At 40.3% G+C, this 461,861-nt stretch overlaps 15 protein-coding genes, 2 long non-coding RNA genes and 10 other non-coding genes across 42 annotated transcripts; 6 read left to right on the top strand and 21 right to left on the bottom strand.

Annotated features, from left to right (window-relative positions):
• Positions 1–975: 975 nt before the first annotated feature.
• Positions 976–10,168, bottom strand: calr (calreticulin). 2 transcript variants are annotated; one of them, XM_042416399.1, is made up of 9 exons: positions 10,069–10,168; positions 9,159–9,260; positions 8,272–8,475; positions 4,442–4,536; positions 3,920–4,129; positions 3,627–3,740; positions 2,859–3,002; positions 2,413–2,505; positions 976–2,249 (listed from the first exon to the last, which is right to left on the bottom strand). In XM_042416399.1, exons 1-9 carry the CDS (start codon positions 10,100–10,102, stop codon positions 2,031–2,033), a joined length of 1,215 nt encoding a protein of 404 aa, XP_042272333.1. In that variant the 5' UTR covers positions 10,103–10,168; the 3' UTR covers positions 976–2,030. The 2 variants fall into 2 exon arrangements, with proteins under 2 accessions (XP_042272333.1, XP_042272332.1); XM_042416398.1 differs by having other exon boundaries at positions 9,891–10,168.
• A 1,403-nt stretch (positions 10,169–11,571) lies between these two features.
• On the bottom strand, positions 11,572–22,902 carry tor3a (torsin family 3, member A). 3 transcript variants are annotated; one of them, XM_042416400.1, is made up of 19 exons: positions 22,840–22,901; positions 22,273–22,317; positions 22,023–22,070; positions 21,789–21,838; positions 21,272–21,311; positions 21,039–21,088; positions 20,807–20,845; positions 20,580–20,618; positions 20,340–20,391; positions 20,113–20,158; positions 19,655–19,712; positions 19,453–19,482; positions 19,169–19,243; positions 18,024–18,954; positions 17,739–17,861; positions 15,737–16,002; positions 14,599–14,774; positions 13,960–14,084; positions 11,572–12,947 (listed from the first exon to the last, which is right to left on the bottom strand). In XM_042416400.1, exons 14-19 carry the CDS (start codon positions 18,187–18,189, stop codon positions 12,700–12,702), a joined length of 1,104 nt encoding a protein of 367 aa, XP_042272334.1. In that variant the 5' UTR covers positions 18,190–18,954; positions 19,169–19,243; positions 19,453–19,482; positions 19,655–19,712; positions 20,113–20,158; positions 20,340–20,391; positions 20,580–20,618; positions 20,807–20,845; positions 21,039–21,088; positions 21,272–21,311; positions 21,789–21,838; positions 22,023–22,070; positions 22,273–22,317; positions 22,840–22,901; the 3' UTR covers positions 11,572–12,699. The 3 variants fall into 3 exon arrangements, with proteins under 3 accessions (XP_042272334.1, XP_042272335.1, XP_042272336.1); XM_042416401.1 differs by lacking the exon at positions 22,840–22,901 and adding an exon at positions 22,430–22,452; XM_042416402.1 differs by lacking the exon at positions 20,580–20,618 and having other exon boundaries at positions 22,840–22,902.
• LOC121901198 lies at positions 19,318–19,392 on the bottom strand. The gene has a single exon (XR_006097211.1). It is a non-coding gene; the product is annotated as a small nucleolar RNA SNORD47 (small nucleolar RNA).
• LOC121901204 lies at positions 19,549–19,612 on the bottom strand. Its single transcript, XR_006097217.1, has one exon. It is a non-coding gene; the product is annotated as a small nucleolar RNA SNORD78 (small nucleolar RNA).
• On the bottom strand, positions 20,458–20,540 carry LOC121901200. The gene has a single exon (XR_006097213.1). It is a non-coding gene; the product is annotated as a small nucleolar RNA snR60/Z15/Z230/Z193/J17 (small nucleolar RNA).
• LOC121901201 lies at positions 20,688–20,767 on the bottom strand. The gene has a single exon (XR_006097214.1). It is a non-coding gene; the product is annotated as a small nucleolar RNA snR60/Z15/Z230/Z193/J17 (small nucleolar RNA).
• On the bottom strand, positions 20,911–20,990 carry LOC121901202. The gene has a single exon (XR_006097215.1). It is a non-coding gene; the product is annotated as a small nucleolar RNA snR60/Z15/Z230/Z193/J17 (small nucleolar RNA).
• On the bottom strand, positions 21,154–21,234 carry LOC121901192. Its single transcript, XR_006097206.1, has one exon. It is a non-coding gene; the product is annotated as a small nucleolar RNA SNORD79 (small nucleolar RNA).
• On the bottom strand, positions 21,382–21,463 carry LOC121901207. The gene has a single exon (XR_006097220.1). It is a non-coding gene; the product is annotated as a small nucleolar RNA SNORD24 (small nucleolar RNA).
• LOC121901205 lies at positions 21,913–21,980 on the bottom strand. The gene has a single exon (XR_006097218.1). It is a non-coding gene; the product is annotated as a small nucleolar RNA SNORD75 (small nucleolar RNA).
• LOC121901206 lies at positions 22,173–22,237 on the bottom strand. Its single transcript, XR_006097219.1, has one exon. It is a non-coding gene; the product is annotated as a small nucleolar RNA SNORD75 (small nucleolar RNA).
• Positions 22,496–22,577, bottom strand: LOC121901199. The gene has a single exon (XR_006097212.1). It is a non-coding gene; the product is annotated as a small nucleolar RNA SNORD74 (small nucleolar RNA).
• A 3,403-nt stretch (positions 22,903–26,305) lies between the features above and the next one.
• osbpl9 (oxysterol binding protein-like 9) lies at positions 26,306–58,519 on the bottom strand. 3 transcript variants are annotated; one of them, XM_042416650.1, is made up of 24 exons: positions 58,361–58,519; positions 55,309–55,359; positions 51,291–51,369; positions 43,944–44,020; positions 39,984–40,079; positions 39,362–39,409; positions 38,301–38,330; positions 38,149–38,199; positions 37,620–37,658; positions 34,199–34,292; positions 33,048–33,152; positions 32,054–32,213; positions 31,680–31,792; positions 31,283–31,401; positions 31,032–31,117; positions 30,735–30,915; positions 30,359–30,443; positions 29,978–30,088; positions 29,813–29,876; positions 29,573–29,713; positions 29,388–29,466; positions 29,073–29,164; positions 28,819–28,954; positions 26,306–28,439 (listed from the first exon to the last, which is right to left on the bottom strand). In XM_042416650.1, exons 1-24 carry the CDS (start codon positions 58,469–58,471, stop codon positions 28,365–28,367), a joined length of 2,223 nt encoding a protein of 740 aa, XP_042272584.1. In that variant the 5' UTR covers positions 58,472–58,519; the 3' UTR covers positions 26,306–28,364. The 3 variants fall into 3 exon arrangements, with proteins under 3 accessions (XP_042272584.1, XP_042272585.1, XP_042272586.1); XM_042416651.1 differs by lacking the exon at positions 37,620–37,658; XM_042416652.1 differs by lacking the exons at positions 43,944–44,020; positions 51,291–51,369; positions 55,309–55,359; positions 58,361–58,519 and adding an exon at positions 42,456–42,786.
• Positions 58,520–60,686: 2,167 nt separating this feature from the next.
• abl2 (c-abl oncogene 2, non-receptor tyrosine kinase) lies at positions 60,687–88,822 on the bottom strand. Of its 2 annotated transcripts, none has more exons than XM_042415974.1 (11): positions 87,850–88,822; positions 74,132–74,293; positions 71,218–71,513; positions 70,723–70,995; positions 70,356–70,440; positions 69,810–69,987; positions 69,463–69,647; positions 69,212–69,364; positions 68,760–68,849; positions 68,217–68,399; positions 60,687–65,898 (listed from the first exon to the last, which is right to left on the bottom strand). In XM_042415974.1, the coding sequence occupies exons 1-11, from the start codon at positions 88,064–88,066 to the stop codon at positions 64,076–64,078; spliced, it is 3,645 nt and encodes a 1,214-aa protein (XP_042271908.1). In that variant the 5' UTR covers positions 88,067–88,822; the 3' UTR covers positions 60,687–64,075. The 2 variants fall into 2 exon arrangements, with proteins under 2 accessions (XP_042271908.1, XP_042271907.1); XM_042415973.1 differs by having other exon boundaries at positions 74,132–74,296.
• A 341-nt stretch (positions 88,823–89,163) lies between these two features.
• On the bottom strand, positions 89,164–99,286 carry soat1 (sterol O-acyltransferase 1). Of its 5 annotated transcripts, none has more exons than XM_042415976.1 (16): positions 99,142–99,286; positions 97,843–97,994; positions 95,283–95,341; positions 94,326–94,474; positions 94,145–94,204; positions 93,917–94,024; positions 93,423–93,708; positions 93,171–93,249; positions 92,987–93,071; positions 92,814–92,859; positions 92,593–92,722; positions 92,356–92,453; positions 92,169–92,267; positions 91,771–91,906; positions 91,439–91,584; positions 89,164–91,325 (listed from the first exon to the last, which is right to left on the bottom strand). In XM_042415976.1, exons 2-16 carry the CDS (start codon positions 97,991–97,993, stop codon positions 91,260–91,262), a joined length of 1,698 nt encoding a protein of 565 aa, XP_042271910.1. In that variant the 5' UTR covers position 97,994; positions 99,142–99,286; the 3' UTR covers positions 89,164–91,259. The 5 variants fall into 5 exon arrangements, with proteins under 5 accessions (XP_042271910.1, XP_042271909.1, XP_042271914.1 ...); XM_042415975.1 differs by having other exon boundaries at positions 99,128–99,286; XM_042415980.1 differs by lacking the exons at positions 97,843–97,994; positions 99,142–99,286 and adding an exon at positions 97,044–97,062.
• A 2,005-nt stretch (positions 99,287–101,291) lies between these two features.
• si:dkey-21p1.3 (collagen alpha-1(I) chain) lies at positions 101,292–129,515 on the bottom strand. Its single transcript, XM_042417616.1, has 65 exons — positions 128,814–129,515; positions 127,477–127,672; positions 124,352–124,447; positions 121,882–123,261; positions 120,899–120,952; positions 119,752–119,871; positions 119,175–119,213; positions 118,908–118,961; positions 118,730–118,783; positions 117,709–117,816; positions 117,526–117,579; positions 117,271–117,324; positions 117,131–117,175; positions 116,897–116,950; positions 116,707–116,751; positions 116,527–116,580; positions 116,403–116,447; positions 116,259–116,312; positions 115,959–116,003; positions 115,811–115,864; positions 115,655–115,699; positions 115,315–115,368; positions 115,117–115,224; positions 114,977–115,030; positions 114,825–114,878; positions 114,362–114,406; positions 114,215–114,268; positions 113,875–113,919; positions 113,557–113,610; positions 113,255–113,308; positions 113,101–113,154; positions 112,906–112,959; positions 112,712–112,765; positions 112,558–112,602; positions 112,360–112,404; positions 110,530–110,637; positions 108,940–108,993; positions 108,702–108,755; positions 108,469–108,522; positions 108,193–108,300; positions 108,004–108,057; positions 107,754–107,861; positions 107,506–107,556; positions 106,961–107,014; positions 106,779–106,832; positions 106,601–106,654; positions 106,321–106,428; positions 106,173–106,226; positions 105,855–105,908; positions 105,588–105,641; positions 105,455–105,508; positions 105,283–105,336; positions 105,054–105,107; positions 104,910–104,963; positions 104,537–104,590; positions 104,379–104,432; positions 104,247–104,300; positions 104,140–104,157; positions 103,733–103,795; positions 103,386–103,547; positions 103,131–103,266; positions 102,901–103,007; positions 102,407–102,487; positions 102,093–102,302; positions 101,292–101,757 (listed from the first exon to the last, which is right to left on the bottom strand). The coding sequence occupies exons 1-65, from the start codon at positions 128,951–128,953 to the stop codon at positions 101,605–101,607; spliced, it is 5,895 nt and encodes a 1,964-aa protein (XP_042273550.1). The 5' UTR covers positions 128,954–129,515; the 3' UTR covers positions 101,292–101,604.
• LOC121901008 lies at positions 119,878–121,971 on the top strand. The gene is made up of 3 exons (XR_006097160.1): positions 119,878–120,073; positions 120,913–120,968; positions 121,902–121,971. It is a non-coding gene; the product is annotated as an uncharacterized LOC121901008 (long non-coding RNA).
• LOC121901007 lies at positions 123,252–128,635 on the top strand. Its single transcript, XR_006097159.1, has 3 exons — positions 123,252–123,338; positions 127,370–127,565; positions 128,405–128,635. It is a non-coding gene; the product is annotated as an uncharacterized LOC121901007 (long non-coding RNA).
• Positions 129,516–133,225: 3,710 nt separating the features above from the next.
• LOC121900004 (voltage-dependent R-type calcium channel subunit alpha-1E) lies at positions 133,226–237,517 on the bottom strand. Of its 5 annotated transcripts, XM_042415859.1 has the most exons (49): positions 237,241–237,517; positions 236,768–236,852; positions 225,483–226,051; positions 203,486–203,752; positions 196,769–196,874; positions 196,487–196,626; positions 174,060–174,163; positions 172,820–172,978; positions 171,210–171,400; positions 168,661–168,764; positions 166,689–166,804; positions 166,406–166,459; positions 164,524–164,619; positions 164,089–164,298; positions 163,780–163,892; positions 163,458–163,570; positions 162,944–163,075; positions 162,215–162,284; positions 161,935–162,052; positions 161,083–161,150; positions 160,767–160,858; positions 156,940–157,854; positions 155,997–156,235; positions 155,224–155,335; positions 152,820–152,949; positions 152,180–152,239; positions 150,978–151,084; positions 150,732–150,743; positions 150,412–150,508; positions 148,046–148,206; positions 147,493–147,630; positions 146,633–146,834; positions 145,878–146,042; positions 144,970–145,080; positions 144,787–144,867; positions 144,426–144,611; positions 144,082–144,173; positions 143,060–143,234; positions 142,577–142,704; positions 140,837–140,933; positions 138,974–139,079; positions 138,741–138,848; positions 138,488–138,588; positions 138,030–138,136; positions 137,647–137,815; positions 137,374–137,502; positions 137,041–137,188; positions 136,192–136,373; positions 133,226–135,992 (listed from the first exon to the last, which is right to left on the bottom strand). In XM_042415859.1, the coding sequence occupies exons 3-49, from the start codon at positions 226,016–226,018 to the stop codon at positions 135,438–135,440; spliced, it is 7,602 nt and encodes a 2,533-aa protein (XP_042271793.1). In that variant the 5' UTR covers positions 226,019–226,051; positions 236,768–236,852; positions 237,241–237,517; the 3' UTR covers positions 133,226–135,437. The 5 variants fall into 5 exon arrangements, 3 of the variants coding, with proteins under 3 accessions (XP_042271793.1, XP_042271791.1, XP_042271792.1); XR_006096861.1 differs by lacking the exons at positions 133,226–135,992; positions 136,192–136,373; positions 137,041–137,188; ... (3 more) ...; positions 138,488–138,588; positions 140,837–140,933 and adding an exon at positions 141,679–141,775 and having other exon boundaries at positions 138,757–138,848; positions 138,974–139,077; XR_006096860.1 differs by lacking the exons at positions 133,226–135,992; positions 136,192–136,373; positions 137,041–137,188; ... (3 more) ...; positions 138,488–138,588; positions 138,741–138,848 and having other exon boundaries at positions 139,010–139,077; positions 140,837–141,775.
• Positions 237,518–239,270: 1,753 nt separating this feature from the next.
• Positions 239,271–274,309, top strand: cep350 (centrosomal protein 350). The gene is made up of 37 exons (XM_042416110.1): positions 239,271–239,627; positions 243,129–243,217; positions 243,396–243,439; positions 243,620–243,728; positions 243,904–244,069; positions 245,095–245,762; positions 245,932–246,045; positions 247,002–247,130; positions 248,763–248,879; positions 250,207–250,949; positions 251,086–251,204; positions 251,908–252,962; positions 253,215–253,356; positions 253,613–253,770; positions 253,973–254,159; positions 256,015–256,208; positions 256,516–256,679; positions 257,203–257,313; positions 257,506–257,646; positions 257,834–257,979; positions 258,131–258,238; positions 258,344–258,543; positions 258,714–258,928; positions 259,141–259,413; positions 259,558–259,707; positions 259,883–260,043; positions 263,542–263,780; positions 263,951–264,144; positions 264,590–264,734; positions 265,354–265,514; positions 265,638–265,771; positions 265,880–265,941; positions 266,064–267,988; positions 268,462–268,974; positions 269,610–269,756; positions 270,122–270,244; positions 270,925–274,309. The coding sequence occupies exons 2-37, from the start codon at positions 243,133–243,135 to the stop codon at positions 271,090–271,092; spliced, it is 9,510 nt and encodes a 3,169-aa protein (XP_042272044.1). The 5' UTR covers positions 239,271–239,627; positions 243,129–243,132; the 3' UTR covers positions 271,093–274,309.
• Positions 274,310–275,609: 1,300 nt separating this feature from the next.
• Positions 275,610–302,189, top strand: qsox1 (quiescin Q6 sulfhydryl oxidase 1). The gene is made up of 13 exons (XM_042417162.1): positions 275,610–276,335; positions 277,110–277,210; positions 279,183–279,231; positions 279,574–279,676; positions 280,671–280,761; positions 281,060–281,205; positions 285,298–285,432; positions 285,527–285,656; positions 292,167–292,289; positions 293,435–293,573; positions 294,873–295,049; positions 299,863–300,024; positions 300,143–302,189. The coding sequence occupies exons 1-13, from the start codon at positions 276,032–276,034 to the stop codon at positions 300,961–300,963; spliced, it is 2,481 nt and encodes an 826-aa protein (XP_042273096.1). The 5' UTR covers positions 275,610–276,031; the 3' UTR covers positions 300,964–302,189.
• Positions 302,190–304,320: 2,131 nt separating this feature from the next.
• Positions 304,321–324,281, top strand: lhx4 (LIM homeobox 4). The gene is made up of 8 exons (XM_042417701.1): positions 304,321–304,932; positions 309,213–309,433; positions 312,815–312,967; positions 317,018–317,189; positions 318,856–319,058; positions 319,706–319,860; positions 320,863–321,034; positions 321,858–324,281. The coding sequence occupies exons 3-8, from the start codon at positions 312,889–312,891 to the stop codon at positions 322,244–322,246; spliced, it is 1,170 nt and encodes a 389-aa protein (XP_042273635.1). The 5' UTR covers positions 304,321–304,932; positions 309,213–309,433; positions 312,815–312,888; the 3' UTR covers positions 322,247–324,281.
• A 7,094-nt stretch (positions 324,282–331,375) lies between these two features.
• On the bottom strand, positions 331,376–362,785 carry acbd6 (acyl-CoA binding domain containing 6). The gene is made up of 8 exons (XM_042417668.1): positions 362,311–362,785; positions 361,691–361,755; positions 361,096–361,192; positions 357,741–357,817; positions 353,020–353,125; positions 349,075–349,164; positions 334,177–334,207; positions 331,376–332,355 (listed from the first exon to the last, which is right to left on the bottom strand). The coding sequence occupies exons 1-8, from the start codon at positions 362,587–362,589 to the stop codon at positions 332,201–332,203; spliced, it is 900 nt and encodes a 299-aa protein (XP_042273602.1). The 5' UTR covers positions 362,590–362,785; the 3' UTR covers positions 331,376–332,200.
• xpr1a (xenotropic and polytropic retrovirus receptor 1a) lies at positions 362,773–435,625 on the top strand. 2 transcript variants are annotated; one of them, XM_042417665.1, is made up of 16 exons: positions 362,773–362,856; positions 364,795–365,408; positions 371,787–371,838; positions 413,585–413,686; positions 416,832–417,052; positions 417,163–417,312; positions 417,438–417,521; positions 418,352–418,433; positions 418,636–418,823; positions 419,179–419,358; positions 421,971–422,139; positions 423,516–423,716; positions 428,487–428,653; positions 428,735–428,874; positions 429,021–429,245; positions 430,235–435,625. In XM_042417665.1, exons 2-16 carry the CDS (start codon positions 365,340–365,342, stop codon positions 430,290–430,292), a joined length of 2,088 nt encoding a protein of 695 aa, XP_042273599.1. In that variant the 5' UTR covers positions 362,773–362,856; positions 364,795–365,339; the 3' UTR covers positions 430,293–435,625. The 2 variants fall into 2 exon arrangements, with proteins under 2 accessions (XP_042273599.1, XP_042273600.1); XM_042417666.1 differs by lacking the exon at positions 362,773–362,856 and adding an exon at positions 363,191–363,283.
• Positions 387,529–389,303, bottom strand: LOC121901037 (filamin-A-interacting protein 1-like). Its single transcript, XM_042417670.1, has 2 exons — positions 388,836–389,303; positions 387,529–388,045 (listed from the first exon to the last, which is right to left on the bottom strand). The coding sequence occupies exons 1-2, from the start codon at positions 389,242–389,244 to the stop codon at positions 387,609–387,611; spliced, it is 846 nt and encodes a 281-aa protein (XP_042273604.1). The 5' UTR covers positions 389,245–389,303; the 3' UTR covers positions 387,529–387,608.
• On the bottom strand, positions 435,312–452,018 carry sin3b (SIN3 transcription regulator family member B). Its single transcript, XM_042417664.1, has 19 exons — positions 451,240–452,018; positions 449,883–449,989; positions 449,251–449,404; positions 447,548–447,913; positions 446,951–447,106; positions 446,547–446,675; positions 446,269–446,358; positions 445,994–446,112; positions 445,612–445,825; positions 444,785–444,901; positions 444,358–444,596; positions 443,561–443,744; positions 440,402–441,272; positions 439,409–439,578; positions 439,141–439,314; positions 438,699–438,791; positions 438,478–438,572; positions 436,918–437,116; positions 435,312–436,737 (listed from the first exon to the last, which is right to left on the bottom strand). The coding sequence occupies exons 1-19, from the start codon at positions 451,348–451,350 to the stop codon at positions 436,501–436,503; spliced, it is 3,825 nt and encodes a 1,274-aa protein (XP_042273598.1). The 5' UTR covers positions 451,351–452,018; the 3' UTR covers positions 435,312–436,500.
• Positions 452,019–452,103: 85 nt separating this feature from the next.
• On the bottom strand, positions 452,104–460,902 carry haus5 (HAUS augmin-like complex, subunit 5). Its single transcript, XM_042417667.1, has 19 exons — positions 460,542–460,902; positions 460,392–460,454; positions 460,144–460,176; positions 459,690–459,714; positions 459,426–459,558; positions 458,413–458,572; positions 458,221–458,311; positions 457,742–457,833; positions 457,567–457,621; positions 457,333–457,460; positions 457,154–457,235; positions 456,830–456,984; positions 456,165–456,327; positions 455,859–455,939; positions 455,524–455,669; positions 454,967–455,063; positions 454,305–454,443; positions 453,989–454,121; positions 452,104–452,421 (listed from the first exon to the last, which is right to left on the bottom strand). Exons 1-19 carry the CDS (start codon positions 460,637–460,639, stop codon positions 452,319–452,321), a joined length of 1,977 nt encoding a protein of 658 aa, XP_042273601.1. The 5' UTR covers positions 460,640–460,902; the 3' UTR covers positions 452,104–452,318.
• Between the last annotated feature and the right edge of the window lie 959 nt (positions 460,903–461,861).

Below are 461,861 nucleotides of genomic sequence, written 5' to 3' on the forward strand. Positions count from 1 at the left end.
GAAGTTTAGAGGGAAAAATCATTATTTGGACCCTGACTACACACTGCTTTTTGTAAGATGTCAAAAGAAAAAAAAGGTTGGAAACCACTGGTTTCATCTTTAACAAGGTGTTGTATTTTACGAGCTTGTTATATTATCCATTGTGTTAAATCTTCATCTGAAAAGTAACTAAAGCTGTCAAATAAATGTAGTGGAGTAGAAAGTACAATATTTACCTCAAAATTGTGCTCAAGTACAGTACTTACAGCACAGATAAATGTACTTAGTTACTTTCCATCACTGCTTGTTATTGAGTCAAAGTCCTCCCAGTCCAAGTATGGATCTGAAATACTGGAATTACCCAATAAAACACACCATGTGCTATTGTGAGATTTAAACTTCCCCCAAAAGTCCAATGAAAAATACTGAGGTCCTGACCTCAGTGGTAGTTTGCCCTGAAGACAATTTAAAAATACTCCGTTACAAGTACAGAACTGTAATCTGCAAAATGCACTTTAAGTATCAAGTAAAAGTATTTGATGCAGAATGTCCCTTGTGTCAAAATGTTTATTATTATATTTGTAGATTATTTCTGATGCATTAACATTTTTCAGCATTTTAACTCTGTAATTAGTCAACGGTGAGCTATTTTAACTACTTTATATATTGTTGGGCAGTTTAATCTGTAGATAATTTCATAAGCAAATATGTTTTATATGTGAAGTCTGAATTTACAAGTAACCATCAGATAAATGTAGTGGTGTAAGAAGTATAAAGTAGCATAAATAAAGGTTCTTTCCACCACTGGTTAAAGTCACTCTTGAGGAGTTGAAAGAAAAGGGACAGATAAATTCCCCTAGAAAAACAAAAAGAACTTTGTCATGAGTGTTATCTACTATATAAACAAGTACATTGTCCTAAAGCAATATCAAAGCTGGCAATCCCCAAAATCACTTTGAATGTAACAAAAGACATGAGACTGATAAGACCTTCTACTCATTTTCTTCTGGATGTTTTTATTGGACAGAACACCTGTCTTTTTTTCAAACACAGCAACATGAAAATCTTCCCACTTCAATTACTACCATTAGTACAAAATGTGTCTTTTACAAAAGGATCAACTCTCAGTCTATTTGGGACAGTGTGTGTTTGGGTACAGCAGTGCAGAGATATTGGCATTAGAGATGAGGAAACTAGTTGTTTACACCAACTACGAGTAAACTTAAAAGTGAAAGCGTACCAAAAATGAAGCTTTCCTGCTACTGGAGCGCTCTTACATCCGAGCTTGAGCACAATTTATTTAGACACACAAGACTACAGTATGTGCACTGAAGTGAAAACGTGTTAACTGTACAGTACAAAACTATGCAGGGGATTTCATCTCAAAGAATCCCATATTACCATCCTATGGACAACAGCATTTTTTAACAGGTTGGTAAGTACATAGTTTGAGTCCTGATGCACTCTTGTCTCCATGTCATATATACCTCTGTTTGAATCAGAGAGACTTGGAGAAGATTTTGAGACAGAGTGACATGAATGACAACAAAAGAAAACAAAAAAAACATGTGACACAGATTAATAAGACAAACAAAAAACACATGAGGTAAACAAAACATTTTCATGGTATCATCCACGTACCAAATATAGCTTTTCATGTCACCACAACATTATACTTCATAAACAACCCAGATCAGATTTTGGCAGAACACAAAAGACAATTTCTATATTTTTCCTGTTGAAAACGGTGAAATAATTGTTTTTGTTTTTTTTTTAGTTTCTGGTTTCTTGACATTCGTTATGACATCTTCATTCAGATTTCTATTACTATTCCTCGTTTAATAATAATAGTAGTAGCAAACGGAAACAGAAAACAGAACTATAATTGCCCTTTTTCACCTTTTCACTCGCTTTGTAAACAAACAAATGAAAAACCCCATCCCACCCCAGGGTGTCAGTCATGAGGGTCGATCATCTCAGTCTGCGGCCTTGTTCCAAATGGCTCATTGACACAGAGTCAGCTTCTTTTCTCAGCAGTTCCTGCATGGAGTTTATAACTCATCTTTGAGTTTAGAGTCTGTGTCTTCATCCTCCTCTTCCTCCTCCTCCTCGGGCTCATCCTCCTCCTCTTCTTCCTCGTCCTCCTCCTCATCTTTCTCCTCTTCCTCCTCGTCTTCCTCCTTTGCTTCTTCTTTCCTCTTGCTGTCCTCCTCTTCGCGCTTCTTCCTCTCCTCCTCCTCTTGGCTTTCCTTCATCTTCTTCTCTGCGTCCTGGAGGGGAGGCAAATAAAAACAGCAAATTAGAAAGTGATGAAAATCTGCATCTACATCCACCTATTGTTGAAATTAGGGTATCTATACCATTAAGAACTAAAGATGTATGAATAGTGTACATGTAGTTTGAAAACTAGATAAAAAAAAACTTTGGATGTACCTTAGTTTTACCCCATGTGTCGTTGCCAACTTCCTCAGCCACGTTTGGGTCATTAGTGATCAGGAAGTTGTCAAAGATAGTACCAGACTTTACCTACATCATACAGAAAGTCAGCACAAATTTAATGACAGGCGCTTCATGCAAAAAAATCCAACAAGAGAAAAACAAACTTTTTTCCCTCTATCTTCACAGTATGTCTATTTCCATTCATCTGAAAGTTGATAAGAAACTATTTTGTGCTAACTGATAGCACAAACTAGAAAATAAAAACAAACACACTCAAAATTTTGCAGTGGCTTTAAGTGAAAACAAGTTACAACATGTGTGAATAAATAAGTTAAACGTTCCTATTCCTGGCTGGATATAATTAAAGAACAAGTCATATACACTAGTTTGCAGTTTAAGCATTCAGGCTCTTTATAAGACAGTCAGCTTAAGTGTCTTACCTGCCACAAGTCCAGTCCAATCACGCCGATGCTGTCGTATTTGTAGATCTCAGAATCGGCTGTGTACTCCGGGTTGTCGATCTCAGGATGTATCCACTTGCCCTTGTAGGCAGGGTTGTTGATCTCTCTGGGCTTCCACTCACCCTGTTGACAGCAAACACACAGAGAACCACACAGCACGGTTAATGTAAGTCACAAAAGCAAATAGATCTGCTGATAAAGAAGTTTGGAATACATTTGGAATGATTCTGCTACTGGGATTGGATTGTAGGGTGAGAAGTTAGTGAGGCAATAATGCAATAATATCTCAAAGTTTGGAAAATTCTTCAGAAATAGTGGGAAAAGAAATTCTGCACTGTATTTCATGATGTCAAGGTAAATGTTGCACAATTACAACTTAAGTATTACTCATGTGGAAACACAGGCTATGTCATAAATTACTCCCTCATTCACTTAATCGTCCCTGACAGGTGTAGTGTTGCATAACTGTTTTCACATCCATCATGTGGTGAGGCATCGTACTGTGCAAGTTTTAGCAAAAGAGGTGTGTACCCGCTATGGATAAGACCTTTTTTGTTACAATGTGGGACTCTATAGTGCATACTTTTTAGGATGTACTCAAACACTCAAATAAAATAGCACCAAATAAATATAATGCACTAGGCAACATATAGGATTTTATCGTCAGACACAGCAATAGTGTAACAATAGTAAACCTACAGTGCTATCAAGAACATGTATTACGTGCTATAATTATTTGCAGTTTACCTTGTAATCAGGGTTGGTGACCATGGGCGGCTCCCACTCTCCGTCCATCTCATCATCCCAGTCATCAGGTTTCTTAGCATCAGGATCTGGGATGTTCTCAGGCTTGTCCCAGTCCTACCAAACAGATACAGATATATGATTTCATTTAGGCAACTCAAAATGATTCTAGAAAGACGTATAGGTTTCATACAAATGGAGGTAAATTCAGTCTCTTAAGAAAAGATAAACACCAGGGGAAAACTGACCAGTAAGGAGTATGGAAAAACCCCAAACACAAACACACACAGACTGACCTCTGGTTTCTTGTCGTCAGGGTCGGGAATCTTCTCCCTGTCATCCCAGTCCTCTGGCTTTTTGGCTTCCGGGTCCTTAATCTTTTTGGGAGGCAGGAAGTCCCAGTCATCCTCCAGATTGCCAGATTCGACCTTCTTATTGTCAATCTTCACCTCATAAGTGTTGTCAGGGTTGACAATCAGCGTGTACAAGTGACTGTACTCATCATCCTGCAAGGCAGTAAAGAAATGTTAACGGCTATGAACAATGCGCAGTTGTTATTATAGAGACATTTTATTCACAAGTGATTTAAATGTATTGTGTTTATAACGCGTTCCTTGCCAGTTTGGTTTTAGGGTGAGAAAGCAAACACAAACGTTACTTTTACAAAAGGCTAATGAACTGGAATAAACTTGAGGAAGAATCGATAGTCAACATGAGGACTTATTAATTCATGTAACATGATAAGCTTGAAATTAGGAAAAAGCAGTCGCTGTTTAACAAAGAAAACTAAACAGAAGAACAGTTTCTTGAAGTCTCACCTTGCATCTGATGTCCTTGTTAATCAGATGGTTCTTGCCTTTGTAGTTGAAGATCACATGAACTTTCTTTGTGCCAGGGCCACAAATATCAGGACCTGAAAGAGCCAACAAATGAATAAGTAAAAATATGGAATTCGGTCTATTAGTTAAAAGTGGTAACAAGGCAAAGCAAAGAAGGGAAAGGCATAGGAATGAACTTAAATGTATCTAATATGAGGAACATTCAATACAATAAGCTAGATAAAAAGTGGCTGGCAACATATGACAATGAATAATGGGGTGTTTAATGTTCAGTATGTCTCACAAAACAATTTCAGGGTTCCCACTTTTTCCTAGAGATCATTTTCCTGGACATTTTCAGTGATGACCGAGCTGGTATGACAAACAGTGATCGCACCATACAGTAATGTGTTCCTCTCTGTGGACTTTTATTTAAAAGACATGCATTTTATGGCTTTAACTGATCTATAAAATCATCTCTTACATGCTTAGAAATTATGATAAGTTGATCATAGAATAATGCGAACACACCTGCAGATGTACAGCACTTCACTTTATTAGTATAACCAAGTTACAATGATGCTTTGAGCAACTCTCACCTCAGCTCTCTCTTTTCTCTCTTACTTTCTATCCCATCTCTTTCTCTAAAAAATAAAAATTAGGCTAAGTAAATCATTATCTGGCACCCAAATCAGGAAGATCAGAGCATAGCCTACCATAAATTGGCCTAAATAGAACCGAATGACATCCAAGAAAATCTCACATTCAAATAAAAATGTTCCCCGTTGAGTTTACTGTGGTCTCTTGACACTCTCCTGCAGTTTTTCCAGAGCTTTTGCTAGAGCTGCCGGCTCTTCCCTTTTCTCTGTAACACCTTTACGATAGGCTTTTGATTTTGACAGTGATGTGAAGTCCTGTTTTTTCTCTGCCCTGACTGCCATTTCATCGCCAATGCTTTGCATTATTCTTTGCTGTTCTGCTTTGATAATTTTCCATTTCATGGTGGAGCTTTATTTTCTTCTCATTAGCAATTTGGTCTTTTTTCTTCTTTTCATTCTCCAGGTACTGCACACACCTCATCCTTGCTCCTCTGCAGTGTTGAATGAGGTCTTTTGGCAGGAATCCTGGACCAAGCGCAATGCTACTAGAGTCCTCTCCTTCAGGTTTACTACGAGCATGTCCTTGTTGACAGAGTACCTTCTTTCTACTGCAGCTTGTCCATGAGACAGTGTGAGGAGACATTTCATCGGGTCCCACAGTGCTGCATACTCTGCTCTGCCACTGACAAATCTTCCAAGAAATTCATCAAACCTGCAGCTGTAAACAAAATCTTGGAACTCTGCTTTATGGTTTGCACTGACATGCAATGAGAGTGCTTTGTCATACTCAGAGGCAATGTACCATCCTGTATTGAGGAGAACCTGTAGGAGTTTCTCAGGGTCACAGGGTCAAGGGAGCCCATGTGCCACACTGATGGGTACATAAAGGGACTTCTCTCCATGATTTTCTTGCAGGTCACAGCAAGGAAGGAGACACATTCTTCCTTGAACACCTGTATATTCACTGGATTTTCCTGGAGCTTTTCAGGTGCCTTTGCCAAAGTTTTCTTTGTGGCAAATCCCATGTCCAGCTGTTTGAGAATCACATGGACTCATCTGTCTTGTGGGTCTAGTTTCAGCAGTTTTATCTATCCAGTTCTTCCTTTTTGATAAAGCGTGACAGCAAGCCTCTCAGGGTAGACTGGAACTCATTTGCTTAAAAAACAAACCACTGGGGCATCTGTTTTGAATGTCTCTAAAAGAGGCTTCAGCTGTCTAGTAACAAATGCAAAAAAAGCTGGAAATTAGCCTGAGAAAGAGGGTCATCAGTGGCCTCTTTTATTGTACAGTAGGATGCAGATGGTGGCATTTTATTTTTCGGAAGTTCCTTGTGGCTGCTGATGAACTCCTGCACTGCCGGCCACATGACTATTGCCCGCTCAGGAACTGCTAAGTCTTCCATTCGTCGATGGACACAGAACTTCAGAGGAAATGTTGTGTTGGTCACCTCAATGAAGTCATAGCGCCTTGCTGGTGAGTCATGGAACAGCTGCCAAGAGCTCTCAGTACATCTCCCACCTTCTAACCTGTTTCTTCTTCTCTATTTTGAAAGCTTCCATGCACAGTATGCAAACCACAACTTCCCAGATGATAATCTGTGGGTCCACTTGTCTGCTTGGAATATCCTCAGGAACTTCTAGTTGACCATAGAACCATCCACTGAAACCTGCAGCAGCTTATTAGGATTGAGTAGTGACAGGGCCCTCTTGACTTTCTCCAAAAGCTTCTCTGCTTGAGTGTGTCCCATAAACTCTGAATCAAGATAATGCACAGCTACCTTTCCTTCACTTTCACTCCAGTACCGCACAACAATATCCATCTGTTCATTCTGAGTCGCTTTATTTAGGCATTCATCAAAAGATACTTCATAGCACTGCATTTTTATATCTTTGATCAGCTGCTCTTTGAAATATGGACAACAAGACAAAACAACCGTTTGGTAATCTCACTGTCTGGGAACATCTGACCAACAATGACTGACATCAGCGCTGGAGTTGAATGACCATCTTGATTACCCAGTGAATCTCTGCTTCAAACATGGCTTGGCTTGAAAAAAAATACTGAGCTGCCTCCTGAGCTTTTTTCCTAAGCATGTCAACTTTAGCAACTGAACCAGACATGCTAACCGATTTAAAATTAATCAACCGTTTAAAACAAGTTAGGAAGAAAGTAATGTTAATCTATAAACCTAATAAAAACTACCAGAGTTACCAACTAGTAGTGACTAATATTTACATTGTGACTAATATTTACAGTTACTAATATTAATGTTTGAAGGATCATGTAACTTGCATTATTCAGAGTTTCGGCCACTTAAAGGACCAGTGTGTAGGATTTAGTGGCATCTAGCAGTGAGGTTGCAGATTGCAACCAGCTATACTCCTCCCTTCTTCCCCTCCCTTTCAACGTGTATGAGAACCTTCGGTGGCTGCAAAACTTGCGAAAAGCCCTCTCTAGAGCCAGTGTTTGGTTTGTCCATTCTGGGCTACTGTAGAAACATGGCAGTGCAACATGGTGGGCTCCGTGGAAGAGGACCTGCTCCCTATGTAGATATAAAGAGCTCATTCTAAGGTAATGAAAACAGAAAGATTCTTAGTTTCAGGTGATTATACACTAATTAAAACATACTTATGAATATTTCATTTCTGCCAGTGGATCCCCCTAAATCTTACACACTGGCCCTTTAAGTTGTAATTTAATGTCATCCAACCTGCATGTGCTACCATGTGACGTGACTTGGGGGTGTGTTCACAGTGTTTCCACAATATAACGAGAGCAGCCCATTCAAAATACTCTCGTCCACAAACTACCATTTGAACGTTAATATGATCATGAACATATCTTTGCCCTTTCAGATGGCAATGTTATCTGTTTTGGGGAGCTCTGATAGATAGCCTCGTAGTTCATTCTTAACTAAAGGAAAATAGGAGAATGATGAAATAATTTTCCAGGACAACACAAGTTTTTCCAGGACATTTTACTTTTTTTCCCCTCATTTTTCATGTGTTTTCCATGACTGGAAAATTGATCAACTGTTTTTCAGGTTTTCCAGGACATGTGGGAACCCTAAATTTGAAGAATTGGATGATTAAAAAAAAAAAAAAAAACTGCAGTAAAAGATACTGACTTCAAGGAGTGCTAAATCAGATCAGTCCTACAAACGACTTGCACTGTTAACACTGAAGAGTCTACAGAGTCCTTATGCCCACAGATGAAACTATCCACACTTACCAAACATGATGTTGTAGACAGAGTCCCCATGCATGTCATCCTGGTTGAGGTCAGAGGGGAACAGTTTAATGTATCCCCCGCCACAGTCAATGCCCTGCTCATGTTTCACACTGAACTGGATGACTAGAGGCTGGCCCTGGTTGCTGAAGTCATCAAAACGGGATGACAAGGCGTAGAAACGAGCGTCCTGGCTGGTCTGCAGACCTGCGGTGGAAAAAGTTATTACAGGTAAAGTGTCTGCAATCAGGTAAAATTCAGGATTTGTTGTTTCTATAAAATTGTACGACTTAGTTTAAATTTGCAGATTTTAACAAAGTCTCTTCTTGAGCAGTACAAGAGAGAGATGGACTGTTGTGATGGTGCCATGTTGACACAAATGTTGGAATTGCTCCACAGAAAGTGAATGATGGAACAACTCAGAGGCACTGATGGTGAATTCACTGGGATACGGGCACATGTTGTGATTCAAAGCTGGAAACCCTTCATTCATATAAAACTAAATTTAACACCTGAAGTCCAATTCCAAAAAGTGTCCTGTTTTTATTTCCAGTTTCAGGAGAGTGAGTTGTGTATTTGACCTTACTATCTGAACTCACTGGAATAACACAATGTAACTTGTTTCAAAGGTTGAATATCCCTGTTCATACATATTAAGAGTTTTTAGTGCAAATGATGCATTAAAAACTTTAAATCCCAAAGACAACAACCAAACCTAAAATTAATCCCAAGCAAGTCTCTGACTAAATCTCCTCCACACAGAACAAACACAAGATACACACCCACATGCTAAAAGCAGCTTAAGACCTAAAACTTTGTGGGAGTTCATTGTCTTGCACAGGGGCAACAAATCCACATTTGGGTGGATACAGTTTAACCTTTCCACTCACCTTTGTCTTTCTCTGCATCGCCATAGAACTTCCCTGCTGTCAGGACAAACTTGCCGTAGTCAGACTTGTGCTTGGATTCCCCCCAGCGACTCACCCAGGCATCTGCACAAACAAGTTTAGGTTCAGCTGCGCAGATATCACTCAGAGATATCAGATTCTGTGACCTGCCATGATATTCTTACCGTAACCATCTCACTCCTCATGCCTAAAACCTCACCAACACTGCAGGTCACAGAATCTGAGAGGTCACTAAATACAGTGTATCACTAGTATGCATCAGTACAGGTGTACTTGGATTGTATAACACTGTGCAATATGCACTACCTACAGGGTGTTAGTTATTGGACTGGTGATGGGAGAAGAGGACAGCTTTGCAAAGGAGGGTCACGGTGAGCGACCAGGAGAGGGATGAGCAGAAGGGGGAGGGGGAGGCAGACAGGGTTTGATGATAGCTGAGGGGATGGAGGGGGATGGAGGGGGATGGAGAGGAAAGGAAGGGGGGTCAAAAGATGAATGGTAACCATGTAGAGTAAATGCAGCAGAGGTAAAATCATAAGCTGTCGTGGAAAAAAAACATTAATTAAGCAAAACAACCACACATGAAGAAAAGGCTTACGGTTTTGCCGTTCATGCACCGATTCAACACAGTAATATCTGAAGTATTTACAGTTTCAACAAATCACATCAATACAGTTAATCAATGAAGGCGTAGTTTTGTGTAAAGGACCTCACCCCCGTCTTCAAATTGCTCTCGGAAATACACAGCGGACTCGGCCAGTACAGATGCGGCCGACACGGCTACCAAAAGCAGCGACAGGGCTGTCATTGTGACGAACTGAAGCCCCCCGTCAGATAAACAAAATAAATGAAAAACTAACGATAAATACTGACAGGAATAAGTGTCTGTGACCTGTCTGCAGCGTGCAGCAGGCGTCGTCTCTCATTCAGTGATGTTACAGTGAAGAACCGCTGAGAGGCTGCTGCTGCTCTCCTCTCGGCTCGGAACAGATGTCTGAATCTGATTGGATGTCGGCTTCGGACATCAATGAGGAAGCGTTACTGCTCGCAGCCAATCGGAAGAGAGGAAATGCGGACGAATAATCGCTGTAGCCAATGGGAAAAGACCACGCGTTTGCCTGATACACGCCCAAGAAAGAGTGATGGGTGAATCACGGAGAGGCAAAAAGGACAATAAGCGTGGATAAATCATGTAAATAAATGTAAAATCAGCAATTGAACAGGCTTTTAAATGTACCTGAAACTAAACAATATGAAATTATTCGACATTTACTGCGGTGAGGAACAAATCTGTTCATTCTTAAAGATATATATATGTATATATATATATAAAATCTGCTTGGGGTAATAATGTGGTTTTCCCACAAAAAAAATCAAACAAAAAAACCCCAGTGAACTACTTCAAATTATTGAAGCACAAAAACTCTCCCTCTCTCAAAAATCCAGAATCCCTGCATATGCTAATGTCTTTCATTCAACTTTATTTATAATGCACTTTTCTTGACAAAGTTACAAAGTGCTTTACAGAAAAAGAAAGGAAAAAACTGAACATAAAAACAAATACACACTATAAAGCACACAGGGATAAAATAAAATGGCAAGAGTGGGATGATACTACCCAGCAACATATTAAATATTCCTAAATGCTTTCCTTATGGTGACGAGATTTTTCCTGCTTGAAAGTCCTTTCTCAGTATATGTGATGTAGAAGTGTCAAGTTTCCATATCACACTTGTGTACGTTGCATACTGGACCATAATTGATGTCTCAGCTTGTTGTGATGTCACAAAATCCTGCTCATACATACATGTTTTAGAAACTTTACTCCTTCAACAGATGAATATGAAATCTGCCTTCTAGTGTCTAACTCTGCGCAGTGAAGCTCAAACATCACATTTTCTAGTAGAAGAGGGACTTTAAGATTCGTGTATGGCTGCAAATAAAATATTTTCAATACTGACACATCAATTATTTTGATTCATTGACAGAAATACTTAAAACTGTACATAATAATTTTTAATAGCCCAAGCTGCCATGTTTAAATTTGTCATTTGTCCAACCAATAGTCCAAAACCCAAAGATATTCAGATTACTATTATAAGACAATAAAAAACAGCAAATATTCATATATGGGAAGCTAGAATCAATGAATGTTTGGCAAAAAAAATGATTATTATTGTTATTATTGTTCTGTCAATCAGCTAATGGTTTAAGCAACTAATACTTTCAACTCTACATTTGTGTAGTGTATGTTTGTGACATGATGTGCCTCCATTATTTTAAAAAAGAAAAGCTTGGCACTAAGCAAAAAAATGAATACATAACTGAGATTGCTTAAGTGTGTAGTGAAGAAATGAGTTCTCCTTATAAATCAGAGCATGAAATGAACAACAGATGTTGGTTTATTGTTTTATTTTCTTAGAACCATTCCTAACATATTGTTTTTCCATGTTCACTTTTTGAGGTGACATTCAGAGCTTTAGAGAGCAAAATCACTAAGCAGACCAGCACAGACCCGTGAGTGTTCGTGAGAGTGAATGTGTGGTTGAGAGAGGAAAAGCAAGTCAGTGAATAAAAAAAAACATTTAAAAACCTTTCATTCCTTCCAATTAACATATATTAAGACATATTAAGAAATGATGATGGTGATGATGATAATATCACTCAGGCATTTAGCAGGTTTTTATGAACTCTTAAAATTACTGACATCAAAAAATATTACACAAAATTTACACAAAATAGCTGATTTTCAAATAGATTCATTGCTTTTGACACGTGGACCTTCACATGTTTTCGGGTAACGATTTCAAGTAACATTTGCATTATAGTCAGTCCCTTAGGTTAGCTGTTACACACTCCATACTGTTCACACCGCCATGCCGTAATATTTATTACAAGCAAGTGTCAAAGGCTCAGAGAACCGCATTTATGCAGAAACTCAACACAAATAATCTGTTACAGTAAGATGCTCAAACACGATAATGATGTAAATAAATAATCAGTGCTAATACAAGCACAGTTGCTGACATACTGACACATGAATTCTGACCTTAAACTGACAAAAAAAAAGTGCAACTCAGACTTTGGCGAAGGTAAACAGACGTAAATAGTGTGACATGACAAAAATGTATATCGGTATCCTTCTATGACATACACTGCACAACCATTTGCACTGTTTTTTTCTTCCATTCTTCATTGTGACACTGTAAGGATTCAAACCAGGCAGGTGAAGACGAGTAGCCGCGCTGCACAGGATGACCATCTGGCATGTACATGTTTTTCCTGCAAGACCACTGATGTCTGCAAGGTGGATCACACTGCTGTCCCCTCTAATACTGGATCTGCCCTGCTGTCTGGCCTTCTCTGAGGGACCTGGACAGACACGTGTTGTATCTGTGAGGGGGGATAGTAGGTAGAGCAGAGGAGAGGACACAGGCCCCTCTGTGGCTCTGTATGCAGATGGGCTGGTAACGTAATCTCACACCTCCTCCAGGTCTCTCTCTCTCTCTGTCTGTGTCTCCTTTTAAGGGAGAAAGAAGTTGATGCGCTGGGGTATGGACTTGCATCCCTGGGCTGAGAATAGTCTTTCCTCCTTGGGTACGTACAGCATCGCCTTGGCCACCTCATCCAGCGTAGCTTCGTCTGTCTCCAGACCTCGTGCCGCATAGGCGTCCCGTGCACACAGCTTGACATGGCGGTACTCCAGAGGCAGGAAGGGCACAAAGAAGTCAATGAGGTGGCCGGACATCAGCTCACTCTGGGCAAACCCGCCTAGAACCAAACAGAAATATGACTAAGAAACTCACCAACCACAGTCTGCTGCTCTGTGCAGCTGAGTTACTTTAACTCTCACAACCCCCAGCATTCATTAACATGTGTACAGCTCACACAAGATGACACTTCCTGCCGTGGGGTGAAATAGCAGAGTTGATGTGAACAAGTAACAGAAGAAAGGTGCTGTTCACACCTGGCATTAAAATGCATCTCCACATACGTCTCGAGTGACCACTTATGATCGGATCTCACTTCCCCACTCTATATGCAAATAAACACGTACATCGCAACGTAGTAGAGACTCTCACACTAAACTGAAATGAGTGCACATAAATTAGGTAACTAACATAAATAAACGTAGTCTCTACTGCATTTTGCTGTCAATTATGGTCCTGCTACTTTCTCTCCTCTCCTCTGCTCTGTATTTCACCAAGGGCGGGGCTCAGCCCATCCGGCTCCACACACACACGGAGCTGAGCAGAGAGACAACTACACTCATTACATCGCTGTAAGTGCAATAAAAGCTCTGTGAGTAAAAAGCCAATAAGAGTAATTTATTAATGTAATTTGCACGAAAGATGAACAGACAACAAGGGACGAGTGTTTAAATCACGATGTTACGATGGTAGAGAGCTCAGTAGTCAATGTCAGCCATCTGTGATGCAACCCTATTTCGCATATGATGACGTTGGCACGTGAATAAGTATGTACTTCCACTTACGCAGAGGACGTCAGTTGAGTAGACAGTCCTTCAATGTGGCCCAGGACACATTACGTACACACTGCTAAAAGAATGTGGCCACATGCAGCTCAGACCACCTCCGAGTATGGTGATCAGATCTCAATGTGTCCTCAATGCGTCTTGGGTGCATTCACACCTGTACTTAGAGCTGTCCACTTATGATCAGATCACCGCAGATGCATTTTAATGCCCGTTGTAAAAGGGGCACAGAGAGAGTTGAACATCTGACAACCAACCGAGAAACGTAAAGCCAATACTGCTGCATACCTTGAGACTCCATAGTTTCAGCTCGTAGCCGATGCTCCAGATCTTCCATACCGATGTCCTCTCGATTCTGACCAGAGTGCCAGAAGTCCAGCGCTACATCGTTGATCGTTGTTCCACCAATATTACTGCAGAGACAACAAAAACACTGGGTCATGGAAAATCTCTACAGTTAATGCTTTTTATGGAGAGTTTGATTATTTCTCATTTACGAGTGGGTTAGTTGGCTGCATTTGTCACGTTTTTTGTTTAATATGAATTATTTTTGGACAAATAATTACAGATTAGGGATCAGCAGTAATTAATAATTTTAACTTTTTGATTTTAGATACAGTAATGTCATATTAAAATAATTATATTCATAGATCTGAAAGAGTTTTAGAGATCACAGGTATCACAGAACCATAATGATGTGATGAAAAATACATTTCTATATTGCACTGAACTGATTATTTGTCAGCAGAAATCTGACATGAGATACTGAAAACATGACAAATCCATTAAGAGGACTAATGGAGACAGAGGGAGAAACATTCTTCATCACAGATGAGCTGCCAGAGTATCTGGGCCAAAGGTGCAAAACCTCCTGCTTGTTTTTGACCCGGCTTCATAAGACAGGATGTACCTGAAATGTGAACTAACCTGAGGAAGAGGAAGATGGCTCTGCGGTAATTGACTCCATCTACATTGTCATAGTGATCCATGTAGGGCTTGATGGCGTCAATGAGGCCTGGATGGAGCTTCTCAGCCTCGTCGAAGATGAACAGAGTCTGAGGGCATCGTAACACCATGTCCCGGATTGCCTCTCTCAGCTGGCCCTTTGGAGAGAGAGAAAGACCAAACTACGGCGTCAGAAATCACTTAGAGCTGCAAAAAAGTGATTCAGTTTTGACTTTGTTTAGGTTTTACATCAGGCACAAGTTAAGTACATAATCAACTTCCTAGGGACATTTTAATTTCAAGTTTTAAATGAAAGCAAATTATAAATTTAATAGTTGCAAAAACATCTTAAAATAATCATGAATCCAACTGCCATTAACATTATAAACATGCAGTGAAGGAGTGGCACACTAACACCTCCAAGTATTCACACATTGCTTCTTCTTGTGCAGCCATAATTACCATATTTGTCCTTTTTTTTATTCAATATGATCTTATTCAATGTAAAAAATTTGTTTTTTTACGTCAGCCAAATTTCCATCTCACTTAAATCATGGGAGAAAATGGTAATTTAAAAGTTTTAGAATTTATTTTTTGTATTTATATTTTTTTCTTATTATTATCATTATTTTTTCTGTGCAGGACACTGTTATGATTGTAAATATCATTTAGAAGGGGGGCCTTGTGGAGTCACGTAGCCCCAGCATTAATGTTCAGATTTCAGAGTCCACATTTGCAGACTCTGCAGATTCTGATAGTATCAGTTTAAAGGTTATCCTGTGTACTATATCTTGTTAAATCTAGATGAATTTGTGTAATAATAGCATGCGTAACATCGTGTTGCAATCTCATGCAGGGATTATGTAAAAATCTGTTTAGATGGGATCAGGCTGACACCTGTGACCTAGCTGGACAAACGCCAAGTTCCAAAAAGCATGAACCCTTTAAAAAACTCTTCCACGCAAGTACTTGTAGGATCAGTGTTTGATCTGTCCAAGCCGTTATCATTCATACTCAGAATTACAAAACACAGACTAAACATTTGACTAACCAATGAGTTCTGACATGTTCCTGGCACTGAAAACCCAACTCCGAGCCAAGAGGGCCCCTTCCGTCTCACCTTGTACGTGTCCACCAGTCTAGCGTGCGGGAAGTGGAACGGGGCGATGAACAGACGGACACACTCGCTCTTTACCCCGTCCCGGTACAGGTTATCGGAGATGATCCGGGCCACAAAGTTCTTGCCAGTGCCGGACCAGCCGTGGAAGGAGAGCGTCAGTGGCTTGTTGGACTCTGGGTTGTTAATAAAACCCTGGATGGCTTTCAGGACCACAGACTGGACCAGGTGCTGCCCGTGGAGCTTCGTCTGAAGGTCCCTTGACAGACCTGCACATGTGTGCACAGAAGAGAGTGCATGCTTGAAAATTATCGTGCAAGATAAAGATTAATCTCAGCAATATATTTTTACAGTACATATGAACGTGTTTCTTGAAGATTTGCGATTACACCCGGATATACATTTTACAATTAAAATGAAGGGTCCTTTTAAGTATCAGGTGAGACAACTATAGAGGTTTTCATCTATATACACATCTATTATATAAATGGTGTCACTTGCATAATCATATGATGTAAATATGCATGTCAGATGTAGCCAAAAGGCTCATTTTAATCTGCATTTAATCTGTAGTTTCCAGGCAGGTTGATGTTCAGATATTAAAAGAAACAAAAAACACACACAAAAATCAGACAACAACCGAGAAGACACAAGTCACAAATAACCACATGAATTGTGATCTTGCAAACAAATGCTAAGGATGCATGAAACGCACACACATATCAGATTATGGTCACCTTTGGGGACATTACATAGACTTATATTCATTTCCTGGAGACTCACCCTAACCATAACCACTACTTGCCTGACCCTGACCCTTACCCTAACCTTGACCACTTACCCATAAATCAGCTTTTTCCAAATTGGGGACATAGAAATACATACACTCATACAAGAACAAAGCAGGTACACAAAACAACCAACATTAGACATCACACAGAGCATGTAGCCTTCAGATACAGTAGATAGACACTGATAGACAGAGCAAGATGAAAATATAAGAAATATCATGTTGGCACTATTATTTCTCCCATAGCCACATTTTCAACTTCAACAGCAAAAAATAACAAAAACACCACATGTTCTTAAGTCTCTCAAATCAGTTAGAAGTTTATTTGAGCCAAGTGATGCCCTGAAAGACAAGGATGATTGGCCAAATTAACTTCTCCTCACTGGTGTGATGATGTCACCAGTCACCTCTACTGACATCTCTAGTGTGCTTAAAGTTTTCTTCACAAATTTGGTCAAAAAAGAACAAGGGAGACCATTCAGTATTTTAAGAAACTAGGTTTGAGGGTGGTTTAACGTGTCTGAGACCAACTAATCAAGAAATATTTAATATGAGGGACAATCATTGCATTCATAAATTATTTTGACTTTTGTATTAACTTCATTTACTTGTTTTTTAAAGGAAAACTGTGACTAAACTATGATTCTCAAATACTTGAACTCGTGTACTACCTGAAGTGTCTTGCTACACATATCTGTCCTGTTCGTAAAAAAACAAACATAATTTTTAATGTGGCATGTATTCACATCATAAAAAATGCTTTATGTAAATGTCAGCTACTGTTGAAAGCTGTAAATCTACTGTCATGTCTAGTGTATGATGTCTGTATGAATCAGAATCACGAGTGGGGCTGTATAAATGTTTTTCTATTGATTTCATAGTGATAAAAACTTCCGGAAGCCGCCAACGTTTGATTGAGGATGATAAACCGTAAATCTACAACTACAATAAAACAGGATGCACAAGGAAATAGAAAAGGGTGTGAAGTCCAATTCTCTTCATAAAAGCTGATGACCTATGTACAGTTTGTTGTGTTATGTGTAGACACAGAGAAACTCTTCGATATATAATAAGACATATTACTCCTCTATCATCTCAATAGAAACTGATTAAAGTGATGTCCAGAGAGAGATTTCCTGGCTCACTGGGCAGACAAATACACTTATCACACATGCAGAAGTAGACAGTTGTGACCACCCAGCTGGAGTGTGATACCTGTGATGTTGTTGGTTATCCTGCAGTCTCCAGACTCGCAGCACTGGCCCAGGCTACAGTACCACTGATGCAGCAGGCTGATGTAGTCCTGAGGAAATCCTGCCCAGAGGTCCCTGGTAGGAACTGCTCACATCCACAGCAAGACAACAAATCCGTTTTTATATTAGTGTTGTAACCACTGTGTAATATATAAACATCACATTCAAGGCTACAAATTGTGGTCATTTCTATTAGCATTATATAACAGCTTCCGCACCGATAGTTTAATGTGGCTCAGTCTCTTACCTTGTTGTGTAGCATCGTCTTGGTTGGGCTGACACTCCCCCTCCCATATATTGCAATAAATGTAATTAAAATAGTAAGTGGACGCATTGGAAATGCTGTCGAAGTGGAAGAAGTCTGCCTGTGCGGACAGAGCCCAGAGCAGAGGCAGAAACCAGCGCACGAACATCGGTGACGAGGCGACGGAGAGGCGGTCAAAACGAGACTGAACACCGCGTCTCCTCTCCCATTTATGTGAACCTGGTCGGCCTGCACTGTGTGGGATATCCCTCCTTCCTCCCTGCTATGCTACAGATGGTAGCGAAAGAGGGAGCGCTTGTTATCGTGTTGTGTGCAGCGCGGGGGAGGGGGGGGGGGGCAACAACTTAGCTCCGCCCGTCGTCGGAGCGGAGGGTCACATCAGTCCTCCGGCGACGTTTAACCTATGCTCTAGTTGACGTAAGTCAATTTTACACATGGGTCCATTATGCTCTTCCTTTCCCTCATTTCAGACATGCATATTTAGCTCCGTAGCCGCCCATAAGGGACACCCGGGAGGAGAAAACAAGTCACTTTCTAGGACATCGCGGAAATGACGTACTCATTTCCGGCTTTGGCACCGTCACTACAGCTATGATGTAGTGGGCCAAACCCTGTTTATTTTCTGTACCGGGTCAGTCCGTACTATCATTGGGTGCAGGTGTGATTGTTTTGAAACGCAGCATGTGCTAATTTCTCAATATCAACTTTATATGGCCATGACTACAATCTGACTCAACTGATTTATATTTGTGGGTGTAATATTTTCAAAACAAGGAGCAACACGTCACTTAGTTTTATTTTTTTATTATTATTATTATTATTATTATTACCACACAAACAAACACATTAACAAGTTCTTGACATTTGTGCGTCATCTGTAGTCTCAAGGTTCCCATCCAGAAAGCAGCAGCATCTGAGAATCAGCAGAGATGATTTATTAACATTTGCAATGACAAGGAAAACATAAGTATTGCAAGTTTGGATAGTCAAATGTCAAGTCTATGTTTACTGAATTCCTTGGTCTTTGACAGTGATTGACATCAAGCTTAGATTTCACTTTGACAGCTGGCCCTCAAAGTGTCATTTTAACACCACTAAACCCTGCAAGACAGAAGGCTCATACTCACTTTCTTTAGTAGCTAACCAAGGCGATGTGGAGGTGAGGCTCTCTCCTCAGGGCCAAGTGGTGTCATTCACATTTCCTGAGGAAGAAATAATTTCTCCTTTTAAGTATAACACTTGGGGAATAGAAAAATAAAATAAATTTACTGACCAAAACCTCAGCCAAATATGGAACGGTATGGGTTATAATCAATGGAAATCATTTGGCAGAATCTTTTCATCACTGGTAGTGGCCCATAAAATCTTTAAAGCACCCAATTTATAGGAGTGTCAGTTTTATCAAACTTACCAAGGTCATTCTGAGCGATCCAGACATTTCCTGAAGACAGAAATAGACAACCTTATTACAAGTTGTGACTGGTTACGTCAAGATTTATTTGGTGGGTTACTCAGTAACATATTGTCCACATTTATGTTCAGGTCAGACATTTGTTAAGACATCACTGAAACCACAACAGTCATATTGATTCTTCAGAGTCTTGGATTCTCACCTTAGGATCAGTCTCATCTTCGCCTTTCAAACTGGCTTCCAACATGAACGATCATAACCTGAAGAGACAGCAGCTTAAGTCAAAAATTCAGATCAAGCATTAGGATGAGTTTTCCCCCACTGACCGGGTCAGCTAGAGCTAATATTACAGACTCCACGGTTAATTGTCAGTCTTTACTCATCATCACACAGGTCAGACTACAGGGATCAAACTAAAAGGTTTACTACCACAGCAACCAACGATCCCATTACTGTACATGTGCTGCTCTTCAGACCCAGATGATAGCTTAGGCAGCCAATGGTAAAGCTTTTTCATTTTGGTACAGATAAGGTTTAATATGCCAATTTCTTGTAGAGTAGATTCTTAGATTTTATTAAAATGGCATCAAAAGTAATTTAATGAGAACCACTGTCATCTGGGTCTGAAGTGCTAGAAATGTCATCCAATTTCAGACTTACCAAGTGTAAGACATCTTGTGCACATGACTGGTAACGTCTTCTTGCTCTGCAAAAATCAGAATAGTTTCAAGTGAATTAATGTCAAAAAGAGGTCAGTTGATGTCCCAACAACAATTTTCAGATCAGAATAAAAAGACTAATTTCCTCAACTGGATCAGCGACCTGATTCAAATTCATCACATCTGAATGATCGTAGCTGCACAACGCCACGTGAACAGGATACTTACCAGTGCAAGGCTGAAGACGCAAGGTCAGACAAGTCAAGGGAGGTCTACATGTCTGAAAGAAGACGAGAGGTTTGTCAAAATCTTGTTTTCAAACACTTCAGAGCTTACTGAGTTTAACTTGACACATCAGCTAGGAGCGAAAGACATAAAAGTATTCTTCATGGTTTATTCTGCTGAACTATGCAGTCATCATTGCATCAAGAAGCTTTAATAACACTGTACTTCAGACTTGCAGCTCACCTTCACTTTGCCTTTTGTTCTGCCAGACAGACCTCGTTTCTAAAGAAGAAAGAGGGACAAAAATTAAAACCCACTTCAGAAATTAATCAGCCTCACAGATTGTGGAGGCTAACACATCAGTTAGGAGCGAAAGACAAATTTTCATCGTCATGGTAATCTGCTGAACTATGCACTCATCATTGCATCAAGAATCTTTAACAACATTGTACTTCAGACTTGTAGCTCACCTTCACTTTGCCTTTTGTTCTGCCAGACAGACCTCGTTTCTAAAAAAGAGGGACAAAAATTAAAACCCACTTCAGAAATGAATCAGCCTCACAGGTTGTGGAGGCCAACACATCAGTTAGGAGCGAAAGACAAATTTTCATCGTCATGGTAATCTGCTGAACTATGCACTCATCATTGCATTCGACCAGTTTTATATTTTAAAAAAAATGTTGCTCTGAAATTTAAACTTACTTGTAAGCAGATCTAAGAAGATCATCAACAGATCCAATGAAGAAGAAGATCTGCAAATCAAACACCAGATGTTAATACAAAAAGATTTGAAAATATGTGAGCATTTCTTCATCTATACTGCATCAGAAAAAAGTCCTCTTTCACTCTTTTTCAGAGAGATTCCCATTGTTTTAAACAAAAATCATCATTGACAGTGTGTTTGAATATGCCAAGACAAATTATATTTTCCTTACCTCTTAGGTCACGCAGTTGAGTCAAGCAACACAAGTGCACCTACGGGAATACAATACAAAAATCAGTGATGCAAATAGTCATCCTCAGTTGAGAAGAATCATCTCGTCAGTGCCTCAGATAATCAACTTGGTGGTTGGCTGTATCGTCATCCATCTTGTCAAGAGTAGCAAATAAGTGTCATCACAGCAGCACAGGCAGAATGTGCAGGACAAGAGGCAGACTGATGCTTCTCTGGGGAGTTTTAATACACATGTGGAGTCCCCTGATGTGCCACACTAGTAAAGTGACTGATAGCTCTGCACTTTCTATGCGCTTCCAAAAAAAAAAAAAGTTGAAAATTGAATCTTTAAACCTTGTGTAGTATAGCCATTTCCTGGCATCATACACACAGCCTTTATAGTTACTTCATGTTTAAAATTAAGGGGGGAAAGCCAAACTACATCCACCATATGTAACACCTCAGAGAAGCATAAAGCCACCATAACTGCCATGTGAGCGTAACTGACAGACCCTTACCTCAATCGTCTCCACCAGTTCCTTCATGTCTCTCGATCTCCTTCTGAGACCTGTGGATACACAAAGACACACTTTAGTGCTATACTGGTCATGTCCAGGGCAGAGAGCCTCGTTTAAATAGAGAAGCCTCAGTGTGAAATTGTTCAGAAATCACTTCTGTCCACTACTCTTACACTTAAATCATCACTGACTTCCAGCTAACTTAAGTACATCTACAGAAAATCAGATAATTACCAGTTAAGTATTTGATGACTTCCAAAACTTGGGGACATCATTTTGGACCTGAAGAAAGGAGACCACATTAGTTGCACAGCTCAAGCACACTGATCATGTTAAATTGGTGTAGTAGCACCACTAATATCACAATGCCATCATACAATAGTTAACCTCAGTGAAGCAGTTTCAGAAATCAATTCTGTCCACTACTCTTTTAATGAACATCATTAGTTATATGCTATGTAATCATTAACACCACATTGCTTACCATCTGATGTCTTCCTTCATTTTGCAGGGATTTTGTCCCACAGACCTACAAATAAAGAAAATGCATTTTAAATTCAAGTACAGAAAGACTGGTTCAAAAAGATGCTACTTCTCTGCAGTAGAAGATTTGAAACTAATTAAATCATGTGTAACTTAACACTGTACAGCCTGCAGCTAATGGCGCAGTAGCTATGCAGCTAACGAGAACTACTTTAAGGTACTGTCCCATTCAATCAGAGTTGTTGGCGTTTCTTCACATTTACTCAGATGTCCCTACCAACATTTATTTCATCATATAGTCATGGGACAGTACTGCATTCTTGTATAATAAGAGTTGGAGGTTAACTTTAGCTAGATGGATAATTAGCTTCTGCACACGCGCGGTCAACACGTGGCGGAGGCCTGCTCACTGCTAGTTAAAAATGTTACATCAGATAACCGACAAAACCATGAAGCAGCGCAGGTTAAACAGCATAAACATGTAAACAACTACATAAATAAACTGTTGATTATCAACAGTTCGTCAGCAGTTATGTATAGTAGAGAAGAGAAGAGACGACATGCATACCTGATGCGCAGCGGAGAAGTGAGGACAAGCAGAGGGTGTGGGGCCTTTTTATAAGGGATATCGCACAGACTGATGGGAAAAAAGTGAGACCCTCTAGCGCCCTCACCTGGTCCTCACAGGTATAACACATTCATACATGCCCTGTTCAAATTAGCCTACCTACAGTATGTATGGCTGGACCATTCATGTTTTATACATATATATATATATATATATATATATATAAAATTATAAAATATATAAAATTTATATAACATGTATGTACATGTATACATGTATGTATAACATATCAAGGGCCACTTCATTACTTTTTCCTGGGCTAAGATTTTTTTTATAATTTAAATTCAACTGAAACTAAACTGTAATTAGATCATTTCATGGAAACTGTTCAGATTGGACCCACCTTGGAAATTTAAGTTTTTTGATCATAACCAAATTTAAAATTTTGTATTTCATAGCATGGAGAATATGATAGACCTGCAATAAAACATACCCATGTGTGAATTGATAGTACTACTTGGATTAATGACCCCCAATTTGGTTATCATGACTCACCTTTAAGAACCAGTCACACACAGAGACGAGCTCGCACTAACTTTAATCCCACTTTGGACTCTTATTTTCAGGATTTGAATGACTGACCCAAGAACTGATCACTGGGCAAACCAGCATAAGGCACAAGACATGCTGTACAATATGCCATGCCCCAGTGACACACACACACACACAACCTCAAATGACATGGACCCCTGCCGTTTGCAGTCAGATCAAGGAGAATAGAGGACTGTAAAACTCAAAGACTTACAAATGTAGTTTTAGATCTTGTCTATGGACAATTATTGTTGCATGGTGATATGTGTGTATATCATATATGTGTCATTATGTGCTTTAGTTAGACTTTTATTCCACTGCCTTTAAGCCAAGAAATGTACCACTACCATAGTTCCATCATCCTCGATGACACTAACATCATCATTCTGCTTGGTTCACTTTCAGAATGCTAAAGCTACTATCAAAAATGCAAAATTAAGGATCATGAAATTGGTAAATTGTAAATAGTTTGATTAATGGAGTAACCATATTCAGGAGTTGAACCGGCCTGTCCGTGGACAGGAAGGGTCTGACTCTGCTCCCCCAGAATTCTGCAGCCCCTGGGATTGGCTAGGATGCACCTTCTGGGCAGGCAGACCAAGACTTTAAAACAGTGTCTTGTCTGAGACTCTAGGCTGTTTAGGCTGCTTTGGGCTGCTTTTTGCTGGTTGCTGGTTCTTCTTGCTTGTGACTTTGTCTTCTTGCTTTCTGCCATACCGGAGGAAAGCTTGCAGTTTGCTAGTCTGAAGATGTGAGTCAGAGCAACAAGAGGTGAAACCTCAGGATCTGGAGTCATGAGTTGAGGGTCAAGCCTAGGAGAGCATGAGAGCATAAACCAGGAGCTCTCTTCCAATGGGAACTTTTCAAGTCTGGACTGGCCAACTCACTCATCATTATCAGATCCAGACTACAGCTCCTCACTCCAGCACATCAGACTCCATTCTCTGCATGAAGCCACCCCAGGGAACAAGCAAGTATTTGTACAAAACCTTCATCAATTTGCTTAAAGCCTGGTGCTTTCATGATTTGTAATTTCAATTGGCAATTCACAACTAAGTTGTTGTACTGTTGATTTGACTCACTGCTTCTCAGGTAACAGTCATCTCATCTGATTGTCAGGTCTCTCATACCAACTACACAATAAATAACTCTGCATTGTGCATTCAAATCATTCACCAGCCATAGCCTTGTGTACCTGTTTCCCTTTTCTTCTTGTGTCTTGTTTGTAAAATGTTGTAGTATTTAGTACTTGTAGCTGTAGTATTAGTAATAAATGTTTATGTAACTAAAGTGAACTTGTTGGTGTTTTCTTGTGCTTGCATCTCAATCACTTAACCTTAAAAGACCTATACCATTGCAAAATCATAATTAAGATTAATAATAATCATAATTCTAATTGACCTCTCTTGTGTGGCCAACAAGGAGGACTGTTTCTCTATTATTATCCCCACTCTAATATGAGTCATGTCACTGGGCGAATAATTTCATGTTGGAGTTGTGCACAATAATAATTCATAATTCCCCCATAAAATCATAAAGATATTTAAGTGCACAAATTCCTACAAATGTACCAAAAATGTTCTAAAAGAAAATCAACTCAACACACATTTAAATTTGTCTTCTTCAAACTTTTGAATGATATAATTTCCTGTTAGTGATGTCATTTAAAGGAACAGTACACTATTGGAGTGATGATGTAGAACATGAAACTTATGGACACACATAAATCATGCTATTTTAATATGTTGATATTAAAATATGTTTTCTAAAATTTGATTAGTACGTTTCCCATGAAGAGGGAAGCATTTATGCTCCTAAAAAGAAAAAAGTCAGAGATTTATGCAATATTTGTTGAGTGTTACCTGATGGTTAGAACGGACATGAGAAAATGACTATAGTTTAACAGCAAACAATTAAAAATATAAAAATTGCAATTTTATTATTTAATTTTATTTTACTTCATACTAATAAGTACACTTGAATTAGTGTATTCAGCCACTGAAAACAATATTGACAGTTTTATACTGCTTCGTTTTTCCCTTTAAATGTTGGGGACCCAAACTTAAGAGTTTTCATGGAATGACTAAATTAGACTGTACATTGTGAAACAGTGCACACATATACTCGAGCAAACTGCTATAATAAAAATGTTTTATAAATGAATGTAATCCTATATTTATTGAACAGACTGTATGCTGAAGCTGATGCTGTTACACATCAGATGTCTGTTTACAGTATGTATGGTGTTACCTGCATGGCTGGATTACCTAATGGGAAAAATGAGCAACTGTCTCAGGCCCCCAAAAGCTCCATGTTCACTTCACTGTCAGTTGGCTTTTGGTAATTTAATTAACTTAAATGAACTAATATGAATTAATATGAACCTCTATAATTTAGTTTATATTGTGCTAACGTGATGCATTTTTCTAAATTAAGTTTTATTCAAGTAAATAATCATAAACTAATTGATACACAGGAAACCTGAGTCCAGGCAGTGTTATTTAAGCATATACAGTAGTACTGGTTGGTCTCCGGGCATATAAAAACATGACATGGTATAGTTTGTGTGCACTGTACTTAATGGGAACTTAAATGTTACGGGGTACACACGTCACATGTTGGGTGGGGGGGCTCAATATGGGCCCTGCAGCATATTTTTTGCTCTAGAGTTAAGCCAGCTATGTTTACCCACCATGATATGCGAAAAACAAACTGCATGTGTGATCAGTACAGTTCACTGAAGTGATATTGAGGCATATTTCCGCCTTCTAAAGAAGAAAAGCTCTTTTCTCTCCGGATCTGACTTACAAGACTTTGAGCAATACGACTTGAGGCGATGCTCATTTGAAAGAACCATCACAAAATCTCACAGGAATAAACTCATGGAGATTTAATATTATGCATCAATAAACAGGAAAATCTGGTACAATCAATGGTTATGATCAGAATGAAATAAAAAATACATTTGTTTTAATTGCTCTCTATTAGGTGAGTGATACTGAAATGTATGGCAAGGCCTCACTTAGAAAATATCTTTACAGAGACATAACATGGAGGAAAAAACAAAGTAATAGCTTCAAATTTAGCTCAGATTCTGGATTTCAGTTGGCTTGTTTCTAAAGGCATCTGTCTGATCTTCACCAAGTGTTACTGGATGTTGAGGTTTATCAATTTCAAGATTTTATAAGGTCTTAATATTTAAAGGGTACTATACTATTCACTCATATCTATCCAAAAACTTTTCATACGAGCCAAATATCTTGAAGAGAGGATAAATCTTAACCACCAAAGATAACACGCGGCTGTGTTGTGAGCTCACTACAGCATTAAGAGATATTCTGGGGCATTTTCAGGTGAAAATTGTTTATTTTTGTATCTCATCCAAATATCATTGCATTTAGATCCAACCTATGTAGCTGTAAATAAGAGAATGAATGATGGTTCAAAAAAGCAGAGGTGTACAGTAGGATAAATATTGCCCTCTATGTGGTTCTTATCTTGGGGGGAAAAAAAAAATCACTGGACAAAAAAAAAAAAAAAATACAAGAAAACTGAACCAACAGAACACAGTCTGGACTCAAGCAGCGCTATGAAACAGCAGCAATTTTTCAGAAGTCTACTCTGGTTCCTCGTCGTTTTACTTTCTTCGCGCCCTCTGACAACACAAGAGTGAACGTTAAGGTGGTTCACTCTGGCGTCAGTGGGTTTGGAGAGGATGATGTGCGGAACAAAAGGGAAATTTTACAGACTGAGTCCCTCCTCTTACATCCTCACCGTGGACCAGCTGTCCAGAAAGACAAAAATATGTAAACAATCATTTGTTCAAAAAAATGCCTTCAGGTAACATGGAAACATATTCAGAGGACTGTTTGTTCTCTGTCCAGATGAAAGTCCCTTTAGCCTTTTCTCTAAACCTTTTTGGCATAAAAGACGTCTAAATCTGTCCGCTAACAGACATTGTGAATTATCTCTATATTGCATATATTCCATAAATCTATCACTACTCCCAATCAGTGTGTTCAGATGCTATGGCTTAAGTAGGACTTTGCTTCTGGATAACACTTGAGACAGAAAACAGTGTGAAGGACCAAATAGGTGGCAAGTTAACTGAAATTGGGAACAGAACATCAAAAAAGTGTTAATGGAATGATTCCTAAAGATGTAAAGCCATCAATTTCATATCCTCAAATATTTTTACACTATTGCCAGAAAGAAAAATAAACAAAAAGAGCATTAAAAATAAAAAAGAATATATATTTATATATCCATCATATGTATATCTATATATAAACAACAGTTATAACTAGTTGCAGGCAAGCAGAGAGTTTCTCCCCCGCCCCTTTAAGATTAATCCGTTCCACCGTTAAAAGGCTGTCAGACTCTTGGAGGGGGCAGCAGCTTTCTTTCCTCAGTCACCAGATTCCCTGAGATATAGAGCGCTGTTTTATTTGTCAAGGTTTATTTGATTTGAACACCATCAACCACACACCCTTTGCCCCCCCCAAAAAATACCCATGTGTGTAGGGAAACGAGTGCTGCTCTGGCTCGTCCTGTGGAGCTGATGAAGGGTGTGGTCTTGCTCTCGAAGCTGACGGGCAAAGTTGAGAGGCGATGACACCTGTCTCCACTCTGCGCTGCAGAGTCTCATGTTGGCGGTTGGTGGGTATCGGTGGCGGTGGAAGTGAGATTGCCCAAATAAGGAGACGAGCTTTTACTAATTTTCATGTTACATCTTAGATGCTTTTCCATTTGATTTCATTCATTTCCATATGGTTTTACAGTCAAATGCAAAGCTGTGTACATATTCAATCATCAGTCATTCCAAGGCTTGGATAAGAAGTGTTTTTTTGCAAAAGAGTTCTTATGAAGACTCTGTCGTGTGTGCATTTCCTTATGCATATGTATGTGTGTGTATCAGAGTGTGCGTAGTCTTCTCAGTGCCTCTGAGAGGCGAATCTCTTTAATAGAGGCTCGTCGTAGACCCAGCACTCCCCGTCCTCGTGGAATAGCTGCGGACACACATAAGCAATAACATTTTTACAATCACAGAACTGATCCAAAAATAAAACTAAAATATTATTGGAGGTTTCTCACAAAATATCTGTTCTTAATCTCTGCCTAGTAGTGAAATAGTGGAGTTGCATCTTTCAAATTTCAAGTGAGCTTCATTTTGTAAATGACTGCAACAATGAGGAAGTACAAACTGTCATTTTGGAAATAATTACAAACATTTTGACATTTAGTTTTGTTGTATTCAGACACAGTCATATAATATAAAAAGGGGGGGAAAGTATGTTGATATCTCAGCATTTTGGGAGTGTCTGGTCTACTGGTACACAGTGTTCATGTTCCTTCAAGTAAATGAAGAATAAAGGCAGACAGTCTCACCCTGGTCTCCCACTGCTGCTCGTTCTCCTTTCTCTCTCTGGCTTCGGCTCTCTGTTTCTCCTCCAACCGGTGTTTGGCTTCTGTTGCTGCGTCAATGTCTTTCAGCTTCAGGTTGAGCGTCACATCTCTCCATAGTCTGGTGGATCAAAGAAACAAACACAGAGTTTGTTTCTGAGTGCAGTGTTTTGTTACTGTATCCTAGGTCCCATGATATGCAAGACTGCTGAGGTTAGAAACCGGTTCATATTTCTCACCTTCGGGACTCGTAGTCCAGCTGGTCTTCCAGCTTCCTCACTTTCTTCTTAATGATACCCAACCTCTTAGTGTCTATGAAGACTGTGTTCTCCTAGAAAAACACAAGAAACACATTCATATGTGTATTAATGTATGTGTTTATTGCAAAACTCTGCTTTAGTAGTTATTACCCAGATAAAGATAAAATACACAGTCACAATGAAAAGAAATAAAATAAATAAAAACATAGAGCAAGGCATATTGTCTACTTTGATACATACCCCCCACCCCCCACAGCAAAAAGTATAATGGAAATAAAGAAATAAAGAACTCACTCCAGTTGCCCACTTTGCATACATCACCCCGTTCCATTCCCCTTCAATAGAGCAGAACGACTTCTTATCATTAGGTGCACTGCAAAAGACAAAAAAAGAGAATAGTAGTGCCATATTTCATTAAAAAAAGGTTTGTGTCTATAAACTTGAATATAAATTGTACTGTGCAACCAGTTTCCTCTTACAAAATCTCAGCTGTGATCCGGTGCTTCTTGCCTCCGTAGAACGGTTTGGTGTGGAACACGATGTTAGCACTGTAGCCCGACTTGGAGCATGAGATGTTGCACTCCCCACCCAGCTCCACCCACGGCACAGTCAGAATCGACCTGGACAGACAGGCTCAGGTCAGTGAAGCCAATAGTAATGACCAGACAGACAAAATTCAGCGATGACACGGACTGACACAGAGACGCAGAAACACGTACCTGCCGTATCCATTTGGGAAGGTGAGGATGTAATGTTCATCATGTTCCAAACATGACACACAGCCTATATCAAGACAAGTACATAATTATTACAACTACATGAATTTATGACCGTTAAGTTTAAAAATGTATATTTTGGTGTGTATGAGGGAGCGTCTAGTGTACCTTGGCCAATATTGTGAACACCTATGGACATGCCTAGGAACTTAGACTTGGTCCAGATGTGAGCATTGAACTGGATCTTCCTACTTAAACACTCTGCGTAGAATGCAGAAACTGCACAAAGAAGAGAAGAAACACTGAAAAGTCTGTACAAAAGTGGCAACATCTTAGGGATAGTCGAGAAAATTAAGTAAGAAAACTAATGTGCTCAAAATTCAAACTATTTCTTTTACATTTTCAACATTAAGAAATCTTAATTTAACATGTGATTATCAGCCTACATTTTGCTTTATATGTTGTTTCTGGCCTCTAACATGTAATGACAAAGGATCTAAAAAATGAACAGCTTCTGGTCACGTTTCAAAAATGAAGTTTGTCACTCACTAGGCGGGTGGTGAGAGACCTGCTCTGCCACAAAACACACACTGTTGGATGAAGACCAGGGAACTGGGCCGTCTGATACTGTCTCCTGGAGGGAAGAGGAGAGGAAACGGATTAAGAATAGACTATAGACAATTTAGTTACTATGTATACAATATTCAAATGAAAAGAGCAGTTTGTGTGGTGTGTTTACACTAAAAGAATTTTTGAAATGTGCATAAAAAGGAAACCAGTTCTAACACAAAGAGAACAAATTTTATTCAGTGGTTGCTATGGTGACCATACTTGCAATTCAAGTTTATTTGTATAACCAAACATCACATACAGTGTCACAGGCACCAGGGCTGACAGCCTTTATGTCAGTGGCATGTGGTCTCACCGTATGTGGGAGAGGCTCCTCTGTCTCGCTGGGCAGATCCCAGTGGCAATAGAAGACTTCTCCCAGGATTGGGTTGTAAGGTTTCTTGGCCACTGAGCCTTTCCTCCCTGCATGGAAGGCTGACAGGTACCATTTTACCACATGAACCATGCGCTCCCGGGGCTCTGGCTGCTCAGCGATACTAGAGAAAGCCACATGAACAAGTTTAACTACTTAATTTTTACTGAATTTTGAATATGTTTGAATATCTGTGTGATACACTAGTGTGCACTGATGAGAGAGTTAAATGGCTGTTACCTTACAAATAAGTCGGGATGTGCAAAGAAGTCTGCGTACATTTCTAACAAAGATCTCCTTTCTAGGATGAAGGTAGGCAGGACCACCTGTGAAATATAATGAAGGACAAAACTGTAGCTGTGTGGGTTGTTCAAAAGAAACAGTTTGAACAGATGATGTTAGTGAGTTAAAGGATAAAGGAATACTGCAGTGAGAAAAAGGCAGACAGAACAAAGGGATCATGCATCAGTGTGATACTCAGAGGTCTTTACCTTCGTGAGGTCCATGCCCAAACGGACTTGAGAGAGCAGATGCATGATGACGCTCTTGTGCTCCTCCACAGACTCCCCCTCGCCGTCATCATCGCGGTCATCGTGGCTATCAAACGGGTCTGAAGACACCAGCAGAGGGAAAGTCTCTTACTGCTGCACTAACATTAAGTTCCCTACCTTTTCAGATGTGTTAAATATCACTTATCTTTTACCATCTGATGAACCAACATGTTAGAAAAGTACTTCAAACTACTTTTTGTTGGTGTAGTACTAATAGGAAAAGCTCTGCAGACAAGAGTTCCTCTTAAGTGTTGAATGCAAAAAGAGGCTTAACAACTGTTGGGGGTAAAAAAACCCCAATATATTTGTATGCGTCATGTGTGCATTCCCTTTTTACCTGCATCTGTGGTGCCATTGGACATGGACGAGTTGAGGGACTCGGTGGTGTCTGGTCGTTTCAACGCTGTTTCTTCATCAGTGAGGGGAGAGGCCGCTGGTGGCCCTGAAGGACTGAGGTCAACAGGAAGAGAGAGAAGAAGGAAGCAGGAGTGATAAGGAGGTAAAGAATAAGTAGAATTTCACAGGCACTTTTGTTGCAAACTTGTCGCTGACTAAGGCCGCTTTTCCAGCTTGATTTTCACTCACTCTAAGCAGCATTTTCCCACCTGAGCTGCTAAACGCTATAATTATGGTGTTGCTTTCAAGCTCTGAAGCAATACATTTATTCTGTGCTGTGTTGGCCGCAGGGAGGCGGGGTGTTACTCTACTCACTCTAAGCAGTGTTTGGGGGAAGTGCTGCTCTGGTAGAACTCGTCAGCGTCGTAGAACTCATCCTCGCTGGATGAGTAGGAGAAGTCTGGCACCGAGTGCGATGGGAGGGGGATGTGAGCCGGGGAGGCGACGCCGCTGCTGGGGCCTGACGGGCCACTCCCTGACAGAGGAGGAAATAAAAGGATCAGCCGTTTGTGTGTCGTGTAAGTGCTCTCTTGCTGTGTTTTTTTAATTCATGAGGCTTCTTTAGTCTTACAGCACAAAGGTCACGGGGATAAAGTCAACATTATCTTGTTTAAGTAACACACTCTCGTTGCTGACAGCCGAGTCCAGCAGGCGGTGTACGGTAACATTAAGCTGTCTTTAACACAGTGGCTGCTTCCTCTGCAGAGCATATTGACAGTGCTCTCCAGCGTGCAGCGTTCCTCCTTAGTGCACAGCGCAGCGTTTTAATAGTGCTGCCTCAGCACAGACGACAAACAGGCAGGAACGTCTGCTTTCTCTGGCTTTTTAATCTACTTCATGTTCATGGACACAGCGAGCCGGGCTGGAGAAGCACAGTAATAATTCATACATTATTATTTCTCTTGTTCTTGTGGTTGAGTTCGTATTCCATTAGCTTCATGTAGCTTGTAAACTAAAGGATCTAACAAGGAATAATATGCTAACAAGGACACATGCCGTTGTCTCCAAACTATGTTACAAACAAACCTCGTTCTTATTTAAAACTGCTGTTTTAAGCTTAACAACTTGTAATACAAGAAGTCAGGACAAGACGTGTTTTGTGTTTGGTAAATAAATTAAATATGCTGATGAACAACAGCACCAAGCACCAAACCAGGAATATAAACACAGTTCATAATATTTAATTTCTCTTGTAAAATCATTGAGAGGAAAGAATAATTCACTCTCAATAATTACAACAAATGACTTTTCCTCGTAGTGTCAAAGCTGATGTAATATGATTGGCGTCTTGAGTGAAGTGATCTTTCACCTGTGCTGTTGGGAGTTGGGGTCTGCAGACTGCCCATCACCGTGACGACGGGACCAACCGGTAACGTTGAGGGTCGTTGGTCTGATTTACACACCTGAGAAGCGTCTTTTGCAAAAAACAAAAAAACAAAACCAAAAACAAAACAGAGAAGCATATGAGTTATGAGTACCGAAGCTTCAAAATGAAGCCAAATCAAAACCCAATTTCCCAAAAGCTGTGAAAATGATCTCAGACGCTGCAGACAGAGGCTGCAGCTGTGAAGGGGATTACACAGTCTATTAAGAGACCGAAATTAGAACGGCCTACTTTGCAGTGTTCATTTTCACAGCATTTTTAAGCAGTCTAGTCATAGTCATCTGACCAAAATAGATATTAAATTTAGCAGGTTTTAGTCATGCTCTGTATGTGATTAAATTTACTCAATTATTTACTGACTAAAATTACTCAAGACATTATTACACTGTAGCTGAAGGACTTAAATCTGCTTTAATACAGAGCACTAACAACATATTCACTGTCACAGAGCATTATGTTTAAAAAAAATTAAATGTAATCACGTAATAACCATCACAGATTAATGTGACTGGATCTTTGTATAGATCTTTAACAGCAAGGAACTTCGCTTATATCATTTTACCTTCATGCACTGAAAGAAACATTTAGTACAATTATCAAATCCCTGAATAGGAAAATGTAAGCACAGATACTGAGGAGGTATTGCCTAATGATATCCATCTGTCATACTAGAACTTGCTTCAGGTTTCATTCCACTTTCCTTGATACCACAGTGAAACATAATTTAAAATGTTGTTGAAGGGCAGAATATTGACTTTGTAGTTTTTGTTGATGAAAAAAAAACAACAAAAAAAACAGTCAGCAAACATTTTAGAGAATTTTCTGTCAACATCAACGGTGTTGGGCGAGTGGAGACATCAGCTGGAGGAGATTAAGATGTGGACATGAGGGGGAGCTGTTGCCTCCTTGAAGTATGTTACAAAACATTTGCGACCTCTCTGAATGATATTGAGTCTGTGAAGTTTATGAGTCTATACACAGACGTGTTAACACATCAAGCACATTGAACAAGAGTGTCCCGGATGTAGCTGATACATGTATACTAGAAAGTAAGTATGCAGGCAGATGTCTAGTACCTGTGGGTAGTGTGGTCTGTGTTGGCATCGTGGTGTTAACTACAGGAGTGTCCAGAGAGGGCTGGTAGATCCCATCCACTGGGTTAATGGTGCTCTGGAGGAAAAACAAATAAATACAAGCATTGCCATCAACAAAAAAAACAACACAAACAACTGCCTCACATGGACATCTGCACGATCGCACACCCATACCACTGCCTGCTTACTTCTTTAAAATGCAGTTTAACAGACAGAAAAAAACTTGAGACAGAAATCCAGCATTGCAAATAAAAGAAAAACCTTGTCAATATAGCTTCAGTCTTGGCCTATAACCTCTCTGCAGTCATACAGAAACATTTATTCTTTAATATGCATGACATTTATGACCAATCTATTTTAATTATAACCATGTGTACCTACATGCACACAACATTTCCTTCTGCAAGCCAGATATCGATGTAAGACCAATTCCACAGCTTGTGTATTGGTTATAGATCAGCTTAATGCTATACCTATGCAACAACATGAGCAGTGAAATAAAATATGCACTCCTCAGCAAGGGCAGATCAATTCCCTTTCACTCTATTTCCTGGAAAGAGTGGCATTACCAGATTTCATTCATCTGATCAATGAGACCAGCAACATTGCTTGAAATCCTACCACCAGCAGTAGCTTTACACAATAACTAACAGCGCCTCTTGAACTCTGAGACACCTTCCAGTCTAAAAAGGAGTTAATTAACTCCACTGGGCGGCAGACTAAATCTGTAACATGTTTTAACTCTCTGGCTCTTGATTTCCCTGTGGTAAAAATCAGTGGGGATATTCCTATCTGCAGCGGCCTGCCCTCATCAGCGCCACCTTATCGTTGTGTGTCCAAGCATTTACATGCAGGCATACATAAAAAGCAGCCTGTTGGCTCTGTGTAATGGGGTCACGGGTACCGATGACCCAACTGACAGGAACACCATCAACAACACAAGCTAAAGCAAAACCATATCGACCCTAACCCCCCCCCCCAGGGCTCTTTGGTACCACTGAAATTAGATCTAGTCAGTGTCATGTGTTATCCTATATTATTCAAACTTGACCTGTAGGTGGAGAATTTTCCAGCTTTTTTTTTCTATGCAAGTTTTGATTCAGTCATTTGAGATTTAAAGGAACAGACACAATGAGTCAGTAACATGAGTGTGCTCTGACAGAAGCTGGTGTAAATACCAAGCTGCGACTGGAGAACCAGAAACAGGAACCAAAGGACCTAAAGCATGAAAAATTCCGACCAGAGGAAGAAGAGCTGTGATGTGAAGTCGAGTTGTATCCATTTTTTTCTGAATACGACTTGACAAAACATATTTTTTCTGTGTCCAGAAAAATTAGATCATAATATCTTCATGGTCAATGAAACGGAATTTTTGATCAAAAGCAGAAAATGTCCCCCAGAGAAGCTCGGTCTGCTCCACTTGCCCTCCTGCTCACACTTCTCTCTCTTATCTCCTGAGCTTCCTGCCTCTATTCCTTCCCTTCTGCAACGCCTGATGCTCGTCTTGTCCACGTGCCTCCATGAAAGTAAGGCGAGGGCTACTAATTATAGCCAAATACAGAAATATTGGTCTGTCATGGTGGGACCAGCCAGTGGCCTTGCAAGCAGGAGAGAGAGAGAGAGTTACAGCTAAAAACGGCTTTAAGCAGTGTGTCATGATCGATATATTTATTTAAGTGAATGTAATATTAATGCAGCAGGTAGTTGGTGCAGCAGAGAAAAAACCAATCACAGCACATAAATGATTCTGACAAATAAACACTGAACAGGTTCCTGGTGTGCTCGGTTTAAATGATTCCTGCGCTTTACGGGAGCTCCCCTGGCAGCGCAGCGGTTGAAAAGGTCGATCAAACATGCTGCAAGTGTTTTAAAGTAAGGTCTACACAGTGCATTTATCATACGCTCCACATTATCAGCATACAGGCAACGTGACAGACATGTCGAAGATCTAAAGCTGCACAGATATCTTTAGCACAAAGCTTATGGCGTATAAAACATGTGGAGTTAGATGTGTAGAGAGAGCTTATGTTGTGCTATTAATACTGCGTAATATTGTACTTAACGTCTGTGAGATTAAGTCAGCTATAAGAGCAGCGCAGGCCTATGAGCTGTGCGGCCCCGGTGGGATTCTTGCATCAAGGATCACACTGGAGGTTTTCTGTGTGTTACTCCTTTATCTACAAACCATTCACATTACGGTTCAAAGAGATTTCCAAAGTGCTAAAAGTGTTTGGATAGATTTTTTTTTTTTAACCTTCCAGGTAGCCACTGAGTTCAGTTCATTGTAGAGCGGTCTGAGCTGAATATATATTTAATTTGCACCACAGTCCTCACCGTTTTGTCACTTCCATTTTAAAAGGTCACCTTCCCTTCTTCCTGTCCAACCTTTGTATTTGCATACATCTCACCCCCCCCTAAAAATATCACAAGCTATGCAGTCTGGAAATCAAACAACAAGCAAACACGGACATGCATGAAAAGGTTTTTGAGAGTCTGGTTGTTTTGTGCATTTTACAGTGTTGTTTGGCTGGTCAGTGTTTCCTTAAACAACACCAGTCAATGTCACCTACCACATGACTTTGATGGGCCCTTAAGAAGACTACATGTTTACTGCGACGGATTATCTAACCATTGCAAGTTAATATTCACACCATAATGAAAGGAATGGAAAGCAATACGCTACTGTAGGATAGGAAATCAATCTAAAGCTTAATAAAGTAATCACAACATTAAGTGCTCGTGACTTGACGTGCAAAACTACATACGGCCCCTTAAAATGAGGACAGGACACCTGCAGAGACAGTAAAGTGCTCTCTGGGTGGCCTTCCAGCTATTAGTGCTCGATGGTTCAATAAGCAGGCAGTGTGTACACTATAATCAATGGTGAATTAGTTGACTCTAATTAGTGAGTGAAGTGAAGTGCAACGTCCTCTCATATACAGACATGCACAGGAACTGAGCTACCACGCTGTACCAAACAGTTACCACCGACACGGTTGGGTGGCATAATAAAGTAAGTATCTATCTATCTATCTATCTATCTATCAAAACACACACATGTACGGTCTATGAACACATACATATTCTGCGACAATGCGCATTTTCTGTGAACACATACACATTATGAACAATGAAGAAAAGAATAGTTCCCAACCCATGTTAAAAAGAATTTAAATCTCAGATGAAATCAGATGAAATTATTAACATAATCAAGAGGATAGTGGTGGCAGACATGAGGGAAAGAGCTTGAGATAGAGCCGATCTCCAAATTAGACTGCATGCACTAAAGAGAACTGATTCATCTGCTTTTCTACAGTGTATAGTAAAATTAAGCAGGAAAAGAAAGTTAGCAGTTTGTTTGATTTGAATTTGTTTTGTCATGGACGGAGAATGTCAAACTTACTATAAGTCCGTTTGCGTGTTGCTGTTCGTTACTTTGGTCCTTAAAATTTTAAGAAGACAATGTTAGACTTCTTGTGTAGGAAGTTTCAAGAGTCATTTCATAAAGCATCCTGAGCATCTGTGGTGTAGAGAGCAATGAGGTCCATCGCTCTCATCACATGTAGTAATCCTTTCATCACATGATAAAATCCTCAGTCACTTTTATAATCAATAAATACATGATAGACCCATCTGTCACCTACATGTTTTAGAGTTTTATTCATGAGTACAAGTGCTCTGAGTTTCACCTAAACCCACATGAAGCAGAAATGATTGCTCCATTTCCTTTCAAAAGGGCTGATAGGAACATGTGATGAAACGAGTACCGGGCTACACCCTCATCAACCACCGACCCAGCTAGCAACTGTAAGCAGGGAACTACCCCAGAGACACACACAAGGTGACACACAGTGCACTCCAATGTGGTCTTCATGATTAAGGTGAAATGTCAGAACAAGCTACTGAGAGGTGAATCAAACAGATGTGTTTACCTTGGCAATTTGCAGAAGTACAATACAGTGCTTGATGGACTCTACCATACTCTAGAAGAAAAAAAAAAGACAGAAAAGGAAATCAATAACTAGGAACTTAGTGACATCAAAATTCAAAGACAGGAAGGAAAATGTGTTAAGTTCTAACTTACACAAGTAGTCTCTTTCAAATTTTCAATTTTCTGAAAAGACAAAAGAAAACAGGCTGTAAAAATCCAACAGCAATTTAAAAAACAAACACAAGGTTCAAAAAGCCAAAGTGCAGCTGCAACCGGTTTAACAGCAAATGAAGCACAACTAGAAAAAAAGGTAATGATCTCTGACTGGACTCTTGACTGGACTTTTAGCACTATTGAAATCTGCAAGACAATTTTCTATACTGAAGATATGTGTGATATTGAGGTGACAATGTGATAAAGAAGTCAAAGTGACCAAAAGTGTTGCTTTTAGCGAGGAAGTGAGTCACACAGCTGATATCAAAAAAACAAAAAGCTACTGAGACACCCTGATACTGACCTGCTTCCTCCTATAAACCTCTACAGGATCACTTGCTAAAACATTAAATTGGCTTTAGTAGACTGAAACTGCTCAAGAAAAGATAAAATTGTTACTAATGTCACTACTTTTATCAAGTATAATTATAATGGTTCTAACAACGGTTCTTAAATTACATTGTCTTTATGTTTTTAATGCACAGACATACTCTTGTGAATGGGCCACACTATGGTGCAGCTAAATGCGGCTGGAAATCTTGGTATTATGTCTCTAAATTACATTACATCTATGTACACTCTTATAGTAGTGTACAATTTTCTTTTGTTTAATTAAGCACATTGAAATGCATTTTTTGTGTGAAAGGTGCTATATATTTTAAGTTTAATATTATCATAATATACGATATGTACAAGATAATTAATTAATATGAAACTGTTTTGCTGGCTTCCCAAATAAGAAGACTTTCTTGAAATTGTTTTCTCATTAAATATGCAGAGATAATGTATGCTCATCTTTTAGCTGACGCAACACCTTTAAAAATAATCTGACTACTGCAGATATCAATAGTCTGTCTGTCACACTGGCAGCTATCATTTGTTCTTTCTCAGTGCCATGTGTCGGCCTGCTTCCCCTGCTGTTAGCCTCGGCTCTAATGACAGCCAGGACAGCGGAACAGAGAGCAGAGGCACAAGGACAGAGCAGCACTGCTGGTACTCACTCTGCGTGATTCATCCTCTTTGCAGTCCTTGATCTTCTCATCAAACAGCTGTGTGAGAGTGACAGAGAACAAGAGATGAGAAGGGGGAAAAAAAGAGAGATGGAATATGAGCTAAGATGGGTCCACAGTCAAATTAATCTGTACAGATGTGACTTGAGATAATGAGGCAGCGAGCTTTTCCTGCTTAGGAAGGACACTTGCAGTATTTTCATTAAGACTGTGTGTCTGAGACAATGTGCTGCTGCTTCTCTAAATATCTGCTCAATCATCAGGTGACCACAAATCTTAACTTCTGCTTTGTTGCAGAGAAGAGTGAGAACAGAGAGGACAAAACTCAGGAGCAGAGATGAAATATGAAGGAGGTCATGACATAGATACAAATGCATGACATACTGTAAGTGTAACATACATTTCTAGATTTTTGGATACATTTTAAGTGGCAGTTTTGAATAGATTATTTTATGTGTGGTGATTATTTCAAATGTGTTGTTTTACTTCTGGGACTTTGTCCAAAGAAACACAAATAATGCAGATATCCTATATTTCTCATACCTACATCCAAGTGTGAAATATAGCAGAAGAACTGATGTGGTCAGCTAGGTGTTTCTACATGGAGTCCTACCTTTAACTGGTCAATCAGAATCTGTAGGTAGGCGTCAGCTTCAGCTAGCTTCTTGTCAAAATCTTGGACACTTGGAACAAATCCTGTCTCGGCCTCCTGAGGAAGAAGGAGACAGCAGAGCATTAGTGCAGCCCGACAAACGAAGGTCAAACGCCACACTTGTATTTGCATATTCAAACTAAACTACACAGATGCTACAAATAATCCAGGCCATGTAATCACATATTATCTATTCATAGAAAAAAAAAGAGCTTGTCTCTGTCACCTCCCGGCCAGGTAGGCTTTGTAAACAGTTGCACAAAATGGTGGATAGAAACATCAACAGCTCTGGAGAATCTTCCAGCAACGTACTGTACTGGGGTACATATGAATACTATTGTTTAAAGGCTAGCCTACATAAAAGGCCAGCAGGTCAGTCTGCCTGCCTGGAGGCCAGTGCATTTCAGGCTTCAACAAAACTGAATCAAGGAAGCCAAGGCTGGAGAGAATTTAGTGTGGAAATCAGTTGAGATGCACTCAAATCATTGTTTGTTAATTAGCTTGCCTTAATAGCCCCCTCAGAAACACACACGCACACACACACAAACCCGGACACAGATAATTTCATTACATAATATCCATTAAAAGGTCATTACTAGACTATTGGCAGAACAGACGTGACCGGGCATCTGTCTCAATCTGTCTGAGCTCACCCAGAACAATCCAGTTGGCTCTGACACAAAACTAAAAAAACAGGAAAATGAGCAGATAAATGTGTGCACCGACAAGACTTCCTTCAAAAAAAAATAAATCACCCCATGTTTAACGCTGGAGGGACACTCCAGCGTTAAACATGACAATGACAACACAATAACTCCCTCTACGTCAAGCAAGACAAATAAGTAAGATGACTAACACAGCGTGTGTCAGGACAATTTACCCAAACACAGCAGTCACTCTGACATGGAAAAACACAGCGCACAACACAGAAAAGCAGAGAGAGTAATAACAAAACTGAAATTGACTGTCAGTCCCGTTAGAAAATCAAGCTCTTATCAAACCGTGTATGGTGCTACCGCTGCTTTGCATTTGCCGTGTCGCACACTGCTGGTGTGTCCTGAGTTTGAGGGTTTTTTCCTTCCTGTTAAAGACAGCCTCACAGGAACGTGAAGAAAAGCCATTAACAGCCAAACACTGTTAGCGGCTGAGACCTACCACAGTTTAACTGTGAAAAACATACTGGCTTTACAGAGAACAAAGTCTGAGTTAACTCAGCAGCCATGAAGCTAGCAGTTCACTGGCCAAACTTCCTGAAAGGAGCAAAGGTACTTCTACTGTTCGCATGACTGCAGAGTGTAGCTGGCCAAATGAGAGCCTGAGCAAAAATCAAAATCAACAAACAATATCGATGTCAATATTAATGTCTATCTGCTGCATCAATGTGTGTGTACACAATGTGTTCATGCCCTTTTTGGAAAGGTACAGTCATTCTAGTGCCAGGAACTTGCCACATCCGGTTTTTACAGTGGAAAAACAACAGTTTATCAGGAAAAGAGCTCTTATCTTTCTAGCGAAGCATTACATCATGATCATTTTTACTTGAAGCCGCCAACAAAACAAAAACATATACATATACATACACAGGTGCCTGTATAAACACAAGGAGTGGGCTCAAGACACACCTTTCATCACAATCCAATATAAAAGCACTGCAATATATCTGATATATAATCTTTTTATAGTGAAGTGTTGCCAATTCCCCTATAAATACTGTGGGAATTAACTGCATCTGCACAATCATATTCTAAAATAACACAAACACCTCATAACATAATGGAAGTGAATATAGAAACACAAAATACAGCTTACAATCTGAAATAAAACATATGCATCTAAAAAGTAATATTTACTACAGTTTATATTATACTGTATCCATACAGTTCAACTGACCATCTTTGCATAATAGGACTAAACAAATAAATAAGACAGAGCCCATATTATTACATAGAGAAAAATATCAACAATATTTTGTCAATACACATAGTGGAGGGAAGTGATTTTTTACAGACAAAGCAGATAAGTTTGGAAGTGGAAAGTCAGAGGCAGGTGGTTGGTTTATAAACAGCTACTGTATCACCACGTCATCGTGTTCACTTCTTCACCGTTCCTGAAATATTGCCAGATGTCTGCCCCTCGACTCCCACTCATTTCCAGTAGTGATTATGCATCCCTGTTTGAGTGTGTGTGACATAGTGGGAATATTTTAAAGCAGCTTGCAAAGTCTCACACATAAACACTCACAAACACACACAACCAACCGAGACTCTATAAACAACACGAGCTTCACCCCCCCCCTCCCCCCCCCCCTTTCTATTTGTCTTTCCACGCAATGTGACCCACTTTAAAATGCTGCTGCCCCAGCAGCGCACTGCAGCCGTTAAAGTTCTTGCTATGGTGCAGTGGCGTGTTTTTGTGTGTGTGTGTTTTACTTACTGGGTGCCTCGCTCCAATGGACATGCTGCGCTAAACCTTGTACATCTCTCCCATCAGGCCCTTTAGCCTGACTCAGGATCTTTTCTCTTTCTCCGTTAATTCTGTTTTTTGGTCTGGTCAAGTTAGCGTTCTTTCACCCTCCTCCCTTCCTCTCCTTCTCCACACAGAAATAGAAAACAAACTCCTCCTTTTGCTCTCCACTGCAGTATGCCTATATAACCACAGCAGCCGTCAGACTCTAGGTTAGCTGGGCAGCCTTTCAGGCTACAGTTTATCCTCCGGCAGCAGTTATCAGCAGAGCGTTTGGTATGAGGCAGACAGAGCTGAGTTAATCCAGGACCCTCCCCTGGCAGGAAAGGCACACTTCCTCTCACGCAGGCAGAAGAGAAAACACACAAAGCAGCAGCAAGTGCTGACAGGGACAAGCATTAACAGCGACTCCCATTGGCTGAGGCAGCACAGGCAGATGTTTGGTTGATCAAGCAAGCGGGTCTCCGATTGGTTAAAGCTAGGTCACATGATCCTACGACAGCAGCATGCTAACACCGCAGAAGTGTGTGTATGTGTGTGCACCAAGCAAGCAGGCACACGTAGCACATCAGAAGGATTTGCCACAGAGGGAGGGAAGGCAGAAAAAAAGGAAAAGAAGGGAGGGGGAGCAAATAAAAAGGTTGGTCACAGGGGTGAAAAGGAGGAGGGGATGGTTAGGAAGAACTGCATGTGGGTGATGATGGGAGGGGACAAGGAGGAAGAGTTTAGGGAAGAAGGTTGGCTAAAGAAACAACTGGAGGGCAGGAGGAGCAGGAAAGGCAACCGGCCGAGACACTTGACACCCATAAAGCATTGAAACACAAACAAAAGGGGACAAAAACAAGTCAGTAGATCAGGAGATCAGCAGTAAAACAAACATGGAAACTGTCTTTCCATAAACCTAAGTAGCAAGCTCCTGTCCAGTCCAAACTAGCCACCTATTGCCCTAACATCCTGCATTTATGATTACATGGATGACACCGTTATTTCCATTAACACTGACAAGACTCATCACAGGCTCTCAACTGTTTTGTTGAGCAAAACAAAACACAGAGCTAATAACACCACCCAAGATGCAAAGTCCCTTTAAAGCCATTATATCAGTGTATAGTGTGTAAAAATTTCACAATGGAAGTTATCTAAAATCTGAATCTTTCCCTGACTAAGGGCATCCAAATTTGCACACCAGTCATTTTGTCGACCATCTGTACGAGTTTATTCTTCAGGTATTAAACCAATAATAGCATGTTTGCTTATGCAAATGGATGATAAATAGTAAAACTGTAAACATTAGATGCTGACATAGAAATTTGCATAAACAAGTGAGCAAACATCAAGGGGCCCCACAGCCAAACGATTTTTTCTTGTAACTATACTGGATGGATTAGACACACACACACACACACACACACACGCACACACGCACACACACATACGAACATGTGTTTGGCTACTTACCCGGAGCTGAAGGGTGTGACGGAGGATGGTTCCCTCTAAGGCGTGGATCCACTTCTCCCGCTCGTCTGCATCTCGGGCTGAGGGCAAAAGCATACAGACACACCCAGTGAGCCATGTTTTCCATGCAGACACCATCAGCAGCCATTACACTTGTGTTACATACTAATGATACCAGGACACAACAGTGAGATGACATGAGTGCTGGTGACGTATTGATGAATACTGTGTATTCATCTCAATAAGAAAACTTTGTTTCATCCAAATTGACCTAATTCTGCTTAACCTCAAACTCAGAGCTTCGTCATCAGATGTGCAGTACATGGAGTTTCGCAAATAAGACTTATTACAATGACTATAACCATGAGTGTTATTTGTACAGCACATTTTATACATTTGAAAGCCAAATTATATGCTTTACAAACGAAGCAAACAACAAAAGATAAAAAACAAGTGAAGTAAAGTAAAATCAAATAGAAACACATATAAATCAGTAAATAATAACTTCCTGGATGCAAATCAAATGCAGAAAGATGTCTACAACTTTCCTAAAATGTTTATATACACTCTTAAATTTCCTTAAATCTGCAGTGCGGAACTTTTGTCACCCCCTTCTGGCAGTGAGAGTAATTACACAAACACTGTCAACATCATCGCTGCAGACCCATGACGTATTTTACGCGAGCCAGTCCCCGCCCTGGCGATAAGAAGTGGTTGGAGCGCATTGTGGACGGTCTGCCCTGGTTGACAGTCGCAAACCAATCATTGCTAGTTGACGTAAAATCTGGTGTCTGTGGTGACACAGACACCAGATTTAAAACCTCGATAATGCGAAATACAGAGAGATTTACCCAGTGGTGATAGGCTTAATCAGCATTGTGTGAACTCGTTTGGTAAGGGCTTGAATGTAACGGACGTTCTTTTATATGTAAAAGTCCCGCACTGCAGCTTTAAATCAGAGAATCTTTTCTAAGCTTAAATGGCTACAATTTAGCAAACATTTAGCTGTGTTAATGTACTAAATAAAATCAACTGGACTGGCCTGTCAACTTGTTGGTTAGTATTCATCCAAATTTAAGTACAGTATGAACTTTAATCAGAGCATCTAATTGTGAGCGTAGCTATATATGACTGTGCCTAAATATAGTATCATTTTTTTAATTATTTAAATCAGGCAATATCTGACCAAATACACAAACACTAAGACAGAGAGATTTGAGCACTCACATTTTTGATGGGTGGAAAAAGGACTCAAAGTATTGAGCTTTGACAACCAGCCCTATGATAGTGAGGAGTGGCTCAATATCAAAAGAATCTATACTTGTATGATCCTTGTAAAAATCCTGAGTTAAAGCTCCTTCAAAGTAGTGAGGCAGCACTGTTTTTTCCAGACGGAGCCTTTGGGGTGGTTGTGTGAAATGGAGCAGGGCGAGGCTGCACCCTCAGAGCAAAGACAGAGAACAAACAGACTGCCAGTGACATTAAACAGTGACCCGATACAGGCCACAACACGTGCATCACACACGTTCAGACTGCAAAAGGCACATGCATGGTTTTTTGGTGCCAGTAGCGAACAAAGGTACAATATGTGGTCCTCTGCCAAGACACTGAAAGGACTGAAATGGACTCCACTCTGTCAGGTTGTAGCATGTTTGCAGGAGCAACATACTGTATATTAAGAAGTGTACTGAGAAGGTTTTCACTTCTTGCATGGAGACTAGCTTTATTACTGCTACTGAACTGTATATAATGGCAACAGTTGACCCTATACTAAAATTATAAGTCTAAAAGCTGTGAAAAAAGAACTTAACATAAGATATATGCCACTGAATTAGTCATTTTTCATTAAGCTGGAAACAAGACAGTACAGCAGATGAATAGCTGTGCTAGCACAGAGCCTGACCAGTGCTACAGCAGAGAAGCTTTTAAAGACATTAAAAAAAGTAGCTGAAGCTCAGGCCAATCCACTCAGACAGCGCCTCGCTGGCCTCTCATTTTCCCCTCAGCCAAACAGACTCTTCAGGAGGAAGAGATTACTGTGGTTACTGTTGTTTAGCTCTATTCATGACAGAAGAGAGGTAGCACCGGGGCCATTCAACAAAAAATAATACTGTAACTGTATAAGTTGTGTCACAAGTCCAATCTTTGTCCGAGTATGCGGCTAACACGTACACTGATTTATTTTCCCTGTCCGTTGATATACTCAACAAATCTGCAGCCTATCTGCCATTCAGTTAGCCAGTAGGCCAGTCACATGAGGGAACACACCGCAAGTCATGACAGAGGCTGTCATCTGATGAGAACCTCCTTTGTTAATCTGCAGGGTTGCATATTCAACAACCAGCAAGTTGTCATTTAAACATTTACTTGTCCTGATATAGAAAAGGAGAGCAGGACAAGGTGAAGTTAGAGAAGTGGAAAATATATAATAAGATTAGGGTAACATATACAACAGTCTGAGCAGTGAGTTACTGAGCATAACCCAGAAGTTACTGACGTTAAGGTTTCCATATAAAAAAAAGACCTGGGACGAATTCATAATGTGCTTATTTAAATTATTTAAGTATCTAGAATATGTCCCTTTCATTAATTTTCTGTCATAGGAAATAATACATGAGGAGATTTCCCTGATATCTAAGTTTACAGTGAACACTCTCTGTTCCTTCACAATAAGAAGGGTTTATACAGGCTCGGTACGTGCTATTCTGCAGCACTTATCAGATTTAATAGCACAACAGAAGGGGCAAGAGTCTAAAAGTCACTAAGTTATGTTTTTTCTCCTGCACAAACCTGACATAAACAACACTCTGGAGTTTTATGATGTTGTTTGAACCCTCTTAGGGTGTAACACTGTCTCACAGTCCAGCCTTAACTCGGGTCTGTCATTACAGAGGAAGGTAAACCGACTAAACCCATTACTGTAGGAGGCTCTAATGCAGAGAGGCACAGCAAGGCCATTAGGAGAACATGCACATACAGACACTAAACCTCACACACACACCTTATTAAGAATTACAATCAGACTTAGGTAGATATTTGATGAAGATCCGTGATACATACAATGGCTAAAAATAAGATACTTTAAAATAAAGTAAAATAACAACAACAATAAGATACTTTAAATTAATGCCAAATGAAAAACACTTTCAACATACAGAGCCAATACAGGGCCTGATACCAGAGCAATGTGGGTACATTTGCTATAGAGTATGTGTTAATGTAGTTTTTTCACAAGAGGAAATCAAAGTAATATCTTGAAAAAATAAACACTACCAGAATCAACAATAATGCATATAATGTACCTGATTGGTACCATGGAAGTACAATAGACTGGACAGCTGAAGGACAATCTGTAGTCACCAAATAGTCCAAAAAGAATCTAAAGAATGATTTTACTTGAAAATGCAACATACTTGACACTACATTGCAACTGCAAATGTGTTTTGGCACCAGGATTATACGTGCCTCAAATTCCAAAGATCCATTTGCTCCTCTTCTTATTTACCCTTCAGAAGGCTGAAAACTTTTACAATCTCTTTACAGTATGCAGTCAATCTCTCAACAGCTCTTCATCATTTTAGCCTTTTTTGATTGCATTTTTTTCACATGTGAATGCAGTAGATGTTACATGTTTGCGTGTTTGCCACTCTGGGGGAAATGACTGTGGCAACTTCCATGTACATGTCCTGTACTGATTTTTATCTTCATTTCATTGTTTCATCTTCTTGTTTTTGGCTTATTCTGTACATGCATTTTGAAAAATGCTATAGCAATATGCATAAACATACTTGGCCAATAAAGCTGATTCTGATGAGAAATAGTATTATTTATTAGAGATACACCAACATATTGGCATACTGTAGGCATCAGCTGATTTCAACTTGGAAAAGCACTATTGATATTGGCCCTGTGTCATGTTTACACTCATACTTTACTGTAAAACCAGCAATTTTGTGGTCAACTTATATGTCATATGTTCATCCTTCTGCCAAATTAATCATAGAATAATGACATGCCTGAAAACTGTTTCTTTTTACCAGTGGGTTGTTTCTTTGACAGGTTATCAACCAGACAACCATCTTCTATCCCCAACTGGTTCACTGGTTACAACTTAAGCAGTTTGTGTACATAAATGAAGATACTTGAAGTTAGAGTGGAAGAACCTATACAGAAAGGATATTTTGGCATGGTCACCTAGACTACATGTACAAAGTGCCATCATAGTTGAGAAAATGGAAAGACAATGGCGACAGATACATTATCCAGACTAACAGACTAGTACAAGGTAGTATCCCAAACCCGTGGGTTATCCTCCCCTCTCTGTGGTCAGGGTATCCATCACAAACGTTTTCCTTTCTCCAAAATGCCTCTGTGAATTATTCATCCCTCTTCTCTCTACTTCCTCCTCCTGCAATCTTCAGACAAGCTGATGAAATGCTCCAGTGGGAGGGTCTGATGCTCTGGACTGCTACCTGTCAATACTACCCAAACTGTGGTACACCATTCCAGGATGAATATAATCTCTAGTCAATACACAGTAGTAATATTGTCTTAATGGGAATACCAAGTGTTCAATAGTTTGCTCCTTTAATCTTGATGTGTCCCTTAAAACAAGACCAGACACAGTCCTGAAAGTGGTGAAAAATGGAGACCAAGGTGAGAAATTTGAAAAAGGAAGAGAGCAGACACAGGAGTTGAGGAAGGACCCTGGAGAGAGGAGATGAGAGAGAGAGCGAGGTGGTCTCTCATCCTTGTTTGACACTCTCTGTCAGGCTCAGTGGGCTGACAGAGAGAGGGAGGAGGAGACGAGATTGATAGCTACTGTGGATGAGAGGAGGCGAGTGAGAGCAGACGGGGGAAAGAGGAAAAAGGGGAAGCTAAAGGGCTCTCAGGCAACTCTGATGCACCGCCGGGGGAGAGGAGATGATGAATAATGGATGCTCCTCTAAATAGAAAGACAGTACAGAGCTGCTCTCCAGGCGAGCACAGTGGCCGGCCGGCTCAGAACTACACTTCACCCTGTCAGCTGGACCGTCCCATAAGAGCACCTACTGTGCCTCAATCTTGCATCATATCATGAAAAACACTTTGATAATGGGCTGTATATCAGCAGATGTGTAATTAGACATTTAAATTCCAGTAAATGGCATCTGTCTATCCCTGGTGGTTTTCTCTTGACAGTAATGCTCAACATCCATACCTTACACACACACACACACACACAGACACTGCTGTGAATCCTCTGAGACATGTTAAGAACAGGATCATTTTACAGCAACGGAGAAATCTCCTCTGCCCAACATCCTGTGTATCTCCTGATATGCAAGCTAACAGTTGATGGATCCAGAATGTCATGTTCGGCACGCATTTAGTGCCAATTTTCTGCCCATTCGTCCAGCGGTAACACGTGAGACAGCACAGCGGTCCTCTGGGTATCTGAACAGCAGATGTGTCTTACAGTGACATTTTATTGTTTGCTCGCAAACAAAAAAGATGATCACGGGGGTAGAAATATGAGGCAAAGAATCAGATTGTCCTGTGCAACTTGCTGCTTTCAGAGATAATTTATTCCCACACTGTTGCTTTAGCTTATCTAACAAAAAGTAGAAGGAAATAATTAAATTTAACATAATCTTTGCATATTCTAACATCTTGTAGCATTGCACCATATTTATTACACGTATTGTTTCGTCTTTGCTGTCCATGTTGCCTATTCATGCCAGCTATGCACCCTGGCAGAAATTTATTTCCCTCTTTGATTGCAATAATGGAAGTTTTTGAATAATGCTCTTAAATTTGGACTCATTAAATGAACATATCATTTGCATACATTGCTGTTCCCTCCCTTATAAAGAAGTCTCACAGACTCAGCTAATTCAGATAATATCCACCAACAACTGAACATACAAAGTTGAGTGAATGCACCTTTAACTGAGGCGCTACAGACAGACTGTGACCACAGAAAGGTCCAGAATAAAAGAAGACAAACACATCTCTATGGGAAAATGTGCAAACAATTATCACCGTCCTGAGGATGGCAGGATGTTCCAGTGATCAAGTAGGCCTACAAGCACCAGTAAAAACAAACATCTTTTTCTAACTAACACACCTAGTCTGTACAAACATTCACGTAATCTAGGACACCGCTCTTCTCTTCTTAATAATTCCTCACGGCCGACAGCTGCTTTACACTCTACTATCACACTGCTCTGAACTGTCCTTGAACCTCAATAACAAACCCATACACCCGGACGCTATAGAACACGCTGCTCCACCCTAACCGAAGATCCCAGAAGACAAACAAACAACGCCTCCTCTCGAGCCTGTCATCCGGGACTGGCATGCATGCGGACCAAGAGACGTGCACGGTTTTCTCCTTACCCTTTCGTTTGTAGAACCACAGCATACAGCTTCGGAACACAGACATGGGAGAGGGCATGGAAGAGGTGAGAGGGGCGGGGGGCCCATGGACTGTGGCAGGTGACGGTGAAGGGGAGGTGGTGGTGCTGAAGTGTGAGGGGTTTGGTGTTGGCAGTGGGGGAAAAAAATGGATACAAATGGACAGATGGAAGATGAAGGAAAAATGATGGAGGTTAGTTAAAGACCTGGTGAAGTGACAGAGTAAAAAAGGGTGTCTGTGGTGTACTGGACTGGACAGCTTCCTGTCAAAAAGGAGGGAAGGGTTGGCACGACGGGAGGGGGGGGATGCTGTAGCTGGGAGCCAATCCTGTCCCTATGGAGTTGTTAGATAGCGAGCCGCGGCGGCAGCAGTGTAGCGAAGGGCGAACAGAGGCAGTAACCAGAAGAGACCTGAGCTCAGCTTCCAGCTCAGCAGTATTCCCTTATTATTCCCAGAGGCTCAACTGCAGAGACACACAAGCAGCAATCTTCCTCCTCAGCCACAGTCGGGAGGGCTGAGGGGAAAAAAAAAAAAAAAGCCTTACTTGCTCACACTGTTCCAGAGGAATCTGTCTAGCTTGCAGTGGAACAAACCTTGTTTATCTACAGAAATACGTGTCAGTCCAACTTCACAGAGCTAAAAGACGTTCCACAGGATAGAAGAAAAAGCTCAGATGCACACAGCACGCTTTGACATTGTGTAGATGTCTGTGTGCATGTGTTTCCTGGCATTAGAGCAGACCAATCCAAGTCTTTTAAAAGGCGGGGAGGGAAAGAGGAGTGAGTAAGAGACGGAGTGAGAGAGAGAGAGAGAGAGAGAGAGAGAGAGAGAGAGAGAGAGAGCAAAGGAACAGCAGGGATGGGTGCAAAATCACAGAGAAAGAAAGCCAGAGGCAGAGAGTAGAGAAGCAGAGGCGTAAAGAGGACAAAATTAAAAGCGGGACATCTCACCTTGGAAATGGAAAGTCTTCTGGTCCACAGTGATGGTGAATGTGCTGTCGTCCTCGTCATCGATGCCGATAACAGCTCCCTGGGCAGAGAGAGAGAGAGAGAGAGAGACAGAGAGAGAGAGAGAAACAGAGAGAGAGAGAGAGAGAGAGAGAGAGAGAGAGAGGAAAAAGCAGGCAGTCAGACAGCGGGACACGTCATGCTCCACTTTCCATTTCTATCCTCATGCCCTCCACATGTTCCTGCAACCCTTTACTGGGTCTCTTTTGCGTATTACCCTTGGTCCAACTCAGCACCTCACTCTCTCTCCTCGTTTGAAAGCTTCATCTCCTCTTGCCTTATCATCTCTTTCTCATAAGAACTCTGTTTCTCTCTCACACACACTCAAGTGCAGCCTTTTGGAACACGGGAGAGAAGAAGGGAGGGGAGGATAAGGGGGAGGAGGAGGAGGAGGAGGAGGTGGGATTTGGGAGAACGAAAGGAGGAGAAAGGCAGGGAAGGGTGGAGAGAAACAAACACTGGGGACCAGCAGCTACAGCAGCCAACGGGAGGGAAAGAACTGCAGAGAAAACGGCCTACTGACTTGCTGGGACATTCGCTCCTAGCAACAGAAACTGGGTGTGTGACTCACAGCTGCCTAATACAGAAAACCTGCAATTAATAAAAACAAAAACTACATGGGTGGACAAAATAACAAACTCCTGTAAATATCTTGTTACCCAACCTAATAGCAATGCAATAAATACTACTTTTATGAAACTTAAAATGTGTTTGTTACAGTTCAGACTGTAAAGGGGTGTAGACCAAACTCTATGGTCATTCCTGAGGATTTAGTTTGTGTTGTTGTTGTATTGCATTGGATTATATTGTCAGTTTGTGCAGAGAGATCCAAATCCAAGTCCAAACTAATGGACGATGCAAAGTATAGTTAAGTGAACACAACTCTTTACAACATTAACATATTAATTCACCCCTTTCACTCAAAAACAAACATACCATATAGTGAATTCCAACATGTTAGAACTGACACATCACACAACGATAACGAGCAACAGCTCTAAAGAAAGTCCACAGATCGTAGTGACTTATTTCAGAAACACTTAAAAGAAATCTGGTATGCACTGTATCTTGTGGTGCATCATATTAATGAGGCTCAACAAATTAATAACATGAGATCAAACTGGGATATTCTCAGAACGCTTCTTTTTTTTTTTTCTTCTGAACCTCTCAAGATATCTTACAGGAAAGCCCCTACTATCAGAGACAAGTTGACCCACAGTTGGCCTCCAACTAAATGGAAAATTAATGGTTTAAAAGATGACAAATGCATGAATGGAACATAACACATCAATCTTATGTATTTCAAAAGAAGTGTTTTTCTATTACAAGGACGGGCAATAAATCTAAATATTATTAATCTCACTCCACTGTCCTTGTAAGTGTTTCTACACCGACTGAAGGAATTGACTGAGTGGGTGAACATAATGATCTTTTAATGGTGGAAGAAGTAGGATGAGTCCTTTACCAGAGGGAGACAGAGAAGTCTACTGGTTTTTTTTTTTTAAATTTAATGCCTTTGTATATCCGGGTCTGAATGACAGACATAGATTAGAAACCCTTTTTATAAACATTGTTCATGACTGTTTGATTTGTTAAGTCATTATTTTCAATATGCGATAATGTGAATCTGTTATATATGTTATGTGATGGAATAACACTTCCAGTGTATTGTCTACATAATAAAATGGGTGTAATCAGCATTTTTATTATCTCTGCTCTGATGCAGTCATTGTACAGAACCATGTTTCTTTTTGCTGACCACATAGTATAGCCTCATAAATCAGTGTATAGTTCAACATGTCCTCGACAGTATCCCTTAAAATGGATGCACAAAAGATAATGATTAATTAAAGGGATGCTGTAGTGCACTGTTTTATTTTCCACATATTTCTTATTTTTTAAACTTTTTCATTTGGAGCAACTCTTACTGTATGTCGAAGTTGAATAATTTGACTCAATGAAAAACTTAAATGCCTTGTGCCACATGAAAGTAATACACTAACAATGTGTATAACACTATGGTTTCTGGTTATAGTGTTAATGCAAAGCAAGTCTGGTCTAGACCACAGATAAAGCCTGTGGGTAAAAAAAATCACTTAGAAGAAACTGAAACTAGGGTTGTACAATATACGATACAGGGATCAGGATTTGATAGAAGCAAAGTTTCTAACAACTAAAAAACTGTCTATGATAAGATGAGTTTGTTTTTCCTTAGGCATAAAATGTGCATAACAGCTTAACAATTTTTTATCTTTTTATAATTTGTTATTTTGGCCAAGTCAGCGTCTAGACCTCAGAGGGCGCTTAAGCAGTTTTTGAAAGAAGAATGGATGAAACTGCAGAGTCCCGACGTGCAAAGCTGACATACCCACACAGACTAGAGGCTGTAAACTGTTGCAAAAAGGGCCTCTACTGAATTATATTCAGTTAAATTGTTATATAAAATTGTATTATTTTGTGTTTTATATTTTTAATTAACTTAGATCATCTTATAGATGTTGTTTTCCATTGTTATTGATGAGATTTAGATGATATTTTGATACATTTTTCAGGCTTCATGGTGTGTATCATGAAATTTTTTTGTTATATTGTTGTACTCCTAACTGCAACGTGTGACACATGACTAAATCATACTAGATCCTCTTTTCATGTAGTTTCAGAAGATACTTCCTCCCTTCAGTGGAACATAAAGCAACATTTTCAGGTGTCTGGTAATGCCCTCTGGCCTCAAACAGGTGTGGTGGGATAAAATGTGGCAAACACCACTGCTTCTGTTCACTCTCATGAGAAACATCACCTCCTTGATTTTATAATCAGTGCTCTAAAGTCAGAGTGACTGTGAGGCGTCTAAAAGTTAACAATGACTTGTTAGGAATTCAGATGAGGAAGAAAACAACATCTGGAGTTCAAGTCCAGCTCTACTTTGGCTTTTACAAAAGGTTGAGGTCACAAGAGCGAAAGCAAAAGTAAAGAGTAAAGAAGGCATCATAATGAGATTTCATCCAGAAAACAGCAAGCAGAGACAACAGAAAAAGTATTGAACATGAAGTTTTACAGTAGCTGTTGGACATAGATAACTGTTTTAAGTCTTCGTTGCCCACAAAAGCTCAGTTTCTTTACTACACACACACACATTAACATCCTACACTCTGTGATGACAAGAGTTGTCATCAAGTCACTATAAGATGTACAGTAAACACAGGACAGGGACAGACAGACAGACCTTTGCTCTGATTTTTTACAAGCAGCTAAAAGCTCTGCTGCTAAGTGATATCAACTAACTCAGAGAGAAAGAGAGAAAGTAGAAGTCATAGACACTGCAGAGGCCCTTAAATTCTTAAAGTGGATCTACCTGCTGCAATACAGTGACTCGATTTATAAACTGAATAAGGTCATACAGACATGTTATTGTGCTTTAAAATTGCTCTACTTCCATCATTACATCCTTAATTATTAATAAATGAGAGCTCATTCTTTCAGGACTAATGTAGGCTCAGTCCCATGAACACTTTCTGTATTAGAAATCTTCAGTTCATCTCTTTATAAGAATAACAAGATCAGATACTGTAGTAGTGCAACTGCTGCCATCTAGTGGATATTACTCAAGACTAAAGACACATTTTAAAAGCTAACGCCTTTACTGGCAAAGCTACAAAAGCGTAGCAATAGAGCTGTGGATATGGCTCAAGGAAACTAATGACATCTGTTGAATTAGGCCAATAAAAAAGGCAATTAGTATATTAGACGAGAACTGAACAATACTGCAAAAAGACTGCATTGACAAAGCAAATCTTCTGAGAGTCTTAGTGGACAGTGTGTACTATACATGGGACTACCATACATTGAGCATATGAAAATTCTTTTAAATACCTGCAACCAGCAACTCAGCCAAGCATGCAGAGTATGCTTAATAGTATTATCAAAGACAACTATCAGGATGGCTTCGATCCTGGGAACTTACCCTGAGACGCACACAGCCTCTTCTGGATCCTCGCATCATCTTGTCCTTGGACTGAAAAACCAGCAACAGAACAAATCAGGGATTAATACAGTCAGTAAACAAAGGGCAGGGTAGGCATAATGAAAGTTTCGTACAATTTGAATTTACATTTAAACTAGAGGTAGATGATGCAAGTTTTCACCGTTTTGCTTTAGTAAGAACATTTAACATAAATCAGCATGTAGAGACTATAAGACACCAGCTCCACACATGTAGAAGTTAATGCACATATAAACTACAGAGTCAATGTGGTCTGTATGTCGTAACGTTATTAGTATCAATGAGCAATTTGATCCAACTGTAGGCTCTTACTCAAGTCTTCCTTCTTAACTGCTGTCCTGCAGAATTAGGGCTGGGTATCGGTGCCCAATACCTTTAAGGCAGGGATTCTTAACCTTTTGTAACTTAGCGCCCACTTCGGATTGTTAAAAAATTTCCGAGGACCACCTTCCCAAATAAATGAAAAAACCCCCCCCCCAAAAACAAAACATAACATGACAAAAAAAGTCATGGTGGGATGGGTGAGAGGCTGATGCATCGAGAAGCATTAAAAGTGTCTTTCAGTTTGTTCCTTGCCTTTGATTTTGTGATGGTCACAATGGAAACCCCTAACTCACATAAATAGGTGGTCTTGAAAGGCAACAGAAATTTGATTGCCTATTTTGACAGAGAGGGATATTGACTGGCAGCCAGTATCCAGAATGAAGCAAGGTCAACTTGTGTGAGCTGAGGCTTCAGGCTGCTGTCTGCTGATAGTTCCATCAGTTCATTTTCCAACACAGTGGATACAGCCATGTCTTCTGAAGCAGAATCCACAGAGAAAGCTAACTAGCTAACAGTGGCGTAACACGATTGTCGTTACTTAATGAAGTGTCATGATTGGCGTGGTGATATTAAACGTAACTGGTCATTGAAATTACGCATTTTAATTTGATGTTTTTTATTTATGTGAATTCTTGAGCACATTTAGATATGAAAATAACTAGCTTTGCAAACTTTGTAAACTACCAGAAAAAATATATTTTAACCTATGGCAGTACCACTACCTCCGCGGCCCACTTGATGGTGCTCTGAGGCCCACCTGTGGGCCACGGCCCACTGGTTGAGAATGGCTGCTTTAAGGTATCGAGCCAGTACCAACTAGTATTGAAACTTCTCCAGTCAAGCGATACCTGCATTCGATCCTTTTTGTGCCCAAATGTATGTAAACAATGTATGGTTTTGCTTGCAGCCAATCACCGCAAGTGTTCTTCAATTTAATGCGACGTGTGATTGGCCCACTACGGCAGCAGCTACAACCTATACACTCTGCAGGGATAAAAATTCATTGTAGTTTTGTGCAGTTATTTAATAAATATTTCAATAATTTGAACACGTTAAAATTGTATTTGTGTAAAAATAATTTGGATGAGGAGGAGTGGCGGCATTTTATACAACTAAATGCTTCCAGTCACATGGAATCTAATTAAGTACTCTATTGGTATCATTATCACTTTAAGGGTACTGGTATTGATACTGGTATCGTAATATTTTAAAAAAAATACCCAGCCCTAAGCAGAATTGGGAAAAAAAAAAAACCCTAACCAAAAAGGTGAACTTAAGTCCTACATTACACTGGCTGCAAGAGGGGACTAAAGTGTGACTCGAGCCACAACCTACTACACTGTTCCTGAGTGCGTCACTGAGTAAACTTGAAAGGAAGAAAAAAAGAAAAGGAACCGATTGAAATTACACCTGGTTAGTTTTTCTCTTACTAAAATGATTTCACTGAAAATTATGATACATTTTGTTTGGCTGCAACTAACAGTGATATTTGATTTACTTTTTTAGCATTGTCTGTAATTGATTGACCAGTATTTTTTTTAAAAATTGCAGATTAATATTTTGTTGCCTGACTAATCAATTAATCTACTAGGCCTAACTATTTCACCTCTACATCAGACACAAGCGCTACTCCTTTTTGTTCTAATTTGACATATAAGGGTTGAATAATTAATCAAAATATTATCAAAATCACAATATGGCTGAGTGAACTGAAACTTTTAAATACATTTTTGCACTGAAGGAGACTTGTGGATTTTGGCCTCCATCACTTACACTGTAAATGTATTATGAAGGGATCTTCTAATGGTCAATATGAACAAGATGAATGATTATAGCAAGAAAAACCTATTTCAATGCTCATGTGGGCACCTGACTGCTGTTTTAAAGCAGACTTGAAACATTGTGAGCCTGTCCTTTAAGCTTTCTGTCAACATTACACATTGATTTTGGACTCATATTAACTTGTTGACAAGGATGGAAATGTGGGACTTTGATTGGGACATGTTATTAGAGGTTTCTTCTCACACTTAAACAAGCACTTTATCTCATCCAACACACTGATAAAACTGTCTTTCAGCCATCTAAACAAACTCATACTTCAGTAAGGGCTCAGGCTAGGGTCTGGTACAGAGGTAATAGTCCTTTAAAACAACACACTAACGTTACGTACAAATACATGTACATCACACATCCAATATATGATATAAATAACTTTCTGAGAGGAGTGGACAGCTCTTAGTAGTTTCCTACCTGATTATTACAGTTTGTTTCACCAGCATTAGCACTGACAGGTCTTTGTCTGGTTTACTGTCGACATTACTGATCAGTGAACAGTAGATTCATTTGTCAAAAACTCTAACTAGCAACCACTGTCTCCTCCCGCGGTGCCTTGTTAGCTATTTGACTCACAAACAAGCGAGTTTGGGACTGTTACACAACCACAACATACACATAATACTGACTCTTTCTCTCTTGGTACAGTCAATTAATCGCAACAAAGCTGCTGCCGACGAGTGTGTGCGTTTCAGCTTTTTAGCTTTGCTAGCCAGCAAAGATAAGACTCCCAACTCCGGACCAACACAAGGCCCCTTTCCCCCACTTAGGTTGGGAAAACCCGGCGGCAACTTCCATAATCTGGCCTCTCTCGCGAAGCAGTTTGGCGTTTACAAACCGTAAGAGGCGAACATACCGTGTAGTAGGAAAGCAGGCCGGCGTTGTAGTCCAAAACAAACCAGCGATACTGCCAGCCTTTCATGACGTTAGTCCACTTGCTAAGCGGCCCCTCCATGATGGACGCCATCTTTACAACAGCTGCGGTTGGGGAGGAGTCGGATATGGTGTGGGACGGCGTCACGCGCAGCAGGACGCTGCTGAGGAAGATGATGATGGTGATGCTCCATTTGGAGTGATATACCTCTCCATATATTATTTAAATAGGGTGGATTTAACCTTTTTCTTGTTTTTTTTACTATGATATTGATAAAATCCCAGTAAAAATGTCCGCTTTTCATCGCCAGGCTTTCTTGTAATGGTCTCTCATACAATTTTTCACCTCATAACTATTTGATATGGAATAACGAGGACATTTTATATAAACACAAATCTCTATTTATGGAATATTGGTAGATCAGAGTTTGTCAGAATATAACTGTAACTATGTGCCCGTATCAAACTTTCCTGATTATCGTAGGTAAAAATATCACGATAAACGGTATTATCACAATAATCACATTTCCTGAAATCCTTCTATTAGTGCTAAAATATATTTATATTACTTTAAATATACAGTGGTCTTTATGTTGCAGCTTTGTTGGACACTGCATGAGAAATAACATCAAAAACATTTTAACTCTGTAAAGAAAAGCAGATTAAGTTTAAGATAGCTGACTGGAGATGACTTTAAATGCATCTCAGTGTCTCTTAGATTCTACACACACATTCATATTTTGGAAATGTATTAATTTTTCTAGATGAAATTGATTGTTTGTTTCCTGGAGTGCAAGAACTTTAATTGTAGTAAATGTTATAGTGTAATCTGCTGCTCTTACAGGCCACTTGTGGTTAAACAAAATCAAACTGCTTATGAAGGAATTAGAGCTGCTGTGTTCACAGTGTCCTCTGAAAACAATATAATCACAATAATGACAGTACTAGTGGTTCCCAGTATTGACACCATCAGATGTTTTACCACTGTATATAATAGAAACAGTATACCGGCACATCTCTACCTGTAACACCTGCGGATTATGAAAAGGTCTTAGGTGCTGTACCCTCTGGAGTCTGTATGCTATTGAAATCTCAGCCAAGCGTTTATGTCCAACAATTGCCGTGTTATCTCCAACATACAATCTCAAAGGCAAAATGTGTTTCCGAATTATTCTGGAACACATGAATTACATGAAGTACATGATAAATCTTGTTATTATGACTAACTAGTGACTACAGCAAAGTCAATATCACCCTCTGAAATGTGGAGCAGAAGTATAACAGCATAAAATGTAAATACACAAGTGGACTACAAGTACCTCAAAATTGTACTTCATCAGAGTACTTGAGAAAATGTACATAGTTTCTACCACTACATGTACAGCAAACTTCCCTTCCCACCATACTAATCCTTTATTCTTAAAACATACTGTCTGTCCCAAATCTACAGTACAGTGTGTCTCCTTAAATAGGATCTGAAGCTGAAACAATTGATTCATCAATTAGTTGATTGGCAGTAAACAGATTTGCTTCAATTGATTAATTATTTAAGTAATTTCTTACAGCAAAATGCTAGAAATTCACAGGTTCCAGATTGTAAAATGTGAATATTTTCTGCTTTTTAGTCTTCTAAAGTGAGTATGTTTGTGTTTTGGACTGTTAGTCAGACAAAACAAGCTCTTTGAATGTGTCAACTTTTATGAACCAAACCACTAATTGATTGATCTAGATAATAATCAGGAAAACAAAGGAAAACAATGATTAATTGCGTACCTAGCTTTACCTAGCTTTAAAATTCAACTTTTCTCTTTTTCAGAACTTCACCACACATATAGTGTCTGCTTGTTCCTTTGCTCCAATGAGGCTGTGTGTTGGGTGAAATATTAAAATGCAAATTGATGTTTGCATGGCTGCCAAATTACATTCAATAAAAAAAAACATCTGGATGTCTTGTATATCATGAATATATTATTACAGTAAGTTTTCTGGGTGCCAACATATGGTGCTTATAAAGATTTTAAACTTTACCTTTTATTTCAATGTTTATTTATGCATCTATCATATTCCATCCCATAATTAATCTATTTTCTGCTTTACAGTTTGTTATTTTGCTTTGATTTAGACAGCTCTCATTAATTTAAAGACATGAAGCAATATGTCACCTAAAAATGAAATGAAATGCAACCAACAGAGCAGCACTCTATTTGGCCAGACAACTCAATTTCAATCTTAAATAATTATCTAAAATTGATTTTAAAAAACAACAACAACACAGCTTTAAGGCAGGTAGACAACCAAAAACGAAACAGTATTCATCAATATCTTTATTATTTACAATAGGCTTAACACTGATAAGCAGAACTTCACAGTAATATATAATGTGAGCTTTAAATTAAAAAAAAAACAACAAAAAAACAAAAACACAAAATATATATTTTGTACAATAAAAAAGTTAATGTTAACATCTCTGCCATTTTTCATCCCTGTTTAGATTCACATATTCCATTATGGTGTGTCTGTGTGTGTTGGTTTTCATTGCACTCGTACAACTGAAGAAGTGGCCTTTGGTATAATGATGTGTAACACACGTTCTCCAGAGCTGTTCTCCAAAACAGGGAGACAGGAGGGAAAAAAAACAACAACAAAAAAACAGATATACAGGATAAATGCAGCCAACATAAATAAAGACAATGCAGAAGACTGAAGATGACAATGAGCAGAAATGTTGTGGCATTGGTTCAGATATCAGATGTGAGGAAAAAACAACATTGGTACCAAATGAATTCATTGACACTGTAATCAATGATTGAATGACTACATGTTTTATTTCTTAAAAAGCAGTCCAAACTGCAAACGTGTTTAATTCTGGGAGGTTACATTTGTTATTCCACTCTTTGATAAGGCTTGAAATATTTTTAAGAAACCTGCTCCACAGAGATGCACTAAAAGTCAACGAGAACCAAACGGGCAAAGAGGCCAAACTGCTTCTAGGCAACAATAAAGAATACAGTGAAAACTTTAAGATGTGATGATTATGAGACAACAGAGCAGCTCGGGTTTAGTGCAGCAGACTCTTACGTGTCATTTAAAGGTGTGGCTGCACCATCAGTGTCAATAGCCACAAATAAACAACCTTTATTACTGAGTATCCAAATCCATAATTATAATAGACAAAGTGCACCTTTCAGTTTTCAAGTTTGCATCTGACCGTTAACCTCCAAATGTCAGATATACATGCTGTAGTGATGACGTTATCACAATCTCATGGCAAAGGAAAGATAGCACACTGCCATACTTGTGAATTCTTGCAGTGAGAGTGAACTGTACATAAATTATTTGTTCACAAAAAGGCACCAAGAATCATGAAACAACAACAACAAAAAAAGATTACATTTTTTTTTGCCCGTGTTACTTGAAAGTCACAGTGAATAGAAATGAATCAGTTTGTCTCATAGCATCCTATTTGGCAAGAAATGGGACATTTTCACATGAAATGATGATATGATGATGATATGAAATGCACCACAACACAAATTGATACAAACTTTTACTTGGCAATCTATTATTTTGAAAGTGTTATGAACCTGCAGTGTTTACAGATGGAAGTGTTTGATTTTGTAGTATTCAGATGCAACATGTGTCAATGAACCAATGTGTCTGAGGCCTTATCCAGTGTACATTAAGATGTGAGCCAAGGCAAACAAAGATAATACAGATTTCTGTGAGTTGTGAGTGCACATATGTAATTCTGGCACTGTACACAGTTTAGTTTGTGCTCAAAAAACAGAGCAGCAGTTTCCGGAAATAATTCTATAGTGTGACCAAAATTAAAACTATGGGCCAATAAATTGAAAAAAAAAAAAAAAAAAAAATCATAATAAATTAAAAAATGGCATCTTAAGAGATTCAATTCATGCAGATGAACATTCGACCGGGTTCAGAACTGAAGAGTAATACATTCATAAAGCAGATATTCAGATCTGGGTGGATGGGCCTCAGTCTTGCATCTCTTCAGTCAAAAACATTGCTCTTTATGTTGTGACTACACATAAATCTTTTGTTTTCTGGATATGAAATAAAACAAATATTTACATAACATGTCTCTCAAAATAGGTCTGTGCTTTTAATAAAAAAAACAAAAACAAGAATAATTTAAAATTCAAGTTCATACAGACATTCTAAAAAGTATTTTTCTTTGAATCAAATAATGTACAAATCGCTCATGTGCTGAAGACATACTGCAGTTTTTGTTTGTTGAGAGATCAGTACTGTGTGATTAGTGTAAGTAGGTCTCTGCATTTCGCAGTGTTCATACATTGAAGAATTTTGAGGCACTGAGGCCACGACAAGGCTACAGGGAATCCAGCACTGTCCATACTCGGAAGGACACTTATAGGAATACTGTCCCAATTCACCTGCTCATGCGCTACCCTGTGCTCTCCCCTCCTCACTCCGCTCTTATACGCTCCTAGGAAGAATTGTAGTGTGCAAGGATAACTGGACATAAATATTGAAATGCTTTAGGGGACTGGGGATTTTTTTCCCCCCATTTATGTGGCACTGTGTTAACGTGTGAACACCAGTCACGTCACTGAAGCGGAGACAAATGCTGTGCATATGATAAGTCACCCCACATTCATTCAGTTTTTAGTACTGTGAGGAAATAAAATGGATTAGAGTAGGAAAAAAGATTTTTTTTTTTAGATTTAGATTTGATAAGCCTGTATTTGGTTTCATTTGAGCTTATTTACACGCTTGTCAAATGAAAAGTTTCAATGCTATTAGTGATCCCTTCAATCTTTCTCAATGGTCTCACCTTGTAGGGTGATGTGGGAATGTCACTGTCAAAACAATTGATTATTCTACAAAGACTATTCTTAAAAAAAAAAAAAAAAAAAAAAAAAGGTTTGATCCGATACCAAGAAAAAGCCGTTTTGGGGAGCTTTAGAGGTTGCAAACATGTCCCTCTACTAAAAAATATTGGCTGTCAGCTGTAATCTATTAAATTAAAACAGTAAAAAAGATCTGCACATGTGTCAAATTGAGACCCCAAAACCTTGAATTATATCAAATCCTGATGTTGATGCTGTTTCCAGTCCTACAATGGCTTTTTAAACAAATGGCTTATGGTCACTCAGTTCCCCAGATACTGAGCTAAATACTCTACTGTGTAGTAACACAGTATACCCGACTGATGATTCACATTTTTGTGAAACACTGCTCGAGCTTGTTAGGGAAAACAGTTGTCTAGTATTCTCAGTAAGGCTGGGCACAACCACCATCATTCTCGCTCAGTATATGACAGACTGACAGATAAGCAGAGTGAGCTTAGACTTTACCTACCCTCTGGGCTGGCTACACACAGCTGATACGCTTGACATTCATTAAACAAAGAGGCCTTTATCGCGGCCAGGTGGAGACTTGGGGCGAAAACATTTCATGTTGGGACTTAAACCACATTTAGTTTGGTATGAACGTTTCTCAATATGTACAGGTCAGAGCAAAAATTAGTGTCCACACTGGCATCTTATGAAACGGTTGTTTGTAAACAATAAAAAGATTACATTTTGTAGTGATTTCTCTGAGGTACTTTAGTCTCATTTCGTCCCCCAAAAAGCTGTCAATAGAACCAGAAATAAAGAGAATATAAGCTGTCTGTTGTGTATTTTGGGGGTGACGGGTGGTGTTGTCACAGTGGCTACCTCTGTACTACGTCACTAATCTCTTTAATACAGCTGTGCAGGTTGTCCAGTACAGTGTTGGGCCCCACATTGCTCAGCCCTCCACCTCCTGAGGACGAGGCCCTCAGTTCCTGCAGGCTGAGCTCCAGCTTCACCACTGCCTCTCGGAAGGCAAATTTGTTCCTCATCTGAGGGATGCAGTCCACATAACCTGAGCAGTAGTCTAGCAGCTGGTGGCCGGCGTCCAGCACTTGGCTGCTGGATGGGCTTTCGGAGCTGGCGTGGAGGGCGCTGCTCAGGCACTCAGCGCACTCCAGCAGAGCCTCACGGCTAACCCGCTCCAGGGGCACCCTCTCCGCCTGCTGCCTGGTTCGCCGCAGTGCCACTTTGGAACCAGCAGATGGTGCTGAGTGTGAGGAGGGGGCAGCGGTGGTGGCTCCGTTGGCCATTTTGTTGGGAGTTGTGTTGTTGGCAGAGCAAGATGAGGAAAAGGAGGAGGAAGACGCAGGAGGCACTTGTGGTGGCGGCACTGACGGTCTACCCGTCGTTACTCCTCCTGACAATCGTCCTGACCTGTGACCTTTTAATGTGTCCCCGTTCACTTCCACTGGTGCTCCTCCTACCTGCTCCTCTCCATCACCGCTGTAGGAGTGTTGCAGGCTGCGCAGAGTGGGAGGGGGAGGAGGAGCACACTTGGGTTTTACAAGTCGCGGCCTGTCTCGGTCTGCTTGGTGCTCAGACAGCAGTTTGAAGCGGTTCCCCTGAGAGTCTAGCCCGACTAGGTGCACGTCAGCTGGGCTGTGCTTCAGAGTGGGGGAGATCAAGACTGGAACTTTGTGGTTGTGAGTTGGTGCACCTGCTGCAGCACTAGAACTAGAAGTCTTAGAGGGGGATGACCAGCTCTGCTGCCTGTCCAGTGCTCCCCCACTCTCCTCTCTACCCTCCCTGACCCGGGACAGACTGTCCGATTCCCCCACCTCCCCCCCAACCCCTGGTGCCCTCACCCCTACAGCAGCACTCCGGGGTAGTAGCTTGGCTTTGGGCCTTTCCCTGATCTGTGCGGTCCCCTCGTCCATCCTCCTAAGCAGAGTTTCAGAGGGCCGTGTGGCCCCATTCTCTGGCTGGGAGGTTGTGGAGGCAGTTCTCTCCAGAGGGGGTTTAGCACTGCGGTTCCTGGGTAAAGTCAGAGCCATACGCTCCAGGTCTGGCAGCCCAGCTGACATCGAGGAGGTAGAATTGGACCTAGGGAAGGGTTTAGGCCCCCCAACCATACTTCCAACCTCCTCTGAGCAGGTAGTCTTTCCTGTCCGTAGCCCCAGGGTCTTTTTAATGAGTCTAGGGGTAAAAAAGCCAGCGAGTCCTCCCCAACTGCTGCCACTTGTCACCTGTGAACCAAGGCCCCCACCAGAGGGTTTCTGTCCAAAAGTGGCCCCACAGCAGCGTGACTGACCCTGGGTGGGTTCCCCATGTGAATGGGACGGAGAGGCAGAAAAGCCCCCCAAACTGTCTGACTGGGGCAGCGGAGGAGGAGCGCTGAAATCAGCGGTGGGCTCATATTTCTTGTGAGGTTGTGTCTCCATCTCCCGGAAGGAACTGCTCCTTTTGGGTGGCGTTGGGAGATTCTGTTGGTGCTGAGAGGATGGCGAGGAGGAAGAAGAGGAAGATTTCTTCTTTATGAAGGAGCTAAAGAAGCCAGTCTTGCGGTCTCGTGTAAATGTGCCCACATCGTGTGCATCCTCTAAAAGGCTGCTGGGAGATTTATCTCGTGGCTGCTGCTTTCTGGGCAGAGCTGGGGAGCTGCCTGATCGGCCCTCCCCTCCTAGCAAAGTAGAAGCCCAGCCTGGAAAGAAAAAAGAGGAATGGATTAAAACCACACACAAAAAAAACCGGGGTGAACTCAGCAGGAACACGTGCATCTTTGTTCAAAGGTTGCAGAATATCTTGCAGACACAGCTAATGAAGGATATTGGTCTGATTTTTTTAGTCTCTCAATACGCTCGCCTATACATTAATGTCATTCATTCTTTCAGACAGCTGTGTATTGTTGCAATAAGATGGACTATTCCCTCTCTCTCTCAAAGCTGTTCTTTCCTCCTCGGGGACTCATGAGTGAGGAAAAAGCACTTCAGGAGAGGGGATGGAAAGTTTTGAGGCCATGCCAGTTGCACAAATGCACACACTAATTCAACAATTTACAAATTGCTCTTGTAAAAGATGGGGTGATGAATATACTTCAGGCACTTGACACACGCGCCAAAAAAACAAAACAAAAAAAACCTGCCCAACCACTGCTACTTGAAATGAGGTTGCATAACTTTGCTCAAACAGAAGAATACACTTTTACAAGCCTGCTAGCTGTTAAATCATTACAGAGCGGTGCACAATGTTCACTAACCAGGCAATGTACTGGTGATAAGAGAGGAGAAAACTGCAAAACCTAGTCCTTTATAACCAGATAATAACCAGATCATTGTCAGTTATGTTAAGTGAATAAGGACAAATAGCAGATTGGATAACAGCACACTCCTAATACTGCTTCATCTTCATCATGTGCAATTAAATATAAATGTATACAAACAAGAAATATTTCTACAACACATTAGATGTGAATATAGAATTAAAAGATACAGGCTGTGGTGTTTTTGTGATTTTGAGACCTTGTGATTTTTCATTTTTGTCGTATGTACACTTGAAACAACCAGTGAAGAAACGGATTGATATTTTAGAAGACTCTTGTCTTGTGTTTTATGACTTTGTGAAACTTATTGCGTGTTCACAGTCCCACTTTTATTGGATTTAAGAAGTGATGAAGGCTTATGTTCATTGTATTAGTGAATACTTATGTTCATGGACCAAAACTTCAGAAGTCTTCTTTAAGTCAGTGACAGAAGAAATGACATAAAAAGGACAGATGAAGACAACCACAAAGGTCAGAATGTCTTTCTACATCAGATAAACAGACAAATAAACAAAATTTTATTTTCAACATAAAACCAATAAATAAGCAATAACTTAAAACAAAAGACAAACAACAGACAATATTATTGAAATTTAATAATATTAGTGTTAGCAAATTGTAGTACAAGACCTGTTACCAAGCACTGGTTGTGATATGGGAATAATAGTAATGCAACAAAGTAGGACAAGAAAAATATGACCAATATGACCTAATGTTGATTCACATCACATATAACAGATACTTTTCATATATATAAGTGTCAAAGATAATAAACAATGGTTTAGCTGAACATCTGGATTGCTCAAAATACTTGGGAGAGTCTGAAGTTGACTTGGAGTGACTAAATGGATCACAATAGATAAGATGAAACCACATTTATAATGCCTGAGGAAGCTGAACTCATGTTTTTCTTCTTCCTTATATGCAGTGTATTAAATTACTCTATCTTGGTATAGGGTGGATATGTCATTAGAACTAAATTAGACAGGATGAATTACATTTTCGGAAGAGCTGAGAGGTTGGCGGGAATGGCAGATGTTGACTCAGTTTATTATGATTATGATCTGTGGGATTATGGAGGAAGAAAAACATCCTCTGCATAGGAGAAATGACTGACTGTTGGATTGAATATTGTGGCAGTCGCTCACACTTGGTATTTTTCTCTCCATTATCCCTTAGTACTGCATGGGGTTGGTAAAGACGGCTTGTGGTTCCATAATACATCTTTATGTTTTTATATTTTATACTTCAAGTATAGTTTGGGTAAGCATTACTTTTTCACATTTTAATTGGTGCTGTGTGACATGGAGTGTGAATGAATGAATAAATAAATAAAATCTTGAATCTTGGGAGTCAGATGCTTTTACAGTATGGTTTTCATGAAGGAAATAACTGTTCAGCTCATCTGCAACAGCACTGATGAGCTGAAACACTTTAGTAATTGTAGGCCAATGTGTGGAGACTCCTTCAGGCTGTGCTTGCAGAACCGCCTTGAGACAGCGCTGGTTGACTGGACGGATGCCAGACAGATGCTGGCACTGGAGATCACTTGGTAAGAAAAATGACCGCCCTTCTCTTCAGACGGCGGGCTTGGCGACGCTGCAGTGTACTCTCTGAACCAACGTTGTCTGGCATACCTGCAGAATTATAATGTGGTGCGTCTGACTGGTTGGTAGTAAGGTAGGCATGCCTGGCTGTACCTGAGTGACTGTGAGAGCTGTGGTCAGGTCGCCCGTCGAGTCCACCCTCGATGTTTTCCTTGTTTTCTGTGTGCTTGTGGAGTGTGCGGGATTTGGAAGGCAACAGGGGCATGTCGTGACTGAAGGAGTGCAGTGGTCCACAGTGACCAGAGGAGGCTGTCTTACAGAGCTCCTCTGCTACCTCTGCAATGTACAAAGAACAAAATACTCAATTAGAAGGTGGCCGTGGTCACTATCCAAACTTAACACAACATATGTATATTTGCTGACCATGTTTCAACGCTTCTGAAACTCTTGTATTATTTGTGCAGGTTTAAACTGATCTTTCTTCCTTTTCCAGTTTTACAGTTTCATCTGATATAAAACTTTCCAAAGAAACTGAGTTGAACAGGCAGCTCACTCAACTTAAAATATGTAAATAAAAGCCAGAGAGCTGATATGATTGTTTTCTTGTTCAGCTTAATCATCACAGCTAATCTAGAAGCTTCGTGAAAGCAGGTTTTGAGCTACACAAAAGATTGACTCCACGACATGATCCTGTACCTTCAGAGATGCTGGAGTCATGGAACATTGTTTCGAAGGCTTGGTGGATTTCTGCAAACGAAGGCCGATCTAATGGGCTCCACTGCCAGCCTGGTAGAGAGAGACAGAAAAAAAATGACATGTTACTACTAGAAAGTACTTTGAAACTACATTATTCAAAATGATTTGGAAGTATTCTTGTTGCAAATCTAACATTTCTTTCACAGATCTGGTGGTTTTAGTATTGGATTATAGTTTGTCAGTCAGTCTTTCTTTTGACGTTATTTTGACGGACGCATTTCTAAGATGGATAGTGAACTTTCACACAGTATGGGAGAGGAATGCAGCAAAGTGTGACATGAAAAAGATCTGATTTGGAAGACTGCATGGGTAGTGCATGCATCCATGTCTTTCCAACACAGTGCAACCACTTGGTGAATAAATAAGAGGTAGGCAAGATAGCTACTACTCACATGCCCTCATGAGTTCATAGACCTTTGGTGGGCATCCCTCAGGCTGTTCCATGCGGTAGCCCTTTTCCAGGAGGTCGTAGACCTGAGACAGATCAATACCTGGGTATGGAGACATGCCATAGGTGGCAATTTCCCACAGCAGCACCCCAAACGCTGTAAGGACGAATGTTTTAGAGAATTTATATTGAGGAAAATTAGATACAAAAGAGCAAATCAATACTGGATGAAATATGTGCACATGTATTACTCACCCCAGACATCAGACTTGATGGAGAAAGTGTTGTATGCGAGGCTCTCTGGTGCGGTCCACTTGATGGGGAACTTGGCCCCAGCGTGGGCAGTGTAGGTGTCACCAGTCATCAACCTGCTCAGACCAAAGTCTGCAACCTTTACGACATGATTCTCTCCGACCAGGCAGTTCCTCGCTGCGAGATCCCTGAGAGAGGGAGGAATAAAGCAAAGAGGAGGGAGAGAAATAGGAATTCAGGGTGTAAAGGTGTGGGGAAAAGGTGAAAAATTAGACTACTTTCACATATGTGGGCAAATATAAGAGGCATGCATATACACACACACAGACACATCAAAACTACCTCCTTACCTGTGTATGAAGTTCTTCTTCTCTAAATATTCCATAGCAGAGGAGATCTGCGTGGCCATGTAGAGCAGTACCACAGCATTCACCTCCTCCTTGTCACAGTCTCTCAAGTAGTCCAGTAGGTTGCCGTGTGGCATGTACTCTGTCACGATGTAGAACGGAGGCTCCAATGTACACACACCTGTGGGAGAGGTAGTGGTTAGAATACAGATGCCAACAAGAACAAAGACTGAGAGCCAAAGTCAGCTCTAGTGTAATTTCAGGAGCTAGACATATTTTTTGGGGGGGAAATTTGTTTGTGTTTGTTAGATATTTGTATTAGAGAGATGGCAGAAAATGATGTGAGACAGAGATGGGGAATAACATTCACCAAAGGTCCCCGGCCAGACGAGAACTGTGGACATTGCAGTTAATGCCTAGCGTCTTAACCCCCAGGCCACCAGGGCAGCCCAGGAGCCAGAATGTTTTAAAATAAATACATATATGTGTAAAATCGGGTTTTAAAGAGGCACAGTAAGTTATACTTCATAGATGTTCATAAATACTGACCTAGTAGCTGAACGAGGTTTGGATGTTTGACCTCCTTCATAACTGCTGCTTCTTTCAGGAATTCTTCAACTTCCATGGTGTCCTCCTATCATAACAAAAATGGAGAGAGAAGAAAGAGGCTTTTATCAGAGGGGTGAACAGACAAAGCAGTTGGAAAAAAGCAACATCTAAAAGCATCTAAGGTGATAATATCATGTAATACCAAAGTCCACCTGCAGGTGGCGATCTATAACCATTGTTCAACCCATGTTCCATCATTTACAGATACAAAAAGGGCTGAGAGAATGACATCAAAACAGGAGATTTTTTACAAATCAGCTTTCTAGTTCACAGAAATCGACTGATGGCTACAAGAGGGTCATCTAACCTTTAGTGTTTTGACAGCCACCGTGAGGTTGTACTTTTTCCACACTCCCACGTACACCTCCCCGTACTGGCCTCCTCCCAGCTTGTGCTTCATGGTGATGTCAGTGCGCTCCATCTCCCACTTGTCATGGATGGGTGACACACCGTACACCGTGGGCTTGTTACATTTGGGTGCTGGGTAGTGCAGTGTGGTGACCAGGCCATCGGCTACAGTGGAGTGGTGGTGGACCAGCTCGGCCAGGGTGGCAAAACGACTCTCAGACGTCACATACACCTAAGAGGGAGGGGGAGGAGAAGCAGGGAGGTGGAACAAACTTTGTAATTCAGGATTTTAATTTTACTTTACTGAACATATCCAAAATACTGAATATTTATATTTTTCTTATTTGATTATTACTTGTAATTGTGATTTTTTTTAAAAGAAAAAATGTAGTTTATATGTAGCTCTACACCAACACCAGACTTCCAGCCACGTTACACGCTTACATAACTCTACCTTTCCATCAGAAGCTGTGTTGATCCGGTAGTGGTAGACTCTCCCCTCGTAGCGGAGAGAAATGGACAGCTGTCCAGGGCTGCTCTCGCTTTCCCGTACCAGGAAACTGCCATTGATGAGGGATGAGAGCAGGTACTCGGCGGCGCTGCGGGACACAGGCCCATGGTACCAGCTATGTTTCTCCAGACTGTTGACTGGCGTGATGTAATTGGAGGGCACCCACCCCTGGCCGTTCTTAGAGCGCACTTCGCTCCACTCACCATTCTGGTTGTAGCCCAGCACACGCAGCTTCTCACCTAGACGAGGAGAGGAATTAGTAAGACGACATGTTATGGTGGTAGCATGGCCCGGTGGACAGAAAGATTGAGTCATATGGTCACAGCTTTAATTCCAGCCATGCATACTGCTAAAGTGCCCTTTGGTTATAGTCTAGACAGCTAATCAGGACTTGAATAAATCTTGAAAGAGAAAAGCCAAAATTTTAAATATGATAATAAAAATTCTTTATGAGTTAATACAGAAAGTGCTTACGTTTTATGATGAAATATCCGGTGCTGATTACAGAATGTTATTTTTTCCAACTTTCTTTTTAAACTTCTTGGATACGACATAGAACAAAACTTTCTCATCAGGTCACAGCGTTGCCCATGACGCCTTAATAACAGCTCACATTCAAGAGAGAGGAGTCATGGATATACTGTGCCTCTCGTTGAAACTACATCAAAAGTTATGGAACAATGATAGGGTTGGGTGAACAGCATATCTGTCATAGAGAGCTAGGCAAAACAGGCGTGTAGTGACTTGGTCTGTTGTCTGTGTGTGTCTATCTCTGACGTCAGTGGAGGAGCGGACATGAGGGAGTGGAGCGGTTGATGTGCTGGAGACCAGAGGAGGGAGTGAACCATCAGGACAACAAACAACACAGCATGAAGCAGTGATCAGACTGCTGGTCGGAAGGAGGATTGGAGGAAAAAAGGAGAGGAAAGAGGGCAGAAGCTGGCGAGGAGTGATGGTCTGAAAGAGAGACTAGACTCTCACTCACTCTGAACTGTCACTCTGCCTACCTATGCACCTCTACTACAAATCCTCCACACTGCCTTTTCTATATTTCTCCATTCACTAAGGCCACATCCACATTTTCATTTTGAAAGTCTCTGTTTTAGGGGTTTGAAAACACCAGAGTAGTGTGGACGCTGGGAGTAAGCGTAGCAAAAGTTATGCGTTTTAAAACCAAAACGTATAGGTGTGGATGTAGCATAAGACTCAAAGTTTTACAACCAAAGTATCTCTTAACTCCTTAAATTCATACAGCAGCTCTTTCTTGCAGTTAGCCTTCAGGCTATCATGACTCAGTCTCATAATACCTCAAACTGCGCCTGCAAGAACACAAGAAAATTAACAGCTACAAAGATTGTCAAATATACTGTTAACACTGAGCGCTGTGAAGTGTAAACATTTAACAAATAGAGTTTAGGCCAGTCAGTAAGACAACCATGGCCCATTGACATGTAACCGCAAACCAGAGCTGCACGTCTAGCTCTTAAAGCTAAACTCTTTAGCTAGAAATCCGCAGAGCTACATTAAACAGAGACGGTTATCCACATACAGCCCACCAATCCACCAGTCTCCTCTGTGTCTGTGGGAGTGGAAACACTGACTGCCTCCCTACCTCACACTGCAGCAAGGCTCTGGTCTGGCCTGGTTTGGCCTGGCACTGAGAAGAGACAACGATTAGCCCCAGACGCAGACCCGCTAAGACCCTTTCTGTAATCAGCCCCTGCTAGCTGCTCTCATCCACCTGTTATTATTACAGTTGAACGAATTCCATATTAACACTGCATTAGAGGCACGCTGGGGTGTTTCCATGTGACAGAGCAATGAACAGGACAGAAAGGAAAAGTGCAGTGGAGCCGGTTGGTGCACATGTGCTTCCATGTGGGCAAGAATCTCAGATTCACTCCATGAGTCAGGGTCTAAACATCATTTCCATCTCAGGCAGCTGCCTTGGAAGTCTTAAAAACGATGGATAATTAACACGCTCTGCCACGTTTAATGTTTTAGATCGGTTGGGGACACAAGCCCGACTGTCTCTGGATAATATTGTGAAGATATTTTAAGCTCATTACTCAGGGGAGTGCTAATTGAGCGGTTAACTGCTGCTGGTTGAGAGAGGAGGTTTGGACAGGAGGGAGTGTGTGTAATAGAGAGGGCAGTAAGAAATACAGGAATTTTAGTCATGTCGTCTGCACAGGTTGGAGGGATTCCCTTGTTACAAGCTTAAATATTATTTTTCAACCTCTGGAGTAGTGGATGATAAAGTATAAAAACCATGTGGCTGACAGGTGGTGTATAAAAAAAAAAGTGTAGAGTAAAAGAGGGATTTGAGGTGTGTGGGTGAGGGCTGGTGATCCGATACCTGCCGATGTCACGACAGGGTGAAATTATAGTGGCTGTTGGATAAGCTCTATTGATACATTCCTCTGGCATAACTACACAACTACTCATAAAACATTCTTTCCAGGAGTCTCTGACCTGCCAATCACTAGCATGGCCTTGAGGATTTTTACAGATGACTCTCTATATACATAAGGAAATCACTCTCTGCTCTGTTGCGACACATGTCAACAGTCAGTCAACAGGAAGGAGTGGCTGACAATGATCAAGGACATGGAAAGATCTCTACTGAATAACATCACCTAGCCAACCAACAACCTTCGGTGGTGATGCATGCAGAGACTATACTGGGGGGCAAGTCTTTCAAGTTTTGATTTAGCACATGAAACTAAGGCGTGTAATAGGTACACAACATACACATAAATAATAGGTTTGTTTGTGGCCAATTTAAAAAAAAAATCTACTGTTTTTTAAAAAAAAAATCTGAGTAAAAAAAGCACATTTCCATGCCACTGTTTACCTTTAGTTATGCTGAGCGTGTTGTCTCCGCTGGCGACAAAGTCATAAAGTGCAACGAAGAGGTTGGGGTCGCTCTCGGCCGCCCCCAGTAGGTTCTCCTTGGAGCTCCAGCGCACCGCCTCTGTCAGCGCAGCAGAGTCCAAGCCGAATGGCCGGTGGAGAGCTTCTAGTGAGAGAGGAGGAGGCAAGGGTCAGAGAGAGAGAGAGAGAGAAGATCAACAATGAGACTAATAAACAAGCAACATCATTAGCACAGGTCAATGGTGAACATAAGGAATTATAGCCACTATTGCAGACAGGAAAACACAATCTACAGCAAAGCATTGCATAACAACCCTTTGCACAAAGTGATCACTACCAGCTGTCCTGTTCCAATACTGTTTTAAGACAAATAGTACTTGGATTGCAGGCCAGCTTAGTGCATGACCGATAGTCCTTTAAACAAATGGTACAAATCTCATTCTCTATAATCCCAAGAGTCCAGTCCACAGATCGTCTACCTGTTTGTCCAGGCCCAATCGCCTGTCTGACCCCAGTTTGGAGATGACGGCCGCTCAGAGCCGCCCACTCTTCCTCAAAACTGCTGCTTGCCTGCAGGCACCTCAAAAGCATTTCTTTAACCAATCCACTCACTAAAGAGTACTGTTATCACTGGCTACACACACAGAGACCTGCCTTGTCTAGCCCGAGCCAGGTAATATCTGAGGTGGGAGTGTTTTTGCAAGAGTGTATATATGAAGAGCAAGAGGGAGGAGCTACGAACCTGAGATAGGAAAGATTCTCTCTTTACACAGGATGCTGTGATTACCATAGCTACATAACACACAGACACACACACACACACACAACTGAATGATGAACTAGTACATGCGTAGCATGGAGGCCCGTACTGTACTACACTCAACAGCTGCTGCCAAAGTCACTGCATGTCTGGACAGCTGCTGAGTGAGTGGGAGAGGAGGATGGCGAAATGGAAGGACGGAGAATGGAGAACAAGTTTTGCAATACAAGCTACTTTAAAACAGAAAAGCTAGTACATAGCATGTTTTTTTCTGGCTCAAAATGAAGTGAAAGTGTTTACTCAAATGTGACTTACTGATCCTTATTTTAGATAGATAAAGAGATAGATAAAAACTTTTAACATGTAGCATGTCTGAAGCAGATGCACAAAGACCCAACTCTATAAGTGACAAAAAAATGACTTCAACTTGCCTTAAATGTACGAGTGTACAATTTGATGCAATCCTATGCAAAAACTATGCAATAAACACTACCTTTATGAAGTAGAGTGTCAGAGAGGTGTGTATTCAGCTCTGGTCATTATGCAGGCTGTAGTTTATGGTATAATTGTATTGGACTTTGTTATACTGAAAGATGTTTATGAGTAAAATATTAGACTATTAAATTCTATTTAAATTCTATTAAATATTGACATGAGGGAAGCAAATAATAACCAGAGATCGATGGTAAGTACATGAATACATTTGATGTGTGTGTATTATTTTTACAAGTGGCGCATGTATACATTAGCACAGATTAGTCATTGTTTTGTATAATAGTGTGGTCATGAATCCTGTAAACTGATTTTAGTTACTGTATACTATAAAATAGTTATTGCTGATAACATGGTTTCAATCAAGTCTTAAGATTTACAAAATCAAACACAACATTAAAGCATTTATAAAAACAGCTAAATGTTTTCTTCTCACTTCAAGCAAATATCAATACATCAAAGCAAAGGACAACTCTTAACGGAGGTTAGTTGATCTATAACACAGTCTCTTCCTCCTACAGCAAAAGAGTGTATTCTATTTACTGTAACACATAACAAATTACTCCTACTTCTTGTCAGTAATATTAATTATGCTTTTAAAAGATGCACTATGTAAGATTTGACCAGAACTTTCATTTAAAACATTCAACAATTAACTAAAATGATCAACAGAATATGAAGCAATAACAGTTTTGATGTTATGTCAAAGACATCTATGTATTGTGTTGCTGAGATATTTACTGAAGTTAGCATGCTAACCAGCTAGCCCCGGCACTGCCCTGAGCAACCAGCAGCAATGGCAGAGATTTTGAGCCAGGCTGAAAGCTGTTGTAAGTTTTGCTGTAGGATTGTTACTATGTCACTTTATTAAGTTTAATATTTTTCCAGGCGAGAAAGTAACCATTTAGATTTCCAGTATGTGGTCAGTTTATCCAAATAAGACCTGTATGGACATTTGTGCTGAGGTTGTTGGAGATGCTGGCTAGGTGAGACAGCTGATCATCAGCTAAACTCAACTGCATGACCTATGAACTTATCTGTGCAGCTCTTTGGTAATTTACTGCCTGCCCTAATGTCTCTGGCGTTTTGATATCTATTTACTCTGTAGCACAGATTCACAGCTGAATCTGTGAATCTGTGATTCAGCTGTGAATCTGGGGTGGTGGGCCTGTGCTATCCTGCCCCTTGTTTGTTTGGAGCAGGTGGCTAAATCTTGCATATTGCACCTTTAATGATAAGCACTTATTAACTAGCTTATCATCTTGCTAAATTGTCTTTTCACCATGAACCACCCTGGTTTGATCCTGTACATGTAATTACAGTTGACAGTAAATCATTTAATGCAGTTCTCTTGAAGAGGTTTTAGTAACACCTGCATGGTCTGATTTTGGTAAAGGTAGCCAAGAAAACTCTGCACAGGAGAGGTTCTGTATAAATACTGCAACCCTTGTGGTTTAGTAGCAGTATGATGGATGATGATTAATACCTTAATTCTGATGAGGTAACAACAACATATTGAGTAAGACTACTGCTGTTCTCTCTCTCTCTTTTTTAAATGATAAAATGTTGAATTGAAAAGTAGTGTAAATAATTGTCAGAGATGATAAAAGACTTATTTCCACTCTACTGTAATGCAGCCTTCAGGAACAGAAAAAGATTACATTTAAGCTATATGATAAGATATCTAGTCTTATATCACAATATTGTTTCATCTCCCAGGTCTAGTAATATAAAACTTGTATGAAACGTTTGAAAGATTGTGATCAGAACATACATTTGGTCACAGAAAAAAAAACCTTTCATCAACAGTACATAATGATTAAGTCTATGAGAGTGATGCCAGATTTTCACTCTAATCTTCTGAAACAGCAACAAAAACCATATTAATGAATTGATTTTCCTTAAACCATTCTAGCGTGGTTCACGGAAATGAATGAAAATTATGTCATTGCTCAAAACTTGCAAAGTTACAACCAGCTGATGGGAAATTCATTCAGAATCAAGCATTTTCCACTGTTAGTCTACACCATGTGGCAGCCAGGCACATGCCATGCATACACACACACACACACACACACACACACACACACACACACACACGAGAAAGCGATTCATGTTAAAATGAACACTGTGATACACACGATGAAATTACATCCAAAACTAAACATCTTTGTCTTTCCACCATGCCTCCACATCTACACACAGGACTTGCCCACCTTTGTTCTGGACCAGCATGCACTGCAGTGCGGCACTGGCCGTGACCTGGCTTAGCCACAGTTCCCAATACATCTTCTGCCAAAGTCTGGTCCGCTACCAGTCCCAGAATCCAAAGAAACACTGTGGTTTTCTCAATCCTCTGTGCTGACTCCGAGCAGTTGTTAAAAGCTTGACTGTGTCTACTCAGACGACGGAGACTGAAAAGCACAAGTGTACATTCTCCTGGCAGTGAAAACTAAGGAGCACAAGCTAGTTCTCTAAACCATCTCCTTCACTGTGGGAGTACGATCGCTGTATACGAGGCAATCAGAGAGAGAAAGAAAGAGAGACGGAGACCCCCCAGACAAAGTATTTACCCACGCTATCCTTGAATTTAACCGCCTTAACTTCTGAAGCTACAGTAGTGACTAGCAGCCTCCTGCTGAGAGCTCCCTACTAGCTTTGATGTGGTTCAAGGGAGTTAAGATTTCCAAGGTCCATCTGGAGAACACAGACATCCATGACTGATATTCTGTGCAGATTAACGCACTGTAAGGGATGGCAAAACGTGGCACAGAGAGGGAGTGAGAAAGGCGTGTGGTGAAGTGGGGGCATGTATATAATAAAGTGGTGGTGGTGGTGGTGGGAAAGGGGGGGGGGTGTAGGGCAGAGTATATGGTATGAAGGAAAGTTGAGCTCAATCTAATGTGTGTGCATGTGTGTGTGTATATGTGTGGTGTGGGAGTGTGTGAGGCCTGGACCAGTACTGTGGCAAACAGCAGATGGCTGGTCTTGTTCCCCTAGGGGGGTGGGAGAGGTCCTATTGACCCACACGTTTCCTTTGTGTGTGTGTGTGTGTGTGTGTGTGTGTGTGTGTGTGTATGCGTAAATGCAACTGCATGACTGCAACTGCTGTAGCCAGGCTTAGCCAACTGTCAGAGCTGCTCCTCCTACATAGCTACATATCACATCACTCTCCTCGGGAATGTTTTTAATGAAATAGCGATATTATGCCAAACACATATGTCAAAGGTCTCAATTTGGGGAATCTTAATCTCGGACAAACAGCATGACACAAAAAGAAACCCAATCACTGATTAGTCAAGTACTCCAATGCTCCAAACAAATAACCTAATTACATCAAATTGTTTTCATAGCATGACTCAGTTTCATTAAGTTGATCATATTTGTCAAATCGCTTTTAAATCCCTTTTAAACCAGACAAACAGCAAGATGCTGTTGCGCTTGGCCGAGCTCAAACCTCATGCGCTGAAACGTTTGATTGAGAGAGCAGTTGGCCTGCGTGGGGTATGTCGTGTGCCCGTACGGGTGCCTCAGTGTGTGTGTGTGCTGTGAAGTGTAGCACATGTGCGTTCTGAAGAAACTACCGCTTTGTGTTGAGCGGACCAGAGAGGGTATTTGCAAGTCTGAGGGGCACGCCAAGCTTGCACTCTGTAAGACAGCTGGGACAGAGGTGACCCTGGTCGCGCAGCACACATAACGTGTGTACACACACACACACACACACACACACAGGCATAACATGTAGACACACATGCACAAACATCAATGGTGACACTATCTCCTTGGATGTCCCAGGACCCTGCTTCCCTTGCAGCTGTCTGCAGAATTGAATGTTTGTACCTCAGCATGTTTAAAAAGCTTTCACTTCACCAACCAAACAACTTGTGCCAAAGTATTAAACAAGACAATAACATCACTCACACACCCCAATCAAACACAATACAGATTGTATCTGGAACTCATGGCCAGCGAGGTAAGGGTGTATTTATAGCAGCTGGAGAACAAAACATAGCAGCATGACATCCAGGAATAACTCAGTAGAGCACATAGTGATGGTGGTGCAGAGATAGACGGCTGGCTGCCTGCAGGAAGCCTGAACAAAAACCCGAGACAATGCCACGGATGAGACCCAGACCCACATACACGAGATATTACATAATCCTATAGGACAGGCCAGATTAGATCCTGCAGCAGGTAGAGATGAATGAGGCTCACAGATATTTGCAAACACGAGAGCTGGAGTACAGTGGTCTATGTCATATGCTTCACTGATGAATCATGTTTCAACAGCTTTTGTCAAACAGTTTCATTCATAAAAAAACAGACATACCGACTGTGATATCATCAGCAGAGAGGTGAGAAGGCATTTTGAGTCATGGATAGCTACAGCGAGAAAATTCAAATTTGGGCAAAGGAGAGGGGTAAAGTCAGGTTTATTAATATAGTGCCAAATCACTGTTATATGACTTTACAATCTGTAAAGTAAACAAAGCCCTAACTTCAGCTTGATTTGGACAAATAAAAACTCCACAGAAAACTTTATAAAGGAAAAAGAACCTCAGGAAGAACAACAAACATCCAATAAGAGATGCATGTACTGTGAGGATGGTAGTAGAGTTACAATGTAGAGGTACTGAAATATAGTATTCAAACAGGAAAAACAAGATACCAAAGGTACAAAGTTATAGGAATACAAAATAACAAATTTCAACCAAGATCTGCCGGGTAACAAAGCCAGCAACAGAATTACAATATAGAACACAGGACTTGGTGGTTTCCCAAAAGGTTGAAAAGAAGCCCTTTAAACGAGCAAACACACTCACTTACTGCTGTTTAAGATGTACTACAATATACCTCTGAACTATGTTCAAAATCACCACCAGTTCATGTGTATTGCATGATTTTTTTGGTTGCAGGGTCACATTTTATAATATTTAACATTTCATAAACTAAATGGTTAGCTGTTTTGTCTAAAAAAAAGTTTAGTCAATATTATTGGTTGTTTTATGGAAATGTATGCAAGTTACTTCGCATGTTTCTAAGACATCAATAATATCATGATTTGTGAGCAATCCATTTACAGTTTTAGAAGCAGTCTGGAGAATCCATGGCTAGAGTGGAGAGAGAGGAGTCAGTTGTTGTTCATGAGGACTAGACAAAGGACAATAGCCTCATTAATGCCACATCACAAGTGTGTGTGTGGACTGGCTCAGGAAGACATTCCCTTGTTTCTGAGGAAATTATTGTGTTGAAACACGGCGCCTCCGCTTGCTGATATGAGTCTGAAACACCCCATCAGTTCATCTGAACTATTCTATGTACTTTATAATCATGTACATTAGTGGTGTAATGGAACGTAGTTGATCAATGATCCGTACGGATCGCCACCCATGGTTCGGCAGGCATGTGAACCACAGGCTAATTGCAAAATTTAATGTCTCATTGGAGACAAAGTAAACAAACTGCTGTAGCTATAAGTAATGGACAGACTGCGTGTCGCTAACAGGGATTCTGAAGAGCAACGACCAAACCAGCATTTGACATCTGCAGGTATGTTTACATGCTGTTTAATGTGCTGCAGCTAAGCAGCAATTAGCTATCTAGCTGCTAACTGACATTAGCGGTGCACTTTTCCCTGGTGAATCATTCAACAAGCTAAGCTGAAGGATGAGACGTGTTCATTATTGTAAGTTATCATCATGTTTTGATGATGTGGACACAGGTTATTGTTTCATTTACTACCATGTTTAAAGGAGGAAGGTATCATGCCTCATATTACCCTTTAATTTAACAATTGAGCATTGAATGTCTTCTATATTTTAAGATTAGACATCTTGAACATTGTTTTCATTTAAGACCATGGGCAAAAGTTCCTTGCTTAATGTGTTTTACAGAATAAATGTCCTTTTTTTTTCTGATCCGAAAAATGATCCAATCCATGACTCACAACCGTGATATGATCCGAACCATGGGTTTTGTGATCTGTTGCACCCCTAATGTACGTGTATGTACTTGTCTTGTGTACCATAGTTCACTCACGTACAGACTAGCAGACTCACATGTCTCCTTTAGCCAGACCCCTGCCTGTAACACATCCTGGTGTTGCAAACATTTCTGAGTAAGTAATTACACAACCACACATGGGCTGTTGCTAGGAATGGCTGTGAATGTTCTCCACTGGGCTCTATCTATACGGCCAACATGTCTGATGCCTACACCAATTAGGGAGTGGACAAACACCAGTCTGAGCCTAAGGGCCAGAGGATCATCGAGGAATGGGGAAGAATGGAGGTCTAACCCATAGATCACTCTGCCCTGCCCTGCCTCTCTGAGGGCCTGTTATGGGTTAATAATGAGCTCTAAGTGCTACCCTCTAGGTGTGCTGGCAACAAAGCTAAGTGCTCCTTTATGTGACAGCAGAGCGGATGATGACTTGAAACAAACTCCTCATTCTCACTGCCTTGGTCTACTTCATATGTATGACTTGAAAAGCTAAAGGCCAATAATGTATTTTAACTAGAAAAATTATATTTTTATAGATACAAGACAGAATTAATTTAAAGTCATTCGGCCTCTCTGCTTTGTCAGCTGTTGGATTGTTTTTGGTGCAGAATATAAAATATTATTCAGTCCTTGTGATGTTAAAAAAAAAAAAGAAAGAAAAGAAAAAAGCAAAAACATGCCTTTGGATTGTTAACAAGTATTTCTACTTGAGTGTTGCTCAATCCCCAAGCCAAAAGGAAAGCCTATGTTTCTGTCCAACAGTAGCAATACATTCACACAAAAGTACGCTCAATGGAAAGCTGACATAACTGAAGTAGATGCCAGAGCACTGTCCTCACTGCGGATCTGCCCGATCTTGTCAAATACACCACCCAATGCGGATGATGTAAAATGTCTAACTGAGGTGTGTGTTTATGTTAACAAATCTGCACAGGTAAAGAGGTGTGTTCGCCACAGCGGCTCTCTCCAAAGCCAAAAAAAGGACACTCTCTTTGTTGCCGCCTCCGTGATTTTCCTCGTTCTTTCCAGTGAGGGTTTACAGAAGAACCCTTTGGCTAATCTCGATGTCTGAACAGCTAATCTGTGTGTGGTGTGGTTAAACTGTAGGGTGTAGGTTTAAGTTTGTTTACAGTGACTCAGTTGAAGCCATCGACTGGAGCCTGAACGGAAAATTTTACTTCCCCCCCGTGCTAGTAGTGGTCAGATAGATGGGGTGCCAAACTAGCCAATCGGAGCGACCAAATTCATTGTAAATGCCATCCCATCTCTCATTTTTATGGTTTCTCTGTTAATCATACACATACTCATACATAAAATTCACATTGGGTGTGTATTTACCTAAGGTAGTGATAATATAAAACACAACAGCAACAGCAGTTAGTAATTGATTAAAATGAATTAACTGAAGCTGAAAAGTAACCTGCGATCCAGCACAGAGCAAATCACTAGAAGTCATGTAAAATCAACTTCTGTCTGTCTCTTCTCAGGATAATCACATGCATCAGACGAGATATTTGAGGACAGACGTGCCAGAGGGCATCCAGATTAAGGTTTTCTGACTGACTGGTCAGCTGGTGGGTGATTACAGTGAAGGAGAGGGACGTGCTGGATAATCCTCAGGAAGAGCTGCAGTACATTACAACTTCACTGACACGGATGGGAAAGAAAGGAATGGAGTGTGTGCGAATGTGGATATGCATGTGCATGCATGGTGTGAGTGCCTACAGTAAGTGTGTGTCGAAGTGTGCATTTCCAGCCAAGTCTCCAGCCTGCAACCCAGAAGATAAGCAGCAGTGATAATGCCAGCAACAGAGGACTGATCCTGGAAGCGAATCAATGCTTAACAGGCTTGGAACCGGGACTTCCCCCTTCCTACCACATATCTAATTTTTTCCCTGCTGCACCATCACATCTGAAGAGTGAAACTGCTATATAACCACTACAAGAATTTGGCTAGACCTCACCCCAAAGTTTAAAACATTTGGTGTTCTTAAGCTGACAGATGCATGGGATGGTTTCACCATCTGCACAGCCAACCACTCACTGTTCTGATTAATCCTCACTCTTTAATGATATAAGCTACAACAGAATCGAGGCCAAGGAATAAAAACTAGGGCTGTGGTTTTGGGAACTAAATAAGGTTGGGTGATGGCAGATGCAAAGGCTTAAGGCTGCAACTGGGAGTCGGGGTACAGGAGGACACAGTCACAAGGACATAAACTTTGTTTTAAAGAAAAAAAAAAAAAAAAGCTAAATCAACTCTTGGACTGTTGACTTTTAGATATCTCCAGCAAATAATTTGTTGAGTTCCTTAAAAAATAATTTACATGCAACTTAAATGACATATTCTGTCATGACGCATTAGGAAATATTGGGCATTTTACTGATATTTAACGGCATACTCCTCTAAAATAGATTTGGAACTGAAGTCCATTGCAACAGCCAGAGTTGAACAGAGAGGAGAGTTCTAGACAGGCAGAGCAGGTCAAATGCAGAGGCTGAGAGCAGAGGCTAAGAGGCTGGGGGATAGAGAGACTTGGCAGTCAGTGGTAGTACAAGCTTGGGATGAGGTTAAAGGCACAGAAAGGCATAAATAATTTAACACACAACCATTACAGATTGTACAACGGTACATGCCCTCTTCAGACAAAAAGACCCTTGTGTTAAAACACAACATCCGCAACAGAAACACTTTATGCTCCTACAAACATGCCCATCACCTCACAACTTTTTGCCACCACTGAGACTGTCAGTCCATCAGTTTTGCCCTCATTTCTAGACAGTTTCACCAAGAGGAGGTGTGGCCATGGCACCTCCTAGTGGTTCATGGCAGTCACTAGGACTGACTAACTAGTTTTTTTATCAACATATCATCTTTATTCGAGGATATTATCTTTTAAAGCCTATTAAAATCTCACCCATAGCCAACGAAGTGTCTGAAACCTGATTTTTTTTCCCCCCCTGATAGAGTTGTGGCTGCTGTGTTACTTATCCTGGTGGTTGGGGTTTTAGCACATCAAGTCCAAAGAAAAGTGGATTTGTCTCTAATCTAATTTCACCCGTGATGCAAATCAGCTTAGGTCCTCGGATCCTGGATCCAGGCATCTCTTTTTTTCTCCTGGGCGGAATTAACAGCGCTGCATTTTAGGCACAGCTGGCTCAACATTCACTATCAGTACCACTGCCAAAAAATATTCCAATCCACTCATCTGCCCCAATTCCTATGATCTATTTAGAGTAAAAATAGACTTGCCTATCGCTTTGTTGATTATATTAAAAGAACCACTTATTTATACTGTCAATATGCCAATCAGGCCAACACGTCCATATTTTTTTACAAGCCTGAAAAGGGTTTAATTTAAGAAAAGCAAAATATAAGACATGTGGTAAAGTGACAAATCCTGAAACATAATAAACTGTAGCGCAACCGTGCAGCGCATGGAAATCCCATTAATGAGGCTGATTTCTCAGCAGATTCACCGCTCTCTGTCAATTCAATAGCAAAGGACTCTCCTCACTGCAGTGTATGTATCAGATGAACCCACTGCAGAGATGGAGGTCTCTGAACACCTGACAGGGCTAAAGTGGGTGGAACTATCAATATGTTGCAGCCACTGATTCACCAATACTTCTAGAGGTGGATGTCTGGCCAGGCTCCCTTTGAATCAGCACAGGGGCGGTCTCTGCGGCCCGTCTGTCCTTGTTTTTAGCTCAGAGTTTTCTAGCTGACCTGTCTGTCTGGTGGGGTGAACACTGTCTTGATGGGGGTCAGGGATGTTAAATTAGTCATGAGCTGAGGGGAACTGCTGCACACCTGACTAGGAGACAAGAGTTGGTTCACCTGGCTTGTCTAGAGTAGAAAAAGCAAGATGAATAATTTGCTACCACTGTGGAGAGAGACATGAAGGGAAAGGAAAGGTAGAGGTCACTGGGCCAGCGTGCAGTTCAGGAGCCGCCTTTTTACACCAATCCCTGCCTGCCTCTTGAATGTCCCCCTACCATGACTCACTGGTTTCAGGGACACCAGTAGAAAGTCTAATGGAAGCATGTGTACAAATTACCCATGATATTCACAGAACAGACAGGCTGCAACACATAGGCATGAGTTCAACAGACAAAGGCGCATTCCTCATAGACTTGAACCTTTCAATTACACCCCAAGAAGGCACCAATTACCGCTGCATGACATTACTTTGCCAAGGTTAAGAAGTATACTAGTCTGCTATGAAGTGGTTATGAAGCTTAATTAATAAAACATCTTCAACATGCTGATCTCTGAGAGTTTTCAAAAGGAAGGACATTAGTCTGCTTATGAAAACAGGAACCCTGATAAATACTAACACCCACACTAACATTAAATCCGCTGTCAAACCAACACCTCACGCCACCAGGCTGACTCATAACTATTTTATGCATCCGCTTTTGTACTTCCTTTTATTGCTGTTGACACTGAATTTCCCTGGATCAATAAAGTTCATCTTATCTTTGCTTCCTCTTGACGAGACCTGGTCACATGATGCAATTGTCAAATTAAAAATCAAATCCATCCACAACTGATTAACAAATAATGAGATACATTTTTAGATTAGCCCTAATGAACACAGACTTCCTGACAAACAAAATAGCCTCCTTGAAAGAACAACCCAGATTTCACCCACAAAGATGTGTAAGATAATACATCATTATCACATAAATGGTCTACCAAGGAAAAAAGGCACTTTGATAGTCAGTGGAAGACTGAGTGCACAGTCCCGAGCCTCATCACTTAAGGGTCTTTGTTCTATTATTGTGTGCTTTGAGGAGTAGCAGTCTCTCTGCAGAGTGGCAGTATGACTGAATCCTGGCTGCTATAAAAAGGCCACTCCTGCCCCGGCATCGGAGAGAACAGAACAGTGCCGACAGTGAGTGGTGCTGCACTTAGTAGGTCTGTCTGTCTGTGTGTGTACTTCCAAGCTGAGGAGGGTTACTTTTGAGATCTGACAGCCAGGAACTGAAAATGCTTTCCATTCTCAAAAGCTCACACCTTCCGCGTGTCCTTGCTCACTGCAAATGGAGTGAGGAAATTAGGTACTGGACATCAGCGGAAATCGGGCAAGCTACGCCAGTACTTTTACATTAATGCAACACATGAAGTGTGAAGTGAGCATCCACTGGAGGACACACATGAGAGAAGAACAAACAACAAAACATCCCACCTAGTTTACACTCAGCGTGTACGTTCAGGCTGAGCAGTGGATGTCACAAATAACCTTCTCAAGGAACAGTAGATAGACGTTTTTTGATTTCCTTACAATATGTGTAAAATGATTAAGAAAAACACTATTTGAATAAAATGCACTGCTATGATGATGATATTACACACGCCACCTAGTAGGCATCATGTCATCTCCATTACTCATAAGACCAGAACAGCCAGTGAGGAAATCTGCCTAAGGGAAGAAGGCTGGGAGGCAGGAGGAAGGCCATCTAAAGCATTGAGGAGTTCCTGCTGGGCTATTTCTCCACAATTCAAAGAAGGGAGAGATACTATCAGACCTGCGCTGTTCTCCACGGCTCACAGAACAGATAAATATTGATACACAGCTATTGCTCTGAGGCAGGGGCATGGGTGCAGGGAGCTCTGACGAGTGGGGTGACTGTTGTTTTGTGGGTGTCATTTCCCCAAATATTCTTCATGTAATGTATGAATCACCTATTGAACTCACTGATGTTCCGTGCAAGAGGGTAGACGTTAAGACATTAAAATATAATCACCTAAGAGTAGCTTTAAACTTTGATGTTTGACGCGTGAGCGTAATCATACAATGACAGAAGGTGACTTTAATTATTCACATAAGATTTCCCACTGGATCAAACTGTGCAGTCAGACTGCTGAGTGTGTTGTAACAGTAGACTTTCTGAGACAGAGGATGTAAGTGAGCATGTGAAAACCACTAGGTATTGTAATGTGAGCCTGTGGTGGCTGCTATAGTGAGTTAATGGAGTGGAATTGCTACTCAACCTCCGGAGGCAAGAATCACTGTTTACCAAATCAAACTTAACTAGCTAACCTCTAGTCATGGCTCACAGGCAATGCACAGATTATACTTCCTCAAAAACACTGCCTCTCCTTTTGAGACCATTAGGTCACATGCAGCACATGCATATCCTCCAACCTAACTATACTGGTGTAAAATCTGAGTGATCTAGTTATCCATCTTCTGAATAAACTGCCTCTTGTCTGCATACTCAAGACAATAGACAAATTAACACACAGTAAAATGGATGAGAAATGAGACGCTAATGTTGGTTGGCATGGCTAACAGTTATTTCCGCTAACGCGTCGTTGTCAAACTAGCATGGACTCGGTTAGCAGATGCTAATCAGCAGCAAACAAATATCAAAGTAAAAAGCGGACTCCTTCATCGTCACCCACACCCTCTTTAAATAATGTATGTCGTTACCTGAATGCTGCGTGAATATGTTAATCGCTGGATCGGGCACGTTGACCGCAGCTGTCCTGCCTGGCGGTGTCCCGGTGCTACTGCCGGGTTCCCGGGGTCTCCTCCCGGCGCCGCTCCCCCGGTTCCCCTTCCCTTGGTGCGGTTGGGACGCGTGGGGCTGTGGTGGCTGGAGCCCGGTCGATGTGCCCTCACCGACGCGGCCTACCTGCTGTCCCATCCCGGTAGTTTGGTGTAAAGGACGTTTGGGACGAAGCGAGCAAACCCCCCTGCGCACCTCTGCTTGGCTCACATTCCCCCCAAGCTGGAGCAGCCTGGCCCGAATAGTCTTCCTCAATCTCCCCCCCTCCCCTCCTCTTCTTCACCGAGCTAACGTTAACGAGCCCGTGTTAGCTCGCTTGGCTAGCCCGTTAGCTACCGTTAGCAGCTATCAAGTGAAACCCACCCACCCTGCCTTAAACAATAAAATCGCAACCCCGGCGTGTGACAGCGATTGTCTCTCCTCTGGTGACACAGGTGGTATCCGAGAAGAAATTGGCGGTACGCGACAAGCGAGAGTCGGACAAATCTGGACGTTTTCAGAAACGTTTCGCCGTTGTCCGGCCGCTGCGCGCCCCCTCTGACGCCGCCATCTTTACCGCAGAGTAGGAGATGTGTTGCACAAGGCGGGGGGCTCTCCCTCCGCGATCCCCTGTCACCGTCCTCCACCTCTCCGGTACCAACACTAACCGGGTCCCAACAACTCCCACGCACCGGGTTCCTACGGGCGAGGGGCCCGTATGGACTGTCTGGCACCAGACTGCACAATTGTGTAAAATGTCACTGTCAGCTATTGTTTTGTCAAGCGAATACAAAGTAGTAATGCAAAATAATGAGTGCCTCAGTTGGTTTAATTAACTTGTATGTACTATAACAAAATGATATGGCATTTAAAGCTATGTAATTATATTAAAAATATCAAACTAACGTACAGAAATGGATTAAAGTCCTTCACAGACATATACGAGACAGGGATATGAATCTAATGAGGAACTGTGAAATCCACATGTATGATAATATGACTGCAATTTATAAGAGACTATAGGAAAAATGTACTGTAATAATTAAAAAAAAACTACTGATTTCTTGACTACAAACTATACACATATCAACAGACATAAGCAGGAGTATCTAGCAGTGCAAACAAATCAAAGTTGTTGCAATAAAAATAAGTTTATATCTGAATTTGTATGTATCTATTTCAGTACCACTTGATGGCCCAGTGACCATTTATTATACAGTATATAACACATCCATTAGAAAGTTGAACAGAAGAGGTAAAAGGAACATATGTGAGTTTTTTTTAATTCTTAATAGTTCATATACATTGATTTGCCTTAAGGAATGTATCAGACATTTCTGTCCATCTGAAAATAGATCAACATACTGATTTGCAAAACTGTCACTTGAAACAAAGAGCAATAACAGGCCAGAAAAAAACTATTAACCACAATAAACAAACGTAAGACAGTCAGTAAGTAGGTAAACTCTGCTCCCAAAAATAAACATCTTATCTAAATAAGCTGCAATTCTCCAGCTTGGCTCTTATTTACTGCTATAAATATTATCCTTAATAACAGAATCTCAGATGCATAATGTAAGACTACAACTTCAGTCAAATGTGGAGTTCTCAAATGAAGTGCAAGCAATTTGTGATAAATGCCACAGGGCATTCCAATATTTCTAATATTGTCTTTATATATTAAAAAAAATAAGTTGCTGGTACTTGTGTGTGTCAATTTTCTTTGTGAAGGACTCAGGAAGCCTCTCCAGCTCCTGGCCACAAATTCCAGCCAAAATGAGCTTAGAAAGATCAAAACTAAAACTGTTAATACAGTGCCATCTTGTGGTCAAACATTTTTTAGACATGCAGAGTTTTGCATTGCTGGTTTTTAAACTTTGTATTGTGCATCTCATTATTCACAAGCATAAATACAGTCTCCCTGCATTGAAATCTGTCATAATTGGCAACATTAATTGTGCAATGATTTCCTCAAAATAATACAAATATGTTCACACATTTTTCAAGACCACAGGAACTAAAAGCACACTGAGCATATCCAATTCCTTATTTCATTAGCTTGTCATGGAAATGACTGTTCTGTACAATGTGTACCTGTCTGACCAAACAACACAACAGTGTCTCATTGAATGTACTCCATATCTGACTAAGCAAACTGAAGCCCTTAGTGCTAATCAAGTATCATCACCATCTTTGTGTTATAACATTCCCGCAGCCAGCTGCAACAGTAACAGTAGTAGTTATTCTGTAGTGATTTCACCTTACTGAAATCACTGTACCTAACTCTCAACATGAACAAAATAAAACATCATGTAGATTACAAGAAACTTTTTGAGTGACGCTAGATGTATGTTTAAACCAGATCAACTGAAATATTTGAATAATCAAGAACACATTCAGCAGTCACAGAATATATTAACTCCATACAGCATCTCTTTTTTGTTTAACACTTTCTTTTATGGAGTTCAGCGTTAGTCTGCTCATGAGTTGTAATGACTGCCTGCCTTTCCAACTTGAAAAACTAGACATTACATTTGATTTAACAATTAACCTTCAAGTTCCTGGGAATTGGGGAATCATAAGAGTTCAGGCGTACCCCGGCGATCTGTAAAAGCTCTGTGCCTGAAACATTACAGTTACAGATTTACTATAAAATAATTTCCTAGCTATGTCTGTGTATTGACGCAACCTTCATGGTCTGCTTCAAAAAAGCCAGCACCGCAATCTTGAAGTTATAATACAGCAAAGCCACAGTCTCTAATAGATTTATACAGTGGCCTTTTTCCAAAATAAATCTTATTGGCAGTAAAAATAAATAATTTTGAATGTCTTTTCAAACAACATAATGAATGTCCTTTACAATAGTGATTGTTAACCTTGTTAAATATTCACCATTACTGCATATGTGGACAATGTTTGTCTTGCGTAATATTTGTTTTTAGCTGCCCTATCATGATTGCCACTATCATATTGGCACAAGGAGTAGTTTCACAGTTGATCAAGGCTAAAGGATTGGGAATACATCTGCAAAATAAATAGTACATAAAAGTAAAAGAGCTCACATGTGGTTTTATGTGAACTTGTAATTTTGTTGTGGGTTTGTTTTTGAAAACGTAAAACGGATAAGTAAGGCATCATTGTGACTAAGCCGTTAGAGTAAAGAACATTTTGGCAAATTCTTATTGAACTTCTTCCTCTATACATTCATACAAAGACTCAGTCATGACCTTAGTGCAATAAAAATAAAATAAACATGAAAGATCAAAAGTTATGACAGTAACAGAAAGGCTGGTCAAACGGACACTGATCAGTGATGATCCTCAGCAGCAGTCCTAATGTAGATCACAGCCTATCAGTCCGCCATCAAGCCTCTCTGACAGCTCCAGGAACGAGGCTTCAGTAACTCTAGGAAGGAAGGCTGAAACAAAAACACCACCAGCTGAGTTACACTGTATCCATGGAGATAAAATACATCATGCTTTTTGGGGCAACATGTCAGTAGACTACACAAAACAATGCTGCAGGTGTTACCTCCTTCAAGGGGCAGTAGCGCTGGGCATACCACTCCTGAGAGTACAGACAGATAATGACCCCCTGACCCAGGAAGAGGGATGTCCACATGATTATGTTCCAGATGGGACCTTTCCTTTGGTCATGCAGAATGAAGTTGAACATCACTATGAGAAGACGAAGAACGAAGCATGATAAAAAGATAATGCATGGAAACATAAATTGACCAGGTTTTTGTGTGTTTCATGACACAGACAAGAGATACTATTAGGTTTAGCTGAATTATCAAGCAATCAGTCTGGATTGTCAATATACTTAAAAATAGAAAGGTGCATAGAGGTCTTTTCTCTTACTTCCAAAGCACATAAACAGGCAGAAGAGGACAGGATAGAAGAAGCCAAAGCAGATCGCAAGAATGTACTCGTGGACGACTGCTGACACTGTAAACACAAACAGCATGGCTGCTGGTCTGAAACGCTTCTGAGACATCTGGAATGACAACAGTCAAGACAACAGACAAGTCAAAACACCAGTGGCATACAGGTTTAATCTGATCCATGTATTTTTACACTAGCAACAACTGGCAAAACGTGTACATGACATTTTTAAAATGGATTTTCACACTGATGTCATAATTTATGCTATCATTAAAAACAAGTCAATTTAAAAACAATCACTATGAACATTATAACAAAGAATGCTGCTGCTGTGGTTTTAAATATTGAGCTGTACCAATAGCAGAACCACTCACCCACAGGAAGTCCCGGTACACGTAGTAATACAGCCAGTCATGGACCACGACATTCCAAGTGCGATAATAATTGGCAAAAGATGTTGAATTCCACCAATCCTGTGATGTGTAGTCAAAAAAAGTTAATTTGGGTATACAACACACACAGGAACTTCATTTAAAGAGAGAGAGAGCAGAAGTACGGCACCTTGTAAAACATCCTATCAGCAAAACAAAGCATTTCAGCAAATGCATTGAGCCAACAGTGGAGGAAGGCAAAGAAACCCAAGAAGAGAACCAACACTCCTGCAAATAAAAGAAAAAAAAAAAGGGGAAAATTTGTCACAAAAATGTGGCAAAATAAAGCATGAAAAACAAGTGTAATTCAGGAGTGTATGAGAGTATATTTGTTGATAAAGGTCTGCAAATTAGTGGCTGATCTCACCTGGCAGGATGGAGTTGAATACACAGAGAACCATGGCCCTCAGGTCAAACAACTGCAGACTGATGCTGCGGAACTGGGGGATGCAGAGCCGCACAAACACGTAATAGGCATAAAACAGACAGCCTAGTACCTGTGGGGCAAAAAACGGTTGGACTGGTCAGAAAATTGGACTGATATCTTTTGTGAGCAGTTGTAAGTAGGTATATGAAAGCGATTGGTACCTGTAGTAACTTTGTTGCCACATAGCCCCATCTGATCACTGGGTTCCTGGATTAAGCGAGAAACAAGATTTAATCAGTCGTAAGGGCTACTTTATGCAAGAATAGTGTTGTTTTTCAGTTGTCAAGACAAAATCAAAAATGACTTTCGAGAAATGATAAGAGGGTCTGTTTACCTGGGGTACTTATCTCTGTAGATAAGTGTGGGTGCAAACAAGAAGTAGAGATACTGAGAAACCTGAGGGACCGCTGGGCCAGGACCTGTAGATGACAGGAGAGACTGCTTATCAATCAGTAGACAAACACAAATAAAATGATAGAGAAACACACAAAACATGTTGTAGCTGGCAAGTTACTTACTGGTCTTGTCTTTAGACCAGGTCAGGAATCTTGGTACGTTCTCCCTCACAAAGGAGTGGGCTTTCATCATTAGACGCACCTGGAATTTGAAAAATAATCAAAATTGACACAGAGGCTATTACAATTTTTGCTACAGAGTCCATTCAAGAGGGGAGGGTTGTTTATTGAGTATATTTCAAAGAGGTATAATACAAAACAACTATGGACATGGCTGCACTGATCAACTCAAAAGCAGCTTTACTGGTCATCTACCTGTTCCAGGATGACGATGAAGCAGGATGCAGGAGGCAAACTGTTGGTCACCACTATATATGTGGGCAGGAATCCCAGACCCAGAGCTTGGTAGAGTAGGAATACAGAGCCAAACAGAAAACTGTACAGTCTGGGGTGACTATAGGAGCCAGATTGGGTCTGTGACCACAGGTAGAACAGGGTGTAGGGAACCAATAACACTGAAATAAACATGCAGATCCATGTAGACACCACCAGGGGAAACTGTCCAAATGCATAGACCAGCAGGTTGAAATCCAGCACCAGCCTGAGGCGAAAGGACATAAAGCAGAGATGAGAAATCCGAAGGCTCTGCTCAGGATTTTCTTAGCAAGTTCACACAAGTAATATCAGTTTACTGTATTTATTCCATTAATAAAAGCAAAAAAAACCCAGAACTGACATGATTGCAATTGTTTCAAGTTAATTGACTCAGCAGACAAGGAGACATAAATCATAGTAGTCCTATATATTACCTGCCTTCATCAATGAAATCTACCACAAATGTACTGAGGATAAAGAGAATGAGGAGAGCAATAAACATGTGGTAGATAGTCCTGATGTGGTTCACCTCAAACAGCTCACTGTGGGCAAACAGACAGCAGTGATTAGAATCTGTACAGCTACACTGACACCAACAAACAATTTTCAGGCAGCAGAAATTTCAACAAAGTGCACTGTTTCACATCAAAGTGTCAGCTTACTCTAGGAGGGACCTGCGGCTAACAAACTGCTTTCCCTGGCCATGAGGAGGCCGAAAATGCCTGAAAGAACACAAGGTGAAATCAGTGATCTTTTTTTTTTTGGTGAGAGAGAGACAGAAGGGAAATGAGATGCACATGTGTGAAAATAGATATTTGTGCTCATGTGGCTACAAATCAGTACCTGAGTTTGGTCCTCTCTTTGTCTGACAGTGGTGGTGAAAAGACAGCAGGGATAGGTGCGGGCTCCAGGCTAGCCGATTCCTCAATAAGACTGTCCATGAAGTCATTGACCTGGTTGTCAAACTGACGCATCAGGTCAGTCTTTAGGTACTGAGTAATAGCAAAAGACACAGGAAGAGTTGTCATTCACAGTCTGAAAATGCTTGAACAAATGTGGAATATTTTTAATTTGGGTCAATTAATGATGTTTCTTCTATATGCAAAGGTGTTGTGGAACTTTTCACTGAACTCCTGAAGAAAGAGGAGTTCTGGTTTAAAAAAAAAAAAAAGATTTTCTCAAGTGTTCACGTGTCCTTGAGACACCCACTAAACCCACTTCCGCAGTCATCAAGGGTTTCTCTAGTTGAGAGCATCAGGTAATTAGCTACATGGAGGTGTCATAACCCCAAAAATGTTCTCAAAGTTGAAACACATCAACCATTTACAGGAAATGGGTGTGTGGATTTCCTGCAATACAGACCCCTTGCGCACACAAGAAGTTCTTGAATTGGAGAGTAAATGTGTAGAATTGTTAACTGTATTGTGAATTTGTATATCTGTTAACAGTCAACACCAAGCTAAAGTTTTTTCATGCCAACAGCAACTCTGTGTTATCATTATAATGGCACCAACTGTATCATTTAACGCTGTAATTTGTGAACATGCTGTAGCCTACAGGCATTGCTTGCAGTGATGTGCAACTGCTCATTTAACCACCAGGAAGTCTGAACGTGTCATTTGTAAGGTTATTTACTTATTTAAATCATCATGTTCCACAGGGAGAAAGCATATATATTCGATAGAGAAAACCTAAAATCACTCCAATTTAACATAGTTTTCCTTGTTGAAGGCTGTTTGAAGGGACCCATTCTAACACCCAGGTTGAACTTTTTCCAACCCAAATTATAGACTTACTAACCTCTGCTTTCCTCTTCAGTTGTAGCTTTTTGCTGATCACATGTTCCACTTCAATTTTTCCTGAAATTGGAAAGAGAATACACAAGGCTGAGCATAAGATGAAATAAACATTGTCAATATGTTGATTTACAAGTGGAAACTTTCATTATTAAAATAAAGCTCAGTGCTTTAGACACATCCAAACTAAAAATGGAGCCCCTTAGGTTGCCAGGTTACGCTGTTAAAAGGAAATTTGATCCGGTAAATGTAAATATCAATTCACGCCATGTCAAATATTTCCATAAAGGAAACAAAGATAACCTACAACTGGATATCTGTGGGGTGTTTGAGAAGAAAAAAAGAATAAAAGTAAAATCACTCAAATGGTTTTTATTCTTAACATACAATTTATGTTTAATAACACACATAGCCCCATACTAAAGACTATTTTGATATTAAAATATTCAACAGTAATTGACATATTTGACAGGGTACAAATAGTTGAGTACAGTAGATTTCAGATACGTTGCTGTATAACTGGAATAGTTTGTGAAATAGTACAAGTCAGAGTTGCAAAACCAGTGTTGCAAAATCCAAAACAAGAAACACGTCAAGTCAAATTTATTTATAAAAACAACCCACGTTGACCAAAGTGCTGTACAGACCAGAGCAGAAGTGTTATTCCCTCAACGCAGCAAAAGAAAGCTGCGATTACTTGATGCAGCCTGGCGAGAATTAACGTCAACTTTCACTTAAGCATCATGTCGTCCCACTAACAGCTTATCCGTGTCTAGTCAACTTTACCTCTAATCACGCTTGAATAAGCTTGCAGAGCGCGAAGAAAAATAAGCAGACGTAAACAGTCGATCGTCGAAAAGTGTCGGAAAAAAAGTTCTTCTCCGCAGCGGAGCAAACCTGCTAATGAATCTATATGAAGAATATCAAAAGGTGTCATCGCCAAAAAGGACAATACTGCCACAATTAACAAGGCGAGGGACAAAATTTCTGACAGATTAAATCGTCAATTATCATGTCATGATTTCAGTGCGCAAGCAGCACCAGCCCCAGACGGACAATACCGGTGCCGGAGCCGCTTGTCATGGGAGTAAAGTACAAAAAAATAGTTGTTTTAAAATATTTTTCCAAAGGTTGTCATGTATGAAGAGACCCAAAATGAACACTGTAAACGGACTATTTGATTACTTATAGGCGGATTATTTAAACAGTATAAATTTTGTGTATAGGAATGATTCTGTCCTGAGCTTTTTGATCTATGCAAGCAGCTGATCATTGCAACCGTGATCAATATAAGCGCTTTCCACTGTATAAATTTAAACACAGCAGAAGGTCATGGTTTGGACTTTATTTAATTTTCTTTTTGTCTCCACAGCTTGAATAAAATGAGTGAATGAATGAATAAATAACTTCAATACAACTTTGCTACACTTTTTATTTCTTAAATCATAAATGCTAAGTTTTTCAATAAAAGGGTTCACTCCAAAACAAAGGTGACCATAAATGAAATGAGGATTAACTGAAATAGGTATTTTTGTAAAAGTCCATCACAGTTCTTCCATCTTTTGTTTCTGAACACAGACATGACAAAAGTGATGCCAGCAGGAACAGACACTTGACGGAACCGTCTTTTAAGAGTCTGTTTCCGCCTGTCAGACATTTTGTGACATGCAGCTAAATTAAGCTTGACAGTTAGCCTCCTGTATAAGTTGCCATGGTTACTGAGCAGGGATTCATATAAGCCACAGTGATGGAACAGGACTCTCACTTAAATTAGCAAGGCTTATCGGTACAAGCCAGACTTTTCCTTTATCCAGCTTGATGGAATACCCCTCTGGTAGCTAAAAATCACAAATACAAGAAACATCGACATAAACAACAAGGCACACAGCTCGTAGGCACAAATAGACAACACATGGGCAGAGGCACAAGCCAAAAATCCTATGACAGTGTCTAGAAAGTAGTATCTAATATTAATTTTTGAACTGACAAGCTCAGCAGCATTAATTGCTTGTAGTAAAGGTTACTGAGGTTATTAGACTAATGAGGAACAAGTTCAGTTGTTGAGGTCAATCACATGAACCGTGACAAGCAGCTGTAGCGCTCCACCCATGTAGTACAATGTCAACAAAGTCAAACAGTAAAACATTAACCTCACACTATTTATGTCAATAAATGACATTTTATTGACATATATACACCCTGTTGTTCAACAGCATTTCAGACTGGTGTTTCACATGATGAGTTCACTGACCATTATTTCTGCTCTGTGTCCCTGTTATGAGACAGTGAACAGCGGGGGTCAATTTGAGAAGTGAGCAGTCTCTGACTTGTTCTCTACCTCGGCTTACCACACTAACCGTATCAGAGGTCATATTAATATTGCTTAAGAGGAACACAAGACAAAATCTCAATGAGTAATATTAACAGGAAAATTACTGAAAATAAAAAAGGGATGGTGAGAGTGGGGTGAGTCAACCTGCACATTGTCTTTCAAAATTCTCAGTAATAAGAGGTCATACGTCTCCTTCCTTGGACCTGCTGATAAAAAGTTCAGACTTTCTTACCATTGCTGGGTACGTGGCTGTCTCCATTGCCTTGCTGGTGTTCTCCTGGGCTACACTCCCCATCCAAAGAGCTATCCAAATCAGGGAAGGGGGGCATCTTAGGAAGGGCTCGGCAGCGGGACCGTAGTACGCCGTCATCTCCACTCTCCATCCTAAAGAAAAAGAATACTTAAAGGACAGGTTCACAATTTTTTTAAGACTGTCTTAAAACAATAGTCAGGTGCACAAATCAACATTGAAATAGATTTTTCTTGCCATAACCATTCATCCTGTTCATACTGACCATTAGAAGATCCCTTCTAATAATGCACTTACAATGTAAGTGATGGAGGCCAAAATCCACAAGCCTCTTCCTGTGCTGAAGCTTCAGCCGTCCAAATCAGTCAAATCAATGAGACATCGTTCAATGTTTCACTCTTTTTCATGCCAAAGTTCCTCTTTTTGTTAGTATACTTCCACCACAGCTCAACAGGGAAACACTGTCCGCGGAAATACAAAGAGGAGATTTTATGCTAAAAAGACTGTAAATGTGGCAGATATCCACTTGATATGATTAACTCAGACCGCTGAAGCCTCATATAAGCCTCAGATAAACTTTTAAATGCATTTCTGTGACTGTGTGGACACACTGTGGATTATGGCCCCCCATCACTTACATTGAAAGCACAATTGAAAGGGATCTTTTTAATAGCCAATATGAACAGCAGGAGTGATAACAGCGAGGAAAACCTATTTCAGTGTTAATATGGGCACCTGACTGTTGTTTTAAGACAGACTTGAAAATGAGTGAACTTATCTTTTAAGCTACAGAACTAAACACTGGTACCACTACCAAACCAATATGTCTTGAGGACACATACAGACGAAGCTTCACGTTAGCAAGGACATCACTATTATGGATAAGCATGATGAGGATCTTGACTGACAGACAAAGCAAGCCCAGTTGACAATCAAATCAGTCTCACATGACGCGGACACGCAACAGATAGATGGCTAGTTAGCTCCCGTCAGCTGATATTAACAGTCAGTGCGACAGACAGCGACCAGTTAGTGAGCTAACTAGACAAGCTATTGAGCTAAACAGCCAGCTGGCATGTTGATAATGTGATGCTAATAATACTTTACTGTAATGCCTCTGCCTTGTAGTATTGCGGCTACTAGCACTGGCTGAGAGCTAGTCAAATTAGCCAACTTGTTGACGTCTATCGTTAGCCACGGAACAGGTTCACAGAAATGTTCGCCATGGGGGGAAAAAAAAGGAAATAGAAAAATGCTCTCTACTGACCTCTGGATACTTACACGTTGGTTTACCCGCCGGTTCCCTCTTACAAAAATGACCTCCGACGTTGCCGAGTACAAACTCAGATATGTGACTCCTTCAATCACAACAATCTGGGCTGCCGCTCACCTTCCCCATTGTATCAACAGTGAGGAGATGATGACCAGGGCAGCCGACGCTGATTGGCTGAAAGTCTCTCCTCCTTTTGACGTCACCAATGTTGACCATGCTGCTATACAGGCTGCGATTCTTCACTGATTTCACCACTAATTACAAAACATTCAGTGCATGCATAGAAAAATAAATATATATCTAATATGTGTATAACTGACATGAGAAATAAGTGAAATCCGAATTAAACCAAATTAAATTGCAAACTGGGCACTTACATGTCTCTAGATATGACCGTATGTTAATCCTGAAACGATTTTAACAATTAACAAGTAGCTTATATAAAAACATACATATCTCCATATACATACAATTATAGGAGGTGCATTTACTGTGAGATGTATGTACAGAATTTCTACTTTATGTTGGACTATTACATGGTCCTGTGGATTGTGTGTGCTATGTGATCATTTGATTTAACACTAATTAATTTATTTTAATTTTAATTGGCGGATTTTACGGGAGCAAATGCTTCTTTATCAAAATAACTAAAGAATTTTAATTAGGAGTTGATGATAGGAATATAGGCAACATGTAGGCAGACTTTCAGCTGAAATATCGAAGGCCTTGACCCCAGATTTTGATGTTTGTTTCTACTAATCAAAATACCACAAACCACAGTGAATCCGGGACTTGGGTTTAGCCTGCACCTTTCAGTCATATTATTCCCTCAAATGATAAATTCAAGTTTTTTCAGGAGAATCTTTTGACATTATTATGAACAATAAATAAACACAGATAAATAATGGACTACCAGTTTGCATGTTATTTTTGCTACCACATTACACATATTTGATAATCATTAATATTAGGATGACTATCTTATATCAAATCTTAGCATAGCTTTTGTAAATGTTGCACGAGCAAAGTTATGGTAATAATGAAATTCTGATTTGATAAAATCTCCAAATTTATTCGAAATTTGAACTAAATTACATTTATTCAATAATTAACTCTCAAAATTATTTTTGACCCTGTGTAATAACAAGAAGCAGGGTTAAAACATGTTACAAGATGCCCTTTAAGTTAATCATGGTGGGTCATAATTCATATATTGTACTGGTCTTATGAGCTGAGTGTGGCAAATACAATTAACTGCAAAGACACAAGGATACCGTCATGAAAATCATAACTGGATTATCTAATATAATGACAATCTTTTCATCTGAGAGCAGACATAACTACAGACTTTCATCCTGTATGTGATGATGCTCGTCATCAAGGGGCATAAAAGGATCATGAGTGAATTTGTGAGGGAGGGGTTTGGGGCTGAAGCTCATCCCTACATGCATTTATTAAAAGGCAGTCATTTAATATCTGCCTTTGGAAATTCCATTATAGTCTGCTGGAAGAGACCCTCTGACACAGGCCATTTCAGGTGCCTCACTGCAGGCCTTTTCTTTCATAACAAGGGCACTTTGTTGTGTGCTCTGACCATGTTTCCCCACCAAAACTGCCATTACAACTGTTAAAAAATGTCTCCAAGGTCTCCATATTGTATGAGAATGGTTTCCAAGTAATATTTTGACTTCTGGACATCACAGAGCTTGGACATGTGGGAAGTGGCTACACTGTCCAAACAAACTGTGCTTGTAAAACCAGAAAGGGAAACTACAGCTCTGGCTCCAGGCTCTTTTATCTTAAACAGAGTAAAAAACCACAGTTGGGCTTAAATAAATGGTCCTGTATTAGTTGTCTTGGATTCAATTGTCCCCATAAATTCTAGAGAGTATCTTCTGTCTCTTGTAGTCTTGGCAAATAGACGGTGATGGCATATAACGAGGGCAGCATGTCATGTGTCAACAGTGGTAAACTTTAACTTGATTGGTGTAAGTTTTCAGCCTAAGCGTTCAGCTGTTCACATTACAAAATCCTGTTACAGCATAATAAAAAAGTTATAACCTAAACGCTAAGTTATACCTTAATTACGTTCATGATGTATGGTGCAGGCAGGCTCAGTGAAAATAAAACAGATCCACAAGGCTTGATTTTATCCCACATGTTTAAAGTGATTGTTTTATTCTGATTGTGCTGCACATCATTTCCCAGCGAAATCTGAACGTTTGATGCTGCATCAACATTTATAAAATGCTCCATTATGTTAAAATCTAACAATTTATTCAGATTTTGACAAATCAATAAATATACACAAAATACAGTACAGCACTACGCAAATTTATCCTAACAAATATTTACGTAAAATATCTAGACACCACACAGTATATTGCTGCTTTCTATATAAAAGAGGTATTTACAAGATTTTATCACATATACACACAAAAGCACACACAAACACAAACACTACTCATTTGTCACAAGAAGCAGAGGGGTCCCAAGACAGCAGTGATCTCAGGGACGAGGTGAGATAGTGACCTCATCTCTGTACCCAGATCTCTGATAGGAAGTAACTCCATATCACCTCGATGTAGCTCTGTGCTGCCCCGAACCCTCACAATCACCTCTACCTGCAGACGGTTCAGAAATAAAGGAGACATGAAGAGAACATGTGTAGTTTGTTGCCGCAAAATGTTTCCTTCCTGGATTTATTAGCTTATGTAATGGCTATAGCCTTTTGCCTAGTTACACGCCAATTGAGAAACCGTTTTACAAAAACAGAACTACAAAAAAACCAGATGTCTCATTTTTAATACATACTAAATTACACCTCAATGCCTTGTAAGCACACAAAAATAAAAAAGTAAGGACTTTTATCTGACAGGAAGGTGCTTGCTGCTGTTACACTAAGATATTATTGGCATTACTGTTTTTTTAAAGAAAGCTGTGTTTTTGACAGTCTTACCTCACAGTCTTTCCTGGACACTGTAGTAAGGTGTGAATCAATTTCTTTGCTGGAGTCTCCCAGGATACGGACAATCCTATTGGCTGAATTAGTTGTGCCAGCAGTCCTGGATTGGTTTGCTGTACAGCTGACAGTCATGTGCTGGAAAGATGTGTGACTGTGTAACCGCAGAAACCTCAGCTGGACAACATCCACACCAGTGTACCCAAACTATCAGAGACAGAAGTCATTCATCTGAAGTCTGAGGAAATTGCTCACTGATGGTTGATTTAATGAAAGATCTTCAATCCCACAATTGTTTTAGTTGGTCTTACCTTTTTCCCACCATGTTGCTGACTAAACCACTGGACACTCTCTCTTGATTTCTGCTTTTCTGGTTCCCACCTAAATTTAATCTGCATAACAGAGCAGTGTGAGCTGGTACACATTTCTCCCCGGGATTTATTTTTTCTTTAATAGATCCAAAAGCCCATACTGCCTTGGGTAAAACAGCTTTATGTATGCTGCTTCCTATACTTGAAGTCTTCCGCTAAATCAATTAAAACTGCAAACACTGGTCTCTTGAAAAGATTTTAAATCTTTGTCGTGGGAAACTGAAGCAATTTCATATGACCAGTGATGTTATACTGTATGTTATATAAATATATTGTAATGTAAAATCACGGGGTCATATCATGTTGCTCTCGCAAGAGAATGAACTTGTTTCATGTTCTGTAACTGTGCCATAATTGAACGTAAATCTCTTCTTCACACAACACTTACTACTGTTGCCTCCATTGTCAAGGCTTGTAGGTGAAAATGATTGTACCTGTGAGTGTAGAGGGTCTATGCAGGTTGTTCCTCCTGCTGTGAAGTTACAGAACACCCTCACAGCATCATAAGGACAGCCTTGGTTGGGGTCCATGTAAAAGTAACCTGAAAGATAATGGAGTCGAACGTTTTACTATCTCTCAGACTCATTTGTTATACAATGGGTCATCAGAAATAGATTTGCAACAACATACGGTATCATAGTTATGAGCCTATTCAGACCCTCACCATCATTCAGATGTGGGTGTATGAGTCCCAGCTCATAGCAGGTGGTGGCTGGGTCATCTTTGGTTCCCTGGGGCCAGCTGAAGAACTCCTCAGCCTCATCTCTTTGAGACTGTCTCCCCTTCACCGGCCTAGGTGGCTGCAGAGGAATCCGTCATTCAGTCAGACACTCAAACATTCAGTCAGTCAGCCTTAATGGAAAGCAAAATGAGGATATTGTATAAATAAAGTGTATATGAGAAGAAAGCTTGTACCAACTTTTTGTTGTCCTTCTATTCTCTTCAGGAGACTGGGTGTTTGTCTAAGTCTTGGTACAGTTTTTAGCTTGGAGCTTGTTGTGGGTGTTTGACCTGGTCTTGGCTCATGTTTTGATCCCCGTCTTTGTGTAAGCTTGTGTTTGCCGGGTGCACCTGGTTTTCCCTGTGAAACAAATCATTTTGCTTCAGGGGCACAGTAAAGAAACATCCAGGCTGTAAAGCAATTTTCACCTCCACTAAAACTTCAAATGCATGTCAAAAAATTATAATATGCTGCAGTTAAGTTTGTTGATCAAGTGAAAAACTTTTTCATTGGTTTACTTGTGTTGTGTGAGCTAAATGTCTTACTGGAGGTCCACGCTTGCCCTTCACTCCCTTTGGTCCTCTACTGCCTTGGACACCTTTCATTCCCTGTTTATGCCAAAAGACAGTCAGACACTGTGTGGGGATAACTAATGCATGATGACTAATCTCACTATTCAAAACCAAGGTAATGACAAAGCAAACTATAATTACTGAAAGACCACCAAATGCTATCTATACAAATGCAAACTAAAAACTATAACTGTGATGTCATGATGCTGCCAGCTGTGACGATAGGTCTGACTATGCGAGACTAGATGCTGCTTGACTTTTGATTTAACAAAACTTTAAAAAGCGCTTTCGATCTTTGACCAGATCGGGTCCATGAAGACCCAGAAACATTCAAAATCAAAAATTAACATTAATAGAAAAAGTAATAAACAGTCTCTCACCTTCATTCCAAGCTGACCCTGTAACAAGGAGAGAACAGAAATACTGTACTGTAAGTGGACTAAAATGTTTCAGTAAACTCTTTTGAATATCAAACGTATCAACGTACTGAGAGTCCAAGGAACCCTTTTCGCCCAGAAGGACCACGAGGACCAGCATCCCCCTGTGAAAATCAGCCAACTGATTAATTACTTGCTAACTGTTGAAAACAATGTGAAAAATAAAGTAAAACAGAACTTACCTGCTTTCCTTTGCGACCTATTTGACCTTTCAGCCCCTGCAATCCAGGATTTCCCTAATGTAAAAGTTTAACAGGTCAACATGAGATTATGATTTTTAAAAAAAAAAATTTTTTGAAGTTGGTAAAACATTTAGATTATTCAAATCATTTCAACCAACCTTTAACCCTGGTGGCCCGATTGGCCCCAGTATCCCTGTTTCACCTGAGTGACCCTGTATATGTAGAAAAAAGGGATGAGAATGGGTTAAAAACTGCTCCTCATGCGACAGTTACATGATTCTCAGCCAATGTAGTCTATATTTAAAACAAGTCTATGGTGCACACCAGTGACGGGTTCAAAATAACGTTGGGTAGAATTTAATAAAGGAGCTGTAGCACAAAGCATAAATTAAAGCAATGTTGTATGAGAAACTAAAGTAGCAGCAGCACACCATATCGCCCAATATACTTTTAATATAGCAGTAAGAAACATGGGAGGATATGATATTATTGTGAGGTGAGGAGATGTTGTATGATGTGGCCGAATTTTACCTTGGGACCAGTCATTGCAGTATTGCCCTTCTCTCCTCTCAGTCCTTGAATACCCTGTATCAACACCAGTGATGATGCACATGTTTACATGACCAAGTATTATTATCAGTTTATTAATTAAAAACAAATTAATAATTCACATACCTTTGGCCCCATTGGTCCAGGAGGTCCCTGTTTTCCTTTCGGTCCAGTTTTACCCTTAGAGGCGCAATAAGAGATCAGTAAGACACACCTTAAATACGGTTGTTGTTTTTTTAGCACGGCGAATTACATAAAATGATATGGAAAGTAATTATTTTCTATGTATGTTTACAGTGACCATACAGATGATTATGAGTCATCTGAGATTCAAAAAAATTATATGCTATTGTACCTTAACCCCTCCTACTCCAATGTTTCCTCTGATCCCAGGTGTGCCAGGTTCTCCCTACAACATTAAACATCTTAAATGTATTAAATATCACAAACTGCATCTGTAAGGCCAACATAGAACTGATAAATGGCTAAAAAAAGCTAATGTTATCCATGTCTGTATTGGAGTTTACCATCTTGCCAGGCCTGCCAGGTGTTCCAGGAGCTCCTCTGTAACCAGTATCGCCCTTTTGAACAGGGGAAGGATTCAATTTAGGAAAAAGATCAAACAACAGAGTAAATTGCAGTATGATTCATTTTTCTTACCGGATATCCTTCATTACCCTCAACCCCCAGTAACCCATCCAAACCGCTCAGACCCTGAGAATAAGATCACAAAAGAAGAACAATCAACAACACATTCCTCACTTTAACTTTTTTGTGTGTTAAAATACAACTTCATCATAACAGAGCATCAATTTATTGCAAGAGATGAGCTGAACCTTTTGGTTTGCGAGTCATCTTTTTCCATTTTGAAATGAGCAGTGATTACATATAGCAGCATGTATTTTATCTGTCAATAGGGATACTTGCGGGTTTTCCAGGTCTTCCAGCAGGTCCTGGTCTCCCTGGCATACCCTCAGCTCCCTACAAAACATCCCACATTATATATTCTTAAAGCCCAGATTTTCAGCCTATCTAATTATCTAATTACATTTAAATATAGTTTCTGAGACAGAGATCAGGATATAGTTCCTGACAGAGATCAGGATAGCTTGCATTAAGTGTGTATCAAAATGTTAATTAAATGACTGAAACAGTTTTTTATATAGTTTTTCATTTCTGCCATGTATGTTTCCTTTTGAGAGATAGGGAGTGATATTATATATAAAAGATTTAAATAAAACTCACAGTTTTTCCAGGGGCTCCTTTGTTTCCTTTCCTTCCTGGCTGGGCTTGTCTTCCCTTTATAAAGACAATATCTCCATTATGACATCTCTATTATTTAAAAGATGTGGTTTCTGCTTTAGATTTCCATCTGAGCTGAGCTTCCTCTTACCTTTGGCCCCTGAATTCCTTTAGTTCCTGGAAGACCAGGAGGGCCAGCATGTCCAGGCTGACCTTTAGCACCTGGAGTGCCAATGAACCCCTTCTTCCCCACTGTCCCCTAAAAAGGCCGTCAAATACTTTCAATGATACTATAAATTACCTTTATCTTCTGTAGAAACAGTATTTTGGGATCGATAGAAAATAACAGCACTAAACAAGACTGATTGGTCTAGTAACAAAGACTGAGAAAAGCAAACCTAATCCTTGAGGGTTCAAATATGATATCTTACCACAGTGCCTCGTGTCCCAGGCTCTCCTTTTGCACCATTTTGACCTCTTATGCCCTGGGAAATACAGTGGGTTACACAGAGACATTGCGTCACTGTGGTTACATCTTCATACAGACCATTAAATATGCTTGACCAGAGTGATGATGCCCACAGGGAGCTTCACATAATGAAATCCCACCATGTCTCCTTTGATGCCTGGAAGACCGAGCCGGCCCTTCTCACCATGACTGCCCTGAATTGTACAAAAAACATACAGCAGAGACAGAATTAAATACCAGTGAACCCACATAGCAGGATGGATCACACTTCCATTACTGACAGCATTTCACTGCATCAGAATGAACAAATTATACATTAAACCTTTTGTCCAGGGACTCCAGATTTTCCATCAACCCCTCTGTTGCCTGGAAAACCCTAAAAAAAACCACAGAAATTTATATCTTGTGTCATTTTTTGTGAATTTAAAGTTTTCATTAATAAAACAATACAACAATGTCACAGTCAGACCTTAAGTGAAGTTAGATTTGTTTGTAAAGCCCCTAATGACTGTTATAATCTTAAAGACCTTTACATATCAGTCATAGAAAAATGTTTTTTTATCCACAATAAAAAAAACAAAAACTAAAAGACCTCTATATTCTGTATTTGATCTGTAAAACTAGACACAGGCTGAAGAGTTGCTTTTGCTGCCATCTTGTGGTCAAAAGTTTTACCCTGATGCATGCATGTTGTCAGAATCAGTGTAATGTTATATTACAAGTCAGGATGACTTGCATGTAACTAGGCTGACACTTTCAGCTCATAAAAGTCAACACAATCATTTTATAATAACATTAAAAAGTATAAGTTTCTCTCAAATATTAAGTAATTATGCTAATTTCATCTTTAAATATAATAAAACATACTGGTGTTGATGGTCCAATTTTTCCAGGGGAACCAATACTGCCAGGTGGGCCCTGAAATGAGAAGGCATAAAGTTTATTTGCAGCTCTGTCATATTCAAACATGTTCACACATTTAATACATATCTTAATGTAACACCATGACACATCAATTATACATCACATGATTATTGGCAGGGATTGGGATTAGTTGCCCACATACGGCATTATGGACATTATTTACAATCAAAGCATGCAACTCTGTTACTAACAGTATGTCCCTGGAGCCCCTTCTGGCCTTTGGCCCCTGCTGCCCCGGTGTTGCCCCCTGGTCCGAACTGTCCAGGTTTGCCCGATAGACCCCTGAGGCCTGGCTCCCCCTGTGAAATCATCATCATCATAAATTTCATGGTCTCAACCAAACTTTCAACTTCAACTCTGCAAACTTTGACCACAACATGATTTCTCAGTTTCTCAGTCACTCATCATTGCTTCTCTCAGTTTTAATCTGAAATGACTGACCTTGAGCCCCAGTGTTCCCTGTTTTCCTCTGTCCCCTGGTGCACCCCTGTATCCCTGAGAAAAAGGATAGATGGAGAGGGCAGAGGTCAAACACCGTCTTCTTTGAATTCACACTATAGAAATATTCAGCACTCAACTCAGAGGTATTATAATATTAATAAATTAACTTGAGAAATAACTCCTACCCACCTGTTTCCCTGGTGGACCCTTTGCTCCCAGTGGCCCTCGGTTGCCTCTGTCGCCTTCAGCTCCCTTTGGCCCTCTCTGACCAGGAGGTCCAGCATTCCCTTTATCACCCTGAAGTAAAACAAATGGTTTCATTGATAAATTTATGTTCATCTACATGCAGGGTGTGTGTGTTGTTGTTGCATTTTCAAATTCTTGATCTGAATGAACGTGAAATTGAATAAATTAAACTTTTATCCACAATCTTGAAACTAAAATTACACATTTACATTTACTCACAGATATTCCTTTTTGTCCGGCTGGCCCCTCAGGTCCCCTGACTCCGACTGGTCCCTAAAGCACAGTAACGCTGGGTTAATTGAACACATGATCAAGCTGAAGATTGCTTTGGATGTCTTTTCATACAGTCAAACCTACAGACTGCATGTGCCTACATTTCCTCAGATTACACTAACCCTGTGTTTTCAGGCAAAGAGATCAAATCTGTGACCAACACAGTCTAATCAATCTACCTCCTCACCATCGAGACCAGCGACTCCCTCCTGCCCCAAAACTCCTCTGAATCCCTGAAGAGACAAAATTTAGAGACAAACAGACTGATGAACATAATGATGAATTATTAATTTGTTACACAGCCCACAACATCAAAGAAACCCTTTACTACAGTATTTTTAAGAGCATTCAAAACAGACAAAATGTGCAGATACCTAAAGTATTCAGATTAGCAGCTCAGCAGAAGACACATTTTACCTTATCTCCTTTGACACCAGCTGATCCTGTTGGTCCTTGAGGTCCATCTTTACCCTAAATGTGGAGAAATTAATGCAACAATAAATATTTCCTGCAAAGGTTTATCAAGTATATGCACAAAAAAATTCTCTGATGTGCTTCATACACTCAAAGTGCCGTAAAGGAAGACAGGATGCTCATGCACAACAAACTCATCTTACTGAGCTTGGTGCTTGGATTGGGATTCAAATTTGCATTTCACTGTATTTACAAATTATTACATGTCAATGACTAAGTGTTTATTATTATTATTTTTATTTTTGTTTCCTTTAATGTGCATAACGCTGTGTGATTAACAGTTTTATCATTTGATGCACAGGGAATTATACAAACTTCTGCCTGTGTAACCAAAATCATTTCAAATAATATTTAAGTTTTTTGTGCAGCAGAATTCTCATCATGATCAGCTCTATAATATGAATTTAGTGCCATTATTACAGACAGCAGGAACAACTGTTTACCGAAAGGCAAACTTCCACTTCTGAAGTAAAGTTTATCGTTAGAGACAAATCTGCCAAAAATCAACAATTAGCAATATGAAGAAAAATAGCAATATTTACTGTATCCTCTAAATATTGAAATACAATGATAAAGAGGACAATCCACTTGCTTACACAACCAAAGTGGTCAAAACTCCCCAAAACCTTAATGATGAAACTCTGCTCCTTCAAATGGGGTGCACAGCACAAAACATGAAACTGAACCTTACATCAGGTGTTGTAGAACAACTGAGGTTCCTAAAATCACATCAAACTGCAATGAGGATGACACTAAGAAGCTCCAAACACCAGATTCCTCTATGACACCCATGACTGTCACCCTGACACCAGACATTACTCATGGTCTGGTGACAAACCCAGACAGAAAAAATGGCAAATTCTTGGCAAACTGCAATGTAGGAAACTTTCTGTTAGCTCATCAGATCAGGCTTCCGTCAGCAGTTGTCACAAGAGGCCTGAATCAGCCAAAAGATAACAAAAATTCAAGAGTAATTTGTGTATAAAAAAAGCATGACCTTTCTCATGCTGACATTTCCAATTGTCAAACAAAAGTGTAACTAAGAACAGCCAGCCCAGGTCAGTACTAGAGCATGCTGACTCACTGGCATGGGTTATTGGGACAGATAACTGCTATGTAGTCATCATTACACCAGGGCGTGTGAGGAGTGCATCTAACAGGCATTCAGGCTTGGTATAAACAGCATAGGTGGAGTTAGCCATTAAAAGTAAGTGGTCACATGGTCCAGAACAACATGAAAAGGACATAAAAAATTGGCACCTCTTAGTCAGTTATATCTTTGATTTTTGTATGGTTTAAACTTTTTAGCATACATCCTAACTTGGTTTTGATTCTTACAATTATTATATTGGTCAACATGACTGAAACATGACTCTGAGTGTAGCACTGAGCTAGTTTTCATTTCTCTCCAAGTTAATGTATGGACTCACAAAGTTAGAAAGAAAACATGTCATTGGTCAAAAACAAAATTTACCCCTACTGTTCAGGATCTTCAGTTTATGCTTGACAACATAAGCATTAAAATAGACTCACTGGGTAACCTGTAACTCCACGAGGGCCGACTGGACCCTTTGGACCCTGGTCACCTGGAAGGCCACGGGATCCAATTTCACCCCATGGTCCAATGTTACCCTGGATACCCTGAAGGGGGAAAAAAGTATTCATAAACAGAAAAACATGATTTAAAAAACTAATTTGTGTATCAAAAGAAATTTCAGGTCAAGTCTGGTTTATTTGTGTAATTCAATGTCTCAGTGGGATGTACAGGCATTGCATTATATTATTATTGCATTATCAATGATTCAAAGACTTTCTAAGAGGACAAAGAAAAATGGGACAAATAGTCTTGTAGAGTATGCTTATAGTTTCTTGTGGATCTCTAAGCTTAAGTAGGACTGACATAGAGCTGCGTATCATCTGCATAGAGGTGGAAAGGAGTGTAGTTTATCAACTCAGTACGTACAGTAGTTTGAATGGTGGCTGAGCTGTGGTGGGATGTGAAGTAGTTTGTGTAGAGGGACAAGAGCCAGGGAGAGAGGATACAACCCTGGGGGGCGCCTGTGCTGAGGGTCAGAGGGTGAGATGAAAGGCTATTCATCTAAACCCTCTGTTTCCTTCTCCACTGGAAGCTCCGGATCCAGTGGCATATGCAGGGGTCAATATTCATGTCCAGCAGTTTATTGAAGAGATTGACCAGGTTTATTGTATTGAAGGCTGAGCTGAAGTTGATGGATGGGATGTAAGCGTAGGTGTTGGGTGACTCTAAGTGTTGTAGTGTGTGGTGGAAGTCTAGGTTAACAGCATCCTCAATAGACCTATTGGCTCGGTAAGCAAACTGATAAGTATCCATCAGAGGGGTAGTGTTGGATTTCAAACAGGAGAAGATGATGTGCTCCAATGCCCTCATGACCACAGATGTTAGGGCAATTGGTCTGAAGTCATTGAGGCAGGAGATCTTGGTTGATTTTGGCACAGGGATTATGGTTTAGTCCTTGAAGCACTGTGGTACTACACATTGGCGGAGGGAGGTGTTGAAAATGTTGGTAAACATTGGCGCCATTTGAGCTGCACAGTGGTTGAGTACAGCTGGACTGATCCTGTCTAGGCCTGCTGCTTTCTTCTTGTTCGTCTTCCTGAATGTGGCCTTCACCTCTTTCTCCTGAATGTAGAATGGAGATGGTGGAGGGGGGAAGGGAGGAAAGTAAGGTGGGACTGGAGAGTGTCAGGTGTGGGGGAGGGGCTTTTTTTGTAATTGGTCATCACCTTTAGTTTTTTCCAGATGGTTCTTGTGTCATTAAATGCAATCTGTTGTTCTAATTTTATGGTATAGTTTGACTTGGCTTTCTCTTCTTCTTAACTCATATTTGGCAATAGTGTATTGTTCCCTGTCTTCACTAATGAAGGCAGAGTTCTTTTTCTATTATATATAGATTTATTGACATATTTTCTATCTCTTTTTGCGCACTGACAGGCTGACTGGAAGCTGAGGGTTTAAAGGTAAGACCATGAAAGAGTGGACCTTGACAAGACTGTTTACTTGCACAGACAGCTCAACCTCTCTCAATTTATGCTTAAAAAACTGACAGAAAGGGAAGCACACCTATTGTTCCACCAAGAGAGTTAAAATAGTATATAATCTAATGCACATCTATAAAATAGGTGAGCATGAGAGTGAAATCTAACAATAATGTAGTCGACTCCTGATACTGCCAGCACAAAATTCATACTTTTTTCATTAAGAGACAGTCATACTAGGACAGTAGGACAATATTTCAATATTATAATAAGGTTGACTGAATTAATGAGGAAGTAAAGGATTAGATGGACTGATCTGAAAGAAATTAATCACTGAAATCATCTTACAAGAGGTCCTCTGTATCCCCATGGTCCAGACATGCCCATCTCGCCCTGAAGGACAGTAAGACATGATGTTAGTGAAGAGTTCAGAAAAAAAAATTAAAGACTTATGTAAACAGTGTATTGATAAAATAATGATATAAAGTAGCACTGATTCTGTTTAAAAAGTAGCAGTGAAACTGATGATGAAAATAATTTACTTACTGGGGGCCCTGGTTTCCCTCTTGGTCCTTCCTCGCCTCTCTTACCCTTCACAAGGTCGACATCACATTTAATTGAAATATAAAATGTATATCATGTATGAGCAATCAAGTGGATCATTTCACCAACGTGACAGAATCTTTGAAATAAGTGATACCTTTAGTCCTTCACTCCCTGGAAGTCCTCTGGGGCTTTCTTTACCTTTAACCCCCTAAAAGAAACATTCCTTTATTCTCAGCATCATTATGGACACAATCAAAGCATCAGAAACGCTATATCATACATAATATTTTTACAAGAAAGTCTCCATTATAGCATCCTAAAAAGCCATGTAATTTTGTAGTAACTTACTCTCACTCCTGGCTTTCCTGGCATCCCCTTCATTCCTCTACCGCCAGCTTCACCCTGGAAATTGAGTCAGTGTAGTACTATAAAAAATACTTCACCCCCTTGCAACTACTCTGACAGAAATGTGATCTATTGTGTGATTGAATAAGAGCTGGAAAAAAAAATCACGTCCATGAAACACAGGTGATGAATACTCACATTCTTTCCTACAGGTCCTTGGGGGCCAGGAGCTCCTGTTTTCCCAGGCAATCCCTGTGGAAAATATTTAGCAAATTATTAAATATCCACTTGTAACACTGTAAGTAAATGCAGGTCCATCTGTTCAGTGTCTATTACACAGGAGTAAACTCACTTTCGGTCCTGGAGGCCCAGTGTCCCCAATCATTCCATTTGCACCAGTGGGTCCCTAATGGAAAGAGGTTGTTAGTTTATCACAACATCAGTAATGTAACTGATTATCCCAGTAAAATTCCCACCTCATCTATGTATTAAAAAAAACAGTCCAGTATACATAACATTTAGTATAGAGGCCTTTCTACTGTGGATGCAAAAGCTGCATTTAAATAAATGTACGGCTTAGGAACTCGATGAGGTGATATGTGTTTGGATATTCAGAAGTTTGAGAGTTAAGATATTCTTTGTGATTGATCTTACCATGGCTCCAAAAGCTCCATCCTGTCCCCTGTTTCCCAAATGACCTTGAAATCCCTAAAATGGGACACAGATTATGTGAGATTTTTTGGCTCTAACCCCCCCCCCTCCCCCCTTTTTTTTCAGTGGTTGTTGTTCTTATCTTAAATATCCAAAAGATTAGATTGCAAATTTCATGGGTTTCATGATATTCATTGCCTAAACCTAAAATTACAAAAATAACATCATCCAATTATAAGTCTTAGATAGAATGGATATCTCAACTTTAAATAATTTTAATTAGTTTACAACATTATGACTAATATATATTAGTATGATCACCTTAAGGCCTTTCGGTCCAGTAACCCCTGGGACTCCTGGACTTCCCTATACAAACAGTTTACACATAACAGACATGTTGCCTCATTAACATTCATATTAGCGGCAATTTGAGTAGCAATCCAAAATAGCATGAATATCTTTATTATGGAAACAACAGAATTATAAATGTGAAATGAATATTTGATGGATGGACACGTAGACCAGTTAGTCTACAATCTACAAATTTAATTTTAAACTGTCACAAGATTTGTTGAAACAAATAGTAGTGAACTGTAATAGTGAAAATATGTTTGGACTGTAGTCACAAAAGGTCAGAATAAGAAGTTTAGACCATAGGAACCTTAATACCAGGTTCTCCTTCAGGTCCTCTCTCTCCAGATTTTCCCATCTCTCCCTGCAAAAAGAAAACATGACCACATCACTAGTATGGATGAAGCAAAATAATTGGCATCAAGAATAAATTTATACTCCAATCATTCATACTCACAAAAGGACCAGGCAATCCAGAAAATCCTGCTCGACCTTCTCGACCCTTTATAGGAACAATGACCATGATTGATTAGGATACACAGTCCTCTCTATATGTAATGCTGTTATCACTGGAAATGATTCCAAATTGAAACAATAGTGAAAGTAACAAGCAGCACCATCTCAGACACTGTCAGTACAAAAAGGATATACTGACACCTGTGGTGCCTTGAGTGTATCATCAGTATTTTGTATATTGTATATATTATATTTGTGTCAGTAATAAACTACATTTCTATCAAACATGATGTAACTATGGAAATTACTTATGTTATGGATTCCCTCTCCCTCACTGACATCTCTGTCAAATGAATGTGGTGCTAATACTAAATTTATATTACACAAACATTTAAATACAGAAAAATATTACTCTTTTAGCATTTTTCCACATGACTGATGATGAGCACTCATTTTTGCCTTACCTTGTCTCCTCGAGGCCCAGGAACTCCTTGAATACTGGTTGGCCCTCGATCTCCCTACACATGCACATACAGACACATTCACACACATACACAATTGCACAAAAAAGTAGCATTCAAGTAAAAAACGTTTAAGCAATGATTCTCAAACACACCTTAGGTCCATCTTTTCCCTGCTTCCCTTGCTCTCCCATGATGCCATCAAACCCCTTGAACAATGACAAAACCTGATTATTACAGTCTGGTCAGCATCATCAGTAAACATTTCTTTGTTAATCAAGTTTATTTTGCTCACACTGGATCCAGGAAGTCCTGTTGGCCCTATTGGTCCTACAAGTCCCTCAAGTCCTAATGGGCCTCGATGCCCCTTCAATCCCTGTTTACCTGGAGGCCCTGGAGGTCCCTGAACACAAACGCAACACTGATTCACTGAGCTGGTCAATGGACCGATCAACAGCCAACTGAGCAGTTAGACAGGAAGGATCAAACTCACCAGGTCTCCCTTAAACCCTGGACCACCTCTCTCACCTCGCTTGGCTTTAGCCCCCTGAGGTAGAAAAGTGCACACACACACACACACACACACACACACACACACACACACACACACACACACACACACACACACACACACAAGCACACACACACACACACGCAAAAAGAAAACAGCTGCACATTTAGCTCAGTGGTTGGAAACCAAAAGGACTGTTACAATATAATGAAATGGCATTGATGACTTGATATGGCTGAAATCATTAAATATTGTTATCCATTATAATAGATGTAAACATTTTAGCTGCAGTCAATAAAGAAATTGCTTTAAATAATCTTACGGGATCACCTGAGGGTCCAGGCACTCCTGGATTCCCATTGGCTCCCTGAAATGAAAGAGAAAAAGGTTAATACACTGACAAACTCATAACTGCACATCTGGGTTCATATATATATATATTTATGTTTGTGCAGAAGCTTTGGCCTTGTTGTCTTACATTATTTCCAGGTGGTCCAGGTTCCCCTATTCCACCTTCATCTCCTGGATCACCCTGGTTAAGACACAGTGACACAGATGATGGTTGTGATTCAGTTCTGTGTTTACAGCTTTTGTTTCTGGTTGTTCTTCCTATTAAGCGTACTCACAGGGTCTCCTTTAGGACCTGGAGGTCCAACAGGTCCTGGGCTTCCCTGTGAGAAAAAAGAAGTTCTGGTTGTTTTCATTTTTTATCTTGCAGTGTTATCATATGATAAAACTGTTAAGTTTAAGTTATGCCTGTCTTACATTTTTGCATTTTTGATCAAACATGACCAAACTACCAAGTTAAATCCTCTGCTTCGTAAATGGAACCAACAATAACACACTGACTCTGTTTCGGAGTCCAGCCAAACTAATTCTATAGCATTATGGACTGAAATACTTCAAATACTGTAGTCTTGTTGTACCTGAGGGCCACGAATGCCAGGAAACCCAACTATTCCATCAGGACCAGGCTCTCCCTGAAGCAACACATGTAGATGCAGGTAAATAAATGTCATTGGCTTATAATTGTTTATTATTCAAGTGTACATCTGTAAGTGTTTTGTCACCTGTGCTCCAGCTGCTCCGCTGAGGCCCATTTCACCTTGTTTACCCTGACAAGATAAACAATTATTTCATAAATATCTTATTACTTAATTTGGATTATTACTATTTCACTAGTTGTTTACTTACTGGAGGTCCCTTCACTCCTAAGACACCTTTTACTCCTCTGGGACCCATTTTGCCCTGAGGAGAAGACAATAGATGTAGAAATTGATAGATTTACTTAATTGGTAGCACATTATTTAATTCATAATATATTTTAATCTAGCATGACAGCTTTGTAGCAGTATATTGTGTTATACAACTTACATGTGGGCCTGGTGGTCCGCTAAACCCTACAGCTCCGATCTCTCCCTGAAAAAAATCAGCAGAATATCAGTGTCATTAAATATAAGAGCTGTGGGCCTGATAAACAAGATGGACTATATTTATACTGTATAGTACATGTCAATTATATAGCTATCAGTAATTGTCATCCAGTTATCTGTCTGGCACTGACCTTTTGCCCTGATGGTCCAGGGAAACCAGGAGGACCCCTGGCTCCGGGCACTCCCTGTAAACACAGGACAGTTCAGATCTTGCAATGTGGCATTTCACTTAAATAAACGTGGTGTTAAATTATTCTTTTGAACAATTTATTAATGATTTTCATTTGAAACTGCACTTTATCATGATTTTATAATAATGGGCACCAAAAGGTCTGTCATTAAATAGTAAAGTCATCCCTACTTACTATGTAGCCAGGAATCCCAACGAGGCCTCTGACTCCTTTATATCCCTGTTTAAAGCAAAAACAGGGATATTAGAATCACATATATCATCCCTCTATTTTTGAAAAAAGAAAATGTGTGTGTGGTGGATGCTGAATCTAACCTTCTTTCCTTTTGGCCCTCTATTTCCTTGTGGTCCAGGCTCCCCGTGATAACCCTGAAGGCAGAGAAAATGGTCATTGGACAAATGCAAAAAAAGCTCCAATTCTGCAATATAGTGATAGGCAGCTCGTAAGAAGATAAAAGCTAAATGCAACAATACTCAGACATTTCGACAGACAGACATATAGATACATCGTTATTCATAGGCCTCCATAGTTTTAATCCCCATAACATTAGAAGTCCAGGCCACTCTTACCCACTCACCCAGCTCCCCTTTGTTGCCCTTCTCTCCTCTGTAGCCTTGGGGCCCCTACAGGGATAAACACAAAATATTTTTATCAAGCTGATTGCCAATTGCACTTATAAAAGGATATTAAAGACCTGTTTGACAGAATTAGGGTGATGAAAATATGTACATTTTGCCTCTCAGCAAACTCACCTGTTCTCCAGGTAAGCCTGGAGGACCTGGGTCAGCATTCCCACCTGCATTCCCATCACTCCCAGGTCGGCCCTGGGGACCTGGCACACCATGTGGTCCAGGACGACCCTGAAGTACAGTACAACATGTGAAGCAGCCTGTCTAGTCTTAAAGAATAATTTGATAATATCTTTTCTTTTTTACATCACAAATCAGTGATGAAGTTAATTTATTGACTGTATTTTATTCCATTACATTCTGTTTTATTTCTATTGTCAGTGTGATTGGTGTAGAGAAACATACTGGTTTGCGGTGTGTGTTGGGACAGTGGAGTAGACATGGTAGAAAACATGTCTCCTTTGTGTCATAGCATTATTTTCCTACACTTCATATATTATTTTTTGGGAAACTTTGTTGTGCATACTCACACAGTAATCCATCAAACCTGGTTAGTATAGCTACCACTCAGAATTAGCACCTAATACATCCAGGTAATATTGTAACAACTACACAGTTCAACCAGTTAATTATACCATGGCAACAGCCCTGAACACCCTAGCAACCATCCCAACACCCTAACAACCAACTTAAGTCACCATTGCAGTAACTTAATACACCATAACAAACACCTAAATACACCCAATCAATTATCTTGCAACACCTTAGCAGCCACTCTTAGCACCCTAGCAACTGCCTAGCAACACTGTAGCAGCCACCTGGTGATGTTTTTTTAGTCAGTAGAATACAAACATTTTACTGAGAACATTTAGCCTTTTGTAGGTTTATATTAAACCAGGTTGCTCTATATGACTCAGTCATATAAATGTGTTTTTAATCAAAGTTACAGTTATGAGTTCACTGTGGATTTTAAGCAACAGGGAGTGTAGAAGCTGTTATAATGCACTGTGCATGAAGCTTAGCATTGGCTTTCTACATTTGAGGAGGTGTAAACATCAAAGGTGTGTGATGCAGTGAGCCCATAAGATAGAAAGCAAAGCCTCACTGTAGACTGTAAAGATGCAAATAAAGTAGAGATACCTACGATTTTCCCTTGAACTCCTTTTGGTCCTTGTATCCCAGTAATTCCATGCGGCCCCTGGAATACAAAATTAGCCACAGGTGTCCTTTATGTCCTTTGGTGTTTTATGATCAAGTTTAAACACAGATAGCTGTTTAAACTTTGCCTTTTCAAGTAATTAATAACACTTCTGCTTACTTACAATTGGTCCTTCATCTCCAGGAGGTCCAGGAGGCCCCAGTGGCCCCTTAAGTTTCTGAGGATAAAAAAACACAATGTCTACATGCATACATGTGTAGTTTTACAGTAAAAACTGTATATAAACAGTAAAAAAAGTAATAACACAGTATGCTGTTGCAGTTAGTTCAGCAACTGTGAAGGATTTTGTCAAACTGGATTTCAACTTGAACTTGTGTCAATGACAAAAAAGGATTTTAAGTGCATTCATTTAGTCAAAACAAACACCTACCGGCCAGGAAGAAACCAGCTTTTTGTAGAATTTCTTTTTCTACGAGGAAAATGACAGAAAAAATATTCCTTTCATGATGATAGGTTTAAACCTATTAGTCTAAAAAATTATCTTTAAAGTCAACTTTCAGAAAAATGACTCAAGCATGAGAAATTATAATTATGGACAAAAAAGATGATTATGGTATGAAACTGGCAAATTTGAAATAATAATGATGTAGAAACTTTATCTGTATCTATGAATACAACAATTTGATATATTTATACACTTGCATGATACTACTCATACTACGAAACTGCTAATTTGTGAAAACACAATACAGAAACAAACAGACACCTCAATGTTTCTGTGAAACCAGTCAACAAACATAATCTTTACTGTTTCAGCATCAAACTAAGTGTTATTTTTTATATTCTTTGTACCATTTGTGTTTTTCAGTGATTTGGGGTAGCTAGTAAGTTGGCAGAATATTTATTATTTCTCCAGATTAATTTTTTATACTTTCAGCATAAATTCAAACTAGTGTGTAGTACTAAGGCTGCATGGTTATTGATGGAAAGCTGCAACAGCAGTTTACCTTGAAAGCCTCCCACTCTTCTTCAGAGGTTTTAAACACGACAATGGCAGGAATCCCAGGAGGACCAATAGGGCCTCTGTATCCGGTCCGCCCAGTCCTGCCCATAACGCCCTGATAGCCCTAAGATGACATAAAAAAATATGTTTGTTTGATGGGGAAGGAGGACGAGTTTAGATGACATTGTCTACATTTTGACCAGCACTGGTAGAGCTAAGAATCTGACTTTTTCATTCCAATTAGATAATTCAAAGACGCAATAAGCCAGTTTTGACCACTAGGATGCAGAAGAACTCTGCAAGAAGCTGACAAAAACAGCCCAGAGGTACAAATTCCCTAACAAGCTCCTAAAGATTTGCTTAAGTTTATAGTTTAAGACAATTTTAAACCTATGTCATCTGAAAAATATTACACAGTATCTTTAAACGGATTACAGTGTCCTCAGAAGCTGAACTGTAGCTGCTGTCTAAAGAAAATCAGGGTTGGGGGGTTGCTGACTATCTGACAAATAAGTAAATTCAAGAAATTTGTCGGACAGAAATTAAAGTTCTGTTTATTTTATAGTTTGGAGAATTGAGGATAGAGTATGTCTAGGTTATTAAGATTAATTGATTTGTGTGAAAATTAAAAGTTAAAGTGTTTTTATACTCTGTATAACAGAGTTATGAAAAAGTGTCCTTTAAATAACAAAGATAGAATATATTGTAGTAAGAGGATCTGTCAATAAAGAGAACTATGTTTTTTGCTGTTCACTTCAGCTAAGCTGGTCAAATGTTAGTGATTGTAGTAACAGCCCCTTATGGCTAACCTGTTAGCAAACAATTGTATTGCTAACAAGGCAAACTTGCCAACACATCTAGCATGAGCACAACACGAGCACATCCTATTGGAGTTATATTTGTTACTTATCACCTGACAAATTTAACTCTAATTTGTCTGCCCATTTTATTGAGACTCAGTAATGCAGCCTACTTTATTTGAAACTGACCAAAACAATATAGCTAAAAGAGGCTAAAAGCAGTTACAAAGGGCAATCTGTTGAGCACTAGGTTATTTGTTTGGGACTGTGGGTAATTCTTTCAAATAACACATAGTCAACTATGTTAATACAGAAAAACATTTCTTGATGGAGGTGTAACAAAACACATACTTTGTCTCCTTTAGGTCCTGGAAGTCCTGTTAGCCCTGGTGGACCCTGCAACCCCTGGGGAAAGAGTGAGGTTGAACAGTTATATCTAATAACTATCACTTACAAAAATGATGTAGGCCTACTGTAATTCATTGTAGTTTTATGTTTATTGACAACACTCTACTATAAAATACAACATATCAGACTTGGTCGGGCATAAAACGAAGTTGACTCTGATGTTTTCACAGTACATCAACCATTTAACTAAATGGAGACAGACATTCATAACCTGATATGAAGACATATTAGAAAATAAAGGTTTGCTGATAAAAGAAAGGAAGGACAAATAACTACAGTAATTTAAAACATTTTCTGCACTTGGTTTAACATCGTCCACTTGACAGAAGAATTACTGCAGGTTATTATGCCTGAATTCTTATGAATCTGTTTGTTGCATAAGCTAGGAAAATGACTCCTGGTATAAAAACACTGTATATGGATGTATGGTCTCTAGTCTGAGATATTAGAAATTTCATTTCACAATTTCACAGTCCAGGGTTACAATAGCACTGTTTGGCCAGAGGGGGGAGACTATGCCTTTCATTGTAGAGACCAACCCTTCCCTTCTACCACAGATGGTAGAAAGCAGACACACAAACAAACACACACACACACTTGCATGGCTCTCTTGGTGCTAGAATTGACACAGATATATGTTTCCATCTCAGTCATCAAATCATCTCCGCACAAACTCAATTTCATCCAAGGTCATGACAGAAAATGAGATGAGAATATCACACAAATGTGATTAAAATTTCCTTTGTGGTTTGTTTATGCATTTATAAAATCATTAACACTCTGTCCTCAATGTCACTGTCAATAATCCTGGCGTTTAAGTATACCAAGACCCATAATGACAAAAATATAACTTCAACTGTGAAATCCAGCTTTTTTCATTATTAACATTCACACAGTTTTTGCCAAATATAATCACTTCGTCTTACCCTTTGACCTCTGATCCCAGGTCTTAGTCCTGCCCCATGCAGTGTGGCTGTGTATGCAGGAGGCTGGTTAGCTGCTTTAAAAGGCTGCAGTGGAGACTCAGCCTCCGATTGGATGAAGGAGTCTCCATTGCTGAACTGAGAAATCCAGTCAAGTGAGGATTTATTGTATTCCTCAGGCATGCCATTGTCATCATCATAAGTTTCCATTTCTATCTCTGCATGTGCATGTGTTTCCTCTTCCTCCTCCACCCCTACATCTATCTCATCTTCATCTGTCTCTCTGTCACTCCCTTGCTCTCCACCGGGAAGTCGTTGCTGTGTTGTTTCTGCTTCCAATGAAACAGTTGCCAGTCTGTCTTTCATTTCCTCTTTTAAATTTATGTCACTGACTGAAACGTTACTCCACTCAGCCACCGTGTCCTTGCTACTTAATGGTTCTCTGCTTTGTGGTGTGGGAGTTAAAACAGTCAGGTTTCGGGATGGATCCTTCTGAGGTGCAGCAAAGTCTTCTGATGCTGCTCTCTCAGGAGATACAGTTTCCTCTGTAGCTCTGAAGACTTTAACTGAAACGGGAACTGTTGGGGCTGCTGAAACTGAAGGTGTTACTACTTGTGGTGATGCCCTTACTTCTCTTTCTTCAGATGAGCAGTACTTGCTGGGAGCCACAAGACCAGATTCTGTGGGGGCACCTATGATATGCATTGATCTAGTGGAGGACATAAAGTATTCTGGCCCATGAGAGAATGATCTCTCTGTACTTGCAGGTTCTGTATGTCCCCCTGCTAATCCCAATGAGAGATCTGGAGATGTGGGGTTCTCAGGTTGAATGTCAGGACTTGAAATAGTTGTTTCAACATTTTCCAAAAGTGATGTCTCCTTTCTTGTGAAGCCCATCTTGGCTGCACCAGAAGTATCATAAACTTGTGTTGAGTGCTGAGCAGTTTCACGTGTTTTAACAGGATGAGTCGTGGTTATGATGCTACTTTCTGTACTCCGTGGTTCCTTCATTGTCCCTAATATTTCAGCATTAGAAAGCTCCTCATTTCCAGTCAAATGTAGAGTCTCTGGTTCAGTATCTCCATCTTGCTTTACTTCCTTACTCACAGTCTTTGGTTTGTCTTTTTCTCTGTCGGTTGAAGCTACAGTTGGAGTGTCCATGCCAGCCTGGGTTTTCACCGCAGCTTTGGTGTCGACATCCTGTATATCTGATGCAGGGTGTGACTTCAGTGGATGGGTCAGAGGAGAGGTGCTGCTCCCTGGATCAAGTCTTGGTGTCAGCTCAGTGGGACTGATCTGTTGATTTGTGTCTTGAGAGTTTTCTGGTCTGGATGATACTCTGATGTCATGCTGAGTGGTCACTTCAGCTACAGCTCCAACCTCCTGGGAAAGTTTGACAAAAGGAGAAACATTACTCTGTGCCTCTAACATGTACATTTGTTTTAACTCTCCACTGTACAGTAAGTAACTCAGACCTGAGAGCAGGATCTTTCATGTGTTATCAGTAGATTTTGCACTGTTTTGTAAATGCCATTTTCCTCAGTTCAATTATTGTATGATGCAAGAATGCATGAATCTATTCTAACACATAAAATAAAAATAATAAGCCACATCAATTGACATTAATACATTCCCAAAGTACATAATTTGTCTGCCCTAAGGACAATACCTCCAAATTGTAAAGCACAAATTATAGATGACTATTGTATTGTCACTGGTGATGAAAAGCCTGACAAAAGAGCATATTCAGAAATGTAAGCAATCACAAAGAAAAATGCTTCTAATGAAATCACATACAAGAAAATTGTGAAGTTAGTTAACAAAACAAATCAAATGTTTATATTTTAAATTTTTATAATGTCAAAACTCTCTAAGACAAACATTTCCTGTGTGGCTCCCACATGCAGACAGGAAAGGTACCACAACAGACACTTGTGGATAAATAAGTACCCTACATTCACATTATCATGTCATCAATGAATCAAAAGCATAGCTACTATCAGCTAGTAGAGACTTTAGTTTTCGGAATGGAGTGGGGCTGATTAGAGACTGTTTAAGGTCCTGCACAACCTTGGTACACCAACACAGGTGTTTTCAATTATTTAGCCTAATCAGACCTCTTCTAATTACACTGTGTGGGCAAGTTCAAATTGAGCTTAATAGATATCTGCCTGAACAGCCTATTAGCTTTGCTTCATGGAGGTTGGTGACATCATCTAATCAACCCCAATAAATGAAAACACCTGTGGATTAATACAGTCAGTAAAACAACCAATCCACTGCTAATTTAATACAGGTTTTATTCACTGCCTGTTATGTTTGATGGAACACTTTGCCTGGCTGTAAAGTTTACATTAATTGAAAATAAAAGAGCAAGAAAAATGATTGTTTTTCAGCAGCACCTAAACCTCATGAGTAAACCCCCACAGTTTAGACAAGTGTTTTGTAGCTGACAACAGTGTGTTGTTTGTACCTGTGTATCTGTCAGAGCCAAGCAGCTGCTGATGTAACATTGCTGCTCTGCTGCTGTAGGATCTCCCAAGACTAGGATCATCTGCTGGATGGTGCCCTAAACACACCAGAAACACACACACACAGAGGATGATGTAAAGTAAACAGTTTCATTCAAAGCCCTGGCTGTACAGGAAGCTTACTGTTTCAATTTTAAGTGAATTTTATTTCATGACAACAGACATTTCAGTAGGTTTAAGTTTTCCTGATGAAACCTGTCATGTTTGTACCCTTATGCAATTTCTAAGATTATGTTTGTTGATATTACCAGAAATGTGTAACTACTGTTAAAAAATAGAAAAAAATCAATAAATGCAGAGGAGAAATTTGGGAAGAAAGTTGGGCACGATTGTGTAGGTACCTTCATTTTTTTCTTTTTATTTTACTTATTGCTGATGTGTGAGAGAAATGCACTTTATTGATGGTTTAACTAACTAAACAACTGTTATAATTAGTTAGTAATTAAATAATGTTGCTAGTAATAAAGTAAAAAATGTAAAAAAGGTCCAATGACCAGGCCTCAGTTGAAATAATGACAAATGCAGACATTAAAGTTACTTACTGTATAAGTAAGTCAGATCAAAAAGCAGCCAGCAGCCAAAATATAGAGGTGAATATAGGATCAGTGTATCTGTGTACTGTTTTGTAAATACATACTGTACATAAGTCCTTAAGTGATATTAATTTCCCTCTCAAGTCTCCTCCTGAATCCTCATTTTACCGATATGACTAATGTGTCCAACCCCATACTTCTCTCTGCAGAGCCACCGTTTTGACGCGATGCTTAGTAAACAGTTACAAAGAAAGTGGAATTTTCTACACAGCATTTTGTGAGATTTACTCATTGATGTGAAAGTCCTCCCCTGTCTCTCTCATCCTCTAACATGCATATGTAAGAGGCTGTAAAACCTGATGCTGGAATATTTGAGCCACGGTTGATACACTATGTTAAAACCACATGAAGACACTGGTGCACAGCTGATACCACTGTCTACATTTACAGAAAACCACATTAAAAAAAGCACTTAAGGAGAAAAGCTGATTGATCATAATAGAGTCAAGTGTACTTCCAAAGATAATGTATATATAATGTGTCTTGTATTGAGACTTTACAGCACACAGTATATTCTACATGGGACATAAGAAAAATAAAACTCAACATGTCATGAAGATAATACTAGAACTATACTGATGGCAACAAATGCTCTGAAGTAATATTTTAAACTGAAATACGGCCTGAAACCCTTTAAAGAATCAAATGATTAAATGTTTTTTAATCATTTAAATCTTGCCACAGTTTTTTTTCTAGAGCCCTATACATTCATAATCTATACAGACATTCAAAAACTAAACACACAATTTACATTTCTACTCCTAAGTTCAACCGCAATTTGTCAACAAGCACCAGAAATCTAACCTGAATCCATCAGCAATGTTTTGATAGACACAAATGATACAGACTTACACAGCTCAGTAGCAGCAGCACCAAACCCCACATGGCTTCCGATAAACGCAACTTCTGGGCTCTGCTGACTTTTTGCGTTTGTGTCTGTAAGTCAAAGCTCCAGCCAGTCTCACACGCTCCTCCAGAGGCTGCACTTGAAAAACACACACCCCTCCCTGAAGGACTGAGACCAGCGCTGGTCTGGCTGACCACACGTTTACAGCCCAGAGTAACGATGGAATCACTGCAGAAAGCTAGACACCCAAAGTCACAGCAGAGAGTGATGCCTCATACAAACACATACACTGTGACAGCACAAAAACACACACCCACACACACATATATACCCCTCTGCATCCTGTGGCGACCCAGTGCCAGACAAATCAGTGTCCACCACTTAATCCTCAGCTATATATCAAGTGGCTTACACCCTGGAGTGTGAACAACAACAGACTATTAGCTGTGTTGTCTGCTGTGCCTTTTTCTGTACTGTAAAGTAGGTTGTTTCTCATGTGGTCCAGACCATGGCAGATGGACAGCAAAGGTGAGACTTTATAGAAACCACAGCTGTCACTGATGTGAGAGTCGAATGAAGGATGATATATTCCTGCCCTAACATCTTTTCAGCCTCCTTTTGGTCAGATTTGTTAGCTCAAGGGTTAAAGGACAGGTTCACAATTTTTCAAGTCTGTCTTATAACAACAGTCAGGTTCCCATATGAAGATTAAGACAGGTTTTGCTCACTGTAATCATTCCTCCTGTTCTTACTGACCATTAGAAGATCCCCTCCAAATGCGCTGACAATGTAAGTGATGGGGGCCAAAATCCACAGTCCTTGTTTTGAGCAATAATGTATTAAAAGGTTTATCTGAAGATAGTATGAGGCTTCGGCTGTCTGAGTCAGTCATATCAAGTGGAAATCTTCCAGTTTTTTTTATGTAAAATTCCCCCTTTGTGTCTAGATGTACAATGTTTTCCTGTTCAATTGTAACAAAAAGAGGGAATTTGGCACTAAGACAGACAGTACCTTTGAAAGATATTGACTTGATTTGACTAATTTGGATGACTGAAGCCTCATATCAGCTTCAAATAAACTGTTAAATACACTTTTACACAGAAGGAGAGCTGTGGATTTTGTCCCCTATCACTTACATTGAAAGTGCATTATGAATTTAATGGTCAGTATGAACAGGAGGAATGATTATAGCAAGAAAAACATGTTTCAGTGTTAATTTGGGCACCTGACTGTTGTTTTAAGACATACCTGAAAAATTGTGAACCTATCCTTTAGATGAGGAAGACTCCTCTAAAAGATGTTCATCTCCTCAGACATCACATTTTGGGTATTTTTACGTTGGTTTTCATTTTTAACAGAGGACTTTGCTATATTGTTCAAAGATATACTGAGATTCCAAATATTTTAAGAGATTTCACTTATTAATCACCTGCTGAAATGAGGCTTATTTTCCACCACATGTCTGCGTCATTTGCCATTGAACTTCACACTGAGCCCTCCCTCCATCTTTTTTCGTTCAGGGTCAGGAGGGGAGGACTGGGACCCAGGTGAGGAATGTGACATGAGGATCAGAAGAGCGAGGGGCTGCTGCCTGAGGAGAGTTGTGTCGGGTGAGGATGGAGCTTACGGTAAAGGGCGTGTGATCAGGACTTGAGGCTCCTCCCAGCAGCGTCAGGCCTAAAGTGTTGACCCGTGGTCCCGGGGCCCGACGCCAGGGTATGCTCTCCTGTAGAAAACAGTCCAAGTACAACTCCAGTGTGGACGCAGAGACGGACAGGGAGACACTGTGCCACCGTCCATCCCACAGAGGAGTGGCAAGAAACCTGTCAGACAGACCTAGTGACTTTTACTGTCACATACAACACAGTGCATACATATACAGTACATGCATGTACCAGATAGGGTTGTAAATCAGCTAAACTAAGTCAGTGGTTAAGATACTGATAATGTGTCTGTTGAATCTCTGCTTTAGTTCAAATCCACTAGGTGTCCACTTGGTGTCCCCCATTGGTGGTAATAAAAAAATAGACTACCAGACAGTGAGATAAATGGGCAGTGGTAGATTACGTTTTAGAAAAGGCTTATGAGATTGGTGGTTCAATTAAGCAGACTAAAGCAGCAGACCGGCAGAATAAATCTAGGCGGGAAAAGTGACCCCCATTTACACCATGTGTAGATGCTCAGTGGGTAACAAATCAGACTGTGGGCAACTTCCAGGTATGAATGTGTACAACTGTGAGAGTGTGATCATGATCCTAAAAGAGCTCTCACCAAAACCTCCCTGAATAAATATTTGTGAAAACCTTGAAAACCTTAAAATTCTAATTTAATAAAATTTAATAAAATTTGATAAAATGAAAAATGCCTTTAGAATAATCTAGAAGATGCTATTTATCACATAAAAATACTATAAATAGCAACTTTAAAGCTAGCTCACCAGAAGACACTTTCAGACTTATGGGAATTAGTTGGGGATGGAGCTACTTGTGTAAATCAAAATCAACAAGTCTTGATGGGAAACAAGAGTATTGACACTTGCATTCTTTCATTTTCAGAAAAATCCAAATATGAAGACCTGATCGGCTGACAGTAAACTTAATATCTCTGTTTCTACAGTAGTTATGTTATGCTGCAAACATCTATCAAACAAAGTTAGCAATATGCACCTTTTAGTCCAAGTTTTAGGGCTTATGTTTTGTGCAAATATGCTGTATGAAATATACTGTGATCTGAAGATTATCAATGTTTGGTCTGTTTCATTGTTCCTCTCACTTAAATATATATTGCTTTCTGTAAAGCATTTGATATCCTAACATTCCTACTACATGGGTGGATAACCATAAAAGTAAATCAAAAGATAAATAATGCTCTATCACATATTTTGTCAATGTTTTTCTGTATCATTGCCTTATGTGTCTATAGTTATGTAAATGCACATATGTGTGTGTTTCTGTGTTTTCTCACTCATAGGGTTGTTCCCACACAGTGACCACAGTGAGTAGTCTTGGTCCGACCTTCAGCTGGAAAAGCTCCTCCCCTTCTGGCCCTAAAACAGCCAATAGCATTCTGTCCTCTGACCAGCGATGACATAGACGCAGACGCATCAGCACACTCAGCTCATCTGGAAACCTGTCATGTAAACGTTAGCACATTCGCAAATAAATGTACACATACAGTAGAGTAGACTCTCCCACACACACTCCATAAAACACACAGATTCATTCACATGCTCACATGCACATTTTTACTTAATTTTTCACTGGACATGGACAGGTGTGAGAAGAGCATACAGTATAGATTTTAAACCCATGGTTGTGGTGTCAGAGAGAGACTAAAGACTTTCCTCATAGAGAGCCGTTTCACAAGTCAATGTAAACTATATCACAAAGCTGACAGATTCAGACGGCATCAGTACGCCGTATGCAAACATTCAAGGTCAAGTTTAACACCAAAGCCTTGAGGTAAATCCTTCCAACCTACACATCATGGAAAGAAAATCCACCCTAGATAAACCAGCTCAGTGCAGTCAGGTGTGACCTTGTCAACTCAATGAAAATGAAAAATGATCTTGTGTGGTAAAAGATGCATTAATGTGTTCAGCTTATCTACATTGGCACAACAGTCACAACTTAGTTTATCTGGTGTTTAATAGCTTATAATTTGTGTGCAATTTGGTACCAATAACAAACACCAGCTCAATTTGGCCTCATTTACAAACTAAGCAGAAGTTGTGATTCTACTGGAAATATTATATAAATGCATTGTATGATATTCTGTCTAGTAAACACATATAAACAGGGCTTGACTGTCTAAACTCATATTTGTTGGCTCTTCCATTACAGTCGATTAATCATCTATTTGAGTTTCACACAACTAACTACATGTAATTAAATATTTTGGAAATTTACTGTGTTAGATTATATTATACTTCTGAGGACTCATTGTTTGGAAAAAGAATAGGAGAGGTAACTTATCAATAAAATAATTTCCAAGTTAACTAACAGAGAGGTTAGAAATTATGAATGTGAACAAGATGTAAGAGCAGCTATGAAGTAGACACAGTTTGGATAAGTGTCACTTGTAGTACCCATTAGATAACACAACTTCCTGTTGAGCCCTCTGGTTATTTTGTGGACATGACTCGATTAAACATCTCTATTAGGAACTGTCCACTCAGTAAGCTCAGTATCATTACTGGTTTTACCAACACTGAACTAAACTAACAGTTCACCTGAAACAACACACAAAATGTGTACATCAGATCTTATGTTGAATCTCATTGTTAAGACTTACAAAGGGCCGAATACTTTCGCTGTTGGTAGGACCAGTGTGGCGTATTGTCCTATTTGATATGCTGGACGGCCTTTGTCATCTTCTGTCGCAGTGACATTGTAATGAGTGGCTGACTGCACATCCAAAAGCTGCAACAGATTCACTTCTGAAAAACACAAGACAGTCTAGTTTATTTACACAGTATTGTTTTAGAAAATGTTAATTTACCAATAAATACAAATTAGCAACAAATTACTTAATATACATTAACAGATAGTAAATACTTCACAAACAGAGGATGAGTTAACATATAATCCGCCCTTATCTCATCATGTATGATCAGTGTTGCTCCTAAAACAAATCAGTACCTTTGATGATGCAACCTATGGCCAAAATGTTGTCAGCAGAAGATCAAAGACTTTTGACTTTTGTCACTTACTGAAGCTGTCTGTTGAGAATGTGGAAGTTCTGGTGAATGCCTTACACCTAACTTGGACAAAGGTTTTTCCACATGCACTTGCCACATTACAAAAATGGTGAGTATGAATGCAGCAATTTCACTCAGTCTTGATATAAACTGATGCTAGAAGCTGATGATAGGATCAAAGTTTGATGTTTCATGCACAATGTTTCTTTATTTATCACTACTGTAAAATAGTGAATTCACAAATAAATTAACCTGCATAACAGCCATCAAATATATACCTTAATATATACCTTAGACTGCTTACCTCTTACACCTGCTAATGGCTCATTTCCTCTTGGTCTCCCATGATCCTTTGCTTTAGGAAGGAGAGAACACTGCAGTGGTGTCCCCACTGCCTGAGCCACCCTGTCTGGTGTCCCCAAAAAGGTCAGAATGCAGAACACCACAAGTGGCCTGAGACAACAAAGCAAAGAGGAGCTCGGCATCATGTCCCCAGTAGACGGCAGAGAGAGGACTGATGCTAGAGGAACATCTCAGCTGCTGCTACTATACAGAGGGCTGGGTCTAACTGGCATCTCACTCTTCACACAAACAAACTCAACTTACGTTTGATCTCTCAACAACAAACTAGATATCTCACCTACGTCTCTGCTTGGTTCCCGGTCCAATGACTCTTTGGCACCTGGTTATTTTGGGAATATGTGAACATACACGCAGAAAAATGAACAAACATATGGTCCTGGAGCAGCAAGTGGTTTAGCAAAAATGTCTATAGAGAGGGTATTTTCAGGCAAGAAATCTTTCTGATCAGAGTCATGTTTCACCAATGCAGATAAGGACCAAGTACTGGACATGCGGTGACAGGGCTTTGTCCATTGCTGCCCCAACCCTCTGGAACTCTCCAAAACACATTTGTGACTGCACCAACCTGTCCACATTCAAAAAACTACTCAAAACTCACCTTTAATGTTTGATTAAATGTCTCCTGCTACTCAATGTACTTTTAATGTGTTCTTTTGCTTTTAGGGTGTTTTATATGGAGTTTTTTTCTTCCATGTACTGTAAAGCGTCTTTGAGTACCTTTAAAAGGACTCTATGAATGAAATGTATCTTTATAACTGCTATCAAGTATAGTTAACCATCTTTTCAATTGAAAGTGCACTTTACATACTTTTTCTTTTTTTTGAGCGAAGTGAGTGGGAGGGAGCTTAGACCTGAAGAATTGTAGTTGCTATTTTGTGAGTGAGTGTCAGGGTTTTGAATTTGATGCAGGCAGCAACTGGGAGCCACTGGAGGGATATGAACAGTGGGGTGACGTGCTGTTTTGGGCTGATTGAAGACCAGCCATGCCGCCGCGTTCTGGATCATCTGTAGAGGGCTGAACGTACATGCCGGGAGGCCTGCCATAAGGAGTTGCAGTAGTCAATGCATGATATTACGAGAGCCTGTACCAGGAGTTGTGCTGCATGCTCAGACAGGTAGGGTCTGATATTCCTGATATTGGAATATGGTTTTAGAGAGGTTAACTTGAAGGTGGTGTTCTTTCATCCATGCCAAAATATTGGCAAGATATGATGAGATCCAAGACTGTGTGGTCTTCCAGCAGGAACGATAGGAAGAGCTGGGTATCATAAGCATAGCGATGGTATGAGAAACCATGGCAGCGGATGATTGCACCAAGTGTATATTGAGAAGAGAAGGGGAGTGAGCACTGACCCTTGAGGAACCCCTGTGGATAAGCTGCGCAGTTTGGACACTTCTCCAGTCCAAGACACTCTGTCTGTGACGCCACAGATCTTATTCTGATAGTGAGTGGTCTTACTGTTTTTAAACTGGAGGAGAATGATGCTAGGAGACCCTGATAGTCACTGAGGTCAGTGGGCTCGCTGGATTCACGCCATTTTCTCTCTGCCATTCTGAGCTCCGCTCTTTGCTCTTTGATGACCTTGGTGAGCCATGAACTAGTGGAGGGTGTTGTGAGCAGGTTCGGATGTTAGAGGACAGAGATTGTTGAGAGGGGAGGCTAGTGAGGAACACAGTGTGTCTGTAGCCTCACTGACAGGAAGTGAGGAGAGTTTATTATGAGGAGAGTTTATTATGAGGAGTCATGGTAGCCAAGACCTCATTAGAAAGTTGACTTGGTGTGAGGGACTGGATGTTTCGGCGGAAGGAGACCAATGGTGGAGAAATGTGAGGATGTTCCGGTTAAGGAGATCATGAATTGAATAAAAAAGTTGTCAGACAGATGTAGGGGGGCAACAGTCAGATTTGCCGTGAAACAATTCTGAGTCAAAATCAGATCAAGAGTTTTGCCAGCTTTGTGTGTGGGAGGGGTGGAAACCTGTTTGAGGCCAATTTGATGACAAACAGTACAGAGATGACAGGAAATGAGGACAAAGAGAGATGAGGTGATGCAACAAAGGTCCCTCAGCTTGATCTGGGGATGCTGCAATTACATGGTCTACACCACAGACTCCTGTGTCAGGGTGCTCCCTTCCTTTGTTTTGTTTTTATGCATATTAATCTAGACAAATGTTTGCAGACAGGACAAATGGTATCTTCTAAAAGCCACAATTTCCTTGAAGATGACTTTGGAAACAGAACAAAACTTCTATGGCTAAATGTAGCAAAATTCAAATTTTAAAAGCATCACCCAGTACAGAAAAGACAAGTGATCTCTCTTTAATGGTCCTTTAAACAGATGTGTAAACACTTTTCTTTTGTTAAAGTCATAGACAGGCATCATGATTGAAATAAAATATTAACAGTGCAATAAATTAAACATGGATTTATTTTGTACAGTTTATACTACATATTTACCAGAAAGCTTCTCTATCTAGGAAATCCAGGCTTGATGGGGAACTCTTTGGACAAGTTTCCCCAGGCACAGATTAGGCTGTTCTGTACAGACGGACATCAAGATCAAGTCCTAGGCTGCACTGTACATGTTAAGCGTGGTCCTATAAACGACAGGCTGAAGCCTTCACCTAACCTGTATACTGTATAAGCCAAACCTTGTTTCTTTGCTAAGATACATCTTTTCAGTCCAGGACTTTCTGTTTGGGACTCCAGCAGGTGTAGCGCCTCTTCTAGGCAGTGGAATCTCATTCCAGAAATATCCTGTGTTCACATTTCAGAAACATGTCAAACTCAACATATTACAGCAACACAACAGCACATGATATCAATATACATCTTACTTAGGGGGAACAAGAAATGGTCTAAAGTGTCGGAATGTTCAAAGATATCGACAGTGAATGCCGGGACAAAGAAAAAAAAAGCATTAACATTTTTCTGCCTGATATAAGTGTTTTTAAATCCTATCTAACATCATGAATACATTAAAATAAGAACAATTAGGCAGCTCTGAAACAAATCTCTCTCATAAACATCTCCCATGATCATCATGCATGTGGAAATGACTCTGGAGCACAGAAAATACAGTAATGCTTATTTCTACTGACCAGAACATAGACTTAATTTGATGTGAGGGAAAGAATGAGGGAGTTAACACAGAAACAAACCATACTGTGCTTGTGATTCCTCTTTTGTAAGAGCATCCGTGTTGCGGAAATCATTTGCATCACATGTAAAAAGGACATTTAATTTCTCGTCACTTTCATTGTCACATGAGAGAAGGCAACATATCCTGGAGAAGATATGTCCTCGGCTCTATGTACAGGAAGAAAATGGCTTTAGTCACCTCTCTGACTCAATGTCGACAGCTGTTATCCAGCACAGAAGTGTGCAGAATAAACATCCATTTGCCCTAACATAGTAACAATACCCAGGCTGTCCAACCCACAGATGGCTGTTTCTCAGGCCAGAGCAATTACGGTCCATGAACAGAGCAGACGTAGTCCACAGGGTCCTTGTGATGGTCTTGTCATACTGGACATCATGCTGATTGAAGGCTCTTCTAGTCTTTTTTACTTCATTTTGGGTCCAAAATATTCAGCTCAACCTTTCAGAGGATAATACATTACATTATAAATCCAATGGTCCAATATCCTGAGACAAAAAAAATCTCTTTTTCTGTTATCTGTTCCTGCTGTAAAAGATCCTCCTCTTTTTTCACACCACAGATCCAACATACTGTAAACCTACACTGTGCTGCTCCACATGAATGTACATTGTCATTATTATCAGATAGGGAAGAAAAATAACTAAATCAGCAAGCACTAGAAGTTCAGTTCAGGTTAAGGTTTGTACTCATCGATTAGTGACTGTGTAATGCCCATAAACCATGTGGACACCCTTTTTGTAAACAAGAACTGTTTGTAATGGTGGATTACTGTTTATATTCTGCCAAAATCTGTCTGTATCAACCCTCCGTTTCATTGCTCCCCTTACAACTATGCACAGCAAAGACTAACAGCAACCTTCTCAAATGACCTGAACATTAGAACCAAAAGCTAAAATACATTCATCATATTACATTTTTAACATGCTACCTCTATGTTCACCTACACAAAATGCACTTAAATCAGTTTCTGGGATTCAACATCTTGACATATTTTGTTCAAATAACAATCAAAACACCTACTTGTGTGGAAAGGCTTGGCAACATGTTGGTTTGCCTGCAGTGAGCTACTTATAGTACAGTCTGCTGTTTTCTTGATTTGGCAAATTTTCTCTGTTGAGAGCGCACACACGTAAACAAACATCCATGTCCACATACGCAGCCTCCCTCCAGCTACAGCAAACACACACACAAGGACACGTTGCAGACAGACACCAAAGTATCCAGATAAATAGCAGTGGTGTTCAGTTCTGCCTGTTATGCTACAAGTTCTCAGAGCCACAGAGGAGCTAAAGCCTTGTGGTGGTGCTGCTCTGAGGTGCCCTGTCGTTCTGTGCATCCTCTTACCCGTCGTCCTCTCTGGGTTTTAGCAGCGGTCGTCCTCGTCTGTGTCACTTAACAGCTCGCCGGCACCAGCCGGGCTAGCCTGGCCCAAGTGCTTCCGGAAATGGCCGTTAGGAACCTGCCAGGAGTGTCTGAGCTGAGGAGCGGAGCTTATGGCATTGGCACGTCCCAGACTGGTTGCCATGGCAGTCTCAAAAGTGAGGGTCTCCTGCCCCTCGCCCGCCTCACCACCGCTGAGGTCCTCATGGAACGCGAGGTAAGGCTCTGAGATGTAGCGGTGAGGAGATGGGTGGCTTGGTCCTGAAACCTGACCTCCTGATGACCCCTGACCTGCAGCCAGGGGCCTGCCCTCCTTGTTAGCCCTCCATGAGGTCTCTGTAGAGCCACCAGGGCCGTCCTGAGCCAGGGTCTGTCCCTCAGAGGAGGTTGCTGGTGTGGCGGATGGTTGGGCTCGGCAGACCAGAGGTGAGTAGGAGATGTAAGGCCGTGGGCGAGAGGGTGTCTGGGGAAGCTGGCGCCGATTACGAGGAGTACCAGACTCTGAAGCTGAATGGCCGGGGCTGACTGATCTGTTGACCTGTATACGACATGCAGTACAAACACACACAGTTATAGTGACCTAGAAGCACAGCAGTGAGGAAAACACTATTTACTCCGACTGCTCCAGTTTCAGCTGTTATTCTCCTTCAACAGTTCTTGATTCAATGGTTTGAATACAAAACAGCAGGACTGAAACTGGTGCTTTAGTGTGTAATTTTATCCTTTTGTCTCCCCACCTGTCTCTGTAAGGTGTGTGCACGTCCTTCACTGGGTGAACGGGACTGTCTCCTCTCGCATGATGGGTCTCGACTGCGCTCCTCAGAGTTACAGCGGGACACGTCTGGAGACAGTAGGTGGCGCCGTTCCTTGGACCGCCCTCTCTCGTGACTACTTGTTTCCCTGTGGTTGATTCTAGGGCCTATGAGCAGTGTAGCTTTAGGTTAGTCAAAAAAAAAAAAAAAAAAAGAAGCAAGTGAAACCCCTTCAGCTTTTAAGTAAGAGTAATAAAAAAAAGTCTCCTTCTATATCCAAATTATCCTGTTTAAGAGTAATTTTCCACAATTTAAATTACAAGTACATTAATATAATTAATATAATTGAATAAATTGCACAAAGTCTAAATACACTGACAACATAATTTTCGACTGATATTCAAATAACTAGGTATGTAATTAATTAGTAAATGATTTAATGCAAGGTCTCAGTAGATTGGTCTATTATTGTTCTCAAATCCCAATTTAAAAACAGAAAACACTTTTCATAACAAGCTGCTTATACAAAATCAAAATGGGTACTTCAGGGGCCGTTAAAGATTAAAAATCTCATACTGTGAATACTGCGTCATTTAGGTTGTCAATTCAATATAAATGAATCAAATATTCAGTAAGTAATGAAGTAATGACGTTTTTACTCGATCTTTAAGGTCATTGCAGTCAAAATGCATTGGTTTTCGTATTTTAATTTTAATATGAATATTAGAGTCAATTGTCATTCAAAAGCTACTAAATAATGCACTTTCTCAGGATAAAACCTGTTATAAATATGAATCATAATATGAAATAGGACTATATGAGTTGGGAAGTGACCTCTGTAGTTCTTCTGGCGAGGCCTGTATGTGCCATCAGGGCTGATTCTCTCCAGAGAGTGTTGTTCTTGCCACAGGCTGTTGACACACTGGTCGCCGATGGTGGAGAAGGAGCGCTTCATAAGCTTACTGTCTGCTGTCATCCCAGGCTACATACACACAAAACAACCAGATGAACAATCACATAGGCAACCTCATCAAACAAACACACATTACAGGCACATAAAGAACATATTATGTGTGGACAATTCTGGACAATCTGTGACTCTAATTGCAACCCAGATTATAATGCACCTTGCATACATTTTGCATAAAGATTATCACTCTCTATTACCTGTGGATCAACAGCCAGTCTTGGCATAGAGGATGCTCTGATAGATGGTGTCCGCTGAGGTGATTTCATCGCTGTTGGGTCCTGCCTCGCCTGCTGCTTCAATTGGTTATACTCCACTACATCTTGCACCTATACAGATACCACAGAAAGGAGGACTGGGTGTCAAGAATCAAACTGAGATTATTTTACAGCATTACAATAATGCTTTGATCCAGATCCACTTTGCAGATTAGATGTGGCCATATTTTAGTTTTCTCAACATAAAGTTGTTACCAGTGTGTGTAAATGGTGGTGATGATGATGTGGGTTGTGGTAAGGGTGGTAGGGTGAATGGTAGTTGTCGTCGTCGTCCTCCTCCTTCTCTTCCCTGGAGCGAGACAGTGGCTGCAGGAACATCTCTTGGGGAGAGATGGGGCTGAGCGCCACAAAGCCTCCTCTGGTGCTGAAGGGACACATAAACACTCAGGCAGGGCGACTACAATACACACCTACGTACTGTACATTTGACAATGATTGTTGATGATGAGAAGGGAATGGAAGGCAACTGCAAACTCACTAACCAGATTCCAACTGCAAAACAACATATTTCTAACCCTTCCATCACAAATAATCACAAGCCAGAATAAAAATCTGGAGACTAAAAGTTGAATATTTACAGAGCAGATCCGGCACTATGCCTGAGGAATGACAGGGATTTGGCATTGCATAGGATCTCTTGAGGCAGAGAGGAGGCATCCATACGCTGGAACATAGGAGCATGTTTCTATGGGGCGAGAAAAACACAGGGGGAGACAGGAAATTGAAAAATTAGAAGAGGCTACAAATACAATATCAGCAGCATAATTAAAACATAAACATTCCCAGCAAATCACTGAAAAAGATGAGTTATACAGTAATAGATGGCCAGTTTTGTTATATAGTTCACATTGAATTTTGGATTTTGGAAACAATTCAAATATAAATGACTAAACAATGGCCAAGGCTGCAAGTCTAACAAGACGTAACTAATCTACATCTACATTGGCAGATGCTGGGTGGTTTTTGGGGAATAAAATCAATTCACAATTGCTTGAATAAAACAACAGAAGTGAGAAAAAACAAGGAAGAAAACTACCTGTTCCTCCAGTTGTTGTCGGAGCTTCTTGGCCTTGCTCTGCTTGTAATAGTCCATGATCATCATGGCGGCATAGATCTTCCCTATCGTCATGTCACTGGCTGAGAAGGAGAAAGCAGAAACCATCAGACACTGGATATGACCATGATATTTTACTATTACAACTACTATGATTCCAATAATATCTTTCTTTTCTTCAACATACAGTATAAATGACTGTCTTGTAAAGTGGCAGTCGTAATGCTGATGTCACCTTTGTGGATGGGAACCAGCAGGTCGAGTGTCTTCTGAGAGAGATGAGGCCAGATGACACTAATCTCCTTCTGCAGGTCCAGGTCCATCTGATTTCGATCTTCTCCTCCTGGACAGTTACATACACAGAAAAACAAAAAGGACACAGGTGGACACACATATATTAAGCGTGATTTCCAATTATTTTACATCACAGTGAGTGTATGTCTGTAGGGTTTTGATATTTCTTCTAACCTCTGGCTATCTTGATCTCCAGGGCCGTGCGGATGAGGGCCATGAGGGTGGAGGTGAAGTGGACGGACATGTCATCGTCCACAGGCATGTTCATCAGGACTAGTCTCTGATGGTTGCAGAGAAAGCATTGTAATCAGACAGACAGACAATCATAACCGGGATAAACGATAAACATTGATACAACATTACACACTGCAAAAGGAAGAAGCCCAGAACTGCTGTGGTGGCTCATAATACTATTTAAATATGTTATTCCATGATGAAGACAACTTAATCTTCTTTTGTGTTTACTTACTTGCTTACTTAAGATTATGTTTATGATTAGTTTAGTCAACAAAACTGACAATGTCAGATGAGTGATGATACTACAGAGCTGCAACTAATGATTATTCTCATTAGCAATCAATATTTTCTTGATTAATTGATTCATTGTTTTGCCTATAAAATGTGAAGAATGCCTGTTATAATTTCTTAGAGCTGACACAGAAAAGCTTCCAATCTTCATATCCGAGAAGCTGCAACCAGCAAATTTGTATTATTTTTTTATCAAAAAACAACTAAAATGATTATCCGCTTATCAAAATAGTTGCTGTTTATTTTCTGTTGATTGACAAATCGATGAATTAACTAATCATTGCAGCTCTGATGAGCAGGTCAGATTTTAAATGATCAGGGTTGGACATCAATGCCATTGTGGGACTTGGGACTCTATTATAAACATTTACATACGTTTTGGTTCAGAAAAAAAACAACACAACAACCAGCTAGAACTTTAAGTGAGTTAAACAGATAATTAGATAAATAAATGATAATTAAATGATAATTCCAAGGCAACTAGCTTAAAAAGTTATGAGCAACCATGGCCTTTCTGGGTGTACAAAAGAAACTTAGAAAGAGTGCTTCCATTTTAACCATGATTTCATATAGTTGAAAATAGCTAATAAATTGTATAACTTCCTAAAATGAAATGAGTTTGACAACACTGCTAGATACAGAAGGACAGAGAGTTCACGCACGTAGACACAAGATAATTATTTGCTAATCACAAGAAAACTGTTTATTATGTCAAGATAAAGAAATGATGAGAAACAATGTTTTCTTGTGATCTCGCAATAACAGTTTTGCAATCGCAACAAAACTATCTGAGGTCACAAAATTACAAAAAAACTCTTTTAAGCATGTCATCTCTGGGCTTCTGGAAATAGAGGGCAAAACTGTTTTGCTTTTAAAAGTATTACGTTTTCAAGTATTATAAAAAAAGATAAAACTCACACAACACATTGTGCAGTAAGAGAATAGCGTTCATCTGCGATGGAGCATGCTTGCAGGCTCACACACACACACACACACACACACACACACACACACACACACACACACACACACACGCACATAAACACACTACACCACATAATACACACTGATGTCACACTGGGCTGTGGCAGGAGGCACATGCAAACAGGTATGTAAGAAACAGAGAAGTAAGTATGAAAGACATGACTTTGACGATGACAAGATTTAGCATGTAGATGTTTAACAACTTTCTTGATAAAGTCCTGACTTTAGAAATAAACTCCACCAAGACTCTTTCATCAGATAACAGCAAACAAATATATGATGTCTTAGTTCTCTGCCAAGATGCAAAGCAAAACAGGCAAATAATTACAGCAGCACTAGTCATCTGCCAATAAAAAAATACTGGAACTTAAAACTGTTTCAACAAGCAGTACTGCATCATACAATCAACAGAAAAAAATGCCTTGCTTTTCCAATGTGTGACACACAAAATGAGCTTTAACAGTGCTTGCCCTTGTTGATTAAAAATATGAAGGCAGAGCCTGTTAGTCCCAGTGTTTAGTCTACCTTATATGCCACCTTGGAGGGGCATTTCTTGCCCAGTCCTAGAGGTGGTGACATGTTGGTCAACATCTCATACATGTCAGTGTAATGGATGCGACCACTGGGGGCACCAGGTAGCCATGAAGATGGGGATGAGAAAGAGGAAAAGAAGGGGAAGGAGTAGAGGAGGGGGGAGGAAGGGAGAGGGGTGATGTGGGAGGTGGAGGAAAAATTGAATAACGGTGGCGCAGTCGGGGAGTGCGTTCCAAAGGGATGGAAGAGGGGGAAAAAAATCACAGGAGGGGGGAAGTGAAGGGTAAAAGAGTGAAAGGAGAAGATACAAGAGAGAGGATTATTCCAATGCATCACACAGGGGGAGAGAGTAAAGAAGAAAAAAAAACACAGGTTGTATTCTTTCTATGCTGCCATCAGGGCATAGAAATCTGGGGAAGGAAAAAATCTCGGACAGGACAAGCAAAGGAATGACAGCCTCACTGGATCTGGTGCAAGTTAAATACTTACGTTGTGTGTGTGTGAGAAAGTACATCTTTAAACCAGATCCAAAAGGTAGAAAAGACAGGCTCCCTCCAGATTGCACCACAATTGCATCAAAAGTATGCATTTTTAAGAGGTGCCCTGATTAAATTTATGGATGAGGGATGCCCTGTGCCTTAGTACCCTGAGACTGGAGTGTCGTCATTCTTTGACTCAGGCAGACCTGAGTAACACGCCCCTAAAGGTCAAGCAGGGTGGTGACAGTTGGTGAAAGGGAGAAAAGGAGGGAACGGATAGGAGGAAGTCAAGAGGGATCCCACACAAAAGAGGCAGGGAAGGGGGGGGGAGTTGTTGACATGGGAGAACCAAACCTTGCATGCCACCCTGTGGGGGCAGTTCTTCCCAAAGCCCAGGGGAGGTGAGATGGAGCGTACAACTTTGTACATCTCCTTATAATGGATCCTACCACTGGAAAGAACATACATGTCTTTAGTTGTGTGTTATTACAGCCTTGTAGTCCACAATAAGGGTGAGTGAGGCCTAAATGGAGGCTGTGTCTTTTTAGGACATCTTAACAGCATTAAAACATTTTTATATAAAATTCCACATTGTCAGAAAACTCATGACGATCAGTATTTAAACAATATTTTTCTACATGCTGGTGAAACTGTTGGTACTCTCCTCTCTTGTTCCACATGCTTATCAGTAACTACTGACATTTATCTCTGTTGCAGCTACATCAGATGCAGTTCACAATGCTGTACAGACACCATAAAACTGTTTTTATGTCCAATCTCAGTGTGTTTGTTCCACCAATTAGTGTGAATCAAGAGACAGAGAGATGATCAACTGAAGTGTCTTAAACATCTTTCAGACCAGTCCCGAATTGTTTTATGGTCCTATTTAAACTGCACTAGTGGTCATTTATTTTTTTCCTTACAAAACTTTGTGGAAAACTAGGTACCTACAATAATACAGCATTTTACCGGTATCATATTCATAACAGATCATATGTATCACTACTTGCATAATGCCAAGAAAGAGCATATAGAATCTGTATGCTCTTTCAATCGTGTCAGTGAGACCAAATCATTATTTTCTTTATTATTATCTTTATTTCAGTATTTTCCATGTCCTTAGTTATGTGTTGAAGTACCTTACTATTAATGTAAGTTTTATCAAATATACATTTCATTATCATTTATTGTCAATAGAAAGTGGACATTTGTATCTGAATAGTTACACTTTTTAAAACTGAGAGAAACTGACCAGGCAGCACGATCATACTCCCCCCAGATTCGGACAAACTCATCCAGGTGGTGGGGACCCAGGATGGACGAGTCCCGAGTCAGATACTCAAAGTTATCCATGATCACAGCCACAAACAGGTTCAGCATCTGGACCAAAGACAGGCAGAGGAAGGAGATGCTTTGATGTTCATCTGTATTAGGGTGGAAGGTACTTGAAGAGGGAAAAAACATCAACATAGTGATCAAAACCGCAACAAAATATGGAATCTAGAAAGTGCAGTTTAGCCTCTTGACACACATTCTTACACAAGGTTTAAACACTTAATAAGGTTACAAGAAAATAAAGGTATCCTTGTTGCAACTTTATTATTCAGATTAGATCCCAGCTTCCTTGTTGCAAGTTTTTGTTTCCTAGGATGGAATGTTCTATGAAGGCCTGAAGTGTCTTCGCAGAACATTCCGTCACCATCATAGGAAATGAAAATCTGCTTCCTTGTCTTACCAGGAAGGAACTGAAGAAGATGAAGGAGACAAAGTAGAAATAGGCAAAGTCAGAGCCACAGCCCCCCCCATGGTCAGTCGGCAGTACTGCTGGAGGAAGCGAGGGGTCTGTCTCACACTGCTGTCCCCCCAGACACGACAACATGATCTCCTGCCATGACTCCCCTGTGGCACTCCTGGACACACACACAAATTATACAACCCCGGGAGGAGGAGGAGGAAGAGGAGTTGGTTAAGACTTGTGCTGTCTAGCTCACAGTTTATTCACAGTTACATCTGCCATCTGGAGGCTGCAATCAAAGCATCAAGACTCGTCGCGACCGCTTCAGAGGCAGCTTTTAGATGCTCTGAACTTAAGATGTGTAGTCTAATGCACACATTTACAGTACGTTCTGTATGCAATAGTGCTGATCTTTTAATGCCTTTAAATGTTAATAAACATTTGAATTATTGCTTTTAATTTTAATTTGGCCTGCATGTTTGTCATGTGTAATTTCATAGTTTCCAGGGGCAGGCAGCCAGAGCTAAAGCTTCTTTATGGCATGTGAGAACAAATTTACACTTCAGCTGGGAAAAATAAACACAATATCAACACTTAACACTTTGGCCTAGATAAGTCATGTCATAATTTGACCGCCTCTGCTTTTCATCACTGTATGTAAAACTCTCAAGTAGAAGTAAGTGGTACACTGCAGCATCTATCACCCCTTGACACTGAGTATCCCCTTGGGTAATTTGCAAGCAAAGCCTCACTACTGTAACCTAGCAACATCATTCAGACTACATTAAAGAAATTTGTCATTTAGTAAACCAAGTGCAGCAAATCAAGTGTAGTTTTGATCACTGCTGAATCTCAATTTAACTGAGATGAAGAGACAGTAACTACTCTGGAGTACTGAAGCTAAACCACTGGATTAAAAGCAGTGTTGAGTTTCAGATCGGATCACAGACTAGCTCCCAGGATCATGTCTTAAAGTCCCACGCTACGTGAAGAACAGGACTATAGATCCCAAGGTTTCCTACCTGAAGAGCAGCATCAGAGCACCAGAGAAGGTCTTGAAGTTGTTGTGCTGGTTAATGTGAGTCTCTTCATTCAGCTTAATGTTCCCAAACACCTGATTCATAGGTCACAAGTGTCAAAAACAGCGACACAGTGTCTCAGATGGATAGCATACAGATATAAACACATAAACACATGAAAAATGGGTAGGACACAACATAAAGACTGTCACCATTAAGCATTTTATTTCCCTGTGAGACAAATATTCTCAATGTGCTGTGGAGCGTTGGGTGAAAATGGTAATTGTTGCATGTCAGAAAGTGTCTCCAGACAGAGACAAGCATCGTCTGGCTGTGCTGCTTCTGACCTGCATGCCAATGATGGCGTAGATAAAGAAGAGCATGGCGATGAGCAGGCAAACGTAGGGCAAAGCCTTGAAGGACTGGACGAAGGTCCATAGAAGGATCCGGATGGTGTAGCCTTGTCTCAGCAGCTTGATCAGACGAGCTGCTCGGAACAGCTTCAAGAAACTCATGTTGAACTTCTCAACAGACTGGCAGAGGGAAACACGGGAGGGGTTTATTATTGGTGTCGAGTGGTGTCAGCTTGGCATACACAGGACTTTAATATTAATGTTCACATAAATGCTTAAAATTGAGGGAAACAGAGAAACTGTACTTTCTCTCTCTTTCCGTGTCAGAGTCTGTTCATGACGTTTTTCATTTTACCTGCAAGTCTACCACAATCTCAGTGATGCTGCCCAAGACAGTGATGAAGTCAAAAATGTTCCATGTGTCTCGAAAGTAGTTCTGTAGAAAGACAAAAGATGGTTTGAGTCGGTTCTAAAGATACAAGTGCATGAGAGGATCCTGAATTCACATTCAGGCTGCGAGTTGTTCTTTTCCTCTCACCAGAAATCCGAAGGCCATGATCTTGAGGACACACTCGACAGAGAAGAGAACAGTGAAGGCTGTGTTCAGGTGCTTCAGTACGGCTTCATACGCCGGCGGGGCAGAGTAATACTGAAAACACAAAGGTAGCAGGGGTTAACGTACTGTGCTACGAATCAGATAAAAAAGTGGAATATTCCCTAACCAATTCACTGCAGCTCAACCTCATGATACCAGTCTGATATCAGTCTGATCTTCAGACCTGCACTCCGCAGACCTACAGGTTGATGGAAGATTCCTCCAGACCCATAAATAGTACCTTAGTCTCTGCACCTCTCATCTGTCGCACTATAAAAGGAGTCATTCCTCTAGGGGCGGCAGCCACAGTTAATGAGGTCATGCTAAATAGCAGCCTCTGGACATTATAGATCAATATTTAATACAGGCTGAGTCACCCTGCGTCTGTATGTCTGTCTTTCTGTCTGAACGACCAGCACAGCCCAGGAAAAGACCATTTCAGGAAATAAATAGTGGTGAGACAGGTGTGAAAAAAAACAAAAATATCAGCAACCAAAGGAGAGATCAGCAGATCCAAATGCAAACATCACAGTGTGTTGAGGTGGTACTGAAGGAAAAAAACTGTGTCTACACATCTCGGCTTATTTTAAAACCAAAGTGTTAACAGTTGCAAGTTCATGACATAATATGCTACTGAGAAGCAATACAAAGTGTGTTTTTTCCCATCAACAAACAAGGATGTGTGGAAAATGACACCTCATTTTTAGGAGTGAGGACAGAGGGAGAAGAGAGAGAACGCAGTACGTAATGGTAGAATCTAAATTATTGCTCATCTAATGTTCTGGCCATATTACAGAATTTTAATGTTTTCCTCTTTTATTTTCTTGTTGTCCTCTCTTCATTTTCCTTACCTTCATCATCAGTACAATGGTGTTGAGAGCGATCATGGCCAGAACGGTGTACTCAAAAGATGGCGACACCACAAAATGCCACAGACGGTACTGGAACGTGTGCCGGTTTTGGGGCATGTAACGGGTTAGGGGCTTGGCACTGATGGCAAAGTCTATGCATGCTCTCTAAAATAAAGACAGGAGAGACAAAGACAGAGAAGAAAAGAGGAGGCATGACACAATGAACTACAAAGCAGGCATTTCATTTTGATTTTAACTCTTGAAGGAGAAACAGATGTTGGCTAAAGGAATGTCAGTGAATTGGAGTTATTTTCAAAGTTCATTTCCTCTATATGGGCTTCATAGACCAGACTTCAAATCTATACTGTACTTTGCATATAGGAGAGAGACAGAGAGAAGGACAGGAGGGGAGAAAAAGTCGGTATTACTAACTCAGTGTAAGGAAAATACAACACAATAGTACAACACAATAATTCTTTGAAATTGGAAAAGCTTATTAGACTAACAAATAAAAAAGACTAAAAGGGAGCTGCTTAAGAGTTTCTGTCTTCTGTCAGGAGAAGAAACAAGAACAAGAACCAGCCAGAATCACACTAATGAATGTGTTAAATTACACCTAAGTTGATAGATTGCACCTGTGTTTAAAGCCTGCACGTCTCATTTTGTCTGCTGTTTAAAAGTTTGTTTTACTGCATCTGAGAGCCACACATTAAAAAAAGTGTTTATTGGTTGTGCCCACATTGATCTTTCCTAACCTCATTCTTCTCCAGGCTACACTCCTCCATCATCTTATCCCCCTGTTCCTGGAAGGTGATGATGATGAGAGCCACAAAGATGTTGACGAAGAAGAAAGGAAAGACAACAAAGTAGATGACATAGAAGATAGACATCTCCATCCTGTTGCCGTGGCTCGGGCCCCTGTCTTCCTCCGTCACATCTACTGAGTGCTGCAGGACCCTGGGAGGGCAGAGACACAATGCTAGTAATAATGCTAACGCTAATGCTAAAAGATAAATGCACAAAGAACAAGAAAGAAAAACTTCCACCACTCAGCAGGATAGAAACAGCACAAGAACAGTTATAATTTTACTGTAACACCCGCTTAAAATATATCAAACTGCTTAACATCAGTCCCCAACACATACAACAGTAACAGGAAAATTGCCCCTTTTGAATTGTAACATTTCAAAAGTGGCAAAAAAATGATTTGCTGTTCTACAGCAGCTATTAGTTATTGCAGAAACTATTTGGAAGTATTTGTCCATTAGGGTGGGGATCAAATGCCAATTTGCTATTTGGAAGAGGATATGATTCTAATTAATTTCCAAAGCAGCAGTCAATTAACGAGGGTTGGAGCGGTACAACCCCACAAGCACTGTCAGTGACATATTAGTATAACCTTATTGTGCTATAATGAATGGCAAAATCTTTGTTAAATTAATCACATCTACTATATTTCCTTCATCAAAGGTCAGATTTGACCATTATCAAAGAACAAGCCAGATGTTAAAAGGTTATAATGCTCATAAAAACTAATGAGCCCTCTAAGAATGGAAAACGATATGCGGGAAAGCTCATCCTCATCCTCATTCCTCATCCTTCCGGTCAGACTCACTGAGGCCATCCCTCTCCGGTGGAAACAGTGAAGAGAGTCAGCAGGGCCCAGATGATGTTGTCGTAGTGGAACTCGTGCCTCTTCCAGTCTCTTCTCTTCACCTCTTTCTTGTCTTTCCCATAGTCAATGTAATAACCTCTGGAGGAGAGGAGAGAGAAAGACAACAAGTAGTACATCAGAAGACAAAAAGTGCAGAATTTATAGTAAGAAAAGTTTGTATCATTTCAGGTTTGTTAAATTAATTGCAGAGCTTTAGAAGGACATGGAGCCACAGAACAAATGCACTTGAAACAAACAATGAAACAATGAAGAAAGAGGGAGGGAAAGAAGAGGAAAGAAATGAATGGAAGCATGGGAGAAAACAAACAAACAAATAATGAAGGAAAACTAGATGGTAGGAAAGTGGAAAGATGAGAAGAACAGAATAAGTAGATAAGAAATCAAGAAAATAACAAAACAAAGAAACAAAATATATAAGGAAAGATAAAATACTGACACAGAGAATAAAGGAAAGACATAAAAAGACCAACGGAAAGAAGTAAACAAGTTTTACTGGCAGTCCTTCTCTGTGTCCTTCGAACTGTCGGTACAGTAGAAAAACTTCCCCTTGAAGAGCTGCACAGCAATGACGGCAAAGATGAACATAAAAAGCTTGTAGACAATCAAGATGTTGAAGACGTTTTTCAGAGACGTCACCACGCAGTCGAACACCGCCTGGAAGAGAGCGAGAGAGGGACGGATGAGATGAAAAAAACATAGTAGTGAGATCAGGGAATGGGATCTGTGCAGAGGTTCAGACAAGACAAACATTTTCATTTGCATATATTCTCTTGTAACCATTAAGATTTACTCATATTTATGTATTAATTAATTCAGTCACAGTTATGGTATCATGTATAGAAGATTTACTATGGCATAACTGAAAACATATGCTAAATGACAATTATTTCGCTTGATTTTTCCAATATCACAACACAGAAAACAATGTGAGGATGAGTTTTGCATTTCAGTGTTGTGTGTCCAGCAGAGAGCAGCACACACCTGCCAATACTAAATGCAAAGCACTGTCAATAGTTTTAATGAGGAGGTGGAGGGCAGCTTTTTCCTGTTCATGCCAAAATGATAAACAATCAACTGTCCAATCACAGCTCTGGGGGCAGGACCATAGGCGGGGCTTATCAGTGCTGATATGGGCTGATGACAGCCATGACAGACAGCCTTTCACATTAAAATGGGTTCCTGAGAGCCAGCTGGCTGCGGGGACACTACTGTTGATGCTACATTTAGTTACACTTGTGATTAACTTTCTAAGTTTAGTGGATTTTGTTTGCCTTGTTTTCATTTAGTCATGTAAAATTTTCCACAATCACAGAGTAGAGACTGTTATTTAAACTCCTGTAGGTTTGTTTGAATGCTTGAGACCTTGTTCAACCAATTTATTGAAAGAAAATACAAAAATCATATTATCCTATTCACAGTTTGTCACATTTTTCTGACACCATACTTTACTGTAGTTCATGAATGAAAATCTTTGAACCTATAAATCTAATGTCTCTAAAGTTAGAGCTTCTTGCACTTGAACACACCAATGATCAATTTAATTGGCATGAAATGAAATCACTGCTGCTTGAACAATAACAAATTAATCTAAAGACATTGTTGAAAGTTTTGGAAAATATTCAGCAGTAATATTAAGAATATACTGTTTGAATTTAATCGGCATAAACATGTGAAACCATGAATGACCCTTTCAGTAATGTTCATGATTTTTGTGTGTGTATCTGTTAGATATAGTTATGAGTGCCTGGTATTAGTCTCAGTCCCATGATGGCGACCTGTTAGGACACTCAGACAGTCATCAGGCTGCCTATTTCCCCACCTTCACATCTAGATCTCCCCCATCCTCCTCCCCTCTCCTTTTTCCTTGACTGTTTTTCTGTACTCTCTTTCATTCTTCTTTCCTCCATTTACCTCCTCTCTGCCCCAGTTTCCAATTTAGATTATTTTTCATTCATTGTGGACCATATTTTGTGCCCTCAATATTTTCAGGTGTTATCCTTCTGTGTTTACATCTGTATGACTATTTCAGTTTTGGGGATTTGGTCTCCCCTCTCCTCTCCTCTCCTCTCCTCTCCTCTCCTCTCCTCTCCTCTCCTCTCCTCTCCTTCTCCTTCACCTTCACCTTGTTTTCTCCCCTCAGACAGACTACGTATGAGATTTGGGAATCCCAGTCCTGACAACATGTCTTGTCTTCATGCCCTGATGCTCACAGTTTGTCACCTCACGGTCCATCACCTCATCTGTCTACTCGTTTGCTCTCTGCTCTCATGTCTTTAACTTACAGTGCGCCGTAAGAGAGAGAGGATGTATCTTTAATATGATATTCATTATGCTTCTATGTGTGTTGGTGGACAAGCAGGGATATGTGACAGCCCACATTTTTTTAGTACGAATGCACATTAATATACACGCCTGTTTGTGTGTATATGCAGGCGTATACACAAACTCAATTGCAGGCTGTACAAAGGCTACATTTATGATTGGAAAAGGAAGACAGTGATTGAAAGAGTGATTTTTTCACACCGTAGTTGACCATCAAATATCTAAATCCAGACCTGGGATCTTTCCCTCCAAGCACCTGACATTTACGTCAGTCATGTAGCTTGAAATAAAACCAGGATAGATGTCCACTTTAATGATAATCATGTCCAATCTGTCATTTCAACTTTTACCTATAAATAGATATATAATATTAAATAACCCTTGTCATTGTCTCTGATCTTTTCAACGTTTTTTTGAATTGGTCAGGTATACATCTTTTTAATTAACTAGGCCATAATATTAAATATTAATAGAAGATTATGCTTAATGCCCATACGGAAACACAACCAAGTAAAACAAAAACTGAGCATCTCTGACCTTGAGTTTAGGAAGTCTCTTGATGGTCTTCAAGGGTCTGAGGACACGCAACACTCTCAGAGATTTGATGGTTTTAATGTCCCGTCCTTTGTTATTTCTGTACAGAAAGACAGAGAGTGTGAGTATCACACCATAGCAACTTGGTAAATATCACATTTTTAGACACTCCTATATGATATGCTGAACTGCTTACATACTGTTATGTCACCTTATTCATCCATATTTACATTATGTTTATTCCTACATAGTCTACTACTTGTATTCTATTTATTTTGTCTAAAGGTATTAAAAAGTATATGATATTAGTTCTAGTAAACTACCCCATCACATTGCTGCTCGTCATTCCCACAGGGCCACCATCCATAGACGGAGAAAAACAGGAGAGAAGGACATATATATCAACAGTTATAATGTTATAAACAAAAGAGGAAGAGATGATTACATAGCATCCAAGCACATGTAGTGAAACACCCATTTTTAGCAAAAAAAGCCAACTTACAGTTGCCGTATAGACATTTTGATGTTTAGACATATGATTAGAGCATAAAATAAATCATGTGACTGACGTGAGGGCAAAGGCCACCAGTGCTCCCACCACGACAATGAAGTCGAGGATGTTCCACAAGTCTCTGAAGTAGGAGCCATCATGGAGGATCAGACCCTGGTCAATCATCTGAGGACAACATAAGACCATGCGGTGAATAAAATTCTGTGGGATAGAAGTCAACTTTGACATCATATCTTTTTTAGGTATTTCAGTTTCAGATGGACAGAGAATTCAGCTCCTGAACAGATTGAAATGAAAGAGCAATGGGCCTTATAGACATAGAGCTGTAGTTCCCAACCTGGGGACTCTCAAAATGTGTTGTAGGATAAATCTGAGGGGTCAAGGAATGATGAACAGGAAAGGAAAGTAGGAAAAAACATTTCTGCTTAACAGTTATGCTTATTTTTTCAGATATTTCTTTAATCTTTGCTTTATTATCTTTAAATTACTTGCTAATTTTAATTCATTGGGACTCTAAAATTATTCAAATAAAACAAGAAAGGAAATCCCTCTTTAGTAGAACTGGTCACAGCCAGTAGATGAGGGGTTGAAGTAATCATTGCTTCTTTTTAAGGGGTCACAAGCCAAAACAGTTGGGAACTACTTGTTTCGTTGTGTGTGAGAATTGTGTGTCAAACAACGCAATTTGTTTTTCATCAGTTATCGGATTAATTCTAAATCTTCATGGTTCTTCAGATGTGGTAGAAAAGCAATCAAGAATGCGAAAAATTGACTTTCAGTTCCCAGTTTAGTTCCTGTGGCTCCATAGTAGGGAACTCCTTAGTTGAAACGGTACATGTTTTTGTCAGGACTGAGTCCTCTGTCACTGTTCCTGACTCAGTCATTGCCTCCATTGCTCCATCTGCTCTGCATTGCCCTCATTACCCCCGACTGCTCCCAACTGGACTGATGTATTTAAGGCTGAGTCTCTGGATGGTCTCCTGTCAGTTTGTCAAGACTTTGTGCCACATTAACTATTCCAGTTTCCTCTTCTGGCTCTCACCTGTGGATCCTTTTCAGCCAACCTCCAAGCTGCCTCCATATCCCCCGTCCTCTTCTACCTGCTGACATATTTAACTCCCCCACTTCTCTTCAAACTTATTTAAGCTCTTGTTCAGACCTCACAAGTCAAGTCTGTATCCTGAGTCTGACAGTGAATTTTGCATGCAATCAGTCCCCAAACCGTGATCATTATTTTACCATCTTTACACAGTAACTCACCTTTATAATCATTTCAAATGTGAAGACTCCAGTGAACACATAATCAAAATACCGTAGAACCTGTGAAATAAAAGTGAGAGACAGAAGGACAGTTAAAGGGAAAGATCAAAAACTCAGATGAGAAGTCGATAAAAAAGAAAATGTGCTCTTCACAAGAAAGCCAATTCTCTCTACTTGTTGCATTATTTCATGACATTTCACGCTTTTTTACTTCACAGACTCCCAGCTTGTGGTTTAGTACAAAACAGTCCCCTCAAATGACGGTTATGCAACACAGCTAATTAGCCTCATTCCTCCCATAAACAACCAGGCTCAGTGTGTTCCAGACGTCATTTGCTTCACTCATCAGCAATTTAATTGCCCCCCATCAAGTCACATTAGCGGCCTTTTGCAGAACAATTTAAGGAAATGTTTTTTTTAAGAGTGTTTTCATTTTTCCTTAATGGTACTTTAGCTGCTTAGTGTAGATGAAGGGAGCTATGAGACCCAAGGCACCAATAAATAGTAATTGAAATTGTACCTCAGGAGTTACATAGTGATTCAATCATTGAAACAGCAAAGGTATTCTGGATTTTATCAAGTCATTTATGTTACAGACGCCCCTGTATCAGACAGAAATACATAATGTGAACACACAAACCTTATTCCAGTCAGAGGAGGTGGCCACAGGGTCCTCTGCAGCGAGTGCTATACTACTAGCAGCTATGACCAAGAGGATGGACATTTCAAAGTACCTGAGGTTCACCACATAGTGACACACTCGACGCACCCTGAGAGAGAGCACGAGGCAGAGTGAAAATTATGCCCAGAGGGGGTAACAGTAACACAGTAAGACTGAAATTCAATGGCATTATCAGGCAAAAATAGAGGAACCTTGGGGTTAAACATAATGCATGTAGTGAAATACATCTGAATTGAATAGACTTTTTTTAAACCTTTATTTATATGGGGTAGGCCATTGAGAGCAAGCTCTCTTTTTCAAGAACGCCTTGATTACAGTACAAATATAAAATATAAGAAAGAATAGTCAACAAATATAAAAAGCAAATATGAACAGATAAGCAAAAAGCAGTATAAAATATAAGTATTAAAGCTCAATTAAAACACATGCATTCACACTGCCCTGTGTCAGCTAAAAGAGATTTAAATTGATTAAAAGGGATTAGCTTGTCTAATTTAGTATTCTAATTTAGACCAAATAGTCTTGGGACCAAGTGCAGTGTGAAATTGAACTAAAATGAATAAGACATGTTAGGTACCCAGGACATTTGACAAAGAGAGCTTTGTATATAAATAAGATGCAGTGCCAGTTTTGCTTTTGAAGACTTTCATCAATATGTTTTTTGAAGTACAGCTTGTAATCTATCCAGAAACCAAGGTATCTTTAAAAGGATACTCTTTCAATCGGTGTCCCATTAAGTGTAGTAATATTTACTTCCATGATACTGTTAGTTGGTTTTCTAGAAAGCAGCATACATTCAGTTTTATCAGAGTTTAAAAGTAATTTAAGATCAATCAAGGTTTGTTGTATAGCACAGAAATCAACATGCAAGTTTTGAACAGCCTGGGTGGCAAAGGGCGCTATTGTATAGATAATGGCATCATCTGCATATGGATGAATCGTGCTGTTTGTCACTTTTTCACCTTATTCATTTCTGAAAAATAGTGAATAAAATTGGGCCTAAAATGGGGCCCTGTGGCACATCTTTGTTAAGATTCCTAAAGCTGGACTAATAGCCATCAGCCACAACAGTTTGAGTTCTACCACTGAGATAATTTTCAAACCAATTACATGACTTTTCATCAAATCCAATAGATTCCAGGTGTTTCAAAACAATTTGATGCTTGACAGTATCGAAAGCCATAGATAAATCATTAAAAAGAGCAACACAATCCTGCCTGTTATCTAATGCACTAGCAACATCATTCAAGACTTTCGATGCTGCCGCCATAGTACTATGCCTGGCTCTTTAAAATGGTTTGTTGATCTAAGAATGTTCTCATCTGATCATTTATCAGTTTCTCTAACACTTAAGCTAGACACGATAGTTTAGAAATTGGTTGATAATTATGTAGCTCATTGGACTGACCCCCTTTATGTAAAGGTGGGACGTAGGCTGTCTTCCAAATATCAGGGATGCATCCTGTTACCACAGTCAGATTAAAAATATAAGTTAAGCAATCAACTAAAATGGAGCCGCTAATAATAAAGGCCTTGGCTCTAACTAATCAGCCCCAGTGGACTTTTGTGGATTAATAGAACAAAGAGCATTAAATACTTAATGCTTCGTAAAGGGCTTCAATGAAAAGGTCTGAGTACCCAAATTTTTGTCCAGTAAAGCACACTATGATCAGAGGCAGAGGGAGCAAATCCAGCATTTTCAAATAAATTACCTGATGAAATAAAATGTTCATTAAATGCATCACATATTTCTTTTCCAACTGAGATAGTGGCAGAACCTTGAACTATTTCACTGGGTAAGGATGCAGTAGGACTGTGTGATAATGATATGACTTGAAAGAAATAGTTCAACATTTTGGGAAATATGCTTATTCCCTCTCTTGCTGAGAGTTAGATAAGATGTTTATCAGCCAGTTTGCTTATCTTAGGTCAAAGACTGGAAACACCGATGCTCACTAATGAACACGTTATATCCCGTTTGTTTAAGTCATACAAAACCAAAGTGTAAAAACAAAACATTGTAGTTTTCAAGGGGTTCGCTGCCAGACTATTTCTTGGCCAGGTGCATTGACTTCCTGGGGTCATGTCACCACTATGAGGTTGCCAGGAAACCAGCGAAGACTCCATGAGAGTGGTTTTGATCTTCTCGTCTAACTCTTGAACTCTCTGAATATGTTCCAATAGTGGAAATTTATTCAGAGCACATGTACTACTTGGAGAACCATCATTACCTCATTGCACCAACATTATGAAAAAATAATGCACCACTCCACCATAAAGACTCTAGTGTCTACTGAAACAGGGGAAGAGGCAAAAAAGCACAGCAACAGCTTCCTGTGAGCAATGTGTGATAGCAACTTACGGATTGTCAGGTTTGAAGATGAACATACTGACTGGAGTCACAGTGTTGACAGGCTGTGTCTCCTCTGCCTCCTCCTTCTCTGATTTACAGGTTTCAGGGTCTTTACTGTTGACTAGGGAAGTACAGGAGAAGAAAATGATGAGATGAAGATGAGGAAAAGGCAAGTGAAGGAAGAAGAAAAGTAGAGTGGGATGAGAAGAAGGTGGAGTAGATACAAATGAGAAAGGTGGGAATCTCAAGGCCAAAATTCAGTTTTCAGTTTTCAGGGGGGGATTTTAATCTGGAGAGTATCCACTAAGAATGGATTGAGCCCATGACATGACTCACTGCTTCCCAAAATGCCTGAGCTCTCAGGGCAAAAATGTTTAACTATGTGTAATAGATGTGAAATCAAGCATGACTCTGCAACTACATGATCTATTTCTTGTCTCAAATGTATTCAGAAACCTAATTTGCTTGAGAGTTTATGAAAATTAGATTTCCAGTACAGTCATTGTACTTCTGAAAAGCAAAAACCACTAACAGATCAGTGGGTGGTGTGTTCATCCAATCAGCTGTAAAAAGGGGTCACATAGAAGACCCTTTCCAAATTGCAGTGACTGAAGTGAAAATTACAGGCTGGTCTTGTGAGGTTAGAGTCAAGTTAGTAATGTCAAACGTCATGAGAAAATTCCCAGTTATGAAAAAAGTCACCATATCGGCATCTGATCACATTATATTCTTTGCAAACGATCAAGTCAATCAAACCAACAGTTGGAAGGGCTGCTGGCTACCTGTGATTGTGGAGAGCTCCAGAGACGACTGCTCGTTGGGCACCTCAATGATCACACTGGGGCTGAGCTGAGATTTATCCTGGTCCTGTTGTGTCTCCTTGTCTTCTTTGTTGCTCTCTGAGACAACAGGTGGAGACGGCTCTGATTGCTGCGTAGGCTCCTCCTGCTTCTGAGGACACTGGTCACCAGTATGTTTGTCTGGTGGGCCAGTGTCCCCTCCCTCATTACAGTTACCTTGTCTGTAGACACAGACAGAGAGACTTAACTGGACAGACAGGAGGACAGTGACGTACCTGTGTTCAGTGCAGCAGTCACTAGTGTTGTGATGCTGATAGTGATGGGGAGAAACATCTGCGGTAATGTGTGACCATTTAAGCTCATTTGAGAAATTTGGGGCTCATTCTTTGAAACTAGTGTTTAGAGAGATGAGGGTTGTTTCTTTCTTAGCTAACTGAGGAGTTTATTTGTTGTTAACGGAGGAACTAGCTTCATAAAGGTAGAGCGGAAAGCTTTAACATTAAGACAAAATGATGCAATGGAAAGTGATGATTTGAGTGCGGAGTAGACCAACATTTCTAAGATCCAAAAACATTTCCTTATCCTGATCAATAAATCTTCACTGCACAGGTGAATTGGCAAATAATTTGTGCAGAATGCTGAAAATGACAACTTGAAAGACATCCCTGTGCTTTTATCTACTGTAGAAAAGTGATATCTGTATTTTGTTACATGCAGTAACATCTCCAGGTCATTGATAAGCACTGGCATTATGACATACTCAACTGAATCTGACAGGGAACCTTTGTTGTATTTCATTCCCCTAAGTTCTCCTAATCATTCCTGTCTCTCTTGCCTTTGATTTGATCTGTTTACCAAATGTGAAACATACTCCCAAACAAACCTATCTGCTAAAAAACATGCTGGATTAGCAGCTGTTTCTCACCTGCTCTCCTCAGGTTTGGACACCTCTCCTTCCCTCTTTTCACTCTCTACTTCCTTCTTCTCTGCTTTCCCAGGATTTCTTTTCCTCTCCCTGCTGACTGAGCGATTCTCTGAGTGGCCTCCATTCTGGGGAGATGACCCCCGACTTCTGTCCCCGGTCTGATGGTCACAGTGATGTGGCGACCTCCTGCCCTTGGTCCCACTATGACCTCCCATGTCGGGCGTTAGGGTGTCACCATTATCTGGTGGTCGGAACTTCTTCACTGCCCTGTGCTGACGCTCACCGTTCAATCTGGGGCTCCTGCGCTCACTGTTGGTGTTGTGACTCTGATTAACACCCAGTTTTCCGCCCTCGGTGACGGGCTCTGCTTCAGGAGGATCTGGTATTGCCATGGTTACAGATGCATCAGGAACAGGAACTTTCATAGGATCCAATGACTCTGGCACCAGCACTGACATTGGTGGATTGGTAATGTCACCAGAGAGGGCAGCATCTAGAGGCATATTCACAGCCTGACTTTTGGATGGTGAGGACAGGGGGTCTGTCAGGCGCTTCAGACTCCCGGAAGGTGTTTGCTGCATGGTCTTGCGGTGCAGTGACAGCGGATGCCCATGCTGGGCCTGAGCTGCAGCAGAAGGCCCATCCTTCTCCTCGCTGGGGTTGTTGAACAGGATCTCTCGGCTGGACATCTGGCGGTGTTTCCGCAGCTGGCTGGTCCTCTGCTCCCACACTGACATGGTCATCCTTTTACTTCTCTCCCTCCTGGACATGAAAGAGTTAGAGGGGTTGAGTGGTGGGAGTGGGCGGCACTCCCTCATGCTGCCCTGGGCCTCTTCCAGGGAGCAGGAGTAGGTAGGCCGGCTGCGGTGGATGGCTCTTTTCCTGTACAGGTAGGGCCGCCTCCTCCGGCTTCCCCTGATAAGAGAAAGAAAACACAAAATGTCAGTATGTACAGGGAGACATTTCTATATATTGAGTGCCCTATTTAACATACAGCAGGCTTAAAGTAAGGTTAATGTCTTAGTGTTAATATATAAGTTGAGACAATTTTATTTTAGCTTGTTTTTTCAATTTATTGATCCAGATTAATCATTTGGTTTGCATGCTGGTGGACTTAAAATTCTACTTTTTAGGCCCTTTTCGTTTTATGAAAAAAAAAAAAAATTAGCAATGAAAACATTTGTTCTGAAAAATGAATATAACAGTACATAGCAGGTGCTATAGTCTGATGTTTAAGCGGTTTATCAGCAACAAAAAGCACTTTCATTTCACATGAGACAATTTACTGGATCAATGAAGATGTTAAGTGATAAATTAACCAAGCCAGGAATTGCTGTGTGACTTCAGTAACAAAAAGATGCAGAATGAAATCAGTGGAATAGATATAAAAAAATGTGGAATCAAATAATGTTTGAGAGTCTGGAGGTACAGGACAGAGCATGAACAGAATACTACAGTATACAGGATGAGTTTGGGACATTTACCCATTTAAGAAAATGCAAGCAGGCATTAGTGAGAGATTCAGAGAGCTGAACAGACAGTGTTACTTACTGGAGCGTGGACTCTTGTGTGGTCCGTGTTATCAATGAGCGATTGGTTGAAAACAAGACATTAGTGCTTTTGTGGGCAGAGACAAAACAGGCCAGGAGACACACAGCAAACGATCCTCTAACATCACAGACTACCCTTTAAAACCAAAGTCATAATAACATCTATATAGAGGATTAATACCATTTACCAGCTGTCCTGAATTTGTTATTCATTGCTTTAGGGTAAAACTGCTTTTAAGCAGACTAGACACACTGATGAATTATTAATTTCATATTTAATTTCTACATCATGTCTACATCTATTTGCAACAGAACATTTCCATTGCACACATCATTTCTTTAAATGTTTGTAATGAATAAAGGATCAATTTAGAGCTTAAATACTAGACTCATGATGCTTTGGTGTGTGTCTCCATGGGAGCCAAGCGGCACATTGACAAACAAGATGGTAGCAGTATTAGACCAATTAAACAACATTAATAACAATCAACATCAACACTAAACGCAACATTGATAAGAAGACATTTTAAGTAGATTGAGATGTTGGACAGTCTGAGCCACAGTATGGGTACAGGTAGAAAACACAGAGATGGGTTCCATCAGCAGACACAGGAAAAGAATACATATTTAGATACCCTTCAAACAAAACCACCACACTGGGATGCAGCTCTGAACGCCACCGCCACCTCAGAGCACTGACACATTAGCATTCTTTTATGTCATGCTAGCACAGCTAAATGAGTAAATTCATGTGCTGATCTTCAAAATATTAGCTAAATATATTCAGAATAGTCAAGAGCATTTGGATGTGGGATTAAAGACTACACAATGGAAGAAAAAAACCACACACACTGAAAACACTATCCAAATATCACAGTCCTTTCAGTATCACTTTGTTACAAATTATGTGAAAAGCATTCTCAGTGTGTGTGTGTGTGTGTGTGTGTGTGTGTGTGTGTGTGTGTGTGTGTAATTTCTGTTTTTCTCCCTTTGATCATGCTGACCAGATGCATGCGGTCCCAAGGTGAAATTATCATCAGCCTCCAACATGCTGCATCTCTTTTTTTTTTTTTTTCAATGAGCAAATTCTGTCATGCAAGTTTCCTCAAGGTCAGCAGGGGCAGGTACTGCCGGGGTTTCATAGCTGACATTAGAGATGAGACCAGAAACCCTCAAAGTTCAGAGAGTCCTCTCTGAATACAGATGCTGGCCGAGATGACCCTGTGGTATTCCAGTCCTCTCTATGGGCTTTGACAAGAGCCTGACCCTCAGTTGGCTCAACTGAAACTAACGCACATCTCTAGTTTTCTTTTTGTTCTGTTCTTCATTTCATTCAGAAAATGGCAAAGCCTCAAGACAGAAAGAAAGAAAGAAAGAAAGAAAGAAAGAAAGAAAGAAGTATATCATTTCATATTAATAAAGTGTTATCTTGTAAAATCTTCCACATGCCCATGCAACAAACTGCTTGTTTCTCAAAACACAGCGTGCATATAGATGCAGTGGTCTCCACTCCTGTGCATGCACATGCACTTCCACCACCTACGACAACACACTCTGCAATCAATCCCTGAGTAAAATACAATCTATTCCGCATGCTGGAAACCTGGGCATTGAGAAAACAAGGTCACGTTACTTCATGAATCAAATTTTCCACAAGAGAGAACACTTAAACAGACTTCATTTTACTTCCTCACACTCTCTCCTGCCAACCACTTTGCTGAGTAAAGAAGTATATCACTGTGATGGACACACCACGTTAATTTGGACGCTAAGTAACCCTGTCTCCATGACAACAATATAAGCACCTCCCACCACATGGTGGAACCAGTAACCATGGAGACATAGACTTCAATTACAGTGCTGGGAGCAGGCAGAGGCTAGATAATAGACCTTTCAGTATAGATGTATCAATAAGTCTCTAGTGGGACAACACCAAATAATGATTTGCTCAACAGGCCCTAAGTGACATTTAAGTGCTACAAGCCAGCACTTACACAGCAGCACAACTTGAAGCTCTGTATATTGATGACCCTTAGCCTCCATCCATAACTGTTCTGCATGTCGTAGTTTCATTAGTAACTCTTTTCTACTGCATCAAATGATAACTCACTATTTGCTGGATTTAACTTGTGCTAAATGTTGGCACTGTGGTTTAGTCCTACATGGACACTCCTTGGAGGAAGGGAGGAGGGAGAGGAAGAGAGAGACAGAGGGAGGAGAGAAGAGGAGAGAAGAGGAGGAGCTCAGGCAGGGAGAGCGGTTGCATACAGCACTTACTCTGAGGACATGAAGGAGGACAACGGTCCGACCTCCTTTGCTTTCTGGAGAGCATGCTTCTGGTTGAACGCTGCCTCTGCTTCCTCTTCATCCTGATCAAAAGAGAAGAAGCATTAAAAAGGAGACTGAACAGCTGTAGCATCTGTGATTTGGAATAATTTAACAGAATCAAAGCGATGGAAGGAGGAATGAGCAGAGCTGGACACGGCAGAGCGGAAATATTATTAAACTATTTAGCATTAATAACAGCAGATCTTTAGAGCAGGCTTGTATTTTCAATGACGGCATCTTTTTTTATCATTCACTTTTACATTACCTTAGTAAGTTCTTGTGCATTGGCAAGGTTGTCCACAGCAATGGCCAAGAAAACATTCAGCAGAGTGTCTGGTCACAGGTGAGTTAAGGACATGGTCAAAGCACAACGGTACTAAAAACACCAACTGGCACAACAGTGACTCCTTGTTATGATATACCTTAACATTTGCTAGTACTGCTGATCACACTGAGAATCAAAAGGCTAGTTTTTACCTCTATGCAGATATCATATTGTAGGCAAACACACTCACCACACAAGCTCACACAAACAGATTATATGCTATGTTACCTGTTTGGCATGAAATGGCTAGTGAAACACGTCAAACATTTACAGTCGTAAGCTAAGCTTTCTCAGGGGTTGTTAGACAAAACCTGGGCTAAATAATGGATGAAATTTTGAATGACATTCAGCAGGTTTCCAGCAGCATAACTCTAATGGCATGCACATGTTGCTCTGTGTCTGCTGCATGTGTAATAAGCAGGTATTTGCTAACATGTTAGCCATAAGCACTTGGTAAGTTGATGGTAAATAGATGCTTTTTCTGTCCCTAGTTGCTGTATCACAAAACAAAATAAATCAGTATCAGTATCACTCTAAAATGACTAATAAAACTTTAAAGTGACAATATTTGTAAGGCAAAAAATTGAGCCAAATAGCCAAATGAGCTTTACTAAATGATAACAAATTAGGGTACCTTTATAAATAATAATAGTATTTTTTAGTACTGATAATGTGTCCAAGTACATCAGTAGATTTATGTAACTATGAAATTATTAAATAAATCAGTACTGTATTTGCCATTTTGGAATGAACCCTTTTATACTTTCTTAAAGGAAAAGTAAAGAAGGATACAGTTTCCAAACAGTGTGAGCACTATAAAGTAGATGGAGGACCACATGCCAGAGTTCACTCCTCCTTGAGAGCGAATACCGTTGTACATCACCTCGTTCCAGTCCTCTCCTGTTAGGATCTGAGAAACAAACGCACTGAGCATCACTGTTGAAATTAGGTACACTTTTCTCCACATTAGCTTAACTGTTACACTCAAATTTACATTCTCCTCATATTATGAGTCACTGTAATAACTTTGTTTTAACCGGAGAGCAATAACTTGGCAGGTTTATCTCCAGACCTGAAAGACGGTCATGATGGCTGCAGGAAAGGTGTCAAAGTTTGTCGGGGTGTAGTCTTCAAAGATGAACCTGTGAGAAAAATTTGACATATATGGTCTTAAAAAAATCTTATTTTTTGGTCAGAAAGAAATCAATCCTCCTCCTCCCCGACAAGCTGGCTGGTAGATGGAGCTGAACTTTCTTTTTTTTCCAATTGCTCTGTATTCTAGAGGCCAGTTCATACACAAGGTCATGCTTGTGTACCTCAGCCAGCCTTTATTGAAGCGACAAGCTTGCGGGAAACAGCCTTCGACTCGGGGGAAACCAAGCATAGCTCTGTGTGTGTGTGTGTGTGTGTGTGTGTGTGCGTGTGTGTGTGTGTGTGTGTGTGTGTGTGTGTGTGTGTGTGTGTGACAAAGGCAGAGTCTTAAATCTCTACCAAGCTCACATAGTCTTTTGGTATAATGAAAACAACTGTGAACAGGCCATAGGACAATTTATTTTCTCCTCAACTCTGTCTATTCAATAAAGAGGAACCCACTGAACCATGAAGTCTACTTAAACCTTTGTTTTTATGTTGTGCTGAATCAGTATTTATTATCTATATTTTCAGTCAAATTGATTAGTCTCTCTGCCTGGCTAGCGCCTTGCTTCACTCCATTTTCTTTATGGGCTCATAAGACGTGATGCATTGAACTATGAGTATTGGTATTTTATTCAGAGGACTGCGCATAACTTTTTATTTTTACCTGCCACCGAAGAGCTGCATGCCAAGAAGTGCGAAGACAACGATGAAGAGGAAGAGAAGGAAGATAAGGGAGATGATGGACTTCATGGAATTCATCAGAGAAACGACCAGATTCCTCAGAGATGCCCAATACCTGGGCAGTCACAAAATACCAAATTAGTGCAAAAAAACGATAAGACAGTGAATAATACTGAAAGATTTTTGAGTGACCTGACAAAAAGTATGGGACTTTCCTTTGTAAGGAACATAAATGTCATAGGCATATATTCTTGTTTTGGGCAAGGAAGACTTAGTTTTTGGTGCACTTTGCTTTTTAAATATTTCAGAAAAGACTGAATGAATCTCCAACACAACCCAGTATCTCTTATTAATGTGAAATATAGAAAACTGCATATCACACCAATGTGTCAAACGTTACATAAACAACACTGCTGCCAGCTTTCAGTCAAAGGTGAAATGTTTCTTGTAAACAGAATGAAATATCTCAACAGAGTGAGGAAGGCTGCCACACTAACTTAGTGATCTTGAAGATCCTCAGCAGACGGAGAGCTCGCAGGACACTGATGCCAAAAGAAGTGCCAGGCCTGAAGAAACCCCACAGCACTTCAAAGATGCTGCCAACAATCACCTATAGAGATATAATTATGAGGAAATGCAGATTCAATCAAAAATAAAAAAGGAGCAAATCAATAATTTGTGTATACAAACACTCGACAGAGACGAAAGAGAGAGAAGAGAGACATAGAGTAAGAGAGGGCTGATGCGGCATGATTTAAAGACACAAGCAGCTGAATTTTGGGAGAAACAAATATGTAGAGAGGGAGATGGAGTACTGACACTGCAGTCAAAGCAGTTGAAAGAGGAGTGGAAGTAGAGACGTGGTCCTAAGCTGTACATCTTCAGAAACATCTCAGTCAGGAACAGAGCGAGGAACAGGAACTCTGCATAGTCTGGAACAACAACAACAAAAAGAGGTATTAACATTTTGACACAAACAAAGACCATGACATTTGTAATGGAAAAAATAACTAAAAACATCAACTTTCAGAGGTGTTACAGCTATTACAGAGGTGACAGGTAAGGGGGTTTTACCTTCCTGAGCAAATCTCATACTTCAAGGTGCTACTGAAATTAGGTGTGACTCACAGAGGAAATTCGACAGCCAGAGGGGCTGGTTGTGGTGAACGATTGCAACACACAGGGTGTTGAGAGCCACCAGGCCCAGAACTGTCCAGTAGAAAGTGTGTGTCTTCACAACACGGCGGATGGAGATACGCAGGAGACGCTCTTTGCGGCGGAAATATGCTGTAGGACCTCGTTTGGCGCTCCTGATACTTGCTCTAGCCATGGGGATGCCTTCAGGGAGAGAGAGGAGGAAACTGCTAACTAACTAACCAGCAGTGCTTGTACAGTACAGCATGTTCCCACTCTGAGTCTTAAACTGTGCTCCCAACAGTGTGATGTTTACAACAGCGTCAAATATGCATTTCCAACACTGTAGTGGAGCTCGGTGTGTCTCACCAGAGTGTGCCTCATACTTTATGTACCCGTATTTATGAGCCTGTCCAGACTCCCACTCACCCACAGAGGAGATGTCACCATATTGTTCTTCCCCTGGTTGCCCTCGACGCACCACATCCATGCCTCTCCTCTTTATGGTGGTGGCTCTCTTCAACACTGCAGACAGAGAAGGTAGAACATAAAAAGTACCAGAACAAGCTGATCAAACAACGTAACTGATACAGTCGGTGAAATTAGATGGAACATAATGTGAAGGTAGTAAACCAAAGCTGACTTTTGGGCAACATGACCGAGCAACAGTTGCTTTGCATTTTTGTGTTGAGTCACTGAACAGATTTGTAGCTTTTGGCTGCTCGTATGTCAACATTGCCCAAAAAGCTGCCTAATGCTTGACCACCCTTACATTTTTAAGACACTCATAGTTAGACTTAAGCAGTATGCAAGTATGTAAACATACAATGCAATGAAAAGATCACGATGAGGCAAATGGCAAGAAGAAGTGAAGATCATCTGCATGAGAAGCTAATGCCTGTGAAGGTTTAGCTGAAAGGGAAAGTTAAGCTCATTAGCGCTGCAGCTGAATGAGATAAAAATGATCATTTAATGTTAGTGTAATGATCCAAACAGCTGAATGCAAACCTTCTGCTGCTATTTTATGATCTCTGTCATAGCGAACCATGCTCCGAGGCGGCTTGGCGGTTCATGCATTTGTCTTATTTGAGCTGTGTTGTCATACAGTATCGGGGGACTCGACGTGCAGTGCACACATGCCAAAGTGAGTGTGACGAGCGTGTTTTGACCTTTCACTGACGGATGTGTTTGTGATTACCTCTCATCCTACCCCTCCCACCCCCCCTTACCCCACCCCACTCACACCTTCCCGCTACCTTGTATTTTCTCAATCTACTTGCGGTCAATATTTGCTTGGAGACTTTTTTTTTTAATAAGCCACTGATCAAACACACACAGATACACAAAAATATTGCTCATCTCACACACAGGAGTGTTTGCTAAAGGCAGGAACACTGGGTCCTGTCAACACACACACACACACACAAACACAGACACACACACAAACAAACACATGCATGCTAATGTCTTTCTAGACCAGTGGTTGCTAAGGCAACTGCAGTGTGCCACCTTTCTTTTTAATCAAAGCTATCAGAGCTTCCGCACTTATTTCCATCACAACAGCTGGACCCACTATGTGATTTTACTACAGATTTGCATCATTTAGTTAATTTTTACCTGGTCAGAGCGTCTCTCTGCTTCAAGTGACAGAAACATACCCGAGCAAGGATTTGCTTCTGTTTTTCTATGTTAAAGTGTGTGTGTGTGGCAAATGGGGCGGTGAAGTTGGTGAGGGAAGGAGCAGAGCAGAGGACGGTTCTCACCATAGGCACCACCTGTACTCCACTCTGGGAGCCTCCTGAGAGCTGCCAATCAATCAACATTTAATCAAAGGCCTGCTGGTTTAGCGAAGAGGAAAGGTCAAAGTAGAGTTCAGAGGGTCAGAGCAGACACTTAGCTGTCTGCAGGGCACCGTGTCTAGCGGCAAGTTTAGCACTATCAGGGCTAATTCTCTCTATGTAACACTCAGAGTTGTATAAAGAGGCGTAATGGTGTAAGCGATGTGTGCGAGTACACCACAGCAGCAACAAAATCTGGGTCATTTTTTCATTTCAAAATTTGCCAGCTTAGCAGTAAAGTTCCACCAGGTTTAAATGTAATCCAATTTCACTGGAAAAAAGTATGTGTCAATCTAATATCACAGACAAATACACAAAACATACTATAATGACATATGCTTGAATAATATTTATAAGGCACATTTGCGTTAAAACACAGAACAGTTTAAGAGAGACAGAATGTAAAGCAATGTGAGCAGAGAGACAATGTGCACAATGAAAGTAGGAAAAACAAAGACCTCCTTCTGACTTACCATCAAGGGCTGACGGTCCTGGATTCTTATTCTCCTCAGCAAGCATCACCTCCTCTGGAAAGCAAAAAGTTAAAACTGTAATCAGAAATGAGCAGCAGATGATGGCTCAGATGGAGATACAGTAAACTGGCATCTTTTGTAGCTAAAAGACAACAGGTTGCATCAGAAAGTCTTGTGTTCCTCAGTGGAGAGAGTTAGTCTTGAAGCTGAAATAACGATTTTCCTTTACTCATCATGAGCCAAATCCTTGATCTCCCTGTGCTGTGATTGAGAGTAAAGCCACCTGCTCTGTCGATCCAGGCCCGGTAGCCGTTGAGCTCTCTCTCAATCTGCTGTTGGCGTCTCAATTTCATGAAGGCCCTGCGGTTCTCCACCCTCTCCCTCTCCTTGGCAAACTCCCTGCAGAACCAAACCACAGAATCATTTATTTTACTCTCTGAGGGTAGTGGGATTTATAATCACACACACATTTATAAATAATTCCTCTTAGAGACAATCAGTGCGGGAAAAGCTATTGTTGCCTTGAACTAAGATCTTGTCATTGTTTATTTGACCGCAAGAGGAAGAGAAAGAAGAAGAGGAGAGGAGAGGAGAGGAGAGGAGAGGAGAGGAGAGGAGAGGAGAGGAGAGGAGAGGAGAAGAGAAAAGAAGAGAGGAGAGGAGAGAGGAGTCGTCTCCATCCCTCTCACTGTGGAAATAATGATAATAGATCCCCCATTAACCTTTCTGTAAAACTAATTAACTTGTATGGACTTTGACACCGTGTGCTGAAACAACACGGCTTGGTGTGACAGTAGCTGGTGTGCCAGCCACTCAACCAGTCAGTGAAAAATGAAGTTACAGTTTATTCTTGCTTACAGTCTAGTCTGCCAGATCCTAAACCAACAGGGCAATAAAACATCTGACTGTACAGCTGTGACCCATTTCAGGGGCCGTCTCCTTTGAAGGAAGTGGCCCATGAAGGTGTAGTGGCCTTTGGAGGACTGAAGACTAGTGGGCTGAATCTGTGCCACGTCTCCAAAGGACACCTGTCATGTCACAAGTCCACACTACATGCTAATTCCAAGCTGGTTTTGAGCTTGTAATGTGTTCACACTGGAAAAGCGAAAAAAAAGGAAGTGTAGCTACTCAAACCAGGCAGCATGCATACTAAATATGGTAGATTTTTGAGTGTGCTGTTGAAGTGACACCATTGTCCAACAATGTAATGCACAAAGGAAATGAAAGTGCTACTCAAAGATGAAAAAAAAATGTGGGAGGTGGGGAGACAGTTATGGAAAGATTTTTGTAAACAAAACCAAAAAAAAAAAGAGTTAAATCTTTTTGCTCATGACAGTGCCGATTGCTTTGTGTACTAATTGCTAAAACAGCATGAGTAAGATGAAGGACATACTGTATGGAATTAGTATGAAGTATGAAATTGGGACAAGGCTGACAGTTTAGCTTCACCAAGACCAAAACTAATTGAAAACACTGCTCAAAGCTTAAAGTGAGATATCCATTTCAGCAGATTTAGTTAAGTCACAACGTTGACATTTCCAAATTAATCACCAAATAATTGCCCTCAAATGGCAAATTTAACGGCATTTAACAGTAAACACATCAATACACTGTAACTTGTATTTATCTGTATTGCCCTGTGGAGTTTTAAACATGTCTAGGCTGCTAATGAGTATAAACAGCTGAGTAGCCCGGGCTCCATTATTTATATCCTGTAGTAGGTTTTTAATTGGTTCAGATCATACAATGTATTTAACAATGACTGATGACCACCTACACACAAACACCTGGTAAATATTTCATGATAACAGCCTTTTTAGCAACATTATAGTTTGACAATGACTGCCCGAATGCACTGTTATAGGGGCGGTAAAGGAGGCTTTGTCCTCTAAATGTGGGTAAGAGAAGGATGCATTTCTCAAATGCATACAGAGAATGCTTTGAAATGTGTGACAGGCATTGTTTGACTGCTTTTGATGTGGTGTGTGCTCTTGAATTGCAGATAGGGAAGTAAACAACCTCTAAACTAGGACACAGTTTAAGTCTGTCTGGCAGACTCCACACCTTCGCAGAATTTTTTATTACTTCATAGTTGGTTGATAGTGGACAATGAAATCAACTCAGGTAGTGAGCAAATCTGATAATTTATGAGCTAGAAAATCCCCATAAATCTCCATTACTTTTACAAGAGGTTTAGGCTTTGTCAAGATTGAGATAGACAACAACCTGGGGCTTGGACTGAAGAGCAGACCTACCCAGAGAGGACTCCCAGCACCAGGTTCAGGACAAAGAAGGAGCCAATGATGATGAGAGGGATGAAGTAGAGCCAGTTCCAGTTGGGGCCCAAGGCATCGTCGGTCTGAAACAGTAAAAAGTTTTAAACTCAGTAAAATCAACTCAGGCTGGAGCAGACTTGTGTTGCCGTTGGGATATGACAGAAATACACCAGTGTAGGTGTTTGGGTGGCTGCTGAAGGTTCAAGTCTGAGTGCAGGCAGGACACTGAACAGAGACATCATGTGTATTGATCCGGTCGGCCTCACAGAGCAAGTGTGGAGGAGAGTGGAGGTATTCTGCACCGGAGAAAAACTAGTGTATGAAGCCAATATAGAAACAGAGAGCTGCATTTCTGCACCTGGACCTGAGGAAGTAAACATGAAGTGTTCAATGCATAGAGTGTGATTCTTCACTACAGTGTGTGTGTGTGTGCATATGTACTTCTGTGTATTCAACATTGATTAAACTAGACTACAGTAAACACCATTACAGTACGTCTGTACAGTCAGCATTCTAGCAGCATGTTGTCTGTCTCATTCCTCTGTCCTTTCTTGTTCTCATTCAGCATCACTTACGGCAACATAATACAATCACTCTGGAAAATCGTCTGCCTTCATCAATCTCAATAAAAACTGAAAGGGCAGGCAGCTGATTGCAAGCTACACCCAGACGCAGCAGTTTATGCGTGTGTGTATGCTTGCAATCGCTGCTGATACTGAGATAATTTTGAGGTTGATGAAAATAAAAAAAACTAAAATTCTATTGATTCTATGATTGTCCTTTGATTTCCGCACATTTCCATCACTGATAACCCTGACTTTTAGCCACAACAGTGCAACAGTTTTTATCACATCAACTCCTCTCTTGCTCAAATTTGACCAAAATGGGAGAATCTTTGAAAATGGAAAACTGATTTGTTTCAAAATTGACCAAAATGTCAGTCTATAACACTGCAAAAGCTTTTGGAAACTTTACCTTCCATTTTCCTTCAACTAAGACAAATACAAATACCAAATATATAAAAAGACCAAATCTTTGTGATATTAATTGGTGAGACAGAGCACATATAGGAGATAACCTGCGTTAAAAATTGCCCATTTAATTGATATAACTTTTTTTTTTGTAATTTACCTCTATTTATTTTTTTGGACAAAAAAATCACATTGATTAAAATACACTAACATTTACTAAATGGTCCAGGCTTTTCTAAAACGACTAAAATAAATAGTAGGAAGAACAAATCCTTGATTATTTTTCCAAATATTCTGTTCTGATGGTTTGGTTTTTTACATGGGCACGGTTTTATACAGTGTTCCTATCTGAAAAGGATCTGGTAATTCTGCTCGGCTGCAGGCAGAGGTGAACATGATTGGACTTGATTTGTTGGATGGTCATGCAGGCAACAGCTATATCAAATTAGCAAATGGTGCCACTGCCTGCCACTGCTTGCCTCTCTGTCTACACACTGTCTGTCTGTGTCTGGTTGCCTGACACAGAGGTTCATGAAGCATCATGCAGCATCTCCTCCCTGTCAGACAGCACTCTGCGGCAGAAAATTGCATTGTTACTGGTTTCAATGCTCATTATTTGAACAGATGTCTCTGTGAGATGCAATATGATGGCTTATTATCTTATTTCTCTGTTGTATAACTTTAGGGGGTTTTAAAACATTGCCTCAAAAAGTACAGCTGACTTTTTATACTGGGCTAAGATACCTTGGGTATAAAACTCTCAATTTCGTTAACTTGTGTCAGAGCAACAGCATTTCTGACTCAACTCGGTCTTATTTTGAGTCAATCTTTGAGCAATCTGTCACTGCTCTGTGCGATGTCAGTCGAGCAGGATGACAAAACTACACACCCTTGGTCACATAATGTAATTCTAATGATTCAATATGAACATGGAAGGAAAAAGATACTTTTCAGGTGGTTCAGGCAGACATTCAGAGAAGCAAAAGTGAAGAAGAGCTGATATGAAAATGCGTTCTTGAAAATAATACATATTAGATCTGTATTTTGAGTAAACAGAAGCAAAAGAGTCATTTTTGCATCTACACTTTTTACTCATATATATATATATATATATATATAGCAGACTACATTTTTTCCTCTAAGAGACACTGAAGCGTGACATATTTCATAACTAGTAGGTGGGCAGTCTAATCTCTATTCAGGCAGTGTGTTGCAGCAGGTTGTACATTTCTCGAGACAGAGGGAATAAAAATGGCAAGCAGAGAGCAAAACAGGAATGGACAAAATTCTCACACAGTTTCAACATTAAAACCGCAAGCCAGTATTTCCCCTCTCTATGTTTTACATCCACAGGCAGACAGCCTGAGAGAAAGGAGGATGCAGGGGTTGCACACATCCACTCAACAACCATCAGCGTTCTGGACCTGATGCTGCTCCTGTTCATTAGGGTTAATGGAGTCTAAATTGTGACAAAACACTACTACACCTCTGTAATTTTCAGCAATCTTGAAAATATTATGAGTGGCACATGTGTGTGTTTGAGTGTGTGAGCCTTACATTGTAGAGTACAGTGGTCCATCCCTCCATGGTGATGCATTGGAAGACAGTGAGAACAGCAAACAGGATGTTGTCAAACTGGGTGATGCCGTCATTAGGGCCAATCCAAGTATGGTTGCAGGTGTATTTGGCTGGACACTGACGCACGCCACATGGGAACTCAAACTCGGAAGAGTCCACCGTCTCGTTTTCTGAACAGAAAGGTGCAGAGACGGGAGAGGAAAAGAAGCAGGAATGTGTTACACGTTACAAAAAACCTGTTCGAAGTGTTGCAATGTTTCCTGACATTAAAAAGTTACTTCTGTATATGCAGCGCATGAAATGTGAAGGCTTGAGTGTTTTTAACGACTTCAGCTTCAAGCTCCAGCACATGCAATTTAAAACAATCCATGTACCCAGGTAGAACACTAGTGAACACTGTATGATTGATTTTGTAAATTAAAGCAACATTTCATGCAATGTTTCCCATTATTATTCATCAACAGTGGAGTTATGTGACAGTGAATTCTTAGATGATGTCTTGCCTGTCTGTCTTGTCATATCAGTGTATGAATGTAAGAATGAATTAGAGTAAAAAAAAAAAAAAAACTCAATAAAACAGTGGAAGAGCGGAGCGCCTGTCTGAACACTAACGTGACCATTCAGTGACAGAATCTACTCACTTCAGTCTGTCTGTGTTATCAAACTGTCCATTCAGCTTCAGTGTGACAGGAGGAGCTCGGAGGTTAATGACAGCTGTGAATGTACAATGAGCCATTGTAGCGCACCGTATTGTTGGTTTTAATTATACAGGACAACACTGCCGGTTTGGTTTGATCATGTCTCCAGGTGCAGCCTGACATGCCATTGTGTGTACGTGTGTATGCATTTGAGATTGTAATAATAGGCCTAAAGAGCTACATAAATACACAAGTCACAAAGTCACACACACACACATATATAACATACACAATAACAACAGAAACTTGACTCTTTCCTTTTATGTTCTATGACTCAGTCTGTTGTCAAAAATAGCTGTAAAATGATTCTTTTATCCATTCTCATTTCATGCATTATTCACAGTTCTCCAACCTTTTCAGGTCCTTTCTACAAATTGCTCTCTTTTGTTTCATTCATGCCACCAGAGTGTGGCAGATGATTAGACTATTTCCTGTTTTGCAATGCAGTTTGAATTAGATATTGGCAGAAGAGGAATAAAATATCTGAATAACAGTAATCACTGGATGTTAACATTGGCTACTATCACAAATGGAGTAGTATGAATCAATGCGTGTGTACGTGTGTGTATCTGAACTGATCTGACTGAAGTACACTTAACTAACGGACTCACAATTACTTATGTGGATTGAGGTCCCAAGATGTATTTGTTATATTTCTGTCTTTTCACTGGATGGGGATAGTCTGTGCATGTGTGCGGTTATAGAGTCAGTCTTTCCTGATAACATACATACATGAACGACTGAAGTAAAAGTGGTAAATTAGTATCATGTATGAGTTTAAATATGTGTTTTATGTTTAGATGTACATGCACAAATTCTCTGCACAGGTATCTGTATATATAAGCGTCTCTATGCATAATCTGAATAGATATACAGTCAATGTGTCTGTACCCAGTATTCCAGGCTCCGGTGTGCAGGTGCTATGCAGTCTGCCGCTGTAAAACTCCAGGCCGATGATGGCAAACATGAGGATTGCAAAAAAGAGCAGAAGGCCAATCTGCAGCAGAGGAACCATGGCCTTCATTATAGACTTCAGGACTATCTGCAGACCTGGAAGTAGAGCACAGAGTGGCCAGCAGAGTTAATGTGAAAACACAACCACTATACATGTAACGATTCAAACTCCCTTTACAGAGATTAAAAAAGTCCTATACATCAACCTGACGTTGGCTTTGTTTATGTTCATTACCTCTGCCAGGCGTAAGCCTGGAAGGCATCATGCGTTTGGTTGTGTGTGTTCGTCCGTGTGTCTGTATATCCGTGTATCTGTCCACAGCTAATCTCGCACACTCATCAGCCTAATATTTTTTGTGCACATTTATGACTGTATGCTCAAGGACCTCTTGTGGTTGCAGTGATTAACAGTTTTTGAAAAACCTATTTTATAACACAATTCCTCATGAGCCTATCATAAAGCTTAGACTTTTTTTTCGTCTTTTCAGCAGTCCTTGCCATTTTATGATATGCGTTACGACATAGCAGAAGGCATATCTGGCAATTGGCCATGCTAAAAATAAGGCTTATCTAGTCTGTTGCAGGCCGCATTTTGGCCTTTGTTGTGGCTCAAAACCTGACATCCATAGAAAAGTTTGGTCTCATCTTGAACCAGAGCATCTGCTGATTAATTCTATACCCAATATGTTATGATACACTAAAGTTAGGCATGATATGAGATGAATAAATCCCCGTTTCTGTCATCTTCGCTGCCATCTTGACTGTACACACCTGGCGGAGATCAGCACCCTACTGAGTGCACTCTTTTTGTTGTTTGTGGCTTGGTTTGACCAAATTATATGCATATTCTTCCTTTTATGTGGTATCTATTTAGGTAATTTTAGTTTAGTAAAGGGACTCTGTTTCTGTAAAAAGGTGTTGCTGTTGATTATTCAATGTAACTTTTCAATTTTGTGAGAGTACCACAAACAAAATCCCATTCTCAAAGCATGGAAAAATAAAACCAGAACTATCCTCATAGTTAAATACAACAAGTATAAGTGAGAGATTTTTTTCTCTTTGTAATGTGGTTGAATCAACCATTTAACTCTCTTTAGCGTAGGTGCTCTGTGTAAAAAAATATATAAATGATGGGGAAAACTATGGCTACTACGGCCATGAAAACACAGATACTCACTTGGGATGCCTGAGACCAGTTTGAGGGGTCGGAGCACTCGCACTGCCCTCAGAGTCCTCAGGTCCACTGAGATGTTCATGTGCGCCCCTGCTGCAGCCAGGATCCTAAACAAGTATACAAACACAAAAGTGCACATGTAAACCCACACAAACACACAACCAGAAGACAGCAGAATTAATTGTCTTGTCTTGCATTATTGCTATGATTTGATGCTTTATAAGCTGTGTGGAGCGGTGTTTAAGATGGGGCATCGCACACACATACACACACTAATGCCATCGCGCACAGTGTCGCAGGATGGCTGCAGTGCTTAGATATGGAGTGTGAAGACGGGAGGGTCTCCAGCAGGCAGAGAAAACAACAAGGATGTTTTTGGGGCTTTTGGCTGTTTCCCTGTGTGTGGGAGGATGGCTGTGACAACTGCTATTTAGGAAGAGAACAAAGAAAGCAGCTCCATCAAGGGAAGGGAAGGCAGGACACCCTTAGGCATGGAGACACAGTAAGCTCACGGACAAACACATGCGCAAACACGTCGACCCTTTATCTGGTACACAAAGCCCTTCAAAAGTTCCATTTTTACTTTGTTTGTCTTGTTTTGTCTCCTCTGTTCCCCCCGCCCTCTAAATACACCTCTGTGGCCTTCAGCCCTCAGACTGATGAGAAAAAGCAAAGCAACGTCTGGTGATCTCCCTCCCCACTTCCTCATTAGTCTGCCCTCCTGCTTTCCTTTCCTCTCACTTGCCTTTCTATCTTCCTCTTCATCCCTAAACCTCTCTCCTCTTATCTCTCTCTTCCTCCACCTGTTTTTTCCCCAACACCCCCCTCCCAATTATTCTTGCACCTCTGACTCTTTCAGTGTTCTTCTCTATTTTCCACTGACTATGAACACACATTTATTCCCCTTTCAACTGGATGCCTACAGAAGGAAAGACAGAGATGGATGGAGAAATAAGAAAAAAACAAAGAAAAAAAGTGAAAAGGGAAGTTGAGAAAATGTTTTTGCTGAAGATAGAATGGTGCAGAATTTTAATTCAAGACTTTGAAGCCAATATTATAATTGCTAAATAAAACTGACTGAATGAGTGAAATTATGTGATGATAGCTAAATAATTTCACACATTAAAACCAAATATGAAGGGGGTAACACATGTTAAGGAAGGCAAGTGATATGTAGATTATGTAAAAGGGGTGCAGCTCTGTAAACACATCATTTATGTACAGTACAGTGTGAAAGTACCATCTTCAGATTTGCTCATTTGCTTTAAGATGATTGCATATATGATCATCACACAGCTAGAAACATAGCAACGCAGGCCCGATTACATTTCTGTGATACAGTGGTGAGAATTAGTCCCATCTTTGGTGTTAGGAGACACAGAGTGTCATCTGATTTAATTAAGAGAGGGGAAGGCAAAAAGTGAGACGGAGTGAGAGAGACTGAGAAACAATACAGAAAGAAGGAGACAGAGAGAGGGGGGGAGAAGAATTAAAATAGCTCACCATCATCCACACAAATATAGAAATTGAATTATCCTCATGAGCTTAACACCTCTAACTATATCCGTTTGGATTTTTTCTCCTTCCCCTTTTCACCTTCGTTCACCGACACTCTGCACCTCCCTCTGCTGTCTTTTCTCTGTCCCTCCTTTTTCCCCTTCAATAACCCTTCACTGCTCCTGCCACCTCTGTCATTTCATCCCCCACTTCCTCCATCTCTCCATCTTTCTTCAGACCATTAGTCAGTCCTGGCTGCTCTTTAGTTGTTATGGAGACTAGAGGATGGAGGGTCTAAAAATGGCTTCCTCATTTCATCCACTCTTATTCAGTGGATGTCCTGGTCCCTGTTTTTCAGTAACCTCTGTGTTTTGAAGGAGTGGGATGCTCTAAAAGTTACAAAACTCATTCCTTTCTGCAGTCAAAAAATCATGTAAAAGGGATTTTTGTGTTTTGTTTGTTAGCTTGTTTAAGCCAAGGTGCAAGGCACAAAATGGTATGTGCTGGCTCACAATTTGTGGCTCTTTTGTGTCACCGTCATGCCAGTACAACAACAGTGCTGATTACTGCTTAATTCAAATACAGATCAGAAATGTTTTGATCAGCTACATTCAAGAGTTGTTGGATACCCAGTGGCACTCTGACTGAAATATGCCCGGACAGGGGGCACCTTCATGACAAAATATGACAAAAATGACAGGTACCAATTTTTTCCCTTTTTTCCTATTGTTAAGAGCTGTCCATGGTGCTGAACAAGTAATTTGTCCTGATTTTTTATTTTTTTATTTGTTTGTTTTTGTTTTTATTTTTTCTCATTCATCCATTAATAATTAATTATTTTGTTCATCCATTAATCCATTAAACTTTCTCATTCATTATCCTCCCCCTGGTTACACTACTGCAACAATTATGCAAATCCCTCTGTCAATAATGACAAACTTACAGTTTCTGTTATATTCTATGTTGTTTTCTACATGTCTTTTTATGTTTCATATCATTAAATGGTGTTTCTGTTGTCCTTTTGTTTTGCACGAATTAAAAAAAGGGAGGTAATTTGTCCTATCTAACTGTCTCTAAACTGTATATTCTATCACAAAGCTGGTTCAGTTTTAACCAGGATAAATCACCATGGCAACTTATGCTAAACAGTTAACCTGCTCCAGAGCAGACCTGTCAACACTGACCACTGACCAATCAGATCACTGGAAAAAAGGAGTCATCATTCCTACAGGATCCCGACATGGACAAAAGTCTTAAGTTACAATAAAGAGACAAGTAAAAAAGAGCATTATATATTTTTATAGGTCAGTAGTTAACAGTTAATTATTCCAGGTTTTCTGTTTAAACTCTGGTTTTAAAACAAAGCCTCTAACAAACGGAGAGATCGTTTACAACACTAAACACATAATGATGATTTTAGCTGCATTTTAATTGTGCAAAGTTGATTTTATCCCTGGAGTGACAACTGACGGTGTGGATGATTTTATACTCTGATTCCATCACTGCAGCTCAGAATAACATGAGGCAACTCTGTGATGATAGTTGGAAATAAAAACGAAAGATTGTCTTTTATTAGAAAAATAATCCACACACTGTTAATTGACTCCCATCATTATAATATATATATAAATTTCGGTCAGGTAGACTTCATCAGCCATTTTCCACCCTTTGCTTTGGTAGCAGAAACAGTCTGGCATTATTTTTAAGTTTTTCCTTTTTTGTGTATAACATATCCAGAATGGTTTCTTCATCATCCAATTAAATAGCAAAAATACTCACTCTATACTTAAGTCATATGTAATAATACCTACATGTATTTTAAGCCTTAGCCTACTTTTAATATTTAGAAATTATTTGTGGTGTTTCTGCATCTTATTATTCTGTTGTATGATCATTCTGTTGTATGATTTTAGGCTTGTCTACATAGCAATATAACTTTTTGTTGTCCCTTAAACAGAAGTTTTCTGCAGGTACTTGGTATCACCTTTTCATCTCATATCGTATGAAGTACTTCATTCATGGTTCTGATGATGTCGCTCTTAATTAACAACACCTCCTCTTCCACATGAACACGCTCGTAGCTGGATAGGAAAAGCCAGAGTTGACTGAGCTGGTTGACAGCCAGCTTTGTGATACTAGTTATCCAGGACAGCAGATGTTGATGAGGCTCAGTGAGGCCAGCTCACCCACAGAAAACCAGACTAAGTTGAACTTGCTTTGTGATACAGGCCTCAGGAAACTTTCAGGCAGATTAGATTAAAACAAAGAATGATAAAAACCTTTCACTTCAAGTGTGCATCAACAAATCATGTTAAAATTAATATACAGGAAGATGTTGCCAAAAAAACAACCACAACCTTTGTCACAGTTCTGTGCAGTCATTAGCTACACTGCACACTCTTGCCGTCTGGACATTGGAGGCCGGAGACAGAATGTGGCAGATGTAAGTCAGCCAAGGAAAGCACAACATATGGCTGATTTGGCGCAAATGAACAATTTGGCAGACAATTTGTTTCCTCCCTGTAGTTTTCTCCCAATTGCAGGACTATTCATTTATCAGTTCATTGTTTGTATTAGGTTTGGTGTATTTCATGATTTAAATGGAATCACTCAGTGGTATCAAACACTGACAGTGTAGACTAAAAGATGAAATGAAATGAACAAAAATGATAGACTATTCCTTTTGCCAGTGTTTGTTTTTTTTTTAAATGTTATTAGCTATAGCTTTCTATTGCATTAGAGGCACTTGTTTATCTATGATAATTTCTAAGAGAGTATTTACAATACATTTCAGAAACAACCAAATACCAAAAGTTCCCAGATTTCTCCCAATTTCTCTCTTTTTTTCTCTCTTACAACCAAGAGACGACACAAGTCTGTGTCAGAGTCAGGGCCCTATGGTGCATGAGAGGGTCAAGGGGGTTGAATTGATTAAACCCTGGTGGTAACAACACACATCTGACAGGTGCCCGTTGCATCCACAAGTTAATAAAGTCACTTTTAGTCACCATGGAGCTGTCACACACATAAACATCTTTGCTTGGCCTGCAGGCGTTATGTGAGATACACACTGTAGTGAACCGAGCTGATGCACGGGTCAGAGTTGTCAGCTATGATAAGTGAATAACAGTGACATATCCTGCAGTACTGACAGCTCCCCGCTGTGTGACAAATCTGTCGTGACAACTGTCGTGCCATGATAATGATAACGTTGTGGCTTATGCTCCGTGTCACTGTCAAGCTGCTAACTAATATGATATGAATGCACCTAACTATTGTAATAATATTAATTGTGCAGCATGTGTTATTTAAGCTGCTGGTTCTCAGAGGTGTCACAAGATAATTCTGGTGCATTTGTATCTAGAAATGTCAATTTTCTTTATTGTTCTTTAATGTAATACTGCAATATTAATGATGGTTCTCTTCCATTAAAGCCCCTTCACACCTTGTCACACCTTTTCCCTTGTGTCGCCTCATTAGACTTCTTCTCAGGACTGTATATAAATTGTGTTTGATTGACATCTCCCTCACTCTCCAGTTAGTTACATTAACTTACACCTTTATCATTCGTACCTTTACATTTGTGTGTTAGTGATTCACTTAATTCCCTGCACAGTTTCACTTTTCATTTCACTGGAGGTCCAATCAGCCTGGGTAATTGAAAACACCTGTGGGAGTGTGTAAGCTGTCCCAACCAACATGCACAAGAGACTCTTTTCACAGCAGACAAAGCAGGAGAAGCCCACATGTAAATAATAACATTAACAATGGCTCCGTTCCATAAAGTTATTATTAATTCCACCTGTGCTTTTCCTGCTTTGACAAGTCAAAATGTCTGCAGTGAAAAGGGTCTATACCACGACCTTTAACTGGCTCATCTAAATGGAATGCAGTCATTAGTAATGTCAGTCTAATATAAAGAAAAGATAAGATTAGACTTTATTGTCTCCTTTAAGAGAAATTTGAGAGAACACAGATGACACAGCTTCTACATATACACACACACAATATATCCATATACATGTACAATCAAACTACAGTTAACATTCAGTGTCACACACAGATCAATATACACCAAAACATACATCAAAAATATTGCACGATGCCCTTCACCAAGATATTGCACATTTCCCCCAATAAGAACCATTACGTCACCCCCTACACACACATACACACACACACACACTTCATCTCTTACTGTTCAGTAGGTTGATTGATAGTAGAACTAAGGAAAATTTATACCTCTTAATCTTACAGTTTGGTAACCTGCAACTTCTGCCTGAAGGCCTCAGCTCATAATCTTTGTGAAAAACATGGTTTGGGTCACAGGTGATTGTAATTAATGTAATTTAATGTGAGTATAAGGTCAGTTGAACAATGACTGTACAAGATACTTGGCAATACATTTTTTTCAGAGTTCCTGGAGAGTTGGAAAGAGAATATACCATACAGTTTATAGTCTTTAATGTTTCAGTGTGTACAGTCCAGCAGCATGGTTTGCAGCAGATTGCATCAGTCAGAGAGAATCCAGCAGCACACACCACGAGATAAAAAAAATCATTAAAAACATATCCTCTGTCCTGCAAAGATTATAGTAGAGTATGAGGACAATGGACATTAAGTATTGTAACGCTGCACCTAAAACCTAATCATATAAACACTAGCCAGAGAAGAAAGTAAGCCTTCATTCAGAGAGTATTTAGCCCCTTTGCCTGACTTGTGACTAAGGCTGCAACTAACGCTTATTGTCATTATTCATTAATCTGCCAATTAATTTCTCAATTAATCATCTAATCTATAAAATGTGAAAAAAATTGAGACAAAATGGCATTCACACTTTCTCAGAGCCCATAGTGATGTCTTCAATCTGTTTGTTTTGTCCGACCAATGATCCAAAACCTCAAGATTTTTATTTTACTGTCACATATGACAAAGACAAGCAGCAAATCCTCACATTTGAAGACGTGGCCGCGAAGCTCTTTGGAATGAGAAAAAGACAGCCAAATGGCACCATAGCTCAAACAGTGTGAAATGTATGCCCACAGAGAGCATTGGACCTCTAAACCTGAAAAACACCAGACCTGTAGTGAGGGCAGTGCAAGCGCATGTCAAACGCTTGACCCCCACAGTGCCTCTATCACTACACTACAACCCTACAAAGAAAACAGGATTTACTATTATCAAGGACGCATCAAAAAGACTTTTAATAACATTTATCAACAGACTCATTTAGGGAACCGCAACCTGGAGCGGAGTGTGTGTCTTGGACCCACACTCACACAAAGATGCTCATTCAGGACATTAAATGCGCTCACATCCCCCAAGACCCCAGGAACGCACTTCTCTCCCCAAGGACTGACAGATTTTCATTCACAAACTGAAAGAATCAGGCCCGTTCCAAATCACCCCAATCACACAGCTGCTTTCAGGTGACAGACTTTATTATTTGCTTTTCCATTTTGCATATTTAGGTAATTTATTTATTATTATTATATTATTAAAAGGTGCCAGCCCTCAAGAGCTTACAAGACACTACAAATATAATAAACAAGGGCAATAACATAATGAGATACATATCTCCATACATGTCAATAAATGTTAAACCAAATATCAACACAATCCTGCTTCTTAAACATTACAGCTATAAAACATAACTTACTGTGCTTTTTACACATCAAACATAAAGTGCCTTTGTATACTGTTGGTAAGCATTTAATGCAAACTGAGCTGTTGAAACACTTTGCCTGTAAACAGGTACTGAAGTCTACTTCACCAGACATAAAAACAAATCAGGACATTCTGCAGACATTTTAAGGCATTAAAAGCCTTTATCTAGATTGTGATATAATGGACAATAGATAATCTAAATCCATAATCTAAAATAGGACAGACACAAGATTTATACAACTGTGTATAGATTTTATAACCAAGATCCCTATTTAGCTTAACCTTATTAAAGACAGCTTCCAGCGGTCTACCTGCAGAGTCTGATAAGGCTTTCATTCTTTCTTCAAAGGTAAGATGGTCAGTAAGTCCTAAGTATTTGTAATACTCAGTGTATGACAGAGGTATTGAACAAAAATGAAATTTAAACTTAGTTTGTGTCATGGACTCCTGGTTTTTGGACCCTTTGTGTTTTATTCTTCTGGTTCCCTGTGTTACACTTCTGTTGTCCAGTCCTTTTGGTCATATGGTTTTGCTCGTTCATATGATTTGGGTTGTATCTTTAAATGACTGTCTTGCATGATTATTTAGTTTATAGTGTTGTGTGCTTAAGTTTATATTCATGTATATTCTTGGATGGGTTGATGTATGCTGATTTGTCAGTAAGAGGTTTTGTTTTCTGGGTTTTGAGTTTTCTGTGTGTTTTCCTTCCTGTGTTCCTGTACTGATTTTCCCTCCTTTGCCCATCAACACACCTGCCCTGTATCAGCCTCATTAGCCCTGCCCTGCTCTGTGTTTCCCCCTGGTTTTCTGTTTGGTCTTGGTTGGATCCTTCTGTTATGGTTTGGCAGGCAATTGGACCCAAGTGCAGAGAACAGCTGGCACAGGAGCTGAAGTATCTTTTATTCCACAAGTGTGCAAGCAAAGCAAAATTGGCAGCTCAGAACAGACAGGACAAACAGAACTAAACCCAGAACAAAGGATCCCACCAGGACTGAACAGAAAACTAGGACTTAAAAACTAACTGAACTAATGAGGACAGGAAGTGCAGGTGGGGTGATAGGCAGAGAAGCTCAGGAGAAGGGAGTGAGGTGATGAAACAGGAGAACAGACAGGGAGCAGCTGATGAGGTTAGATACAGGGCAGGTGTGTAGATGGGCAAAATCAGTACAGGAACACAGGAAGGAAAACACACAGAGGAAACCCAAAACCTAGAAAACAAAATCTCTTAATGACAAACCAGCATTCATCAACCCGCCCATGAATATACATGAATATAAACTTCAGTACAAAACACTATAAGCTAAAAAATCATGCAAGACAGTTCTGTTAAAGATACAACCCAAATCATATAAACGAGCAAAACCATATGACCAAAAGGACTGGACAACAGAAGTGTAACACAGGGAACCAAAAGAACAAAAACACAAAGAGTCCAAAAACCATGAGTCCATGACAAGTTTGTAACCCTCCCCTCTTCCTGAAATGCATAACCTGAGTTTTATCATTTGTTTATCTTCAATCTCCATTTATTACACCAACGGCATACAGTATTCAACAAACTCTGAAGATCATTTTCAGTCTCTGCAAGGACTACATCATCTGCATATATGATCTAGGATTTTCAGTAGGGATGCACGATATTATGGGCACGTCATCGGTATCTGCCGATATAAGCTCTAAAATGAAATATTGGTATCAGCCGAAATGAACATTTTCTGCCGATTATGAGATGATTTGTTGCCTTCTCCTCCACTGCATAACTGTGCTTCCCTCCACGGAATGTTTCACCCTGACAGTCCCGGTGCTTCCTCCACAGGCTCCACTTCATTCAGACCAGCTGCTTCTTCTAGTGGAGGCTAGCTGGCTGTGCTTTCCTCCGGTCATGCTGCGGCTAACGCTCCGCTAGCTAACGTTAGCCCTGGTTCTCCGTGTGGATCCAACCGGAGCACCAAGTCCAAGGTTTGTTATTCAGTTTAAGTGGGAAGATGCAGCTGATCTGATGGGCAGCGTGAGTGAAGTGGAGCCTGCAGAGGAAGCACTGGGACCGTCAGGGTAAAATAGTCCGCGGAGGAGCTGCTATGTTCGGCTGCACAGATAGGAAACATCTTAGCTGACAGGCTGTACCACTCTGTTTGGGGGGAAAAAAATTCTTCTTCTTTTTGGTTTATAACAGCGGTTGGCAACTAGTGTATTAGGTGCATTACTGCCACCTTCTGCTCCGGAGTGTGGACCGGAGATTAAATCTATGCATTAATCCTGTCTGTCAAATAAACTCAAAGAAAACTCTACTGCTCCACCAACTTGGCAAGTTCATTAAAGATTTAACGCTGAGCTCCTGAACTCCAGTCTTCCTAAGTTCTTCCTTCATATATTTTCTTTCTTGATCATACTTAGTACAATCTATGATTGTATGCGTAATAGTCTCCTCAGCTAGCTGGAAAAAAATATGTGCATATATCGGTATCAGCATCGGCAATTGGCCACAATGAGTTGGAAATATCGGCATATCGGATATCGGCAAAAAATCCAATATTGTGCATCCCTAATTTTCAGTCTAATACTAGATCATTTATATAGATGGCAAACAGCGTGAGAGAGAGCACGTGCCCCTGTTTTACACCAGATGGGGTTGGAAACCAACCTGTTCTATGGTTACTGATCTGCACACATCCAACTGGCGTTTGATAGCGAGCTTTTAAGGCATTATAAAATTTACCATCTAAACCAGATTTTAGTCATTTGAAACTGAGAAGGTCAAAGTCAAAAGCTTTCTGAATATGTATAAAACAACTAAAACTATGCCTCCCTTCTTGTATTCTAGCATGATCTATAGTAGATAAAGAAAATACAGTATGTGGTCAATACAAGCTCTGTTCTTTATCTTGATTATCTTTTCTTATCCCCCTATAATTCAAAGGAACTCTAGGATCATTATTTTGAGACTTAGGGATTGGCTTTATTATGGATTTATGCCAAACAGAGGGAACCAAGATATACTCAAAGCAAACAGAAAAAAGATTACCTAAAATTGGAAATTTTAGTTTGCAGATGTTCTATTTTTAATGTTTGCCCCTTCTCATATTTTCCTTTGCAAGCCTGCATTTTCTGTCAAATTCTGTTGTCTAGCCTTAAATTCACTTTTTAACTGTTGCTTCCTCATATTGTTACCATCACACTTTAGAAATCTTTTCTCAGCCATCCTCATTTCCTCCGACATTATATTCAACTGTCCATTCCAGTTAGGTTTGTTTCCTTGAAAATCCACCTTTCCTGGTGGAGCATTGAATTCTACAAACTTCAGTCACATTACAAATATATTTACAACATTCACCATATCAATTTCTTTTTGCTGTTGTATTGGGTGAGCATATCTAAGAGTTAACCACAATTTGGCACTCTGGAGGAGAACAGGTGAGGAGACACATTTCTAATATTCTTCTGTGGATATTGTCTAAGTTTAGCATTATCTGAAACCATGTAATCAGCAACCTGCTTGGAAGGTCAAGACCAACATAGAGTGATCAGGTACTTGATCACCTAGCAGGTTGAGACAACTGATGCTCCCACTCTCAATTAACTCATTAGGACTGTGGATGTTCAAGCGGAGCAGAGGAGAGAGGCGGAGACAGCGATGTAACCTGGTCGCTATACTACAAGTCCCAACCTGAAACCCTGCATGCTGTTATTGCCTCGGGACTCCACACCCACTGCCCAAAGGTTGAAGCCCAGAAGCGTCCTGAACACTGCAAAATAATAACAAAACAAGAAAAACAGGCAGGAGGTCTCTGCTGCCCGTAATCACCAGCTTTCCACCCTGTGGAGGGTTCTTACAATATTGTTTATTTTTTGTTGACACAGTCGTTTGGTGACATTTTTCTTTACTATTGGTTGTGTTGTTGTTGATGTCTTCTAATGCTTCATGTTGCTTTGGGTTATTTTTTGATAATAAAATGCTCCTGTTTTCTCCAGGATGTGGAGTGTCTGCTAGTCACATGCTCTCACACATTTCTACCAGTGACTCAGTTGTTGCATTCACATGTGACAACTCAGAGAAAAACATGTGAATGTGCAGGAGTCAATATATTTTTAAGGGCATTTTTGCCACAAGGCCAGATAATCATTTCTGACTCTGACAATACCAGCAGTAGTGTGTGTGTGTGTGTCTGTATATTACACAAGAAGACCTGCTCAAGACAACATTTAATTATCAAAAATAGATTTTTGATAATAAATAATAGATGGGTTTTTTTTAAGTATAACAAGTTGACCATCTATCTACCTCTCTTAACAGCAAACAGATTTCTTCCTGAAGTGTCCTTGAGCAAAACACTGAATCTCTTCAAGCCACGAGTGTGCTGTATTGAGTTTGGTAGATTATTTTTTTCCTAAAATTAAACCTGCTGAGTTCAATTTAACAGCAAAATCTCCTTTTCAAGAGTTGATTCGGTTTGTTTATGCACGAGGAGCAAACAACTGATCTGAACAGCGAAGTCAACATTTCCTCCAAAGTTTTGCATCTGCATTACATCACACTGCATTCTGACCTCTCTGTAGAAGGAACAGAAAAGTCAAACACAGTATTTACCTTCAGGGATAAAGTAAAATCATATGTTCCCAATTCTGTAAGACCTCTGATTCTGCAAGATGATCAATTAAAAGAACTGCTCTGGTGGCCCACAGTGCAGTGGGTGGTATGTGTACAGCAGATTGTCTTGACAGAATAAGGAATTGTGTGGAGCTACTCCTACAGTGCTGCTCTGGTTGGTTCAGTTGATATAAGCCTCTCTGCCTCCCACAGTGTGCTCTCTCATTTTTAACTCCCCCCTCATCTCTCCTTTTTTCTGCTTTCACACACACACACAAACACACACGCTGAACCCCTACTCACACACATCATATTCAAGTTGTTATGCAAGATCAAATGTTACGGCTCTTTGTATTAAGAGCCAAAAATACTGGCCTGGCTTTATGTGAATCAGCTGAGTATCAACCTGCATGTTGGTTTATGTGTCCGCTAAATGTTTGCTGTTTGTCCAGAATGAATAATTGATTTGGGTTAATTCTTTATTTGCCATCTGTTGGAAGAGAGTGAAAGAGATAAATAGAGAAAGAGTGAGTGAGATATGTTAATTTGACACAGAGCAGAGATGAGTTGGTGGCACACCAACTCCTTCATAGGTTACGAAGGTTCACATGCAGCATGTAAAACCAAATGAAAATCACCATGTTGTGTAACAATATAACCAAAGCGCCTCCATGCAATATGTTTTTATTAATAAATTCTAAAGTGGACAAGACAAGAAGACTGCTGAAGGTTACTGAAGGCATATTAAATCAACAAGCAAGTTAAACATAAAATAAAGGATAGTAAAATGATAAAGGGTCAAAAAATGTGTTCATCTTTGCCGTCTGATTCCAACAATCTGACATTCACTGTAATGGCTGTGTATGTTGTCAAATTCAACATTTTTTTACAAGCTCTTTAGAGAAAGATTTTGAATCCAAGCAGGACTACAGCACCTTCACAGGTTTTCTCTGTGAGATTGCCAACTTGTCTGGAAAACATCAAGAGAAAATGTTGTTTATTATCGTATGTAAAGCATATTCTTTTGAAGATACTGAAATAAAGGTGACTGCATTTTGGCTTGGAGCTCTGTTTCGTGTCTTGCAGATAATCAAAGCCAAATGCAACATGCTGCTTGTTGGCAGTGATACACTTCAAGGAGCTGCTTCAGTATTCCCTCCACAGTGACACTAACAAACACAGTGTCCTCAGAAAACCTTGTGCTGCATTTTATTGTCAGTCACTTACAATTCTTTTGCTTTTTACACATTTCAAAAAATCATCTACAACACCTTGTACAAAAGGTCTAATCATTGATCAGACTGGAGGCTGATTTCTGGCTACATTATTCTGCTGATGCCAATTTGCAGCTGATTGATGGGAACATCATTTGATGATGTAATTTCCACCCCAGCCAGACTCCAAGGTTGAAACACTGTAAATCAGTGTAATTCACCACCAGTTGATGGCTCCTGCATTCATCTCAGTGGTAGAAAAGTGCCACTTTAACCCAATATAGAGTGTAAGTCTGAGGCAAAGTGAGATTTTATTGTTTCACTACATTAAGAAATCACTAGTCTAGATGAAAATCCACTAGTGATATTTTTTTCACTGTTAATTCAACACACTGGACCATGATGCCCTGCACACTGGAACTATTTCAAACAACCTGTAGTCTTTTGAATTTCTCTCTTTGGTACGCCTAACATCCCTTCCCTACGGATACTCATCCATTTAATCTGGTTGCTTGTCAGAGGCACTCGCTCCAATATTTCTAAACATCTTTGGCCTGTAAACAGGTAAACAGAGGAGACAGGCGTTTCGCAAAAGTCCAGAAACACTCTCTTCAAATTAGCTCTGCTCCACACATGCCCATATGGAGTGTGTAATTAAATAACTCCTACTACATTTGCAGGGAAACTGTGGCTGTAACAGAGCAGTCACTTTCCTCTTGCCAACAACAATGACGGTTGATTCTGACACCTCTGAGAAGACATCTTATGCTGGTTAAAACAAAGACTCACTGCCATGTAATCACTACATCTCTCCCAGTGTTTCTAATCCATGATAATAATAAGTTATTGTAAAACAAAAAAAAAGAGGAAAAATATTGTTTTGATTGTGGAGGTATCTTGGAATGAGGATTTTTTTGTAACACGAATACAAGTTTCAACCTATACATCAGCATTATTCATTGGGGGACCAATGTTTTACATGTAGGTTTATATGTTTCCAGTGTTTTATTATTATATATTTATTAAAACTGTGTTTGAATTCACAGGGTATGTGTTTCATTGAAACCCTTACATACTGTTAATATTCTGACCCTTCACAGTATCACTTCATAATTAGTCTGTATAATAAATTTCTGAACCATAAATACATTTTGTATTCATAAATACGTCATCACTAAATGAGTGATTAATCTTTAATGAAGCTTTCAGAGAGCAGAGAGAGTTATCCTTTAGGTTTTACAACTATTTTTTATGGAAAAAAAACTTTAACAATCACACATATGGTCCTGTGTTACCTAAAACAGGAGAATATAACAGTCATGATTTTTATGTATTGTTATATTATATCACTTTTAGTGTTATTGGATGTGAACAATGCAACAACATTTTTGAATGGTGTTTTTTTTTTCAATAAATACAAATTTAACCCAGAAGACCCTCTATATACAAAAAAAAATTGTACCAGCTGCACAAAATTTAAAAAATTTAAATATTTCCATTTTTATATATTCAGAGTTACTTTAGGAAAAGTCATAAAATTTCAGGCTAAATGCTCGCAAATGTAAAAGTGCATCATATTTGACCTGAACAGTATGTAAGGATTAACTTAAGTGGATTTTATTATTTCTTGTGTTATTTATCTGTTAAGTTTATTACACTTTGTTTCAGCACAATGGTCTCAGTTTGTCTCTCTACATCTGAGTGAATTATTATGATTATCATTAGATGTTACAAAGTCATATTTATTGGGATTATTATACTGTACAAGCCTTGTATTTACATGACCTACAGCACTTTTATAACAATCCTCTTAAAGGTTTTATGTAAACTGAAGGGAAACTTTAGTTTTTGCTGGAGGGCCAGATTTGGCTCATGGGCTGCTTTCTGCCTACCACTGTTTTATGTTATAACATTTCTGGATATCACACTGACATACATCATTTAAAATGAGCTGTATCTCATCCAGTGCAGCATGTGTATGTCAGCCTCTCTCAGCTCAGTGCGTACAGTGCTGCAAGCCCAGAGCCGACACCTGCTGCTCCTCCATCTCTGTCTGACTCTGAAACATGCAATTTCACTCTGAACTCCTTGCGAGGAGATTCAACAACAATTTAAGTTGTGGGAATACTGTGTTCCCTCTTGTATTTTGTCAAGCAAGTCTTTTACCAGAGGAACACATGTCAGACTGAAAACTACTGTACTGTAAATGAAATTGGACGCTTTTTTATTAATCAAAGATAATTAGAAACGGTCTCTCAAAAGGGCTGTTTGCCTGAAATTCAATTTGTAAGATGACATTGGCAGTTCATAATTGAGAAACGTTCCTGTGGATTTAGCTCGACCCTCTTGCAGGATTTTGGGAACTTTTAATGGTAGCTGAACTGAATTTAATTCGACTTGAATCCCAGCTGACATCACAACTACTTTCATCTCAGTGTAGCACCTCATTTTCTCTGATCAGATACCAGACCAGACTGCATGAAGGCCCTCGACACAGACTTTGTTTCATGGCCCACTAAGTCTCTTTAAAAAGGCAAGATGGATGGATGGAGAGACAGAGAGATAGAGAGAGAGGGCATACAGGGACAGAGAGTGAGCTTGTTATACCATCTATTTCCTCAACACCATCATCATTATTCACTGACTTAATTCAGGATCACAGCTAAAACACCACTTTCACACAGAGGATGTCGTTTGAATGTCACTAATGACACATTCTGCCCCTCGCACGCTTTTTTATCTTACAGATCTCACAGATTCATGTCTCATTTAGTTTGACTTGCCAAACAAAAGGCTTGTTAAAAAGTGAGAGAAAAGTGTTGCCAGCGCTCAGCCTGTTCCTTTTTTTAGCACACACACAGACACATAAAGAGCAGGTATATATATAAGCACATTCCTCCATCAGACTCCTACATCTGTGGACGCAATGTCATGAATGCGACAAATCTATCCTGATTTATAGTCTAATTGTGGAGACATTGACCAGGAAAGCAGCAGGACTGCAGGCAGTGACAGCCTGACCTGGGGTGGGGTCCTCAGTCACCACAGTAACAGCTCATGGGGACATATCCACTCCTGCTGTGTCTGAACTCATCAATCGATCAGACAACAGATGGAAAATAAGATTGGAGAGGACAGGTCTGTGTGTATGTGTGTGTGTGTGTGTGTGTGTGTATGTGTATGTGTGTATGTGTGTGTGTGTGTGACAGTATGAAATAGTCAGTTTTAACAGGTGTATGACTGCCAAACAGACAGAAGGTGTTGCTTGGCTAAAAGACATGCAGTAGTGGCACATTTGGTTCATACACACGACTGCACACACACATACACACACATACACACAGCTGACATGTTGTGATTTCAGCTTTCAGTAAGTCAGGTACATTGTGGCTGAAACAGACACTGTGACAATATGTTCACAACCTGACAACTTCTCTGAGATAATATCACGCAAAGCTCAACCTGGAAGAACTTAGCTAGAGGAAACGAAAAGAAAAGGAAGGGAAAGAGGAAAAATAATGGACAAGACAGGGGAAGAGACGGATATAAAATGGAGAAAATCTAAATTAAAATGTAAATACATAGACTAAGAGACTCTGAATATTCTTGTATTTATCTTGCTGGCTCTCATGTTGGTTTTCCCTCTTAGTTTGCAGTGGTAATAGAGTACAAATAAGCAACAATCAACAAATATGTTTTTCTCACAGCAAAGGAAACATTGTCTGTCTCTGTTAATTAACACTTTGGGCTGAAACGTCTGACACAACCAGACATGACAAGACGGTTACCAAAATTCATATTAAAATATCCACAACTTGAAAAAAACATGATTGGTGCTCATGATTGATACCAAGAGATGAAAATAAATGCATATAACTATTTGAAAAGTGATAGAGGATCAAAATCATTTGTGAACTAAACAAACTTTTGCAGTTTCACTGAGTGGATCAATATGTGATTTGCTATTCAATAAAGATTTGGCATTCGAGGCGTCCTCAAAGTGTAATGGTTTATTTAATTCGATTTTTTTTGGAGGGCATCTTTTATTCCTTTATTAGATAGTGACAGTAGAGAGACGACAGGAAATGAGGGGAGAGAGAGGTGGAGAACGACTTGCATCAAAGGTCCACCTTGGGAATTGAACCGCAGACATTGCAGTTATGCATCTTAACCAGAAGGCTGCTTGGGCAAACCGTAATCTAGCTGACTGCTTGTAATCACAATGTCCCCAGTTTGAGTCCAGCTGGGGACCTTTGCTGCATGTCATCTCCCATCTCTCCAACTCTCTCCCCCTCATTTCCTCTCTGCTCCATACCGCATACCAACTAATAAAACATTTTTTTTAAAGTGGATTTTGCAATGAAAATATTTTCTAAAGGTCTGCAAGTTTAACATTTAAAATGAACAATTACATTTCCATCTTTAGGGCTATTTTGCAATAAAAGAGCACCGAATGAGAAGATAACTAGATCTGAAATGTTCACCTGCTTTGAGGCATCTAAAATCTTGCAGGTAACTAATATATCTTATACAATTTCATATATTTCTAAACTATGTATAAACCTGAAAAAATAATGTCTTATACTTTAGCTGACGCCATGACAGGAGATACAGTATCTTATGTATTTGTTAGATCAAATTCCTCCCATGTCATCTGTTCTTCACACCATCCTTTTGTCCTCTCTGGTTCTCTCACCATTTCCAATTACAAACTTTTCTAAAGGACACCTAAAATACGCTCTCTCCTCTCCACGAAGCCATGAAGAAAACGTCCAGCTTCCTCATCTTTCTTTCTCATTAGCTCCCTCTGAGTCTAACTCCATCCCTCCCATCCCCCCCTGAGTGTCTTGCACATAGTGGTGACACAAACCCTTGGTGGGCGTCGCCCTCTGCCAACTGTTGCCAGTCTAATGGAGGGCTTGCCAGCGAACGAGACTGCCAAGGTGCCAATTAGCACGTACGATTACGCATGGAGGCAACCTCCTCATTTTCTCCAGCTCTTTCTCTTCTCTCTTCACTCTCATTGTCCTCTCTCCTCTCTATTTTTTACTTTCTTTCCTCATGTTTTCCTGATTATCACCTCCTCTCCTCTGACTCTCCCTCACAGCTTGCCATTTTAGCAGGAGTAGCCGGCTGGGGAAGCATGTGTGATCAGACTGAAGCCTGAGAAAACTCACAGCCCTTCCATTCCAATTTGAATCACACAGTTCTCAACTACAACGATAACAGCCTTTAAGGAAACAGCAAGTGCCATCTGTTTTTTCGTACCTCCCTCCCACTCACTCTCTCTCTCTCTCTGTAATACAGGCCATCTTGAAACTCCAAGGCGGTTTGCTGAGGTAATCATGGCCTCCAGTGTTGACACTGTTAGCAAATGCTTCCATAATTACACGTTTACACATAATGTTGAGTGAATCAGGGGTATCCACTGAGGAAAGGTTTGTGTGCTTTGTAGTCTGAGCTCACAGTCATGTTTTTTGCCTCCACTGGCAAAATTTTCTACAATACCTCCTCCATGGCTCAGAGTGTAATATAAACCTTCAATCAAAGTTAGCTTAGTAAAATCATGTGAGTTGAATCAACACCTCTCTGGCACGACGTCAACAAAATTATATGCTTCACAAAAGATTGGATTTACTGCAGGGCTATTTAACTGGGATCAATTAGGATGTAATAAAGTGGTAATTGAGTGCAGTTGAAAATTTCTTGGTTTCTTGCTGCACACCAATCTTAAAGGAACAAGTTGCACTTGTGTGTGTAACCAGAAGCCTTTAGTGCCCGTCGCCACTGTGTAAGACCATAAATTACTCTCAAAGTGTTTATTTCCAATTTTATCACATCAGTGTAAAGTTTACATGGGCTTTTGAGCACTTCATCTTCCGGGCTTCATAAAGAATTCAAAACATTTTATGTAATTTCAAGAAATTATACCACAAGTTTTAATCAACTGCCTTACAAATTGTGTGGGTCTCAGACTCTGAATAAGACGCAGATACTAATCAAGTAGATCGTACCAGTGCTTGGCTGCACCTGAAGTTGTTTGATGTCTGATTCATATTCTTCACACATATTTGCACTTTATTTGCTTTATGTTTTCCATATTGTAATTTTAACATTGTTACTTTCTGTCTACTCTGTATATACAATATCTGTTGCATGTCTGTCTTGTTCTGGAAGAGGGATCCCTCCTCTGCTGCTCTTTCTGAGGTTTCTCCTTTTTTCCCTTTAAAGGTTTTTTTTTGAGGGGAGTTTTTCTGTTTCCTTTTATCCTAATCAAGGTCTCAGGATAGAGGGAGTCATATGATGTACAGATTGTAAAGCCTTTTGAGGCAAATGTGTGATTTTAACCTGCTCCATTAAGCAATTTTGTCATCCTCTTGTACAGTAGCTGCCACTTTAGTTCAATTGTTCCTTTCTCATTCTCATACGCTCCTCTTGGTAACGCTACACACAACCACAGTGTTTCTTAGTTTAACGAGTAATGAAATTCTAATTCTAATCCATAATTCTGCTAATCCAATATGAATAATAATGAATAATAGAAGAATCCCAACAGAAAAAAAAGAAAAAGAAGAAATGAAATATTTCAATTTTTGCATGCGTATTGTCATGAATTACTTACACAGTCTGTGACCCCTCCAGTCTGCAGAGGTCTCCTAATTACTAACTGACTGACAGCACTGGTGACTCATCTAATATTATCACCATATCTCATAATCTTCATTCACTGTCTAGTAAGGTTGCAAACCTCGAGTGACAGCCTATACTACAGGTGAGTGAGTATGTGTGTGTGTGTGTGTGTGTGTGTGTGTGTGTGTGTGCTAGGATGAATGATGTTTGAGAGAAAGAGGGAGAGCGAGAGCGAGACAGAGCGAGAACATTTTCATTAATTTATCTTTGCTGTGGCCAGAATGATAATTTAGAGAGGGATATATCTACAGCTCACTTCATCATGCAGAATATTAATAAAATGAGACCTGGGAGGCTATTTCATCCAGATCGTGCATGTATCCCTATAAGTCACTATTGGTGGCTCAAGTTCAACCCACAGGACATGAAGGAAAAATAAATGCTTTGCTGTTTACTCTTTTGAAAAATACCTTCATCTTGCTGCCAAATAATGATTCAGGAAATTACAGAGACATTTTTGAGCAAGGTTTGTGTTTGTATATGCCATTTGAAACACGTTTTGGAGAGTATGCGGATACTTTTAAGTCAGCATTATTTATGTTTGAGTCAGATCACTTTAGCCTCAGCACACAATGACCTCTGCACCAGAAGAAACCGACGCATCAATAAGTATTGCCTGATCTATAAACAGCGTGCACTGAAAGGTAAAGTCTGATTACAGCATCTGTCACCCTTGGGAGAACTGTGGCAGTCTTTGGCCTCTTCCTCTCAGCCCCCATTCAGGCAGGTGAGATTAGAACAATCCATTAACAAGTGTCTGTCTCACCGTGTTTTAATTAAGCCTCTAATTTTGGCCATATAGTAACTCACTGAGGGGTTGAGTATCCTCAAGCATTGTCACATGATCAACAAGCTAGAGATGCTGGGAACTCTGACCATATTATTTCTCTACCAACATTCATAACATCCCTCTCTCCTCTGACCTTGCATCCTTCCTCTCTCCAACAGTGAGTGGAGTATCGTTAAGAACCAAGCCGAGCTCGGCTCATCAATAATGGAACAGCCAGAATCATGTAGAATTCTCTAAGAACCCTGTCTGCCACCCTTTGTACTTCTGCGCTGTGAATTGATTAATATTTCATTTGTGTGTGTGTGTGTGTGTGTGTGTGAGAGAGAGAGAGAGAGAGAGAGAGAGAGAGAGAGAGAGAGAGAGAGAGAGAGAGAGAGAGAGAGAGAGAGGGGTGTCGAGGTTAATCTGCTGTCTCATCAAGCTCCTCCTATGAAACCATAAACATTTCCTCTCTCCGCTCTGACGGCGAAGCTCCTGCTGTATCTGCTGTAAAATGCCCTTTAATATGACACATTTCCCGCACAGAACAGACTAACTTACCCCCCCAACCCCCTTAACTGCCATGTAACTGATGAACTGTAAGTGAGGTGATGGTTTGCAAGCTGTAACCAACGCACAACAGGCCACAGCTGCTTGTGACGTCACTTCAGCTCAGTCATCTGTCTTCAGGTTAATCCAACAATATGTTCAGGCAGTAACTTTGCCCAAAACAAATCTCTATCTGTTACCTACAGTAGTGTCCAAATTCAAAGTGAAACACTTATACTCTTTAGTTCTATAATAACCTCAGAAATTCAATGGAATGAGGAATGTAGTGGTCATTTGGACACATATAGCAAGAGTTTTGTTGTACTAGTTTGAGAATATTCAGCAGCTTGGATTTTCTGATTAAAGATCCCCTCCAGACATGTTTTAAGATTTATACAAAATACTCGACTTTGAATAATAATTTGTGTCTAATATGTTTTTTCCACAAAAAAATATCTCGTTAAAATTCTTAATACGACATCTACTCCTTCTCCCTCATTAAAAATTTAAAGTCTATGAATATGCAATTTTTTTTTTAATTTTAAAAGTTTAATTGTTGCACACAAGATGTCTCCTACTTCACTGAAAAACCAATTTCTCAGTATATGTGTACTGGAAGTTTCAAGTTTTCACATCAAACTTGTGTAAATTGAATACTTGACCACGATTGGCCCCAAACTAGATGCAATGCCACAAATCATGAATCAGATTTTAAATGAGCACTTCAGCAGATGGATGTGAAAACAGCTTTTTAATCTCAAACTCTGCAACAAGATGCAAAACACATTTTTGAGTGGAGGGGGACTTTAATGAATAAAAAAGAGGCAGAACATAATGGTGAGATGTCTAGACAGACAAGGTATCCTAACATGGCTGACCATTTATTTCACTGAAAGCTGCTCATCAAGCACATATACAGTACATCAAATGACCAAGTATAACAGATATTCTCTTCATAGTTTTACCACAGGTTCTTTTACAATCTGCATTTGGCTAAAAGTCTTTCTGGGCTTCTGAGCTGTACCTCTGTGCTCTGATGGTGAAGGCCGAGGTGAAAAGTCACCAAAACTCTGTCCATTAAACAACATCCTTGTGTGACTTTTGTTTACAGGCCCTGGCTCACGTATATTTTGGCGATGCAAATTAATAAATGAAGGTACAAATGTCTAGTGTGTAGGCTTTAACACTCAGCAAAGACCAAGAAACAACATGGATTCAAACTGTTTGTCAAACTTGAGCAACTAAACGTGTTTGGGATAACTGCGAGCTGTGAATCCAAACCTCCAAAAACATGAAAGCAGTGGGTATTTTGAATGTACTGAATCTCACAGAATAACCATCCCTTTCAATTGACAACTAATCCTTTTTCAAGGCTCTGCATCCAAATACTGAGCAACACACACACACACACACGCACACACACACACACACACACACACACACACACAGTTCAACTCACCCACTGAGGACTACAATGAAGTCCATGACGTTCCAGCCGTTTCTGAGGTAGGAGCCTTTATGAAATACAAAGCCCAGGGCGATGATCTTTATCCCCGCCTCGAAACAGAACATCCCTATGAAGTAGGGTTCTGTCTTCTCCTGTTAGTGCAAAGCAACAGAGCAGTCAGATAATCACACTGGTTAGATCTGTAGGTTCCATCAAACGCAGTTCAGATGTTTTCAGCGGCTTGACAGAAGATTGAGAAGTGTGTGCAGATGTTTCCATGTGTGAGTATCTTACCAGCCTCTTGGACATGGGTGTTTTGTCCTCTCCAGGCAGGTGCTGCTCCAGAGCCAAGACGATACAGTTGGCGATGATAGTGGCGAGGATCATGTACTCAAACGGAGTGGAAGGTTGACGTTAAGGAACTTTTGACTGACCAAATGTTAACTGTCTGTTAATATATGTCAATTTAAGAGATGCATTTTAGTGACTTATGGATTGAGCAAATAGATTCACACCAAATAGAAACATGGAAACCTCTAAAAAGGTTTATAGCTCACAGTAAAACACAAATGCATTGCCGTCTATTCATCAGAGCATAACAGTCATTCAGGAAATATGTTAAGTATAATAAATGGCACTAAAAGTCATATTATATATCGATACAGAGCATAAATTCTATGCTCTCTGAAAGAGAGCACTAATTAACATTCAGATACAGGATTTAAAAAAATGTTTTAGTTAATTACAGTAAATCACGTCTGCACTGCAATTACAATGTCATATAAATAGACGTTAACATTGATTGCTCTGTATGAAACAAAATTAACCTGGCATTCTATAAGCCCTGGAGCTGCGGACACAACCAGACACAGGCTGAACCTTATCTGAGGTCAGCTGCAACAGACAGGGACACACACACACACACACACCTCTGCCTGCGCACACACACACACACAGAAACACGAGGCAACAGAAGGCTTATCAAGGAGAGATGAGTGGGTGGGCCTGAGACGTGATCCAATAAACAGGGTCACTCTTACTACAAGCCTCACAGCCTGTGCTATGGGACCTGCACTGGTTGTCGGTTCAACTCCTGCCGCTCTGAGGTTGAGCTACAGCCAGCAATGTGCTCTTTATCTAATGCTCTGCGTGGGCAGTCCCCTTTCTCCTGGTTCTGTACAGAAGAGGTAGGAAGGAAGGGAGCTTAAATCTGCAGAGAGGAGACAGGGAGAGAGCGGAAGAAAGGAGGTAGCAGAGAGAGAGAGAGATAAGAGGAAAGAACGAACCATGCAGGAGAAAGTGATTCGGGGGAAGAAGGGTGATCAGTGGAGGAGAAGATGATGGTTATATAGAGAGTCAGAAAGAAACAGGTAGGTGAGGAGGAGGCAATGAGACCAAATAAGATTGACACAGGACGGATCGATGTTGCGCTGGCAGCTAGCTGCACCCAGCAGGGTTACTCAGGGACATGTGAGCGATGAGAAGCTAAATAAACAGAGCAAATACAATCTTACTCCCACCAGCCCGCAGGGATTCTAACTTAAACCTGGGCTGTGCCACAGATTGACTCAGTGCTTGCAAGTTAATCACTCTCTCTCTCTTACTCAGAGAGATTTTTGGAAAAACAAAACCATAGTAGCTATCATCAGCAACTGGGAGAAGACGAGCAGGAAAACAAATTTCTAAATGTGTTTTAATGACATAATATCTGTCTCAGCATGAGGGTTTGTTCTCAAGTTTGTTTTTGTGTTTTTAAGAGCTGAAGAGCATCTGATTCATTCCCCTAAAATAACTATTGTTACTTTAGCCTCACTGAGAGCTCTCAGCAGCAGTCAGCCGCCACACCCTACATTCCCTCAAACACACACACACACACACAACAAACAGGAGGAGCGGAGAGAGGAGATGGAGGGACAGACAGAGAGGGAAAGAGAGAGAGGTACGAAGTGGGGGGGGGGAGAAAATGAAGATGGAAAGAAAGAGGAGAGAGGTATCCACGGCAACGGGTTTCTCCTCTAGCCAAAAGTCAATGCTATGAGACAGTTACTGGGCAGCTGAACTATCTCTGTGGTTACATGTGCGCACAAACATGCACACACATTGGGGTTACAGCTTGATGCTGTACACCAGGCTTTTAACCACTACATGACACATCTTGAAGAGCAATAACAGATTAGTATCAGTCGAATAAATTACTTTATCATAATGTCAAGGGTATCACTGACAATATGGGCAACAGTTTATTGTAAGTGTAATCATTTCTAAATAGGGAAAAAGGAATACATTCATATAGTTGGTAATGAAAATAAAGAAGTGTGTTGAACAGCCTCCAAAAACACTGATGATATTCCCATCTCGAAGATTTTAAGAAGTGCTCCTCCAAAATTGCACAATTGTCTAGAAATCTCACACCCAGTTCGCCATAAGTTACAAACTCCAAAAGTGAAACTCTTTTCCCTTCCTCAGCGCTGTTCTGGATGTCAGCTGGTGTGTGACGTGGATCACGGATCGTCTACCAGCTTTAGCAGCGAGGCGTCTCGTGAGCAGTCCTGTGAGTCACAGTGACGCTGGCGCTCTGCCTTGATTCCTCAAACATGCGTGTAAAAATAGACATGGAGACGGAGTGTGATGCCCTGTGCATCTGTGAATACGCTCGAGCCCAGATTGGATCCAAGCCGCCCCTGTGATTATTATTACATAGAGGTGAAAATCATAAATGAATCACGGGCATCTGAGCCTGGCTTATTGGAAACCTGTGAAGCTGAGAGCAGCTTTATATATACAAACATAGAGCAAAGCCTGGGGTACAATCTCCATTTGGAGTAAAATTAACTCTATTTAACATTAGGGAATGAAATACTGACACATTACAACTTAAATCTCTATCAAAAATTTAGACTGTGCTGTTATCAAAATGTTAAATTGTGCTGTTATTTAACAACTTCATGGATTAAACAGATTGCTGCATCAAATATATGACATACTCCAATCCGTCTGCAATTCCTCATTACCTCCACGCGTCAGTGGCCTGCTTCTGAGGATCAATTGTGAGGATAAATGTGGCCATAGTTCAGTCAGCCCTGTTTATACACAGCAGCCTTGAAGTAAACCGTGTCAACTCAGAGTCAAAGCCACTCTTATCTTCACTTCTAGGTCAGGAAATATAGAGGTGGGTAGATATACAGCTCTAAAGCTAATGGCCTCGAGGTAACCAGAGCAGGAAGGTGAGTATGCCTCATGCCTGATGTTTTGCCGATTGGTTAGATGAACTTGTGCATTGCAGTGTACACTGGTCTCATATTCTTCAGCTACATTCATTCTAAAATGTTCACTAAAGAAGTAAAAAAGCAAGCAATAAGCGGAAAAACTGTTTTTGTAATTGGAAATAAATGAGAGTAAGACCGTAAGTACATTGGGGACACTAGGGTCATTTCCTTGGTAATTTTTCCATTTTCATTTTTCATGCAAGGATGCAATTTAGTTAGAGAGGAATGAATGGGCTTTCTCAAGTTTAAGCCTACTCTAGAGGCATATGCACAGCATTTACAACATAAATTGCTCCCTTAATTAAATAACCAAATGGAAGGCCCACCTCACCCTCACCAGTCTTCACTTCTGTGTTTTTCAAAGCCTCTGAGAGAGCTCTATTTGTCCAAAACACAGCTTAAAAAAGAGCACTGACATAAAGCCTAAACTGACTACAAATCGCACCACCTAATACCTAAAAACTAACATTTTGATTACTAGCAGGCATATTGTACTCACCCACGGTTAATTCCGCGTGCACTGATGAAACAAACTTTATTAAATCCAACAATCAATTATTTAAAGGTGTACCTTCTCAATGGGACACTTCCCGCTGCAGGGGATCCTGGTGGGGATCAGACAGGAAGAGCAGCTGCCACTCCTCACCAGGCCTACTATACTAAACCCATGCCGTATGCTTCATTAGCTCTGCCTCTTCCCCGCCAGGCTTCCTTCAGCCTCCATCACCTGTGACCTCAGGCAGGTCACCTGACAGTCAGAGTCTCACATACATGTACACACGCACACACTATACCACTCCTTACTCCCGTGAGCTTGCACACAGGCACAAGAGAGAGCATGCATTCAAACAAATATCAAAATCCATCGCAATATGCTCGCAATAAGCCAACACATAGCACTCTGGCTCCAGTGTTACCTGCCCAGCTGCAGAAGGCTCTGGATAATTCCTGAATTGATCATCCACTGTTAATTGAGCACTCAGAGAAAAAAAGAGCCTCTTACGGTGGGGTGACAGCGGCAAGTTGTGCTCCAAACACAAGGCTGACCTTTACGAGATGTCCTGCAGAGATTGTGTGTGCGCATGTGTGTCTGCTCATGTACTTCCATCTTTGTGAGGACCAATGTGAGTTTTAGACCATGAGCGCAGGGATGTTTGCAGGAAGTGACTATGTTTTGGGTGGTTCTTGCTTCTTCAAAGGTCTGTATATGGTTTAAGACTTTTAAGCTTCAGAATAGAATTAGGTTTAGATTAAGTTTAAGCATTGCTGAAACATCTCTGGCAACCTCAAGATGACAACATGACTCTGGGAAGTCACTGCTCCCGATCAAGAAATAGTCCAGGATAACACCACAACTTGTCATTTTTACACTTTGATTATTGTGCGGATTAAACAAACAAGATATAACATGTCAGTTAGCCAGCTTTAGAGGTGCTGGTAGGTGGATTTTATTACCTTCAGACAGAGCCAGGCTAGCCATTTCCCCCTGCTTCCTGTATTTGTGCTAAGCTAAGCTAACAGTCCCCTGGCTCTAACATCATATTTAACAGATATGAGAGCAGTATCGATCTTCTCATCTAACTCTGCAAAAAAAAAGTGAATAAGTGCATTTCCAAACTATTCCTTTAAGGACAGTTTGCTGATAATACTTCTGTACTTTTATTTATGTATAACTTTGCATGCAGGGTACACTGTGATATTACTGACATTTCTACTCCTCACAAGTATGGAAGTACAAATCTGTGTGTGCCAATGTGTTTATATGCTTATATATGTCTTTATATGTACATCATGTGGTCTTATTTGTGCTTACTTGTGTATTTCTGTGTAAATCTTTACACCCTGCATATGATTCACATATAGCGGATTGAGCCTCTCATCACAGGCAGCCACACAGGATATTGACCAGAGCACAAGCACCACTCAGTTCAGCATCACGCCCTTCAAAACCATATTAGCAAATAATATAATACAGTATGACTTGGTGAGTAATGACTTGTTGTAATAGCATATGACACAGCAATCAGACATCATTACATATAATTCCTGTTAATGTCTGTTAATCAGATACAGTAGAGCTCATTAGATGTAATGGGACACTCCCTCCTCAACAGAGCATTAACCTGGAGGTTAGCCAGTCTGTCTGCTTGCTAGTCTGGCTGCAAAATGTTGTGTGTGCTGTAGTGACCAGAAGGATCAACATTTTGCTTTAAAGCCATATTCTCGCTGCTAGAGTATAACATATGCCTGTAGGTGCAGTTGTAGTATCATTATTGGTCGCATGACGCAGCCAATGGGGGGGCTGACATATCTGTAATACGATAACCAACATACACACGTCAACCGTTTTTCTACAGCTGTTGACTGAAATTCATCCCGTTTCTATTTTTAATCACTTCAATGAACGGGCAAGCCCAGAGGAAACAACAATAGATGGCGATCAACAATAGAAGCGTTCTATTTGCTGGCGGGGGGGGGGGTTTTGTTGTTTTTTTAAATATCAGCAGTAGGCCAGTCAGTCAGTCAGGAAGCTGCTGAATGGAGCAGAACAATAGCAGTGAAGAGGCCACACCTGGCCCGGACACCTGGTGAGCTGCACAGTGGCAGCACAAACACGCTAGTAATGGACATTTGCGTGTGGTCGCCCTCCTCAGCAACAGGCAGAGGAAATAATACACTCTCTCCCTTTGCCGTAATAATAAAAGGAGTCGTTAGGTTTGAGCAAGCAGCATAATAATCATTAGTGTAACAGCACAAGTGGAAATTAATAATAGTGCTATATAAGCTTCCAATAATGCCACTCTTCAATTTAATGTCAGTAGTAAGTAAGATATGTTTTATTTGGGAGTTTATATGAGTGAGAAGGTCAGCTTGTTGTGGTGGTTGAATTTGATATATAGTGTACATAACTCATCAGGTGGGACAGTGGGTTTGGTTCCAATAGCAGGTCTTCAGAGCCTTTTGTTGACAGAAAGATTTACATCCATGAACGGAGAAACTCTTGTGTGTTTCTGTAATCCACTTTTCACTGACGCCTGCCTCCTCCTCCCCTTCTAGTTTTTGTTTGGATTAAGCTATCATCATAATCTGAGTCAAATTTACACTGATGTATAATGTCATCCACTTTTGGGCTTTTGTTTTATAAAATAGTGCTGATGGTATACTAAAAAAAGTCTGATTCAGAGTTTGTGTTATCACATCCTACTCTACTGTCTCAATTACTAATTTCCTGTTGCACAGTAATCTAGTGTATTAGATTCTATTCAATTAATCAATCGGTTCATGAACCAGAAAAAGTAATTTATCGCTAAAACAATTTTCAATTTTCAGACTGAACTCAGAACCCAGTGTGTGTGTGTGTGTGTGTGTGTGTGTGTGTGTGTGTGTGTGTGTGTGTGTGTGTGTGTATTCGTGCTGTCCATGGTGCTGAATTTTCTCATATAGTCTATAACACAGAGAAAATTAGGCCAAAACACTAAAAGTAACTTGCCTCTTTAAGGACTTTAGTTTCTCAAAAATTGCACTTGTAGAAACATGTGGGATTTCTACTCAAGTTAGGGGGCATAAAAGGATTATGAAAAAATAATCTTTTTTTTCCTCTATGTTTGTTTGTTGACCAACAGGAACATTTACCCACCTTTGCAATCTACTCCTACACGACTCCTTGCACGTCTTGTGTGAGTGTTTGTACATTTTATATCACACTTCGCTCGCTTCATTATCACCATGAAGCAGAAAAGGATATGGCCACTCAATGATTTTCTTGGCGTACTTCCTGACCACGTTGTCCTCGCCGAAGATGAAGAGGGACCTGTTGACGGTGAAGCAGTTCTCCCTGACCGGGATAGGGTTGTACAAGGCCATGGTGCGGGCACGCTGCGCTTTGGTCTGCTTGAAGGCTGGGGAGATGCCACCTGTGGACACGGCCGCGCCATCGCGGTTCCTGTTGCGCTCGGACCCTCCATCTCCTGAGCTCAAAAAGCCCGGAACGTCGTCTCCAAATCGGGCCATTCTGTCAAAAGCAAACCACACGGGAGGGAAGACAGGGTGAGACAGGAGAGTAGAAGGAGGTTATAGTCTCCTCGAAAGCAGGGCGCGGTGCTGCGCTCGGTGTGACAGCAGCAGAGTGACGAGATCCCGATCACCTTTAGTCCATCATCAGTTTTAGTCGCAAAAACACCGCTTTCACTTTAAAAGTATTCAGTTCAAAACATTTACAGATTTTTGTCCAGTGTGTCGCGTCTTAGGTCCAGTAAACAGCAACCCCCCCGTTTCAAGTGCGCTCTGCGTAAAAAGGACATATATCCAAAAAGTAACTCATATTTGCTTCATGTCACAATCCGTAATCTTAAATGAAGCTGTAAAAATAGATTTCGACGATGCATTTTGCAGCGTTTTATCCATCCAATCACTAAAAACTTAGAGAAAAACTGCAACAGGTCACGTCTTCAGCCATCCTCATCAGTCCCTTGAGCGAAAAGAAGAAGAGCAGGTTAATCCATGGATTTTTAAATAAACCAGAAACAGTCCACTGACTAATTCAGAGCACATCACTCCTGTCTCCTCTCTTCTCTGCTGACCACCTACCACAAGAGCATTATCCTACTGCATGCGTGAGAGCACGACCGGGAAAAAAAAAAACTTTGTCATTTTCCACCTTTTCCCCCGAAACAATGCGCAACACGAACGCAACAAGCTGTCAACTAGAGGACGTGTCACAAAAGAAAAATGACCTCCTGAATCCTATGCAGTGGGATAGTGAAGGAAGCGTCTTCCTTTTCCCGCACTATATGAGCAGGAGAGGAGACAGCAGTGTCTCCTAATGCGACAGGATCAACACACCTCTTCTAACCTCTGTCTAACCTCTTCCTCCCCGCGCAGTTTACCATGCGCAAATAAAACGTGCGTTAACAGCGAATAAAGACCAAGAAAAACACTCATGAATTGATAAAGTTAAAATGCAATAAAAACAAACAATAGATGCTATTGCCTGTATAGTGACGTGATTATGTAACCAATTATATTTAACATTAGCCTGTAAATCTGTTATTCCAAATATGCACTGACTTTACAGGTTTTCTTGAAAGACTTGTAAGAAAAAAACAAAACAACAGCAACAATTCAAGATTGCCTGTAGGACCACTCCAGCTTTTTATGTGACTGGTCAACTACCATTTGAAGAGGGGCCACGCTTTGACTTGTGCGGTTCACCTTGCACGGTCACGCCTCAGGGCGAGCGAGCTGAATGCTGGTCACGCATCAGATCTGAAGGAGAGTATAAACACTTGTTGTGAAATACCCAGCGCCAGCAAGACACTCAGGAGGACAGCAGCACGCATCTTTGCCTTAATTACAGGGTTCAAAACCTACTATTGCAAGGCATGATAGTGAGGGGGAGTCGTGCTGCTGTGTGCTGGCTGGAAGTGATCATATACTCTCATGAGGATCAGGGAATTTCACAATGAAAAGGGGGGAAATAGGAGGGAAAGGACACATTAAAGTTGGTTTGGAGGTTGGAGTTGCACATGTAAGATATGAGAAACACGACTATAGAGCAAGCAGTGAACCAGGAGCATTAAAGGATAATTATTATATATTTTAGGTATTTTTATAATTGTCAAATAGCCAAACCAACACTGAATTGTCACGTTACTATACATACATACATGTTCTTGCACCTATTTGTCAGTGCATAAAAAGTCATGCATCCACATGCACACAGTCTGTGTTATCTGTTCTGTTGTTTTTAATCCTAAATCTGTTGCAGCAATATGTTTGTTTGGCTGTTTTAACATAACAAAAGCACAAAACCACCCACTGGGCTGCAAATTAGCTTCAGCTAACATCTGCGGCGTTGCTTCGCCCTGTGGAACAATATTTATCTGTACTGTGCCTGTTGAAGAAACTAACAAACAAGTAAATAATCAATGAGCTACAACTTTGCACATATTCCTTCATTATAATGAACATGAACATTGTAGTTTGTTTGTAGTTTGTTTGTAGTCGATCCCATATACACCATCCTGCAGCTGTAAATATTCACTAGCGCCCCAAATGTGTATTAATGCGCAGCTGAAAATAGTCCCCCCAAAAATGCTCTATTTACTCCTCTTCTACCAAACATTACTCAAACAGGAGTAAATAGAGCATTTGTTGGGGACTCTTTCAGCGTGGGTTAATCCTCAATAGTGACAAAATGTGTACTAATCCGCGGCTGAAAATAGTCCCCAACTAATGTTCTTTTTACTCCTGTTTGAGTAACTTTTGGTGAAAACTACAATGCCCACCTCTTATAGGAAATGAACGCAACTCTTTAAAAATTTAAACTATTATTTGTGACCTTTTTTAAAAAAGATTTATGACTTCAGTAGGAACCAATGTGCTTGAGGCAAAGAGACGCAGCTAGGGTAGGGAATGTTGGAAAGTATCAAGAGACGAACAAACACATTGCTGGTTTTGATATTTGATATTTGATATTTGATATATGAGATTTGTTGATAATAAAAACATGTAGAATAATAGCAGTGTTACCCTTGAAATCAGGCAGCGAGGCTCTACTATAAAGATAGTGTCAACAGACTGAATAAAAGCTCTTATTCTCAAATAATATCAAGCAGTGACAAACCGGAGGAGTCAGTGCAAGTAAAAGTCACCAGCTACCATCATATCTACTGAGAGAGTAAACTGATGGAGATGGAAACAGAAGACAAAGAAAAGAGGAACCACAGGAGAGCGTTAACCACCACACTGACACTGATGGGTATTTAGTGATGGTGGTATGACGAAGGCAGTGATCAATGGTGTGTGGCCTCCAACTCATTAGTGCTCCAACACATTATGGGCATTAAAAATAGAACACATAACAGACAGAAATTAGACATCTTCTCATTACGCACAGTGAGAAGAGATGTACTAGTGTGTCTCAACAGGCTCTTCTAGTTATAACTGTTGAAATAAATGACATTTCTCTTGTTTTTTTGTTATTTCAGTGTAAGCTAAGTGTGATAGAAGGTTACAGCAGTAAGCGAGCGACACCATTACATTGTTTTCTGCCAGGATGAGAGCGTGCAGCAGCTACAGCTTTCTTGGCTGAGAGGTGAGGGGTGAATTATTGTAATTAGGTGTTAGCAACAGGGATGATTAGGGTGGAAGGATGATGGTTCTTTCCCGGAAAAAGGCAGAGAGCTAGCGGTTAGAGAGTCTTTGTTGTAGATGACACTTTGAGTCAATAGTTTTTTTTTTCCTCTAATTGAAAACCCACCTTTTGAATCAAACAAGTTATTTTGTTGAAGAACTGTGACTGAACCCAACTGCAACACGACTGATGTATTTATTATATTTATTTATGGGCTCAGCCTAACTCACCTCCAGCTCGGTCAAACCTGCAAAGACTATGTTGACACCACTCGCCGTATAGATTTATAGATTCATAATTAAATCTTGACATTTTGTGACATTTTTACTTTAGCTATCAAATTGTCCTTGTAGTTTGATGCAGGCATTATTACTTTTTATTTAAATTGTGGTGATGTGTGTTAGATTTCAGGATTTTATTGTTAGTTTTGTGTCGAATGCCTCTTTGTCTTTTAACATCTTAGGACCATGTTGGAAATAAACTTGTTTTCACTTTAACATGTTATCCCTTGCATTACATTTTTGTGTCTGTCATCTATTAATAAATCAAATCATGTAATATCATAGCTAGTAGTGTTAGTTTTGAATTTCAGTACACTTTGTAGTTACCGTTTTTGTGGTGTATATAGTATTTAGTACTTTTTATTTTTGTTTTTCAAAATTATTATATATTTTTTGGACATAGTAGAAAGTCATATTGTATCAAGTATTAGTTTTTTGAGGTTACTTATGTATATACATCTGTTGTACTTTCTTTTGTCACTGTGACACTTTCCCAGTTAAAATGTGTAAAGTTTATCTTATCCATTCTTTTCTTAAGTAAAATATTGAATACTTTAAGTTAAATAAGATCCTAACAGAGGTGTGTCTTTAAAGACATTTGAAACACCTATAAGATCCAAAAGAATAATAAAAAAGAATCTTCTTCTTCTTCTTCTTATTGAGGTGAAGGAAATTCAAATACTTTTTTTTTTTAGAGATTTATATGAATCTTAAAGGTTTCTGAGGTAAAATCTGAAACTAATATTAGATTTTATGGACAAAGGGTGCACATGATTAGCAGATTACAAAGACAAATTGAAATTAAAAAGCAATGTGCTTTACCACAATAACATAAAGTTATAGAACATAAATATTGCTGGAGAACTAACATCTAATTTAACATTGTAGACTTGTTGTCACCACCTCTCCTAGCTGTTGAAGACGAGATGTCTAACTTGCAAAAAATTGAGCTGAAGAACGCCGGGTTACCACAGTTACCTGCTGTTTTGACAGCAGGTTGACAGTCTCTGCTCTGATAATAGGACTTAGTGCCACAGGACTGAGGTGTGAACAAAGATTTCAATTCAAAAATAGAACGTGTGAGCGAAGATACCTGGCGGGCTTTTATCTGAAACCTGGTCATTATCATCCTCTCAGCTTAATAGTCTTCTAACTAAATTAGCTGCTTTCCTTTGAAACATAAATAGTCCCACATGTGATTTCAACACACACCACACGTGCTTACTGGACAGATGTTTGAATAGTTTCCATCTTCACCAGCCAACATCTTTCCACCATGCTCTAGTGCCTTTAATTTACATGCCTTTCAATGTGGCTCATCCCACTTTTCTATGTGAACTAAAACTATTTTCATTTTGCTGCAGTGTAGCGTTTGCCTTGTTTCTACCCACATAATCTCAGAAATAATGATATCTACAAAAGACACAACCAGGAGAGCCAATGTTTGTTGTAGTCTACATCTTTTCCTTAACAAAACACCCACTGCTATGATGTAACTTACAAAGTTTACCAGTCAGCCAGTTTGGATTTGTTGGGTTTGGTTTAGGGTTATTTTCTTTTATTCGTCTTGCTCTGTCCAACATGGATTCGGAGCAGAGGAATAAGAAGGTGACACATTTATAAAGCAGAAACGCTGTGCAGCTCTGCTAAAAATATCTGATTCAGTCACGTCACGACAACATGAGTTTAACGTCATTATGCTAACTTAGCAAGGATAACAGGATCACACAAACTGTGCAAGACACATAATGAGAGCAGAGTATAAATTAAACTCTACATCAGAAAAAAAACTTGCAGTGTCTGATAAAAGAAAATCTACTCTCACAAATGTAAAGCATCTTAAATATTACACATCTTTAGTTCTTAGGTGACAAAGTTTTTACAGTTTGGCTCAATTCTGAAGGTCACTAATATTAAATGATGGACTATTCACACACACTTCTGGGTATCTATGTAGGTGTTTCTAATTTTTGTTCCTTTGCCGAACACTTAAGTTTGAAATCCAGTTAGGTAGGTGAGATGTCATAAATAATCATTGACTAAATGGCAAGTAGTGTAACTGAAGGAGTGTAAGTGCCGGTAGCTAATGCAGTGAGTAACACATATTATTTACACAACGCTGTGAGGAAGACAGACAGAGCAAGAGAGAGGCGTCAAATAAGGAATCTGTGTGTCTGTCTGAGTTAAACATGTCAACACTTTTTCATCAGTGTGGCGAACAGACTCGATGGCAGCTATGGGTGGGGCTTTAATTGTGCAGGTATAAAAGAGCAGATCAAAATACAACCAGGCAGTCTGATCATAACACATGAACATCCTTTAAGAGTCTAATAGCTTTAGTGCTTCTTTGTCACTTTCATTTATCTTACTCCATTATCACTCCTAATTTCAGTCTATATTTTACTTGCTTTAGTTTTAAACATGATTTGTCAAAAAAAAGGATTCTGTGTAGTGAAGTGTAGAGTATTAAAAGCTTATCCATCCACAAGCATGAACAACTGTATCTGAAAATTAAATTGATTTTAACAAAGCAGCAGAGAGCTCAAATTAACTTGAAAGTTTTTCACTCGTTCTGGGTTAACATAGCATTAAATTGTTTTCAGACAACAACAACTGTGGTCGACTTCACGTTCTGCTGGATTTACAAACTTTACTTCATACAGTTTTGTAAGGAACAGTTGTGCATTTCCACCTCTAAGGAGAAGATGAAAATTCAGGAGGTGTATTAAAAGGAAGGCTGTAGTGGGAAAGAAAAGCTTGTTTTCTTTGGCAAGCAGAGTGAACGCACCACAATAATATGGAAGACAGCTGCAATGAAAAAGTTTTTTAAAAAGACTGATAGTAAGATAGCGGCAATAAAAAATGAACATGATATCTCAATGTTTTACAAAACATCTTACCCAACAAAGAAGGCTGCTTGCTTAATGAAGATTGAAGTTACATATTTCAAGTTCAAAGAAAGTTCAATTAACAACTAATGTACTGTGGCGATTGAAACGCTTTTGAAAACACATTATTATATCCCAAGAGTGCATTCACCAGCACCACAGTGAGTTAGCATCTCCATGAACATCACGTCCAACTTCAAGTTGAGGATTAATGACCACAGAGCCATAACTCCCTGTCTGCTCTTTGTTTGATGTTCTAACACAGTCAGATATTTTGTTCACTTGTTATGAGCTACTGCTCTCCCTCTTAGTGCAGGTCTCTGAAGAATACAGGTTTGATTAAATTTTTTCTTCGTTCATACCTTTGTAAATTTGCAGTTGCTCTTCAGAGGCAGAGAATTTGCTACACAAAACCTAGAAGAAAGCACAGTTATCCTTACTTGTATCTCTTTACTACCTAAAATGCATATCCAATTATGGTCGAGGAGAAATTTACTGATTGAATGCAGGGAACATCTTAGATCAAACTGCCAGTGTGGTGTTTGTTTGTCTCTGGGAGCAAACCTGTGAACCTGGCAAACATTGGAAAACACTGGCAAATACTGAACTGTTGCACTTCTTGCATTTACACACAAATACGTCATTCCAATCAATTCAATTTTAAGCTGAATTTACGATTTTGCAAAGATGCCATTATATTTGGACTGTAATCAAGTTGCATATTTCAGAGATATGGCTCAAAAAAAGCAATAACCACGGACTGGTGGAAAATGTAGAACTGAATCAGCACAAAAACAGTCTGTTCTTGCAGTCTGTCGACACAGCTGATGTATGCTGCTGAAATGTCTGACACACTAATTAATATGGGTGAAAACATAAGCATATTGGCAAACGCAAAAACAACATACGTTTTAAATCCAGGGACTACTTTCCATTTCCAATAGAAATTAGCATGGTGCACAACTGGAGATGTGGATGAACATATAGTTTGAGCCACTGCATCAACAAATGTATTGAGTTTATAATAAAGTGGGTTTTTTTGCATTTTTAAGTTATCATTTTTAACACACATTTATTGCTAAAAATGTATTATTTTGGATATTATTCACCTACAGTCACTGAGTATATTGTCAGTATGTGTCAACTATCAGCATCATGCCCTTGATTGAGGGATCTACCAGAGACACATGGGGGATTTTGATGTTTGATGTTCTCATTAATGAGCTTGTAAACTGGGCGATGCTCAAATCTCCAAAAAAATATATTAAACCTATAAAGTTCCCCCAGAAATAAACATGCGCTGGGTCAGTGTGCCATTGGCCAGAGCACAGATTTCAATGTGACACAGAAAAGCTCGGGGTAAACAGAGAAGGACAGACAGACGACAAAGCCAGACCTATTGATGTGGCGAGATGAAGGGGCCGCAGGATTAGACTATATTTAGCTTCATTGAGATGGTAATGGTTGGAACATGAGAGGACCTTGTGTGTGTGTGTGTGTGTGTGTGTGTGTGTGTGTGTCTGGGTGTGTGTGTTTATGTTGTGCTGTACAAAAACCACAATTTGAATTTCTGGGCGTTACATTGGGAAAGACAGTGTTTTATCATAAAAACAGGAATAATTATAAGTGGGTTTGACAGAATCAATAGTCATCTCCGTAATAACACAGCATGGAAATAGCAGCACTGTTGGTTTCTTTCCTGGCCTTGATCAATGCCTAAAGGAAATATGATGAAACACATTCACCCTGCGGCACGATATCTCTTCCTGTCTCTCTCACCCTCCTCTGTCTCTCTAGATGTCTTACTCTCTCTCTACCCAACCCAGATTTCTGCTTTCCACTGTTGTCTTCCTCTTACTTGTTTCCTAGCAACTGAACTGACATGCCCCCTATCCTCAGCCCTGTGAATCTGTCGCCATAACCCTAGATTTTATGGAATAGCCTATATAAATCACAGTTCCCCATGGGGAGCTGAGTTATGGTTGTTGTCTCCAGACAAACGACTCTGTCTACAAGCATGCTGTTGTTAACCTGGTTTTTCCGCCATATTGCAAGTTTAGAGCGTTCAAAGCAACAAGTTGGGCAGCGAATGGTGCACTGCAGTTACCAACAAAACAAGCATAACACTGACATTTATACAGCTGTCTGGGAGGCACAGTAAATTTAAGCAACTTAATTTAGAAAGATAAAGAGGAGTGTTTTTGAGACATTCGTTGCTGTCTATTCCTCTTTATGGACGGAATCTGCTGTAGGGAATTTATTGACTTCGGAGAAGATTAGCTTTACGCTGACCTGATAATTTTGAGAAATTCATTCATTCAGGCTTAAGCAGCATGTAAAAACGCTGCAATGCAGTCTTTGGCACCAACACTGCCCATGTAATGATGAACATCCTGGTATTAATACCTAATAACTGAGGGATGGAAAACCTTCTGCAACAGCATTTAGATCATGACAATAAAACTCTCAGAAAAGAGGTCAACTATTGACAGTTTTTAAAAGTCCAATGTGTAATTTCTGATCAGATAAATTAGAAATATATTCACTTATATGACTGAAGTATCAGTAAACGTATATGCTCAAATATAATTGAAGGACTGAAAATAACAGCCTGTTTTACTCATTTTCACTCATTATTACTATAATATATCATTATAAACTGTCATTTAATGTGAGAGTAATTTAAAGTGACTTTTTTGTTTGTGCCCTTAAGCATCAGCAGTTCCTGGTGACTAAATAACACATCACGCAACTCATCACACCGATGATAAAGAAAACTCTCTGTCTTTAGATGAAAGAATCTAAGTTATGAAAGCCATACTTAAACAGTTAATGGAATAATCAATGAAAATCAAAGAACATGACAGGTCTATTAGGGCTGTTTTAATGAATTTTCATTAAATCCCCATCATTGTGCAGGTAGATGACTTTTTGGCTGATATCTGCCATTTAATAAAAGGCCAATTTTAGCTTCATATATCAGTCTTACACTAATTCATGTCTGTACTAACACTACCATGTCACTCTATGAATCCTAACATCAGTCTCATACTTCATCTTCCTAAAACAATATTCTCAGTAGTGAGAAACAGGGAGGGAAATAAGATTGCTGAGTGATTACCGCCATCTAGTGACAAATAGAGGTACTACATTAAATAAAGGCACAGGAATTTCAATTCTTGTGTCCTATTTGGATAATTCCAAAAATGTAAAGTCCAAATTCTGGTCATGTACAGTATCGTATACAGTCCTGGTGTTTGCAAAGTTGAAAACTGTCATCCCACCATTCTCCTGTTCAACATCCAAGTTTTGTTTAAACATGTTTAATACAGACATTCAATCAAAACTGACATTTTTTGCGTCTTCCTTTTCTCGGTTATTTTGAGTTTGTAGTCAACAGCGATCGTGAAAAAGAAATGGGATGAGATGAAATGAAATCCTGTGGTATCACTGAATGGTATTGCCTCCCTTAAGAAGGTAGAAAATAAAAACGATACTGTAATATATTATCTTCCGATATCATATGGAGATCAAGTTTTTCATGGTTCTAGAAACATGAAAGCGTTTTATGTTTATTCAGCCACCTTAGGCAATGAAAGCATTTTCCCTGAAAGCACACATGGTCAATATTCATGTAAAGGAACTGAAAGTACCTTGGGAGGTACGAGGAAAATATTGCAAGTTTGTAGTAGAAAAAAACCTTTAGAGTGCTTGTACAAATAAAATAAAACATTAAGGAGGTTTATATTTCACACAGCATGAATAGTCTGGGGCTTAGAGACTTTTCTTAGTCCGAACATTTCAACAACACGGTGTAAAACCAAAAGAAGAAAAAGCATTAAATCGTGATGATGGAAATACATCATAATACAGTGAAAAGGAAGCAGGTGTGGTAATCAAAAAAAGCCATGAATAAGGAATTTCCAACTTGTGCAGCCAAAGAGGGAGCGAGTTCTCAGTGACTGCTCTGTGCTGCAGCCATTTACTTTTTTAAATTAAACCATCCATTAGCTCATAAATCTATCTAGCTCAAAATTAAAGTGAATAAAATAGAGTGTTAATAATCAAACTGGCAGCACGACAGATCAATATGGTCAACAGGCAGCTGTAAATTTATCATGGAGGTGTGCGAGGGGCCTGCTAGTCATAAGCAGATGGCTGGTAGACGGCTGTGTACTTCTGAGGTTTGAGAGAAGAAGGCTAATACACAGTGTGCATGAGTGATGCCTGAACTCCACTAATCCAACGAAAGCTGCAATAAATATAAGGTAACTGAGTGATTTTGTTTATTTTGTCTTGATTTCCTCAGTGAAAGTTTGGATCAGTATTCAGGCTTGGCATTGGAAATGATCCCCAAAACTAATAAATTAAATCACAAAGCCCCAATCTAGGCATATCAGTTGAACAATTTAATGCGTGTTTGTGACTTTACTCAGATTACTCAGACAGTCCCAGCAGCTGCGGATTGGGTATGCTTGATTTTTCACTCCACATGACAGTATATCCCTTCATCATTACCTAAAAGTGGCAGCTGCTTGGATCTAGAAAACATACTGTGCGGACAAGCTTGACTGAATCGACGGCGAATCACTAAGACTGTGGATTAGGGAGCCCTCTGGTGCAGCAAACAATGCTAATTTTACATTATCTGACTAAAAAGCATCAAATCAAACTTTAGCTTAAAATAGAAAATAGAAGAATAATTCATCAGTTCATGGTGCGTTTGCAGCTTCTGCCACTGCCTCTCGCCCTTTATAAACATTTTCAGCATGCAAGGGGGTCCCAGTGTGAGGAGGACTGAGCCAAATTACACCTAAAAAGAGATTTTAAACTTTAAATGTGTGAGGTTTCACCTTCTCATTCTCATTGTAGCTCTGCATGAATAATTCTCAAGAAAATCTATTTAAATTATTCCACTTCTTGTGTGAATCCCTGGTTGGATCGATGCCTCTCAACATATTTACCCATTAATTTCAGATGCCGTCATAATATAAACAAATGATTACAGGCTAAACACCATCCATTTGTCTCATGAATGCATTCATGAGCCTGTCTGCGCAGTAAGCAGTTCTCAGTAGCTCCACTAGAGGTCAGAGACATGACGCTGAGGTTGCTGCTATGATGGACTCAGTTTGCTTACAAAGCACCTTCTACTCGTTTGTCAAAACTACTCCCTCATGGAGCAACATAAGTCACACAGCTGCAACATTTGGACTCCCTCCTGTTTTGGGGAGAAATGAATGTGATGAATATCTTTCTCTCTGTTTCTAACACACACACATACACACACACACTTAGGCGTGCCTCTGGCTTCTTTCCCTGCATATTAGCCTCAAACAAAGGCAAATGTGTGGATCTTGATGCCACACAACCCATCACTGAATTATAATCTCAAAACAGGGGCCACAAAGGGCAATTTAGATATAGCTAGGGCTCTCCCCTCTAAGCCCATTTGGCTTGAAAGCATCAGTGGCTGAAAGAAATCCTGTTGCACTACAAAGGTATTATTTGCTCCAATAAGCTAACTGCATTGAACTCTGAGAACACAGGACAATCATCGTTGATATTTAAATCTGAAGCTTTGAATTAACGAATGGGAGTAAATTCAAGGTCTATGACGGGGGCCCACATTCATCCCGCTCAACATTTCAGGACTTTAATGTCCAAAGAGGCACATGACGGCCACAGTTTCAGCATGTACGCACACAAAAACATAATACCCACGTACACACACCCACACACGCATACACATACACACTGCTATCAAGGTAAATTAAGTATTAAAGCTTTGTGGTTGAATCGTTTATAAGACAGCTCACAAGCATAAAAAAAGAAAAGCATGGAGGACTTATCACATTCCAATTTTTATATTAAAACTAAATCCCGCCTAAAGGTGTTAATTATAATAACTTTGCCAAAGAGGCAATTTAATTTTGAGAAAAAAGTTCAAGCCTGTAAAAAGGCCAAATCCAACAGTCTCTCAATACTTTCTGACTTCCCACTGTGTCTGTGGCTCTCAGCCTCAAGCCCACTGGTTCTAAATGAAGATCTTGTTTAAAAATCTTTTTAAAAAGGGTCACAAAAATGTTAAATTCTTAAAAAGGCTAAATAAATTTCTAAAACAGCTGAGTATTGTAGTTTTTAGCTATGTTACTTAAACAGCAGTTGATGGTGTCCTTGTAAGGGACTATTTTCAGGTGTGAATTTTGTGTCCTATAGTTTTTAACCGCTTTTGTACAACAATGAAGGTCAATGGCAGAGAGATACACTATATCAGGCTTTGGCTGCACAAGCAATACTTGTTTGTAAGATGAATTCATGGTTCATGGGATTTGTTGACAATTTAAATCCTTTAAAATGCTGTGATTTGAATAACTGATTAATCTGATATTGATGAACCTTTGTGGAATACATGATTATATCCCTGATTTACAGCTTGACAATGAACAGAACATTCAAGACCTACATCACTTCCTGTCTTATGTTAGCTGATGGCCTGTTCCTTTTTTTGAAAAAGGAGGGGGGGGGGGGGGGGGGGGGTTAAATGTGCCTCTTCTCTAAGCAAACATCATTACCTGAGAGTGTTTTATTTGTCGGTGTGTGTGCACATATGGGGATGAACACAAAGTGCTGCTGTTTTCCTAGTAGACTTGCCTGGACAGCAGACCAGCTGCTCAGAAAAAGGTATCTCTCTAACATGCTTCTCTGAGAGACAAAGAATGAGTAAACACAGTTAATTAATCAATACACTGTAGTATATTTATCTATGTGGTTTATTGAATTTTTTTTTATTTTCAGGAAGAGGCTGATAGGCAAGGCAGCTTTATTTATAGAGCATACTTCATAACATGGAAACTCAATGTGCTTTACATTTAAAAGAGAGACATAAATACATCAAGCATATGCAATGCAGTGGGGAAAAGGGGGGAGGGGGAGTAGATTAAAAGATTATAAAAAAATAAAGAAACAACATATTTATACATAACCTACAATACCCACATACACACACATACTCAAGGAAGGTCATACATAGGTTGAACTACAGATATACACACATGCACACACACACATAAATCAGATCATGGTCACTTTTGCGGACATTAATTTCCTGGAGACTTACTCTAACCACTGACCCAAAAATCAATTGGGGACATGACTTTTGTCCCCAGTTGGACAAGCTGTCCCCAGTTAACTGGTCCTAAGTCTGAAATTTGTCCCCAAAAATAGCCTATGACAAACCATACACACACACACACACACACACACACACACACACACACACACACACACAAACACTATTCATTGGCCTGATAAAACAGGAAGGTTTTGAGCTTAGCTTTAAATGTGGATACAGTTACATAAATGCACCTTTACTAGCTACTGATCTTATTCTGGAGGGGAGCTGAACCATGTAGTGCCTTAAAAACTAATTGGAGGATTTTAAAGTGAATTCTCTTTTGAATGGGAAGCCAATGACGTGATATAAGTATTGGAGTAATGTGATGATGTTTTCTTGTACCAATAGAATATGTTAATATGTTTTCTTTTTATAACTTAATTTAATTTTCTTATGCATGATTGTGAATGAGTTTGATATAGCTTTATGCTCCTCTGGCAGCTGTTCTATTTTCCAGAGGCACAATTAAGCTACACGTCTTAGCGTGCACTTCTTTAAAAGATAAAAATGTAAATTGACACTAAAATTCTGTCCAGTCCAGAACCTCAAGCATAATTTTAAATATTGCTTGTAGTGAGTTATCAGCAGATCTATGTTTTTTAATTATTAAACAGATAATAAATTTTGATCTACGCATGTGCCTGCAAACCATGCACATTTAGACTCCGACTCAGAGCTGTGTGTGTGTGTGTGTGTGTGTGTGTGTGTGTGTGTGTGTGTGTGTGTACAATAGTAAATGAGAGAGCATGCTGCCTTCATGTGGTGTTCAATGGGAGGACCGGAGGCTATATTTCATAGAGGGTTCCCTCAGGAGATGTAGGTGGTGTCAGTAAAGCAGGGCATGAGCCCAGAGATGCATGGTAGTAACATTTAAGGCTATAATGGGGAAAAGGGAATGGGGGCATCCTGGAGATATTCTGTGGTGAGAGAATATATAGGCCATCTGATGGTGCTGTGCTCTTAAATACCATCATGTTCAGGTTTAATCAAAAATTTAAAGACCATTTCTGAAACAGAAATGGTGACTGAAGCTAACTACGGCCATTTTTTAATATTATGTTTTGGCATTTTTGCATTTATTAATGGTGACAGAGATTGGCAGGAACATGGGGGGAGAGAAAGGGATAACATGCAACAAAGGATCCAGCCGGAATCAAAGCAGGGACATTGCAATTATAACGTATACGTCACTAAAGTCAAACTAATTCTTTAGTCTTTGCAGAACCTTTAATCATCAAAACCAAAGAGAACAATAACAGTGTATTTTGTTCATCAAGGGCTTTATATAAACCATTCTGTCACAAATGTGAGAGCAACACAAGGGGACACACACACAAAATCCATCAAAAAAGTTCATACCACTACAGCCTGTGTCTGTCTCTTTCCTCTTTGCTGCACTCTCAAACTCTTTCTCATCCCTTCAGTGCTTTCATTTTGCACCCCAGAGCAACATTTAGTCAAACTCGGACACCATCATCTGCTGACAGATCACACATCTCAGTAACTCATCATCTTTCTCCATCTCTGTGAGGGTCATCGACAATGTCAGTTTGCAACATTTTGCAATCCACACCAAGGAAGAGAGAAAGAGAAAGCAAAGAAGAAGCAAAGAGAGAGAATGAATGCAGCAGTATTATCATTTTATCGCTTAATGAGACGCTCTCCACCATAAACGCACCACAAACAAATATGTCCTTGTCATGAAACAAATATGCCGGCCTGAATTAAATGAAAACATTTCTATAGAGTGTGCGAGTGAACAAACATTTCTACACTTTTCCCTCGACACATATTCTCTCTCAATAACGCCGCCGTCTCCATTCTGCATACTGTTTGACAGACACATGGTTTTGTGGCATGGAAAATGGCTTTTCAGCATGTCATCATTAATAATTCACTTATGACAAACAGCTCTGACATTTACACTGCGCTGGGTGTCTGTCTGACACTGACAGCGAGACAATAATGAAGGAGAAGGAGACAGAGAGGGGGAGAGACGGATTCTCTCTCAGTTGTCTACTAATGAAATTAGAAAGGATCAGGACTACTAAAGTGTCAAACCTTCAGTAGTAAAACACTGATTGAAGCTGCCTGTTATGACCTTTTTTGAAATTGTCCATTGACAACAAATTGAGTTGAAGTGAGTTTCTGTAGCTTTAAGAAACATGAACAATGAAGGAAAAGGAAACAAATCCAATGTGGCAGAAGATTAACTTAAAGGTGCAGTTGAGACCCTTAAGCAAATCTAGTGAAATTGGTATGAATGAACAATGACATTTAAATTGCATTCCTTGCTAACCAATTATGCCTCTGTTTGAAACATCAATCACATGCTCCCTCAGCTTTCCACAGGCAAACGTGAATAAAGAACATGTGAATGAGCTGCTGGCAGACTAAGTGATGGACTTTTTAAATCCCTGCGTCTCTTCTCCTGAATATCTGTCTGACTCGCAGCTCAACAGGTAGAGAATAAACCAAAGCGTGAGGTCCTCTGAGGGCAGCATCGTGCAGACTCTCTTTCAGAGCTAATGCTTTGTGGGCAGACAAACACTGAGAGAAGCAGACAGATTGAAACCAGAGGTGGTATCACCGTTTCCCGGACTATATTACTGGTTCTCCACTCTGTAGAGCTGCTTCGCAAAACATACTGAGTTTCATCTGAGAAAAGACAGAAACAACAACAACAAATTTCATGGATCAAACTGTGCAGATATTTTTCCTTTGGGTGTTATTTTAAAAATAATAACTTAGGACACAAAGTTTTAGCTTTTATACAACAGTCATGTCTGTATCGACTAGAAACCTTTCTTTAAGAAAGATAGAAAACGAGTAAAAACAAATAGAGACAGGTATTGGGGATTATTAAAATGTTTTGAATGCATCTTTGATCAGTCACATTACTCACTTGAAACATGTAATATTAAATAGATCGTCAGCATTGTACAGACATTTTGTCAAATTAATGTTCATGCTGGATATTAGCAAGTACCTTAGCAGATTTCTGACAAAATCATCAAAGTCATTTGGTTACAGTGTTGCTAAGCTCAAATGCTTCATGCAGATTTAAACTGAACCCTGTAGTAGAGCACCTCTACCTCTTTGTGCTGGTGGATAAATAATGAGGTTTGTGCTTGGTGAATAAAGAATGAAAACAGTAACCCTACTGCAAACAGGCAATTTTCCAACAGCAGCGGTGAGCAATGGACGCTTTATGGATGGCCAGAGGCACAGCCAGTGTGTTTCAATCACGTTGTGATCAGAAGAAATGAGGATCACACACAGTCTGTCCAAGTCTGTAAACACTCCTGCCGAGAATAGTATCAACACAGGACACACAGGACATACAGCCTCACGCAGATAACCACTGATAACACAGTGCACAGTGTATATATATATATATATATATATATATATACACACACACACACACACACACACACACACACACACAATGATAATGTGCTGGTGTCTTCATCTTTCATCTGTAACCACTGTGGTCTGCTGCGTTTCCAGGATACATCACCTGTGAAGTATTGGATGAATTGTTGATTTGACAACTCTCAGCATGTTTTCAGTGCACAGATGTTTATATATGTGCATGTGTGTGTTATCGGTCAGCATACATAGTATGTCAGGTCATGAAAGAATGAGAAATCCTTGTGATTCCTCCTTGGGTGTTACTGCAGAGAAATCTGTTTGGGGACAACTATGAGGGTTTGAAGGTTTGAATGATTCAACTCCAAAACTGGGGTATGATTTTCACTAAATAATAAAATGCTGTTCTGAGTTCCTGATTTAACTGGTAGGAATCAGTTGTTTTTGCCCTGCAAATTTAATGATTTCTTTGGAAAAGGCCCTGATGAAAATGTTTTAATGAGCGTCACAATTACCTACCTCATTTACCAAAAGTTAAACAAACCTCTAATAATACAAAGGGTTAGGGTTAGTGGGGTTAGGGGTTAGGGTTAGAGATTTTAGTCTCTCTTTCTACATTGTCAGAGTACAAGAGTATCCAATCTGATTTTACTCACCTTTCCCAATGCTTTTATTAAAACATTTAAGCAATAACTTGGACAGATGATGTATGCATGTTTACCTTTTTGTTTGTGAGGGGGAGAGGAAGAAGGAGTGCTGTTTACTCTCCTTTTGAAATGTCTTAAAATAATAGGATGCTTTAGTAATTACTGTCCAATTCAGTCCTCCAGAGACACTGGAGTGCCTCTATTGTATCATCACTGCACTCAACCACTTCAGTCTCATTCATCCTGCATCCCTTTACTGTAAATGTGTGCCGGCAGAGTTGAGGAGTATGTAAGAGCCCTCATTCAGAGCAGAAGAAAAGTGACAAACACAGGGCTGCAGGTGTGACATTGGACCCAGAAGAATAGAAATCAAAGAAAATCAAGGAACTCATTTGAGAGACACACAATCTAGTCAATCTACACAATCTGCTTGTACTTACAAGATGACAACTAAGTGTTCCCAGAGTACATCAAATATCATTCTGGGGTAGAGCCTCATTCACAGTTCTATCACCGGGAAACTGGCCTGGTGCTTATATGCTAGATAGTCTTGCAACTCTTTCAGAACTCTGCTGTGGCTCAGTTTCCAAGTTTAGCTTAATGACTCGTGGATTTAGCATATGCTGCCATTAGTTTAGCATCTCTAACTTCCTTGAATCTCTGGCTTGCAACATTTAAATTAACCACTACTCCCACAAAGATAACAGTTCTTCTTTTACTGCCTCTCTCTTCAGTGAAACCAGCAACACCAGACATGAAACTGAAGACCTTAAGCTGATACTGAGGGTCTGTCTTGGGAAGTGGTGGAAAATAAGTGAATCCAGTAACAGAAGTACTCTGTTTGAGTACAATTTGAAGATACTTTTACTTTATGTGAATATTTCCATTTAATGCTTCTTTATAATTCTACTGCAGGTAAATATTGTACATTATACTCCACTCCATCTGTCTGACAACTATAGTTACTAGTTACTTAACAGATTAAGATTTTACATTAAAAAAACATATGATAAGCTGATGAAATATAATGCATTGCAAGATTAAACCAGTGACTCACAACCTTTTTGGCTTGTGACCCAGAACAAAAAATGGGATCTCACAAATCCAGGTGCCTCACTAAAAAATACTGTATGTCAAGGTGAAAACATCCAGAACCTTTCCACTTGATACTTTGGCATGAAAATCATGTCATTGTGAGTTTGAGTATCTCCCAATTTATACAATAAACAAACTCTCTCTCCTTCTCTCTATGCCACCTTTTCTCTCAGAAATTAAAGCACATTGAACGCATGCACACACACACACACACACACACACACAGCATCGAGGTCAAATAGAGTCCAAAAGATTTTTAGTGCTCTCCTCTATTTTGTGACCAATGTCTACTCCTGATACAGTTGAAATGCCAGATAGATTCAGTCTGATTACTGTCATTACGGTCACGTTAAAGCCAACACTAAGTACTGCTATTTCATCGAGCACTTCCGAAAGGATGTCTTTATCCAGACCTCCACATGTGAAATGCTACAAATGCCCACACACACACATAGTAGATGCACATACACGCACATGCATCTGTTATACAAACACAAACAAACAAAACACAGTCAACCCCCTGCTAAAAGCAGAACAAGGTACCAGAATTGGAGGCTTAATTGCCTCATTTACAAAGCAGTGTTTTCTGCTTCAACATGTCTTTCAACTAAGGCTCTGTGTGTGACATGAGAATCTTTCAGAAGATGCCATTTGAAAGGCACATAAAACATGAACAAGGACAGAGTCAGTGGCTCATAGAGTCTGCATTGCTCATTACAGGCTACAAAATAAGAGGTTTGTAAGGAAAAAGCACACTGACGATTTTGTAATTAGCCAACAGATGGACTAAAAATGTGCAGTTTGACCTCAAAAACTCTCACACTAAAATTTCTAAAAGAGCGTTCATCTTCCAGGGAACATTAATATCCACAACAAATTTGATGCCAGTGGTTACTTTGCATACAACACTGATAATTTGGCCCAGGGTTGTGCTAGAGGGAAGGTCACATAATGCTCTAATTGGGCAGAGATGCTCTTAGAGGCAGGAAATTTCATGGCAACCTGAAATTTGGCCTGATGACAACACTTGAGACACACTAAGACATTAAGAAAAGTCTTCTGGGAGTCATGGATATCCACAGTAAATGTCATGGAGGTTTTACCCCTGGTGTCCAAGATACTTTGTCATGAGCAAAGTAAGGGTCGAAAGGAAATTTTGACCTGATGGTGGTGCTATATGAAAGTTCATGTGGTCACCACAATTATTAGGAATAATTCATTTAAATATCATGGCAATCTGGCCAGTAGTTGCTGAAGTGTCTTGCTATAAAGACCAAGATTAATTAAGGGACAAATACAATTACTCTGCTAATAGCAGGTAAAAAACTCACATAAGCTTTTTCATAACACATTTCTCCTATTTGGTCTAGAATCACACTACTTCCCTTTGAAAAACAAAAGCAGGTGCACACTTTGACTCAGGTGCAACATCTCATTTTCCATCCTCATGTCAGGTGGCTGTGGGTTTGCCTTTAAGTGGCCCTGAGAGGTAGATGTTCATGGTTGTAACAGATCCTGACTCACTCTGGTCATTGTCCCTGCAGCAGCAGAAGTGTAAATCTGACATCTAGTATTATAATAATTATATCAGGCAGGCCAGAGAATAGTTATCCAGTCCATGACCAAGGATCTCTACAGGCCTGGTAATCTAGTAATTGTCCACATCAACTACTGTCACGTGGACTTAAATATCAAATTCAAATGGAAAAGTTCTCATTCAAAATTACTCCTCTAATTTCTAGTTTACATTTTGCCTCTTCCCTCCTTATGAAATCTCCTCCATTCATTGTTCATCATCCACCTCCTCTCTCTTTCACTCTCTCTCTCTCCTCTACTCCATCACACTCCCCAAGCCTCTGTCTCTTAAGCTATAGACGTAACTCAGCATGGGATGTGGCATCCTGTACCTGTGGTGAGGAAATGGGAGGGGGTGGGGGTGGGGGGGTGGGGGAGGCACAGTGGGGGCCAACACCACTAGAGTTGTCAGCAGGGAAACAGAGGGGGGCGTCACCACCATAATCAGCTAGAAATTCCACAGCGCTGCAGGGCAGGAAACCGGTAAATACATAAACACATAGGCACTTTCACAATCACACATACGCATGGTATGAGCATGTGAATGAGCATACAGTAAACACACACACACTTAGAGTACGCACACATACATAGTATATGCTTATAATGACTGACTGAGCATTAGAATTATCTTCATTGCGTCAGTGACTGGGATGACAATGTAATAACCAGCTGCTTTTATGATCATCAGTTCGATCAAGACACTCGTTTCTCTCTTCAACTGCAGGATGCACAATTAAACATGCAATCATATCCCAAAAAGACACTAAACACAAATCCATACTTTGAATATTTTGGGGCATCATTGTCACTGTAACTTCTGTCAACACATACATTATCCTTGTTGTGGGTTTGACAATACTAATGAGAAAACCTGTGATCGTGTTTTTTTATTTCTTAAGATTTTTTTTTTCTAATTGTACCCAAAGAGAGAAATCTGAAGGCAGGTGTCAACACTGGTTTTGTCTTATATTCTTAACTGATTATACAGAAGGTTTACTATATGACCATATATGTACTGGAGAAATAAAATTACTGTGATAGGAGATTGTGTCTGTATCACCCACTTCTACCTGATCCCTCACTGTGTCATCGAACTACACAAATAAAACCAAAGCTTAGTCACATGAAAGCTAAACATTATATCCATTTCAGCTGCATAGATTTGTCCAAATAAAACTTGGTCTCAGGTATACTGACATCCCTGCTCACAGGGAGAGAATAATAGAAGCTTAAAGTGCCACAGAGGCTGGATATTAAATTTTGTCTCAATAAAGTTAAATTAAACAAGTGAGGCAGAGAATGAATTGAACTCTGAGACTACAAAATTGCTTTCAATACTATATGTTAACATAGCCTAGTAATGTTTACTTAATGCTATTTCAATAAAAAGCAGTTCCTGTTATCATATTAACACATGTTGACATTGTATACAGCTGTTTTGTTGTGGGCTGTTTCTCCATTCTATGAGAATTGTGAGCAGATGTGATGTTTCAGACCATTCAGAAAAACAGCCGTGTAGAAAACGCCCAGGGTGTTCGAGTACGTAAGTGTCAGCATCATACTCACTCCCACTCCTTGCGTCGTGCTTGTGGTGTGCTTTGTATCTTATGAGCCTGGTGGGCTTTCACGATGTCCCTCTGCTCGATCAGGCCGCCCCTACGCCTCTTCATCACATTGGGACTAACCACCAAATCTCCATCGACCCCCAGCATTCCCCCTCCGACTTCGAAAGATGAGGTCACATCAAGAGAGAGGCCGAGGCGGTTCTGGTGTAGAGGTGGAGCGTGGGCGGACGTGTGTGGGAGGTAGAGGGTGTCATAGCTGGTCGAGAGACTCAGAGGCTCCAGGAGGGAGTGGGACCCAGAAAACAGGCTCGACCCTCTGACCAGTCCTGCGCGATGCTTCTGCCAGCTTTCACAGTCCACCGGGGACGTGTGGAGGATTTGGCGCCTGGGGGTACTGCTACCACACATCTCCCCCATGCCAAGACCCAGACCATCATCTGGACACTCAGGCCCTCCCGAGGTTCTAGGTAGCCCCAAAGCATTGTGGTCCCCTGTCAGAGATTGAGAGCTGACCGAACAGGAGCCCAGTTCCAGCATGGTCGAAAGACTGCCCAGGATCTCAGCATAGTGCTGCAGGAAGGAGCAGGAATGAGGGAGAGGGAATGTAACAGGGGGAAGAGAAGTGAGAGAGATATTATATTAATGTACAATCATTAATAGACATCAAAGAGTCACAAAAAAGTTCATTTCCATGCTACTTTTATGGTGTTTTTAACAGAGGCTACATCATCCCCACTTACCGGTGCAGAAACCCAAACAGTCTGTCTGTGTAGCTGTGTTGGTTTACAGCTACACCAGTCAAAAGCCTGAAGAAATGCAACTTCTGTGTAAGTTATGCATCCGTTCAGCTGAGCCTCAGAGGCAATTTGCCAACAGCCCAACAGCTTTCACTGTCCTCAGTCAGTTTAAAATATTACCAGTCCTCTGAGCATCAGAACCAATTAGATCAGCTGTAATGCAGCCCTCAAAACAAACAATCACATAATACTGCCAGTGCCACGCTTATTGGTGCAATTAGGAAGAGGGAGGAAGGAGAAGGAAAGTCATTTCATCAACCCATTTTCTCCTTTATCTGGTAGGAACATTGAGATCTAGTCTGGTTTCAGGTATGTGCACACAGCATATTATAAAGCTACAAAAACCTCTTTACTGCTCCTGCTTTACTGAGCCATTGCAATTTTAGTTAGCAGAATGTTAGATTTACAGTCCCTTTGAGAGGAAAGGCTCTAAATAATTTGGGTAGTGAAGAGATTGAGCAGTAAAAAGAGGATGTATAGTTGTATAGTGCAGATAAGATGAAATGATTAAATCTATTCATCATCAGCTTAAAATCCACTAGACTGCTAAAGCACCCTGAGAGTGGACAATAAGTGGACACGCTGTTGTGAATGAGGCGCTGTTGAGGCGATGATGGTATCACTTGTACAAGAAAGCTGAGCCTCTTTGATTTCAAGAGGTCTCCACTCACACCTCCAGATATCAAAAATGTTTTGAACAAACTAAATGAACACACTGCTTGATTTACTGATGTAGGGGGAATAACCAGGCCACGCCTTAGGCTGAGAAGCAGCAGATATGATACAATGCTCTGAAATAAATCAGCTACAATTTGATTCATTAAATTCATGAGGCAGAAAGTGGTATAATTTTCAGGGATAAAAATAAATGAAATAAAAGAAGAAAAAAAAAGTGACAAAAAATACTGCATATTAATCATCAAACACAATGTTTTCCCAAGGCATGGATGACTGGCTCACCTCATTAGAGCTGTTTGAAGTAGGCCAGTTGGTGACAGTGTTATAACTGTTGTTCAGTGGTCCTATTATTTGCCATGGACCCACATGAAAGAGTCTGTCTAAAACCGAAAATGCACTATTGGGTAAATTATCCAAAGGAAACTGAGCTGGGGTTTGTTTGTCTGATCTAAAAAGTTTCATTGTGTCAAATAAATGTTGTTACAACTTGTGTTGCCTCCAAATGGCCAGAGAAATTAATTAAGGTGGGTTTAAGTGAGCTCTCTCTTTTTCACTGAGAGTGCAGTCAAACATTATAATTAGTGTCAAAGTTTTTGGAGAAGCCATCCTCATTGCTACTGTAGCTTTGCATTTCAAATCTCACCCTAGCAGGCAAATCATCATACTTCAGTGCTTTTTCCAGCTATTCTCTGAACTAGCTTCATCCATCAAAGATTCATTATAATAAGAGACACAGCAACAAAGAGGCAGTCAAACAGTCAACATAGTGTCCTTAAGCCGCACTGCTACAAGAGGACCATTACTCAACCTCTCTGACAACTCTATTAAATACATATATTATTTTTTCACACAGAGGGACTGATGAAGAAACAAACTGAGTGTAATAGTTAAAGACACCTTTATGACCACTGCAATCGGATATGGTGTAATCCTCCCCACATGACTAAAGTACTGCCATTATGGTCCTTACTGTTTGGAATGACCTACCTTGCCTAAAATCAATAAATCATGAGTCAATTCTTAAAACAAACTTTTACAGGTTTCCTTTTTAAGCCAAACAATCAGTGGTGTTTTATAGTTTCTGATTGACCGTGCTCATTACCTCTGACACCTTAAATTACTTGCTCTCTGGGGGCTTTATGGTATATAATAACAATGCTGCTGCTCTGGAACCCAGACAGCAATGGGACCGTAGGTAAAGTGGCTTTAATTGTGGCTGCTTAATGAACATGAGCTGAGCTTCCAATAAAGGCAGAAAACACCTGTTGTGGCCAAGTCCTTCCCTCTTCCTCCTCTTTCCCACCTTTACTGAGTGAAATACAGTATACGCATATGAATATATTTACATTTGTCCATATAATCGTCCATTGTGTGGTTCCTGGCAGGGAGAAGCTTTGTCTGAGATGTGGCAGGAGAAATTCCATTGATCCAGTGCTTACTGAATCCATTTTGCAAATTATGTTTTCAAATTGCCTGAACAGGAATGCCAACTCAATTAGCTGATACATACAGTAGGGATTTTTGAGGTCAAACAGTTGGATCTGGGTATGAAAAAAAAGCACCTACAACGCTCTGCTGATGATGAGTGTACAGCATTTTCCTTTTAGCAAGAAAAAGTGGGTAAGCAGGAAAATACAACAAAGATAAAAATGAAAAGTAGACATAAAACACTTAACACAAGTGTGGAAATTGATCAGACAAGAAGCAGGAAACAAACATCAGCTGTCTGACCAAAACTAATCAAATGTTAAGATGTTAAAACCATGAAAAGAAACATTTAATCTGCTATTACATGACCAGAATACAATAATGAACCCTCAAGATACAGTTACTTTACTCAAAATGTTGCCATATTCATGGCTGATAGCAATAAAATAGGCAGGTACAAGCATTTAAACACAAAAACCTTTTTGCAAGACTTGAAACATAGGAAGAAGTCCATAGAAGCTAACAATTAAGGACTGAATGACAAACAGGCCTCTTGCAGAGGATGAAAGCTATTAAAATGGACACAGATATTGATATTGGCAAGAAAATATACTGTATATGACAATAAACATTGATTGCATTTTGGAACAAGCACAAGGTTACTCTTTTAGTCAATCCAGTCAATTCTTATCAGAAAACAAATGCACTTCGCTCGACTGTGGTGCATCTACGTAAAGGCCATTTAAACTGTGTTTATCTTCACTGTGGATTGTGGTCATCTACCATCTGCTAGTGAGATAAGAAAGACAGATACAGTCCCTTGTATGATATATTCAGTCTTTTTAATCCATATTCTTTTTGTTACTCTAGATTTTTGGGTCACATTTAATATTGTGATGACAAAGTGGGAAAAAAGGAAACAGTGTTTTATGTCCAGAAATTAGGAGCATAAACATGAAGTGATATATCAAATAAGATATGCTCTAAATCACCTATCTCCATTGTCTTTTGTGACTATTATCAGGACCATTATCCCATCCAGACCCATATTACCAGTTTGACAACAGGCCTTCAACACAGAGTTTTAAAAACACCCACACTGCACTGCACAGAGTCAGACAACAGGGCTCAGCTGCTTGCTTCCACACTCCATTGCGGTTGCTCTTCATAATTACCAAAACCACACTGCCGAGAAAAGTTGACTGTGGTTTAATACACTTCTCCTCATTAGCTTTTAAGAGGCTGGTTGTTGATTAGCCTCAGTCACTGAGGCTAATCACTGAACTGCTATTATCTTAAATTGACCACAAATATCTAATGTGTTACTCACAACTGTGTGATGATTCCTCAGTCACTTAGGATCTGATCAACGGAGACAAAAGAATATGAGTCTTGAAATCTGAAATGAAAATACTACCTGGGCCAAATCGTTTTTACGCTCTGTGCTAGACAGCCAGGTGCCTGCGAGGTTACTAATGAGGAGTGAAGGAGACGCTCGGGCAGGCGAAGAAACCTTCCCACACCTGCTGCCTCCAGCAGCCCACACACCTGCCTGATTACACATCGTATTTCACCACATCCTCCCCTCAACTTGTCAACCTGGAGAGAGGCCAAACACGTGTCAAGAAGTGTTGTGTCACCTGAAACTCTAATGGGTGATTTGTTTGAAAAGGAAATCAGGCGTAACAATTCTGTCAGCCGAAAATAACCATCATGTTTATAGGGAGGTGCCGGAGATGCAGGTAAAGGAATAAAGGAGTGTAAATGGTATATTCAAAAATGATATAGGGAATAAACTTCATAACAGACAGTTATTTCTTATGTTTCCTATTATCTACTTAAGTTTTTCTACATCTGCTCCTTCAACAAAAGAGCTAAATAGAAGAAGGTGGCAATTCACAGACAAAAAGTGGTTTTCATAAACTGTATTTCTCTGTTAGTGTGATGCATCTACCGTTTAAATGGAAATATGCACCGTAAAAGGCAATTACAGACAGTCTGCCAGCACCTTTACGAGCTTTCCATCACAAAACAGTGGGACTAGAAGGCATAGAAGAATATTCTGCACATATATATGACTCAACTGTGTCAAAGTTAAAAGATTTCTTCAACCATTTCCAGTCACTCTGTATGCTGTGGATTATTTTACAGCTTTGTTTGCCTCGTACAAACAGAAGAACAAAGAGCTATTGAATGTCCTCTCGATGAGGAGTCTAATTTTCTCAGCTAGCATCTCGCTCTAAAATACAGCCACTGCATATTACTGCTCTGTATTACACAGAGTGCATAGGCAGTGCCAACATCTACATATGAAATTTACAACTTTCTATTACACACTGTGGTGCATTTCAGTGAGCTAAGGGACGCAGGAAATATGCAGATGTATAGAGTGTGAGCATGACTAGAATAATGGGGAAGATGTCGAGGTGACAAGGAAATATCATGTTAACCCCTGCACTGTATGTTCACTATTATTCTCATTTAGCTATTTTCATTCTCATCTGAGAGTTATGCAGCTAATGCACACTAGATTTTCTAGTTGAGTACTTACAAAAGGGCATCCCCCATCTTGATAATAATAACTGATGAAGGATGCAATTAAGAAAAAAAAAAACCAAACCAGCAAAACTTTTCCGCTGCGCTGTGCCAGCACAGTCTATTCCACCCACAGCCACTTCCCTCTGCTTCTATTATTGTAGCTCTTTCATTACTTAATCCTCTGTATCTGGAAAATTGAGTGTATTTAATGACCTGGTTTTATCTAACACAACCTATATATTTTCTTTCCACATGTAACACCTTCTGTAGATGTGTTAATGCAAACACTATGCATGTTTAGCTCAGCATGTATGTACAATGTGAATTCCTTTTTGCTGTTTTCTTCTTCTAAATGTTTTTTCTTCATTTCCATGTATACATGTATGTATCATACATGTCATATACGCTTTTGCATTTTTCATATTTTCCATGCACATGTTCTTTTCCCATACATTTCATTCATACAGCTGTATTTAATACTTTCTTGCTCCAAGTGGTGCTGTACTTGCCATTTATTTCACGCATCCATTTACATTTAATCTTATTTTTACTCCATGATTCTAATCTGTGTCCAACTAGTATGATATTTTATGCTGCAACAACAACAACCCAATTTCCCTGAAGGGTTTATTAAAGTTTTATATTATCATTATGTAGCTATTGTCCCATAAACAATGAATGACCTAAGATTGAGTAGATCAATTAGTTGGAAGCCTGAGTAACAGACATGTGACTGTGAACATCCAGGGTAACTCAGCTTGTGGATGAGTTTTCCTGCTCTGAGCCCAGCAGTCGATGATTCAATAATCTAATACGAGCTGCACGCTAAATAATGTAATTATGTTTCAGGGCAAATGTAGACAGTTTTAATAGTTTTGTAAAATGTTTGCCCTCTGTCTTTCTGACTGCGGTATTTAAATTGTTTAGTAAGTCAGTCAGTCAGTCGATCCACCACTTTGGTCAAGACTAAAATATCTCAACTATTTGATGAGTTGCCATGAAGTTTTGTACAGACATTCATGGTCCTCGTGCTAATTTGGGATCCCTTGACACCAGCAGTTTGACATTTTTGGCTTTTAGTAAAATATCTTGACAATTATCAGATGGATTGTCATGAAAATGTATTCATGGTGCTCAAAGGATGAATTATAATAACCTTAGTGATCCTTTTGACTTTTTTGACTCATATTCATGGGTTTTTTGTTTGTTTTTTTTGTGAAATGTCTCAACAATGGTTGGATGGATTCCCATAAAATTTGGTACAGTGGTAGCACTTCAAATGTGCCCCACCATGCTGCGAGAACGTGCACCTTTGCTGTGTTTGCACCGCATTTGTGGCACACTGATGTTAGCATTTAGCTCAATGCACCACTGTGCTTAAGTACAGTCTCATAGAGCTGCTAGCATGGCTGTAGACACATCAGCTTAATAGTCTATTTGACGTAATTTGCTTTTAACTGGTGTCATTTCTTATATTTTGCTTTGAGTGGACATGCATAGCTGGGTGCTCATAGGGACCTAGTCAGAAACATTGTCGAACAACACAATATAATTAAAATTTTTAAGGTATTTATGAGTTCTACAAGTTTGTCAATAGTTCCTGAAAAAAATTCAACCCCCTTTATCAGGAAAGTTACCACTGATTCTTAATTTTTCTGCTTTGTGCTAATTTTTTTCAATAATTTATGAGTAAGATGTTAAAGCGTCGTCCCTAACTGCAGTCAGTATTCCATTACATGTAGCTCTCAGATGATGAAAAGACATTTCTCAAAGAGATCCTACTGCTGTGATGACCTTCTAGGAAAGACCATTACACAACATCACTGACACGTCACATCGGTAATGATCAACATTACTAATAGGATCTCCACACCATCACGGGCCAATCATTGGAAGGTGAAGTAGCCTCATGGGGAAGGGTTGGAGAAACTGTCATAAAGTGGAATGTGATGCACTTCCTCAGCTCTGTGCTATATTCATCCTTTTATGATAAATAATCTGACACCTAAACTTACTAACATGTGAAGTCACACAACAAAATAACAGAAGTGTAAATATCGAGTAGGGTAAAACCACTCCCTTCGGAAAAGCAATAATCATTACAGGAGTTTTTCTTTTCTGACCCTGAACTACAGTATGTGTAGAATAGTGGATCATTTTCATTTTCCCTTTGAGGGAACAAGGAATTGAAAATGTACTGTACAACTCTGTAAGTGAATGTCTTATTAAAATGTCAATGATGTTTAGATATTTGATGAACAAGGATGCCAAGAAGGGTATCCTTGTTCCAACCTGGTGTCCACAAAACCACTCAAAGATGTTTAGCAAAGTATATTATCATCTTTGTCAGTGGGACCACTATGAGATAACCCAGTGCCTCAGGTCTTGTAAAACAACTTTTTTTTATACTTTGGCTGCAATGCAATCATGAAGAGAAACTGAATTGTATACAATGCTTTGAAGAAAATGTTTTTTAGAGTGTGTAGCAGACATTATGAAATATAAACCTATGTTTTGCATAGCGTTGGAAGAGGCCTTACAGATTAAATCGCCTCATTTTGCACTACTAGACATGCCACAGATAATATTCACCTGTCATTACAATGAGAAGAATAAATCAGTTATATAAACCGGCCAAAAGCAATTTTGCAAGTTTGGGCTGCAGGATCCCTCGCTGCATGCTTGAGAAAAGGCTTTGTGAAGAAGTATCACAGCTGTTATTATAACACCAAACTAACACATGTGAGGTTTGTGAGCCTGTTCAAGATATGTACGTGTGTTTGTGTTGTACAACACTATACTTGATGTATACTGTGCTACTCTGAATTGGTTCTAAAATGTGTTAGAGATAATTAAAAGGTTTCCATCACAGGCAGGTACTCATGTCCTGGCAGTGCTATATACAAAACCATGCTTCACTGCACATTTGAATGATTGCTGCTGCATTTATGTTTTTCACTTCTGTTCAGAATAAATTGAATAATATATTGATATAAATAACAAATAATTAGATTGAATGGGATCTTACCACAGCAATAATTTAATTCTGTGGTAAGAAATTGTAAGAGCATAAAATCATAAAGACGGCTTTTAGTACATCTAATGTTTGCAAAATTACATTATAGCATTTCATCTTTATATACATAATATTAGGAAGAATCTCCAGCACATAAATATTATTGCTGTAGACTCAGTTTTCCACAGGGAACATGCAGCAATAAAGAATAAAGATCACAGACATTTACATTTCCCAAATTTATCTACAAGGCCATGAGATTGTAATGTGATACATCTGTGCTAATATTGATTGTTACTATAACTTAAATGTGCAAACTGGCGGCAAATAAGTATCCGTTGCATTCATTAGTCAAAGCAGCTCAACAGGAGGCCACTACAACACTGTGATGAAATGAAATCACTGTAATGAAATCTTTAGTTGATAATTAATTGATACAAATGACCAGGTTTTAGCATATCAGCATGAATTACAGTATGTTTTCAGCGCTTCTTGGTGTTTGCCTAAATTTCTGGCACATTGTATTGTAGTAAGTGACAAACTACAGCAATAGCTGAGCTAGAAAACTGCAAAAACAACACAGCAGGGTGGTACAACCACACAGATATAAGGTTTGATCCTAGTAACAGCCATCAAAGCAGCCTTGTGCAAGAACCCTTAAAATCCCTGTCTGCTCACATGCCAATTGCTTGGATAACTACGGAAACAAAATGCCAAAGAAAAAGTAGTTTCCATGAAATCCAGATGCGATCTTATCAAATAGAAAAAAGTCACCTGCCTTCTTTTAGATAACCATGGTGCACCTAAAAGCTTATAAATGAAAACAAGTATTGATGTTTAAACAAACTAATTGATTCACAATCACCACCAGCCTGTAGACGGAACCTAGAAGATAAAACAGCTTGACAATATGAGTATGTGTCTTATTTATTTCACAATTCAATAGATTGCATTTGTCCTTGCTGAACTGATGTGTTATCAGTCAGTATCTACAGTAAGTTAGTAAGTTTCAACCAATGATTACATATTAAGCATTTTAAAGGACCCTCAACTCTAATCTTTATCAGTTTGCTAAAGGCTTTGTTTGTCTTTAACGCCTTGAATTGAGGAAATTCTTAACTTGCAAGTAAGATTTTCACAGAAAGACAACTAAGCATGAATTCACTTCAGGTTGGGTATATAAAAGATTTAATTGATCATCTCTGATAATCTGTGTGTATCTGACTGTAGCTATGGTAGGTGGTCCAACAAATATGCAGCTTGTTCTCCATAAGGTTCAGTTTTGCGCTAAATAGAGGCACTAATTTTTACACCATCAAAAAACCAATTTACACCCCTTCCGAGGAGAGTGGTGTTATTTAATCAGGACAATCAGAGCACTTGACAAGAAAAGATTAACAAGAGACAATAACAGGAAAACATCACCAAACTAGATTGGAGGTGGTAAGTGACAAGTGTTAATGTAATGAAATAATTAACAAGACACTCAAGAGAAGCAGGATTGATCCAAACAATGACCCATTTGCGCTCAAATAAAAAAAATCTGATCAATTCTAGTACAAAGCTGATCAATGAACCATTGATGAGTAGCTGGGTATCTTAGGAGATTGCATGACAGCAATTTTAAAGCTCTAGTTCTGTACAGAGAGAAATGTGACGTGAAGTCGACTTGCATCACAGTGTTTGCCTCCAGCAGCCTGTCATCTACAACACAAACATTGATTATTCAAACTGCCTCTTCGTTCATTGTCAGACTCCCAAGACTTGAGAGTACAGACTGTGTTGCTTGTTCTGATGGATTACTTTATCTAAATGCATCGCTAACGGCCACAAAGTGGGTTCATTTTTCAGTAAGGTCATAAAAAAACACACATATATACATATATGATTTGATATTTCCCCACATCATAGAAATACGTGTAGGGACAAACAGCCAAGTTAAAAGATGCATGATACGAGCAAATATCTCAAACCTCCTCAACTACTTGTCAGACACATACTTCCTCTCTGTTCACTGCAGAAAATGTAGTCTCGATTTTCTCAACTTTAATTAATTCCTCCCTCCTTGTTGGTAATGACTGCTGCATTTCCTAAGCTCTGAGATCGAACTGGGGAGATTTCTTTTCCTACACTTAAAATTGTATCATTAACTGGTCCAGGCCACTTAGTAATAAGCAGGATTTAATTCAAGTCTGCCTCCATGTGGCCCTTTTACTGACACCTGCACTATCACATTGAGCAACACTCTGAATATGAAGATTTTGTATCTGTAATGACTCATTTTCCTGTCTTCTCATGCTGTTGCACTGGTATAACCCAAATTAAAGAACAAATATCAGTGCTCTGTCAAAGCCATGTTTTGCAGGATTAATTAAGAAAGCAACAAGCCAAATAACTCTCTATGGAAGCCAACATTTAGAGAAAAAAAAATGTACCTGCCCTCCAAAGTCTCCTAGAAGAGTCTTAATGTTGAGAGCAAAAAGTAATGTACAAAGACAGATAATTTAATTACTCTTGATCTCAATCAAAAAAAAATATTTTCATGTAAGCAAAACTGAAGCAGGATGCTTCCATAGAAGTCAGATAAAAGCTCCACAGTCGTGCACCTGCTGTATCTTTCTCACTGATTTGCATTAATAATGAAGACTGAGGGAAGACTCCTCATTATGGATTTCTGCACCCTGTTCCTCTGGGTGGCACAATAAACATAACCTGTACCAAAAAGCTTTAGTCTAGTTGTCATCTGCGAGCTCAATACTGTCGCGAGTGTTTGTTTTGTTTTGTTTTTTTCCCCAACTAAACCTGTTAGAAAATACGAAAATTTCTTACCTAAAAAGGGAGTACTCCTTTCCATTTCGTGCACCTTTCCACAGAAAATGAAAATGTGGCAGCAGATACGACCACGTCCGCCGTACTAGAGAGAGACAGAGAGAGAGAGAGAGAGAGAAAGAGAGAGAGAGAGAGAGAGAGAGAGAGAGAGAGAGAGACGGGGAGAGAGAGAGAGAGAGAGAGAGAGAGAGAGAGAGAGAGAGAGAGAGGACCATGCCACAGTTACACCACCTTTTATTGAAAACACAAAAAAGAGAGAGAAAAGATAAAGAAAAGCAGAAAATGCAGTAATCACATCTTATGTTACCATTTGTTTAGTCTAACATTGCTTTTAAGCCATAGAGGGCTGATGGATATCACTGGTAACCTACTTGTTGCCTTTGCTTCTGCGTGGTCAAACAAGCAGCCATAACCTGGAAACCTCAATCTCTGGCTGAATGGTCATAACTGCAGTTTATATATTTATGACTCACCTGTTAACAGTGTGCACACAATCCTATCATCAGACTATTTCGCCCTTTTTTTTTTTTTTTTACAATGTGCACTTTATTTGTTGCCATAGGGACCAATAAAAGAGGATTCAAACTCTACAATAAAAAACAGTCAAATTAAAAAAAAAACGAAGCAATATCCTGTGATGATGAATGATTTAAATGAAGTGGACTCGGGGTTTGTGGGCTAAAATAATTTTCTTTGAAAGAGTGGGGCGTTCAAGGTGATGCGATGCAACGCCGCTTGGATGTATGTGTGTCCATGAGACTGTGCGTGATACACACTGAAGCCGCAGGATGGCAGTAAGCGTACATAAATTGTGGTCGTGTCTAATTGGTAACCCTAGATTTGCGAAAGATCTCGCGAGAGTGATCATTTGAACCCAAACCATGATCTTTTACTAACCCTAATCAAGTGTTTTGTGCCTAAACATAACCAGACTTTAACCACACACACATACACATTATAAAACATTATTATTTCGTACAATGATAGACAACACGTACGATGAAGGAACAACGCTTACAAATCTCGCGAGAGTTTCACAATCTAGGGTTACCTAAGGTTACCCAGGGCTCTCAAGGGTTAAGTTGTGTCAAGTTTTGAGTCGCGCATGCTCTGACTTTTTTTTTTAAAAGAAAGAAACTCAACAATATGCAGACAATGCTTTAGACAATGTAAAATGGGTTTAACTTTTAAATATATGTTCAACATTTCCTTTAATGAGATTTTTTTGACTGTTGCCTATTAATTATTTTTTACTTTTATGATATTTTTATACTTTTTCTCTTTCTTTTTTGTTAATTTAATACAAGTCGTGTATATGGTCAATACAAGTTTCTAACTTAGGAGACCAAGGGTTGTTTGAATGGGGAGTAAACCAATAGTAGCCCAAAATGTGAGATGAATATCAATCTTTAAGAACCAATAAAACAATGATGAAAAAAATATTGCACATCTGTTAAAAGGATGAACTTATGAAACTGTTGAGAATGAGTGAGTGTAACTCACTTTGTAAGTTTAAAAATGTTTCAAAGCAAACAAATGATAACAATGAAATGTAGGCATTAGTATGGAAGGGATGGGATAAAATGTGTCTGATGTTACTATTGAAACCAAGTATGTTGTATATTGTAACCATCACACTGAACAATGGCACGTTACATTAACGCAGTTATTTGTGGTTTTACATTTGCACATTACATGTACTGCTCATACTGTTTTAAACTGTGAACTTTTACACATTCCCAGTCAATATCTTTTATAATTCAATAGCTCTTTTCACTTAGAATATATATATATATATATATATATATATATATATATATATATATATATATATATATATATATACTATATTTAAAGTATTTCACATTTTAATTGTAGTTGTTATTTATGTAGTTATATCAGCTATCTTTGTGAAAGTGGTATTTTTCTCTTACTTTGTATTGGTACTTGTGTTTTCTCTTCTTTGATTGTTATGCACCACAACACCAGGCAAATTCCTTGTATGTGTAAACCTACTTGGCAATAAACATGTTTCTAATTGTGATTGTAAAAGGGATAGGCGCATTAAGCTGTAGCTTCAGCTAACACCTTTTCAATCTGTAGGAAATCTTTATGATATTGCATTTGTTGACTGTTTGTTTTCCATTTCCTCTCAAAATGGAGGAAAATGGAGGAAATCAATTTCAACAAGAAATTTCAAATGTATTGTGTAGTTACAACTACTTTGCCTAATTATTTGGCATTATTTATCATCCCTCGTTACCTGCGTTTCTATTGTCATTCCTATTATGAATATGTATGTTTGCTGAAACTCTTGAGAAAAAAAACATTCTTTTTTCCTATTTTGTGTGTGTGTGTGTGTGTGTGTGTGTGTGTGTGTGTGTGTGTGTGTGTGTGTGTGTGTGTGTGTGTGTGTGTGTGTGTGTGTGGAGGGGCTGGGTGGGTGGGACCCAAGCGTTTGACGTGGCCCAACTCTCGCGATATTTTGGTGGCTCATCAGTTACCGACCCGTCTTGGTTGCTCCAGTTTCACCGTTGAGAAACATCAACATAGTAACCCGGGAAAGGCGACCTCAGACGCGGGTAGCCACATTTCTTTTCCAGGAATCCCACAGCTGAGACTGGGTATTTGGTTGCCCTGGATGAAGGCAAAAACAACAACAAACGGGTACATGTCGCTGAAAAAGTTGCTACAGCTCAGTTGGCACAACTGGTAGCTAATGTTCCGCTGGCTAACGCTAACGTTAGCAAACAGACTGCTGAACCAAACTGAACAAGTTTGAAGAAGTTAGGATTTTACTGATCATGAAACCACCAGCATGAATGTGGACATCTAGACACATCGGGTCGTTTCCGTAAAGGTATGTGTTATGTCTCTTCTAAGTGGTTCAGCTAAGTTAATTCATGACTTTCCTGTCAGCTAACATTAACTCTCGACTTGGCGGCTCCGACTATTCTCTGGGCCGAAGACATTTAGAAACAAGTCATCTTGAAGTCAGAGGTTAGATTGAGTTACTGGCAAACAGTGTGAACATAAAACGATTGATTTTACAAAACAGAAGATAATAATTGAAAAGGTGACGTAGTCGAAATCATAGTTATGTTTTAAAACACCGGTAATAAACTGGTTGTTAGTTCACACACCCGAAAGTAGATTAATGATGGATTGTACTCGGATGAGTAGTTCCTGGATGGTGAGTTTTTAGTTGTAGCCCATTTTTATTGTTATAACAGTTAGTTAATTGTTTTTGGTAATAAGAGCTACAGCTAGCGTTTGTATATATATGTGAGTTGCTGTGTTAGTCTGAATTCATCGGTTTTAGTCTCTCAGCGTTTATTAAATATTATTACAAAATAATAATGAAACTATTAAGTAATCTAAAGGGACGTTTAAATTCTCAACAACCCACCCGGAAACAAAAAAAGCAATGTCAGGTGGGTGAAAAAGTATTAAAAACTCGACTTAATAACATGGAGTTAAGGTAATTTACATTACAGTAAATACAACCCATGTAAAACCAAAGATGGCGCATAACTTCTTCCTCGCCTAACGCAGGATTTTCACTGCTGACATTAGTGGCCGGAAGATATATTGCAACAGTCAATGCTCCTACATAAGTGGGGTTTTTTGATTATTTAAGTTTTTATTCGTTTTCTCTTTTTAATAGTTCAAAAATACAGATAGTATAAATGTGGCACATTAAAATAAAGGGGAAAAAACAGAGGTAAATGAAACCAAACAAACACAGTACACATTTATAGCAACGTAAAATAAAAAATAAATGAAAAAAAAAGCACAAGCAGTCAAAAAGAACTTCAGCATTTCAGTGTTTCTTTATTCTGTTTACCATTACCCCTAACCCGCTCTAAGATATACATCCTTAATGTATGTAAGAAAACGATGCCACATTTGGCTAGTTTTGCTATGCATATTATTCACTCTGGCAATCAGGTGTTCAGAAGTTGCAGTCTCCGTCATGAGTTTAAGCCATTCTTTCCACACTGGTCTTTGTGGGCTCTTCCAGTTGCGTTAAATAAACCTGGCTGCAACTACAAAGCTTGTTACTGCCAGACCGAACTCTGCTTTAGTAAGCCCTGGTGGCCTGTAGGCATGGCACCATATGAAAATTTCAAAATAATTGCGATTAATGATATTATCTCAATAATCGGCATCAAAATATGCTTAAAACTCTTAAAATGGCATTAAAACATACTGGAATCACTTAACCTTACAGGACTCATATTTTTTTGTGAACATCCCTTTTTAGTGAAAAACAAACAAGGGCAGATTCAGACTCTCGCCAACACCCAGCAGGTAATCACACTGATAACAACCTGATATCCAAGCATTCCCATACCGAGCCCTCAGACATGGTGACGAATTACTGGAAAGATAAGGGCTCTCCCTTGTGGCAAATGGCAATTCAAAATCAATCAGGAAATCAATAGGGCTGTACGTTAGTGAGCTAGACAACTTTTCCAATTCACTTGTGAGGTTATTCACGCTCATGTGAGGATATTCACGATTACCCCAATATTGGAAATTCACCACGATTAAATTATCTTGTTTATCCTGATATAAGATAAAAATCTTATGTCCTCCCATCCCTAGTAGCATGACATATTTGTCCCCTAATGAACACATTTGTGGGGATTTTGGTAGAAGGTGTTTGAGCCACTCACAAGTTTTTTTTTAGCACCTCTTTCCAAAAAGGCAGCACCACGGTACAGTCCCACAGAGCATGGAGATATGTGCTCACTTCCTTATTACATTTCCAGCATTTATTATACTGGGTTAGGCCCATTTTAAAATAATATCTATGTACAATTTCAACATAAGTGTTGTTGTAATGTAATGTAAGTGGCAGCAACAAGCGCATTTGTGCACAGCGCTGCAGTCTGAGCAAAGAGGAAGTCATGTGACATCTCATCTTGTATTGTGCACAGGTTGTATGTGCTTTAATGGTAAACATTGTCAATCCATAGGATGAAAGTGTGTCTTTTTCACATAACACTCCTCCCGAGATCATCTTTTTTTCCTCCTGATAGGTTGTACACAAGTTTACCTTCTCCCAACAAGTGTTCTATGTAATACTGTGGTCTGTACTTAGCCTGTGCCAAAAGTAGCTAACGTCAGCTTTTCATGATAGTCATGAAGAGAACATGAAAGTTAGTTCCTCAATTTAACGCCACATAATTTTAGCTGCTTTTGGTTCTCCTGCCAGACATTTTGGATTTACTTCCATCTGGATTCATTTACCAGGAAATACACAGACTACAGTCTGCAGTCTGGTTTAGTAAGCATAATTTAATATGCTTCATTGATCAAGGTTTATAATCATGGTCATCAGTGTAGGATGATATATTAACTGAGAGGGCTGTTGCCAAGAAATTCTGTTTATGTAGAAAGACAGAGAAAGAAAGTGTCTTCCTGTTTGCTCTTTCAGTGTGACCTCAGGGCTATGTCACATGATTGTTATGACTAAACTGCATGACTTCTGGAAAAACTCCTGATGACTTAAGGAGTGTAAAATATGACGTGCTGCAGTGCAAAACACCAATAATGAGCCAACAACAAGGCTAGAATTGCTTATAAAGCCATAATATAATTAACTGATTAAAGCGGCAAAGTTGCCAACAAACTGATCCAGTATTGTCTCAAGAAGAGGATTCCCTAATGAGAAGATTATATTAACTTTTATTAGTGTGTGCTCAAAAATTAACATATACAATAAAAACATACACACTAAAGAAACAGTCAGCAGCAATCCAAGCCCACACTTACCTGTGACACATGTTTGTATAGTTGACTTTAAGAAAGTTTTACCTAGCTGGGACTACACACCCTTACTCTAGCATTACAGGTGTTTTAGGTAAACATCACAAGGCGGACATGGGACAAAGTTAAGTTCTGCTCACTGTCCTTCATGGAAATCTTTTGAGGAATGTGCTGTTGTAGAACCAGTTTTAAATGACATGTTGACACTAATCTGCTGTCAACAGGGTGTCATAACACGTTATACTTGGAGTGAGCTAGGCCATTTTAAATAGTATTTATTTCATATTTTAATTTATTCAGATGCTAGACATTGAGCACACCCTGCCATCTGGACTGTTTTCTCTAAAACCTGTTTCTGTCTGAGTCATTTCTTTGTTTGAAAGTGGTTGGTGCATTTATTTCAGATATTACTGCCTTTGTCACAAGATAACAGTGTATGGTACAGTATATGGATACAGAGTGTAAGACTGCATGAGTATATTATTCTCTGAATGATTTTTTGTGTTAATCTTATTTATGTCATATTTACCTTTTTGTTGAGTAATGTTTTTTCTTATTTTTCTATGTCTGATCTTGGCTGCAGGTGAATGAGAGAGATGAGGAGCAGCAAGAGGACTGAGGCGTCTCTTAAAAGCTCTGCTCAGCAGCTCACTGATCACAATATTGGCACAGGTGTGTAAAGAACAAAAATCAATTCAGTTGTAGTGGTGTTTAGTCTCAAAGTTGGTATAGTGTTGTCACAATCACTGTTTGAAATTCATAAGGAAACTGTGTCATGTGGGTTGTTTCCATAGAAAGAGGTTATCTATCTCCTGTTGTAATTCATTTTCATTCCCTTCCTCTTTGCCAGAGCCGACAACTGCATGGAAAAGTTTGGCTCAGTCCAAAGCTGCTGTAAGTACACCTGGAACAGTTTTCTGCTGAACAATTGAATGCATTTTTTGTCAGCCTTTCAGAAAGAATGGCAGTTTCTTCAAAGTACTGAAATAGAACCAGCTATATGTAATGATGATTATTCCCTCTCATCTTCACATAACCCAAGGAGTCTGACATTTGTATGCTCTCTCTGTGTAGTTGCGGCACATAGAAAACTGTCTAGAGGCAACTCCAGGGTCATCGGTTCTCCTGGACTCTGTCATGGACCCCCCCAAGAAGAAATCCTCCAGAACAGTCCGCTGCAGGGGTGAGTTATTTCAAAATGTAAAGCTAAATCACATTATGATTAAGTAAATTATAAACTATGTACCATTAACATAATTGTTCTATTATTTTTGTGGTTTTGTGACAGTTTTGAGTGATGTGTAGTGAAGTCCCTTGATTTTAACTATGCGCTTTTAACATCACTCTCTCTGTCACAGATGGACGACAAGTTGATGACATTGGAGGGTCTTCAAAGCGCAGGGGGCGTAGTCAGCAAAGTCCAGAAAAGAGCAGCTCACGCAGCCCGCTGAGAAATGCCACCCAGGACAGCAATGTCCGCAAGAACAACAGCGTGGAGTTCAGGGAACCGCTGGCCTCGTACAGGTACAAATACTGTGGAAAAATACATAGCTCCCTCCCTTTCTGTGGATACATAGCTATATTTGGGTATGATAGTATGCTATCATCCTCAGGACTGGATATCTGTGGTTTGTGCTTTCAAATAACATTGGTAATATTTTCTTTACCCACATCTTCTACAAAAAATGAAACTAAAACTATAACTAAAAGCATATAGCTTTTATTGAACATGTATATCAAAATAATTTCCAGTTTTCTGTGGTATCATGTTTAAAGTGATATGAAAATCATGCTAATCTAGTCATACTACTGCGTGTGTGTGTGTGTGTGTGTGTGTGTGTGTGTGTGTGTGTGTGTGTGTGTGTGTGTGTGTGTGTGTGTGTGTGTGTGTGTGTGTGTGTGTGTCAGCTAGATAAGATGGTGTTTATTCTACACCTGGGCTGGGATATTTTCATTGTAATTATTGCATCTGTTCATTGTTTGTACTTGATACATCAGAGAAGCTGTTTCTCTGAAACAGTCTGTTATTACCAAGTGCCCTTTACTCTTCAAGACTTCCATTCAGAGACCACATGTTTTTGACATCCCCTCTGAATAGCCCGAAGGTGAATAGCCTGCAGATACTTCGGTAGCTCTAAGCTCCAGTGTTGAGATACTGCAAAACCTGCGTTGTTTCTAGTATTTTAACAAAATAACTTGATTTCAAATGTGAATATGTTGCACATTATCAGTAAATTGTATAATTTTCTAACATACATTTTTTGATGTTAACTATTACACAAGACATATCTTTGAAATAAAATGTCAAACTTTTTTTGTTTTACTATTGCCAGCAAATGTGCACATTTATAGTACATGATATTCAGATCACTTTTTGATATTATTATCCACAGAGAGCCATCATTAATCTTATTCTACAATCATGTCAGTCAGCATTACCAAAATTTCACAATTCCACCACCCATAATGTGTTCCTCTGTATGCTCAGTGAGTGGTAAATGTAAATCTTCATCCTTTTCCTGATCCCATGTAATCTGATTTGCGTGCAGAGAGGCCACCCCGCCACCACATCCCTCCTCTCAGCTGGAGGCCTACAGCCTGCAGTCAGTGCCAGGGTCTTCATACCCAACCTCTCCACCTCCCTCAGATCCTCTGCTTAGCCAGCTGGTCTACCAGCGAGACACCAGGGACAAACAGACAGACAGGGACCTGGACAGCACACACTCCTCGGCTCTGGAGAGCACCGAGGTCCGCTACCTCAATGACCAGCCAGCCTTGGACACCCTGAGGACTGTTGCAAACTTGTCACATCCGACAGGTGTAAGAGTCCCTGCAAGGGAGGGGGCTAAGGAGGACAGCACTCCCAAAGCACAATTTTCCCGGAGCATGGATAGCCAAGAGTCAAGCCCATGTCTAGCTCCAGCCCCAGGCTCCATTCGCCGAGGGGAGAACACTCCCTCCACCAGCCCTGGCTCAGCCTCCCAGCGGTTGGAGAACCTGAGGCGACATCAGCCTGATGATAAGCTGGAGAAGCTCAAAGAGCGTATTCGAAGGCAGAGACAACATCTGGAGGAGGCTGCAGAGAGAGAGAAGCTGCTGGGTTATCTGGAACAGCCCATAATGGCACCTGTGGGGAGTAACAATGGCGGTACAAGCAACATGCCTACAGCCAAAATACGGAAAGTAGCAGCTGCACCGCCGGCACCTATATACAAAGGTATTTTGGCTATAAGACACTCTAACTTTCTAATTTTTATTTTATTTTGACTAAATTAAGTAAGAATTATATGTGAAGTGATACTTTGATGTTTGGAGAAAACAGATTTCAGCCATTTAAGTAGGAAACGGGATGTTGCAGCTTACATCTTCAATTCCTTTACTCTTAGGTTTCAACAGTACTGAGACAAAGATCCGGACTCCTGATGGGAAAGTTTGGAAAGAGGAGGAGTATCATAACCTCAGTAGAGAGATATACAGAGATTTGTCCCGACAGTTTGCTGGTAAGCACAGAAAACATTTTCCTTTCATTGCCACTGTTCTTTATGTGTTGGATTCCACCACCAGCATCACACACACCTTAGCTGCAGTACAATACATAAGGATTGTTTCTCCCTCATAAAGTTAACCCTTTAAATTTGGGTGATAAGGAAGAATGAAATGTACAAACTATTGAAATGTGCATCAACTAAAATGATATGACAAAAGTAATTGTGTTGATTCACTTGTTTTATTCTATGAATAGACAAGTTTACAGCTGTGCCAGTGGCTCCGTGAGGCTGTAATTTGACCTTTGACAAAGCTGTGCTTTGTGCAAAATACCAAAATTTCATGGCAATCCATCCAATAGTTAGTGAGATATATTTCAATCTGTGGTGGTGGACAGACCGACACACTGATATTGCCATCTCTAGAGCCATGCTGCTAGCGTGACTAAAAACACACTGAACATTTTACACATTTAGGTTATCAGACTTACTGATGCAGAAAACCAATAAAGTTCTGCTGTAAATTGTCAGTACTTCCCACAGGAGGAGAATTTGCATGTGATGGTTCACATGGAGGGAGGGGACCTGGAAAATGTATTCAGCATATGTTGGAATTATCTATAAAAACTATATTAACAAGCTAATGATTACACTCTTCTGGCATTTTCACTTTGACGATTGGATTGGGGAAAATGTATTAGGGTGTGCCACTCAAATAAACTCTGTATATGGGAAACACTGAGTTGTATTGATCAGTCAGAAGCACACTCAAATGATGTAACAGCTGTTTTCCATTGAGGAATTTAGCATGTCAGCATTCATCAAGCACACTCTTTGTTTTATAACATCAAAGATTTTTTTTTACCGCAGCTCACATTGCTGCCAGCTGCTGTCTTTTAATGTAATTAAGAAATATTTGTCAGTCTGTGTTGCCCTGTGTCTTAATCTTTGTGTATGTGTCTTGTGTACAGAGAGTACCAGATCCAGGCATCAGCAGCAAAGGGAACAGAGAACAGACAGGCCCAAAGACAGGAGGGCTCCCAAACCAGTGAGGAAGGTCCACAGAGCTGCTCCCGCCTCTGACCTAAATGCAAAACCAGGTATAATAATCCTCTTTTATGTGAGAGCCAACCCACCTTCTGATCTATTTTTAATTAGTGACAGTAGGAATTAGGATAGCTAAGCACATAGAAGAGTCTTGCAGGATTTTGTCGTGGGTCAGTGCATACGCTCTAAAACCAAGATTCTCAGATGCTGAACCATGTCTGTACTGTTCTGCCTTTCTAGTGTCTGTGCCTTTTTATGTCAGCTGTATTCTGTATATCTTATCAACCTTCATTCCCATATAATTTCTGTGTAGATATTGCTGTTATTTTGTCCTGCGCAGATGATCTCACCTATATACAATATGTGTGATGCAGTCACATAAAGTGTTAACTTTGTTTAAATGTAAATGAAAAATATCCAAATGTGATATTTTAATCCAAATTAGTTGATGTCATATACGCCCCCAAAAACTGCAGAAACCAGTATTCAACCTGCAGTATTTAGTGTGGTCTTTCCCTCAGTTGTCCCATATCAGGCCTGCGTGTGTTCCAGTACATGAAACAGAGCCATTGCTGGGTGCTGAGGCTGTGTTAAGACTCTTAATCCCTGAAGAAATGTTCAGTATGTGTGACATGCAGTTTGTGATAAGCAAGTAGCAAACAGACTCCCTCATCAAAGAGTCATAGCCACATACTACAGTAACCTGGTTTTAGCACAGCTCTGACAGCTGAGAAAACTTCCCCCTCCCCACTCACAAAGATGCTTCCTAAGGCACACATGTAAACATGATTGCTACCTTCCTTCATGTCTGTGTAGAGCTGGACAAAAGGGAGTGCATTTGTCATATGTATATTGTATACTAGGCATGATCACCTGAAGATCCTATAAATGATTCAGGAACCCATTTTTAGTGAGCAAACAGAACAACAAGCACACAGTGGAAGGTCTTGAGCTCACAAGCTCCTCTTTGCTGTTTTCTTGCTCTCATTCACTCTACGCCTGGTGTCTTGTGCTTCTTCCAACTTTTGTATTGCCTCTCAATTCTGGCTTGTCTCTGTTTCATGTGGCACAGTACTATAAATAGCCCTCTGCAATCTGTGGCCAGGTTCAGTTGGCTCATCCACCCAGTACAAACAGCTGCTTGGTTAGTAGATGTACAGCTTCATTACCAGGAACTGCTCTTTGGTACAGTCATAGTGAAAAGTGCTCTACATATTAGTCCAAGTAAAGACACGTTGTTGAGTTCTTGAAATTTAGATTTTCAACCCTCTGAGCACCACAGCTGAAATCCTACTCAAAGTCATTGTACTGTGCTGGTGTCACGAAGGAGGAAAATATGGTTGCTGGGGTCCCAAACAACAACTTACATAACTTCAAAAAAGTATTCAGAGTCGGGGCCTCTGTGTCCTTTTTTCATATAAATAGGTTTGGATAAAGTGACCACTGAACTTGGTCACACTTAAACTATGCGTCTTGCCTGTAAAGTGTTTTTCTTGTACGTCTCCCATTTTCTAAGCTGTGTGTGTATTTATGTTCAAGTGAGTCTCCAACAGTGGTTACGTGTCTTCATATACAGTATTTGCTAACATATGCAGTCATTTTCCATGAAGTCAACATGAACCATATTGAATTGCAACGCTCTTCTGTATCAGCATCTAAAGTATTAACTTTCTGTTTCTCTGCAGTAATTAGCCCTGCTTCATGGCGGGAGGGCCAAAAGCTGGTGAAGATGGTACTGGGTCCAGTTCCCAGGCTGTCTAGAGAGGACACGTCCCAGCCAGATGATAGACTGAGCAGAACAGGTGGGGCTGGAGACCTAAACTCTTACCCTTCTATACATGCCACTACACCCCTGTCTTATATTACCATGTAAGCCCATTTCGTGATCCCAACAGCTGACTCAGCCTACCTATAACCCAGTGATGTGCACTGTTACCATTTCTCAAATGGCCTTCTCGCACTTATTTGACATAGTGTCATTATCCAGGGTGCTGAGAAGTAGAGAGAAGGTGACTAGCAATCTAGGCTTTGAAGAACTGCTCAAAATATGTCAACTTGATGTGACAAATATCGTCTTTACATTATTTACATCCAGCAATATGTCTGACAAGACTTAAGTGCCAAAGTATAAATTAGTTTTTACCCTTCACTTTTCAGACATCTTGTTTTCTCATTTTACTCTGTTGTCTCATGGTGCTGTTGATCTTTCATTTGTAAAATGATTACCTGTAATGGAGTTTTTGAATTGGAAGAGGTAATAGAATACACGACTAATAGATTGTTATAGGGGTTTTGCTTGTCTGGGAGCCACATTTGTGAGACTGACAACAAATCCAGCCAAAAGAATATCAATAAATAAAGAGTCTACAGCTGCTGCTGTACAGACACTACCATAGTCTCTCTCATACACATACACGCTGTCTGCATCCACCTCTGTCTTTGCTAACCTCGCCTGTACTGGGTACCATTGACCGGAAGGAATAGAGATCGACTGGCTGTTCTGGATGGGTGCACAATTATACATGGCCTGATTTCATGAGGTTGCCCCCACTGCAGGCGGCATGTTCTCTGGGGAAAGGCAGAGTAGGGCAGGGAGATGCAATGAGGCTCACTGTAGTCATGTTCAGCAAAAGCACTGTCTGGATTAAATACTGTAAAATCTAGATGGGAATTTTCAATTTGGCCCAGATTAGAGTTGCCATGGCAAGCCTTCCCCCCAAGCCTCATTTATTATGTGTAGATCGTCTGGGTTCAGTGCTTCAGCTTTAGAGGTTTTTAAATCTGCTGCTGTCACTTGCTGTATAATGCAGTGTTATTCATTCTATTGCAAACCTATTTACTACAGATATTGATCATAGATAAATAGGAAAAGAATTTACAGGGTTTTAAAGGCTACTTACTTACTATGTAGAAAAAACAGATTTGCCACACATTAATAAGTCTGATTCATGTATGAATAGTGATTGTAAAGTTGAAATTTTCAGTGTTTCATCAACCTGGCTTCCACTCTAAGTCTTAGTTTAGTATTGAAACTATTTATCAACGTGCTCTATGTCACTTTTGTTGTCATTATTGACTTGAATACCATTACCAACTGTAACATCTTGATTTTCTGTAAATACTCACCAGCTTCCCGTCACCGCTCCAGTTCACACCCATGCTCAGAATCAAACCAACGATCTCGTCCTAACAGCACGGAAAGGTCTCGCAGTGCATTTCAGGGGCAATCCAGAGGCCACTCCACAACCCCATCTACCCCCTCATCTGCAGCTCAGGACAAGGCACCAATGGGTGTAAGCACAGACCTGTTGTCAGCAGACATCCAGGGGATACTTAACGACCTTCAGCTGGAGTGCAAAGCAGCGGAGAGGGAGGAGAGGGCCCGACAAAGGTCCCGGGGAGGGAACGGTGGTAGAAGAGGGAGAGGAGGATCAGGGTCACGAACAAGGACTCCAGTCTCTGCTTGGGGAACTACTGTGCCAACAGGTAGCTCCTCAAGAGGCTGCCGCAGCGCCAGCCCCACTACACACAGACCAGAGACTGTTAACATGGCTCACACAGGGCAGAAAAAGCGCCATTATGATGCAGATACCGTTCGTCAGTACATTGCCAGGCAACAAGAGGACAGAAAGAGGCGTCAAGCTGAAGAGAAGAGGGCAATGAGAGAGGAGGCAGAAAAGAGAAACCAGAGGCTGCAGGAGCTGTACAGGAAGCAAAGAGAAGTCGCTAAAACAGTGGCCCTTCCCAGCGAGTCACCTGTAGCCCCTGTACAAAAGCGATTACAGGAGACCTACAACAAATTGCTGCTGGAAGAGGCCCAGCTGGGCGAGGAGGCTACACAGTTGCAACCTGCTGCTTCTTCTAGTCAAATGGTACTGTATACAAGCATTGAACATGGTCACCTTATTTATATATGAAAGCTTTATTAAGTGAAAAGAATTCATGAATTTCATGTAAGAAAGAACATTGATGATTTTCTGACTTGTGTTATCATGTGTCCTGCCACAGAGGCCGATGTACCAGCCCTCAGGAGAGTCGGATAAAGAGAATAAAAGACTAGAGCCACCACAGAGCCCCTCAAGCAGTGATAGGTCTTTGAATGATCAGCCACCTCCTCCATTGTCCAGGTAGACACATGCACACACTCATACACAAAACTGCCTGCCTACCTAACTCTCCAGAAAAACAAACAAAATGTATTCATATTTATAGACACAGACAAAAGACAAACTCCCGGCGAGTATACATCTCCTGGATCTCCTAATGTTTGGGGTGATAATAACAAGGCAATCACCTGACTGTACCAAACAGAGAAACTGTTTGTTCTCAGATGCTTGGTTTTTATGAACACCTCTTGCAAGTGCCCCACAAGCCTGATTGCTCTGCACAGTAGTACAAGATAAACAAAAAGAGTGACTTTTACAGTCACTGCTTCTGTTTTAGGTGCATGAAAGAACATTGCTGATAAATGAGTGTAAATAAAGTTGAAGGTGTATAATGATTTTACTAATGAAACATATAAATCATCTTTGTATATACGGAATATAGTTATTTTTATTTATAGTCTTCCATCCACTCGCAGTTTATGCTTTATTCTGCTGTGATTTTTGCAAATCTAGCGAATATCTATCTAGGTATCTAATACCTAGAATGGCTGTACATATTCATCTACAGATTTCATTGATATTCAAAATGACAGTTCGCTCATCCACTCACCTCAGTAAACATTATGAATACACTTACATATTTATATTATGATCATTGTTTCAAAGCAAACTGTTAACATTTCTCTTTCCTCTTTCCCATTCTGTGTTGTTTCCACTGTTGTAGGAATGATTTGGATGTTGGAGTTTCCTCCTTGTTTCAACCAGACCGCCTGAGCCCAGCTGTTCGACCTAGCACTGGTCCCAATAGCAGTGCACTAGCACCTGCTAGTGACCATCTCCTCTCTCAGCTTCTCAGGCTGGAGACTGCGATGGCAGCTGGTGACATCAGGCACACCCAGCGGCCAGCCACAGCACCTTCCAACAGGTCGCAGTCCAAAATGTCCCGCATAGAGACCATCAAGGCCACAGCCGCATCCCTCTCTAACCGTATAGAGAGTGAGGCACGGAAGCTTGCTTGGGAAGGAATCAACTATGGTACAGCAACTTCAATGGACGTGGATTCTATTTTGCCTCCTAGGTCCTCTCAGGCTAATCTTGATGATGGATGCTGGGCAGAAACAGCTCTTCGTGCCCCGACAGAAAATAATGACATGGCATTTACAATCCAGAGGATTTTGACTAGCACAGGTCATAGCTCATACAATGGCACTGCTCTTCCAGGAGCAGGAAATCTGCACACCTTCAGGGGACAGAAAGAAAAGAATGGTACGCACCCCAGTTTGATCAATCCACAAACAACTTCTGCTGATCTAACAGGGCACATCATTAACAGTTATACACAAGAAAGGAGGAAGCTCGTCAATGGCTCAGAGAAGGTAGAGAGAATAGATAAAATGCCACAAAGGAGGGAATATGGAGCAGTGGAGGACAAGGGGGAGAAACGGACAGATCTCCATGACTCGAGTGCAGGTTCCATTAGTGAGGGTCCCCTACTGAGTGAAGGGAGTTTCTCTGAGGATGAAGTAAGCCCCCCTCACCCTTCCAGCCATCGTGTACCTAGACCAGCAGATTGCCTGGAGGCAGTGGACTACTGTGCGGGTCAAAGAAGAGATTACCAGCGTCTCTCCGAGTTCCAGAGGGAGGCAGCAAAGTGCTCGGCCTTCAGCCCAACCTTTGCTCAGCAGGACGGCAGCAAAGCAGCCTGGGAGGAGCTGAACAAAGGAAGCCCTCTAAGTGTAATCAACATTTTCACTAAGAACCTTCAAGGCCATCATAAAGGTTAGTTCATAGATGAATACCTTTGAACTAAGAGAAAATATCTTTCATCTAAGAGAAAAGAATCTTCTTTAGTTAAAGAGTATTTCCATTAACATTGCCATGGCTGTGGCCAACACAGTGAGAACGATGTAAGATCTATGAATAACCATCTGTCAGAGATGTAACTATAAGAGCTGCACAAATCCTAACAGTAATGCTCTAATGTTTGTCATATTAATACTATTTCTCATCAATCTGTGCCTTGTCCCATAGCGAGTGAGAGGAACTCTCCCTCTGCCCATTCTGTGCACTCTGGAAATTACCCCAGAGACGCAGCAGTCTATGAAGATGACTTTGTGTCATCTCATAGCAGCGGAGCCAGTGGTCAGTTAAAGAGAGGCTCCAATTCACCGAGGTAAGATAAATAAAGTGAACGTGCTTTTTAAAATGACCACTGGGTGGCATTCATGTCACACAACTGGAAAGCTCAGGCAGTCCTTTCAGGCAACAGTCATCCTCTGTATTCTTCAGCTTGTTGATTTTTCTTTCCAGGCCTTTTATAATGAGGACTAACCAGTACAATCACTAGGCATTTCTGTGTATTTATTTTTTTGTGCTGTGTCAAAGATCCTGAATTTGATTCGATTTCTTCTTTCTCCTCCATCTGTCAGCATGAACAGTCACTTTGAGGAGCTAATGAGGAGGTCTCCTTATGAGAAAAATACAGGAGGCATCAATTCCCACCATTCATCTATTCACTCACCGCATCTTTCCTCGGGCTCTGCATCTGGATCCTCACCCCTTTCAAAGCACTCCACTAGAAAAAGAGGTGGGAATTAATACTTTGTTAATAATTTCGTGGTATGACTCTGAATTGTCAAATCATTTTTTTTATTAAAAAAGGAATTTAAAAAACACAAATGGAATAGATTGAATAGACTTTTCGGTGAAACTGTCTCTTTATGTCTTCTTGCATGTTGTATTTATGAGTAATAAATCCCTCATGATAAAACTACTCCATTCCTCTGCAGGCACACCATCAGACCAAAGTGATGCCACTCTGGTGGAAGAGCAGAGGAGTTCCTGCTCACCCCCTTCAGAAGCATTATCCTCTGACTCCAGGAAGAGGGGCTCAGAAAAAAGCTCTGCCCACAGTCAAGCCAAGAGTGTCCACTCTAATGACACACTAGGGGAGGCTTCAGGGCATTCTCACCACAGGTAATGATCCTTGACAGTCTACATTAAAGGGGAAGTTTGTTAGTTTGGTTTAGTGAACTGTTGTAAAAGTTTCACCTGCAAGGCTCCAGTTTCACTTTGTGTTTTTCAGTTAAGAGCATCTCGAAGATGTCAAATCGAATAGTATGTGCGGTGGTATTAGTGAGGAGAAGGAATGGTGAATGGTGTTCCCACAAGTTTAAATTACCTACACATCCAGTTGTCTCTGGTATTTCCTTCCTTCCTGGTTTTAAGTAACTTTCAGTGCAACACTGAGGGTGTTATGCTACCCTTCATCTTATAGTTTGTTTTAGGTTTATGTCACAGTGTGGTCATATTACATAATTTCTTGACTCTTATTTGATTTATCACAATGATTTTGTGATAAATTGAAACTTTTGTTTTCTATGACAACTGCACTTGGTAATAGATTAATCTGTTTAAAGGTATATTGCAATATATCAAACCCTTGAAGCCGTAGCAGACACATTAGAGCTAAACTTAAATGGAATCTAAAAATCTATGTGGACTCTGAAATGAATGGGATCTTTTCAGCACTGGAACATCTCAGTTGTTCCTGTTCCAACCACTCAGAGAACTCCATTTGGTATATAATTACTAAAAGGTTAATTATCTGGGCATGACTAAACACTAAAGTCTGCATAGAGAGCCCAAGTTGAGGCTGCCAGTCTAAACAGTCTTGTGGCTGGCTGTTCGGTTAAAGGGTTGAGGGCTTAAGCAGCCGTGGAGTACCCAGCAGCAGGAGGAGGCTGCAGTTCGGCTGGAAACACTGGTACTTTGTTTTGGGGGCCTGTAGGGTGGTTGGTCGGGTCAGCCAGCTTCACCACAGTTTGGGCCTGCCGCCAAAGGAAAGGAGAGTTTTTTTTCTCTTTAATCTCAGTGCCCAGGAGTGATATTTGAGCCCTCTAATGGTACTCTGAAGCCCAGGTGGCAGATTCCTGCCATTCTGTGGAGCCTTTGTGTCTTACAAGGTAAAGGCAAGACATTCAGACATGATACGTATACAAAGCAGGTGGTTGTTGTACTTCGGAGGTGGTGATTTAGTGTTGTTTACTGTAACAGAAACAGTCTCACAAATAATTTCTTTAGGGACAGCACGTGTATTACTGTAACTGTCGCTGAGGTTGTACTTTTGGGAGATGGCATTCATATTCACTTATTAAATATTCATATGACAGTCAGCTGTTTTTAGCATTGACATCCCGGTAGCATTGCTGTATTATGATATATTAATTGAGTCTGATTGTTATCCTTGGAGAAAAAATGTGACTCTGTCTACTTTCCTTAAGGGGGAAGTAGGCTGTATCCTGATCTCTTTAGACCTCGTCCTTGGCCTCTGTTCATCTCTGAGCAGCACAATATATCCATTCATAGTCTGGGCCTCTCACAGCAGGGCCACAGTCAGTTCAAGGGTTTGTAGGCAGGGATGTGGACCCCTTCTCTCTTAATCTTTTGCTCAGCCTGCACCTATCTATAAAATCAACAACCCACTTTGTAGAGCTTGCAACATCCCGCTGTCCTGTGCATGATTTAAACACCTATTTTTAAAACTAATTCTTTAAAAATATTATAGTAGTGTATATTACATTAAAGCAACATTTTTCACATATCAAATGTCAGCTTTGTTTGTCAGTATTACATTTTGTTGTTTTTAAAACATCTAAAAGTATTAAATTTACCTAGGACATCTGCAGACACCCTAACAGACACCCTCAACTGAACTGAAACTCACAACCTGAAAGTTACAAATGTATCCACTTAAGAAGAGAGAAGTTTTCTGATCTCATACTTAATATCACAATAATGATTAATGCTTTTTTTTTAATTGCTCCTCTAGTTTGGGGCTGGATGGTAAGAAGTCTCCAGCAGCACAGCCCAGACTGGCTTCTCCCTCTGGCTTTCCAGACTCTGGTTCTCCTCCAGGAGCAGGCTCTCCCAGTGAGCCTCTGAGAGGTGGCTCTCTGCTCGGGGCAGCTAACCTGAATACAGGTACCTCAGCTCGCAGTGGAAGAGCAGAGACCAGGACCACAGGTAAATACAACTATTATTGATGTTTTCAACATTAGATATTGCAGACAAATAACTTAATCATGTAAAAAACTGAACAGTTTTAATAACAAATGACAAGTTTTAACCTTTGTCATCACATTTCTCGCTGGTCTAGCTGAAGTCACTACTGTTAAAGATGAGGACAGACCTGGCGAAACTGCTTAGATTGTCTGGGTACACAGATGCATAATATGTTTGTTTTTGTACTCTTCTGCCTTATTTGTGAATCATCACAATCAACCAGCGTTCCTCTATTAATTTCTCTCTCTTCCCCCTTCCCCTCTCCCAGGTGAACTACAATATTCGCCTGCTGTCTTGCAGCAGCGTATGACAGCAGAGCTCCAGTACCTGGAATCCATTGAGGAGTCAGTCCGACAGCTGGGGGACGTGGAAAGGCTGATGGGTGTGTCCATGGCTCAGCAGGAGAGCGCATCATTGGCCCAAATGCTCAAGGTGAAAGAGGGTATTTTGCATAGAATAATTATGAGGAGTGAAAGTTTTTGCAAAGAAGCTCTTGTATTTATATACTTTAGTATGTATCAGAAGTTTTATTGTTGTTAAGCAATTAAAATAAAATGTATGTACTGTGCTATTCTGTAGAAGTGTTACATTAGCTGCTCACAGTTGTTAATGTTATGTATTTTATTATAGTATTTAGTGAGGACAAAATATTAACTGTAGGGATTGTTTGCATATACATATACACGTATGTATGTAAAACTGCATGTGTCTCTGGCATCAGTTAACTTTAAGACTGTACATTATCTGCTCTTGACAAATGTGAATTAAATATAGTTAAGTAATTCCCAATACTTTGATTTACCAGGGACTTAAATTAATTGTTGTTGCTGCATAACATTTACATGATAACTACTTTTAAGACCATTTTTTTTAATTTCAGTGACATACTACCTCATTATAATGGCTCTTGATTGGTGTACTGTATTGACCTACTTTCTGAACTTTGATCCTGCAGGCCAAGCAGCAGCGCCATGAGCGTGACCTTTACGAGTTGAAGATCAAGGCTGAGAGAGAAGCTCTGGAGACAAAGTTACAACTGGAGGAAAACAAGCAGAGAGTGGCCAGGGTACAATCACACACACACACACACACACACACACACACACACACACACAAGCATACAAACACAGTTAATCAGTTACTTTACTCTAAGCAACAATATAAATACATATTTCTAGATCCAGTGCTTTGAATTCAAAGGTATGAGCACAGTTTTTCTATTTTTCTGTGCATGATGTGTATGTATGCCTTTGTCCAGGCTCATATTGAACTGCAGGAAAGCTTGGCGACGACTCAAAAACAGACTTTGGAGGGCCTCCAGGATGCAACTACAAAGATGATGAGTCAACAAGCTGAGGCAGCACGGTACACAGCCGATGCTGCCCGCCACATCAAAGAGGTTAGCAATCACTGATGCTCCCTCTGCCTGGAAAACAGCCTTTGTCTTCATTTTGTAACAAAAACGGATTGATTGTTGGGTTACAGTAAAGAAATGACAATAAAATGCAGAGGAAGAATACATAATATCCAGTGTAAGATTCATCAAATCAGATATTTGAGCTGTATATTGTGTTCTTGTCTGTCAGATGACAGAATTGGCGCAGTTGCAGATCGCAGGAGCTTTGACTGTCCCTCCTGTTGCCACTGATTCCTCCACGTTGAACCAGCACCAGCGGGGAGAAGAGCAGAGCTTCTATACAGAGGAGCAACAGGACAAATCTGATTCTGACAGGTAAACTAAAGTTTAAAAAATCTGAGTTTAACATCTCTAGACCTCTCTTGTGTTATCACTTAGTGTCATAATCCATCAGACACACAATTTATATGCTTTAGATTAATATCTCTTCTAAATGTATAATAAATCCCTTCTGCTTTACTCTCAGCTTCCAGAGTCAGGGGTCAAGCAGAAGGACCAGGCCAGAGGAACCACTGTCTTCGCTGAACAGCCTCAGTCACTCTGACTCTCTATCCTTCAGAAGACCCACCATCAGGTATTAGCCAGGCCTCTCACATAGCACAAGTTTAACTGTTTTCTAGTGGATTTGTGGAAGAGAAAGAGATAAGACACTAAATCTGTCTTTTTCCCCTTTCTTCAGTGGAGCAGACTCTAGCAGCCACCATAGCACATCGCATGTGTCCTCAGACCATAGGGAGCGGATGAAAAAAGAGGCGGCGGAGCACAAATGGAGGAGGACGGAGAGGGAACCCGGCAACAGTTCCATCGAGGAAGAAGTTCCTACAGCAGCTAATGACTCCCTCTGCAGTGACAGCATCCTTTCTGTAGTGGATGAGAAAGGTACCTGCTGGCATGCAGACCTCTTAGTTTAAAAGTTTACATGCTTTTTTTTTTCATTTGTAAAATATTTCCCTTGTATTTATGCAGCAATCAATGGCTGACATATGGCACCTAACCACTTTGCCAAGTTTACAGTATGCACTGAGCTTGTCTTATTTCTGGCTCTCCAGGAGACAGTACATCAGTGGCCACAGAGTACTCTCTCAAGTTTGATGAGTCCATGACGGAAGATGAGATAGAAGAGCGCTCCTTCCGCTCTCTGCTGCCGTCTGAGGCGCACCGCCGTGGGACTTTGGAGAAGAAGCCCCGCCACCATGAGGAATCAGAGGACGACGGTACCAATCACAACACGACGTTGGTTCCTGGGGCACACAGTATCTTAAAGGTGAGAGGGCAGTACAGTCATACAAATGTATTATAGTCATACCATTTATCCCCTCAAATGTGCGGCTATTTTTTGCCTGGATGTTCCTCATTGTGCATGTAGTTGTGTCCCTCTTTAATGCTCTTTCCCTTTAACTTATTGCTTGCCGTGGATCTTTTCCATAACCCAAATTTAACCTCTGCCTTTTTGCCCATGTTCTCCCGCAATCTTAGGATGCGAGCATTACCTTCTCTGGTGGACAGGACAGCTTTTCCCAGTTCACCATGGACATGGTGCGTCAATACATGAAGGATGAGGAGGTGAGACTGCAGCATCAGAGCTCTCTGCTGCATCTTCGCCAGAAAGCTCTCAAAGAGAAGACCAGGACCGAGCTTGCTTGGCTCGAACACCAGAAAAAGAGGCTGAGGGACAAGGGGGAGGATGACAAAATGCCACCTCTCAGGAAGAAGCAGAGGGGCCTTCTGATGAAACTACAGCAGGAGCAGGTACTTGGAGATAGAAACATAATGTCATTAAGTGACAGTTGAGCTTCTTGCATGTTGATGAAGTACTAATGTTACACCACCACACTGGTATTTGGAACTAGTAATCCCATTATTGTGCACTTATATTTTTTACTTGTCTTTCAGGCTGAGATCAAGCGGCTTCAGGAGGCCAACAAAGCAGCGAGGAAAGAAAGGCAGCTGTTACTAAAGCAGCAGGAGGAGATTGAGCGGATGAGAAATTCTACACTGAGACTGAAGGAGCGTCTCAAATGTGCTGGGGGTGAAGTGCCATCTGTAAGTAGCACAACCTTGACTACAGATAGATTTTAAGCAGTTTCAGTCCAGTATAAAGAAAGAAAACTTGCACATAATTGTAGAGCATGTTCCCTTTTACATCTATAGGCTTTTGTTTTTATTGGCTTTACTAATTATTTGCCTGTCTGCATGTATCCTTTCATCCATCCTCCAGGAGACTCCAGTGTCAGAGACCCCTGTGTCAGAGGCAGCGTCCTCCAACATGAGGCATTCTGATGATGTCCGCAGCCCCTCTCCCTCGCTCTCCATCTCTGGAAGTGAGACGAGCAGCATCATGCAGAAGCTCAAGAAGATGCGCTCTCACATGGATGAAAAGTAAAAATTTTAAATAATTCTTAATATATTAACACGATTCTCTCGGCTTATTGACAGTTTTTCCAAGTAACATATCAGAAGTCATGCTTCCTTATCTGCATTTTTAACAGTGCTTGCTGTGGCCTTTCCATTTGGATTTGATTCTTTTGTGCTTTTTGCTTTTTTTTTTACTTTTTTGTTTGTCTCTTTGTTTTTTGTTTTGTTTTTGGCCCTTGATTACAATCTGAGTCATTAAACACATAGTATGTGCTTCGATTTGTTCATTGTTACTATTTTTTTGCATAACACTGTTGCACAGTTAACACTTTTTTTCTCATTCATTCTACAGACACAATTCACAAAAAACAGACATTTTCTAATCCTATACATAGGAACTTTAACTTAACTAACATTTAGCCTAATAAAACTAACAGTGATATCGGTGCATGCCATCTTTCTCTTGCTGTCTAAAGTGCTGTGAGTGTGTGGATGTGAAGATAATCTTAATACTGCAATTTTCAGTGACAGAGGCATCATTATTTTCCAGATAAGACAAACACAGGTTGTGCTTTCTATTATTTTTATTACTTCCACTTCCTCTTGTTGACATGTGCTTGGAGTTCCTGTAAGTCCTGAGAGTTTGAAGGTTTTAGATTGGCAAACAGCTTTGATCAGGTGATTATAGAGCCTCTCATGACCGGTTGGCTCCAACAAGTGGGTTAATTGTTCTGGGGTTTAGGATTTATATCTTGATCATTAATCACAGGCCAGTCTTTCATGGTAGCACTTCAGCAATTTTTAGGCCTAGATTTGTTTGAATTTACACTAACTACACAATTAACAACCAGTTAATTTGCCAATTTAATTTAATAGATAAGGAATTTTAAAATCACCACAATTAAGTTTAGATCATTGCAAAATAAAAAGATTAAAAAGACGTAAGTAAAACATAAAAGTGTTCACATATTTGTGTCTGATCATGCATTTATTGGCTTGCTTGCTTGCTATGATCCTTTTTAACTATCAACTGTCTCTTCCCTTCCCTCTGTCATTCTCTATTACCACTGTCCTGCTGTTGATCATAGCCAAAGTTATTATGTATTGTATATTCAGCTTGACATGACACTAACAAAGATCTAATCACTTTTTGTCATAACTGTCATCTTTTATGAATCACCTAATAACAAATCTGCCATTTAACCCTCTCCATAAGCAGGCTTGGCGGTGATCATATCCCCATCCAATCCCCATGCTAGCTCCATTCCATGCCCACATGCTAGTTTAAATGTTAATTAAGGGACTGTTATAATTAATGCATGTCCCAAAACATAGTCATTTAAAAGTAACCATTTTCTAACAGAAACCTGACAGACATTTGCTCATATCGCTCTTCTCTCTCCCTTTCTCTCTACTTGTTTTCTCCCTCTGTGTCTTTAATGTTTTTTCCCTCACGTTGTGTGTGACGTCTGTGATCCGTTTTGACTTTGTTTGTTACGTGTTTGTGTGTTGTAGACATTGTTCTCCTGTCCACTACTTCTTCTCTGTGTTCACGGCCCACCACTGGGCCTCCCTCAGTGTCTGTCTTCCCAACCTTCACCCTAAATTCCAGCTCTTTATCTACAACCAGTTGGTCAGGTACTGTACAGTGCTCTCTACCTCTTCCCCATCGCACCTAGCCCTGTCCTGCCCTGCCCCGCCTCACCCCCCCCCCCCCACCCCATCGAACATGCTTGTGCTCATCCACTGGCACTGGGACTTTGTAGGGGTGGGACGGTGAATGATGAGTGTTAGGATTTGTTGGTTTGTTTGGGTTTTCCGTCAGGTTTTAAGGTTTTTCATTTGCAGGATGGAATTTGTGGGGGGAGGAGTTTGAGTGAAAGCTTGAGAGTGCCCAAGGAAAGCTGCCTTGCTGAAATAAGCTAACCTTTTGACATAATCACTTTTAAAATTTGTTTTTGTGTTATTTTTTTAATGTTTGTGCCACAAGTGTATACATTAAAGTACACTGGTTGTGTACACATTTCAGACAAGGAAAGGAAGTGGTCACATTGAGAAAACTGGAGGTGAAACAGACTCTGTTTTGTGAAGGTCAAAGGTTATGTTTATTTTAATAAGAGCCTTCCTTGTTGGATGAGAATCTCGCACTCAATGCTGAGATTTCACTAATTTCCGTGGTGTTTAATTCGTGACTCTTCCCCCTCTTTCTTCCTTGCCTTTTGGAATGAATGATTAAGTTGCAGTGCATCTGTCTTCAATGTCATCTTCATACTGTGGCTGCTCAGCTCCAGCCCTATCATTGATACAAAATGTTTTGAGATGAAACCACACTATGACATTAAAGTAAAATACTTGGTTTCTTTTACAGAGATCAGAGCAGAGATAGAGTGGCCTATCTCTTTAATGAGCTCAGTAAATCTTAACTAGCCCTCTTTATTAGGTAACTGTTGTATAGGATGGGATAATAAGTACAGATGGCCATTGGCTGTAATGGAGTTTGGGAAGGCACTAAAAGAATCCCTCAGCCTGGTTCTTCAGTATCTGATCTGTCATCAGTATACATTAGGTCAAGAGAAAGGCCTCTAAATTAGATCAAGGCTAAATAATACTGCACTGTAATGGCACCCATAGCTGTGGGAGACCACATTATGCAACAGCTCTACCTGACTGCACTTTATTTTGATATGCATCTGCAGCATGGATATCTACAGTACCATTCAAAGTTTGGAAGCACCCTCTTATTAAAGTGAATGAGAGAATGTGTCCAAACTTTTGACTCTTACTGTATGTAATAGTAACCCAAAGTAGGTATTGAACATTGCCTGGATTTTAAAATGACAAATTCTGTTGGGTTGGCAAAACAACTGTGACCTTACATTTTAGTCTCCTTATCCTCGTTGGATGTGGATTTACAGTAAATGCAAGAGGTCGTACTAAAAAGACATTTATAGAAGATTAAATGTCTTTGCTTTAAGGGCCTGATTTTTTTTCTATCTCTTGAAACTGCTACATATGTTTGTGTGTGTGACTGCACCCAATCAACATTCAACCTCTGGGTCTCAGTCTGTTGCATGAATCTGACATTTTCACTGTTGTTTTCCTGCTGTACTTCTGTCATGACTGACATTTCATCACCTTTTTTAATTTGATGGGTGCTTGTACACTATATTTGGATAATTAATCTAGGGAAACGAATAAGTAAAGCATGGCCGGGTGCATATGTGTGTGTTGGACAGAAGTTTGAGGTGAGTTTGCTGTGAAAACTGGATGTCCAGGTGATTTGGGTCTGCTTGCTTCTGCGAGGTCATGTTTAACCATTCCTTATGCTAAACATCTTCTCTCTTCTCTCCCTCATCACTGTCTACCTTTCTGATCTCTCACCACCACCACCACCACCACCACCCATCTTCTTCCTTTCATTACCCTTATCTTAATTTCTTCACCTTTCTCCTCACTGTCCTTTCTCAATCTCTTCCTCCATACCTTCCTCTTTCCTTGCATTCTTACCATCCTCCTCCCTAGGTTCCTGACAAAGCGGGAGCAGCAGCTGATGCAGAGGCGTCACCATGCTGAGGAGCTGCTGCAGTGGAAACAACGGCTGGACCAAGAAGAGGCAGAGGTCCGCAGGATTGAAAAGGAAGCCCTGGCTGTCTGGGATAAGGATCATGCCATGTCAGAGAGTCAGAAAAAGGAGATCTCTGACACTAGTGCCAGTACCAGTCACCACCGAAGCTCAGAGCCAAGAACTGACAGTGAGAAAGGTGAAGCTACAGAATTCTTTCAGTTTCAAATAAATGACTGGCTGTTTATGAGGTTTGAAGTCAAAATAAGTACAAAATGTTTTTGTTTTTTTTAATGAAATGTACATATTATGGTTTTGGAATCAAAATCAATCAAAACATATAAAGATGACTTGATGTTTTATTTTCAGAATATGTGAGTGAGGGCGACTGTTCCTCAGTGACACCTGAGTCCAGTATACACACAGAGGGACAGCTGTCCCAGCAATCAAGAAGCCCATCCTCAGCACAGCCTGCATCAGTCCCTGAAACACCTTTGGGCTCCATCCAGAGCAGCCCTGCAAATTACTCTCAGGACTTCACTTCAGCTTCACCCAATGTGGTGGTAAATGTGATTTTTTTGTTTTGTTTTGGGTTTTTTTGTATTTCAGTGTCTAGACTCATCTCTTTGATGATAGTTGATGTTCATTTTGAGCTCATATATAGCAACTCCAAAACTGACTTCATATAGTAATGTTTGATATCCTAAAAAGGCTATAGCCAACTTCGACACAAATCTTGCGAATTCTGTCACTTTTGAGGGAATTTGTAGCCACTGAGCTATGAAAAGACACACAACTTTGCTGGTTTGAATGTCAAAAGTAGAGAGAACAAATTATTTACTGCTGTTCTTCATATTGTGTGAGGGAAAAGCAAGGGGATAACTGTGCATTTGTTACATGTATCAATCCAAGCATACCTCTATGATCAGCCCATTAGGAAGTGTTGTCCTCTTAGAAGTAATATTCTTTTTTCCTCCTCCTCCTCCTCCTACTGTTTTGTCTCTCCAGTCTTCTCCATTCAAAGTCAGCCACAGCCCTACTCCCTCTCCTTCGGATGGCAGCAGCAAAACGAAAATGCAGCTTCGCTCGTCTTCCAGGACCCCCAACCAGACCCGAATTCAGCCCACTGACACCCCCGTGGCCACTCAGACTGGTGAGTTTCCTAAAACGCTAATTCACACACTCACGCTCACACACACACAGACACTGAATATGTAACATTTTTTAATAGTTCCTGATAGTTCCTCAGAGAAGATGGAAGGGGGCAAGCAGAGAGAGTGAACATAATGCAGCTGTAGAGCTGGCACGGTGTAGACAGGCATAATGTGATGCTGCCGGGAACACATTATGCAAGCATTTCCCTGATACCTAACCCGCTTCACTGTGTGATAGGAGAGAACACTTTGCATTGCACTTAGTTACCACTCAAGCAAAGACAGTTTTGCTGCCCCAGTACTGAAGCTGACTGGTTTATTCATTTTCAAGCCACTGTTCAAACCTTTGCATACAACCCAATAGTTTTTTACAATTTTGTCATTTCTTTCTGTAATTCTAATCTTTGTAAGACTAGTGTTTGTTCATTGTGCAAAAACCAAAGCAATGTGCATGAAAGTGAACTTTACACATTCTTAGTAAAGAAAATATACACTAATCCCCAAAGAATTGGGTTTGAGTTCGAGTGGGCACAAAGTTGGATTACCCTTTGCTAATCACAGAGGTCTGGCACTAGTTTCACATTCTAACTGTGATTTATTATCTAAATGTACTTTCAGAACCCATTTCAGACCAGAGTGACATAGAGAGTCGTATCACAGCCCTGAAGGAAGAACTCAGAAAACGAAAGTCTATGGCCTACCAGCTCAAGAAAGAGCAGAAGAAGAGGAACAAGGAGCGCCTGAAGGCACAGGAGGCTAGCCTACTGAAACAGCTGGAGGTAAGTGTGTGGGCTTCCAGGTGGTACGTTGTGTGTGTGTGTGTGTTTGTCTGTGTATGCATTTATACATGTATAAGATGATTTACACATATCTTAAATGTTATTCTTCCTGTTTCTTTTTAGAACTATAACAACTTCATTGAGAAAACAAAGGCAGAACTGAACAAGGAGCCAGACTCAACACCTGATACCAAGTCCCAGGTCAAAGATTCCACCTCAGTCGCGGAGCAGTCCAGTATTAAACTGCATGCTCACAGGTACCAAAAACAGCTGCAAACATGATGCTCTGGTGCTAATATATCTTATACCATAATATGGGTTAGAACAGACTGATATTCAATTAAAAGCAAATCTGTCTTTCACAGGTCCGAAACCAGCAAAATCTCTGACTCTGAAAGGGTACAAATTGATGCTTCATTAGACCACAGTGAGTAATTAATTCTCATCATAACTAATACATACAGTATGTACAGTATTTATTTATGTCAGTGTTTTATGACAACACATGGATTTGATAAATAATATTGTTATCCTCTCCTATTGTGACAGATGCCCTTCCTCAACCAGATTATAGTAGATCCACCTCAGTGCCTGAAGAATTGTCTGAAGAAGACCTACCAACGGTCACTCCAACCCCAGTACATGGCAGCCCAGAGGGTCTGACCTCAGCACTGAGGAGCCATCAGTCCACAGAGAGTCTTTTAAGACCTTCCTCTAAGGAAGCTCAGGCACAGATAATAGAGTCTGCGGATGAGAACCTTGTGTCTGATCAAAGATCTGACATTCAGGAAGAGCTGGAGGTAGAAGTCAGCGACAGGTTGGAGGATCAACATTCTGAACGTCTTCTCAAACTAGAAGAGGAAGACCGACTTGACTCCCAGGACAATCTGTCTACTTCTAACCATGACTCCCCATCCATAAGTAAAGAACATCCATCTCTTAGCCTAGAACAAGAAAAACAAATAAAGATGAGGGAATCATCTGAATTAGTGGAAGCTGTAAAATCTATAATTGCCTCTAGCAAGTCACATTCAGCTGCATTGGATCTCAAAACCTCACAACATCGTAGTGTCAGCCCCTCATTCAGTGACCATTCCCGTTCCCCTTACTCGGATGCCTTCTCATCAAAGGAGGCAGCACCCATAAAGGATGTCGAGGCCTCTTCTCCCTTGGCAGATGGATATCATGATGACTTTGAGTCATCAGTGGATTCATCGCCCAGGGAGGAGCGTCATAGTTCCAAGCCCACTTCTCCGATGTCAGTTTCTCCTACTGAAATCAAGGGTTCAATAAAGGACTCCCCTAGCAGGGCCACGCTGTTTGACAGCCAAGACGAGGAGGTAGAGGAGGAAATAGCTGAAGAACTGAGTCACCATTCGGGGACTAGTGGTGCTAGCCATCAATCTGGAAAACTGTTAGATCTTCATAAGCAGACAGAAGACTTAAAGCATGACAGCAAGAGTTTTAATTCCAGCCACTCACCCCCCATCTCTGCTTTGCAGACCCCCCTCTCTCCTGTTGTAGATGAAATGCTAAGTTTTAACATTGGAGACCGAGTGCTCGTCGGCGGTGTTCAACCCGGCACTCTGAGATTTAAAGGTCCTACCAGTTTTGCCAATGGCTTCTGGGCCGGTGTGGAATTGGATAAGTCTGAAGGCAGCAACAATGGCACTTACGATGGGGTGGTTTACTTTGAGTGTGATGAGTGCCATGGTATCTTTGCTCCCCCAGACAAGATTACACACCTGCCAGACAAATTTGAGATCTACACAGACACCACAGAGGACGAGGACTCATTCTTTGATGATCTGTCAGATAAAGGTGGAGATAAACGTAAAACAGATGAGGACAAATCCTCAAAACAAGGAAATTTGGAGAATAAAAATGGACAAACTTCTCACAAGGACTTTGGGTCTGGAGACAAAAAGGTTACAGATGAGTCTGATGCTCCATATCAGCACCACACATCGAAAGGCGTATCCCACCTCAATTCACAGCATCACAAAGAATCAAAGCCTCCCATTGCTAATGGAAAGAGCAGGGACATAATCTTGGACTTTGAAGATGTACCAACCACTCTCCTCATCTCTGACATGGACAGGATTGGCCTCGGGAAGCAGAGTCAGAAGGAGATTATTGCCTTTGTTGAGAGTGAAGATGTAGACTCCAACCACCAGTTAACTCCCACTTCCACAGATATCAGGGATGATAAGCCAGAACAGAAAGAAAGAGTTATACTGGACACATTTGCAGACCAGTTCCTCAACAACTTTGTGAAAGACACAGTGAAGCAGTTTGCTCAGATTAAAAAGGCTAAAGAGCAGAAGATAGAAGCTGCCAACCAGATAAATGGAGACCTCTTTGAAAATGTTGAAGAAGAATGGATCTCTTCAGTGGAACAAAAAGATGGTCTGCCTTTCTTTCTGCCTACGGAAAAAGAGGAACTTTCTTCTCCAGAGCTGTGTAACCGACCAGTGAGTCTATATTTCTGCTTTTTTACAAACATTTTGCTAAAATTTAAATGGCAATATTTTGTCTTCACAGATTTCATAATATTATATAAATAGAACTGTCATTATCAGTCAGCAAAAACTTTTGAAATGAAGTAATGCTGTGTTTCATTGAACTGTGGAATTTTCTTTGTCACATTATCAAGCTATTGACTAACAGTACTTGTTGATTTGACCTGGAGAACCCTTGCTTTTGGGTTGTGTTCAGCCAAAGTCCAATGTTATGTTGACAGACTATTGAATTCAGTGCTCTCTGCTGAAAACCTTTTGTGTCAGAAACATCAGTAAGAAAGAATACTCTTAAACAATAGATCAAAAGTGTAAAGCCATAATTTATAATGGGATTTACTGTCATATATTCATATTTATGGAAGGTTCAAATTTAATATTTGACGAAAACACAAAATTTACTTTTTCCTGTGTTTCTTTCGCAACAGGAGAGTCCTGTGTTGGGGGCCAGCGGTCAAGAAGAGCTTGCCAAGCGGCTAGCGGAGCTGGAGCTGAGCCGTGAACTGCTAGATGAGCTGGGTGACGATCAGGACTGGTTCGATGAGGACTTTGGTCTCAGCTCTCGCAGGGAACAGCAGAGGCTCAAACAGAAACAGAGAGAGGAAGAGGAAGAGGCAAAGTTGGGAGGAGCAGCCCTTGGAGGGCTCATCTCATCATCAGGTGGGGAACAGCAGGCAAAGACTCCACCTAGACCTGAGCTTCCTCTTCCCATGCCTCCTAAACTACCAGAGCAGCCTGCCATGGTGGTGCCCCACTCAGCCACAGAGGTAGAAAAGATGGTCCATGCTGCCACTCAGGAGATCTGGGACAGCTGTGGCCTGGGGAAGGAGGGAACACCAACATTTGCAAAACTGCCCTACCCCAAACCTTCACAAGAGTATTTGGGTAAAGAGGCCAGCAGCCAGGACCAGGAGGGCCTCTGCATTCGCAGCTACAGAAAGGTGAACACAAGAACTTGCAAAACAAAGCTATGTAACAATCATACAGACATCCCAATGAAAAATTGAACACGTCTATTCTAACACCACAATCTGACCAGGAAGACAAGCATGACTGGCTTCCTCTTCGTCCCCCTGCCATAGAAATCAGAACACAACTGCCGTGCTTCAGTAGTTCTAAACCAATTGCAACTGGACTTGCAGCGTAGTCTTAAAAACAGCACTCAATCTGTGGATTGGGCCCACTGAGGTTAAAAGCCAACTGATTTTCCATTATTCAGCAGATGCCTTGTGGATGAGCATCTAAATTTTTTCAAGACTACGTAGTTGTTGTTTCAGTTGCCTTTGACTCACGAGTACTGTACACATGTTACTGAGAAACTTCTCCTCCTCCTGCTCCAGAGTTTGCCTCAATTGGTCAGATGCTTTGCTTTGAATGCAAGTACCAGCTCTGCTGTAAATAATGCTGACATTTATATTCACCTAACATCAGATTAGTGTCGTTGAATGTACAGTACTTTGTCAGCCTCTCTACTGCAGCTTTAAGCTGTCCATTAATGTTAATTTAAAATGACTTTCCATTTATTCTATTTTAATATAATTAAGCCCCCGTATCTCACTGTTCTGTCACTCCCCAGGCTGTGTATGACCTTACATGGGAGATCCTTCAGGATATCTATGCTGAAGACCCCAATGCTGATCAGCCTCAGTGGGTCAAACCACGACGTGCCAAGTCCTCCTTTTTCCACAGAGTGAAGACACCAGGAGACATCACCAAAATCCAGGTACAGTACTACAGGAGAATCACCAACAATAACAAGAAACTTTCTGCCTCACACCCTTACTACTAGTAGTACTAGTTCTATTTTAATCTAAAAATGTCATTGCCATACCAAAGGTCAGCTAGATTTTTAGAATACAGAAGGACCTTCATTGGTCAGTTTCTTATCTGCTAAAGTGACTGGAAGTGTAAACAGACTTCATAATTTGTGCCTGTTAAAACCTCTCCCTCGTTATCAGTAAATTTGCAAAATGGATGCCAGTCATAAAGTTCTTTACAGTCACATAAACTCAAATGTGGTGTCATGCCTTTTACACGTGTGATGATATGATGTTTTTGGTTGTTTTTTTTTTTTACATCGTTGACCAGGAATTCATCTCAGCAGAAGTACTGAAAATGTACGGTCTAACAAAAGATCACAATCAGAAGACCGACTGGCAGAAGATGCTCAAATTTGGTAGAAAGAAAAGGGACAGAGTCGATCACATACTGGTAAGTGCAGGAATTAAATGTTTTCTTTTGGGGTTTTTTGTACAAGAGCAGCAGTTTACACCAGTAAGTCATCATAACTGAACTAATATACTTGAGGGAAGGTATTTGTAAGCCAGTTGTTACTTTTCATCTCACAAAATCGCTGTTGTGTTGTTTCAATTAATCTCACAAGTTAAAAAAAACAACTAATTGTATTTGTGCTTCTTTGTGTAAACTTGAAAGCTTTGTGTGACTTTATTTGACTTTTCCTTTTGGATAATATCAGAACCAGGGATTTTATTTCCACTAGATGGCAACAGCTGTTCTATAAAATGTTTATATTTGAAGTGTTAAGGTTGAGGCATTTTAATGAAGGATTAAAGTCTTTAATGATTTCACAGTTTATGTGAAGGAGAACTTAATGACTAAAAAAAACTGTGCATTATACTGTGTAATAGAATCACTCCACCAAGTCCAATATTTCTCCACGTGTATGTGGAAAAACAGTGTTTTGTGCAGACTTCATACAATTTTTCTGAGCTAATTTGAGCTGAAATTTTTACTTAATTTCAGAATAACAGGATGGATTTTTAATTGAAATTTCATCTTTCAGTCATGAAATGTTTCCACTTCATTCACTGTAATATGAACAGCTGATGTTAGTCACTGGGCATCAGTAGCTGACACTGTTTGTCTCTCAGGTACAAGAACTCCATGAGGAGGAGGCCCAGTGGGTCAACTACGATGAGGACGAGCTGTTTGTCAAGATGCAGTTGGCAGACAGTATCTTTGATGCTTTGCTGAAGGACACCGCAAACGTTCTGAGTCTAATCTCTGAGAAGAGAGCCAAAAGAGGCACCCTCTCCTGACAGCTTTCCTGCTTTGGTTTTAAACTACAACCTCTAGCTCAATCCCAGTATTTTCCTCCCCAGTAAATTCCAGCCAACCCACCACCGCTCGGTCTTCCACCAGCTGATGTGCCAACAGCAACCCTCAGATGCCTTCAGTTCCAGCATTACCTCTCAGCTAAACAACTCCTACTTATTTCTGTGACTTTGATTTGCTGATTTTGCTTCAGCTAATAGTTTTTGTAATTTGTTTTACACACAAAACGCCTCTTGAGCAATCCAGCCTTCTTAAACCGTAACACCATCTAGTCTCAGTTCTCACCTCCTGCACTGGTCCTTTTGTAATTGCCAGTTGGAGAATGAGTAGATGTTTTGATAGGATGGACTGTGCCATTTGGTTAGCATTTAGTCCATCAGTGCTGCTAAGTTTATTGTTCCATAGTGTACTGTTATATAAAATCCACTTGGAACAAAAGTAGGTTGTTATATTTTGTATTGAATCTTAAAGTAAATATATATATGGGTTCAAAAATTGTAATAAAGTAGCAGATAGAAAATATACAGTGTAGTCCGCAAGTGTTTGGACAGTGACACATTTTCTGTTGACTTTGTACTCAAGCACATTGGACTTGAAATCAAACAGTAACCATGGAGTTGAGCTTTCAGTGTTTACATCCATATCAGTGTAGTAATTATAGCCTTTTTATTCATAGTCCACTAATCTTAGGGGACTGTAAACTTGTAAGCCTTAAATTTAAAAACATGACTGAAATCTAGACGTCAGCAGACTCTCCTCATCTTCCCTGGTGATGCCCGTCGCTGTGCTGCTGCCATCTTTACTTCTTGCTTTTTGGGGGGAATTTTGCCTTCAGTCCAGTCCTCAGCAACTACAAGACGTGCTCTGTTGGACTGAGGTCAGGTGACTGACATAGCCAGTCAAAAATATTCCATTGTTTGGTCTCCTGTCAAAAACTCATCATCATGCTGCATTTGTATACATTCCCCTAATTTCATTCCCATACCAAGTATGGATGTTTATTTTATGGATGATTTGACTTCATAATTGCTCTAAACAACTAAAAAATGTGTCACTGATCTAAAACCTGTAGACTGTGCTGTAGTGAAACGTCACTGAGATCAGATATTGTGTGAAACCTCCTAAATATATTATTTATTGTGTGAAAATGTTTGATTAAAGGAGAAAGGAACATTTGGAATTGTAAATGATCTTGTCAAAATATAGAGAAGAGATAATTTTAACATTGTGTAAAATTGTAAAAAAAAAAAAAAAAAAAAAAAATTGATAAAAGCACAAACTTTAATGTGAATGTGAACATGGCAATACATTATGTAGGCGATTTCAAAGAATGCTATTGAAACCAGAGAAGAACATGGGAACAGTTTTAATATTTAAAAGTTGTAGTGTTCATAATTAGAAACTGTTTGTATGACTTATTGTGGCCACAGCTGTCCAGTTGGTCAACACAATCACTGTGTCCCACTTCTGTGCTATATGTTAATATTATGAAGCCTACACATACGTTACTGTATGCACTAATGTTAACCGTTGGAAAACATCTCATACAGCCTGCAAGGAGAATGCTTGTCCACTGATTTGAGGTTTATTACTGTTTTTTTTCTGTGCTGTAACTGAAGCTTTTGCACCCCATTTAAGATTGTTTTTCACTGTCAATAGCTCCTCAGTAGTTGTGTGTTCGACTACTCACATTGTGTGACAGTGTCCCATCAACACCATGCTCAAAAATCCACTTGAGCGTAAAGACACTACATACTCAAAACACAGAAATGATATATATAGTATGCAAGTGGGACACAAAAGAACGGCAGTAGGCTTGACTTGATATTTTTTAGAATCACATTTTAGGACCGTACTGAAATGCTGGATTTGAGCCTTACTTATCTTACAGCCCTTTTTCCTCTCTATGTCCTTCGAAAAAACACCTGTAGTTGTCTCTTCATCAGTTGTCCTGGTAAAAGTTGCTGTAGCAGAACCGTTTTGAGTAATTTTCATTCAAAACACATATAGTCGTGTACCAGCATGGCTGTGAAACATTTGGCTTCACAGTAATCGGCAAAATCGGCAGAATGTAGCCTGGACAGCAAAGGTAGTTTTTCCTCAATATTCGGTTTAAGTGCCTCTTTAAGTTCAGTTTCTAACAAACCGTTTCAATGTCTCAACATCTCTTGGACCTATTTTTCTTTGAATGTCTCTTTCAACTGCTGTAAACTACCATTTTCTAAATGATCCTGAAATGACTGCTCTCCCCTCTGACCGGTTTAACATTACTTCAGTTTCCGCCTTATCGGTCTTTCTGTATCAAAGCATACTGTAGTTGAGGAAGTTTCTTAAACCTTCTCATTTTCCTGTGCCTCAGCTTGAGGAAATGTTTGTATTGCTAACAAAATGACTCACTCTAAATGTAATACCTGCTTCTTTTCCATGTCAGCTCCTGTATCTGTCTGTATAGACACAGCTGAGTCATTTTATTGATACACTGTATCAGGAACTAGTTTGTGGAGACTCCACACACACACAATGTCTCCAGCTCACAGCTGCACAGGGCGAGTCACAGGACTAGTGTGGCTGAGCACGTAGGACTGTATCCAAGGCCTTATTTTGGTCCTCTGTCAGTGCTGCTTTGATCCAACAAACTGTGTACGAACTCATCCTCGTATGTGTGACAGAGCTTGTTAATCCTCACTGACTGTTTTGAGCTAAAGTGACCTTAAACTGAGTACTTATAGTCTTTTTTTTTTTTTCTATCGTCAATGTTTTAACTGTTGCTACGATATATGTTCAAACTGTAAGTTATATTATGTAGAAAAAGACCAAAAAGAACATTTGATACCAATCTCTCCATGCTGTATGACTTGTATGTCTGGTCTGTAGGCATATGTAATCTATAATGGTTGACATGATTTTCTGCCAGGCTTTATTGCAAACCCTCTAGGATTGTCCTCTTGAACTGATTGTATGTGGGAGGAAGTTAAGTTTCCCCTTTTGTAACTATGCAGTACTTGGTCTTATGCATTATTTTCTATGTATGGACCAAACAGCTCAAACTTCTGCTGTAGTCTGTAGATTTTAAAAAATCTTGAAGTGTGAAGCTGTTTGGTGTAAAGTGGAGTGGCTCCTTTCTTCACAGACTTCGATGGAGCAACTTTAACTTTAAGAGTGTCTTTTGATCCTAATAAATCTAATGAATTAAAAAAAAAAGTAGGCACAAAAGATTTGATTATCAAATTAACCCCATCAGACTAGATTTTCATCTTTTGCAATGTTTATGAATATTTATAATAATGTGCTGTGAGTGTGCGCTAAGTGCACTTGAAGACATGTACAATTCTTATATGGGTGTAAATATATATGCGATGTGTCTATCCAATCTGACCCACTGTTACTGTAATTGAGGCGATTGTTGTAAAATAAACACTGTTTACTTTGCAAATATGTACATATTATATTTGTTGACTAAATGACCTTTGGAACTGTAAATAAAGCTTTCATTGTTTCTAAAGGAATGCTGCCTGATAATGTGTTTGGTTGTTATTTAGAGTTTGCAGTAGTTGCCACACAGTGTTGTTGATGTGCTGACAGCAGACAGAAAAATCTCTTCCTCAAACACTGATTGTTAGGTATGTGACCAAAAGCCAGTTGTTGAGGTTTGTCAGCTCATTTGCTCAAAACTGCAACATCAGGAGGATGTTTTTGGATGTGGGAGAGGTATATTGTGTAAGGTCACATAGAAGACACAGTCCTAAATGTATCTGAATGCATGATTAGAGCCTGTTGTGCTAAATTGTCAGCAAGTCATGTCCTCTGTAATGTATCTGAGAATTTGAAGGGTTACATGACAACTAAGGAGTTTAAATTCTGTGATAACACACACATTTTGATGTTTAAGGTTGATACTTTTTAGTCTAAATATCTTAAACATAAAGTTTTTAGATTAAAAAAAACCCAAAATTACAATAGATCAGGTGTGAGGAGATAACAGCATGTTTCATGTTTGTTTTGCTGTGAATACTTTTTGGAGGCTAGACAAACAGTTTCCATGTGGATGGTGCTGACGGGAAACTGGACTGAATGAAAAATGAAATGAATCTCAGTTCATTTAATACAAAGTTTTTGAAGCTTTCTGATGCTCATAAAAATCACCAATGTAAGACAGACAATATATTTTCTGGAGTATCAATAAAGAAATTGAACTACTTAATTTTCATTGCAAGTCAAAATCTTCAGTTATACAGCTACTTGTAATTTATGGCCAACTATACTGCCAACTTTTTATGACATTTTTATCTGATTTCATATGAACACGAAATTGACAGTGTTTTAAATTAATTTATTGATTTTGAATGTATTGAACGAGGAACTAATACTACATTATCTGTTTTTTTAGACATTATTTACTGTCTTCCACCAAGAAAGAATTTTGCGCAGTTGTCATGGAGATATGACCGTTAAAGAAGACCGTGAGATGGGGTCGAGCCCGGAAAAATGCGAGTACGTTGACCTTGAGTTAAGATGTTTTGTGTGTGTGTGTCCGTCAAAAATAACTATTAGTTTATTTATTTAAGTATTGTAATATTAATTAAATGGTTATTTCCTGTATGTAAGCCGTATGTGGGGCAGATAAACAGTCTATTCACAGATACTTGTCACTCTAAATCTCCCTCATTAGCTAGTTAACATCAAAGAAAGTTTAGAGCAGTAGCTAATGAATGATTGTGGGGAGGTTGTGATGACTGGTGTGTTTTTAGAGGACTGGTAGCTCGCCAGGGGGAGGACCCATGAAGCCTGCTGGCCAAAAAAAACAAAAAGAGAGAGGGAGAAAAAGTTGTGTCAAGTTTCGCGACTACGAGGTAGAAACTTGCGTTCAGAGCGACGGTTAGCAGCAGCAGCAGCAGGAGAAGCAGCAGCTCGGACGGGGGAAAGATGGCGCGGCGCGGCGGCCGTGGTGTCGGTGCCACGTCTCGGTTTACTGGAGAAATCCCGACACATCTCCGAAAGATAGCAACAGCATCTGCAGTTTGGCTGTGTTTTTGTCTACTTTTCCCTCCCGCTGCGGAGGCCGGACTGTACACCGCCTCTGACCAGATCCTCTTGTTAACTCCGGAAAATGTTGAGTCGGTTTTGGTCAACTCCACAGCCGCTATAGTTGTGGAGTTTTACGCCTCATGGTGCGGACACTGCATCGCCTTTTCACCGGTGTACAAAAGCCTGGCAAGAGACATTAAAGGTTGGTGCACGGCACGTAGCTACAGCTGTTTACAAGGGCAATGCATTTTGATTATTTTAAGCTCATAATAGCGGAAATCCTACTTGACACTCCATTATCAGTTTTACACCACTGACCTTGTTTTATTCACATTATAAGGCATGAAAATGTCTCATAGTTTCACACATAAGCAATAAGCTATAATTCATCCATCTGCGTGGAAAGAGCAAGAGCACCAGGCTGTTGTTTCTTATCTGTTAATAAGAGCATAGTCTAATAAATGTGTTTTAATTGTCTCACTATCACACCCTCTTAAATGAGGACTGTGTCAATGGCTCATGAGCCAAATTAAATACTGCAGAGCCATGAGAATTAATATAAATAGGATGATTATCAAGAGTGAAGTTTCTGCTTGTGGCAGAGGGCCTGACACAGTCATGGGGTATTTCAGTCCCGTGTTTCACTCTCACACACAGTCAATAATGGCATCTGATCCCTTGGCATGCTATTAAATAAATGCTTTGCCTCGGAGCCAGGGGAGTGATCCAGCTGAAAAGTTTTAGAGAACTTCAGGTGAAATCAGGAGTAGGTGCCAGTTATAACTTTGTATCCACTCTAGCACCTCTCAGCTTGTAGATAGATGTGTGTCAGCTTCAGCAAACCTGGGCAATTTTGAGCCTGTCCAGTGTTGGTATACTGTGCAGGGTACAGAAGACAGACAGTACACTAAATATTTACTGTGCCCCTCTCTCTCTCACTCTCTCTCTCTGTCTCTATTTGATGTTTGTTCTTTAGAGTGGAAGCCAGCTGTGGACCTGGCAGCTATAGACTGTGCTGCAGAGGCCAACAGGAAGGTTTGCGCTGGCTTTAGCATCAGAGGGTATCCGACTTTAAAGGTATCAAACGTGAACTGTTCACACAAGCCCATTAATTGCAGTGCTCTTTCTTTATTTCACCATGGCTGCTGTATGTGAGTTTACTTTTTTTATTCAGTAAAAAGCTGATGGCAGGAGAGAAATGTGTGCAGAAGATGATGAACATGTTTGCTCCACTGTGTCTAAAGAGACAAGAAATTAGAGCTGAAAATATTGACAGAAAATTAATTGACAATTATTTTCATGATTAATTGTTTCGGCCAGTTTTCAAGCAGAAATGTAGAACATTCTCTGATCTCATCTTCTCAAAATTGATGATTTACTGCTTTTCTTTGTCATATACAATAGTAAACTGAATATATTTGGGGTTTTTAATGGTTAAATCAAGGATGTGGGTGCTTGGAAATTATAAAAATATTTTTCTGGCATTTTAAAAATAAATTTGGCAGATTAATTGATAATGTAATAGCCATTAGTTGCCATCCTACAAGAAAGTAGAAAGATATTTCTGTGGTCATTGTCTTGCAGAAGCACACCATACTGTATTAACAGTCCTTCTGCTGCTCTCATTCAGTTTCATGCTACTCTCATATATTTTCGGAACTAACCGTAAAATCAGGAATGTTCACAGTTTTGCTTGAGCTTGTCCTGGCGCTCCCTTTTTTCTACACTGATATGTGTGATTTTTATTCACATGTGGAATGTGCATGAACATGTGTGGGAACAAAAAGCCTGTTTGCATCGACTTTCTTGAAGTATTTGATAAACCAGAGTCAAGTCAAGAGTATAACTGTTTATCCCTAAGTGACCGGTGCAACCTCTGTCACATTGCTTTATTACAAGTGGTGTTTAAGTTGTTAATTGGTGATAATTTCTTAAATATATTTTGCTTATTTTTGATCTTGAAACCTGAAACTTCATGAACAGTTGTAATGTTTGTGTATTTTAAAAAAATGCAATTTAACAAGTGTGTGGGCTGCAGCTAACAATTTTGTCATTAATGTACAGATTATTTTCTTGCTTAATTGTTTGGTCTATAAAATGTCAGACAATAATGAAATGCGAATGTTACAATTTCCCAGTTAAAGGTGATGTCTTCAGATGTCTTGTTTTGTTTGACCAACAGTCCAAAACCCCAAAATATTGAGTTTACTACCATGTAGAAGTTGAAAACAGGAACATTTAGAAAAAAACATTAAAAAATGACTGAAATGATTAAATATGACAATCAATTCATCGACTAATTGTTGCTGCTCTGCAACTCTGTAAGCAAAAGTTTGCTTTTCTCAGAGTTTGTCATTCAGTAACTTTAAAACTTGTAAGATCCACTTTGTAAAATGATTAGTTTTGAGTCAGTCAGGGACTATTCTCCTTGTTTCAGTTGGAGATTACGGTGTCATTTTGTGTTATATATCTGTGAAAGCGCGTCTCCTTTTTTTTCAGTTTATGTATAATATTTGATGCTCTGGATAAGAATGTGACAGATTGTGTTTGATACTTGTAGATGCAGTAGTCATTTCCCTGTGGAGTAAACTTTTGCATGATCAGCAGCCACACAGCAGAAACGCCCCAGCATTAAACATCTGCATTTGTATTTGCAACATATTTGATTAGTCAGCAGGAGTGTGTGTGTGTGTGTGTGTGTGTGTGTGTGTGTGTGTGTGTTAAAGGCCTCTGCTCTCAGCCCTGTCTCTCTCCCTTCTGTCATCCGATGAAAGCCGATAAAACAAAGAGCTCCTTCTGTCTGAATTAACAATGGAGCTTTAACATCTGCGACTCATTTTAACCAGGAAGGATTTGGAGGTCAAGGCGGGCAGAGGGGAAGGCTGTCCCCCAACCAAACATTACACAACATGGCTTTGCTTCTCTCATGGTCGTGTGAGGCCGGTCTGAGCTGATCTCACTTCTCTCCCTCAAATCCACTCCTAACACAAACCCTCTCTCTCTCTCTCTCTCTCTCTCTGTCTCTCTCTCTCTCTCTCTCACTTCGCAGTTCTTCCACGCTTATTCCAAGGCTGAAGCTACTGGAGAGGCTTTTAAAGGTATTAAAAAAGGGAGTTTATGGTTTGTTCACTTTCACATTCCACCCTGAATTGTGTTTCATAGAGAACGTGCAGTTTCAAAAGGCGTCATGTCCGAGTAGGAGTATGCAGAGTGAGCATGGCTTTATCAGAAGTGTTAGTCATGTAGTTATAGCTGCTAGTCAGCCTTTTGTTTCATATTTTACTATTAACATAAGTCAGCTCCAGTATGTAACTGTGCAGGATTTAGACACTTATGTAATACTGCAGGGACTCACTCATGAGTGTGTTTTAGTGAACAATGGTCCTGCATGAGAACAATCAGCGGTGGATAATGTTCTCCTGATGTTCTTTGACCTTCAGAGTTTCCCCGTGATGTTCGAGGTCTCCGACACAAGATTATAGATAAACTGGCAACCCATGAAGAGCCCTGGCCCCCTGCCTGCCCCCCACTGGAGCCCACCAGGTAAGCACACACACACATGTTCATTTTCATTGTGACAAGAGAAATATGAAGGTAAAGGTTTAACTATTCATCAGTCTATATTATTATTTATTTTCATGTAATTCTACATTCATGTGGATTATAGTTTCATGTTTCTCTACAGTATTCCTTCTATACTTTTGTTGAATTCTTGCTGTAGAAACCCTTCATGTCCCATCGTCTCATTTGATCTAATAAAGCAATGATTATTGATCAGTTAGCTGTTAGCTTGTGGTGAGGCACTCTAATGTAAGTTTATTTTATTTAATTAGAGTCTGAAGAACGCACATGTTTCAGAAGAGTTTTCAGACTGTCACTACTTGGCCTCCCTGCTCAGCTCACACTATGTCATACATGTATTCAGACACATGTACTGCATACAGACGGTTTATTACAATAATAGTGCAGGAAAAGGAAACAGGAAATATGAGTCAAGTTTATCTCTCCTTTTAGTTTTAAAGGGAACGCACCATCACTATTTCAGAAACATGACGTTTTCTTCTCCTTGTCTTCTTTTTGGAATTTAAAAAATAATAAGTGAATTTGAACTCCCTTTCTTCACAACAAACCTCTAATGGAAACTGTTTTCTCAACCAAAAGAACATTTTTGAAGTAGAAATGACACACTTGAAAGCACATATGAGGCTGGGGCACAGTAGTTTTTATGTTTTTAAGTTTGTGGGTGTAGTCTAGAAGTCTTGCAGGGATAAAGGAGAGATCCAAGACAATTCAGAGGTAAATAAAAAGCTTAAATAAGATACATTTCAATTTAATTTTAGAATGCTCCCCTTTTTCCTTAAAAATATGTCCATAAAATCCTGCATTTCTTTTATTCCTCTTTTTGATCTCCACTGTTTTAATAACTAATCCCTTTTTAAATTCATTAGTTATGTTCAGTCAGGGATTTCTTTGGCATCAATGTAATATATGTCTGGGGCTCCAGTCTGATGTGTTTTTTCTGCTCCTCTTGCTCCAGCCAAGCGGAGGTTGATAGCTTCTTTGAGACCAACAACGTTCAACACTTGGCCCTGATCTTTGAGGAAACTAAATCCTACATCGGCCAAGAGGTAACAGTTCATGTTTCCATCGACCCGCTGTGTGTGTTTTTCTCTTCTCTAGATGTGCTTTCAGAAATCTGAAATACATTCCAACTATGTACTTCGATGTAACTAACAAAGCTCTGTTGTGGATGACGTTACATTGTTCAGAAAGGGAAAATTAGTTGCTGAAATGAGACGGTATAGTGATTGATTGAAAAGGACACCTTCACACTCTTTTATATCACCGACATGATATATGCTAGGTCAATATGTTAAAATATAACATGACTAAAAACTTTTTCCCTTTTTTCACTGTATACATCAGGTAACCCTAGACCTGTTACAGTTTGAGAACATTGCAGTGCGGAGGGTCCTGAGCACTGAAGAAGGCCTGGTGACCAAACTGGGAGTAACTGAGTTCCCATCCTGCTACCTTTATTATCCTGGAGGCAACTTCACCAGACTCAGAGTGTGAGTGTTTCTGTAGTCTTTCACTTCCGTTGAAAAACACAGCGCTATAATCATCATCACCAGCTTGCACCTCCTACAGCTAAATTTAAAAAATATAAGAAAATATGCAAAATTTTAGATATTTTATTCTTTTCAAATAGACATAAAATATTTTGTAGTGTAGGGATGTATGATAACAATAATAAGTTTTTTCTTCATGAAATATACATGTATATGTAACAGTAATATAACACAGTAAGGATTTGTTTTACCAGCTTATTAAGGTTTTGTGTTTCACTAACACTCAGTGTCAGGTAGGATTTTCCTGGCAAAGGAATGGGTAGAAAGAGTAAACGGGCTACACTCATGTGGCACTTTTTACCTTAACGGACAAAGCACTTTACAATTTTTTGCCTCTCATTCACCCATTCACACACACACTCACACATCGATGAGAGCAACTTTGGGTTCGGTGTTTTGCTCAAGGACATGCTCAAGGATCAAACTGCCAGTCCTGTGGCCCACATCTGGGTAGGGAATGGAAGACAGTTGTTACAGTACGTACAACAGGTTTTACAAGTAACAGTTGTTTGTTTAAACCAAAGAGAAGAAGAACTGGATACAGTAGCGGGCATGAAGGCCCTTTTCTAAACTACCCTCTAAATACTAGCCCTTCACTACTTCCAAATTCGTGAACCTGGTATGGTGCGTAACGGCTCACCAGTATGACTTCCTTGGACACCTGATTGGAGCAGAGGCATTATTAATGTTATCAGTTCGACCTGCTGCAGTGTCTGCTGTAAAAAAAAAAAAAAGCCTGTTAAGTGAGACAGACATGTAGGGACCTGCACATTAAGGGAGCAGGTATTAAATAAGGGTAAACTGTGGAAAGCACCTTCCATTCGCCACCATAATCGGGAAACATCTATCACCATGGATATATATTACTTTGATAGTAATACTGTTATATATATATTGATATAATACTGTTTCCTGTAAATTTATTATGTCCCCAAAACAATCAGCAGGTGTGTTCTTGTTTAACTGATCAATTGATGCTTGCATATGGATATAAGGTAAATCTAATAAAATAAGTTTAGGGCAAAGTGGTGATTCCTTTTTATTTGAATAATACTAATACTACTACTACTACTACTACTACTACTACTACTACTACTACTAATAATAATAATAATAATAATAATAATAATAGTAACTTTATTTATACAGCACCATTCATACAGAAAAAAATGCAGCTCAAAGTGCTTTACAACAAAAGAAATTACATGCACCAAGTGCTTCATATCAAGAAAGACATGAGGACATGAAACATAAAAACATGTAAATGTATATTTTACGCTGTACACAGTCCACCTACAAAGTTGTGTTCATTTATTTGGCTGATTAGATCTCAACTGAGGAGTGTTTGCACAAGTGAAATCACCTGTGTGAAGGGCCTGTAAGTTTACTGCGCTCTGTGTTTCTAAAACACAACCCTGAAAAAGACAGTGTAGTAAAGGAAGATGATTTCACAGTGTTTGTTTGAGAAGTGAACTCTTTGACAATTGATCTTTTTCACTATTGATCTCTGTGCAAAAACACCACAGCAATCAGTGAGCAATCAACCAATCAGCATCATAGATGACTCATAAAGGTTGTAACAAAGCAATCAATATAATTGAAGAACCTCCAGAGTTTCCCATTGTGAGCTGTGGTGTACTGGACAGTAAACTGGCACAAATTAGAAAAACAATGTTGTTACTGTTCCGCATGTGATCTGCAAACACCAGTTGGCACACAGTTGTTCATTGTCTGAAGTCATCAAGTGCAACAGGGTGTATTTGTAGATTCCACATCAACCTTGACTCCTAGATTTTCAATATTTTAACCCAAAGAAAGGACAACACATGATGGAGGTTTAACAAAAAATATTTTTCTATATTAGAGACATTTGAAATAGAAACATAAATGCATTGTATTGATATTTTTTTATATATCTCAAACATTTTCCATTTACCTTGATTTGAAATACACAAACACCAAGTTTATTCCCCTTCGGTTTCCATTGTTCAACACAAAACAACTTTGCTTTCCGCTGAAAAGTTTCATCGTGTGCTCATTATCTGAACCCTATTCATGAGAATACTTTTAAACATCTGGCCTCTTAATGGGATCAGAGCATCAAAATCGCTCCCATTATTCACTATCATAAAGCGGCGCTGATCATTCCTCACCCTGCAAATTCATCTGCTGTTTCTGCCTCTTTGTTTGGCTGTTTCAATAACTTGGCATGCAAAGAGGACTCTTTTTAGTTGACAAATGCAAAAAGGAAATGATTTATTGCTGATTTATTTATTCACCCTCCATCTCTCCCCTTCCAACCCCCCTCATCTCCATCACTGTACAGAGGGGAGGTTTTTTAATTTCTTGCATGAAAACAATGCCATTGCTTTTCTGGCTTCACCTGCCAAACAAGCCCCAGCCGCACACGGCGACAGATGGCCTCCCATCATCACTGAATGTCTGATTGATCCTGGGAGAGCAGAGTGTGCGGTTGTGTGTGTCTGCATGTGTGTGTGTGAGAGCGTGCGGGGGCGTCTCACATCCGTCATGCATGTAATGTGTGCTGGTCCCAGGTGAATGCATTCCCTCCCAGCCCTCCCTGATGCCTGCCTGCCCGTCGGCCCTGGGGATCGCTGGATGAATGGCTCCCCTTCCACATCTGTACACTCCCACCAGACACGCAGGTGTAATTGAGTCCCGGGCTGGTGTGAGTGAGCGTGGGCCCAGCGTATCCATCCTCCTTATTACCATCCTGTTCCAGTTTTACGATGCTTTCTCTCACTCTCTCTCTCGCTCTCTCTGTCACTCTCTCTGTCCCTGACGAAGGGAATAAGTAAATGAGAGGAGGATGTGAGGGCGAGGGAGGGAGGGAGGGAGACAGAGAGAGAGAGAGAGAGAGAGAGAACATTAATGGCTGTGGTTCCAGTTCCAGCGTTATCGCACGGCTAAATGATCAGTGATCTCTCTCTCTCTCTCTCTCTCTCTCTCTCTCTCTCTCTCTCTCTCACTCTCTCTCTCTCTCTCTCTCTCTCAGTCCCACGCCACTCTGGCACCATCTGCTCAGGATTTGAAATGCGTTTCCAGTAAGTGTGTAAAATATACGGCCACAGAAAAAACAGGTCATAAAACAATTTTTATGGCAGTGGACTTGAAAACAAAAGGTACAGGAGAAAAAAGAAAAGTGCATTTTGTTTGAGGATCCTTGCTTAGCTCTTAACAAACAGCTACACATATACCCAAAAGTGTGTGGACACCTGAATGTTACACTCATATGGGATTATTGAACAAATCATGCTAAAAGCATTGATATGCAGGTATGACGTCAGTCACCCTTCTGGGAAGGCTTTCTACAAAAGTTTGGAAACCTGGCTGAAAGGATTTGCTCCCATTCAGACACAAGAGCATTGGCAAGGTCAGGCTCTGATGTTGGGCGATAAAGTCTGTTGGAGATACAATTCATACCATCAGAGGTGCTGGATAGGGTTGAAATCAGGGCTCTGAGCAGGCCATGCGAATTCGTCCACATCAAACTCAGCAAACCATCTTTTTATGAAACAACAAAGGGCTTTCCCCAAACTGTTGGAAGCACACTGTTGTCTAAAATATCAATGTGTGTTGAAGTAACATTTCCATTGCGTCATTTGGCAGACGCTTTTATGCAAAGCAACTTACAAGCAAGGCAAGACAATCAAGCATTAGAGGAGAGCCGTGGTAGAAATTTTCAAGTAGCTGAACAGGTACAAGTGCAACGACAGAGCGCTAGACAGAAGTTTGTTTTTTTTGTTTGATTTTTTTTTTTAAGAAATGACCAGAAATAGACAAATGCAAAGTGTTATAATGTGTAAAGGGGCTCAAATGTTGAGGTGTTCAAAGAAGAGCTGAGACATTTCTTGAAAGCACCAAGGAGGTCAGAGTACAGTGTGGAGCCACTAACAAAAAAAACTCTGGATTGTGATTTTGCCATAGACGAGAAATACAAAAAAATACATGGACAGGGTTGTCCTAATAAGTGGCCTAAAGGTCAGTAACACCTGTCCTTCCGTTCCACAGCACCATCGAGGCTCGTACTTTCTACTCTTTCGCCCTCCAGAGGCTGCCGGGGGTGATGCGGTCAGGAAAGCCTCCACCAGACATCACACACCTCGCCACCACCAACAAAGAGGAACCCTGGAGATCCTTCAACAAGTATGAACTAGACACACCGTACATGACCATCTTTCTCTCCTCACCCTTATTATTTGTTGAGTTGAGTTTTACCATGTGTGATTTGTTTGTCCAGGTCCAGCGTGTATATGGCAGACCTGGAGTCAGCGCTGCACTACTCCCTGCGTGTGGAGCTGGCTGCTCAGACTGTCATCAGAGGAGAGGCCCTGATTTCCCTGAAAAAGTACATCTCCGTCCTCGCAAAGGTGAAATTAACAGAGAGAGAGCACTGCAAACACGCACAAACAATGTGGACACACAATGTACAAAGCCAATGATACACATGATACAATTTTGAATATTAACAAAATAATATATTAACAAGCAGGAATCAAATTAAATAAAATATAGGTGACAAATCTGATTTCAGAAATACCATCTGAAGTGCAAACGTATCTCAACAATTCTCTTATTTGGACGGATTTAATCAGCAGCTAGTTTTCCCCCATTTTATATTCACAAAATGTTATCCAAGGACATATTTATTGTAAACTATAGTGATCAGGTAAGACAACTTTTGGATGCATAGGAACAAGTGAAAATCAGTTAAAACCAACCTACTCCTGAAAAGACTTTGCTGTTTCTCTGAGAGTATCCACAACTGACAGAAATGTGTAGTTACAGCAGGTCACCACTAGATGGAGAATGAGACAGCAAAATGGTAGTTCACACTTTGTAGATTTCAGCTGTTCTTTGGCAGGATTTTGCTTTTGTTTCCTCATTCATAACATATTTTAAATTCCTTTAGCATCCATTAGATTATTCTGCAAATTGACCTAATTAGTTGTTGTGCAAAAATGTTGTTTTTCATCACACACACACTTGCACATGTACATTATTGAAAGTACAAGTGGATGCCATTGACTAGAAAAGGAGCACAAACACTCTCTTGGGTATTGTTGACCCTCTTCATGTTGGCTCCCAGGGGTATTGAAGCGTGGCTGCCACCCGCTTGCCGCCCACAGGCTTTAGACACACACACACACAGCCTGATTACAAGCCACCCTCCCTGGAATACCCCAACCACTCCTCCTCCTCCTCCTCCTCCTCCTCCTGTATCCCTCTTTGGCTTCACACAGACATTTCTGTAGACGCTTGTGACTGTGCCAGTCCTCTGTGATTCCCTAAAAACTCTTGCTCCCCCCTGGATTTTCCATCCTCCTTCTGTCCTGCCTCTGTCTCTTTTATTCTTTTTTCCCATTCTCCCTTTCTTCTCCCCTCTCTTTCATGGTTATGCTAATTTTTCAAAATACTCCAGGATTTCATGTTTGTTTGATTATTCAGCTTTTATGAACATCTAATAAGGACCTACCCACTTTGGCTCGCTTTCTTTTTACTTTTATCATTCTGATCACATGCTCCCTCCTTCCCTGTCCACCTCCTTCCTAGTAGAAGTGTGCCAGCCAGGCAAACATGTTGTGATGATGAGGCCTGACCTGCTAGCTCTGTCCCTATTGGCTACGCACCAGGCTGTCTCACTGCCCTAGTCTGTCACCAATCTCTCTGATTATATCTCACCCTCTAGGGAGGTGTTGTAGCAAGCTAGTGTGTGTATGTGTGTGTGTGTGTGTGTGTGTGTGTGTGTGTGTGTGTGTGTGTGTGTGTGTGTGTGTGTGTGTGTGTGTGTGGGCAGGGGGGGCAGCGCTCTGTGGCCTCCCATTAGCTCCAGTTTGTTTAGTCAATAGCAGTAGGTCCCAGTGGTATTTTTAGCCTGTCCCCCCTACCAGAATGGACCAGCCGCTCAGCAGGGCTTTGTGTGGCTAAGGAGGCTGTCATTGTTGCAGCTGACCGGGACTTGTGACAGTCCTTATTGACATTTGACTGAGCGCTCTCCCTACAAAGAGAATCCATTCAGCTGGTAAGCTTTTTAGGAGCAGTTAATGTAAGACAAGCAAGTAGGATGTGAAACAGGTTGAAGAAACTGAAGAGGATTTGGGATGAGAGAGGATGACAGTTCAAAAGCAAACATACGTAATGAATGAATTTTCATATTTTTAATTTATATGATATGAAATACTGTACAGTTCATAGGGCAAATACTACAGAATTAAAACTATTTTTGGTAAGTAGACAGTGATGCTTTTTATCATAACAGCTGTTGATTGAAGAAGAAATGTTCTTGCTGATAACTGACACAATATGTAAAAATCTAACACCTGAACTCCATGTGTGAGTCATGTGATTAGATTAGAGTGAAAGTGACTCACACTGTCCTGACTGCAGCGTGAATGTCATCGTTTCACACTGGTGACACATTCCTCAATCATGACACGTTTTTTAATTTTTACCAAACAATTAGTTGGAAAGCGTATTTGCATAGCATGATGGTGTGTATGTGCATGTGTGGTATGAACACACAGTATGAGCATGACTCTGTTCTGTGAATATTAATGGGGGATTGTGTGCGTATGAAAGTTTATTCATCCCCTCATGTATTCATCTTTCTACCCTGCCCTCAAAAATGACACTCTCTTCTGTCCTAGAATTGTAATTCCACGAATTGTTTCTTTCTTTTTTATCCACTATCATACCATCATCGCATCTTCATCCAAACATGTAAACATGGGGGTTGTTTTTTTTCTTTCTTTTTTTTTTGAACACGGTCATAATATTACTAGATTTACTGTCTTGTCAGGCTGAAGCCGGATTTATGAATCCCCTACATGTATATGAGGATTAAAAAAAGTGGATCTTGGGAAGCATGAGAGCATTAAAGCAAGGTTTTTAAGGATTACACCTCTATCCTGCTTTTCTTGAAAGAAGCCCTTCAGCCCACGGGGGACAGAGGGGCAGGGGAATAAAACAAAGAATTAAGGGGGGGCTTTGGTCTAAAGGGACACAGGCTTGGCCCTTGTCACGTCAGGGACATAATGTCCACATACGCCTTTATTACCAGGGTACTAGGATGCTCTGTGTTGGGTTTTTTTTGTTTGTTTGTTTTTTAAACCAGCTGTCCATGTAATTATGAATTACTGTTTTAATAGTAAGTTGTTTTTAAGTAATTCATAAAGAATTAGTCAGTTCAGGTGGCTGTTTTGCTGTGGCAGCTTCACCTCAGTGACAGTGTGTGTGTGTGTTTGTAAAGATGAGGCTGCTGTTTGCCTTCTTCCCACTCTGGCACGTGTCTGCAGCTTCCCCCCCTTGCCTCCACCGGGTGGTTTGAAGTTGGATTATAACCAAGGGGCTTCACCCCTGTCTTCTACCCCAGGCCTGGCCTGGTCTGCCCCCACTCCAGCCAACAGATGCCTCCCTCTTGGGACCCTCACCACGAGGAGCTTGTGGTTTCTCAAGTGCTGCTGATACTAATCCGATCAGGGATGACATATTGCCGGGGTGAAGGGGATTGTCATGGTCCAACCGGGATGGGGGCAGGAGGGGTACAGGGTTGAAAGAGGCAAAGTGTGTGTGTGTGTGTGTGTGTGTGTGTGGCTGTGTTCTCTTTCAGATGGAGAGAGCAGGTATAAAGGGAGACATGAAGTAGAAATGATAAAAGTAGAGTGTTTGCAGTTTAAGCAAAATATATCAATTTTGGTAATCCCGAATACTGAATTTTATTCAATAACTGATCATTTTAATGGCCATGTCAGTTGATGTAAATACTGTTCGTTGTATTTTAAATGAAGTATATTGTCTCATTTGATGTTGTGCTTATCTGAAATGCTTCTTGCGGATGAAGACATCTAAGTTAGTGCCTTTCTGGTTTTAATTTTTTCCCTCCACAGTGTAAAAATGTCAGTATTCATGAAGAAGATGATGCATATCATTTCATCTTAAATGTAGAAAACACACAATATTGTTTTTGTTATAAGATTTTTAAACACCTTTGCATTTTTGACAGCAAGTCTGTTAAATTCCACCTAAATGGCTAAAGAAAGTCGATACCGTGCAGGCTGTGACATGACCTTTCCTATCCGTCAAGGCCTGTTCACTGCTGTTGGCACAGAGTTCATCTACATATCAAAGCAACTATTTCCAAAACTAATAAGCTGATTGATTGATATCGTACACAATTAAAGATCAAGGCCAGGGATTCAGACAGGGAGGTTAAGACAAAAGAGGAATCAATGTAAAATAAGACAAATACTGGTAAAATTGAGAAAGACGACACTAACTAATATCTGTCTGTGATAATGTTTGTACAAATCAAAGTTGAACATGGCGAACATTTGAGTTTTTACGCGATCACCAGCCTGAGAGAGCCCATGAATATTGTTGCGTTGGTGATGCTGAGCTAAGCCCATTAGTGGGAAACACCTGCGTTTTCTCTTCTGGTTAAATTCATATGGTTTTTTAATGAGCTTTTCTGACTGGTTGGCATTCAGACCTCAGATCCAGACCTAAACCTATTATATCACTTTCCCAGCAACAAGCAGCAGACATCAGAGGCCTTTGTGCTCTCGTGACACACCTCCTTTAGTATGTGTGTCCTTTAACATTGTATGTGTGTGAATGTATAGAGGTTTATATGCAGCAGAGTGAGATCAAGAGTCGGCAAAAAGGTGAATGTTTGCTGTTGGAACAGAATACAAATCGATTATTATAGATGATCAATAGGAATTTATGGTGTTGATTTTTTTTTTGCTCACATCTGAAAGCTGATGATTTCCATGTTTTCTGCTGATTCAAAGTACTTTTGTGTTCATTTGTACAACAAACTAAAAGCACTAAACACAGTTTTCTGAAGGCCGAGTTGATGAAAAATGCTGCACGCAGTCAAGAGGGAAGGACACAGGAGGTTTAAGCAAATCACTGGGGGTCTGGTTAAGTGGTCAGGGTGTAACACTCAGATCCTGTTAGAGGGTGATGAATAGAGGACTGAGCTGCTGACTGAAAGGACCGTGTGTGCGAGATTGTCTGTGTATGCAGGTGTATTTAACTGAACAGATGGTTGAGGCCAAATTAAAAAGGTCCACATTTTGGATGACGCAGCTTAAGTCTACCTTCTGCTTTCTCTGTTCAGCAGAAGTTTAGCAATAACTATGATTCAAAAAACTAAAGTTACCATGGTAGTATTCTATTTGTCCTGTTGTTAAAGTCTTGGAAAGAAAAAGCTTGATCCCTTTAAAGTGTTTATTTCTGAGGAACTGGACCATTATCACAAACTATTCGGCAGAGAGGCTTACTGTAAGAATAGGAAACACATTTAGCAGATATTTATTATGCACTCTTCTCTCTCTTACCATCAGTGCAGTCAGCTGTTTCTATTGTCAGTATGATATGTGTAAAGACATGCTTGTCTGTGTCTGTCATTACTCTGTCATCACTGGTCTCAGACACCCATCAGGTGGATTTCCTCTTTCTGTTCGTGAACCCACTTCGCTAGTTACAGTATCATGTTTCCTCACAGCCATGGTTGTTACCATGACAGTGATCATTTGAAAAGACATAAATACACATCATGAGAGAACCTGAGTAGACAGTGGCTACTGGTTGTTAGTGGCTTAGGAAATGGATCTTAATGAAGGAAGAGGCTTAAGCTTGGCTGTTGTCACATTCAGTGAAATTCTTTGAAGGTGCTGAGAAGGAAAAACACTCAAACCACAACTGTTGTGTAACACGTAGACACTCTGCACAATATTGTCAAGGATAAGATTTGATTTGGTTCATTTCAGGCTAAGATGTGTGGATGTTTAAGGATAAGGCTTGCAATATTCTATATTTTGATTATTGTCAACAAAACCCACAAATACACCAAAACCAAAGGTGCATTAGACCGTCTCTTAATGCTTTCCGCAGCCTGTATGTGGCACTCAGCCTCGAGCCCACTGGCTCCTACTGAAGACGTAAATCGTCAGTAGTCCAAAAGTCTAAAGTCTCATTTTTTAAAAAGGCTCAGTGGTTTCCTAAAACAGCCGGGCACTGTAGTTGTTAGCAAACGTTACTCAAACAGGAGTAATTTGTGCATATCAGGGACTATTTTCACCTGTTGATTAAGACATATTTTGTGTGCTAGTGAGTATTTACGGCAGCAGGTTGGCGTACGTGGGATTGACTCAAAATACTCTACAGAGGCCAAGTTTATCATAATGAAGGAACATGTCACCCAGTATGATTGTGTAGCTCTTTCTTCAAATCATTTCTGGACAAGAATGGAGTTGTTTGGCGCAGAGGAATGAGCTAAATTAGGCTTTGGCTACACAGACAATAGTTGTTAGTAGGCTTAATTCATTGTTTGTTTTGATCTGTACAGGGGATTTGATGATTATCAGAATAATATAGAATGTTACCAGTCTTATCATTTAAGGGGCAAGAGCATCAATAGTAGTACTTTACAAATAAAAATGTAAATGTGGCTGACCAAAACATACAACTAAATGAAGAACTGTAAGACACACTATTTGTTAGATTTTCTAAATTATATGAGGTAAAAGCTTCAGCTGAGTTCTTGCACACCATGAAGTAAGTACTGTGTAAAGTGAGAGGGAAACAAAATCCCATTAACTGTTGGTCATTTGTTCTCATTTTATTTCATTACAACATTTCAGTCAGTTGAACGTCATCAGTGAAGATTTATCAGTAAATTAGTCTAATGGAATCTACTGACTGTCATAACTAAATAATGTGAGCACAAGTGACCAAAACTGCATGATTTTCGGTTCCATTCTTTCTCAATAAACTATATGTACACATCATCGTCTCTCAAATCAGCAGCTTTGTCTGTCACTGCTCAAAGTTAACACTTATTCCCATTGTGCTCTGCTGTTTTATGTCTGCAGTATTTTCCAGGCCGTCCTGTGGTGATAAACCTGTTGCAGTCTTTAAACTCTTGGCTACAGAACCAGACTGGCAATGAGGTTTTCTATCAAGCTTTTGAAGAGATACTGGATAACTCAGCACAGGTGAGTCAAGACAGTTGTACAGATAAATATCAATATAGTGTTGACATTGTTCATCCTTGTTACATTGAACTTGTGTCTTACTGTTCATTCCTGTCGGTCAAACCAACAACAAAATGATCCTGAGTAAACTTTTTTTGTCTGTCCTTTCTTGTTGGTATTCATTGGTTTCAGAAGTGGTCAGTATGTTACATACTGCATTTAGGACACTTGTGAATACATGAATACAAATTGAGAAAGAGAACAGACTTCTGTGAATCTAAGCAGGCAGGCATCTAAAAAGGAAAGAAAGGAGATACAGAAAAAGAGTACCAGACATATAAGCAGGGAGAACAGAGGGCAGGGCATCACAAAACGCACCCAGACTGACGTGAGGACGTCTGTCTGGGAGTGTCTCGTCGTTTCACTGAGCAACCAAGGTCACTTGTCAGTCTGGCCACTTAATCAGTTCAAAAATCCCCTGAGAAGCACCAAAGTGATGCCGATTCTGTTAAAGAAATGTCAAAATGTGATTTTGAAAATCTCTCTTTAAAAAGGAGTTGGTAAAAAAAAATATTTAAAGATAAATATCCAGATATTTCAATATGTACTTTGTCCTTGTCTCAGTGCCAGCACATAGAGCTGAGAATCTATGTGCTGTTGTCTTTGGAATGAAGCCTGCATGCCTTCAGTATATGGCCCCTCGCAAATTGAAAGACTCACTTACTTACATCATTAGCTTTTAGCAGGCAAATCAATGGATCAATGAATCAATGGGAAGGTATGAATAGACTTCACCTCAGAGGAAGTGGAGTCTACACACACACACGCATACGCACACCAAATCTTTACTATTGACATGTGAGTAACCCTGTCAATCCCGCTAGCGATGGCAATAGAGTGCAGCGAGAGAAACGACTTTGTGTCAGAGAAAATATGTTGTCAGATTCAACTGTGGCTCATGGTTAGAGATCTGGATAGCTTCTGTTCATTAGTGGAGGGCTGAGCCATTAACCTGAGATTGACTTCTCATTGATCAAGAAAACTACACGGAACGGCTTTCATTAAGTTGAATAGGTTGGGAGATGCTCTTCTTTTTAGAGGACCTTTTTTTTTGTTTTGTTTTTGGTCTTTGATTCATGTTTGCCTGCTTGTTTTCTCCCTCTCAGGCTCCAGACACTGCTTTGCCTGAAGGAGTGAGGTGGGTGGGCTGTCAGGGATCACAACCCCACTTCAGACGTTACCCTTGTGGGATGTGGACTCTCTTTCACGTTCTTACTGTCCAAGCCAAGAACTCTGGGGGCTCAGGTACACACACACACGCACACACACACACACACACACACAGAGTTTGTGTTGCTGTGAATGAAAAGGGCCATTGAGAGTTCACAGAGACAGTGGTGGACTGAGGATGAGGGCTTTGTGAGGCTTTTGTAAACAAATTAGCCCTGGAATGTTTGGCAGACCTCTTTTCACACTGACCTGATTCAACATCACACAGAGAAAAGACGGACACACACACAGAAACTCAAAGAAATTCAAACACGTAGCTTGACTACTTTTTTGACCTTTTTTTTTGTTTTGTTTTGTCTTTTTGTCAAAGCTAAAATTGAGCCTAATTGTGACTGTGTGAAAAAGGATTATGTTAGATTAGTGGAATGTGAGTGGTTAATAAAACAGGCAGATGACCGGAGGCTCCGCTCCTGGCAGGGATGTTAATCTCTCTTCAACACACACACACACGCACCCACGCACACACACACAAACAGACACACAGAGGTTAATCCCAGGTTTTACGGACCATCATGTGACCTGCAGATGGACTGACCAAAAGGGGCATCCATCTGGCCCCCCACAGGCCACCAGCTTAATGGATGGATACACATACATACAGTACAGTATTGACCACAACTTAAAACAGAACTCATTCACACACGCGCACACACACACTCACACACACACACACTGCATACAGTATTAAAGGTGTGAACACAATCCAATATCCATCCTTATTTACACACACATCACACAGACCCCAAACACACTCTGACAGGCCGCACGGCGCATCTAAAGGTTCATTTGAAGGTCCTGCTAAGCCGAGAACAAAAGCAAACAGCTACAGGAAAATATGTTAGTGGACTGTTGAGGTCCTGAGACAACAGCCTGGCCACCATTCACACAGAGGGTTAACTGTATTTAATCTCCAGATTGGGTTATCCCATTCGTATAGATTATTCATCTCAATGTGGGGTTAACCCAGCTGTCTGTGACTCCTGGCCCACATTACCGTGGGAATCCAGGAGTCTGTGGAGCCACGCTGCCATTAGCAAGCTTTCAGGCTGCAGCACAAGTTTACAGGTTTACTTTACAAGGGCAGATGGTTGTGCATTACATAGGAGATAATGACTGATTTCTGCTTGGTGATTTTGCTTTCACAGTTACTAATAATAATAATACAAAAATTGTATTATATAAAAGAATAATGTATTGTTGTACTGCACTGTTTGTATGTAGCAATAATCACTGTATCTAATTGAATATTGCATAAATGTTGGTGAGTTTTGAGAATATTCAGTGTTCATGTCATGTCTTGTCATTCCCCTTCAGATTCCCAGGAGGTGCTAAGTGCAATGAGGAGCTACATCCACAACTTCTTTGGCTGCAGGCCGTGTGCCGAGCACTTTGAGAACATGGCAGCAGAGAGCCTGGTGGAGGTGAACACGATGTCTTCAGCGGTCCTGTGGCTGTGGTCAAGACACAATCGCGTTAACAACAGACTAGCAGGTAGGAGTCAGCGTGGTCATCTGTAGCTAGTTCGCAGAGAAGACTAGAGGTGGTTCTTCTTTCCTTCATTTTTATTACAGCTTTAAGACACTTTTTTTGTGGAAGGTTTCTAAAATGAACACCACATTTTCTATAAACACTGCTACTTTCTGCTACACAGAGGATGTGACTACTTGTGTGTGTTGAGGACTTAAAAAAGAAGGATGTGAAAAGACCTTAATAACAATAAATATGTAGAGGATGTTTACATTAGACATCATCTTGGAAACACAGAATATACTGACGAAGATAAAAGTTGTGAACCTGTCCATGTTACACACCTTAGCATGCTGAGATGCACCCTGTCCCTCCCACTTCTTCCATCACATCCTTTCTTCTTTCCACACCTCTCTCCTCTGTGTCTACACATCCCCACCAGTGGGATAATAAGCGTGAACTTTACCCAATATGGGGGAAGATTTTAAGTTCCAGTTTCCGCTCATGGTCAGTTAGTCCTCGTAATACGACTAAAGAGGGTGAGGGGAGGAGTAAGGATGGATCCTCAGATCAGACACCAGCTGTCACTCGGTCTTAGTCCCCCCAGGTATCATCTGTTTCTGCCTCACCCATTTTCTCTTGACCCCCCTGTGCCATCTCTCATCCTTCTCACGCCCTTACTGCGATTCTCTCCCACTATCGCTTCTCCGGTCATCTGACATCTCTCATTTTCTATCTTCTTAACTTTTTTTCCCTCAGATCCTGCTCTTGCACTTCTTCTTCATAGCCCTGTACCACCAACTCGACTCCACTTCAAGATTTGAGGAATCTTTTTATCCAGGCCAACCATTTAAAGATTAACTGAGCATAGTCACCCAATCAGTAACTTTTAGCAGATCATACACAGGAATGAGAGTCTTCAGAGATTACTTTTCTTGCATTACTAGTTCCTCCCATTCTGAGTCTAGACTTCTCTGTCTTTTCTCGCTCTGTGTAAACATTTACAAAGTTTTGAGTTCATCTTTTGACTGAATCACTTCTGCACATTATTTTTAAAAGTGCCAAACCAGCATTCCTCCTCCGTTGTCTGTGTTCATATGATTTTATTAGGCACAGGGCTGTCATTAGCAGCCCACTTTGTTAAATCACTATCTTTTGTTTGTGTCGACTGCCCCCTCTTCTATCTCAGGGACAGCTTGTGTCCTGAACAGCAGGGGCCAGAAGGACACTCGTCCCTGTGTGTGTCTGCTCCCCAGACACTTAAACACTATTCAGCCCCCCCCCCAACCCCTCCATCCGTCTTCTATTCCTGTTTCTGTCTTTCTCTCTTTCCACTCACCGTCCCCTGGGACTCATATGCTCCGCTTGACAAGTAATAGCACCGCATCCTCGCAGGATGGGTCCCAAAGGAACCAGCCCTCTTTGCCCACACACACAAACATGCACACACAATTCCCAAGGTATTGTGTGACAGCAGGTGGCAAACACCATGACACAAGCCACACAATCCTCCCCTCCCTTCCACCAGTCATCACCCTCTCCCGAACACACACACACACACACACACACACACACACACACACACACACACAGGTTTTCCAAGCATGGGTCAAGTTGTGGCGTGTGGCAAGGGGGAGTTAGTCATGGTGGAGGGTGAGTTGGGGGTCCACAGGGGATAAGTCGGGTGAATCAGAAGGAGAGAGGGAGGGAGGAGCAGAGGGTTTGCCTGTGTTTGTAGCAATGAGTGGCAGCGTCTCCCTGAGGAGAGCACACTCCATCCCTCTTTCCATCTACTCAACCCCTCCTCTCCCTTTTGCCTAAAGTGGAGCTCTTTAGCAGGCCTCCCCGCCCCTCCTTTCAAGAGCAGCCATGCATGAAAGAGCAGCTATTTGTAAAGCGGCTGAACAATTAATTTAGCTGGCAACAAAGAGGCCCCAGGGCCCTCAGCCTCCTCGCACCGGCAGAATTAAGAGCGGTGGCAGCTCAGTCCTGTTGCTGCTTGTCAACAGGCTGAGACTGATTCACATTTCTACAGACAAAACAGCACCGCTGCAGTAGGCCTGGCTGCTTGCATGGTGTGTGTGTCTCTTTTTAATGCAGAATAGAGGCAATATATTGATTTTAAGAAGGGTTGGGTGCCAATACAGTACCATAATTTTTGTACCAATACCAAAACAATACATATTTTCAGTACCTTGCTGTTAGAAATATAAACATGTTTTTCCATAAAACCCATTTCATTTTATGAGAGAAGCTAAAATTCGCAAATATTGAATAATAAATGTCTTAACACAAGCAGCAATATAAGACTGCAACAACAATTTTCATTATCAACTAATCTGACGATTATTTTCTCAATTTATTATTTTGTCTGTAAAATGTAAGAAAGTAGTGAAAAATACCCATTATAATTCTCAAAGGCAGCTGTTTTGAAAAACCAGTAAACCCACCGTACACTACAGGCCCAAAGCACCAAAACGGCAGACACAAAAAGTTCGAGACTGACTGGTGAACATATGAGTTGGTGGAGACCAAAACATGGCTAAAAGGAGAGTGAATATTGGACTTAAAATCATCATGTGACCAAATCAGGAACTTTCTGATCAAAGAACAAATACTGAGGGTTTGAATCTGACCAGACATTTAATGCCAGCTTTCGGTACTTGACAACTTCAGATATTCTCCACTACAAACACATTTAGGTCAGCACCAAAAAACCATTGAGGTTTGTTACACAGCACTTATTAAATCTATATTGAACAATCATAATTCCTAGATTAGTTTGAGCCCCAGTTATTTAAATGAGCATAAAATCTCTGACATCAGCTGCACTTCACAGTAGCCACGATGGCTCAGGATGCCGTGCGGTGTAGGTGATCCTCACTTACAGAATTAGTGCTGAGGAAGCTAGTTTGACATGCTGAACAATACATATTTATACCTGATGAATATGTATGTCCGCTGGTGATGACATCTCCGTGACAGGCCATTGTGGCAATCTCAATATGGCTGGTATGGCTAAAGTCACCCTGGCCGCAAACGTGGCAAGCTGATTAGAATAAGGAAAGAGATCTGAGGCATCCACTGTGTGTGTGTGTGTGTGTGTGTGCTCCCACCTGCTGAAATGTATAAAAGCTCCTACACACCCACAGGCTGCAGCCCATCCAGGACACAGTAAAATTGATGTATCCTTTATGTAAAGTACTGTATGCAGAGTACATACAGACATGCATATGACTGAGATTAATCTTGAGCGGCAGAGGGAAAGAGGGAGAGGGGATGGAGGATGTAAATTGACAGTGCTGTAAAGTGACAGACCTGCTGCTGCTCTGCTTTTTTTTTTCTTTTCACACACACACATACACACATGCAATGGCATGTTGGTGACAACAAGCAATTTATTACTAGATGCTGCCCTGTGTGTATGTGTGTGTGTGTGTGTCCTTGTAGGTATTTGTGCAGAGTGTGTCCGTCTAAGATTGTATTTTGGCCTGCATGTATGTTTTTGTGTGTGTACATTTATTTTCTCTGCCGGTATGTTTGCATGGATGCAGGGTGTGTGGTGGGAGGCGGCCACATAAAAGAAAACATGGTAAAAGAGAAAGTTTCTAATTCATTAGAGGGGCAGCTCCCCTCCGAGGTTTCTGTTGCTCTCATGTTCAATTTGAAGATTGGACTTTGCTTTCAAAGGGATGTGAAGGGACGAGACAGGTGGTCCAGAGCACTGAGGTCTACTGCCTGAAAACAGGGAGTGTGTGTGTGTGTGTGTGTGTGTGTGTGTGTGTGTGCGTGCGTGTGTGCGTGTGCGTGTGTGCGTGTGTACGTACGAGTGGGGAAGCTGTCCACTTTGGCCACATCTATTATCTCACCACCCCTCCCTCTGGGACATCCCCTGAAGCCCATTGATCATTGTTAGACCCTGTCATACGAACACACACAAAAATATCAATCCCTAGATTACATGCACAGAAACACAGACAGATGATTTACATATACACTTTTAAACACATACATACACATATGCATATGGGCACTTAGTTTTTACGAGCACTGTGACAAGATCAAATGGGTTCAACACAGATTGCATCCAGTGCTCAAAGCACTTACATCCTCAAGTCAGTGCACCAACAAGGAGATACAAGAAACAACAATAGATAGAGCAGCTGACTGGAAGCCTCAGAGCTGTGTGGTTACTGAATCCCCATTACAAGTAAAAGTCCTGTATTAAAAATGTACTTTAGTAAAAGTATCAGCAGCAATATTCACAGGCAAAAGTACTTATTATGCAGAGTAGCCAGGGGTGTAATAAATTATTGATACACTACCCTGTAAGCAGCATTTTAATGTTGTAGCTGCTCCAGGTGTTGCTGTGTCAAATACTACTACAAACCACTAGTAGTGCTTTGTGTTTTAAGGTAGTTTATTGCATAGCAATGTATTATATTATCTGAGTTTATGATATTTTTAGCATGTAAAAGCTTAAAGCTTGGAAGAAGGTGGAAACCAACCAAGGTGTATTTAGCTAGATGTTTTCCAAAGCTGTGTTACATCTTTAAAAGCATAACATTTAAAAAACACATTTAAAACATATTTAACACGAGATCCCCACCAAACTTTCAGTAGATGAGAAACGTTGTGAAAAAACCTTCTAGTGTCAAACTCTACACATTCATCATTCTGCACAGTGAAGCTCAAACATCCAAGTCAAGGAATAAGAAGAAAAACATATTTTTGACTCGAGGGGGACTTTAAACTTCAACTTCAATATTTTTAAATCTGATGCCCTCTACGGACTCTACTGTTGATACTGTCCTGTTCCTGCATTTCCCTCTCCCAGGTGCTTTGAGTGAAGACCCACTCTTCCCAAAGGTCCAGTGGCCGTCACCAGAAATGTGTTCTGCGTGTCATTCAGTGAAGGAAAATGGGGAGCACAGGTGGAACCATAAGCAGGTCCTCTACTTCCTCCTATCCTACTTCTCCTCCAACAGCATCTGCACAGGTACGGGTTTCATAGTTTCTCTTTTATTTTAGGATTTTACCAAACTGCAGAAATTTCTTTCTTTCTTCTACATTGATCCTGATTGATCATGAATTCTGTTTTTTCGTTTCCTTGCCAGACTACCTTGAGGATGAAAACCAGATCCTGGCAAACCAGCGGGAAAAACATGCCAGTCGGCAGCTAGCTTTAGAAGCTCGGCAACGGGCTGAAAGGAAAGCCAGAGAGGCCTTGGACTCTATGACTCCTCCTCCACCATCAAAACCCACTGTGCCAGAAGAGGAGGAAGAGGAAGAGGAAGAAGAAGAGGGGCCGCAGGATGAAACGGTAACAGATGAAGAGGAGGAAGGTGCGGAGGGAGTAGCAGCAGCAGATGAGATGGAAGGTAAGACATCTGAGCCGACTCCCTGGGCCAAACCTGAAATGGAGGTGGGTCGCGGCCGTCGGCAGGCCAACAGGAAGCCGAGCATCGTGGGGATGAAGATGCGAGACTTGCAGGAGGACATCGTTGATCTTGACTCATTTGTAAACCAGCACTACAAGGCCAAAGCGCTGCGGTTGGCTGCCTCCAGCCGGGTCAAACAACGCACCCTGCAGAGGAAGGAGGAGCAAGAGCCCGGGCCCTTGTTTGGGCTTGGCATGGAGCTGGACGCAGGGCTTGGGATGGTGGGCCTGCAGCCTATGGAGCCAGACTTTGAGCCGGACGTAGGGCAACAGAGGAAGCGGCTGCAAAAGCGAGAACTGACAGGCCAGTACTTTGGTGAGGAGGCCAAGCTTAGTCACAGAGGACGCTGGATGTCTTTGCTGAGCATTGGATTCTCTAAAGTGGACATCAGCCTGTGCGTCATTCTTTATGTCCTGTCCTCCATGTGTCTTCTGGCCATGTACCTTTTCTTTAAAAACCGCCTCAGGCTACGGCGGGCTAAAGTGGCCCTGCCCTGAACCAAAGTGTGTCCAAATTTGACCCGAGTCACAGCAATGATTAACATTCATTAGCTTCATGTGGGCTAAGGTTGGGTTTAGTGTAAGGAGATGTGTCAAGATTAGTGCTGTCTTAGGTGGTCCACTTAACTGTTACCTACAGTCAATAGTAGGCTGTTTTTTACTGTGTGGTCACCTAATGTTTGGTCATGTCTGGAGAGGAAGAGAAGGGAAAATTAGCTAATTACCTTTTAAAATCAGGGCAGTTATGCAACCTAACACTCCAGAGCTTTTCAGGCAGCAACTCAACTGTGGAAATTCTGTGCGTATATTTCCATAAGTGGCTTTCTGTTCAGAGTTTGTGCTCCCTGTTAGAGAGATCAATCACGCTTTTGATTCTGTTTGACCACTTACTGTATGAAGGATGAAATTAAACCCAATATTAAATTTATATAAAAATTGATTTTTTAAAAATTTGTATGAAGTGAATGGAACTAATGTTTTGGGTTATTTTGTACTAAGTGATTTATTTTTGTCGCTTTACTGAAATAGAGTTTTATGTGATTCCTTTTTTTTTGTTTGTTTGTTTCACAGTAGGCTAAAGACCTTCTACACTACTTTCCTTAGTACTATGACCAAAAAATGAGTTCCAGTAGAAATTTTCTATATATTTACACATGAAAATCTTTAAATCATCTGAACTGAATACTCAAATAAGTGATTCTTGACTGTTTCTCCCTTCAATCAATCACTTGTGGATTTTTGTTTTTATTAAGTTTCACATTTATGAGTTTCATTTAATAATCAGATAACAAAAAAAAAGCCTTGTCCCTAAATTCTTTGTGGGTTTTTTTTACAATCTGTTGTTGGGCTGACATCAGCACATTGATTACTGTAACTGGAACCAGCAGGTCCACAGTAACTTTCACCAGAGAAGAGCAGATCAGCCATTTGTCTTACAGCTCCTTGGAGGCAGTTTGCATTACACTGAGCGTTACATCACATCTTTGAATATTACATCACACTGCTGAGTCTACATAACAGCTGCTCATTACAACTGCGGTTGTTTGTGAAGTGTTGTGGAACGACGCATATGTTTACACTGGACAAGGTTTTAGAATAAGCAGGATTTGTTTTTGGCCGGTGTCCATGATGTAAAGCTTCTGCTGGTCATCTCAAAAACACTGTGTTTTTCTGTTTTGCTTCTTTGCTTTCGTCTGAATCAATAAAATTATTTTTGATAAGGACTAGTTGCTTTTTTTTCTTAACTCAGATCTGTCATTGAAACCTTTTATTTAGGTAAATAAGGCAACATTAAAGGTGTTTCTGAACAGATACCAGGTGAATTTACAAGGAAGGGTTGAACCTCAATGCCATGTGTATTGTCTCAGACGTCAAAATATGTTTACTGAACCTCTCAGGTGTTATTCATTTTATGTTTATGAATAACAAGTTTTTGTTTGTCTTTTTGTTTTGACCCAAGACTACCAGGACATGAGGCAAGGAGGAGCAGGGTGTTGCATGTAGAAATAGCGGGTTAAAGCACCCAAGGTTGAAGGAAAAAGCCTGTTGCCATCTGCTATGCAGCGCAAGCTAAATCCTAACAATTTCATTGGGATTATAGCAAGTGAGTAATCCAGCTTTCCTTTAGGACTAGAAGGGAGAGATTACCCTTGAGGATTAGCTCCCTGCAGATAATAAACTTTATTAAAACGCAATCGGCTTTTGTGGGGCTTCTTCCCTCACACACTTGGAGGTGGGCTCCTCTGGGGGCGGGCAGCAGTGGACCCTCTGGGACAGCAAACATGGGAGAGAGGGTTTGGGTGAGGTTGATGAAAGAGGGAGCAGTGTGTGACGGATAAATGGATGGATGGATGGACGAGGGTTTGATGTCGCCCGGATTACAACAAGCCCATCTGAAGGACAACCAATGGTTGATCTTGAGCTTTGTGTTTTCCTGGAACATTGGCTTGAATTCCCTTGACTCCTGCCCCTTACCTACCTGTCATACACACACACACACACACACACACACACACACAGTATACAGTATATACACACCCTGATCTCATCCCAGACCCCACTCCATCACTTGATCCAAACCACGTTTTCAGCATCATCAGTATGACAGGTTTTGATGGTGAAATGGTTAAGGCAGTCGATTCCTCTGAAAACACACACACACAAACACACAAACACACACACACAATATGCTGATTAATAGCCTTCATTAAAGGAGAGGAGCATCAAGCCTGAGCAGTCGTGTTTAATCTTAATCATTAAACTTAATCAAACTCTCAGATACTTTGAATTGGACCCCCAATGACACATTGTGATTGCCAGGATGGATTGAGAAAAGCACAGTTTGTCACAGGGATGCCTCTGCATGTTATTTATTTTCCCTTTTCAAACATTATCCAATATATCATCTGACAAATTTTAATATGTGTTGCTGTTTTTTGTTGTTGTCGAGAAAATGTCAAACTAAAGGAGGAATTATGTCCCTTCTCAAACTTTTATGCGTGTTTTGTATTATTTGTCTCTATCATGGAATGCACTGCTGTTTTTTGTTTGCCTTCTCTGATTTTGGGCAGTCATATTTCTATTTAAATTATTAATTGTCTTTTGGTTTAAGTACTCTTCTCCCAGACAACTGATCTGTTAATCTGTTTAAATGACTACCTGTGTTTGTTATAGGACTGGAGTCAGCGATGCTTTGTGCTGCTTACTCTACAGAAGCCCTTTATCAAGTGCCTTGAGCCTCAGTGAGCTGCAAACTAATGATGACTAATGACGGTTAATGAGGAAGTTGGCAGCTATGTAATATCAGTCTGCAGCTTTGCCAAGGCCAAGGGGTGCGGTTCACACTGAGGACAGAGACTTCAGATCCAAATCAAGTCACATTCAGAGGTGTTTTACTCTTCTATCTGAATCCAGAAGCAGAATTTTTATCTAGTCTACATGCACAAGGGATTTAATTTGAGGGTCATTCCTGCTGATAGGATGAAACATAGAACTAAGGACATTTAGATAGACAGACTGGTGACAAATTAAAGGAAAAAACAACATCAACTGTCATAGTAAGGTGTCGTAAGGCCACTCGGTGCACTGCTATGCAGCTGGACAGCAGTTGGCCTTTGAAGTTATACTTAGGCAACTGTGAAACTGAATTGCATTGGATATGACACAACAAATTCAATGATCAGATGTAAAAAAAAAAGAGTTAGAACAAAGGTATTGTAAAAATGAATTACAAAATTAAGTACAGTAACAAGTTAAAAAAAAAAAAAAAACTGTCCCTCCTTTGAGGAAGAAACACCAGTATCCTCAGTGAAAAATAAACATAAAGTCCCCATACAACACAGATATTAATTTGGTAATATAGTAAAGTTGATAACATAGCTTTCACAAAAATAAAATTAAAAAAGATTAACCTTTTATAACGTCAACATTTAGCTCAACAGTAAATTAACAGTTACTTAAGAAAGTCGTATTGAAAACACATTAGCCTCAGAAAGCTAGTAGGCTTATCATGATAAAAAAGAGACGAAAAAAGACAGATAATGCTGCAACAAGTGCAAGTACATAAAAGATGACTGTAAATATTTGCTATGGTCACAAATCTGACAAAAGAAAATCTGAATAAATGGTTAGTTAACTGAACAATATCAGTTTGCATCATTTGTAAGCAAGAAAGTGTTGCTACAGAACTGTACAGTAGGGGTAACAGTAACAGTAGGGGTTGCTACTAGCAACAGGACACACAACTGAAACCAACTGCTGTTTTACAGAGAAGTCAAAAGATATATTTTCACATTTGGTGTTTTGAAGATAGTTGCTGCCTTCAAATGGGGTGGTGTTTACCATGTTTTTCGGTTGTGTTTGTTGTTGTTTTTTCGGGAAGTGGAATTTTTCTGAAAGCGCCGAGTTCAAGTTGTCGACGTTTTCAGAAATGACCCACGCCATGGAAGTTTCATCTTTCTTTGGATGGTAAGTTAATATATTTTTAATTTTAGTCGTATAGCGTTTTTCCTATTTTTTAATGTGTTTGAGGAAAATGTTTATATCCCCAACGGTCCCCTCTTTTTGCTCTGTCATCATGCCTTTGCATTTCCTGCATTACGTTACTCGCTCGTTGGCTAGCTAAATTGTTAGCTTTGGCGGTTTCTACACGCCGACGAGAACAACGAGGAGTCTTTTGGCGTCCATGTTGCCTGGCAGCGGTGTTCTCATGACTTAACCACTTGAACGCAAAACATATCATGTACACTATCGTCTACACTATGGTGTAGACAACTAACCGTGTCGTAACCACGAATTCACGAGTTCCATTTGAAGGCAGCAAGTGGTAGAGAGTGCTGTCTAATATGTTGATACAAAATCTGGTCATCTGTGAAGACCATAGTATAGTACAATTAACATAATTGTCATACTCATCAAACGGTTTGGTGACCCCTTTTTACGCCTTTATTAGATAGCTACAGTAGAGAGAGATGACAGTAAATGGGGAGAGAGCTGCAATGGTCCACAGCAGGAATCTAATCAAATTGTAGTGCGTCCCTAGTCAATTGTTTATTATGGATCCCCCTCTACCTAGGGTCCATATGAAAATATAAATAATAATATAGGCCTACATAATCCAAGCATTAGATAGGCTAGAACAAAAACATAAGACCTGACCTTTGTTGTGTTTCTCCATTAATTTATTCAGGCATTTCTTTAATTTGTCACTTGTCTGTGAACAATAAAGAAGATTTAAGGTTTCTTTCTGTGTCTTATTTGTCTACACTGTTGGAGTTGCAGATTACAGTCTTAAAGGATAGGTTTACAGTTAGTTAAGTCTGTCTTAGAGCAACAGTCAGGTGCCCATACGAAAGCTTTCATTGTAAGGGATGGCGGGCAAAATCCACAGTGTGTCCACATGGGTTGTTCTTTTCTTTTGCAAAAATGCATTTAAAGCTTACATGAGGCTTCAGCAGTCTGAGTTAGTCACATCAAGTGGATATCTGCCACATTCAATCTCTTTAGTATAAAATTCCCTCTTTGTTTTTCCTAGGACATTGCTTCACTTGTGAGCTGCGGTGGAAGTATAGAAACAAAATAAAAGGACTTTAGCACTAAAAAGACTGTAAAGGTGAAAGATATCTATAATATCTATCATATCTTGATTTGACTCAATTGACAAATGAAGCTTCATATAAGCTTCAGACAAACTTTTAAATACATTTTTGCACAGAAGGAGACTTGTGGATTTTGCACCCCATCACTCACATTGTAAGTGCTTTATGAAGGGTACTCTAACGGTCAGTATGAAAAAGAGGAATGATTACAGCATGAAAAGCCTATTTCATTGTTCATTTTGGCACCTGACTGTTGTTTTAAGGCAGACTTGAAACATTGTGAACATGTCCTTTAAAGGAATACTCAGTTACAACTTCTGCCTTTGTCACCTGCTATTTCCAAGGTCAAGGATGAACTTTGAAGCTCAAGCCAGTATGAATGAGAAAAAATGGAAATGTGAACATCTACGATTCCATGACAAGCTAACAAACTCCATCTGCAGATGAAGATCTTCAGCAAAATGGACCTTGAAGCGAGATTATTTTGTCGTCATGCAAAACATGTTTGCCAAAAGACAAGATTTTTACCCCTAGTTTGCCTCACTCAACTGTCTTTTACGAGAAACATTACCTGTTTACACAAATTGCCCCGTCTATCATCAATCCTCCTGCTACAATATGAGCCACTCTGGTACTCGAAAAGACCCGATTACTTTCTTCAAAACTTTCTTTGCACATGTTTGCATTGTCGAAAACAAATGTTGTGCACTGAGACGTTGTTGTGTTATGAAAGCAGAGACTGAAGGGTAAAAACCTCACCTTGCTGCCCTGTTGTTGTCTTCCATAAATTAGACAATGTAGGGTTTTATAGTCGCTCCTCTCCTGTATGCTCTCTGCCTCAATGTTTATTACCCCTCCGGTATTGATATTAAAATGCAGGAGGGGCTTGATGCATTTTTCTGTCATCTCTCTTTCTGACTTTAATAATACTATAAAGCTTCCTGCTGTGGACAGAGGGAGGAGGGAGTGAGGGTGGGGTGGGGGGGGTGAATAAATTATGAAAAAGAGGTTAATATATGGTATTGTTATATATCACATCCAAACTAAGCCAGATCCCCTTTCAGTTTCAACATTCAGCCTCTTAAAGGCAGGAGTCAAGTAGGGTCAGATCCATCTCATTTTACTGCTGCAGTCCCTCCCCCTTTCATGTGGACACTCATCTGCTGCTCACCACCTACCAAACATCTCATCTCACTGTCAGCATGTCGGGCTGCTGCTGTCACTTCACTGGATTGTTAGTCAGCCAGTGTTCAACCAAATGAAACTGGGAGACACACTCTGAAGCACTGGTCGGTCCCAGAATAGTGTTACTTTCTGTCTGACCTTTAGTTGTGTAACTCCTCACCCTCTCTTATTGGTTTGTGAGTACTGTTTTATGTGTTTGGCTCTGCATGACTGAAAGGAGAGGTATCTTTGATTTTAGCCAGTTGGAAGTCCGTACAGTTCATCTGTGCACAGCAGAGTGAAGAAGCGAGGACATGGGGGAGGAGGGGAAGCCCCGAGAATCAATAACCTCCTACTATCAACTGCATTTAAGCCTTGATAATACACTTGACTGCACTATTTTGATTTCAACACAAACCTGACCATACTGTGCTCTGTTCTGTTCTAGTATATTCTGGTCTCAGCCCCCCCAAACCCACCCTCAAACCCTACTCCAGAGTTACCGTAGCTTACAGGAAGTGCTCTGGTAATGAAGTTGGAGAAGATCCAACACTTGTCAGTCACATTGTTTTAATTCACTCAGCTAACACTGCTCCTGTCGTTGCACTGGGAAGATTCACTCCTCTTCCTCTTTCCATGGAAATCCCAAGTTTATGAAAGGAGCTTTAAAATCATTTGGCATTTGGGTCATCTGATTTTAATCCTTGAATTTTAAATGGCAAAACATGGATATAATTTCAGATCTGCAGACAAAATTTAGATGGTGGTCAGGTTTTAATTGAAACGTGTAATACTTGTTCAGTTTTCTGATAATTGTAACATAAACTGAAGAATCTCAGCAACATTTTTTTTTAAAATGAAGGTTTCCTCTGGGAGACTGTCAGACTCAACTCAACTCAAGGGCCTTGAGGGAAATCCTCACTGAATCTAGAAGAAAAAAAAAAAATTTAGGAGAGCTTTGTATGTTGTATTTTATGTGTACTAAAGCAAGACCAAGAGGTGCTGGGGAAAAATCTTAAACTACAATGTTTGCATGTGTATAATTTTGCGTAAAAGCTGATTAAATTATGTGCATTGCTTTGAGAGCCAAATGTGTGTGTTGTAGGTTATGGTGCACTTTTATCAGGTCATTTAAACATCATTTTTCAGGGGATTCTGCATCAATAAGCACCATAAAAACTGAACTGATGGCTCTCATAAACAAATGAATTATTATCAGTATTTTTTTCACCAAGAGCTTTGCATCTGGGATTTCAAGGTTTATCTCATCAAGGTCATGGAGTCTGGATGCACTGGGCAGCATGCGGGACCACATACTGGGGCAAGTGCCAGCAGCATCACAGGACTTCAAATTAAACTGGACAATATAGTTGAATAATGTCTTTTTTTCTACAGGAAGACCCCCAGTGCACATCATCTTTTTAACATATAAAGGAACATCTAGGATCTGCAATAAATTTCTGTCCCAAAATATGCAGTTTTCCTGGAGTTAGTTTTGTTCACTCATATAATAGTAACACTAATAATTACAATTATTATTATAAGTGGATTTTTAAAAAAAAAAAAGTTTATTATACACAAGTACAGCCTTTATTAGCCTTGCCTGTGTGTTTAAAAATAAAGCATTAAACATCTCTGTCAGATTATTTGTAAAATCTCAATCTATCTTTTATCAGGCAGTCTTGGCTGAACTGTGGTACCAGTTATTCGAGTCAAATGAGCCTATTACCGCCTCGTCTTAGCACGACAGGGTCAGGTTCAATCAGGAGAATTGGAAAATATCATTTCTGACGGGAATAGATTTCGTTTGTTCAACCAATCTCTTCTACTAATTACCCAAATGGACAGGAGCTGTCAGGAGACAATAACTATTCCCTAATAGAATTTGCCCCCCAAGTGCAATTTAATTTTCTCCGTGCTCTCTCCTAAGGTTTCTGCCTCTCTCCCTCTCTCTGTTCCTCTCCTGCTTTCGGACCAAATGGTTAGGGACACGGTGCCATCGCTACCTGATGTTGTTTTGTCTGCGGATGACGGGGAGAGAGCGTTTGTGGACTGACCGCTGCTGTTTCTCTGCTGAGCCTCTCAGCTCAACCTGCAGGAACAAAACCTCGGCGCCATGGCGGAGGAGGAAGAGGAAGAGGAGGAAGAGGAGGAGGAAGATGAGTCTGACACACAAAAAAAATCACCCGACGAGCTGCGGTGATTAGGTAGGTCTGCACGATCATGTTCTGTTCAGCTGTACATTCATCTAAAAATCATGATTTTCTAAAATATGAATGCAGTGACGTCTAATGCATTTTGTTTTTGTTTACTTTATAGTAACTTCTGTTTGGCAATTCACAAAATTAACATGATTCTTGCTCTTGTGCTCATCTGATGCTTCATTCAGTCTTTGCCTGTGATCCACTTCTGTAAAAATGGAAAATAATGTGCAAAAATATTAATACATACATTTTGTGTGTGTATATATACATATATATACATATGTGCATAAAAATATTAAATTCAGTCTCTTTAATTTGTGATGTTTGGGCTCATTATCAACCAGGCCTGGTGCTTATAGGCTATAAACTACCAGGGATTGTGCAGGATGACACACAGCCTCACACGTGTGTTATGGTCCATATACACAGTGAGCCTGCTCACCCTGCAGGATGGATGTGTTTCTATATTTCTGACTTCCTCGCTCGGTAAGATGGATCTGTGAATCGCAGATGTCAATGAACTCGTCCACTGAAATATTAGATCTAATTAGAGGTGGCTGGGTCAACGGCGGTGGCAAAGGAGTCGCCCTCAGTGTGAATTATTGCCCGAGCTGCTTCCTCTACAGCTTTTTTTTTTCTTCTTCTTCTTCTCCCCCCTTTAAAGTGACACTTTGCTCATATTGGCTCAAACATCAGTCATCTGCACCTTTCCCACAGTCTGCATTATTGAAATAATTATTTATATTATTAGTATATAATTTATTAGCCTATATTATTTCCTGTGTTGTGTTTTTGTTTAAGGGTGAAAAAGTTAATTTGACGTTAAATTAAAATTGGACTTTTTTAATTTCTCTGTGTGCGAGACTGTTGGTTTTGTAGTAAACAATTGGACGGAAGTTAAAATATAATATTTGTAATTTTTTATATGTTCATGGCGTCTGTTGCCATTTTGTTCTCTAAATATTTGCTGCCATAAATATTGTTTGAAAATGTCTAACTGGATAGATCCAGATGTGCATTATTTTTATTATTATTTTATATTTTTTTCATTCTCACGTTTCTTTTCTCGTTTTCTTATAACGACGAATAAAGGCATCATCCATTTAGTGTCCCTCAAAACCAGATGTGCGCGCTCACATCTTTTTTTTTTTTCTTTTTTTTTTTTTTCCTTTCTGCATTTTGCATCCGTCAATTATTCTAATTGTGTTGCCCTTTGCTGACAGGTTAAGAGCATTTTTATCTGCATTGTTTTCCAGGGCAGCTAAAGGGGTCCCGATACCAACAATCAGAGTAATTGAATAGTTGAATAAATTGAATGATCTTGAGGGGAAAAGTGTATAATGAAAATAAAGTAAGACGAGATGATTCCCTTGCTTCACATGCACAGTACACCATGGATGGATGGATGGATGGATGGATGGATGGATGGATGGATGGATGGATGGATGGATGGAGGGGACACCTGGCCTCATGGAGACTGGCTTTGAATCGGTTGGATAAAATTCCTGTAATATCCCAGCCTCCTTTTTTTTAATCAGCTTGATGTGCGTTTTCATTTTACTAAATTACACTTGAAACATTAACCACACAGGCGAACGGCTTATATGGGATTGTGGGTTCTCTGCAGTAGCCTATATAAGCGCTGTGTGACAATAAACTGTCCAGAGTTTGAAATAGATTATACGGGAAAAAGATGCGAGAATAAATCAGCATTCACCACAGAAAATGGTGCCTTTGTTTGAACTGGAAACACGCGAAACCTGAATTCTGCCTATTTTCCATTAAATTACACATTTGTTTTTCTTTTTAGTGACAGTTGGTGAAATTTTTTATCCAACACAAAGTCAGCAGAGCACAAAAATTTTCAAAATTTTCTGACATTTCTCAGAAAAACTAGAGCCTTTGTTTATGATGATGATGGTGATTATTACTATTATTATCATCATTATTATTAAGTGTAATTGCGTTGAGCTGATATCCAGTGATAATTATATCATTTAAACGGCTGAAAAAATCACTTAAATTAAAACTAATTATAATTAATTTGAACAAAATTAAATAAAATAGAGCCAATATTGTGTTTAAACTGAAACATGTGGCCTGATGTGCGTGAGCTGCAGACATTCAACTGGGACTGTTTGGTGGAAACAAACCTGCGCTGGTCGGAGGCGGGAAAAGTGCCACTGTGTGCTTTCCTTTTCACGCTTGAAGTAAATTGGAAGCGAAGATTGAGTTCATCTAGCTTGAACTAGCAGCCCTCCGGGGGGAATATCTTATCCGGGAGAGCAAGTCTCAGACGATGGGGTTGAAATGAACAGTGTCAGGAGGACTGCGCCCAGACTCCTAATCCTACCTGTCACTGAGATCCAGCTGCTGCGTGCATGGGCGCTGCCACAGCCGGGGGGGGAGTACAGCTCACACAGGTGAATTTAACTCTGACATTGTGTCCGATAATATCACCTCTTTGGTGTGGCTTCACATTTACTAACATTCCTGACTGGTGGTGTCATCTCAGTTGGCATCTTTTCACAGTAAACAGATACTTAAACTGATATAAGAGGGCTGTTTTTAAGGGGAAAACTGAGTGAATTAATACTTTTTTTTCTGGAAATATAATTGATTTTCCTTTATGATAGCATGCATATACATGCACCTCATATATTTACAATCACATTGTATACATCAGCTTATATCTATATCTAAAAACGAAGAAAATTAGATTTAATCCAATGCAATAAGTTCAGCATCAGCCATCAGCTATGAAACTCCCAAGAATTTGATGTGTGTGTTAAAGAGAATTACTGTCTGGGCTCCTTTCTTCTATAAAGTGCCTTAATTCATAAGAAGGGAAATAAAAGTGAAATGAAACTGTTCCTCATTTTCCTGGCTGGGACCCTCCTCCTCCTCCTCGCTGCTGGCCCTGCTGGCCCGGGGCCCCTCCGGGAGCCACTGCAGTGAGCTATTTATGGTCTCCACAGGAACAAGGTCCCGCCTCTCCGGAGACATTTTCATATACCATGTTAGACGCCTCTCCTCCTCTCCTTTCTTCTCCTCGCTCGTACACCTATGGAGGATGCTTTCCGCCCGCCGGGGCCTCCTCTTCCTGCGCTCCTATTGGCCCCCGTTGAGCCTCTGCCGCGGTGACGTCAGGCCCCGCCGCCCCTGCAGCGCTGAATGGACCGAGCAGCCTGTCTGATCCACTCCAAAACAGCTCGGCACGGCACGGCACGGACATCATCCCCGGGAATAGAGAAAAATAACAGGGATAGAGGCTTGACGGGACAGCGAGAGGGAGATCACACAGAGCGGAGAAAGGGCCGCTTTTTTTGAAGTCTCAACATCACCATTATCCTACTTTTTTTTTTTTTTTTTTTTTTCCTCCAGAAGACAGGACGGGGGAGTGCGCCCACCGTGTTGCGGGTGTATGTGCGTGCGTTTGTCTCCCGGTTTGGATCACGATGATGCAAAGTGCGGCGGTCCTACCGACAGAGAGTCCTGTAAAGAGTTTACCGGAGATTCTCGGAGTGCCACTGCAACGTAAGACATTTTCCTCCCGTTTCTGTCGATTATCAGCCCGGCGAGTGTTAACCTGTGCTGCAGGGTTTTTACTATAAGGAGAAAAAGAGGAAACTCAACCTCTCAGTCTTAGTCTACAGGCCAGTGATGTGTCATGCTGCTTATGTTTCATTGTGCAAAAAAAACAACAACAGAAAAACGTCTTAGATGATACTGTTTCATGGCCTCAAAGCTAAGCAGTGACCAACCCGCATGTCCAATTAATCTTCCTCAGCCTCACAAGGCTAGGCAGGTTTCTGCAGCTGCAACACTTTAGTGCAAAGGATGGCATCTTGGTTATTTGCCCCTATCTTATGGAAAAAGAAAAAAAAAGTATTTCTTATTATGATTAAATTCTCTACTTTGGTCTCAAACTTTATCAGCTCCTCTGCATCCTCTGTCAGGTTTACAGTGAGTCTTCCCAGGCAGCTGTTAATTTGTAAACGAGCCTGCATGGTCAAGAGATCAGACGCAGTTGTCATCACCCATCAGACAAATACCCACTGACTTTGATTGACACTCATTACTGGGTCAAATAAACGCCTAATACACTGTTTTTTTTTATTATTTACCTCTCCAAAGAAAGGCCTAGACGCCAGTTTGTGTTTTTATATTTTACAATAAGGGGGGGATTAAAAGCAGAATGAGTCGTTTAGGTCATTATTTAAAGAGGATAATAACAAATATTTATCACAGTCTTTTTTTTTTATCATAATCTTATTCCGTTTTTTACCTTCTAGCATCAAAGGCGAGAGAGAATTACCTTACATCTGTTCGTCCCGTCGTGTTAATCTGTGCCAGGCCTTTTATAATCTGATCGTGCAATCGAGATAGAAGTGCAACTGGATACATTCCTGCTCTGACCTAATTATTTATAGGCGAGTTTTGTCAAAATGTACAGATGGAGCCACGTCTAATAGGCTGCCTCTGGAAAAAATAATCCACAGTAAAATGGGACAATACAATGAAATGATAAGACTGCTACTATCAAAACACTGAGAATGAAACGTTTAGTCAACATTTTAAATATGTAGGGAGAATACTGACATGCATTCAGTTTTCAAACAACCAACATATAAATAATAAGACTAGTTTCATTTGCTTTATATTACATTAATTTTAGTATAATATAATTATAGTCCCTCATAGCCTGTTCAGCAAAGTGTTTAAACCTGACTAAAGGAACAGAGCCTATATGTGGTCGGCTTATGCTCTTTAATTTTATAAATCGAGGCAGATTAAAAGATTGGATAAGGATCCTGCCACTCAGTCCCCTGCAGCGCCAGCCTTCATCCTGGATTTAAACCTGCATTTTTTTTCTTCCAGGAATAAAAGCAACAAGAGAATTTATCTGGACATTTTTTATCATGGACAGAGTGCTCTGCTGACTCAGAGCAATTACCCCAAAACCTTAACCTGCAGGCTATTAGTCTGGGACATAAAGTGTTTACTTCACGTTTAATTAACACAAATCATTTGACAATTAAAAATAGGAGAGGCTGCCAGACTGCACCACCAGTTTGGCTGTTGAACATCATTTTTTAAAGTAAAAAAAAAAAAAGGGTGTCCACGTGTTTCACTTCCTGCATGTGTGAAATGATGGAGGTGATGAGTGGAGGAGGAGGATAGTGGCAACAAATACCAAGATATGAGGAAGACTTCCTGGACTCACACACACACACACACACACACACACACACACACACACACGCACACACACACACGCACACACACACACACACACACACACACACAGGAGCTGGACGGTGGACGCTCAGTCGTTGCCAAGATCGTGCTGCTTTCCTTTCAGCACCACTTCTCTCTGCAAAACGATCCCGCTCAGCTTCATCCTCCACTTTTAAATTACTTCTGATTTGTCCTCATTTTTTTTTTTAAAAAGCCAAGGCACTTATGCAGATTTATTCTAAACAATATCTTTACTTTCCTCTGTTATTGCTCACTACTGTAGTGAAACAAAGCCAGTTCAACCCTACAGTCTTCCAGTCTGTGTGTGTGTGCAGTGTTCGGTGGTTTCAATGCTCCAAGCTGAAGTTAAACGTACTGAATGTTTTCTGCGAGTTACTTTTTCACCTCTTTCAGAAAAACAAAAGCTATTAGAGATATGAATCTGTTATTTTCCACTCAGCTAAGTGGCTCCTTTTATTTTACATTTTCATTTTAGTAATTATGGTTCAAAATCAAAACAATTGCAGATCAAAATAATATCAGAAGAATATTTTCAAGAATTTGCCTTCATGCATTCACAAAAACCTTCATATGTGAAATCCGTGTGCATGAGTGTCCACATTGTGTTCACGCCGCCTGGACCACCGTGTTGCATAACGTGAGAGCTTTGTTTTGCAGACTGTATGAGCTGTGGTGAGATTAAACATAAGGCATCTCGAGCCTTAGACGGTTATTATAAGATGATTTCACGGCCGAGATGTTTCCTCTCGACAGTAAACAGCCCCGCTGCCGCAGCACGGAAACTGTATGTGTGTGTGTGTGTGTGTGTGTGTGTGTGTATGTGTTTACTGACGTTTTGCTCTGCATGGCCACTTTTCCTCGACATTGATTTTTCATTATGGGATATCATGTGGATCATGTGTTTGACGAAGAGAAGCCGCGAAAGAAAATGTGGCCATGCGATGCTTTTTACAGAATAATTGAACAAGATTGAAGTAATTGTCGTTGGTTTTAGATGATAGCACGAGACCTTTTTCACAACATCAACCAAGAGTTAAATAGTTTTAATTGAAATGACATATTTGATTCTATAGATTGTATATTCTATTATATTCTGTATTATAAGCGTCAATAAAATAAATAAGTTGCTGTACATAAGTTGTGTATCCTTATATTTATAGACTAAATTTTGTTCGTTTATTAGTGGTCAAGCTTTGAGAGGAAATGCGCGTTGGTTTTGGATATTTAATGAAACAATTCGTTCATTCATTTAATGTTAGTTTTTGAAATCTGATCGATGCCGCTGCAGAATTTGTTAGCCTACTATTTGTTAATCGGAAGGTATTATTAGGCCTATAGATCGATAGATAACCTTTATTTACTAAAGGGGAACCAGTTATGATCATATGGTCCCTGTTTCTGCATGTGCACACGTGGTCTGCTGCTGTTGCTTCCAAAATCGCGGTTGTGTTTTTCACAATCACCAAAAAAAAAAAGGAAATTTAATCTCGTCTTGACCCTGATTTACATCCAGCAGCAGCCGCCTCGTCTACAAACACCGACGCCAACAAACCAAACACGAAACCGTTCAGAGAGGTAACCAGGCTTCAAAAGAGCAGAATTGGGTTCAAAATAATCAAGAAAAAAATCAATATGATTGTCAAAAAAAAGTGTGTGCACTGCTGGAAAGCAGCTCCGAGTTCAGCACCTTGGACAGAGACGCTTACGTTCAAAAAGCGTTTTACATAGAAAACACGCTGACATGTTAAACAATGACAAAAAAAATCAAATTTATTAAGCAATTTAAATGGATTAAAAGGTAGAAAAATTAACATTTAAAAAACAAACAGGACAGAGATAAAATATAGTCTATAGGAGTGTCAGACATGAACGACTTGACTGATAATCGCTTCAGAAAATACGATTTTTGTATCTTTAAATTTCATTAGGAATGTAATACGGACAATATGAATAAGCCACTTGACGAGTGACGTAGAGAAAAAATTATATGTGTGATCTGAGATATTTTAAATTCCCCAACTGACCTGTAGGCTTGGATATGATGGAGGGAAACCAATCTGTTATTATGTGCGGAGAAAACTACAAAAACCCTTTGAGTGTGATTTAAATTCAACATTTTAGCAATTGTAAGCATGTACGTAGTGATTTTTATCTGAGAGTTTTTTACGCTTTCCTTAAAATGTTTATTTCTATAAATATCAGAGGATGTTTGCCTCATGGTCAGAGCTTCAGTTTCTCCTCTCTTTATATCAGTCTAATCTCTCGCATCACATCTCGTTGAGTGTGACCTTGTTCTCTTCTGTCCTTGTGCTCTCCCCCTCGCAGAGATCCCTCAGTGTGCAGGTTGTAGTCAGCACATCCTGGACAAGTTCATCCTCAAGGTGCTGGACAGACACTGGCACTCCAAGTGCCTCAAGTGCGCCGACTGTCAGACTCCGCTGGCGGACAAATGTTTCTCCCGGGCAGGAAGCGTCTACTGCAAGGAGGATTTCTTCAAGTTAGTGGCTTTGCTTTCTAGTTTCTTTTGCCTCGATTCTGACCTCGTTTACCAGTTATGTGTTTTGTGAGAAGAACAAGCGACATCTAGGCTATCACCCAGAGAAATGAACATTTTGGTCACTTTAACCAGTAATTGGGTTAGTATGAGAAATAAAGTGACTGATTCTGACGGTGGTAAAGTACTTGAATAAATCGTCTTATTTGACATTTCTAAACCTATACGGCAACTACCTAATTGTTTCGAAGTTTCTATGGCAACTAAACTAGTTAAATCCGGTGTTAACTCGTTTATATCTTATTGTGTTGGATTTTCTTTTAAAGTTGCCTTTTTATTTTTTGGAAAGTCACGCAGTGTAATAATGAAAAAAGATCATTGATTTAGTTTATAAATGGAGAGTTTGAGTCAGTAATTTTCTTAAATTTCTGAAAGAAAATATCAACACGCAGATCTGGCAAATCGATCATCTATTGGTGAATAATATTTGATGAGTATTGTCTGAGCTGAATTAGCTAATTATTATTTTTTCAGTTATAAGTGGGTATCATTATTTGGCTCCAGGCACCATGCTGGATGATGTTTGCTAATTAATCTCAGAATGTGTTGACTGTTCATAATATTTATAATTCATGTACTTCACATTTTCAGTGGCTGTTTTGTCTTACTGATATCATTAGAGAAAGCAAAAAAAATCTAAATAAGTGCTTTCTTTCTTTCTTTCTTTCTTTCTTTCTTTCTTTCTTTCTTTCTTTCTTTCTTTCCTTTTCTTTCTTTCTTTCCTTTTCTTTCTTTCTTTCCTTCTTTCCTTCCTTCCCTCAACGATTGGATTTCTGAGGCATTACTGAGGAAAATTGAGTTTGACTTTTATCCAAAACAGGATCAGCAGATCCAGGCTTTTTACTAAATCATGTTTGAAAGGTTTTAATGCTCAGAGCTTGAATGAGACCTAAAGAGCTCTGGAGTCGCACTGAAAGCTAACTGTGTTAGCTGACCCAAGGGACAGCAGGGGGGTGTTTGCATGTTCAAACACACACACACACACACACACACACACACACACATACATGAACATAGAAATACGCAGACACATAGACTCACTGGTGTGTACTTCCCAGCAGTGATTTGGAAGCTTCACCTTGCTCTTTTTTTATTTCCGTGCGTTGGTTGTGTGATTTAAAGCCTCTCCTGAGTCAGTGTTTTATTGGTTCTCCTCAGGGTGTGTTTACTGTGAGCACCCCTCCTCCTCTTTCCTCCTCTCTTTTTCCTCTTTTTTTTTTCTCTTCCTTCTCTTCTTTAGCTCTCAGTCCTTCATCTGCAAACACATAAACATGCAAACATGCACACACACACACTCACACACTGCATTGATCCTCTCCATCCATCAACCTGCGGACAGGTCTATCGTTAACAGAAATGCATTCCAGTGCTGATATTTCCCTCCACAACAGCTGGAGCTTCTATTAATACAGACACTGTGCCATCATTCTTGGCTGCAGTTGAAGAAACACGTAGCTGTCTAGCATGTGAAATTTTAATCTCGGTTGGTCTCACTTTCTCCATCAGCCTGTAAAGTGGATATAAATAGGAGATGGATATCAGTCTATCCTGCTGGTGTTGTGCATTAAATACATCTAACGGCTGCTCTCTTCTTCATCTTTTCCTGCAGGCGTTTTGGAACAAAATGTGCATCATGCCAACAGGGGATTCCTCCGACGCAGGTTGTGCGGAAGGCGCAGGACTTTGTGTATCACCTGCACTGCTTCGCCTGCATCATGTGCAGCAGACAGCTGGCCACCGGGGATGAGTTTTACCTCATGGAGGATGGGAGACTGGTGTGCAAGGTGGATTACGAGACGGCAAAACAAAACGGTAGGTCTGTGAGGACCTAAAATGTAAACAACAGCTGTTATTAAGCTGATATCCAGTCAGATAAAAAGCATTCAGATAAAGAAAATGCAGGTTGAAACTGTACTTTTAACCAGAAAATACAACACACTCATAAAAAGAAGGAATTTTATTTGATTCAGTAATCATGACTCATTATTGTTCATTATATATCAGCATCAGAAAGAGGCGATTGAGCATTGAAATGAGTAGCAAGTAGCTGTAAAATCACTGTGAAAGATATGACAGATCAAGCTAAATGCACTGTGCAGTGCAGTGAAATCACTACTCACTGTGGATATATGTTGTTTGTCGTCTGGGTGTGTATGCTGTCTCTCTCCCTCCCTCTCTTCTGAGATTTCCATGCATCTCTGATTGATTATGTAAAGTGAAGCAATGCTCTTATATGGTGTGGCCCCAATAACTCCGTTCCTCTGGCGCTTGGGCTGGGTAGATTTATGTCCTCTGCTGTAGGAGTGGGACAGATGCACAAGGACAATAATGCACTTCCATACATGACCATTCACTTCATTTAACACACATATACTCCGCACAAGGCAGAGGGCAGTGCCTGTTAACACAGCGTGACAAATGTAAGAAGAAGTCACTCACACTTGTAATGGTGTTTTTAGACGATTCAGAGGCGGGGACCAAGCGACCGAGGACCACCATCACGGCCAAGCAGCTGGAGACCCTCAAAAGTGCCTACAAAAACTCGCCAAAGCCGGCACGCCACGTCAGAGAGCAGCTGTCCTCTGAGACAGGGCTGGACATGAGAGTAGTGCAGGTAGAGGATTCATCTCTTCTCATTCAGATTACTGCATGTCTCCATATTCCAAAAAATGCTCTTTATTATCTCCAGCTTGGACAATATGCAGCAGATTAGTTTCATTATGACAAAGACACCACTGATTTGAGCATCTTTAGAGTGGCTTTAAACTACATCACAAATTAGCCCTGAATGAATCTGAGGTCCTCAGGCAGTTTCCTGATGTTGCCCTAATACATATTTCAAATATAGATTAAATATATATTTAAAACAAGCCTTTGTCATCTAGACTTTGGAACAACCTTCCATAGGAGTTCAAGCTGACTAAACTGGACCTCTTGAAACATTTTTATTGACCAACTTGTACCTTCCAACGACCTTGTTCAATTATTTTTGACTTTCTATTTATAAAACATAAATATTTTTTACCTTGCGTTTATAGCATTTATGTGAATTTACTCATTTATACAATACATATTTATTCATTAACACTTTTTGCAACACAGTTTGGAAATGTGTTTTTGATTAGATCAGTTTTATGTTATTGTCATCAACAGGCCTATTTCACAGCAGACACTTTGACTTGTCACAGTAGTAAAAGCACCGGTGTAAATAATAAAATAAATGATGGCTGAATTCCATTTAGCTGCTTCAGTTTCAGGGTCCTGGTACAGTCCCTGGTCCTGGTGCATGCTGGCTCACTGTCATACTGTCATGGCTGACTGGGACACTTGAATAGAACTGAGGCATTGTTAATGTTATTAGTAACTTTAATTTTATTGCTTTTTCCCATGTAGTTTGGTAAGCGTACAGGGCACATAGCACAAAATAATACTAAACCTAACCAAAATAATACAGCCCATACCCACCTACCCCTTGTACCCCTTTACAGAGAGAGAGAGCAAATAAATAAATAAAAGAAAAAAACACAAGTGCTTTTTCTACCATGACAAGTCAAAATGCCTATTACTGCAAAAACTATTATTACAATAAATTAATGATAATTATTATCTTTGTCAGGTTTGGTTCCAGAACCGGCGAGCAAAAGAAAAGCGTTTGAAGAAGGACGCAGGTCGACATCGCTGGACTCAGTTTTATAAAAGTGTTAAACGCAGCCGAGGAGGACCCAAGGTGGAGAAAGAAAGCTCAGCTGACGACGCAGGACTCAGTGACAGTGAACTGAGCTTCAGAGGTACCTATTGTCTGCAGCACATATCTATTATTGCTTAAGAGAGAGATTCCTGAAAGGGAATTGTCAGTCATGCTGTCGTACTAATGGGATTAGGGGAGCCTACAAGCTGCTAAATGACACGGTTCTGAGTGCAGCAGCAATTGAATGTGTCTTTGTGGCAATTCATTTGTTTTCTTGCGTTGTTCGATGCATGATGTTGTTCTCAGGCAAATCCAAAATGGCACTCTCATTCCACATTCCCCTCACACCTCCCCGTGGCCACTGACGCATCCTCCTGCCTCGGTTTGTCAAGACAATGGAGCTTATTGGAAAAGAGAGAGGGTCCTTAGCGGGATGCAAAAGACATTTTAGACATCCCTATGTTATTTAATGTTTGCAAACCCCCTGTTTTGGGTAGACATAAAAGTCTTCAAGGCACTTTCAAAAAGAAGGCCGTTTTTTATGAGAAATGAAAACATGGTGACAGAAACTCTATAAAGCATGTGAGGCTTTTAGTCAATTAGAGAGAAAGCGCTCTGGGGCATTGTTGTTATTGAAGCCACCCAGGGGAGGGATTGAGATGGAAACAAATATTTTGTACTGCAGTAACTGCATACATACTCACTTTTACACTGACAAAACTGAACTGCTTATCAGATACTTCAGTGGTTGCTCCACTTACCTCCATGAAATCCTCATAATGTTGCAACAGTAAATCTCGCTCATAAAAGCACTTAACTGTATTGAAATATAACAACGATATAATGTTCGCACAGTTGACAGCGATGTTGACGTGTCAAAGTTTTTACACCCATCATGCTAAGCGATGCTATCTCCTCCGCAGACGACCAGGTGCTGTCAGATCTCGGCCACACCAACGGGCTCTACGGGAGCGTCGGGGACGTGACTAACAGTGCGGTGCTGAACGGCGGCTTCTCCGTAGACGCGGCAGGGCAACCCTACCACGACATCCGAGCAGGAAGTCCCTACGGTCTCCCTCAGTCGCCGTCCTCCATCACCTCCCTGCCCGGCCACACCCCTCTCCTCAACAACCTCGGCTTCAGCATGGACAGTCTGGTGGCGCAAGGGGGGCCGGGCGGGGTGGGGCAGGCTCTGAGGGCCATGGCGGGAGGCCCCACCTCAGACCTCTCCACAGGCAGCAGTACGGGATACCCCGACTTCCCCACCAGCCCCGCCTCCTGGCTGGACGAGATGGACCATTCCCAGTTCTGAGCCTCGCCGACAAATGTGGCGGAGACGACCGCCATGGGGATAAATGGGGACACGACAGAACAGACTCACACAAGGCTTTTTACATTTCTTTCTATCGCCCTGCAAGACTGGTACGTTTTGTGATGTTGGGTGAAAAGGAGAAGGAAGAGGAAGAATTATGACTCTCAGTCCCTCAGCAGTCGTAACTGCGAGGTAACAGCCGGGTCGAGATGCGTAGGCCTAGTCCTAGCAGCGAAGAACACCTCCACACTCAGTGAACTGACTGGACAAAACACCTCTGAATGTTCAATCTCAACAGTGTATCATACAATTTTTGTTATCAACTGACTTGTTCTTTCACTCTCTGAAAAATGAGACTGGATTTCCAATATGTTGGTGGATTATGCTCACGGGGGAGGTAATATTGTCTCGTCCCTTTAAAATTAAACCACACCATCCCTGTCTAACAGCTACAACATTAGGGCTACAATCTACTGTAGATCAAAGTCCCTATAAGACCCAGGAGGCACCTGCATGCTTCTAATTCATAATGTGTAGGGCTGCTGTCTGGCCATATCAAAGCCTTTACATTGGCAATGCACTTTACTCTCCTCTTCTTTTTCTACACATATGGACAGGAATGCAGAGAGAAAGAGAGAAAAAGAGGAGAGACATATGCACAAGGCAAAAACAGTGTTTCATTGGGAGAGAAATTTACAAGAACAGTGGCACAAGTGTGAATTTTGAACCATGCTGACGTTTTTTAATGTATTGCTGAAGCTTACATAACTAAGTTATTAGGAAGTAGATGGCCGTTGGTCTGTCCGTCCGTCCGTCCGTCTGTATGTAGAAGCTGATGTTTCCTCTGTTTGAATGAGGGTGAACACTGTTTGCTACACAGCAGGTCTCTCTTCTATATTTATCGGTGCTTGACTTGTTCTTGTCTGTGTAAAAGCTGTCTGCGCCCGAAGCCGAGAGCAGACATCTGTCAGTGTTAAATTATCTGTTTCCAGACTCACCAGGAATCAAAGCTTTGTGTTGGAGGACAGTCAAGAAGTCCAACTCTTGACCGTTCTAATAATACAGAAAATCAGACATCTTAATCATTCATTTATTCTTTTGAATGCACAGATGTGTAGGAGATATCCCTTTGCAAATATTATTGAGCAAATTAGACGCAAATACAAATTCAAAACACCAACAAGTATTAGCAGGAACAACATTTCTCTTTGTGTTTTCTTCAGTCTTATCCAGGCTTCTCTTGGTAATCTACTCAGTCCAGTTGAGCTCTAGCTTTGCTTGCTATCAACCTACTTACTAACCCCAGATGTGTTGTCAGCCTGTCCTCCAACTGCCTGGCCTCCATGTCAGAGGGATTACCACAGAGTCCCCCCACTATCAGGGCTGATACTCTGGCATCAGTGCTGGCATGACTGCTGGGCTGATTACATTTCGGGCCACCTCAGCTGCATCTTAAAGCCCCCATAACGACTGATTCAAGAGAGGAGAACCCCGTTTCTCATTTTCTTGAAGCGCAAACTTCCTTTGACCTGTAAGAGGAACTAACAGTTTGATTTGACCTGATGTCGGAGGGGAGGTTTGCTTAAAAAAACTCACCAGGATCTTATCTTTACTCCTATTTCTGTTGAAGAAAACAAATCGAATCGTATCTACGTAGTCACCTTTTTTAAAAAATTTGCCAAGTCCTGTTTTTTTTTTTTTTTTTAAACAGATCATCCTATTTAAGAGCCAGAAAGCAAACCAACAAACAGAAAGTGACACCATTAAGAAGATCTTGTACAAAAACGCCACCACTACAGTTTTGTTAAGTCTGTGTTGCCTCAGAAGTTTGCATCTTAATTGTTGTAAATTTTGTACAGTTTGAAAACGTGTTGATCGTCTTGTTTCATGAGCGCTATTTATTATTGCCATGTGTCTTTGAAAAAGATGTAAAAGAGAGCACTGAATTTATTCATTTATGCCTTCTGTGTAATGGTATGAACTGTGTACAGTCAAATCTATATGAGGAAAATAAAGCTGAATTGTCTTTGGGTTACCCTCGGGTGCTTTTCTTTGTAAAACGCAGCACCTGCAGTGATGAATGCCAGAGTTAAGATTTTCAGCTGAACTTTGTTTTCGATATATCAAAAGAAAAATATCTGCTGTAGGTGTTTTTATTATTTTGTCTGATCTAAACGCTCTTTACAGAGAGTTAACCCGCAAATTCATTTACCCATTGAGAGCATTTACCACACACTTAGGCCTCTATTCAATTGTGGAGATCCATTTAGTACCACCAACAGACAGTGGTCAGTCAGTTAACAGTGATTGATGCTGCTTTCCTCTCTCGCTCTCGGGGTGGGGGTGACAAGAAAGATGCATGAAGAGAGAGAGAGAGAAAGAGAAGGGAGAGAAAAAAAATAAAACAAGTGGAGAAACAGCTGCCTCGCTGGCTTCGCTGATCCTCTCAGTGCTAAAGAGACACAGCAGCAGATTGCAGCGCTGCACAGTCAAATCTTTCCTTAATCCCTGTGCTGTTAACTAATTGTAGAGTGCTTTGTGGAATATGGGCAAATAAATATGCTTTGTGGTCAGGCAAAGAGGGAATATATGGCCCATATGCAGGCAGTTATCTTGTTTGTCAATATGTCAAGCTGGTACCTACTATACGCACAGATGTAGTGAAGATTTTAGAGCCACTGATGTTCAATTTTCCAAAGCAGCTCCATCTCCCAGTAAATGATTTGAGTAATCACAGAAAACATTTTCTGTTAATTTTATCTCCATAAATGAGCTTAAACCTGTTTCAAAGCCTTACCTCGCTCTTCATATCAAATTCGGATGAAGGATGCATAATTTTTTATTTAATTTAATTTTTTTAAATACAGTCAAATTTAGATTATATTAAGTCTTCACAACTCTAATAGTCTACAGCCACGCTAACTGCTCTTTGAGGCTGTCTTTAGGTACAGTAGTGCTTTGAACTAAATGCTAATGCCAGCATGCTAACATGCTGATGTTTTGCAAATAGGTTACAATGTTTATGATGCTCACCATCTTAGTTTAATGTTAGTGTGTTAGCATGCTAACATTAATTAGTACTAAACACAAGGTCGAGATTTGTAGTTTTGCAGTTATTTGGTCAAAAAGTACCTGACAAGTTAAAGGTTTGATTTGTTTGGTGGTACTAAATAAAAGTTAGTTCCCTTCTAGTCAATCAACAATGTGTTTCACTTATTACTTCAGTTGAATGTTTGAGCTTCACGGTGCAGAATGATGTATGTGCAGAGTTTGTTTTCACATTCATCTGCTGAAAGTGAAAAGTTTCTGTGTGCTCACCTTAAATCTGACTTTAAGGTGCGTACCTATGAGCATGATTTGTGACATCACAACTAGTTTGGAGCCAATTGTGGTCCAGTATGTAACTTACTCCAGTGTGAAAACTTGACGCCTCCAGTGCACAAGAATGGACTTTTCAGTGAAATAAGAGACATCTTGTGTCCAACAGTTAAACTTTTGGTAAATATGTGAACCAAATTTCAGTCTGGACTGAAGTTGTGGACCACCTGACAGACCAACATTGCCATCCTTTGAGCTGTGCTGCTAGCATGGCCAGAAACACTCAAATTTATAAGATATTGGATCTAAAAAATATATCAAAATCAGCCTTAAAATCACCATGTGTATGTGTTGAATGTAAACTCCTTTTCGTGTCTTTGAAACCTCCAAATTCCCTGAAACAATAAGGACATGACCTCAGTGTTCTCTGGTAGTTGTGGCCCTGACTATACTGTAAGTGTGTGTGTGTGTGTTCCTTCTTAGACTTTGCTGTTTCTCTTAGTATCACTTTCTGCATTACTAAACCTCTCAGGTTACAGTGGATTTATTCCCTGTAACTATGGTGTTGGCTAACTATAGAATTATAATGAAATTACACCACAGTGTACATCTGTATGAAACTCATTTGTATGCAGCAACGTGCAGCATTTGTCTGAGAGCAGGCCAACCTAACCGAAAACCTAAGTGTTATCGATTCCTTTGTGTTTTAGCTATTCCTGATACATTATAAAAACAAAAAGCAAAGAGTCAGCCTGGTTGGAGTTTGCACGTTTGCATAAAACGCCACAAATTGAGCTGATTTTTATTTAAGCATTGATTGGCTTGGCTATGGGCATTAATGGATAGGCTCTAATAGTACTGCCTTACAAAGATAAAGAGCCACACAGACAGTTAGGATAATTTACACGCCACTTACAGCACTAGTATACAAATAAATCTGTGGAAACTCCACCACTGTTGCTTTTGCGAAGATGACAAACACAAGCACAAATGCCATTATCATCGATCGCAAGGCTTTTATTACAAACTTCCTGAAGGAAACAGTTTTTTTTCTCTGTCTGAAGCAAAAGGGAATAAATTAACATGCAAAATAGATAGGATTTGTTTTGGCCCCGAAAGTCAATCTAGCGGCATGAAGACAGGGCATTTTTCACCCCGAACAACTCCATCCTCCCTGCAGTGAACAATGATCCGCAGGATGACGGAGTGAGTCTTAAAGAGGGGTTGGAGTCAAACAGAGGCCTCTCAATGTCACCCTCAAGGTTGTGAGCTCGATGCTGTTTAAATGTGAAACTGGGCCTTTTCCACTCAATAATCATCCTGCTGCGCATATCAGATAGATGACAGGTAACCAAAGGAGGAGGGTTCATGACTACAAGGAAAACATGACAGATACTTTAGTGATGGTAATATGTTTGGTGTATTGAGGGTCTCCAGTGAGGTTCACTAGTGGTTTACATGTGTCATAGATACTGGACATGAAGCTGCAAACCAGACTTTTTACTGCTTGTTGGCTTATCTGAAGTCTGAAAGCTCAAATCCTGAGGAATCATTTGTTTATCACCATAAACTACACATTAAGCTTTAGAGCCAAGCCTTTGAGTCACACACACACAACCTTGGACAACACTGAATGAGTCTCTCTGATATTAGTGGGAAGCATTTCAGCAGCAGCATAAAGCGTTTCTGCTTACTGTCAGGTTCCCAGCCACAGCGCTCAGGGTGGATATGCTGCAGCGTGAAGAGAACGAGGAGGAGGAGGAGGAAGAGGAGGAGGAGGAGGAGGAGGAGGAGGAGGAGGGGTAAAGGGTTGCATTAAGAGCTGGCCAAAGCAACGACATGGTATTGCTTTTACAGAAGGGAGAAAGGAGAGGTGAGGTAAAAGAAGAGAGAGCCAGTGTGGAGAATGATGGTGAGAGAACGATGGAAACGGGAGTGATGAAAGTGGTAAAGCAGAGAGATGGAAGAGTCTTCTGGAGGAATTGTTTCCACGACGCACACACATCCACAAATACCTCACAGGTGCTGGGCAACAAACATGCACATCGAAAACAGGGCAAAATAAAACAGGATTGCTATAATCCGACAGACTTTTAGCAATTTCTCTGTTTTCTGTATGAACCTTTTTAAGTGCTTTATGAACTGTACACATGATTTTTTCTGTTATTGATTGTGCTGTTTTGTACCAGACCTCATCTCTTCTGTGTCCATACAAAAATTAAAAATATAAGTATTTGAAAAGAAAAGAAAAGAAAACAAACAGGGCAAAATACTCCCTTAAATTACTCCTTGTTCTTCATTTGTGTTATGTGGATATAATTGATAATGTTGGTCATGTAAAGGGGAAAATGTGAACATGCCTGCACGTCAAGATAATTAGTGACGAAACATGTCATTGTTTCCTAATTAGATATTTAATTAAATATATACAAGGACATGGGAGCATGACAGTTGCATCCAGTCATAGTAAGCAATTGTATTGTTAATAAGTAATCTGTTAAGTGTACTAAACTATCACATTGTAATATGGTTGGGGTTCAATATTTCCCTTTCCAAATAAAATAATTAATAATTAATAGTCTTAAAAAGATGTTTGTTTATTTGTCAGATCAATAGCATAAGAAACAAGAACCACATTTTTCATATTTTGTATGTAAAGTGTTGAAAACAATTTCATGATCACCCCTATGAGATGAACACTGTCTAAAGGCCCTGCACACTCACACAGGTGTTTTCACTTCTCCTGGCTGATTAGACTTCTGCTCAGGTCGGAGTCTGGTGGAGCTTTAGTGGGAATTATGAAAATACATGAAACTATATAAACTAATAAGAATGATAAAGGTGCAACAAAGCTAACTGGGTGTGTGTCAAACACAATCTCAACACACCCACACAGTCCTCAGAACGGGTCTAATCAGGCAGCATTAAGTGAAAACAGCTGCGTAAGGCTACCATGAGTGTTAAAGGCCTTTAACTAATTATCCTATTAGAAGTGACATAATTAAAAATTTGACATGTCACAGTAGGAAAATCACAGGTGTGAATAATACAATTAATTGATGGATGAATTCCATTTAGCTGCTTTAGTTTCACGCTGCATGCTGACTCACTGTCACCGCTTACTGGGAGCCCTGAATACAACGGAGCCATCGTTATAGTTATTAGTGACACTTGTGCTTTTCCTTCTACAGTATGATGTCTGCTGTGAAACAGGCCTGTTGTCCTTTCCACTGGTTGAAGTGAGCAAGACACTGAACCCTTGAATTGGTCCCTAAATGTGAGTCATTTTAAAAAGAATTCAGCTAAATTAAAGTAATGTTAAGAAAAAACTCACAAAAATGAAACATGTCACATTTAATTGCTTTGAATCATTTGTTTTGTGAAACATTGTGTTTTGCTCTTTTGTATGTTTGTGAATATTAGCAGCAAAAAGTCTCACTGAATTTCCCTCTGAAATGAAGTGCAGTGAAAGTATTAAGTTGCACAAAATGTGAGTACTTAAGTAAATGTAGTGTATTACTTTTAACCTCATAAAAATGCATCAACGTTAGGAACGGCTGAACAATGTTGGGCCTGGGGTGTATGAGTCTGCGGTTTGAAGAGTGAGGGAGCTGCAGTGTCAAAAGTGAAAAGCTCAGAGGAAAATTGAAGCCCCATAATGGAAGCATAATGGGCTTAGTGTCAGAGTCTTGCAGACGAGCCGGGGGGGACGCACGGCTGCCGTCACCCTCTCTTACCTCAAGCCAGTATAACGGGGTTTAGGAAGCAACGAGGAGACAACACTCGGCCCCAAACAGGCTTTAGAGATACACCAACAGCCTAATGGCTGCATGTGGATGGAATCCATAACAATGCGATGGTCACTGGTTGTCTCTTTGTGGGATTGTAGCGTATTGTGTCTCAGACTCAGGTTGAATACTCAAAAGGTTTCCTCTCAACTCACCTAAGACTCCTTCTATGGTTTCTTCTCAAAATTCATAAGGGGAGTTGAAGACAATTTCATTGAGGAAGGCTCCATGGCTAGACTTTCCACAAGTGAATGAGGATACTTTTGGAAAAAAAAAAAAAAAAAATCTCCCATGTGATTTGTAAAGGAGGGAAGGACAGGACGTGGATGCAGCAGATATAGACATCATGTACAAAGATTCTGATTCCCCTCATGTATAGCGGAGATGCACTTGCATTTCAATTCACTACAGTCACTGTGCGACAGCTGTCAAGACAAAAATTGAATTTGAAGTAGTGCCCCTGGTGATGACTACAAATGCTGGTCAGACCATCTCCTCCTGTCATAGAAGAGTGAGTGACTGACAGACTCCAAGCAGACATGTTGAGATGGTTATCTAACGCCTTGTGTCAAAGCAGATTTCCAGTTAAGTGAAATGCTGTGGACGATGAGGGTGGGGGCAGTGTGTTAGAGAGTAAAGGATTAAGCTTTGTCCCCACTGTTGTGTACAAAATGTGCATTTGCATCTTCATGAAGCTGTAGTTAAGAACTAGGATCCAGATTTAGTGTATTCTCATCTGTTGGAGTGTGTGTGAGTGTGTGTGTGTGTGCTGAGGCAGAGAGAATGTGCTGATCAGAGGGGCTGGACGACAAGTAAAGCAGATTTGGACTCTGCTGCCTATTTTTGGAGAACATCCAGATCTCTCCTATATGACATAATAGTAAAGAGGCAGGTTGTAGAGACATACTGTTGTGTGTACACTATGTTGTGTGTATACTGTGCGGACTTTGACGATGGGCCAGTTACAGTGAGTGAGACGTGGATCAAAGCAGTGAATTAAAACAAGTGTGTTGGACTGAAAATGAATTTTCTAATAAATTGTATATACACTGTATGTTTATAAGGAATGTCTGCATGTATTACTATTATTTTATTTTTTTATCACTTTTAAGGCTTGTCTCATGTTTTTGATGTGTTGCATAGTTAGTTAGCAGCATTATATTACTTATAAATAAACAGGGTCTCGGGGGATTTACTGTATGTATAAGTGTTAATTTGTATGGTAGCATTATTGTTTGGACTCAGTCATGTTGTTGGTGTAGTTATGTTTTTCACAATTAATTTAATCCCTAATCTGTTTTTGACAAGGCTGCCTTCTAAGCACTATGGTTCACTTTTATGTGACCCTCCCAATTTTCTTGCATTACTGTAAATGATGCTTTAAGAAAAATGTTGCCTGCTTTTTGGGGGATGTTTAACATGACTTAAGTCTTCTTATGAGGTAACAAAAAATGCTAGTTTATTCTGATAAAGCTTATCCCAAAGTATTTGACATTCATACAAGGTTTCCAAACTCTAAAGTAGGAGGATGGTAGAAATACACTTGGCTCAGTTAGTTTAATCTGTATTAATAATGTACAGTTTAGGTCAGGGGTCAACAATTAGGTTCAGGCCTGTTTTTTCAACATTGTTTATTCGGGGACTAATGCTGTAAAGGCACAGTGGAAATAAATCCCTATATGTCTTATATATGTATTGTGTGTTTATTTATTTCAATTTACCTTAGAATAAAATTTATAAACAGTTAGGATTAATCTGGGGTCAGGTGACATTCTTTCAGGGGCCATATATTTTTGTTGGAGGGCCGGATTTGGCCCACGGTCCGCCATTTGCCTACCACTGGTTTAGATTTAATGTGGAGATCACTAAGGTGCGATGTGGGTTTAGGATGGTTTTACTATTGTTAAAGCTACCACTGCAGCAGTGTGTGTTAGTACAATAAATGTTTCAGCATGATAGCGCTTGTCACACTCGCTGTCATGTGACCACTAGTGTCAGTTACATAATTAACAGAGAACAAAAACAGATTTTGCTGAAGACTTTAATAGTGACAAATGACAAATGATTAAAGCATTCCTTGGAACGTAACACAACTGAATCATGAACAAACCTGCAATAATGGAAACAATCAGAGGGATGACCCAGACTGAAAGGTCCGGCTGGTTGTCAGACCCGGGCAGTAGAAGTGGGCGATATGTATTTTCTATTACAGTATATGATCCTATATCACAGTAGCAATATATATCATAAAGTTTCTGGTAATGTGTACTGTTTAAAGACAAAATAAGCATGTGGGAATGTCTGTTTTTGGCTCCTCCTGTGAATGAAACACCTGACAAATCCAGGTACTTTATCACATTGATGTAACAATCCAATATTGCTATAAAGCAGTCCTGCTCATTGATTTGCAACACTGCCTGCAACGGTGGAATATGATGAAAGGGTAACTACCTCTGTATGCAAACATCTCACCAGCTCACAAATCTATATCATCTTACAGTGATCATCATATCACCCAACCCTACTGGGCAGATAAAGTCAATATACAGTATTGAGATGAACGTAAACACATGTGGTGCGCTTCATTTCATGCGTCTTATCGAATGGTCGGGCTTCTGTTTACACCCTTAGCCAATGAAATCAAACTCACTCTTCAAGTATTTAGAAATGAAATCAAATAAAACCCGGAGCATCCTGGTATATTAACTGCTGGGGTTGAACAGAGTCTCTTCAGGGATGAATGAGGGATGGTGGGAAATCTGGGCTAATGAGTCGAGCGGGGATGAGACTAGGACAGGGGTGGGTTGAGGGTGGGGGTGGGGGTGTTGGGAAGGGGCAGGCAGGTGATCTAGCCTTTCGGAGCAGTGTACTGACGCAGAAGGGAGGAAATGGCGCTGGATTCAGTGACCTCCTCGGGGAGAGAGCCCTCCATGTCTTTGATGGACGGGTCGGCTCCGGCGTTAAGCAGGAGCTCCACGATGTCGGCAAACTCGCACGCCGATGCTACCGGAAGGAGAGAGAAAAATAAAGGACAAGTTGAATACAGCAAATGGAAGAAATAAAAGAATTGAAGGACATTTTGTGCAAAGTTTCTGCAAGGCAAGTAGGGAAACTGTAAAACAATACTGTTGATCTAATTTTCATAACTGGGAATTTGATAAATTATTCCAGCTCATTTCAGATTGTATCAGGTTTCAGGAAGTTTGCCTCCTTCCTCTCTTTTAAGCATGTAGTTTGATACAGTATGTACAGTCCTGCAGTTAATGAAAAGCCCATCTGCAGGTCCAGCACTGACACCGGCCTGGACCTGTGGTTCCCTCAAACACTTCATTTCTGCCCCATTGGCAATTTGTGCCCCACTAAAAGGGTCCTCTCTCTTTCTTTCAGTCTAAGGTGGAGGAGAGTGGGGAGGGGGGTTTGCACTTTCTTAACCCAGTTAGTGGGTCCCTGCGTTCCTGATGCACCTCTCGCCCCTCTGGCACCTCGTCCCCCCACCCCACCCCTCCTCATCTCTTCTCTCTCTTCCTCTCTCTCTCGTCGTGAGTGCTCTTCTCTGTCAGTGTCAATCGCTCACTCCTTTTAAAGAGCAGACTCTGTGCTCCGCCATGATCGCTGATGTCAGCAGCCGCAGTGATTGACAGCCAGGCCTTTTAACCTCCAGCCCAGGGGTGGCTGGCGGTAGTGTGTGTGTGTGTGTGTGTGTGTGTGTGTGTGTGTGTGTGTGTGTGTGTGTGTGTGCGTGTGCCTGAGATATGATGATACATAGGAATGCGTGTGAATGCGTGCACACGTGTGAGCTCGAGGTGTGTCTATAGTATGAGGCGTTTTAAAGAATTGCTAATGTTTCACCCACTAAAAAAAGGAGCTTGGCTTATTTTTGCAGTGACGTTTGCAGTTCTCTTGTTGCTCTAAACAGTGTTTTATTTAGCCAGCGGTGTGTGTGTGCGTGTGGCGGGTGTCTCGCCTGGGCCTTGAGCTGTAAAAAGTGGCTGGCCCTCAGGGGAGCCGTAGAGGAGGAGAACAATTTATGGTGAGCAGTAAACCCTCAATTAATCACTTGCCAGCCACTGTGGCCCTGTGCAAAGAGAGGTGGAAATGAATTTTCATTCTCTGCTATTTGTCTCTCGGAGTTCATCGCTTATGTTTATTAGTCATCTTTTTATGCCCCATCCTCAGGGCTTCCTCTGGTGAGTGAGTGTGTGTGTGTGTGTGTGTGTGTGTGTGTGTGTGTGTGTGTGTGTGTGTGTGTGTGTGGTCCTCCAGCGGGCGATGCAACATGCCCACTCCAACGCCACCAAGCAGTGGAACAGATGGTGTAGCCACACACATACACAAACACACACACACACACACAAACACACACACAGAGGCTCAGAGGACAGGGGAACCGCCCCTCAGGGACATGTGTGTTGGGGCATGAGAGGGTCAGGGGAGTCTGTGGACCACTGCTGATTTCCTCTGGGAGGCCTGGCGATTATCTTGCACACATACACACACACATGCACAAACATACCAAAGCACACACGCACACATGCACCCATGGGATGAAAGAGAGAGGAATGAGGAAAAACTCGAACGGATGAAAAACAATAGTAGAAAGTAGAGATGAGGGAAGATGACAAATTTGAGACAAAACAAGCTGCTGTTTATAAAGAGAGTGCGCACACAGACAACTAAAGATGTCAGTGTACGATAAATGTGAAGAGTTTAGTTCCATAATGAGACATCCACTATCTGAAAAATAGACACAAAAAGCTTCATAGCAGAAACAGAAGGTAAATCATGCGTTTGGAGTGTAGAGATTAATACGGGAGGCCTCCTTACCATAATGTAGTGCCGTCTGTCCTTCATTATCCTGTAAAAGACAAAACAAAACAAGTCGTTACTTCAACAGGCTTGTGACCAGGGAAGAATAAATAACGACAGAGAGTGCTGATTGTAAGAATAATTTAAAGAATAAAAATATATATATTGCCAGCGTTTGTGAGTGAGCTCAATTACTTCCCAAAGAGTCAAAAGGAAAACTTTCAGCTGCTAGAATACCAATTACCTTCTAGGTGTTGGCTGTGGACAGACGGGGGCCTTGTTTTCATTGTGCTAAAGGGGGGCTTATGAGTAGATGAGATATTGATTTGAGACACACGTGACCTGCGAGTCAAACCCGTCAACTTCCAGCTCGGATCAAGTTGATCCAACAAGCGACGGAAAATCAACACATTTCGCTGGAGCCGCCACAACATCAGAAAAGTGTTATCACCAAGTTTGCATCTCAAGTCATGTCAACTGCTCCTTGGTGTGCTAGTGTTTAGAAAAAAACTCAGACAGACCTATAAATAAGGCTGTCGTGATTCTACGTTTCTCTTATTATCAACAAATCCCATTAAAAAAAAAACAAAACCAACAATTCTTTGGTCTGTTTTTTTTAAAACAGCTGGGCACTGTAGTTTTTTTTTTTTAGCAAACATTGCTCAAACCGGCAGGGACTACAGTATTTTCAGCAGTGGATTGATACACATTTGGTGCTATTGTGAGTATTTACAGCAGCAGGACGATGTACAGTATGTGGAACTGAATAGATTACAGTGGCTGTTAAGTCTATAAGCACAGAGAAATAAGCTCTATCAGGCATCAGCAACACAAAATAGTTGCTAGTAGTATCAATTAATTGCTCGTTTTGTTGACAACAAAGAAAAATACACAATATTTCCAGCCTCATCCTTTAAAAGAATTGACCATGAAAGCTATGATACAATAGACAATGGAAAGAAGATTGAGTGCCAGAAGCTGACCAAAAAAAAAATCAGTGGTGGTCTCTTGTATACACATGTGTGTCTTTTGAAGAGTAAAATGATACTTCAAGGCGTCAAGGGGTCAATGGTAGAGATATAATTCTTGTTAGGACTGTGGATTGGCGATAGTGTGTGTGTGTGTGTGTGTACAGGTATTATAAGACACAATATATGACAGGCATCATCAACAGAAGATTCAGTTCTTAATCACTGCTCCGGCCTGCCTTTGCACCTCATAATGATGATAAATGGTCAAATTGTAGCCTCCTTTCTCAGAACAAGAGCAGCCGTTGAGCCAAGAACAATGGCTTCAAACGCTCAGAGGCAGATTAAAAGCCAGCAGGCTCTTTGACATTTCCTTCCCTGCTGTAAAATGTCACTGCGGTGGAAATACTTCCAAATTACTGAAACTGTTATGGTGAAATTATTCATTAGTCTTTCCACCTTTGCCCCGCTAACAGCAGATCCTCTCATACACCTGTTCTTGGTTACTTCCATGTCCTTCCTCCTCTCTCTTCCAATCCTTCCTCTTCTGCTTCTTCTGACCTCTCTTCCTCCAAACCACACCTCCCTCATTTCTTTTCTTTCATTACCTCACCCGCCGCCATCTCTCTCTTTTTTCCGTCCGCCCCCTCTCCTTTCCCCCCTTTTTCCTCTGCTTTCATTACCACATCCACCTTTCTCCCTCTTTTCCGTTCAGTCACCTCCTCAATCTTAATCCCTTTCCTTTCAATCCCTCATCTCCCTCTCCTTCCTTCTTCTTCTTTTTCCTCCCTGGCCGGGGCACGGTGTAGAGTGATCCTATTGTTGTGTTTCTCTCTCTCTCTCTCTCTGTCTCAGGGGCAGCACTTCAGGGACCTGCTGATTGGATTAGAGCTTTCTATTCCCTCTGGGTGGATCGCAGAACACAGATGCAAATCGCCACCAGTGGAAAGCGTCCCGTAGTTAGCCCAGGACAACAATGCTGTCTGTCTGTGAGTCAAATCGCAACCTGCCCACATCGTGTCTGTCTTTCACAATGAGAGGTGGGCGAAATTGTACTTAAGTTGACAAATTCAGATACAATTGCCTGGAGGCAGAAATTTTGTTACCCTGCAGGCATCGTTTGATATACTCAAAAATGAAAAAAAGACTCTTTACAATGGGACAGTGACAGATGTTTACAGCCAGGGTCAAGTGAAAGACCCCGATGCACATAAATACATACAGTTATAATTAAAGTGTAAGGGGTTTAAGCTCTAATCTGCAGCAAACACTAATCTGCAGTTAGTTGTTCAACAAGCACACGTATTAACACGCACATACACAAAATAACGAATGAATGGTTGATAATTCTCAAAATAAAAGCTTTACAGTACAGAAATGGATTTTTAAAGTGCAATGAGACTGAAAGCAAAAATAAAATACAGATATACAGTATGCTGCCTGTGTTTGTGAGGGACTATGTTGAGCATACATGCGTCTTGCATGTTCATGTGAGGGGGGTCAGCGGCCTGTCCTGTCAGCGTTCCCTAATACTCCTGGATCCAGGACGGAGGCTTGATGGAATCATAGGAAATTGGATTGTCTTCCATTTGCTTTGGAAGCAGCCTGGAAGAGACACTCGCTCCCCTCCCCTCCCCTCCCCAATCCCCGACCCCCCCTCCACCCCCCCAATACCTGCAGTTAGCTACCGTGGCATTCCCCCTTCGCCCCCTCTCCGGTGCACCACTGTTCCCATCCCATTACGGAGGCATGTCGCACCAAACCCTCTGCTTTTACATGTCATCCAAAGTTTCTCCTTGCGGTGCAGAAATGCTGGGCTGGATGTCAGCAGAGTGCTCAATAAAGCAGCTGCTTGCACAATACCAGCAGCAGAGATCCGGCACTGTGTAGTGTATCACCCTAATGGGGCGGACCAATATGCTTAGGAGCAGCATGGGTAGGGATTGATCTATTAGTACAACTGCAGTTTTGCTGAATTTAAGTCACACCAATCTATCATTTCTACCACAAAAACGATGTGAAGCAAGATGGATGAAAGAGAAGTAGAGCGAATCAAGGATATAGAAAGATATGCTGCACAGTCTTATTTCTTTAAGCCCTAAAAGATCAAAATGATAATACTGTAACTGGTATGAAATTGGTCCAAAGAAAGAGAAGAACAGAGGAGAGGGACCGAATGATTGTGTGCACAGATACACTCGAGTCTATCAAAAAGCAGGACAACTCAAAGTCAGGCCGAGGCCATCCTGGAATGAATAAAAACCTTGTCTGTACTGTAGCTCTGCTTATCTGTAGAAGAACACACAATGGGACCGTCGCTAGATGTTGTGTTCATTCTGGAAAGCGGTTGAACTTGTTTTCTCCATCAGTCTGCTTTCAAACAAATCTCAGACGACTGGACAAGAATACTCGACATGTTCAACCTCAATCTTTTTACACCAGCATTAAGTGGAGGGATCAGGGGAATATCAGAGACGGGAAACTTAACCAAGTCCGGGATACAAATAGGACACAGAGGTCCCTTGAGTCAATGTCCACTTGAAACTAGATTTCATTCTGTCTGCGTTTCATTCTGTTTGTCTGTGTCCGAGCCAGAGAAGAGATTGCGGGTAGAGGTTAAAGGTCTGTCAAATCCAACCGCCAGCTGTGTGGAGTCGGCTGCAGAATACGAGACTATGTATGTGCGTGCGTGTGTGTGTGTGTGTGTGTAGTCTCTCCACAGACAGTAAAAGCTTTCACACCATGCCAATACGTCCAATCTGTGTATGATGGTATAGAATTTTCTTTCCTTATTTTCCTACAATTTTCTTGAATGTTGCTCAAATCAAGCCCTTTCTCTTTCTTGAAAAAACAATTTGTTTGTGGGTCTTTGTGTTTGGACCATTTAGTGTTTGATGTTTCTAATATCTATTAATAAGAATAGTGTCATCCTCAACAGTATTTATCGTAAGGTGGACAAAACATTATTGGCACACAGTGACTTCATCACTGTCTGTAAATAAAATACAACTTAAAGGTGCCATGTGGCAGAATTTATCATCAATAAATCATTAATTACTACATTTTGAGACATTAGTATAATTACTGTAAACAAACAGGACCACAGCCAAGATGATTGGCAGTCATCTTGGCTAAGAAGGTTTTCTTCTTCCAGAGTACGCAGAGCTATGGCTTTAAAAGATTCTTGTGATGGAAAACTGTGGATTACTAAAAAAGAAACAGTAAAAGAAAAAAAACGATAACTTCCAATTTCCACTTCAGTTTACAGGAAAAGCCGATGAAGAGGTGTCTTAAGTTGCACTTCCTCTAATGGTCACTAGAAAATTGACAAACCTGTTCTTAAAAAGGCAAAAAAAACATGCTTTTGTTTTAGCTTAAACTCTACTACATCTAAATTATTTCTTTCTCATCACCAATTTTTACTCTTTCTTTTCTGCTATCCTTCTTCTTCAACTTAAAACTTCCCCATTTCTCTTTCTGTGTCTCAGTAAACTTTCTAAGGTCTTTTCCTTTCCCCGCCTCCCCTTTTTCTCCCCCCTACTGCCCCTGACAGCAACATTAAACAAGTGGGGAAAAATGGACAAGCAATTATGATTTATGATCAATGCATGCAGCAGCTGCTGACTTTTATAATGACAGTGGCTGGGGGAGGGGGAGGAGATGAGTATGTGTGTGTGCGTGTGTGTGTGTAACAGTCTCCAGGGTGTGTGTTGGGAAGATGAGGGGTGAATCGATAGGCGACTGGGATCATTGGTATGCAGATTCCAGCAGATAGCATTATGATGAGCAGGTGCCATTAATCAGAGAGCAGAACACACAGATCTGAGCAAGATGGAGGAGATGAAGATGCTCGTTCACTTCACCAGGTCGCATCTGTAACCAGAGCAGCTACTGTGGCGCCATCAGCACAGATCACACAGTATCAACTTCAAGCATCACACTGGTGGTCATGGTAAGAAAATTGAAAGTCAGCTTATTTCAATGTCCAACACCAAATGTACTGTTACATGGTAGTGCGGTTTGAACAGTCTCCTCCGTGGGATTTTTAATGCAAAAATGTCAATGTTTGCTAAATGCATCTTCTTCTAGGATTGTTTTTCCTGCCACACAGCAGCTAACCCTCACGTTTCATCATTCGGACCAACAAGGAAGAGTTTTTATTCCTTAAACCAATAATTTAACAAAAACCAGCAGAATAAATGACACATGAACTACAACGTGTGTCACGTTGCAACACATCGGTCCACATCTTTTGGAAATCCCTGCATCCAAAAATGTCACATTCAAGAGCAGCCTGCAGCATTAAAGGATAGTTTCACCATTTTTTCCAAGTCTGTCTTAAAACAATAGTCAAGATCACATATTGACAGTGATACAGGTTCAGATTGCTGTGATCATTCCTCCTGTTCATACTGGCCATTAAAAGATCCCTTCATGATGTGTTTCCAATGTCCACAGTCCTCCTTTCTATATATAGAAGTTTATCTGAAGCAAATATGAAGCTTCAGCTGTCCAAATTAGTCAAATCAAGTGGATATCTTCCAAAGTTTCAGCCTTTTTAGAACAATATTACCTCTTTTTGTTACTATCCTTCCACTGCAGCTCAACAGGGAAACATTGTCCAGGGAAACACAAAGAGGGAATTTAATACTAAAAACACAAGATATCTACTTAATTTGTCTATCTCAGACTGCTGAAGCCACATATTAGCTACAGATATTATAGAAACTTGTGAAAGCCTGTGCTTGCACATGAATTTGCTCTGTGTTTGATATGTCTGTGTCATGTGTGTTTACCCTCGTGTGTGTGCGTGTTGGGAAGGCCCCCGTGTTAAAAGGATCTGCAGACTGGGGGCCAGCCCTAATTAAATCTGGGTCTCCTCTCTGAGCAGGGAGAGGTAACCTTGCCACTCAGTGTGTGAGCACTGCCACCTACGGTCAAATTAGCTGTGACGCCAAACTCGTTGCCCTTCACACCTCCTGGATGTGTCCTTCAGGTGCCCGGGTGATCCCCCTTCTCCCTCACACCCATAGCTGCTAGCAGCATCATTGCAGTAGGGGGGGAAACCCTGAAGGATTCAGGGGTCCAGAGCTGACAGAGGTCCTGGAAGATGCCGGGGATTATAGATATTTATTATGTCACAGTTGCAGCTCAGAGAGTGCAAAAGTGAAGCCCATCTTTAAACTCCAGCACAGGTTAAAACAACCCCTGTGAGTCGAGGACAAAGGGTAACAAGAGTGTCTGAAGACAAGCTCAATCGTAGGGAAAGCTCCTTTAAAAGGCTGAAAATACCTTTACCCACAATAGTCCCTTTCTCTGTCAAACAAGACAAAAGAAGCCTCCTTGTTTTTTTTTCCTCCAAGCTTCCCCTTTTCCCTAAATCTCTGTTCTCTGCTAGCCTGTTTTCTTCATGCACATCCTCTTCCCCTCTACACTTCTCTCCCCTCCCCATGTCACCAAGCTTGCTTGTTCCCGTGGGACACCTTAGCCTCCATTAAAGCCATCAGAGAAGAGGATAAGGTTGAAGCTGAGAATTAACATCGCTAGAGGCCCCCCGTCTGTCCTCCTGTGGCTCATCGATGATGTTTAAAAAGAAATATATGAAATAAATAAATGCATAAAAGAGTGTAATATGAAAATCAATGGCCAGGCAGCGGGGGCTGCGGCTGAGGCATTTGGAGTGAGGGACTCATAAAGCTGAGTACTGCGGGAGACTGATGGAAGGCAAAACACTTACTTTGTTTATTCTCTCTCCTCACCCCCATCCCCTCCCCTCGCTGTCTGTATCCAGCTCTCACTCTCTCACTCTCTTTCTCTCCCCCCTCCACCCCCCCCTCCTCCTCTCTGTCTGAAACGGTCGAGGACAGCTTTAATGCTCCTGACAATTTATGTGGACGGTTAAGAACGATGGAAATCAAATAGTTGAGTGTAGGCAAGGCCCAGTGAGAGGCCAATAAGAAAGAAACAACAGCTGATGATGGCAAAGAGGACTGTCACCTGCTGGAATGGCTCTCTAGACTGCACTATTACTGTCAAGTCGCTGGCTCTTTTCTGAGTGCTCATATTATAGATTCATAACTGTATCTGTGTCCGATAGGCCCTTTAACAGAGCACTGCAACAGCTGTCATTTCATCAAGTCAAGCTAATATGCAGCAAGTACTAAATATGAATCCTATAAGACCAGCTTACAGTGTGGTTTATAAAATGTCAAGCGCTGTGTGCGGTGCCTACAGTGTGTGTTACCTTTTACTAACACACTCCGATTCCTATTTGCCTGAAAAATTGTACGCTTTTAAAGACCTGTCTGAAAGATTCTCCTCTATCCATTTAACAAGTCTTAATCTTCCCAAAAGAAAAATAAACACCATAAAATGTCACAAGAAACATTACCTTCCTCTACATTAACAGATGCATCAATAGTAATAATGTCATACACTGGCAGGTCGGCGGGCGCAAACGTACACACACAGGAAAATGCAAGAGCAATATGTTACAGTTGTGCTGTCAGTGGGCCTATTATAAAGAGGAAGGCAGGGGGAGCTTTCTTAAATGTCTGTATTAATGTGTGCAGTAAGCTGTGGGAGTGTCTCAGAGTCTAGTATTAATCTGTGGCAAGAAGCCAAGTGTGTGTGTGTGTGTGAAGGTGCTCAGTGTATTCATGACCAGCTATAAAGGTGCAGTGCCATTTTTATGCTGCAAGCTGTGTACACATGAAGCAAGAAACACGCATGTGGAGCGTCCCGGTAGCGGTTATGTGGCATACAGCGTATATACATTGTGTGTGTGTGTGTGTGTGTGTGTGTGTGTGTGTGTATTATGCGTTATGTGGCCTACAGCGTACACCACATAAAACCGCAAAGTCCTGTGTTCGACTTTTGTTGGATTTCATGCCCCCCTCTATCTCCCCTTGTTTCGTCTCTGCTTGTCCACTATCAGCTGTCCAATAAAGGTAGAAATACCCAAAAACACCTTAAAAAAAAAAAGAAAGAGGCATGTACACATTCATACTCACAAGCATACTGCTACATACTATGAATGTGAGTAGTAATGCTGCATACTGCAATGCTCATCATTTGCTCCATTTCTCCCTCAATCCGATTTTATTCTCCGTTGTTAGTCTTTAAATCACCAAAATATTCCTTTTTCTTATTTTCCCACCTCGCTGCCTTTTCTTCCTTAAAGACCCTATATATTCAGGAGGAGAGGTTGCACATTTACACACGCGCACACAAACACACATGCACACACACACACACACACACACACACAATTATGACGAATCTTGCTGGATATTTGTTATGACTGGGCTGACTGAGCCATTAGTTATAGGAGGCAGTGCTGGGAAAGGGGAGGGATACAAACGTGTAATAATGCCTCCACCATAGAATTTCAATCAGCTACGGTGGTGTGTGTGTGTGTGTGTGTGTGTGTGTGTGTGTGTGTGTGTGTGTTTACCACTTTGATCACACAAGTAGTTGACACCACAGTAGAGGACACAGACGAGAGGGTTCGGTCTTCTTTGTGTGCTACAACAGCAGGCCGAGCTTGACTTGAAAAAGAAATAACGCCCGTATCAGAGCTGAAAAATTTAATTTTTGCTGAATATTGCGACTTCAATATGAAATGTAGTAAATACTGATAGGTTTTACTATGCTTTTCCATGAAAAAAATGTGCATGAACAGATGCTAATGCTTAAGATTTGTTCAGTTTGATCAAATGAAATATTTTCTTTGACATGCTACTTGATTTGTGATCAGAGGATTTGGCACAACCTGAGAATACCTTATTTAGGAAGCTGTCCGAAACCCAACTGCTGCCTCGTGCTATTTGATAATTGCAGTAGTCCATATTTATACAGTTGTCTGACTTTTTATATTTTTTCCATTAATTTACCATGCAGTACATCTGCAGTACGTCCTAGCAACACTGAATTATTAAACTAAATAGCAACATACAACAGTTTTCTTCAATGGCAGTGCTAACTTATGTACATCTTATCAAACTGTCACTTAATCGGTTAGCCTATTGACGACAAACAAAAATTTTGATAATTGATTCATTGTTTAAGTCATTCATTCACACTTTCTCTGGTTCCAGCTCCTCAAACACAATATGCACCTTTTCTCTTTACTTTCACCTTGTATGATAATCTTGAATCTGATTCTTGTAAATCTAATATTTTTGGGTTTTAGACCGTTGGTGGGAAAAATAAGCATTTTAAACTTGTCACGTTGGGTTCTGGAGAACTGTTACGGCCATTTTTCACTATTTTATGACGTTTAGCAGACTAACAAATTAACTGAAAAAATAAATTATAGACTGAAAATAATAATTAGCTGCAACCCTAGCTGGTATATCAGCTTCAGCTTTTACCATGCATTTACCTCAATGTGATTTCCGTCTTCACTACACTTTGTTAATTAAAATGGTTGTCGAAAATCATTAGTCTAAGATGCACAGCATAAAAATTATAAATCCAGTACAGAGAGCTTGACAGTAGGTTTTTCAGAATCCTACATTACACTTTTAAAGAAATAAATTGTTTTTTTTGTGTCAAAAAAACCTCAAAACCAAAACAAAACTACTTCACAACAGATGTAACAGCAGATACTAGAACTATTGTGCAAATATGACTGTTGCGACTAGAGGAAAATATCCTATTAGAGTCTCCTAAATTCTTTAATGACATCTGTCAGCATGAATCGGTAAAGTCGAGGTGTCACATGCCGTCATAAATTCACCGTTTTGCTCCATTAGATATATAAACAATCCAAACCTCACATCAATATCAAATCAATGGATCTATAACCTAAGAGAGACTTTGCCGTAACAATTCTCTGCAGTCTAACTCTTATAATTAAAATATGCATTTCAGAGATGTAATAAAATATACATTTGATAAGATATGACGGTCTTCTAGTGTCTTGAAGGCCCAACTCTGCCTACAAACACACCCAGATACAGTACTGATTACCCTGCAGGTTCCACATGCCAACTGTGTTGTACGAGACTTGTTGTGTGCTCTCCAGCCACCAATTGTAGGCCGCCCAGTCAGATATTTATTACTATTGATCTAGCTGGTCCTGGCTGGAGACTTTTGTTCTGCCGGCTCGAGGCTCTGACCTCAATTAAGTTATGAATTTCTATCTGATAGACTGGGAGCGCTTGGGGCCTGCCGTGGCCGTGCTACCACGCTGGATTAATTAGAATTAGCGGTGCTGCGAGTCGCCCTCCCCGCCTCATGGATCATGTTGTTTTAATACAAAGTAGAGGCGGAGGCAGCGAGGGATGGAGTGAAAGGAACGGGAGCCGGCGGGGGGAGGGGGAGGAGTGACGAGGAGAGGATGTAAGCGAAGAAGAGAGGGAGAGAGACAGACGGAGAGGCATGAGTCTCGTATGAGCATGTGTGTGAAACCTGCGCAGCCCCCTCTTACTTTAACAATGTTTCCTTCCTGACATTGTGTTTGTGTTGTGATAACCTGCATCTCACCTGTCTTTTCTCTTTGTCGGACTAATCCCGACCTTTTTGACTCTAGTTCACACGAATTGGCATGTCCGCTCTTTAAATGCATATTTCCATGGTAACGCTTATTGGGAGGACTGGAGGAGGGTTTGGGATTTCCACCTGAAAACAAAAGTTGTGTGTCTGTGTGTGTGTGGGATGAGGCTTATCTCTGAGTGTGAGATTACAGCGTCTGGACAGAGAATGACCACAGGGAGAGCGGACACACACAAACACACATCTGCAGTCATGTGAGAACTCAACTCGCAACTTTTAGTCGTACAAAAAGAAACATATAGTCACCAAAAATCACCTCAACTCCACAGACTCCTTAATTCAAATTCAAATTTCATTGATTATAATCTTATTCTTAAAAAGGACAAGGCTGGCATTATTCTATATTTTTATTACTGTCATCAAATCCCATGAAAAGATCAACACCAAAAACTGGTGAGTCTATCTCTCAATACTTTCTGGCTTCTCTAAACCGTCAGTGGCTCTCAGCCCCAAGTCCAATCGCTCTTATAGACAGGTAACAAATACACCGTTTCATTTTTAAAAAAGGGTAAATGAGTTTCTTTAACAGCTGAGCACTGTAGCTTTTAGCAAATGTTGCTCAAACAGGAGTACATTTGTTGGGGACTACTTTCAGACGTGGAGCTAGTGAGTATTTACAGGAGCAGGACAGTGTATATGGGAAACTACAGTACATGTTCATCATAATGAGGGAACCTGTCAGTGGAAAAGTCTGGCTTTTTTGTGAGCTATATCAGACTGTTGGTTTTCATCTTTTCATAAGATTTATTGAAGAAATATGAAATATTATCCTACTTATCCTTAAACATTAATTTTATTGCTTTTTTGCCTTTATTGGAGAAATAACAGTAGAGAGGTTGGGATGTTAAGCACCATAATGTCCCACCACACACACTTTTTTTGTTTGTTTGTTTCTGATACCTTTAATATGTTTTGTTACAGATGCTGTAAAGCATCCTTTCATAATATCTCTTCAATTGTGCTAAATCTCCTGTAGACTCAACCTTGCTGTATGGCTTTTTTTTTTTTTTACTGAATCAGGTCAGTGACTTGCAATTAGTGCTGGTTATTTGAAATGTTTTTATACTTGCACCAGTAAGAATTTTATCTTGTCTGAACACAAAGAATTTGAAAAAGACCTTTGCCTAAAAAAAACAAACCAAAAAATGTTAAATTATTTAAATTAGGAAATATCTAAGAATAGAAAAAGTAAACAAGACTATGAATCTGACCAAGCATTCAAACTTAGCTTTCAGTACTCCGTGTCAGAGACACCCAGTCCTGTTTGTAATGTCTTTAAAATCATTATTCTCTTCCTGTTTAAACAAAACTTAGTAATAGATGCTAATTATTAATGAGTTTCTGCTGTCTGATCCGTTTTCACTCTAGTTATGATATGATGGAATGTCTCAAACTTAAGCCTACGTCTGTTTAATGCTCTTAAATACATTCTAGCACACAAAATATCAGAATAAGTCCAGTGTTTAAGCCTTAATTTCCATTATTACATGAAGTGGGGCTTTATTGTCATCTTTCCCACAGTTGCTACTGTCTGCCCCACTTTCCTGCTGGTGTATTAGCTGAGGGAGCAGTGATACTGCGAGGACGGGGAGGGGAGGGGCTTAATGTACAGTACCAACACCGGGGCCTGATCTACAGTTGGCAGGTGGCAGAGCTGTGATCTGTGTATTCAAACACACATACAGCTACCTATTGTAGTCCCCTCCCTGCCTTGATCCAGGATTAACTATCAAACGAGCCCTTAATGCAGGTTACCAGGGTTTGGGAACAATTCACTGAAACCATCAGTTGATTAATTTCAAACGATTTCCTCCTCTGCCAGGCAAATAATAATACTTTTTGTTTTAACTCTCAAGTCCCCCTCCCCTTTTTAATCAACAAATTAAACATAAATCATGTTTGATCTTTATTTACTGGTCGCTCTGCAGTTGGTAGAGGTCAAGAGAGATTACTGGTCGCTCTAACAGCCTGCAAACAACCCAAACATTTCTCCATTCCTCTCATGAACACACACACACACAACCTCCCATACGCCTCCTTTCCTGTCAAAGAGGGCTTTGAAAAGCAAAAGCAAAAAAGGATAGATGCATGAAACTGTCCATCAAATTTTACGTTTTCTCCAGTAAAGCAAAAACCCTCCTTTCCTTCTTTTCTTCATTTATTCCTCCTTTCCTCGTTAACTTAACTCCGATTTAAAAAAGCAAGAGGATGTTCAAGCAAGTTCTAATGAGAAGCATATCGTTCTGTAAGTTTTACATAGTGAGATAATTTGGCATTGCGACAGACTGGTATGATTTAGCGGACTATATTTTTCTCTCAGCCACCTCTTTGCCACCTCATAAATCTGCTTCCAGTAACTCTGCAGCAGAGGTCCAGTTTCTTTAATATTCAGACTTCTCCACAGCTGGCTTCCTCTGACACCTGAGAGACAGGCGGGGAGAAACGATGGCCTGATGGGCCGAATGCATGAATTCAGATTAGGCTTGTGCTCTGATTGGCTTAAAAAGTCTCCCTCTGATACACAATTTGAAGTTTTCTTTCCTTAACTTTCATATATTTGCTCAAAAAGCCCCCCCCCAAAAACAAACTTTTAAGCAGAACAGGATTTTAAATAATGAAAATACGTCTGAAATCTCTCAATTACTGTCATCTTTTCTCTGTTTGCTCTCTTACAAATTCAGGAGGGAAGAAGGAACATTGGATTATTTCCCTCTTTGTATTTTGATACAGAAAGAAGTAGAATCAGACAAAGAGTGTGAGTGTGTGGGAAATAAATTAAAAGTCTACTCGATTCAGCCATCCAATATCGCTGGGCTACCTGGGCAAAGATTTATGTTTCCTACTTTGACTGCTGAAAAATCTTGGCACATGGAGATATCAATTTATATTTTAATGATAGATACATGATTGTAAATACGCTACACCTTACAAAAGGACAAAAGCCTCTCTCTATACATCAACCCTCCTCTACTGTCATTATCTTGATATGGCTCTAAATCATCAGTGAAGTGTTTCGTAGTTATCCTGCTGTTAAGTCTTTTATGAACCATTCACCACAAATCCGCCCCCTCCCTGCAGCGTTCAAAACAAAAGGGGCCACGCATGACCACAAAAGAGAAAGTCATTTGTGAAATGTCCTGATTATGTGGGTTGTGCAACGTAAAACAATTTGCCTGATTACTTCCAATTGATTCGGCCTTACAGTTAAAGCCTCAGTGTGCAGCCCCGCTGAACTGCACGGTGTCGTGCCGCTGGGCGGACGGAGGAGTAATTTCTCCGATGTGCAGCTGAGCCAGCTTACAGCCAAAGCTAAAGCCTCCTGGATGCGGCTAAACCTTACGGAGGCTAAACACTAGGCTAGCTACCAGCTAACTCTGTCTGCTAAAGCCCTGGAGGATTTGTCTGTGGCACAAAGTGAATTAAAGGTGACCTTCTGGAGGGGATGGAGAGAGAAAAGAGAAGGGCAATGGGGATGCTGGACATGTCAACATTTGCCTTGGGGTTTGCATGTGAGCACAGCAGGAATTATAAAGCTCCTGCCACTTTCCACTCTTTCCCTCCCTAATTCCATCTATTACAAACACTGATATCTGCTCACCCACACTCACACACACCTCAACACACAAGGACGGCCACTAGACATCCTAGTGAAAATCTTTTAACGCATCCTATTCTTTGTTGAATTCACGCGATCAAACAAACACATTATAATTCTCTGGGTGGGTAAACTCAAACCATTTTTATTGTGTGATTGCAAAAAAAAAACCTGTGCCATGCATGACTGTGTGTAACTGCAAATGAAGTTGCACATGAATGAAGGTTAATATTCTTCCGCCACCTTAAAATCTTTTCTTGAGTCCGTCTCTCAAGTATCCTAATTTATGCAATTATAGACGTGGAGTCTAATAACGTAATTAGTTGTTGTTCCATAAGCCTCCGTTACACAATATTTTTTTCCCATTAAGAGTTTCTTTCATTGACCTTCTAGAAAAGCTGAAACATAATAATGGTGTTTTCTATAAATACACACTGTAAGTCAAAAACTCAAAAATTCTCACATAGTTCACAATCTGTATCAGACTGTACTTACTGCACTTACAAAACATCACACCAGCCGGTGTATTGTGAGTCATTTCATGTTGTATTCTGATTGGGTTGTTGTAGTGGCAGCAGCCAAATCGCTCGTCAGTGGACGTGTCTCACAGTGTGATTCAGGACCATCGTTTTGGATTAACGACCAAAGATTTTATCACTTTTCTCTCATGATTGTCAACTTTTTTTCCTCAGGTGGGCCGAGCTCGCGCAGTGTAAAGGGGTTTTTAGAGGGATGATTTAGTTTGAACTGCATGTGAAACACCCAGAAAGAGAGGGAAAAAATGTTGCTCACCTGACTGTTGATGTCTGCTTTGTGCTGCAGTAGTACAGACACCAGCTCCTTGTGTCCTCTGTCACAGGCCCAATGCAGGAGAGCCCGACCCTGCAAACACACAAGTACCAGATGATTATTAGAAACAGGCATAAATGGCATGTGCAGAAGGTTAAAAAGATAGTTTAAATTAACTCTTAGTCTGAGGCTGTCAGTTCAGACTGAAACACTGACATCCTTCTCCTCCTCCTCCTCCTCATCCTTCTTCTCCTACACTTCCTGTGCCTCAAAGTTAACTGGACTTCACTCAGTTTCTTTGCTTCCAGACAAAATAAATTATGCACAACCATTCAGAACTCAGAGAATTCCATAATGACCTGCGGACAGAGTGACAAGATACGTGGAAAGCTCTGTGTGTGTGTGCGTGTGTGTGCAAAGAAGAGCAATAGGTGGAGACCGAGGCCTCAAGGACAAATTGCAGAAACCTGCACAGTCCGTAAAGCTTGATTGATGGGAGGCTGTGCACAAGACAGGAGCCACCCCGATCAGCAGCCCCCTACCCTACATCACATAGACACACACACACATATACAGTACACACATACACACACCATCCTCTCCTAGGTCCAAGATCCTTGCTCTAATAAAACCACGCAAGCTCATTTTTCAGTGAGACCAATTAGGTAAAGCAAACTCTCCAAGTCCAATTCTGTTGCTTAAATCATATTGATCACCATGGCTGCATGTTAAAATTGATACTTATGAGCCAGACCAGAATACCAATAAGTTGGTCCCTCACTCTCCCAGTCCCTCTCGCTTCCCTGCTCTCTTCCAGGTGTGCTGCTGCTGACTGCTGGCTGCATTTTCACTGAAAACCAGAGTTTGCCGGTTCCAACAGAGTATTAAGTGAGCTCTGGGGGAGCTGCAGGGATTCATAATAGACTGAATAACTGGAGTATTCGAAGTTGAGAACACATCATGTTAATAAAAATGTAGAGTTTGGGCCACGCTTGACATTAGTACACTAATAAAGACCTCTTCTGATCAGGGCTGATATAGCCTTTTATCTATGAAGGTTAAACCCCAACACTCTCTGCTCAAGTAGACAGAAAAGTAGTTTTTTTGAGGAGTTGGGAAAACTCCTGGTCACCCTGGAAGACAAAGGCACATTTTGTAAGAGTATATATACACACACACCCTGGTCAGCTTATTTATGCAAAATGTATGTGCAGTCTCTCCATATCTCCATAGCCTTGTAGTTTTGCATGTTTGAGTTCATTTGCAACGGTAAGTATACAGTGTGGGCAAAGTATGCTAGCATATCCCACATCTGAAAAACGTCAACATACTAGAATACAATAACACATTTCACTGGTATAGTACGTTTCTTGCATGAGATGCAGTTTATAGTAATTAGATTATTGAAGAATACTGAAAAATGAGAACAGATTACTGAAAGGCAAGATTAAAAAGGATGATTCCTAAAATATTGGATATAAATTGAGATACTCTTCAACACTTTTGGTCAATAAAAAGAGAAGGTTGCCTCTCCAGACTTCTTTGTTTGCTTTGATTCCTGGAACACTTAACAAACACTTGATGTGCACTTCTCCACATGCTGCTTCAGAAGTGGTTTTCAAAGCATATCTAAGTGTGTCCATAATTCAGCATCTTCAGTAACAGTTCATTTGGCGGTAATGCACCTATGAGTTGGTTTTATCATCTGTAATAAGAAAATATGACATTGAAAGTGGGCGGATGCCTGGAAGCTCACCTACGAGCCCACCAAGTGTAAGGCAATGAGTCTAGAGAGAGGAATCCATCTCATCCTGATCTCATTAAAAATCAAGCTCAGCGAGCAGATGGAAGTTCAAGGACTATGCATTGACAGAAAAGTTCAGTGGACCCGCCATCTGTCTAACATCTGCAAACGTGCTGGACAACATCTCGGAGTATTGCGTAAGTTGACCAACAAGCATGATCCTAGAGGCAGAGCCAACGTCTACAAAACCCAGATCAGGAGCATCATGGAGTACTCCCTGCCTTCCCTGGATGAACACAAACCACTCTTAGGCAGCTAGATATCATCCAGAAAAAGGCACTAAAGATCATTGGTGTGGATAAGGACTATGCCCTAAAGGACTGTGCCATCACCAAGCTGAGCCACTGCAGAACAGTTGCTGCAACAACTGTTCTTTTCAAGATGCACACTCCGAACAGTCCAGCAGACCTGAAAGCACTGCTCAGCTCATGTCTCAGGTTGAACCACATGGAGGTTTCCACCAACTCATGCCTTGTCACTTTCAGGGCTAACACCAACTGCTTTGACAGGAGCTTTCTCCACTCTGCTGTAACAGCATGGAACAGCCTTCCCCCCCTGCTGTCGTCGGAGACATCACATCAAGTAGTGTTCGTGCCTTCAAGAAGAGACTGAACAAACACCTCCTCAGCACAAGACTGCGAGCTTAAAGCTCAAGGACTTTCAAGTATATACAAATCAGCCTAATATATATTCCTGAGTAGCTGCAGATCAGTGGTGAGTTCTCTGAATGGTATTCATGAAGCTTGTATCTGTAAAAGCATAAAAAAAGTTATCAAATTCATGAAATGCTGGATTCTAGCAACTGGGCTTTTTGTAAAGCCATTCTTCTTTAATCAGTTGATTTCACAGTTAAACACGTTTTCTACTTTACATAAATAATAAAATGTACAATAATAATAAGATTGTCAGGGCTATGAAATGAAAAATGAGAGAGCAACAATGATTAAAGTAATCAAACACAACATAGTGATGACAAATAAGGTAAATATATAAAATAGCTAGCATTTCCCAAACTAAAGGAATGCAGTAGAGAGCAATAAATGGTGATCATATTTCCTTAGAGCTGTTAAGGTTTCATTTGGGGTTTGTGTCACCTGTGATTTGTTTTAGAAAGAAAATGAAGAAAGAAAGAAGAAAAAGAAAGAAATAATTTAACATCTATTTTACTCATGAACAATGCAAATGCACATTGTTGGCGTGTCCAGTTAGGTTATAACTGGTAATTCTCAGAAAATCACCTTTTTTAAAAAAAAAAAAGGCATTAATGAGCAATTTCCATGAATGACAGGATGAATTCATTAACCAAGCATGCTCTACTATGTTTCTGAAAAAACTTCCATACAATTTCAGTCCATACAGGTGGATGTTTGGCTCAGTCAGATCCAAAGTGTGGGTTTGGATCTGACTGAGTCTTTCACTCTCTGCCTCTGTCTGTCTGAGCTGTAGAAGCAGACCAAGTTTCTGGCTGATGTGATGAAACTTCACCACTGCCCTCTGCTGTTGAACAGGCTCCACTGCAGGTGAGCAGACAACAATGACAGCGGACAGACAAAGCTTTCTCTGCAGAGGGCCCTAAACCATCTGGCCTTCGAGTGGGGAACTCACCAGCCAACTGCCTGCTTATCTGAAGAATGGCTGTGATGAAAGAGCGGCAGGGAGCGGGCCATTTGGCCCGGCCGATAATGAATCAAGGACAGAAGAATGGATTTCGAGGTCAATCCGGAAAACACCTCACGATGGTAATAGCTGTTCACGCAAATTACGCATCTCAGCCTGAGGAGAGGTTCCCGTGTGTTTGTGGCTTCAGATAAAAAGCATTATGTAACGATTGCAAAAAGAGCTGCATGAACCATACTCCAGTAACTGGTATTTTTCATGATACTCCACAGATCACTTTTAGATTTTCTTTTCACGAGGGGTCAGCACACAGATCACTTGAGCAGGGCGACTTCCTCCTAAAATGAGGGTTGATCATACATCCTCTGGTGAAAGGTTGATTTACCCCCTGCTGTCTAACACCCACATTATGTATAGACATTACAGTGTTTCATGGTAATACTCTATTCATTTACAGTAACACTATTTATAGCATCTTTCCTATATCATCTATACATATTTCTTGGTGCTGTTTTTTTTGTAGTTACCTCTTCATCTTTAGTATTGACATCCACTTTCTGGGAGCTGATGGCCTTGCTGATGTGGTCGATGTTATTTTCTCTGCAGTAATCAAAGATGTTCTTATCCTCTTCCCTGAGAGTGATACAGAAATAGAAAACAGAAAGAGAGACGGAGAGAGAGAAAGAGAGAAAGGTCCAGTTTAGATTCTTGTCTATGATTTCACAGGAATTTCTTTTGAGTTGCTGATCGCTTGAAAAAATATATAATTGAGAAAACCAAAAGTAACATCCCTACATTTACTGTGCTGGTTATGCTGAATAAACCACAGGTTTCATTGGAACTACTTTCTATTGAAGAAAGTGTGCCAATGAAAACTGTCAATAACACTGATGTTGCTGTTGATTTTTATCGCTGTTGATTTTTATTGAATCTTTCAAGGCTGTGAGCATCAGAAACTAAATAAAATCAATTCCTTTTGTACTGGCAGAAATCTCAGAGATGGATTTCTCAAAAAAAATAAAACTACTATCTGAATAGCTAGAAAGTGAGTTAAGTGGGAAAATATGTTCTTGTGTAATTTGGGTGAACCGACCCTTTAACCCACCAGCGTGTCCATTCCAGTGCTTCATGTGAAAATTGTGTGCACACACAGGAAAGCAAATAGCATGTTCCAACAGTATTTAGTCATCAAACACACAGACAGATAATATAAAGTAGTCTCTCTGTCTCATACACAAGCAGCAGCCGCACGTGCCATATCCCTTGGGAACACTGGCACACACACACACACGCCGGCACCATCCCACCTCTGATTATATCTCTCTAATCACCTCCTGGCATTGGGGACAGGAGTGAGTGCTGGGGGGAGGCAGGGTGCAGTCGTGGTGGAGGTGGTGGTGGTGGTGGTGGGGCTGTTGGGTGAGTGGGAGAGAAGGGGCGAAATCTCATTTAGAGCTTTACGCCTTCCCCTCCCTCCTACCCATGCCGGCCATTCAGATTAATTGAATTTAGTGCTCTATTGTCTGACAGAAACCCCACATACCCGCCGCTGTACCACTCCCACGCAGTAAGTCAGTCATCCCCCAAGGCCAAATACCCCAGTTCCCGTCTCTGACGCCTGCTCTGTTGCTTACGTGTCCCACAGCACCCACCTGGCTCCAGCCGCACAGGAGCCAATGTGGGGCTCCTGTGCCACCACAAACATAGAGGGTGTTGTTTAGCTTGGTGGGGAGAGAGTGGCCTTAACACTGTCAGGGTTTAGAGGTACAATTATCTTACACTGCCAGTCCTCTGTTAGCCTGGTGAAACAGAGGTGGCTATGTAAATTCATGCATAAATGTCAGATTGAAGAGTGAGGAAACAGCAGGCTGAGATCTTCAGGGTTCATTAAATATCTTAGAAATAAAACGATCTTCAGGGAAAAAGAGCTTAAAGTACTATTTTAGTAAATGGTATATATTCAATGAGTGTAGCTAATGTTTAGGCCGTCACCACCTAACTAAATTTATCACAAGTAGGGATGTGTCAGCATCTGGGTGGCTTACCACCTCTGCTACATGATTTCCTGAGGGAAACCCTGAACTTGTTTGTACCCACCAAAAAACAAATTAGAGGTACTTTTAGACAGTGGTTGTTTTTAAACTTGTGACCAATCAAATGTCTCTCTCAGGATTTCTAAAAATCTCTTTATCTCATGACCGGATTTTCATAACTCTTCTGTGAGCTTAAAGAGAAGGGGGGCGGGGCACATAATACTTTGGTTATTTATCAAGTCTGTGACGGTTCTCCGTCACCCAGGTAGAGTAAATATATCCAAAAGTGTGAGCAACTAGACTTGTAGTAGATTCTTGAAGACGTCCCACTTCTCACCCAAAAGGTTTCTTCAGTTCTGACTGACTGGTGGGGAGTCTCAGTTATTTAATCTCTGTAGGGTTGTTGAAGTCACGTGTGGTTTTGTTAGTCCTCTTGTCTGTTATGTGACAGTCGTTAGAGACTGTTTTGGATGAGAGGCGAAACATGTTCAAGAATGTACAAGTCCAAATGCTCTTGACTCAACAGAGAGAGAGAGAGAGAGAGAGAAAGAAAGGGGTATGACATGCAACAAAGGTCCCAAGCTAGAGTCGAACCAGCGGTTATGTGGCATACACTGTAACCATTCGGCTACCAGGGCGCTCCGACTCAACACTTTTTGACGTTATCTATCACACTTGGAGAAGTTAAAATAGCAATACTAACAGGAATCAAGAGTGGTTTCCAGCATCACTGACAAGCTTTCTGTAAAGGCTGTTTGTTTCTGTTCAGACAATGAAATGTCAAGTTTGATACCAAGAACAAGAGTTTGATCAGAAAATCAAAGCACAGTTCTTCAGTCACAGAGAGATCCACTGCCCACTCCTCCACTCACAACTACAACTTCAAAACTATGCGCTACTCACAGGCAACACATTTTACTGTTTAAAGAGACAATACAGTTCCAAAACTGACACCAATAGCAGACACAAACAAAGTTTTGTCTGCTGTTCTCTTTAATGAACCTCTGTACTTCTCTTTCTTCAGCTTTCCATCGACATGCTCTCTCTCTCTCTCTCGTTCCTGCCCTCCCTCTCCCCGACGTCTCCTCATCAGTCCGTGATGAATTATGAATAACTCATTACACTTTTATCACTGCTAGGTTATGTATGAGCACATTAATTTACATACTCCTGATTACCGCCGCTATGTTTATTCATGAGTCTCCACGCTACGGGCCACGCCCACTTCCTTGTCTGATGGCCATGGTGACCCCGAGCGTCCCTGATGTGTGGCCGCCATCCGTCTCCCCTGGCAACTAATCAATAGGCCAGCTCATCAGTCTTTCGTCGATGGTCGGACAGGGCTGGCCTGACGGGCGCATGACACATGCTCACGTATATAAAAGCACAAGCACACGCACACACACCAATAAGTATGTAGTGTACAGTTATATAATATAAACAACTGCTAAAATAAAGCTTACATATGAGTACAACTATACAACCAACACCTGCATATAGTCTATACCACAGTGAGAAACATGAATCCACACAAACGTGCATGCACGCAAACACACAGAGGCCATAAACAAACAAATGATTAATGTGTCTCCTATAAATGACGTGACATCAACAGTGCCGCAGTGCATGCTGGGAAGGTCACAGGCTACTCTGTCATCACAACAGCTGGGGTACCGAGGGTTTTGTGTGTGTGTATGTGCGAGTGTTATGTGCCCACATGTGTGTGTCCAGTCTGGTGTACTGGCAGATATGTCCTTCATCCATCAGGCTAAACTGGCCACAGCGGTAGAGAACACTCATCTACCTGGCCTGAGCTTCACTCATCAACACCGCAGCCACATTATCCATCACACACACACACACACTCACACACACACACACACACACATACACAGATACATGGGCCTATACAATCTGTCATCACATCCCCTATAGGACTCTGGTCTACACTCTCAACATGGCTGAGCTCCATAGAAGTACGAGAACCAATGAGAACTTGACTAACTCAGCGCCGGCTTCCAGCAAAGTGTCCAGACAACAAAGCCTCCAGTGTTTATCAGAATCCCTTTTCAAGGTGGGTGAGAGAATTACAAATGTAGCATTCAAAGCCTCCTCAATCACACACTGATCAGCTCAGTAATCCGGGGATATTGCTAATCAATCCTGCATTTATCAATACAGACACACACACACACACACACACACACACACACACTTTAAGAGCAAGATGAGCAGTGAGCAATGCAATTAACTCTCTGTCTGGTTATCAGGTGCTTAGCTGTTTAATATGGAGTGGGTCTGTGCGTGTGTTTGCGTGCAGGAAAGAGGAAATTGGAATGCAGCGGAGCAGTGAGTGTGACAGTTCCGGCAGGTTATGCATGGATTCGAATGCAATCGTGGCGACGTATAGCGGCAAGTGTATGTTTGTGCGCACACGCATCTGCATAGGTGTGTGTACGTGACATGTTAATGACTTCCTTCTCTCTGGTTTCCCTCGGGGCATCGTTGCTACCGGATATCACCGAGGGGAGCGTCGTTCTGGGAACCTGCTGTACCTGCTTCCCCCTGCTGTACCCGCCGTGTCTTCATCACCCTCCCCTCCGCCCCAACTACCCCCTCAATCGTAACGTAATTAAAAAAGGGAGACTCTGGCCGCCGCTTCCCAAGACCATGCATACTAATCACATACAGCCATTTAGGAGGAAAACCTGCAGGATTCACACGTCTCATTTTCATCTCCAAAAAGGCTCTTTTTTCATTGAAATGAAGATGAGGTTTTTAAGCTTGAGTAAGTCTGCCAGGCAAGAGTAAATGGAGAATATAATCCATTAACATAAATCAGAACTGTATGACGTCTCCGGGATCTAACTGCAGTTACGGTCTGTTGAATATAATCAAATACAGCATCAAGACTTCTGGTTAACAATGCCAGACTCAAACCGAGTTGACCTAAGCATTAAATAAGTGGTGATTCAAAACCGGAACAAAAAAGCTGAGTCTATTCCAGCACCATTGTGAACTGAGAAAGTGCTTTTAGATGCTTTGGCATCTGAAAACACAATCAAAGAACACAGAGTTGTGTGTGTGTGTGTGTGAGATGCATACAGAGTCAATAACATTGTGAAACTCATGTAAACAATACACTAAGAAAATTCTGATGTGTGGTTGTCTATGTTTGCATGTGCGCATGTTTGTTCCACTTCTGATGTAAATACCTGATCATCTCCTCTTGGTATAAAGAACTGACTGCTGCTCCTCCGAAACCTGTTCTCCTTTCTGCTCCTCGTCTTTCCTGTCAGATGAGAAGCAGTCACACGTTAAAGAACATCATCCACTTTGCACACAGTTAAAACTAAACATGTCACATTTACAGTACAGATGTTGGTGACTGTTATTGACAAATGTACGTCTTGTGCAAGGAAAGCTGGTTAAAGTGTACGACTTTACCATTGTTTAAACACGATCCTAGTCTATATTGGCTTAGTTCTGCAGTCTGAGTTGCTACCCAACATATGGACAGAGGCATTGACCTCACCGTGTTGTGTGTGCAACACAATACAAAAGGCCTGGATTCATCTATTCACTGTGAATGACTATAGTTTTTCACCTATAGCCTTTGTAAAGTTAATGCCAGAGATGAACTGAGAAATGTGAACATGTGAGACAAGCCTCTGCGGCTTAAGTCATGACCTCACTGGTAATAAATGACCAACAACATGCATGAGAACAATATAAAATATATAGTGCTTTAATTTGTGACTCTTGTAAATCTTTTTTTCATTCTTTTTTTCAAATTTCTTATTACATTCAGTTCAGCCAAGACTTTATTACCCAGCCTATTCTTTGCTGACCAACCTTGACTCACAAAAGAACCCACACAAATCTGATTTCAGAAAATGGGAAGAGTGGGGGAGAACATGACAAGCGAAGCAAAACAACTGTGCGTGCGCTTTTGGGACAACCTAATTCACTTCTGAAACTCAGAATATTCGCTGATGCACTGGCCCTGCTCCTCTGCAGAATAATGTAATATAAAGCCAATGTCTGCTCAACAATTGAGGCAGGAACAGAGGTCAAATTCTGGCTATTATTCTCTTCCTTGCTTCTCTGTCTATGCACTCCTACTTACACCATTTTAACTGTGCTTCCACAAGAATGGCCACTGCCACGCTATGATGCTTTGTTAACACTAATACAATCAGCTTCTTTTCAGGGGAGCATTTGTTCGTTTGCTGGCCTGTCTGCCGGACTCCCTCCTGGCATTGTGCAACTGTGGGGCAGAGTCAGCGAGTATGCCCCGGCAGCATGCCCGTAGAGAAAAGAATGTGTCAGGAATGGACACGTGGTTGACAGTGACGCTATTAAAGAGACATAATGAGGAAGGGGAGCAAAGAAATAGGAGGGATAGGGGTAATAAAAGAGCGGAGGGGTTAAAGAAGACAGTGGGGGCAGAAATAATAGAGGAATAGCAGGTAGCATAGAGGTGGAGAACAAAGAGGGAGGAAGATAAGGAACAGTAATGAGAAGGTGAAGGAAAACAGAGGGAAAGTAGACAATGGAAAGAAAAAGAGTGTGAGCAATGAGACACTACAGTAGGTCACCCAGGACATGTGACGGGCTTTTTAAGGAACACATGAATGTATTCTTTTGCCACTGAATTCCAGAAAAAAACAACCTTATACAATTTCTCTGGGGCTCTGCTTGTAGAGTGTTATGTGACTGTGAATCCAGCCCCCTGTTTAGAGAGTTTACTACACATCTAAAGGGAATCCAGTCAATCAGACGTCTGCCTCGTGTGGACATGGCAGGAATGTTCAAGATGTGAAGCTTCCCTGTTTTGCCCTTCTTCATTTTCACTTAATTACAAGCTATGGTAACCTGTAGCCCTGATACCAGGGGCCAGTTGTATCACGTTTTTCTCTAGTTACATTAGTTACTACTGTACATCCAGATGATCCTTTTCTCATTATCTTCTAATTAATTGTTAAATACTTTCAACAATAACAATTTTCAGTACCTTCTGGACAGCAACACGTTTTTGGTGGTTACTACCATTGCTAGTAGGTAGGTATACAAAAAAATCCAAACAATCACATCAGCACAGCCTTTTAAATCAAGCCCTCAACTTAAATGAAAGCGGCAGCCTCTCAACTGTGACGTAAGCAGCAACATGGTCTTTTGTCTTTAAAGTGATAATTTTGATCTAAATGTCAAACTTTATCTGGTTTTATTACTTAATAAAAATGCACCAAACTTAGCTAAAAGGTCCAGTTTTTTCTGAAACAAAGCAGACTAAAGTCTAGGAACTATTTCTATTTCCTTACTGATCGCACTACAACAGCCATGTTAATATTCAAACTTTCTTTATTTTCAAAATGAAAACCTAGTGTCTACTTGAATTGTATCAGACTCTTCTCTGACAATAATTCTGACGAAATACTAAAAGTAAACGTCACCTTTGTACCCGTAACATGATGAAATTGCAATGCTGGAGTCCAGTCATTGAATTGCTGCTTGCTGCTACTGTCTTCAGTGCTATTAGATTTAGATCATCCTTTGAAAATGTTGTCTTTAAAAACTTAAAGCAATATGAATACTATACGCCTTACATCCATGCAGAGCAAAACTATGTCAGTCTGCCTTATTAAATACCAGAAAAGTATACATTTTTAAACACATATTTTGATGTTAACATGACGAGTTTGTTCTTCAGTGTTCCAATAATGACGCCCTTCCAAACTTAGCAGACAGTACAGAGTTGTTGTTGTAACCGAATGCCCCAAATGACAGCCTGTCCATGGCAACCCAACTCTCCTGACACAGTCAAATGACATAACAGAGGAGTGTGTAGAGACATAAACAGTGTCACTTGTCACATCTCAGAAGCCATACTATGACAGTTTCTTGAATTATTCATTACTCAAAATATCAGCTATTGAGGGAGTTAACATAACCTTCTCATGTATCTTTCATGCTACGTGGGCAGAATAAAGAGCCACAGAAGGTCCTGGAACAAAATGACACAGTGACACTGACCTCTGCTGGACAATGTGCTGCACTGCATCCACACTGAATGTTTTCATATTTGTCATTCATTTTTTCTGACCATAAAACAGACATAAGTCAAATCACTGTGTTTATTTTTACTCTAAAGAGTTGTTTTAGTCAACCTGAGGTGCCAGGTGGGTGGGGTTAGACATTTAGTAACATGTTGTTGTTAAGTAGGGAAGTTGTTATTCACGTAACAGTATTTTGGGAGCTTCTAAACAATATTCTCTGATTGGATCAATTTGATCTGCTGCTCAGTATCAACGACATCACCCTTTAAACAAGAAATAACGAGCTGCAGCAAACAACACAAATATGTATTTGACAAAGTCTGCATTAAAGGCTGTGGTTTACCATTAGTGTTGTTTACATCATTCACTTAAGAGGGTTTTCTCTCTTTCTTTTATAATAGGCGTGTCCATAAATTTTTCCACTTTGCTTTGTTTTGGAATCCACTATATCAGAAGATTCAGAATATACAAAGTTGCACAGCGTAGTACACAGCAGTAAAAGTCTTATTACCCTCTGGCTGCCTTCAGGGTCTAACACATTGACACAGGAAATGTACTCCTGCATCGCCTGCTCCGCCTCCATGTCTCCAAGCTGCTTCCAGGCTTGCCTGTAACGATATTAAAATGTTCATCACCATCACCACCATCGACAGTTGTAAACAAAAGGTGTGTATCTTTATCTGTACCAGGTATTGTGACATTTTACAAAGTTTTTAAAGTGGAAAAAGCACCAAAATAACTGAATAAACTGAAAATAGAATTAAAGGGATCTGTTATTAATTATAGGTTGTTTTATACAGAATTTTGGGAATGGATTTTGTTTCAGATGTTTCAGGGGAAAAGTGGTCTGACAAGGACAAGTTTAGTTTTAAGTTGTAGAAATCAGTCCTCATTTTTTTAGCATGCAGGTGAATATGAACACGTATATGGTCATGCAAATGCTCTCTCTCTCTATCTCTCTCTCTCACAACCGCACACACACATTTACTCACTCATGCCACATAAGTTACAATCCTAGATCTCGTTCATATATATACATGTTTAACATTTTTAAAATAGAAGCAAATTATTTATTAACACTCGATCACCAAATTTTGTCTACATACCATTTTCTCTGTCCTTCAAAGTCGAAGAAGCCAGGCTTTGCTGTGTTGCACTTTCCCACCTTGACCTGCAAACACAACAACTGCAATTTATTATGTGTAGTAGTATTAATAAGTACTATTTTAACAGATGTATATCATCTCCCAGAGAGTCCAGCTTTGGAACAGTCCTCCAATTAGTATTCAGTCTGCTGACACTATTTCTGCTTTTAAATCCTGTCTTAAGACACATGTTTACAGACCTGCCTTTTCACCTGACAACTAATCTTATTTGTTTACATATTACAGCAAGTTTATTTTAATAAGTTTCACTTGTTTTACCTTTTGGATGATTTATTTGTAAATTTCTTTTATACAGTCTTTTAATTGTGTGCTTGTATTTTGTTGGTGTAGTCTTTTTCTTTTTATATTTATGATTGTTTTTTTATGCTGTCTACGGAAGCTTGAAAAGTGCTATACAAATAAAATTATCATTATTATTATTATATGACAAGTATCTGGACCTAACCCATCAGTGATAATACATGCATGTTGAGAACTCACTGTATGTGCTTCTCATCTAAAGCCACGTGATAAAAAATATTTGGCCTACATGCCACAGTGACATCTCACCCGACACTCACCTGTTTGTATCTAGCATACAGGTACAGCAGCTGGTCCCTGCTAGCCGTCTGAACCAGGACTCCTACGCGATCGGCTGCCGACTCAAACTCCCGCTCCAGCTCCTCCCCCTCCAGCCGGTCCCCCATTTCCATCCCGCTGCAGTCAAATTTACCCAAACCCAGGTCCGAGTCCGAGTCTGAGCCCGCCCCACCAAGGGGCTCCCCTGTGTCGGGCCGGGCTGGGTCCGTACCTGAGCCCGTCGCAGTGTCCGGAGAGGACGACGGCGACATAGAAGCCATTGTTATTATTGTTTACAGCGTACCGTCACACACGACGATGAAAAGCGTTAAAGGCTCGCACAGACTAACCGTCTGGTAAATATTTGCAAAGGGTTTCGGCCACGGTTTCGTTATTTAAAGCGTTCTCGTTAAGAAATCCGTGACAGTCGGATTTATTTCCACCATTGGTCCGTCTTTGGTACTGTCAACTATTAAGCACCGGCTCAACCTACAGCAAGCAGAAAGGTTCCGGCTGCATTTCCGTCTCCGCTGCTCCGCCGCACTCCGGTAAGGAACATAAAAACAGGAAAGTAACCCACAGAAAGGCAAAAATGTTATTTAGGAACTGATGGTGTTTTAAATAGATTATATCAAATGAAATAAAGTTTTTTTCCAGCGTTTTGTTGTTCATGGTCTGCATGGCAACCGCTTTCTTTTCGGTTAAAACAAGAACTGACATGACAACAGTTACCGTTAAGTTTAACGTTAGCTTACTACTAGCTAAAGTAACTTGAGAGAGGCTTATTGACGCTTTCAGTTAGTCAAAATGGGGCTCATATGTCTTTAACATATGGAACATGCTCATATTATCACATACAGCTGTTATCATGGTCACTTTCTCGATGTTAAGTGTACCCTGACCTTCAATCTTGCTTTTTATTTGACTAACGTTTACGTCACACGGCCGCCAGGTGGTTGCCCCACAGCCCAACAGGTGAATATGAGTCTTTGGTATCAGCAGCTGTCCGTGTGCGTGTTCACTGGGGAGTATATCTGTGGCTTTAGACTTGTCTCAGTTTCGCGACCAACTACTTTTACTCTCACTCAACTACCAAGATGAGTGTTCTCGTCCAGTTTCAATCTCCAGGCCCTCAAACGTTTATTTGAACTCAAACTCATTTGATAGTACTGTATGTGGGAGTGTTTGACACCCTTAAAATGCATTAGCGCTGTATGTCCAGCAGATGCTGCTATTGGCGTGATGATGATGAAGATGGTGGTGGTCACCGGTCTTGTCACTGCAACAGGCGCGCAGCAGTTGTCCCAACGACAGTTCATTAAAGGACGACTTCACAATTTTTGAAGTTTGTTGTCATTACAGCGAGGTGCCCAAATGAACATTGAAACAGGGTTTTCATTCCTCCTGTTCATACTGACCATAATAAAAGCTAATATGTATATATGAAGCTAATATGAAGCATCACCTTAGAAAATTAGTCAAATCAATTAGATATCTTTTTTAGTCCCTCTTTTTCTTACTATACTTCAGCTGCAGCTCAACAGGGAAACACTGTCCCAGGAAACACAAAGAGGGAATTTGATGCTAAAAAGACTGTAAATGTGGCAGATATCCACTTGATATGACTAACTCAGACTGCTGAAACCTCATATAAGCTTCAGATAAACTTTTAAATGCTTTTTTGTAAAAAATGACTGTGTGGACACACTGTGGATTTTAGCTCCCATCACTTACATTGAAAGCGAACAACGAGGAAAACCTCTTTCAGTGTTTATATGGGCACCTGATTGTTGTTTTAAGACGGACTTGAAAAATTTTGACCCTATGCTTTAAGTTCAGTCAAACAAAACAAAATCTAACTTAATTGAGAGCTGAGTGAGCACAATTTTAAAATCGGCCAAACCAATACAGTTGTTATGAAAACAACATTCTTCTGACATTCAAACACACACAACAGCACATCCAACAGGTTTAGATTTTTTTTTTTTTGATTTCCACCCTCATTACATTGATTACATTTGCCATATATTTGGGGAACTTTGGAGTATGAGTAACATAATGAGATCCTTTTGAAATATAAAGTAAAGTAATGGTAGCCTATTATCCTGCTCTCTTAAAAACTCCGCTTCTCCATAGCAAATGCCACAAACAAGGCTTCTGCATAAGCATCCCAATTTCTATGAATCACTGTCAGAGTTTCAAATTGTAAAAATACAGAAATAAACAGAAACTATGAAAACGTCTGATTATCCCTAACTCTAACATGCCTTTATTTATCAGAAACACGTGCAGGAGAGAGACAAAGTAGAAAAAAGAGTTGAAGAAAGTCAGTCAGGATTAAAGAAAACACATTTATTGTCCACATATGTCATATATATATCGTTGAATGAGATTTGCACTATTTGCTGTTAGTGTAAAATGTAAACTTCATAGTATCAGATTGTGTCTATATTGAGGTTTTAACTGTATCCTCTGTTTTATTTTAGACACACAACAACAAGAAGCTTCTCACACGGTGGCACCTGAGACGAAAACTTAATGAACCTCAGCTCTGGGATCTGAATTATATCCGTGTGTGTTGAAGGTGAGGGAGATCCCTGGCTGCACTGCCAACAGTTTTCACAGGAGGTCCCAACAGCGCCCGGTGCCACTGCGCGCTCTGCTGACGCAACCACGTCGCTGTGGCTCAATACGATGGCGGACCGCAATGTCCCCAGACCTGCCCAGGGAGGGACGGAGCAAAGTCACTGAGCCACTCTCACCGGCTCCGTTATAAACTGCCGTCCGACCACCTGTTTAAAGACAGGCTGCTGCCATCGCCGTCCCTCCCGTGAAGTAGTAGTATGTGGGACAGGATCTGCTCGGAGTGCACTGACCGGGACGAGCCAGAAGTGGAGTGAAGAAGAGGAGCGGACGCAGCGCATGTTGAGCAAGCAAGTTGACTGAAATAACAAAAGTCGCGTCGACTGGGGAAGGATACAGCCGCTCTCGGATTTTAACGGAGGCTTGAGGGGACAGTTGTTCCGGCAAAATGAAATTCGCGGAGCATCTTTCGTCCCACATCACTCCGGAGTGGAGAAAACAGTACCTTCAGTATGAGGTAAAGTGAGATTTATGTTGTATTTGGATTAAATGCTTTGTTGTGAATGTGGGCAAGAGACAAACTCCCCAAAACACACATTATTTTGTCCTGTCTATTTAATGGAAGAGGGAAGATAAGAGTTATCAACTATGAGGAAAAAAATTACAGACTGATAAAATATTTTTCCTTTTCAACAGTTTCAATGTAGCTGCTCCTGAGAGCAATAAACGTCGGACAGATGAGGGATGCCCTATTGTTTATGAGGGAAATTGACTGCAGGTCTTAGATTCATAGGGATCACTCAGTGTTTATTATTGCTGTTTGTTGAGTTTACAATATTAAAAATATATAATTTTAAAATAAACAGTTTGGTGAACAATTGGATGCATTTCAAACTGGAACAATTAACAAAATATTCCTTTCCATTTAAATAATTCATAGTCTCAATATTTCATAATATATTATTAATAATTAATTCTTGTAGCTTTGTGTGGGTTTATTTTTAGTATTTTCTTTGCTAAACAAATATTAATATCATGGATTTTGATACCATTAAAATTGCATGTCTCAATTTTGTGAGTTAGTTCATCATATAATTTAAGGGGTCTATATAAAAATAGTAAAAAAATAAATAAATAAATAAATAAAATGTGTTCATTGTTCATTGCCATGATTCCATCAAAGAAATTTGCCTTTTTTTTTAGATTCTGCTTTCATTTTTTTATTTTTTATTTGTGACAGTCTAACTGAACACAAAGGGAAATATTTTATGCATTAATTATGGATTTTTGTAAAATTGCAAATATTCTCCTCAAGTTATTCTTTACTTTTGACCACATTTTTTTGCAATATATAATATTTCTCCTACATGAAGATGTTGGTTTCCTATATAAAGCATCATTTAAAAAAGGTGTCAACCTGTATATCTTCATCTGACAGGATATTCTGTCTGGTTTCTGGTTGTTGATGTCTGTGGATTTAGAGAGATCATTGTGTGCACACATGGTCTTTGTTTGGTGGTGTGCACTACTTGAGGAGTATTTTATTTTCGCACACTTCTTGCTGACTCTACATTAAGAGCTTTGGTGCAGACATGCAGTGACAGGACACGCTCCTCCGTTCCATTTAGCTCTATGAATTATAGACAAAGACCCTGTTCTCCTCAACCTTAGCAGCCTACATCCCAGGCTCAGCAGAAGCTCATTGCACTGGTAGTATTTTGGAAACATGACCTAGATCATTTAGTTGGATAAGTGCTATAGCAGACATTTGGATCTGTTCACCTTGACATGAATGACACGCTGTCATCACTGTGTGATTTAAAAACATCCTCAAGTAACATAATTCAAGTGGGGGAAAAAAATGAAAAGATGTCAGATATGTGTTGAACACACTAAAGAGAACAGCTCAACACTTGAATTTTATTTGAATTGTTTATCACCGAATATGCTCAGCCTATGTGGGGTCTTTGTATGTACAGACTAACGCACAGTGAGCTGAGGGACAGATGCATGGCCATACCAGCCATTTTACACCTCCAGTCTTCAGCTCGGCACTCACTGACCTGAGATGGATGGTGATGGATTTTCTGTCATGTGCATTTTGTGTTGGTATTTAGTAACAGTTTTATTAGATATGGAAATCTTAATTTTAACCTTATAAGTTATGATATTATAGTTTTTCAGCAATATGTTTACACCAGTAACTATCAGTAGAGGCAGTTATATTCAGTTGTGTATTTTTCTTCACTGGAATCGTGCGTAATAATCCTTAAATATGAGAATAGCTGATTTCAGGAAGATTAGGGATGATTGATGGGCTTCATCAAATACAGCATTTAATCTCTGTGACAACTGAAAGTTACAATAAATCCGGCACAAACACAACTGCAGTCAGTCATTGATATGTAATTATTTGCTGCAGTGATTCATATGGAGCCATGGCTTTTGTTTCCATATTTTTAGGCATTTTGAATTATGTAGATTTTCTTACAGTTTGAATTCTTCCTCATATCTGAATTATATATCAGTTTTGTTGCAATGATGGGTTTGTGTGTATTTGTCTTCAGTCTTTGTCTGACCTCTGTACACACAATCACCTCCTGAGTGGGTGGGGCGATGAGACATGGCTCACACCTGCAGGAGATGGACATCTTATTTAAGGCTTTGGTTGCCTCTATGTTGCTGTGGTGCAACACAAGCAGCGTCAGTCCATTGGCTACTTGTGTAGCGAAGGGACCACTGCAGATACACTTGGAAATGCATAAAAACATGTAGTCATTACATACAGCCACATATGCCGCCCCCCTGAATCTATTCTTCAGTATGTGTCGCAGTGGCCACTGCAGCCCACACAATGGCTGGATTGTAATTCAGTTGTTTGTCTATTAAAATGACCCACTGACATATTATTCTAGCACCACAGGACCTTTTTACCCGTTGCCCATGCAGTAAAATATGACAATTCCACAGTGGCTGTATCTGTGGCGTGTGCTTATTACAGCTGGCCACATTCAAATTGACTGTGGTTTGAAGTAATATTCTTGCCTTTATGTGTCAATTGGATTAATTAACCTCCTGCCCTGTTTTTTTTACTCTCCTCTTTTTTTTTTAGAACACACTATTGTATGGAAAATGGCACATTTTCTGTTCGGATTGGTCAGCCAGTTTCTATGCAGATGAGAAGGATGCAGCAAAGTGTCTGTTCCAGCAAATATAGGGTCTAGTTAGTACACCACTTCATCTGAACGTGGAGACATTGACAAGGCGATTGAGTGATAGAGTAATTAGGTGTGTGCTTTATCCTGTGGGATTGTTGTTATAAACCTATATGCTAAGTAGCTGTTTGGTATGGAGGATGTGCATGTCCAACTGACTCCGGAGACTTCTGATAAAATAGAAGAGATATAGGTGAGATGTAGAGATGTAGATGCAAAGAGCATTTGCCTTTTAAACGTAACTGTTATAAGGTGCAAATAAAAAGAAGCTGTTTATGAATTCTGATTGATGACAGTTGAAATTTACTGTCTGCCTCTCAATTTAATTTCTTTACATGCCTGGCAGTTTTTCATACAAAGCAACCTTGCTTGTAGTACAGCATGTAAAATGTGGACAGACAATAATTAGGTGGAAAGGTGGAAACTATTTAATTCAGATGTATATTATATAACTGTACTGAACAATAGAGGTCTATAGAAAGAGACAGAGATGAAGGTGTGTGTGTGTGGGCGAGAGAACAAGGCCACTTATGCATTTACCTCTGCAGTCTAATCACTCATGTAAGCTTAGAGGGGGAGGAGGAGGAGGAGAGTGGATGTAGAGACTTTCATTTACAATTCAAACTAGCAAAATGACATTATTTAGACGAAAAGCAGATGCCTGTCTGATTTCAGTGAGTGATTGGTGTTTGTTCAAAGGTGAACTTGTGTCTTTCATTAATTAATCTGAGTGATGTAGGTCTTAGCTAGCACAGTGAGCTTTATATTGTGACAGATTTAATGTAAATTGCGCATAAAATGTACAACGTTGCTCACATTATCTATGATCTGTGCAATGAACGTGTGATTTATCAGAGTGTTCTACAATATGAACATTATGTATACAACAGGCAACTGCTGAGAAGTGGCTCTTCTCTTCTATACCTCCCTCCTTCCTTCCATCCTCACCTCGTCGTTCCTCCCCCACTGGGAGGACATCTGGTCCCCGACCAGACCTGCCCTCTGCTCCCCTCCTCCTCTCCCTTCATCCTCTCCTCCACCCATCCGCTCCACTCCTCTTTCTAAACGCAGGGATCCACTCAGACACAGGGATTCAAGTGATCCACCAATGGCTTTCTATTTGGGCCAGAGAACTCTTCAGACTAATAATACCTACTGTGTGATCCTCTCAAGCACAGGGATGTCAATCTCAAGCATCTTAGAGGAATGATTACTACTCAAATATTTTGGTTAGTGTCCACTCAACATGTCACAACTATTAAATGATTGAATTCCATTGACAACATTCAATCAACTGGACACTCTCCAGTGTAAGCTTCAGTCCAACATAGTGACACATGTCTGGTACTTGTAGCACATGTATGTTTGGTTCAGTGAGTTTGCATTAAGATTACGTTAATGTATAGTCATTCAAAATGATGGCCCCATTAGGCATGGCTTAGTGCTTATTGTCTACAGGTTTCACTTCTGATTACTGGCAAGCTTGCAGGTTTATCCCAATTCCCCAAAGAGCCACCCTGCCCCCCTCTTTCCTGTCACTGCCATCACCATGGCAATGCCTTCAACTTAATGAACGCCTCCCTGCCTGAATCTGAATGTCTATTTCCCACCTAATAGTTGGGGGAGGAGGGGGGGGGGCGCAAGTTTGCCCACCAGAGATTAGTCAGGACCGGGCCCTGCTCCAGTGCTCTGCGTGCACAGTTGGTCTCCTGTGATCTTTATCAGACAAAGGTAGAGGCGATGCTATATACAGATGAAATGTTTATCTCTTGGATTAGACTCTAGTGTTGGGGTCTTATTGTGCATGTAATTCACAGAGGAACGTAAGTAGCAACAATCCAGGCGGCTACTAATGCACAGCAGTTTCTGAGTGGTTTCCACCCACACACTTGATTACTCACACTGCTCCCTCGCTGTCATGTTACACAAGCAGCAGGGTCCATAAGAACCTGGACAGAGAGTGGTTTGATATGATCGGAGGATACGTCAGGAAAACTTCATGCAGGTTGCCGTTGGTACTGGAGAATACTGTAGACGTTGTTTTGATTTTATTTTATACATTTTAGTTACAGTGTCGGTAAATGATGTATGGAAATTGACATGGAGCAGATTTTAGTGTTGTGTGTGTGTGTGGATTGTAAACACATTGACTAAATGATAGAGAACTTTTAACATATAAAACTTTATGAAGTTGAAAAGGCAGATGTTTTTTTTCAATTTGGTGGGGCAATTAAGTCCCAAAGACATCTCTATCAAGAAACAGGATACAGTTCCAGTCTTTTCTCTGATTACCACTGATATGTTCAGAGGAGCCAGTGTGCAATTATCTGTCAGTTTCCAGTATCTTCAAATCAATCTGCAGAGAAACACCCTCATTTAACCACTGCAGCTCTCTCTCTATCTCTCCTTTGTATGTCAGTTTGTCTCTCTGCCCGCCTCTCTCTCTTTCCCCAAATTTACTATTTTAATTGGAAAGATTTGATAACATTTTTAATCAATATCAAACAACATCTGTGAAAGGACAAGCTTATAACTGTGAATTTTAAACAGCCACACAGCATCTGTTGTATTCAATAATTATAGAAGTTGTTTAACGTCTGTCTGTTGTTGGTCTCAGTGTGTAATTTTCTGCTGCTGTGTTATTGTTTTGATTACTTGATCTAAAGAGTGAAACAACTAACAAAGGAGATAACTTGACTCCACAAGACTTTAACAAAGAATGTAACTAATATAATAACCTGCAGCAAGCAGGAACACTTTAGAGTGATGAATATGCAACACATACTTTATTCTATTTCCTATGTGCAATAAGAGTCTATAATGGATTCCATATTGAATTTCAATAATATCTTTGCTGTATAATGGTTCTTGCAGTTGTGCTACTTGCTTACATTTACATTACATTTTGTCATTTGGGAGACACTTTTATGCAAAGCGACTTATAAGCAAGCAGGCAAAACAATCAAGCATTAGAGGACAGTGACTCAAAAGAAGTGTGGTACAAATTCTCAAGTAGCTGACTTGGTACTTTTTAAAATTAAAGTAAGAAATGAATGTAAGTAGACCAGTTGATGTGTTCATATTTGTTGTTGTTTCTACAGATCATCATGTCAGATTCAGAAACCAAGATACAGTACTGTTTGGCCCCTTATGTTCTCAGTTCTTTAAAATATTGTTTTTCATTCATTCACACACTCCAGATATCTCTAGTATAACTTGAAGTGAACAATATGATTAAAATGCCTGAATTTGTGTTCATTATGTTAACAGCTGTGTGGCCGTTGCCATAATCTTCCCATATGGGGAACAAGTGTTTAGTTAATGGCTCTCAAATGGTTTAAATGCTACTGTAAAAGCAGATGGTGCTAACAATGGTGTAATGGCTCACGGTCCACTGTAATCACCTCTCACTTATTATAGTCTATATTGTATATTGTAAATACAAAAAAAAAAACATTTTACAACTTTACTGTCATGCACCCCACATTTACTCCATACATCATGTATAAGCAGTAATCTATGGATTCTACTGACTTGTTATTAAATTTCACATATGAGCAAAAGTACATCTGTTTTCCTTGTATGAACCTGTTTCTTGTGTTTCATGGGTCAATGTTTGTTGAAAGTTGAAGATCTGTCCAGTGATTTTTTTTTTTTTTTTTTTGTCATTTCTTCATCAGGCATTCAAGGATATGCTGTATGCTGCCCAGGACCAAGCCCCATCTATAGAAGGTAAGGAGGCTCCCTGTTTGGACAAATAAACACACACTTCTATACTCAGTGCCCCCTGCTCTGAGCCTGTTTGGGCATCCCCAGAATAACAACTCTTCATGTGCCAAAAATACATGGCAATCATTGCGATTATGCTGCCACTCACTCCGCAGACTCTTACTCAACCGGACTGAGGCCAGTTATCAAATCATTACCTTCTACCTTGTTGTTGTAGTGCTTTAACCTGCATGATGTATCAATAGATGGCACATATGAGGAAAAACATCCAGAGAAGTAAAGTTGAAAGTTCATGAAGTGAAGAATATGTGTTGTATGCTTGCTGTGGTTAAAATGATGTTTGGCCTTGTCTACACTGTCCGTGTGCAGTAAAACTATTAGTGGGTCAAAACAACATCCATCTTACAGATTTTACAACAGTTTCCCGGTAGTCAACATGGCAAACCAGAGCTGGAGTCCAATACCCGGCAGTGCTGAGTGTTGCTACTCAACACAGCAAAGATAAGGAAGGGCGCCAGCTATAATTAATCTTTGGCATTAGATTGCAGGTGACGTGAGATGACGGAAAGAATGTGAACCATTTGTTTTTAATTTAGATACCCGTTTGTCGGAGTAAACAACTTTATTTGGTTGCAGACTGGAGACTTACTTTGTGATATGCAGCTCTGTGTATGAGACTGTGATGGAGCAGAAAAAACGAGCTTGTCCATAAATATGGCTGCACAAAACCTCTACTATACTTGCATGTCTGTGTTGTGATGGGATAAGCTTGTTAGCTCGTGCCCAAACGTGTGCATGTGTGATACATTTTTCAGTGTTGTGCAGCATGCTCCCCCCCCACAGAGCTGCGACTCCCAGCATTCAGTTCCAGCTGAGTGAGTTGGATGTGGATGGGAGTATGATGTGATTCTGTCCATGAGTGACAAAGATGTAACACACAGTCACTGAGTGTGTGGGTGACAGAGCTCTGTCTGTGTGTGAGTACAAGCTGCAGGCACAAAGATCAGTTTCAGAAATGTGTCGCCTTTTTTTTGACACTGAACGAGCCCTGTAGGGTTTATTATGTAAAACATTCCATCAAATACAATTTAAAGTGTGTATATGAATGTTTGCTGGCTGGATAGCACATATACAGTAGTACTTCTACAGAACACGTCTTGTTCTGTGATAACATATCAGCCGTGTCTCGAGAGCTGTCTCCAGAGGCTGTTAGCCATGCCGAGCGAGCTCGACGTGGATGATAAATCATTTCCTGTCTTGGGTCTGAGCTGTGTTCATGGGTCACTGCTCTGCTTCTGTCAGCTTTTCGCAAGATAGGTGAGGGAGTCTTATGAACAGAGACGGGATCAATCAATCAGTAGAATATCGTACTGTGTCACTCATTTGGTATTGTTGTGATGTTTCAACATTCCCCACTCAATCAAATTGATTTGTGTGCTTTTCACACTTTTTACACAGTACAGAATATTATGAAATCACTGAAGAGTGAGGCAAGGCAAGTGCAAAGAAAGGAGTATCAGCAATAGCTTTTGCTATATAGGAGAGAGTAAAATGTTTTATGTATCAGACAGGTGGACAGGTGTCTGTCTTATGGGGAAGAGTGAGAAGCTGTAATGAAAAAACAAACAGTGTTAATAGCCCCGTCATGTCACTATGTCATGATGTTGTGATCTTGCGAATCCAGCTGCCTCACAAGGTAACTAGACTCAGTCTGTCAGATCAGAACTAGGGCAGAACGATATTGGAAAAAAATCAATCATGATACATTTTTGCTAAAAAAAGAAAGGATACCTGTTGCTTCATATTATCTATTTTAAAATAAAGATACTTCAATCAGATGAAATAGACTAGACGTTAAAAATAGTCATGAAAAAGTGAAGTTTTCTAGTTTTCATTATCTATCAAGCAGTAAAACTGTGCATGCACTGCACCATGTTGGGTCTAATTTGCCTTTTTACACAGCATCATTTGCATTATTATTACAATGCACATGCATACATCGCAATTTTTACAGCCAAAATTTAAACCTTGATCATTTCACTGATCCATTTCCTTCAGTAAAAGACTTAATGAAGAGGATTTGATTCAAGGGTGCGCTCCTCTCTCTCCCTCTCTGTCTCCTGCCTCATTCTTTTTACAAAAAGCAATGTTTTTGGTATTCAGAAGATGTTTCTTCTTGCCTGAGGGAGACAGTTTACTGAGTTAAAACTGCTAGCTCACCCACTCTGCTTTCTCACTGGACACCCTGCGGTACCTGATAGAGCTGTGTCGTAGACACTGCACTGAGCAGGCAGCACTTCAAAGCCTCCGTTGGGGCCTCTGCATGCATACGGTTGTCAGATTATGAAACTGTCTCTACAGCAATCTGCCTGGTGAATCTATTATGACAGGAAAAAATCAAAGGAAGTTGATAGTGTCAGATAACTTTGCAATGGAGATTTGATCATGACAAGTTTGGGTGTATTTCTGCAAGTGTACTGTAAAATAAATCTAAGCAGATTGTAGCACATGGCCCACATCAGTAAAAATTACATTTACGTTTGCACTGTCTATGGTTCAATCTTGATCTTGTGCATAATTGTCTTTCATGCTGTGTTGTGCATTGCAGTTTGAACACATATTAACCAGTCAGCACCTCCACTGTAGAGAGCCTCTGAAAAACATTTCTTCTTTCAGAACCATTTGTAGTCAAATTAATCATTCAGTGTCAACAAGATGGATGTACAATAATTAAGAGAGCTTGTTGTAAACAGACCCACGCCAACACATGCACATTAAAGTGGCTCTGGTGCTGCGCTTGACCCTTCACCCCCTCGTTAAGATCCTTTGTTCTCATTCCCTCCATCCCTCCAGTGGTCCTTGTGTAATTGTAATTAAAACAGGCCTGTCCCTGCTCTGTGGATAACAAGAGGGAGAAGAGCTGGTTGGATCTCTGGTTCCTCTTGTTCCAACCATCAGAATGAGTTAAACCACAATCTAATCAAGTTAGCCTGCTGATTATTACTGAGGACTGAGAACAATAAGCCCTGGATAATAAACACACAACTTCAACAGGAATGTGTTTAGTGTGTGTGTGTCATACTATGTAAAGTCATGTTCACGCTCTACACATGCCATAAATGCGTATATTTATATTGGGAAGAATTTTTCTAATCCTAGGGGGATGAGGTTTTACACTGTATGTCATTCAGTTGCTGTGTCATTCATTCAGTCATTCATTCATCCATTGTGTCTCTCATTCTGCTGCTCGGTAAATGGCCAGTCTACCACTGTGATGCTATCTGTGCAGGGCTGTGGGAAGATGGCAGTGATGGTACTGTTAGATTCCCTGAGGGAGTAAGGGTGGGGCTCTAGTGTAGTACCATGAACGGACACACACACACACACACACACACATGCACACACACACACGCACACACATGCACACACACATACACACATACACTGTCCAAGGAGGGGAATCGGTTGCCACATTATTGACTTACAGCTCAAGGCACCAGGGAATGGATTTCCTCTGAATGAAAAGGTCTGGATGTCAGAGATGAATGAATCAGACAAAAAAAAAAAATCTACTAAAACAAATGCATGATTTTTATAGCAAAGCCCCTTCCTCAGTAAAAGTCCACCATATTTTCACACTGTCTTGTGGCTTGGCTGTCAGCTTTATTCCTTTGGGGCTTTTCATGTTTTATGCAGTCAAATCAATAACGCTATAAAAGCAGTGGTGTGAATATAGAACTCTTCCAGTGTTTTTTTGCGTGATGATAAATAATAATATACTTTATCTATATAGCACCGTTTAAAGCAGTGTTATTAAGTGTACTTTACAAAGAAAAAACAAGAATTAAAGCAATTTGGCACCATGATTAAATGAAAACCAGCAATTAAAGGTGTGGACAATGAAAAGAATAAAATACCCAAAATAGAATAAATTTAGATAAAAACAGTAAAACATAAACAAATAAAACACATAAAAAATTGTGGAACAGGAAACATAAAACTTTGCGCTAAGATTTTTTTTTAATAGGTAAGTTTTAAGGAGTGATTTCAAAGATGTTACTGATTCTACAAGCCACAGATCTTCTTTTAACCTCATATTATGGTCAAACCATGTTTCAGCTGATGTGGGGTCCTTGATCTTTTATGTTTTTGTCATGAGCCACCGTCACAGCCATTTCCTATTCAACACAAAACCCAGAGACTGACAATCTCACTATACAGTAGACTAAAATGAAAATATGTTGCAGGTTATTTGTGTTTTGCGGAGTGTAAAACTGCAGTGTTTGGGTATCAGTGCACTTTGTTTGAATGTGCATACGTATGCATGTGCATGCGTGGTTTGTCTCTGAACTATAGCTACGGGTGATGCAGACTTGACAGATAGTTGAAAAGAAGAATAAGTTGCTGTGCTGCTATTGCCCCTCCCACATTAACACCACTGAGGTACCTCTGAGCAAGGCACTTCATCCCCTACAGCTCCAGCGGATCTGCTGTAACTGTGTGAGTTGCCTGGCTCTCTGTGAGATGTGTGATAGATTGAAGTCAACAGAATAGAATAGACCTGGAAGAATACCTTTCCATAAACATGGAGGGATGAAATTAGTATTTCACACTGTCTCTTGTCCAACCATGGCAGCCACATATCCAGATGTTCATTGTTCCATCTTCTACACCTGTACCATCACAGCTGCCTGCTCTCCACCTCGCAGCCTGTCAGGCTTTTGTTCCCACGCTTCCCCCCGGACAATGTTGTCCCCTCTCATTCGGCTCTTTATGCCTTTGATTACAGGAGAATAAACAGAACAGTAAACCTGAACACTATTGCACCTTTCCAGCTCTGCCAGCAACCCTTTTAGCTCCAACAATTTTCTAATGAATGTTTTTGTGTCTGCGTGTGCGCCATCGTACCTAATCTGCCTAATGAAAGCGGCAACATGAATCACAGCTGCAAATCACCTCAACTACACCTTTCGGCCAGCTGTTATACGGCTATTTTCTATTGTTGTCCATGCGGCTTGCTCGACCGCCATTTTGTCTGCTGTTTTTGTACGAACATGATGAGAGGCTAGTTGAAGTCTGCTAGTAATACAGAGCTGATTGTTATTCTGCTGGCGTATATGATAGAACAGCAGCTGTTATTACTGTTGTTGGTCCCATTTGGAGTCTGTCCTTGCCCCCCTGCATGGAATAGCATTCTGATTTCTGTCATTTTCTTTCCATGGCGTGTTGATTGAAGTGTTTTCTTCTTGCAGTTTCCCATATTTTTTTTTTCTTTTCTTTTTTTTTTATTCTAAATGATGCTGTTTACTATGACGGTGATGTGTTGCCTTTGGTCCAAGCCATTGGATCCCTGTGTTGCCTTCATGTGAATCCTTTCTGTGTGATTTATTTGTCTTAAAATATACAAATAATGTGTTTTTAAAGGATTTAATATATATATTAAAAATCCAATATTGTGTCAGCACAACTTTATTAATTATGAACAACCTTATATACTGTACATCTCTACAGTAGATAAATAAATGAATACATACATATAAAATAAGTCTCTCCGGCCACAGCAGCACAAGGATACATGCATAACAGATACCGAGGCTCCCAGGCCGAGAAACATATACAACTCCGTGTGTGGGAAGACAGACAGACAGATGTCAGGCAGCGACTGAGAAGGTGAAAGAAGCGAGGGAAGGAAGGGAGACAGATGGACAGGCGGACAGACAGGTAGACGGGCAGGAGTGTTCAGCAGGACAGTGGCATGGCAGCCAGGGTCACTCACCAGCCTGCATTATTGATGGGCTCTTTGACAAGCTGCTGCTCCTGCTCGCTTCCAAGCACTAATTGTTTGGTTTTTGTGGGGGTTGGTCCTTTTTCACTTATATATATCTAGAGAATAAAGATATAGAGAATATCCAACTGAAAGAAATTTAGGAGCCACACTGAAATATGACGACTATAAGTGATTAAGAAGAATCTGATGGTCCAAACTGAGTGAGATGTTTTAGAGCTCTATGGCAGACAAATTCTACTGTTGCTGCTTTTACATAACACCTTATTTATTGGTTATAAAAAAATATTTGAGGCTGTATTTCTGTGACTTTGTCTGTGCTCCAAACCATCAGTATTTCCAGAGAGGAAGATGCCTGATGATCTTTATCCAGCGGAGACTATTAGTCCACAGTACCCTGCAATGACTTCAATTATATGCCTAATTGCCATTCAAACAGGAAATTTCTTGAGCTTGAGCAAATACATCCATAATCAAACTCCTCACCTCAGTAGGTTTAGCCTCCATAGTGGATTTAAGCTGGCCTCCATCCAATAAAGCAGTATAGGAGGGCTGTTGTGTGTGACTCTGAGATTGGTCCTTTGATGCGGCTCTAAGGGTATTAGAGGGGAGGGAAGCAGGGGGGTCAGGGTCAATACAAGCCTAGGATCGCTATCCCAAGGTCAGGGACTAATCGAATTGTGGTAATGAACATTGAAAAGGTGATGGGTAATACGACAAAGAGAAGGATAAAGAGAGATGTCCAGCACTCTCCATTTTTATGTTTGATGTGACGATTATGAACAAAATGAAGCAGGGAAAGAGAAAAGAGGCTGGAAAAAAAATGATAAATGGATTGAATGTGATTGTCAATGACCAGTCTGTAACAGAAAGAGATAGACCTACAGAGAAAGAGAGAGAGAGAGAGAGAGGGATCCTTCAGGCAGCAGACAGACAAACAGACTGAGTGGGAGGTCCCTGGGCTCATCTCCAATGCATGTTGCCCTGCATTAGCACTACAGCCATCCCGCAAGAGAAAGACAGAGAGAGAAAGAGAACCTTGATAGATGAAAGTCTTCTATCCATCCATCCATTATTCATCGGCGAATTAGATCTCGCCTGAATGAAGTGGAGGGAAGGAGGAAAGAGGAGGAGGTTGAGGGGAAGAGAGGGAAAGGTATGGGTCGGTTTAGAAAAGGGGGGGGGGTGGATTGGGATAGCAACTGTTGTGGTGGTAGGAAAGGGCGAGGAGTTCAGATGAGGATGTGGCCCCAGCAGGGATGGTATTTTTAGATTTTGGGGCATTTGACAGGAGGCTGAGAGGGTAAGCGGTGGAGCAAAAGCAGCGTTGGTAAATGGAGTAAAGAAATTTTGAATTTGAAGGGAAAAGAGAGAGCAAGGGTGCAAGTAGGAGAAGTGATGTTGATGTGTTTGTGTGTTTTAGGGAGGGGGGGTGTATCAGGGAGAAGGGATGAAGGAGAGGTTATTGGTGCTCAGAGGAGTCGAGGTCATCCTGGAGCCCTCGCAGGTCTTAAATGTAGTTATGAGGGCTTCTAAAGGTCATGAATCCAGTAGTCAACAACTTGTCATTACTGTGCCTCTCTACCCCTGTGTGTGTGTGTATGTGTGTGAACATTTACATACATGTGCACATCTGCTCTGGCCTTGGCAATGATCTCCTGATCTCCATGCCTTATGAACATGCATCCACTCGCATTAAGATGACAGGACTCTACATCTTCAAAAATGGAGAGAAGCTAACCACTAATCCTTAGATGAATCCTTAGAATAGTTTTCTCAGATGCCAAGCCTTTACTCAAATAAGAATACAATCCTGTAAAGGTTGAATAAACAGAAAGCATAAATCATATGATCTGGCTGTTTGCCAGGTGCACAACTGGAGACCATATAGATAGATCACCAGCAGCTACAATGTCAAGCATGGCAGGCATCTGAATGTAATGAGATCTGACTCTTTTGATCAGGAGTCAGCTGTCGAGGGTCCCAGAGGTTTGGTATATTTGTTGAGCATTAGCATGGCTTCCAAAGCATAATCTTAACCTCTGTTATGAGGCAAGTTATTGTTTTTAATCGGTGATGAGAAGCCTAATCAACAGCTTTGGCTGCAAGCCAGCAGATCAGCCAGACTCTGCTGAGTGTAACCAATCAGCCATAGCTGACCGCATGGCATTTATATAGCTAGGCTAGGATTAATTTGAATCATTTTCTATACTGACTACATTGCTTGGCTGAAACTGGGGAAAAAAACAGCAGTGAATTGCAATTTGCAGATTTGGATGGCATGCACATTCATATGGCATTTGTTCTGTATTTAAAGATTAAGACCAGCAGTGTGAGTGATTTTAAAAAAAAAAAAAAAAAAAAAAAAAAAAAAAGCGACGCTGCAAGTAGGGAGGTGATGATGGATGAATAGAGGAAAGAATAAAGACATATGACCTTGTCTCTGCTTTGTGTGTTTTGATGTTTTTATCTTCTCACACTGCTGTTCTCTGCTGCACTTGCATATAACGGACTGTGGAGAGGTTGCTGAACACACATCCATGTAATGGCACACAGACACACACACACACACAGGCACATAAGGAGCTGTGTGCTACAGGGGGTGTGGGTGTGATTGTGAGCTATAGGTGATGACAGCAGTGCCATATGCTGATGTATTTCTGTTGTTTTTTTTTGTTTTTTGGCACTGCATTTAGAGTACAACCAATGAAATCATTACACAGTGTCCACTCTTATCTCTGCTGTAAACATTTTTCTATGAACGTGGGAAAATGAGAAAACCTTCGTTGGTCTGCAAAAGCATTTACACGCAGAGAGGTATTTTCCAGCCTGTCACTCTTTGACCGTAGCTTATTTAAATTAATTCCCTGCACTGGGATTGAAAAGCTTTTACTTATTACTCATTTTTACAAATCAAAGGATGTATTTGTTACGGATGTTTGTGCAGTTTTTGACGAGCATTTGTGTGGTTGTGTTCTACATGGTCGATGTATGTGGGTGGGTTTTGTACCGTATGTGCTAGTGGGTGAGTAGGGCATTGCAGAAGACACAGTGTCCTTCACTCTGCCACTGTGCTGCATCGTCACTCTGGAGAGGCAGCCAGGACCTGGCCCAGATTGGCTCAGAGGCATGAAAACGTTGTGAAACTCATATCAGTCTCTCTTCTCTTCTCTATATTGCTGTATTGACTCTCGGCTGATTGTCAACACAATTACAGGTCTCAGCACTACACCTGGCAGCAAAGAGATCTATTTCAGGACTGATATTTGATGGAAACATTTCTCTAGCAGCAGCGAGTTTGACTTTAAATTGAGTGTGGTCCCTTGGGAATCAATGCCAGTGTTTATGATTGCATGTGTAATGGAGTGCGGGTTACAGAGGTGGCATATATTTATGTTTTGTGTGGCCTCTTATATTTCATCCTCGCTGTACCTGTGGGCAAAACGAGAGAGACATACTCAGAGAAAGACAAAGAAGTGGCAGCAGAGAGCGTGGGGCCGTGAAGGCAGTGAAGTAAACGGCTGAGAATGACAGATAAAATGAGAGTGGAAGCTTGAAAGAAAAAAAGAGACGTGACATTGGCGGTAATTGGGAGACAGGAAGCTAGAACCTCAGGGAGCCTCCGTTCCCAAACGTTGCTATAAGTCACGAAAAAGATGTGTGAACATAAAAAGAACTGGAGGCAGAAAAGACATGAGAGCCTGGCTGAAGCTCTGTCATTTGCCTGTTCAATAAATTTAGATTCACTGCAGATTCAACCACTTTCCAAAAATGGCAGCAATAAATATATTCATACTGTAAATTTAATAAATTTGAGATCAAGGGATAATTCTTTCAGGGGCCAAAAGAATATTGGTCCCAATATAATTTCTCTTTCTTATTTACACTGTATCACCTTCTTCTAATCCAAAGACAAGAGGAGAGGGCGATATCAATAATTCACAGCTATTGTTCCCTCCCGGACAGCCTGTCTGTTTTTATATTAAATGTTGAATTATTAACAGTATATGAGATTGGAAATATGGTGAATCTGCCTCCTGATGCCTGTGAGTCTTCAAAAACTGTCTGGTCACTGGCAGCCACAGAGGCACCAAAACATAGATGTTAAGTAGAAGGTGAATTGAAGCAGCATTATAGTATTTTATGGTTGTATGGTATAATAGAAGCAAGTGGAGAGATTACTCTGTGTGTGTTGACTCATACACATATACATACTCATTAACTGTCTCAAGCTTTCTTTTACTGAGTTTAAAGTCACCATGGCAGGACTGCTAGTCTTTGTCAATCTTAACAATTCCTCTTAAATATCCCTGCTAAATATGCATATTCCTCAGGGAATATGCATATTTCATATCCTTCTCAACATGTGACTAATTATTCATGATGTGGTTTAATAATAACCAATGAGTTCAGTGCTGGGAGGGTTGACTCACTGTTTAGGGTCGAGTCCCGTGTATACAGTATTTTTACTCCACGAGCGTGCCTGATGGTATGTTCACTGACTTCCTGTCATGGTTGTAATCTAAAGAAGTGGCCTCTTGGCTTCTAACCAGCTGTATTATGGAGAGAGACTCCTGAGTGGCTTTTCAGTAGAAACAACAGTTTGTCTCTGTTTTGCATTTCGTCCTCGGGGCAAACTGCTCGGCTTCTTCTTGACAAGTGCCATCTGATAATTAGGCCTCGTAATCACCCTATTAGTATGCAGCTCAATTGAGCAGAGAACAGCTTATTGTTCCCCTGGCATGAGTAGCAACCATTTATAAGAGGATTATTGTAAATTTCTTGTTAGGGTCTTTATGAGAAAGAATCATATGTGTAATGACTTAAATTGTTGCATTGTTAATCTCAGAAGCATTTGTTTTTAATATAGCCAACAAATCAGGGTTGCAAAATTATAGCGGCTGTGATTAATCCTCTATTTGGATTGTTTGGTAATATTTTTGAAAGCATAAAATCACTGTTGGTGGGGGGGGAGTGGCACTGTGTTTCAAAGTTGAGTGCGCTGTAGGATTGCAACCTTATTTTTCTGCACCTTTCTGAGAGACACACAAAGCTGAGCCGAACTTTCTCCATCAGTTACCATGGCACCAAAGAAAGAGACCAGAATCACTTGAGCCTTGTTTTGTCCCTGTGACGTTCAGTACCCAAACACAAAAACCGTAGAACATGTCGAACTAAGGGCTGGGGTGTTAGGTTGAATTTTAATACTGTGTTGTGAAAGCAGGTTGATACCTCCCTGAGAACACAAATAAATACGACAAATTAACTGAATTTATTATCGGCAGTGTGACTTCAAATTCATAGTCACAGTGGGAATGTGTTTTACAGGACTCCTACCTCAGGAGCTGTGTGTAGTAGGATAATGCCATATGCCATATACAGTTTATATACTATGTATGTATGATAGTCATGTTCCTTTTTATTGTTAGAAATCTTAAAATACACAAGGAAAGAGGGTATTTATCAGTGTGTACTATTTATAAATGCTTATTTCCTCGATTGCCTATTAGCTAATTTTCTGGTATTAATGAGTGTTTGTTGTTTCTGCTCCTGATTGTTCCTGCCAGCACCACTCTGAGTACAAGGATTCAGCAAATCATTGATATGGTACTATACTATAATATAATATGTTACACTTGTATGTGAAATGTTTTATTTCATCTCAAATGAAGCATTTCATCATATATGATTGACTTATATCTTTTGATTTATTTTTTGTCATTGAAGGTGAATGTTTTCCTCCTCATTAGTCGCACATTGTGACGTATCATAGATGATAATCTTGTAATAAGCACCTGTGTTATCATACCATTGTCACTATTAGCAACATCGTCTGTCCCCATTTTGATTTCTTAGTTGTTGAATGAAACCTCAAGGCTTTACTTTTGTTGGTTGTCATTTAGGTGAAGTGTTTCCTTTATGAATGGCAACAATTCTTCCAACTTTTGTGTATATAAAATGTCTTCAAAACACCACTAGATGATCTCACATACACTGGTGTGTGTATATACAGTATGAGTTATGTACTACCCAGGTTAACAAGGAGCAGTCAGATTGATTTGTCTCCCTGGGAAAAGTACCAGCCAGATACTATTTGCTACAAGGCTTTAGAAGGCTCAGTCAGTATGGTTCATCCGCTGAAACACACACAGATGCATTCACACACACACACACACACACACACACACACACACACACACACACACTCCTTCATCACTCCAAAACCACAGAAATCTCCAGCTCTGATTTGTTGGTCTATTTGTACTGAGGCTAGATGAAGGGGATGAATGGGAATTCAGAGCCCCAGTGCTCACTGGTGGTTGACAGACAGAGGCTGCCTCTTCCCTCCATGCTGCTCTTTAAACTCTGTCAGTGTCTACCCCATGCTGCTGAGTGACACACACTTACACACACACACACACACACGCCACTCACAGTACATTTCTTTCAGTTTATATGCCCCACAAACAAGCCACATGTCCCATATGCTGCCCAAAACACAAACACACACACACATTTTTATGTCTATACTTGTGAGGATCATCACTGACATAATGTATTCCTAGTCCCTAACTCTTACCTGAATCATCTGTCAAAAAGGATAGAAATTTCTGCTAAAGGGATGTGAAGGATTTGGGAAACCTGTTTACACCCTAAATGTCTTTACTTACTAAGATCTGCAGTAAAATAATGAAATGCACTTGTTAGCCTGAACTTTTTATACTTGTTTGGTAATTACAGCCAGTTATTTCTGGGAGGAGTGATCAATATTCATTCTCAACAGGTCAAAAGCAAACCCAAAATTGGAAACTGCTATTCTCATCAGAAATAATAATAAAAAAACACCAAAATGTACCCCCTGCTTTTTCAAAGCTCACAATTGGTGACTCAAAGATTCCAAATTGCTCCTGAATACTTTGTAAAAATCGTATTTGTTTCCATATAGTGCTTGTTGTAGAAAACCTGCGTACTTCCTGCTCATGTAAATCACGTTAATGATATGACTCTCAAGCACCGCAAGGTCAGTATGCTCCTAATCAGATTGAGTCAGGAAATTGCTCCTAATCTAATAACATCAAGTATTGGATTCCTTCCTCCCCGCCTCAATGGTAAAGGTAGAATGGGTAGTATGATGGCTCATTCATAAGTAGAGTAACAGTGTTACAATTAGGGAATGGAAAAAGGAAGTTCCAATGGGAAAGTGAATCTGCAATATTGTATCTATTGAATTAACTTCACCTACAACAATTAAATAATGTTTATAACCCAGTGGTCATACTGAATTTAGTGTCCTTTTGAGGATATTGCCAAAGTGAAAAGTCTCCTGCTTAGTTTCAGGTGATTGCTACAAAAAGTAGTGTGAAAACTAGCCACTACGTATTCACTGCCTTGGTTAGGGTTGGAGTTAATATAGGGTTATATTGTCCTTATAGATGCCATAAATAGACTTTTTTTAAACATCCTTTTGTCACCCAGTAGCTGAATATCAATACTAAACACTGAGAGCACAGTGTTGCCATATCAGTGGTATGCTGAAACATAAGTCCATAGCTAACATGTCAAATACTTGTGTGACACTAGTTCATTCATCCATTGCAACGTATGTGGAGTTGCATTGCTGTGTTGGTACATGTTTTAATATCCAAGAATACTTTTTTGTCAGTCTGTAATGCCTCTTTCCCTCCTAATTTTCCTTCCTTCTTGTATTACGATTCCACATTTCATCCTCACTCTGTTATTCTACCTCTCATATCTCCCATTTTCACTCTCTGAAGCCTCAATCACATTTACCTTCTCTCTCTCTCGCTGTCTTTTTCGACTCCGTGCTGCCTTCTCACCTTTTATTCTCTCTGTCAATTCCCTCCTATTCATCCACATAGAATGAAAATGTTATAAAATGTTATTACTTTCAGAGTGAGATGGCTTTACTGTGTCTGTTGACATATATAGGGCTGAGGTGTTAATAAGATGCATTCAAGATGTTCCTCGCTGTAATGTCAACTCTGCCTGACTGAGGAGTTTACAGACACTGCAGAATTTGCTCTGCCTCTCTGAGGAAAATGCCTTGTTTCATGTCTGCTAATCTGCTAGCTTATAAATATCTGTTACAGGAATATGTGTGTGTGTGTGTGTGGATTTGTTTGTGTGTGTCTGTGTTGGTGTATTTTTTTTATTTTTTTTTAAAATGTTTTCTCCTTACATTTCAGTTCATTTTGTCTTCAAAGTGAGGCTGTTGAGTGTGACTCTTATCGAGAGGCTGCAGCTGCTGCTGTGAGAATACCACGGCAGCCTGAAGGGACATATTCACACATATACAAACACATACACACACCTTGGTTTACTCACACCAAGCTGACTAAGGCATTACACCGCTAAACAAGCATGAATAATAGCATGTTTGCCTACAGTGGGATATAGATGAGGGATTCTCTGGGTTATTAAAGAGCATCTCAATTAGTTGTACGCTAATTAAGTTGTACACTAAAATAATACTTTGTGAGTACATGCTATTCATAAAGTTTTTTCTACTAATTATATACATTTTTATTTGTCTAGGCAGTGAGCACTATACCGAGCAGAAGTGACCATCGATCATGAAAATCAATATTGTTGATGATACATGATTTTGACTGTGTGCCACTAGCATTACCGTCATTATCTGACATGTTAAATGCCAGGTGATGCCTCTGAATCGGAGAAGAGGAGCTGTAGTGCTCTGTGTATATAAATAGCATGCAAAATAGCAATATTGCACAAGCCTTTCCATGATACATGATGATGTTTCTCAGGCGACACACTCAGTCTCAGGGGTGAAGATGATATATTTCAAGCTATGGCAACATCTATACTCTGGGAGCGCTGGCTATAACGTTACCTCTCTGACCCCCTCTGTTAATGGCATGGCCACCCTGTAGGTAATGGATACTGAATTTCCTCCACCTCTACAGTGTGCCCTCGCTGCGTCTGCTATGGTTACAGTCATGGAGCCTGGGCTCTTATTCTGCTTAGATTAATGGCTCCAGCTTGGACTATTGACACAACACTTATCTTGTTTTTATGAGTCCAGCAGCTTCTATCTATAAACCTTAGAGGCACACGTGTGCACAGTCACACACATAGGAGCGCACACACTTCGCTGAGGCTCCTGCGTGTACAGTTCAGTTACGGTTATATATGCCGTTGACTGTTTGTAATTCAATTGATGTTTCCAACACAATCCTAATGGCTCTGAGGTCAAGATAAAGTGAGGAGTTGAGCAGGCCGTTCACACAGTACACCCATCTCACTCTATGAGGAGCAGACTGCAGCATGACAGATAATGATATTTGATGCTCTGGAGATGGAAGTGGATGTTACACAGCAAACTATAATACAGAAGCAGCGTGGGCATAAGGATGGAGATGGCAATGTCGCCCTGTTGGTCATTGGGTTGAACCCCACATTGCATTTCACTACACATATTACTGTGTATGTAAGAAATAAAGACATTTAAACATTATACCTTATTTAATTAGCTAAATATCAGCATTTTGACCTTGAAATTGTGAGCATGCTGACGTTTTGCTCAAAAGCTTTGCCAAAGTACAGCCTCACAGAGCTGCTAGCATGGCTGTAGGCTATAAGCTACCACTGATTATTAGTTTTTACTTTAAGTAACTCTTCCTGAAAATCTTAGTTACAACTTACTCTAATCATCACATGTTCTAAACTGTGATTATTTATAATCTGATGACATAAAACACTCAACTACTACTAAACACTGTTGTTGTTTACAACTCAGCTGTTATCTCAGTGTTTATTCTCTTCAAACCTGTTTCCAAGTGACCACTTCTAATTATGTAGTTATTTATCACTATACAATTTTTTTTTTTAAGTACCAGTACAAAATACAACTATGCAGTCAGAATTTTACTGTGCACATTTTTTTTTTTTTTTTTTAATTTGAGCCTTGTGGCCTTTTACAGCTGCTGAGGTTGGAAAAGTTCACTCAGTTGGAAATGGACTCCTTCTCCCGCTTCTCCTTTTTTCTCCTCAAGCCGAGGAATTGGTGGCTTCTTTTCCAGAACGCAGGCTTCCTCTTTTTCTCTAGAGCCTTCTCCTCAGAGTCTTTGGCCTCTTCCAGGAGTTCAGGTGCCTGTAAAGAAGGAATGGACTCCTCCTCCTCCTCCTGCTCGCAGACCTCATCCTTCAGGTCTTCCACGAGTTGTGCAGCCTGGGCCTGACTGACCTCTTCCTTGAGGTTTGTTGAGATCTGGATCTTCAGGTCCTCCAACTCCCTGCAGAAGGACTTCTCCCTCTCAGAGGCATCTTGTTGCAGTAGTTTGATTTTCTGCTCCAATTGTTGACGGAGGGCATCCTGCTCAGCTCTCAGCCTCTGGATCTGCTCCTGGTACACTGACGCCTTTTTGGTGTGTGAGTTACTCTCTGTAACAAGTTGCAGAAGGATGTCATTCTTGTGTTTTTCTGCCTCAAGCTCAGTTATGTACTTCTGGATTTCATGGTAGTAGTGCAGTGCCTGTTCAAAACATGCCTGTTTGGAACAGACTGATTTATCAATACCTCGAGAGAACAATGCCCGTCCTCGCCCCATATGCTCACTATTGGTAGATACTACAATTTACTGATGCGCCCTAAACGCCTCACGCGCAGAATATCTGGAGACTACAGTTTTGAAGCTGAGCTGAAGTTGATCGGATGAACTGTAGTGCCTGTTCAAAACGTGCCTGAGACATCCAGCACTATGTCTTGAACATACATACAAAGTTCCTACGTGTGAGGAACAGGAATAGAGCTTAACTCTCTGAACTTTTTAAATTCACTCTCTATGGTAGTTCTTATCACTACGGATGTAATCCCATCTCTGATCACAATGTGGGTTGCAATGGCAGAGCGGCGCTGTCTATATTTCCGCTCGTTGAATCCACATGCAGAAGAAGCAAAAGCAATGTTGTTTATGTTTATGGGTGTTTTTATATATTTCTCGAGAACCGCTCATCCAAACAACTTCACACATCTACATTGCACTTCCTCTATTCCCCAGCAATCCACCTGCCAGGTATGAAGTAGATCGGATGAACGGTTCTCAAGATATGCAAAGGACAAACATGTATACACAAATACATACAGACAGACTGACAGACAGAGATTCCTTGCTTTATATAGAGAGAAGAAACTTTCAGTGTCTCAAGCTCACTCCTCTATACTTTTTCCTTACTTGCAAACAGCTCCTCTTGGCTCTTCTGATCAACCAGCTGTTTTTTTGCTTCCTCCAGTTGTTGACCAAGTTGCCTCCTTAGAGTTTTCTCCTCGAAACACCTAGCTCTCTCTTTTTTGAACAGATCGCTCTCCTGCTGTCTCCGGGTCCTCTCTCTGTGGAGCTTGTTTGTCAGATACTCCACCTGGTCCCAGAGACACTCGTTTTCAGACATCTCTGACTTTAGACTGATGGAGAGCTCTGTGGCCTTTTGTTCCTGAGAGGAAATGTGTTCCTGTGCCTTTTGGATCTGAGCCTTTAGCTCTTCGACCTGCTCGATCAGAGCCTCCTGTTCTGTCCCGCTGAAAATGCTGGAAATCTGCTGACGGGCCCAGTTGTAGCTGTCCATGACTGATAGACTCAGTTCCATCTTGTATTTCTTTCTGAAGATTCACTCACAGTTATGTGTTGCCTGTTGAAAGGTCTGAAATGAAATGACCCGGAATGGAATGAACAGAGTATATAAATACCAATGATGGTGATGTCATAATGCACAGAGAATGTAATTGTTGCTTGATGTCTGGAGTTCCACAATGATGATGTTGATTTGCATGTTTACATTCAGTTTACATGGACCTTCTCAAGTCTCATCAGAGCTCAAAGCAGGCAACCTTGTGAAAACAATACTTGTGAGATACTGCTGTTTTATGTTGCTATTTCTACACAAATCAAATAAGTAGGATAAAATGCGTAATGTGCTTTCTTCTTGAGAGTTAGATGAGAAGATCTATACCCCTCTCATGTCTATGTGTTAAGTACAGAGCTGGAGCCAAAAGGTGATTGGTTTTGCTTAGCATAAAGCCTGAAAGCAGGTCTCACTCCAGGGTTTAAAATCCACCAAAATCCCCACCAACACATTTACAATTCACTTATTAACATGTCGTATCTTGTTTGTTAATGTAAAAATGACAAATTGAATTTATAGACATAGAAATATTCATCTATCACCATCATCAAGGTGGCTGTAGACTCTTAGTCAGGTTTAGAGCTGGTAAACCTGGCTCAGAAATCCATTTGAGCGCCATAAAGAAACAAAGGCAGACACCAGCTTGTTGAATACAGTCACACAGAAGGCACAACAAGGTCTGTGTATTGGTAATGTTTGTTTTGTTTTGTAGCTTTGCAGCAGATCACAGAGAGAGAGAATGAGAATGAGCAGATGAGATATCCCTGTAGGCTTCGCTTCCTCTGTACCTGAAGGATCAAACACACAGAGTGAACCAAACATCACAGGAACCGTCAGCCACAGTTAGGCTAACAGATTGCCTTGCCCAAACTTATGTCTGTCAAAGTGAGGGGGATGGTGTGTGTGTGTTCGTGTGTGTGTGTGTGTGAGGGAGACAGAAAGAGAACAGAAAGGAACTGATGCGATACAAACTATTGCACCAATGACACATGCAACCTTTCTCAGCCCTTGTGGAGGCGCCTCTGTTGGCAGGTGTATACTGACACACACACACACACACACACACACACACACCAGTGAGTATGCTGGGTAATAATAGTCTCTAATAGAACTGTGTTTTCCTCTGTCAGATCTATACAGCTCGCAATGCAGACAGCCTAGCCCCACCAGACCAAAGTGGAAATAATCCAATATCTTTGGATAATGGATAATGTTTTTGAAAATTGAAAGTGTTCACTGTCATGCTCTTTCACACTTCACAGCTTTGAAACTATGTTTTTCCACAGGGATAGGTTAGTTCAAATGATATTTGCCTTAGTTTGAGGGAGAAATATGGAAAGATGCAGATAAGAAGAGCACAAATAGTAAGGGTTCAATAATAACTTCTCTGTATACTGCAAAAGAAATAATTGAATTTAGGAGAAGCAGACTGCTTCATTGAGTAGCTACTGGGGGAAAAAGAAAACAAAGAAAGTTCAATAATTGAATTCCTGTAACGTGTAGATTAGCTGTCGAAAAGGGTGGCCCAGGGCTGGTGTTCACACTAACAGTATTAAGAAACTATTTGCTGTAATTTCCTCCCTTAGCTCACGTAAATATACTGTAATGTTGACTATCAGGTGGGTTGTAACCTCTCAGATCCACAGATGGTGCCCAGACAATCGGGTGTGCGCTGAGCTAGTTTGCCGTGATAATAGCTCCCCGCTGAATAGCAGCTGCTTGACATCAGTCATGATTGGCTATGGTGGGAGTTGTTGCTTGTGATTGGTTGATGGTGGTTAGATACAGACTGCTGATGCTAGCCGCCCGGTTGCCTGGATACAGCCATCCCTCACTGTGTTAATGGCCTTGGCAAAGTGACGGACAGCATAAGTGCTCTGCAGAGGAATTTGCCAATCTGTTGATTCTACTGAGAATATCTTTATACGTCTATGTCATGGATCTGTGTCGTTCTCTGTGTCAGTAAATCTTCTCATTTCTCTTGTTCCCATTCATTTTTCTCTTTGTCACTGCATGCATTTGTCATTGTATGCAGGCAAATACACAAGCAAGTGAACCAAAAATAGGGTTTCTCAAAATCGTACTGTATTTCTGAAATTCTTGTGTTTTTAATTCAGACGCTAGTTTCTTATACAAACAATACTGGAGCCTGAGGATAGTGCTGTTTGTCTGACAGTCTCTCTGTCAGTCCATCACTTTGGTCCAGGACAAAATATCTTGTTAGATAGTTTGGTATGGATAATCATTGTCCTCAGAGGATTCCTAATGATTTTAGTTACCCTTTGACCTTAAGTGTTGTGCCAATATTAGATCACAATTTCTATATGATGGCACATTGGTCAATAATCGATTACTTCAAAAAATAATAGCTGGTTTCCATTAAATTTGGTGTGGATATTCATGGTTCTCAGATGACGAACCTGGCATGTTTCAAAACCTCGGGGGGCATATTTTACCGTACATAGTCCCATGTGTAATTCATTATCCATTTGTCACCTCTATTAAGACCAAAGAGAGGAGTAAGGTTAGATACCGTACTCCTGTTGGGCCTGCAGCCACCTTCTGCACCATGTGGTTCCTGCTTCAGTGCTGCATGCTCTGGCTACACTCCAGAGTCTGAGCCCAGCAGACTGCCTGCTAATTTGTTTTTCTTGGTGGACGGACAGAGGACCCCCGGGCTGCACATTCCCCTGGATACTTGTGTGTTGGTGTGTGTGTGTGATAGAGGCCTAGACGGTTAGACAGAGGTGGCCTGTTTTCGTCTCTTTGGACGCTTGGCCACAGATTGCTGCTATCCCAAGAGCGACGTCTGCAGCTTAGTCGTATTTCAGGCATGGTGTTAATTGTGCACATACATACACATGCACAAAAATACACACCTTATTTTTTTACTTTGAGACTCTTAAGATAGCCTTCTAACCTTTGCAGCCAAGTCTATTACCAGGAAAGAAGTGGAGAGGCAGGAGGAGAATGTAAAAGTGAGATAAAGACATAAACAGAGAATAGAGAGAGGTTTTTTTTTAGAGGAGACATTTGAGAATAAGAGCAGGGAACTGACAGAGAGAGAGATTTATGGAAGAGCTCTGCAGTCATTTATCTATGGACTCGCAAAGTAGACTAACTCATTAAACTTAATGTTCTCAGTGGTCAGTTGAGTGGCCAGCAGTGCATAAACAGACCTACAAATGGTTTTCCACAACTGGACTGTAGTTAAAACGCATCATTACGATGTCCCTTAACCTGCTTTATCACTTGCTGCGAGTTGGACGTGTGCTCTTCACAGCAGTAGGAGTATCAAGGATATATGTGCATTTCCCTCTATGAAATCATTTGAAGTGACCTCACATACCTGCACTGCACTTTACTTTTGACAGACCAAACTAAATGACTTCCTGTCAGCCCTTCCTTCCCTCGATTGTCTCTCAAGGCCAATGACATGCTCCCATTGAACCCTTGCCTTGTTGCCTTGACAACTGTTCTCTCGCTGGGCGGGGTAGCGCTCACTTTCTCAGTGATGGTGTGATAAGTGCTACAATTATGTAAATTCTGTCCAACCAAAGTGTTTTTGCAGATTAGACATTGCTAGCTAAAGAGCTCTCGGCCTGATGCTTTCAGCTCTTGAGTTCTGTAGCTAACAATTCATCCTGCATTGTTGCATTACTGCATGCCTCTGGTCCTCTCATTCATTCACTCTTTCTCTATTTAACACATGCTTTTTGAAGACAGGCGATAGATGGAAACAGGCCAAATATCCATCTAAGTAGATAAATGGACAGATACAGTGTTAGATAGATAAGCACTTTTATATGTCTAAGATGTGGAGATATCTACATATCCTTAAGAGATGGTCATCATATTACTGGTACATCCATAATTTAGATGTTACTTCCTGATAATAATGATATAACTTATCAAACTATTTGTATCAAATTTTAAAGTTGTAGCTTGAAACAATCACCCAGTACAAATATTGTTCTGATTTTAGTACACTGATTGCAATAAACATACTGGTTGAAAGACTGGTTGACCTGCGCAAATAAAACAAACCATGTGAAGCAATCTATATTTATTTACTTTTGTAATTTAACCTCAAGGATGTGTGACATTTCTTCTATCTACTCTCTGAGTTGCATAAAACTTTTAAGTGTACTCGGCAGCGTACTGCCTAAGCTTTGTTGGAGCATCAAATTTCTTGAATTTATTTATGCAAGTTCTTTACTCTCTAACCCCTGCTTTCCCCTATCATCTGTTTACAACCAAACTGTGTCGTTTTCCACAATCCTGTTAGCGTTGCTTTAGTTCTGCCTGTCTGTGCATGTACTTGTGTGCTTTTTTGAGAGAACTCTTGTTCTCTCTTTCAATAACAAGCATGTCCCTAAGAGACAGACTCTCATGGGATGACACAGTTACAACGGCAGCGTTGCAGCAGAGTTTGGTTTTGGCACGTGCTCTATTGCCTTTACGAGGCTTAGAGCGTATGATCCCTGGAGAGCTAAGGCTTTGAACATGGTCTGTCAATGTGTTGCCATTCTTCTCCCTGGTGTCTCTGTAGCCTCACCATTTTCTTAATCTAAAACCAAATATAACTGTGTCTCTACCTTATTGTATAGAGTTGGAAGAAAACAAAATGATAAACTGTATTTGAGAACTTTGAGAGAAAAAGTATCTTATTACATAGTCTATATAGTATATTATGACATATTGTAGCTATCAAATCAGTGAAAGTTTCTTTCTGTGTGTGTGTGTCTGTAGTCACAGAGGCAGATGTTGCTTGTGTAGATGAAACAGACTGCGGGATGTCCAATAGAGATGATTGTTCTCTACAGGGAGTGATGCAGCACTAAGACCACAAAGCTGATGCCACCTGCGGAGCTCAGCCACTTCAGTTGAGGTGTTTTTTAAAGAGACTTAATGCTTTAAAATTGGAGTGTAGAGATGCCTTCCTTTTGAATTGCCTGTTGGCAAACTACAGCCTGAAGGTCATTTTAACTCTCTACTTAGGTTTAGTAATTTTTGGTCACTACCTCCCTTGTTTTTAATGCAAGATTGTGTTTGAAATGACAGAAGCTGGTTTAAATATTGCATAAACCCACAAACAAATATCAGGGAGGCGTGTACACTTGTGTATGTCGGTGCATTTAATGTGTGTGTGTGCCTGTGCGTGCATGTGTGTGTTGAGTACATCGTTGAGACTGTGGCCGTCAAGTCTGAGTGTCTCCTGATTACTCAGTACAGAGAACTAAACCCACAAACAGTGTGTGAAAATACTTTTAGTTCTGCCTGTGGACGGAGGACGTTTGAGTGAGACCATGTTTGTTGGCGTATGCATGAGTGTATGTGTACACATTGGGTATATGCGTGGTTGAAAGGGCTCTTTTGAACTTTGGGGCAGTGCTGGTCTTTTGTTGTCTGTCTGTCAGTCGCCTACGCTCTCCACACCCCCTCTCACCCAGCATCCACCCATCCTCCCATCCTCTCCCTCCTCCCTCTTCATCTCCCATCCTCCAACCACAGCCACAGGCTCTTTCATCAGCCCTCTGTTGGATGAGGGATGGGAGGATGTGTATCTCTGTTTGTGTCTGTCTGAGCTCGTGTGTGTGTGTGTGTGTAGATTCCCACAATAGGTGAACAGCAGAAATACGAACATTTCATCAGTAGCAGTTTGACCTTTCACCTTGTGTGTTATTGTCATTCATTGTGTGACTGGCCCATCATGTTCACATTAGTAGTCTGAACACAGGAGATGACTGCTGCTGCTTGTGAATGGTAGATACAAACACACACACACACAAGATCAATTGTGCCCCTGGTGTCCTTCTAACTAGTATTAGAATGACGTTAGAATACTAATTACCACAACATCAGCTGCAGAGGTGCCAGCTGATAAAGGTCACTATAGACAGGACCTTGTGGGAGGTAGAGTTGTATCACACAGAACACGCTGTGCTGAAATACATCTGAGAATACATCTCCCACAACTTTGTAATCACAAAGCCGCATTTGTGTTGAGATCATAGGCTGTGTAACATGGACGTAGGTGTGAGTTGCAGCTTATGGTTGGTTCCATCATTTCCGTTTGGAGCCAGGACCTTCAAAATAAGGAGTACGGGGTGATGCCTTTCACGCCCTGCCACTAACAGAGAAACAATTTCCAAAATGACCACAAGCACACTTGTGAGAGGGCTCGAATTTAGCGATTGAGACCATAATGACTCGTTGAAAAAAGTGAAAGCTACACTGACTTTAGCCTCAAACTGATAGTTGCCGCTTTGTTGAGATGAAACTTTTTAGTGCTGAAATGATTAGTTGATTGGGATTGCCAAAAATTCTGATAAACAATAAATAATTTAAGTCATTTATAACTCAAAAAATGCCAGACATTGACTTGTTCTAGCGTCTCGGTTGTGAGGATTTGCTGCTTTTCTCTCTTTAATATCATTGAAATTGAATATATCTGGGTTTTGAACATGTTGCCTTTGACTCTACTTGTAATGGGAATTTTCACTATTTTCCAATATTTTATAGACTAATATATAACTAAAAAAAATCATCATATTAATAATGAAAGTAGTCGTTAGTAGCGATCCTAGAATTTTTGCATACACTAGTTAGGTCCAAGACTGAACATTTATACATTACTGAATTGAATGAAAGGACTGTGCTCTCTATTTCATCTGCTATTTATGTGTGTAATTAGATGTGAAATCAGCCGAAGGTTTTTCTTGTTAAGGATTTTCCAGAGGGACAAACAGGACATAATAGAATTCTCTAGATTGAAATCCAGCTGTATCCATGGTAATACAATAAGGCAGCCGCACCCATTACTGGCCCCATGCATTCGGTAATGTACACACACATACCTACCACACACGAAACACACAAAAGGACGCATACGTACACAGAGACTCATTAAGAATTGTTAAGGAGGGGCTAAACCCGCCTCCCTCATGAGCTGAACAAGGAAAAAAATGAGATGAGAGGTGGATGGAGACAGAAAGAGAGCATGTCACTTCAAAAACAAAGCACTGTGGTGATTTGCTGTGACTGCACATGAAAGGGCTCCTTTTATTGGTGAACACATATTGAAGGAATTTGTGTAGACGCTTATTTTTATAGCTAATCATCTATTTTTTTTTATTGAAGAATGGCAGAGATCACTCAAGGGAAAAACAACCTTCATCTTCTCTGTTGCTTGTTTGGTTGAAGAATAGACTTGACTTTTCATCTGTGTTTTTTTTTTCTCTCCCAGCACTGAATCTTCTTTTTCTCAGCAGACGCCTTGTTTGTCACTTGCTCTGTTTTCTGGCTTGTATCCATCTCCTGCTGGCCCCGAGGCTAAAGTCCACTCAGCTGTAATCATTCCTCTTTAGCCTACCAGCCCACACAGGACCTTTGCACTGTCATTGCTACTGTTGATACTGACAAAAGACTACAGCAGCTTGGGCTCCTTCACAGGATGGTTTTCAGGCAGACAGACAGCTGGGGGAACTCTTATGTAGGAGATTTAACTGTCTACTGGTGTGGAAACTAATATAATTCAGACTGAACTTACACTCAGATAAAGTTACAAGTGTGTGTTGCCTCAAATCTGTGTTTGCCTGAAGGCAAAAACTGCTACCTGAGCTGGATGTGCAAACATTTTTCAGACAGAATAGTTTTTGTGTATGTGTGTGTGTGTGTGTATGTCTGTGTAATTCTGTGTTTTTAAGTGCATACACTTGAGGATTTTGTGTCATTTTGATCAAATGTACAGTGTTTTTACATAGTACTGTTTATCATTTTGGCTCACTGAATGGAGCCTTGTAAGATGGAGCTGTAGGTACACACACAAGATTCAAACAGGCTCAGATATGCACAATATGTTGTACTATCACACACACTTGAGAAGGGACCAGCAGTGACCCTGTGAGCTCACTGGAGCTTTTCTCTGTAAAATATTAACAGACACGAACTCTGAAGCCGACTATTAACCTTTTGATTAATGTACAGACAAACAGGTACATGTTGTCTCTCCAGCGCACCACCCAATCTGTCACAATTCAAAAACAGAAGAAACTTGTCATCAGGTTATATTTGAATAATTTTAAAACTGATGTTAGTAACTGTCAAAATGTTGTGACTGACATTAAGTTATTTGTTCAACAATAGTCAACACATTTTCTCAGCAAATCTAATAAAGTGAAATAATGTATGTATAAAAAAGAGACCTATATAATATCCGTTTGATGCTATGATTTCAGCTGCAACTCCATCATCAGGCATGAATGTATAGGTAAAGTTAAAGGTTCAAATGTATATATTCGACATCAGAAATGTAGCATGTAAATTAAGGTACAAGTCAATAGAAGGCAGACTGTTGTAATATTTTTATGCCTTTGATGTTTACTTCATTGACAGGATATTTATTTTTTTCTTTTTGGTTGAAAAAATATAAACAGTTATATTTGACTAGCATAACTACAGTATGGTTGGCAGAACATATCACTAATACTGATAAAATGTTCAGTTCAATTTATTTCTTCCACCCTTGTGTAAGACCACCAGCTAAATACCTAAATGTAGAAAAGTCAGGTTCTGTAACCCTCTTGCACAGCCAGCAGCATGGGTGGGAGGGGGGATACCTGTAGATCCAGCTGGGCCGGTGTTGCTCCATCCATCACAATAAAGGTGTTTGTGTAGAGCACAGCTCCGCTCTGTGGCATTTTAAAGCCCTTAAAGGACAGCTGAAGCCTGCTGTAATGAATAACCCATCAGCTTGGCTGGGGCTACCAGCCGCCACAAGGGTCCTCCCTGTCACATCCATCATCTGCCAGGCGGGCCGCTCGGCACAAAGGGAGGACCGCTTAGCCAAAGAAGTGGGGTACAGGTGTGTGTTCACGTGTTAGGTCCTGTTATCAGAGTCAGTGACACCAATGAGCTGTGGTGATTAGACCGAGTTTGACCTCTCGTTTATTACTTCTTTATCTTAAGAACAAAAACAACTGAATGAGTGGGAGGGGGTGAGAGATGAGGGAAACACAGGAATGACATTTGGGGTGGTGGGAGGATGGTGGTGTGGGGGTGCATTGGGAGAGGTTGTCCTGGTCCAGAGGGGTTTGAGAGACACAAAGAGCTGCAGCTCCCAGAGGACTCTTCTCCATCAGCCCACCCTGCTTTTATTACTGGCCTGATTAATCTCACCTATCAGCACAGCAACGTAGCCATAATATATGATTTCTCTCTCTCTCTCCCTCCCACTCGTACACACACACACACACACACACACACACACACACATACACGTGCACAGTTTCCCACAGGTATTCTTAAATCCATATGGACACACCCCTGTGGTCTGTCACATGACTTGCTCCCATGGTAACAGAGACAAAGACTTATTAGCATACTTGATGAATGCTGTATATCAGTCTAAATATACCTACCTGCGCTGAATAAATGCACTTTATATTAGTGTAATACTACTCTTTCACCATTAACCTGTTACTCTGAACAACAAAATCCATCTCATATTAAAATATAGACACTAATCCCGACAGTCTTGGAGGATTCAGTCTATGTTTGTGAACATCAACTACTCGCTTCCAAAAACAGAATCCCTCGAGGCTTTTGTGCGGGGCTTTCCTTATGGACAAAGTGTTTGTTCAGCCTTTAACAGCTTAATGAGCTTGTTTGTATAGTAGCTCTATAAAACCATGGCAACATTTACGTGATTTCAAGTAACACAAAACCTCAAGTTATTTTTTTCTTTCTTGTGATCTTTTCCCACAGCCAGAAATTCCAGGCCAGACAGGAAGGAGAGAGAGTTTTTTTTTTATACTCACACGCTCCCTGCGGGGCCCTCAGTATAAAAGGGTTTTCATGTTACTGTGCCAATAAGCGCCTGGAGTGTTGATACCTCTATGTAAAGGGTCAGTGTCAACCTAAAGGTTATAGAATATTGCCAAATCCGTGGGCCGTCTTAGGGAGTCGAGACGGGGGAAGTGAGTCCTCTGTCAGCTGTTACTGAGATGCTTTTGAGCAAGGCATTTTATTCCCTCAACTGTGTAATGCATGTGCTCAGAGTTATGCATTATGTAACTTTATTATAAAGACATGGAAGTAGAGATAATGCCCCATCCACAACTAAAAACTCTTCCTCTGATGCATTTTAGTAGCATGCATTTGGCTTAATTTGTGTTCTGGGAAACTAAGCCTCCAGTATCATTTTATTTTTCCATCTATCATGAGCTGGTGCTTTTTCAGTCTCATTTCAGTTGGTTTGTACTGCTCTTTTCCTCTGCTCAGTGAGATGTGCAGACCGGCCTAATCAGAGATCCGAGTATTGATTTCCAGGCGCTCAGAAAAAAAGGGCTCTTGCTTGCCATGCAATACAAAGGTACTGAGTAGGCCCAATCAACACTTATTGATTATTTTACGCTGACTGCTTCCTTCTGGCGTGCAGTTTTCTGTTCAGCATGCCTGCTCGTATGAAATATGTGTGTGTTTTATTCTGTTTCTGTCACTACAGGGATATATTGTTGTCATGGAACATTTGTCTGACCTGGGGAATAAATTGGGAATAAATGAGTAACAGTGAGGCTGCATTTTATCAAATAATCAACATAAGTACATTCAATCATCCGACTATCATAGAGTAATACCCAGACACACACACACACACACACACGAAAAAGGAACACCTGCTCATTCGCATGCATGCACACAGTCACACAGTGATGTGAGAGCAATTGGCTGCAGCAGCGGAGAGGCCAACTCCCGGAGTTGGTTGCTAATGGCTACAGGATCCAGGGGAGCGGGGGAGAGATGTCGATAATGACAATGTCACTCCCAGCCAACCAGCTCTCAAAAATGGGACAGGACACACACATTTACTGAGACACATGCAAGTCTATTGGTGCATTTATAGCACACAGACACACACACACACATGCCTAGATGCTGAAATGGAAGAGCAATTTTCTTCCAACCAGGTGGCTGTGTTATTATAGCTGTCAAAAAAGCGACTCTGCTCCAGAGGGACATTTTGGCTTCATGTTCAGCGTTTGAATAGAGGATTTTCTTTCCTATTTTACACTGCATGTACTGTGATCAGCATGTAATTTCACTAAATATTAATTTCAATTTCAAGGTCAACCAGCAATTACTTTTCTTAAGCTTTCTTATTTTCTGTTAACATACACGTTGTTTCCTTTTGATGTCAATAATTGCTAATGTCTTTAGCTTTTATAACATTTACAATGTCTTTAATAGGTTTTGTTGCATTAGAGGGGAGAGTCTGCCCTTTTCATTAAGTCTGCTCTGGTACTCCAGTGTATCATGGGAGCTCTAGTTGTGTGACAGTTAATTTCCTTTTTCCATTCATCTTCAATGTCAACTGTTTTCAAGGTACACAACAAATCAAGTGGTTGCACTCATCTGTCCGTTTGCCACAACTGTTTCTTTTGTAACAGTCTTACCACAATTTTCATTTTCCACATTTAGCATTTTTTAATTGCAAGTGCCTCATTTCGCTGTACAATTCTTCACATACGAATCAGTACCAGTCTTATATTATCGTTCAGATTGACCAGGGAATTCCTCATTCTTACGACATGCTGTATGTTTCCAGTGTAACAGCAGGCCAACCAGATTACAATAGAGCTAATGTAGATGATGTAAGGTCATGCAAAACCTACAGGACAGCTACTCTGTTCTGAAGTTCCACTTGTGTGCTCGTTCACTCACACTATAATATTGAATGTCAACTGTCACCAACTGAACTGTGCGTGAAAATAAAAAATAGAAATTTAAACACATGAAGAGACAAGAAGTAAACTAAATCATTCTGAAATTATTGTAAGCCTGCATTAAACTGATACTCCAAATGGTTTGTTACACAAACCCATCTGAGAAGTTGTCCTTGCAAACTGTTTGGAAAAGGGCAGGTACTTTCAAAAAATACCTGGCAGGTGATTGGATGAATCATCTGTCTGTCTCTGTCTTACCTTGCGAGCTGGATTCGCGAGATCACACAAGAATCCTCACCTGATTGGTCTGAACCACAGGTGGTTTGGACACAAGCGCATAACTTGAAGCCTGCTTACCCGCAATAAAAACGGCTGCAGCATTTCTGTAAGGTTCCTGTCATGTGCTGCAAAGTAAAGAACATATTCACATAAACAATAACCCACAAAATTATGTTTTTCCTTTTGAAAATAGTATGTGATTTGATTTTTAGAACTACAACCTCTGACAGCACTTTACTGCTACATGTAGTGCAATGCAAGCAAACAGGACCCTGATGACTTCATCCGTGGCCTTCCAGTACAGACATGGCCCTGTTATTTTCCGTATGAATGCGGTGAGTCTAAGATGCCACCCTTATCTCTTCCACTTGGTCGCACATGGATCGACTGAACGAGCTCAGTGAGGAGGAAAGATGAGGAGAAGAGGACCGGTGAAGGAGAGAGGTGAGAGAGGAAGTAGATATATATTCTGCCTCAGATTTCTGATGCTGTCTTTTCTCCACAGACTAGATGATTCATATCAATCATGTTTGCGTAACGCTGAGAGCAGAACATAAACCTTATTGTAATCCTAATGAGGCATGACCATGTAGACCAGCCCTGACTAATGGAGTTAAGCTGCTAGTTGGCGATCCTGAGAAGAGATTAGAGACTCTGTATCTATTCACACTATGTCATTTACTTTTCTCTGCTTTGATCCTCCAGAGGAGGATAGAAAAAAATGGTAGAAGACAAAAGAAAGTTATTAATTTCTGTACAGTACACAGAAAGATGTCGTTTTTGCCTTCACCTGTTATACTGTCCCTTTGTGCTTCAGTCTATTTTCTAATAGACCTTAAACTTTCCTCATTAACTGCACTATATTTAATAGTCACTACATTAATTATCATTTAGATAAGGACTTTTGCTCTCCCCTTACTCAAGATGAAATTAAATAGTCAATGCAATAGACTAATATACAAGACAAAACTATACAATGTAGTAGAAAATATGCGCATACAGAAACAGTCTCACCACAAATTGACAATTTCCCCTCAGGCTCTGGGCATGTGCTGTGAGTTCACACAATGCTGATGAGACGTGACGCCCTCCAACTCTCGCTCAACCACCAACCTCCCTCCTGTCTCCCTCGTTCTCCCCACTGCTCTCACTCACTCTGGTACTCCTCATCTCCTTCCTTTACTCCTCTTTGCACACCTCCCCTAATTTTTTAATTAGGTTTTGCTTCATACTGTATAACCTTCATTCCAGCTCAGTGAATCAGTGAGTAATTTTCCAAGAGCAGCCTGCTATGTTGCCTCCCCGAGCTCTGTGCTGCCATATTGTCCGGTCACAGTCATAGCAGGCTCATATATATGTAAACATGCAAGCACTTTGAAGTTGAAGTTCTGTGATTTAGAGAAACAGTACCTGCAATGCAAACCTAATGTCAGACAGACCTTTAGGCTTAAACTCTTAGATTGTGTGAAGAACGTACAAAAACCTACAATGCACTTGTGGTCACCAGGCTTTCCAAGAGCATAAGAGAAGTTTCTGATGTTGGAGCTGAGGTTTTTCATATGCATGCAAACTTTGGAGTTGACAATGTGAACCTTAGTTTCTGCTTTCTTCTAACACAGTTTTTTCATCCACCATTTGTACCTAAACATACTTACTTCTTGCATTTCTCCTTTGAACCACATACTTGAAAGCTCAAGATATATAATGTCACAGTGTGAAGATGCACTTCTCCACACAACTTAACAAGAACAAAACATCCTATACCGTGATCCTATTCCACTTTCTTTTCATTAAGACAGTTCTTGACAGAGGTTGCATTTATATAACTATCTTGCCGGCCGATCCTTCAGTTTGCTACATCTTTTAGATGCAGACATCACATGTTTCAGAGGAGATTGCTATCAAAGTGATGACATCCTCTGATCCATAAACACATAGATGTACTTAATGTGTAGTGGCTCCAGGTAGCCATTACAAGATAGTGGTTCCCTAATGGCATTTAATGGAGGAAATTCAAGTAAAACACATGCACTCATACACACACACACACACACACACACACACATTTCGAGGTTGTATGTTGTGGTGGGAAGTACCAGCATATCCTGCTGTGTCAGCTTTGTCTTTTCTCCATCATACTGTTCTCTCTTTTCTATTCCAGTTTTGGTTTGTATGTAAACTTGTTTTAAATATGATTTAAATGAACAAAGACTAGCTAGTCAGTGTCCAGTGTTAATTCTGCTCTTCAATTCCTTCAGATGATGATAGGTCATACATGTTTTATATCTACAGGGGTGGCAAATGGAAGAAAAGACACTATATTATTGCAGATAGTTGATAGATAAAAATTAAATTTCAGGAAAAAAAAACAGAAAAAGTTGTCTGGTGTTTGATTAAAGAAATTAAAGGTAGATGTAATATATGTAATCTTATCTTTTCCAACAACAGGGGAAATGATAGTACCCACAAAACCATATTCTGAATTAAAAGATATCGCATACTAGTCATTTTTTATTTAAGAGTATAACTCTATTCTGCCGTTCCTCTCAGGGGAGTCATCTTACAGGCTGACTCCACAGTGACTGTTCTCTTTGAAAGAGCCTCCATGAAATCAGACCTTATCTCTGTAGATTAGATTTGCTTCAATTAATGTTGTATAAGGGATCAGTGCAGCGCGTGAGTTTGCATACGGAGACATGGATAGTTTATCCACATCCTTTATTGGATTGCTGCCAGAGGAAGTCTGCTTTACACGAGCTGTGTTAGACTGTGTATAGAAATGTGATATTGACAATAAATATCACATTAAAAAACTAGCAATGAAGTGGCTGTGAATGAGAAATATAACACATGCTGATCAAAACAAAGACCACAGGCTTTATGTACATTTAATTTTACTTTTCGGTATAACCATCAAGACCTTCTTGGCAGACAAAATCATTTTCTAATATTCTGAATCTCAAAGGATTTAAGATGTCTGCACAAAGTTTGAGAGACGTGATTGAAGCTGCAAAGTTCCGTCGAACATTTCAACCGATGAGATGAATCAACAGTTTTTAATTCACACCGTTATCAGTTTGCCTTTTCCCTCAGCCTCTATCTACCTGTACAGTAGAGAAATGCAAGCAGTCAGTGAGACTCTCAGAGAAACTATCCCTATCTTCAAGGCCCTGTGTGGTACTGGGAGGAGAGAAAGAGAGGTCTGGGCCAAACTTCCCCTCACTCTGACTGTCAGAGATAACGCTTCACAGCAGCTTAGTAAAATAAGTAGAAGCTGGAATGAAGGGAGGGAGAAAGAGAGAGGGAACAGATAAAGACAGAGAATGAGGGAAAGAAAGAATTGCTCAGACTAAAACACACACACTGACTTTTCTTTTTACTGCCCTCCAAGGAATATAGAGCAGGAGTAATTAACTTTCCCATCAGCCTCCTGGTCAGCAATACTGCTTTCAGTGGACTTCCTGTTTGTGCGATTGGAAGAATCTGTGGCCTACTTCTCCTCTCTGTCCAATTCCACCTCATCTAACCTCTTCCCTCGTCTCCCTTATTCTCATTTATCCGCCTCTGTGCTTTCAGCCATGCCCATTTAGCCCTCCACTGAACTCCAAATCAAGTCACCGCAGTGCTTTTTGTCTCAGCGGTTTGCTGTCCCAAATGTGTGTCTCTGTTCTGCAGTCAACTGTGGTGTGTACAACTGGGCTTAAAAGGGATATGGGAACTATCAGGGCCTATTTAATGCATGCTGAGACAATGCAAGAGCACAGCAGGATAGATTTAACACATAAAACATCCTCGCACACATTCATATGTACTTTCACACACTGTCTGTTTCTATTTTTCTATTTTACAGGAAATGTTAGGGAAAGAAAAAAAGCCTGTTTAACAACAAACATGACCCACTTCACGTGATTCTCAGAAACTTCATCTAATTTACTTCCATCAGCCCGCATGGTTCAACATCTACGCCTTGTTTAAGGATCTGCTCAAGTAATTGCTATACAGGCTGCACAGTGAAAAGTTTTCTGTTTCTTTTATACCTACTTTGTTTTCTCCTATTATCTGTATACCTATATAGAACGTACTATATGGACTGACGGGTCCACATATATTAACTGAACCGCTGACTCCATGTTTACTTTAATTGGTCTGTCCGTTCTGTTTTTCATCTTGTTCCTGTCCAAGGTTTTGCATATGCATAAAGAGACACAAATTAACATGCACTCACACACACTACCGCCATCTGTGCTCTTCAGAGACGGCTGTTTTCCACCTCTCAGTGTCAGAACAGCTGTAACTTATAAACAGGAGGAAAGATAACACATTTCTTGTGTAATTTCAGTACCTTGGACAGCAACCAAGTATTCAAAGCAAAGTAACAGTGCTGTTGTTTTCTCATTTGCAATGTAGACTGTAAAAAACAAGTACTTTACTGTATTTTTAAAGCAAGCTACAGTGTTTTCCCATCTTCCAGGCATCTGTTTTTCACCTGAAACAATATAACATAATAACATACAGTAACGCATAACAAATCAGTGCACAGGTAGCAATGACAGCAATAATAGTGACATTGTTTCTCGTGCACACACACACACACACACACACTGTGTTTATGTACACAAGATATTGATGGTGTCTTGGATATGGAAAATAGCTACGACAGTAAATGTGATTATACAAATTTTCTCAGTGTCAAAGGATTGATTTGTAACTCTTATAGTTACTTTCTTCATATCACATAATTAATTTACCAAGCAAGTCCAATCACTTCTAGTCACCATTTTCTTGAAGCCTGTGTTTTGTAATCTTAATAAGTGTGCATCTTTCTTGCTCAGTTACTCAGGTGTCTCACTCGGCCTCCAACATTGTGCCATATAATGTTTGCTTTCTATTTACATTTGAATTTCTGGTGATTTGACTGTATTACATCCTTTCAAGTATATTGCCTGCAGTAAGTTGAATGTTTTGTGGCCATTAATCAATATTTGTTTGCATGCAGAAATTGTTATACAGTCCATTACAGTAATTCAGTCATACAGAAGTCTACAGTGGTCCCACCTTACAAAGTAGCATCTGGACTACACTCTGCACACAGTTTTAAGAAAAAAAACAAACAAACTTGTAAACCTACACTTCCTGTTAGAGTTGTCATTCCATATCTATTTTTCTTCCCATCCAAACCCTGCTTCCTGTTTCTCTCCCTATATCTCTTTCTCCCCATATTTATCTCTCTCTACATGTGTCTCTTGTTCTCTTTCTCCCTCAGTGTGACTTTCTTTTACCATTCTCCAGTGTGTTTGGGTGTTGTGTGTTTTCCCTCTGGTCCCCAGGATCATCTCACACCCCATCTGGCCTCTTGCTTATACTCTTTCTCACTAATCAAGTATGCACTTGGCTGCTGGTAATATACCCATCACATGTGCCCCTATCTCTCTCTCTCTCTCTTTCTCTCTCTCTCTCTCACACACACACACACACACACAAAATAGATATTAACACTCCTCAGAATGCGTTGAATGTGTGACTCTCTCCTTCGTATCATTTTCACTACTCTTTGCCAGTGTAGTTTATTTATTTGGTATATTTTGGAGGTGCTTAGCTTGCAGTGTGGTAGTATAAATAGTACACAATGGATTGGGACCTACAGTAGTTCCTGCTCATCCTGCCTCTGGTCCTCCCTGGCTGGCAGTCTAGCCCAGTGAGGGTGCATTCTCAATGCTCCCCTGGCCTCGATAAGAGAGATGATTGGTAGATTTAATTGTGGCTGGAGGGCCGAATGGGAATAAGTGGGAGAGAGAAAAAAAAAAAAGGCGAGATGAAGGAATGGAGGGGGGTTGTCTGGCTGGTTTTATGTTGTTTCCTTCCTTAAAGCCTGACACTGCAGGATGTTGAAGTTGTTTATATGCACTTGCTCTTTTTGTCTCTCTAAATTTATATTAGCCCAGAGTTAACTCAACCCTATTCTCTGTTATAGCCCAGTTTGTCTTTCTCTGCGTTTGTGATTTACACCTGTCTGCATGCTTGGAGGAAAGAGATAAGCAAAGCTAATACAACGACAATCATAATGGAATAGCCTCTTCAGTTCCCCTGACAGTAATGCTATCAGAACATAGTTTATTTCCTGCACTGAGGTGTCGTTAAATGGGGTAAATGGAGCTTAAAAAGAGGGACATTCAATTTGTGTGTGTCTGTGTGTGTTTGTTTTAGAGGATTGTGAAGAGATAGATGCTACTCTGTCTTCACGCTCTCTCCAGGCTCCAGTGTAATGACAGATAATATCTGAGCTCCCATCATGGAGGAAATATTTTTCTCCTTCTTTTTCAGTGCATTTTCACCTTCTTTGTCACTCCTAACTTAATGTCAATAAATTTTCTACATGAAACATCCGATAGATCAGAAGGGGTAAAAAAGTGAATCAAAGCGACTAACGGAAAATCCACAATCGGCAAAATCTGTTAAGACTTTAACTTTGCTTGTAAAACGCCAAAAGCAGTTGTGAGTTCATGTTAAGTTTAACCTCCTCTCCAGCATGAGTATGTGATACAGAGTGACAAATATGTGTCTTTGTTGGTGGTTGCTCTCTCCAACTCTCTCCAACCCTCCGACTGACAGCAAGTTAGAGGGTTTCCATGAAGTATTTATGTACTGGTTTTATGGGGCCACGTCATAGGATGCCAGTATGGGAATATAAGAAGTTGGGGGTGGGGTGTGTGTGTGTGTGTGTATGTGTGTGAGTGTGTTTGTGTGTGTGTGTGTATGTGAGAAGGGTTTTGGGGGTTAGAGTAGTAGAGTTCTGGGGAAGCTGTCTCATCATTTATTTATACAATCTACAGAAGAAGGGGTTAGCGGAGAGGGAGGGGGGCTGCCTTCTACAACCCGCCCTGGGAATACTGTAGGTCAAGAGTTGTTTTTCTAGCTACCAGCACAATTCTTTGTCTGAAACAACGAAGCCGATGAATGAAGGCACCTGACTCTCCTGCTTGTTTATAAAATCCAGTGATTTAGCTGTTGATGCTGAAACAAAGAAAAATGCTTTATGGTGATTAATGGACACGTTTATACAAAATAATGCTTTACATTTTATGGTCATTTTTAATTAAATGATTATTGTTAAATGAATAGATCTATAATTTATTCTGTATTTCTAAATTTAGTGTTTGTAATATAACAATGTGTGCAAATCTTTTGGTCTTCTTTCATTTATAAAATAAATACATTACATTTAATCAGCTCAAAATCATGTTAAGTCATTTCAATTTAATTTGTATAATCACAAATTTGCCTCAGGGGGCTTTACAATCTGTACAGCAATACAACATCCTCTATCCGTAGACCCTCAGTTTGGATAAGGGACCCCCCACAACCCTTCACCCCCATGGAAAAAAAACATAGGCTACATGATAACATAGATGTTAAAATTGTGTGATTAGTCAACAAACCCCTTTTATAATATTTTAAATTGTATAAAAGAAGAAAATTTGCATGTTGATTGTTAAACCTGTAATCACCAAATGTTTATATTTTATAAATGATTGCTCAAATAATTGATAAAATTATTACTTATATATTTATGGTTGTGATTTACGGCAGTTAAATGTCCCTAAATCTAATCAAACCATGTATTGATTTTTCTGAGGCTTTAGATAAATTAGATCCTAGATAAACAGTAGTTGTGGTGCTTTGAGCAAAATTAGAGCCTTTCAGCTGCTGTAAATTCTCTGCCTTGGTTGGTCAGTTATATAAACATTACTGGAACATTACATTACTGTAAACACAGGTTAATTTAGTTTTCTGAAGACGAAGGGGAAAAGTGTTTATTGACACTTGAAGTGTCAGTGCTGAAGTACTGTCAAAAACACTTGGTTTAAATACACACACAGAGTGCACAGAGGCATATATCACCAGAAAGCCTCAAAGGGACAGAACCATTATTGTTCCCCACTGAGGTGCTCTATCATCATCTCTTTGGCTTTGCCCCACACACACACATACACACACACATACCATGAAACAAATGCCAGGGCATCCAGGACTGCAGGGAACCGTTAAACATTGGCTGGAGGAAAGGGTGGAGGGGGCCTCTGTGTGCTTTGGTGTGTGGTTGTTAGCGTAGAGGAAACAATCCCTCTGCAGAATCGAGTCAAGGACCAAACGGAGGCCATGTACTATGCAAAGGTGTTAGTGTGGTTTATTGTATCTGTAGAAAGACAACAAAATAATGATTGTAAAACTGTTAGTGTGTACATTCTTATTTGTTCTATAGGTATAAGAGATAAGTAAAAAGTTTCTATTCAGTCACTCTGTTTAAGCTCTTATTTCCCAGGATGTCCAAACTTTCATCCACCTTCATCCCAGGTGGACGCTGTCGGACTCTAGAAAGCCATCACTGTTAGCGTCCGTCCAGACGCGGGATAATGAGAACCCATACTGTGTAGCTGAAAGAGAAGCTGTCAGATTTACAGGAACGCCGGCACGCGTTGATCAAATTAAAGATATACCATATGCCATAATAGTTGCATGAATTCAGAATGTTTTAGTAATTAGGTTTCATTGCATTTACGCTGTAACACAGTTCACCTTAGGAGGCAGATGGAGAGTTGAGACAATGTAATTATGAGACGCTAATGCTGGTTGAAGTGTGTGTCGCAGTTTGAGGAGAGAAGGCAGCGGCAGAGAGACTGTTGGTGAAGCCTCAGTAATCCACAGCTGTGAAGATGAATCCAAAGATGACAGTGGCCTTTGTTCCTACACATCACACACCTCACACACATAAATGCACAAACAAAAGGAGACGTGCGCATGTGGAAATACACACACTTCTTCACTGCAGTGTTCAGCAGTGTACTGGGTGGCAGGACAACAAAGAGACAGTGGGTGCAGGGTCATTCCCTTTTCTACCTGCACGCTGCCCTCACATCTACACTTTCATCCTCCACTCTTACCACCACACTCGCTCTGTTAGTCAGAATCAAAGCGGGGAAAACAGGCGCTTTCACAAAATATGTATTCCTCCAAAACATCCCTGTGAATGTAATTTATTGATTCACAATACATATTGAGTTCAGAAAGCTATTTGAAAACAGGAATGTAATGTGACAAAATGTGATTTTCAGTCATTAAATTACCAGCTAATGTTGGTGTTTGCCTGTTTTTCCTGAGCTCCATCAAATGCCACCCAGTATTTCCAAAAATATATAAATATATACAGGGCTGTTCAAAAGTTTTAGACACTCAAAGTGAGGATGCTTTCAAAAATAATGCCATGAATAGTTTTTATTTATCAATTAACTTCATACAAAGTTCAGTAAATCAGTATTTGGTGTGACTTTAAAGCAGCACCAGGTCTCCTCAGTATACCTGCACACAGTTTTCGAGGTACTCGCAGGTCAGTTGTTCCTGCATCTTGGAGAAGTTGCCATAGATCTTCTGTGGATTTAAGCGTCTCAGTTGTTTCTCTCTTGTAATCCCAGACTGACTCTACGATGTTGAGATCAGGACTGTGTAGGGGCCAGACCTTCTACTGCAGGACTCCTTGTTCTTCTTGTCAATGAAGAGAGTTGTTTATGACTGTAGTTGCATAGATTTAGTTTGAGTGGGAGAGGACATCAGAAAACTAACAACACCTGAGTAGTTTAGGCTTCCATCTATTTAAGTGGCTTCACTTTCAACCTCTTTCTCTTCTCCTCCTCCCAGGCCTCCTCCAGCTAGTTCAGTAAGGATTTTGTGGGGGATTTTTTTGCACTCATCACACACTACTCTCATCCACACACTGCATTCATTACAGACCTAGCTGACTAACATTAGTATTTTATTTTAGCTTAAGTTGACAATAAATGTATTTTTTTTTAGAAACTTTGTTAATGTGTGATTTTTTTTATTTTTTTTTGTCACTGATTCTGGGCCAGTTCATGACACTTTACATCTCCATCCTTCAGTACTCCATCATAAAAAGTGTTCATTAGCAGCGTAACATTTTACTTTGAACTACAATACAAACTCAGGTTGACGCTTGTCTGCGAGCCCGACTGAAGGAGCTTGTTGGACTATTAGTCATTCTGTCATGGCTCACCGAGCAGCCAGGTACTCAGTAATTCAACTGACCTGTTAGTCGGCTGACAGATCGGCAGTTCAACCGTGCATCCCTCCATCCAGACAGCCAGTCATCCATCCTCCTGCAGCAGCCAGCCAGTCAGCCTGTCAGTTGGCTGGTGCTGAGGTGGCCGAGCTTTGGATGGTTGTAGGGCTGAAAGAGTTGTGACTGCAGCCTGAACTGTGCAATTGAGCAGAAGTGTGAGGCAGATTGGAGACCATCTGCTTCCTTTTCTGTCTCTTTCTTCTTTGTTTGTCTACATTTCTTTCACTTCTTTTGGTAGCTTCATCTTCTCCTCCTGCTAATTTCTGTCTGTTTTCTGTGGGTATATCGGATTCTCTGACATACAAGGGACCCATTAAACCATGTACAGCCATGACTGTACTCAACCTAACAAATCCCAGCTGTTTTCATTACAAGCCTTTTTACATTTTACGTCTTTAACTCTTTTGTCTGTACCACAGTTAATGTACTACAATAGCTCCGTTCCCTATCTCTCAACCTCTCTAAAGACACTGTTAAACTTTAGTGGAACTTCATTCTTGTTGGCAAACTTCATTTATAATTCATAAAGTAAAGTTAGCTTTATGCCTGTAGCTATATGTTTGTCCTATTTCTCAACTGTTGTCATTACTGTAATGGTCTTCTTTTAGACGTTTAATGAGCACCGCTTTAATCTAATCTAATAGATCTGCTGTAGGAAGTTTCCCTCTCTCATGCTCCACTGGGTTTGTCCGTCTATAGTGAACTTTAGGCTATTCAGCGTTTTCACCTAATTCGCTTTGAATTGATTATATTAACGGGTGCGGAGGCAGTTTCTCATTTATTTTTCTTGTAAAGCTGTCAGACTTTAAAGCAGTTGTTGAACATTTACCTCACCTTTTCATCACAGTCTAACACTGTACAACCCTGCTGTAAATGTTGGTATGTGTGCATGTGTGTGTGCGCTTGTATGTGAATATAGCAGTGATATTGACAGGCTGCAGCCTGGGGCTTCACTTTCTTATTACTTTGTCGAATGAGAAAGCCACTCCATCCAGCAGCTGCTGTCTGGGCTTACTTTATACAATAGCTAATGTTTACAAGGCTGATCTAACACTGTAGATACTTTATCCAGTAAAACCCTTCTCTCCAGTTTATTCTGCTTACAATGACGTTCTTAATTTAACATTTGGTCATACTGCATGTCTAAGTGATGACAATGTCAAATATTTATGGAAAGAATGTATAAGGCACACTGTTTATGAATATCACTGACTGCTGATATGAATTATAAACTGAGAGGCATCCATGTTTAGTGAATATACAGTATGTGTGAACATGATAAAGAAAATTCATCATGTGTGTCCTTGTCTGTGTGGCCAGTAGCTCCCATTTTAAGCTTGTCAGGTGTAAGGTATCCTGCTGTGAATGATCTGAGACAGAGCATCAATACTGATTGAATTGGTTGGTCCTGAAAAAGACGTGCAGGGTTTTGTCTCACTGAAGAGAGGCAGAAGGAAGCTGTTGATTTAATTGTGACTCTGAATCGCTGCCAGTTTTCGTCAGTGATGAGGAACCTTAAACCAACACACCAAGATTTTTGAGGATTGGCTAGTTTCTTAAGTCACTCAATAGGTGATGAAAACGTAGATACCAAAATTAGCCCTAGTTAGACTAATTTAGCACTAGGATGCTCTAAATCTATGTAGATACATGTGTCTTTAAAAGTAAACTAACGTTATTATTAGCCATTTAGGTTTATGCTACTACAAGTTCTCACCTTCTCTGTTCTGAGATGTTACCTATTATCACTCAACATAGTGTATGATATGTGTTAGCTTGTAACACATGTGATATGACACATATGACAATTTGGTATCTGCAATCTCAACGCTTTGCTTTGTGCACTTTGTCCCTCCGGTATGTGCATTGATGTTTATTTCATTGTTCTTGTTAACAGCCTTTAGAGAAAGTTCATACTTTATCATTTAGTGCCTTTCACCACAATAGAACATTTGCTTTGCTGTCACAAATCAGCTCCCAGGTGTGTATGAAAATATGGAACTGTATGAATGTGAATCAAGGAAAAAAAGCAACTTTAAATGATCTCTTCCTTCTGCAGATAAACATTATGAATGAGCAACAGTGCTTCATAGATGCTCACACAGTATTTGGGTTGTTGCATAGCTAATCACCATTTTTGTTTTTCCTCTTTTCTTTTTTTCTCCAGTCACAGATGATGACACGGTGAAGAGATACTATGCTAAGTTTGAGGAGAGGTTTTTCCAGACCTGTGAGAAGGAGCTCCTGAAAATCAACACATTCTATTCAGGTATTTATTCATTTCAGTAACACTTGATTTCAGTGATGATTGAAGCAGAATACATCAAATCAAGTCAAATAAGAAAAGTGTTTTCAGATCAATTAACCAAAACAGTTAGTGTGATTACTAGACTGGTACTCAGAGAAATTGTTGTATGGACTGTGTTAATCAATTATCTGGACAACATCAACATAATTCAAAAGTTTCCTTTATCTACAAATAAACTCTGGATCTGAACTCCGATTCACTCATTATTGCCTTATAACAATTTTTCATGAGATACAGTATATAAACCACTGATGTAAAGACAATGATGGCTATATCACACAATCATCTCCAATAAAAGTCCCACACTGTGTCTAATCTTGGTCATTGGAGTGAAGTAGCCAATGGTTGTCATGTTTAGGTGAGCAGGCCCTGCCTGTGTGTATTTCAGGGGACGAGGGAGTATGTGTGTGCTGTGTAACATGAGATGGAAGCCATAATATATTCTGGTATTCTTGTACCAGAAGGTTGCCTTCTGGTCTTTGAACTTCAGCTCAGGGGGAAGAGGGAGCTATCTAAAGATGGACAGTGCTTCCTCTAGAGGATGTTTTGTTGAACTACAGGCTCTCTGGGTCAACACTGGGCCAAGGTTTACTGGCAAGTTTGTTCCAGCTCATAATGATGAGAGATTCATGGCAGATGGACGGCTACAGCAGGAAACAAACAGGGTATAAATCATTGTGGACCTTGTTAGCAGGAGGTTGATTTACTGAAGCACTGAGGAAACTTTGGTCCTCAGGATTGTTTTCTCTCAGACAACCGTGTGTTTTCATTACTGACATATGCCAGAAACTAGCTGTTGGCTGCTGTAGAGGCCATGTCTTGTTAAGTAGTCCTTCATTATCCTGATCCATTATCTGCTGCGCGTAATGGATCATACATGCTCCCTTTGCTTAGGATAGAGCTGTTTGTGCAGATAAAAATCTAACAAGACTGGATATTTTAGAGGTTCATTTTGAGTCCCCTTTTACTGTATATGTTATTGTCTGTTTATATAAATAAAGCATAAGGGAAACAATAGAGGAGAATAGAACAAAACAATCACTTACTTGTCATTTCTGATGTTCTCGTTGCCACATGTGTAAGTGTGTTTGACAGCAGCAGTCACATCACATCAGTATTACAGTCAGTGAGTCATTGTCTCCTCAGCAGACCGGAGGTGTGAGGTTGGTTAAATGTTGTGTATGAAAACATCAGCGTCTCCTTCCTGCTCTCAGGCGTCTTGTTTACTCTCCCCACACAGGAGGGGCAAGCAAGAAATTACAGTTGTGTCCGACAAGCAGCTTTATCTGATGCCAGTTAGTGTCTGTGTGTAGTAAAAAAAAAAAAGCTGGTTAGGTTGTGTGTGTTAGAGAGAGCAGTGGAAAGATGGAGATAAATTGTGTGCCGACTTTACATAAGACACTTGCCTCCACACAACTCTCTTCCTCTGTATCTCCCATTGAAAGGGGTCCTGACCTTTCAAAGCTACTCTGCTGCATTGCGCTGAAATCCAGCCTGCCGGACAGCACTTTCATCATCGAGGGTTAAACACACACTGAAAAGAAAAAACTCTCGCTGTGGAAGGTTTTGCCCATTTTTGCAGACTGCTGCTTTTAAAGAAACATCCATCCACCCTGTCTGTTCCTGAAAGCTGAGGAAGAACAACATTAAACCCAAACAAGTGGAAATCTAAACCACCAACACCTGTCTGTTTAAGGTTTATTAACCCCACTCAGATTAACTGCCCTCAGCCATGTCTGCTGTTACGAAGTGCTACTGCATTCTCAGATTTAACCTAAACCCACAAGTGGCAGGCAGTCAGGGTCTTGACTTTCTCACGCCTCCTGCCGTTGTCATGTGTTCATCCAAGTGTTCATCCGAGCGTTGTTGTGACAGACTGTACGAGTCCTGCGGAAGGATTAGCTACTTTCCAAGAAGAGCTGTGGCATTCCTGTAAGGCAGGTAGTGTGATATCTGGAGACTTTGTGAGGGTGTGTGTGTTAAAGCAACAGAGCATGAAAGTCACCAGTGAAATGACTAGTGCTCTATTTCTCAGTTTAGAGGAAAAGCTGTTGAAGCCTTAGATACTCTGACTGTCAGTCTAAATCAATTTTGCTTTTTATCAGACTGCTGTCACATAAAGCACTGCAACAAAATATCAGTGTACATACTGTGACTCCAGATCTGTTCGTTTAAGAGTTTCTGTGCCAGCTGAATGATCTTGCAAAATGCTGGAGCAGACATGACTTGCACATTTCTCTAAACAAGAAATAAGCACAGAGTAACTGTAGATTTAAGCTAGTTAATACATGGGCTTCATTGGTCAAAAGCAAGAGGAGAATGACATCTAATCTCTGTCAGAAAAATAGGAGGCTATACAAGGGAAGTTAATGAAATGCAGGTTACTGCCCAGGCCCTGCGTTATTCCCTCCCCTTCTCTCTCTCCCTGGGTATATTAACCTATCACTGACCCAGATAATGGATCCTCACTCAGCAGCATTTACATGTCAGTACAGCCTAATAGTCTCCATGCTTCTGCTTCCTAGAGGAGAGGAGAGGAGAGGAGAGGAGAGGAGAGGAGAGGAGAGGAGAGGAGAGAAGGGGAGGGGAGGGGAGGAGAGCAGAGGAGAGGAGAGAAGGGGAGGGGAGGAGAGGAGAGAGGGTGTATAAAGGATTTAGTTATCATCTTCTCTGCAATTGCTTGTAATAAGTTGAATAATTAGATACCAAAAAGCAAGTCTAACAGAGTAAAGTTAACAGCATAAACTCAGCTTAGCAATGTTGTTTATTTTAATCTTGTTCATTTAATGATTTGTGTTATTAATGAATACATTTTACTCAATTTTTGTCACCTTTTATGAACTTTGAAATATATGTGATTAAAAATGCCCCCTGTTGCAGAAATATCACTTCAAATTGAATCAAATTCATGAACAGTTGATACAGAACTCAAGACTCAACCTGACTTCATGGGTCAAACTACGTCAAGCTACATAGCTCTAAGGTGTGGATACGTGCAGTATGAAAATGCGTGAATGTGGTGCAGTTTGCTAAATGCTTCCCTCAATAATAAGCCATATAAACCCCTAAAAGCTCTTTTTATTTCCTTTCTTGTGTTGCTCTGTAGAAAAGCTTGCTGAAGCCCAGAGACGTTTTGCCACTCTGCAGAATGAGCTGCAGTCTTCACTGGACGCTCAGCGCGAGAGTAACGTTCCGCCCGGACTGCGGAAACGCAAGACGATGTTCCACCTGTCGCAGGAGGAGCGCTGCAAACACCACAACATCAAGGACCTGAAGCTAGCCTTCAGCGAGTTCTACCTCAGCCTCATCCTGCTCCAGAACTACCAGGTATCAACACAAACACTCAAAAAAGGTTAAAGGGCATTTAAAGAAATGTATCACTGTCTGTCTGTCTGTTATGTACATAAAACAGTTTCTCCCTCTTTGTTTGTCCGCAGAACCTGAACTTCACTGGTTTCCGTAAGATCCTGAAGAAACATGACAAGATCCTGGATACTTCTCGCGGGGCTGACTGGCGTGTGGCTCACGTGGAGGTGGCGCCTTTCTACACCTGCAAGAAGATCACACAGCTCATCACTGAGACAGAGGTGCTCATATGTGCACATACACATGTACTGTACACATTATAGTCCACAGAGATTGATGTAAAACAGAACACATGCATAAAATCGTTGTGGTTTGTGTGTGTGTGTGTGTGTGTGTGTCCCCCTAGACACTGGTGACCACAGAGCTGGAGGGAGGAGATCGTCAGCGGGCGATGAAGAGGTTGAGAGTTCCTCCACTGGGGGCAGCTCAGGTCAGAAGTACAGCTGGTCACACTGGATGTCTCTCAGTGAAATGAACCTGCCTTGACAAACTGCAAAAGAAAGACAATTCAGTCATATCAGCCATTTTTCCTTTAACTTTATTTCATGTGATTTATTCTCCAATAAGCAGGGAAGTTGCTAAACCCCTTCCAGTGTTTTACAAAGTATATTTTTAACATCCCTCAACCCACAGTATTAAAATAACCTAAGAACACATTTGGTATCCGTGCATGAGAGGGTCCCTGCAAGGATAATCTTTGCATTTATTTTACTGTAATCTTGTCTTTTGTTGGTGGAGAACATAGATTAAAAACAAAATATGAGCAGCTTGTCATGAGAGAAAGAGAGAGAGAGGGAGAAAGAGACAAAGAAACAGAAACCGTGTGAGCCTTCAGTATTGATTTTATAAGTGCCTCTCCATTGTTGGAACAGACAGGATATCTTTCAGAATAATTGAGGCTAGTGGCATTTTACTCCCCTATTTTATATCTGCTGTTATTACTGCATTAATTATTGTCATGTCTGACTTGAATTATGCTATGTGACAGCTGTTATCTCCATTTCCGCTACAGGCATTTATATAATCAATACTGTATATTCATGCAGGTAAAAGGAGTCAGAGCAGCTTTATTTGGAGACACATTGTATAAGTTGAGGTTTTGTTTTATCTGAATGTGCGAAATGAGTATCAAATGATCTAAAAATTGGGTGATTTTTATGAATATGTACAACTATACAGTATAAGTTGTTAATACATACAGTGATGAGGTGACTGTAGTTTGATAATAATGTTCCTCTGTATTCTTCTCTCTTGCTTCAGCCTGCGTTAGCCTGGACAACCTTCCGTGTTGGTCTCTACTGTGGTGTCTTTATCATTCTTGCCATCGCCTTTGTTCTCACCGGTATGTCACAGCAACATTAGAATTCATCAGTTTTTAATTTCCTGTTGAGTCCTGCACAATTTGTATTGTGTCACTGTAAGACAACTGGTAGTTTTGGTAGATTGTTTAAGATGAACAGCAAACATGATCGGCAAGTTTTATTGTTTGTTTTTTTTATCAAGCAGATAGGCAAAGGCTTCAGATTTTATCGTCATTTTATCAGGTGCTGTGTTCATCCGCTATGAGAACATCTGGCCTTTGGTGCGGATCTATCGGGGCGGTTTCCTGTTGATCCAGTTCCTCTTCCTGTTGGGCATCAACACTTACGGATGGCGACAGGCGGGAGTCAACCATGTCCTCATCTTCGAGATCAATCCTCGAAACAACCTTTCACACCAACACCTGTTTGAGGTCAGAATGAGATGCATGTAAACATATTTCTGGATGAGAACACTCTGAACACATTGAAGAAAAACAACTTTGTGTTCAAATTGATAATCATAAGTTTCTGAAATATGCAGTGAGAATGAATGGGATTGTTTAGTCGCTTGGGAAATTCAGATTCAAGAATTGATTGCCTTATAAAATTCATGCAGCAGCAACAATACATACCTAACGTCCACAGGGTTTTATTTATACTCTAGAAATACAAAACATTACATAATTTTGCACTGAATTATTCAGATTACCTTGTTAATTGAGATTTTGTGTCAAAGTGGTTTTCTTTTAACGCCAGCTTCTTCTGTTTCCGGTCTCTGTGCTGCAGATCGCTGGTTTCCTCGGCGTGTTGTGGTGTCTCAGCATCCTCTCCTGTCTCTACTCAGAGTACACCTACCTCCCCATGCAGATCAATCCTCTCATCCTTTACGGCTTCATGGTGCTCTTCCTCATAAACCCCTTCAAAACCTGCTACTACAAGTCACGTTTCTGGCTCCTCAAGCTACTGGTCAGTCCACACATTTATTTACTGGAGCATTCCATTCAGACTTTTGACAGAATAACAATGCCATTTGAACTTTGGTGTCATACACACTAAAATCTTCTGAAAATGTGTCTGACTGCCGTGTGTTTTATTAGGAGTTAGAAAATACTTTTAACTGAGTAAATAAGCACAACAGTCAGGATTCAAGGTTATACAGAGACAAATGTTTGACAACTGGTAACCAGCAGCAGATAATGTTTTAGAGGACTGCCGTGATAAAATGATTGAGATGCAAACAAGATGATTCGCTGTGAGATACTTGCTCAATTTGTGGGCTGATGAATGAACATGGTGCTGTGAACACAGAGGTAACTTGCAGCAGAAAGTGGAAGAGCCTGATTTAATGTGAAATGCATTTGTCATTAGATTGGTGGCTCTTTGTAAGTAAGTAAATTACATTACAGAACACATGATATCAACCAGCTGTTTTTTATTTACAAAAATCAAAGTAGAGCTTTACCAGAACATTACCAATAAATTATACTCTAACCTTAACCAAAATCAAACCCCAAAATACTGACTGAAAACTTCAACAAATATAAACATGTATACAATATTCCATAAAAGTTGGCTGTTTTTATAGTATTTGACACAAAGTATGTGCTTTTTGCAGAATATCATACGAACTGCTATACACATATGCTGTGCTCAGATAAGGTCATATCATACTAGCTTTCTTTTGACTTTCCTGCCCCACAGGTGGCACCTTTCTTTATACTGGTGATGGTTTATTTTTATTTTGGCATTTAAACCAACAGGAAGCAGCAGAAGGAGAAGAAAGAAAACTATTCAAACAAGTTTTGTATGAGCTATTTGCTTTTTTGTTTGCTTTTTTTTCTTTTTGCTATTTTGTGCTGCTGACACAATTTAAATATTCACTGTATATGTGTATGATGTGTGTATGTGTGTATCTCTGCCTCAAAAATGAATGCATGTACTTCAGATATTCAGATATGCATCTCATGTCTCATGTTTACAAAACCCTCCTATGTTACTCTGTTCTTTGTCTAAGCCGCGCTACAGGGCTGCAGGAGAGAGGGTGTGTGTGTGTGTTTGTGTGTGCGCACGTGTGTGCGTGTGTGTGTGTGTGTGTGCGTGTGCGTGTGTGTGTGTGAAAGAGGGGGGTGTAGTGAGACAGAGGGCAGAGGGTTGAGGGATAATAGAATGCAGCCTCGTCCCAGGGGAGGTGGAGGCTGTGACTGTGCAGTCATTACAGGCATAGATCTATCAGTATGCTGATGCCCTGAGCTCCTCTGTCCCTCCTCCTCCTCCTCCTCCTCTCCTCACTCTTCATCCCTCCTCCTCCTCCTCCTCCTCCTTTCTGCCTCTCCCCTCAGCAGCAGACTCCCCTCCTCATATTCTTGTCCTTTCCTTTCACAGCTCCCCACAGTCCTCGGCAACACTCCCTCAGCCCTCCTCCACTTGTGTGGCTCCCTAATCAGCCTGAGTCTTGATTGTTCCTGTGTAATCATAACAACCTACACAGAATTAGACCAGATATGAGCTGTTTTTCATATTTGTCAGACCTATAGCTGAATGGAATAAGCAATAAGTAATTAAGAAAATTTCAGGAGAAATTGTAAAGTGTTACTGGGGCAAACAATCTTTTTTTTTTTTTCTTTCTTTCTTTCAGTTCTGTAAAATATATGCAAGCCAGTAGTGCTGATTTCTTCTGACAACAAACTGCAGGCAGAGGACAAAGATTTCATTATAGGACAAACTACAGAGCTAGCACCTGGATTACTAGTGTTTGCTCAAGAAATGAAAACCTAACCACATCACGGCAGCAGACCAAGCTTTGAGACATCCACGCAGAGTGGAAATGACCACTCAATCAATACAGACTTTGATTGACAGGTTAAGAGGAAAAAAAAAGATCAATAATCTTTGACATTTTCAGTGGAGGGAGAGTGTATGTGGGTTATGCGTTCGAGAGTGTACATGTAGAGAGGCATACAGTCGCTCCTGAATGTCAGATGTGGCCTGGGGGGGTAAATGGAAAGAGTCGGGCAGGGTTGTATCATTTTACAAAGCATGGTCAATAAACCGAGCGGCTGCCAAAGTCATATCCCAAATAACATTCCCATAGAAGCCAAAGCAGGCCACAAAATGCTGGCAGGTCTTTTCATGTGGTTGTGTTGTACACCGGTGAATAGTGACACTCAAGTAAACAAATACATGCACACAGATACTAAGCGTGACTCATTAGGGTGTCCTGTGGTGCGGTGATAAGGCAGTCCAGAGGATTTATCCCCTTTGTGTGTTGCAGATCGTTAATAGAGGTTGTTCCCTGCTTTGCACCTCTATACTGAAGCACTGTGACATTTGCACACTGATTAATTGTTGACTAATTCAGTCCCAGTTTGCTGAAACCCACGTACACACAAGCAAATTTGAATAAAACCACTGGAGCGAGGTCAGCAGAGAGGTTTTCTGAAATGCAGGGAAAATGTATATATGAATTTATCAAATTTATAAGTTTTTTATAACAAAATTAAGGCTGAACTCTAATCGCTAGCTTGTCCTTGCATTCCCTCTTTTCACCTTCCTCCTTTCCACTCTTGTCTTTTTTACAGTTTCGCGTGTTCACAGCGCCGTTTCACCGGGTGGAGTTTGCAGACTTCTGGCTGGCTGATCAGCTCAACTCTCTGGTGGTTGTTCTGATGGATATGGAGTATCTCATCTGCTTCTACATCTTCGAGCTGCAGTGGAGCAACAGCAAGGGTCTATTGCCTACAATTAAAGGTGAGGCATTAATCCATCGTCGTATCTCTGCTGTGAATAGTTATAGCACTGAAGCAGTTTATTGCCCTCTGTCCCTGTTATTGAGACAATAAGCCTAAAAGGTATCCGAAAAACTTGTTGTAAAAGAGCTAAAAGTGATGCACCTTGGATTTCTGGAAATATGATCACATTAACGGACAATATTATGTAATGACGGTAATATATACATCACTTGAAACATTAATGGGAAATGAGGTTTTGGATATCAGTCCCTAATGATCAAGAGAGGGGACTTCTTTCTAGAGTCAACATTTTCCTTAACTTCCTTCAAGAAAAGGCAGAAATTTGTATATGGACAACAGCCACATCAACAATAATGCATCACAGCCACACAACATTTGCAGCCATGAGTTTTCTTTACAGGAAAATTGTACCCTGCTGTATTCATATACATGTAAAAACAGCTGCTGGATGCAAAGTTCAAGCTGCTCTCAGTGATTTGTTGAAAGCTTACCAACTGAAGTGGATGTAACAGATGAGGGAGTTTAGGGAAAAAAACACCAAAATGAATTGCAACACAAAAAAGCACAGATTGATGAAACAGACAATAGATATTTAAATATATACAATAATGCTAAAATAATTAGTTGATTAATGAAGTAATTAATCAACAGAAAATAAATCAACAACAATTTTGATAATCGATTAATTGTTTTAAGTCATGTGTCAAGCAAAAATGCCAAATGTTCACTTTCTCCAGCTTCTCCAATGTTTACTCCAATTCTCCAAGATTTACTGCTTTTCTCTTCTATATTATTGTAAATTTAATATCTTCGGGTTTTTTTGGACTTTTGGTCTAAAACCATCAAGCAATTTGAAGATTTCACATAAGAACCTGAGAAACTGTGGTTGGCATTTTCCATGACATTACGTCACATCAAAACAAATGTAAAAAAATAATGAAAATAATTGTTATATATATACAGTAATATACAGTTGGTTATTTTTGACATTTATTGGTAATCATATTCTTCATATTCTTCAACTGTTAATAAAACATAACTCTTGATAGAAACACAAATCTTTTGGCTGGTCATAAGTTGACAGTGTGCCAGACAGCTGAGTTCTCCTGTCAGGAAAAGTGATGTGAATAAGGTTTTAATTGCTGTCCTTCCACTCCGCCAACATTGACACTCCGGCCTCCACGCAGCCAATTAACACGGAGCTAATGGAACGGAAATGTTTGGCCACACAGAGGTCGTGTAGCCATGTGACTCTCATAATGATGAGCTTTTCTGCATGAAGGAGAACGTGTGGAGGGCATTACGGCGGATAAAAGGGAGAGAAAATGGATAGTAAATGTCTAATCTACTGTATTCCTTTTTATTCTACTCCAGACTCTAGTGACTTCGTGTGCCACAGCTACTCGTATGGTTTGCGCGCCATCATCCAGTGTCTGCCCGCCTGGTTCCGCTTCATCCAATGTCTGCGGCGTTACCGTGACACCAAGAGGGCCTTCCCTCACCTGGTGAACGCCGGGAAATATTCCACAACTTTCTTTGTCGTCACCTTCGCAGCGCTCTACGCCACGCACAGAGGTAAGACACAGCGCACACAGAAACTCCACTCAGATATCTGTTTCATGTGTCATGTAGGTAGAAGGTTTAATCTGAGCTGAGTCGGCATGTTATGGTAAGAGTGCATCTTCAGTCAATTTCAGTGCTGTAGAATCACAGAGGAGCCCAGAACACACAGAGGCTGTCTGAATCTGCAAACTAAAGCATCAATATTGGTGTGTTGGTGTTACTGGAGCATGTCGACACACAGCCTTGAGACTTTCTATTGAGTCGTGTGTGTGTGTGTGTGTGTGTGTGTGTGTGTGTGTGTATGTGTGTGTGTGCGCGCATGCTCAGAAAGCAAAGGTGACCTTGAGCGCAAATGCTAGAAGTTGGCCTTGGTTTCCTTGTCAGTGCTCAGAGCTTTATAATGGAAATGGAAAAGGTTTGTCAAACAGAGCCTCGGATAAACAAGGTTCTGCTCTCACAATATGACATTTAGTCTGGGAGCGGGAGGTCAGAGAGAGACTGGAGAAAAGGAGAAGTAGCAAAATGGAAAAAAATAGAGAGCAAGAAAAGAGAAATAGTCCAACCTTAGATGTAGCTGAAACAAAGTTGGAAGGAGCGAGTGGTTAGCATTAAAAGTCAAGTCACTCCCCCTCTGACAGCTTCACAATTAGCCTGTAATTATTCAGATTCAGAAGCCATATCACAAAGGAGTTCATGTTCAAAGACACAGCTTCCAGTTAATAAAAGCATCCAGCCTTTGTGTTTAGACTCTCCATCAGAGTTTCACAGATATTTGTCCACACGGCTCGTTTCAAAGCAGTTTTTTTTTCTTCCTGCAGGTCATATGTTTAAACTCCTCTCAGATGCCAGTTTATATATTTATTTGCCAGTAAATGCCAGCTGTGAAATTTCATCTCAACCTTTCAAACTGTTAAATGTTATTTCCCAGCTTGACTTTATTCTTTTCCAATATAAATTTAAATCAATACGCTTTCTTCCTAAGCTGACCACCAGTCTTCTGATATTGAATGAACCAGGAAGAGAGACAGACAGACATACAGACGGACAAACCTGTTTTTTTATCTTTCCCTCTGCTGCTCGGTAGGAAAGGCGTCCATTAAACCATATCCTCCTTCCTCCTCTGGTCTGAAGCCTGTAGACCCTTCGACTAATGGCCTCTCTTCATGTGTTATTCTCTATGAAGCTGTCTTTCATCCCGCATGATAATGGAGGCCCAGACCGGTCGCTGGTTAAGTGAAGGAGGAGGATGGGAAGAGAGACATTTGCACGGCTGGTTGAGGAAATTGCCTGTTGTAGAGTTATTTGAATTATTTTTCTGTCAAATTTCAAGCCTTTGGTGGATGAATATGAGCACCGATATTAAAAATATCCTCCAACCAGATATGGAAATGATGCACAAACAGCCTTAGCAGCAATAAAAGTACAAAGTATGCCAGTTAACCTCTGATACCTGCTGTAGTTTCAGTGTAGACAGAACAGATGATGCCCAGAGGAGACAGCTGGGTGGTGTCGTGTTCTCACCACTGACTCCAGCTGTAAAAGGTGGATGAAGTCAGCACCTGGCAGAGGTCCTAGTGTCTGTCTGTCTGTCGTTGTGTCACCTTCATTGCTAACCTGATCATGGCCCTGATGGTTTTTGTATGACCTCACTGCCTCACCACCTCATTCCTTCCTGGAATCGGCCACATTTAGCTCCGGGAAGGCAAAATACTCAAACTATAAACGCAGCAGATAAATCACGAGGAACAGACTGAGTGGTATTCAGTATCCAGAGCTTCCATTTGCACATATAAATCTCCAAAATAACGAGGCGCCGTCTACTCTCCGGTGTGCAAGGGGGAAAATGTGATACAGTTTTGAGAAACCGGGAAACTTTTTCGGCTGTGCTGTGTTGATGTGGGATTTGAGGTTGATTCATTTTTGATGTGCTTTCAGCAAACAGAGCAGATTTCTACCCTCAGAGAAACGTTCAGTTCAGTGCTGTGAGTAACTGATTGGACACTGTTATGAAACTCTAATCTCAGCAGATGCTTAGAGACCTGTAACCAGAGAGATGACGGAGGATTTCCTGGTTTAGGCAGAATTCCCAAACTCTGTACGATACAGTGTGAGAGACCTGACAATAAAGCAGATTCTTTACTCAGGATCAATACAGGCTCAGCTTTATGTACAGTGGCTTGAGGAGTTATTGCTGTTTTAGATGCAAGGGAGTTACAGACCTAATGCTAATTTAAACCTGAGGGATTTATCTCATGGACAGGCAGAGCTGAGAGAGCAGGATGTTGGCACGGAAAGAAAGAACAGAGCAAGCTTCAGATGGATAAAGAATAACTGTTTATAGGGGGAAATTAGATATTTAAACATCCACAGATTTAATTACAATCTGATCCTCACATGTCATATAAATTAGATATTATGAGTAAGAGAAGAAAGCAGCAGTGTTTGTCAAAGCAAGACATCCCTCTGTCTGTGACATCAACATCAAAAAACAGTTGAAACGACCATGACCAAAGAGGAACATTAGTCCAGCTGGTCTCTGTAAGAGGTTTACTTGAAGGTGAGGAACGGGAATGAATTGAGTCACGCTGCAGCGGAGGAGCAGTAAATTTAGAGCTGATAGAGCACAGAGGGGGAGGTATAAATGAAAAGGTTAGACATAGAGAGGAAAGAGGTAACAGAGAAAACCAAGAGAGCACCAGCAGGAAGTGAGGAAGATGGATTTGAAATTCACAGATTTAATAGATATCAAAACACACAGATGATGGTAGGAAATGGAGATAAAGGATAAGGAGAGGAGAGATGTGTAATTACCAGCCCGGGGCTGAACACATGTCTGCTGGACTCTGCTGGAATGGAGATGAGCTCAGAGCCAACAGCTTTTATAACTTCATTTCATGCACTGACCCCTCGTTCATTATGAGGAGAGGAATCGCAACACACGCAGAAACACCATCAGTCAAACACACACACACGTTAACAGATGAAGATAAAAGACACTTCTCTGAGTCAAATCTTTCTCTCTCTCTCTCTGCCTGAACTCTAATTCACCTCTGCTAGGGCCAAACAGACTGCTGCTACAGAGAATATATTCACATCTGGAGCCAGACACGAGCTGAGTTAACCCAAAGATAAAGGTTCATCCTCTGAATCTCAATAACATCTCTAGACATGTCGAGGATGGAGATCTGTGATTGGATAGTGTTGGAACGAATACATTTGGTTGGGTGGTCTCAAGGTGCAGGTTTCTTAACTACCTGTTGATGAACGGGGGTTGCCATGGCAACAGATGAGGGAGATTAGTCTAATAGCAGGGACTGATTGTTCTTGCTGTGAAATTGTTTCCGTCTGAGGGAAGTGGGCCTGTTGCATAAAATGAGCCCGTTTCTGCTGAAGTGCTCCATCTCTAATAGTCTGTAATCTCTCGGGTGTGTGTGTATGTGTGTGTTTGTGTGTATGTGTATGTGTGTGACAGACTACTAGCAATTGAGTGTGTGTGACAGGAGTCAGTGACCACTGTTCGCCTCTACTGAGCATCCAATCAATGTCCATCTCACTGTGCTTAACCTTTTAATGGCACAGTGTCTAACCAGCCTAGTGGAGACAAACATCATCCTTAATAGGAACTGAAGGGTTAAACACTTTACCAACAGAGGAGATTGCATCATTGAAAAGAGTCTATTGTCCAGGACTAAGTTTAATCTACGACTGAGAAATCTCAGCGTGGCCGTGGGGGACTACTTGCATCCCATCGCTCAGCTGAAGAAGCAGCAGCACAAAGGCGGCAGCAGTTAACAGAGCAGGACTGTGGGAGCAGAGCAGTAATTCTCTGTTAGAAACGTCCCCGGCTCTGCTCCCCGGCGTCTCGTTGGCTGGTAGCAGGAAGACGCAGTGACTATGACGGATTGGACCGAGCCCTGTCTCTGTCTGGTGGCTGCGTCTGTGTGAATCTTTGTGTTAGGCTACAGGGCACTGATTTATATATCAGCAGCCACCAAGGAACGAGCAAATCACATCCATGTTCCCACACAGACACACAGACAGCTAGTCACACATTTAGACATAATACATCAAAAAACAAGCACTTGTTAAATAGTCCTCAGCTGAAGGCATCTCTGCAAATAATAATTATTACCATCGTCACTGCAAACATGCACACAGCACGGCCGACTGCTGTCATGTCAACACATGATTAAACCTGTTTACAATGAAATACAACAAACAGGACACAGGAAACAGACTGAAACAAAGGCAGAACTCATTTTATCAGGAAACCAGGACACTTTAATGAATATTCATCTTGGTTATTAATCAAAGAAACTGGATGTATAAACAAAGTCTTTGCATTTTGAAAGGAAACACAAATTAATGGATTTTTGTTGAAACGCTGAAAGTCAGATCTGCACAGCTGCTATACTGGACACATTTTTTCAGCTACTGTCTGTAACTGTAGTAATACCCTTTCCTATGACACCTGGTGGAAGGTGATAATCATGTAAGTGTATGAATCTCGGTGTAGACCTCATGGAAAGTGTGAATTAAACTTGACAGATGTCCACAGGACTGCGGTCCATCATTGGTAGTGTATTAATGGCAGGAGGGCTCCCTCTAGTGGTCATGCAGCTGACTGACTTGAACAAGGTGGCAGTTGTTGTGAAGCTTCATTTGAAAATAAATACAGGTTTTTCCTTTTGTGTCAGATCTTTGAACAGATTCTGAAAATATATTCAAGACGTATTTAAAAAGATGAACTCACTGACAGTAATGTGTGTGTGTTTATTCCAGAGCAAGGACACACAGACGCCGACATGTTCTTCTACCTGCTGATCGTGTTCTCGACCGTCAGCTCCCTGTACACACTGATCTGGGATCTGCGTATGGACTGGGGTCTGTTTGACCGCGGAGCCGGAGAGAACACCTTCCTCAGAGAAGAAATTGTTTACCCACACAAGGTAGTAGAGACACACACACGCACGCACACACACACATACTCACACACACCGTCAACCTAACCCTGTCTCCGCTGTGTTCAGGCCTACTACTACTGTGCCATTTTAGAAGATGTGATCCTGCGTTTTGCCTGGACGATCCAGATCTCTCTGACCACGATGACCAAGATTCACTCTGTGGGCGACATCGTAGCCACCGTGCTGGCTCCCCTGGAGGTCTTCAGGTGGGTCTGAACAGCTGGACACACACATATGATGCTCTAATCATCAGGAATTTGAACATCCATGATGGACAATCCCACAACCACCCAGAGTGAGTTCTAATTCAAATCCCGCACTTGTATCGTCCTCTTCACCTTCATCTCTGCAGGCGTTTTGTGTGGAACTTCTTCCGTCTGGAGAACGAGCACCTGAATAACTGTGGTGAGTTTCGTGCGGTGCGGGACATCTCTGTGGCGCCACTCAACGCTGACGACCAGACGCTGCTGGAGCAGATGATGGACCAGGAGGACGGCGTGCGGAACCGCTCGGGCAAGAAGACCTGGAAGAGGTCCTACAGCCTGTCGCTCCGACGCCCCCTGCTGTCCTCCTCACAGTAAGAAACAACCTGCACACTGACATCAGCTACTCATTTGAAGATGATTTATAAAGACTAAATACAAATCACTATTGACCAAAAAACAATCAAAACCGTTTTATTCAGTTTCCTCAACAAAAAAAAAGCTGTAGAACGCTTTATAAACTCTCAAATATCATTTGCAAAGGTCTTGAATATTTGCTCTTGCCTGCTGTAGACAGTAACATTAGTTGTAACATGTTTTTGTTGTTCTGCATCTATAAACTACAAGTCACTACTGCTCACTACAGTAGCTACAAAACTCACTCAAAACGGACGAGTCGGGAGTTTTGCAAAAATTGAAATGAACTGAAATTAGTCTTTTTGTAATTGGTCTATTTTCTTCCATTTATCTAGGATCGTTAATCGATTCATTATATTACTAGGAATCATATACAGCTGGAAATACTGAGAGAAATTTGATATAAATGTCAATAAATTCATTCACTTGATAAATAGTTGTAGGTTTTCCGTCAGTCTTTGACCAGTTAGACTGTGACAAAGGTTTTAAGCTGCTTTCTTTGTGGTATTAAGTTTAATTTGAACACCATAGAAACGCTGCTATAAGTGATTATACACTTGTCTTCTGTGACAAATATAAGATGATAAAAAACTAAATAATTTCCATATTCTTTTGCATATATATTTTGGTTCATATATAATAAATATTTAATATAGAACATATCAGACTTTGTCAGGGACATACACCTAGACTTATTTCCATCATTATCCGTGATATTTTAGAAATATTAGAACTACAAAAACTAGAAGACTGAGTGATTTGAACACAGACAAGGTAAAAATATATTATAAAGACCCAAAACAAATCACACCTCAAAATACAACAACGTCACACACTTCAAGATGTAAATATCAACAAACATACAACATAAAACAACAGAACTGTTGATATGAAATGAAAAAGATCAATTTGTCAGATTATAATCATTCTCAATCCTCTTTTCTAGATCGAAAAAGGACACAAAGGTGCTTATTGAAGACACGGATGACGAGGCCTTCAGCTGAGTCCACAGCGACAGCACACACAGACACACACACACACACAGACACACACACACACACACACACACACACACACACACACACACACACACCTACTGTACTTATAAAGACCTCATTCACTAACACCCAACCTCAGCCCTTCTCTCTCTCTCGTCATTGTAAGCATAAAACCTTCAGTCTAAACCTTTAAATCAGTGAGGACCATCATACCGCCCTCACTTGTGAGAATTTACCTCATCTTTATATCCTTGTGAGGTCTTTCTAAGTACAGAAACAACACAAACCTGCCGAAGCACAAGCACAGTGTAACATCGCTACAGTAGAGGAGAGAGCTAATGCCACACAGCCATACAGACAGACGGACAGACGCCAAGACAAGACCACACTGCCCTGGGATCTTCTCTTCTTTTTTAAAACTGACTTTTTTTAGTAAATGTGTTGTTTACTTTGAGATGTTTTCTTTTAGATTTTTCTTTACTTTTTTTTCTGGATTTATTTAGGAAGAAGCTACGTAGTTAGGCTACATACGACTGTTTACAAGTCTTTTTAACTATACTAGGATCAACAGGGAGAACACAAGCCAATCAAAAAGACTAAATATTAATCAATAGAAAACCTGAGGAAGGACTCGACACACGTCACAGCATATCAAAAACAAAATCAACTGGTTTCAGCTTGTTGATTCTTTTTTATACTCCTTCTTTTTTGGGTTGTTGGTTTATTGAGTTGTAATAAAGTCAGTGTACGATCACAAACCCTGGAGGCACTTGCAGGAAAAGTGCATTTAATACACAAACATGGGGGAAAAAAAACCTTACTTGTACACAAAAGGGATGTTTTGATTCAAACGTTTCTAGTCCGTGAAGTTGCTTTGTAATATATATATTTTGATGTGCATTATTACTCTATTATAGTTGTTAAGTACTTCTACATGTGTTGTTTATACTAGTGAGACTAGTCGGAGCATCCACACGATGATTGTTGATGTATTTTCTAACGTTTGGAATGTTTTTTCTCGGTTAGATTTGTGCCATGTTTCTACTAAAACTCAGAGTTAGACTTCCCCGTTTATCCCAAATCTCAGATTAGTGCAAAAATGAAGCGTGAATCGTTGTGTCATGTCATCATTAAGTGCCCTGTTAGCGACAGTATATCTACGTGCATTGCTATTGTTTGCATTAACTGCCAAAGCTTTATTTTTATGAATGTGTCAGCGGTTCAGAATAACTTTGTCCATCCAACCTGCCTGGGTGAGAGGCAAAAGGAAACGGAGCCTAAAACCTTTTAGAATTTAAAAGATTCTTATTATAATTGTATTTTATTTAATATTAATTTAAAAAATTGGAGAGTTTGTTTTATTTTTGTAAACGTATGTGTTTTATTTGGCTGTTTTAACAGGCAGGTTCTGTCTTGTCTCAGTAATATGACTAGTTAATAGTATTACTGTCAACATTTGTGTAGAGCAGAGTGATGTGATGTTCTGCTTCAGGTGTAAACTTGAATTGTTAATTAATCAAAGCTGTGAGTTTAAATGTCAGTGGTTCTCAAACTGTGAGCGGGACCAGCGGGGAGAAACTGAATGAATCTGATTCATGAAGGTATGAAAATCAAACAAGTGTTCAGACGCCATCGAGGCGATCGAGATTCATTCAAACACCAAAACGACGTATTAATGTTAAAACATGGACAGATTTTTGACAGGGAAGAAAAGACAAACAAGTTAAGCTTATTGAGCAAAGACAAAAAAACTTATCTGTCATGTTGACTGTCAGTGAAGCTGAAGATTCTCTGATAGTTTGTTTAAACTGCATTTTTAATTAGCAGAAACATGCACAATAAAAATGCAGATAAAGTGCTAGATAACGTTGGATAACAGTTTAACCAAAATGTTGTTTTTTTTTTCACCTTCCAAAATGGGATGTAACAGAAAAAGTTTGAGAACTACTAGTACAGTATACGCAGAGCAGGTCACATGATCACCCGACTGATTCAGAGACCTTTAACAGAAAATATTCATAATCTCTGACATGTTTCACACTTTCTGAATCAGCCTCCATCCAGCATCCCAGATATGTGCTGTTCATTTATCTCCTATGTTCACTGTTGCCTCATTCATTTAAAAGAAAAAAAGTGGATTTAAACTGTTGTGAATTTGTTAAATCTTGTGTATCTAGTACAATCTAGTACAATTAGGAATGATAACCAGAAAAAAAAGTGCTGTACTCCTGACATCCACATTTAATTGTAATTTAAAAAGTGTTCCCTGGCTTCCAGAGCAATGATGTTGTCTTTAATGCTGCTGTGTGTGTTTTACTTTCTCTTCCTGTTTGACCCTCCGCTCTCCACTCCTGTGTTCCTCCCTGTGGCAACACCGTGTCACCACCAGCCAGTCATGAGACAAATGTGCTACAGAAAGTCCTGCTTCTGCTACTTGTTGTGTTTTTTCCCCCGTAGCGGCTAAAAAAAGACTGAAAGGCCTCTTGTGTGCAAAATGAGCTCGATGTGAAATGGAAAGCTGTGTTTATATCTGTTAAAGTTTAGAAGATGGGTAGCTTCCCCGTACACATGCCATGTTTTGTACAAGGGCATACATGACACACACACACACACACACACACACATACATACAAACACACACACACACACACACACACACACACACACACACACACACACACACAGCCCACATTACCTCTCTCTACCACTGTCCTGTGTCGGAGAGCACAACTCTACAGCAGATAGTTTTGTAAAAAGGCTCTGTTGTCTTGCCTGCATGCTGCTTTTGTTTTACATTGTACATAGATCTTCATTTATTTTACATGATGTGTATATTAGCGATCATTGTAGCCACCATGACAATGATTGATTTTCATACGTTGCCATTTTTTGTGCTCCGAGACAAGCAGTATTTTCTAGGCGATGAGGAGCTCTTTTTGATTGTCCACAATCCTGCACTCTTTTTTCATGTGTAAATCTGTTGAAAACGTGTTTGTATAAAAAAATAGAAGAACAGAAAAAAGAAAAAAAATCAATAGAAATGGAGAAACGTGATTGCTCGTATCTTGTCGGTGATTCCTTCTTGTTTCCAGGGGCTCATGAAGGAGGTGGACGAGGGGGGACAGATTCCTGTGTCCTGAAGCTGTAATACTGTTTCTATTTTCCCCCCTCAAGTGTACATTTGTGGATGTGCATGAAAAATCTTGTGGATGTTGTTGTGAAAAACCGCCCTGCAGACAGAAGCACTTTGACATACTGTAGGGCACAGGAACAGACCCCAGTCCAGAGAGAGGACCCACATCATAACAAGAAACTGTTTTAAAACTGATCCTAGATCTGCATGAATACCTCATAAACAGACCTGGGATCTTCATTTGCTCGCTGGAAGCGTTTTTGGAGATGCTTCTCTGTGAGAAACACATTGTTTCAGTGACCAGTGTGTGTTCACAGTCATGTAAAAACCCGCCGACAAAAACCTGAAATAGGGTTGTTTTGTACAGTTTGTGTTCGATGAGATGACATAAGAAGCCCTGACATCCCATTTTCTCATGGGTGAAAATCACGGTTTGTTTTCACTGCTTGCTGAAATTCACTCCCATGATGTTAAAGTGCTTGATATGTGTGCATCCCCCCCCCCAACCTCCCTCTCTCGATGTTGTTCGTACCCTTTCTCTAATCTAGCTGAATGTGATAGTACCTGTAGTTTGGTAGATGGATGTTCTACTTTGATAAGATACAATTAAAAAAAAAAGAAGAGATGATAGAATAAATACATTGTGGCTAAATGTGATTTTAAGAGACGTAAGACTAAAGAAAGGAAAATGTCTTACAGTCTGAACCATCCTCCGCCCCCCCTGAATCCCCTTTATAGAGTAGTTTGTACATGTCAAGTGTATAACACTGTTCTATGATGGTTTTCCTGATGGTATTTGTATTTCTGTAAACACTTTGGTGATCCTGTCATATCTGGGTTTTATAAACCACGATTATTTTTAAAACTCGCTCTGCCTCTCGACTCTTTTTTTGTTGTTGTTTTAACTGTTCTGACCTGTGACCTTCTTACAGTCACTGCAGCCTCGTTTTAGAGGAGGTTTCTGTCCTTGCTGGTGCACAAGAAACCTGACCGAGTGAGTATCTTCATCTTCAGTGGAGCTTTGATGCACTTCTGTAAATATAGGTTCATGTGCATTAATGTGTACGCAGAGACCTCGTCCTCTTGCCTTTATTAGTCGCTTTTCCTTTTGTTCTTTACGTCAGTGCACTTGAAGAAGACTAGAACCATGAACTGAGCTTTTAGTCATTCACCCTCCTTCACTTTTAAATGTTGCCAAAGTAGATGTACGCTCTGGTGGAGAAAGACGAGTCCCGACAAGATTTCGATCTTGACAAGACTGACAGCTCTTTGCAAAAAAAAAAAAAGGTTGAGGAGCTCATCCAAGAGTACTGGCAGTGTGGAGAGATGTAGTCATGTTCAGAGTGCCAACAGGGACGAGTGAATCATCCTGAAAAGCCTGAAAATCTTGCTTCTCTGCGAAGAGAAAGAACCCACGAAAATGAAAAGAACACAGTTAACTTTACAACAAATCACCGTCCAACAAACCCTCATAATCACAACAATCACTCCTTTTTAAAATAAAAACAGCTGTGTCCCTTGAGCTTGAAAGTTCACCTCAGAAACAGCAGTTGGGTCCTTCAGTAGCAGTTCTGGACCATTCAATCACATCACATGGTCTTCCTCAGCAGATGGAGTTTGACTCAATATAAATCTAAAATCTCAGTTTTTAAGCCAACATGTTTTAAGTCCTTCAAATGCTCATAAAAACATTACTGGGCAAAAGTTTATCTGCTGAGAAAGATGGTGTCATACGACTGAAAGCTCAAGAACAGCAACTAATGGACCTTGTGGCAAGATTTGACTGATTAAAAAAAAAAAAAAAGCATCACTCAGCAATTATTAGAGCTGCATCTGGTGAGTCTGCAGTATGTCTCTAAAGCCGACAAACAGAAAACCTGCCGATCAGCGTCTAAGAAGGTCACAACTAGGTTGTTTATTTTATGATAACTGATACAGGATAAATGTTATACATTCTATTTTAACACTGATATTTTGCTTTCATTTTCAATGTCAGTATGCAAAAAAAAAAAAAAAAAAAAAAAAAAGACAATGCGAAGTAAACATTTGGTGAAATCATGAGTATGATACATAATTTGAATGCTTCATCAATATTAAACCAATTCATTTTAAGGACTCCTTGTTGCCCTGGTGATAACTTGTTTAGCTACAACACAAAAAAAAAGGGAAAAAATACAAAAAAAAAAAAAAAAAACAACCCCAAAATGCAAACATCAAGAGTTGGCTGACAGCACACACTGTAAATAACCACGTGATCTTTAGATGTATCAATTGACTCGTGTAAATGCATATATAAAAACACTGGATCCCTGTTGTATATATGCACATACAGTAATAATGCAATTACTAGAGCTGTGGAGCCTTTACTGGGCTTACAAACAGACAAAATGAAAAGAGCAGGATACACATACATACACACGTTTACCATTATCTCTCCATATAAACCAACCAACAAGCAGAAGGCTCTCTGGCTTTAGAAGCTAAAAACTACACTTGACTTTTTAAAAAAAAAAAGAAAAAAAAAAAAAAAGAAAGAAACAGACATTCACATTTCTGAAACAAATTCCATGATCTCATAACTTCTCGCTTCTGATCAACCGTCTCCGTCCATCAGTCTCGAGCTCTTTAGTGCCACCGGAGAAGCTAGAATGAGGATGCTGAGGGTGATGAGCTCCGTTTTTTTTTTTTTTTTTTTTTTTGTGCCATCGTGTGCCGACTCATCCCGAGGTTAACGCTCGTCTGATTTACTTCACCGCCCCGTCTTGGTCCTTTTTTTCCTCCACGTCGTCACTCCTCTCACTGTGCACTCGTTCACTGACTCACTTGTTCACAGTCCAGAGTCCTGCACTGTGTCTCTGCCAAGTTTCTTCATCCAACGAGTGAAAGTGAACTGAGTGGTGTGGAGGAAGGTGGAGAAAGTGGGACTGCAGCTGTATGTCTGTGTTTAGTGTATGAATGTCCTGTACGTCCATGCATTTACCTGTGTGTGTGTGTATGTGTGTGTGTGTGTGTGTGTGTGTGTGTGTGTGAGTGTGTGCGCGCGCACGCACGTCCTGTGTACGTCCGTCTCTACACGGGCCTCTACGGAGAGGCGGGCGCTTTGCTACCGCTGTAATGAACTTGGTATCTGTTGACCGTCTGCCCTTTCACCTCAGTCGACAGGCAGGTGGTCTTGCAGGGGATCATGTCCTCTTCCTCTTCGCCCATTAGCCAATTCTGCACCGAGCGTTCAGCCGAGGCCGTCACGTGATTGGCCAGCCAGCCCTGGTGCCACTTGTCGAAGCGTTCGTGCTGGTTCACCGCCACTCTGTGCTGCGACTGTTTGGAGGAAGAGGAGGAAAAGACTGTCAGTGCTTCATCTCCGAGACACGAAGCAAGATTTAACAAGCAGGGTTTGAGTTTTCTGGCGCGTGTCGTCATTTATGTTCACCAAACACTGAAAATACACAAATACGCAGTAAACTAACGACTGAAATTAAACACAGACTCCTCTCCTACCTTTCTGGCCTTGACCAGCGCCCCTCTGCGGTACATGTAGTCCTCGGAGTTCATGACAAACACCATCTTGTGGGTGTTGAGTTTAAAGCGACAGTCCAGGCTCCCGGCGTTCTCCACGCCCAGCTGACGGTGCCACTCTCTCCTGCAGCGCATCGCCTCCACCTGCTGCACCTGCCAGCGACGGAAACGACGCAGGTTCCTAAGAGAGAAGACACGTTTAATCCCTGTTAATCTTTACAAACATTATCCATTGTTATCTATTGTTGAGACGGTGGATCTGTAACAACAATGTGACACTAAAGATATGAGAACAGAAACCTTTAGCACTCTGTACTTTACTGGCTCATAATGAGGCGAAGGTGAACTACTCGCCTTTTTAAATAAAGAGCTTCTGTTCAAAGTGCAGTCAGACAGTAAAGTTACAAAAATACATTTTACCGATCACATCCTATCTAAAGCATTTTTTTTTCATCCTTGTGCTTAAAATGTAGCAACACTGAAATACAAGTAAACTGTAAGACCTGCACAATCTAATGCAATCAAACACACCGGCAAGTTTAAATTTATGAACATTATTTAGTTTTTGTTGAGACTGTCAGAATTACATTGGTTCAGTGTGTGCTGGTGTTTAATTTAGTTTGATTACCTACAGACTCTCAGCACTGTGTTTATTGAAAATGTGATCTTCAATAAACTGAGTGCAGGAATTCAAACTTTGTTGTGCATTAGATCCATTATAGTATATTAGATCCATATATTAAAAAAGTGTTTCAAATATTTATATACTGTGGACAAAATATCTGAAAAACAAGTAGGAAAACAACAAGACGACAAAACTATCTGTTGGACAGAGTGGACACACATTGACTTGGCTGTATAACTAAAACGACACCTGCCTTTAAATTAGAGCATTGAAAATGAAACGTGATCTACTGTATCTAAACCTTAAACCTGCAATAACTGATATCATATGATATCATATGGCCACTTGGGGGCAGTGGAAACAAGTTGTGAACAAAACATTGACACAACTTTATAAGTTGACATGGTGAACATGTTAGCAAACAGTTGCTTATTTACACATCCAGTAGATACGGAGCAACTTTATCATTCATTTGGAGTTGTGTTTCTGTCCACCTGGTGAATGTAAGTCCAATATTCACTCTCCTTCAGCTCTGTTTTTATCTCTATCAACTCCTGAGGGAAATATCTGGCTCTTACATGCTCCACTATGTTCACCAGCTAATCTCTGACTGTGTCTGTTTGCCGTGTGGTGCTGAGTAAGTATTATACAGTGAGTTTTTAGAGCTTTTCCTCTGAGCACTGAGACTGAAAACAGTAAAGTTGCAGCTAAACAATAAACTGAAACTCGCTATAAAGCTCCGTAAAGCCGAGAGGTGCTGGTGATACTTCTCTGTAGGTTCATCACTATGAGCGACGCCTCTCGTGTTACACATCATCATTTGATACATTTTTCATTAGTGAAATATTGATCACAGCTGCTTTGAAGAACTAAAAGTGTAGAAATAGAAATGTCTGTGTCGAGTTAAAGCGCCATACCTGGGCAGAAATACAGGTTTGAAGAAGTACCCCTCTGCTTGAGAACACAGACTGGACTCCGTTCCTACAAACTGCTCCATGTAGCTTGACAAACACTACGGGATGAAGCACAGCAAGTTCCATCAACTTTACTCAGTTCAATCAAATTATTGATTTTGACGTTTTCTTAAATGGCCTGCGGGAGAAGCGACCATTTAAATGGTTGAAGAAGACGTGTGTACCTGTACATCTAACGGGTCGTCAGCCTGGGCCTCCTCAGTGTCCAGCAGCTCGATGGTCATCGTCACATCACCCTTGTTCTGAATAAACATCACCTGGTGATACAAAGCACAAAGAAACATAATTAAATCAAATATAAATCTATTAACTACAGCTGGATAAAACCACACAGGGTTGAAGCTCATACAGAACACAATAAAACTGTTAAACGCTTTGCTTCAAAAGACAGAAACTGACAGTTTTGGTTTATGTAGTTTAAGTGCGTTTATAGTTTCCATCTTGCAGTTTTACAACCGGCTGTATATTAGTAGTACGTTTTATTATCATCTGAAATTGCTGCTTAATAATAAACAGTATTTCCACTGCAGTAAAAAGCAAAAAAATAGAAAACAACAACAGTGAAAATGTCAGGGCCAAACATGCGGTCCAGGACTTCGCTCTCACCTTGAAGCAGTTCTCTTCAGCCATGACTCTCTCAGCTTTCCACTGGTAGCTGGTTTCCCAAGCTGCTCGGACGCACTGCGAGGAGAGGTTCCCCCCCGCTGCCCCCCTCTTCCTCTCCGCCAAGTAAAGATCAACCACCTGCAGACACACCTCGTCGCTCACTAGGTGCTGCAGCTGAAGGGAAACGAAGTAGAGGAGTAGATGTTGATGTCACAACCTTTAAAAAAGCATGAAGCTGGTAAATTGTACGTGTGTAAACTTTTCTTACCTGCCGAATGATGTTATGAATGACCTTGTCGATGGTGAAACCAATGTAGGCGTGAATGGTGAACATCTCTCTCAGCGTGTCTTCGTACTGTGTTGAGTCCAGATTGCCGTCCAGCAGGCTGCGCACCATATCCAGGAAGGCTGGGTAGTACTCCTCCAACTCCACCTCACCTGCGGAATCAGAGAGACGTCGCATCTGTTACAAAACTCTGAGTTGATGACGTCATGAATGTGTTTGAGAGGACAGCGTCAGCGTGGGATCTATCCAGACAGAGACAGGACTTGTCTTTGTCTCTAACATGAAAAAAATACTTGAGTTCAAATGCAGAGTTGAGTGTGGATATCATTAATTCAACATGCTGACATTTGTTTCTGCTATTCTGCTGCTTGGAAAACTGAATTAGGAAGAGATTGAAGTGCTTTAAACAGAGCACCACAGGACCTGTAATGTAATAACTTTTTAACACCTGTAGTAAAAGATTTATGCTTTATATTGCTTAAAATCTTTGAATTGCCTCAATACTTATCTTGCAAATACACTCAGGACAGCAAACACAGATAATGTGCTACACCTTATAAAATTCATAATATCACACAAAAGTGTACTAAACTTATAAAAAGCTTTGTCAAATAAAGACCGATAGTGTATCTATTATCAATATGAATCTTTGTAAACATCTGGAATATTTCAAACAAGCCTCTCTCTTTATCATGGAGCACCATGTCATATGACGATCACTCAACACCATAAAACCTGAGACATTTACATTTAAGGGACTCGACTGACTGAGAAAAGTTTGATTAAATTGTACTTTGTGATTCAATTTAAACTAAAACCTACTGAGATAATAAGCATTTTTACAGCTTATGATTATAAAAACTGAAGAATCTTGTGCTTATTTGTCCGTGTTGAGTCAAGCTGTTGATTTAAACTCAAATGAAAGCCTTTTAAAGTGGCTATTTTAAAATTTGCATAACAGGTAGCTGAACTTACTGGGCTGTTTGAGGCGGAGCTCCATGGCGAGGTCACATGCTTTTTCCCTCCTTCCCTCCGCCATTAGCAGCCTCTCTCTGCTCTGCTCAGCTCGGTGCTCCAGCAGCTGCCGCTCCGCCTGCCGGTAAACCCGCAGCAGCCTCGAACACAGAGTCTGGTGCAGCCGCAAGAAGAAATACCAGTTGTTGTTGACGAAGAAAAGGTTGTAGACGCCGTCCAGCTCCTTCTGGTGCTCCGCTTCAGGGTCGCGCAGGTCCACCTTCTCCCCGGCTGCACCTGAACTCGTCTCCATGGGTGTAGATCCAGGGTTGGACCCGCTGGTCGCTGCGGGCTGGCTCATGCTACTGGAGGTGGTGGACGCCTCGGTGTCCACGGGTTGGGATGGGCTGCAGCGCCTCCGTCTGGACTCGCCGTTCAGCTGCTGCTGGGGTTGGGACTGGTTCTGGGACTGTGACTGGGCAGTTTGAGGTTGAGACTGACTACCTGTGGATGCTGCCGCTCCCGACGCATTATTAGGATTACCACTTCCTCCTCCCGGTGCTGCCGCCGGCACTCCACCTCCTCCTCTCTCTCCTCCTTCTTCAGGCTCAGCCTCCTCATCCGTCCAGTCTTCTGTGTCGCTGAGCTCGCCGCGACGGGAGAAGAACAGGTCGGGGACAAAGTGCTGGATGATGCGCTTGATGTGGTCCTTGTCGTCTTTGTGGATGGTGGGCTGACGCTTGACGTGGTAGATGATGAGCGAGGCGGCGTCCTCCAGGATCTGTTTGTCCTCATATGTAAACACCATGTGAGGCTCGCTGGACGAGGCTGAGCCAGAGCCATTGCGACCCTGCTGACCAACGCCGCCCTCTTCTGTGCTCTGTTCCTGACGCTGAGATAAACACATAAAGGCAAAAGATTAACGTGGGCAAATTTAGGAAAACAACCAGTGACAGTGAGATTTTAAATAAGTTTCATAGACCTCAGAAATAAAGAAAATCTCCTGAAACAAACATTAAGGGGAGAAGATCATCATCCAGGCAACAATGCATGTAAATGGATGAAAAGGAAAACACTAAACAAGGAAATGAATCCGAGAAAGAGAGTTTTCACCCAAATTATGTGATTTCTTTTTCATATATATTTTCTTTAAAAAATCAAAAATTTGATTAATACTGTTCGAAGCTCAATTCAACTTTAGACATGCAGGTAAACATTTCGTAATGGCAGTTTTATAGTTAATTGGAAAAGTACAGCAGACGTGTCAAAGACTCAATAACATGATCTGTATTTCAGGCTTCGCTCTCTATAAACAAACTGCATTTGTCACGCTTATCAACTGTGTTCACACTCATTTAAAGCACTTGAACGTTTTAAATTATCAAAGAGGTCTTTTCATTTCCACTCTATAGCAGAAGGTCAGTTACTGATCTCCACTTCCATATTTTCAAAAGCTGAATCTGCTGCATTGTGATGGAGCCTCTCTCTTTACGTTTTACAGCTTTGTTTATCTCGTTGCTCTTTGTCACTCCATAACAAGCCATCGGTTTCTCTGCTATAGGATTTTGTGTAATGATCATCAAGAGCTATAAACCGCGTACTGATCAACAGTAACTTCTTATTGACCTTTTGTCAAAAATTATTGGGGATCACTGTTACAACCAAGGCTCGGATACTCTACAGGCCGAGCGCTGGCTCTGGGCATTTATGCCTCAGAACGTTGAATATCAGGGTTTAGACAACATGTTAAACATCAAGGCAGTTACAAGAGTGTAATGTTTTCTCATACAATAAGCTACAACTGCCAGATAAGATGTGAGTCAAGTCTGTGTTCAAGTTTGAGGATGTAGTAGAGTGATGTTGCACTGACTACACAGTAAAGTGTGCAACATAACGTCAACACTTGACAGTATAATAAATACAAAATAACAATGACATCATACAGTGTTGTCATCCGACATCCCACACCCTCTAACTCATGTTATGGAGTCTTTAACCTCTTAAACTCCCCAGGATGCCAGCGTCCTCAGCTGACATGACTGTCTTTCAGAGGCTGTAGCGCGCTCAGTTTTAAGCCTAGAGTGAAGATACTGGTATCATATGAAACTAGAAGACCTAAAGCATCCAGTGGTACCATGATAGCTTGTCAGGAAGGGGGCTAAATAATGCTCCAAAGTTAGGCAAAATATTGGTGAGGGAAAAACCGGCATGGCCATTTTAAAAAAGGGGTCCCCTGACCTTTCACCTCAAGATATCTGAATGAAATCAGTTCTATGGGTATCCACGAGTCTCCCCTTTACAGACATGCCCACTTTATGCTAATCTCTTGCAGTTTTTTGCATGCAGTATAAATGTGTTATTTGACTGGAAAGCAGAGACTCTTGTGGATTCAATGAGCCAAACTGTATGCATGTTTGATGATGTTTGTCTCCATCATAGCCATTTCACTGTAGTGAGACAATTTTTTGAAAATTGGACTGACTGTATAAAATGACCTATTGTGACCTCAAGAATAATCACAGCCTCACGAAACTTTACAACCACAAACTAGAGACCTCAGGAGTTCAGAGCATGTATGGCTTCCCTAGGTATATTGACAGTAAGGGGGTTCTGAGTAATTTCCAGAGTGCTCACCATCCAATCTCCAAATGTCAAAGGTTTTTGATACCAAATCACAGCATGAATTTTTCTATGGTTTTCCTCAAGGTCTTGGTGTCTTAATGTGGTATTTTGGATGGATTTTTGACCATTTTTTATCAATTCTTGAGTTGTCAAAAATTGTTACATTTTGCACCAAATCTATGCAACAAATGGCATCAACCCAAAAATTGCTGCAACAACTTATGAAACATAACTGAGCATGGGGATGGTCATCATATACTTCCATCATAATGTTCTAAGCACTTAAAACGTACAAAATTTGAATAGGTGCCTAACCAAAACACAATGTTTATCACAGATAACATTAACAGAAAACCTGGCACAGTGCTGAGCTCCATCTCAAATTAATCTTCAGGATCCCAGCTTTCAAATGACATATACAACTTACATACTGTTGACTTGCTATCTCCCCCTAAAGATCCCCTGTCCCCCCCTTAAAAAAAGACAAAAATGGGTCTACGGTAGGGAGGGGGGTAGTGGAAGAGGTTAATGTCAAGCTGACAGGAAGAAAGTTTTTACCTCATCATAGACGCTTTCAATCTCGTTGAGAAGACTCTTTGACCGCAGGGCCTTCATGTCATTCTGTTTGAAGTTGACTCCTTGGTGGTCGAGGGACTTCAGGTAAGCCTTCTCATATTGCTCCCTCCATATCTTATTGAAACCCTGCTGGGCCTCTCTCCACTCCTCTTCCTTGGCTTTCAACCTGTGGAAGACAGCACAACTTCGATGTAAATACTTCACAAGATACAGCCATGTTTATGAAACATGTCATGCTAACGTGTGTGTCACTGCACTTGTTTGTGAATGTGGCAGTTTAAATGTAGGAATTTAAGTATCTGTAGAAGTGAACATGTCACTGTCCATATGTACAGTACATTAAATAGACCAATAAACCATTTTTAGACATAGCTGTTGCTGTTATGGTTCACTTTTGTTGACAGGACACACAGAGATCATTGCATGTTCGTACAAGGATCTTACAAATGCTGTCAGCAAATTAACATTTCCATCACACAGTCAGGTTAAAACTCCCTGCTGGTAATATAAATGAATTGTTTGAAATGTGGTGTCTAAATACAAGCGACAATCTCATTACCATACTGCCAATGTTTATAAACATAAGAAAATTAAAACATTCTAGCAATGTGTCTAATTAACCATGATGTTAATGCATGAACATAAACAGTAGGAAGTAATGATCGCCTGTGAACTTAAATTATTCAGACAACATTAAGAACATAAACAGAGAAGTTCAGCCTTTGAATTTCTTTCATTCAACGTTTGACTGATGAAGAAAAAGAGACAACAACTCTGACCTCTTGAGCACCACAGGCACAGCGGTAGCAGGACTCCTCTTCAATCCCTCAATGATCTCAGGGGCCTTGTCACCATAGATCCGATAAACAGCACGACGCTGGATGACCTCAGAGGTGCCGCCCAGGCAGTCATCTAATCTGAATCGGTCCTGGTCTTCGGGTGAAAGGCGGGACAGCTTCTTCTGGACGCTCTCTAGCACCCTGATGGTGGCCAAGTTCGTCTCCAGAACCACGTCCAGCTTGGGGTGGAGAGTTACAGACAATCTTTAGACTATAGACAAAAGTACTTAATGTGCTGAAGGTTATAATCTCTTTAACAATAACAGGGTTGCAATGAGATTTAACAATTTGTGATGTTTATAAAAACAAGATCTGATGAGAGCTGTAAAGAAGCAAAAATATACTGTGAAATGTTTGTAGGGTATACCTCAAATCTTTCATCCTCGCAGCGATGCAACTGCTCCTCATAAGGAGTCTTCTTTGAACTGACGAAGGTGGAGTCCTCTGACCAAGAGGGGAATGACACCCAGGTGTCGTTCAGTACCTACACACACACACACACACACACACACACACACACACACACACACACACACACACACACACACACACACACACACACACACACAGAAAACCATCAATGAGAGAAATCTCTCTACAGGAAACTATTTAATAATGATGTGCTATTCCATCATTTGCTAAATTAAAGTCCCCCTCCACTCAAAAACATCTGTTTCTTCTTCTTGTTACTTCACTTGACTGCCTGAGCTTCACTGTGCAGAATGATTCATGTGCAGTTTGACACTAGAAGGCTGTTTTCAAATTAATCTGCTGAAGGAGTTCACTAAAAATCAGAGTTTAAGTCGTGCACCTACAAGCATGATTTATGACATCACAGCTCATTTGGAGCCAGTGGAGGTCCAGTATGAAAATAAACTTGCAGTGCACATACACTAAGAATAGACTTTTCCCTGAAGTACCAGGCATTTTATGTCCAGCAATTAAACTTTTGAATCTGAAAATATTTGCACATTCATAGCATCTGGTTTTCTTTACTGGGGAAGGAATAGCTGTAATTTAGTAGTAATTTAGTGTAATGTTTTTAACAAGTTATCTGAAACGTGTTGTTAAAAACCATATCATACACAAATTATTATTCCAAGCAGTGTATTTTTATATCCCAAAACCTGTTTGGAGGGGACCAAAGCATATGCACTGATCTAGTGATAACTCTCAAAATGTAAGTGGATGTACCTCTTTGCATAGGGCAGTGCGCCCACTGCATTTAGGCTGCTGGTAGGTCTTGGGCAGTGCTCTGTAGCTGGACCCCAGGCGCTTGCAGGAGGCATAATCCACCTCCCTGCCCCCTCCCCCCTCCATGTAGCGATCCGACAGCCCTGACACAGCATGAGAGAGCTCTTTGTCCCCCAGAAATGACTTGAACTGTGTGTACAGTTCAGGAAACTTCCTGTGAGGAGATGGATGAAATCATGAGAGACCTGAAATCAGGAACAGCTGACCAAAACCCAAGTGTTTTCCTGCAGAATACTCCCACCAACCCAGTCACTGTATTCATCCACATTTCTCATTATATCCGCCCATTTCACACATTTATCCAGTTCAACCTTCTACTCACCCCAGGAAAGGAGTGACTAGTTGTAGCAGTTCAGCTCCCGAAACTACTTCCTGGTTAAACAAGGCGATGCAGCGCAGGAAGTTCTCGTACACTTCCTGGCTTTTAAACAGGCGGCGAACCTGAATGATGTGTGGGTTGACAAGGAACTTAGACCAATCACATAATCAAGAATACATAAAAGAAACACATAAAGAGAGCAATAGAGAGAAGAGGGGAAACGAAAGGAAGGAACAGCATGAACCAATGAGGAAGGAAAGTCAAGATTGATGCCTCACCTTATCGAAGAAGGAGAATTCCCGTAAGACTCCATGTTTGCCAACTGAAGCAAAGGACTGATCTTTGGTACACGAATACTTCATTTTTTTCTAAATTAAAAAAGAAGAAATCAAAAGTTAATTTCTTCAGAGTCAATAATAGTTGGAGCATTTGAATTGTTGCTTTAGGGACATCACAAAAAGTTGCTGAAACGTTTTGAGATCAAGGACATGTATACATACATCGGTACATTGCCTGTGGCGGTCAGTCTAAATAGAGAGAGTTCACACTGTGGTACCTTGAGTAGTGGAGACATGTGCTGCAGTAGTATGGGTCTGGGTCTCTTTTTGTTCTGTTTGGTTATCGTGTCCTCTTCCTCCGGCCTTTTCAGCTGCTCTTTCCCTCCTGTCAGCGAGCTCCCTGTGAACTACAGGAGGGAAAACGCACAGAATCTTTGATAAAGGTTCTACTTCACTGGACTTATCTGTGATGCTTTGTCAACATACTTTCAATTACTGTTTGTAAAGAATAGTGTGTAAAAGCTACATGTTTTGCACAATCCTAATTATTTAACAATAACGTTATCAGCTTGCTCTGGTGACAAGACTGACAGCAAATTGTTTATGCAACATTATAATTTATGATCTGTATCGTATTTTGAAAACAGAACAATTTTTAATCTCCATCTGTTGCTTCACTGACCAGTGATCTCTTGGCATCGGGCAAGAATTGTCCAAACTCAGCCAGCAGGTCTTCTTGTCCTTTGAAGAGACTGGCAACCTTAGAAAACACCTCATCTTCCGTCATCCCACTGCTGCCTCGATTGCCACGGCTCTCCTTCACCTCCAGTTGCTCCTTCTGAGGGTTGATGGAGGGGAAAAAATTGATTTTAAAAATAGGTGCTGAGGAATCAAACTCAATTAGAAACAGCAGAGACAAGTTACAACTCTCTGGCCTGGCTACACAAGGCCAATACTCTTAATCCAGAAGACACAAACACTGACTGTCTTCTAAGGAGCAGACTGATGTTGAAATTTGATACTAGACAAAACCCCTCAGCTCTGACCTTTGATTTGCTTGTTTAATTCTCATTTTAAAATGTTAGAGGGATTAGGAGGGATTCTCACTAGAATACCAGTTATGTTAGACTCTGCTTTGCTGAAATGCTATGATAACATTTGGTCAAAATCTTTGAGCTGAAACAGGAGGAAACACAATAACTACCAGTAACCAAAATTACACTTGTCTATGTCACAATTTGCAACTAAAACTTCATCATAAGATTTATCTCTACAATACCTGATATGTATGAAGAATCTCTAAGAAGGCTCTGTAGATCTCTGGGTGGTCCAGGAAACGGTTTTTGATCTTATTCACATAGCTGATGGCACTGTCAAACTCTACGGGACTTGTCTCTGAGGCAGGCGGGGACACGGACGAGGTGGTTGCCTGATTCTGGCTCTCTCTGCTCGTCAAGGGAAGGGAAAGTCTGCTGGGAGGCTCTGGAGGTCCTACTGGAGTTGATGAGGATAGGGACTCTGCTGACGTCGCCTTGACTTCACTGGTCTGGGCAGGTCCGGCTTCGATGCTGGAGGCAGAGGCACTACCTGAGGTGGCGGTCACTGTGGAGCTGGTGACACTCTTCCCCTGTTGGGTGGGGGAAACCTGGATAAATGACAAATGGTAAGAGGTTCAGCTTTAGGATTGGAGGTGCATCATTTGGAGCAAACTGTGCTCTCATTTTTGTTGAACATAGCTGCCTGTGAACCAGATGGAGGTTAAAATTTGAAGGTAATTTTTAACATACACTTGCTACAGAAATATAAAACACTTGAACCCCTCTCGTCCCGGTGTTAAATGGATATTTAAAAACCAGATGGCATTTTAATGTATGCATTATTATGTCAATAAAACTGAAAGATGTCCACTGTGTTATTCATACAGGTGTTAAGATTACTGGTAATTCAGTCATTAACCGGCTAGTCAATCAAAAACACACATCTGAACCGTATTCAGTGATGAATTCTAAAACTGGTATGGCTGTCAAACAATTTTGATAAAAACGTCACGCATGTGTGCGTGTGTGTGGTGTCTGTTAATGTATGCATGACACACTCACACACTTGTTACTCAAGTAGCCCAGTCATATTTGTAACTCAATCCATCCACTTCCTGAACACAAAAATCTCTCAGTTTGCATTTCGTTCTTGACTAGTGCTAGAAATAAGGAAATATGGATTTTTGGTTTTTATTTAGTTACTGCCAGTCAAAACACTTTGATTCACGTATATTCAAAAAGATCAAATCATATCAAAACTGGCCTTAATTAAAACTGAAATTAAGATTAATGAAATCAATATTGAATCAGGTTTGAATCACAGTGCATTAGATCGTTATAAATTCGTCGACAGTTTATACATATATCATCTGAATTAGACTGTAGACATGGCTGGATTACCAACCAGGCAAAGCCAGTAACTGCTCCAGGGCCCCAAAAGCCTCAAGTTCACTGTGTGGGAATTACTTTAATTGATTCATATAAACATATAAATGGAAAAGGACTTTTTGATGCCTTGTCTTGTAGATGGGTCCCGTGTCACTATCTTTACAATAACTTCAATATTTTTATTTACATGGTGCATATTCTTAAATAAATTTCCGTTTAAGCGACTTACTACTAAGTTGAATATGAAGGGTGCTGAGGTTCACAGTTCATTTTTGCCCCAAGCAGGTTAATCTGGCCGTGAGCCTGTCTGACATGGGTAGATACCCAGCCATAGTTATGCATCTTATATATGGTACATATTTGTACAATTCAGCACGGTATATTTGACATTGTTTGAAACTGTGGAAAAGTTCTGTGGACTAAAACAATTCAATACTTTCAGCACATCCTCCTTTTTTACTGACAGACACCTTTAGAGGGTTGAAGGTAAATAAAGCACTAGTTCTGATCTAGCTTTTATCCAGTTCGAGTGTGTGAGGGGGAGGGAGTATCTCACCTGTGTTGAGAATGGAGACTGGAGGAACGCCACTCCATTCTTGGGGACTTCTATCCGATACCCCGGTGGTAGGAAGGCGTTGAAGCCTAAGACTAGGTCCGGGTGTCCATGGAAGAGTTGTGACACACGGTTTATCACACCCGGTGTGTCAATGCTATTAAGGAGATCAGGCAGACACAGACATTTAAATGGTTTGGCTGACAGAAGCTTATCATGATTAGATTCCTCTCCTCTGTGCTGCGAGAGGACAACCATCTCCTAATCAAAAAAAAGTGTCATCCAGCTTACTTCTCAGTTGAATAACTAACAATAAATTCTGTTATTCCACACTTACATTTCAAGATGATATCAAGTGTTTGATGATTAGAGTAGGGTGTCAGCCACAGTTTCTTACTCAATGATAATAGCCCTAAAATATGTGGCTAATCCCTGGGTTGTGATGTTTTGCAAAGTAATCAAATTCCGCCATCACCATCTCATGAGTCTGTATGAGGAATCAGCTCATTAAAAATGTATTACTAAAACTGTCTAACTGGCTACTCTTGGGGTAGATGGTGATGAGTAGCATCTTTTTCTGTGCATTACTTTACTACACTTGCGTGTTAAGTACTTGTATATATTGCCATAGATACCTCTGCGACTTGAACTCTTTCATGATGTCAAGAAACTTGTTGTATATGCCAGGATCGTTTGCAAAACGGATTTTGACTTGGTCCAGATATGACAAGGCATCTTCAACCTAAACATAGGAGGAAAAAAAATCTGATTATAATGCAGCACAAAGCACAATCAGTCCCACCTGAACTTACAGAGCATTTTTTTGACAAACATCCTGTTGGGCTGTTAGTGAAGCAGGATCTTACAAAAAAGGTGTTAATCCAGCTCTCAGATAGCTTTAACTTATTCGATCAAACAATGGCTTTTCTACACATCAATGGCTAAATTGTTTCCCATTCATAATTAGCTACACAGGCAAATACTCAAATTACAGGTAGTGCGACTAACAAATGTAATTATTTTCATTGCAGAATTTCAATTTGTGGATTTTTTAATCGTGTCGTTATTATTATATACATCATATAATCATGTAGTTATTATAATTTTATTATACAGGTCATGTTTGGTGTCTTCATTGTCTAACTGAAGTGCTATATCAACAAATGCACTAGTTAGCTGTACAGGCTGTACAAGTAAATAAATAAATAAACGTTGAGTACAAAAACACACGGAGCAGCTTTTGTTCACTGGACCACAGCTCTCTTTATTTACAACATCCAAGCTAGGTTAGGCTACGATTTAAAAAAAATATATATGTGTGTTCACACAAAGCATTGTCACAAATAGTCCACATCTGAAGAGGGCTGTTGTAGCTAACGTTAGCCAACAGCCAGTCAACTGACGATAATAACTCCACTAACACTTACAACACCTACCCACATACAAATTTATACAATACGTTTAGTCACTGCTGGTCCACAGCCAACAGTGTCGTGCTGGCAAAAAAACAGTACGGTGAAATTCAAACACTGCGATAACAAAGACATGTCTAATGAAGCTGCTAATCAAGTGAAATAGCCGTTCTTGGCTAGCCTGGCTGACGTCCTCCACTTTGTTCAGGGTGGCTGAAAACCCGAACAAGGAGGAACTTCCCACAACCGAGGTTTGAGTTAACGTCTGCTCACAGTAGCTGTTATTGACACCGTAAATAAGAAACTACCGCTAACTGTCTCACTCGACTTGCCTGCTCAGATATTGTTTAATAAAATACAGCTTCCACATTTAACCTTAAATGTCAATGTTCGGCTGTTGAGCAATGAATTACTTTTAATAGGCCAGCGAGCTAACTAACGTTAGCCAGCCGTTGCTTTCACTACTCTCGACGTTAAGTGGAGACACAGAAAAGCCTAAAATCCAATGCAATGATCCGACGAACAAAATGGTTCTGACTCTGAGGGACTTTTCCCTTGTCGTGTCCGTTGTTCTTCTTACCTTCAGCTTCTGGAAGTGCTGCTGCTGCACTTGCTTTTGTGTTATAACGTAAGGCTTGTCTTGAATTTGGTTTATTTGCTTCGCGGTGCTGTGTGCCTGAATCTTCGCCATTATCCCGGCGACGGGAGGCTCGGGAGCCACTACCACCACAACTTGAGAGGGAAGCCTCGGTGTACCTCCAGTTGTTGGCTAGCCGACAAACCTTCCTCTCGGTCGGGAAGCCAGCCTGCCAGCAAGCAGCCCTACTTTGCCTGGCTGGACAGTCTCGGCACAGCGCAAAAGGACGGAAAATCCAGCAGAGTGGAGGGTGATGACAGACAAGCTGCTACTCGCCGCGACTTTGATTAAACATCACCATCGATTTAAACAAGCTGAGGCAAGAAGCGTCGGCAAATAAGCTAAAGGGACAATGGTTGCCGTTTATCGTATTTAAAATAACTATCGACTGTCTCTTTAAATTCGGCGGCAGCGGTCTAGTCTTGGCGTCCGGAAGCCAGAGTAGGAGTGAAAAATTGAAAAAAAAAGAAGAGTGAAAAATTAAACTGCGCATGCGCATCGAGGGGAGGAGCTGAGTTCACAAGAATCAGATTGCTCCACTCCCCCTCCACTGCTACAAAGGAACAATGTTACCCCATGCAAAACGATAGCTGAACACTTCACACTGCACCCGCAGCTGGCTACAAGATCAACGATGACAGTGAGACAGATCAATACTGGGCCAGTGCTGGACGTATACATCTCTTAAAGGAAGCATACGAGCAAAATGCAGCTTGTTCTTCAATGCGGAGCTAACAGACGCAGTTTGGGACAACTTTGCATTGTGATTTTTGAGTGAATTTCAAAGGAAGACAAGAACAGATCATATGCATTTTAAATCTATTTATTAGTTACAGACTTTCACATAGTAAAACAACAAAAGGATTAATGATTTACAATTAAAAAAAGGAAACAGTTTGTTGTGATCATAACCACTACCTCTTTACAACATGTTTGTGCATGTCCTGACTACTGTAGCCGGGTAGTTTTACTACCAAAAGATGCTGAAAGTGATCTCCTAATGTTAACTTTAAGATGTCCCCCTAGGAGGCTTTGGCAGCTAGTTTCCATCGTTGTAGCCACTCTTGAAAAGTCAGTCCTCCTTTACTGACCTCAGGTAGGACATGCTGCGCTGGTCGATCCCACCTACAAGCATGAACACACACAAAACAGAAACAGTTAACCTGCAATACAGACCTTGAGCTGCTGACTGGAGGTATAAATTAAATAAAAACAATACCAAGACATTCATGTTTAGAAAAAAAATCTATATGAGATCAAAGCAGCAAAGGTTTAAACTAGAGTTTAGTACTGATGGACCCTGAAAGAAAACAACTTGGGTCGTCTTTTCATGTAACTTCTGTCATTTATGACAACATTTACTCAGCATAGAGCTAGATGAGATGTTTGATATCAATATCACAATACTAAGAGTATTTTTTTTAATATAAATAGTATATCAATATCTCAACTGAATACAGAATCATATAAATGATTAAACTGATGTTAAATTAAATGAATTGTGCTCCACTCAGAGTTACATAAAGACAGAATTTAGAGACACAGTAATACAATATGTTCATATCAACACTATATGATTACATTCAAAGTGGATCACCCAGCCCAACACTGTCCCCCACCCCCCACACCGCTATTGATGTTTAGTGATGCTTGTCTGGGTGAGCTAGGATCCACAACACACCTGAATCTAATTAAACTGTTAAACCCAAAAACCCCATAAAACACAGTGTATGATGAACTGCGACACCTCCTCCCCCATAAAACATACAGACATAAACGGGTCATTTCTCCTCCACAGGACATGTTATCAGGACTTAGCCTGTCATACTACAACTCAAGACAACATGGTCCTGACTCTTCGGGCCTAATAAAAGCTAACAAAACTCTGTATGCAAAACAGCACAACCGAATAAGGGAAAATGACAAGACTTACTTCTGCATTTCTCATATAGCGATGTGTCATGAAAGTGCCTGTGTTTATTGTTTCAGTCAGTATCACAAGAAAATGTTTAGTACATCCGTAGGAAAATGTGCACTGACCTCAACTAAAGCAATAGTGATACTGATAATAATTTTGAACATGTCTAAATCCTGAACGTACCTGAGTGACGGAAATGCTGAATTTTTAACACATAAAGGCTAATCTAAGCGACTGTTCAGGCCTTTTCCATATTTTTATTTGGGAAAATGAGCATGTCTACATGGTCGTGATGAAGTCGGGAGCGTAGTCTGTTTACACTAAGTCCTGCCGTGGAAAACACCCTCTCTCTGATAGGACTTCTTGACGGCTGAAGTGGTCTTTGCATGTTTCTCCTGCTTGTGCAGTAGCATCTAAACCCATGTGAGATGGGCTATACTGCCCTCGTGCGGAAGAGAACCAAACTGCACGTGCCATACACGTTTTACCGGTGTTAAACCGTATTTGGTGATCCATCAGATTCTGTGACCTGCAGCGTTGGAAGAAGTACTCAGATCCTTTACTTAAGTAAAAGTATCAATACCTCAATGTAAAAATACTTCATTACAAGTAAAAATCTTGCATTTAATACTCTGAAAATAAACCCAAATCTAAACAAAGAAAGGATTATGTTTTATAAAAATGTTGAAAGGAAACTAGATACTAAAAACCTTAATGTGGTGCATTCTACCCATTAGTTTTCAATCAGTCATTTGCTTTAGAAATCTGTCTCACCAGTAAGAGATGGCAGTTTTGGCCTGGTCCGCGTAAGAAAGGCCTTGCACACAACGTTGGGTGAAGCCTCTGACTCTTGGTACCAGAGACTTCAGGAGCTTCTGATCCTCCTCGATGACTCTGGACAGCAGGGCTGAGAAACACAATGAGGACAAAAACTGATTACAATCTTGAACATTCTTCTTTTTGCTCAGGTAATGCAAATTCATCATCATATAGAGAATCTACAGACAGCCTTGTACCGTTTAACAACAGCACTTGTTACAGTCTCTTTTAAGGACAACAAAAGCTTCACTTGATGCTTTCCTCTGATTACCTTTTTGATCAGATGCATGCAGCAGCTCTGCTTCTTTCTGTGTTTTCTGCAGAGTAGCAGAGTGGAGCTGCAGTAACTGGCGAAGAAAACGCAACTCGAGCTGTTGGGATCGAGCCTGGGAACACAACTCCTCCGGAGCCTGAGGAGTTTAAGGATAATGAAGAAAAGAAGAAGAATGAGAGATAAAAATACACAGTTAAAACATTATTTGCAATGCCAAATTCTGAGAAACAGTCACACTGAGTTCTCCAAACCAGAGTGTGGAGGCACTGTCACTATTACTATTACAGCTGCTACAGATACTTAAATACATTTTAAAATGTGAGAAATTGCATCATTTTAACTTTTAATTTTGGCATTAAAGATATTCAAAAATAAAGAAATTAAAAAACTTTTTTGATACTTTTTAGTGTTTAAAATACACAATTCTGCTGTTTTTTTTCTTCATTTTAATGTGTGAGAAAAGTTTAATAGTTATAGAATTACAGTCAATAGTTACTGCATAAAATCATAATTTATTAAATCAAACTGAAAAGAAATAACTCTCGATTTGAATCATAAAACATTGAGAATCATGAATTAAACTGACACTCCTCCACAGTGTTGCGCTGGGTAAGAAGAAAAAGAAGGACTGGTTGATGTATTTATGTGCCAACTCTCACCTTGTACAGTGGGAACGCGACACTCTGACACATGCTGCTGAAGGTCGGGGACTGCAAGCGATTGATAGACAACCACGACGCAGGGATCCTTTGCGTTCTGAAACAACAGACATCTAGTTCACTATTCGATTTCTGTTCAGAAACAGTCAAGCACCTGATCAAGAGTATGATTAAATGACGATGCTGCTGATTTGACTTGTGGAGCACTCTTAAAGGTGCAGCTGGAGCCGCAGGTGTACCAAAGATGAAGTAGGATCGTTTCCTGACACATAGTACTGTTTATACTCCCTCCCTCTGTGAGTTTGTAATTCATCATGAACTGCAATAAAACTCAACATAACTAAAAGGAAAAAAGTAGACAGCGTGTGTGGTGTCACCCCCTTTTTTTTCTTAAATACCAAATACAAATTCTGCCGTCAGTGAAGTTGTACTTGAATATGAAGTGTTCAGTTTGAGTTCACACTTGTGATTTTTTTTTTACTGGGTGGTAACAAAAATAAAATTCCTTTGTTTATGTTCTGACCTACCTGGAGTTTACTTCTTCAACATGTTCTTACCCTTCAACAGTCCTACGGTCCAGAGCCTGAAGCGAAACCATTCCCAACTGTCTAGCCTCCTTTGAAATGGAGTTCCTGAGACTGTTGGCGGCTGTGGTGACATCCTCAAACTGTGGTACCAGCTTGCCCTGAAGGAATTCCTGTAACTGAAAACACGCAGCCAGACAGAGGGATTGATTGTTCACAAATTTTCTTCTTTGTGGCAAGTTTTTTTTTGTCTTTTTTTTTTTTTTTTAAATCTTAAAAAGACCAAAACAAGCTCTTTCACCAAAGCATGAAGCAGGCCGTATAAATAACCTCTCTATTTCAGTGTCATAGATTGCGAAAATAAGCACCTCTCTGTGCAGGCGGATCAGTTCTGTCTTGGTTGTGGAGTTCCCCTTAATCAGACCTCTGATCTGATCCTGTCTGAGAACCTGGAGAGAGACACAACAATAAAGCATGTGTAAGGATATAAGTTGCAGAAATACTGACAGCTCTGATCCTGAAGTTGATATTGGTCAGACAAATCAAGTTGTTTATCCCCAAACAGTTAACAGGACATGTAACCAAATCCTCTAGACCACATTTGCTAAATGTTATTATACTGATATATCTACAATAAATAAAAAATGATTTATTTATTATCCGTTCACTCTCACCACTAGTTGTCTGAAGTCCAGAATCCTCTGCCACTGGCTGTGGAGGTTTCTGAGCGCCTCCTGTCGGCTTCTGGCATGCTGGTCAAGCTGAACACACTGGTCTCGAATATGATCCCTTGCTGCAGCCTGCATCACACACTGGAGCTCCAGCTCTAGAACTGACCTGCCAGAAATACATTAAGTCCAAGAAATAAAAAGGCAGACATGGTAAATTCTTCAAAAGTAGTTTTACATTTGCCATCCTGATCAAATCAGTCTCTAATTTGACTGTTGGCTATTATATGATTATTATTATAGTTATAATATAGTTAACTAAACCAGGAATAAGACTAAACTGAGCCTTCAATATACAAAAGGAAATAGAATTTTAATGTTCAGTTAAAATAATGAGCTCCTCTTCTAAAAGGAATTATTAGGCTTTTTCATGACTTTCCACGTCTATAATAGAAATTCCCGTGACCAAAATGTTATTCCTCGACTAAATGTACTAATAATGTGGCTCAAGTTTTCCTAGCGATTGGTTTTGTTTGGTGCTTCAATACTGCTGCATTATTACAGACAGATTTAAGAGGATTCGTTCTATTTCTAAATGTACTTATTTCATAATCTACCAGGCTGTGACTTGTGTGAACCTCAAAAATGAACTCTACAGTGAGTGGACTTACAGTGCCATGGTGTCACTTTGAAGCTCATCTGCAAAGCCAGACACTTCATGCTCAGCCTCCTTCCTGCGGGCCTGCAGCTGGTTTCGGAGCTGCTGGACTCTGGAGCGAGTCTGAGCTAAGTCAACTAAACTCTGCTCCACCTCCTGCCACGCAGCCTGGAACCACACGTGCATACAATTTCTCAAATAAAAACATGTTACTCACAAATTTTGAGAAAAACATGAAGTTGTTTCCATCTATTAGAAACTTGTGTGATTATATTATTTAGTGTAAGTGTGCATTTGTGTCTATGTGAGTCCATAGGTGCAGGTTTATGAGCAGCACCTGTAAAAGAGTCTGAACAGGTGGCAACTCGTTATCCTCTTCTCCTGAGATGTCCAGTAGGTGATTGCTTTCATAGCGGAACCTGCAATGAGAACGGCAGTAACACTGTAACACAACAAACTTTTGGGTTTTAATAGTCTTAAAAAAACATTATAACAGTATAATAAGTGTTTGCTTACTGTAGAGCTGTTACATCCCGTGTCACATCTAGAGCAGAGAGCTTCTCCTCCAGTTCCTTCTGTTCTCTGGAAGCTAAATACTGCAGTGCTGAGAGGACATGGTTTGGAGGATAACCACCCAACAGGTTCTGATGACATGACAAGTAACAACATGTTAATTCAAAGTGAAAAAGTAATGACGGTTCATTCACAAGTACCAAAATATTTAGTGAAATGTGGGGAAAATGCACCAACCTCCACAGCATTCAACCAGTAATGAAACACTGCAGTCCTCTGTTCGCGAGTCATACTGAAAGGGGGGGGGGGATTATGAAAAAAAAAAGAGATGTTGACAATATTCAAAAAAAACAAAAAAAAAAACACACACTGTGAATTGTAGATCTATAATTAAAAAGGTATCCACTGTTACCGTGTGGCTGTAGAGTCTCCTGTTTTCAGTTCACTCTCTTGTAAAGACTGATAGAACTGGACCCTGTCGTAACACAGCTCTCTCACTTCACGCTGATGAAAGAAGATAAAAGAAATGGGATGGTTTGAATCTGTCAGCAGCTGTTTGATTTGCTGCTTGTTGCGAATATTGCGTAACTCAAATTTGTGTGCAATTGAAAATCAAATCAGTAGGTGTCTCTATCAGCTATAGAGCTATAAAATATTCCAGTTTCTCATTGCTGCTTCTAACCTAAGATGGCATTCACTGTATGTTATTTTTATGAATCAATGTCTCCTCCGAACATGCTGTGCAACATTTTTGCCAGTTGTCTTATTCATTCTTTATTTTTCACGCTTTCTGGTTGAAACATGTGATTAAACACCAACACTGTGTCTGATAGATCAAGAACACACTAAACTCTACTCAGTGAAATACAGACCAGATTTAGCAGCTCTTACCAGGACCTGTGCCTCTGCTGCAGCTTTAGAGTTGTCACCATCGCTGCTGCTGGAAGACTGATTCTCGAACAGCACTTCCATCTCTGCTTTCCTGCGACGCACAAAACGGCACTTATTTTTAAATTGTAAACTGCCACATTAGTAGCATGTAAATGATCTCACTTCACTGCAACTTTCCATTTTCTGCCTCACCTGACCATCTGCTCCAGTGCCTGGCAGTGCCCACTGATCTCTTGTGTATCATCAGAGAGCACCTTGCGATCCGAGATGCAGCGCTGCCTGAAGGCCTGTAGGAGCAGCTTTCTGCGCTGACTGTCCTCCACCTTGGTCCAGGTGCAGCTGATAGACTGCTCTGTTAGTAAAAAGCAGGAAACACCGGTGTGGATGATCACTTTAAATATTGACAAAAAATGGTAAATAGACTAAGGCTGCCACAATTATTTTCACTATCAATCTGCAGACTATTTTTAAGATTTATCATTTTGTCTATAAAATGTCAGAAAAATAGTGAAAAATGCATGTCAGAATTTCCCAGTCAACGGTGTTTAGTTTACTTTCACATGCAACAAAGAAAAGCATTGTGTTTGAATTGATGAATGAGAGGCAAATTTTAGAGGCTCATTTTAAGGCGAAACCAGCAAACTTTTGGCATTTTTGCTTTAAAAAAATGACTGACATGATTATTTGATTATCAAAATAGTTTCCAATTAATTTTCTGTCGATCAATTAATCAACCAATCATTGCAGCTCTAAAATGGATTGCATTTATATAACACTTTTTTCAAAAGTGCTTTGCAATTTGCCTCTCATTCATCCATTCACACACACATTCACACAAACTGCAATTTGCTCGGTTGACCATCTGGAGCAACTTGGAGTGAAGTGATTTGCTGAAGGACACTTCAAGATGTTGATGTGAAGCCAAAGATGGGCCCAAGCATCGGTTCATACACAATGGAATGACTTTCTGGCTGCTGACCTCAGCAACAGATAAAGGAGTCATCTGGTCATACATGTACTCAAATCACACATTTTTAAGAAATGCATCCACCAGCAGACGCATTATTCTTCTCTTCTCTTGGTCAATTGCAATTTTACATTCAACATTTAAGCAAAGAATGTGCATTAGCTGATATCTGTATCAAAAGTAAATACTAAAATACAGTTAAACAATACCCTGACCTCACTGCATATAATGTACTGACCTTGAGTGGCCAACTGTTCCTCTGTTTCGCTGATCTGAGAGTCCAGGTGGCCAACCTCAGCTCTGAGCTGCTCTATCTTCCTCTGAAGCTCACTCTGCTTAGCAGCCTCACTCTGGCCCTCGGTCTGCTTCAACTGAGGATGTACGAACACCAGCAGATACAGACACATTACATTATATCAGTGGGTTGCTTACTGAAACAAACAAACAAACAAAAAATCACCTGGTAATTATAAAATAAAAATGAAAACAAGTTGTAGCCTACCTCTTTGTCTTGAAGCACTTTGTACCTTTAAGTTAATGGTGTTAAGGTAATTACTGAACAAATATTAAAACACAGTAGTCATGGTGGGTGAGAAATTACAGTATAGTTTGAACAAATTGGTACATCAAGTATACCCTGAAAGACATTTTTGAAATATTTGTGGGCATTTATTAGACAACAGTTTACAGAGACAGGGAAATGGAAAACAACATGAAACATAGAGTCACCCTGCAAGTTTCTGAACCAGGAACTTTGTGGTTACATGTACGCTGGGGCCCCAGGAAACCCCAAGAAAACGTACAACAGAGACTGTATGTTGACGTTAAATATGCAAACACTGAGTCTACAGCAAAGATACCGACCATCTCCTGCAACACAACACACATTAAGTTGCCATGACTATTGCAAGGACACCAGCAGCGTTAGGATCCTCACTCAGAGCCAGAAAGGATACCACTGAAGATTGCCACGCATGATCCTCACGTTCCTGGAAGAACAGAGACACAGTCAAGAAGCTATCATTCATTTTTTGCTCGTCTGTCTAATGTTAGTCCAACAGTGTGCAGAGAGAGACTGCTGTTTATTTATGAGACCACACAGACGCCACAATGAGGACTGATAGGTTATAGGGTTACACGCAGCATAGCATAAAAATCTATGAAGAGGTGTGTTGTAGCCCAGCAAGACAGTGTAAAGACTAACCTCTGTTGAAAAACGTGTTGTATGACATATTTCCATATTGACTTTCCTGTCCCAACGCACAGCCTGAAAAGAAAAAGCACTAATTAACCCTGCGAGTCAGCAATATCAGCTCTATGATAGTATGGAAAGCAAAGGCAAAGTGATACCGACGTTTTGAAATAGCTGTCATTTGGCAGGGTGTCTGGAGGAAGAGTGAACTCCTCTGTCGCCCATCGTTTCAATTCCTGCACAAGATTTCTGTCCGCCATCCTGACCAACAACGGAAGGTAAACAACTCACCTAGCTAGCAACACCAACAAGCTAACTTACTTACGTGTCAATTACTTTGCTTGAGTTGTTAACTGAATCTAGCTAACTGTAGTGTAGGAGAAGATACCCCTTCGCCTTTATTACATGTAGGTTAACTCCCTAATGACAACATTGTTTTGACCTAAAATTGAAACTTTCCATTTCCCGCCCGTTTACGCTACTTCCGGTCAGTATATCCGTTGAAGTAGCGCCGCCGCTGGTTGTTGTCGGTTATTGTTTTTTTTCCCCTACCGCATTGTGCGAAGACCCGCCTCTACTCTGCCACTGATTGGCTCTGACCTTGATATTCTTAAACTAATCAAACCAATCTAATCAAAGAAGGCAACGAGTACTAGCCAATCAGAGACAGAGTAGGGCGGGTCTTCGCGGAATGCAGATGGGTAAGAAAATAAGGCTTTTTTCCTTCTTTCTTCTTTTAATTAACAAAAAGATATTAAACAAACATTCAGGTAAACATTAGCAGCACATACAAATCAGATTTAAATAACATAAATACATATGAAGCACATAAAATGAAAATATTAAAAGACAAAAAAAGGAGTACACATATAAACAAAATATAAACATGTTCAGTCAGAGATTTCAGGGAAAAAAGTTCCATAATGTTTCAATAGTTTATTACTTTTTTGTTGTTTAATAAACGGAGTGGTTTATGTGGAGAATTTAGTTGTAGGAGAAAAGGCGAGCTCTTAGGCAGGGATTTAGAAAATGTATGTTTGTGAATGAAAAAAATGCATATAGAATAATGAAATGAATAAGACATTCAAGAGCGCCATCATCTGGATTATCATAATAACAAATAATATCTTTAAGATTAAAAGAGTTAGGACCTTCAAAAAAGTGATGGTCTAGATCTGTCCAAAGTTTTTTTTGGATATTTCACAATGAAAACATAGGTGAGAAATTGTCTATATTATGTTTTAAAAAATTACAAGTATTATCAAGACTTATCAATGTCTGTTAACTTAGCAATAAGACAATTAGAAGGGTATATTTTATGTAAAATTTTTGAAATATTCTTCCTTTTGTTTGAAATGCAGTACTTATAAGAGCCAAGCCTTTCTCCAGATTATGGTCTATGTACAGTTTTATTCTTTCTCTGAAAACTTTAGCAAATATCCTTATTGTCACACTTTATATCTGTTAGTTCAGTTCCATCCA

The sequence above is a fragment of the Thunnus maccoyii genome, chromosome 7 (genome assembly GCF_910596095.1).
Source record: "Thunnus maccoyii chromosome 7, fThuMac1.1, whole genome shotgun sequence".
Classification (NCBI taxonomy): Eukaryota; Metazoa; Chordata; class Actinopteri; order Scombriformes; family Scombridae; genus Thunnus; species Thunnus maccoyii.

Excerpts from the sequence above, each read along its gene's own strand:
- abl2 (XM_042415973.1), bottom strand. The coding sequence starts at position 88,066 with ATGGGACAGCAGGTAGGCCGCGTCGGTGAGGGCACATCGACCGGGCTC. Across the intron at positions 74,297-87,849 it reads CATATTCACGCAGCATTCAG|AAGCTCTCCACCGGCCATTC; the intron begins GTAACGACATAC and ends CTCTCTCACTAG. Across the intron at positions 70,441-70,722 it reads TGGCTGTCAAAACACTAAAG|GAGGACACCATGGAAGTTGA; the intron begins GTTAGATGACCC and ends TTGTTATGATAG.
- soat1 (XM_042415976.1), bottom strand. The coding sequence starts at position 97,993 with ATGGAGAGTGGAGATGACGGCGTACTACGGTCCCGCTGCCGAGCCCTT. Across the intron at positions 95,342-97,842 it reads CAGCCACGTACCCAGCAATG|GAAAAATTGAAGTGGAACAT; the intron begins GTAAGAAAGTCT and ends TTCCAATTTCAG. Across the intron at positions 94,205-94,325 it reads AAAGAGAGGACCAAACTCAG|GCATTTTCGGCCTCCTCATG; the intron begins GTACTGATTTGT and ends GTGTTCTTTCAG.
- lhx4 (XM_042417701.1), top strand. The coding sequence starts at position 312,889 with ATGATGCAAAGTGCGGCGGTCCTACCGACAGAGAGTCCTGTAAAGAGT. Across the intron at positions 312,968-317,017 it reads TCTCGGAGTGCCACTGCAAC|AGATCCCTCAGTGTGCAGGT; the intron begins GTAAGACATTTT and ends TCCCCCTCGCAG. Across the intron at positions 319,059-319,705 it reads CGAGACGGCAAAACAAAACG|ACGATTCAGAGGCGGGGACC; the intron begins GTAGGTCTGTGA and ends TGGTGTTTTTAG.
- calr (XM_042416398.1), bottom strand. The coding sequence starts at position 9,984 with ATGACAGCCCTGTCGCTGCTTTTGGTAGCCGTGTCGGCCGCATCTGTA. Across the intron at positions 9,261-9,890 it reads AGAGCAATTTGAAGACGGGG|ATGCCTGGGTGAGTCGCTGG; the intron begins GTGAGGTCCTTT and ends TTGTTTGTGCAG. Across the intron at positions 4,537-8,271 it reads TGTCTACAACATCATGTTTG|GTCCTGATATTTGTGGCCCT; the intron begins GTAAGTGTGGAT and ends TGGCTCTTTCAG.
- tor3a (XM_042416402.1), bottom strand. The coding sequence starts at position 18,189 with ATGTTCGTGCGCTGGTTTCTGCCTCTGCTCTGGGCTCTGTCCGCACAG. Across the intron at positions 17,862-18,023 it reads AGACGATGCTACACAACAAG|TTCCTACCAGGGACCTCTGG; the intron begins GTAAGAGACTGA and ends GGATGTGAGCAG. Across the intron at positions 14,775-15,736 it reads GACTGGTGGACACGTACAAG|GGCCAGCTGAGAGAGGCAAT; the intron begins GTGAGACGGAAG and ends CTCTCTCCAAAG.
- cep350 (XM_042416110.1), top strand. The coding sequence starts at position 243,133 with ATGAGAGAGATGAGGAGCAGCAAGAGGACTGAGGCGTCTCTTAAAAGC. Across the intron at positions 254,160-256,014 it reads TCAGGGCATTCTCACCACAG|TTTGGGGCTGGATGGTAAGA; the intron begins GTAATGATCCTT and ends TTGCTCCTCTAG. Across the intron at positions 256,680-257,202 it reads CATTGGCCCAAATGCTCAAG|GCCAAGCAGCAGCGCCATGA; the intron begins GTGAAAGAGGGT and ends TTGATCCTGCAG.
- osbpl9 (XM_042416650.1), bottom strand. The coding sequence starts at position 58,471 with ATGGCGTCCATCATGGAGGGGCCGCTTAGCAAGTGGACTAACGTCATG. Across the intron at positions 38,331-39,361 it reads AAGAGGATGAATCACGCAGA|AAAATTGAAAATTTGAAAGA; the intron begins GTGAGTACCAGC and ends TTGTCTTTTCAG. Across the intron at positions 32,214-33,047 it reads CCCAACTCCCAACAGCACAG|GGAGTGGCCCGTCAGGCCCC; the intron begins GTGAAAGATCAC and ends CTCCTCTGTCAG.
- sin3b (XM_042417664.1), bottom strand. The coding sequence starts at position 451,350 with ATGGCGAAGATTCAGGCACACAGCACCGCGAAGCAAATAAACCAAATT. Across the intron at positions 444,597-444,784 it reads GCGAGGATGAAAGATTTGAG|CTGGACGTGGTTCTGGAGAC; the intron begins GTATACCCTACA and ends CTCCACCCCAAG. Across the intron at positions 438,573-438,698 it reads ACGACCCGTTAGATGTACAG|TGTTTGTCAAGCTACATGGA; the intron begins GTACACACGTCT and ends TTCATCCCGTAG.
- acbd6 (XM_042417668.1), bottom strand. The coding sequence starts at position 362,589 with ATGGCTTCTATGTCGCCGTCGTCCTCTCCGGACACTGCGACGGGCTCA. Across the intron at positions 357,818-361,095 it reads ACCCTGAAGGCAGCCAGAGG|GAAAGACGAGGAGCAGAAAG; the intron begins GTAATAAGACTT and ends CTCATCTGACAG. Across the intron at positions 353,126-357,740 it reads TACCAAGAGGAGATGATCAG|GGAAGAGGATAAGAACATCT; the intron begins GTATTTACATCA and ends TATCACTCTCAG.
- haus5 (XM_042417667.1), bottom strand. The coding sequence starts at position 460,639 with ATGGCGGACAGAAATCTTGTGCAGGAATTGAAACGATGGGCGACAGAG. Across the intron at positions 457,622-457,741 it reads GGAGACTCTACAGCCACACG|TATGACTCGCGAACAGAGGA; the intron begins GTAACAGTGGAT and ends CCCCCCTTTCAG. Across the intron at positions 455,064-455,523 it reads GACCGTAGGACTGTTGAAGG|AACGCAAAGGATCCCTGCGT; the intron begins GTAAGAACATGT and ends CTGTTGTTTCAG.
- si:dkey-21p1.3 (XM_042417616.1), bottom strand. The coding sequence starts at position 128,953 with ATGCGTCTGCGTCTATGTCATCGCTGGTCAGAGGACAGAATGCTATTG. Across the intron at positions 115,369-115,654 it reads CTGGACCCTCAGGTGATCCC|GGGGCTAAAGCCAAGCGAGG; the intron begins GTAAGATTATTT and ends TTTCTACCTCAG. Across the intron at positions 115,031-115,116 it reads CAGGACTTCCTGGATCCAGT|GGGTTTGATGGCATCATGGG; the intron begins GTGAGCAAAATA and ends TCATTGTTCAAG.
- xpr1a (XM_042417665.1), top strand. The coding sequence starts at position 365,340 with ATGAAATTCGCGGAGCATCTTTCGTCCCACATCACTCCGGAGTGGAGA. Across the intron at positions 417,313-417,437 it reads AGCTCATCACTGAGACAGAG|ACACTGGTGACCACAGAGCT; the intron begins GTGCTCATATGT and ends GTGTCCCCCTAG. Across the intron at positions 428,875-429,020 it reads GCTCCCCTGGAGGTCTTCAG|GCGTTTTGTGTGGAACTTCT; the intron begins GTGGGTCTGAAC and ends TCATCTCTGCAG.
- LOC121901037 (XM_042417670.1), bottom strand. The coding sequence starts at position 389,244 with ATGGAACTGAGTCTATCAGTCATGGACAGCTACAACTGGGCCCGTCAG. Across the intron at positions 388,046-388,835 it reads CCAAGAGGAGCTGTTTGCAA|AGAGTAACTCACACACCAAA; the intron begins GTAAGGAAAAAG and ends AACTTGTTACAG.
- qsox1 (XM_042417162.1), top strand. The coding sequence starts at position 276,032 with ATGGCGCGGCGCGGCGGCCGTGGTGTCGGTGCCACGTCTCGGTTTACT. Across the intron at positions 279,677-280,670 it reads CCCCCACTGGAGCCCACCAG|CCAAGCGGAGGTTGATAGCT; the intron begins GTAAGCACACAC and ends CTCTTGCTCCAG. Across the intron at positions 295,050-299,862 it reads CGTTAACAACAGACTAGCAG|GTGCTTTGAGTGAAGACCCA; the intron begins GTAGGAGTCAGC and ends TCCCTCTCCCAG.
- LOC121900004 (XM_042415859.1), bottom strand. The coding sequence starts at position 226,018 with ATGCTGGAACTGGGCTCCTGTTCGGTCAGCTCTCAATCTCTGACAGGG. Across the intron at positions 161,151-161,934 it reads GCTCACACTGTTTGGAAACT|ACACTCTGCTGAATGTTTTC; the intron begins GTATCCTTCTTT and ends ACCTGTGACCAG. Across the intron at positions 137,189-137,373 it reads GACTGGCTGTTGATCCACAG|CCTGGGATGACAGCAGACAG; the intron begins GTAATAGAGAGT and ends GTGTGTATGTAG.